At 43.9% G+C, this 576,716-nt stretch overlaps 11 protein-coding genes and 3 pseudogenes across 16 annotated transcripts in view; 6 read left to right on the plus strand and 8 right to left on the minus strand.

Annotated features, from left to right (window-relative positions):
- Positions 1-623, plus strand: part of CBY2 (chibby family member 2) — a 948-nt gene extending 325 nt beyond the window's left edge. The window contains exon 1 of the mRNA XM_066621377.1: positions 1-623. This exon is cut by the window's left edge and continues 325 nt beyond it. Within this exon, the coding sequence (XP_066477474.1) occupies positions 1-623 (623 nt within the window).
- A 5,529-nt stretch (positions 624-6,152) lies between these two features.
- COG3 (component of oligomeric golgi complex 3) lies at positions 6,153-51,471 on the plus strand. The gene is made up of 23 exons (XM_066622644.1): positions 6,153-6,355; positions 9,482-9,628; positions 11,722-11,783; positions 12,301-12,466; positions 16,644-16,718; positions 18,057-18,149; positions 19,603-19,728; positions 20,252-20,332; positions 21,043-21,086; positions 23,870-23,996; positions 24,882-24,973; positions 26,169-26,308; positions 28,035-28,195; positions 29,396-29,501; positions 31,614-31,738; positions 33,129-33,218; positions 35,777-35,897; positions 43,665-43,753; positions 43,855-43,989; positions 45,282-45,357; positions 46,390-46,517; positions 47,285-47,383; positions 49,117-51,471. The coding sequence occupies exons 1-23, from the start codon at positions 6,212-6,214 to the stop codon at positions 49,144-49,146; spliced, it is 2,457 nt and encodes an 818-aa protein (XP_066478741.1). The 5' UTR covers positions 6,153-6,211; the 3' UTR covers positions 49,147-51,471.
- An 800-nt stretch (positions 51,472-52,271) lies between these two features.
- On the minus strand, positions 52,272-261,886 carry LOC136646075 (sorbin and SH3 domain-containing protein 1-like). 3 transcript variants are annotated; one of them, XM_066622641.1, is made up of 38 exons: positions 261,786-261,886; positions 211,858-211,915; positions 155,239-155,327; positions 153,153-153,226; positions 147,623-147,678; positions 145,572-145,643; positions 140,377-140,472; positions 130,745-130,864; positions 126,889-126,915; positions 126,644-126,759; positions 121,285-122,094; positions 120,311-120,691; positions 114,540-114,687; positions 112,297-112,326; positions 107,745-107,911; positions 106,398-106,461; positions 105,401-105,475; positions 105,017-105,079; positions 100,638-100,685; positions 100,061-100,190; positions 96,292-96,406; positions 89,348-89,431; positions 87,097-87,162; positions 86,498-86,599; positions 85,204-85,253; positions 82,871-83,046; positions 77,733-77,818; positions 76,128-76,295; positions 74,224-74,270; positions 71,933-72,047; positions 71,699-71,824; positions 70,124-70,318; positions 64,117-64,842; positions 63,312-63,428; positions 58,804-58,863; positions 57,735-57,793; positions 55,485-55,597; positions 52,272-54,643 (listed from the first exon to the last, which is right to left on the minus strand). In XM_066622641.1, exons 5-38 carry the CDS (start codon positions 147,630-147,632, stop codon positions 54,576-54,578), a joined length of 4,830 nt encoding a protein of 1,609 aa, XP_066478738.1. In that variant the 5' UTR covers positions 147,633-147,678; positions 153,153-153,226; positions 155,239-155,327; positions 211,858-211,915; positions 261,786-261,886; the 3' UTR covers positions 52,272-54,575. The 3 variants fall into 3 exon arrangements, with proteins under 3 accessions (XP_066478738.1, XP_066478739.1, XP_066478740.1); XM_066622642.1 differs by lacking the exon at positions 76,128-76,295; XM_066622643.1 differs by lacking the exons at positions 105,017-105,079; positions 105,401-105,475; positions 211,858-211,915; positions 261,786-261,886 and adding an exon at positions 158,744-158,881.
- On the minus strand, positions 78,366-80,944 carry LOC136643823 (sorbin and SH3 domain-containing protein 1-like). Its single transcript, XM_066619184.1, has 2 exons — positions 80,814-80,944; positions 78,366-80,013 (listed from the first exon to the last, which is right to left on the minus strand). The coding sequence occupies exons 1-2, from the start codon at positions 80,942-80,944 to the stop codon at positions 78,366-78,368; spliced, it is 1,779 nt and encodes a 592-aa protein (XP_066475281.1).
- Positions 261,887-289,660: 27,774 nt separating the features above from the next.
- PDLIM1 (PDZ and LIM domain 1) lies at positions 289,661-334,419 on the plus strand. 2 transcript variants are annotated; one of them, XM_066622625.1, is made up of 7 exons: positions 289,661-289,813; positions 304,592-304,743; positions 316,205-316,289; positions 323,831-323,904; positions 330,162-330,316; positions 332,202-332,313; positions 334,018-334,419. In XM_066622625.1, exons 1-7 carry the CDS (start codon positions 289,715-289,717, stop codon positions 334,202-334,204), a joined length of 864 nt encoding a protein of 287 aa, XP_066478722.1. In that variant the 5' UTR covers positions 289,661-289,714; the 3' UTR covers positions 334,205-334,419. The 2 variants fall into 2 exon arrangements, with proteins under 2 accessions (XP_066478722.1, XP_066478721.1); XM_066622624.1 differs by lacking the exon at positions 323,831-323,904 and adding an exon at positions 323,410-323,606 and having other exon boundaries at positions 289,663-289,813.
- Positions 334,420-336,407: 1,988 nt separating this feature from the next.
- HELLS (helicase, lymphoid specific) lies at positions 336,408-366,797 on the minus strand. The gene is made up of 22 exons (XM_066622622.1): positions 366,751-366,797; positions 365,966-366,084; positions 362,625-362,747; positions 360,934-360,990; positions 360,565-360,601; positions 360,412-360,476; positions 358,952-358,996; positions 357,958-358,182; positions 355,948-356,130; positions 353,800-353,943; positions 349,563-349,759; positions 347,429-347,525; positions 345,124-345,285; positions 343,532-343,683; positions 343,085-343,223; positions 342,844-342,927; positions 342,645-342,764; positions 341,347-341,463; positions 340,236-340,395; positions 338,289-338,385; positions 338,054-338,130; positions 336,408-336,927 (listed from the first exon to the last, which is right to left on the minus strand). Exons 1-22 carry the CDS (start codon positions 366,788-366,790, stop codon positions 336,839-336,841), a joined length of 2,529 nt encoding a protein of 842 aa, XP_066478719.1. The 5' UTR covers positions 366,791-366,797; the 3' UTR covers positions 336,408-336,838.
- A 7,576-nt stretch (positions 366,798-374,373) lies between these two features.
- Positions 374,374-409,808, plus strand: LOC136643773 (uncharacterized). 2 transcript variants are annotated; one of them, XM_066619088.1, is made up of 9 exons: positions 374,374-374,772; positions 389,068-389,861; positions 395,339-395,500; positions 398,739-398,925; positions 399,976-400,127; positions 401,166-401,192; positions 402,116-402,234; positions 405,251-405,362; positions 406,029-409,808. In XM_066619088.1, exons 1-8 carry the CDS (start codon positions 374,613-374,615, stop codon positions 405,345-405,347), a joined length of 1,698 nt encoding a protein of 565 aa, XP_066475185.1. In that variant the 5' UTR covers positions 374,374-374,612; the 3' UTR covers positions 405,348-405,362; positions 406,029-409,808. The 2 variants fall into 2 exon arrangements, with proteins under 2 accessions (XP_066475185.1, XP_066475186.1); XM_066619089.1 differs by lacking the exon at positions 401,166-401,192.
- LOC136646389 (5S ribosomal RNA) lies at positions 400,759-400,873 on the plus strand (annotated as a pseudogene).
- LOC136647214 (5S ribosomal RNA) lies at positions 404,138-404,257 on the minus strand (annotated as a pseudogene).
- A 5,597-nt stretch (positions 409,809-415,405) lies between the features above and the next one.
- On the minus strand, positions 415,406-422,572 carry BLOC1S2 (biogenesis of lysosomal organelles complex 1 subunit 2). The gene is made up of 5 exons (XM_066619091.1): positions 422,430-422,572; positions 420,759-420,875; positions 419,715-419,834; positions 417,418-417,522; positions 415,406-415,925 (listed from the first exon to the last, which is right to left on the minus strand). The coding sequence occupies exons 1-5, from the start codon at positions 422,488-422,490 to the stop codon at positions 415,894-415,896; spliced, it is 435 nt and encodes a 144-aa protein (XP_066475188.1). The 5' UTR covers positions 422,491-422,572; the 3' UTR covers positions 415,406-415,893.
- A 5,469-nt stretch (positions 422,573-428,041) lies between these two features.
- On the minus strand, positions 428,042-454,326 carry LOC136644736 (broad substrate specificity ATP-binding cassette transporter ABCG2-like). Of its 2 annotated transcripts, none has more exons than XM_066620836.1 (15): positions 454,157-454,326; positions 451,482-451,541; positions 450,117-450,231; positions 445,019-445,171; positions 441,633-441,790; positions 439,897-440,048; positions 436,653-436,739; positions 436,220-436,485; positions 434,212-434,294; positions 433,659-433,748; positions 433,104-433,228; positions 432,158-432,312; positions 431,793-431,882; positions 429,465-429,518; positions 428,042-428,299 (listed from the first exon to the last, which is right to left on the minus strand). In XM_066620836.1, exons 2-15 carry the CDS (start codon positions 451,532-451,534, stop codon positions 428,117-428,119), a joined length of 1,764 nt encoding a protein of 587 aa, XP_066476933.1. In that variant the 5' UTR covers positions 451,535-451,541; positions 454,157-454,326; the 3' UTR covers positions 428,042-428,116. The 2 variants fall into 2 exon arrangements, with proteins under 2 accessions (XP_066476933.1, XP_066476932.1); XM_066620835.1 differs by having other exon boundaries at positions 428,042-428,264; positions 429,415-429,518.
- An 18,533-nt stretch (positions 454,327-472,859) lies between these two features.
- PKD2L1 (polycystin 2 like 1, transient receptor potential cation channel) lies at positions 472,860-504,053 on the minus strand. The gene is made up of 15 exons (XM_066621378.1): positions 503,765-504,053; positions 496,419-496,532; positions 491,934-492,061; positions 489,911-490,164; positions 483,783-484,007; positions 483,216-483,444; positions 481,815-481,985; positions 479,873-480,054; positions 478,355-478,475; positions 477,337-477,435; positions 476,477-476,598; positions 475,212-475,329; positions 474,556-474,692; positions 473,492-473,652; positions 472,860-472,990 (listed from the first exon to the last, which is right to left on the minus strand). The coding sequence occupies exons 1-15, from the start codon at positions 504,051-504,053 to the stop codon at positions 472,860-472,862; spliced, it is 2,481 nt and encodes an 826-aa protein (XP_066477475.1).
- Positions 484,274-484,390, minus strand: LOC136646848 (5S ribosomal RNA; annotated as a pseudogene).
- A 24,419-nt stretch (positions 504,054-528,472) lies between the features above and the next one.
- On the plus strand, positions 528,473-544,052 carry SCD (stearoyl-CoA desaturase). The gene is made up of 6 exons (XM_066621202.1): positions 528,473-528,604; positions 533,794-534,067; positions 537,444-537,574; positions 540,357-540,562; positions 541,524-541,756; positions 543,853-544,052. Exons 1-6 carry the CDS (start codon positions 528,578-528,580, stop codon positions 544,050-544,052), a joined length of 1,071 nt encoding a protein of 356 aa, XP_066477299.1. The 5' UTR covers positions 528,473-528,577.
- Positions 544,053-576,716: the final 32,664 nt, after the last annotated feature.

The raw sequence follows: 576,716 nt of genomic DNA on the forward strand, positions 1-576,716 counted from the left end.
GCCTTCCAGCCCTAGGAGGACTCCAGGATGGGATGGAAAAGAAATCCCTTCCATTTCTCCGAGAAGAGAACAAAGCTCTCCAGATCTTCCGGGAACAGAATATGACTCTAAAAGCCTTCACTGAGGAAACACCCAGCACAGTCCTCCAAATGGAAAAGCAATCTGCTCAGTTATTAGGGAAGGAAGGGGCTCCAGTCCAAGAAAGCAGTAAGACTGTGGTCCCGGAAACTAGCAAGAATGTCTTAACCCAAGTAATGAAAACTCCCCAGGAAATCCAAGAAGAGAGTAGGTCTTTGCCAGTTCAGGTAAGAAACAAATCTTCCTTGTCACCATTGGATGAGAGTGAGGCATTCGAAGCTGTCCGGAGACTGAACCAAACAATGTTGTTCCTTCTAAGAGAGAACCATGGACTGGCAGAAGAGAAACAAATCCTCCAGACTGTCCAGGGAGGGAACAGAATACTTTGGGAGGAGAACAATAAACTGAAGCTGCAACAAAATTCCATCAAAGAGGCAATCAACAAGATTATGGCTCAGTTGGCCGCACTGCAGGAGGAACTGAACTCCTTTACTTCCACGCAGGAGCTGCCGGAGACTGGAATGAAGAAGCCAGAGAGCTACTGAAAAGTGAAATGGCTGCAGGGAGAGACAGTGAAACCTGAGGCAGAATAGTAGGTAAATGTCTGCACAATTACCTCTCTCCTGCGAGGTAACGCCTAATAAAGTTCGTTGTTGATTCAGAAAAATAGTGATGAGGTTTTTAAAACATTTGCATTTATTACATCTTCCTGTTACAAAACAATTTATATCCTTTTCATGAAGGAACCTAAAATGCTCTCAGAGTGGTACTAGGGCAACTTCCTTTCCCTGACCTCCAGCTCTGGTATGGGCCCCTCTTCTCTGCCTCTAATCATTTTACTGCAGGCAGGCTTCAAAGCTCTACTGTTGTTTGGAAGTATTTACGCTGATTCCAGGATCTCCACATATTTTGAATTGTGTTCGTTCAGTTCCCATCAGTGGCAAGCCAAAGGGGTGCTGCACTGGGCATCAAGCTTTAGGGGGGCAACAAGATGAGTTTGACACCAGGGACCAATTGTGAAAAAATTGTGAAAATCTTGGTATGTTTGAATAATACCATCATGTTACATATCATTGGAAAAGTAATTGAATGCAGAATGCAATGAAATAAAAAGCATTGGAATATCTTTATTCTATCAAACGTTATGGCCAATGAACTAGAAAATGAAAACGCAATGGCCTTATGGAACAAAAAGTGGATTTCTTCAACTCAAAACTGTCATTGTTTCTCAGACAAATTGTTCTGAGAACCAATGACGTTATTATGTTGTTGACATGTTGCAATGACATGTCATTATGATACAGCATGGAACCAATAAGGTGTTAATATGAGTCAGCTCTCTTTTCCATGTATCGTAATACAGTTACCCCTGCTAACTGGGTAAAAAGGCACTTTTTCCAGTGGTTGTTGGCATCCTTCAGTCTCAGAAGACTATGGTATTGCACTTTGAATGGTGGTTCTGCAACAGTGCCCTCTCCAGTGAGCGAAGCCTGGGTAAAGTAGATATGGAAGATAGACTGTTTCCCATGCAGCAAATCCCCCCTCTCCACGTCGCTGAAATGGTCCAATGGAAAGGCAGAGGCCAATACGGTTGGTTCCAGCAGCATCGCAGGAGTTGCCAGAACGTGACTGTGTTCAGCCATGAGCTGCCTCAGGGACTCTGGCTCCGGATTTTGCCTCGAGGTTGACTCCTGAAGCCTCTTCCATAACTGGATGTAGCCACAAGGCAGTGGAGGTTTGGGATCAGAGTTTTCCTTCTCTCAGATGAGCTGCCTTCCCAGGCTGACGAGTCCCATCCACCTGGTGGCTGTTTAGTCGCCTTACAACAAGTACAGCCAAACTGAGGGCCTATTCTTATCCCCAGCCCCCAGGGGAGTTTCCAGTGGTACTCTTCTTATATTTAGCAGGGTGAAAATAACCGTCCCTCTTCTCCCCAGCACAGTGTCTTGAACCAATCAGGGGCACACTTTTTATTTATTTACTTAATTACATTTGATTTTGTCTTGGGAGGGCTACAAATCTTCTTTGACCCAAGTAGCAGATAGATGCCTTAGCTATGCCACTGACTGGGGGGAGGCGGCAGAGCAAGTGTGTGGGGAGCTGCTGGGGGAGGGAGGTAGGCTTCCTTTGATTTTCACTTTTTAAAAAGCCTGTGCGTGACATCACTTCCAATTGTGACATCACTTCTGGGGCATAATTTTGAGCTTGGCACCAGGCTACATGATCATTAGCTATGCCACTGGTTCCCATATCTATGCTAATCCATTGGAATAAAGGAGAAGGGAAAGCAGGGTTGAACTTGATCTCTCTCTCTCTCTCTCTCTCTCTCTATCTCTCTCTGCAAGACTTTGCTGCCATAACTCAGACTGAGTAAAGTCATAACTCAGACTTTCAGTTCTGATGTTTCAGATTGCTAGAATGAACTGTGGGGGACACAGTTCCCTTCTCTCCCTTTCTTTGATATTGCTCCTTGCTCAGACTAGTAGTTTAACAAACATTAAGGGCAAACGTTTTGAAATGGCAACAGTTGTCTCTTAGTCCCACTGGACAACCCAACCATGCCGATGACTCTGCAAAAGCCAAAGGAAAGACCGGGTAAATGGATGGAGAGAACAGTGAAGACTAGAGAGGCCTGAGTGATATGTTTTCCTGGACCTAGCTGACTCAGGAGGAGAAACTGTGTAGAGACAATTACTCCAGTTCTTCTGTGTTGCCTGCAGTATAAACCTTTGACCACAAGAGAGCATTCCAGTGTAAGAAACCACTTCACTGGTAAAGTAAGGTGGTTTCAAAAGGAGAATTCCAGGTAATCCAATGATGACTTGAGTTCATTATCTCATTAAATAACTGGAGAAACCTAAAAGGACCCCAGCCTTCCTCTGCATTCCACAGCAGCTGAAACATTATCCTCCGAGCCTAGGTTCAAATCCTACAATGTGGTGGAGAATACAGATGCCCATTCTTGTGAGTGTGATTGTGTGAATGCATGCATGCTTGTTCCCTTAGTTTTCTCTGGATGGTGGACTCTACCCTGGGTCATTTTCAATTTGTAGAGTGGTTGGCCCAGATACAAGGAGAGCTGGTAGTCCTTGTGGCAGTGCAGCACCAAACCTCCCAGGAGAGAATGGTTCAGGAACTGGCTTGTCAGTGGCGCACGCCGCCACTATGGTACTGTAGGCTAATTAGCCTATTTTGATTTATTGAGATGAAGTCCAGACCTATCTTGAGCCCTCTGAAAAGAGGACCCCCACCCCAATAGGCCTTTATATAGGCCTCTTATCATGACTATTCAAGCAGTATTTAAAGCAGTATTCAGGCAGATGAGACTGGCAGACACCCCTGGATCATAACAAATTGAAAAGCTATACTTGATATTTATCAAATCACAGAAGACACTTATTGCCAGTGTTTCCAGGTTTATGTACAAGCCATCAGTGGATCAACCTGTGAGAGCTATGGGTCACAAGTGACTTCCAACTGCAATGACCACACAGAAAGGCTGTAATGGGTAAGGTAGTAATCTTAATGGTGCAGTTCCTTGAGGTGATGTTCCCCCCCATAGGTTACTCAAATTGGGGAACACAGTACGATTACTGAACAATTACTTGGCAGCCAAACTTTCATGTGCTGCAACAACTGAGTTTACCACAGAACACGGAATGTGAATTGTCACCCATGTAAGACACAGGAAGGAAGAGCAGGGAAGGTAGGTGAGTGGGTGGGTGGAAGAGCAGTGGAAGGTGGGTGAGAAGCCCATCTTACTCCCCAACTCAGCTTGGGGGGGGGGGAGTTCACCAGGGTGATCTGACTGGGATAGAAAGCCATGCTGCCTCAATATGGGACCATCAAGAAATGCACTAACACCATCAGTGCCTGAACACAACACCATTCAGGGAACATCTTGAATGACTTCTGCTGTATCGGTCACCAGACAGGGTGTTATCAGAGGGAGAGGTTGCTGAGGCCACTCACTGAATTGTCAACACCTGCATTTCAGTGAAGGGTGGATGAGAAATTAGGACCCTGTTAGACATAAGGAATGTCCTTCCTATCAAGTGTGATGGTGTGCCATTTTGTCTTGAAAAAAAAGTCACATTAAAATTTCAGTGTTAGAGGAACTATGTGGGAGCCTAAGTTTTTCAAGATCTAAGGCCTTGTTGTGGTCTAGTAACACTCCTGGAAATAAAAAGGAAATTTTAAAATGTCATTCTGAAAGTAACAGAGAAATCCAGAATGTTACTACAAGTATCAGTGGTGTCCTCCCTCCTAACCCCAGAGCAACTGCAGGAATTCATGCCACTTAGAACTCATATCTTTATTTAAAAAGGTTAATGAATTTTTGATCATTTTTTAATGCCAGTGAATGGGTCCCCATACTGCAGATTTGCTGAGAGCAGGCCTAATGAATGGTTCACCAACAGCTCTGTAATGCAGATTGCTGAGAGTTCTGCAGGTAAGCAGGTTAGGAGGTGAGCTGCAGCTGGTTTTGATATAGTTAGCTCTCTTTATATCCAATTCACTATCTGCTATTTCATTTATCTTTGTATGGCAGAATTGCCACCTACTTGTTATCTTTGATTATTTTCGTTATCCACGAATACTTTGCCAATGCAAGCTGAAAGTTGTCTGGATTCGGTCAATTTTCTGCACCAACTGGGCAGTGGTATTGATCCATAGAAAATTGTTGGATACATTCGTGTCTGCTTTCAGACTTGTCCCACCATCTTAGGCACTATCTTGGGGACTCCAGTTGAACCCTCACAGCCCTGGTGATGATGAGAGGCCGATGATGAGAGGTCTCTGGAAGGCTACCTGAGGGCTGCTCTGGGGATGGGGTAAGCCAAGGGAAGGAGCCAAGAGACAGGTGGAAGAGGAGGATGGGTGAAGTAATCCCCTTCCCAATGCTGAACTCTGAGGCCTTGTAGTTGGGCCAGCAACCTTCAGTGAGTCAAGGGATAGCCAGCATGGAGAAATCACCATCACCGCAAACTTCAACACATCGAGGAACATCCAGCATGGAGGTTGAAGCACAGATGTTGGGTGATGTGGATGAGCCCTCACTGTCACCCAGCCCCACTAACTTCAACATTCAGGTTCATAAAGTTCATTGAGTGCATTGGTGAAGAGAGTTCCCTGGAACCTAACCCAATTTTCCCTAAAGGTTCAGTGACTCAGGATCCACGAATGCGGTATCCACTAAGTCACTGTTTCTCAAACTGGGGGTTGGGACCCACTAGGTGGGTCGTGAGCCAATTTCAGATGGGTCCCCATTCATTTCAATATTTTACTTTTAGTAGTATATTAGACGGTGCCAACATGGAACATGACTGCATTGGAGGAGATTTGCACTTTTAACAGACTACAATGTATTTGTTTTTAACAGTGATAGTCAGTGGGGCTCACTCCTGTGTTAGCATGCCTAGGATGGCAGCTGAAGGGTCCAATCCTATGCCTGTCTACTCAGTCCCATTACAGTCAATGGGGCTTACTCCCAGGTAAGTGTGGATAAGATTGCAGCCTGACAGCCCAATCCTATCCACACTTTCCTGGGAGGAAGCCTCATTGACTCTAATGGGACTGACTTATCAGTAGACAGGCATAGGCTTGGGCTCTGGGGCGGCAACCCCAGCCACATTTACCTAGGAGTAAGCCCCATTGACTCTAATGGGACTGACTTCTGAGTAGACATGCACAGGATTGGGCTGTAAGACTCGATTGACAGCCCAATCCTATGCCTGTCTGCACCCTAAGGGCCCGATCCTACGCCTGTCTACTCAGAAGTAAGTCCCATTCTAGTCAATGGAGCTTACTCCCAGGAAAGTGTGACTGAAGCCTCTGAAAGGCGACGGTGGGAGGCTGTCTTGGAGAGCCCATTGTTGCCTGGGGCAGCTGCCCATAGAAACACGTTCCAAAGTCAATGCGGAAGCCAGGCGCTCTAGCCCGCGCCGGTCTTGTCTTTCCTCCACCTGTGGCGTCACTGCCTTTCTGTGCCAGCCACTTCCGGTGAGGCCGGAAGCGACGTCCACAGGGAGGGCGCGCTTTCCCTTCCCCCCCTTATCCCGCCGCGTTGGTTCCGGCTGCCTGCCGTTTGCTGTCCCCCTCCCGGACGCTCGCCCGGGGCTGATGAGGAAGGATGGCGGAGCTGTCCGGCGAGGTCCGGGAGCGGCTGGGCCTCTGGGAGCGTCTCCCGCAGCCCATGGCGCCCCTCAGCGATCGGCAGCGCGACTCTGTGCTGGAGCTGCGGGAGGCCTTCCCGTGCCTGCCCCCGCCGCCCGAGGTGGGTGAGCGCCGCCGGGGAAGGCGTCCTTCTCCTCGCCGGCGGGGCTGGGCTGGGCTGGGCTGGGTTGGGCGGGCGGGCTGAGTGAGGCGTGCGGGCAGACTGGGAGCCCCAGCCTATGCATGTCTACTCAGAAGTGGGTCCCACTGTAGTCTGTGGGGCTTACTCCCAGGTAAGGGTGGAGAGGCTGGCAGCCTGGGACAGGCTGGTCGCTGCTGGGCTTAGAGCCTTCCTCTGAGGAGCTCAGGGTGCCACTCAGCATGAAGAAGTGGCTGGCCCAGGTTCAAGTCCAGCCTGCACACAAGCAAGAGAAAACCTGTCTTGACCCAGCGAGTCGTTAGTCTGTGGAACTCCTTGCCACTGGATGTGGGGGTGGCACCTGACATCTAGATGCCTTTAAAGGGGGACTGGGCAGATTTCTGGAGGAAAAGTAGCACACCGACAAAATGTTGCAGAGGATGGATACAGTGGATGGAGGGATGTTCTTTTAACCCTTGCACAACACCAGAGGACATTCACTAAAACCGAGTGTCAGGGAAAGTTAGACAAAAGAAAATGACAAAAGGCGCTCTCTTTACCCTATGTGTAATTGGTCTGTGGAACCCCTTGTCACAGGATGTGGCGGCGGTATCTGGTATGTAGATGCCTTTAAAAGGGGATTGGATGCATTTCTGGAAGAAAAGTTCATCGCAGGTTACAAACCATGATGGGTATGTGCAACCTCCTGATTGTAGAAGCAGGCTACATCAGAATGCCGGATGCAAGGGAGGGCACCAGGAAGCTAGTCTTTTTATTTTGTGTGCTCCCTGACGCATCTTGTGGGCCACTTCGAGATACAGGAAGGTGGACAAATGGGCCTTTGACTTGATTCAGATGGGCTCTTCTTATGTTCCGAATAGTTCCACCTCAAACTGCAGGAGGGGAGCCCTTTAAAAAACAAAATAAACAAACAAAAAAACACAAAACATCCTCCATGTTGTCAGTCATCCAATCAGGAAGTAGTTTGTGCCAAAGCTTTCCTCTGGTGTGCTCATTTACTGTGCGCAGTGAAGGATTCTTCTCCTTTTTTTGTCATGGGGAAGCATTCTCAAATATGACTCCACTCCTGTAGTCTGAAGTGGAGCTGTATCTATCCTGTACTCATTTGCATCTGGCATTGAGAGATAGCCTACTTCAGTGGTTCTCAGACTTTTTAGCACTGGGACCAACTTTGTAGAATAACAATCTGTCGTGGCCCACTGGAAGTGATGTCATGGCTGGAAGTGACATCCTCAGTTTAGGCTTCAGACCTAAGCCTCAGTCAGTCAAAGGTCCTGTTACACAGAGCGCTTGTGCTGTTACTCTGCATAGCTTGAAACTCAAATGTCAACAAAATGCAATCTTGGATCCTTCTCCAAACACATAGTGCCCCCCCTTCCAGCATCCATTTTCCCACCTATTTAGGACAAAGCACCATGTCTCCCTCCCACCTGGAGCTCACCCTGCCCAGCAGCTCTGTATTTTCATTGGTGTCTGAGCTAGGTGCTATGCAACCCACCTGAAATTGGCTCACAACCCACCTAGTGGGTCTTGACCCTCAGTTTGAGAAACACTGGCTTACTTCTAGAGCCACAAGCTACTGGAACTTACAACCTAAAACTGAGTAGAAAAATCCAGCGAAGAATGGGGCACTATTTGAGTTTTGTATTTTCCTAATAACCTCAGTGTTATTAGGAATAATGACTCCTAGTGTAATGTAATGACTAAACTTTTCTTGCCTTTTCCCCCATAAAGTCTTATTGGTTGTTGTCTTGCTCTGTTCTGATTGAGCTCCAATGGTGAAAAATAAAAAGCAAACAAAACGTTTTGTATTTTTATGCATATTTTGTATTTTTATACATTGTGAATGGTTTTTGTTTTGTAATTTGACTGACAAAAATGAAAGGGCACAGCATCTTTAAAATATGTATAGTATTTGGTCTTGAGCATCTTGCCATTAGCATCGATAATATTCAGCTCAGATTTTCACATGCCCTGAGAGTCAGCAGTTTTCACTGTTTGGTTGGAGCACAATATTTCTAGATCTATGGCTTTTTTCATAATGACATAATATCTTATCAACAGTTGTTGGGGAATGCTTTTGTTGAACACCTTCCTTTCTAGCAGTATGTACAGTTGCAGCGTTATCAGCTGCAGCTGAGCAAATGGAATCTGTAACTCTTGGAATGTCTTCTTCCATTCCTCACCTTACCCCACAGCTGTAGCAGGCGAATCTCTAAAGTTGTTTCATGACTGGTTATTTAGAGGGTATGGGAAGATTAGAACCTTGGGCTTTTCATGGTTGTGGCAGGGCAAAATTTTGATTCCTTGTTGTATATAAATGTACAACTGCTCTTGCCTTTAGTTGCATGTTGGATGAGATTGGCCTTTAATGAATTTGCAGTATATTTACAATTGTTTTAGAAGAACTCAATTATTTCCTATTATATTTAAGAATTCATTGGGTCAGTTCAGATATGAATTTTATTAACTGAATACTTCGAGCTTGCTGGCTACAGCAACTTCTGTGAACTGATGTTCCAGAATGTATATGCTTGCTAGAAATAATCTAGTGTAGTGTTTCTCAAACTGTGGGTCGGGACCCAGTTCCAGGTGGGTCCTCATTCATTTCAATGTGTATTTCATTTTTAATATATTAGACTTGATGCTCTCATGGTATGTGACTACATTTGGGGAAATGTTACACATCTGAACTTTTAACAGGCTATATATTCTTTTAACAACGATAGTCAATGGGATTTACTCCTAGGTAAGTGTGAGTAGGATTGCAGATTGTGAAAAACTTTCCTGCATGATGATGTCACTTCCGGTCCTGACATAACTTCTGGTGGGTCCCAACAGATTCTCATTCTAAAAAGTGGGTCCTGGTGCTAAACCTTTGAGAACCACTGATCTAGTGTGAAGTTTAAATATGAAGCAATGGAATTAGTGAACTGCTCCTTTATTTGAAAAAAACTGATGTATGCAGCACCAACCTGCTGAAATGTGGTAGCTGTTGTACTGCTATTGCTAAAACAACTATTTTAATAATCGCCAATAGTTGTTTTATTTTAATAATTGCCAGTTTTTTATTTCTTTGTAAACCAGCTTCCCATTGAAGATTTCAGCAGTCTTGGGCAACAGTCGTTGACTGTAACACTGACAGCCACAGTCCCAGAATCCACAGAGGATATCCTTTTGAAGGGGTTCTCCACTCTGGGTATGGAAAATGAAAGAATTGAAACAGCACAGCAGGTAAAAAAAATACAGCATACACATATACTTGTTAGACTACAGTGTTAAACTGCTTAATGACGGTTCATTTTACTATCTAATCACTTTGCCATCAACAGGGCCTCATGGATAAGCCAATCAATGATGCAGACACAAACCTTCTAGGTAGTGTCTCAGCTGGTAGCAGTGTTTTTAACATTATGGCTGTGTGTATTGAAGGAAAGATAGAGCCTCATAATTTATGTTTATAATTACAACATAGCGTAAACTGATAACGGTGGCCCCTAAAGAACTCAGTAGGTGGCTTTTAAATCATCTTTTAGAGAGGGAAATAGCTTAGTTCTGTTGCAGAAACATGAATTTCCGAGGTCTTGAAACAAATTATGTTACTGGGTTCATGTTACTATGTTTTCACAATACAGTGGTGCCTCTGGGAAAACTGCCATTGTCAAGTGGGGAATCCACTGTATATTTCATTCTGAAGTTTAATTCTTAGACAGTGCTTCTAGGACCCAAAAGCACTTGTTAGGAAAAGAGCTAAGATGTTTACAAATTCACTTGTATTCCTCCAAAACATAGAAGTTACAAACTAAGGCACAAGACCTTAACTTCTATGCCACTTGAGTAGTAAATATGTTCTACAGCAATGGTTCCCAAACTGGTGGATTGCGACTAGGGAAAGCACTTGTCCCTGCCTCTTTAAGGGGCGGGGAAGGGGAAGACAGTGACATGATCCCCAGGATTGTGCTGCTGGGGCCAGGAGGGGTTTTTTAAACTTATTGCCAGCCAACGGCGGAGTCCTGAGGGGTCCAGGGAGCCCTCGGCAGGGCTCCCTACACCTCTAAACATATAAAAAAAAAGAAAAAAGGGCACTTCCAATATTCATTGTGAAATCGGAAGTACCCCTTTTTTGTTATTTTTACACATTGGGAGGTGTGGGGGGCCCTGCAGAGGGCTCCCTGAACCCCCGGGACTCTGGTGGTGGCTGCTGATAAGTTTAAAAAAATAACCCTGTCCCTGGCAGCAGTGCAATCCTGGAAATTGTATTGCTGCCAAGTCTCTCCCCTGCACATACTTATGGTGCTCCCAACTCCCTTGTAGCAATTGGGGAAGCACTGTTCTACAGGCTCTTATGTTGTGCTTGCTTACAACTTATTCTCCATGCACGCACATTTTCCCTTGGCCTTTCAGCCCCAATCCTCTTCCACTGTAGGTTGGGGACATACTAAACCTCAGAACATTGTGGGGCAGTAGCTACAGTATTTAGCTGCACACTGGCACCTTAGCTTACAGCTGCCATGCTTTTGGGGAGTATAGTTGAATTTATAAATATCTTAACTCTTCTCTTAAGCTGCAGGAGGGTTAACACTAATATTTTGTTGTTGTCCTTTTTTAAAATAGCAATTTGTACTGATACAGGCAGATCACCGCAGTGCATGGCTCATGGGATGCTGCAGATAACTGTGCTAGTTATAACTTCATCCCCTCCCATTCCTCCCCTCCCCAGCTATCACTATGAAACTGGCTGTTGCTGGTGAATTGCAAGGCTCTGAAAAAAGGTAGATTTTGCCAACCTGAAGCCTGGCTTAGAGCATAAGAAGAGCCCTGCTGGATGTTGACGAAGGTTCATCTAGCCTAGCACCAACTTCCCTCTGTGGCTAATGAGAGAATCCTATACTGCTGTGCTCTCCAGTAGCTCCTCAGTGGAATATTGCTTCTGAATGTGGCAATTCTGCACTGCCATCATGGCTAGTGGCAAGTGATAAATCTCTCCTCCTCTAGTCTCCTTGTAAAACCATTGAAGATAAAGTCCATAACCACATCTTTTGGCAGTGAATTCCATGTTTTATGTGTTGCATGAAGAAGAATGTAGTTGTCAGTGGGTCAGATTAAAATGCAGTACTAAATAGCTGGTGATGGTTATGCTGGTGATGGTTATGGTATAGAGAGAATTACTTTTCTGCTTGACTGTGTATTGAAGTTTTTAAAGAAAGTCTTGCTAGTTTTTCTGTTGTGTGTGTGTGTGTGTGTGTGTGTGTGTGTGTGTGTTTATATATCTTTATATATAAAATGTCAGTGTAACAAACTGAACTTTCTTCCCTTCTTTGCTCTAGTTTTTCTCATGGTTTGCTCAGCTCCACACCAAGATGGATCAGGATGAGGGGGCCAAGTACAGGTATTTGTTTTCCTTCATCAGTTCTATCTATATTTTCTATGACTGTTCTGCTTCTTAAGTAGGATTTTTTCCCCTTGATGATTTTTTCTCCCTTGATGTATTGACCTAACTTCTGCCTCTAGATTTGCTTCCTGTGGAATTTGCAGTAAATTATATGAATGCTTGTTTGCTTCTGTCTAGGCAGGTTTTTTGTTAGAGACTAACTAGCATCATCTGCATATGGTGGCTTCAAACATATTCTGTAGTCTACCTACACAACTTATCGCACACAGCAGTGATCTTGTTTAGAGAGTGGCTTGAGTTTTGACTCCCCCTTTTTTGCAGCACTGGAATTGATTAGAGCAAGATTGGATCTTGTTACATCAATCAACATAAATTATTCTTCTGTGATGTTTCATGTATCTATGTGACACCACCATAAGAATCCTGGCCAGCATGAGGGTTTCCCATTTTGCTCTGCTAAATCCTGTCAGTACAAATTGTTTGTCTGCATTTCAGTGTTTTTTTGTTTTTCTAGACAAGCAAGGTCTTATTTGTCTGGATTTGAAGAACAATGTGATGCTATATTGAACGATGTGAACAGTGCTCTTCAGCATCTGGAGTCATTACAGAAGCAATATCTCTTTGTCTCAACCAAAACAGGAACACTACATGAAGCCTGTGAACAGCTATTGAAAGAACAGGTAACTTCAGTCTAGGCTGGAAATCCTTCAACCATCCTAAGCATCTGCACTATGCTTTAAAGTAAAGTCCTCAGTTGATACTTGGAATACATAATGCCAGCATCAAATTTCTAGACCTTCAAGTCTCTACATCTACATTTTTCCAGTGGCACCCTTAGGTGCCACATATTGTTGAACTAAGACTTTTTTTCAGGAGCTGTTTCACTGATCTCTTCAGATAGTGGAAGTCTGAAAGCACATGGTAGTGGACTGTAGAAATGGGTGACAATGCTTAAAAGAAGGTGTGGCACAGCATAGTATAGTGGCTGGAAGACTGAGCTGCCAGTCAGTACATCCCTGGTTTAAATCTGTCCTCTACCATGAACTCCCCAGATAGTTTTAAGCAAATCAGCATCAACCTCCCTCCCTACCCTCTTGGTGTGTTGCAAAGCCAAGATAATATGAGTGAAGTCCTGTGAAAAGTGCTGAATAATGGTAAGTATTGTAAGTTATGTATGAAATACAAAGAAAAAGAATTCTTAGTCTGGGTTTCCTCTTTGATGAAGGTATGTGTAAATTTGCTCTTTGGTAGTTCCAGTTAAGTGAAAGGCATTTTGGAAACTGAGATGAGTGGCAGGGGGATGGACTAGGGTGATGTTTTGGTTTTTTCCTATTCTGGGTATAACTGGTTAGTTCCTTGGTCACCTACCAAAAACAAAATGTAAAAAAGAAGTTGCTCTAGCTCAGGGTGGTCCAACACAAGGCCTGTTGGCTGCCTGTGGCCCACAAGAACCTTTTTGGTGGCCCTCACAAAGCCTCACGACAGCGAATACCTCCCTCCCTCCTCTTGTTTCAGCAGTTTTCCATTTGCTTGCTGCACCATTCCAGCTTCTCTCCTGATCAGAAAGCCCCGTCATAGCCACCGCCTTAAGAACATAAGAACAGCCCCACTGGATCAGGCCATAGGCCCATCTAGTCCAGCTTCCTGTATCTCACAGCGGCCCACCAAATGCCCCAGGGAGCAACCAGATAACAAGAGACCTCATCCTGGTGCCCTCCCTTGCATCTGGCATTCTGACATAACCCATTTCTAAAATCAGGAGGTTGCGCATACACATCATAGCTTGTACCCCATAATGGATTTTTCCTCCAGAAACTTGTCCAATCCCCTTTTAAAGGCGTCTAGGCTAGACGTCAGCACCACATCCTGTGGCAAGGAGTTCCACAGACCGACCACACGCTGAGTAAAGAAATATTTTCTTTTGTCTGTCCTAACCCGCCCAACACTCAATTTTAGTGGATGTCCCCTGGTTCTGGTATTATGTGAGAGTGTAAAGAGCATCTCCCTATCCACTCTGTCCATCCCCTGCATAATTTTGTATGTCTCAATCATGTCCCCCCTCAGGCGTCTCTTTTCTAGGCTGAAGAGGCCCAAACGCCGTAGCCTTTCCTTATAAGGAAGGTGCCCCAGCCCCGTAATCAACTTAGTCGTTTTCTTTTGCACCTTTTCCATTTCCACTATGTCCTTTTTGAGATGTGGCGACCAGAACTGGACACAATACTCCAGGTGTGGCCTTACCATCGATTTGTACAACGGCATTATAATACTAGCCGTTTCGTTCTCAATACCCTTCCTAATGATCCCAAGCATAGAATTGGCCTTCTTCACTGCCGCCGCACATTGGGTCGACACTTTCATCGACCTGTCCACCACCACCCCAAGATCTCTCTCCTGATCTGTCACAGACAGCTCAGAACCCATCAGCCTATATCTAAAGTTTTGATATTTTGCCCCAATGTGCATGACTTTACACTTACTGACATTGAAGCGCATCTGCCATTTTGCTGCCCATTCTGCCAGTCTGGAGAGATCCTTCTGGAGCTCCTCACAATCACTTCTGGTCTTCACCACTCGGAAAAGTTTGGTGTCGTCTGCAAACCTAGCCACTTCACTGCTCACCCCTGTCTCCAGGTCATTTATGAAGAGGTTGAAAAGCACCGGTCCCAGGACAGATCCTTGGGGCACACTGCTTTTCACCTCTCTCCAGTGTGAAAATTGCCCACTGACACCCACTCTCTGCTTCCTGGCCTCCAACCAGTTCTCAATCCACGAGAGGACCTGTCCTCTAATTCCCTGACTGTGGAGTTTTTTCAGTAGCCTTTGGTGAGGGACCGTGTCAAACGCCTTCTGAAAGTCCAGATATATAATGTCCACGGGTTCTCCCAAATCCACATGCCTGTTGACCTTTTCAAAGAATTCTGTAAGGTTTGTGAGGCAAGACTTACCCTTACAGAAGCCATGCTGACTCTCCCTCAGCAAGGCTTGTTCGTCTATGTGTTTTGAGATCCTATCTTTGATGAGGCATTCCACCATCTTACCCGGTATGGATGTTAGGCTGACCGGCCTATAGTTTCCCGGGTCCCCCCTCTTTCCCTTTTTAAAAATAGGCGTGACATTTGCTATCCTCCAATCTTCTGGCACTGTGGCCGTTTTGAGGGACAAGTTGCATACCTTAGTCAAGAGATCTGCAACTTCATTCTTCAATTCCTTAATAACTCTTGGGTGGATGCCATCAGGGCCCGGTGACTTATTGATCTCCTCTGCCTTCTCCTCTGCCTTCTTCAGTAACTTTACCTTCTGCTTCAGCGGTTGTCATCATATTGTCACCAATTATTTCCGCATCTGCACACTTGGGGACGGGGTGGTGGTGGTGACACCAGGGTCATGCGACCCCCTGGCTGTTAAAAGTTGGACCACCCTGCTCTAGCTACACCTTGCAAATATTTCCTTAGGAAATTGTAATTTAACTTAAATGTTAATTTGAGCACTAGAATAGCATGAGTACCTTCTCCATTAGAATAGGAAGAAGCGTTTCTTTTCCCATCATTTACAGGAGAAACTTCTAAACTGTCTCCATTAATGAGGAAGGCTCCATGCAGATCTTATCCTACCTAGGTCAGGAGTGCAAGGTTTCTCTGAGGTTCTCTAGTGAGGGTCATCCTGTAGTCCAGTGGTTCTCACACATTTAGCACTGGGACCTACTTTTTAGAATGAGAATCTGTCAGGACCGATGGAAGTGATGTCATGACTGCAAGTGACCATCAAACAGGAAAACGTTTGACAATCCTAGGCTGCAATCCTACCCACACTTACCCAGGAGTAAGTCCCATTGACTGTCATTGTTAAAACAATGTACATAGTAGCTTGTTAAAAGTACAGGTCTGTAACATTTCCCCCAATGCAGTCGCATACCATGGGAGCATCAAGTCTAATATATTAAAAATAAAATATTGAAATGAATGAGGACCCACCTGGAATTGGCTCGTGACCCACCTAGTGGGTCCCAACCCACAGTTTGAGAAACACTGCTATAGACTCTATGGGCCTAAGAGCCTCTATCCAGAGAGGTTCTTTCCTTATATAATTGTTGCTTCTGATAACTGAAATCAAAAGATCATTTATAATTTGAAATGTGTGAATGGTTGTTGAAAGCAAATTGTTTTAAATTGAAGTCTCTTCCTTTTAAAATGGATGTGATAGATTCACCAAATATGTTACCACTAAAAGACATCTTTGGAGTGCTGCCATGGCCTACGTAAGTGAAGGTCCAAAAAATGTACAGGTTCAGCCTTTTTATACACTTCAACACGAATGGTCCCTGCAAATGAGAAGGAATGTGCTGATCCCTAGAGAAGGGGAAAAATGCATCCCTTTAAAATCAGTTTAAAAAACTGAACAGTCCTTTAACAGTAGCCTCCTTAATGAGAGAGAGAGGGCAGCTGGCTGACAATCCATCAATCCTTCTCTCTCCAGCAGCCCCTCCCTTCCCCCTGAGCAGGTTTGCATTGGTGAAGGGAGGGGCTGAGTGAAGTGCTGCAGAAAGACTGATTGATGGATTGTCTTCTTAATGACTCTTATCTTAGAGTCAAAAGGTCAGCAAGGCTGTTTTTTCAATCACTGGAGCAAAGAAACTTTGTTTTTTAAACTGATTTGCTATAGTGTGTTTTTTGCCATCCACCTGAGAGCTTGGAATGGAATAATTAGTCTCAACCTGTGTAAACAAAAAACCAAACTTACTCACTTGCAGTGGCCCCTTTAGAACTGTTATTGCTTTTAAGAAGCAGTTCAAGATGGCAGAGTTTGTGTGCACATGTATGTTTTCAGTTTGCTGACAATCTTTAATTTCTTATTCAATAGTCTGAATTTGTGGACCTGGCAGAAAATATCCAGCAGAAGCTTTCATATTTTAATGACTTGGAAAATATTAATTCAGTAAGTATTCTCAACTCCCAAAAGACCAACAGTCTTAAAAAAATTTTTTGATACATCATGTCCATTTAAAAGTAATGTAAAGGGCTTGAAAATATGCACCTTCCTAGGCACCTGTAACTACAAGTGTCATAACGTGTGAAAGAGTAAAACCTTAAAATTCATTTCTCGGCTTCAAGTACAAGACTTGGGAAGATGGTGCCATATTTGATCATGGAGTGCAATTCCATACACAATACCATTCCTTCCTTTTATTCCATTTCCAGAACCATTTACTTATTGTAGCTGTGCTCTCCAGAAGTGGCAGGAAAAGGAGACTGCTATACTTGAACCTCCCCTGTGCCTTGCTGTATAATCCCTTTTTAACTTGCAAAGTGCATTCAGATTAATGGGGGGGGGGGGCGGACAGAAACATGCTGATTAGCCACAGTGATGCACTAAGCTACCCTCCTAGACTTTCATGCATTTAGTATTTGTTGAGTACAGTGGCAAACAAGAGGATGGGTCTTCAGTGCAGTGTGGAATCCTGAACACATTGTGTGGAGGATCACTCTGTATGTTACTTGCAGCCCTTTGAAGGTACACACTGGAAGCAAGGACTCCTTGTGCTGTGACCAGCTGCTATATTGGCACAGCTACTTGGTGCATGTCTTTTCCCTCTGTCCACATTTAGTGAGTGCAGGAGGAGGGCTCTGATCTAAATGCCTGCAGAAAAACCTCCATATCCCCATATAATGTTAGCTACTTTCTGTGCTGGTGGTGCGAAGTAGGATATTTGATTTACTTCTGTCCTGGGCCAGATGTGGCATGGCCTGGGCTAGCTGAAGGTTAGGCAGCTGAGATAGCTTCTCTGTATGCCTTCTTGATCATCTTGATTTGTTTATCATCCCTGTCTATAGCTGGAGCATTTTGGCTGAGTTTCCTTCCTTGGGATCTTTCTGGCTGGAGCCTTCTCAGGCCCACTTCATTTTCAGTTGTTTAGATGTTTAAAACATTGATGGGGGAAATGTGTTTGAGTTTGTTGTGTGTTTAAGCCATTTCTGCCCAATGCAACGGGCCAAATGTGTTCACATGTGGGCTGGACAAAAGTGAGTTAAAAAAGAAAAAAAAACCCTTCAACTTTATTCAGTCAGCAGAATAATCTGGTAGTGCTACTTTAACTTAATCTGGTCTTCCTCAGTTCTTAATGTAATAACTAGAACGTGTTGTGTGATGACTATGTGTGTGCCTGTTGGTAAGTAGCAGCAATATAGTACTGACTGCAGATATCTTTTCTTTTGTTGTTTCCTGTTTGTTCTTCTATAACATGCAGGTTTGTGCTTTTTTTTTTTCTTCTTCAAGAAACTGAGTTCTCCTACATTGTCCATAAACAGTGAAGGTTTCATCCCTATGCTGGCCAAACTTGATGATTGCATTGCATATATTTCATCACATGTAAGTTGTGCTCAGTTTTGGTTTAAATAACCTTACTGTGTCTACAGTATATAATCCTATATTTTATTGGTTTCTATTTTATTCCGCTTTTCCAAGTGTATTTTGGCTGATCCTGGAGTGGTTGGTGTTGAGAAATTGAGTCTCTTTCATTTGCAAATGCTTTAAGAATGAAAGCTTTTTGGAAAAGGAAGAAGACAGCTAAATGCTAGACTCGTAGCTAATAATAATTTTGTTTTGTATGTTTTAGCATGGAATTTCTAAGCCACTGTGGGCATTTGCTTCAGCATAGGGAAGGTGGGATAGAAATCTTTTAAATAGGTGCTAGGAGGAGGCAACAGTGAGAACACTAACAGCCTAACATTCTTGTTGTCTGTTTGCTTCCTTTATTTTCTGCTTCCTGTTAATGTTCTCACTGTTGCCTCCTCCTAGCATTCCTCTAGCACGGGAACCCCGGCCCTGGGGCCACTTGCGGCCCTCGAGGCCTCTCAATGCGGCCCTCAGGGAGCCCCCAGTCTCCAACGAGCCTCTGGCCCTCTGGAGATTTGTTGGAGCCCACACTGGCCCAGTGCAACTGCTCTCGGTGTGAGGGCAACTGTTTGACGTCTCACATGAGCAGTGGATGAGGGCTCCCTCCGCTGCTTGTTGTTTCATGTCTGTGATGCAGTAGCGGCAGCAAAGGAAAAACCAGCCTTGCTTTGTGCAAGGCCTTTTATAGGCCTTGAGCAATTCAAGACCTTCATTCATTCATATAAGTTCCATCTTTAATATATTCATTTATGTAAACTTATCTAAATGTATCCAAATTTTAAATGTAAATTAATTCTTCCCCCCGGCCCCCGACACAGTGTCAGAGAGACAATGTGGCCCTCCTGCCAAAAACTTTGGGCACCCCTGCTCTAGCACAGTGATTTACAATCTTTGTCATCTCATGGCACACTGGCAAGGTATTAAAAGATCAAGGCACACCATCAGATTTTTGACAATTGAAAAGGCACACTGTGCTGTCAGTGGGGGGCTCACATTCCCAATGGCCCTACTGATAAATGACCCTCTCCCAAATTCCAGCAGCACACCTGGGGACCATTCGCGGCACACCACTGTGCCACGGCACAGTGGTTGAAAATGGCTGCTCTAGCAGCTACAAGTCTAGTGTTCGTTCAGCTGTCTACTTCCTTTTCAAAAGAGCTTCTGTTTGCAAATGAAGACAGGTGACTCATGAGATTGATGGGGCGGTTTAAATAGAGTTCGCTACTATCCGTGGTTTCAGGTATCTGCAGCAGCAGCAGCAATGTATTCCCCACAGATACAGGATGACGCCTGTATGTCCCTTCTAGCTAGCTGACATCCTTCATAGTTCTTTTTTAAAAAACACTTTTTTCAAAGCTGTATTTTTAAAAAAATCATAAATGGGATGTATATACTGAATAAAATGAACGTTTTTTTTCTTTTTCAGCCAAACTTTAAAGATTACCCTGTGTATCTAACAAAGTTTAAACAATGCCTTTCTAAAGCTATGCATCTCATGAAAATATACACTGTGAATACACTACAGAATCTCACAAGTCAATTTATTAAAAGGGTAAGTTGGATGAACAAGCAATGCATTGCTTTTTAAAGAGTTTATACTTCCTCAATAATGTGTCATTTCAGTTGTGGCTTAGTGCTTAAATAATACTTTATGGTTGTGTTACACAATTATTTTGGACATTGGGCTACCCTTGTCTTGTAGGTGGGTTTATTAGTGCTTTGTCCTGATTACTTTTCTTTGGATACAACCCTTAGTGTTTAGTAAAGTGCATTATGTACCTTAAAATTGATAATGGAGATTTTGTGCTTGAAATTGACTGCAGGTAAAGGAACAATAGTACTGATTCTTGAAGACTGCTTCTTTATCTGGAGAAGACTGCATGCTGTCTGAATTTTCCTTTGATTGTTTGGTCTCTCCTCTGTCCTCTTCTCTATTTAATTGTATGCGCTGCAACATATTTCCCACAATCAATTGAAATTTCTAGAATTACTGCGCAGTAACTTTGCATGGTTATGTTCAATTCCTATCATGAGTCAACATTTAAAGAAAACTTTGTGTCTTTTTTTTTTAAAAGGACCCCTCTCTTATGCCAGCTTCAGACAATGCCTTCACATTATTTTATGTCAAGTTCAGAGCTGCTGCTCCCAAAGTCAGAGTAAGTTGTCATACCATGGTAGAGTGGAGAGGTGGGCAAAAGTTTGGTTACATCATTATCAAGTGTTGATTGCCTTCCTCCCAATTTATCTTTGTTCAGTGTATCCACAATTAATTAATGCACAGAACAGTTCTGCGTACTCTGTTAATGACAGATGTGTTTAACAGTGGGGATCAGAGAATGCATCACCATCAAGTTATGCACACCTGTACTTTCTTAATCAGTTTAGGGATCGGGCAGAATACTTGGGTGTCTTTGAAGGTTGGGAAGAAGTGAGGGAAAGGGCAGTTACAACTGACCTTGTTTGTATTTTGCAAAGCCTTGATTTACTGTCCAGTTTGATGTTACTTCTTTATACAAAGGTGTTCTAGTTTGCCTGTAGTTCAGATGAATTATGTAATTTTTTCAGTTACATAATATAATAATAATAATGTAATGAATATTTCGTTATATATGTATTTTCACTCTGCAGTTTTTTCAGTCCATACAATATTAACCTTTTGAAGCAGCTGTTCCAACAAGGTGTCTGATTAGGGAAGTAGATCTAGCTGCTGAGAGTTGGGATCTCTTAGGAGCTCTTGCTTAACTGTAGAGCTAACAAGCAAGCAAGAAATGAGTCAGAACACTATTTCTTTATTATGTGGCTGCATCTGGTGTTCCTGTATGGAGAAGCAACAGCACATTCTTAACTTCTCCCTCTTGCCTTGTAGACAATTATTGAGCAAATAGAGCAGCGATCAGAGAAAATGCCAGAGTGAGTATGCAAAATCTAAGCTGGTTGTAAAATTTTTTTATTGAAAATGTATTTCACTTAGTAGTAGTAGTAGTAAACCTTTAATAGCATAAATACATCTGTAACAAATTCTACGAAACAAAGACACCAAAAAGCATGCAACACAAGCGACACACATCAAGGAAAAATCTATCCACAAAGAGTAAACTGTTCAACCAACCAATACTATGACTCAGGAATCACGGCTTAGGATCAACTATAAAGCGTTCTGGAAATTCCCAAAGCAAGTGGAAAAAAAACAGGTCACACATTTTGCAAAGACAAATTAACTTGTCTAAAAGCAGGAGTTTTTGATAGAACAAGAGCCAGGTATCTGGCAACAGCAAATGTCAAGGATCCAATAGCATCTTCCATAAACCTTGAAAGAGAGAATGCACATGAAGGAGGATAATAGGAAAACCAGGTGGCTAAATATAATTTTCGTATAGAAGAATGATGAGGACAGAAAAATAATATATGAGACAGAGTGTCTGAAACTTCCTTACAAAATAAACAAAGACGTTTGTCTCGAGGGATACACAAAAAACGACCATAATGTACTGCGGAAGGGAATATGTTAAAACGGGCTAACAAAAAGTCTCTTTTCAGCTGTGGATTAGTGAGAGTGAAAAAGTAATTGGAAGTCAAAACATGTTGAGGAGATAGACCAAAGAAAAGAGGAGAACAAATGGGATTGAGAGTACTTTTGAGAAAATTAAATTCAGCCAAGAAAAGATTCTCCCTAATAATACTGTAGGCTTGTTGTAAGCTTAAATCAGCTAATGCTTCGATAAAAAGATTAATGGAAGTTTTGCTTCCACTGATCGAAACCAAGAGGAGACATAGGAATCCTTTAATAGAACCGAAATAAGAGAATCAGGGGACGGAGTTAAGTGAATTTTGAGCCAAAATTTAAATGTTAACAACCAGGCATAGGTGGAGGGAAGATGAAGACCTAGCTCTATTAATATAGAAGAAAGACGAATAAGGTTAGGAATTCCAAGAATCTTCCGAAAGAAGGAAGCGGCTAACCGATCAATATCCTTGGTAACTGCTTGTATCCATAATGGAACTCCATAAAATAAATGGGAAATAATCTTGGATTTAAAAATTTGAATTGCAGCAGGAATGAATTGATTTCCGGAATTAAAATGAAAATTTACGATAGCTGAAAGGTGAGTGTTAGTGGAAGAAATAATTGCCTTTTTGTGAAGAGACCATGATAGTTTGTAGTGAAACAGAAGACCTAGATATTTAAAAGATTTGACTTGAAGGTACGAATGAGAATTGTTTGACCAGATGGAAGGAGACCAGTGTCGGGGAAAAAACCATAATTTGTGTCTTTTTAGAATTAATGATGAGGTCATTCTTCTTACAGTATGACTGAAACTTAGTTATAAGTTCCCTTAGCCCAGATTTAGTTAAAGCCAAGAGAACAGCATCATCTGCATAGAGCAATATAGGAACCGGAAGATTATTAATTACTGGAAAAGAAAAAGAATTTGTCGCTAAATAAGAAGGGAAAACTGCCAAAAATAAATTAAATAGTAGGGGGGCAAGGATACATCCTTGCCTCACACCCTTATTAATTGGAAAACTAGAAGAAAGAACATTAGAAAAGGGAATAAGTACTTGACAACGATTATGAGAATGAAGTTGACGAAGTAAAAATAATAAACGGAGATCAATTCCCCAATTATTGAGCTTATTCCATAAAAGATCTCTATTTATAGAATCGAACGCACCTTGAAGGTCGATAAAAGCAACATATAAACTAGATCTGTTAAAAATAGAATATTTCTCTGCTAAAAATGATAAAAGAAAAGCATGGTCAAGAGTAGAAACTCCTGGGCGAAAACCAGATTGTTCAGTCCCTGGAAGGTTACTTGAGCGCGCCCAGGACGATAATTTAGAAAGGAGGAATTTGGCATAAATCTTCCCGATGCTGGACAAAAGACTTATTGGTCGGTAATTAGACGGAAGAGCTGGATTATCTTTCTTAAAAATTGGAAAAAGAAACGAATGCCGCCATACGTCAGGAAAACAACCCGAGGTGTTAATCGGTGAAAAGTGAAGCTAGAGGGTTTGCCCACCAACCAGGATTGCTTAACAGGACCTCATTAATTATGAGGTCAGGGCCTGGAGCTTTGGCAGGTTTAAGAGAGATAATTAGATCGTGAATCTCAGTCGGGGAGACCGGTTGCCATTCGGGAAGATTCTGAAGGGCATCATTTAGGAGAGGAGGGGGAGGATGAGAATAAAAGGTTTTGGAAAAGTAATCTACCCAAGTAGCCTCTGGAATTGGAGGGTGTATAACGTAAGGGGGACGACACGCCCTTGTAACTGCAGACCAAAAGGCCTTGTGGTTTTTGGACAAAATGGCTTGATGTAGAGAGGACCACTTTTTCAGGGGGTATTTCACTTTTCAACAAGAAATTCTCAAACCAGTTGACACATTGTTCATCTTGTAAGCTGGTGCTTACATGACTGAGTGCTCATCCATGGAGTGGAGGGGAAATGCCTTGCTCATAGGAAACTAGCTTGCCTGTTTAAGGTTCTAGTCCAATTGCCCCTTTCAATATGTTTTCTATGTGTATTGAAAGTATTTGTAAAGTAGAACATTGGAGGTGGCAGTTTGCATAACAGTCTGAAATGCAACCTAGAACAGGTTTGCTGTTTTAGGACTTAACACTGCAGCTAGAATTTGGTCATATACTTTAATCCTTCTGTGAGGTGAATGCTTCCTGATTCTTGTCTTTGCATAGGTACCAGCAGTTGCTTAATGAAATCCATCAATGCTACCTTGATCAGAGGGAGCTCTTGCTAGGACCTAGCATTACTAGTACTGTAACAGAATTAACTAATCGAAACAACAGAGATCATTGTGCTCTGGTAAGAATCATGGTGTTTTCTGTTCAAAACTTGAGTTCCTTTTTGAATTCATTGGGAGAAACAATGCTTTTGCTGAATCATTAACAGGCAGTCCAACCTAACCTGCACTGGAACGCGTAGGCCAACCTACCTTTGATGTATCCAGCATAGGTTAGATCCAGGCTAGAGGTCATCTTGGGGTGAGGGGATATTATTCCCCTTAACCCATGTTGAGCCCCAGCCATGCCATGGTGATGCTCCCATCTGCGCTAGCTACTTAGCTGGCGCAAATCTAAGCAGCCCATGTAAGGATGCTCAGGCCAGAGACTGAAGTTAGGATTTGACCTGTGTTGCCGTGGCCGATCCTGCCCTCCTCCCTGGCCCAATCTGCCTCCTGTTCCGTCCTCTTCCCACCTTCGGAACTCCCTCCCCTCACCCTCTCCCATGCGTTGTTGGCCAACACAGCTCAGAAGTCACCACCAACCTGCCTTATAGCACATTTGCGACACTCCTGACCTGGCACTGGGGACCTGCGCCAGCAAAACACGGTGTGAGGATTGCATTCCAAGGTGCTTAGCTTTCAGTACAGTTTAACTGCTTTTTCTTTTCTGTACTGGAATGAAATCTACTTTGCTGCAGTAGATGCAGTTTGCTGCATCTCAGAGCATCTCTGATAGAGAACCTCCCTTCCCCCTCCTTCCCCAACTTAGGAAATCAAAATTACACAAGGAACTTTTTATTTCACTTGGAAGAGATTGTATGATTTTGGGTGGATCTCCTTTTCAGCTAGTTCTGGAATTTCCAAGAGAGCAAAAGTAACTGGCTAAAATTAATGAAGAATCAATGATGAAGTGCACAGTGATGAAGCCTTTCTTAAATACAGATCTGTTCCTTTACTGATTTCAGGTCCGCAGTGGCTGTGCCTTTATGGCCCATGTATGCCAGGATGAACATCAGCTGTATGACGAGTTCTTCACAAAACCAACACCAAAACTGGAGTAGGTGGCCTAGAGAACTTTTCCTTGTGTCAGACTTTTGATGATACTGTTCACACAGGGATATATTGCAGGTGGAGGGTAGAAGCTCACGTGGCAGCTTCCATCCTGCTCCTTCACACCCTTATATTTTTGGAGGGTTCAGGAATGTTTCTGCTCACTAAGGTGAGCAGGATCTAATCTAACTTTTCTTTTGCAAGAAATCTTAATAAAATACAGAGATATCAACCCAAGTGCTTTTAAATCTTACACAAGACATGGGTACATGCTGCTGTCTTGGATGAGGTGTTCTTCCTCTCTTATGTAACATGGAATGTCTCTTCTAAGATATCCTGGCATGATACATGCTTCCATAATCCAGAAACAAACTTTGTCCTGAAAATTATTGTTTTAAGTGTATGCAAATCATATACAAAGAATATTTGTATACTGCTTTTATCAAGAAAAATGTTCTTAGTTCACAAAGCTGTTTACATAGTAAAATAAATGAATTAATAATAATAACACAGGTATTTATATACCGCCTTTCTTGGTCGTCAGATTTCTCCTCAGACTTTATTCAAGGTGGTTTACATAGGCAGGCTATTAAATCCCCATAGAGATTTTTACAATTGAAAGAAGGTTCTATCTTTCAAGAACCACAACACTCAGATGTTTCTTTCTGATCTGGTTTCACATTCTGGCCTCCATCCTCCCACGCTCAGAGCAGATGGAATAACTCGGCTCAGCTTGTCAGCTGCTCAGCTGCTTCAAGGTTGCACGGTGCCGGTGGCCTCGAATTGGCGACCTGTGGATGTTATCTTCAGGCAAACGGAGGCTCTACCCTCTAGACCAGACCTCCTAAATGGTTGACTTATAAATTTGTCAATAGACTGAAACTTCTTAATGGAGTTTAGATTTTTTAAAATTGAATTACAGCTCTAGTTCTAGCTTACTAGCTCAGATCAGTTGATAATACCTAGCTACTGGTATTGTAGCAGTGGGTGGAGTTGAAATTTTGTATTGACAGTTTTGGATTTAGAAGCCAAAGCTCAAATACAGCTTCATTTGTAGTATGTGATGCAGTGTCCAAGTTGCAAGTGATTCTGATACTGGTTTAGGGCAAGGCTATCACAAAGGAAACTTGAATCACTGCCAGTTTTTTTAATGGTGCCGAGGTTTATTTTGTTTGTACTGAATTTGTTTTTCTGTCTTACAGTGAACTTTTGGAGAAGTTATGTTTGTCATTATATGATGTCTTGAGGCCATTGATCATTCATGTGATTCACTTAGAAACTTTGTCTGAGCTCTGTGGGATTCTCAAAAATGAAATGCTGGAAGATCATGTTCAAAACAATGGTAACTCTAAAAATTGAAAATCTGAAACACTTGATGAAAATTAGAATGCATCTTTTAAACAGACTAACAGCCCAATCCTGAGCTCTGGGACCTGGCAGCTACACGGAGGGCTCCCGCTGGATCCTGCACCTCCCGTGCTACCGCAGGAGGCTCATCAGCAGAAGGGGACATTCGTCCCCTTCCCCTGAGTAAGGGAAGCAGCCCTGCAGTGGGGCTACTCACTTTAGCGGCGACCTTTTGGTCGCCACTAAAGTAAAGGTGCTTGTGTAGGGCGAGCAGTCCTGCCTGAGCGCCTTGAATCCTGTGGAGCTCGGCTCCGCGGATCCGCCTCTCCCCCTCCCCCCGGACACACCTCCCCCACACCTCCCCCCTCCCTGGAAAGCCTCCCCCACACCCCCATGTCCTGTTCTGCAGCCTGGCGGTCTGGGGGACCGCCACGCTCCGGAACCCGGGCGCCTGCCGCACGCTCTATGATAGTATGGTGTGTCAGGGATGCACCCTGATCAATCACAGAATTTCCTTGTCAGAATAATCTAAAGCAGGAGTGTCCAAACTTTTTGGCAGAAGGGCCGCATCATCTCTGACACTGTGCTGGGGGACAGGGAAAAAAAGAGTTAATTTACATTTCAAATTTGAATAAATTTATATAAATGAATAGTTTAGAGATGGAACTTATGAATGAATGAAGGTCTTGCAATAGCTCGTGCCCTGTAAAAGGTCTTTCACAAAACAAGGCCGCCCTTTCCTTTGCTGCCACTGCTGCATCACAGACGTGAAACAGCAAGCAGTGGAGGGAGGTCCTCGTCCCACAGCTCACATGAGAGGTCGAACAGTTGGCCGTCACACTGAGAGCAGTTGCGTTGGGCTAGCGTAGGCTTCAGCAAGTCTCCAGAGGGCCAGAGCTCATCGGAGACTGGGGGCTCTGAGAGGACCGGATTGGGAGTCCTTGAGGACCACAAGTGGCCCCAGGGCTGGGTTTTGGGCACCCCTGAGCTCAAGTGAGATATTAGACACAGGTGGCCATGAAAAGATACATTTCATGCCGTATGTAGTCTGACCCTGGATTAATAAGAATCAATTCACTCTGACTCTTATTAATCCAGGGTCAGACTACATACGGCATGAAATGTATCTTTTCATTGCCACCTGTGTTTATCATCTCACTTTATATGATTCTGACAGGGGAATTCTGTGACTGATCAGAGTGCATCACTGATGTATGTAGCCCTCCTTTGTAGTGGAAGTAGCTTGCAGTTCTTTTTTTTTCCTCTCAGCACACCTTTATTAAGCATCAATAGGATTAGTGTGGTTGCAGCTGCTAAAGCAATCTTCAGCTTGAAAGCTCTTCTTTATCTGGACCCTAGGCTATAATATATATACAATACTATTCCCTCCTGGATTCTGTGGGTGTTGCTTTCTTATGCCCCAGTGTGGGTCCTCATTGGTTGGCCCCCAACTAGAGAAAACAGGGAATTAACAAACAAGTAAACAAATTCACAGATAATCAAAAGCTTGGTCCAATTTCTGTCTTTCAGGGTGATTTTATTAATCTGGACCCTCCCTTTGATTTGAAGACTAGGCCCTGAGTTAGGCTTTCATGTATTGTTTCAGCAACAATATTATATCTGCATTTTTTTGTAAAGTCTGTTAAAGTTTTTGGCATTAGCAGTGAACTTTACTGAGGAAAAATTAATGGTGATTTCAAGCTGATGAATTTCTCCTATAGTGGAACAATTGGCTGCTTTTGCTGCTGGTGTTCAGCAGATGTTAGAGGATGTCCAAGAGCGACTGGTTTACAGGACACATATCTACATTCAGACTGACATTGTTGGCTACAAGCCTGCTCCAGGGGACCTTGCCTATCCTGCAAAGTTGGAAATGATGGAGGTAAGTGTCTGCATTTGGCAGATGTTTAAATAAGCAAAAATCCCCACCATATATAATTATAAATAACTATATAAGCTTGAAATTTAAGGTGTTACCTGACCAGACAGCAATGGAAAAAGAAGTACATGCTGTTTTCTTTAATTGTGCACTTTTACAATGTTGCTTTTGGTCATCAAAAAACAAAAGAAGAGCTTTGAGCAACATTGTGTTATGGGCAGCACACCTTCTTCAAGCACCACAGAATCCATGTTTCTGCATTTACTGAAGTGAGAGCTAGAAGTGTGCTTTAATGTTCCCTTCCTGGGCAAGTGAAGGCGCTGCTTTATAAAGCAGTTTCTGGACCACTGGATCAGCAAGGCAAGGAAAATGGGCTATTTCCTTTGAATTCTTCGACTTATTCACAGACAGTACTCAGTACCCAACTGGTTTACTCTGGACAGATATCCTTGTTTTCATTGAAATGTATGTTAGAGTTTAGGGGCCCATTGCTATTTTAGGAATGACTGACTGTAGAGGAAAATGGAAGATGCCACTTAGGGTGCAATCCTAACCCCTTCTGTCCGTGCTTTCCAGCACTGACTTAAGGGCAATGCAGCTCTGATGTAAGGGAACAAACATTCCCTTACTTTGAGGAGGCCTCCGTGAGTGACACCCAACTGCAGGATGCAGCACACGTCCCATTGGCACCGCTATGCCAGTGTTGGAAAGCACTGACATAAGTGGTTAGGATTGCGCCCTTAGTGGCTGCATTTGTATTGTGTTGGGGACTACCTTGAATCTCCAGAGAAAGGTGGGATATAAATCTTTGAAAATAAATAAGAGTTATTTTAAGTTTTTTAAAAAATTTTTTAATTTTCGGGTGTAATAAGGTGGCTGAACTGGCTAGGAAACCCAGATGTGCTTACATCCTTTGTTAATACCAAACTTTTGCACCACATGTGAAATATACAGCACAGACCCCTGTAGAAAATTTATTTATTTTCATTGCAATTGAGAAATAGTTGGCTTCACTTTTCAGAAGTGTACTTAATTGCAGTGAACTAACTTAGGTTGCTTTGTGTTACATTGATATGTCTTCATTTTTCTGCTTGAAGAGGAGGTAGGGCTGAGTATAGCTTTGTTCCCTTGCAAATCAGTGGAAATCTCTGCATTGAAAACATTAATAAGTACTGTATCTGCAAACTGGGCTTTTTCCTTTAGCAAATTGCACAAAGCTTGAAAGAAGACGTGAAGAAGTTGCCTGCAGATGCTTCACTTTCAGATATGAAACTGGAAGAGCCAGAGAGTTGCAGTGTGGTAAAACTTGGTGTGTGGTTTTTATCTGGCTTCAAAGTAATTTGTACTTGTAAAAAGCAAACTAATAATGGGTTATATCCTAAAGTCATCTTTTGTGAGTGGGAAAAAAGCCCATTTGTGCGAGGGGGGGGTGATTTTTGCCAATCTCCCTTTCTCCCTGCTCCTCAAAATATCTTGAGTGTCCCACAACCCTCAGGAACACATTGGGGGGGGGGGCGGCAGGTGGCTGCCGAGGGAACAAGAGACGGTACAACAGGAAAGGACAATTTTTACCAATCAGGGCTTCTTCCTCTCACAGACAATCTTAGAATACCAACCATAGATTCTAGTCATCAGCAGTGGACTTAGCCCTAGGCGAATGTGGCAGATGCCAGCGTGCCTCTAGGACAGTGTGGGAAGCCTCCCTGAGGCTCCTGACGCTGTCAGAAACTGCACTTCACAAGGCTTCCTCAGTTGGCTCTAAGGTCATGCGAAGCTCCATTGTGTTTCAGAGGTGGGGGCGGCGGCTTCATGCACAGGGGAATGGCAGCATCTTTTGTGGAGGGGCTGCTTCACGAACCTTTGCCCCAGGAGTGGGGAAGGGGAAGTCTGCCACTGATAGTCATCTGTGAGTTTACAGTATTTGGGGGACTCTTGATACAGAGGCACATATAAAATGAAACATTCACAAACATAATAGACCTCAGCTTGTGGCTATTGTATTGGGATGTTCTGAAAGGCCTTTGACACGATTCATGCTACAAAGGGGTTACTGCAGGCCTTTCTAGAGAATATTTCTTGGTTCCACTTGTGACTTAAACCTGCCTGGCATTTCAGGCCTAATTGTATTTTCTAGGTTCTCCCAGTTGTCTGCAGTGTATTAGTAGAAAACTAGAGTGATTGGTTATGTCTAGTTCTATGCAAGAGGGTGAGAAACTGTAATCTTAAGATTACAGTCCTATGCCTACTTGGGAATGAGATGCATTTAAATAAGTAGGATTGACTTCTAAGTATATTTGCGTAGCGCAGGCTGCATGATATAGAAACAAAGGCCAGACTGAGGCCAGTTTGACAGGATTTCTGCCTATACTGACTTCATTCTTGTCTCATTTTTCATATGTTACATGCTGCGCAATTCTGAGCTGCTCTTGGGCCGGCGCAAGTCCCTTGCACTGGCCCAGGAGGGTCACAAACGTGCCGTAAGGTACATTTGCGCCTCCTCATGAGTCGGCAAGGCCGGCACACAGAGGCGCGCCTGCCTGCAGAGGCTGGAATAAGCCTCCGTGGCAACGTACGCCTCTGAGCTCGACTGATGCAATATTCTGGGGTGGGCAGGGAGAAGGTGGAAGGGAGGTCTTCTGGGGTGGGGGGAGGGCAGGTGGTGGGCGGCACTGGGGGCGGGTGGGCAGGGAGCGGGAGGCGGGGCTGGAACCTGGCTTCAAGCCGCTCAACTCTCCTTCCCACCTCAGGAGGTGGTGCAAGTCTGAAGAGAACCATAGCTGCAAGGGTTGCTTACTCAGCTCTGACTTAGCTGCTTTGGGCTCCTATCCTATGCTGGATACACGGAAGCCTCTTGGCTTGCCTGTTCTAGCACAAGATAGGATTGTGCCCCAAGAGTCCAATCCTATACAATTTTTCAGGGCCCATGCAGCCATGCCAATGGGACATGAACTGCATCCTGTGGTGGTGGTGGGGAAGTCACAAAGGCCTCCTCAAGGTAACAGAATGTTTGTTCTCTTGTTTCTGGGCTGCATTGCTGCAATGTCGGTGCTGCAAAGTTGGATAGGTTTGGGCCCCAAGTATGAAAATATGTATTTTCCTGGGGGAGAAGATATGTATGGAAATATTTGCCAACAGTTTCCTTCCTTTTATTTCTTCAGTGTTTTATTTCAGCACAGACTTTTTGAATTTAAGTCCCCTATCACTTTATAGCTGCATAAATATATTGCATCTTTTTGGAACCAAGTCTGTCAACATGGTGATTGTGTTCAAACTGTTATACTGAAGGGCTGAGCCTAGTACTAGTATAGCATCCTAAAAATTATCTTATATAATTAGTGAAGATTATCATTGTGTAATAAAGACTGAATATTCTTGAAAGTGAAGTGACAGCCAAATCTGTATATACCTTCTGTATTTGTAGATACGCCGGAATCACCTAATCCTAGACATCATGTCACAATTTCACCGGCAGATCTCCATGGAATGTGGTATCCCACAGTCAGAAGGACCCTTGTGTGTCTGTCCAAGCTTTACAGATGTATTGATGTAGGCATAAAATTTTGTCTTGTACATAATACTGAAGCTGCATTTTAAGTTTTTTCATGTTTATTTACTTGAAAAGGCACAACTTAAAAGAGAAAAGAGCCAATTTATTGTTTTCAGGGTTTTTGTTGGTAGTCTTGTTTTCCTGCTATGTAAGGTGGTTTATATTTGACAATAATTGAACAGGAAGATAACATTTCCAGATAGCTATCTTATACCTTTGGTCTTTAAGCCGATGTCTTCATTGGGCCAGTGTATTACATGTAACATTCTCATTTGTTACGCTCATGTGTTGCCTTATTCTGGAACATTAATTCCTCTTGCAATCGTTCCACAGGCATTACATTGCAAGATGTTAGCTGTGGTTAAAGACAAGGTTATATGTACTCTGCATTGGTAATCTAGACATGTTCAATTTGCACGAAGTAGGTTGAGTGAGCAAGTTTGTATGTTTGTTCTTTTTTCCATAATATGTTCATGGTGGGGCAGTGGGTGATGCAGGGTACTCAACTGCACCCTCAACTGCTGGAAACTACTCAGTGACTCTTCTGGCTACCACGATTTCAGGAGGTGTTGCCCTCATACATTCACGCATACCTACAAGTGCTAGAAACATACTGTCTTTGTATGAGAAAAATGATAACGGAGGTTCTCAAGAAGCTGAATAGTATGACCAGTACTGCATTCTATGGGTTTTCTGTGTCTCTGTGCACATAGGCCTGGTCTAGTGTTAAGCAGGGTTTGCTAGTATGCCACATACCCTTATCTGAAATCCTGATTAGGAGTGACTCATACTTCATCTTATCCTTGGTTAACACCAGTGCTGATTGTGATGCTTAACTGTACCAAACTATGGAAGAAATATGCATCCCAGAAGAGAGGGGCTATATGCTACTGATGCTTTAAGCATGGTTAAGCAGTAAGGAGCATATATGTGGGCATTGGCCCTACATGCCGCTTGATGGATATAGCATTGCCTTGCCAGCTTGTCCCAGACCACCCACACTTGCTATACCCCGGGTCACAGCAAACTATGTTTGTGCTGTTAGAACTTTCTCTTGTGATTATTCTTAAGAATAGAGAACTAAGAATGTTGACAGGTTCCATATGGGTTAAGTGTATGGCTATATCCTGTTAATGAGGTCATGAATACCTTTTCAGTTTCTTATTCACATATGTTATGGCTAATGTTATGCTAATGTACATATTCTCTTTTCTCATCCAAATTTAATATCTGCTAAACAAGGAAAATACAAATTAACCTGCAAGGCTTGAGTTTATATTTTGCAAAGTGAGGCTGCTAGCTGCAGTATAGAGGATTTTTTTGTAAAGCTTTGGTAAGATTATGGGCCTAACCTTTATGGATATTTGTGTTCTGTGTTTCCCTCCCCAGAGGGCAGTGTTCCAAGGATTATCTCAGGAGGCCTTATCTGCCTGCATACAATCATTGCTAGTGGCTTCAGAGTCCATTGCCAAAAACAAGGTCAGGTAATCTTACCTTGAATAGGAGGGATTTAGTCTGGTTTTTATATAACAATTTTAAACTGCTTCTAGGAGTGTGTAGTATCATTTCTGAATGTAAGTAATGATGAAAATGTTCAAAGAAATTCTCTTCCCCTTTTTTCCTTTAGTTTGCAGTCTTTATAGATAGCTGCTAGGCTTGTCAACTGTTTCCCTACTTCATTCATATGGGGAATGGGCTTCTGATGGAGGTTTTAAAAAACAACAACCCAGAACCACCAACTTTTTTAGAGCAGGGGTCTCTAAACTCTTTGGCCAAAGGGCTGCATCAAATAGCAGATACACAATTGAGGGCTGGGGGAAAAAATTAAATAATAAAATTTAAACAGAAACATTAGAGATGGAACTTGGATGAATTAATAAATGAATGGGCTCAAATGCCCAGGATTTCTCCAAACACCAACACAGCCCAAGAAAAAAAGCACACACTTAAATGGCCCCCATTCCCCCACCCCAGAAGCACAACTCCAGTTGTTTGGTCAACTGGGCCAGAAGCTCTCAGGGGATCAGAGGCTGGCCACGGGCCGGATAGAGGCTGGCCACAGGCCGCATCTGGCCCCTGGGCCGAGGTTTGGAGACCCCTGTTCTAGAGGATTTTGGGTGCGTGGATGGGGTGTTTGAGAGAAACTGGCAAGATAGAAAATGGAGAACTGGGCTGTTTTCTTTAATGCATTTATAACCCTGGTCAGCTTCATTTTGCTGTCTCCAATAATGAAATCCCTGCTTTTCCCCCTTACATAAAATCAACTCCATAAAAACAAAACTATCAGAAATTTGAATGCTCATGTGAATTTAAAAAGCATTTTTAGGCAATGAGTATTTAGGCAATGCTCATTACCTAAAGAGAAGGGGGAAGTCCCCTGAAACCTCATACCCTGTGCTACCTCATGACATCTGGTATGGTTTACTAGCATCCTTCTCTTTCTGGCCAGCTCCATTGGCTGAGCTGCCCCTCCCTTCTGCATGTAACAAAAAAAAACAACAACACCAAAATACTCAGGGTATATTTATTGCCTTTATATCTAGCCCTTCCTTAACAGATCTCAGGGCAGCACATACTGTTCTCCCCACTTGTACCTTCAAAATAGCCCTTGCAAGTCCTAGTCTGACACTATAAGCACTGTATCACAGTGGTTCTAGTTTTTCCCCCAGTGGGGCTTAATTCAATGATGGGCTGGAGGAAAGGGAGAAGCCTGGCCCTCATCTCTTCTAGGCTGCTGGATGGTGTGGTGGGGAAGGAAGTAGTAGAGGAAGGATGATTGGAAGCTAGAACACAGAGTCTGAGAGGAGATTGGATTCTTATCTGTGGTTGGTGGACATGCAGCAGCTGCAAAAACAAAAATAACTTCAACTCTTGGAAAAGTCTAGAGCAGCGTGGTGAGATACGACCACTCAGCTTGTCATCTTCCAGGATGCACTGTACAACTTTTGATATCACAGACTTTGTGTAGACTGCCTACCAGATGCTCAGTTTGACCAGCTGTGGTGGTGTGTTCATTCTGTCAGTCACCCGCTTACCTGCCTTTAGCAGGTATAGTAGTCCCACTCTGAGCTTCCTTTAGTGTGCAGTGGGCCAACTGGGACAGATTAAAGGACTTGCCATGTTCTGCCCTTCATGTATTATGAAAGGGGGTGGGAGAGACTGAAGAAAACTGGAAGAAGGACAGAAGGAAGTCCTAGTGCAGGATAAAAATTTTTTTTGGTAGACTAAATTGCCTAGAAATGATTTAAGTAGAAGAGTACAGTATATTTGCACCTAGTGCTTCAAAAACACAACAATTTCAAGCAAAAAAGTGCAAATACTATAAGGAAATATAGAAGTAAACATCTTCTATTACAGGGTTCTCTATCCTCTTATGAATGGTAATGTGTGCTATGAATATTAATTGCTATCTCAGTATATAAAGAATTATATAAGACAGTGGTTCCCAAGCTGCTACAGGGGAGTTGGGAACCAGGTAAGTGTTTGCGAGGTCAGGGAGCTAGGCAGCGACTGATCTGCAGAGATTATAGCACTGCCACTGCCGAGGGGCTTTTTTTACTTACCTGGGGGGAGTGCTGACTTCTTGCAGGGTCCTGGAGGCTTGCAGCCCCTCTGATCTCCTCTGCAGCTTGTTTCCAAAGCCCTTATCTCTGATCCAAAACTGCTTTCAGAAAGGAGATAAGGGCTTTGGAAACAAGCTGCGGAGGAGATCAGAGGGGGCTCTAAGCCTTGGAGGTAAGTGCTGCCCCCAGGTAAGTAAGAAAAGCCCCTTGGCAGTGGCAAGGGAGCAGGGCCACTCTCCTTAAGGAGGAATGCCCTGTTCCAGTTCCCCTGGTGGGTCGTGACCCACTAGTTTGGGAACCATTGATATAAGAGGCTCTTCAGAGCAATTTAAGGGGAAGTAGAAGATCAAGTTAGCCAGAGTATAAAAAACAAATGGAATTATTTGTGTTAAATGGATGGACAAAACTGGTCACTATTTTTTTCCCCTTTTCTCTTTGTTTGACACTTAATTCTTTGTGTGTGTTGCAATTTAGACCCAGGTTGATGGACAACTTTTCTTAATAAAACACCTTTTGATTCTTCGTGAACAAATTGCTCCTTTCCACACTGAGTTCACCATTAAGGAAATTTCCCTGGACCTTAAGAAAACTAGAGGTACTGAATTGTGCTGACTGGTCAATTAGAGTGGGCTTGCCCCTCCTGTATCATGCCAGCCATGGGGTTGAGGGCCAAAATACACACTGCATGGGAGAACCATTATTCAGTCTCCCCTCTTTTTTTTTTTTACTTTAAATGAGCTGAAGCAGATCTCCCAAATTGGATAAAGACTCCAGCACTGAGGAAGAGGTGTTTACGTTTTTCTCCTGCACCATTTTCCTCATCCAAACCCTTCTCCCCCTTGCCCCAGTTCTGAAGCTGCTATTCATCCCATTGTAAGAGATCTCAGTTATGGAAGTGGTAGAACCCCATCCCTGAGTACCACTGCCCCAATTTGGGAGTTCTATGGCTTCTTTTAAGTAAAGAAGAAGACAGGAGATCCAGACATGGATCTGCTATGCAATGTATAGTTTGGCCTTCCATTTCTTTATGTTCACCTGCAATCATCTGCATGCTTCTGCACATGGTCTTGTGTTGAACTAACTCCTTTGACCTGAGCCTTTACTTTGAGTGGACTGGATCAGAAAGTTTCCAACAGGCATTAATCTTTTTCCCACTTTTGTCAACTCTAATTGTCTTTCTGCTTAAAAAACCATCTCAGTTTTGTATTTCTGTAAAGAAATATGGTGGCCAGATACCTTGCCTTCTGACTGTATTTTTCCATGCTATCATCAGTCTTCCAGAACCAGGGTGGAGACACAGGAGCCAATGTGGGAAGAGGGCTGCCAGTAGTAGAGAGTTGATAGAGCTTCTTGGTACACCCTTCCTTTGGAACAGGCAGCACTGTGTGTTCTTCTGAAAAGAGGATTAGGCAACCCTCTCTAGCCTTAGTGTGGTTGGTGCAAGGGAGATCATATGTGGTGTCTGTGTATGTCCAGATGCTTAGGCAGAAGTATAGGAGAACTTTTAAAAAGTCTCAAGCTTCATTTTGTAGTATCCTAAAGCTGCCATCCTAAGCTCACTTACTTAAAGAATAAACACTTTTGAACACAGTGGGGCCTAACCTGCATAGGATTGTGCTGTAAATGTCTTCCTTCTACACATCTGCAGAGAAGCTTCTGTTTCTGCTGCTTAATGACTAAAATCTTACATGTCTAGAAGATTCCAGTCAGTTGCTGTCAGGGTCAAGAGAGGGGCAGCCAGCGATTACATGCTGATCCAGGACAGTAGCATCTAGTGGATAGCTTGCTCACTCCTTTCTTGTTCCCCTCTGTTCTCTGTTTGGACACGTAGCTTACTAGGGAAAGTTCATGGTAGGTTAATTCTGCTGCCTCTAGCCAGAAGATCAGGTTATCCAGAGGGGCTCCCTGGGCAGAGCCCCCTTACCAGAACAATACTGAACCTCGGAGGTCTTTATCAAAATCATTCTCCCAGTAGTGCCTGCAGAGAAAGGAGAGATGACAATTCACTGTATTTCCTAAAACCAGGGATCAGGGAGACTTAATAAATCATTTACCTATTATTATGAAAGTGTGATAAAATTAAAAGGATAAAACAAAACTAAATGAGCAAGAAAAATAACTGAGAATCGAATTTGGCAAACAATGGGTCTCTTAATTTAACCTGCAATTATACTAATAACCAGCAGATAGTGCTGAAGTACTGTGGAATCTCACGTGTGCACTTTCTTAGAATGAGTGCCACAAATTTTGAATGAGCTTATAATGCAGACAGAGGCTTGTCTCTTGGCTAGAGAAGTAAACTCTGAAATCAACAGAAAATAATTAGCATTTTGACTAAAGAAACTAGTTTCTGATATTATCTGGGTGATTGAACTACTGATCTCACCTTGCACTTCTCAGTGAGTCTGGTGGGCTCTCTCCCCTAGATGGATGGAGGATGAAAAGAACAAACTTCTGTCCAGAAACTGTGTGTGTTTCTCAATTAGAATGACATCATATGTTACCTGAAGGACTGGCAGGATCATGAGCCAACCTGTGGTCTCAATCCTGACTCAGACATTCTAAATTCCAGCAGTAAGAGCCTTGATTAGCCTTTTGAAACAACCTTGGAAAAAATTATGTAGAGGGGTGAGCAAGGAAGCATTCAGAACTTGCTATAGCCGGTGGGTCATTGAAAGGGGATTGGAATTGTCTGGCTCTGTTCAGTATCAGTATAGTCTTGCTTGTATTCTAACATGCTAATATTAGTACTTTGAATAACCTTGTTCTTTTTGACTAACGCAAATATCGGGGCTGTAAACTTGCTTGTATTCTAATATGCTACTATTTTTCCCGCGAGCAAGCTTGCTCTTTTTATCCATTGCAGTTGAACATGGATGAGACCTTGAGCCATGATGGTAGTTTCTAGTTAGCTGGAGGTTAAAGGGTAAATATGTCCTGCTGGTGTCCTCTACTGGCTGACATAAAAATTTGTTCTGAATATTTCTTAGGGCACAGTCCTAACCAGCTCTACTCAGAAGTAAGTTCTGTTTTGTTCAATGGGGCTTACTCTCAAGAAAGTGTGGTTAGAATTGCAGCCTTAGAGGAGTAGAATTTTTATACCAGCCAGTTATTCAATGAAGGTATTCAGTGAAATGCAAAGATGTGCTTACCCGTTTTTCCCCCCCAAAGTTTCACATTTAGTGAATGTTCTGTCACAATAAGTTTATAGTGAGGCACGGTTGGTCACAATAAAACAAACTGCAGTACAACTGTCAGTAACACTTTGGAGAAGATGTTATCTTGGCAACAATAAGGTTTTAAATATCTAAATTCTTCCAAGAGATCAAGACTAGTGGTAGAGATCAGGCATAGTGGATCGTGTGTTTGTACCAACGATGACCCAGCTGACCACTGTGGCTGTTACCCCCCCCCCATTTCCTGCTAAGTGTGTTGTAGTTTACTGGGCAATAGGGAAGGAAACAGCACATGTGGGAATCTTCCTCCTTCCTGATGCCAGTCATTTTAAAATTCTGAGATACGCCATGCCCAATGCCGGGTTGTGGTCAAGGCATCTGGGGATGTTTAAAATGACCAACTCCTGGGAAGGTATATGGACTGTTGTGTAGGTTGTTCCCTTGTAAGTCACAGGGTACCTCCTGGGTGATGTGTGTGGCATAGAGCAGTTGCTGCAGTAGAGGAGAATTCTCCATTGCACTTTGGCAGCCACACCAACCTGCTTGCCAGTTGCCTGCCTGAGCATATGGGGTGGGGGGAGAAGAGAGAGTTGGTGCATATACACTTATAAAGTGTGCTTTATATGTACATGTGTCTTCTGCATATCCTTGTGCATGAGGGTCTTCCATGAAGAGCATCAGGGCATCAGCCCTGCAAGGTTTTTTTTAATGTTCTAGTTGTAAAATAGTTCTCTTATGTTTAAGCTTTCTTCCCATCCCTCTGTATCTGGCTAAGAATGCTCAATCTTGAATATAGTACATTGGGAAGGTTCCAAAGTGCTGTGAACTGCTTAAAATATAGGGACTTTTCACTTCTTTCAGCAATCCATTCCCTTGAAAACTGAGGCACTCTCCAAAGTAACATCCTAGGATGTGTAAGAACAGCCATTCAGAAAATATGCATTACTTCTACTCCTGTGTACTTGAGGGAGTGCTTTCTCTTAATGCATTATGAGTGGCAGTGGACAGGAGTGACTCTCAGTTGCTTTGTATTATAAAGTTGTCCAAGGGCCAAACAGTGTTCCTTCTAAGGGGCATGGCCACACATCTTCCAACTGAGCTCCATGCAGTACAGAGCTTGGCAACCTGGGAGTTCAGTGATGAGGTGATGACATCATTGCCTAACATGTGGAGGTGCCATTGCAATTCGTTGCATACCCAGCTGCCAAAGGGGTCCATGCACTGGCTCTGACCCCTTTGAGGGAACAGTACTCTGTATGCTTTTTATTCTCAGAATAATTGTCACAGGATGGGATGGGAATACTGATTGGGACTGACAAAGGGGCAAAAGATTAAAACCTCCCCTCCCACACACACCACAATTTTGGACCATACCAATTAGAGTGGTTTGGAAGATGACAACTGTTTAAAGAATTGCATTGAATACAGCTTCTTTTCCAAGTGATCACACCAGCCAATACCAGGTCAGAGCATTGTAATTATCTGGAAGCTGAATCATTTCAAGAATATGCTTCTGTGTCAGAGAACCAGAAGGTATAGGCAGCAGTCGGGACTTTGATATGAAAGGGGAGAAGTCAGCCAGATCTGAAGAGTGCATAACAGTGGAAGAGGTGCAGGACCTTGACACTAGGCCTGAGCCTGAAAGCCAGGAGCACCTGTAACCCAATAACCTTTACTTGGAACCCCCAGATGCAGCACACCCTGAGCCAGACCTTATGCTCTCCAGTGCCTGTTGGCCACCATAGCCAACAAAATAGTTGGGATTGGACAGAGATGTGATGTTTTAGGCTTATTGGTTTTCCCTTTATGTAAAAAAAAAAAATTCTCACTACCTTTTGGTCTCATTAACAGAACAGCCAAAGTGACTTACAATCATTTCACAGGAAAAACAAAAACACCCACATGATCAAAATAGGGGCAAGCAGAGAAAAAGCACAAGTAATTAAGCAAAGAAACAATAAAAGCCAAATAACTTCAAAAAAAGCAAACTGAAGTTTTAATTCCTTACTTAAAAATGGGCAGCATAGGAGCCAGCCAACCAGACAGGGGAGCATTTAAGACTCTTCACTTTAAAGGAATCTTCACTCCTCAGCAAGGGAACAGATCATGGGAAGGATAACCAGGGCCAGGAGAGGTATAATGGTTTGGTTGGGGGCTGAGATATTGTTGGGACATGTTTCCACCTCCCAGTGACCTGTCCAAGGTCCTGAAAACTCTGTTTCCAGCTATTTCACTTTTTTCAGATTCTGAACTTCAAAGACAAACTAGATGTGACATTTAACATCTAGTTAGGGAGGGTGTGTTTATTTAAAAATAGCAGGTGCACATAGGTCTAATCAGGACCACATCCCAGAAATAAGATATGTTCCGTCCTTTTTCTCTGTATTGATTTTCTGCCAAGAATTGCTTTATTCCCCAAAACTATGGCCTCTCAAAAGTGTATTTCCTGTACTGGCACTTTAAAGTACCCCTAGTAGCTGCAGGGTGAGAACATAACTTTTAGCAGTACGGGATTCTGGAAAAAGAATGATCTCATACTGTATCCCAACCTTTTCCATAAATCCCAGCCTTTTCCATCGGTTGCCACACACTGGTTTGGGTTAGGTCATGGTTAGGTCATGGGTTGGGTTGGGTCCTCCCACCCACCCTTGTATCTCAATGGCTTCAAATCAGAGCCATTCCTGAAGCATTAGGTGGCCCCAGAGGCTTCCCCTGTGTCCCAGTCGGTGATCCACTCTCTTGGCCTCCACAGGCAATGACCCGCCAAATCCTCAAAAAGCCACATCCGGAGACAATTGTGATTTGCCTCCGAAAGCCATAAGTGGCATTGGGAAGCTTCTGCAAACCATGAAGGCCAATAGAGTGGATCACTGGGCTCAGAATAAGTCTCCCTGGTACCACCAGGTGAGTTGTGACCCACCGTGGAGGACAAGGTGGGTCACAGTGCCATTAACATTGGAAACCTCTATCCTATTGATGATCCTCTTTAATGTAGACTGGATCTGTGTAAACATCAGAATGTGTCTTGAATTCCTTTTTGCCTATATGTGTTTATAGCTAGGCAGCCCAATCTGAGCTTCCCGAACCTGCTGGGGCAGTGCTGCCAAAGTGGCTTCTGCTGTATCCAGCTGGCGCTGGCAAGCAGCTGGTGGTCTCCTGGGGGAAACCCCACAATGGGGTTTCTCAAGTCTGTACTAGCTATTTTGCCGGCACAGAGACTCCGTGTTAGGTTTTTCAGCCTGGCACAGAGTTCAGGATATGGCAGAGCAGAGCTCTGCTGATCCCGTTCCCTCCCCTGATTCCTCCACCCTCCCCCTGCCCTTGTTCCACCCTCCCGCCAGGGGCTGCACCGCCACCCGGCGGTTGCACTTACCCCCAGTGGCAGCATGTCGTCGTCCTGCTAGCACTGTGCCTGGTGCCTGGCTGGCGTGAACCCAGCACCAGTGCTCCCTGCTTACCAGGTGCCATAAACATGCTTTATGGCATGTTTACGGCACCCAGTGCCAGCACGAGGGCTCACTGCTGGCACTGGGCCTGTTTAGGATTGGGCCCTTAGTCCCATGGAGGTATCAGTATAAACATTTGAAATGCAAGTGTTTTTTTCTTGTTCAGTATGAAGTTGTGGATAAGAACAAAGCTAAGAACAAAGTAAGTAGATTCCACAGATCCTTCTTTAAGACCTTTTTGTATAGTTTGTAGAACTTTCTGTTGTGAAATGCTGGTGAAGAAAAATCTTACTAAGAGAAACATCAGTTTTCATCCATAAAATCTACAAATCTCTCTATTGATAAGTCTGTGGAATTCTTAATGGAAAGTTTTAGATGGGAGCAGATGACCTTAGGGAAAAAACAGTGTCCTTTGAAGATGGTTCCTACGTCAATCATTTCTCAGACAATATATCTCTTGGATGGGGATGAATAGAAAGGAAAGGGTCACCATTGCAATCTCCACTTACTACTACTTCTCCAGCTGGAACTGAGCTCCTCCTCCCCTGATAGAGGCTGGTAGAACCATCAATTGCACTGTAATGAGGAGAAGAAACCATTAAGGTGAGAAAAGAAAACCAGCTTATTTTATTTAATGTGTTTTTATCAGTTTTATATAAGCCACTCTGGATGCCTTGTCACCTGAAGAGAGGGATAAAAATGCTTTAAATAAAGAATGAATGAATTCATTTTGAGTAGAACATAAAAATAGAGTCTGATCATCTTCTAAAAAACTGTGTTTGACTGGAAGGACAGGCCAATGAAAATACATCACCATGATGTTGATACTTCTCTGAATAAGGAGGCCCACAAGGAGTATAGGAAATCAAACTTCCAACTACCCTTGAACTTCACCCTTAAATCTGTCTGCTATTCTGTTGCCCTTGTCAGTTTCTTTAATAATTCTATCAGAAGCATTAAGAGAATTCTTTGAGTGCGGTCTGTTCCCTGTTGTTCATGTTTACCCATTGACCCCCCTCATTAAATGACAGGAATAAAGATGGGATCATCCTTGACTCCTGGGATAGTGTATTTATGTCTGAGTCACTGAGAATTATTTATTTATGACATGTCTGACCCTTAGCAGTCATTTACCAGGCTGTGATGGCATGTCACAAGTTAATAGTAGAGACAAAACATTGCTTTTGATCTGGGTTTGTAGCAAGAAAAAAACTGGTTATTTAGCTAAAGTGGGTTTATCTACAGGAAATCAACCATTTGTTGTTCTCCATTAACGGTTTGACAAGAGTGGTGATATAATGTTCAGCCTAATGTATGGCTATTGTTCATTCTACATAATTTTTCTGTGGAGTTCTTTCAATATCAGTACTTTTGCAGCACTTTTTCTGCTGGTGATGCAGATATTGTAAACATGAGGAGAGTGTACTCCTTCTGTATCCCCTTAGAATGGTAAGGCTTGTGATTTGCTTGCTTGCCTGTTAATACTGTGTATGTAGTCTGTTGTCGGGTAATCATTTCTGTGTAGGGATTACTATGAGAATTCATTTTGTTTAGAGACCTGTTAATTATCTGATTAGCAGAGAGATTGCAAACTAATACTCATCATCTGAGGATCATAATACCTACTTGCATTTAGGGTCTTTTATAATGTAGCTGCATCAAGAAGTTATAAACGAAGAAAAGAAATAGTCTTCTGAGTGATGTGGTCTGAACTTTATGCAAGTGACTTTGTTTTCACAGATGCTGCATTTAAAATCCTGAATCCTATGACTGTTCCACATTTTTTTAGACTAAGTAGCAGCAATGCGCTGATACAGTTCTTATTAGAGGTAATGAACATTTGTTGTTGATGCACTGTGAGAAATCTGTTTGAAATTTTGTAATTTCTGAGGAGATGAGGCAGGGAAGAACTGTTGTGTTTTCATTCAAGGGCACTCCAGAAATCAGGGAACATTATATTGACTCTAAAAAGGATGTGGACCGAAACTTGAAGTCTGCCTGTGAGCAGTTCATTCAGCAGCAAACCAAGCAGTTCGTAGCACCTCTGGAGGAATTCCTGACAAAGGTACTGGCAGACATACAGTATGTCTTCTTATACAGGGCATAAAATATGTAAAAGACAAATTTGCTGCTGTATGGTTATAAAGTGAGAAAATGATATGCAGAAGGACGATGTCCTAATGGAATTCCATCAAACAGGGAAAAAAAATTCAGAATTTTTCTTTTAGCTGTTTGACAGTTCATTTTCAGCAATAGTTATGAGTGTTTATTATAAAAATGGACAAGCTTTTAAACTCCAGTGGCAAAACAAGACAAAATCATCATCTGGAATGGTAATGTACAGGTACTTCTCAGTGTCTGTGCACTTTGTTCCCCCGGATTTGCCTATATGTGGGAACAAAGAGTGTGTCTTGTGCCATTCACGGTCTGTTCTTGCCTATCAGTGGTCCTGAAACGATTCTGGCATCCGTGGTAGCAATTTTGAAACTCGCAGTGGCTTTTCTGAAGGTATTCGTGCCAGATTTGCCCCCTAAACCATTGAATCCATAGGATCAATGATTCTGTATCCACGGATTCAGTATCTGCTGGGTTTTCATGAACCTTACCCCTGCTGATACCAAGAATTGTCTGTGATTGCTTTGGCACTTTACCGTGAGAGATTTAAAACGTTTAAAAGTTTGAGCATAATGGTAATCTTGGCTCTCTTCAGGAAAAAAGGAGTATGTTCTAAAAAGTCCTGTCTAGAAGTGAGTGACCGACACAGGCAGGCAGGCAGGCCCTCACCAGTTTCCAGGAAAAAAAATCTATTTTTATACAATGGGTCTTAGAAAAATCATGGCTTGCTGTGGCAAACCAAGATAATATAAACCCCATTACAATATGTAGGTAAACCTAAACATACTAAGAAAAGCACCTTAACTCCTAAAAGTTATTTTATGTGACACTTTTGGGAAAAATCTCAGTGGAGGTTGCAGTGACTAAAAAGACGTGGAGGTTACCAGGATTTAATATATCTTAACTGTTCTATCCCTCTGTAAATTGGAACCCAGTCCTAATTTGTCCCTGAGACCATGGATATGGTTCATATTCAAAGTGCATATCCATCTAAGGCTTCTGTTGGAGTGTTTTTAGGTCTACAATGTTCTATTGATCTGGCCTCTCTAGGTGACCTTTCGGCAAGCTGTTGTTCTCCCGTGCTTGCTTCCCCATCTGCAGTATGACAATTAATACTGGCCTATTTTGCAATGATGTTGTAGGGTGAAGTGCTTTGAACACTATATTAAATACTATATCACAGTTTTTCAGTTACTGGAATAATATAGTATAACTCCTGTTTTCTTCATCTCACTGTTTTAGGTGTCTGCTTTGAAGACAATGGCCACCCAAGGAGGTCCCAAGTATAACCTTTTGCAGCAACCATGGGCCCAACCAGGTACTCTTTTTTAGGTTACAGCAGGAAGAGTTTATTAGGTTTTTAAGAGTTTAAGAGGAAGAGTTTATTAGAAACTTGTTGCCAGAAGGGACATGCTTGCAAGGCAGAGAGCCCTTTATCTGCCTCCAATATCCTAGGATGCTTCCAAATATTCTCTCTGTTCTTCCTAATGTCTGGCACATGGGAGAGCCCATGGGCAGGGCAGTTGGTTTAAGGATTGTGTCAGAAGGGACCCATTTGGCTTGTAGCTCTACAAGGAGCTACAAAACGCTATGCTAGAGCGTATACCTGAGTCTCCCCCTGTGAGTGCACATTTATATAAAGCCCCCCACTCACACCCAGAATGTCTTCCTGATTGGCATGTTGTTAGTTTTCAAGCATGTTGGAGGGGTGCATGTGTGTTTCAGCCATGCTGTTTATGTATCATTCATTTACTGAGCAGAATGAGCCTTTCCATAGGTTGGGTGGTTTATTCCTCAGCTGCTTGTTCCTTCTCAAATTGTACATCCAGGAGCTCTTATCTCAGGAGGTTTGGTGCTGTTACGAGTCACCTTATATTCTTTTTCAAAACAACTTAGGTGGATTCAGGTATTTGGTATGCTTGGTATTTTTATCTTAGTAGTAATTGTACTACTGGGTAACTTTTGGCTCAAGAGATTTCTGATGATACAAGATGCAGCCACCTTGCTGAAACTATGCAGGTTTAGGCTGGTCAGTGACCAGATGAAAGATCACCTAGGAACCCCATGCATGCTTCCTTGCTCTCATAGGAGAAAAGGCATTCCTTGCATAAATCTATGCATGCCTTTTTACGTTTCCCTTGTTCTTTCCTGTAAGTTTAGTGTGGGTTATATTAATTTTTGAAGCATAATCTCAACCTGTTGAAACGACAGCAATGTATGAAGGGAAAAGCATGTTAGTGCAGGACTTGTCATAATGCCAGGTGGGCCCTCCTAGAGATGAACGTTCATTTGCAGTTCGTTTCCAAAGAGCAAATTATCCTATACTAACTTGTTTGACTTTAACTTCCAGCAAAGATTGGTGACTTGGTGTCTTCAACATACAAGATAATAAAAACAAAACTGCCCGCAACATTACGGAGCATGTCACTTTATTTATCCAATAAGGATACGGAATTCATTTTGTTCAAACCAGTGAGGGTGAGTGTTTTGGTCGTGTTGCATTCTTGTCCACGTAGGAATCAAAACTTTACAGGGTTTTTAAAAGATTGTTTTTCGTAATAGCTTATTGATGTTTGAAAGCTTGTACAAATAGTGCCTCTTTGCCTCAAACTGAATTTTTATTCCTCTGCCTCAGAGCAAGTTCTCTAACCAGCTAATTGATGGCTATGAAAGTGTACATCTTCTGGGAGAAACAGAGCAGAGTTGCTGTATCTTGGAATGGCCAACATTCTGCAGATTCAAAATTGGCATATAAAATCTTCCTAGCAGGACTGTGGTCTTGGCTGCCACTACTTTTCTCCCCCAGCTATCACTGCTACTTTTCTTCTTCTTTTAACTTTTCATCAAGATGGTTGCCCCTACTCTTCTTGTCTAGCCACTTATAGTTTCCTATTATGAGACCCCAGAGTTTATGCTGAGCAGCCTTTGGGGCTCTTGGGGTGGCTGCATGTGGTTAGAAGAGATTTGAAGACTCTGCAACCCTCACCCCCATAGTTCAGGGCAGAGGATTTCTTCTGAGCTTTTTATTGGCATGTCCTGAAGCTGCATGTAGCTTATGATATCTAGTTTTAGTTATTTCTGCATTATCTCAACAGGCACTGGAAACTTCATAAGGAAACGGGGTGTAAGTGCTTACACAGACCGCATTAACTTATTGGTGGTTTCTCATACAGAACAGTGGTGCTCGGTAAGGCTTATCCAAGGATGATGAAAATGTCAATATCCTGTTCTTTTCTTTTTATAAGAACAATATCCAGCAAGTATTTCAGAAGCTGCATTCTCTGTTAAAAGAAGAATTTACTAATGAAGATCTTCAGATTGTAGCTTGCCCTTCAATGGAGCAGGTATATAGTAAATTTCCTAACCTTGTTAAGTTACTTTAAATAAAGCCTTTGTTCACTTAAAAAAGGGGGGGGGGGAATCTACTCTGTCCATTTTGGAAAAGCCTCATTCAGGTATCTTAGTTGTTGAATTCGGAGTTGTGGGCAAGAGGGGTCTGGCTGTAAAAACAGTTTGACAGACAGCTTTAAGACTAAGGAGCATAGGATCTTGTTGCAGTGTTTTGAAGTAGGAAGTTCACTGCAGATTTGAAAGATATCAGCTCTTTGACAGGCTGAAAGCGAATCTGCAAACAAAGCTTCATATCAGTTCAAGAATTTGGGTCTTAACTCAAAACTATGTATACAAGGCTGTAGAGGTGATTAGGAATCTCCAGAACTTAGTGAACTGCTTTATACCGAGTCAAACCGTTGGTCCATCTGGTTCAGTATTGCCACTAACTGCCAGTAGTTTTTAGGGCTTCAGAGGAGTTTCTCCCAGACCTTATCTGGAGATGGCAGGAATCAAACTTGGGCAAAATAGTCCCAGCCATTTTCTTATTCCTAAAGAGGGAATTCCTGCTGCTTACTTGGCAGTGAGACACTGTGCTCTTTCTTTACAACATACAACCTTCTGCTTTTTAGCTGGAGATACAAAAGTGATGGGTGTACTTCCTGTATGGGAATCAACACACACAAACAGCCCTCCACCTTATAAAAGTATTGAGGATAGAGCAGTGGTAGTAGAAAGAGTAATTTGAAGCCTTGACTGTGGTGTGAATGGTGGATATGCTAAGAGCAAGACAGAGATGCATGTTTACAACCAGAAAGGAGTCTGCTAGATCAGTTCTGTGTCATTGGTGAATGACAGTGAGCAATACAACAGGGAGCAAAAGAGAAGACTTCATCCCTGCTCAGTCAGGTGCATGTTGTTGTCAGTGAAAGGAAAAAGAATATTGAATTTCAATCATCTGTGCAAAGTTCAAGTGGAAATAGCAGGTTTTTCTTCCTTTCAAGAGGAAGAAAGTTCCATGGTAGAGCTGGGTGTCATCAATGTATAGGCGGTACTGAAAACCATGGGATGATATGACAGTTATGCAAGGATGATGTAAGGATTTGCAGTGCAGAGCTTGTCAGTGTTTTGATTATGGCAGTTTCATTTGGAGTGTAGCGACCAGAAGCCAGATTGTAAGAGATCCAGGAGGGAGTTTTAGGAGAGACCGTCAAGTCAGGAGGAGGAAGTGAAATGCTTCAGGGGTATGGAGGCAAAGAGTGGAAGGCAAGCTGGACGGTATTTAGAAAAGAAAGAACGGTATGGAATGGGAACAACAGTGGCATGATTTGAATGTAGCAAGGAAGGAGTCAGAAGATAACTGTTAGTCATGTGGTGGAGAGGAAGAATAAATTCAGAGGGTAGAAATGGAGAGTTGACAAGGGATAGGATAAGGAAGGGGCATGTGGAGGGTTTAGACAAGGATATTGGCAGCCACTTTTCAGATGAAATGGATAAGGGAGGAGGTGATCAAGGAAGGTATAGGAGGAAAAAGAGGATTAATGGGGCAGAAGGGACCGTAGCAAATTCTTGCATGTCAGGATGAGGAAAGCTGCCTCATTTTAAGGCACAGGAGTGATTTAAATTTTGTGAAAAATAGTCAGCAGGTTTGCATACCTGGCACATACATTTTAAATGAAGTACTACTGTCTTATTTGTTACCTATTAAGAGTTCTACATAGTGAAGCTCTTATGCTTTCTGTTTCAGGTGAATCTCCTTCTTTCAATGACAAAGTAATCAAACAGTTGAGCTTTTCAGCTTGAGCGTCTTGCAGTGAGAGGTCACTTCTTGTTTTCCTGATGCCAACCAAGACTTGGCCTGTCATCCTAACTGCTCTTAACATCAACGATCCACTGTAACATCAGTTGGAACAAGAGGGCTGCATCAGAGCAGCTTCTCTTTAAACTGAAGGTTGTGCTGAGTCTTCAGCTTTTATTCCTGCCTGCCTACCGGACTTGAATGGAAATGCCTGCTGGATTGAAAATCACTTCTCTACCTGCTTCCTCTTCCCCGTCCCCAATTTTTTTTTCTTTTTCAGGGGATGTGCTGAAACTGTATTGGAGAATCCAAATTTTAAAATGTTTTGAACAGAACAGAGTCTTTTGAACAAGACGCATCCAAGAATGTCAGATGTGGCTGCCGAACAGGAGCATTCCAATGTGCGTGTAGAACCCTCCACCAATCTAGTAGATTTCAATAATCTCTTCTGAAGCACAGGTTCAAACAGATAATTGTAATGTTCCAGTAAGTGAGTGGTGAAGGGGTGCGGGTCTGCGTGCACTTGCACCCTACAGGTTTAAACACTACAGATGAAAGTTGCATCATCTCTGACATGCTTTTAAATTTTTTAATTGAGGCTGCTCACATGTTCAGCTGCAAATCACTGGATTATTGGTTATTGAATGATTTAGATGCATGTGTGAATTTTCCTGAAGCACATTTGTTAGTGGAAGTCTGCTTCTCTCCTTGGTATTGGTGAGTTTTTACAATATTTCTTGCAGCCTCTTTGAAGCTTCCTGTACACCTGAATGCTGGGAAATGGCTGTTCTTGTTCCTGTAAAGGAACTCTTGTATACAGATGTGCAAAGGAAGGCCAGCAGTGAAGAACAGCTGAACAAGACTAGTTCAGTCCTGCATTTATTAAACAAAGGCAAGACTGAATTAGAGATTTGGTAGTACCTTGCCATTTTGATAGAAAAATGGGGGTTTCCTTATGGTAGGTTGAGGAGTGCGTTCAAACTGCCAGTAAGATTTGGTAGGAAAGCTGGGTTGGTGTTTGTTGCGTAATTCAATGCAGTAGGGAAAGTTTCTGTTAAGCAAGGTTTGCTTCACTTGTTCCATAATTCCCCACGTAGAAATTGGCATTTCACTTGCATGTTAAGTCATAATGTGCAAACTGCTGCATGTGTATAGCCCTGCCTGTAATGAGGAAATTGCAATGCACTGATTTCCTGCCATGCAGAAATTCATGCAAGGATGTTGCACGTTACACCTCCAGGCAGGTAACTTGTACATTCCTGCACAGAAGTGCCTTCCATGTGTGGTTATGAAATGACTCTCAATAATGGAAGTGAAGTTCTACTCAGCAGCCTTAGTTTTTTGTTTTCTTTTTGAAGGGGAGAATGCTTTTGAATTGTTCAGGGATCTATGCAGCTCTGCAGGACGTAATAAATGTTCTTCATGATGGGGTAAATGAGTGGTTGGAATACAGCTTGCCCATGTTCAAGAAGCAGGGCTCTTCTTCAAAAAGTTGCCCTGCTGCTCAGAATTGTTTTTAGGTTCCTGATTTGGGATGTGTTGCTTCAGGCAGAATTACTGCTATTCAGATGAATAATTGGGCTATACCTTCTTGGTTGTAGCAACTTTCCATTTTGCTTTTTGGTTTCTTTAAACATATGTATTGTGAAGGTCATGTGTTTGAATGCTAAAATGGCATGCTTTAGAAATGTGACAGGGGGCCAACCCCAGTGCAAGGAATAAAGAAAGGCAATAATAGACAAGCGTCTGGATGCCCACTAACTGTGTTTGATAATAAAAGTTAACTCCAAAGGACACTTTCAGAGAAAGTCCTCTTTGTGGTGGAAGCAGGTTTGTGAGCATGGAATTTGAAGGGGAAAAAAGCCATCCATTGTTCTTAAATATGTTGGGAATTATTAGAAGCAGTTGTATTGCTTAATAAGTTGGATTTGGAGTTAGCCTTTTTCCCCCTGTTCATCACTGATGTTTTTAAAGCTGCCACAAGCAACATGCCCTTTGGCATGTATTAATATACAAGCTTTCAATGCAAAACAAACCTGTGTTGTGCAATGTCCTGAAGACATTTGGCCCTTTGTAGGTTTTCCAATCAACTGAAGACATGATTGCTATATGAAGTTACAATGTATTTTAATCAAACATTTTGTGCAGGTTGAAATCGGGTGGCTAAATCCTTTTGCTCCTAAAGTAGTGTATAATGAAGTTACTCCAGCAGTCTTATTATACATTGTAATTGCAGAGTTGTATAAAACTGTACAGTTTCAGATATTTACGTATAAAATAGTGTACATAAAATATTTGACTAGAGTTCCTGTTCTAATGTGTTTTGTTTTTTTTAATGAAAAAATTAAAGCTTTGCTTTCTTACTTTGGGATAGTTTTTATTTACTTTTGAGGCTGGCTGGACACAATTGTAGAAAAGGAATGAATTTGTTAAGAAGCTAATACCTCATCCAATCATGAAGACAAGTTCTGTTTAATCAGCAGGACAGCCAAGTCAGATGGAACTCTTTTGAGCTTTAGTCATGTATTTTGCTAATGTCTATGCACATTTTGAACAATGAGACTTAATGCAAGTCTGTACTTTATTCAGCAAATGCTCATAGCAAATTCTAGAACTGATGGCAAAAAAGTATCATGAGGAAGCTGCTTGAACCATTCACTCAAGAGGCTATGCCATGTCTCCAAAACTAGACGTGATAGGACAAAACGGATGCCATTTTTGGAATCAGCACCCCAAATATACCCAGGAATTGGTGTAACGTTTAAGGAAGCAAAATGTGTGGTGGCCTGTGTTATTAGTTCTCCCTCTTTACAAAGGTATGTTTGGTTTAGGACGATACAAGGGCAAAGTCACAAGGAAAACTAGAGGATGCTGGATTATATGTCCCAATTCTACATGCTTCAGTAATTCTATAGGGCAGCTCTTAAAAGTTCTTTTCTCAGTCAAGATACTGAATAAATTTTATTTTCTTCCACCACCACCCCCCCATCCCTGCAGAAAACATTTAAGGAAGGATTTGTTCCTCAAACTATTGCACTGTAGTAGAAGAGAGAGAGGGGGTGATATCAGCCATTGATTAAATCATTTCTACAAGGAACACACTCTTAATTCAACATTTCATTTATTAAATTGCCAAATAATAATCCACTGCAATGAGGAAACAAACACAAGAGTGACTTCTGGTCTGGAAATGTGTGAGCGTGAACACGCAGGTGTATTAACTAAAAATGGCATCAAGATCGTTATACACTGTCAACATTATTAAGCTATGTTGCTGAGTGGGTTAATTTAGTATTTTAATGCCAGGTCTAAATGTTGCTGCAGATAAGGCAAATCAAAAGCATCAAAAAATCTTTTTAAAAAACATTAGGGTGCAATTCCATGGAAACTTCTCTTGCACATCTCCATGTTCTGGGCAACAATCACTCACTTCAACAGGGCTCAAGCAGAAACCACTTTTAGTGGATAGCATCCTCAATTTTTGTTAACTCTCCACCCTGATGAAAATAGTACATGGAGGAACAGTTGCAACTGTGCCAACCCCCCCCCCTTTATTTCATGTGAATATACACAATTACTTCATTTAAATAAAAATGGAAAAGTCTTTTACTGCCCTTTTTAAAAGCCTTTTTCAATCAATTTAAATTATGTTTCTCTATATAAGTTAAGTACATTTGTAAGACTATACAAAGGCAAATATACATATTTACAGTCATACTACTGAAGCACTTCAGTTGGCTTTTTGGGCTGATCTCACGGCAGGGGGGCCTGAATCAGCAAAAGAGCAATCCTGCTATATATTTTTTTTTAAGAAATCCAGGAGAATGGCTAAAATGTCAAAAGGAATTGCAGTCATGCCAACAGTGAGTTAGTTGCTGTTACTTACTGTGAATAAACTATATAAAATCATCAGCAGAAAAATAGGTCTTTTATACTTAGTAAATACAGCCTATGATAAAATTGCAATCTAAACCTTTGCTATTTGTTACTGTGAGGAAGAGGAGTCTTTTCTTTTTAAACACAACTATGAAAAACGGCACACAGTTTTTGATTCACCAGCACATCCAATTTAGGAAACTTGGTTGTGTTCTTCTAAGGAGATCCAAACCCATGTAGCCTTGGAAACCCAGATAAACAGGCTGGTTGTACTTTCTAGAGGTCTTGAGGAAGCAGCCAGAAATCACACTTACCTAAAAGAATTACCAGTTTAAAAATCCTTCCCAAAAGGCACATTCAAAAACATTTTGCCAGTATATATTTAACAGTGAGAAGGACGCCATGGCAGAGTCTGGCTTCTGGTACACCAGGCTGCAGAATTTGGCATCATAGTGCAAAAAGAAGAGGGACAGCATTGTGCGGGGTTTTGTGGAAGGCTTCCTTGAAACAACTCACTTGCAATGGGCCACTAATCCTTTGGCCTGGCGTTTGGGCTAGTGGGAATCAGTAAATCTGCTTATGGGTGTACCATGTATGGCACCAGTGTACCTGCCATTTCGAACCCCCCCTCCCAGAAAAGCCTCTATTGGGACCTGCTACAGTTGAGAGAAAAATATGGTCATGATTACACGGGTAGAGCTCCAGCCTTGTGCTAGCCAAAATAAGTTGTGGATAAATGCAATACTTCAAATAAGTATTTTTAACTAATAGGTTCATGTGAATAAGTGGCTGGAGGATATTCATTTAGGTAAATTAATACAGAAAATGAGGCTTTTGAAAGTGCCTTTTAAAATAAGAATTAAAATTGAAGAAGAATCTAGCTGGAGCATTAAACTGAGAGTTACTTTGGAATTGGACTGCTCCTGTCTTCTGCAATGAATAGAAAGAGGGGCTAAGAAGTGTTAAAGGTTTACATTATGCAATATTCACTGTGCCCTTCCATATAAAACCAGATTCCAGGAGCTCTTTGTTAAGATGCACATTCCAAAGGAACAGAACAAGAGCTGTGTGAAATTTTTAACGGTAAATTCCCAGCTTTACCCTCTGCCAGCCACACTACTGTCCATAAATACTCTGTATTAACTATTGTCATCTTTTCTCCCCCACCTCACAACATTATTTCACACCATTATGCTGCTCTTCCCCAGATTCACTGTGGAGGACAATCCTCAATACTGAACAAAAGGAAGGCCAGGATCATGTGAATCCCTGGAGGATAAAAACAGATATAAAAGCAGCATTGTAAACAGCTCAACACTCTTGCCTCCTTTGCTCAGCAAACAAGCCTGGTAAACTCTTAAAGGGCTCTGCATTAGTCCAACACTGTACCACATAACCACATTCCACGTCCGCTTCTCATTTGTCTTCTGCTACATTCATAAAATTGTTCATTTTCTGAAGGTTTTTTTCCCCTAACCCACATCATGCTCTTGCTCTCTCTCCCGATGAAAACAAGAGGCTGGCAATCGTTTTTATAGGGATACAAGTTTCACATAATTGCCTGGGAAAGTACCAAACTGTCTTGTTCTCCTCGATGTACCTAATGAGGAAGAAAGCAAGAGAAAGAAGACACTTGCATGAGTTGCAATTCCTTCTACCCTACAGTGATATGTTTGTTTGTACAGCTTGAGCCTGTGAAGAATCCATCACATATCTGGCTTTCTAGACAAAGTGTTTTCATCAAGACCCAAGCACATGCTGGCCAAGTTGCCAAATCCCTTTTTATAAGACTGATGAGTATCTGATGCCCCTTTTCCATGGCACACCATCCCTTAATACAGAGTGCTCTCTCTTCCTGCAAAGCCTTCCTCTTGGGTCCTAAACCAAAAGTACCATAAGTGCAGCTTAAGTATGTACGTATATATAATTTTACATGCTCACCTTTAGCCCCTGTTCTGTATGCCCCTCTCCTGCTAAAACTGTAAGAACCTGCCTTAATGTCTGCCACATTGTTGATGCCCAATATAATAAAAAGTACTTGTGAATTTTAAACTGTGCAAATAAGGGATCCCACATAAAGGTGGGTAGGAGGTAAATGAAGAGCAAACCTCTACAATGCACTGAAAATATGTAGGGTTTTTTTTTGCCCATTGTGTTTCAAGTAACACTTTTCACCAGATCATTGTAGAGCATACATAGAGTGCTGTAGAAGGATCATTCATGATGAAGCCTTCCAAAAGATAAAAAGCAATACACAGCCCTTAAATACTTTCAGTAATACAACAGATTTTAAAAATACCTGAAAAGTACCAAAGGCAAAAAAAATGCAATTTATGGAAAGAAAGGGACGAACATGCAGATGCCATGCAGTTCTGAAACTAGTTTGAATGGCAGATGAAAGCATTAATACCCAATAAATGAATGACAGATTATCTGCTCACCAACAAACCAGCCATCATCACACTTCTCCATGACATCGATGATATCCCCATCTCTTAACTCCAGCTCATCATCATTCTGTGGGATATAGCTGTAGAGTGCTTGGTAGCACAATCTGAAAATATATAAACAGAAAAAAGTAAGGCAGCCATAAACAGCAGTGGGCCTCTTTCAACAAACCTTCTTCAAATACAGAGCCAAGATCCTGATATTAGCAGTTCAAGGGAAACTAAACTCTGTGACCCACTGAAGTTTCAATTTCCTCTATTCTCCCTAGGCTGGGTTGAGTAGGAAGATAAAGCAGGGTATAAATTTGTAAAGAAATAAATACATACATAAAATAGGCCACAAGTCTTGCCCACTCTCATGGCTTGGGTTTGGTTTGGATTCAACTGCCACAAGGTCACTTGCACCCCACTCTGCATCATGGCAGACTGGGCACACTCAGACTACATGACCAGGACCAGTGGAAAGAAAGGTACAATAATATGTACCTTTAGCATTAATAGGAGCAAGCAACTATCTTTCACTTCCTTCTGAGATCTTCCTAACAAGAAATGAGTGGAATGCCACGAGTGTGTGCTGAGGTTCCAGGACCCTGGGGACTTTTTGGTCAGCATGATCAAAAACTGCATAAAAATCTTATAGGAACAATTAATTCCTACATTACAAGAACAATGCACTGTGACTACTTCCTATGCACTAGAACAGGGGTGCCCAAACCCCGGCCCGGGGGCCACTTGCGGCCCTCAAGGCCTCTCAATGCGGCCCTCAGGGAGCCCCCATTCTCCAACGAGCCTCTGGCCCTCCGGAGATTTGTTGAAGCCCACACTGGCCCAATGCAACTTCTCTCAGTGTGAGGGCGATTGTTTGACCTCTCATGTGAGCTGTGGGATGAGAGCTCCCTTCACTGCTTGCTCTTTCACATCTGTGATGCGGCAGCTAAGGAAAGGTCAACCTTGCTTTTTGCAAGGCCTCTTATAAGCCTTGAGCTATTGCAAGACCTTGATTCATCCATATAAGTTCAAATTTAATATATTCATTTATGTAAACTTATGTAAATTTATTCAAATTTGAAATGTAAATTAATTCTTTATTTCCCCGGCCCCTGATACAGTGTCAGAGAGATGATGTGGCCCTCCTGCCAAAAACTTTGGACACCCCTGCACTAGAACAATTAGTTCTAGTGCAATGTTCTCAAACTGTGGGCTGGGACCCACTAGGTGGATTGCGAGCCCATTTCAGGTGGGTTGCATAGCACCCAGCTTAGCTGCCATTGAAAATAATGAGCTGAAAATACAGGGTACAGAGCTGCTGGCCAGGGCAGGCTGCTGGTGGGAGAGAGGCACGGCGCTTTGCCCCGAATAGGTGGGAAGGTGGAATGCTGGAAAGGGGGGAGGGCTTTGCGGTTGGAGCAGGGTGACCAGATGTCATAACTACAAAAGAGGCCAGGGCACCTCCAAATGTAGGGCATCCAAGAAAAATGTAGGACATTACAAAATAAAAGATAAAAACACCCATATATCAATTTCATATGGTTAATTTAAACACTCTATTACTTATTAAATTGAAAACTATATTACATATGATTTATTACATATAATCTATTAATTACAAGAAGGCTATGCGCTGCTTGCAAGCGCCGCTCATAGGGAAAAGGAGAACATTTACGTTCTTTTCCAGGACATGAGGCTAAAAAAATAGGATGTGTCCTGGAAAAAAGAGGATGTCTGATCACCCTGGGTTGGAGAAGGGTCCAAGGCTACATTCTGCTTTGACTTCCAAGCTGGAATGTTTGAATTCCGAGCTATGCAAAGTAACAGCACAAGCGCACTGTGTAATGGGACCTTTGACTGATCTTAGCTTTGAAGCCTAAATTGAGGATGTCACTTCCAGCCATAACATCACTGTCAGGTTAATGACATCATTTCCGGTGGGTCCTGACAGACTGTCATTCTAAAAAGTGGGCCCCAATGCTAAAAAGTTTGAGAACCACTGCTCAGGAGCTTTCAAGATGATCATTGACCAAGACAGCAAGCACAGTACCAGAGTTGTGCTCAAGCCCAAAATGTCCTGTCCTGTATGATATGCCTATAAATTAGGAAACTAATAAAATTGGAATCAGAAATTCATATACCCCAAGGATTTCTGGAGTAAGAGCTTCCTTACCAAATAGATGATAATTCTGTCATCAGGTATGAAAGGTGCTAAACAAAGCAGCAGGCTACAAGGAGAAAATCAGATCAACTTACATGTCTTGTGGGGCATGATTCCTGTTGAGGTTGGCTCCCAGTGGCAGGACTTGTGGTTGCTGAGAAATGATGAGAGATGATTTGTCACTAAAGGGTCCCTTGTGGCAAGAGGCAAGAGGCTGAGAAATTGTACTGCAGTAATGAACTGATTTTTCAGCAATGTTTATGATCTCATTGCAAACAGTTTCCTGGGTGGTAGAGGTATTGGCATCCGAGTATTGGATGCATTGACATCCAAGGAAAAACCCAGAGGAGAGTCAACAGAGGAAAGGGTCAGGGGGAGAAACAGTAAGAGATGGAACAATCCAGATGCAGTCATAAATCCAGTTAAAGATAACAGAGTTGTAGATCCAGGTACACATTCCAGGCAATGGAGTGAAGAAGGAATCCAGGTGGTAAGCATGAAAAAACAGGCAAGACACAGAAAAATTGGCTTTTTAGTTTTAGGTTTTATACAACAAAGCAGCAAGAGAGGTTGCAGTTAGTCAGCAAGGGCCTCAAAATCACACATGCCACAGTTTGACTATGAACGTTCAAAACACAGCTCAGACATGCGACTGAAGCTCTCTCTCTCTCTCTCTCTCTCTCTCTCTGTGTGTGTGTGTGTGTGTGTGTGTAACTGCTCTGCTTTTTTTTCATTGAGAGCAAGCTTTCTTTCAGGCATGAGAAAGGACCAGCCAGTGACTCTGCTCTCCCCAGTAGTACAGAGCTGCTGAGAAACCCCCAATGTGCAAGAGGTGTGGGATACTTCGGATAGGAGCTACTGAACTACCAAAGCTCCAAACTGCAGGCACTCCTGGGGCCCAGGCAGGTGCTTCTAATGGTGTCTGGTTGAACCTACCCTGTAGGCCCTGCTTTCTTATTTGTATTGGGCAAAACAGCTCACTCAAAGGGCTGAACAAGAACAGCAGCTAGTGAGCAATGCTGGCACTAGGGGACCCTGCTCTGCCCAGCTCTACTGCTGGGGTTTTACCAGTACTCCTGTCTGTGGTGTGTTAGAAAGCAAGTGATGGCTTATGCAGTTGGGACTGTGCTACAGATACAAATCTCAGGGAAATAGTGCTCTTACCACATAGCTCTTTTCAGATTCTGTGAGATCTGGTCCTGGCCTCAATGAATGATGAGAAAGCTGTGTGATTACCAAAGCACATGATAAGGGAGACATTTTAGCACATGTACTACCAAATCAAAATCAAATGAAAAAATGGAGGGATGGGCGGTGGGGGAGTAACACAAATGACATCCACCAATGGATTCAGATAACAGACTTTTTAAACAATGAGGCACTATCGTATGTATGTAGTACTGTAGCTGTGGCAGGGTGTAAAGGCAAAAGCACAAAATTAGTGGGTTAGAAGAAGTGAGCTACAGGGTGAAATGGTGGATTAGCAATACAGTGGAAGAGAGGGGATCAACAATGGTGTGAGACAATTCCTATGGAAGGACACAGATAACACATCAGGACTCGATGGTTTGTTGGGCAATGAACAGGGCAAATAGAAAGACGTTCATACCTAGCGGAAAATACTCCAGTCACACTTTCATTTCATGGTACTTTGGGACAGGTCTTAAGCTGACGGGCCCAGTCAAATATATATCCCCCATTCCTACTGTGTTCATCCAGTTAAACATCCCTGCATGTGTATCAGCCTGAAGGTGAGTACATGAATTAACCATTCATGTAATATGTTGCTGAAGACCAAGCAAGTTTTGGGGCACAAACCAACAGCAATGTCTCCTGTGCAGACCCACACAAATGGCTGCTGCAGGAAGTAGAACTATGTAATTTACATTTATTTTTATGGACTCAGTCCCACAAAAGGATCTCTTGATGAACTGCAGCCATTGTTTCAACCTCCTTTTTGTCTCTCATTTGGGTACCCAACATCTGAACTATGTGAAGGTTCAGTTTTGAAGAGGCCTCCCATTCAGTCTCAACCTGGCTGCAGTTTTGCTCTCACCTTTAGCACCTCCTTTCACAGTGGATGTCCCCTTGCTAGACCCCAACTTAGCCTCCAGAAACAGCAGCCACATTGTACAAAGATATCATAACCACCCCATCCTATGTCGAAGGTAAACACACCACTGCAGTTCCTACAATCTATTCTACACTAATAATAATAAAGTCAGACTCATGCACAACCTCTTAAATTTCAAGACATGGCTGGAACAATTTGATATTGTTTGTTAGGGAAAATGCTTTTGCTTACAGAGAAAAGAAACTGCAATATTAATGGGGCAACAGAATTAAGAGTTCATGAAATCTCCTGGGGGTGCTGAAATCATTACACAGAGAGTTTGGAATGTCATGGCCATTCTCAGGCTAGTGGAATGATTACAAATAGGAAACTATCACACATCATTGAAAACAAATAAATATATTACACCGAATGCAACTGGATTGTAGCTAATTCAGAATGCAGAGCCCAAAATAAAGCAGGCTACAGAAGTAGCCTAGTTCTGCCCTAGTTCTGGATACCACCAATCTATACCCCCTGGCCCAACTAAACCTCCATCACAGAGCCATAGAAAATGTGTGCAGGAAGAGACCAGGCTGAACCATGGAGGTCCCCATGGATAAAAATATTTCTAAAATACATTTTTATGACTTCTTTTTCACTTAGACCAGAGATTCAGGCCTACCACTGAACCATGCAAGTTTGACTTTCTCAGAGTATAAAGCCTCGAAGGAAAAGAGAGAGGATATTTTAAAAAAGCAAGAGAAAGAGTGAGCATCTGGTTATGCCATAGTCTTTCAGTAATAGATTTTTCCAAATGTGTATGCAAAAGTTTTGAAAAACAAGACTCACCATGTTTTTTTCTCTCATAGTATGAACCTGACCTCCACCCAACTCAGAGCTGGAAAACTACTCTGGGGATTGCTGGCCCAGCAATCCTTGGTGGGGTGGGAAGGAAATGGTTTAAGGACAATACAGGCGTGAGTAAGCCCAGTAAACAGGCTTCTGCTGTAAATTGGAAGAACTGGTTTCTATTGACCTTGGTGAGAAAATAGCTCAAATGTGAGAAGTGTGCTTTCACAGCAGCCCCACTGCTCAAATGCTCTGTGATTTTGTGAGATGATTTGCAACACATCAGATAGGTAACAAGCCAAAGTGGAATGTTTTTTCACCTTATTTTTAGATAGGCAGTGCCTGCTTGCATAATCACAAATATAGCAAGCTGTTTCAAAAAGTCAAAGGGCACAATCCACCTATATTTGCCCCTATACAAGCCCCACTGAAATAAACTAGAGCAGGAGCACCTGCAAGTGGATTTAGGGACTGTTTGACCTCTCGCATGAGCTGTGGGATGAGGGCTTCCTCCACTGCTTGCTGTTTCACATCTGTGATGCAGTAGTGTCAGAAAGGAAAAGGCCAGCCTTGCTTTGTGCAAGGCCTTTTATAGGCCTTGAGCTATTGCAAGACCTTCATTCATTCATATAAGTTCATCTTTAATATATTCATTTATGTAAATTTATTCAAATTTTAAATGTGAATTAATTATTTTCTTCTCCGGCCCCCAACACAGTGTCAGAGAGACGATGTGGCCCTCCTGCCAAAAACTTTTGACACACCTGCTTAATAGGGATGATCACATCACTCTCTCATGAGGGCAATAACTTAGCTCTAAACTGACTGATTTTTTTATCATTAGCAGGACCACAAGTAGCAATTGTATTTCTGAAATTGTGGAAATTCCTGGTCCAGCATCAAAATTCATACCAATTTACAGTTTCCAACAGTCAGCATTTCAGTCAGTTCAAATTGGTATTCCTGCGTGCTATTGCACTTATTAATATGCAGTAAAACTTCTTAAATGGGAGCTGAGGGAAAAGTTTATTCCAGTTTGACTTCCCTTCAGACATACAGTAGATAGTTGACTCTTTTGCCTGTGGCCATGCTGTGCTTAGTATCAGCACTGTTAATTAACTGGAAAAGCTTGCAGCAGCTTTGAGGGTAATGAATACTTTGAATAATGAATGAATATTGACTATTTCTGCAGAGTAAGCCATGTATCAGGCATTCACAGGAGAATATTCTGCATACTGTAAACAATCACCACCACCACCACCCCCCATTCATCTCCAAACTAGGCAGCTTGAAGTACAGATTCATGACCCAATTCTATGGCCACTTTACAATAGTGGAACATGTGTTCCACTGTCATAAATGCCATGGTGCTGCTGTAAATGGCATGCCACCATTAGGCACTCCAAAGTCACCAGCAATTACCAATGGCCCACCGAGGTCACATCAGAGCAGGTAAGATGGTGGCAAGGACAGATGTGGGGAGAATCTGGGAGGTTTGGTGAAGGAGGATCTTTGTGGCAGCTGTGTACACCGGATCCTGTCTCCCTTCTTTGGACTTGCGCCAGCTAAAGAGCTGATTTGCACCAGCTAAAGGTTCTGAAGAGACCCATTAGTGACCAGGCAGTCTACTGGAAGAAGTTTTTGACTTACCTCTTGCTGGCCACTTTTCACCCCTTTCACTATGGCATGCAGCGTGCATTCAGTTGGCATGGCTGCATGCAATGGAGTGGGAGAGATTGACATTTGGGTTGCCAGAAACCTGGATAATATAGTCTGAAATGTCAAGGCATTACCTAATTTTCTAATATGACAATCTATTGAGACCCCAAAGATCTGCTGCCTCCATTTCCCAAATCTGACTTCTCAACAACTAAGCCTAGCAAAAAAACATATGATTAATATACAAATGTTGAAGTCCATTTTAAATAAGCACAGTGTAAAGGCAGGTACCTGGGATTCTGGCTTGAGATTAACAGGGTCTGCACCATTTTAGCACACAGCCATGTTCCACAAATGCATGCTCATTAACCCTGCGAAACTGTCTTATACCAAGGTCAGACTATGGGTCCAACTAATCCAGTCCTGTCTACTACCATGTGGCTCTCCAAAATCTCCAGTCACTCCCCCCCCCCCCGCCCTGCAACACAGAATCTTATGAACTGCAAATGCCAGGGTTTGAACGGTGGCCCTCTGCCTGTGAAGTAGGTGCTACAAGGGTTGTAACGAGGACTTCCGTGCGTGCATCACACAGCTAGCTTTCTAGACTTGACAATTAACATTCCATATAAATAGAGGAGTATGAAGTTGCACGGTTGGGAAAGAACCTCTATATATCCACTGGATATATAAACATAAATGAATGACATACATTGCTTCAATACTTGGAATTACTAAAAAGAAAGCTCACTAGGCAGCCTCAAATAAATAATTTTTTTTTTATAAAATAGGCAGCCTCTAATACAGGCATGTTAGAGGTGGAATGGACCTTGGAGCAGGCAACTGCTACGACTTCCCTGACAAGTTTGCTGTCTAGTCTCTGCTCGCAAAGCTCCAACAAAGGCAAGCTCTCAACTGCACAAGGCAGACCGTCCCAGTGCCAGGCAGCTCTTAGTTTGGAAATTCTTCCTAATGCCAAACCTAAATCTACTTCCCAAGAGATCTGCTTGACCTGTGAAATTAAAATCTGGATAAGCAAATCACATGAGGCCAACTGCAACAAACATGAAATATCAAGCTGCAAATTGCCCCTGGCCCCTCCAATAGTTACCTGTGGCACACTGACCCTGCGTGTGAGTCTGGGAGGTGGTTGTGTTGCAACGGCAAAAGAAGAAATTGAAGAGGGAGACAGAAGAGCACATGGAGAGAATGGTTGTGTGTTGAGAGTCTTTTAAAGGAAAGAAAAGTTGGTCAGCAAAGAGCACTGCCCCACAACAATAGCATGACAGTAATGATGATCTTACAGGTAAGAGCATTGATTCTAACCTGAGTGCAAATGTAGCAAACAAGACCATGCAAAAGTAGGCATGCCATTCAAACTTATTTGGCCCATGTTAGTCCTGGAGGCTTGATGTGTTGGAATGGAGAGGTGCTAGCCCTACAGACATAGGCTCCTTAAAAACAGGCCAACAAGAATTGGCATTCATTATGCTTGCACCATTTAATACCTTTCCCATTCATTAATTTTAGGAGTCGTCCCCACTCGTCTCTTGCAAAATAACCAGTTGAAGTAGGAGCAAAGCAAGGAACTTCTGTTAGGGGTGGTATCTCTGGCACGTGTTAAATCAGCACTTTTGGTGCTCCAAAAGGTTTCTCAGCCTACAGGTTATACGTACAGGACTGCCATTCAGCTTGGACACTCTTATGATCTCACTTCCCTGATGATCAAAAGAAGTTATCTTAATTCATCCGCTACAATTCCAGATGCTGCTGTCAGCCACTAACAAAGCAGGAATCGTTAAAAGTGTTTTTCAACTACGACCTAATGTGATGGGAAACTGTGATACTTGACCTCACACGTGCAGGCACACAACGTAAATTGCTGGAGTACAACACACGCATGCAGGACAAAGTACCTTGATGGCCCTGCTCTGACTCTCCCTCTGTTCAACTTGTTTATAATTGCCGGTATCCCTTTTCTGGGGGCCATTTCCCTGCTCCTGATTTAGTTTGCTCTCAAAGGTGTGAGGAGATTTCTTTTGTGGGATAACACCCTTCTCCAAATCTGATGGCCACTTCCCTGGACTGGTCACACGAGTGCCACTGCAGTCTTTGTCGGCTGTGATCCGGTTCTCCCTGTCAATGCTTCGACCCGCTCCTCTGCTCCTTTGTTGGTCAAGGACATCACTGAGCTCTGAGAGGAAGCTATCTGGACTGCCAACTACCGAGTAAGGTGAATGGCAGTGGCTCAGGTGGGGAGAAGGGGAGCTAACCAACTTTTCTTCACTTTGTGGAGTGAGCAGGTGGGTATTCTGAGCAGATGACGGAGGCCCTGAAGGGCAAGAAGAGAGTGGAGAAATGACAGATCTGGGAGTTGAAGAGTTGGAGAAGTTAGAATGATGGAGGCTGATGGAAGGCGAGGGGCTGGCCACTGCTGAAGGAATGAGATAGTCGATGTTACAGAGAGAGGCATCAGGCAGAGGAGGCAAAGGTGGGGTGGCGGTTGGAGTGCTGCTGCAGGAGGTTCCCAAGGTCAGGGAAATCCATTCAGTGGTGATGGCCTGCAACTCAGGAGACAGGGCTGGGCGCATGAAGGGCAAAGGTGGAGGAGTTGGTGTGAAAAGCAGCTCAGAACTGTGAGACTTGAGGGAAACAAAATGAAACGAAAAAAAGCAAAAAAAAAAAAAAGAAAGAAAGGCAAGTTATTTTAACAAACCTGAAATAAAAGTTATGCAGTAAGAGAAACTGAAGAAAAACAAAAAGGCTATGACATGACTGAACACAGAAAAGCTGATTGAGATTGCTGGATCCAAGGCTCAGAAACATGACATATGAAACAAGAATTATCTGAAATATTATGGTAGACAGTAGCATGTATATCCTGTAGGTTCATAACAGCATATGAATGTCTAATACACTTGGAAAAAAGGCTTGACTAGATGAAGGTAGGATACAACTTGTGTCCTGCCAATTTCCTGAAAATGGGGGGGGGCAACTTTACAGCACTGGGCAATATGGATGGGTAGGAGGGGGCTGAACCCTTTCCAATGCCTGTGCTTTTCTACCCTGAACTGCTTTTATTTAGTAATGTTTCTCCCAGTCTCACTCCCCCTTTACTTTACAAGGGAACAAGGGAAGGCTCTACCCAGGTCTATCCTCACCATTCAGGTTGTCCTCACATCAAGTTTGGCTCTCAGTGTTTATTGTACAGAACTCTACCCTATTCCAAGGACTAACTTGTACATGGGGCAGTCTCAACACAGTCTTCTCTGTCATATGCAGGACTGCCAAGGTATGTGCGGAAGCGCCATTTATAGGGACAGGCCTTTCCATATTGGTGGTCATTCTTGCAATGGCACCTTTAGAGTGGCACTACCATCACGGAAGTTAAGGTTAGCTGCACAGACACATGGCATGGCTCTTTCTCACACACACACAGTGCACCTTGAGAGCCCAGCCTGGCCATTAATGCAGCAGCAGTCTCATGTACATATGGACCAGTGGGGATGGACACATTATGAGTGAATTTGAGGCAAAGCAATCCCCAGTATTCATTCATCTGGGTTTAAGTCATTTTCTCTGACAAATGAAACATCTTCTAAGATCACCCAGGCAGTTTTTCAACTGTGTAACAGTGCCTGTGAATCCCTTCAGCTGGTCAGTGAGTTAAAAGCTTAAACAGTCCAGCAATGTAGAGAAGGCCTGAGCAGTGGTGAAAAGGGACAACTCAGCCTCTTGTTCCAGTCTTGGGGCTTGGGCCAGACTCCTGCAGTAGAAGCAGCAGCTATTGATGTTGATGTCCCAGGGCTGGGAAGACAACCTCTATACACTATAGGAGAGGGGGAGTGGACTTTCTATGGTTCATGGGAGCAAACAAAAGACTATACTGGCAAATGAGCTAAAAAGGGAACTTGAAGTAGTTTTACTGCCCAAACCTACCAAACTCTCCACGTGACGAGGCAGTGGCACCAAAGCGGCATCTGCTGAATTGTAAGGGGGAGTTTAGGCAAGTTGAGGCTTCCTTAGGAACATCTGTTCCCTTGTCCTTGAGAAGGCCCCTACCAGCCCAGTGGGTTGACTGCACCAGAGATATCACCAGTGCAAGTCCACATTCACCCATGGAGGCAGATCACATACAGGATAGGGATGGATTTGGTGGGTACTGCTGCCACCAAATCCTCCCACTTTGCAGACCCAATCCACCCTCCTCATCTCCTCCCCTTTCTGCCTGCTCCATTCCACCCCCTCCCAGCCTCTCTTCCAGCCCCTGCACAGTCTTGCCTGAGGCACGGGCATCCATGGGGCATCACTGCGTGGACCCAGTCACTCCCCACTTCCAGCGGTGGCTAGGCCACACCCTCCAGCATTTTTGCATTTGCAACAGGCAGCAAGTGCGTTATGCCGGCAGAATCATGTTCCACCAGTATAACGCATAGTTAGGATTAGGCCATTAGAAAGGGAATTACATTTTTCCATTGGAAATGCTTTTGATGCTGCAGTATCTTCTGACTGAGCAGAACCAGGCAACTCAAGCACAGAGACCACAAAGGTGTGCACGTATAAATCACAACTAACTAATTCTCCAGAAGCAAGGAGAATACCATAGAATGAATTTCTACTAACGGGATTTTAAAATACAGACGTGCCTGTTTCTGCAGAGGTTCTGTTCTGGAACCCCTGCTGAAACTGCAAACTACGGGCAAATGCCTGTCCCCGCAGTCTAGTGTCTGCCCATTCCCCTGTATACATATGATCAAAGCAAAACCTGAACAGTTGTAGAAACACTCCTTCAAATTAAAGATGTCAGCAGAAAATAATTTACAAAGCACCATGCCTAATAATTTGCTCAGTTAAAAAAACAAATAGATCATTTGATCGACACACAAAAGAGTCGATCATAGCCTTGCTCAAACAATCTTTCCACATTGAGTGAACAGGCAACAAAAAGGCAAACACAGTTCAATGAAAGTAAGCAGAATGCGATGCGTATCCAGGCAAACACTCTGATAAGAAACACGTTTGCTTATGGGGGTCTGAAGTGGAGACAACCAACCAGGAAAAGACAGTGGGATCATGATGGAGGATTCAAAGAAAATACCAACAAAGCCAAACTGAGCATGATGTCAGAAATGCATTTATTATTATTGATATATTCCTTGTAAACTGCTGATGAAAATTTTCAGGTTGAAAAGTGGTATATAAATATTCATCATCATCACCATCATCAAAGTAGCAATGTGGAGTTCAACTGACTTGTGATCACGGCAGAGGAACTTTTTGTCCTTTCCCCCCACACTAAAGCCTAGATTCAAGCTGCCTACCCACCCCCCCCCCGAGTGATCATTAGTTAAGGAAAGAGAATACAACACGAGGATGATTTGAATTAGAGCCACAGTGGGGAACAAGAGTAAAACTCTCCCATACCTCCAAGTGGCCCAAATCTGAATCAGGCCCCCTCTGTTGTTTTCAGCCCCCCTCCACTAAAAAAAAAAAAAAAAGACACCAAAGATGCATTTGTGCAATTCTAATGTCACATCCAGTTTGACCCTTGGCATGCTAAAGCTGTGAAAAAGGCAAATTCCATAGTAGGACTAAGAGAAAAGGGACTGGAAATTAAAACAGTCAGCATTGTCTTGTCTCCATAATGAAGCCAAATTGATCCAGTTCTAGTTCCGCCATCTCAAAAAGGATGGAGAATTGGAAGAGATTCAGAAAAGGGCAGTGACATGATATGGGGGTCAGAGCACCTTGACCACAAAGAAAGGTTAAATTGTCGGGGGGGGGAGGGTGTTAGTTTCAGAAATAGAATAGAATAGAATCTAATAGATATAGAATAGAATGGAATAGAATAGAATTCACAGGTCGTGGTTTTCCTGCCATACTTGTGGACTTTCTGCAAGCATCTGGTTAGCCACTGTGAGAAGGAAGCTGCTGAACACAATGAACGTAACAGAGCTCTTGTTATGTTCTTAAGGAGGCATCTCTCCTGTCCCAGTTTCAAGTGAATTGCCCAACTTCCAAAAGTTCTTGTTTCGTGTTTTACATCAATTAAAGATAAGAACATAACATCTGAAGGTCGCCAGTTCGAGGCCACCGGCACCGTGAACGGTGAGACCTTGAAGCAGCTGACAAGCCCAGCCGAGTTATTCCACCTGCTCTTTGGCCACCCTTCAAGGGAGATATGATGGATTGTCAGCCTGTGTGGGAGGAAAATGGAGGCCAGAATGTGATACCAGATCATAAAAAGATCCATCTGAAATGTTGTGGTTCTTGAAAGACAGAACCTTCTTCAATTGTAAAAATCCCTATTGGGATTTAGTATAGCCTGCCTATGTAAACCGCCTTGAATTAAAGTCTGAGGAGAAATCTGACGACCAAGAAAGGCGGTATATAAATACCTGTATCATCATCATCAATTGGCCAGCTATTCTGCTAACATGCAACCCCTCAAGTAGCCTCTCTGGACCTAGAAGCAAGATTACAATTCTTCAGCAGATGTGGCTGTCAGCAAAAGATACACTGCAAACTGCATGGCCCCAGTTCTATCAAAACCTGCTTTGTTGTTATCACTGTTGTTTCATTTCCACTCCTCAGGCATTTTTTTCTGTGCATTTCTATTTATTTCTTCACATGTCAGTTCCAAAGTTATCTGAACGACTGTGATCAATCTCCAGGCCACCAAGTCCTGGATACTTCACAGTTCAAAATGGGTCACCTGGCAAATGGTGCTTAACTACCAGGCTGTATAATTGCCTGGCTGTATTTTTATATAAGTCATTCTTGCAGTCCATACCCTTGCATTCTGGTTCCTTTGCTGAAGAGGTGTCCTCTTGATAATTAATAATTAGTTAAGACACCTGTCAAAATCAATGGGAAGATAATTCCAGTGAGGTTCTGGGAATAGAGGGTGCTAATTTCATGGTGCAGGACTAGCTCTGCTGACCATTGTCTACCACAATCCTAACCACAGGATGCATAAATCTCAGTGCCTTCAATAAGTTTAAAACAGCCCACAAGCAGGACTGCATTCTAAGGACTGGAACAGACCAGAAGTGAAGATGTGTTTATATTTGTTCGCTTCTTTATTCTGTTGTACTTCAGTCAGTGCCAAAGAGTTTTCAGGATTTTTACAGCTCCTCAGGAGCTGCCTTGGAATACCCCCAACCTGCTCTTTCTACACAGGCCAACATAGCCCCAACAGAAATGTGTGCCTCTGTGTATAACTGGCACTGGCATGTATTGGATAGCGCCCATATCATCATAAATAAAACAGTATTGGAGGCATAAGGTCATGCAGTTTGGGAACTATTATTTTTAAAGGTCCGAGTGCTGTCCAATAAAATTTACCTGAGTTACCACACGACTGCTAAGAAGTACTTCAGGGTTTTGTTTCTTTTCTAAACCAGCTTAAGCCTCTGTGGCAGTGCCTCATAATTTCTTCTAACGCTCATCTAACATTTTTAATCTGAATGATGTGTCCTTTCCCCTTGCTGCAAGCCCTTCACCTCATCGAGGGCTCTGGGAATGCATCTGGGCAAGTCCTTAGGGTACATTCCTATGACTTAATTTTTCCACTCCATGACCAAAATCACCTGGTAACCGTTGGATCATTTGAAACTCCCACCACATGCTGGTTTTTCCACAGGACAGTTTTTTTCCCCAGTATGTGTGTGCAACAGGAGCATTGTTTCTCAGCTTAGAAATGTGTATTGAGCATCAGTGAGTCATCCAAACCTGCTAAAATTAGAATACTGTTAACTCCTTCCACATTCCATGTATTATCTGATCATACAGCTGATAAATGGAACACAATACAATGCCTTCTCCTGATTATATCTTTGGAACTAGCTAGAAAAAGAATCTGGGCTATCTATGGAGAACAGCAGCAGACTTCCATTGCAAGGCTAGACCAAGAGCAGGTACCTGTGGGGAAGCTGTCAGGCTGCGGTTCGGGGAGTGGGAAAGCAGCAGGTCAGTATAGTCTGGTGTGTTCTTCAGCACGGGCAGCTTGAGCACCTCCACATACGTGACGGGGAAGATGCCCTGGCGGTTGGTGCCGGAGATTTTGCCTTCATACCAGTTCTCGTCCACTCGCCGAATCAGTGTGATCCTCTCACCCTACAAGAAAGTGGAATTGGACAGAACAAATGCACCAGATCAAGCTTAAGATCTGCCACTCCCAATTCAGAGGCTCTCAAGCTGCTTCTTCTTATTCAATCAAGTAGTTACCTGCATTTCCAACCTTGCATAAATAAGCCACAAAGAGGTTGAACACACCTCCATTATAACCTGGGCAATCTAGTTTGCTAATTCAGAGACAACAAAATGCATGACTCCAGCTATTCAGCTTCTGATTGACTGGCCACAGTGTAATGAATGACATGGTGAGGAAGGACTCCAGTGCCTGTGGCCACAGTCATATCGGGGTGGGGGGGAGGGTCAGGAAGGCAAATGCTCTGGAGTGCCACTGCAACCCCCTACCCCACTGCCTGATTTTTGTTTTTTACTAGCCTTTACAGCCCTTTCCAAGGCCTTTTGAGGAGTGGGAGGCTGCCCGTGGCCTCCCTGGCACCCAGAAGGCCTTCTGAGGCCATCACTTCTGGTTTTTGCCAAAAATCAGAAGTGACATTTTTAGGCCTTCTGGAGGCCTCAGAAGGCCTCTGGGCACGCCTGCTAGAGAGCGGGGCACCATTTTGTGGTCCTGGCCCCAGGCGGCACAGGAGCCAGGACCGCCTGTGGCTCCTCTCGAAGCTTTGACATTTACTGAATTCCAGTCCCAAGTCCAAGGGTGTAGCCATTTGCCCCATTTTATTGATTACTCCTTCTTCCTCCAGTAATGGTGATGCAGGTAAACACTGGAAGGAAAATATTTACAGGAAAAAAATGTGATGCATTTTTCATTTATTTGAAATAATATTTTCAATATGTTTGCAGACAGACACTTTTTCATCTTATAAGTCTGACTAGGAGGGCTTAGCAATGTAGTTCTCCCAAAACTACTGACAGAGTATTAATTTCTCCACATGACTGCCACAAGGGCAGTAAGTAAGGTAAATGGATTGGATGGAGGGAGAATGATTGGTGGGAGGAAGGCAGAGCACATTTGATTTCTTCTCTAATTGGCAATAAACTATGAGCCAAAAAATGCTGGAGGAAATAATGCTTGCCTCATCTTTGAGGCAAGCATTTTGAGGTACCAAAATGTGTGCATCTGAGCTAGGAAATACAAACCGAAGCACCTTCACACTCTGTAATGTCAGAGGCATACCAACTGTTAACTTGAGCTTTCCAATTAGTTCATCAGACAAATGCCTGTTTGACAGACCTATCCTTTATAAGTTTGTCTGTTCTTCAAAAAAAAAAAAAGAAAGAAAGAAAAGTAAAATAATCTTGTCAGACATATCAGCTGAACCGAAACCTGCTCACTACACCGAAACCAGAAAACTTCCATTGGATCTGAATAATGTCTCTCTAGTCTACAGGATGCATCAGCTGTACCTTTCTGAAGGACATTTCCACTTGGGTGTCCCCATTAAAATGGAATTTGGCAACTGCATCTCCATATTCAAGGACTTGCAAGGGTGAAGTTTTCTTGGGCTGGGCTTTTTCTGTTGGGGGAAGCAGCTGAAAAACAACAAAAAGGCAGATTTAAAAACCCAGAGTAAGACCCATGCATGACTTTGACCCACAGTGACTTAAGTACCTCTATAAATGACCAAGTGAAACAAGTACCTCTATATATGACCGTGGAAAGATGCCCACTCTGCCGTGGTGCTCTCCTTCATACCAATTCTGATCAATCTGCTTATAAATGTAAACGATATCCCCTTTCTGCAGAGGGAGTTCCCTGTTAACAACATACAGATCATGCATTAATGGCTTTTAGATAAAGACACCCATTTTACATAGGAAAATATAGATGGAAAATATACAATGAACAAAAGTCATATGTACAACTTATTCCTAAATTTTAAAAGCCTGATTACATTAAACCTAATCTTCTGTTTATGGTAGACTTCCATAAACATATATTCAAGTTATGGCAGACTTCCAGAAAAAGGAAGTTTCAGATCTATCCACTGATAGACTGACCTATAAACTGATAACAGCACTTTGGTTAGGGGGAACAAGTCAGCACTAAACTCTCCAATCCTCACACAGCTAGGTATGCTATACCCAGAGGGGAGAATGGGAGTACGCTGGTTAGCCCTGTCCCCAGCATGCTTCCTGGCCACAATCCCTGCCCTAACCAGCTTCAGCATTTGTCTCATGAAGGGATGCCTCTCCCCCACCCCATTATTTAGAACCCTGGAAGCCTATTTATGTCTAAGGACTGGACTTAAATTATACTGGTCTTAAGGTATTTAGGTCTTTGTTCCTGGAAGACGTAGAGAACAAAAGGCAGATTCTAAGCGTTACTGTAGGGCAGTGATTTTCAACCTTTTCACTCAGGGCACACTGGCAAAAATTTTCAGAGCACACCATTGGTTTTTTGACAATTGACAAGGTACTCCATGGCTGTCATCCTCCAATGGCCTCTAATGATATATAATCCTCCCCCAACTTCCACAGCATGCCTGCAGACCATTCATGGCACACCAATGCCCGCTGGTTGGAAATCACTGCTGTAGGGTGAGAGAAGCTTTCTAAATCCACACTAAACAATAAGAATGTTATCCTGTGCCTTTTTCTGGGCATCTCCCAATGGATGAAGGGACTCTTTTCTAATCTTGGCTGTATTCAAAGAATACATTTCCAGAGGGGGAAAGTTTTCAAAAAAAGATTACAACCTGCTATTATCATCGCCATAGGTAAACAGCCTGTGAAGTGTTCCACAACAGAAAAAGATCACGGCTGGGCCTTCCAAAGGTGAAGAGGATCAAGCTTTTCTGCAGAACTACTTCGTATGCCAGTGGTTCTCTAACTTTCCAGGAATCTCAGAAGCACTAGTAAGTCTTTACAGAGGCTGAGATGGAGGGGTGTCCCAAACGCACCTCAGTGATTGCGGCAAAGAATGCACCCAGGAGCATTTTAAGGTAACTAGAGAGACTGCGCGGCCTCCCAGAGGGTCCTGGGGGCTCGCAGTCCCCTCCGCGTGCCTTCTTCCACAGCGGTGAGCTCCAGTCTGCAGTCAGAGTCCACTTCCGGTTTAGGAAGTTACGAGCTTCGGAGCTCCAACTGCAAATCGGAAATGGGCTTCAACTGCAGACTGGAGCTCACTGCTGTGGAGGGGAGGCTCATGGAGGGGGTTGCAAGCTTCCAGGACCTGCCAGGAAGCTGCACAGTCCCCCCAGGTATGTTACAATGCTCCAGGGTGTCCAGGATCTCTGCGGCACGTCAGGACACCCATTTTGGGGTCACTTCCCTTAAGGGGAAAGTGGCCCTATTAAGTTTCAGTGGTGGGTCATGACCCACCAGCTTCAGCACCACTATCCTACGCTATTGACATGGGAACTCTTCCCTCTGTTTGAAAAATCAGAACGGAAAGGATGAACATACGAAATGAGCTGGAAATGCAAGGCAGAAGAAGAGCCTCCTTGTGCCTTCCTTCTATGTATTCACTCTTCATATACTGCATTTTGAAGGGGTTTACACATAACACAGAAAAAGCAGGTGTTCAGGTATATAGATAATCATGACATTCCCTGTAACATGTGAGAACCTGTGTTCTTCCTGGCACTAACAGGACAGGGAAGAAACACACCTAAATTTTCCCAGAAACAAAATACTGCAGTCTTAGTCCAAAAGAAATGCAAGTTCCCTGCAACAAAGTGCTTCCTTAAATATAGCACTTTGGGTCCTTTGCAATTGCTAGTGGGAGAGAACCAGCTGAGCTGTTTATTACCCTGAAATAAAAATCTGGAGAAGCCCTTAATGTCACCATTCTAACAAAGAACAAAGGCACTGCTGGTTATTGACGATCCACCACTAGGAGTGAGCCCAGGAATTGGCTAACACACAAGGAAACATTTTGTTGATTTAACAAGAGTCTGTACTGGGAAGGGAAAACCTCTTGTACTCACTTTAGTGTCTGGGCTTTAAAGTCAAACTTCGCTCGGGCTGTTCGCATCTGAGGGTTGAAAACAGCACATTTAAAACAGGTACCAAGTTCTCACAGTACGTGGTCTGAAGCAATATGGACCTAAATTCCAGCCATATCAGTGTCAAGTACAGATTGCAGAGTTGGGGGGCAAACATACTGTCAGGTTTTGATTCAGGTATTCTGCTCACTTAAATGCATCACTGGAGAGTCCTGAACAGAAAGTTTAAGGGTATATGGGGAGGGGGTGAAAATCCCAAACAACAGCCAGTGGCAAAATCCCACTTTCTGATATAAATGCAAACCAAAAGGAGAGTATTGTAATAAGGTTTCTCCAGGGGTGGGGGATTTGTTTAATTTTTTGCTGGTGTCACAACAGTCTGCAAAACCAGTTTGATCAGAGACCATGGCGGGCCACACAAAACAAACACCCGTACCATGAGCAACAACAGTTCAACAGTTCTATTTCCAAGTCTCTGAAAAACAAAAACAAAAACTATTTCAGTGTGTTGCAGAAAGTAGGACGCAACAGAGTCGCTTAGGCAGATGGCAGGATTTGAGACACAAACTTGTGGCATCGAATGCCTCTGAAAACTTTGCTGCAAATGACAACTGCTCCAGTGAAAGAGAGCTCCAAAAAAGAATCAAGCCCCCTCCTGACACATGCATCAGCAGTGAGCTTGACCAAGCCAGACAGCACGAAGTCCCTTTCTAACACAGCAGTCTGAAACTTCACCAGGGCCGAGAAAGGCCCTGCAGAACTGAGCTCAGAAAGTACGATGTTGCTGTTAACGGGAAAGAGACAAAAGGGAGGGGGAATTGAGAGAAACACAGGCATCAGATTAAAATGTCATCTGTCATTCTGGAGGAGTAACAAAAATATTTTGGTCTGGAGAAGGAGAAATATTGATTTTAAATTGCCTTATGGGCTGCATCAAAGAAAAAATGCACACACATCTTCCACACCCTTCCACATCTTCCCTGCCCATTCCCTCCACACACACCCAAGACTGTTCTAAAGTCAAGCCTGTTCTAAAGCAAGCAAGCATGCCTGAATTGTCAGGGCTGTTTTACTGGCTTATTAGACTGTTTCAGAAACATGTTTGTATTTCTCATGCATTTTTGCTAGCAATTAAAAGAGAGCAGTAAACACTACATAATTAGTAACTTGTATTCAGACAGAGTTTTTCATCTTTAAAGAATCCCCAAGCAGTTTTTGAAATGCAAAAATAAAAATAATGAAAACATCCAGACTCAGTCACATCCAGGCAAAGAAGGGATCCCTCAGAATCATGGCACTGCTGTCTGTAATGGGAACTGAGGCCTTGTCAAAAGGTTGTTCCTGGCATCCACAACTCTTGTGAAATACGACCTCTCCCTTTTGTCTCTTTTTGCCTTTTTAAAAAATGAATGAATGTACTATCACTTTGTTCTTTCAATCTGACATGGAAAATCTTGGCAAAAAAAGGAAAGAAAGAACAGTGCCATCTAATGTTTAATTCACTACAAGACAATCACATGGTCAGGATCAACAAGACAATGACGTTTCTAAGCAAAAGGCACAGACAAGGAGAGAATGTAGCATTAGGTGATGCGAAAAATGTAGCAAATGCCCCCTGATTTGCTATAAAAGTAACTGATATTTAAAGGCATGCATCACAGTTGTGCACCAGCAGTCCTCAGCAGGCATGCTTTAATGCAGACAGCTTTGAATAGAGCTATTAATTCATTGTAACAAGGTCTAAAGCAATTTCTAAGTCAAGCGAGAATGGGGAAAATAAAAATTAACACACTTCTCAGAGAGCTAATGTTGGCCTAAAAGCACAACGCTATGAGAGGCAAATATGACTGTGGGTCAAGCAGCAGACTGGGGCAACCACAACAGACCTCTGACCCAGATTTCCTTTTTGCTGTATCGTCTACATTTAGGAGGTCCCCAAACCGCTCATTAGTGATAAATTGATGGTGCGTAGGAATGACCCCTGTGTGCCTTCTAGCTGCAATATCAGCCTCTTCTTGCTCACGTTTAAGCCGTCTCTGGTCCTCTAAAAGTTTCTGCCATAAAATTGCATAAAATGGGCAGTAAATCATCTAGTTTTATGGCATTGGAAAACTGCCAGCAGATTATTAATTTTAAAAGTCCCCCAAAACAAAACCCACCTAACTCCAATATATCCCACAAATATAATGGAAACTTCAGAGAAACACCACATTATTACATACAAGTGATTCTTGTACACTGGACTGCATTAACCAATACCGTGAGAACTCTACAGATTAGGATCCCCACAGATTTGGGGCTGTCATGGTGATGATGACTAACCTAAATGGCTTTTTAAAAGGAATGGACAAACTCATCAGTTGCAAAGAACCATGATGGAATCTCCAAATGGGACATAAAAACATAGGAACAGTCCTGCTGAATCAGGCCATAGATGCATCTAGTCCAGCATCCTGTATCTCACAGCAGCCCACCAAATGCCCTAGGGAGCATACAAGGCAACAAGAAACCTGCATCCTGGTGCCCTCCGTGTAAAGAGACACTAGCTCTCAGATGCAGGTACACACAAGAGAGGAAGGCTGCTCCCTTCAAACATTTTTGGAAGTTTCCCCAAAGGTACATGGGTGGCTCTGAATATAGAATGCTGGACCAGATGGACCTTTGGTCTGATCCAGCAGGGCACTTCTTATGTTCGTATATTATTAACCATACACTCCAAAAAGTTATGGGTGTGTCCATCTGATTAACGTGCTTCAGATTTAGCTTTACTGTGTAACCAGTTTGAGACATGAAGCAAGTTAGGTGACTGTGATCTGGGGATATGCAATCACATCCACCAGCATTTTACACAAGTCACAGTAAGAAACAAGATTCAGAAAATATCATTTGATCCTCATGTTGAAAAATACAAGTGGAATTGGATTAGCATTGTTTTGTTTTCCTCTCAGAGTTCCAAAATGTGCAGCAAATATTGAAAAGCTCTTCATGCTTGTTCTTGTGTGGTAGTTCAATGCTTTTGTGCCCATTTTACAGTTGCTTTATACTGAGGATCGAAATGATAACATAGTCTGCCTGCTATCCAGTTCGTGAGAAAGAGTCACAAGGAACTTGTGTGAATTAAAGGGGGAGGTTGATACATTTTCAAGGTGAATGTACAATCAAGCAAGGTTTCACCTTTGGGTAAATCTTAATCTGACGCCCTTCTTAATGTGTTGTCTTGGAATAAGACTTCACATACTACTTCAGTTCAGTGATCACATCAATTCTGTCTGATATTGGATTGAGGCAAATCCAACATTTGCATCCAATCTCAAATTGGCTATAATAAAATGAAAGTAAGTTCTCAAGTTTCCATTACTAGCAAAGGTTCAACACATAAGCCTTAAAGCAATTTGATTTATATTCAAACACTGTCCCACTCACTCCCACTCCCTTCATCCCAATATTTTAGTTCTATTTAAAAAATGACTGAAACTTAAAGGAAAGTTTACCTCTTTGTCATCATGGCGCCTGCGGAAAATTTCTTCAGGACTCTCCATGTAATCAAGGGGTGCAAAATGCCTTGGTGATTCCGAATCTACTTCAAAACAATATGGGGTCATTAAACAATGAGCAGAACCAGAAAAGAAGAAAGAAAGAAAAAGCTTCAATTCTGACAGACCAATTTACAATCAAATGTTGGCAACTTTTGGATTTTTTCCCCTCCTGTTTGGGGCTTTGCATTCAAAGACTGAAGCCAAGAAGTATGCTCAATGAAGACACCACAAAAACAAACCTCAAACCCATAACAAAGGACTTAATCAAGAAAAATTTGCTGTTCACACAATATTTTAGTGTAGCACCACTGAGGAAAATTACTTCACTGCATGCAAAGACAGAGGTGCTCACACATGCGCACACACGCAAGGACACACACAAACAACCTGAAACCCTGTCCCTTAAAACAAAAGGGGTTTATTGGTTTAGTTCCTTGGGATGGAAGTTCAGTGGGATTGAAAGAAACTGGCTTTCATAAGCAAATCGCATCCTAAAAGTTGCCTCCTGAGACAACCTGCTCTGATTAGTGATTAAGGCAGCAGTGGAAATAATTCCTCAGAAGTTCAGCCAAGTACCAAAATGCAAGGCTAAGCAGGACACACAAAAGGGATGAGACACACAGTGGAAAAGAGGAAATGCAGGGAAAGGACAAAATACAAAGAAGGAAAAGTAAAGTGGGATATACTAGGAAAGTACACAAAAAAGCAACCTCCAAGGTACGTCCTGAGTTCCCTTTGTGGGTTGTTGTTCGTGTCCAAGCTGTGGTAGACAGCATACGGAACATTCCCATTATTAAGGGCCTCTGGAATGTCCATTAGGGAACCAGAACTATTTTGGCAAGTTTCCAGATCCGGGAAGTGGTTAAGCCTCTTGACAATGCCACAGGAAGAGAGGCGTTTGGGAGCCGGAGGCTTCTCTTGAATACACAAGTCATGGAAGAGGGGGCTCTCTTTTTTCACCAGGTTTCCTCTCAGCGGAGTCGGGTTATTCTGGCTCTCACAGCTGGATGGCAGCCGGTCTCCAGGGCGCTGGAGAGAAGAAGTCTTTCGAGAACTCTGTGGCACTGGCTTTTTCAATCTGAAAGGAAGGGGGCTCATAAGGTAGACATTTCGAGGGAGCAAGTGCCTGTCACCTTGAGCATCCCCTCTGGCAGACTGCTGCTGTTCGTGCCTCCGAATGGTGGTGAACCTTGTGTAGGAAGCTGGACAGGATCCTTTGCATTTGTTTATTTTTAATCTCTGAGGCCCATTGATGCTGCTGCCGCCACCATCACCACTGTCATTGGACACATTAGATAAGAAATCGGTCTCATCGGTACATGCTGAGAGTGCATCCACTGGGGCTGTGTCACTGAACTCCGATGTCACATCCTCTGTATTGCTGCAAGACTGGGATGAGGTATCTGCTAGATTAGCAATATCCTTTTCTTTCAGATCTGGCTTGGGAAAATTCAACAGGTATTCCTCTGAGCATGCTGAACTGAGGCAGCTAGGAGCTGGAGATTTGACTTGGGTGCTGGAGAAGTTGAGAGCAGGCATCGACAGAGATCTCTGGATCAGCAGCTCAAAGGCAGTGATGCGCGAGGAGACCGTATGCTTGGGGATCTGCTCCAAATTCTCCCGGCTGGGGTAGGGCTCTCTCCTGTCTCTGAGTTCATTTTCAAACTGGGATGCAATGTCCTTCACGCTGCAGGATGAGCCAGCGCCCCGGTGAATTCCAGAGCGGTCGATTTGGTGCATATTTTTATACAGCATGCTAAACTCCATCCCATTCTTGCGGGAGCTGAACATGTGCCCTTTCTTAAAGCTGGACGAGCCATACCCTTGCAGGCTCTGGGTGCTGCTGGATTTGGCAGCAAACTCTTGCCTGGACTTCATCAGCAGGTTCTCAAAGCTCTCGCCTGTCCCCACCATGAAGGGTTTCTTGCTATCAAAGAAGGAAAATGAGCTACGGAGGTTTTCACAGCTTTGTGTCTTTTCATGGGGCAAGAGGTGGCTTTTTTCATCCTGCCCCGAAATAGGCGGAGCAGTCAGCTTGGGTTTGAATTTGGACGGAAGTATTTCAGCAATGCAGACTTTTGCAGGAGATAAGGGTTTCTTATGTTTACTCGGGTGATTTAGTGTGCGCGTATTGCTAGAGTTAAGGGTTCGGCTATTAACTGAAGAGGGTGCAATCATATGCGCATTCCCACCTTTATGATCCACTGGAAAGCATGCAGAATAAAATAAACACAACCTGTTAGCTTAAGTGTGGCCAAGCTGTTGATAAAGAGTGGAGGAAAAAGAACATGCTTTGGGTTTCACATAATGCAATCTTGAGGGAGGCAATGTTCAAAAGGGATTCAGGGAAGCGATGGAACAGCCAAGCCCCGCTGCTGCAGTGCACGGAACAGCTGTGTTCAAAGAAGCAAATCCTGTGACATCAGGGGAGCTTCCGAACGAAAGAAAATGCCCAGATTGGGCTGGTGCCCAACAGGCCAATGCAGGCATGTTACTTTCGCAGTTTGAAGGATCAGGATATTAAGGGCTCCTAGGAGAGTTGGCATAAGCCTGCAGACTAATCAGTTGTGCCCTTCATGCAAAATTCCTGGACATGTTCTTGTATTCACTGCTGTTGGATACAGGAACATGCAAGCTTTCTGGTTAAAGCCTTCATCAAAGAGAGGAAAAAGCAGCAATTCTCAGCCCCAGAGAGAACAATGCGGCTAATGGTCTTTTCACTCCCAACAGTGACATGCTTCTGACCCACCCACATAATCCGAGACATTGGCAAGGTAAATTCTTTTGAGATTTTACAGATTTAAAATGAACACCCCTGAAGATTGCAAGCACCCTAAAAAGTGAAATGTAAAAGAATAGCATGCCACTGCTTAGGGTGCTTCTTCCGATAGACTCTCACTCTTCAAGCAATCCCATACAACACATTTGAAAACCTTGTCTGGGAACTACAATCTTGTCACTTCATCAATATAGTGGAAGCAGAGGTGGGTGTTTGGGCTCCTTACAGAAGTCACTGTGATGCAATGCAGTACGTACGTTAAAAGGTTAAAGTCTTGGGGATGAAACGCCTGTGTGCAAGAAGACCTTTCTAAAAACACCTGCAACGTTGTTGCAGAGAATGAGCTGAGAATGAGCTGAGAATAACTGAGAATGAGCTGCCTTTCCATTCTGCCCAATGAAAGTGTAACTCTAAAGCTTCAAACTGTTCCACCAGCAAAACTTCATTCAATAAATGACATCAGGTCAATTATTTTGTATCCCTTTCTTTAGCTGTCAGACCAATGTGAACACTCTCATATCAGTGATCAGCAACATAAAGTCTACAAGTCAGACCTGAGGCCATTATACCACTCGGAATCCTAAAAGTCCAGATTTACTTATGGTTTAAAAAAAAACAAAAAACAAGGGCTAGGTGGCTGAGGTAAGTATGCAAATGTAATCACAAAAAGTAAAAGGAACAGAAGCAAGTTATCAACATCCAGTTAATTGTTTTTTTTCAGCTCTATCTATTTCCAATTCCAGAGGAGCAGAAAATAATCAACAAAGAACCCTGTGACACTTTAAAGACTAACAAATCCATTGTAGCATAAGCATAAGGACTATGCTTCAGCTGACGTAGCATACACAACAATACACTTGTTAGCCCTGAAGTCCTGAAATCTTTAGAGATTTCAAAGTTCATATTCAGAGGGCTGTCAAGGTGCAATTCAAATCCTTACTTTTGAAAGCAACAGCTCCTAAATGGAATCGTGGAACAAGTGCAAGGCGCTGGCCATTTCCTTATGTAATTTATGAGGATAATCCAGCCACAGCTTCATTTCATTTCATCTTCATTTCATCATTATTATCAAGTTTTTCACTTGAGCATGTACATCACTGAGATCAATGGGGTTTAAAGTGCTTAACTTTGGCTGGAGCCAAAATCATTACACACAACCAAAACAAGAAAATTGACCACAGTGCTGCAGTTCATGAAGTGTTATGCTGTTTCATTACTCGACGGGCTCTTACCCTGCCAGTATTATTAGTCCTCAATTTGATTATCCCAACCCAGAAAGCTCTACAGAGCACGGTACTGAAATGTCAGCAGACAGGGCAGTCCCAAATACATCTCTAGCCAAGAAGACTATCCCCATCAATAGGATGATAGGAGCAAGAGAGGACTAATCACTTGAATTGAGGAGGGAAAAATTGGACAGGGTGTTGTTATGGGTGCATGGGGTGTTAGGAAGACAGAAAAAATAAAGGAAAGCAGGGAAGGGCATGTCAAACTGAAGGCAAGAGTGAAAGGGAGCATGACTAGACAGTGCTTGGAAGAAAGGAAAAAGAAAGCAACTCAAAGAAGAGTTATAGGCAAAATTTTCAAGACTTGGACAAATTCTTCATAGAGGCAAATGCATAATCCCTTCTATTCACCCACCCCCCCCCCCCCCAATATTCATGGGAAAATTTGCACCCATACAAAATTTGGTATTGAAGTTTGGTATTGGATCCAGAGAAGAAGAGCAGATTCCTGTGAGTAAATATCTTTCTTGAGTATCCAAGTTTCCAAAACTCCTGAGTCAGAAAGTCAGTGTTTCGGCATCTGCCTTTTCGTACCCTTAAAAATGTAGGTTGTTTCCTACTTGGTTCATGTGTGCAGAAGAATGAGATGAAAAGTGGTAAAATGGACTGTACCATTTCAAATGGCAGGTGGAAGGTCACATTTTGAATGGTTCCTTGTTTTGGAAAGTTCCTTGCCAACAGAAACGTTGCATGCAGGAAGCAGGTTGGGCTAGAATCTCTCCCTTAATCATTTCAACTGTGGGCATTTTTTACATAGGGAAGCATTCAAATATGGCCCCCCATTCCTGCCATATGGGAGTGATGCAGTCCATTCTACCACCCCACATTCTATCACCTCATTGCCTTGCATGTGTAGACCAGGCTTCCCATGACATACTTCTATGTTCCAGAGAGGAATCTGAACTCTTCATCAGCTCTCAAATCTTGGAATGAATATGTTAATACCGCCAATACAATCCATTTTAAATGGCCAACCACCATTAACCAGTGCACAAGGAGGCCCAAGTCCTGTTGCTTTTGTGACCTACCTTTAGTGGAAGCTGAACTGGAGGGACGCTTGAGACCACTCAGCCCTTGCAGTGGGATATCACCACCTTCCAAAACACTTTTGTAAATCTGCCTTTCATTTTCCAGTCCAGTGGAGTCTACAGGAGCTACTTCCAACTCTTTCCTTACTGGATAGTAACTAGGGGAATATGATGAGCTAAAAGTAAGTTGAAGGGAGAAGAATTGATTTCATTAGCAAAAAAATTGAAAAAGCTATAAAACAAAGTAGCAAGACCTGATGAATGAGCATTCTGGCAGTCCTAGAGTCTTATATAAGATTGCTAAGAACATAAACACCCAGCGGTTCAAGAGAAAATTTGTTTCCAGAATCACAAATATATATATGGTGGTGCAAATCCAAGCCTGTGTGTGTGTGTGTGTGTGTGTGTGTGTGTGTGTGTGTATACATACATACATATATGCATGTGTGTATATATATATGTGTGTGTGTGTGTGTGTACACACACACACACACACACACACACACACACACATAAAACTCATGGGTGCCTGTTGCCTGTCATCTACTTTCAGCCTCAGCTACTTCACAGGGTTGTTTTGCACATAAAATAGGGAGAGTCGTGTACATCACACTGAGCTCTTTGGAGGAAAGAGGGGTAATAAAAAAAAAAAAAAACAAGGGCTCCTTCTTTCATTAGACATTAGGCACAGGGGAAGGTCTTGATTGGGACTGCAATGTCCTGGTAGGCCAACTCCTCTCATGCTATTTCCTTGTCAATCATCCCTCCCCCAAGCCTGTTTGCCCCAAAATGGCTTTTTCCCCCTAATAGCCTCCTCGTGAGCACAGGGAAGTCATTTCTTGTGGGGAAAAGCTGCAGGAGTTCACCTCCCCCTTTCAATGAATCTAAGCAGGATCAGGATCTTCCCATGTGGCCATGTTGGCAGGAGGTCTGGTCTAGAGGGTTGAGCCTCCATTTGCCTGAAGATAACATCTGCAGGTCGCCAGTTCGAGGCCGCCGGCACCATGCGACCTTGAAGCAGCTGACAAGCTGAGCCGAGCTATTCCATCTGCTCTGAGCGTGGGAGGATGGAGGCCAGAACGTGCGACCAGATCAAGAAAGAAACACCTGAATGTTGTGGTTTCTTGAAAGATAGAAACCTTCTTTCAAATTGTAAAAATCCCTACTGGGATTTAAATTGCCTGCCTATGTAAACAGCCTTGAATAAAGTCTAAGGAGAAAACTGAGGACCAAGAAAAGCAGTATAGAAATACATGTATTGTATTATTATTATTATTATTATTATTATTATTATTGCGGTTGCTTTTTTTTTAAATTGAAGAAGAGACTCTTCTGCTCTTATGTGCACACCTAGTACAGCCCTAAGGCTTCAATTCTGTGCACAATCATTTGAGAGTAAAATCCTCAGAACTCAGTGGAACTTTTGTCCAAATAATCATGCACGGGAAGGACTTGCAAGTAATACGTGAGATATTCCTCAGCAGGAGTTAAATGAAAGAGACAAATCTAAAAATCACAAATTAACATTGTTCATTATTGCCCTTTCTGCAATATGTCAGCTCACTGTGCAATGCACCTCATTTCACTGCATTACTGATTCAGCTTCCTATTAATTACATTTGGCTCTAATCACTACATTCAAAAGAAAACATGGAACAAAATAGGACTTTGCTCTTTAAATATGACTCATATAATGTAGCAATCACTTCTTTTTTGCTTATTTAGAGCAGCAATCACTTTGCTTTTTTAGTCTTTTTTACTTTGAAAATCTAATTCAGAACAATTTTCAAAATCAGGACAGAAAAGGAGCAGACTTCGAGCTTGTGCTGAAAGAAAAAGAATGCATTTTCACTATAAACAGGGTAAAGATGTACCTTTATCTCCTATATTTAGAAGTTTTTGGGGACCAGTCTTATCCAACTTTCCAGCTCCTATGTAGCTGGGAAGTTGAATAGGGTTGGTGCTTCTTTATTACAGAAATCACACTGAGAACATTGTTCATTGATACCTGTCATAAACTTAATCTCCTTTCCCCCAAACTAAAGTTTTTAGAAGCAAACTACATTTTGCAGTTTAAAATCTTCCTGGGGGTAAAACAAAAAGAAGTTTTCTTGAGATCCTTTTACTAGAGCCAAAACTTTCCTGCTATAGTTTCAAGTCACGATTAGAACTGTGTGAAAAACACCCTCCACACCCTATGAACCCAGACTGAGAACGCATAAAATAACCATCAAGGTGTACATGTGGCACATCTGTGAAAGTTCCAACGATATAATTCCCAAAATGCAAACATCAGAAAACATTAACATCAAAGAGCAGTTCTCAAAACTTACTGGGGTGAACGGTCGGAGAAGGTTTCCAGCGGAGAGGAGCCTGCGGTACTCTGCAAGAATACAGACAAAGACATCATTGATATAGATATAAGTCAATATAAACCAAAAGACAAAAGTTGGCTTAAGTAGTTTTCCATCTATAGCTCAAGTTCATTCCAATGCCAGCATCCATAGAACAGTGACAATGTTGGGGAGGTTCCTTCATGGAAGTAAAAGACTTTGGCACATACTTTAACAGAGTGACTACACTTTGTTTGAGAAAGCCCAAAGCAGAAAAAAGGAAAGAATCCACTTTCCGGAGAGACATGTGCTCATAATTAAATCACATCCTCATCCCAACTTTCTTCTGCTCAGCAACCCCCTTCCGGACAAGATTGTATTTCTCGCACACAGCACATTCCTCAGGTTTAAATACATGCACACCATAATGCGAACAAGAAAAGGAAATGTATGAAGTTGGCCTCTTCTCAGTAAGGCGAGCAATGCAGAGACAAAAGGCAGGCCCCATCATTTTGCTGTGGATGCAGCCAACACTTCCTAATTGTAGCCTTACATTGTTTGTAACAACTAGGAAGATGGGCTATATTTAGAATTCTAACTGTCCCACCCATCTTGGACTGAATGAAATGGGAGCTGTACAAGAGGAAAGCGGGCCTCCCACACAGGCACTCACAGAGTCTGAAAAGAGATTGTTTGATAGTTGGTTTTATTTAAACAGTGTGAAGGAAAGAATTCAAGTCTATCTGAGTATTGCACTCTTTTTATCTTGCTGCTATTTTCATGAATGTCACATTGAATCTTGCAGGTCAACAGCAACCCCTCATCCCTGTTAAGGAAGGCTACAGTGGCAAGCGCAACTCAGGAGTACAGAAAATTTCTCTTGGGAGGAAATCCCCAACTTTTTGGATTGCACAAGATCATGTTGGAGAGATGGCTCATTTATAGGAAGAAACCAAGAACACACCACTCTCTTGAGATACACAAGATGACAACATGACTGATGCCAAGCAAGACTTTTGAGAAGCACCACCATGAAAACCTGAGGAAATTTGTGTCAAAATATCTTTTTGAAGCTGTGCAACTCCAAATACGGTATGGCCTAAGTGGGCTTGAGCCAGATTCTCATCATCACGATCTATTACTTCTGACAGCTGCACAGCAAGTGGAACAATGAAAACACTGTGTACTATTACAGTATTTACCCATAATCTTGTACAGTAATCGTCCAACAGAAAACAGATTAGGACAGAAAATTTAGGAGGAGGGATTAACAGCATGAAAGCAAGAAGAATACCTTCAGTTGTTTTTTATCTGACGCTTTATAAAGCTTCTCCATCTTTTCTAAATCTGCCTCTAACTCAGCCTGGTAGAGGTAGAGGTCTTTTTCTGGATCAGTCTGGTTACAGAAGGAAGAAGAGGAAGGGGAAAATCATACTTGGAGGTAAGCAATTCAAAGGACTGTTAATTCTGAAAAATAGAGCCTTTTGTTGTAAAAGGACAAAGATGGCAAAGACAAGACAAAAATTCAGTGCCTTTCAATGCTTGTATGTACGATACTGGCTTAGAGTCACGGCTGAATTTGTCAAGATCTAGTATTATTTTATTTAAATCAACTGCAAAAATGCATTCATACTACATCATCATAGCAAAATACTTGTTAGTACAATTATCATTACAGATTGCAAGAGCAAAGAAGCTGCTGTGATCTAAAGCAAATTACATTTTACAAGGAACATTTTAAGACTCTTTACAGCTCACAACACTGTATAATGAGTTCAAGCGTGATTCAATTCAAACCCCACTCACACACACATAAAAATCACTAGAGACTGAAAGCTAAAGCCACACATACACACACAAACCATACCATAGTACAATGTATGTTTGAATTACCTTTCTATCCTCTCTAGTAAGGATAGAGCAATCTCCAGGAGTATAATCCCATATCTTTTTTGGAGGCTGATGGAAAGCAGAGGAGGAAATGAGGAAATGAAGATAAGGAAAGACATCACAGAGAATATGGAAACTGGATTAGAACGGGGGAATACATTGGGGGGGAATCTCATCAACACTGGAAATAAAACTGAAGAGGGAAAGGAAAGAAAGGGGGGTAAACCTGCTATAGCACAAGCGCAGAAGATAATGGGGGGATAGAGGGAGCATGCACAGAGTGGCAGGGCTTGCTTTAATTTTGCTTGAAACCACTTTCATTTGTTTTCAGAATCCTGCTGCTCCCATGGGAACTCAATAGTGTTGGGTAAAAGCATTCAGAACATGATTTGTTAAAGAAACCAAACTAGGTTAATTAAAAAAAAAAACACCTTTTACTTGTTCTTCCACAAAATAAAAGGGGATACTGAGAGTTTCCAAACAAAGCAAAGGGTGGTTTTCTTTCATACTTAAATCCAGCCTGTTTTTCAGACCTCAGATACATACCATGTTAACAAATGGCTGAGTTTCCACAGTTGGCAGTGTGGGGTAATGAAAATGCAAAATTATTCATTTCATCTTTTGAGCTAGCTGTTGATTTTTTATAAGGGACAGAAGTAACTCAAAGAGAAGCTGATCTAGAGAGTTAGTAATTTAGATAAACTTATTTGTAATACAGGAAAGACTGGATTACACCACAACCCAGACCCAAGCAGATCTGGATTTGGAAGGTGCTCAATGGCTCCCCCATATTTGTGACAAGGGGATGGGTTGGGGATCAGAACTAGTGATAATGATGGCAGAGCAGCAGAATGGAAGAGATGGTAGGCTGCACCAATTGTTTGAAGGTCATCTCACTATGTATTTATACTAGCCACAAGGATTTATTTCTTGACCAAAAATGTAATGTACCTGCAGATATCTATTACTGCAGATTTTTTTTAATGAATTCCCAATTTTTCCATGAAATTTTATTGAGAACATGATGCTGACTGTGTACTAACTTCAGCGTTATCTTCTTCATGCCTTACACTCACGTTAGGATCTCTACTTCATAGAGAAACTCCAGAGGCGGTTGCCATGGGGCACCCAACCCCACCAACTCTGGGTCTCTTTCTTCATTATGTGTACCTATATGTAATTCACAACATACTGTGGAATTCCACCCTCATAGACAGAGAAGACTGCACAAGTTATGTAAATGGTACAAAACTCTCTTTTGTGCTAGCTATGTAAATAAGGAGAAACACCTTCATCTACAGTCTAAACTGTCACAACTCCCTGTAACAAACATGAAACATGTTTGGGTATAGCAGCATCTGAAGGCCTGCGAGATGTAGACAAGGGTTTTCTATCAGAAATGTGTAACTGTGAAAAGCAGCTGTGCAAACGGGTTGCAAATCCAATAAAATACAGGTGAGAGCTCCACATATTTTAGCAGAGTTTTTCCAACTGGTTCAATGACTTCTCCAGTTTGACTTCAGGTTAACGTGAGGAACCACTGGCTGCCCAACATGATTTATCGGTTAAAAACAGTTTGAGAATAGTATCAATCACATCTGCTCTGACCTAGATGCCACAAATTCACAGTAAGTCTATAGATCAATCTCACTGTCAGGTCCTGGTTTTCCAGATGAATTTTAGTTATAGAAGCCTGAGTTTATGGTGCTTAATGCAATATCTTGGTGGGGCAATTCCAGCCACCTTGGAGGTTAGGACCTCAAGATTTGTAATAATTTTCATCTAATTGCAAATATCCCCTTTTTTGATAAGATGATTAAGTGGTTAGTTACTGCACAACTCCAGTCAATATTCAATAAAACTGACTGTTTCAGGCCTGCTTTTGGCATTGAAATTGATTTGATTGCCCAGATAGTTACTGGAAATGTGTATAATACCATGGAAACACTATTTCTTTTGGATTAAACTGGAAAACCAAACTCCACTGTACAGCAATCAATGATTGCCAATCATCATTATTAGCGGTCAACACATGAATGTTTCTAATGAATTTCAGGTATCATCACCTACACATGGCCATGGAACAAGAGCCATATCCATGGCTTGATGCCCAAACATCTGCTCTGTAAGAAAGGCTGATGCTGACAAGGTTACCCTTTCATTTTTTACAACCACAACTACATAATCAAAACGGATGGAAAGGGTATGTGCTGTGTGACGCTTACTTCTTGATCGTGGTGGCTATCAAACTTACCGGTTTCCCAAACTCCAATTCCGAAAAGAATTTATACCAAGGCTCATTCTTTAAATCTATCTCTTCTGGGCTTATATCCCGAGTCTAAAGGAGTTGGTGATACAGGAATGGAAGAAAGAGAAGGACAACATTATGTAAAGAATATATAGGAAAGGACTGTTAAAGATGCAGCATTCTGCATTTTTTTTCTAGTGGTGCACTAAACATTCAATCACCACCCTGTACCCCTCCTCAAAACCACTAAGGGCCCAAACATATCCAAATTTCCAGTGCTGGTGCAGCCATGCAGTACATCCTGTGGTGGAAAGGCAATCACCGAGGCCTCCTCAAGGCATGGGAACATTTGAGGCCTCCTCAAGGCATGCTGCATTGCGGCTGCACTGGTGCTGAAAAGTTGGATAGGATTGGGCCCTAAGTCGCTAAGGAAACTATGTTTTGATATTATACATGGAGAAGCTGAAACCTAGAAAAATTAAAGGCTTTTCCACATATTCTATTTCTGTGATATGTTTATCATAAGAAAAACTCCATAGAGAAATGAGCAGAATCACCCTGGGATTAAAATATCGGCCGTATTAGAGGTAGCTTGTTGCTTTGAACATTCCGTGGGGTTGTGTGCTATATGACCTTCAGTTTTCTATATCAGGGGTCTCCAAACTTTTTGGCCATAGGGCCGCATCAAATGTCTGGCACAGTTTTGAGGGCCAGAAACAAATTTAAATATAACATTTATATAAATAAATTAAGAGATGGAACTTAGATGTGTGAATAAATGAATGAATTGGCTCATTCATTCAACCTCTCTGGCCCTTAAAACACCCTCCAGATGCAACCAGAGCATAGTTCCAGTCATGTTCGGTATAGTGGGTCAGGGGCTTTCAGGGAAAAGAGGCTGGCCATGGGCCAGATAGAGGCTTGCCACGGGCCACATCTGGCCCCCGGGCTGGGGCTTGGAGACCCCTGTTCTATAGCAAGGGCCATTGTTGCAAATTTGGCTTCCATGTACTTCTCAAGCATACTTCCCTTGCAGCTACCAATTTCTTAAGAAGGTCACATAAGGCAAGGTGACCAATATGCATAAATGCTAGGAGTGCCTGCCTATGGATTGCAGGAAAGGCACAAAGCATATTTGTGCACCTGCACACAGAAATCCTGTCCACATCTAATGTCGATATAGGGGGCAAATTGCTGCCTTTTTGCTCTGTCCCAAAGGTGAACCCAAGTGCACCTTTTAAATTTTTCTATTAAAAAATGAATGGTCTCATTGCAGTGGTTTCCAACCTTTAGGAGACAGTGGACCACTGATGCAAAAATTGGAATCGTTGTGGACCACATGTGGCTGTGGGTGGTCTGGCCTCTGCCCTCTCTGGTGGTCTGTTTCCCAAGCACTCCCCTACAAAGTATCAGGGAGGACAGAGAATGAACTGCCCACAGCCACAGCTGACAAGTGGGCTTGGCTCAGATGACACTCTTAGGGCCCAATCCTATCCAACTTTCCAGTGCTGATGCAACCGTACCAATGGGGTGTGTGCTGTATCTTGCAGTGGGGAGACAGTCATGGAAAGTAGGATAGGATTGGGCCCTTACCCAGCTGCACAAACCATGGGGAGAAAGAGCAAGCATTCCCTCCGTGTCCACTCTGTGTGCCCATCCTGGGTCTGAGACTACTGGACATCCATCATGGCCAAATTTTTCTTTAATTTGCCTGAAGTATTCAAAGGTACTTGGTCTTGCCAAACATCCTTCTCCAATATAAGATTAATGTTTTCTAACTTTGCCCCCACTTTCACTCCCACTTTTATATTTCCCTACAGAACACAGCATCTTTAACAGCACATGGATATGTAAGGAAACCCTACTTCATAAACAGCAAACAGAGTAAAGGGTGGGATTCCAAATCAAAGAGGACACAGTTAGATAGTTAGAGAATCCCTAAGAGGAATGGATACACAGACTCTGCTTTGTTAGACTACCAACATTTAATACATGAGTACATGTTAAAAGTTAAGACAAAACTAACAGAAATGAGAAACCAGACAGAACAGGAACATAATGGCTACCAAAAAAAGACTCCCTTTTCTCTCCACCTACATTCTGTCTTAAGGCAGTGTACTGGAGCCTTTAATGATGTAGCTAATGTAGAACCACTATATAAGGAATAAATTGATTCAAGCATATTTAAATGGATCTATTCTTTAATTTTAGTGGACTGAAGTGCAAGATTGCTTTACATCAAATATTACTAATGTGTCAAGAGAAGCTGGTGAAGGGTATTCAATACTCAATTGGATACAAAATATCCAGTTGGAAATAAAAATTGGATACAAAATATCCAATATAAAAATATCCAAGATATTTCTGAAATCTGGGAAATACATTTTAACTCTTCCTGGTCATGGCTGCAATTTGCAGTCCATGTAAAAATCACCAGCACTATTTGGGAGTGCAAGCTATTTGGGATCCCTTCCAATGTTTCCCTTTGGTTTGGGACACAAAATGTTCATGATCCAAATGATCCCCAATATTTTGAACTACTTCTGATTTCAGATTTAAAATACCAAGAGGGCCAATTTCTTTAAATCTGAGTATTCCTGTTCTTTGACAAACGTGGAGCAACTTCAGAAAATTGCTGTAGAAAAACCAACCCTAGGCAGTACTGCATTCAGTAGGAGGCAAAAAACAAATTTTAAAATTTTTTAAAAACAGGCAGTTCTCCCAGGCTCTGAAAGCAGCATGTCAGGTAGGGCATTACAGACTTCAAACCATTTCAGCAGTCTCACCCTCTTCTCAGAAAATCTTGGAAATAATAGTTTTGTGAGGATACTATGAATCTTTAATCAAGAGTTTACAGTACCTTTACCAAAAGACAACTCAGGATTATTTGAGAGAAGCTATGACCATTAAAGTAGTATAAAACCAACAAAAATTTGCAATAGAGATTCAGATTCTGAATGGTGTAAAAGATGGTACAAAATAGTCTTTGTTGCAGAATGAACATTCCTCTCCAAGTCCTCTTTTGGAAGTCAAAGAATTGAGCCCTTTAATCCTAGAGTTGAATCCAAGACATTTGAGCAGTCCAACAGAGGTGCATAGCATGATAGGACTGATCCACGCCTTATCATATGAATTCCTACAAATTTTTTGAAGGGGAAAAATTCTTCTGCTTAAACCAGAAGTTCCTGAGGTTACTTTAGGTTTAAAAACCAAAGGGAAAAAAAATCAGGAGAAAGCGATATCCAACCACATGTTATGCTTACTCTGGGCCTGAGGAACAAGAGTCAATCAACATACACATCCAAGACCAAAGACAATGCTTACATACATTTAGAAATGACAGGTGTAGATGCTACTTCCAGAAAGATAACCAGGCATGCGCTTTTTCTCTCTCTCGTGCATTCTTTCCATACATTAGGCAACAGTCTGAAGTATAGGCATCTCTTGTTCTATTTTATGTCTATAGTTATGTTTTTGAAAAGCAGCATGTATCTCAAAAACGCATAAATTCAAAAAACTTTTACCATAAGAATGCATATAAATACCACAGGCTAGGGGAATCTGCTCCACATATTCCATTATAGAAGTCTGAGTATAAGCAATCTTTTTTGCACTTGCTGATGTCCCTGACTGAGCACTTTATTTTCTCAGCACTATCTCGACTCATATGAAAAGTTCTCCTACTTAAATCAAGCACTAGTGTGTTCTTCCAAAAATGTCTAAACCAAACACATGTAAAATAAGAGGACCTTGTACCTATTATAAACATATCTCCAGTTTGACCAGAAATCCCAAAAGGTAATACCGACCTGACTACAGTTGGAGCCTTTATGGATTTTAAGAGCAAGAAAACACTATGCATAAGAACACAGTGTACAGGCACAGTTTATTTGGGATTGTCCCCCTAGTCTTCAAAGTTCCTAGTTAGGGGCTGGGAAACTTGGACTTAGGGTGAAGCAACTTGAAAAGGGGAAATCCTCCCCCCCCCCAAGAAATAAAGTAAATAGTGCCAACCAGGGATTAACAGCTAACTTAGTGTCTATGCAGCAAATATCCAGGGAGTGCAAGATATAAAACTAGACCCCCTGTCACTGCAATTGATGATGAGACACAATTCCAAAACACAACAAACTCCAAAACTGAGAATATAGTAATATATTACTGTCAATAATGATGTATCTGTAAGAGCTCAGTGGGTGGGGATGGGCAGGAGAAAGAAGAGTACACAGACACGCATTGGCAAAATATAAATATCCAACACTCCCTTTAAGAGTTTGGCGGAGAAAAGAGGCTGCAGGCACAGCAATGGCAACATTCAGGGCTGTCTGTTTAAAAGTGGAGAGAAGAAAGAAGATCATACAGGAGGTAAAAGATGCAAGTGTGAGGAATTTAATATCTAATTCCTGAAAAATGTAGAGGGCAGAAATTAAGGGAAATATATAATGGGAACCACTGCACTAGCTTTCTCTGTGGTTTCAAAAGTGTTTCTGAATACTTTCAGAAATACTTTTCAGAATGCAGAAATACTAAATTCTGCAGTGGCTTTCCTGGACTTTTTTATGCCTGGGGCTGCCACTTTGTCTGCCCTGGAAGGAACTGTGGCGATGTCATCAAGTCACCGCAAATACTTCCAGATACTAGCCTACTCCTGGCACAATTCTGCACCACTCTGGACTGCCACTCCTACCTCTCCTCCAAGGAGAGGAAGGAGGCAGCTCAGAGTGGTGGCTGCTCTGGAGCGCATTTTTCATCTCCTCAGAGGAGATGAAAGATGTGGCCCAGAGTAGTGCAAAACCATGCTTGGAGAGGCTGCCAGGCTGGACATGATGCTGCTTTGGGCAGCGTCTTTCGTCTCTTTCAAGGAGATGAAAGTTGCAACCCAGAATCATGGCCAGAGTGGCAGTGAGCTGCTGTCTCTCCGGCCAAGATTCAATGCCAGACTGGGCCACGCCCCTATTCTCCTCAGGAAAGGGGTGGCCTAGAATGGCAGCATGCTGGGAGTTGTGAGCAACTCCAGTGTACTGCCGCTCTAGGCAGCCCCTATCCTCTCCTTCGGAGGAGAGGAGGGGAGCCCTAGAACAACAGTGTGCTCGAAGTTGTGACTCCTGGCACAGTGCCTCTCCTGGCGTCTCCTCTCCTCCTATAAAGGAGTATAGGAGGGGGGCAGCCCAGTCTGCCGCTGAATCACAGCCAGAGAGGCAGCAACTCACTGCCTCTCTGGCCATGATTCTGGGCCATCCAAAGCTGCCATCAAAGCTGCCATCCCACCTGACTCCAGAGCACTCAAGGATGCCAATCTGCCTTATCATGAACAAAGAAGGCAGGCTACACATTTTCAGAAGCTTTTCTGAGGTGGCATCATGATCTGCTCGTAGTAAATCACTTCGTCAAATCCCTACATGTACAAAGGCTCTATTGGTCCTTGGTTTTCACCTAACTGGGTGAGACATACCATTCTGCTATGCATTCCAAGGGTGCTGGAGAAATTGGAAAGGTCTTCCTCTTGCTGCTCACTTGAAGGCGAGTCCTAGTTCTATAGCCATAGAGCCAAAAAGTATTCATGACATTCTGACAAAGGCCAAATTACTCTTACATGAGCTTGTCAAGAGGTCTTGTGGATTTTCTTGGCCTTTTCTAAATGTTTCCAAGTACCCTTCAGCAGTAACAGCAAACAAAAATAAGACCCATAATTTCATAGCATTTCTGACATGTCCATTTTTTCCAACCAGCAGAGAGAAACTCACATCAGATACCTCATTCTTATATTCAACACATCTCTGAATGTTACACCACATTAGTTACACTCAGAATTATAAGTGGCAAGATCCAGCTCACAAGATGATGAATGTCATGCAAATCTCAACCTTAGCATTATTTTCATAATCCCATTCCGGTCTTGCATGTCCGCATTTAGCAAACTGCTAAAACAGCATCCTCTACCATTTCACCTCTGATTCCAGCAAATTTATCTCAACGCAAATAAGAATCTCCTATGTTTCACTTTGCTCAAAGAATCAAAGCTGTCACTTTCCAGTAACAGAATTGAGTCTAACAAAAGACATTACTAGTCTTGTATGTGCATGTGTGCAGTTGTTTGTACTAGATGTGAATCAGGCTGAGATGAAAGTGTTTATATAATAAACATGTTTTTTAAAAAGCAGTTTTGTATTTTTACTGCTGCCATTTTGGTCTGCCTTTTAATTGTAATTTTATTGTATTTGTTTTTTGTGAAAGTGTTAGCTGTGTCCTACTGCTGCCAACATCCAGAAGCATAATGGGAAGGAACACAGACAGACCCTCCTTCAGAAGGATTTGAAGGAGGAAGGGATGGATCATTTTTCTCCCTTCCCATTTGTAGGTGGATAGCCATGGTGCCATGGTGTAAAAATAAGTAAATACAGGAGAACGAGCACTTGTCTTTCATAGAGAATGGGTGAGAAAAGTAGTGGCAGCTTTTCCCTAAAAGCAAGGCTTTTGTTGAACACATGGGGTCCAAAGGGGGAGGCAGACTTGCCCAAGGGACTTGTCCAAAGGAGCAAGCTGGCAAGTAGGTGAGTGAATTTTTGAAACTCAAGGGTCACCAGGCCTGAAAATAAACCAGAAGACTACCAAGCCTGAAGTCTATTCTGACATTTCTTAAAATGCTTGTGGAAACTGTATCCTAACCAGCCAATAAAACAGTTACAGCTACCTCCAAGTTAAGTAGTCCCACCATCCAACAGCTCAAACATGGATTATGTATTAGCCAAGTAAACTGCACTTGACACAAAACATCCACAAAGAGGAGAGGCCAGCAGTCTCTATCGGGCTGGGAACATTAAGATGTTAAATATATTTTAGACAAAAGGTTCAGAACAAGTCAATGTAAAGCCTAGCCACACTTAAGCATGCCAGCAGCGCAGGAGGGGGGAAAAAAAAGAAAGCACCAGGTAGGATAAAATTAACATTACCAATTTTTCATTGTTCAGAACCGAGGACCTTCCTGGCTGATATTCATAAATACTTTTAGGTTCAGCACGGTATTTCCTTGTGTCCACCTTCTTATCTGGAGGCTCCCAATCATTTCTGGAAAAGATAACACAGTTTGTGGTTGCCACCAAAATTAAATTTTCTTCCTAAGGTTAATCTTGGGTACATAATAACAACAACAACAGTATTTATATACCGCTTTTCAACAAAAAGTTCCCAAAGCGGTTTACAGAAAAAAAATCAAATAACTAATGGCTCCCTGTCCCAAAAGGGCTCACAATCTAAAAAGATGCAACACCAGCAGACAGCCACTAGAAAAGACACTGCTGGGGGGAACATAAAACATGGAACATTCTAGTCAACATCATCTGGGGCTCTCTTTGCCTGCTAAAAAGGTTTACATCATTCAGATAGGGTACAGAGGGGTTTATTTCATTGGTTTGCCAAAGCATGCTCATTTGCCAAGAATGCTCTCAGGTTTCTGAAGATCTCTAACCGAACTGCAACAAGGTCTTGAACTTGGAATTAAATCCTCATGCAAAGTATGCAGTTGTCCCTTTTTTCTAACTGGGTCCATACTGCCAAACTGCTCCACACCCATGGCTTGTGTTGAGGAAAAATTATGACGCTTGCTGGTTTTAATTTGTCCTTTTCACAAACTCTCCTACACTGAAGAACCCATCACTGAAGACCACAGTATAGTCTTAGAATGTGTGTGTTTAGGGACTCATTTCTCTATGCTTCGTGTATCCAGATAGATTCAAAGGGTTTATAACAGCAGAAAAAAAGACGGTTATAGGATCCTGGCCTTAATAAAAACAGAACTTTTGTTACTTATACCATTTCTTTTGTAAAAGCTTATTTGATAATGCATCTGATTAATCAGATTAATGCATTTGATTTTATCCTTTTATCCTCTATTAGTACAAAGCAGTTGTTACAGAGCAGAGAATAAACTGTTACTTTGTGCGCTTCAGGCCACCAAAATAACAATTGCTTTGACAATGCACACACTTCTTGTGCAATGTATGCATTCAAAGGAGGGCTATTTAATAATAATAATAATAATAATAATAATAATAATAATAATAATAATAATAATAATAATAATATTCCCATAGCCCATATTAATCCCATAGCCAGGGAGACAGACCAGGGACAGACTGCACTTGCTCCCGGTGTGGAAGGGATTGTCACTCGCGAATCGGCCTTTTCAGCCACACTAGACGCTGTGCCAGAACCACCACTCAGAGCGCGATACCATAGTCTTTCGAGACTGAAGGCTGCCAACACAATAATATTAATAACTTGGTATTTATATACCGCCTTTCTGGTCATCGGATTACTCCTCTGACTTTATTCAAGGCGGTTTACATAGGCAGGCATTTCTAAATCCCTCAAGGGGATTTTTACAATCATAAAGGTTCTCTCTTTCCAGAACCAACATTTCAGAATGGATCTTCCTCATTGGTCTCACTTCTGGCCTCCAGTTCTCCCATGCAGGCTGGGAGATTTAAATATTTAAACCCAATATTGAGTCTGAATCAATAAAAGAAGTGGTGAATCTAAAAGGAAGGTATATTATGTTAAAAGGAGCCTCTCTCATCTACTAAAATAACAATTAATAAACTACACTCCCAATCAGAGTGAATTCTATGTAGCTGTTTAGATTCAGAACCTTGCAAATGATCACGAAAGGTGAGATTATGATAGGTAGGTGCATCAATGGGATGATAAATCCAGACAACCTTACAGTTCCTTAGAGGAATATGGATTTTTTCATCTAGCTCACACTTGGAAATTTTTCTTTATCTCAAATTATTCTAGGGTAGATTGAGCCTGACCCAGCCATGAATGAATTCCTTGCATTTATCTTCATTGCAGAAGACATACGGCAGGTACCCATGTCTGAACTGGCCTTCTTAGGGAATGTTGAACTGAGTCAAAGAAAAGTGACAAGGGATGAAGACTGATAAATTAAACATTACCCAAATGTTTAACAGGGACAGTACTGAGAAATTAAGCATTACCAGAACACTAGATCCAGATGGCATCCATCCAAGAATCCTAAAGGAATTAATATATGAAATTGCTCATCTTCTAACAAATGTATGTAAGTTATGCTTTAAATTGGTCTTTGTGCTAAAGGTAGCCAGTGTAACAACAATACTTGAAAAAGAATGCAGGGAAGATCTGGGAAAGTACAGGCCAGTGAGCTCAATATCTCTTCTGGATAAAGGGACAGAAAGGACAATTAAAGATAAAATTAAGAAGCATATAGTATGTTGTGATTGGAATATAAAAAGAAAAGTTTATGTAAATTTTGTTTCGGTTTCTTTTGGTTTCTTTGTTTGACTGTTTGCTTTGGTTTTTTCATATGTACGAAATAATTGTGGATCTGAATTTTTACTGGATTGTAAAATGTTCATAACAGATAGGCTATTGTCTGCAATAGTAATTAACGGATAAACTATTGGCCCATCAGATAACTAGTGAACAGAAAGAGGTTAATTCTCTTAACCTCTTAATATATCTGGAACACAAAAAAGAGTGGTGGCTGATTGCAAGGATGAAGTTGAACTTGAATTTACCAGCATTTATAAAACATATCATTCTGATCAATCTGGAGGGAGGCTACGGCACTTGGGTAAATGCTTAATATTCCTAAACATGGTGAACAGGTTAGGTGAGAATTAAATTCCCCCACTGTGCTAGTAAAATACAAGAAGTCATTCAATTTTGAAATTTAAATTAACTGAAATTTACAAGCTGGATAGTTTAAAAGCTGAAATTTATGGCTAAAACAAATTTGCTCTTAAATCTATTAATGACATTATTCAATTAATGTCGACCAGACAACCTGAATTGAAAAATGAAGCTAGCACTGCCTTAATATATAAAAAGGCAAGTACCTGACATTAACAGCACCATGTTATCCCAATTATTTTGAAATCAAGATTCTAAAATACTAGCAGCTTTGCTTGCCAAGCAATTAAACAGAATTATTGCCAAGTACATCATTATCATCAAATGACTGCTATAAAGGGCTATTTACTCCCAGATAATATGAGAGAGCAATCAATCTTAGTAATGTCTGTGATCATTATAAGAAACGAACAATCTTTCTTGATGCCAAAAAGCCTTTCACCGTAGTGAGATACAGTCTTTGTTCTGTATGTTAAAGAGCCTTGATTCTGAAAGTCTCTTTTTGATCAAAATCAAGACAGCGCAATTTAGACTGCATGCAACATCAAATTCATCAAAACTCTTGATAAATTTGATTCAAAATGGAACTAAATCAAGAAGGTGCTTCGAGTTCATCTGAAATAGTCACTCTTTGAGCGCAATCTTAACTTGTGCTAGAAACAGGCAGGCCAGCATGCCTGCGTTGTATCCAGTGCAAGTTTCGGGCAGCCAGAGGCAAGGGGAAATGCTTGCCCCTACCCTGGGTAGAACCACTGCAGTCCCTATGGGGCTACACCTCTGGAGGTGGTGCAAATCCGAGCAACCCATGACTGCCCTGGGCCGCCCAGGAACGGGCTTAGGATCTAGCATAACTGCTTCATTTATAAATGCCAAGGGGCTCAACTTGAGATCTGAAATCAAAGGGGACATTTTCAAATAAACATGTGTGGATGATTAAGAAAGGCATCAGTATTGACAAATGAAAGAAAAGCAATCCATGGCTGCCCTAGTTAAACACATCCTCCTCCTTCTAAGATGGACCCAACAGTACACAGTATCAGTTACCTTCCAGGGCTGGATTTCAGAGATGAAGAACGAGCCGGCAGTGGCAAAGTGGCAGATCTCTTGACCACCTTCTCAGTGTCAAGGGTGTCATTCTCACTCTTGGAACGGGGCACTGAAGTCTGTGCTCTTGCTGCAAAATGGAAAATTTTTAAAAACTTAGAAAAGTTGGAAGAAGAACAAAAGGAACAGAGTTCCAAATGTTGTGGGAGAGGGTTGCATTCTGGAAGCACTACGATTTCTCAAGTGCAACAGGAACTAATTAGCAAGCCGTTTTCTCTCTTTTGCACTACTGTATCATTGATAGCAGTTGTTCTGTGGTCCACCAGTGGGGTCATGAACCCATTTCTGGTGGTTCGCAAAACCGACAGGGTAGATTAGGCTATGTGCATCAAGGGTTAAACAACCTGCTACTTGGGGGGAGCGCTGATGTCTAATCACCATTGTAGCCACGGAGGCTTCAGCAGCTGGTAAAGTGAAACATTTTTAGGTGGGTCCTGATGCTAAAATTTTGAGAACTACTGAGCATTTATAAAGGGGGTTTTGGGGGGGGGTGGAAGGATGAAAAACTACTACTCACTGTCAGTGTAAAAGGAGTATCGAGGAAAATAGGAATCAGAATCTTCATCTGGAAAACAAAATAATTTGCAATCACCTTATATGTTCCCTTATGCAAAATGACTGAAGGTTTTCCCTTCTGTTCCTACATGATTCTTAGGATTAATTCTGTCACCGCCTTCAGACGTTTCATCCATATGGTACTTTTAACACAGGGAACTGGTTAGAGAGGATCCAGCTGCAGGATCCAGCTTTATTCACAGACAAGGTAGCCATTAGATACACTGCAGGCATTTACAGAATGGCACAGAAGAATTCAAAACACATGTCTCAAAAGTCCTTGCAGCTACTTCACTGCAAGGTCCAACAGTGTACTGTTATACTTAGGCTCTCAAACTGCAAAAACCTCTTCAGGAGTGGGCAACTGAGATCATGGAAGTGGTGAGGGAGGGGTTGTTTTATGTTTTCTTTGCCTGTTATTTCTCCTTCCAAACCACACCAGCCGAAGAACGTGCATGCTGGATGAGACTTAGGCCATCTAATTCAGCATCCTGTTTCTAGTAGTGGCCAGGTGGATACTTCTGGGAAACCCACAAATAGGACATGAAGACAGTAATACTTTCCCAGCAACTGATATTCAGCAACAACTACTTCTAAATGTGGCGTTCTCATGGCTAATAGCTACTGATAGACTTATCTGCCATACATTTGAAAAAATTCTTTAGCAAATCCATCCGTGTTGGGGGCCACCCCCAAATCTTCAGGTAGCAAACTCTGCATGTTCAGATAAGACATTTCGTCAAGCTGTGGTCTCTTAATCTGCAGGAAATCAACTTCAACCCCCCATCCCATGCCAACAGCTTTCTTGCTTTGCAGGTTTCAAACTCATGCGTGCTAGAACCAAGCCCAGTGAGATTCACAGCTGGTTGTGGGTAGAGAAATGGCAAGTCTTGGAGATGCAGTGCTATCTGAATACTAGTCTAATCCGATGCATCCACCTCAGAAATAAGTCCCACTGTGTTTGATGGAGCTCACTCACAGGTAAATGTATACACGGCATAAATATTCTGGTGTACCTTGAAAGCACTATACTGTTTGTATCCCTAACACATCCACATTCCCAGTACCACTGTAGCACTGACAAACAACACATCCAACCCTGGGTTGGAAAATGGCGCTGGCATCACCACTGCATCTTTCTGATCTTGCTCTTTCAACATACTACCTAACAGCGTGTGTGCGTATGTTTTAGGAGAACAACAGAAAAACTATCCTCCCTTCTGTCCATATGGACACCTCCCTGCCCCCTCAAGAACATTTGTTCTGTGACCACACGAACTCCTGCTTAACAGCAGCAGAAAATCTCCCCCTTCTCCCTTTTCTTGACACAGCCTGCAAGAACCTCCCACTTTCAATCCCTTTCCTCTTTACTGCCAGTTTCAGCAAGTGATCAACAATAGCTTAGAGGAATTTCATTTGGACTGACTAGCTGCCACTATCTCTCTTTCTCTCTGAAGTATCAAGAAATGTTCCAGGGAGGCTCCTTCTCCATACCTTGAGGGCCATGATCCCTCTTCAGCAGTGGTTCCCAAACTGTGAGTCGTGGCTCCCTGAGGAGCTGCGGAAACCAGCCAGGGGAGAGTGGAATCCTCATGAAAAGCCAGCTGCCCTATACAAAGTATAGGATTGTAGCCCTAATGGGGAGCTGCAACCAGTGGCCTAGTACGTCAAGGGAGCTGCCAGCTGTCAAAAATGTTTGGGAACCACTGCTCTACCATAATTTAGCCATTGGTATAGAATAGTTTAGAAAGGCTGAGGTGGAGTTGGTCATAGAGCCAACTGCCTTACCTTGAAAATGCAAAATTTGTGTGTTAGGACTGGTGACCTGGAGGCATGCAGTTCAGAGAAAAGGAGAAAGGCAGTTCAGTGGGGAATCAAGGAGGGAATCAGACTATGAGCACCTCCACCTGAACACCAAATTACTCAGACTAAGGAGCCAGGTCAGTGTCAGGTAGAACCATGTTGGTTCCTTAGGTCACGTGATTCCCTCTGGGCTGAAAGCAGCAGTATACCAGCCATATGCAATGGGGTGCTGCAGCAAAGCAGGGCTCAGTCCAGCAGCTCACTTTCCTTGCTAGCGGTCACAGGGACTGAAGCACCTGGAATCCACTGCCAAAGTCCTCAGTTCCAGCATTCTCAGGGTCTTAAAATGTGGCCTGCCCCTGTGCACTCTAACTGCTGCACAAGGCAAAAACCCTTCTTAGATCGATTTCACAAAATGAGACGCTGCAGGTGCAGCAACCCTTGTGGAATATCCTCCACATTCAATTGCTAGAAGTGGCTCTGAAGTCTATGCTGCAAGTGTCGTGATCACTCACACATTCCTTGCAAGGCATCGTACTTTCTCTGTTTCTCTAAAGACCTCAGCATCACACCGGATGCTTTACCCTGGGTCTGAATCTTGCCCTGAATGTTTGACCCCCTGACTTGCAACAGCTTTCCAGCTCTGCTACCTGAGGCTCAAACTATACATAACTTTACCTGACATGCTTTAGTTTTCTTTGGTAAACAGCTGGACTGGGCCCATTGAATATTGGGACTATGGCAGGGGATAGGGGTGTTTAGCCCTACTCCTCACTACAGTACCAATTTGGATTGTGCCCTACCTCCCTGCAGCTGCATTTTGTCTGGGCAAAAGGCTCCCACTGTTGACAATGGGAGCTTTTGTTCCTTAGGTTTTAAAAAAATATTTTAATCTGTGTTATGGTCCCCCTCACAGCCAATGGCCTTCAGATGGCATGAAGCAAACACAGAGAAGAGATTCTGTGTTGCTTGAGGTCTTGTACTTATCTGTCATGATGACCCATGAAGAGAAGCAGCTTTGGAAAACAGAAGAGCAGCCCAGGCAAGGCAGTTGTGTGCAACCTCGAACCACACCAACAGACAGACAGGATAACAATGGTTGGCAACCTTCAGTCTCGAAAGACTATGGTATAAGCCTACAGCACCCGGTATTCCGAGGCGGTCTCCCATCCAAGTACTAACCAGGCCTGACCCTGCTTAGCTTCCAAGAGGCATATAACAATCTTGTTTCTTTAAATGTTTCGATGATTGCAAATTCAAATAATCAAGAGGGGTCGGCTGGTTATCAAGGTTGGACCTACAAAGTTGATTGTAGCTTAGAGGAGCTACACAGTGAACACAGATGCTTTGAATAAATTGATACTGGAGATTCTACAGTGTATGCAATATAATGATGCTTGTAAACCCATGTCTCCCAAACTGGTGGGTCACAGCCCACAAGCCTGGGAAGAACTGTCCTATGCCCCTTAAAGGAGCAAAGATGGGGGGAAGGCAGCAATGCAATCCCCAGGATCAAACTGCTGGGACAGAATGGGGGTTTTTAATCACCAGTAGGTCCTGCTGGCTTCCAGGGGGTGCGGGGAGCCCTGTGCAGCCTTTCGCAGGACTCCCCAAGCCTCCAATTTACTAAAAATAGCGATTGGAAAACACTTCCGGTTTCACAGTCATAAACCAGAAGTGGTTTTCAATTACTATTTTTAAGTAAATCAGAGGCTTGGGAAACGCTGTGCAGGGTTCCCCACACCCTCTGGAAGTCAGTCAGACCTGTTGGTAAGCAAACCCGCCCCCCCTTCTGTCCCAACAGCGGTGTGATTCTGGCGATTGCGTTGCTGCTGCAGCCCTGCCCCCGCAAAGACTCAAGTGATTCCCTCCTCCCACAGAGGATGTTGGAAACCACTGGTATAATCACACATCTTTCAGGAATGCGTTCAAAATGACTAAGGGCATGATCCAAAACCTTGCCATATTAGTGGCATCTTTTTCCCACTGGTTTCAGTATCTTTTTAAATTCAATCATGTTCTTGTTCTATTGTGAACGTTAACAAAATGGTCAAAGAAGATTAAAACAACATCCAAAAAAATGCACACTTAATCAAATGCTGTTTCACAAGATGTTCAGGGAACACAGCATTATCAGACAATCCACTGGGAACATTTTCAGCAAAGCCCCATCAAAAGGAATGGGCTTGTGCAAGAGAATGGCTGTCTTCTCAGACCATCTTGTCCCATTCAGTGCAGCCTGCACTTGGTGGATTGGACTCCACATGTGTAAATCACTGCAGAAACATGGCTTGGTACCTTGGATTAAGCACACAGAGCCAAGCAGATCCAAGTCCCATAGCATTAGTCGGGGCAATTAAGGAAGCTGAAAGAGCATGGCAAAGCCAAGAAGGACATCCAACAGTCAAGGCAACAGTTAACTGGCAGCAAATCATTAGGAAGAAGCAAAGGGCAACTAGGAAAACCCCAGTCAGGAAATGAAGGAGAAAGCAGCAGCATTTGTGCAAAAGGAAAAGTTGATTGGCCTTGACCATTTACCTTCAGATTTAGGGCTAGGAGTAGACACAGGAAACTGGTAGGTAGGAGAATAAGGATTTTCTTCTGCAGCAGAGAAAAGCAGTGGGGTTGGACAGCAGCCACACTGAAGTGGAGGAAACAGATCACTTCCCAATTTCCTATCACCATTACATTTTCGCAGCCAACTTCGGTCATAGTATTATATTGTACTCTCAAGACAGAATAATAGGTTAGGAAGGCTTTTGTCTCTTTACACATCACACAAGAAGGCACACGGAATATCATTCAATATCCAACCATGCCAAAAGGACAGGCAGTCTACCACTAGCACACTCTAGTGTGATAGATGCGAATAGGGTTAAACCAAACACAACATGACAGATACTTGGGCTAAGCTTCTGGTACCTTCGTGTTTTGGCTCGATATCAGGAAGTTCAGGGAATTTGTAGGTAGGGCAATAAGGGTTTTCTTCAGGAGGGTCTGTGCAGGAACAGCACAATTTGGGGAAAGAACAGAGAGGAAAGATTTAAAAGGAACAGATGGACACACTGGTAAGAATCTCCTCATAGACACACGTTGAGAATTGCACTTTAAGTTGAAGCCCAAACTAAAGTGGGGCAAAAGAACCACACTCTTATATTATGTTGCACACTTTGGCCAACCGTGTACAGGATCCTAAATCTGGGCCCTTCTCTAAAAACACCATCCAGGGTGGCTCATCTCATATATCTCAGTTTCTGAGGTGACATGGTCACCTCTCCATTCTTCACCCAATAATCTCCCAGCACTGCAAGGCTGTTAGCGAAAGGTGGAAGGAGATGTGCAAAGTGGTCTGTGCTGGGCAGGGTGGAATCAGAGAGGGAAGGTGTTGGTAGAAGCCAACATCAGTACCATGAGAAGAGGAAAATAGGGGTCCAAGCTCCCAAGGATCCCCATCACTTGAGTGGGGACAGATGGAACAGGACATTTTGAGCAGTTTCTGGCTTGGTGCCTATGGAAAGCGCCCCACTTATCCAAGGAAAGAGCAACAGTTGATTATGAAAGAAGATTAATACAACTCCCCCTTGATCACACAATGTGAAGACATGCCTGTGTTGCAGTGTGTTGAGAAGCAGTGTTAGTGTGCAGTAGAGAGCTGCAACAAGGACACCAAGGGAGCAAATGTCATCCAAGTGATGGACGTTGTGCGTATTTTCATCATTCAGCCAACCACTGGGGGAAATATATTGAGGAGGCTCCTGAACTGTGCCAATATCTCCACAGTCTGTCTCTACCTACATCTTTCCTTAATGTTCTGGGATATATAAACATCTACTTCAGAAGAGGTTCTCCAGACCAAATGAATGAAATACGATCTGTACGAAGGGTTTTTGAAAAATAAAAGGAGACAAGTTAACAGTACCTTTTGTCAGTCTGTGGATCTGTTTGAACATAGTCTTGTACCAGTCCTTTGATCGGTCTGTGTTCTAATTGAAAAAGGGAAAGGGACAAAAATAGCATGATTTCCATATGACATTTTTAAAAACACTATAGCTCACCTTAAGAATATGAATCATATATGGTTCTACGGTAACATCTGCCAATAATGTATTACAAGCATTTATATTGTATGGGCTTTGTAGGATGTAATACTTATATTGCAGGCTAACATGCAATGGCACACAGAAGCCAAATTACATGCCCTGAGATTGTCCAAGGAAACTTTCTTGCAAATACCCCCTTCCAACACTATTGGAAGTGTTGTGAATAGCCATCAGATCTAGGCCCTCTAGATGGTGCCATTCCAGCTGTGCTACCCAGACAGACCATTTGGCAGCTTCCATATTAGCCACAGAGCATAGTTTAAGTTTTTGTGGAGTATTTCGCCTTTGGCAAAACAAGCAATCATCTAATGGTGATTTATTCTAACTCTAACCCATTTTTGTCCGGCGCACAAGTGTACACATTTGGTCCCTGTTGCATATATGCAATGCTGGGCAAAAATGGCTTAATTAACGAGCAAGAATAGTCAAATCACAGTTTAATAATGAAATTAAATAACTAAAGTTAAGATAAACCACAGTTCACAGGTAATGGAAAACTCCTATTTAGTCAAAAGATAAAATGGCAACTTCCACTTTCCTCTTCTTGTGTGGAAAAGGAAAGGGGAGGGAGAGTTTGCTATAAGCCTGTCACATCTTTTTTTTGAAGGGGAGGCAAAAAACTAAGCCATGGTTTTGATTATTGGTGTAACAAAGCAGCAGTCTTCAATTCCAAGTACTTATTACTTTTATTTTGTATATAATGTTTATTGTTCGCTTAGTTTCATGTTTGTATTTTGATGCTTGTGTTTACTGAAATGACTGCTATGTAGACAGTAAGTAAACTATTGGCCTTAATTCATATGCCAATCTTAAAAAAAATAAAAAGATTATTCTTGTCATGCTGTCCCACTCAACAGCTGTTGTTCTTCACCTGATATCACTGGACTGCACAGGACTAAGGAAGAGAAGCTTTCCCCTCTAATCTTTTATGGCCATTTCTTGTTTGTTTTTAGCTTTATGGCCTTTTAGCTTTCTTGCTGCTCTGCTATTCTGCTTTTACTGTATTTCTTTTTTAAAAAAAAGTAAGCCCAAATATTCTTGTGCTCCCCCCCCCGCCAGTATGAATGAAATAGACAATATGGCATCTAAACTGAAGAGAAGTGAAACACACACACACACACACACACACAGTTGAAGGAATGTGAAAGTGCGCCCGGCTTCCTTACCCTTAAGGGAATGCCTACATCATCCAGCGAAGAATCAAGTATGTACTGAGGGGGACTCTTGACTCCTCTCTTCCGCTCCTCCATTTCTTGTTTCTCACTTTGGTTCACCTTTTCTTGGATAGGTGCATAGTCTACCTTATCAGCCACTGGTACATCTGGCAGAGGCTCTGTCAACAAAGGAAGTCGGTTTGCCATTTTGATATTCGACATCATCACCCAACACCCAACACCAAGCATTCCAAAACTTTAGTCAAACACTGATGAATCCAATTGTTTCAGGACAGCATTTAAGAATCTACAATATGACTGAATGGAGACAGAATTTTAGAGGCTGAGGAAGGAGATAGCTCATGCGTATATCATTTATGTACCATGCAGGCAAACTGGGACTGGACCCTAGATCACACTATTCACTGATTCACAAACCAGGCAAAACTTTGGCCTTCAAAATCAACACACCGGTCTAGCAAGGAATTCATGACTTGCTAGCTACCTTGACCATTACTAACACATCACATGCTCATTTCATGTGTCAAAAGCCACTTTGACATTCTCTAATTTGAAACTCGGGTAGGAATAAACTAATTAAATAAATAAATAATGCAGTGCTGCAATGTGGCATCCCTCAAACTCCATCTGAGGGAAATCTGAAGAATATCAGGACTGAGAAGGATGCAGGACATTACAGCTTGCCTCAAAGGTTTGCCAAGTAGTAGTAATTCTGGGATCACAGCATAGCATGCACTGGAGAAAGACAGAGGAACAGCTATTAAACCATGCACACTGCCGTAGTACCCAAAGCCAGCCAGAACTGTACAGCTCTGAACAAAAGGATTACAACACTGCAGCAGACGACTCATGCAAAAGGAGCCAGGTTCAATCACAGAGTACCCAGAGCAAATCCAGTCTACAGCTGCAAGAGAGCACTGACTGATCCACATTTTGAATGGGACCTTACAATTGCCCATCCTATGACTGCCTGATAAAGGGCATGTCTTGGAAATGTTGGAAGTTAATAAGGAAAGATGGTCTCTTTTTGCTCATTTCTGCCATAGTGTTCTACTAAATTCACCTCAAGACATATTGATGGAGGATTTGGCCTAATTTATGAAGCATGACAAGTTGCAGACCAGCTCAAGCTCAGTTCTGGGACCACAGTTAACACAGACAGAGAGCAAAATAAACAGAAACTGCATAATGCATAATCCGAGGCTGCTTTTGGCTGCTTTCTTTCTTTCTTTCTTTCTTTCTTTCTTTCTTTCTTTCTTTCTTTCTTTCTTTCTTTCTTTCTTTCTTTCTTTCTTTCTTTCTTTCTTTCTTTCTTTCTTTCTTTCTTTCTTTCTTTCTTTCTTTATAAAGCATGCTTCTGGAGAGAGGATACATGCAGCCCCTTCCCATGAACTAACAACTTATGTTCTAATTTATAAAGGACTTTATGAGCACTTCCATTATTACATGGAGATGATATGTTCAGCTTCTATAGAGGCTATACATAAAACTAACCCAGGTGGGAGAATACTGGTATACACTACTGTAGAAATATTTGAGCAAAAGCCAGCTGGGAGCACATCAAAGCCTTCTTCCATTGGCACAAACTATTCCATAGGGGGTAAAGAACAAGTTTTTGATCTTGAAAGGAAAACAACTTGAAAAATGGCAGACTCCAAAAACGTTGCACTGGAATGTCTAATGCCAAAAGACATTGGCTATTCAGAACAACGCAATAGCAGAGGTGTTTGTAGGAACTGTGCAATACTGCTAGAGAGAAGACATGTGGATCAGGCAGAAAATGACAACTGGAAACTGATTCTGTAAGATATGGGAGGGCTTCAAGATTCAAGTGGAAAGCCAGGCAATGTTGGGTTTTCAAAAACTATTATTCTTGTAGCAGTAAAAGGGCAGCAGGTGCCCCACTGCAAGAGGGCCTGAGTTATTTAAAAAAAAAACACAACTGTAATCAATGAAGGACCACAGGAGAGTAGCTAATTCAAAACCACACAAACTGTTAAACTAATTAAGCCAATTTATTGGGAATGATTTGCAAAGATATGAGTATCAATGAAGCTGGTAAAGTTTTTCAGAATGATTCTCTTGTTGATACTGTAAAGGGGAGGGGAAGGGTTCCAGTCTGAAAGTAGTCATGATTTTCAAAATATCAGATAGACAAAGAGCAAAACTTGCTAACACCTAAACTTAGGGTGACCTAGGTTGATTCGCTACTATCTGACCTTTGCCAAATGACAGAAACTACCCAATAATACTGGAAAGAAGGTTTACATAACTTCTCCAAATTTGGGTGAGTATTTAGTAGGGATATGCTGGGGGGCATGCTATTGTCTCCTGCTCCAAGCAAAATGCTGAGGGTGATCTTGAGATGGAGAAAGAAATTACAGAGGCAGCTAATGGAAAAAATGTTGTAATTAAGGGTGATGTCAAATACCCTGGACTCTGTTGAGTAAATGCATGTTCAGATCACAACATTTCTAAACATCCTAAATTACTGTCCCTTGGAAAAGATGGTCATGACACCAACCAGAGAAGAGGTTACTCTTGAGCTGATCCTCAGTCGTGACCAGAATCTGGTGCGAGCAGATACGCAAATGGTGCTATATTAACAGTGGTGAACAGTGGTGATTGCACTATCAAATTCAACAGTGATTCCAAGTCACATTTGACTTCAAAAGAGAAAACTTGAAAAAGAAAGTGAGAAAATTGGTTGAAAAGGAGAATCAAGACAGTCCAATCTTTCCAAGATGCTTAGAGGTACTTTAAAATGAACAGAAGTTCTCCTAGAATGTATACTACAGATTAGGGAAGTCCAAGAAGGTATAGTAATACCTCCAATAAGATCACTTTCTTTAGCAATGTTGCGCTATACTGCTCTTTGACCTGTTTGTGATTGACAGCTATTCTAGCCAATGGAAGCACTGTGTTCTGGGTAAAGTGGAGCTAGTTTCCTGACTTGTTGAAAATTGTTCAGCAATGTTGAACTCCTACTGTTTCACACAGTGCATATTTTCTGGAGAACATATTCTCCATGCTATTGGATGTATTCCTGTTCTAGCATAGCAGAGCTCAAACTAAATATGACACTGGAGGTAGAGGTCTCCGAACTGGGTCTTCCAGCACCAAACCCCTTTTACCTCCAATGTCCTGGCTCATCAACCATCTGGAAGGATTAAAACGTCATGGGACAATGGCAAACCCTAAGCAGGGTGCAATACTGGACTGAGCACTGCAAGCTGACTCCTTCGTTCTATCAGACCCTTGCCACCAGTCTTACTAGCAAAGCTGGCTTGTCTCATCCTGCCTTGCACTCGCCTTGCCTCCTCTTGACTGTCTCATTCAGTTCTTGATCCCAGCCTGTCCTGACTGCTCCTCCTGCATTGGTCCTTTGCTTCTCACCTACCCCTGCCTGAACTGAATGTCCGCTAATACGGTTGCTCTTGGCCACTACCCCCGTGCACGACAACTGAGGTGACTAGTAAAGAGGACAAACTCTTTGCAATACAAATGCATCTTGATCTACGGACAAAGAATGAAAGAATTTGAGGAGTAGGTTGTTAAAATTCTTAATAAATACATCAGAAAAAGGAAACTGGCCAGCAAAGGGGCTATAAGATAAACAAGTTCTAAAAGTAGGACAGGAAAACTGCAGGGAAGCTGAATGAATTCTTCGCAGTGTCTCCGCTGCAGAAGATACAAAGACAAATGCCCACACTTGAGCTTATTTTTTCAGGCAAGAAGGGCATCTGAAGACCTGAGTCAAGCAGAGGTGATAAGAAAAGTCGTTCAAGGTATCTGGTGACTTGCTGATTCATTGGCCTCTGCAGGAGGCAGGATGCTGGCCTACATGAACTTTTTGGTCTGATCCTGTAAGCTTCCTCTCATGGGAAGAAAACGTTGAATGAGAGCCAGCAATATATTGGCCTGCTGCTGGCCAAGGGAGCAGGCCAGTTTGTTGACAAGACCTTTCACAACTGTGTGACAAGCCAAAAGTTCAGCAGTTGACATATTTACTTGCTAGCTTTCCTCTTGCTACACAAACTGTTAAAGACACTGGAACTTTGCAAGCTAACATGTTTGGAGCCCTGTTTGTTAGCAACCTGGCGAGTGCCTCTTTTTTTTTGTAATGATTAAGTCTAATATATACACACATGAGAATGTAAACAAGGACACAAGCAAATTAAAAAGCCTTCCACAGGAATTTGGTTCAGGCCATCCAGGAGATGGGGGTGGCTATTCCAAGTTGCACACACAAGTCGCTAGAAAGGCTTGATGGTGGAGGTGTGTAGCCTGGTATGCAGAGAGATCTCAAGCCCCTTCTTAGGATGGGGCAGTAAGAGAGATCCCCTTCAACAGACACTGAACTGACTACATTTCCTCCAGTCCTTCAGCTGCAACTCTTCCCATGTGGGTTTACTAAAGGTACTCTGCTAGATCACAAAGCAGTGCCTTCCTCAAGTGAATATAACAGCAGCAGAAGCAGCAGTAGTAACAGCAGCAGCAGCAGCAGCAGGAAGGGGGACTGGCAATATTTGGGGCATCCTACCTGCTAGGCTGCTAAGCCTTTTTTGCTGTTCTGTGGTAGAGGAGAAAACAGATACATACATAAGTGGGTGAAGCATCAAGGTGGCAAAAGCCCTCTACTCTTGTGGTGGCCCCAACAGGCGTGAAACAACATGTGCTGCACACAGTGATCAGGGCTTAGAAGGTCCCTTAAATAACCACACACCCGTGTTCTTTCCTCCAAAGCCAAAACACATTCTTCAACTCCTCCCCCTTCAAAATAGTACCACCGGACAACAGCCCAAATCATTAACACAACAGCAGTGAGTGAGTAACACTTTGGCATAGCTGAGTCAGACAACTTAAAATACATACGAGAATTCCCAAACAGCAAAACAGAAACCGTTCAGGAGGCATCAGCATCAAAGCTTGCAGCATTGCCGAACAACAGGCACATTAACATTTAGATTGAGAGCATTTGAAAGCAAGCACTTCATAGACATTATTGTGTCACAATGTGGGGATTTGTTGTAAGCAAGTGACACATTCCACCACTGTAAAGATTTTTCTAATTCAGAATGGTCACCAGTCCTCAACTCTCCCAGAGCAGGACATCAGTTAAAAAAAGGAATTCTCACCCGCACCCCTCCCAGCGTAGGCTAAAGAAGAAACCGATATCTTTTTTGTATCCTGAAAATTTTATTTGTCTATTTTTATATTAAAGAAAATGGGGAACATATAAAAAGGAACAAGGTACTGACTACAGGACTTAAACAGCTGGGTCAAAAACATGCTCCTGGACCATACCTGTTAGCAGTTATGGAAGATAAGTACTTGAATGGCATGTTCATACAATGCTTTTATTTAAGATCCTGAACTAAATACTGTACAGTCCAACTCTAGGACAGAAGTCCATCTGGCATCTGGCTGGCTCAGAAAAGAGCCAGAATTTTCATAATCATCATCAAGGGAATCCAACAAGTACAGAGCATTTTCAAGAGCAAGTGACTTTTTGGCCAAGAGAGGGAATATGTATTTTATATAGCTATTATACACATCATATATTTATAATCTGACCATTGAAAATTATTATTTATCTGAAAAAGTGCTTTGATCACCTGGCTTTTAACTGGTGAATTCTGCTGATTTTAATAGGGAAATATCTGCTACTTAATCTGCATTTTAATCTTTGTTTTCATTGATAGTATATTGTTGTTTTATTGCACTGCTGTTTTACTGTTCACTGCCCATGAAGAGTTATACTTTCAGGAGGCAGTACCACAAATATGTACAATACAATAAATAATAGCAGAAGTATTTATCATATGTTTGGTACAAAGCATACACTGAACAGAACACAGCCAGGCCATGGTTCCTGCACACTTCCTGCTGAAATCAATAGGTGAAGTGACCCTAACACTGCAAGGGCAGCATTCCCATATACTTCAACATCAAAGTCCTGCAACAGCTCTGAGCATCCGTAAAAAATTGAAGTGCAAGAGGCACTGAAGAGAAACTTGGGATAAAAACTACTACTACTAGTAGTACGGATGTTGAAGGCAGGAAAGATTGGCTGGTATAATTTTATCAAATGCAGCTTCTTTCAGGCTTTTCCATTCCAGCAGACTATGAAACAGTTCTTCTGGCCCAGATGTACTCCTCTGTGACACAGCATCAGAAACTTGGGTAGCCCCTATTGTTCTCTAGTAGAGTATACTGGTGACAGAAGGTATCTTTTCCCCAGTACAACAGGCTCCATAGCTTTGGCTTGCCTCCAGGCAGATAAGCCATACCCAAAAGAAACAGGCCACACTGCAGTCCATCCATTGAAACTTACTCCCTCTGTGGTCCAACCTGATATCTGTGGTCAGGCTAGAGTCTCTCATGAAGTGTGTTGCTCTAGCCCAGGCTCCTACACTTCCCTCTCAATCCCTATTGGTTCTGATATCAGAACCCAAGAGTAGTGGAGCCCATGGATTCCATTTAGTGGTGCTCAGGTCATCTGCAAGGTTGTACTTGGGAAACCTACAATCCTTGCTGCTGGGTGACAGAGGAGAGGGGAGCACTCACTCACACAGCCTGGCTTTGCTAACAGAAGCCCCACTGAGTCCCAAGCCACCAGCCAAAAGAAAAGCAACCACCATGTTCTTCCTTTGGGGCATGGAAATACTTTGGGGGAGCCATGGGTTCCCTTTCCCCAGCCACCTCATCCCCCATCACAGAGAGTCCGATACAATGGCCCTAGCAACAACACTCATTTAAAGTAGAATAGGCCTCTGTCCTTACCTCTGTTGTGCTGCAAAAGGACAATTGTGGGATTGACGATTGTAGTGGAGGGATAAGCAGAGGTAGGTTTGCTGGAGAACGTTAAGGAACCATAGCACTCGGTGTCCTCGCTTGGCTTGGGGGCTTCATTTAGCAGAGGACAAAGATCCTGAAATAGAGAAGGTGCATATGCTATTATTGTCTTAGGCTCCCTGGGGTTTCTGGAGGTGAGCCACTTTGCAAAGAAGAACAACAAGGCTAGAGAAAAGTTTAGTATAATGCGCAAGCACTAGAAGTTGCTCCGTCAGAGCATCACTCATTACCTAAATTAGCAGAGAAAGAGAAACGGGGAGAGGGAAAGATGACCTATAAAATCCCTTCATGCGGAACTTCATTAAAGGCAGGGGATGCACTGCTGAATGGAGTTATTGTATACATGATGTACACTTGGTGGCAGGAATGAGCTGTTCTGGATATAGGGACATAGCAGGAGAGAGAGAGAGAGAGAGAGAGAGAGAGAGAGAGAGAGAGAGAGATGTGCACAAGCACACGCTCCGTTTTCAACAGTGGAATTCCTTTCACAGCAAGCTATCAGGCATGCAAAACTCATGCAGTTCCCAATGAAACCTGATTACTGGTGACTTAATGAAGGAGGATCAGGAAAATAAGTTTAGCACCGTCACTTGCAAGCTGTTAGACAGCAGGACGCCAGTGAAATCAGAACTATGTGAAAAACAGGTGGAGGAGTGGAAACAGCAGTGGCAGGACCCGGGAAGGTAGACCAACACAGCCTGGGGATGGAGTAAGGACTGGCCAACCCCAGATCCCATTTATTTATGGATCTGTTTTCATTGACACTAATGTTGTGATGGAATATTTGGGGCCGTGAAGGAAAGAGCAGGCAAGTACAATCTTGATAATTTCAGCTTATCCCTGACACTTCCAGTTTAGGTTTATGGGAAGAGTTTATTCACGTTGGGCAGTAGTAGAGATTTAGGGCACATCTGCAAGAGGTTTCGAAGCAAAGTTGAATGCATATCCAATGTACATCTGAGCACCATGCTGACTCTCTGCTTCTCATCTACATGGCAGATGGGCAACTGCAAGGGCCAGAGCGGGATAGGAAGTCTTAGGGTGCAATCTTATCCAACTTTCCAGTGCTGATTCAGTTGCAGTGCAGTCTGGAGGTAAGGGAAGAAATGTTCCTTTACCTTGAGGAAGTCTCCTTGACTGCCTCCTCCACACAGGACTGAGGGAGGGAGAGTTGAGCCTCCTGAGACAGAATAAGATCATCAAAGACGTGATAGCACTGTCAAGCAACCACCATCTTGTCCCAAATTTTCTTCACCATGCATATGAAGGCTCTTAGGGGGATTCTGAAGTTTTTTTAGAGAAGGATGCCACATATAGCGCTCTGTGGCAATCCACAGACCCACAGCATCCCCAAAGGCCAGGGAATGCACCGGAAAAGTGGCTGCTGTGATCCATGGCACCCAGCAGCGACATCACTGCTGGGCACTGAGGAAAGAGGGTTGCTCACCGGCTCCCACAGTTGCAGGGGCAGCCCCTTGAAGGAGTGGGGGGCTTAAGAAGAGGGGGACTGGCAGGCATGGAGGGTGTGGAAGAGGAGTTGGAGCAAACAAGAAGGGGGGAGGAGAGCAGAAAGGGAAGTGATAAAGTGGGGTGGAGAGGCAAGGCAACCCTAAGGAAGGAGGAAGCAGATGTGGGGGGAGACTGAGAAGGGGAGGAAAGAGAAAGGGAAGGGTCAGAGGAGAGGGACTTAAGAGAGAGATGAGGAGAAGCAAGGGGCATGACAAAAAGGGAAAGAGACTCCCCCCTCCCTGGCCAAGGCAGTCGGTATGCCTGTTCCCTGGCTACAGGCGCTCAATGGGTTGGACCTCTTGGGAGAGGCAGTGGGAGGAGCCAGAAAAGCACTCTTGCTAGAGAGGGCTTGCTGGGCAAAGGAGCTCCTAGTAACCAAAGGCAGTACAGCCACAGGACAGTACAAAGAGAAGTATCTGGAAGGCCGCTCCCAAGTTGCCAATGTGTAAATGCAAATCAACGAGGATTGATAGCAGACGCAATGTCTCCTACCCCTCTGCCTGCCTGCCTGCAGGGCTCCAGTGCGGATGCACCATGCCTTTCCCCTCACCATATGAAACAGAACTCCCTGCCTGAGAAGAGCACAAGGAGGGTAGGCCACTACACACACTCTCTGTCCTATCCTGCCAGGTTAGTCCTTTTGTAAAAAAATGGCTGCAGTTTGAGTCTTGAGAAAGAAAAGCCAACAAAAGTAAATCCAGACAAGAATAAAAGGATGCAAACTGAAACCTGCAACCTGAGGGCATGGGTCCTCTCTCCAGTCACTCAGCTTTGGGACGTTCCTGTATCTATCCCTGCGTCTGAACTTTTAGGTAGCAGCACTGGAAAGACATCCATTGCAAATGGGAGGAAGATTCTCGTTTAGGGACTCTGTCAGGATCACCTATATGTGACATTGAAAGTGTTTTGATGAGCTTAGTGTTTCTTTAGTCAAGTTGTTCTCAAACTGGGGCGAAACGACGCTCCAGCCTGAGGACCCTGGACTCTGCCCCCTTAAGTGATTGCGCCCCATTTCTGGTTTGCCATTGCAAACCAGAGGTGGAGCATGATCGCTCCACTTTCACTTTCTGAAGCATGGGAAGCCCTGCGGAGGGTCGCACAGGGCTCCCCGCACCCCCTGGAGGCTACAGCAGGGACCGGTAAGTACATGCCAGTTCCTGCACCCCCCCTTAGTGACAGGATCCTGGGGATCAGGTCGCTGCCTTCCCTGCTCCCCTACACACATCTACAGCAGTCTTGAACTCCCTGCAAGTTTGAGAACCGCTGCTTTAGTCAATAGTAGCCTGATCAGGGGCCCCCATGAATCAGGACCATAAGGGGGGTTGGGGACTTTAACTCTAGCATGCATAATGTTTCTGATCTCTGGAGCCTCCAATCTGGCTGCTATTTACTCCAGAAAAAAAGTTTCCATGGGCAGCAATGGAAGCAGTTTTGCAGAGTAAACAGCAGCTCTATAATGTTCCTTCTCAGATTGGGTTCACTGTGGGGGGTGGGGGGGGTAGAGTTAAAGCCTTAAGATCCATCCCATGAGTTTACCTGAGAAGACCCTTCTTTGGATGCCTCTACTTGAGGAAGTCGGGCAGGGAGCCTCCAGGGATCAAACTGTCCCAGTGGTGGTTGCCCATCTTTGAAATAACCTTTCAAAGAACTTGTATCTGGAATCTTCAATTTTGAACTTTAGGGTTAAGGTAAAAAGCATTTTTATTTACCCAGTACTCTTAATTCCATTGTTCTATTATTTTTTGGGCTGCTGGTTTAATTTTTGTATTTAATATATTTCCTTCCAATCTTTTAGAGTTTAACCTGCTGCTACTTTGTGACTAAAGGCACAATCCAAACCTGCGCTGGAGCAGTCAAGCCAGGAGGCTTGCGCTGCATCCAACGCAGGTTCATTGGCTGCAGCGGCTCAGCCAGAGCAAGGGGAAGCTCTTCCCCTTACCCCTGGGTAAGGGCTGCGTGCCCCAATAGGTCTCCTCGGACCTCCAGAGGTGACGCATGTCCGAGGAGAGCGGTGCGGCTCGAACCCGCTCTGTTCTCCCCAGAGACGGGGGTTGGGATCCAGCATAATCACCGGGTCCCAGCCCTGCCCCCGGCTCCCCCGCCCCCAGGGCCGCCCATCGTCCGCCCTCCTCCCGCCCAGAAACGCCCTCCTCCTGCCTCTTCACCGCCTGTGTCGGCGTGGGTGTGCCGGCACAAGCGGCAGGGAGGAAGACGCCATGGAGACTTCTGCTGGCCTCCGTGTGTCAGCGCATCCGCCAACACAGCTTCCTCCCACAGAGGTGCAAACGTGCTTTATAGCACATTTGTGACCCTCCAGGGGTTCCTATGCCGGCATAACTGCCGGTTAGGATTGCAGGCTAAGTTTGTTTAATGCTGTTTTATTTTAATGTGTACTTTTAAACTATTTATTTTTATTTTTTCTTCTCCAATGAAACATAAGCCACCTCAAAAAAAATAAAATCTGAGGTGGTAAGGTACAAACACTATACATAAATAATGCAGAAGTAGTGCTACACTGATGAGGGATCATAGCGTAATGTGAGTGCACCCATGCAGGGCATGGATGTTGGGAGCTTTGTTGCCTCTTTTCAAATAACAAGGCAACATCTTAAACTGGAGAAATGGGGTATCCAATAACCAACTTGGTGGTAGCTTGTTCACACCAGAGAACGATCCAGCCATGTGCAACCACAAAGGGTTTTTTCAGACCAGCTTTAGGTCATTGAAGGATTTCACAAGAAACTATTCAAAAAGCCAGGAGCTAAATGGCGGGTATACTAATAAGAGTAGCGAGCTGATATGTAAAGAAATAAGATGGTTGGATGTTTTGCTTGCAGGTGCACCAACCTTTCATGAAGAAAGGTTCACTGCCGTGGTGCAATGATACATAGGGCTTCTACAAAGGTGTCAGATGATGAAGTCATTGTGACCTTACAAATTGTGCATCCCTCTGCTTTTAGTTTTTGTTTCCCTAGAAACTGGCACTTACAGACCATGAAGTATAGTCCCATATTTCTATGCAGTTCTGCACGCTGATTGGCAATGGACACATGACTGATGCCCACATGTTTTGACTGAGGATCAAACTATACGTTACATTTAATGCCTGATTAATTAGGGTTTCCCTCTTCTGTATGTTGCCATCTGACTGAGGAAGCAAGTGCTCCTGTCTTGATAGAGTCTTGATAGAGTGATCTGTCTCTTTCCTTGTTGTATTTGATGTAACACAGCAGCACTGTGGCATTTGTGCAGTTGCTCCATTACTCTCATAGAGACTTCAGCCAAGCACATCCACCGATCTCTCCTTTCCAATGGTTCCATATTTTGGCCCTCTTAGCACATCAACTGACTGGTTGTTTTCCTATGGTTATTGTCTTCTTCTTCACAATGGATGGTGCTACTATGCCTTTAAAAAATGTTAGATTAGCTTAGGAGGAGGGATGATACAGACAGTTGGGGATGACAACAGGGAATAAAATGCTGTGGATACATTTTCTGTGGCATGGGGAGGGGGGCTTGAACCAAAAATGACAGCAAATGTGGCTTTCTATTCTAGTTGGGGAACATGTGGCTTGTCCGCAATTAGCTTAGTTGAGGTCTCTTCCTTTTCCAAAGCATCTGCTGTGTGTTTCTTGAGTCAACTGCACCCTTTGCCTTGAAAGGGAGGCAAGCTTTAAATCCTTATTGAAACTCAAGTTCAAAACTAATTTTCTGAGCTGCAGAAAGTGGCAGGGGGTGCTTTTTTAATTTCCACTATCAGCTGAATATACTACACCAGGAATGCCAGATATATCTTCATGCAGCAATGTGCATCTGCATACATGAAACTTAACATAGGAAGCATCCCTAAAAAAACTGGCCAACCCAACATGTTATATACTTCCACTGGTATAGTCTAAGGAATTTACTTAGTACACAATATTCAGAAAACCCTCTTGTTATATCAGAAGGCATAGAGTTTTCAAGTAGGACAGAACAAGTATGAGACTGTAGGAATATTCTACAGCTGAAGAGTTCCCAGGCCAGAGGCAACAAGAAATATACATGCAATAGGACATAAACAAGGTTTCAGTTGTCATGCTGCTGGCAGGGCGTACCAAGTCCAAAGTTTAGTATGCCAGTGAGAAAGTCATTGAATCTGGGAACACAAATTTAGCAAAGCTGCAAGGATGGCATGTGGCAAGGCTTACTGTGTGCAAAATAGTTCCTGCGCTTTCCGGCTCCGAGACACTGTTTGAGACCTCTGTGACTGGAGGGACCAGCGGAGGAGGAAGTGGCGATAGTGAAGGCAGTTTCGGGCGGACGTGGGGCACTGTCCCAGCCGAAGAGGATGTCGGATTATGGTGGGGACCTTTCTGAAGGTGAGGGGGAATGAAATCATCTAGTGTTGGGAAGGTCAGAGGTAAGCCAGTAGAAGGGTTTTCAGAGAATGCTGCGCTTTGGCCAAAAGGTACCAGAGGCGGTGGTGGTGTGCTTGAGCTGGCTTCTTGGCCTCTGTCTGCATGAACCTGGTGCAGTGGCACTACTATAACCTCAGTTTGAGCTGGGGTGATGGAGGAACAAGTGGCATCCTGTGAGAGATAAGGTGGCATTATGCAAAGGGGGGAAACCTTGACATCACAGTTGTGGAGCTGTGCAGTGACATGCAAGGGCACAACATCAACAAAAAAAGAACAGCATAGATTATCTTTCTTCAAATGGGGCAATTTTTGCTCAGCTATCCAAAATCCTGTTATGCACAAAAGCATTCCGACAACCATAAAGCTGTAACTCCTCCCCTCCATGCCCAGCCCGGTCAACTATCAACAGCAGTCAAAGATTAAGCAATCCAAATTTAAGTGCAGAATAATCTGTCATCATTTGTGGCGTTTGTATTAGCCTAAAACAGACATATTTTACATAATATTACCTATCCCAACTTCTCTAACAACTCTTTTTTGATTTGCAACCGCAACACACACTCAGTGCAGACATGCATCTGTTGCTGAAGAGAAGGCATCTTTTAACATAACAGAGGCTAAGATCCTAGGACACACCCAAACCAGATATATTAGGAAGAGGAAACTGAAGTGTTAACACTGCAAGTTTCACTGTTGATGGAACAAGTCATAGAATCCTCAGCCCAATGGAAAGAGAGAAAAAAAGGTATGAAAGAACCATGTACCCTGCTGCCTTCCTTTGCCTTGCATGGCTGCTGCTGGCGCTGCTGCGATGGCTGCTGCTGAGTAACGTATAGCTCATGTCTCATCCTGTCCCCACTGCCAGTCGTATGTGGGGACTCTAGCCTTGTGTTGTCAGCAGCCTGGGGAGTCCTGGACGGATGGCTCTCACCATAACTAACTGCATCTCCACTGAGAACAATATTAAAGAATGGCCTGGGAGGGGCAGGGGGAGGAGGTGGAGAAGCAGGAGGAAGAGACTTTCCAGTATCCATTACAGAGGAAACACAGTTGATGGCTGGTGCCACAGTGACCTCAGCTCCAAAACGGGTGCCTTCTGTTTGGACATGTGCACAGGCAGTGGAATTTTCAGATGCAGCTGAGCAAGTGCTGTTAGATAAACAAGCTACATATAGACTGCTGACCTTTTTCTCTGTTCTAGTTTTGTGGTTGGGTTTCACTCCAGCTCTACTACTAGGCTCTGCCTTAGCACGCTCCAGTGTGTTTTGGTGCTCAGATGATGTGTCCGATAACAAGGAGCTACTTCCCCCAAGTGACTGCCCAACATGCGCCCTGTCTGCAGGGATCAAACTAGCTGATTTGTGGGGAGTTGTGCTGAAGGGCACGGGTGAGAAGGAAGTATGATGCGAGACATCAGTGCTGAGTGGCAAATGCTGTGCAGAGGGCTTAGGTATGTTAAGGTAGAGACAGTCCATGATGGGCACAGGTTGCAGGTAGGACTTTTTAGCGCTGGTGCGAGGACGCCATGCAAAGGTCTCCTCTTTGGAAAGAGTGGAATAAGGTGGAGAAGGGGCCTGTCCAGTTAAGGGGACAAAAAAAGTCAGCACATACAAAAGGAGGAAAGGGGAAGAAAGACAAAAAAAAAATGATTTGGTCATCAAACTGAGATTAACAGGAGGAAATGAAAATTTAATGTGACATCAGAAAGTCCAGCACACAACACACTCACTCCCATTGTCTAGAAGATGTTCACAACTTTTCACAATGAGCTTGTTATTTGATAATCTATTCTCTTTAGTGTGTCATACTGCACGGGGTGCAAAACCAACTTCCACTTTAGTGTAAAAGCCTGACACATTCAAATTAATGGGATGTACTGTTTCAATAAACATATTTAAGACTTTAAGAGCCCAGTTGCAGAAACTGATTGACACACCAAGGAAGCCCCAGGGTTCCTCAGGAAACTTGGAGAGGATTGTTAGATCTGACCCTTGTAAACTATAGTGCCTCTGAGGAAATCCGGACAGTGGAATGGATGTTCAGTTCAGGTTCTCATTCAGTACTATCGAATTAAACAGCAGTACTTCTATCAATTCTGTACAAAGCCCAAAGGTATCACACTATCCATTAAATAAAGAGGGCTTCTAAAAGAACATACTTACGTAAAGACAAATGATACCTTTTTCAGTTCTGTTATATTTGTATCACTTAGCTACCAACACCTCCTCAACAACACAATGATGGAAATCTACTATGTAATCAGACTCCTTGGAATTTGTTCTTACAGTGAAACTTGCTGAAACGGAAGCTAAAATTTTGTTGAAACCAAATGAAAGCCCTTAATTGTTCATGGTTGCAGCAATGAACAAATTAGGTCTTTATTACAAAGTGTGCTGGTAGCAACTCCACTGGGAATGAACTTTTGTACAAAACTGCCACCAAGTCAGCTGTCAGTGGGAAGAACTGTGTGGTAGAATAGCCTAGGGACTGACCCTCCAGAGATGCATCACTTGTAGGTCACTTCCAACTCACATCCCACTAATGTAGTAGACAGTCTGCTGATTTGCTTGAAGGTGCAAAATTTTTACTTTACCATCCCTGTGATGACTAAAAACAGCTTAATTTAAACAGGTTTGTAAGTCACCTTTAAAACCGAATTGGTGAAAAGGTGGGATGCAAATTCAATAATAAATCCCAAATTGTTGCAGAGTAAAAAGATACAAGTTGTAAAACTGACAAGCGTTCGCATTATTTCCCATTACTGTAAGAAGTAATTGAAGAAAATAAGCAGAATGTCACACATTACACTAATATACAATAGTTTAGCTGACTGTGAATGAAAGTGAAGAAGAGTAAAATGAAGATGACAGAGCCCTGCCAAGGCTTTATAAATGTTCTCCTCTTTAAATATCACAAAACACTTTTAGAAAAATCCCAGATTTAAACAATGTTTCGTTGATCAGAACAAGATGGCCAGATCTGATTGATCAGAGGCATTAGGAGAGACTGGAGCTACACAAGCTCCTTAGCTACCACTGCAGAATTTTGGGAGAATAATTTTTCTGAGGGAGAGATGCAAAAGCAACTGTGTGGGCGAAGCAACTTTACACATGAGGGGGAGAGAAAGAAAGACTCCCAGGAAATGCAATACTGAGCATTGTGGGATGGAGAAAGAGACTGAAAGCAGCATGGCCATTCAGCCACCTTAACCAACACACAGTATTGGCTGAAAGGAAAGGGAGGGGGACAAGAGTCAGAAACTCTTGCTGATCTACTGGAAATCATGCAGCGATTAACCAGTAGATCCTGTTCAACATTTTGCCTGCCCTTGCCACACAAGTCATGTCCAGCGTGAACCCCAAACAGCATATCCTAGAATAAAATCATCCCAAACAGATGCCTTTCCAGTATTTTACAGATGACCAAATTATAAATTGCCCATCACTTAAGGAATGCAATCACCCTGAATGGGGTGCCTTGCTGTTAATAGAGCTCCAATCCACACACATAATGGTGTAGTAACAATACCATTCCCAAGGAAAGTAGTTTATGATAGAGGAAAGGTTAAGGGAGAGGAGAGCTGCTCTGGTTTTTCATTTTATTTAGTAATTTCAGTTGTCTTTCGAGCCAGAAAACAAGATCAGGTAGAATTTCTGTTCCTTTTCCTACCAAAGTGCAATTTAGGAGGAAGGCATTTCCGTCATGATCTTAAAAGAGGATTCCGTAATTTTTAATTTTAAAAGTCTCCAGTCTCATTTCTGATTAATCTTGTAAGCAATTAACTGTGTCATGCAGTTTTAACTGCAGCATTTTCAGAACAGAAAACACCCTTGTTTAAATCTGTGCAGCCTGGACCAACTAAGAGAGACTAAATTGGTTCTAATTTTCACTTTAACCAGTTTGCAGTTAGAAGGTCAGAACTCAATCACGAGAGATGCTGCAACACATCACTTACCTTTTAAATTAATTCTTATGAATCAAAGAAGAAATGCTATAAGTGAGAATCAATGTTGGTAAACAGACTGATGTCAAGCAGCAAGCTATCCTCTGACCCGAGTTCAGCTCTACACTTGGCTATTATGAGGCCATGAGCAAATCAGTACCTCACTGGTTAAATGGGGCCATAATGTCTTATCTCCCAAGGTTATTGTGAAGACTGCCACACTTCTCTATGTATCAAATGTTCTGCATCATTATTTTCTAGATCAGGGGTGTCAAACATAAGGCCTACAGGCCAAATGGAGCCCCCAGAAGAAATTTATCCAGCCCCCATTATAACTGGACTATCTCAGTGTGATAATTGGGCTCTCTCATTTCTTGGACATATGAATAAGATTTGCACATTTTCTCTTTTGTCATTTGCAGCTAATGAGCTTCTACGTGAGAACAAAGTACTTATTTCTGGCCATCATTGCTTAATGATGTCACTTTCTGATGTCACTTTCTGCTTAAAGATGTCACTTTTGGCCCTCAGCAGGCACCAATAATTCTAATTTCGGCTCTCTCTATGAAACAAGTTTGACATCCCTGTTCTAGACGATGCTTTTAAGATTACCACACATTCCTACAGCTACTCTGTGAAGCAGAATATTCCAGGCCCTGCTCAAGCCCTTCTCATGCCTGAGACTAGACAATACCAGCCCCCTACATTTCCTTCTTTTCCCAATGTGCAAATGTTTGTCCTCCATTTCTTCACTTCCCCCCATTATCCCTTACTGCACAAAGCCTATTGTGACAGGGCGCCCTCAAGATTTCCTCCCTCTGACCTCTCCTTTGGCTTTCTTCTTCTTTTTCTTTCCCATACCCCTTACCAGTGGCTGCTGCTGTGGCTCCCCGCAGTGACTGCTGCGGTTGCATTCTTCTCCTCCAGTGACAATAGGTGTGGCAGCCCACCACTCTAGTAGAGGCTGCAGCTCTGGCCACCTGCCCACTCCAGCAGCAGCACCACACTTCAGCTTCCTGCCAACACTGCCACTTTCCCAGCAGTCTCTGCAGGACTCACTGGAGGCCAGCCCTGGGTTATTGCTAGAGGTGTTTGAAAATGGTGTTATTTATCTTATTCAAAAGTAAGCCCATTGTGCTCAGTAAGACTTAGGGCGCAATCCTAACCAATTTTTCAGCACTGACATAGCTAGGCCAATGTGGCATGCACTGCAACCTGCAGTGGGGAGGAAGTCAAGGGGGCCTCCTCAAGGTAAGGGCATGTTTGTTACCTTACCTTGGTGCTGCATTGCGGCTAGGTCAGTGCTGGAATATTGGTTAGGATTGTGCCCTTAGGCTGTAATCCTACCTTACTCACTGGAAACAAACACCTCTAATCATTGCTATTCCTGTTTTACAGGTGAGGAACTGAGGGTAACAGCAGCTTGCTCAATGAGTTCACTTGACTCATTGAATTTGAAGCATCTCTCTCTCAGAAGTTTAAATTCAGTACTCATGCACTGTTCCACGCTGATCTTCAGCTATTTGGAACCCTCAGTTGGGTCACACCAGTGGCACCACAACATTTGCTTTTTTTAAAAAAGTCATTGTAGAAAAATGGAGAAGAGAAGAAGGAAAAAGGAAACAGTGGTATCTACACTATGTAATTATACAAGTTCTCTACTAGTTTAACTATAATGAATTTCTTCACCATTACCATCAAATCCAGGGAAGTGTAGTTTGGTTAGAGCACTAAAAAAAGAGATCTCCAGGCCACTGGCCCCCAAATAACACATTTATTGGCTGATTGATTTTTTAATCTCTTAGATTTCCCTAGGAAGGAAGAATTATTGTAACTTAAGTGTAGACATGCCCTAAGAAAACCAAACAGAAAAGAACTGGTGCTTTACTGGCTGTTACTGCAGGTTGGGTTTAAAGATGAATCCCCAGTCAGAAAAGATTGAAGACTACGACATTACATCACTTTCGAAACACTGAATAGTAAAGTAATAATAAGAGCTGCTTCTTTGCTTTAACAGACAGTTCTCAGGCTAATACTCCCATGCTGCCAACCATCAAAGTGTACAGATGCTTCATGAAGCGTGAGGCACCGCTGAGAAAAGGACACAGGTCTCTTTGCTTCCCCGATGCTTTGACTCAAATGATTTATCAACAAACACACACTTTTGGAATTCTGCTTACCTGTGGCTTGCTCTCAGAGGAGAGGTTTGGCCGCACGCTCCGATAACCCTTGGCAGCCAGAGCAGAGGTCTGAGCATCCCCATTAGAATCAACACTAGGCAACGACCTCCAGTCATCTGTAAAATGAAGAATGTCAGATCACAGTGCTACAATGGGCTGGAGTCCTAATATTACGGCTGGTATTTGTTTAAGGAAAAACAAATACGCAAAAGAAACCACAAAGGAAAGAAGCAAAGAGTATGTACCTGCTTCTGGTTTCTCTGGTGCTGCACCTGAAGAGTTTGGCAAGCATTGGAGAGAATGAAAAGAGGGAAGCAAAAATAAAAACATCCAAATGTTACATCAGGGTTCATGTACCAATCAGAGCTCAGAAATGGTCTACTACTTCATTTTGTACATGGAATACTTTTAGCCAGGGCTGCCTAATTTCCATAGAAACAGACTCTTCAACATGATTCCCTTACAGTTCCTGACCTTTGTAAACACAAGGCGATTCATTCAGAGAGTGATGAAGAAACAATTGTTCATTGACATTTTATTCCAGAATCAGAAAGGCAGCTGGAGCACTCAGTATGGAGTCCAAATGCCACACATTGCTGCAAACGCTGGACCTCAATATTTAAAACAGTGATGTAGGCTGGGAGCGGAAAATATATCTGTCCTTATTAACCCTGACAGAGGAGATGCTGGAGAGAGCCACAAACAAACAAACAAGCGTGTTTAGGGCTGGTACAACATGTGCCGTCTTTACTAAGCCAGCCACAAGGTGTGAGTCAATATTTGCTATTTACATACTGGCCTTACTTATGTTGCTCTGAGATCCTAAGTCTGGAAACCACAAGCAGGCAGGCTTCTTTGAATGCTGGGAATAAATTGTGCTGTCACAGTATTGCAGAGTACAGATTCCAGGCAAGTTAATAACTCTGATTTACTCTCTTCTAAACTGTTGTTCCTGAACTGAATTCTGCTGCCATTTATTTCCATCCTCTGTTAACCCATGTGTATAGACACTCTCCTAACTCCACATTGCACTTTTAGAACTGGGAGAGTCAGCACATGCAGTTCTAATGATACATTTTCATAGTCAAGTGCAAGTCTCAATGCCACTCAGGCTGCTGGAATTTATGAAACTATCACCAGAAAGAAAAAGAAAAAAAGGCCAGTCGGTGATAGGGGCTGGAAGGGGGAGTGCAGTAAAGAAGCTGAGAATAAAAAGGAAAAAGGCAACAAAATGAAGGGCCTAGCACAGGGGTCGGCAACCTGCGGCTCTAGAGCCGCATGTGGCTCTTTCAGCTGTCTGCTGCGGCTCCTCCCGGTGAAAGTGGCAAAGGGGGTAACAGGAGGCACCTGTGTTGGGAGGGCAGGCTGCTTCCCTCCGCCCCCTGAGCTCACTGCCCTCCTCTCCCTTCACCCCCACCTGCCCAGCATTGGTTTCCATTTTCAATTTTGCCCGCTCTGCAGGCTTAAGCTCCCTGTTTTTCCCTTCCCCAACTGTCCAGCAGGACGCCCTCTTCCTCAGCCATTGCGAGCCCTTGCAGGTCCCCACTCAGTGCAAGGAGAGGCTTTTCCTCCACTGCAGAGGAGACATCCTGTGTGTCTACTCAGTAGTAAGCCCCATTACAGCAGATGAAGCTTACTCCCAGGAAAGGGTGCCTGGGATGGCAGCCTTGGAGCCTGCTCCTATGTGTGTCTACTCAGTTGTAAGCCCCATTACAGCAGATGAAGCTTACTCCCAGGAAAGGGTGCCTGGGATGGCAGCCTTGGAGACTGCTCAAGGCCAAGCGCAAGGCTGAGTGGCAGCCCGTACAGGTCTGTTCGAGAGTAAGCCCCGATGTAGCCCCTGGGCTACTCCCAGGAAGGTGTGGAGGGCTGTAGCCTCAGCCTCCTCCTGTGCAGGTCTACTCACAAGTAAGCCCAGCTGTAGTCAGTGGGGCTTCCTCCTAGGAAGGTGTGGAGGGCTGCAGCCTCAGCCCCCTCCTATGCAGGTCTACTCACAAGTAGTCAGTGAGGCTTCCTCCCAGGAAAGTGTGGAGAGGACTGCAACCTGAGAGCTCCAACCAACTTGTCTGCTTAGAAGTCCCATTGTAGCCAATGGGGCTTACTCCCAGGATAGTGTGGAGAGGGTTGCAGCCTGAGTGAGGGGGAACAGGCAGGCAGGCAGGGCAGAAGCTGGCCTGTGGCTGCCCCCCCCCCACTTCTTCTCTTCCCCACCTCTGGAGTCTGTGTCCTTTTTTCCTTCCAGCAGGGTGCCTCTGGAAGGTGGGGGGGAGTTCGGCATTCAGCAGAGTGTGCTGCACAGCTGCAGCCACTTGAAGGCAATAGGGCCCTCAGGGATATAACCGGCACCTGAGGAAGGGGGTATGGGTTGTAGAAGGAGTGCAGGTTGGAGAGGAGACTGACTGGGCTTATTGACTTTGACTTGGATACTCTGACTGATTTAAACTGACTTACTTTGGAATCTGACCTTGGACTGTGACTTGGCTTATTGACTTTGGACTCTGCCCTGGATACTCTGACTGACTTTGTGACTAATGGACTGCTGGAGACACTGGAGTTTGAAGTGTGGCTGCTGTGCCCAAGACCTGCTGATGACCCAGGGTCTGCTGTAGTGGCGGGAGGCTGCTGGCAGGAGAGAGGACCTCTGCAGGTTGAACAGGCGAGCTACCCTGGAGGTGGGGTCCAGCAGGACTGCAGGGCAGAACCAGGGTCATTTGTTGGGGGAAAGAAGGGGAGCTAATTTGCTTAAAGAATTTGCCTAATTCTCCAGGCAGAGAATGGCCTTGGAATCAGGCAAAACACCATAGAGGAGCAGGCATCTGAAAACACAGGACAAGAATGTATGACAAAACTAACTAAAAGCTACAAGAGGGGGCTACATTATAAAAATGGGACCTATAAGAGCATAAAGGTAAAAAAAACTATATATGCAGGGTTATCTTCATTTTAGATGTCAAAAGGGTTTTGTGGCTCCTGAGGTTTTTTTTCCTCCAGAAAACGGGTCCAAATGGCTCTTTGAGTGATTAAGGTTGCTGACCCCTGGCCTAGCAGGAGGGAAGATGGAAAGTGTTGAATTGGAAGTAATATAGCTGCTTTGTCTTTAATTACAGAATATGCAATCATACATCGGAACAAAAATGTCCAGCATCCTGTTTCCAAAGTAGTACCCTGCTAGGTGCTTCTGAAAAGCCTATAAGCAGGGGATGATCTACCCCCAATGCTTAGTCCCCAGCAATAGGTATTTAGGGGTATACTGCCTCTGTATAAGGAGGTTCCCTAACTACTGACAGAACCATACTGTTTGAATTGGTTCATATCTTTTAAAGTCATCTAAGCCACCAAAACATCATCATGTTCTGTGGCTACAAAGTCTATCAGTAAAAACGTATAGAAGAGTACTGTACTTCCTTCTGGCTGTCCTGCACTGGCTGTAAATCAACTGCTGCATCAGTGCCAACAAGAAAATAGGATCCCCTGTAGAATGGCATGTTCTCTTAGGACTCTGCTGAGTACTCAAATCCAATAAAGTTTTATTATTATTTTGTGTTGCTTTCCCCCCTATACTTAGTAATTACATGTCTGCTATTTAAAGGGTGACAACGTTCTGTGACAAGAGTGTTAACTTGGGCGACTGTCCCATTGACCACAACAAAATGCCATTCCAGTGAGAGAACACAACCAGCTGGAGCAAAACTGTACGTTATTTCAAAATTTGCTGAGTTTTCCAAATCCAAAATCACTGGATTAAAATAACCAGAACATTTGCACTTGAAACATTTTAAGTTTTTAAAATGAGGATTTCTACCCAAGTTCTGAGGAACATGGTTGCAATTCATCACTGAAATCTACACTCACTGAAACGTTCACACTTTTTCAGTCACAATCCAGCTTTCATCTGGATGTCATGTTGCTCACTGCAGCTCATGACTACACTCGTGACTACACTCAATTTCAAGCACGCACTTTCAAAATTGAGTTTAAAAACTTAATTTGTTTCAGAACATGTCTTTTGATAGCAGTTGAAAGCTTAAATTACTCAAGTGGTAGAGGATCAAAGAATGAACAGTTTGGTACTGCATTTAATAGCTAATATCTCACACTTACTCTCAGGCTGCTGGGTGTCCTGTGGACAAGTAGGGCTGGTACTCTGATTCTCCTGATGGGTTGGAGAAGCCCAAAGGGTCACAGCCCCCTTTCCAGTACAGATTTTAGCAGGGTCCAGGTCTACAGAAAAAAAAAAAATGTACAGAAGACAGGTTGGAATTTGAAAGAATTCTTGATCGTGCTATTTTCTTGCAAAACCCAGTGCTGACATAACTGAAGCATGATTGCCTCTGTGCACACTGATCTAACATTTATGCTGATGGAAATTAACTTCAGATTCCAAACTTTTTTTAAAAAGCTGAAATAATAAAAGTAAATTCATAAAGAGTCAAAATTCCAAATGAAGGCAATAGGATGACAAAATGGAAGAAAAGCAAGTATCTATAGAAATCAGATATCACTTTATTTTCTGATTCATATCAGTCAGCTAGAATTGGACTTCTGGTCTCTTGTCCAATTTGATGAATTTTTTTTTAAGTGTTTAAGCCAGTGGTTCTCAACCTTTTTTGATTGGTGGCTCCCTAAAGCTACTGGGCCATTGGCCACAGCTCCTCATTAGGGCTACAATCCAATGCACTGTATGGGGTGGTTGGTTTTTCACAAGAATTCCATGGCTCCCCTGGCTGGTTTTTGTGACTCCCCAGGGAGCCATAGCTAACAGCATGGAAACCACTGAGCTCCTTAGCTAGGTGAAAACAGAAGCTCCTCAGCTAAGAATGCTATCAGAACAGCCACTGCAGCACCCATAATATAGTGCTTATGCACATAAATTATCAGTGGACATCTTTATATATGTTTGTTCAATTTCTGTAATTATGGATATGTGAGATTTCACACACAAAACATCTGGGGTAGGGGCATCAGGATCGGCCACTGGCCATCAAAAGGACCCACCTGGCCAGGTTGACCCCTGAATCCTTAATTCTAGTGGCACTGTTAGTCTCCAATGGGACACTGGGGGATGTGAGCCCCTGCTGTCAGTGTGGTGTGCCTTGTGAATTGTCAAAAAACTGATGGTGTGCCTTGACTATTTTAGTGCCTTGTCAGTGTGCCATGAGATGAAAAAAGGTTGAAAATTGCTGATTTAGAGTGAATTCCTAGCAAGACAGAGAGGAGAAAGAACCAATTCATTCAATGCCTGCTCCAGCTTTGCAGATGGGATGCTCAAATAAAACACTGTCAAGGAATTATACCTTCAGAGGGTCCCCCCTCCTTGTTCATCCTCTTCTTCTAGACCTGTAGGAGTTAGACAGATGCATACAGGGTACATCGCCTAGCAACCAGCACCCACTTCCAACGCAACTTGTCCCAAAACTGGGCTTATACCAGGACAGTAGATTGCTCTCTATTACCACCTAAGGCCACAAGAAATCAGACAGAAGGAGTCTGCTTTGGGTAAACCTCCCTCCAGGTATAATGGAGAAATCAAAAATTCCGGGGTTCCCCTTAAAAACTGAACAGGAGCAAAAAGAAGGTGCTCTGGGTAGATGGGGCAATCTAGCTCCCTCCCAAATGAATCCAGGCTAAGCAGGTAAAACAGTAAAATAAAGGAAGTTTATTAAAAGGGGTAAAATTATAGAAAATAATGTAACGGGAATAAAAAGGCACTTAAAAGGATGAAGCAACTGCGCAGGCAACACGGTGGAAGGGGGTCAGGGGAAAGGTTAGCATGGAGATTAAAAGGCGAGCTGAAAACAGCACAGAACACTAGCATAGCCTACTGGGTTTTTTCCCTACTCCAGGTACTCACACTAGCACAGAATCTTGGCCCTTACACCCACATCTAGCCAGGTAGGCAGGCAGGCAATCCCCATCAAAACATCTAAGTGCTCCGATGGGCATGTATGACCCCCACTGGATACTGGGATATCACCTGAGCTTGCTACTTTCCCAGTCTTGGAAATCAGGAGGGCTTTATGGCCCATTGAGTGGCACTAAGCCAAGATTTGGAAGTCAATTGGAGAAGAAGGGCAAACAATTAACAACAAGAGGGCAAACATGGCGACTGCATTCAGATGGTTTAGTAGCTGCTTCAGGATGCTAAAAAGATACAAGAATTCCAGAGGTAACAGGAAGGTCCAAAATAGGGGAAGATTTTCACCACAAGGCCTAACTGAGGTGAGCGAGCACAACCGCTCTTTCTCTCTCTGACAGGATGGTCAGGAGGATCAAAGGTGTTAGCGATGGCCTGCCTGCTGAGGCAAGGGTCCTGGCTGGTGCTAAAGAAGCCAACTGCAGGTGCCAATCATTTCTCAGTGTTTATCCCTCACCGTACCACTTTGCATGATCCACATATCGAAAGTACCACCAGAAGCAACTGGTGATGATGTCATTGCCAGTTACTTTTGGGTTGAGAGGCCAGATGCGTCATGACAAACACCAGTATGAGGCCCAGGCTCAGTGTGGACAGGAGGGCTTTTTAGAGTGGATGAAAAGCATGCTTTGGAGCTCTGCCTACCAAGCCTAGCTTTCTACCAATGTTTGTCGTGTCACGTCGCTCATGTCACTGCCAGGCAGCAGGCGCCTGGGAGTCTGACAAGTACCACCAGACACCACCTTAAGTACCACTGATGGTGCCCGTACCACTGGTTGAGAAACATTGATACAGTCATTTAGGGCACAATCCTAATCAGGTCTACTTGGAAGTAATTCCTATTTTGTTCAAGGGGCTTACTCTCAGGAAAGTGTGGTTAGGATTGCAGCCTTAGACTGTTAGCACATTAAAGCTGGTTTCTCAGTATTGAGAAGAAACCTGACAAGATTGCCAATTAAAAATTTGTCTGGAAATGCCTTTCCAGACTTGATCCCAAGAAGCAAACAAAAGACTCTGGCATCATTTCATGCCATTATCAGGGAAGCAAGGGTATCTGTCTGCCAGCTTATGCTGGTTAGGGCAAAACATGGTTTCCCATATTCTAAAATTAGAGTTACATTTAAACAATGACTTTAACTTGGTTATACAGACAAAGAAATATCAATGTCACCACCACATGTTGATATACTTTTGCAGTATTCACACAGAGGTTAGCACAAAGCTGTGAAATTAAGCAATTAGATGCAACATACACTGGCTTGCACTAAATATGCTTAATTTACACAAGCATCCAAGATGGTGACTCCTATCAAGAAGATGTCCTAGAGCAGCATTTCTCAACTTTTGTCCCCCACCATACCACTTTACATGGTCCACTTATTGGAAACAACATGGACATTTTGAAGTTGCTTTTGGAAGCTGCTTCTGGATTGGGAGCCAAATGCAACGCGACAAACACCAGTAAGAGGCTTAGGGCAGATGGGGGGACTTTTTTGAGCATGTGAAAACTGCACGCTGTAGCTCTGCCTGTTGAGTCAAGTCTCCTGCTGCTTGTCATGTTGCATTGCTGGTCTCACTGTCAGGTTCTGGGGGTTCCATGGGTACCACAGGACACCATCTCAAGTACTACTGGTGGTAAGAGTACCACTGGTTGAAAAACACTGTTCTAGAGCAGGAGTGTCCAAAGTTTTTGGCAGGAGGGCTACATCATCTCTCTGACACTGTGTTGGGGGCCGGAGGAAAAAAAATTAATTTACATTTAAAATTTGAATAAATTTACATAAATGAATTTATTAGAGATGAAACTTATATGAATGAATGAAGGTCTTGCAGTAGCTCAAGGCCTATAAAAGGCCTTGCACAAAGCAAGGCTGGCCTTTCCTTTGCTGCTGCTACTGCATCACAGATGTGAAACAGCAAGCTGTGGAGGGAGCCCTCATCCCACAGCCCATGCGAGAGGTCAAACAGTCGCCCTCACGCTGAGAGCAGTTGTGTCCGGCCAGTGCAGGCTCCAGCAAGTCTCCCAAGGGCCAGAGGCTCATTGGAGACTGGGGGCTCCCTGAGGGCCGCATTGAGAGGCCTCGAGGGCCACATGTGGCCCCAGGGCCGGGGTTTGGGCACCCCTGTTCTAGAGAATATTTTGGCTGTTTCCTTAGGCTTCTGTACTTCACAGACACCTGGATGCTGCAAGTGAAAAGAAAAGCTGTTTGCATCACCAGCAACAGCTCCTTAGTATCCACACTACAGGTGTCACCACTGTGGATATCTGTGCCTTTGACAGGGTGCATGATCCAAGATGGTGATATCCATAGTGCTGAATCCCTAATGAATATCTTGAGCAACCCCTTCAGACAACGCCTTTCAAAACATAGTTGACATGCTCAAAAATGATGCCAAAACATCTCCAACAAGGGATACATTTTTCAATCTAAGCAAAATGTGGAAAAACATCAGCTTGGTCCATGTTTTCACATAACCTTGTTTTCCATACACTTATTTTAAGCACAGAATGTGTGTTTGCTTGATGCTGGGTTTTCTTTTCTTTTGGTACAAACAGCATCACAAAATTGAGATCATTAGTTTAGCAAAGCACTTGTTGATGAACATATTTGTTTTATTTTAAGCAGATTAACCACTCATCTGTAGTCAAAAGAGCAAATTAAGTGCTTAATGGCCAATAATGTAAGTTCTTTACTTGATGGGTTCTGAACCAGACTGTGGTGACATTTTTTTCTACTGAAAGGGCAACTGCTGGGATTGGGGGGTGAAGAGGGAATTAGGATTAGATCATGGTATGTTGCTATCTAAATATTTCCTGCCATGCTTCAATTCTGACACACAAAAAAACTAGTGTGGCTCAACTAGGTCTTAAATATAACATGTAGTTTGGCCCTTAATTCTGTGTGTCCTTCCTGTTCTCTGACATCATCACTGGACAACCAAATACCACAAGAACAGTCTAGCAACTCAGCTGGCCTGGGTCACACTGAGTGGAGCAGGAAGAGATGGGGGTAGTATAAGAGACATGAGGAGGGGGTGAACAAAAGAAGAGGAGAAGATGAGAGCAAGGATAGACAGGGGAACAAAGAAGAAGGGGACATAGAAAGGAGGATTGCAAAACGAGGGGTGAGGCAGGCAACAGAGACAGATAGAAGGAGCAAGGATGGCCCAGAAGAGAGAAGCAAGGGAGGGGCAAAAGCCAAGGACGGAAGAAAGGTGGCAACAGCCTAGTGCAGTGGTGGGTCGCGACCCACCAGTTCATGTAATGCTTCCTCCGTCCCTTTAAGGAGCGGGGGAAGGGGAGGGAGGCAGCAACACGATCCCCAGGATTGCACCACTAAGGGGGGGGGGTGAGGGGGTGCTTGTGACTTACTTGGCGTGGTGTACATAAGAACATAAGAACAGCCCCACTGGATCAGGCCATAGGCCCATCTAGTCCAGCTTCCTGTATCTCACAGAGGCCCACCAAATGCCCCAGGGAGCACACCAGATAACAAGAGACCTCATCCTGGTGCCCTCCCTTGCATCTGGCATTCTGACATAGCCCATTTCTAAAATCAGGAGGTTGCGCATACACATCATGGCTTGTACCCCATAATGGATTTTTCCTCCAGAAACTTATCCAATCCCCTTTTAAAGGCATCTAGGCTAGATGCCAGCACCACATCCTGTGGCAAGGAGTTCCACAGACCGACCACACGCTGAGTAAAGAAATATTTTCTTTTGTCTGTCCTAACCCGCCCAACACTCACTTTGAGTGAATGTCCCCTGGTTCTGGTATTATGTGAGAGTGTAAAGAGCATCTCCCTATCCACTCTGTCCATCCCCTGCATAATTTTGTATGTCTCAATCATGTTCCCCCTCAGGCGTCTCTTTTCGAGGCTGAAGAGGCCCAAACGCCGTAGCCTTTCCTCATAAGGAAGGTGCCCCAGCCCCGTAATCATCTTAGTCGCTCTCTTTTGCACCTTTTCCATTTCCACTATGTCTTTTTTGAGATGTGGCGACCAGAACTGGACACAATACTCCAGGTGTGGCCTTACCATAGACTTGTACAACGGCATTATAATACTAGCCGTTTTGTTCTCAATACCCTTCCTAATGATCCCAAGCATAGAATTGGACTTCTTCACTGCCGCTGCACATTGGGTCGACACTTTCATCAACCTGTCCACCACCACCCCAAGATCTCTCTCCTGATCTGTCACAGACAGCTCAGAACCCATCAGCCTATATCTAAAGTTTTGATTTTTTGTCCCAATGTGCATGACTTTACACTTACTGACATTGAAGCGCATCTGCCATTTTGCTGCCCATTCTGCCAGTCTGGAGAGATCCTTCTGGAGCTCCTCACAATCACTTCTGGTCTTCACCACTCGGAAAAGTTTGGTGTCGTCTGCAAACTTAGCCACTTCACTGCTCACCCCTGTCTCCAGGTCATTTATGAAGAGGTTGAAAAGCACCGGTCCCAGGACAGATCTTTGGGGCACACCGCTTTTCACCTCTCTCCATTGTGAAAATTGCCCATTGACACCCACTCTCTGCTTCCTGGCCTCCAACCAGTTCTCAATCCAGGAGAGGACCTGTCCTCTAATTCCCTGACTCTGGAGTTTTTTCAGTAGCCTTTGGTGAGGGACCGTGTCAAACGCCTTCGGAAAGTCCAGATATATAATGTCCACGGGTTCTCCCAAATCCACATGCCTGTTGACCTTTCCAAAGAATTCTATAAGGTTCGTGAGGCAAGACTTACCCTTACAGAAGCCATGCTGACTCTCCCTCAGCAAGGCCTGTTCATCTATGTGTTTTGAGATCCTATCTTTGATGAGGCATTCCACCATCTTACCCGGTATGGATGTTAGGTTGATCGGCCTATAGTTTCCCGGGTCCCCCCTCTTTCCCTTTTTAAAAATAGGCATGACATTTGCTATCCTCCAATCTTCTGGCACCGTGGCCGTTTTGAGGGACAAGTTGCATACCTTAGTCAAGAGATCTGCAACTTCATTCTTCAATTCCTTAATAACTCTTGGGTGGATGCCATCAGGGCCCGGTGACTTATTGATCTTTAATTTATCAATGAGGTCTGAAACATCTTCTCTTTTAACCTCTATCTGACTTAACTCCTCAGTCAGGAGGGGCCGTTCGGGCAGTGGTATCTGCCTGAGGTCTTCTGCCGTGAAGACAGATGCAAAGAACTCATTTAATTTCTCTGCCATCTCTAAGTCTCCTTTTATCTCCCCTTTCCCTCCCTCACCATCCAGAGGGCCAACCACTTCTCTGGCGGGTTTCCTGCTTCTAACATATTTGAAGAAGCTTTTATTATTCCCCTTAATGTTGCTGGCCATGCGTTCCTCATAGTCTCGCTTGGCCTCCAGTATCACCTTCTTACATTTCTTTTGCCACAGTTTATGTTCCTTTTTATTCTCCTCATTAGGGCAAGACTTCCATTTACGGAAGGAAGCTTCCTTGCCCTTCACAGCCTCTCTAACTTGGCTGGTTAGCCATGCGGGCACTCTCCTGGATTTAGTGGAACCCTTCTTTCTTTGCGATATACACCTCTGCTGGGCCTCTATTACTGTTGTTTTAAGCAGCCTCCATGCACTCTGGAGAGATTGGACTCTTTTTACCCTCTCTTTCAACCTCCTTCTAACCAGCCTCCTCATTTGGGGGAAGTCTGCCCATCGGAAGAAGGGTTTTTGTTAGAGATTTGCCTGGTATTCTTCCCCCAACGTGCATGTCAAAACGGATGGCAGCATGATCACTGTTCCCCAATGGCTCAGTAACGTTTACCTCTCTAACCAGGTCCTGCGTACCGCACAATATTAAATCCAGAGTCACCTGTCCTCTGGTGGGCTCCGTGACTAGCTGCTCTAAGCCACAGTCATTTAGCACGTCAAGAAATCCGGTTTCCTTATCGTGACCAGAACACAAATTGACCCAGTCAATATGAGGATAATTGAAGTCCCCCATGATTACAACCCTGTCCCTCCTTGTCATCTCCCTGATCTGGTTTCTCATTTCAAGGTCCCCATCAGATTTCTGGTCTGGAGGACGATAGCACGCCCCCAGTATTACATCGCTGCACAAGCCTGGTAATTTAACCCACAGAGATTCTACGGTGGAGTCGGACCCACCTTCAATCTCTACTTTGCTGGATTCTATCCCTTCCTTAACATAAAGGGCCACCCCACCTCCAACACGCCCCTGCCTGTCCCTCCTGTAGAGTTTACAGCCCGGGATTGCGGTATCCCACTGATTCTCCGCATTCCACCAGGTTTCCGTTATGCCCACTATGTCAATGTTTTCCCTTGTCACCAGACATTCCAGTTCTCCCACCTTTGCTCGTAGACTTCGGGCATTCGCATAAAAGCATTTGTACACGGAATGCCCTAGGATGGGCTGCTTATTCGCTCCTTTGTCCCTGCATCCTCTCAGTGTGCCAAACCGTCTATCACATCCCATCACGCTACCTTTCCCAATTTCATCTCCTACTCTGCCTTTGTCTTGTTGTTCTCTAACCTCCCCATCCTCATCCCATAGGGATGAGGAGTCCCAAACCGGATGCCCCTCGGCTCCTGTCGGCCTTCCCCCAGGGATCAGTTTAAAAGCTGCTCTGCCACTTTTTTAATGTTATGCGCCAGCAGTCTGGTTCCATTCTGGTTCAAGTGGAGCCCGTCCCTCTTGTACAGGCCCCGCTTGTCCCAAAACTTTCCCAGTGCCTAACGAATCTAAACCCCTCCTCCCTACACCACCGTCTCATCCACGCATTGAGAAGCACCTTCTGAAAAATGGAAGTGCTTTGCGCCCGCTTCTATTGCAGGTTCCAAGCCTCAGGTAGCGCTGCGCAGGGCTCCCCACACCTCCTGTAGCCTGATGCAGCCCTACACCATGCCAAGTAAGTCACAAGCACCCCCTCACCCCCCTTAGTGGTGCGATCCTGGGGATCGTGTCGCTGCCCTAGCCCCTCCCCTGCAAGAACTTACTGAGGGAGTATAGCTCCCTCAAAGTTTGAGAAACCTTGGCCTAGTGGGTATACGCATGAAGCCGGGAAGAGAAAGAGAGACAGAGGCAAGAGAAGAAAGGTGAAGAAGGCTGGAAGGAAAGACAGTGGAGGAAACACTGGGGAGTGGAGGAGAAGGAGAGAAGAACCAGGAATAGACCACTCTCCAGCAGGAATAGGTCTCCAGAGACCACTGTACCAGGAAGGCAGAAGTGAATTGTGAATGTATGAGACTGAGTGCTGAGAAAACAGACAAGTACACTACATGGCTTGCTTGTAGTATGTTTGGAAGCTCAAACTATAGGTTGGATTTGAAGCTATAGATAATACAAACTATGGTTTGGTATGATGCCTGAATTAAGATTCTCCCTTTTCAGGTTGTGGGGGTATCCCTGTTCAAATAACGGGCCTGTTAGGAGGCAATTTTTGGTTGGCAACCTTCAGTCTCGAAAGACTATGGCATAAGCCTACAGCACCCGGTATTCCCAGCAGTCTCCCATCCAAGTACTAACCAGGCCTGACCCTGCTTAGCTTCTAAGATCAGGCAGGGAAGCTAGCATATAAGCGGAGGCCTGCTCATCATTCCCTCCCTCTTAGTAAAGGTTTTGTGGCCAAAATATTACCAAATAGCCCCCTAATGAACACAAGAAATGTATTTGTCATTCTGGTCTCATTTAATTAGGCACTGGCAGTACTGCAAAGCAATGAAACTGACAGTACAGCAAAGCAATAAAAAAAAATGGAAGCAGCAAAACTATTCTAGCAACAAGGGGATGAAGCAAAGCCCTGATAAGAACATTTGGGGGAAGAAAAAAAAAAAGATACCTGTCGGCAACACTAGACCAGGAGAATTTTTCACTGTCTTCACGGGAATTATTTTAACAGCAGAAACAGAGCGTGTACATAAAGGGACGTCATTCACTGCAAACATAAAAGTACAGAAGATGGTGCGCCCAGACAGGATAAACACAAATGTGTGTGGGGGAACATTATACAAAGTTTTCTAACAGTGTCAGGAATTCAGCAATTGACAATAGCAGGAAATTTCACAGACTACAGCACGCCAGTGGGGAGTGAAGCCATCACTAATGAGTGTCATTTTCTGCTCCCTTTCAATCAGCATGTGCTGCTGTTATTGAGAAAGTGGTGCCACTGCTTGAAACATTTAAGGCTTGGCTACTGATATGGGCTTCAGAGGGGAAAACATCTTTGATGTTCATGTATAAATATTTTGAAATTTTATGCCTGGTAAAACTAAAGCAAAACTATGTCTCATGTGTAACAGGCTGCTGTGCTACATGGCAATAAACAAGAAAAAAAGCTAATTGCAGAGTTATACTTATTTTTTTTTTTTTTTAAGTTGCAGCAATGAACACTGGGGGTACTGCTGACTTCAGAAATAGACAGGGCTTTGTATATTTCACAACATCAGCATTTGACAGCAAAAAAAAGAAACAAAAGACTAGTCAGGGCCTCATAAAATAATTTAGAAAAAAGAGTATTAGCATTATGTTCATAAGATCAGATAAAATTTTCACATAACACCAAATCAGCGGGGTTTTTGATAGTCTGTGGGCCCAGTCCTATCCAACTTTCCAGCACTGATTCAGCTGTGCTGATGGAATATATGCTTCATCCTGCGGGGGCGGGGGGGGGGAAGAGCAGTTACAGAGGCCCCTTCAAGATAAAGGAATATTTGTCTGCTTACCACATGGCTGTACTGCAGCTGTATCGGTGTTGGAAAGTTGCATAGAACTGGGTACTAAATTTGATTGCCTTCACAATATATGAATTGCTTAGTTCATTTACAAGAGCAGTTTTAGACTGTTTCTTACATGTAAGGCACAGACAATGGAGGAAGTTCTCCTGCACAAGCCCCCACCCCCAAATTCATGGGAGCTATTCACTATCTCCTTGTCACGCTCTGCCCCATTTGAACCAATACCCTACCTGCATTTAACAAAACCTTATTTTCTTCCCCACAACTGTCCTTGATGTGCAATGTATTTTGTGCACAATCCTTTTGACATTTTTTTCCAAATCTGGACTCAAGAGCAAATCACAGTTAGTACAAACCAGCTTCAAATCGTATTTCCACACCCAGTTTTGACAGCCCATTTTGCAAACTGGTGTAGGTTCGAGTGTAAAATCAAAACATAGTTTGGCATGATGTCTGAATACAGCAGCCACGTCCACTTGGTGTTCTATAAACAGAATGATGTGGACTCAAGCATCTTAAGGAGAGGGATGTGTAATAGGAATATAACTAAATACACTAAGAGGCCACGCTTAAGGTACGAATTGGACATCAGACTCTATGGGCCCAAACCTATGCAAATTTCATTTGGAGACCTCCATGATTGCTCGCCCACAGTAGGATGCAATGCATGCCCTATTAGAATGGTTGCACCACCACTGGATAGGATTGGGCCCTATGATTCTCAACTTTCTTTCTGTACTTTGAATTTTTTTAAAAAATCATACCCTCATATGGCAATGCAAAACTCACTAACAAGAAGGAAATTTCATAGAAGGATAAGATTAAAGTGGGACCAATTTGCCCACACCCTGCACACAGACCTGATCTAATCTCATAAAGCCTCCCTATGCAGTGACTAACTGATTTCCAAAGCTTGGATGAAGACTTGAGAAAACTTTAAAAAAAAAAAAAAAGCAAGGCACCTGCGTCTGCTGCTGAAGCGCACAACTGAATAGAAGACAGAAGTCATCAGTTTCTGGCAATATTTATTCTGTAAATTCACTGGCTGATCCCTATTTCATTTAAGCTACTGCTCTTCCTCGGGGACAATATCTGAAAAAGTTGTAATATTAACAGCAAGGACAAACATGCCCTTTAACAAAACAACGATACAACTTGCAAAACATAAGATATATCGCCAAGAAATCACAACTATGGACCACCAGTCAATCTTGCTGAGACCTTCAGGTACTGGGATAGCTGCAAAATCCAGAGAGAATTACTGCTTAATGTTCTGAAGTGCAGTTCTATGCAAGTTTCCTTGGAAGGAAGTCCACTGTGTTCAAGGAGGATTAGTCTTTGAGAGTTCTATGTATAGAATTGAAATCTTAAACGTTCCAAAGTGGAAAACATAAAGCTATTGGGGCTATGTTTCTTCTCCAGAAAATATCTCACAGGAGATGTGTGCTTCTTTTTTCCTTGTTTAACTACATTGCTTACTGATTTTTCCTCAACTTGTACATTATTTAAAATAGTATATTTCCCTAACTGATCGAAAGGAAAAGAAACAAATTTCTTAGGCTGCAATCCTCTACACCAGTGGTTCTCAAAGTGGTGGGCTGCAACCCATCAGTTCATGAAAAGCACTGGTTCCCAACCTGTGGTCCATGGACCACAGGTTGTCTGCAAGACCTTGAGAAGTGGTCTGCGAGGTCTCAGGGAAAAAATAAAATCACCTTTGATCACTTCTCACTAAGAAGGCAATGTCCCACAGACCAAAAAAGAGGGTGGAGAATGGACCACCTGCAGCCACAGCCACTGAAGTGTCAGCTGTGGCTGTGGGCCACTCTCCATCCTCTCTGATAGTTTGTAGGGGAGTGCTTGGGAGATGGACCACCAGAAAAGGCAGCCGCATTGTGGTTCACAACCAATTCTAATTTTTGCCTCAGTGGTCCATGGGATCATAAAGGTTGGGAACCACTGGTGTAAAGGGTCCCCCATCCCTTTAAGGGGCAGGGGAGGGGGTGAGGGCAGTGATGCTATCACCAGGATCGCATTGCTAATGGGGGTGGAAGGGGGAATACTTTTACTTAAAGGTGGTTGCAGGAGGTGCAGGAAGCCCCGTACAGCCCTCCTCAGGGTTTCCTGATACTTAGAACATTGAAAAGAAGTGCTTTGTGCCCGCTTTCTCTTTGTGTTTGCAACTAGGAAGTGCTTTGCCCCTGCTTTTTTTTCCAGCGTTCTAAGTAACATTCTGTGGAGGGCTGCATAGGGCTCCCCACACCTCTTGCAACATCCTGCAGCCACCTGTAAAAGCACCCCCTTCCACCCGCACTAGCGACGCAATCCTGGGGATCATGTCGCTGCTCTCACTCCCTCCTCTGCAAAGACTTACCCCAGGAGTAAAACGCCCAGGAAGTCTGAGAACCACTGCTCTACACACTTTCCTGGAAGACAGCTCCACTGAACACAACAGGACTTCTCATAGACATGTAAAGGCTTGTTCTTTAAGTTTGCTTGCAACGAACACCTGTACCAGAAGGATGACAGCTCTGCAGACGTCCTAATTTTGGTGCAACTGAAGGTTAGGATTGCTTGCCCGTATATAGTAACACTAGGCGCAAGAGTGCCTTTTATAGTGTTGAATTACTGAAAAGCAAAAAGTGGGTTTCTTTCGCAGTTAAACACCTTCAACCATATGCCAGTGATGCAAATATTTGTTTTAAACTGAAAGTTGAAATCTTTATACACAAGATTACAACGCTATCCAATGGTATCTAGACACCACTTTGGTAATCAAACTTGGGATACACCACTGCTCTATATCCAAAGATCTTGGAGAAAAGTTTCTAGAACTGAAATCCTTTTTTTCATTTTAGAGGGTGCCACATTTAAATTCTGTACTAGAACAATTTTTCTGAATCCTTCCATATGAAACATCATTTTAATGTGACTGGAATGCAAGCTTTTATAATTCAAATACTGTCAGCTTATCATAGTAACATGATTAGCAGCAAAAACCTCTCTTTTTATCAATATGCTCTGGTAGCTTGTTATATAACATTGCCCACTCTCTTCTGACAAGAGCTGTCGATTGAGATGTATTGGTCTTTTTAAAATTTGTGATAAGTGTTCTTTATTTCTTACATATTTTATGAAGCATATTTGTACTGTTGAAATTATACATATTTTTCAGATGCTGCCCTTGAGCATAAGACACTAAATGTACAGAATAAATCATTAACAACACCGTGGCTTCTTTTCTTCTTCCTGCCCTTGAGCAGGATGCCATTATTGTGCAAAAGGGAATGTATGAGGGGCTAAGAGAACCATGGGGGCCTTCTGGAAAGTCAGCAGCAAATCAAGAGCTATCTATGAGGCTCAGGCATACAGTACACTGGTACATGCGCAGAACCCACTCCTGCGCCTTGGCGTGGCTTTAAATGTACTGAACTGAGCCTGAGAAAAGCCAGCAGCACAGCTCTAGGAGAGCTGGAAGAAGTGCCATAGAAAGACACACAGACTTTCCAGATGTTCCACATGCCCACCAGATAAATTTCATTGAGGCCCTTTAGCATCTAGGAAGATGTACTGCCTTGCCTTCACAGAAGGCTTGCTTCTGCTGGTTTTAGGTGCTACTGTTCCAAATTACTCATTCAAAATGAAATTGTATTTATGTTTTATGACAGCTAAATTCTTTGATCATCTTTAGGTAGAAAATATTATATAAATATAAAATTAAAATAAGCAAACAACACTTGACCATGAGGGTCACTTGTAGTCTCCATGTTACAAGTCACTTGTGTTATTAAAGCCAAGTGCTGTTTCCTAACTTTGACCAGCCAGTACTAGCCAGGCTTAGGGTGAGATAGAAATTGAGGCAAAATAGGCCCGTAACTCTAGAGCAGATGTTCCCAAACTGTGACATGACAACACCCCAGCCAGTGAACCTCTGTTGCTGCCCCCTTAAGGGCAGCCACAGAACTGTGGAGTACTCTGAAAATGTTGACCACAACTTTGTATGTTTCCCTTAACCCCACTAGTGGCTGTTTCTATACTCTTTAGATTCATGTGAATATTCGGCACAAGCAGTTCTCAACAGACTGTTCCATTAGCCAAATTCAAAACTACAAATTTGCAATTATGTCACATGTTTCCTTTTCCAGTTCACTTTTGGAAATTTACTATTCTGCATCTTCCTTTAAGTTCTAGAACTATATCTGAATGTTATATGCGCAAAAGTACAAAGAAAAAGTAACAGTATTCCTTTGGTCCCAGAGGAGTAGCCCCAGAAATAACTTCTCCATGTTATTCAACATACCTCTGTCTTGTCCATTGCTGCTCAGTACTAACCCATTCACAACGGTGTTGCCAGCATCAACTTCTTTGTGTTCTGAAAGAATAGCAGAAAAGATCAGCATAATGTTTTCATGCTAAATCCTAGAGGATAATGAGGTTTTCACTGGATTACAAAATCCTATGTAAAACCCCTGCTTTGAGGATTCTGTCAGCATCCTGGAGAACACCCTGAAAAGCCTCTGTCATCTGGACAGAGAATGGCTGCTTGTGCTCTGTTGTGCTTGCATCTCCTGCCCCCACTCTCCTAGAGCACTCCACTCAGTTGAGTATTCAACTGCCAGAAAGCTCTCTTTCTAACATTAAGGCACCTATCCTCTCTGTCCATATTTCCTTCAATTGCCTCCCTCAACTTCCCCATTTCCCTCAGCTTCCCCCCTTCTCCTGTTCCCGTCTCTCTTATTTACTTCAAATCCTTCCTTGAAACTCAACTCTTCCCTGAAAACTGGCTTAATCCCTGCTGTTCTTAGGCTACTATAACTAAGGGCACAAACCTAACCATTTTCCAGCACCGACAAAGGGCAACTTCGAGGTAAGGGAACAAACATTGCCATACCTTGAGGAGGCCTACGTGACTGCCCCCAAACTGGTACAGCTATGCTGGTGCTGGAAAGTTAGTTAGGATTGTGCCCTAAGCCTAAGTACCTGTAATAAGTCCCTATTCCATCTCTGCATGTTTTTTAAATACTTTTTTTGTGTTATCGCCTTATGCCTTTAATAAAAGTAAAATAGTCTTTGAAAAAAATTGTGAGCTCCTTGCAGTCAGAGAACCATCTTTTCAAATTTCTTCTTAATCTCTTCTGCAACATAAACCACTTTACAAGATATTTCGCTATGTATACCATCTGAGAACATCTGTATTGAAAAGTGGTACATCAATATTCTAAATCTAGGCTACAAGCTGCAGATTAAATTTCTTTATCTTGGCTGAAAGTTGCACTGAGCCCAATTTAGAGATTGGGTTATTTTATTGGGCAGGAGGTCTGGTCTAGAGGGTAGAGCCTCCATTTGCCTGAAGATTAACATCCACAAGGTCGCCAATTCGAGGCCACCGGCACCATGCGACCTTGAAGCAGCTGGCAAGCTGCAGCTGAGCTGTTCCATCTGCTCGGAGCGTGGGAGGATGGAGGCCAGAATGTTAAACCAGATCGGAGTGTAACACCTTGAATGTAGTGGTTCTTGAAAGAAAGAACCTTCTTTCAATTTGTAAAAATCCCTGCGTGGATTTAATAAGCCTGCCTATGTAAACCGCCTTGAATAAAGTCTTGAATAAAGACCAAGAAAGGCGGTATATAAATACTGTATATTATTATTATTATTATTATTATTATTATTATTATAAGTATGAGCCCAATCCTGTCGCACGTAAGGCCGTAAGGCACGTTTGCAGGGCTCACCGCCAGGCTCCAGCCGGTGCTGGGCTAGCGCAGGGCAGTGGCCCAAGTTCCGTGGCTTGGTGGTCTGGGCGTTCTGGGGTGGGGAGAGGCCAGCGAGGGCGGGCGGGAGGCGTGCCAAGGGGAGGGAGAGAGGCGGATCCACAGAGCTGTGCTCCGCAGGATCCAGGGCACTCATGCAGGGCTGAGCGCCCTACACAAGTGCCTTTTCGTCCCTTTTCCCTACACAAGTCCCTTTTCAGTGCCACCGAGTCTAGGCGCTGTGGGCAGCTCAGGATTGGGCTGTTCATCTGTTGACAGATTCTGTCGTTGAATGCAACTGATCTAGAATCACAATAACAGAGATTGGAGAATAAATATACATGTTGTAGAGGGGCTACCTTATATGTTTTTTATCTACAGAGACTACCATTAGTTTCCGGTTAAGATGAAATGGTCATGGAATTAACACATAACTAATTATTCAAAAGAGACCTTATTCTTAGGAGCTCAGGATGTGCGTTGATTAATTGTAATATCTGAAACAAGTCCTATTGAATGCAAACAGCTCTGAAATGTTTCTGGAGAAAAAGGTTAATCATGACAGGGAAAGAGGTGGATGAGAAACAAAGATCCTACTTACCAGAAGTCATTGCACCAGAGGCACTTGGCTTTTGAATGCACAAACTCTGGTTCTCTCTGAAATAAAAAGATGGGAAATGTCACAAATGTATGTTCACTAGGGATAAAAACAGAATGAGCATGAATTGTACTCTAGGGTACTGAACTACCATAACTTCTTCATTGCCTCATGCACACATGTGCACACAAAAACACACCAAGGTTGAAGAGATTGTCGTCATCCATGAATAGCTGACAGCCATCATAATGACTTTAAAGTTGAAATTTATATCAAGGAGAAAACATTACTGATAATGGCACAATTTGTAAATGTGATGCTGTGTAAGTGGGATGAAAGTTCACGAGTTTCAATTTCCACTGGAAAAGATAGCCTAAGAGTATTTTGTTGAATCAATAAGCAATTATGGAGGGGAAATGCACTCAAGTGCATTGGGCATAGTTCAGAGTTAGCCCAGGGAAGTTCCCAACCAGCAAAAAGAAACTACAGTATGTCATTCCCGGGTGACTGATCCCATTCAGTCACATGGGTTATTCTAAGTGTCTACACAAAGCATGAAAAAGGAGCCAAACTCAGTTAATTCAGGAAGATCCCCCAAACTTGGCATCCTTTCACTAGTTCATACTTGCATAAAGGCTCAGGAGTTTCTGCTTCTGGACGTGGCCGGTTGCACCTGGTTAAGGGATTGCATCTTGAACTAAGACCAGGAGTTTCTTAGTGGTACACATATCTCTTGACATCAATAAAACATTTCAAAAAGAATACTGAAAACTAGAGAATGGGACTGAATTTGGAACTAGGGGGATTCAAAATCTAAAATCTTAAGATACCCAAATCAACTTTTGTATTTATTTTCAGGTAGTCTACTTCCAGCAGTCGCTCAGAGCATTTCACAAGAGGAAGTCAAGAATCTAACAAAATATAGTAGCAACCTCCCTTAATGATAATCTGAAGTCCAGGATTAAGAAATGAACACTGCATTTTGCTGAGACAAAAGTAAGAACTAATGGCTGTGTACAAGTAATTAGAATAGTGAATAAATTATATTACTATTACCTTTCAGAGAATCAAACAGTCTATCAAATTAAGCCAATCATCAGCTCAACTAGGAGCATGAATTGTTTATAGTTTGTAAAAAGAGAGTAATGCTAATATAGATTGTGTCTTGCACAGTTCCTATGAAAAGCACTATTAAAACCACCAAAGCTTTTTCATTGACAAATGAAAAACAGCCCCAAACACAGCTTTCCTCTGGAAGGACTCTTGGCTTCCTGGCAAGAGGCTGACAAAGCAGTCTGTGCATGTTTATTCAGAACTGTCCCACTGATATCAGTGGGGCTTACTCCCAAGTATACCTAGGGTTGCAATCTAAGAAAGCAAGTCTATCCAGAAATCATACTAGACAAGGCCAGAATAACTCCTAGGGATGAGCACTTATTTAAAAAAATGGAACCGATAATAAAGAATAAACAAATGGTAATCCATTTGTTTTTGTTTTACACCAATATCAGTGAGGACCAGACCTATTACATCGTCTGATGCTTATAATATTGTTATTTTCCAAACAACATGCATGACATTTTTTAGGTTTGTACCAGTTCCCCTTGGGCACCATACTTGTAAAATACTGTAGAGATTAGCTACAATGAACCAGATGTATGGGTAAATTAAAATGCATTCATTTTTGCTTTATGCTGGAATCACTGAAAACCCAGCTTGCCTTTTGATGAGTGTGTACTTTAGGGTTTTCTGTCCAGATTGTATTATGTTGTTCAGGGACTATACTCATTAGGGCGCAATCTAGCCCTTGACTTGGGCTGCACAAGTCCCTTGCGCTGGCCCAGGAGGGTCGCAAACATGCTATAAGGCACGTTTGTGCCTCCTCGGGAGTTGGCTAGGCCGGCACGCAGAGGTGCACTGGCCTGTGGAGGCTGGAACAAGCCGACGGAGACAGTGAGGCTTGTGTCAGCCCAGCTGGGCCGATGCAAGGCTCTGAGGTAGGTGGGGAGGGGGCGGAAGGGAGGAGGCAGAAGGGAGGTGTTCCTGGACAGCGGGAGGGCAGGGAGCGGAAGGCAGGGCTGAGATGTGGCAGTTATGCTGGATCCCAACCCCTGTTTCCAGGGAAATTGGACGGCTTGAAGCCACCCCGCTCTCCTCACCTCAAGAGGTGGCGCAAGTTAAAGGAGACCAATAGGGGAGAAGGCGCCTTACCCAGGGGTAAGGGGAAAAGTTTCCCCTTGCCTCTGGCTGAGCTGCATTTGGTCCCTATCCTGTGCTGGATACAACACAAGCCTCCTGTTCCAGTGCAGGGTAGGATTGCCCTTAATGTCATAGGGATCAGATACAAAGAACCTATTCTAAAGCACACAACTAAAATAGATTTGCATTGATTGCAATGACAGAAATCCAACAGCTCTTCCCCTACTTCTAATTGCTGTGTTTCCCATCCAATTGGCATAAAATGTTCAGGAATTCTACTACGCCCTTAAGGCATCATATCTGGGGGAGAAACTCATATACTCAGAGCAAGCATTTCTCATTTTACAGGCAATCTAATAGGGTATGCAACTAGTACAAACCTTACATTGCTTTCAGTGGGGAAAAAAACCCAATTTCCCATTAAATGCAATTTTGAAGACAGCTGCAGTGCAAACGTAGCTAGAGAAAAAGTTGATTTGCCAACTAAACAGTAGACTTCATATTCAATTCAAAATCAGGTTAAGGTTAAGGTGCATACAGTTATCTAGTATTGTAGATTTATCTCAGTTCAGTTTAAAAGTTCAATTTTAAAAATCCACATACCATATGCATTCAGATAAAGCGAAAGAGGAAATTGCCTGGATTGCATGCTCTTGAATTCTTTTTAAAAAACTGAAGTGTCTATTGCTTGTCTGTGTGCCCCCCAGGTATATCCCCACTTGCAGAGCAGAGGCAGTAGACAATGCAAGTATAGACAACTGATTGTATAGTATAGACAACCATTTAATCAAGGGTGCTGATTAAATGGAGATTAGGCAATCTTAATCCCCAGAGCATGGAAGGGTGTGAGTTTTAGCTTGCCTGAAATTATCACTTTGTTTACACATACGCTTTCGGCCTACTGCACTGGCACACCTTCAGGTACACCAGCACAACAAGGGCATTGTCAGTGCAGCAGTCCCTCTGGCATTATGTGCAGTGCTCCCACTGCTCCAGCATCCAGAAAGCTGCATACCACCAGCAGTGTTGCGCAGACCAGTCAGCAGTAGAGTTCTGTCAGTGGAGATCTGGGGATCAGGGTAGATTGCAGTGGCATGTGCCACATCTCAACCCACTGGCCCAACCCACACACTTCCCCAGCAGGCTCCTCAGATCTATGCCAACAAAAAAGCAGGTATGGATCTAAAGAGTTCCACCAGGGACCACAAGGAGACTTACAAGAAGCTAAATTTTGCCCCTTACCTTTTCTAACCAGCCTGGTCCCTGGACAGTACACTGGATGCAGCAGCCAGCATGCTGGCAGCCTGCATCCCTCATGCCATTGCCTAGTAGGATTGGGCTGCTTGATTTTTAAAGTGAACTGAGATCTGCAGTAATGTCCTAAGAGAGTAGTATAAACCCTGAAAATGTCATGCATGTTGGTTGGAAAATCACAGTTGATGGGGTAGGTCTCCACTAAAATTAATGTAAAATGAAAAGAACAACAAAATGAATGAAATAGTTTTTTTTTTCTTTTCCACCTGCCTGATGTGCAACTTTAAGCAGCAAGGATAAGCCAATATTTGTTGATCCACATCAGTATAGCACCATAGTTACACCAGCATGACCACAAAAATGGCCCCCTCCCTGGTGAATGGGTGCAAAATAGGCATAGTTTGGGAGAAACAGAAAATAAAAGGAAGGCTGATGATGGCTCCACCAGATCACTGATTGGATCAAGCCACGAGCAGCCAACTGAAGAGATGCTCTGCTCCAAAAAGCTTTGCATGGGGGCTTTCTTCAAGCAAAACTATCAAAGAGGCATCTGCTGCTGCTGTGTACCAAACCAACTCTCCAAAAGATTTCAGATGTTCTCACAAAAGTGTGATGCTCTCCCTGGATGCAGAGCACAGGTAGCAGTAGGAGTCACAGAAAAAGAAAGCCAAGATATCATTTCACATTACAGACTCAGAAAGGCCAACAAATAGGTGGGTTCTAGGTGGTACTCTAGAAGCACCTTGAAAACAAAATCCTAATAACCTATGATACACCCTGTGAACAGAGTGTTCTTAATGGACAGTCTCCTGAAACTTGGAAAACTATGAAGGCATTACTGATTTATTTGTAACGTTTGCATCTTGCCTCTGAACTGACAAGGCTACAAGAGCAGTTTACATATAAATCAAGCTATGGGAAATCATTCCAACAGGAAAAAATGGTGGGGATGATGATGGCACTGGGCTGCAATTGGAGCAATTTTTAGGCAACTGGGGAGGTTTTGCCCAATGGGGCCCCACACACAGTGCCCCCCACTGCCCTTCTGCCCACCACTGCTTCCAATTGGCACCATGCTGGTGGCAGCACGCGCACCTCACTCTTTTCCTGCCCTCACATCTCCTAGCATATCTACCCATCTTGCTCCAGAGTGGGCTGCTGTGGATGGGGCAGCAACAGGTGAGAGTTGGGGAGCACTGCAGGCTGGGTGTGCGCTCCCTCCCGACCTCCCTCCGGCTGACGTCCCAGGTGCCTATTCTGCACAACCACTAAAGGTAAAGGAGTTCTATCCACCTGCACAGAAATAACAGATGTTCTATTCTTGGTCTGGCTCAAGAGCTAAAAAAAATTAATAGACAGTCAAAGCTTGATCACCTTTCATCATGGAAGAGAACTGATCCTGCCAATGTTCTTCCGTCCAATTTCACTGATTAACCAAGATGGAAACATCCCCGTGAACCAGCTCAGCATCTCTGGCTTTCCTCATCAGTACAAGCAAAGCTCTGATAGAACAGCCTTCTCCAGAACAGCTCCTGAGACATCTGGATTTTGCTTGGACCCAACTTCTGCACAGCTATAAATGTGGCATATTTCATATCACATGCCTGTGTTTCAGTCAACTGCAGTATACTTATCCCTGAGCCATTTCTCTCTCCAATTTTATTCCTACTACTGGTAGAGACTGTTGCAAACTTGATTAGATAGAATTCTAACTTCAGAGGAATCATCCTCTTACTCTATTTGATCTTACTCTATTTGTGGTGAATCTACAAGACTAGATACCTGTAAGAATTTAATTCCTTTAAGGCTTCCTTGAGTTTCAAAATAAGCTTTGATAGATCAAACACACAGTGTAGCTTTCTCAAGAAACAATGGATCCCTTCCAACTGCAATTCTCTTTTAAATGAGAAATTAAGGGAATGAATACAGCACATCCACTCACCTGTCAGAACCCTATAATGCTAACTGTACACAATTAAAAACATAATGTGGTATTTGGACCAATGGGCAAAAGAATAATCAGTCCTGGTTCAGACAGACAACCCTGTTCAAAATGATGGTTGTACCTCTTTTCTTATACCTGTTTCAAACTTTATCCGTTTATATTCCAGATAAACAGCTGAACTGACAGCAGAAGCACTTCTTGGATTCCATCTGTAAAGGAAAGACATCCGGTTTAGGCTTGGACTCTATACAGAAAAATCATAGTGTGCATATGGGGAAAAGAGCAAAGCATAAATGGTAAAACAGGGAAAAACACTGATTGCCTCCAGCCTAGACTCAAATTTCCACTTCACCCCTTTAAGCTTTAAGGATAGACTCAAAGATTTCAGTGCGTTTTTTACTATTTCCACCACCTTCAAAGCAATTACACCAGGCTACCATTAGTTAGGTTACAGTAGTCATTTCCAAATAGCTTTATCTGATTTCTACAAATTCCAAGTCACTTGAAAAGCGGTAACTTATTACTAGAAGTTTCTTAAACATTTGTAATTTTTCGCAGATTTTGTTTTTTTCCCAAGGAGGAAAAGTACAGAAAGCAGTGTTATGTGTTTTTATTCCAAGGGTGCATTTTTATAAATTATAATTGCTTTAAAAGTGTACTAGGTAGGAGATATAGGTGGAAAAGTGTCAGCAGATGCAGCCACAGTTACTACCCATGTACACAAAACCTCCAGCCCAGCCCAGCCCAACTAATCTACAGTGACCAAAATGTAGAGGTGTTTTATTTTTACCCAGATACCTCCCAAGAAGGACACAAGACAGAGGCTTCAGGTGATTGTAATTTATTGAATTAATAATAATAACCTGCAGCAGGGAAAAATTAAGTTAGTAAAAACCTCAAAGTGTGCTGTCCATTAATAGCTGTCCTGTCCATTAATAGCTGGGGGTAAAACGGCACTAGCTATTTACCTCCCCCAGACCCCATGGACATGACACCATGGCTCCAGGGGTCACCCAATGAGAGACTGCCCCAAGGGACTGAGGCAGCTGGCCATCACTGACTTGCACAAGGCTAAGCCTTAAACTGGGTCTTGCTTAACTAGCCAGGGGCTAGCCAGTCAGCCTCACCAACCCAGACAAGTGGAGCGGTCCTGGCTCAATCCTTGACTTTGCTTACCTCAGCATGTATGCCAGCCCCTCCCCCATCCTGGTTACCCAGCCAGGATGCCACCTGCCGCACAGGAGGGTTAGGCTAGCACTTAACCCCCAACAAAAGGCCCCGCAGACCCTGCTGCAGGTTGAAAAGGAAAATATCAGCCCCAATGATGGACAAATGTGCTCCATCACCTTTGAACAGCGACAGTGAGGAGAACATAATACTCAGGTGAGAAATAAAGATTCCACTGAGCTGAGACACGACCTGCCTCAGGTATGCATTAATCTTCCACCTGCAGATGTCAACCACAAGGGGGATGACAGCTCCACATGAAACTCTCCAGGGAACCAGACAATTACTATCCCAGGCAACCAGCTTTGTATCAGGGTGAGATCCTTATGGACTTGCAGCCTCAAGGACAATGAAGAAATCTGGCACAAGTCATTCTCACCCAGATGCACTACAATTATCTGAGACAGCAGCTAGGTATCTAAGAATTCACGCAACAGTGGGAGAAGCTGGACCCAGAGCATACCCCTGTTGGCAGCCCACCACACCCGTGCCCAGTTGCCCAAACCGAGCTGGGTGCCGATGTCCAAGGCTGCTACCCTGATCTGGGGAATGACTAGCAGGAACCTGACAAAGCCCAGCCCAGCCCAACCAGTCTACATTGACCAGTATGTAGAGGTATCTTATTTTTTCAAAGATTATGCTTTTTCCCCAAGAAGGAAAAGTGCAGAAAGTGGTATTATGTGTTTTTATTCAAAGGCATATTTTTATAAATTATAATTCTAATTATAATCACTTTTAAAGTGTACTAGGTAGGAGATATAGGTGGTAAAGTGTCGGCAGATGAAGCCAAAGTCACTACCCATGTACCTCCCCCCAGTCCAGCCCAACATAAGTGACCAGGAGTTTTATTTTTTTCAGATTTCAGGACAGGTGTGTGTGATTTTTTTTACAAAAAAGAGAAGTGCAGAAAGTGGTGTTATTTGTTTTTATTTTGTTATCCCTGAAAAATTACACCTCTGCTTATTACATTTATAAGTTATTCAAGAGTTAGTACCTTTACAAAGAAGCTGGTTTGATGGATGAAAGGTTTGTCTCGCAGATCTACCCGATATTACTGCAGGAAAAGCAAGACGATAAAACACCCTATAAGAACAAATAAGAGAACATTTATGTCATTTCATGTATTTAAAATATTAGACATGGAAACGAATAAAGATGATTTTAAAATAATTTGGCTAACTAATTCACTCTGCAACAACATTAGATAATTTTGTTCCAATATGCAAACCTCCTGGTATATGTCCCCAGCTGGAATCAGACACATATATGACTCAAGCAATGGATGATACTGGAAGGGGTGATCAGAGAAGGGGATCAAGTTACACACATGTTGAAGTTCTGCCATGATGCAAAATCTGGGAAGGATCCAAAACTTCACAGCAAAAATTAACATGTAGGTGGTGAAACTAAACCCATTAACCATTATAGTAGAGTATGTGAACAAGGAAAATAAAAAATGCAATTTTCTGATAGTCATAGTCCAATCAGTGCAAATTCCTGCACAGCAGCATGGCAATGCTGGTATGGGCTGCACTGCATCCTGCACAGGAATTCTGCACGCTGGAGGTCTTCGTAGGATCGTGCAGTAAGCCCCAACATCGGCAATGATGCAATTAGGACCTGTGAGAGCTCTACAGCTGGGACAAGCCTGTGTTGCCCTGTGTTGGCAGATCAGGCCCAAAAAGGGGGATAGGATTTGGCAAGTGTGGCTGCTGTCAATCCCTCCCCCTTTTGGGCCCAATCCGCCCACCCCACCCTGTTGCCACCCTCCCTCGCCCCGACAAACCCCCTCTTTGACTTCCCCCGACCCTGTTTCCGTGCGGAAATTGGCACATGCAAGCAAACAGGCAGGCATGACCTGCCTGACTGCTATGCTGCTACAAAGTGCTTTATGGCACATTTGCAACAGTAAGCATTGTTGCTGTATGTGCAGCAAGGCCCACATGCTGTTCAGGAATGTGCCATTAGATTCATAACATCCTGGCGGCAGCAAGTCTCATTACAGCATGGAAATGAAAATGTGGAACAAGGCCAAACTGGGCAATAATTTAATTTAAACCCACCTTTAACAGAAGAGTGGAAATTGCAGTTTTGGAGATAAATCGCCATTTTGAGGGGTGATTTTAATTTAGTTTTGTTTGCTGTGCAAAGAGTAGGGAGAGAAAACATTAAGCCCCTTTCTAACTGCATCCTATACTCCTGTGCCAAAATCCCCTCCAGAAGAGTGGCTCTTTAGAAGCTTCTCACAACCACTTTCACTCCATTTCCATGTTTAAAAGCTTTTATTAAGATACATTCACTGTTTGGTCTATGATTCATATCTACCATTTTAATTTTATTTTAAATGTTTAGAATTTTTTTTACAAAGGACATTTTCTTTTAGTACTGTACTTCACTAATGACTTCCTTGCTTTGAGGTAGAATAATGAATTACGTAAAGATCTTGCTCTTTTTGAGAAGTTCTTGACATATTGGTAATAATAATTTAGCCATCACCAGTAAGTTCTACCACAACTATTCTTTTTAAAGGCTTAACAGCCAGATTGATTGCTATTTTCATCTTGCACCCCAATTCTACCTAAGCACCATACTTCTCTCAAACACATATACTTGTCAAGTTTTTAATTTAATGACTTGTTTTTGGAATTGGAGACATTCCTAACCATGTGCTTTTAAAATTCTGCTAAGATCTACTTAGGAGACACAGATATTAATTTTCAGCCCTTCTAGACATTCTTCCACGCATCTTTGGAAAACAGTAGCAGCATTCATGAGACCAAATGAAATCCAAACCCACTTAATAGATGCCAAGGCGTAATAAAAGCCACAAGAGGTCTACTTTTAGTATTCATGAGCCCCTGAGAATATGACTTGGCCTGATCTAAAACAGAGAACCATGACTTTCCCCTGCCATCCATTTTTCCTTCTCTCTCTCTCTCTATCTTCTCTCTCTCAAAACCCCTTTTGTCTTATCCCTTTATCCAAAACTACCTGCCTTTCCTGATTATATGAGGTTAATATTATAATCTCCATTTTGCAGATGGGATATTGAGGCACAACAGTGCTGTTGTCATAAATTTGTAAGTGCAGAAGCACATTATGAAATCATCAAGAGTCCCCATTAAGACTACACAAAGAAAGAAAGAAAGAAAGAAAGAAAGAAAGAAAGAAAGAAAGAAAGAAAGAAAGAAAGAAAGAAAGAAAGAAAGAAAGAAAGAAAGAAAGAAAGAAAGAAAGAAAGAAAGAAAGAAAGAAAGAAAGAAAGAAAGAAAGAAAGAAAGAAAGAAAAGAGAGTTTTCTTCTCCTGCTACTGATTCCTTGTTTGAAACATGTAATTCTTCATATTCAGATCTAGCTCTCTTTATTTCAAACTCCTGAAGTAAGTTACAATAGTTCAAACAAATCTATAAACATTGAATTTAAAAAAATTTCTAATAAATAAAATGTATATTTGAGTGCTGGCCTCTGCATGTTTACTCAGAAATAAGTTCCACTGTATTCAGTATGACTTACACTCAGGTATATTTGGATAGGACTGTAACCTTAGGCAGCCTTTCCGAAAAACAATGGCCTAGACCAGTGGTTCTCAAACCTTTTAGCATCGTGACCCACCTTGTCCTCCATGGTAGGTCATGATATGATACTATCTGTTGCACTGCAAATTATTACTGAGAGCCTGCAGAGGCCATTTCTGGGTTGTGTCAGGCCTGTGAGCCACTCCATTGGCCTCACTGGGGCCCAGAATGCCTTGTGAACACAAACCAGAAGTTGTGGAAGCAAACCTGAAGTTGCTAACACAAAACAAAAGTTGCTTCAGGTCGCGTATGCAGGGCATTCTGGCATTCTGCTGCAATCCACAGTTTAGGAAATGCTGGTTTAGAATTTGACATATGCCCCAGGCAGACTTTCTCAGGCTGCCTCCTGCTGTACCTGAGGCTTATTTTGGGCGAAAGTCCTTTGAAAAAAATTTCAGTGGCAGCACTTGAGCATTCCTGGTGATGTCATCACTGCTCCTGCTGTAAGAGAAGTCCCAGAGGTCCACTCCTCCACTGCTCTGTGACCTCAATCCTGATGCAGAGAGAGGCTTCCCTAAAGCTATCTATTGAGTTCAGGGCAGAGGTGAAATTCCCAGTTGACAGGTCTATTTGCCAATATGCCAGAGAACCTCTGTGTCAATGTAACTCTACAGTAGCATGCATTGCAAATTCTGAAACTCCAGACATCTTCATTCCCCATTACAGCATCCCCATTATACATTATGGCTATATAACTTTCGAATTCTAATAATATACAAGATGTCATTCATTCTTTAAAAAAAAATAAAATTAGGAACAGTTTTCGCAAGAATTGTTATTAATGATGCCTTAAACCTGGACCAGAAATGAAACAATGCACACAAGCTGGTTAAGGATACACTGAATTACACCCAACATCAGATGATCAACACAAAATTGCTAATATTTTACTATAAAAAGAAATGAGACCATCTACATTCTTACCTTTGGACACACTCTTCCATCAGAGGTGCCATACTCTGCACCCCTCATTTGAACCAGAGTGTGCTCACTTAATCTTAGCTTGCTCAGCGTCCCTTTCAGTGGCTTGGCTGAAGTGTAGGAAGAATTAGTTTAAAGAGGCTTCTTCCTTCTCTTCTAATGCCCTTAAATGCATTGCTCCTCCCACTGCTGGGCTTTAATTAGCAGAGCTTGTCTGAGTCATGTCATGCTGTTGCCTGCTTGACAATTGGCAGCCGCCCCCTCCCTGACTGCCTGTCTTCTCACTCTGACATCATGCAGATTCCAACTAGGGCTGTATGAAGCCTGTTATAGGGACTGAGATAGAGAGAGAGGATAGAAGAAGGAATAGAGATGGAAGGGTCTTTACAGAATTAGTTGGGTGGAACATGTGGAAAGCATTTCAGTAGGCAGGCAGGCAGACAATGATGAGGGCATAGTTTCATCACTTGCACATAACCAGCATCTACTATGCAGCGCCACCAATCTTACTTCAATGGACAGGGATCATATCTGTCTGACAAGTATTTTCCACATTTGGCAGCCCTGAGAAGGGCGGTAGGAAGACAAGGACTGCATGCTTTGCTCTCTCTCCCCCTCTCTTTCCCCAACAGTGGAGAGTTCAGGGTAATCTTTTCCAGGACAAATTTCCCACAGAAAAGGTTGGAATCTCGTTAGGGTCTCTGTAGGATTCAGTTTATAAACAGCAACAACAGGGGAAGGAACAGGCAGTTCCCATAGACCAGTGGTTCTCAAACTCTCCCAGAGAGTTTGAGAGCCACTAAGTACTTGTGTGGGTGGGAGGGGGGAGGCAGCAGGGGCGGAGGAAGGCAGTGGCACGATCCCCAGGATTGCGCCGCTCAGGGGGGCTGCAGGGGCTTGGGTACACGTACCCAAGCCCCTGCAGCCCCCTGGGGGTGCGGGGAGCCCGGCGCGACCTGCAGCAGTGAAAGTAGATTTCGCTTTAGCGGAGGCGCAATCGCTCCGCATCTACTTTCACTGCTGCGGGAAGTCCTGCTGCAGGTCGCGCCGGGCTCCCCGCATCTCTGGGAGGCTGCAGGGGCTTGGGTACACGTAGCCCCCCTGAGCAGCGCGATCCTGGGGACCTCAGGACCTGAGCAACGCGATCCTGGGGATCGTGCCAGGACTTCCTGGGGATCGCGCCGCTGCCTCCTCCCTGCCTCCAGGCTGCCCCCGCCCCTTAAGGGGGCAGGGGCCAGGGCCCGCAGGCTGGGGCATCACGATGCTCCAGTTTGAAAAGCCCTGCCATAGACTATGCTAACCCAAAGCAGAATCAGTCACTATACACAAGGCAAAAATGTCCTTATTGGGAAAGTCACTTCCATGTGGGAAATGGCATGCAGTTTGTTGTCTGAGATAAATGCACACTTATTTCTATACTGCCTAAGGGCACAAGCCTAACCAGGTTTACTCAGAAGTAAGTCCTATTTTGTTCAATGGGGCTTGCTCTCAGGAAAGTATGATTAGGATTGCAGCCATAGGCTCACAAGTGAGAAATAACTGCTAGTTGTGGCAGGCTTCTCTGTGCATGTATGGGAAAATCAGACACGCATGTAACACATAACAACCAACAAGCAGGATTCACACAATATTCTATATGAAAATGACTTCTTCATTGTTTGAGGTTACCATCAGTGCAAGCCTCAGCAAGCTCTGACGACATCAAAATGGTTTTGTACAGCCTCAGTGTTCCTCAACCACAGCAGCCACCCGTCTCAAACAACTTCTTTGGGCCCACAAAATGGTCTTCCTGATAAACAGTAAACACTGCAACTGGCCCGGCTCAGAGCTACCCTAAAACCAATATTGTTTTGGGATAGGGTGCTTCACACAAGGAATGTGGAGATGGAAACACTCAACAGTTATGTGCTTTGACAAATCTAAGTAATTGAATCTGGTTACGTTCCAGGTTTTAAAAGCTAGGGCTTTGGAGGGAATCCTTTAAAGGATGCCCTGAATTCTCAGGAGATTCAAGTCCTAGTAGGGATTCCTCAAGAGATTAGTTCCACTTTGACTCCTCTTCCCACTTCCTCCAAATAATCTCTTCTCAGTCACAAACAGCATGTCATGATTTCCCTTGCTAACTGGGCAAAGAGGCACCTTTTCAAGTAGTGTCAAGTATATTTAGCAAGGGGAGAGCAATTGTCCCTCTTCACCCAAAAGCATGGGGCCTTTTCTAGTGGCTGTTGCTGGTGTCTCTTCTATATATTTTTTTAGATTACAAGCTCTTTGGGGAAAGGAAACCATTTATTAATTGATTTTACCACGTAAACCACTTTATGAACTACTCCTGTTGAAAAGCGGTATATAAATATTCTTAAACAACAACTTTCAGTGTCAATATTGTGATCCAATTTTTATTACATAACTGTACAAGACACTTCAAGAAAGAAGTCCAAGACACTTCTTTCTCACCTCACCTATCCTGACACTGATTGCCTGTTGCATCTCAGGATTTTTGAAAAAGCATGAAATAATTTGTACAGCTAGGAATTCAGGCACAAGCAATGTCATCTCAGAATACATTACTCCATGCAAAACCAACAGCAAGAAAATTCAGGGAAAACTCAAGATGCAAAGAAGTTGGGGACAGTGCAGGAAAAACCTAGATATAAATCCACGGGGGGGGGGGGGGAGGAATCAGTTCCAACATGTCCTACATAGCATTCCCCATCCCATGACTCTACAAACAGCCTACTTGATTAATGTTATTTTATATCATAGAACACTGTGAGAGCCAAGAAGCCTGTGTTTAAACTATAGGCTGCCTCAAACACAACACAGCCAGTATATTTGAAAGGTTTTGGCAATGATCTTCTAAAGGCATACAACAGGGGTGCTCACACTTTTTTGGCTCGAGAGCTACTTTGAAACCCAGCAAGGCCCGGAGATCTACCAGAGTTTTTTGTACAATGTTCACGCCATCATAACATATAACATTTATGTGTACAATGTATGTTGGTGTACCTTGAGCCCCACTGAGTATAACAGGACTTACTCCTGAGTAGACATGCCTAGGATTAGGCTGTGAGGCTGCAATCCTAGCCACACTTACCTGGCAGTAAGCCCCATTGAGTACAATGGGCCTTACTCCCAGCGTTTCCTCCCAGAGGCACCTGAAGGGGGGGGTCGGCACTCCGCGATCTACTCATTTTGCCTCGCGATCTACCGGTAGATCGCGATCCACCTATTAAGCACCCCTGGCATACAGGATACTAGACACCTACCCTCAAACAAGCACCTTGAGATTCAAAAAAAGGGCAGCAGTTGTCCTGTCATTTATTCAAGAAGACAAAAATCAAGAATTGAGGGTTTTTTTCTGATTGCTGCAAAGGTCGACCTAGATCTCCTCGGCCCTCATTCTCCATAGCTCAGGGAAATTTCCCCCTCACAACTCCATTCTGCCTGCAAAATTGAGAAGCATCTATCCATCCTTTCACACAGAACTGGCTTCCCTGATCCTTTTGTTGCTACAACCCCTAGCAGATGCCCCTGGTGAAGGAAAAGAAGCAACATGAAGGACTAGAAATTGTGCAGTTCTTATTATGTGGATGCACAACCTCATTTTGAGCATGAAGCTAAAATTCTGAGGAGACTCTGAGCAAATTCCGAGGAGGATTTCACAGATCCTCATTACCAAAGAAGACTTATAAAAATAAAAAAGGTATCGCTACTACACATGGCTAAAATGACACAGATCACCAAAAACAGATAATTCCTTCTCCGAAATGCAGCCTTGCCTATTGCTTAAAAATACATCCATGTGTAATTTACACATTCCAGTTTGCCCACCTCTTAAGTGATCCAATGCTTGGTCATTTTCCCCCTCCCTCATGTCGTAGAAGAGATTCAGATTCCACTGCTCTGTGGTATGGTTGATAGTCACTCTTCTTTCTTAAAAAGCATCCCAGGAACTAACAGCCCTTCTGTGTGAATCATCTAACACATTGCAGACAGGCCCTCACAAATGCTTACACTGTGATGTAAGAGACACATATATAGTCTTTATCTGGTGAGATATGTCTTTCAATAGGAGATGTAAACCAGGCATCTGCTTCATGAATTCTTGGCCTTCCTACATTACTGTTTTATAAGTAATAAATGCATTATGTTCCCTATGTACAAGTTATGTTTCAGGAGTATGTATATAAGTTGAAACAAGTAGGTAAGTTGAAACATCCAGTCCTTGCTGGTCCAGCACAATTGTGCCTGCACGAAGTCACCACCAAAGGACATACTGCACCTCTGTGAAAGAAGCCATCCATGACTTGACAAACCAGTGTAATTCCAAAGACTTGCCTATGGGCAAAGTATGACTCTTGGGTGACCACTGAGCCAAAGCAATTACAACACAGAAGGGCGCTGTCCAAAGAAGATTCTTTTGGTTTTAATTTTTAGTCACATTCATCAGAATTATAAGATTTAGATTTCAAGATTTTCAGTGTTGCTTTTTTAAAGAGAATAGATGGCAGCTGTAGGGCGTCCTTGACTGAACTCAATTTAACCCTCCTCTTCTTCCTTTTCTGCTTAGTAGTGGTAAAAGGTGGCTGTGTTTTGTATTTTGTCCATGGAGTTGCCTCCACTGAAAGCCCACTGTTTCTCATACAGTATTAATGTTCCCCTTGCAAAATCTCACCTCTGTGTGCCCAATGAAACTTGGCCAAGTTGGCGGATTCTTTCAACCTCTCCCTTCCTCCCCCAGGAATCCCCAGCTTTTCAATGTCTTCCAGCTGTGGTTTTCTCCCGTTGCAGCAAGGGGTTGCCATTTTCAAAGTTATTGAGCTGCTCCAGTTGTCTCAAAGCAGCTTCCTTATTCATTTTGCCCATGACTTCATAGCTGCACTTGCTTCAAAGCCCTGACCAAGTCCATTCGTAAGTTGAATGCTTGTACTTCATAAACATCAAACCACACCCTAATAAGTGGAAGGAATGATGTTTCAACCAGCTACATCATGGATAGCCAAAGGGCCTTGAAATAGTAGCAAACCTGTCTGTCTTAGTAAAGGGTGAGATGGAAAAGCCGGGGGGGGGGGGGGTTTCACTCCTCCAATCAAGTGACGCTATTACACCTGGGTTACTTAAGGACAAGGAAGCGCTGTATGTTTTTCTGCCATGGAACCTAATGCTGGTACCCCTTACACTCCAGTAAGTGCAGAATTCCTTGGACAGTGTTAAGTTGCTTGTGATAGGAACTGTAATCATACCTAGATATGTCAGGGAATTAATTTAAATTTCACTTTGTTTGCCCTTCTCTACTCCACACTTAAACAATGCAATGTGGGGGGGGGGGAGTGAGATTGTGGGCTTCATTCTTGAGTAGCATCCTAGCTCCGTCTGCTGGACAATCCTGCTTACTGTATCCATTTGATCAAGCTTCTGCTTTGTGCCCAAGTTCAGGCATTTCCTGTTAGCCTGCTTGTATAGTCCTTTTATCTACTTTTTGTCATCTTGTTTAATTTTTTTTCTTTTGAACTTTTAGGGCCCAATCCTATCCAACTTTCCAGTGCTGATGCAACCATGTCAATAGAGCATCCTGCCACGGGGGGGGGGGGCAGTGATGGAGACTTCCTCAAGTTAATGGAATATTTGTTTTGTTCCCTTACCTTGGGACTGCATTATGGCTGCATCAGTTCTGGAAAATTACACATGAACGGGCTCTTATTAAAATAATTACATTAATACTCCTGCCTGCCTAGTCCACGTCCATAAGTAATTCAGTGGGTTGTCACATCTTTCCACTCTTGCTACTATGACTTGAATTTTTTTTTTTTTAAACCCTGGCTTTCAGTGCTCTCCTGGGACGGTTCTTTTCCCCAGATAGCCCCCTCCGTCTGGTTCTCTGTAGTCTGCAATAGCAGCAGCAGACAGAAACTATCAGTTTCCTCCACTGTTCAGCAGTTGATCCATCAATGGTAAAGTGGGGAGCAGGAAGCAGTGCATGGCCACTATCCACTAACCTGTACTATCCACTTCTCTACGTGGGCAGGAGGTCTGGTCTAGAGGGTTGAGGCTCTGTTTGCCTGAAAGTCGCCAGTTCGAGGCCACCGGCACTGTGAATGGCGAGAACTTGAAGCAGCTGGCGAGCCAAGTTATTCCACCTGCTCTTTGGAGAGATGAAGGAGTTGCTTGTCAGCGTGCGTGGGAGGAATCTGGAGGCCAGAAAGTGATAACAGACCACAAAAGATCCATCTGAAATGTTGTGGTCCTTGAAAGACAGAAACTTCTTCAATTGTAAAAATCCCTATTGGGATTTAGTATTGCCTGCCTATGTAAACCGCCTTGAATTAAAGTCTGAGGAGAAATCTGATGACCAAGAAAGGCAGTATATAAATACCTGTATTACTACTACTACTACTACTACTACTCCCCTTGTTCAGTCCATTTTCTCCTGGGTCCTTTACCCCTAACAGTATAGACTCTCAAATTTATAAATGATGGAGGAAAAGAACTTTTCAGCTGAGTTTTGGAGACAGCTGGAGATCTGACGAAGCAAAGATGCCGGAAAGGATTATGTTTTTCTTTTAGCATTTTTCCAATCTGCTCTTTGAGCCACATAACTGCTGCTGTTTCTTGCACAGCAGACTGCAACTCTTTGAATACAAGCACACAGTAATGAGAGGGAGGCGGTGTTCTTAAAAAATAAGGAGTGAAATGTTTTCATTAAGGCTCTTATAAGAATGAGTATATTTCCTCCTGGTTCTAAAATTATGCAGAGCATGGAAAAAATTAGCAGAGGGAAGTTTTATCTCTCACACACAACACTGCAACTAAGGAACATCCAATAACACTGACTGGCAGGAGATTTAGGGTGTGCAAAAGTAGTGTATCAGGGTCGTGCCGTGACGTACTGTGGCGGTGAGGCCCAGCATGTCATGAAGCTCACTGACCCAGAAGTGATTTAACACTTCCGAGTTGCACGGAGCCACCAAATGTGACCAGAATCTAGTTTCAGTTGCATCTGGAGCCTTTCTAGAGAGGCTCAGCAAGGCCCCACCCTTGCACTCCTTCTGAGGGGGCTTTCTGAAACCTGTAGAAGTTGCACTTGGCCTCTGAGGGCTTGAGAAAGGCTCCTGGATGTGACAGGAGAACACTGGTCTGGGAGCTCAGATCTGGGTGGTCTGGGAGCTCAGGTAAGGCTCTGCCTCACCTGCCTCCAATGACCTTACATCCCTGCAGTGTATAATAATTCCAGGGCATTCACTACAAGATGTAGTGACAGCCACCATCTCAGATGGCTCTACAAAGGGATTAGAGAAATTCATGGAGGACAGGTCTATCAGTGGCCACTAGTCAGGACAGCTACACATTTCATGTTCAGAGGCAGTATACATCTGCATATCAGTTGCAAGGATACAATGATGGGAGAGAAGTATGCCTGCATCTCCTGCTTGTGGGCTTTCCAGAGGCAACTGGTGGATCACTGTGGGAAACAAGGGGCTGATCTAGATGGGCCTCTGGCCTGAGCTGACAGGTTCATCGTTTGTTCTTATGAGTTGCCTCCTTTTTAAAAGGAGCAAAAGTGGTGTTGGATTATTAAACAAATCTGGTACTGTTCTGGGGGACTAATTTGATTCACTGAATCATAAAGCTAGAAGGGACCTACAAGATCAATGGGTCCAACCCCCTGCCAACACAAGCTGTCCACAACTACAACATCCCCGACACATGGGTATCCAGTATCAGCTTAAAGATCTCCAATGATAGAGTGTTTGCCACATTCTGAGGCTGACTTTTCCCCTGCTGAACATTTTGTATCAGGAAGTTCCTCCTAGCATTCAACTGAAATCTCCCTTAAATCTCTTTGTCCTGGTCTATCTTCTGGAGCGATCAAGAACAAAAGTGCTCCATGTTCCACATGGCAATTCATCGGATATGGTGGTAGGAGGGAGAATGTATTTCCTGACCTCTGATAGCTACTTACTGATGCATCGGTTGTGCTGATCCAGGACATGCAAAGAGAAACCTGCCACTGCACCGTGCTATCATGCCAAAGCAGTGCACAAGCAGGTGTAAAACAAGCACAGAGAAGATATGTAAACATACTGGGTGGGAGAGGAACATTGGGCCTTGTGTGTAGAGACCACATAATTATGTCCCACAATATAGCTCAAATGACACAGTGAGCTAGCTATCTGTGAAATACAATCATGCAGTGAACTAAGAACTGCCACATTCTTGGAAGTGCAAGAAAGAGAGATTGTGTAGTAACGGCAAGCTTATCATCAAGACAGAGAATACATATGGCCACCTGTAGTAGTAGAATTGGTAGTTAGAATTGCTGTGTGAGGTATTTTTAAATCAGTGGATGCAGCAAGTGGCTGGCAGCTTCCACACTCAGAACAACAAATCAAAACTGCACTTCAAAGTATGCAGCGTCTTTTAGCACAGAATCTAATCCGACCTGCAGTCAGAGCCCACTTCTGGTTTACAGTCAGCGCTCCGGAACCTGGAGCTTCCAAAACCAGAAGTAGGCTCTGAATGCAGATCAGAGCTTACCACTGTGGAGGGGAGGTTCGCCAAGAGAGCTACAAGCCTCCAGGACTCTCCGGGAGGCTGCACAGTCCCCCTGGGTATGTAAAAATGCTCCAGTGTGCCCGCGGCACCGCAATCACTGAAGCACTCTCCAGGCATCCCTCCATCGCAGTCCCCACCCCTTCAAGCACTTAACAGCAGTTCTAAGACTCCTGGAGAGTTTGAGAACCATGAGTCTAGTCCAGGGGTCTCCAAACTCTTTGACTAGAGGGCCGCATCAAATATCTGGTGTGGTGTTGAGGGCCGGAAAAAAAATTTAAATATGAAGTTTTAATAAATAAGAGATGGAACTTAGAAGACTGAATAAATTAATGAATGGACTCATTCATTCAACCTCTCCAGCCCTCAGAACACCCTCCAGATGCAACCAGAGCACAGTCCTGGTCGTGTTCAGTTGAGTGGGCCAGCGTCTTTCAGGGGACAAGAGGCTGGCCGTGGGCCGGATAGAGGCTTGCCATGGGCCGCATCTGGCCCCTGGGCTGGGGTTTGGTGACCCCTGGTCTAGCCTAATTGTCAGTTTCATGACCCATTCAAAATTGGGCCGGGACACACTGGTGGGTCATAGACCCACAGTTTGGGGACCACTGTTCTAGGATTTTCTGATAAAAATCACATACCCATTTGTACTTTTTCCCCATATGCAAAAAGATGAAAAATACTCTGGAATTCTAGTTTAGATTGTAACTTTCACACCTGCATGTTATTTAAAAAAAGGAAAACAATGTTAGGAACAAATTATGTGTCACTAATTCCATTAGTAGTTTGGTGGTCCCGAGGGCAGAAATAGACATTACAATAGAAATGTGTTTTCCTCATAATTATAATGAAGAGGCATTTAAATGGGAGAACCAGTGGGCAGGACAGAGAGCTTAGCTACATCCACTTCTGAACAGCTTCTGAGGATCACCCCCTCCCCTTCCATCAGCCCCTCAAACCTGAAGCAAGCTCAGCTGGAGAGAAAATGGCCTTGGGGAGCATTTGGGGGGAAATGCTCCCCAACATGAAGAAAAGTTATGGATCCCTCTGCCTAGTGAGTCTTCCTTTCCCCACTCTGTTACCTCAGCAAATATGGGCTTGGAACCCCAAGTTTGTTGAAGCAATGTCTACTTCTGCCATGAACAGGCTACATCTGACCAAACAGCCATGCAGAAAACAACAGTCTTTTGCTGGTATCTGGAAGTTCAAGGATACATGGATGGCCCTTCTCACAGTCACAACCTTTAAGAAGATGCTGAGGGCTCAGGTGACCTTCCAGGCTTTCCCCGAGACCACATCTCTCATTTGCCCCTCCCTTCACCTTTCGGAATCATTTAGAACAGTGTTTCTCAAACTGTGGATTGGGATCCACTAGGTGGGTCGCCAGTCAATTTCAGGTGACTCCCCATTCATTTCAATATTTTATTTTTAATATATTAGACTTGATGCTACCATGGTATGTGACTGCATTTGGGGAAATGTTACAGACCTGTACTTTTAATAAGCTACTATGTATATTCTTTTAACAATGTTAGTAAACAGCAACAGAAAACAAGACTACTGCAAACAGCAATTGATCCAAATGTCTCTTGTAACTACTGAGGCACATCTGCACAGAATTCACATCTAAAAACAAATGGGTGTGCATTGCCAAACTCCCCCCCCCCATTCACTCAACTTTCCTGGTAAGAGAATAGCTAGTGTTGTTGATCAAGGGGCAGATCTAGCTGAGCCAACATGTTTCCCACATTTCAACGCAGTCATGGGTCTCACTGTCCTTCTATTAAAGAGTAACTGTTTTATTTGCACAAGTGCTGTTTTTAGATCCGAGAATGGATGTTGATCTCTTTTTTATGCTGCTCTGGTGATTTTAGTCATTGTTTCGGTGATTGCTGTGTTTTCATTGTTCTAATCCGTGTATTGTAATACACCCTAGAAGTTTTATTTTAAACAGAAGGGTGGGATATTAATAATTCTAAATAAATGCAAACCTATACTAACAATGGTGTCCAGAGCAGAAGTAAATAGAGTGGACAGATGCAAAGAGCTCCTGTCCTTTGTTTGCAAAGGTCACAAAACAGGCATTTTGGTAATTATCCTAACTTGCAGAAGGATTCTAGCAGCTTCTAAATGCACTCTCCAGTTGTATCCTTTAAATTAGAACAGATAAGCAAGGTTTGAAAAAATAGCAGGAATGTCTAAACAATATACAAATTTGAGAGCACAGAAAAACATTCTGTTAGAGACCCTTTCTTGATATCTGTAAACCATATGATCCTAATTTAAGCAAGTTTACATAGCAATCCTCTGCTTTTTGGAGGATAATGCATAAATCCCACTGTCTTCAGTGGAGCTTACTGCCAGGTAAGTGTGTGTAGGACTGCAGCCCTAGATGTTTTGCTATACCTGATTCAGCCCAATTTGGTCTCACATCATTCTTTTTTCTCACACCTTGATAGTGAAATATTTATGATTGCTTGCACATTACTAAGGCTTCAGTCCTGTACACACTTTCCTGGGAATTAGCCCTGCTGAACACAATATGACTTACTTCTGAGGTGACACACAAAGGATAGTGGTGCAAGTCCCCTACTTACAGAGAGGTTAGAATCTGGAGGTTCATCCCCAACTTGAAACTGATGTAAGTCAGAACAGCTGGTTCTTGCTAGTCCAGCACTATTGTAACTGCATAGAGGTACCAGCAAAGGACATACTGCACTTCAGCAGAAGCGGTAATGCAGCCATCCACAACTCGGACATCCTTAAGTCGTACAGCATGTGTGTATTTCTTGGGTCATACAAAAAAAAAATGTTGGTAGGTGCAGCTTGTCAAGCAAGACTGAAAAATATTTACATGCCAAATTCCCTTCCCAACAACTATTAAAAGGTACAGAACTCTCCTGCTATTTCCCCATGCATTTGGTCACTCAAGGACTATGCCACATATCTAGGCCCAATGTAAGTAAAGATTCATGCCCTCCTTTATATCTAATAGAAGGGCTATAATCAAATTATACTTCTACAGAGCAACTTACCTATGTTGCACATAGCTGGATCTTTACCAAGAAGGGTCTGAATCTCAAGATACCTTATAACCTAAGGGTGAGGATAGAAGGGAGAAGTATCTACTGGTATCTGAAAGAGGCATGAGCAAATGAGGGCACTGAGTTTGGCAGGATACTGCAGTTCAGAAGTGGGGCATGATGGGCAGAAGATGGAGTCAACAAGAAAAACTCAAGCTAGGTGGTATCAGTCACAAATGATTTTACAACACTTACAGTGCACAAACAGCCCAATCCACCACAACTCCCTGTGTGGTGATACAGCAACACCAACATGGCATCCACAAAATCCCACAGGGGAGATTTGGCATGCTGAAGCCTCCTTGGGGGAAGGCTTCCCCTTCCCCTGAAGTCAACTCAGACCTGCACCAGTGATATCATGTTGACTGGTGAAGGCAGATTGGGCCTGGAAATGTGGTTAGGATTCAGTGAGCTCTGCCATAACCAAACCCACCCACCTTCATGGGCCCAACCAACCCACCCCTTTCCTTCCTGTTCAATCCACTCCCCAGAAAAAAGGCTTGTCTGAGCTTTAATTAGCCAAGGCAAAAAAACCTCTCAAATCTTCAGCAAGAAAAAGCTTATTTAGAGGGAAGAGAACAGGTCATGCAAGGTGCAGGCTTTGTTCTACAAACATTAGTGGGGGAGGAATGAAGATATGCCTGTATAGGCTACACCATGCATAGGGATGTTCCACAAAAGTTTGCCACCCAATATAAAAAGTTTCACACTGCCTTATTGTCAAGCTTAAAATCTTTTCAACTTGTAAAGCTATCACCAAGAAATTATCAAAAGTATGTCCCCTAACTGATACTGAATGACTGCTAGCCTGCTAATATTTATGCCAAAGAAAACTATTCCACAATTCACACTGTTATCAGCAAGCTACCCACATTTAGAGTCGATGAACCTTTACTGGTTTCTAATTAATGGGGATTCAGTTTTATTACTGGTAAACTGTTCTGCGCTGATAACAAAAATTACCTACAAAAATGCTGCCCGAGTAATTCCGAGGATTCTTTGTTTGGATGAGTGATTGTACAGCATGACATTAAGGGAAAATTATATATCAAATTGAGAAATACATATTAACCAAGAAAGTCAACTAAATTCTGCCCTTGTAGAGATAATGTGCATGTGGGCACCCTCTACTTGGACTGGCCTGGATGTCTCTAGCAGCATGCCTAGAATTACCTTGTATTTACTCTGAGTGCGATATTTTTTACAAGCCCTTCTCATCATGCTCAACTCTTTCTCCACCACCTCTATATTTAACTGAAGATTAACTCATTTCCTTTTTCACAACTGGAGATTAAAATGGACCACGCCCAGCCATGGCATCATTGCATCCGAATGCAAATCACTCACTGCTTATTACATGTGTTAGAAAATGTCAAGGAGGAGAGGGAGGAAGAGAGATGGAGAGAGAGATTAGAGCTCTTAATGGCAGCAAAATAAAACACTCTTCTCTTCAGGAAGGCAGCTTGAGAAATTGGCACAGAACCAAAATCCTTCAAAATAGCTGTGATATCTCTAATTTGAATCTTTCCTCATCTGTTACTTAAACCTTAAAAGTGCCACTGTTTAGAGGGTCGCTTCTTCCAATTCTTCTGATAAACAAGCTCCCGTCTTCCAATTAATGTTTCCCATGTGAAATTTCAATGTTGTAAAAACAAGAGGAAAAAATCAAAGTAATATTGTCCAACCTGAAGGCCTGTGATCAATAACTCTGAGTTACAGAGCAGTAATAAAGCTACATGAAGCATCAATGTCTAGTTCTGCACTAGTTTTTACTACTGGGCTCCTGCCACCCCTTAAAATTTCTTGCAAAAGGCCATCTGCACCCATGCAGCCATCCTTTAAATTCCTTACGCTTCTATGTCAAATGTCTCAGCAATGGTCGATTCCCTTTTATTCCCACATGTGCATTCCAAAAAGCAAAGTGAAAGAAGTTGCTAGCAGATGCAGGAGCTCCTCCCTAAACATTTCAAGATACATAAAAAAAAATGATGCTTGGTTTGTGAAGGTATGTTATATATTACAGTTTATATCTTGCAATTCAATGGGATCCAAGTGGGTAACACGACGCAACATCAATTTAGAGGTGGTTCTATCATGAGGCTTTGGATGCCAGTAAGGGTAGAAAGAATAGGACACCACTACATTTAGCCCATGGAACAGAGTTCACTGGGACATTCTCCGTTCATCAAATGAATGGAAGCTGTGAAAGAATGCAGAAGTGTTCTTTCACTTCTATGAGGCTGGCACACAAGAACTTCCTAGTGGATTGTGTCCCATGTTAGTTAGTGGAAGGGCTGCCCATTGAATTTTCTGCCTCAAGCACCAAAATGTCTTGGTCCTGTATAAAAAACATAACAAATTACTGCCAACCCTAATTCCTGGTACCAAAACCTATCCCAAACAAAAGTGTCTGGTATTGCTTCAAGTAAAAGCTCAGGTTCAGACTCTGGCAACAACAGGGAGACATTCCCCATTTGCCCTGACTTCTGCTTTTCTATCTTCTGCATGTTGGGAATGCTTATCCTTTAAGGGCCACTTACACAGGTTGGTGCAATCAATATCCAAGTAGTGTTTGTCTGGGAACTGTTCACACCACCCCTTCAGCGCTGATTGCCTTGGAATGTCCATATATCTTGCCAACTCTTCCATAAATAACAATTTGATTGGCAGAACACTTAACCACTATTAACAAAAGTGAAATGTTGGTAGCAACTATAGTAGTTCATGTTGAGTTTCAGCACCAAATGAGTCTTAAAGCATCAATCTGAAAGTTCTGTCATGTAGTCTGCTTTTCAAAGCAAATATCAGAAATTGTCTGAAGGCATGAAGTAATGCTGCACGAGAAAAGAAAAGAAAACAAAGCAGAAACTGGTTCTGCAGCTCTACCTTTACAAACAGGATATTAATAGCTGAAAAACTATGAAAGTGTGTTTGACTCCTGGATGACTTTCTGCCAGTAACAATAGATCGAGAGCAACAGAGACAGAGAAAACAAGAGAGAGAGAGCAATAAACACTAGGATAGTTTTAAATTTTTAGCATCAGGATCCACATTTTAAAGCAACAATCATTTTAAAGCAACAAGTACCCATTTAGCTTTACAAGTCTAAAAAAAAGTTTTGTTTTACCAGCTGTTCAAGCCTCTGTTTTTATCCTTTTTAATATGGTGAGAGACCACCTTCTGGAACATTTGTTGAGCTGTACAGGTGGAGCCTCTTAATTCGCAAAATTAATATTCGCTAATCTGACTCAACGCGGGTCCCCAGGACGTGCGTGGAGCCAGACTTGGCCATACTTGAGCCCTCCGGAGGCTCTTCTGAGACCCTTGGAGGCTGTGCACAGCCTCCACATGCCTCAGTACGGCCTCCAGAGGTCCTAGAGAGACACTTCTGGTTTTGGGGCAAATACTGGAAGTGCCTCTCTAGGACTCCAGAGGTCATTCTGAGGCTCATGGAGGCTGCGCACGGCCTCCACGGGCCTCAGAAGAGCTTCCGGTGGACTCAGGTGGGGCCATGTCTGGCTCCACGCACGTCCTGGGAGTCTCTATGCAGGTTCGGAGAAGTGGCATCTAAGACTTTCAGGGATCTTTCTGAAGCCCATGGAGGCCATGCGCAGTCTCCATGGGCCTCGGAAAGGCCTCCACAGAGGCATTTCCAGTTTTCAGGAGGAAACTGGAAGTGCCTCTCTAGGACCTCATACCTGCACGCGGCCTCCACAGGCCTCAGAAGAGCCTCCAGAGGGCTCAGGTGGAGCCAAGTCCCCCTCCATGGGCCTCAGGTGCAGACGTGGAGCCCGAATTTTGCGTGACTTCATTTCATGTGGAATTTGGTATTCGCCTGGGTTCCAGGAACAGAACCCTCATGAATAACGAGACTCCACCTGTATACTCATCAGATTGGGACCACGCTGGTGGCTTTGTGTTCCCCTCTGCCTGTCTTCAAAGTGGATAGAGCCATATTTGCTTATTCACAATTAAAGACACACATGTGGCTCAGTTTCACTTTCCATAGGGCTCAATACATTTTCCTTGTCACCTATCAGCTTGTCAGTTTCGGGACCCACTCGTGGGCTGTGACCTACAGTTTGACAGCCACTGTGCTATGCAATTGTGCATTTTATACCACTGCCTTAGGGTCATTTCATATCCCTGCAGAAATCACTCTCAGCCTCATTTCCTTGCCAACACTGGTGGTCTGGCCTCTGGAGACACGGTTTTAATTAAGTACTCCAAGAGCAGCTCAGACTGCTGTGCAGCAAGATGCTTGGGAGCAGCATGGCTATTGTCAACACTGTCGCTTTGTATCATTTGATCCCTGCTAAGTTGGTAGCTGCAATAATATTCTCTGGACATTTGCTTTTCATTAGAGTTCCAGCATTTTGACTATAATAAAATAAAATGTAGTTGCAGTAGGGTAATGGCATCAAAAATTTTAAAAAATGCTAATGATAATGGAATTGGCAAAAGTTCTAGAAATCATCAGCATGAATCCCTGGCACTCGCTAAACTCAAGAATTCTTTTCCAACTGTTCATTTTGCTTTGGATATTTGTGTGGACAGGAAAGACTCAGTAGATATTATATACTAACAGTCCAATCCTATCCACTGAATTCAGTAAGACTTACAGCCCTATCCTAACCAACTCTCCAGTGCTGATGCAGCCACAAGGTAGCCCTGAAGTAAGGGAAAGCTTCTTCCCAAACTTTCCCTTACCTTGAGCAGACCTCCATGGCTGCCCACCACCACCACAGAATGCAGTGCTCACTCCCTCGGCATGGCTGCATTAGCGCTGGACAGTTGGTTAGGATTGGGCCGTTACTCCTAGGTACATGTAGGATTGCAAAGTTAAGACTTCCAAAAAGCTTTTGACAAAGCCCTTCACCAAACTCTACTGAGCGAACTTAATAAGCATTGGGTGAGGGCAGGTTCTCATAATAGATGAGTAACTGATTAAACAACAGGAAGAAGAGAGTAGGAGTAAACAACAGTTCTCAAACTGTAATGAGTAAGCAGCAGAATTCCCCAAATATCTGTATTGGGGTTGGCATTATTGAACTTATTCATAAAGTATATGAAGTCAAAGCCAAGCAACAGCTACATTTGCTGGATGACATCAAATTATTCAGGATGATAAAAAACCACATGTGCTGTGAAAAGCTCGAAGAGTATATTTCTAAACTGAATAAAGGACAAAAAAAGATTGCAAACAAGGTTCAATGCAAGTAAGTTTAAAATGTTCATCCTAAAAATTATTAGAAATGAAACTGAGAATAAAATTGACAGTATGATGATGCCTTCGGTTAAAGTAAACTATTCTTTTTCTTTTGCTGACTGAAAGACTATAAATACCACATCAGTGGAATAATCAGGATATAACAACAACAGAACAATAGCATAATCAATGTAGTCTTTGGTGAACTACTGAAGAAATTAACTAAACAAATTCATGCTTATAAGAAGCCAGGCAACTTAGACTCTCTTATGGATTATCATGGTTGGTATCCATTCATCTCAACTGTAAATTAATGAGACATTCATTAAATGTTTTCCTAAGGAGACATATTCATTCTGGTCAAATATACTTACAATGAAGTACATCCTTGAGCTAGTGCTTCTATGTTGTTTAATTTATTCCACACCAGATTCTAATCTAGTGATAAAAATGCTTTCAATAAAAACAACTTTTAACATTTAACTTTTAACAACATTTTCTCTGTAAACCGCTTTGTGAACTTTTTGTTGAAAAGCGGTATATAAATACTGTTGTTGTTGTTGTTGTTGTTGTTTAAAATAAAAAGACAGCAATGAATGCAGAATTCAGGTCAAGCATGTATTATTTGATAAATTCAAGTTTTCCAAGCTCTGGCACCAGATCGCAGAATGTTAAAAGTTTGAAGGGGCATGGAGGCCAGCTACCCTGCTAGGTGCAGGGAACTATGACAATATCCCTGAAAAGTGGTCACCCCACACCCAGATCTCCAATATGGGGGAAGATCTCCAATTCAGGGAAACCAATTATTGCATGAGGGCAGACTGTTCTACTGTTGGAAAGCTCTCATTGGAAACTCTTCTTCACGTCAATCCTAAGAACATAAGAACAGCCCCACTGGATCAGGCCACAGGCCCATCTAGTCCAGCTTCCTGTATCTCACAGCGGCCCACCAAATGCCCCAGGGAGCACACCAGATAACAAGAGACCTCATCCTGGTGCCCTCCCCTGCATCTGGCATTCTGACATAACCCATTTCTAAAATCAGGAGGTTCCGCATACACATCATGGCTTGTACCCCCATAATGGATTTTTCCTCCAGAAACTCGTCCAATCCCTTTTTAAAGGCGTCTAGGCTAGACGCCAGCACCACATCCTGCGGCAAGGAGTTCCACAGACCGACCACACGCTGAGTAAAGAAATATTTTCTTCTGTCTGTCCTAACCCGCCCAACACTCAATTTTAGTGGATGTCCCCTGGTTCTGGTATTATGTGAGAGTGTAGAGACGCTTGAGGGGGGACATGATTGAGACATACAAAATTATGCAGGGGATGGACAGAGTGGATAGGGAGATGCTCTTTACACTCTCACATAATACCAGAACCAGGGGACATCCACTAAAATTGAGTGTTGGGCGGGTTAGGACAGACAAGAGAAAATATTTCTTTACTCAGCGCGTGGTCGGTCTGTGGAACTCCTTGCCACAGGATGTGGTGCTGGCGTCTAGCCTAGACGCCTTTAAAAGGGGATTGGACGAGTTTCTGGAGGAAAAATCCATTATGGGGTACAAGCCATGATGTGTATGCGCAACCTCCTGATTTTAGGAATGGGTTAAGTCAGAATGCCAGATGTAGGGGAGGGCACCAGGATGAGGTCTCTTGTTATCTGGTGTGCTCCCTGGGGCATTTGGTGGGCCGCTGTGAGATATAGGAAGCTGGACTAGATGGGCCTATGGCCTGATCCAGTGGGGCTGTTCTTATGTTCTTATGTTCTTATGTAAAGAGCATCTCCCTATCCATTCCCTGCATAATTTTGTCCATTCCCTGCATAATTTTGTATGTCTCAATCATGTCCCCCCTCAAGCGTCTCTTTTCTAGGCTGAAGAGGCCCAAACGCCGTAGCCTTTCCTCATAAGGAAGGTGCCCCAGCCCCGTAATCATCTTAGTTGCTCTCTTTTGCATACCTTAGATTTAGAATCCTAAATCTATTCTCCTGTAGTTTTAACCGAATGATTCTAGTCCTTCCGTCCGTGGCTACAGAGAGCAAGACCCTCCCTTCTTCTGTGTGACAGCGCTTCAGATACTTGAATACAGTTATGAGTTGGTAAATGAGTTAGTCTAGGAAAGAAACTATTACCTTAGGAATAGCTGGCAGCATTCACTAGACCAGGGGTCTCCAAACCCTGGCCCGGGGGCCAGATGCAGCCCGCGGCAAGCCTCTATCCGGCCCGCGGCAAGCCTCTTGTCCCCTGAAAGCCTCTGGCCCACTTGACCAAACATGACTGGAACTATGCTCTGGTTGCATCTGGAGGGTGTTCAAGGGCCAGAGAGGTTGAATAAATGAGACCATTCATTCATTTATTTACTCATCTAAGTTCCATCTCTAATTTATTTAAATAAATTTTATATTTAAATTTTTTCCCGGCCCTTAACACTGTCAGATATTTTATGCAGCCCTCTGGCCAAAAAGTTTGAGACCCCTGCACTAGACAAATGTAACAATTTAAGTCAATATACTTAATTAAATCCACCAAGAAAGATGGGCAGAGCTGTACACATTGCTGATTTGATTTCCTTGTCCAGGGTATACATGTAGCTAACCTGATTTCCTTGTCCAGTGTATACATCTAAGTTTGGTCTTTCATAAACAAGTGTAACATAGTGACTAAGTGACTGAACTGTGAACCAGGAAGTCATAATTTGACTCCTGCCATAGGCAAACCAATACTCCCAGCCTCGGCTCCTCAATATTGGTGATAATACTGCCCTACCTGTTGTAATGGTTACCAAGAGAATGAGAACAAGTGTGATGCAGTGGCTAGAATGTTGGGCTAGGAGTGTTGGATAATGAATGCTGTGCTCAAATGTTCTGCAACTACCCGTCCACTAATTTAAAAGCCAAGTCTGTTCACTTAAAAGCACGTGCACTAGAAATGAGAGGCATTTACTCCCCAATCAGAAATTTAACATCTTAGAGACCCTGAATAAAGCAGAATCCTGAAGAGTACTAAATCAAGGGACTCACACAAACAAAATTTATCAAGGCATCACCAAAATACAAATCAAGGCCAAGATCAGGACCTTTATCAGAGACACAGACCAAAAAAATTGGACAATTCTGGTAAACAGAGACAACTGGAGCATACAATGCCCTATTGCCTCTTGCAGGCATTCTGATCCGACAGATCCTTGATTAAGTATTGATGGTATTCTTCTTATTTTGTAAGTTGTTTGAGATTTTTAAAAATTTAAAATACACATAAATGAACAAACAGTAATTAGTGGCGGAGGCAAGGTTGCTGCCTTCACTGGTTCCCATTTTCGGATTAAGATGAAGGTCTCAGTAGGGACCCTTCATACCCTCCAACATTCCACAGATAAAATCCTGTGTTTCTATCACATATCATCACATAAAGGATCCCTATAGGTGCCAGGATATCTGCAACCTGGACTTTTGTGTCCTGGTCAAATGCGTCCTGGTCATTGGAGTCCCTGGACATTTGTTTCTGGGTTTATTTTTGCATCCGGGTTATTTGCATTCTACTATAACTGGACAACAAAACCCATGTCTTAAGCCTTTTATCCCAGCCCCACCGTACCCTAACCATAATCCTAATTGTACCTTCGCTTTTTAAAAATTAAAAAAGTACATCTAATATATGCATATATTGGGACACAAATATCTGGAACACAAAAATAAAGGACGCACTGAAAGGACACAGGGTGGTGTAGTGGTTTGGGAGGTGGGCTTAGACCTGGAAGATCCAGGTTCAAATCCCCCCTCAGCCATGAAACTTCCTGGGTGACCTTGGGCCAGTCACTTTCTCTCAGCCTCACCTACCTCACAGGGTTGTTGTGAGGACACAAGGAGGGGAGCAGATGTGTACTTGAGCTCTTTGTACCCTGAGCTCTTTGGAGGAAGGACAGTATATAAATAAATAAATAAATAAATAAATAAATAAATAAATAAATAAATAAATGTCCAATACTGGAGCGCATTTGACAGGGCATACTTGTAATTGTCCAGGATGCAATAGTCCTGTCACTACCCCTATGACCCAGATCCCCCTCTCTTTACTATCTGCAGAATGCTACATTAATATACTCCTCTATAGCCTTCCATTTGTACTGTCTTCTCAAGCAGGGTGTGCTGCACTCATATTTTGTTCATGTGTTTGCATACACAGGTGTGTGCTCTGGAGCCAGTAATCCATCAAATCTGTAACAATAAGAAAGCTAGAAGAAGGAGCTGAAACTTGAAGACACCTAGCGCATATATGGGAACTATAAAATTTTTTAAAAAATACATCCTCAGAATTTCCAGAAAGGTAAAATAGGTAAAGTATTTTTCTAGGGCCAAGCAACAGAAAATAGGGACTTCTGGTGAACAGGAATACTTAGAGTATTTTAAGGATATCCATAATTCATACAGTTAATTGCTAGTTAAAAGACTAATATACAATCCATGCAAAAATGCCATCTCCAGCTATAAATACAAATCAGGCAGCCAGAAACAAATGGAGCTTAAACAAAGGGAACTAAAATTGGCTATTCCCCCATTAAAAAAAGAAAAAAAAAGAAAAAAGAAAAAAATGAAGACAGGAAATATGTAATTAAATCCTACCTCCCATGAATGACAGGTTATTTAAGGGGCAAATGGCAAGCTATTCAGTAGAAATCAACCACCCAAGCTAAACAGGAAAGCACTCAAACTGGCTGAACCTGAAAAGAGCAAGCTTTCAATTAGCTTTCATATGCCACAAGTTCAGATGATCAGCTAATCGTAGTGAGTTAGTTTTGGGACTAAATTCACAATTCTAACTGTCAGGGATGTGCCGGAGTAACTGCACCAAGTCGTGAGTCGAGTCGCAGTCTCCACCCCCTTGACTCAACTTGCTCGCAAGTCATAATGGGTGGCCGTTGCAAATCGTTCTGGGCCTTTTTTAGATACGTTTCGACTAAAGTCAGCATCTTTTTGAGAAATGAGTTAAGCTGCAAAGTCAGGCGTGGCTCTGCAGAAAAAATGGAGCTGCTGGTGTGTGTGGGTGTATGTGCTGGAGTTCTCATTTAACACTGCCCTGAGGTTCCCATCCCAGGAATGCATTGTGATGGGCCCCATTCCAATGATGTGCCAGCGATGTGTTGGCCCTTCACTTTAACTATCATTTTCATTTTTCTGCTGTTATTTGAGTGAGCACAACAGTGCAGAAAGCAATCAGTTTCTTACAAACCCCAGTGGCACACCCCCCCCCCCCGTTCACATCACTACCCCCAATTCCACCATCAGAAGAAGCGCTGAGCAGCATGCCATGGACCAACAGAGGGGCATCTGAGCTCAGCAAGGCAGGAGGTGATGGACAGTGGGAGGGGACAGAAGCAGTAGGTTGCTAGACTGCCTGCAACAGCCGGGAGGCTTATGACCCAATCCTTTGCAGCTCTACTCAGAAGTCCCATTGAGGTCAATGAGGCTTCCTTCCTCCTCTTCTATCGTGAGGAAACACCTCCTCCCTGATTTCCCCACCTCCTTCACCCCTTCCCTGGGCTTATCCAGCCACTAGCTCCTATCGAAAGAACCCTTTCTCCTCCATTGGGCTCCCCTCCCTTGTTCAAAGAAAAAAAACCAGGCCATCCATTTGGCCAATCTATAGTTAATTCCTTGTAAGATGGATAAGAGAGCCTGATCCTCCCCCATTCCCTGGTGGCCACTGCCTTCTTCAGGTTTCTCCCTCCAGCCTCGTTCAGCCTTTCTCCTCCCCTTCATTCCTCCCCCCAGCCCCTGCCTCCTGCTGGAACCAACCTACTCTCCTTCACCACACCTGCTGCTCACCTGGATGCTGGTTTCCAGATCTCCCACAAGGTTGTTCACAATGACACGGAAGCAGGCACACAGAGACACAAATCAAGTTGAGGCGCAAAAACCATGAGCCTTCATTACTTGAGCCTATACAAGTCATGACTCTTCCAAGTCAGAGCCACAAGTCCTGAGTCAGGGTCTGAGTCAGTGACACATATAACTCGAGTTTCCAAGAGTCATAGAAAACACGTGTTTTTGAAACCTGAGTCAGTCTTCAGGACTCGAGTACCCAACTCTGCTAACTGCATGCTTCCTCTTCCCCCCTTTCCTTATCTTCTCTGCTTGGACAGCCAAGAGTCCCGGTATTTTAAACCATGGTTCTACAAGTCAGGCAATGTTGGGAACCATAGTTTAACTCTGGCTTACAAGAAAGCATGCTAAACTTTAAACTCTACTTCAACATTCTGGCTTGGAAACCAGAGTAAAACCATAGTTTTGAGAATTGTACAAGCTGTAGAGTCATAGATTAACAAGTCAGGTTGTTGATGTCACAACTGTGCAACAGGTCCAAGGAGACAAGGGAAGAGAGAGTGCATGCTTGTGAGTGTTTGCAATGCTAACTAACTACAATTAGCTGATTATGGCCCAAATCCTAAATAACTTTCCAGCACTGACACAACAGCGCTAATGCATCATGTGCTCCATCCTGCAGTTGGGTGGCAGTCATGGAAGCTTCCTCAAGGTAAGGAAATATATGTTCCCTTATCTCAGAGCTGCATTGCCCTTACCTCAGTGCTGGAAGATTGGTTGGGATTGTGCCCTATGTGAACTACACCACTGACTACCCTGGTCAATTTTTCTCAAGTCATTATATTGTAAACTTTCCTGCCTTTGTTATAATCATTGGCTACCACTGAAAGGGCCCCACACCAAAAGATGAGGTACACTGCAGGTTAATAATGAAGGGGAACTCTATGCAGGCCTGTTAGTCTCCACAGCAACTTTTTGTTTCTTATATAATATATATTTCTGTCCCCAAATAATCTCTTCACTCATCTTAAAACCACTGAACTCTGAGAAAAACTCTGAGAAAAAAGGTTACAGTCAAACACATAGACAGACAAAGGGTAAGTATACGCCTCCCATTTGTTAATCTACAAGGTGAAGGGCAGGCTCCAGTTTCTCTGAATTACAAAGGACTAGTGGCGTAGCTAAGTGGGTGCAGGGGGTAGCAGTTGTACCAGGCATCAAGCTTTAGGGGGGCAACAAGCTGAGCTTGACACTAGTGACCAAAATTGTGAAAATCTTGGTATGTATGAATAATACCATCATTATATATCATTGGAAAGGTAATTTAATGCAGAATGCAATGTGACAACCTACACTGGAATATCTGTTTTCTAACAAAACTTATGGCCAATTAACCAGAAAATGAAAACCCAACTGTCTTGTGGAACAAAAAGTAGATTTGCTTAACTCCAAACTGACCTATGAGACTGATTGTTCTGAGTGCCAATGAGATGTTATTATGAAACAGCATGGAATTAGTAACTTTTTATTTATTTACTAAATTTGATTTTGTCATGCTGGGGGGCTACAAAATCTTCTTTGATCCCAGGTAGCAGATATATGCCTTAGCTATGCCACTGACTGGGGGTGGGCAGCAGAGCAAGTGGGTGGTGAGCTGCTGGGGGCAGGAGGTGGGTTCCTCCCAATTTTCACTTTTTTAAAAGCCCAGGCATGATATCACTTCTGGTTGTGACATCATTTCCGAGGCAACACTTTGAACTTAGCACCAGGCTACACGATCATTAACTACGCCACTGCAAAGGACTTCCCTTAATACTTGGGGTTCAGTTTTGAAAGGGAGATTTGGAACAGGAGAGAGGTCCTTTCTTTGTCTAATGCTTCTCCATTCCAAATCAACCTCAGCTCACTACCTCTCCTGCTAGGTTTCCAAATGCCTGCTCCCCCAACACCTGGGAAGAGCAGTTGGCAGTAGCATACCTAAGATATGGCAGACAGTGTCACTTAAATGAGGGCACCACTGAGCAGCAACTTCCCAGCAGACACTTGACTTCCACAAAGCTACTGCAAACCTCCAAGTACAGCACTGTAGCAGCCACATTGCAAAGCTGTCACTGCCCTCCTCCAAACCTAGAAGTGATGTCACTGTGCCGTCACCACCCCTGGTGGCACTGCCCCTGGTTATCTCCAATGGCAATTGGAGAGTAATTTAAGAAGAGAAGATAAACACCCGCTCCTGCCCTTATTCGTTCCAAATTCTACCATCCCAAAGTGGCTTTTCTCTACACATGTAGCATTGTGTGAATGCACTGGAACAAACATGAAAATGCAACAGATCGACACACATTGGCTTCAGTCTGCTGTGGTTTATTATTTCACCTTAATACCATCAACTTCCATTCACGAATAACATGGTCCATCATACAAGCTTTATACATGGCCTGGAGAGGCGACCCTGTAGGCCATATACTGTATATATATGTAAACCAAGAGCCTGGTTCTTTATATCAGAAACTATTTATCTATGCATCAGCCAAAACTTTGATCACTCTGCTCTTGTCTGGATGCTTTGCAAGTTCGTGGCTCTGTTTTGTTTTTCAAATTATTCCAATACTTTGCCATGCTCTTTGAACTTTAAAACTAATCTTTAAAACTAAACCAGACAGGCTTTTCCAGACTCCAAGGGTTTACCTAATATGGTAATGAAGACATTGAAGAGATAAGAAAAATGTACAAATAATTTTGACATGTGAGCTATGGATGGTTCAGTCTCATAACAATATGGGGCAGGGGGAGGGGAGAAGAGATGATGCCACACATCACAAAGTTAGATCAAGATATAGGTTGTGGATTTTCTGGCAAAAATTCTCCCCTCCTCCACCTCCCAACAGCATTGCCTTACCATCTTGCTAACAGTTGTTTTGGCTCTTGGTGTTTATTTACTTCTTGATAGTACACTCCCCTTCTTTAGTGGCTGATTTCTTTCCTAACCTATTTTTGCTCGGCCCACAGGTGTATACATTTGTTCTCTGTTGCATATATGCAACGTTGGGCAGAAATGGCTTAAAATGAAGAAGAGGTAATCAAAGGGGGGGAGTTCTGAAGAAAAAAAAACTATAGTAGATTTCTGGTTGCATGGTGGCTTTGCAAAGCAGCCATCTGCAATGTCATGAGGAGGGGCTCCCCATGATAATTCAATAATGGGACTTAGAATTTTTCAGAGTATTTTGGCAGAGAAAAAGATGGGAAGATTGGAGAGATGGCTAAGGGAAGAGTTACAGCCCAATCCTATCCACACTTTCCTGGGAGTAAGCCCCATTGACTTTAATGAGACTTACTTCTGAGTCGACATGCATAGGATTGGGCTGTAAGACAGGAGGAGAAGTTATGGGGAAAACTTTTAAAATAAAATAATAAATAAGGAAAAAATGTTCAAATTCCATTTCAGCCTTCCTCATATTTAAAACAAATGACAGCCTATTGACTAAAGAGTAAACCATCCAAATTTGCCCAAAATGTTATTTGATCATTAAAAAAAAGAAAAAAAGCTTTAGATTTTCATACTTTCCATGAGAGTCAGAAGCGTGCTTTTTGAAAATTTAGCATTTCAATCAGATTGAGACTAGGGGCTCCTTGCAAACTCCCCCTTCTCCCTTGCAAGAGGAGGATATTTTAGTTTTGAACAAATCAGGAATTCCTTGTTAAATTCAAAGACAGGAACTCTGGTTTGTAAAAACAAGCCAAGGTTTCAATTCCTGGTTTGTTAACTAACCACATTTAGAACAAGCCACACTTTCTAGTTCAGGGATAACAGAGAACAGTGGTTTGTTCTTCAAAGCAAAAGCTTTAAATCTCTGCTGTGTATGAACGCAGTCACGTTCTGGCAACTCCTGCGACACCGCTGGAACCAACCGTATTGGCTTCTGCCTTTCCATTGGACCATTTCAGCGATTTGGAGAGGGGGGATTTGCTGCATGGGTAACAGTCTATCCTCCATATCTACTTTACCCAGGTTTCACGCACTGGAGAGGACACTCTGTTCCAGAACACTATTCAGAGTGCGATACCATAGTCTTCCGAGACTGAAGGATGCCAACAAGATGCATACAGTACAGAGAAGCAGAAGCACATAACATTATGACTTATGAGGTTCATTTTCATAGCACTAAACCATGGTTTAACATAAAAATCTGTACTGGGTGTCTCCGTCCCGGTTCAAGCAAACCATCCTCTGCAACAAAGACTAGTGTTCTCTCAACCACTGTCACCCAATGGACAAAGATATTTAGCAAGACAAATCTCTGAGGAAAAAGTGCCTTTAACAACCTGAAAAAAGTGTTATTGTGGAAAGATATTTATAAATTAGAAACACATTTTCTGTTGGTCTCTGTCCTGAAATTAATCATTGCACATTTTACCTACATAATGATTTTTCTTCCTGGAACTATGGGCTCAAGATTTTAACTTTTTTTTTTTTTTCTTAAATAAACCCTGTATGTTCACACAAATGTGGAGCAATTTCCCCCTCGAAAAATAGACTGGGGGGACATATTGAGGAGGAATCGCAAAGTAGCTATTGCTAAAATAAATTAAGAGATAAAAATAACAAGTTGTCCAAGTCTAGTTTCACCATAAGTGGGTCTGAGAGACACAAAGTGTGGTGCTCCTTAAGGTGTTGCATAAACAGTGATGCTGTATTATAATTATTAGTCATGTGCATTCATCATGCCAACCAAAAAAGATTCACTTTCTGGTGGTGACACAGATCCTGTAACTTTAAATTGGCAAAGAAGCTTCCAGAAAAACTACTCAGTTGTCCTTTTACAGGGAAACAAACACTGGTTTCCAGAGAGACGGTGTTCACAGCTGCTGCCCCCAAGCAAAGTTGTCACCAGCACATTGATACAATATTTTCCTTTCTTCTTTTTATGGAAACCTGGTTTTCTCCAGAACACTACTATACCTGCTGCTCTTTTTGATGGTTCATTTATCTTTTCCCACTCACTCCATTCTTCAGGTCATGGTGGCAGAATGGCTCTCCTCTCTTCATCATTGTCAAGTTTACCAAAGTACAATTTCTTATATCTCTTTCAGCCCAATCCTGTCCCCCACTACCCTATTACCTGCTATTTTGCTGGCATAAGTCCAAGGAGCCTTAGGTGCTGGGTCCAGGCCAGGGAAGGCAACAGGGTTCCACGTGCATGACTGCCACTGAGATCCATCCTCTCTCATTCCTGAAACAGGGTTCAGTCCGCTCCCCACCCAAATCCTCCCACAAACTGCCACCTCCACCACTTTACCTGCACCTGTAGAGCCCCCAGGCTGTTCAGGTGTGCACATGGAACTTCCAGCTGTTTCTGCTGCTGGCTCCATAGTGTGTGATTGTGGCACAATGTTTGAATGGTTGCAGGGCAACACGGCAGTGGACCACTATACCCGCTGCCATAAATCCCCCATAGCACTGAGGCAGTCATTTATGAAAAGTGGAAATAAGGCACAAAATCCCAAATCCATGTCTGCTGGTTATTCCTAGGGTGAGCTCAAACAATATTCTAGCACCCAAAATGACCCCACACAACAAGCACCATGCATACTCCAGGCATTCCTGTGCTGGCTCTTCTCTTCACTTCCAGATTAGCTTTACTAATCAGTACCACCCCTATTAGTTTAATTAGCAAAAACTAACCAGGAAGAAAAGGGAGAAGCTAGGATGTGCAAGCAACACAAGAGAGCACTGCACTAATCATATGGGACCAGTATGGGAGCTAAAGCACCTTCTGAACTGTCCACTATCTATTCAGCCATCATTAAAATACATCTATTAGTTTTTCTTGACTACATGGAAACATAAGATGCAATATCATACCCTTTAGTCTATGTTTTATGAGATCTGGAATTTTGGAAACGGTGATATATGATCCCTCTGCAATTTTACCACATTGCATGAATTTATGTTTCTTATTATTCCTTCTCTAGTGCTGAAGTTCATGCTTTTGGCTTCTTTATTCTTTTTAAACTATGAACTGCTATGATTTGTTTATGGTCCTCTTTGTTCTTGTTCATCCTTCTTTTCCGACTTTTGAGTCATGTCTGAACTTTTTTTTCCAATCTCCTTCTCTTTCAGCTTTTACTCCTGGCAATTTTTATGTTCACACTGACTCACATTCTTAATATTCTGTTTAGGATTTACTCCCTCTTTTAGATTCTTTTGCTTTAAGCCATTTCTGTCCCAACATTTCATATACACAAAAGAGATCAAATGTGTACACCTGTGAGCTACAGCAGAAATAGGTTAACCCATTTTTGCCTGGCCTACGGGTGTACACATTTGGTCCCTGTTGCGCATATGCAACACTGAGCAGAAATGGCTTAACTTGCTCGTCGCCCACTCACACTCATTCTGCTCATCACACTGTAGACCTGGAAACTCCATATTTTGTCACTATGTTAGGACTCTTATTTTGATTATATTCTTTTTTACTTGTTTCAGACCACCATGTTCTCCTTGACGTCCTACAGTCTCTTTCACCTCCTCTTTAAGTTTCCAAATGTGTTTCATTTTTTAGACATTGGATCAGTTCTCCGCTTCGCTCTTTACGCACCTCTCATGACTTCCCTCCACAGTCTCTAGACTCTGCGGCTAACTCTTTGTAGAACTCTCTCAAGCTTTAAAATCCATGCTCTTATTTTCTTTTGCTTTCTCTGCTCTATTCCACCTAAGCCTTGGTCACATCGTTTCTTATGCTATTTTCATTTCCTCAGCAAAAAACTTTGAACTTCTCAGATGCAAATCACACTTTCTATCTGATTCTGTCCTTTATAAACGTATGCTTTTAATTCTCTTTTCTGCCAAATAACCTTGACTCTCTCCTCTTATTCAATCTTTTTCTCCCTGCCCTCAATGTCTCTCAATTCTCTTCTTTGACATCCTTCCTTGCCCATCTCTTCATCAATTTATTCAGGTAGTTCCACTCAATATTTTGTTAACAAATTATTCATTCATCATTTCCCTCTTCTTCAAACTATAACATTCCTCCTCTTCTTGCAGTTTATGGTCTATTCTGGCATTGTGTCTCTGTTCTGTTAGTCTCCAGTTTCTGCCTCTAACATTGCTTTTCTTTCTTCAGTTAAACCCACCATGTCCTCTTGATATAGTATCTCACTTTTTAATAACCATTTGGATGTTGTCTTTTCTTACTTTCAACATGCAATTGTTTCCCCAATTCTTTTTCAAAAACCTTCAAGAAAGAAAGAGAGAAAGAACTTGAACAGCTTGTCTGTTCTGCTTTTGACCCCTTTTCAGTCTGGTTTTCAATCTCAACATTCTATTAAGACTACTCTGTGGAAAGAAAAAAAGTACTAATTATCTACATGCTAAGACACAAGGGTTTTTTTTCTGTTATTACTGTACTTAGCTTTTCCTCAGCATTTGACCATTCCCCGTTTCTTCATTCTGTGGGAACTGGCAGTATTGTTCTCGGTTTGATTCCTATCACTAAATTATTCTTTTAAGGTTTCTGTCCATGGCTCTTTTTCTTCTTAGTTGCTCTTTCACTTAGGTTCCCTCAAGGCTCAGTTCTTGGCTACTCTTTTCTCACTTTCTCTACACACTTCCTTGTGGCCATCTTTTGGTTTACCTGTTGTGCCCAAACCCTGGCCCAGGGGCCACTTGCGGCCCTTGGGGCCTCCCAATCTGGCCTGTAGGGAGTCCCTAGTCTCCGATGAGCCTCTGGCCCTCCAGAGACTTTCTGGAGCCCATGCTGGCCCGAGGCAACTGTCACGGGGTGGGGCAAGTGCCTTTCCCTTTAAGGTGAATTAAGTTGGGTGTTACCCAGGTGTAGTGCATTAGTAACTTAAAGAATAAAACCTGGGCATGGGTGCCTGAAAACAGACACAGCAGGAGGAAGAGAGCTGGGGGTTAACAGCTTTTATCCTGGAAGAAATGCTGAGAGACCTGTAAGATGGTAATTTTAGCCTCTTTTTAGATATGATCTTTTCTTGTTTTAAAGCTACTGTAATTCATGTAAATATGTTATTGGAGCAATTGAAGCTCCCTTAAAAGTTATAATAAAAATCTTTTATATGAAAATTGAGTGCAATAATTAACCAAGGACATGTATGTTAATAGGACCTGGGGCTTGGAGTAAGCTAAATAAATAAACATTGCTCTTGGGGGTTTGTGGAGGATGTTGTAGGTGGAGGAGGGTTAAACCCTGGTTGACTTGGGAATCTCCCCTGGTCCTTCCCTACCCCAAGGGTGATGTTTGTGACAGCAACTGCTCTCAGCATAGGGCAACTGGTTAACCTCCACTGCTTGCTGTTTCACGTCTGTGATGCAGCAGTGGCAGTGATGGAAAAGCCAACCTTGCTTTGTGCAAGGCCTCGAACTATTGCTAAACCTTCATTCATTCATATAAGTTCCATCTCTAATATATTAAGAACATAACATAAGAACAGCCCCACTGGATCAGGCCATAGGCCCATCTAGTCCAGCTTCCTGTATCTCACAGCGGCCCACCAAATGCCCCAGGGAGCACACCAGATAACAAGAGACCTCATCCTGGTGCTCTCCCCTACATCTGGCATTCTGACTTAACCCATTCCTAAAATCAGGAGGTTGCGCATACACATCATGGCTTGTACCCCATAATGGATTTTTCCTCCAGAAACTCGTCCAATCCCCTTTTAAAGGCGTCTAGGCTAGACGCCAGCACCACATCCTGTGGCAAGGAGTTCCACAGACCGACCACACGCTGAGTAAAGAAATATTTTCTTTTGTCTGTCCTAACCCGCCCAACACTCAATTTTAGTGGATGTCCCCTGGTTCTGGTATTATGTGAGAGTGTAAAGAGCATCTCCCTATCCACTCTGTCCATCCCCTGCATAATTTTGTATGTCTCAATCATGTCCCCCCTCAAGCGTCTCTTTTCTAGGCTGAAGAGGCCCAAACGCCGTAGCCTTTCCTCATAAGGAAGGTGCCCCAGCCCCGTAATCATCTTAGTCGCTCTCTTTTGCACCTTTTCCATTTCCACTATGTCTTTTTTGAGATGCGGCGACCAGAACTGGACACAATACTCCAGGTGTGGCCTTACCATCGATTTGTACAACGGCATTATAATACTAACCGTTTTGTTCTCAATACCCTTCCTAATGATCCCAAGCATAGAATTGGCCTTCTTCACTGCCACCGCACATTGGGTCGACACTTTCATCGACCTGTCCACCACCACCCCAAGATCTCTCTCCTGATCTGTCACAGACAGCTCAGAACCCATCAGCCTATATCTAAAGTTTTGATTTTTTGCCCCAATGTGCATGACTTTACACTTACTGACATTGAAGCGCATCTGCCATTTTGCTGCCCATTCTGCCAGTCTGGAGAGATCCTTCTGGAGCTCCTCACAATCACTTCTGGTCTTTACCACTCGGAAAAGTTTGGTGTCGTCTGCAAACTTAGCCACTTCACTGCTCAACCCTGTCTCCAGGTCATTTATGAAGAGGTTGAAAAGCACCGGTCCCAGGACAGATCCTTGGGGCACACCGCTTTTCACCTCTCTCCATTGTGAAAATTGCCCATTGACACCCACTCTCTGCTTCCTGGCCTCCAACCAGTTCTCAATCCATGAGAGGACCTGTCCTCTAATTCCCTGACTCTGGAGTTTTTTCAGTAGCCTTTGGTGAGGGACCGTGTCAAACGCCTTCTGAAAGTCCAGATATATAATGTCCACGGGTTCTCCCGCATCCACATGCCTGTTGACTTTTTCAAAGAATTCTATAAGGTTTGTGAGGCAAGACTTACCCTTACAGAAGCCATGCTGACTCTCCCTCAGCAAGGCCTGTTCGTCTATGTGTTTTGAGATCCTATCTTTGATGAGGCATTCCACCATCTTACCCGGTATGGATGTTAGGCTGACCGGCCTATAGTTTCCCGGGTCCCCCCTCTTTCCCTTTTTAAAAATAGGCGCGACATTTGCTATCCTCCAATCTTCTGGCACCATGGCCGTTTAGAGGGACAAGTTGCATACCTTAGTCAAGAGATCTGCAACTTCATTCTTCAATTCCTTAATAACCCTTGGGTGTATGCCATCAGGGCCCGGTGACTTATTGATCTTTAATTTATCAATGAGGTCTGAAACATCTTCTCTTTTAACCTCTATCTGACTTAACTCCTTGGTTAGGAGGGGCCGTTCGGGCAGCGGTATCTGCCCGAGGTCTTCTGCCGTGAAGACAGATGCAAAGAACTCATTTAATTTCTCTGCCATCTCTAAGTCTCCTTTTATCTCCCCTTTCCCTCCCTCACCATCCAGAGGGCCAACCGCTTCTCTGGCGGGTTTCCTGCTTCTAACATATTTGAAGAAGCTTTTATTATTCCCCTTAATGTTGCTGGCCATGCGTTCCTCATAGTCTCGCTTGGCCTCCCGTATCACCTTCTTACATTTCTTTTGCCACAGTTTATGTTCCTTTTTATTCTCTTCATTAGGGCAAGACTTCCATTTACGGAAGGAAGCTTCCTTGCCCTTCACAGCCTCTCTAACTTGGCTGGTTAATAAATAATAAACAATAAATAAATATTCATTTATGTAAATTTATTCAAATTTGAAATGTAAATTCTTTTTTTTCATGACCCCTGACACAGTGTCAGACAGATGATGTGGTCCTCCTACCAATAAGTTTGGACACCTTGTTGTTGGCATCCTTCAGTTTCGGAAGACGATGGTGTCACGCACACCCCTGGCTTACAATATCACTGCTATGTGGACAATGTCCAACTCTATGCTGATCCCTCCATAATAATATTCCTAATTGTCTTATAGCTGGATCTGCCTGGATGTCAGATCATTATCTCAAAAAGAGAGAGAGCATGATTTAATATGCTTCCCTGTCATCACCACTACTCAGATGTCCATCCTTTGTCTCTTTCAATTGGCAACATATCCCTTCAATCTTTTCAGCAACAGTATTGGGTATTATCTTTGATTCTTCTCTTTCTTTCTCAGCCCATATTTCAATTCTACCTAGTTCTCTCTCTACATTTTGACTAAAATGCTTCATTTAAAATCTATTGACACATTTTAAATCTATTTTAAATTAAAGACCCCCTTTTATCTCACTTTGATTACTATAATGTTTAGTTCATCACTTTTCCTATCCCTCAGTTTAATCTTAACTCTTCTACTTGTTTGTTTTTCCTTTTATGTTTGAATATGCAAAACCTCGTTGTCTCCCATCACTAACTGTTTCTTCCAATTAAAAACATTCCCTCTATCCTAGGAGTGTCCAAAGTTTTTGGCAGCAGGGCCACATCATCTCTCTGACACTGTGTTGGGGGCCGGGGGAAAAAAGAATTAATTTACATTTAAAATTTGAATAAATTTACATAGGTTTACATAAATGACAATATTAAAAATGAACTTATATGAATGAATGAAGGTCTTGCAATAGCTCAAGACCTATAAAAGGCCTTGCACAAAGCAAGGCTGGCCTTTCCGTTGCTGCTGCTACTGCATCATAGACGTGAAACAATGAGCAGTGGATGGAGCCCTCATCCCACAGCTCACGCAAGTGGTCAAACAGTCGCCCTCACACTGAGATCAGTTGCGTTGGGCCAGTGTGGGCTCCAACAAATCTCTGGAGAGCCAGAGACTCATTGGAGACTAAGGGCTCCCTGAGGGCCGCACTGAGAGGCCTCGAGGGCCGCAAGTGGCCCCAGGGCCGGGGTTTGGGCACCCCGGCTCTATCCACCTAAATCACACTGCCCATCAGACATTAATCTTATTACATCTTCACTCCCTTGTGCTATCTTCTCATCTCCATGCTTTCTCTCTTGTGGTTCCTAATATGCAGACCTCTCTCTATTTAAAAGTTATGCTGATCTCCTTTTTAAATTTCACTTTAAAATACTGGGTTTTTAAAAAAAACTCTTGTCCCTTGATGTACTATTTGTCTTCTGTTTCTTCCTATTCCTAGGTTGGCTCTCTAACTCTTTTTCCTCCTTTCACACTCTCTCAACTTGCATAAAGTGTTCCCCGTTCCTTTGTTTGTCATGTTTTTTTAGGTAGTAAGCCTGTGGGCAGAGACTTGTGTTTTCTATTTTGGTACAGTGCCTAGACCAAATTAGGTGATTTAATCAATTTTAAATGATAATGTCATTACTTTGAACAACCACCATATGTGACTAAACAGTTGCAGGATCAGATCTTTGGTATGTATTTTTGCAGAAAACCCTGCAGCTATATTCCTTGGCTCCTACTATAGCAGCCTTTTTAACTATCTAATAACATAGTCTTATCAATTAAGCAGGAGGCCTTTCTATATTTTTTTGTATTTACTTCCATCAGCATTCTAATGCCCTCAAGTACATTGAGATGTCACCCTAGGCTACATTTTGCCACATTAATTTAAGCTTCAGACTGTCAACAGTAAGGGGGAAAGTGGTTCATTTCTGTAATGAAGCCCTCTATAATCATCCTCCAGAATGCATGTGGCATTTAAAGAGAGATCTGTATATCCTCATGAACTTTAGCAGGAATCAGCTATGGAATGCCCTGGGCCACTGGTAGATTGCTGCAATGTTATGACATAGTGCACCTGGCATCCATTACTGGCCTTGTGATCTACTGCATGGCTAAAGCAAGGCTGGCAGCCAAAATGATGTAATCTGATGCAGCCAGCTTATGGCTGAGTGATAATATGTCTCTCTATACAGCCTGCTGGGAAGTCCCTAATTTGAACCTAACATGTCCCTTCTCACACATATAAGTGTTCCAATTCTCTTCATATACTTTTTTCCTATTAGCAATGCATTAAAATGTTTTATCATCAAGAACAACAAATAAGAATTATAGCTGGGGCTCCACACACAACTCTTCAACAAGATGGCTGCCTATTTTGACTAGGAACAGCACTCCATCCATCCAGTGTGACTCTTGGGTTCTCTTGGATAAAAGAGCTGTCATGAGAGCGCCTTGCTCAATCTGTCAGAGGCTGCATAAGAACATATCTGTATGTTCAAATCCCTATCTGTAGCCTAAGTGTGCAATAGCACCAAGTCTGCAATCCTATACACATTTTCCTGGTCCCACTGAGCGCTTACTTCTGAATAGACATGCATGTCTTATGCATGTGCTGTTAAGCACTTAAATATATTCTTTTACTACAGTTATCTTTACCTTAACCTCATAATGTCCTTGAATTTATTATCATTTTCATAGGCTGTCCCAATGACTCAAGAAGTTCACAATGCACACAATGTAGTTATACCTATTGCTAAAGCTGAGTGCAACTACAAGATTTGGGATCACTGTCATTATCACAAACTGCACAGGAAGTCAAATCATGGCAGAGAGTTCAAAACAAAGCAGAGAACACCTGAGAAAACAAGCCAAATCACAGACTACACTATATACAAAGTATATAGGGAACAGAGTGAGCCATGACTCGATGGATGTGAATTATCTCTCTTATCTGAATAAAGAGATACTGCTCTTTCTCTTTTTAAAAACATAAAATAATAATAATCTATCCCCCTCTTGTATACCATAGGCCCTTGGTATACAAAGGGCATCCATTCCAGGATCCCCACAGATAATGAAATCCGTGAGAGACCTGCACTGGCAAATCTAAAATGCCTTTCAGAAGCATCTGGGAGGCCTTCTAAGGTGTAGGGAGGTTACACGCAACCTTCCTGCACCACAGAAGGCCTCAGGATGCTTTTGAAAAGCACTTCCTGTTACATCCAGGAGGTCCTCTGAGCTTCAGCTGTGGACTCAGCATCTGCAGATATTCAAATCTGCACATGCCAAGCATTTTACCCCCTCTGTCACACAATGCATTTTACAGTGCTTTCCTCTCACACTTCCAGACACCACATAAAGATACAACACACACACAGAGGCAACCCCCATTCTCTCTCTCTCTCTCTCTCTCTCTCTCTCTCACTCACGTGCATGCACACCCCTGAACTTCCTTTTCAAACACTCAACATTGATGGCTTGATGCAAAGAAACCATGAGTACATATTCTGGAAGAAGAGAGTTAGGAGACTGTGAGCCCAATCCTGAGTGCAACACTGTCGCAAACGTGTCATAAGGCACATTTGCGAGGCTTGCCACCGGGCGAGCACCTGTGCTAGCCCAGCGCCGGGCCTCCACCGCTTGGTGGTTGCATGGACCGCCAAGCCACGGTAAGATAAGCGGGGATGGGGGGAGGAGGGGGAAGGCATTCTGGTGAGGCGGGCAGGGAGAGGGCAGGGAGGAGGCATGGTGGGGAGGCAGGGGGAGGGAGTGGGGAGGGAGGGAGGTGGGTCCGGTGAAGATCTGCTCCACTGGATCCAAAGCATTCATGTGGGGCTCAGCGCCCCACACGAACGCTTTTACCTTTAATTAAGGTATGGTAAAAAAAAAAATTTACGTACACTCTCTCCTGAATTTAAAAAGGGGCAACAAGTCTCCATGTGTATTTCATATAAATCTTATTGAGTAGCCCCATTGTGGGGTACTTCCCTTACCCAGGAGAAGGGGACAAAATCTTCTCCCGAGGTGCCACCTGCAGTAGCCCGAGGTGCACAGGATGCAGTGGCACCCGTTTTCTGTGCCGCCGGAGCTGCGCGCCGCAGGAGCTCAGGATTGAACTGTGCCTCAATCCTGAGCTATGTCTGTGGAGACATAGGCTACTCGGTGAGTGCTGAATCCCCAGCAAAGCAACATTACTTCATCACAGGCCAAAGTATGGCTCATCGTGCCATCACAAGGAGAAACTTAGCAGCGCAGTGATGAACTGCAATATGGACATGTGGAGAAGTTATTTAATGACATCTTTGTCGTGGATTAGTGATTCAGCACTCGTCCTGTAGTCCACCCTTCACCAAACTAAAATGACTCTATGAAATAACCCACAAGCTCCACAACTGACCAGAGGGAGGGGAGCCTGAGCTGAGACAAGGCATTATTGTGCAGTGCTGCTGCAACACATGCAGGCAAGTGGAAATGGAGTTTAAGAGCCTGTTCAGGAGCGCACTTTAATATTTGATCCCTTTTCAAACAACACTAAGCTGTCACTTTAAAATGAGTTAAGAAAATGTTCACAAGGAGCAGCTACAAAAGCAATCTGGAGGCTAAAAACACACTGTCAAATGCTAACAAGAGCATCCCACTGATAAAAATACTGCTGATCCTCCAGGCTTGCCACCTCCCCAGTGACAGTTTTCTGAAGTTTGATCAAACTGCTGCAAGAATACTTAGCAAAAGTTGCAAAAACCCTGAGGAGTTAAAGGAGTAACCCAAGCTCAGTGGTAGAACATGTGTTTTGCATATGGGTTCAGCTGCAGGTTCAATCTCTAGCTTTGCTAGTTAAAGGACAGGAAATAGCGCTGCTTTGCCCATGACTCTGGATAACTGCTGCCAGTCAGACCAGGCACTAGGTGCACCAATGGTTTCACTTAGGATAATGCAGATTCATATGTTCAAAGGTGAATTGCAGAATCAGGGCCACTGATCTGGCCCTCTCAGACAGTTAGAGGTTCAGTTCAGACATCCTGCAAAACCAAGGCTTTACACAATATTCACAAGTTCAAGCTTGCATGCCCCCCAAATTCATATCCAGGCTTGTTCACAAATTCTGGTTGAGAAGGTCAGAAATTCCTGGGTTATGCAAAATCCCAGTTTGTTCCCAATGAGGCTTATGACTGCGTGATCCAAACCCCGCCTTTGGCAGGCACAGCAGCCATTGCACTGACAAAAGATATCGCAAACATGCCGTAAAGCATATTCCCAGCACCCAGAAGGTAGGCTGTGTTGGCAGGGAGGCCTGCACTGCCCTGTCAATGCCAACAGCACAGGCAAGTAAGATACCAAATGGTGCAGGGTCATAGGGCGGGTAGCAGGGAGGGGGCATTTCTGGGCGGGGGAGGACAGAATGGGGGCGGATCAGGCCCAGAAGGGGGAGGGATTGGTGGAGGCCTCTTCTGCTGTATCCTAACCTCCTTTCCAGGCCTCCCAACATTCCCAGATTTGTGCCAGCTATATAAGTGGAATGGACCCAAGAAGCCCCATACAGCAGGTGGGGGCTTGACATAGGGTAAGAGGAAAAAATATCCGTTCACCCCAAGGAGACCTCCAGCTGCCTCCAGCCACTGGATACAACACAGGCCATGCAGTCAGGCTGCACCAGAGCAGGTTAGAAATGGACTGTGAATGTGGCACAAAACCATAATTCTGTGCAACATCTGAACCATACCAGACTGACTATCTCAAATGCAGCATCCAGTATATTTATGCCCAAATTCAGCTTCCTATCGTTTCGATCTGCATTACTGACTATGGTCATACTTACAAAGCTTGTAAGCATACGCGCCAAGAATTCTGGAATCCCATTAACTAAAAACCAACCAACCTACTCTACGTTTTACACCAGTGCAAAAGAGAATAGAGCTGTGTCTCATCACTGTGAAGATTCTAGTCCGACTCTGAATGGTAGATCCAAGTTAGAATTTAAAGGTGGTCACCAACAACCATAATTGATACCAAGATATGACAGTACAGTATATACTAATTGAGACTTTGGGGGCATTTTTAAAGCTTCTCCTGAAACATTGCAGTCCAATCAATAGTATTAGAGAAATGGGGTGCACCTCTTAACATCCTAGGAATTAGTATCACTTTTTTTTTTAAGTCTATGAATGTTTGTCTACGACGTATATGTGTAATATGCCAATAAAGGTTCTGAAACTGGTAGATCCATGTTAGAATTTAAAGGTGGTCACCAACAACCACCAGGGATACCAAGATATGACAGTACAGTTCCTAAATTTGAGTAATCTGAATTGAGACAAGCTTTCTGTACCAAGCAATCACTGAGTAGGTTACATCTTGGCAATATTTGCACAATAACTGATTGTTTTCTGTCTTTTAAATAATTCATGTGTGTATGTAAAATGTAATGTATGTTTGTATCTGTGTGTACACGTAGGTGCACACATACACATATATACGTGTACTGCTTAGGTTTCTATTCTCTACGGTTTCTGTACAGAGTCTTCACCCATCAAATGTTTATGCCTAATAAAGGTTTTGACTGTTGACTGACAGTACAGTAGATACTAGATCCCACTATCAAAGTGTTGGCAAACATCTACAATGGATTGGACTTGCACGACAGTCAGGATCACTCCTACCCAGCCCACACATTTGTGGATGGCCACACATATGTACAATTCAGGCATGTACATGTGCGTCGTGGTGTGGATGGGGTAATTTTCAAATAGCTATAAACTGAACCTGTTGTGCTTCCCTGCACTGTGTCATAATTCACAGCAACTAAGGCTTTTATCTAAAAATGGATAAGCTGCAGGGTTCCAAACCAGAAGCCTACACACAACTTTCTCTGCCACAAATGACTCATACACTGCAGTTATGCAAAGACTTTTTTGTAATCCTAGAAAAAGATTTAGGAATTTGAAGAAACAGACCTGACTCAGAGCAACCTATTAGAAACGTTGCTCGAACTATCAAAATATAAAGGCATTAAGAATGTTATTTTCTAAAAGCTTATTTTCTTAAAGCTCTCACAGAACAAGGCACATGCAAAACGCAACAAGATTTTGAACCAGGGTATCTGGGCTGCTCCCCCATATTCTCCAGAGAATTCTACTATTTACTGAGTTTAACTAAAGCATTTGAGAGCTCATAAAAAGAAGCAGCAGTGCTTTCACCATTTTCTCAGCTTTGTTCAGATGTGGCAGGCACACAGAAACTAAACAAAAAAAATCTATACAATGAAAATCCAGAAGAAATGTGGTGCCCAATCCTGTACCTGCTTGCATGAAATTAAGGCTGCAATCCCAAGCACACTTATTAGGGAGTAAGTCCCAGTAACATCAGACTTACTTCTGAGTAGACACCCATAGGATTGCATCGTAAGTCTGATTCACAGGTTAAATGTGGATAGGATTGCACTCTCAGCCATGACCTCTCCAAGCATGCAAAGCTGATTAGGCAGCAAGAAATTATGAACACAAACCTATCAAACATGAAGCAAAACTTGTGCCAAATTAACATCTACGATATTGGCTAAACATAGCTTTTAAAAGTTTCACATTCACATGCCATGTACAATAATACTAATAAATCAAACAGCAGAAGATTTCTCCCTTAGAACCATTTGCCTCTGGCTATTAAAGATTTTGCAGAACACGGTGAAAAACTTTCACAAAGGGAAATTGTAAAACATGCAGGAAAATATGTCTCGAATGAAGCAACAGTTCCAGTTGAATGCTGAAGAGATCTGATTTACACTGAAGAACTGAGGGAGCAAAAGAACAGCCTTGAAAAGCATTAAATACTCACTTTATAGGGCCAAAGGCATGTCAAAATGAAAAATCCAGGGAAAATTGGGAAGAAAAAAATATACACAGCAAGAATTCAACTGATGAAGAACATGATGTTTCCCTCTTTTTGGAAGTGCACAGCTAAAGGCATTCGCATAATGCAAGCAAAGTCCTTTACTAGCAGTAGGGGGGGGTGCTATTAGGGGAAATCCTTCCCCCCTGCCTGAAGTTCAGCCCACTCATTAAAATACAGAGTGGAAACAGCTGCTGCAGAAAGGAAAGGAATAGTCCAAGCCTTTTCTTCTGAAATTCTTGGCATGAAGAACCGTTTAGCGGTGGATGGCCAGTAGCCAGAGAGTTCACTGTTTTTAAAAGTTTTGCCTAATTGTCACAGAGAATCTGGATCCAGCTACTTCACCACTGGCATATCATGTACAACCTCATGCCCTGCAGAACTGTTCAAAATTACAAAACCATATTATAGGGGAAAAAATACAGACTTGCCAAGTCAGCTGTAAAGGGAAAAGAGTTGTGCCCCTGAGCTCAGGACGGAAGCCTGGCATACTCTCCCTTCCCTATTCTGTTCGTCAACACAATCAGTTCAGTCCACACAATCCAGAATGCTTACAGAAATTTAAACAAACTGCTTCTGTGGCCTGGATATCACTGCTGCAAGCACACAGACCAAGCACAAAATGAACCATCTTGTTTTCAAATAAGTATTTACCTTGCTGCTAATTAACAGAATTGAGAACATAGCAAGATTCAATTACTGCCACTGTAAAGCAGTGATGGGCAGTGGTTAAAAAATGAGTAGCCAAACCACTAATTACTGTAGACTATTTTTCATATAATTGGATGGTAATAACTATTTATGAAAAGTAGTTCAAAACTATGTAGTTGGACTAATTTATTGATAATTTCATCTGTTAGAAAGCTATTATTGTGAGTAGTTTAGCTACAATAGTGAACTAGTAATTAAAATAGCTCATTATTTAATATCTTATTGAAAGTTCTATACATATCAATAGAAATACCAGATCAGTTGCTAAGATGAATAGAGGGATTTCTGCAATCTGATCTGGCTGAATGCAAACCGGCACCTTAAAAGGCTACCAAATTCCACCAATTTCCCCTTTCTTAACTTTTTAAACTTTTTCTTCTTTTTCTCCCTAAGCACCCCCACCCACCCCATCACTACCATCTCCTCCTCCTCCACTTTTGAGAAACTAGCCAGACAGGCAGGATTACTCTGGGAGCAGAAGCTCTTCCGGTCCCAGGATCCTCCCTGCCAGGCCTGTTTTGCAAAAGTGGGAAGGAGGAGGAGAAGTGACAGAGGTGGCAATTGCCTTCTTCCCAATCTCGCTTCAGGAAGGAACAGGATCTCAACAGCTGCTGTCATTTCCTCTAATCACAGCAATCACAATCCACAGCACTGGTATTGGAGGAAGAGGCATCCTCCTGTCACATACGCTACAAGGAAAGCAAAGAAGATGCTGGGGCAATGGGTTACAGGAGATGGCTGGCTGGCAGGCAGGCACAGGGTGTGAAGCATCCCAGATCCACTCACCTCACTCCCCAAAATCCGGCACTGACGCAACCCACATCACCTTGCCTCATGAACGGGCCACACCAAATCAATTCAACATTTTTCAAAATGATTTAATTTTTAACCAGGGGAGAAGGTAAGTAGTATAAACAAAGTTGTTGCCCCTTGTCTTAAGCCATTTCTGCCCAATGTTGCATATATGCAACAGGGACCAAATGTCCACATCTGTGGGCCAGGCAAAAATGGTTTAAGCATAGTTGACCTGAGCAAATTCAACTTCACGCAGTCAGCAAACCAAAAAACAAAAACCAGCAGTTTAAATAGTGCAGGGCAATGTTTCTCAAACTGTGGGTTGGGACTCACTAGGTGGGTCGTGAGCCAATTTCAGGTGGGTCCCCATTCATTTCAATATTTTATTTTTAATATATTAGACTTGATGCTACCATGGTATGTGACTGCATTTGGGGAAATGTTACAGACCTGTACTTTTAACAAGCTACTATGTATATGCTTTTAACAATGATAGTCAATGGGACTTACTCCTGGGTAAGTGTGGATAGGATTGTAGCCCAGGATTGTTAAAAATTTTCCTGCTTGATGTCATGACTTCCGGTCATTACATCACTTCCAGTGGGTCCTGACAGATTCTCATTCTAAAAAGTGGGTCCTGGTGCTAAATGAGCGAGAACCACTGGTGCAGGGGATTCCACTTGTCATGCCCTGGAGAGAGTTTGAGATAGGAGAAGGGAGGGTTCCCTTTCAGTTACTGCATGTGCCTTGGAATTTTTAAAGAGACAGAACGCAATTTCCAGATATCGGGGACTTTCAAGGCAATTTTGAGTACACACAAGTTTAGCTTTATGTGCTGACTCTGGAATGCAGCACTTACGTTATGAGGGGCAACTATAGATGCAATTAGTTTACTTCAAAGTAACAATTTCCAGGAGGGTAGTCCTGTTAGCCGGTTGTAGCAAAAACAAGAAAGGTCATGTAAGAATTATAGCACCTTAAAGACCAACACTTATTTAAAACATTATCTTCCATGGACTATAGCCCATTTCACTGGATGCCGATGTCATTGCTTCAAGGTAATTACAAAAGATTCTCGAATTATTCTTAGTAAGGCATTGTTTACTAGCAGTTAAAACTAATTTTTCAGGTAATCATTGTTGCTAAACTACTTTTAATTAGTTACCCCTGCTAATTGGGTAAGAGGCACTTTTTCAAGTGGGCGCTTCTTTTTTTAGCAGGGGGAGAGTAACTGGCCCTCCTTACCCCAGCACTGTCAGTTCTAGTGGCTGTCTGCTGGTATTCATTTGCATCTTTTAGATTGTGAGCCCTTTAGGGACAGGGAGCCATTTAGTTATTTGATTTTTCTCTGTAAACCGCTTTGTGAACTTTTAGTTGAAAAGCGGTATATAAATACTGTTAATTAATTAATAATAATAATTTAAAGCAATGAGTGCCCACCCATGTGATAAAGTGTCATTTACAAGTAGGTCAGAGAGTCATGCTGTATGGGAAGTTGGTAAGAACAAATCTTATGTTTAAAAGGACCAGGAGATGGGAGAGGCTGTTCCAGGATGCAGCCATTACATGCCGGTCAATGCAAACCGGGGAGACATTGCTATGAAAAAAGAGGTTTCTGCAGTTAAAGGTTAACATTAGTCTATTTATATTTGTACCCTTCTGGAATGGCTACATAGGAGCAAGGTTCAAATCTCAAGGCATTCACTTGGGAGGCTGCGGAAAACTCAAAAGGTAGTGTGCTCTGAAAAACTGGATCATGGCAGAGCTACAGGCCCCCTAATATGCAGCAATGGTGGTGCAAGTTGCCATTCACACAGGTTGAATTTCCCTACCCTATGCTGTCCAGTTCAATATAGCTATTTGTAATGTGAGTAAACACTTTTAGGCTTTAAGTTCCTACATGCTGTGTGTGTGATTGGCGGGTGGGTGGATGTTCCAAGCTATGTTGGCCAAGACCCAGGCAGCTGCTGTCATAATTGCATAAGACAACATGAAAGGCTGGTGAACTCTGAATACACAGAATGAGAATCTGGCAAAACCAGCCTTCTTTGTACTTCATCATGGGTGGCTGTTTTGTTGAGATGGGCCAGATCAGGGCTGCAAGGCACTTTTAAAACGAGCACAGTATTACACATACAATCAACAACAACAATGGAAGGTGTGTGAGCATCTATACCCCTTGACACCTTGCAGCTTCCTCCTGCCTTTTTTTTTTCTTTTTTGCTGTTGCTAGGCAGAGTTTATGGGTGGCTACACTACAGTTCCTTCCTTTGGCCAGAGCTGGTAGTGGCACACAGGTAGAATCCCTGTCGAACAAGGCCAAGTTTCAAGACCCTCTGTGGCTAAGTACTGTGCTGCTGCTAATGAACATGCATCCATGGACTAAACCCAGCTGGATCAAATATTTGCACTTTCTGAAGCATGATCAGATGTTAGCTGATAACACCAAATAGGTTGCACACCATGCAGAGCTTTATCCTGCTAAATAAAACAGAGATGAGCTCTTCCACATAACTAATATTGCCTAGGAAGCAAGGTGCCCCATCTCAAAATCTACTGACTGCAGTAGTTCCCACCATTTTGCTACTGAGATCCCATGATAATTTGCATTTGGCATAAAGTGTTATTTGGACATGATTCATAAAATGTTCTAGCGGTGTGTATTCCGAATAGGAAATTCCTGGGAATGCAAAGGCAAGAAATAATCTATTTACTTCCAGGTCTATAGGCATCATATTTCATGCCATTCACTTATCTATAGAGACTGGAAACATTGTTTGCATACCCTTCAAAGTTTCACAAAGGGTATTACAAGTACACAAGAGTATCCCTATTTTCCCAAGGATAACAACATGATCCTGGTGACTGACTCCATGTTACACAGTGCCTACTTCGAATATCAAAGTCCAGTTAGGGAGAAAACTGACACTGGGGGAAGAAGTTGCAGGGATCATAAATCAGAGGCAAAGATGTACTAGATACTGTGTTATCTTCCCAACCCAGCTCCACTTAATATGCAATTGGGGCAGACCTGGGTTTCAGCACATAGATCTGTTGCCATTGCATCTCATTTGAGCCTCTCTCCTTTGCTCAGGCTTGTGAATGCTTTGTAAAGATCCCCCCAACTCAGGGCCCAATCCTATCCAATTTTCCAGTGCCGGTGCAGCTGTGCTAATGGGACATGCACTGTATCTAGTGGTGGGGCAGCAATCACAGAGGCCTCCTTAAGGTATGGGAACATTTGCTCTCTTACATTGGGGCTGCATTGCAGCTGCACTGGTGCTGGAAAATTGGATAGGATTGGTCCCTCAGCCATTTAACAGCTATAGACCCAGGGAGAGGAGCTGAAACCTAAAGAATGACAACTGTAGTGCTTGTGTGCATCCAACACTTAAATAAAGACAGCCCCAACAACTCTCCTAAAAGCAGAAACTGGGACAGCAGTTTACCAGAGTAAGGGCCCAATCCTATCCAACTTTCCAGCTCTGTTGCAGCTGTTCCAATGGGACATGCACTGTATCTTGCAGTGGTGGGGCAGTCACAGAGGCTTTTTCTAGGTGAGGCAATCTTTGTTCCTTTAATTTGGGGCCGCACTGCTGCTCTATAAGCACTGGAAAGTTGGATAGGATTGGGCCCTAAATCATCCTGACTTGTAACATGCTGTTCTTAGCAGAGCTGTTAGTGTCATGCTAAAAAGCAGTGTGAAAGCAAACGTCTGCCTGCTATTTTAATTTATAAGTACCTAAAATGTTCTGAATTCCATACAAAACCAAACCAAATAGCCCCTGCTCGAAGGCTTGCAATCTAATAAAGCCAATACAAATGAAAAAGAGATAAGGACATTAAAGGAAATTCAGGTGCCAGTTTCTATATATTGTTAGCCTCAATTGTTTTTCTACAGGCCCTGCCTTTTTTGGACTGGCTGCCATGAGAAGCACTGATTTAGACTGCTGAGCACTGATTTAGACTCCAGGTTATTTGCAATACCAGGACAATACAACTTGTCCAACTATATTGGATACTTTTGAATTGTGAACTCTTGGCAGGTGAACAAAATGCTTTCAGCAAGTGAGAAGACGATCAGATGGTGTCCACCGGCCCACCATTATAAACAACTTCTTCAGCCAGCCTCATGACTGAGCCAATCCTGGAGATTGTCTGAAAGAGCAAATGTGCAGCTTGAGGGAACTCCTGAACTTGGCCTGCTGCTACAGGAGCAGGTGGCAGCTGCAGTAAGGAACTCTTTTGTCCAGCTTTAGCCAAGGTCCTTCTTTAGAAAGCAGATCTGGTGCAGTCACAGATGCCTTGGGTCAGATCTTGACTAGACTACTGCAAGGCATTCTACATGGATTTGCCCTTGAAAAGCAGTCAGAAACTGCAACCAGTTCAAATTGCTGAAGCCAGATTGCTGATGGGGATCACACAGAGGGAATATATTACTCCCATCCTGCAGGAACTACATCCATCCATTTCCTGGTCCAAATGAAGGTGCTTGTCCACTTGCGGACCTAGAGGGGGGCAAACAGGGCAAATGCCCCGAGCACCGACTCACCAGGGGCGCTCGCCCCTGCCTCTCCTTGCCCCCGCCTTCCCAGGAGGAAGAAGCCTGAGGCTCTGACTGAGCCACCGACTGAGCTGCCCCCTCCCCTCCTCCTATAAAGGAGGGTAGGAGATAGGTGCCCTAGAGAGGCACTGATGCTCTAGAGCACCCATCTCATCTCCTCCTATAAAGGAGGGGCGGCCCAGTCGGCGCCGAGACGCTGCCTCCCTGGAGTGCCTGGGTGCCCCTGCTCTGCCTCTGAGGACATTCCTCAGAGGTGGAGCAGAAGCAGTGCACGCCTCCTCCAACTTCGGAGAAGACGCGTGCTGCTTCCCGGCCCCCATGGAGCCTTCCGCACAGCTTACAAGCAGCGCGGAACACTTTGCCAGGACGCCCCTCCTCCGCCTCTGAGGGCATCCCTCAGAGGTGGAGGAGAAGTGGCACACGCCTCCTCTGACTTCGGAGGAGGTGCGTGCCGCTTCTCACCCCCCCCATGGAGCCTTCCGCGCAGCTTATAAGCAGCGCAGAATGCTCCGCCGGGTCGCCCCTCCTCCACCTCTGAGGGTGTCCCTCAGAGGTGGAGGGGAAGTTGCACGCGCTTCTGACTTCGGAAGAGGCGCGTGCCACTTCCCGGCCCTCACAGAGCCTTCCGCGCCGCTTACAAGCGGCATGGAGGTCTCCATTGGTGGTCTGGGGCCACTGGAAGCAGTCCCAGACTGCTGCCATGGAGACCCCCGCAGCTCAGAAGGCTCCGTGGGGGCCTTGGCTGCCTCCTCCGTTCCCCCTTGTTTTCAAAGGGGAAACAGAGGAGGCAGCTGCACGGAAGTAATTGCGGTGATGATGACGTCAGGTGCGTCAGGTACACAGGGGGGTGGAGAAGGGGCGCAAAACAGGGTGTGGGGGGCAGAATACTGGGGGTTGCCCCGGGCACAAGGACCCCCAGGAATGCCTCTGTGCTGGTCATTACCTTTAAAGCCCAATATGGTTGGGCCATTTATATCTTAAGAACTGCCTTTTATTTAAAGCATTTTATTTTTGTCTGTTTCAACTACTGTTGTAAATCATGCTTTATTGAATTTAGACATTTAGTCACCTTGGAACAACTTCTGAAAGGCAGGATAAAAATGAATGAACAAACAACAAATGAGCTGTATCATGATACTATCAGTCCAATACATGGGGCAGGCTTCACTCTGAATCTTGTGTTCTCAACGTGGCAGGAAAATGAAGACATGAGGGTGAGGGAACTTTTGTTGCCTCGCTTGTCATGGTCAGATCATTCATTGATGAGGTTTAGGGTCACCGTGACTATTCTCTCCACAGGGATAGTGGACCTGTTCAGGGCCCAATCCTATGACCCCCCCCCAGCACCAGTGCTGAGCTTCAGTGCCAGTGAAGGGTGTCGTAAACATGCTGTAAAGCACATAAATAACGTTTTCGGAACCTTGTGAGGAAGCAGTGCTAGCGTCAGCCCAACATCAGTTGGTGCTGGGCCCAGTACTGAATGAACGTCACCTGCAGCAAGGTAAGAGCAAGGTAAGGGCCTTCATGGTAGGAGAGGGACGTTCTGGGGTGGAGGGAGGATGGGACAGAGGAGTGACTGGCCCGGGAGGGGGCTGGAACTGGCAGAGCCCCGCTCTACTGGATCCCATCCTCTGTGCGGGGCCTGGGATTTTCCTTGGAGGGTGGGGATGAAAGTCCTCTTCCCCTGAGGAGACGTCCAGCCACTGGAGACATAGGGGCTGTTAGATACAGTGATAGCCATTTTGGTGCCACTGCACTTGGCGGCACTGCCAGGGATAGGATTGGGCTATAAGGCAGTTCACCTTTGGAAGTTGACAGATCCAGAGAGAGACAGAGCCCTCAAGGAGTTTCCATTGGCATGAACAGCACTTTGTAAAAGCCTTCCGCACACAGTGGGACACAGAGCATACTCAAGTAGCTGACCCAATAGCTCTCACATGCCCTCTCCTGCTGAATACAGCCCATTCAGTTCCTTAGTTTACCAGGTTGCTGGTGCACTGAAATGGTTGGAGAAGTAACTGGACTGCAGGTGGCTCAAAGTTTACAGCAAATCCGACCACACACAGGTAAAAAGCTCATCATCCAGCTCTCCTTCACCACCACTAGATCCTTGCATTGCTTTTATGAGTGGCATGAGGGTTACTGCAGCTCAACCCACAGAGTGATAAGAAGGAACTCTCAGTTGCTTACTTGCTTTATTCACTTTGGGGACAGAGTTGTTGACATCTCTGCCTAGAAAACGGACTAATCTTGCAGTGTAACCCACAGATATGTATAATGTACTTTCTGGCCCAATTCTGTTGGGTGAATTTGAGCTGTTGAGGCTTGCCCCTTGCCCATCATTGCTCACAATATCGAGTAGGTGGGGAATGACTAGCTGGGTCCAAGGGTTTCTCAGCGCCTTTTAAACAGAAAGAGCAGTCCCTACTGCTGCACCATCAAAAGCCAGTTAGTGATAGTGGGAGAGAGGATGCAGTTGTAAAAAATCACATTAAAATTTTGCTTTTTGAACAGTGCAGGATGCTGTGTGAGCAGGTAGACGGTGACAGTGAAATGGAAGGGGGTATGGGTACAGTTTAGGCTGGTAGAAAAAACAGAGATTAGTTACTATGGGAGAAAGAAGAAAAACAGGGAGTGATGCACTACCATATATGCAGAAGTGCTTTCTCTGATTCTTTCATCAGGCCCTGGTCGCACATTCTCAGGTTCTTCTATATACTCATGAGGAACAGAACTTTTATTTTTTGACAAGACAGAGTCTTACGATGCCGGGTTCTACAGCAAAATGGCACTTTTGCTGTTCTCTTTCTAAAAGGGGGGACTACTGTCTCCCCCCACAAAAAAAACCTATTGTGTTATACTCTGTTTGCACTCGTTATTAACAAGGAATGTCACAGACTATTGCTCTGTGTTCATTGGCTGTGAGCCTGTGGCAATCTGAGGCATTTGTAAATTGCTGTGCTGTGCTGACACTGGCACCTGCATAAATACAATAGAAAGAGTACAGGATGGCATTACCAAACTAACATTTGTTCCAGCAGCTTCTCCATAACACACTGCACTACAAAAAGGCACGTGGACCAACAGTGTGACATCAGGATCACCCTATCCCATCTTCAAAAGTGATGTTTGCTGGGTTCCCCACCCCCCATATCTTACTTTGCAGAACTACATAAGCTCAGTTTCCATGATGAAAAACAACATAGTAGAGAGTCAGGTACAATTATGGAATTCTCACCGAACAATTTATTAAGAAGGGAAGGAAGTGATATAAAGAATGACAAAGCCTAGAAACCACAACAGTGTAGATTCAAGGACAGCTTGGTAGTATCAGTAGAAACCAACCGGATGCGAGCATTAGATAGAGGAACTCAGGAAGGAAGTGGATGCAAACATATACTCTGCCTCAAATGGAAGCAGACCACATGCAGTAAGCGAATGTACCAAATAGATAATTAATCTGAAGACATGCCAAAGAGTGACTTCACACCCATCTGTCCTGGCAGAGGTGCTCAAGCAAGACCTCCCACACCATCATTTCGCCCTTCCCACTGTAATGGCCAGGGCAGAACAAGGTCAATTTCAGGTCATCAAGAAGGCAACAGTTTGAATCAAGCTGACCTCCGTCTAACCCAGAACTGAATACTGTCAGCTGGAGCCATTACAATTAGCTACTGTGGGAGGTCTGTTGAACACTTTCAGTGCCCCATATTGGCAGACAGCAACGGACTGAGCTAGGTTATATTCCCGCTCTGAAAAAAGGAAAGTTTATGAAGGATCAGACAACATGGCATTAAATGTGTGCTTGCATTTCTTCTTTTTTTTGTGGACGCCATAGCAGCTTCCTTGTCAGGGCAAACAGCAGCAGTGGGAAGGATTTTCATTGGAAAAATGGCACAGTGGGAAGGGTTAAACCTCCTTCCCTATACTATAGTCCTGATCCAGATCACATCCCCTCCTTTGGTTGCTACTGAAAGGGGAGAAAGAAAGGCAAGAACAGAGGTTTGTAGTCAGACCTTAATTAGCAGAATTTTAACTGCCCTCTTCTTAGCAGGTTCTTCCACTTATAGACAAACTCTTTGCTACCTCAAATGCACAGTTTGAGTCTGAGAATGGATCTGCCAGCACTCTACATGCATATTAGAGAAGGTAATACTGAAAAGGCCATCAAGCTGTTTCAAGTAAAGTGGGCAACTGTAGTTACAAAATGCAGTGAATACAAACTGGACATTAACAACTTCAGGTCAGAATCAGAAGTAGATTTTTAAATATTTCAAGAGTAAAATATCACAAGACGTTTGGCAGAAAAGAAACTTGTTGGATTCAAGACTGGGTAGAATACATCTATCATTTCTGATGCCTTGGTTTAAATTAAATTTTGTGGGGTTTTTTTCTTGCTTAGATGACATTGTGAGTCCATCAGTTTCCAACTTCAACTGGGGTATATTTTTCCCAGTTGCACATTGTACTTTGGTTTGCATGGGCCAGTCTGTGGGAAAGAGCTGGTTGAAAAACTGTCTTGAAAGACCGGGGTAATTAAGAATATCAGTGGCCGACTGGCAGCCATCAGGCCAGGTATGGCCCCTAATAGAACCTACTAAATGTTAATTAAGGTGTGGAAAAGAATTCCTAGTTTGTGGCAAGTGACAGTTTCTGTTTCATCTGAACGACTATAGTTTGTCTACAAACTAGGAACCCAAACCATGGTTTTATAATAGTTTGTTGGTAAACTATGGTTTGTGCAAAGCATAGTTTGCTAGGTCAGACAAAGCCAAGGTTTCAGCAAACCAGGAATAGGAGCTTCACATTCCATTCTCCAATGCACAGAATTGGAAATGAATAAACCTGGGCTTGTGCATGTGCTCACAACAACATTGTTTGCCATGACATCTGAACACAGCACAGCTCAATGTGAAGTTGTCCCTGCTCACTCTAATCTCATTAATATAGTTCAGTCTTTATTTGCCTCAATCGTTGCGATTATTTTTCAGATTTTTCTGGATTTTCTGGACAATATGGTGTGAATTTGTTTTATTAATTAAATGTATTAATGCTTTTATTAATGAGATAGTATGTTTTAAAGCAGTGGTCTCCAAACTGTGGCCTGGGGGGCATATCCGGCCTGCCACAAGATTTTATCTGGCCCTCAGCAACTCGTCTCTTTGGTCAGAGCATTTGCTAATGTTTGACATTTTTACTCTTTATATATCATTTCTCAGTTTAAGCATGGCATTATGTCTTTGTAATTGTCACATTTCTCCTTTGCTCTGAATCATATCACACTGATTACAAAAAAGATCCAAGTAAAACTTATTCATTCATTTAAATTTTGTTCATTCATTTATAAAATTGATGTTTTTTGGCCAGCGAAAATGTACAAAATATCTGATGTGGCTATGATATGGCACTCATACTGAAAAATTTGGAGATCCTTGTTTTAGAGTTCTAGATTCTATACAAATAAATGCAGAAATCCAGATTGATGGGTCTGAACAGCTCAAGGCAAGCAATGCAAATACAAAGTAAGTCACTGCACTTGCATGCAAACCCTGAGAGTTCTTAACTGAGGGGTTTAGGATGACTGATGAGGGTCCTCTAACTTTCACAAAAATAGCATAGGGTCAGAATGAAGCTGCTGCCTCACAAAGCCACCATAGGCAGGAGACAGCAGCACACAAAGAGCCAGCACACAAGGTTTGGATGGCAGAAGGGAAGCAACTCTTGCTTTCCTTCAAGCTTAGCACAAACCCCTGTAATGGTCTCAGGGCGAAATGAGCCAGCTCACACCCTCTTTGACCTCAATGTCATCTTAGTTGCCGAAGTCCGAAACAGGGAGTGGAATAGCAAATGAGGAAAACTTTTATCTGCCTCACCCTTCTTCGTCCCTCCACACCCCTCTCAAGGATTTTTCTAGAACTTTGCAACACATCAGTATGGAAAACAAATTGCTCTCTTATACAGCTATAATAGAGAGACAGTCCTGTAAAGAACATACCTTAGGTAATTCTTTAGAAAAGATGACACTGGACCAAAACTGGAGGGTACACTCTGCACTGGGGGAGGGGGGGAGAGGAAAAAAAGCAACATAAAACACATCAGTATAAATCTCACTATGTCAAGACAAAGCCAAGGAATATTCTGTTCATTCTAACTCATTAAAACAAACTGGTACTCTGGGCCTCAGTGAAGCCCCATCAACATCTCCACTCGATTAGCTCAAACCATAACGTTAATTTTAAAAAGCTTATAGTCACAATGAACAGTTTATGAATTGAATTTTAGGAGGTCGCAGCAGCAAAACCCAAATCTGAATTAAAGCCAAAGGCATGTCGTATGTCCCTATTATTTTGCAAAGGTAAATGGTGCCAAAATTCCTGTGACATCCAGAGCGATTGAAGTCAGTAGCCTACTGGAGTATCTGCTGCCATTAGTGCCTGCCTGAAGATGCTAAACTAAAAAGATCAGAGACAAGTTCCTCTGGTGTAATCGGGAAGGACTCCAGAGCAGGATAAGGGGCTAAATAATAAAAGAAGGCTGACTAATTTAGAACACCCTGAGGTAGTGCTTTAAAAGTGCAGGGATTAGCAGATCACAATAAAGCCCTTCTATAAGGCTTTCCAAAAGCAACTTGACTGACATGCGCATGTTTTACCTTGCATTTCCAATTCCTCCACAGCATCCGACTTCTGTCTAATGCAGCTGTAGCTACAAGGGATGACACTAGACCACAAGCTGTGGCACAGAAATAGCTCCACCTCCACTTCTCGAAGGCAGGAAATCTCTGTTCAATTGACTGTCTTCAACCACCACTGATACAGAAAATACTAGGAATATATAAAATGGTGCTCAGCTAACTCCTCCCTCCCCTCCTGAACAAGCAGGAAAGGCTAAGATAGAGAGAACTGTAAAAGATTTTCCTCTGCTTGACTCCTTTTCTCAGGGGGCAGGGGCTGGGAAATACAGCTTGCCAAGTCACAGAAAGAAATGGGGAAAAGCCTTTTGAATCATTTCAGCATTTTCAGTAAAATAGGAACTCCAGAGAGGACCCTGAAACCCATTTTTTGCCACTTGGAATGGTCATTTTGAATTATAAGTCTTTTCAGAATGGCCATTGGAAGGCATTGGTTCCCAGTAATATGTTCCTTGCTCTGTAGCTAAATTTTATTTGGCCATTTGTCTCTAAAAATCAATCTGTAATCAATCAACCACTCTGACAGTGCAATCCTGTTCTTTGCTAGCACCGGTATAGCACCCGCCATCCTAAAAGTACTGTAAAGCACTTTACGGTGACTTATGTGCAGGCAGCGCCGACTAGAAGACCTGCACTATCCCACCAATGCTGTATACCTGTGGCCACTGGCGGAGGTGAGTGTTGTGTTCAATGGGGCAGGAGCTGGGGGAGGGAGGAATGGAGGCAGGGGGGAGTTTCTGGGCGGATTGAATGGGGGAAGACTCAGGCCTGGGAGGGGGCAGGGATGGCGGAGCTCCACGGTATCCTAACTCCCATCCTGGGTCTGTAAGTCTTGCACGGAGCTACTCAGATTTGCACCAGCGGTTTAGCTGGGTTGGAGCCTAGTAGACCCATTGGGCAGGCTAGAGAGTTACATGGGTAAGAGAATAAATGTTCCCTTACTCCAAGCAGACTTCCAGCCTGCTCCTAACCTGCGCTGGATACAGGATAGGCCACTCTGCACAGTTGCACCCACACAGGTTAGGACTGGGCTATGAGTCTGACGCAGCTGAATGGTCATTCTGAAATTCAGTGCAATGCAATAGCCATTCATTTTGGTATGTCCCCATCATCACCATGTGGAGACATCAAGAACTGAACTTGGGACCTTCTGCACGTAAACATGTGCTCTCCTGTTGAGCAATGGCTTTTTCTGGTCTATCTTTTTACCATAGGACAGATCAACTTATATTGTAATATGACAGTCTGATATTAAACACAGGTCCATATGTCATAAAGAAGCAAGAACCATTTCTTCTAATTTCACAGTGAGGCCTGTTTGTTTGTAACAAACTCAGCTGTTATACTTTTAAGCTACAATGAAGTTCTTCCATTAAATCTGATAGGCAGCTACAGGTAAACATTACATTTGTGTCTACTGCCTTCCCTAAAACAGCAAACCAAGGTGAGGACATTTCTGTCTATGAGAAAGAAGCAATATTGGTCCTCCCAGGAGCCTAGGGAGGCTTTGAAGGGAAGCCCTTAAAACAAGGAACATCTAGTGAAATATTCTTATCTAATGTTAATTCAGGCAGCCAAAGGAATGTTTCAACTGCCTTGGCAAAGCACAGTGATTCTTTACAGAACACAATTATATTAAATCAAAAACATATGTTTCCTACAGATATCTCAGAAGACCATTCCCACTGCATTCCAAAGAATGCTCACAGAGAAACAAAACTGAGCCAATAAGGGCATGTCTGCCATTAGGAGCACTTAGACTACCAGGTCAGTGATTTTCAACCTTTTTCATCTCATGGCACACTGACAAAGCACTAAAATGGTCAAGGTACACCACCAGGTTTTTGACAATTGACAAGGCACACCATGCTGCCAGTGGGGGCTAACTTCTCCCATAGGCCCTATTAATAAATGACCTTCCCCCAGATTCCTGTGGCACACCTGTAGACCACTCGTGGCACACCTGTAGACCACTCGTGGCACACCTGTAGACCACGGTACAGTGGTTGAAAATGGCTGACCTAGGCTGACAGTATCCCTGTGTAAGGAATAGGATAATAAAAGTAGCTACAATTCATAGCTCTGACATCACACTTTCGTTCCAATGGAACAAGAGAGGAATGAGTGTGGAAATCAGAGAGGAAACAAATAACTTTCTCTTAATCTACAAGGGTCAATTCACACTACTGTTTTTTCACAGGGTTTCAAATTTAAATACAAGTTTATTTTTCTTGCTACTTGGAGCTGTATTGCTAGCTCCAACTAGATGTTCATCTGATTGCAGTGTTAAAAGACAAATGGAATTCATTTTCTAACACACAAAAAGAAAAGCTGGGACACTGATCCTGATTGGGATCAAGGCATCCGATAATGTTGCACCCATTGCAACATTTTCCTACCAAGAATCCTTTCTCCATTTCTCGGAGTTGCTACTTGAAGCAAAGAGCTATTTACCCTCTCTCTACATGGATCCCAAAGGATCTCCTCTATGGAGAACTCGTGCAAGGAAAGCGCCCTACAGGTAGACCACAGCTGCGATACAAGGAGTGGACCTCAACAAGTGGGAAACCCTGGCCTCTGAGCAACCCACTTGGAGGCAGGCTGTGCAGCATGGCCTTTCCCAGTTTGAAGAGACACTTGGCCAACAGTCTGAGGCTAAGAGGCAAAGAAGGAAGGCCCATAGCCAGGGAGACAGACCAGGGTCAGACTGCACTTGCTCCTGTTGTGGAAGGGATTGTCATTCCCGAATTGGCCTTTTCAGCCACACTAGACGATGTTCCAAAACCACCTTTCAGAGCGTGATACCATAGTCTCTCGAGACTGAAGGTTGCCAACAACATGTTGTGGTCCTGATCAAGATGGTTGTTAGGTCCAATCCTATTGAGCCACCATACTGCCAGAAAGCGCATTCCAGTGACACTGTCTGCTTTTAGTCAGACATAAAACATGACCCACCATTCTGTGCAGGTGGGTCACCATGACAGGCAGTGAGTGGCCATGACACCAGTCTCCAGAGAAGCCCTGGCACTGGTAAATCAGTGCAAGGGGTGGGAGGTAGGTGGGAAGAACAGGGAGGAAGGGAACACGGTAGAGATCAGGGAAGGGTGGGGGTGTGTGATGAGGCCAGGAAGGGGGTAGTATTGGCAGAAATATCTTGATCAATATCCTGTCCCTCTTCCTGGCTTCAATCCACTAATCCAGGTTTACTAGGACTTACGCCAAAAAAAAGCCTTCTTGGGCAAGTGCAAGTAGACCCAGTGGGCAGCAAAGGCTTACTCTGGTGCAAGGGAGCAAATATTTCTTTACCTTGAGGAGGCCTTTGCAGCTCAAAACTCCTCCGTGAGATGCAGTGTGCACCACAACACCAGGAGAGTTGTGGGAGATTGGGCTGTCCGTTTAGAAGAGAGAGAGACACTTCTAGTTGGAAGCATGCCTCTGAACACCACAACTGAGTGAATGCCTCTTTTGGTACTAAGATGGATCACAGGCCAACCAGGAGAAAAGTCAGTGATGTGTTTTCCTTGACATTGAAACTGTATGATTGGAAAACCTGGGCCTGCTAAATTTTTCCCTGTTACACAGCTGCAAAAAGCACCAGATTCCTTTATGGAGTTGCCAATCTTCCAGGATTGGCCTTAAGCCTCCAAGAATCAGAATCAACCTGCAGGGGACTACTGAAGACATCCTATCAATTTCACCACGGTTTCCTCTGCTTTATTAATGACATCACATCATGCTGGCAGAAAAAACATTTCTCAGAATAACTTCTATTAGAATTGGCAAATTCTTGAATCCCCAAGAGAAAAAACACAACTCTATATACTGTATGCATTATTAGAATATTACCTACATTTTTCTTAGTGGTCTGGCAGGACAGCAGGCTTTTACTTAGCATTAGTCTTTTTCTTTCTTTCTTTCTTTCTTTCTTTCTTTTTTTACAGACAGCCTGTCTCTTCCAATGTTAATTTAAACATAGGCCACAAGAACTATGCTTTGCACTTTAAAATGAATGGGAGGGGAGAGGAATATTGAGACCATGTGAGTAGATATACAGATCCAGTTTCTGGCCTTTGCAGGAGATAAAGAGATCAGTAGCTGACAAATCAAACTTGAATCACAAAACAGTTTCCTTAAATATTAACGTAAGATTGTAATAATAATAATAATAATACAGGTATTTATATACCGCCTTTCTTGGTCGTCAGATTTCTCCTCAGACTTTAATTCAAGGCGGTTTACATAGGCAGGCTATACTAAATCCCAATAGGGATTTTTACAACTGAAGAAGGTTCTGTCTTTCAAGAATCATAACATTTCCGATGGATCTTTTTATGATCTGGTATCACATTCTGGCCTCCATTTTCCTCCCCACAGGCTGACAGCGGCCAAAGAGCAGGTGGAATAACTCAGTATAACTCGGCTAGGCTTGTCAGCTGCTTCAAGGTCTCGCCATTCACGGTGCCGGTGGCCTCGAACTTGCGACCTTCGGATGTTATCATCAGGCAAACGGAGGCTCTACCCTCTAGACCAGACCTCCTGCCATACAGTGTCATACAGACACTTTGTATCCCGTTAAGAGATGTAGGATCAAAACAAACAGAAATACACACAGTTTCAACTCCTGATTATTTAGATTATGCACAAAAATAATGGAAATACCAAGCTAACATAGCTGCCTTTAAAAAACTTTAATTTCAACTAATACTTACAGCTCTTACAAATTAATTCATGCCCTGCACAAACATGACTTTAGAAGGTAAGCCACTTGTCTTAACTTTTATGCCATGCAAGCGTTAAACACATTCTACAGTTTCTCACATGTTGAGTTCACTTTCAGCTTAGCCTCCATGCGGCCACACTTTCCTGTGGTCCGGTAGCTCACAGCAGTACTTCACTCACTCTCTCTCTCACTCTCTCTCTCTGGCTCACGCTCACACACACAGAGAATAGCATTATCTAGGGACAACAACACTGTAAAGCAAAATATCAGCTTCACAGTTCACGCAGGAATGCCTTCCTATCCGTCACCCACGTTAATGATTAAATTCTCCACCTCTCTTAACTTTCTTCAATACTGAGAGCGCACAGCAGTTCCGCAACCATCTTGCTGCTGAAAGACCTAACACTAAAAAAGGAGCAGATCTCAAAAGGAGGCAAACAATAATAGAGCAGAAAATTCCCTTTTTTTTTTTTGTCCTCCTTTGATTGTGGTTCTAGCAACAGGTACAGATTGCCCCAAATCAGGAAAGAGAGAGAGCGAGAGAGAGAGAGAGAGATGATATATCTTCATGAATGCATTTAGAGGTGACAGTATTATTACCTATAATACAGAGCAACAGAGAGGGACAGTGAAAGAAAGCAAATCTCTTTTGTGATGGAGTGGAACAGTACAGGGCTACAGGCTAAGGAAGAATTTTGCAGAATTGCCTCTGTACAGAAAAAATACTGAGTGGCAACATCTAAAACTTCCTATGGAAAGAATGACAGATGCAAAAATACTATAACATGCTTTGTGGCACTCACTAAACTAATCTGTTACAGGCCACAAGAGAAACTTGCTTTGCTTTTTTAAAATTTCAGTTTATAGAATTAGATTCTGGAAAACCTCCCCCCCCCCCCCCAAAAAAAAAAAAACACAACGACAACAGAATACATAAGCATCTTTTGGGAAACTATAGATCACCCTTACTCTAAAGAAAGAATGTCTCAGGACAGAACAACCCTCAGCCAGTGGGGTTGGACCAGGCAGGATAGTGGCTTGGAGCCACCGTGGCAGAGAGGCCAAGTACCCCTGACATATTGTGAAGAGCCTATAGGTGAAAAGCACACTCTTGTACAACACCATTTCAATAAAGTATATACTAAATGTGCAATCACTATTGGAATGGGTCAGTCCAAAGGCTGATTTTATTGACATATGATAGTTCTTACCTAAGATCTACCAATCCTAGAAGGAATATTTAGTTTTCTTTTAGAATTTCCACATTTAGCCATTTGAATAGTGATTTTTCAATGGATTCATAGCCACAACTCCGAGCAATAAGACACACACATAAACAACAACAACAACGCTGCACTACAATAACATTGCAATGCAAAGGCCTATTCAGAGAGTGGTTACACTGTGCGCTCATGTGCTTGCTGGCCACGTCCTCATGTTGACTCACAGTGTCTGCAGAGGAGGGCAGAGTTGAACATAGGGAGGGTTCCTTCCCAGAGCACCTCATCACATGAAGGAACACTCCACAGGTTTGGCACCACCTTCTGCAGACCAGAATCAAATACACAGTGGCCCAGGACAGGTGCCCAGCAGGTACAATCCGGCCACCCCCACCATGCATTTCTTGTGTATAGCAGCCATCAGACGTGCATGGCACAGTTTTGCAAACATCACAGGCAAACTACTCTATATGGTTTGCAACTTAACTAGAGATGAGCCCTTTCACCTTCCCCCCTTGCTTTTTTGTTGTTAGGCAGTGGGAAAGAGGTGGTCATATTTTGTTTTTAAGACTTGAAGGTTGCTGAACTTCTTCTGTGCAAAGTGCACATAGCAGATGGTTTTTAAAACGTGACTAAGAGTAGCAATCCCTTCCCTCCAGCCAATGTAATACATGTGCCCTTCGTTAACAACTTTACTTTGCCCTAATTGTTTAACATTTAAAAAAAAATATTGAAGAAATATTTGGGCTCTCTCACTTTAAGGGTTTCTTGAGCAAGCACACGTTCAGCCAGATTACATAAAGATTTTATTGTTTCAAGCATACTAAAAAGGAAGTTATACAAACAAGAAGCTTTCAATAACATTGCTAAAAGTACAGAACAGCGTTACACCTAAGGAAGGATTTTGGCAGGATTGGCTCCATACAACGGTGTATTAACAGAAGATAGTTAAGGAGAAAGATCTTTACAGCAGGTCAAGCACATCATCTTGCACTAAGACAGGGGTGTCCAAAGTTTTTGGCAGGAGGGCCACATGGTCTCTCTGACACTGTGTCGGGGGCCGGGGGGGAAGAACTAATTTACATTTAAAATTAGAATAAATTCACATAAGTTTAGAAAAATGAATATATTAAAGATGGAACTTATATGAATGAATGAAGGTCTTGCAGTAGCTCAAGACCTATAAAAGGCCATGCACAAAGCAAGGCTGGCCTTTTCTTTGCTGCTGCTACTGCATCACAGATGTGAAACAACAAGCAGTGGAGGGAACCCTCATCCACAGCTCACATGAGACGTCAAACAGTTGCCCTCGCACTGAGAGCAGTTGTGTCGGGCCAGTGTGGGCTCCGACAAATCTCCAGAGGGCCAGAGGCCCTCTCCCTGAGGGCCGCACTGAGAGGCCTCGAGGGCTGCAAGTGGCCCCAGGGCTGGCATTTGGGCACCCCTGCACTAAGAGACGCAAGAGAATCAGTATAAATTATGCACAACTGGCATCTCACATTAAGGAAATTCAGTCTTTTTTTCCTTCTTTTTCACAGGGACCATTTTTCCAAGTACCACCTTTTGCAAGTCCCATAACCACCAGCAATCACAGCTGTGCACAGATGTGGAAGGCTTGCCCCACTGTTGGGGCTTCGGTCTGCCACTCTGTTGCCGCAAGCTGTGTCTGGTCAAACTGTCTAGGCAACTGCACAGACACATCACATCGCTGGTGCACTACTGTCCCAGCCATCTCTACAGACAGTGGGGTTGGGCCAGGCAGGATAGTGGATCAGGGCCACCATGGCAGAGAGACCAAGTACCCTTGACATATTGTGAAATGCCAATAGCACACTCCTGCATAACTCTGTTTCAATAAAGTATATACTAAATGTGCAACCACTATTGGAACTGTTCAGCCCAAAGTCTGATTTTATAGACATATGATAGCTCTTACCTAAAATCTATCCATTCTAGAAGGAATATTAAGCAATGAAATTCATGACATATTACAATATGTTGGATTAATATACTGTTTCACGTACTTGCTTTCAGTCCAATAAATTATGAATGCTTAGAAAGTGTATGTTTTATAGTAGAAATGAATTGAACAAGTTTAAGAGACTAAAAGGAAATCTGCACAAACAAGAAGCTTAAGCTTTCAATAATATTTTTACATTAATGGACACTTATTACAACTACGAAAATGCATTGCTCACACAATGCATTACATTACTTATCAAAAATGTCTGATAAAGATTTGCTTGTCTTTTCTGCTGAATATTGCTGGCAATACTGGCTCCATTCAGACCCACCCCATGCCCCCAAAAAAGGAAGAAAGCTGGTTTGATGTTTGCACAGTTTGGGATCAGCCAACAAAAACAGAGACCAAAGTTTTGGCTTTTGTTAAGTTTGGCACAATGTCTAAACTGCCAAACTAGAGCTATGGCCATTGCTCCGCTTCACCCACAGCACCCCAAGTTGGGCTGAAGCAAAAAACTTGCAAGGAGGTCTAAATCAGAGGTGTCAAACAAAAGGCCCCTGGGCCTGTGGAAGCTCTTTATCTGGCCCTCAGATTCTCCCAGCTCCACCATCAGCTGCTCTCAGCTGCTGAGTTGTGCTGAGGTGTCCCTGCTGAATAGGCAGCCTGCATGTTAATTGGGCTCTTCCATATCTTGAAAATATGATAAAGTTTTGCATATTTTCCCTTCTGTCATTTTTAGCTAATGAGTTCCTAAGTGAGAAAAAAGTGCTTATTTCCAATCATAACCTGCTTAATAATATCACTTCCTGCTTACTGGCATCACTTCTTGCCCTCAGCAGGCATTATGAATGCTATTCAGTCCACATGCATGGTTGTGGCAGACTGTCTGATCTCGGAAGCTAAGCAGGGTCAGGCCTGGTTAGTACTTGGATGGGAGACTGCCTGGGAATACCGGGTGCTGTAGGCTTATGCCCTAGTCTTTTGGGACTGAAGGTTGCCAACCAACCACTGTATGAAACGAATTTGACACCCCTGATCTAAACCGTGGCTTGCCTGTTGTACACATGGAGGCTCTGAAATCTTGGCTTGGTTTCTAAACAAGAGGAAACATGGTTTGGATTGATGTCTGAATTGAGACACTTGTAACTGTCTCTTGTAACTCAACAGATACCTTCTTACTGGGCTGCAGAAGGGAAACAGCAGGACACTATTTCTCTGCCATAAAATGATGCCCCTCTCCATCTACTAAAAGCTTTTGCACCAAGTTGTATGAACATCATACTGCAAGTCTCACATCCAAAGATGTTTCTGACAAGGAAGATTTAGGCCTCCATTTGAAGGTAAGAGGGAACTCCATTTTTTAAAAGTATAAGGACACAATATATTACTGCCAGTAATTACATGAAGGACTATTTGTGTCCTTTTTTAAATGTACAGGTTAAAAAAATTAAAAATCAGGAAATCATTCCGGACTGGCAGAGCAAGACCGTTGTCACGCATGGCCACTAAAGATCTATGGCAGTATTTACTCCACAATAAAACAAAAAATGTTAAGGCAAAAGACTCCCATCAACCTCGCCCAAAGTTAGTTTTCCCAGATGTGCTCAAGATCATGAAGAAAACATGTTGCACCACTTAACTTTTGTCACATATTTCAAAAGGATTGTTTTGAAGCCAGAGCTGGCTTTTAATAGCTGCAAAAGAGATAAATTTCCCATTACCAAAAATAAATCTCCTACAATGGCTGACACAGACAGAGAGAGACAATGCTTTCTATTACAGTAGTCAAGCTGCACAATCCTGACCATGTCAGGCCTTTAATTAACAACTTGACAATATACGTATTTTCTTAAGCTCTTTTGTTCCTGTGCCTTTAATTCTTTGCACAGAATTTGCATTAGACCTGGTATATATTCATATAGCACTTTTTCTATATTGCATTATGTTAGTCCTTAGAATTATGAATAGTTATATAGTACGTGGTTGTTTCAAAAACAACCACGTTCTCGAAGCAGTTCACATATCAAAAGAACTGAGAAGATGGTTCCTTGTCCCCAAGGGACTCACAATCTTTCTAAAAAGATGCACAAGGAAGACACTACCAGCAACAGGTACTGGGAGCCACACTTCACTGAGGAAGCCATCAAGTAACAAAGCTAGTAGTAGTCCAGAGATTTAAGCCAGTTGGCTCAGAGAAGGAACTCTAAAGCTGGCAGCTCTATATCAAGCAGGATCGAAAGCTGAGTGATGGCTCTGAAATAGCAAGGTTGTACTGGTGCACAACCTAAGATGGAATCTATGAGAAAGTCAAGTGAGCTACTTGTTCACTGCTTAGGTATAGTACAAAATCTTGCATTTGTTTATTGCAAGCTGCTGCAGTGTGGTAGCTTAAGAGACAGAGTGGTGAATCAGAGCTTCCCCTGTTTGAACCTTGCCTCTGCAATGAACTCCTTAGGTGACTGTGGGGAGGCCACTTCCTCTCTGCCTCAGCTTCCAAGATGAAATACGGGGATAATAATACTTACCGTACAGGGTTGTCCTAAGGGATCACTATCAAAGTAATACATATGCAATGCACTCTGCAGACTCAGAAAGCATTATACAGATGCTCGATAGTGTTGTTTAATACCTTTAAGTATGCCTTGTTCGTGGCATACACAATGAATATGCTGAATTCTTGTGAAACAAACAAAACAAATAAACTCATCATTTAGTTCAAGGTGCTGGCAATTCATTTTCCATTACACGCCCTGCTCTGTTTCAAAAGCCAAGACACTCTTTGTTCTTGATATTCTAGAAAAAACATAACTGGCTTGATCTCTGTTCTCAGCAGCGCAAAATGAGCCCCACCCACACATCACATGATTCACGATGCAGTGCAGCACCTTAAGATTCATACTAGGGCCAGTTTGGGCAAGAAGGGCCGTTTGATTTTTATCCCCCTCAGTCCAGTCTTTATTGTTGGATTCTAGGAAATGACAAACTGTTCTAAGCAATTGCCCACATATACAGCAAAACACCCTCTCATAAACAGCAAGGGATGAGTATGAACAAATGGGGTCCTGTGCAAAAATTAAACAGGACTGCTCAAATACCCATCAACAAGAATGCTCATCAAAAATGTAATCTTAACGCAGTCTGAAATGTTGGTTGGCTTGGCAAAAATTGAAAAATGAGATAACTTGTTGAATCTCTAACAAATTTATCCAACATCAGCCTTTTTTTTCTTTGGTTAGATATCCATTGTGGCATACTCCCACAGTTTAGCAAGCCACATCTTCACAGCTGAATTTTTGTCTGTCCTCAGTATTTTGCATAAATGATTCTGGTAGCTTCTTTCTAGTAAAAAAAAAAAGTCTTTATTGTTCCCAATATATCTTAATACTAGTGTATGGAACACAATCCTGCAGTGGTACCCACCTGCTCAGGTAAAGGTCCCCCAGTCCCTTTAAGGGGAAGGGGACAGGAAGTGACACAATCCCCAGGATCACGTCATTAAGGGGGGTGCTTTTACTCACTGCTGGCTGCTGCAGGCTCCAGAAAGTGCAAGGAGCCCCAGGCAGCCCCTCACAGGGCTCCCTGATGCTTAAAATAGTAAAAAAAAAAGCAATCAGAAACCACTTCCAGTTAGCTGCCAGGAAGTGGTTTGCAATTGCTTTTTTCACCGTTCTAAGCATCGGGGAGCCATGTGGGGGGCTGTTCGGAGCTCCCTGCACCTTCTGGGGCCTGCAGCAGCCCACAGTGAGTAAAAGCGCCCCCCTTAGTAACGCAAGTAACCTCAGGGGTAAAACTCCCAAGAAGTTTGAGAGCCATTGCAATACTGTATAATAAATAAATTATCTAATCCAGGGATGTCAAACTCATTTCATACAGAAGACCGACGTTGGCATTCATGGTGCCTACTGAGGGCAGGAAGTGACACCAATAAGCAGAGAGTGACATCATTAAGCAGATGATGGCCAGAAATGAGCACTTTGTTCTCACATAGAAACTCATTAGCTGCACATGACAGAAGAGAAAATGTCCAGATCTTGTTCATATTTTCAAGACATGAGAGAGCCTGATCATCTAACTGGGAGAGCCGAATTACAACAGGGGCCGAATAAATTGCTTCCAGGAGCCACAATCGGCCTGCAAGCCTTGTGTTTGTCACCCCTACAGTGGCGTAGCTAATGATCGTGTAGCCCGGTGCCAAGCTCAAAATGTTGCCCCGGAAGTCATGTCACACCCAGAAATGACGTCACACCTGGCCTTTTTCAAATGTGAAATGGCATCTATCTGCTACCTGGGGTCAAAGAAGATTTCTAGCCCCCTCCAGACAAAATCAAATTAATTAAGTAAATAAAAAAAAAAGTGTGCCCCTGGTAGGTTCAAGATACTGTGTTGGGGTGAAGAGGGATGGTTATTCTTCTCATGCTAAATATAAGAGGGGCACCTCTTGAACAACAATCAGTTTCATAGGTCAGTTTCGAGTTAAGAAAATCCACTTTTTGTTCTATAAGGCAATTGTTTTTTCATTTTCTGGTTAATAGGCCATAACTTTTGATAGAATACAGATATTCCAATGGGGTTTGTTTCATTGCACTCTACATTAAATTACCTTTCCAATGATATATAACATGATGGTATTAATCATATATATATATATATATATATATATATATATATATATATATATATATAGATATATAGATATATAGATATATAGATAGATATATAGATATATATATATATATATCAAGATTTTCACAATTTTGGTCACTAGTGTCAAGCTCAGCTTGTTGCCCCCCTAAAGCTTGATGCCCAGTGCAACTGCTACCCCCTGCACCCCCTTAGCTACACCACTGCACCCCTGATCTAATCCTCTCCAACATAATTCTTGTCTTCTTTCAGTATCATTTAGCTGAGGGACATCAAATACAATTTCAGCTATCTTCTGGGGGAGGGGAAGAAAGGGGAGCAGTGACAGTGATGCATGTGGCCACATGCAGGTTGCTTTTATTCCTCCCAGAAGCCCCTTAGAGTGAGAATATGTAGCACTGCACTCTAATTATGTTCAGAATTATGCTACACAGTGACAACAGAAGCACCACCACTGTTGTGGGAAAGGAGGAAAGCTCAAGGAAACTTTCCCCACATATACCTAATTCCAGCTGAATGCTGAAAGTTTCTAAAGCTCAGCTTCAGATCATACACTTGCTGTTACATGGGTGTATGCTAGAGACAAAATTCATCTATGCCACACCCAGAGATTTAACTCTAGAAACTGTATGAGGGAGTTGGACCTTGAAAACCGCTCTAGCGACTCACAACAACATTTGTAAAAGACATCACAAAAATCTCCCCTCAAAAACAAAAAGAGGGACAGTGATTTATCTGTAATTTAGTGCAGGTAGTGCCAAAACCTTTCCCTTCCAGATATCAGCTGCACACTTCAGATGAGACTTGATTGCACTGCAAATCACCTCCTAGGAGACACTCTCACAGAGCCCAGATGAAACATCTAAGACTCACTGAAGTCAACAAGACTACACAAGTCAGCCTGCATTAATGACATCTTTATGCTGAAAGAACAGTCACACTTGGGGTAGTCATCAAGCATCTCTTTCCAAACCAACTTTGCTGCACATACTATAGAGATGCCGTTATCAATGGCATCATTTTCACGTGAATTACATACAGCACTGGGTTTCCTTTTCAAATATAGCCACAACCTCTTAGACAACTTTGCCTTCACAAAGAACTGAAAAGGAAGCAAAAAGTTGTTCTGTCATGTTGTTGCACCATGTCAGGTTGGTTCTCTTTGTGATGGTAGCTGCAAATCTAAGCTCTAGAATACCACCATTAACAAGGCTGATATGATGCAACAACAGGAAGGCCATACACATACAAACCTTAAATGCAGGCAGCTAGGAAAATGAGAATTGATTCATATGTTGTTGAGAAGAACCGATATCTGTATTTGGGTTTTAGCCATTTGCACTTCTCACTTCTGTTCGACATGAACGGGACCACTCTGAAGGACCTTCTCACATTCATTTTAGGTGTTCATGAGGATTAAATGGGTTAAGAGGCTAGCTTTACCTTTGAAAAGTATGTCCACAATATGCAAATTGCCCAGTCACTCTCACAACAGCCCTGCTGGATCAGGCCAAGGGCCCATCTAGTCGAGCTTCCTGTATCTCACAGTTGTCCATCAGATGCCTCAGAGAACACACAGGACAACAAGATACCTGCATCCTGTTGCCACTCCCTTGCACCTGGTATTCAGAGATAAGCTACCTGCAAAACCTGGAGGTTGCATACAGTCATCATGACCTGCAATTTGTGATATGAATTGTAACCTCTCCCACTACCGCTTCTCCTAAAATGGATGGATGGATGGGGGAAGGTGGAATTCTGCTCCCAGGATCCTCCCCACTCAGCCAGTTTAAAACATCTATAGCTTCACTTTCAAGGGAATGAAAGACCCTACATTGAAGAGAAGGAGCCAAGGGAGCCCTGGGATGGTTGCCGCACAGGTTGGCTGGGGAAGCCTGGAGAACAGGGGCCTGGTGTGCTGCTGCTGCACTTGTGAGGCCACTGCTGAGAAGTCCGTTCACCACCTCTTTTTGGATCTTGCTCATGTGTCCCACCCCCAGCAAACTGCAAGCTTCCCTATCCTCCCTGCCCAATTAAACCCTCTGTTATCAGCCAAGGATCCGTGTGGTTGTTGGAACCCACCAGCGTTAGCACAGAGGCTGCTGACCCTGATGTGCCACCAGCACCTGCCTTCAGTCCTAACTGCACAGGACACTATTGATTCACAGTCATATTATGTATGCTAGTATTCAAAAGGTCCCAAGTTCAATCCAGGTAGGGGAAAGAAAGACCCCTGACTGACACCTGGAGAACTGCTGTCACAGTGCAGATAATACTAAGTTAGATGGATCAATGACCTGATTCAGTAGAAGGCAGCAGGTATTCTATGCTCATGCCAAAAAATAAAAAATAAAAACCCTCCCCAAATGCAGATAATGTCAAAGCCAAGCAAGCAACCTGCTAAATAGAGCTACCATTCTGAGAATCTAAAGATTCTTGTGTGTGCGTGTATCTGTCCATCCCCAAAGACAACATTGCAATAAATGACCTTTTCGGGCCAAACAGTGGATTTGGATGGATATTTGGTGGGAAAACATAACATGAGGAGTAGACCAAAAAAAAAAAAAAAACCCTCTCCTGCTCAGATGGAGATCAGCCCTCTCTACACCTGCCATTTATAACCTCCCTCAAAAAAAAAAAAAAAAAAAAGCACAAGAAAGACAATCATGTGGTCAATGTATCATCAAGCTTAGGTACTACTCTCTTCAGAAAAGTGGGCATTCACTAAACCTCATGTAATTTGATCCTGACAGAGGAAGAAGCTTTGTATGAAATGTGGCCACTCATCTTCTGAGAACGGGTTCTACAAGCTCAAGGTGCAAGCAAGCAGCCTGCAGAAGCTGAATGAATTCCAACTTTATTACCTGTGGGTTCTGGCAGCTTGGCAAGGCCACATGTTGCAATTCTAAACATATTGTGTAAACAAATAGGAAGGACTTGACCCATTTTGTAAGTCCAGGTTGAATTGAGGATACACCTGTTTTAACATAGGGCTTCCATGCTGCATCCATGGAAGGAGCCTCTTTCCCCTGCAATACATAATTTCTGTTACTTTCCAACCCTACAGTATTCTGAGGCCAAATATAGTGAATTCAAACAACTAGTTTACAGGATAAAACAGTGGTCCCCAAACTGACTGCTGCCACGATGCCCCACCTAGGTGCCAGCTCAGAGCTTGAAATCTGGAAATAAGTGGTGATGACGCCTGATGAAATGATGTCATCAGTAGTTACTTCCAGGTTGGAGACAACCTGCAACCTGGAGAGAAACCATAAAAATGGCAGTAAGAGGCTCAGGGGGGCAGGGGGGCCCTTTAGTAGTGAAAACCTCATACACAGAGCCAGCCCACCGAGCTCTTACTGCCATTTTCAGGGTTGCAGTAGGTGCTTACTCTCAAGCAGCACGCATCCCACAATGCCCCTACATATTTGCTGCACTGCCTCTTTTCCCTTTTCCAGGCCATGTCCTCTTTTTTAGTCTTGTGTCCTGGAAAAAAAACTTAAATCTCCTTTTCCGTGTGAGTGGGCCCCTGCAGGCAGTGCATAGACTTCTTATAATTAACAAATTGTATGTAATAAATTATATGTAATATAATATTTAAATTAACCACATGAAATCAATATGCAAGTGTTCTTAGCTTCTATTTTGTCATGTCCTAGATTTTTCATGGATGTCTTACATTTTGGGGTGCCTTGTCCTCTTCTGTGGTTATGACATCTGGTCACCTTGTATATTCGGTACAGCGCTCTAGACTAGAATGCGCCCAGCTCTCCCCCATGGCTCAGCATTGCAAGGGTGGGTGGCTAGTGATAATTAAGCTGACTTTTGGGAGAACCTGCTTTCCAATACATATCCTCTCATCAAGAAACCCCTGGAAAGCTAAAGAACTGCATGGGTCCTCTGAACACTTTGAAAACCATTGTATTGGAACACAGTGGAGGAGGAAATCTCACACGTCTCAGAGAAGCTGGACTATTTCAAGCCACTGAGTCCTTGCCCTCCCAGACCTTCTGGTGGAGTAATTGGCAATGCAGACCAAATGATAAGGCTACCATAAACTGCTATGTCCAAGTGTATGCTAAGTGCATCCTCTTAGCACAGTCCGAGCCTGTTTTCTTTCTATTTCTGCTTAGCTGTTGCAAGCACATCAGATGCCTAACACATGACCCCTAGAAATAGCCATGTGATGAAATAAATAAAGAGTCTGAGAATTCAACTCTCCTTTGGAACAAAGGGAAAGTCCCACCCCATACAGAGAACATTCCCCAACGCTAGCAAAAGAGAAATTATATAAAGAAGCTCAAGCCTCCCTGACTGAATGGGTTCCGACGCTGTTCTTCCGAATGAACCAGAATCCCGAAGTTTGGACAGATGTAGCTCAAGAGCCTCTGACCACAAGAGTAATTTGAAAACAAGATGTGCATACACCACTCAGAGAAAGGTCTCCATCTATCCTCAGATTGCTAAGGCCACCCAGCAAGCTGATGTTTTGCACACATGTAGACCAAGACATGCTGACTGAAAAGAACAGTAGAGGAGATGGCATTTTTACACTGAACTGTCAAAAGGTTATCTCTTTCTAGCACAGAGAAAGGCTAGCCTGCAGAGTTCTGTTATCACATCAGGCTTGGGTAAGAGAGCAGATCCAGATGCAGTAGGGATCACATACCTACTTGTGCAAAACGCAAGTTTCATTTTCTTATAAGCAAGCAGCAAAAAAACACAAAAACATAACACTTATCATCTGAACAGGAGGTATGCATGTACAATCCAGATACTTACAAGCAACCCCCCTACACACACCGTTACGAGTTTGCAAAAGGGAGATGAAACACATTCTACACATGAATCCCCCCTTCTGTCCTGATGAGGGATACATGTGGTTTGTATGCCAACATTTGCCTCTGGTCTCTGCCTCTGAGAGCCCCTTTCGTGACTTTCAATGCTGTACCTCCGCTAGTGAAATACAAAGGTCAAATCCAATCCAAATTCAGAGCCACACAAAAGCAGGCAGGAGAAAGCAGACAGTGGTTCTGGAAGGCAAGGTCTATGAAAGAACTAGACAAAGTCAAGCTTGGCAGCAAAGTCAAGACTGGCAAAACAAAGATGATACAAGGTTAGCACAATTTGGACCACTCATTCCAAGAGCATCCAGACCAGACTTGAGCCCCACAGCAGTGCTGGCCCTGAATTCAATTGATCCCTTAAAGAAGCTGTGTGTATTCTAGTCATCCTTCACCAATACATATCTGGGCAGACCTGTTGGCACCTCAGGTAAGAAACAGCAGGTGACCATGGGAACTTAGGACAATTGACAATGTGGCTCCTTAGAGGGCTTGGGCTGGCTGCTTGAGTGGTATTTGGGCTAGTTCTAGGGTTCTTGCCTATCATCCCCCAATGCTTCAGATCCCCTAGGGTCCCTATAAAAACTCTAAACCCATGTATGGGCCACTCCCTGTCTAGGAATGCATACACTTGTCATTGTTTAATCTCATAAATAGATCATAAACTGCAATTGATCATGCAGTAACTGAAAATGTTCTCTCTCTTTCCTTGGGTTCAAATTTTCTCCATTTTATTTTGACACTGTGCATTTTTGCTCTGCCACTTGGGAATTTCCATTCAGGGGCAGAAAACACATTGCCTAGGCAACCTCATAATTTTCATCTATTCTCCCACTACCACTCATGAGTCACAGCTTCCCAATGGCCTAACTCATCAGCTAGCCAGGGTGTTTGGCTTGGCCAGGAGTATTGGATCAGTGGGAATTACACCCCCTCCCCCAATAATCCACCATCAGATAGACATATATGATATGAGTTTGACTGAAATTCTAGGCTGGGTCAAGAGCCAGGAAAAGAATACTCTCACAAATGCCTTGGAAGCAATATGAATACATGCTGTTCAGGAGTTTGTTGTTATTGTCATCAAATGGTCTGGGATTAGTACAGAAACCTCCTCATGTACTTCCCAGCTGACTGAATTGATTTTGCGAAGGCTACCATAGGTACATGACACGGATGCACGCCCTCCCTTTGGGAAGGACAGGAGCTGGATCATTCCTCAGTTAATTACGAAGGAGATGCCTTGCCTGATAAGCACTAGTCCTACAGTCACAAAAGCAGGAAATCAACTCAGAGCACCTCATCCTCATCCTTAATTGCAGAGTCTGCCTAATTTTCTTGTATTTTTTCCTACTTTGGGATGTGAGAAGATTAAAGCTGCGCTACAAAACCACAATGGTGTTCATCGTCATTGGGGGGGGGGAGGGAAAGGAATTCTAAGCGCCTAAGTACCCAGGCACTGCTGTACTTCAGAATCCCTTCCCAGGAAGCTTTCTTGGGCACTTTAATGCTAGAAAGCTTACTACCCTTATACAGAGGAGAGAATTGCTGCTGCCACAGAATTGAAGGAATTTTTCTGATTAAAAGATAACAGAGATAAACCCACTAGATGGGAATCACAGAGAGAGAGAGAGAGAGAGAGAGAGAGAGAGAGAGAGAGAGAGCTCCAAGGCATCACACTCATCTCCAGCAGCAGAGTCTAGTCAAATATCTAACAACCTAAGTGCAGGCAGATACTGCAAAACCTTTCAGCAGATCAAAAAACACTGTGTTCTGATCAAAGAACTATTACCAGCTTTTCCACAGAACAACTTCAGTTCCTGCTCTCTCATTTAGACAGGAACAGACCAATAGCAGCAATAAAAAAATGAGACATTCCCTTTGAAATCCTCTAATTTAACAAACTGCAACATATCAGCAATTAAAGGAGAAAAATTTAAAAGGCAGGGAATTGGAGGGATGTTGCTCTGTTCCAGGTATTGTAGTCTATGATGAGATTGTTATTATATATACAGAACATCACATACGAGCATCACACTTTTTCCACTTTTCATCACAGGTACATGAGCCAAAAGACAAGTCTCCACTGTGAGGAACTTACAATCTTATGCACACTTCTCAGAGAGAAAGTTCCATTTACTTTAATGGGCCTCACTTCTGAGCAGATTTAGCTGGTGGGCCAGGAAACAAAAAGCAAAACAAATAAAGAAGTGCTCCCCAAACTTACTGGAGCTGCAGTGCCCTCAGAACCAAGAAGAGAATGACAGTGATGCAAAATGCATCATGTGGTGGCATCCCCACCATTCACCCACGGGCTTGGAGGCCTAGTGCAAGCCTCTAAAGCAGTAGATCTCGCACATTTACCACCAGGATCCACTTTTTAGAATAAGAAACTGTCAGGACCCACCAGAAGTGATGCCATCAAGCAGGAAAATTTTTTGACAATTCTATGCTGCAATCCTACCCACACTTACCCAGGAGTAAGTCTCATTTACTATCATTGTTAAAAGAATATACATAGTAGCTTGTTAAAAGTACAGGTCTGTAACATTTCCCCAAGTGCAGTCACATACCAAGGTAGCATCAAGTCTAATATATTAGACTTGCAATAAAATAATGAAATGAATTAGCAATAAAATTAGCAATAGAATATTGAAATGAATGGGGACCCACCTGAAATTGGCTCACGACCGACCTAGTGGGTCCTGACCCACAGTTTGAGAAACACTGCTCCAAAGAGTAGTAAGGGAGTCAAGGTAGGCAGGAGGGCTTTTCACAGTGCATGGTTTTCACACGCTGCAGCTCTTTTCACCGCACTGAGCTTGGAGGCTCATGCTGCCATCAGTCCACAAAGCCCTGGCAAGTGCCTCACAACACCTCGGGGCATCATGATGCACATGGGAACCACTGACATAAGGGATGGATATGAGCAAACCCAGCCACATGCATGTAGATTTCAGTTCAGTTGGGTTACATTCCTTACAGCACAATTTTGTCTTCAACATTTTATTAACTGTTTCATTTTATAGTACTATTTTATTAACGCAAAACTTTCATAGGTTGCCCTTATATTAACATATTCAAAAGTAGATTGTATGGAATGGGATAAGCAAAAGCAACAATAAAATTAGAAAAACATTGCACAATAAATAATTAAAATCTTTTAAAACCAAAGACAGAGACAAAGAACAGTGCAAACAGCACATTCAGATGTAAAAGAGCAGCAATAAAATGAGACATGGAAGCCAGTAAAATCCATTAAAAGTCTTAGTAAACAAATGGTTTGGTGCCTCCCTTACTTGCCAGGAAGAGCCCTCCACAATATATACATGTATTTATTTTAAACAAAGAGAAAGTTAAATCATATAGCCATGGAACTGGTTGCATAGTAACAGCCTACTTTTTCAATAGCCTGCCATTATAACACTTGAGAATTCTATTTGTCATAAAATGAAGACCATTCAACTGACTAGTATGAAATTTGGCAAAGAAAATCTACTCACTGAGGAGTCATAATCTAAGTTATCCATTCTGAGAATCGTGCAACGCTTAATGTAGGTTGCAAAGTACAATCCTGCGTACGTTTCACAAAAGGTTAAACTATACAGGCAATATGAGAACATCAAACTTGCAGATTAGCTCTACTGCCTTATAATTTCTAAAGTTTAGATTAATGCATTTTAAACAGTCACCCTGTTGGCAAGGCCAATCACATGCATGTTTACTCATAAATGGGGGGCTTAACTCCTCCTTTCTCTTGCTGACGTTGCCTGATGATGATACAGACACTGGCCCCAAAGCCCATCTACCTCTAGTCTTGTGAGTCAGTATCTTCCACCTATCAACTTTGCCTCCCCAATCCCACATACAGCCTCTTACGTGCAACAAATGCTATTCCCTCTACCCAAAATGAAAGCATATAAGGAAACCAAGGGATCATTACATGGCAGCGAAGCAGTCAATATTCCAAAAGTATCCTGAGCTTCAACACTCGCCCAGACTGCAGAGGAAGAACACCATGGCTGAAAAAAGTGTGGCTGAACAGTGGTTTCTTTGTAAGGAAGTACGACATGAGAGCCTATAGAACATGTTTACTGCTTATGAAGCATGGATGTTAAGACAACACTTAATTACAATTTCTATGGCTTTTAGAACACAAGTGAATTTGCAAGCAAATTCAAAGATAGCAAGTGTCTTTTTTGTGTCTTTTTTTGAATCTGACTAATACATATGCACCACACTTCACCATATGAAGTGCTGTGTGGAACTTTCAGTTCATCTTGTTAAAGCAATGACTCAGCATACCTGTGTGTGTATATCTGGGCTTAAGAACCCTCCTTGGTCACAGAAGGGAGCAGGATGTGCAACAATGATCTCTGTTTTTGGCAGTAGTAGGACTATTTGAATTGATCACGGATCCTGGCTTCCCTGCTTCATCAACAGAACAAAACCTTTTACTACCTATCACACTTCCAGATCAAAGCTCCAGCAATTAAGCTCAGAGATCCTGGGCTGAAACTGTCCTCCAAGCCTAGTTTTCAGTACACCTGGTTGCCCAAAGTCCTAACTGGTTGAGACCATGGCACTTCAGAGTTTAGAAATTAAGCACCAATCCTAGTGAGCTACCTGTAATTGAAGTTTATAAAGCTCCTGGGTTGTTCCCAGCTAAGCTAGTGATAATCTTTACCAGAGAACAACTTGGACCAGAAGGAACATTTTAAACATGGAAGAGAGGAAAGGGCTGCAATGAATAAACATGATCAATTCATGATCAAAATGCTGCACACTTTGCAAAAATTAAAGTGACTGTTTTCAAAAAGCTGATATCCAGGAACAGCACAGAAATTGAAAGGGTTTCCCTTTCCTCATCTTTTGCCATTCCTCACGTATAATATTTTGAAAACTCTGAGTTATTGGCAGAGGCTGATTTAGTTTCTCTGTACAGTACTTAGTGTAGCTGCATGCACTAAAATAAATATTTTTAATTTATCTATAAACTACATTTGCCTTCCCTAATGTCCAACACAACTTTATAGATATAGAAGAAATTAAACAAAAATACCCTGACGACATTTCATCCTTTGGGAAATGTAACACAAGCCCTGATCTAGAGCCAATAGCATGATAGCCTTTCATAACATATGGCAGCGGGGGAGGAAACAGGCTTTGCACAGCAGATCACACAGCCAGAAAAAGTGTATGGCATCAAAGGGCAGTTAAGTGGGCTGAGAGCATTCCTACATTTTCTCACTTTCTTTTTTTTAAATAGGGAGTGTGGTCGATAAAACTTGCAGAACTAGGTTTACTGAACAGGTGAATGCCCAATCACACACACGCCTGTACACACAAAGCTCACAAAAGAAGCATGGGTTGGGTGGACAAAGATGTGTCACTTGTCACTAACACACCCTAAACAATGTCTGTCAGGTGCCATGTTTCTCCTTGCGAACACACTTCATGCAGTAATGAAAGAAGCACTGAGGGCACTATTATAGCAGAGAGGACTGTAGTTTCTCCAGATACAAGATGGTACCATTTGAGAGTTGGGAGCAACATCCTTGCAATAGAAGCACAAGTTTAAGGACGGATCTGTGGACTGGGCACAACACATTTATAACAGAGGAGCATTTACAGCATCGAAATGAATTATGTAGCCAAGCCCCATATCTGGTCATAATTAATGTCAGCTGCATCTTGGTCACAAGGACGCCTACAATTCACTGTACTGTACATCTGATTGTTGAGGCACTATTTCTTCAGTGGTATTATATACATGCTCTTCATGGTGAAGTTATTTGAAACTGAAGTACAAAAAGTGACATGGCTGAGCCTTCTGTGGCTTAGACCAGGGAGACTGTTCAATCATGAAGCCAAGTAAGTAAATCTGGACCACCCATTTTCTCTCAGCACAACCCACCTCAGTGGTGGTTGTGAGGACTGCTCTCCTTTTGACTTACAAAACTCAGAGTCTGTGAGGATTAAACGCCTGAGGCTTTCCACACAGCAGCTCTGGGTCCCTTTTTCAGGGAAACAGACAGACAGACAGACAGACAGACAGACACACACACACACCCCCCGTTAGGATAAAATATTCCTCTCATTCTGCTTGATTTGAAGAATGTGTTTTTGCACAGTTAATGGTTCTCTGCGCATGCAGCACCGTAATTTTCTCATCTCAAACCACTTTGCATATTTTGACAAAAATAGCCACTTTTCTTGAGAAGATTGAGGCTTGGAAACAGGTGGCTTAAGTTGTTTTCTGCAGTCTCACAAACATTTCTTTCCACAGAAATTAAATTTCAAAAAGAGCTACTGCGCAGCCTTGTTCTACTACCCAGAAGCTGGGATTTCCTCAGAAAGTGGAGTCTCTAGATGCTCTCCCCCTTCTTAAACCGATCTATTTTTCTGCTAAAAGGGCATAACCCCTCCCCTCGAATCCACAGGGGATATGTTCCTCCCCCCACGGATACAGAAATCACAGATAAGAGGGAACGCTTTATGGAGAAATACAGTACTCCACACCCCCGTGCCACCCCCATATCCATTCCCTTTGATTATCTTCTTTACCCTGGTATCAAATAAGCATGCTAAAAGAGGAACATGACAAGCAGGCAAGCAACCTAGACACTAGAAGGAGGCAACTAAGCCAACGTTAACAGGAAGCAGCAAATTTCCTACTATCCGTTAACATTCTGGCTATGGCCCTCTAGTGTTCTGTGAAAGGAACAAGCTAGTTTGGCACCAAAGTCAAGAAGATAAATGAAGGCAATGGGTGCGGGGGGCATAGAGAACCATGGATAACCATAGAGTCCATGGATACGGGGGGGGGGGGGGACGGGACGGACAACACCTGTAATTCCATTCAATCCAACCCTGTTATCTAATTTATTAAAGAGAAAATGTGTATGCACTTCATCAATAAATGTACTGGGCAATGTACCTTAGAAATAATCTTTTTTCCACCACCAGCATCCTTTTTTTTTTTTAAGTGGGGATGATAATACTGGTCTCCCAACCTTTAGGAACTTGCCCATAAGCATCTACATTTGAAAGGAATTGAACAAGGATGCCTGCCTGACAGTAAAGATCATGAATGAGTATTTCTGGAGAAATACATATCCTCTGCACACACTTTATTTCCCCAGTTGATCCTTGTACTTCGGAGTTACTGTGGGCTATAGGTCAGTTTTATTTCATCAGGTATTTATCTACAGATAAGTGACTTGTGTCACTGTTTCCTGTGCAGTTAAATACTTGAACAGAATATATTTTAATGGCAATTAATTGTTTGTTGCTAAACTATTGTTGATATGTAGCAAAAGGCTGAAAGTAACAAAACATAAGATGTGTCTTCAATTATCTATCAGAGAACATTCTCAGAAGTAGCTAAATGTGCTTCCATTTAGCTATTTTTTCTTAGGCTTCAACCTTTTTTAAAAAAAGGTTATCAATTCTCATATAATCTTGTTTTTGCAGCTGTGTTTACCCAAGACTTTTGCTGATTTATCAAATAAACAGCTTTTTGGTTATTTTTCTTTTTTGAAAACAAATACAGCTCTTTGAGGGGAAAAAATTATATTGCCCTTTTCCAGATGAGTGGTCAAGAAATATTATCTTTACACTGCAAATTAAACATTTTTAGGGAGAACATGTGGTCCTCTACATCTGTGGTCTTCAAACCGTGGGACCGCTGCATTACGAAAAATACAGTGGATTCCCCAAGTGGTGCAGTGTGCAGTGTTCTGGGTGACAAGGCGCTTACGGTCCTGTGCTACAGCTTCTTATCTTTCCATCCAATCGCCTCACAAATTCGTGCCAAGTAGTCACTTCAGCTACCCGTCGCCCCAAATTCTGAGCTCTGTGCCCCAAATTTCGGGTGGATATGGCTGCCCAGTGCAAGTTTGTGAGGAGATAGGATGGAAAGATAAGTGGCTGCGGCACTGAACAGTAAGTGCCGCGCAGGGAAGGTTAGATAAGTGGCTGCTGCGCTGAACAGTAAGTGACGCGCAGGGAAGGCTTTTTCATAACGCCAGATCCATAACGCCAGATCCAGCCCATGGCCATAGTTTGCAGCCTGCTGCTCTACATATTCTGCTCCTTGCTCATCCTACACATAGGAGCACTCTACCTATTGAGTTATTGTGATGTCCCTCCGTTGTCGGGTGTCTTCCGGGGAGAAAGGCGGATTATAAATCCAATAAATAATAATAATGTCACAGAATGTTCAGCATGCTAACAACTCAAGGGGCCGTGCAGAAGTGCAGTTTCTGAAACGTGAATGCAGGCCACACTTCAAATTGGGCTCACATCACCCTGAATTTATACCTTTCATTAAAAAAGAAAAGAAACTTCAGACCTTCTCCTAGTGGAGACAAAAACATGGAAGCAGTATTCTACTCAAATTTCTTGCAAGAATGGGAGAAACTGCAATATAGGACTGTCCTGAATCAATTTCCTTACCAACCAAGCTCAGTTTCATATGCCTAGTCCAGTGTTATTCATACTGTGAGGCGCGGCTCTTTAGGGAGGCACCAGGAACTCAAAGGAGAGGCGCAGGATGTCCTCAACAATACAGTCACACCCCTGGGCAGAATAGGAGCCCGTTTTCTGCCTGTGGTCCACACTTTTTTTTAAAGCAGAAGAAACAGGAGTTGCTGAGCTGCAAGAATGGCTGCTGCCACCCCACCCTCTTCTCCCTCCGCTCTGAGGCTGCCGCCTTCTGTGTTCGCTGCATGTTTCCAAAGCTCTTTGACTCCAACCCCCACCTGCAAGTACCGAGCATGCTGAGCTTGCAGTCCTTCACCCTCGCTGATCCTTGTCTGGTTGGTTCCTAGTTCCCAGCCTGGGATCGCTTCTCATCAAAGTGAAATCTCTCTTGTCAACCCCCTCCCTCTTCCACTCCCCCCTTTTGATCTCCAAACCTTCCCACTTTCCTCCCCCTCCCCAAATAAAAAGCTTCCTATTTTACCAGTCACCAGGGGTCTTAAAGTTGCTTCCATGCAGTTGGCAAAGGGGAAGGGGAGAGACAAGCACACACTTTACTTGGCCAGGAGCAGAAAAAGGGTACTGTTTTTAAAGTGATTTATTAATCTTGTTGTTTGAAGAGGCTGTATTTTTTAAGTGATGAATCTTGCTGTTTGAAGGGAATACTTATCAGCCATTGATGAAGTGATTGCCAGCCCAGTCCTATCCACACTTTCCTGGGAGTAAGCCCCATTGACTCTAATGGGACTTACTTCTGAGTAGACATGCATAGGCCTGAGCTGTGCATCTCCTAGTATAGGAAACAAATCAGCTTCCTAACCAAACCCTTATCAGCTCTGATATATTTTCATGGTCTATTTTTATTTTCCCCACCAGCTGCTGGAAAAATTTAATTTCATTAAATTAATAGAGGGTTCAATCCTATCCAAGGAGAATGGGAGAAATGACTAGTTGGACTGGGGTCCACAGGGGTGTGTGTGTGTGTGTGTGTAATGTTGGTCAGACTGGTTGTTCACAAAGTTCATTTGATAAAACAATTCTATTGGTATGCTTACAAAGTTTAAAAAAATGAGTCCTCCTGGACCAGACAAAATCTACCTACTCCAGCATCCTGTCTCCAACAGTGATCAGCAGCTGATCATTTATAAAGCATGTATATTGCTGTGTATTAATAATATATTTTTAAGATCTGCATTTAATGATATGAGTAATATAATTAATATTAATATAATAATAATAATAATAATAATAATAATAATAATAATAATAATAATAACTTTATTTCTACCCCGCCTTTCTCCCCGAAGGGACTCAAGGCGGCTTACAACATATTAAAAACAATTTAAAAACAAATAAAAACATATTAACACATACTAAAAACAGCAGTCAGAGTAAAAAAAATAGGTAAAAAGAGCATAGAGCAGCAGCAAGTCATAAAAGAATCAGGCCTGTAAAAAATATTAAAAGATGTTAAAAAGATGTTAAAAGGCCAAGAACTCAGAAGGCCTGTTTAAACAGAAGGTTTATGATATTATATTTAATATAGTTAATATTTCTGGCCACTTCCTGTTTAATGATGTCACTTCCAGTACTCAGGAACATGATGGGGAGTCATGGCCAACAGCCACAGGGGTCAAGGGAGCCACTGGCCAGAAAAGTTTGAGTACCACTGGCCTAGTCCATGGCTTTCCCTTGTCCTATCATTAGCTTGGTCTTGTCTGGATTCAGTTTAGAGCAGCTCAACTAAATTCACTTCAGCTAAACATTAAGGGACAATTTATAAGCTATCTTCATTTTTATGCAAACAATCCAAGCCAGCAGGCCCTGGATACACATTCACACAAGTAGATTCTGTAACCATCATGATCAGCCAAAATTTCTTACAGATGTATCTTTTGAAGCTCAGTTCACGTATACCCAGCCCAAGAATCACCCCATGTAAACACAGCAATGACAAAGCAGCACTCATGTATAGAGCAATTAACCCATTTTTGCCTGGCCCACAGGTGTACACGTTTGGTCCCTGTTACATATATTCAGTGTTGGGCAGAAATGGCTTAAGATGGATTTCACGGACACACTGACAACCCCAGCTGTGCAATCTTATGAATGTTTATCTATGCAGAGGCAAGTTCTGTTGTGCTCAAATACTTGCATGTAAGTGCATATAGGATGACAGCCCATATCTCTGTGTAAACTTACCTAATGGTCTCAATGAAAATAAGGGCAAGATGGAACCCAATGTCCAAAAACTCCTGTACAAATCAGAATATCAGGCTCAGAATACAGCTTGTGTCTCGAGAACAATTATACCAAATCTGCAATTTCCATGCATTTACTCAGCATATTTTATTGTAAGAATAGAAGACAAGTTTCCTCAATGCAGAATCTTTGGTTTGGGGGCTGGGCAGGTCTGAATCCAGGAACCCAGCAAACACCCCTTTTCATAGAAAGCACCCATGGCTACAACCCTGCATAGCAAAGCCACTCCATCAGACTTGCTCTTGAGCACAAACACAAACTGAAATCTCAACCCAGGAAGAGCTCCTTTCAGGCTTCTACTAAAATAGCAGTGGGAGACCAAGCCCATACATGGAATAAAATGCCTTTCACTGCAGCTCTGGTTGTGGAAAGACAGATGAGGGAGGAGAAACAATCTGAAGCAAAACACAGAGCAACACTTACAGTACACAATCAATACAACAAAAGTGAGATTTATTCAGTGCCAAACAGGAAGCACTTGTAATGTTGTTGCTATTGGAAAGGCGAAACATGGAGTGTGAGAGTTCTTCAAGATTTATCCATCATAAACCTTCATCCTACAATAATCCCAGCCAACAAAACAAATGCTGACAGGTCTTATTTTTTATCAATATTAGGTTCCCAGGCAGGAAGGGATGCTGCTTGCATACAGGTGTGCAAGAGAGAAAGGACTAGGAAGCCACTGAGCTGTCGATGAGGGATCTGCATGCATGAGGAAATATAGAGTGGATGGAGTAGCCCTACAGGGAATATTATTTCATTTACATTGTGACTTGTAGGCAGGGGTCTGAATCCCTGAGCAACACAACAGACCTCATGACAAGGAGAGAAGGTATACTGGTACAATCAGAAACATCAGCCAACTTTGTGGCCCCGCAGAGAGGAGGAATGAATGAGGAGGAATGACCTAATCCAGAGAAGGGGTTGAGTGCCACTGTTGGAACAGTGTGCATCTAAGAGGAGAAAGACTGCATGGGGGAGGGAAAGGAGGCACTGGGAATGCAACAAATGAAAGCTGCAGGAGCTGCCCAGTGGCATGCAACACTGCAAAAGGAAGCAGGAATTGTCAATTCACACCTCAGGAGGATAGAAATGCAACACCTCAGGCACAGCATCCCTTTGGGGAGCCTGGTTGACAACATTTGAAGATGGAACAGGCAGACAGCCAGATGGAACAGGCAGACAGACAGGCAGACAGCAAGGCTCCAGCCATGCAACCAGAGGAGCACTCAGTGCTCCTGACAGAGCTTTTGTGTGCAGTGTGTTGTGTTCACCCAGTGGCCTGATCCATGGCACACACATTACTCCTCACCCCCTTATGTAGGTAAAGCGAGTGGAGGTGGGGAGTCAGTCATCTTGAGTTCTTCAATAAAACTCCATGGGCATGCATTTATTCAAAGCAACTTTTTCTAGATCATAATTTTACAGCAGTAGCGCTTCTTGAGGGAGGGTCCAAACTAAGCTAGCCACTTTCCGGAATGATCTATTTCAGGGGTGTCAAACTTGTTTCACACAGCAGGCCAAATAGCATTCATGGTGGCTCCTGAGGGCCAGAAGTGATGTCATTAAGCAGGAAGTGACATCATTAAAGAGATGATGGCCAGAAATAAGCACTTCATTCTCACTTAGGAACTCATTAGCTGTAAATGACAGGAGAGAAAACATGCAAATCTTCAAGATATAGGAGTGCCCAATTATCATGCAGGCTGCCCTTTCAGCAGTGCTGTTTCTGCCAAGGCATCACTTCACAACTCAGCAGCTGTTGGTGGTGCTAGGAGAGCCTAATTATCACAAGGGCCAATTACAAAGCTTCCGGGGGCTGGATCTGGCCCGCAGGCCTTATGTTTCACAACCCTTGGTCTATTTCCTCTCCCGAGCTGTGATGGCAGACAAACTTACACCACCTTCCTTACACCATCATAATTTGGATCACAATCCTATTTGCAGTCAACCAGCCCAGTTGGCAACTCTACTATCAGTAGGGTTCTGCTGATAGTCACAATCCGTCATTTACCAACTCCTCAAAAAGCTCCCTGGGGATCCTCTGAGTACAGGAGTGGAGAAAAGGAAGAACAAAATGTCCTTGAAACCCCTTCAACTCTTTCGCTTTATGTGCTTTTCAGTTTCCTGGTTATGACTGAAAATGGAATTAATGAAATGAAATAAGGCAGGCTGCTTACCCATGCCTAAACAAAGTGTGCAGTGAGTGACACACAGCTATACAATTTATGTAATTTATACCAGAATACAGAGCACTGCCAACAAACCCACAGGCAGCCAATAGACTCCAGTGTTTTCACAAGCTTGCTACTTGGCCATTTTCAGCCGCATTATTCCTACCCTTGGCACCAAAGTCCACTCTCGCTCTACTGCTAGACAGGCTCACCCAGTTGGGTCATTTCATTATTTATAGAGAATTTGCAGCATGCGGAGTACATTATAATCCTCATCTCCAGTGTTGGTGTATTGCAGTTCATTACTGCAACCATTTGGTGAAAAAGATCATTGCACGAATGTGGAAATGAGGCTGAAAGGCAAGTGGCCTTGGTCATCATTTGTAGGATTGAGCTAAAATGTGAAGCACAGATCTTAGTCAACTGCTCTGTGGTCTGGCAATATCAGTCACTCGCATATGACCTGTCCATTTCTGCGGATACATCTACACATCTCAGAAACTGCTCCTTTAGCTATCCCTTCCAGAGGTCCTACACCACAGCTGCTGAACATTTTTGCTAGTGCCTTTTTCTGCATTCTCCAAAGGTAGATGAACAACAGGGGTAAAGGATGGGACTTTTGACATGCCCGGAGCCACACAGACAACAAGGCAGCCCACAGCCCGACCACCAGTAGTGACCCTATTTTGTTTTAGAGATGGGTGGTGCTGGTGAGAAAGCAAGGCAAGCCTGACCTTGGCTTTACTATTCCTCCTGGGTGGGCTTGAACCTGGCTTGCCCGATTCCTTTCCTGGGTCTCTGTGCAGTGAAGTAGCAACATCTTCCCTTGACTGAGCACAGTTGAGGTTGCTTATCCTAGTTCCTGCTTGGCAAAAATGTCATGTCCTGCAGATGAGAATTGCTCCCTCAGGGGAACTTGGACCCTTGCCTTTAAGAACTTGTGCGTTTGTCTACAAGCCTTTCCAAATGACTTGTCTTCCTTCTCTTTCTGTTATGCAGTCAGAACACTGGTTACTTGCAGTGTGTGTGTGTCTGTGTGTGAGATGAATAGGTGGTATAATGAGAGCTGAAGTCCCAAGTACTGAACTTCTGGGTAGCTGCCCATTTCTGGTTTTTTTGCTTCCTGTGCCATTGTGTCTCATACAGTGGAGAATGGAGCACCAGAGATATCATGGGGAAAGCTGGTCACCGAGAGTAGATTGGCAGCTGCCCTACCTGGTCCACATGGGTTGGTGTTGGCACCAACATGTTTCTCTGTGACTGGAAGCAAGCAGTGACAAAGGCAGGGTAGGAGAAGAAATTGGACAAAGGCAGGGTAGGAGAAGAAATTGGGACAAAGGCAGGGTAGGAGAAGAAATTGGGAAAGGTAGGGAGATGGGATGTGATAGACAGTTTGGCACAATGAGAGGATGCGGGGACAAAGGAGCGAATAAGCAGCCCATCCTGGGGCATTCCGTGTATAATTGCTTTTATGCGAATGCCCGAAGTCTACGAGCAAAGGTGGGAGAACTAGAATGTCTGGTGACAAGGGAAAATATTGACATAGTGGGCATAACGGAAACCTGGTGGAATGCGGAGAATCAGTGGGATACCGCAATCCCGGGCTATAAACTCTACAGGAGGGACAGGCAGGGGCGTGTTGGAGGTGGGGTGGCCCTTTATGTTAAGGAAGGGATAGAATCCAGCAAAGTAGAGATTGAAGGTGGGTCCGACTCCACCGTAGAATCTCTGTGGGTTAAACTACCAGGCTTGAGCAGCGATGTAATACTGGGGGTGTGCTATCGTCCTCCAGACCAGAAATCTGATGGGGACCTTGAAATGAGGAAACAGATCAGGGAGGTGACAAGGAAGGACAGGGTTGTAATCATGGGGGACTTCAATTATCCTCATATTGACTGGGTCAATTTGTGTTCTGGTCACGATAAGGAAACCGGATTTCTTGACGTGCTAAATGACTGTGGCTTAGATCAGCTAGTCACGGAGCCCACCAGAGGACAGGTGACTCTGGATTTAATTTTGTGCGGTACGCAGGACCTGGTTAGAGATGTAAACGTTACTGAGCCATTGGGGAACAGTGATCATGCTGCGATCCGTTTTGACGTGCACGTTGGGGGAAGAATACCAGGCAAATCTCTAACAAAAACCCTTGACTTCCGACGGGCGGACTTCCCTCAAATGAGGAGGCTGGTTAGAAGGAGGTTGAAAGGGAGGGTAAAAAGAGTCCAGTCTCTCCAGAATGCATGGAGGCTGCTTAAAACAACAGTAATAGAGGCCCAGCAGAGGTGTATACCGCAAAGAAAGAAGGGTTCCACTAAATCCAGGAGAGTGCCCGCATGGCTAACCAGCCAAGTTAGAGAGGCTGTGAAGGGCAAGGAAGCTTCCTTCCGTAAATGGAAGTCTTGCCCTAATGAAGAGAATAAAAAGGAACATAAACTGTGGCAAAAGAAATGTAAGAAGGTGATAGGGGAGGCCAAGTGAGACTATGAGGAACGCATGGCCAGCAACATTAAGGGGAATAATAAAAGCTTCTTCAAATATGTTAGAAGCAGGAAACCCGCCAGAGAAGCGGTTGGCCCTCTGGATGGTGAGGGAGGGAAAGGGGAGATAAAAGGAGACTTAGAGATGGCAGAGAAATTAAATGAGTTCTTTGCATCTGTCTTCACGGCAGAAGACCTCGGGCAGATACCGCTGCCCGAACGGCCCCTTCTGACCGAGGAGTTAAGTCAGATAGAGGTTAAAAGAGAAGATGTTTCAGACCTCATTGATAAATTAAAGATCAATAAGTCACCGGGCCCTGATGGCATACACCCAAGGGTTATTAAGGAATTGAAGAATGAAGTTGCAGATCTCTTGACTAAGGTATGCAACTTGTCCCTCAAAACGGCCACAGTGCCAGAAGATTGGAGGATAGCAAATGTCACGCCTATTTTTAAAAAGGGAAAGAGGGGGGACCCGGGAAACTATAGGCCGGTCAGCCTAACATCTATACCGGGTAAGATGGTGGAATGCCTCATCAAAGATAGGATCTCAAAACACATAGACGAACAGGCCTTGCTGAGGGAGAGTCAGCATGGCTTCTGTAAGGGTAAGTCTTGCCTCACAAACCTTATAGAATTCTTTGAAAAGGTCAACAGGCATGTGGATGCGGGAGAACCCGTGGACATTATATATCTGGACTTTCAGAAGGCGTTTGACACGGTCCCTCACCAAAGGTTACTGAAAAAACTCCACAGTCAGGGAATTAGAGGACAGGTCCTCTCCTGGATTGAGAACTGGTTGGAGGCCAGGAAGCAGAGAGTGGGTGTCAATGGGCAATTTTCACAATGGAGAGAGGTGAAAAGCGGTGTGCCCCAAGGATCTGTCCTGGGACCGGTGCTTTTCAACCTCTTCATAAATGACCTGGAGACAGGGTTGAGCAGTGAAGTGGCTAAGTTTGCAGATGACACCAAACTTTTCCGAGTGGTAAAGACCAGAAGTGATTGTGAGGAGCTCCAGAAGGATCTCTCCAGACTGGCAGAATGGGCAGCAAAATGGCAGATGCGCTTCAATGTCAGTAAGTGTAAAGTCATGCACATTGGGGCAAAAAATCAAAACTTCACATATAGGCTGATGGGTTCTGAGCTGTCTGTGACAGATCAGGAGAGAGATCTTGGGGTGGTGGTGGACAGGTCGATGAAAGTGTCGACCCAATGTGCGGCAGCAGTGAAGAAGGCCAATTCTATGCTTGGGATCATTAGGAAGGGTATTGAGAACAAAACGGCTAGTATTATAATGCCGTTGTACAAATCGATGGTAAGGCCACACCTGGAGTATTGTGTCCAGTTCTGGTCGCCGCATCTCAAAAAAGACATAGTGGAAATGGAAAAGGTGCAAAAGAGAGCGACTAAGATGATTACGGGGCTGGGGCACCTTCCTTATGAGGAAAGGCTACGGCGTTTGGGCCTCTTCAGCCTAGAAAAGAGACGCTTGAGGGGGGACATGATTGAGACATACAAAATTATGCAGGGGATGGACAGAGTGGATAGGGAGATGCTCTTTACACTCTCACATAATACCAGAACCAGGGGACATCCACTAAAATTGAGTGTTGGGCGGGTTAGGACAGACAAAAGAAAATATTTCTTTACTCAGCGCGTGGTCGGTCTGTGGAACTCCTTGCCACAGGATGTGGTGCTGGCGTCTAGCCTAGACGCCTTTAAAAGGGGATTGGACGAGTTTCTGGAGGAAAAATCCATTATGGGGTACAAGCCATGATGTGTATGCGCAACCTCCTGATTTTAGGAATGGGTTAAGTCAGAATGCCAGATGTAGGGGAGAGCACCAGGATGAGGTCTCTTGTTATCTGGTGTGCTCCCTGGGGCATTTGGTGGGCCGCTGTGAGATACAGGAAGCTGGACTAGATGGGCCTATGGCCTGATCCAGTGGGGCTGTTCTTATATTCTTATGTTCTTAAGCTGGTGGTGTTGCCATGGGGGTTGGGGAGTGGCTAGCAGATTTGTGGCTTACTAGGTTGGTGCTTTTTAATTCTTCTTCTTTTCTCCTCAAATCTTGTCATGGAAGAGTGCAGAATCCTATGTTATGACAATGTAACTGTAATGCCAGCATTAACAGGACCATCTGATTAGCCAGCCTACATGCATTTAAATTTAAACTCTCGGCTTTGAATACTTTGCCTTGGAGCAGGGGTGCTCAATAGGTGGATCGTGATCTACTGGTAGATCGCGAGGCAAAATGAGTAGATCGCGGAGTGCCAACCCCCCCCTTCAGGTGCCTCTGGGAGGAAACACCGGGAGTAAGGCCCATTGTACTCAATGGGGCTTACTCCCAGGTAAGTGTGGCTAGGATTGCAGCCTCACAGCCTAATCCTAGGCATGTCTACTCAGGAGTAAGTCCTGTTATACTAAGTGGGGCTCAAGGTACACCAACATACATTGTACACATAAATGTTATATATTATGATGGCGCGAACATTGTAAAAAAAACTCTGGTAGATCTCCGGGCCTTGCTGGGTTTCAAAGTAGCTCTCGAGCCAAAAAAGTGTGAGCACCCCTGCCTTAGAGCTATGCCTATTCTGAACAGTGCAGGAGATGCATGTTTATAAGTTAGTACCCATTATTCCCCAGAGAGGCAGGGATTTAAAGTTTGTTTTCTTCTGGACTTGAAGCAAGGCAGTATGAGTAAATAAGGAGAAACAAGTCTGGTCTGTAGTGACATTTATTTTCAGCCAGGCCCTCTCTTCTACTGCTGCCCATCCCACCTCATGCTTGTGATACCACACTGGTAGATAAAGGCTCTGTATGCAAGTACGATCCAGCCAAGAAAGAAAACAGAGCTGTTCTCTCCAGTGTACTCTGGTGTACTTTCAAAAATATAAATAGGTTTCCTAAACTAATCTGCTTTCAAATGGAAGACTGCCTGGAGGGAAACCATCACAGCAGAGAGGAAGATTTCATGCTTGGAAAGACTCCTGCCTAGATAACACAACAGCTGGTTGATTTGTTTTTACAACCCGTTACTGGAAAAGGCTATCGGTGTCAGTGACATGAGAAATAGTGTCATATCACTTTACCGGACCTTTTACTTTTCTAAAAATCAAACCATTGTAGCTGAGGGGGTCTTTTTAAGACCTGTAAAGTGCAATGGCCATTGGCATTGTTCTGTTTCCTTTTAGTAAAAATCAGCACAGACCTGACCTAAGAAATCTCAGGGGAACATAAACCTTCTCAATTAAATTAGGTTTTAAAGATAGGGAGGAAGCAGTGTCCAAGCATGAATCTAGAAGGTGTAGTGAGCCAGGCCTAGTTCTGACTTAGGGCCCAAACCTAAGGAGTGCAAATCACGTAAGTCATGTTGGCGGGCTCTAGACGCTGGTCCACCAGGGCTAGCCTAGCACTGTTTGTGCAAACCGCCAAGCAGCGGAGAGGTAGGTGGGGGTGGCGTTCTGGGGCAGGAGGAGGCAGAGGTAGGCCAGGGAGGAAGCAGGGCAGGAGGGAGATGGGACCAGTAGCCTCTGTGTCGGGCTAGCCGCCCAACACAAAGGCTCTTGAATCTACAGCGACCTTCGGGTCATCATAGAATCTATTAGCCTGATTGCAGGGCTACTCAGCTTACCTGGGGGAAGGGAATGAAAGTCCTCCCAAAGAGGAGGAGGTGGCGGCTATCTGGAGCACAAAGGATGCAGCAGCAGCAGCCATTTTCAGCGCCACTGCAGCCCCACACACCAGACAGCTCAGGATTGGGCTGCCTGATGGCAAACATCTGCCTAGGCCAGTGGTTCTGTCTTTTTAGAGGCCCTAAAGTCTGCTGCTTGATTTACAAATGTCAAGGGGTATGGCTTTAATGGTGATTGGGCAGCAGTGCTTCACCCCATCCTCAAGTAGCAGCTGCTTTAACTGTTGATGCCCATAGCCTAATCTTCTCTGTCAGTTTCGCAAACCACCAAAAGTTGGGTCACAACAAGCCATTGATAGGTCCCAGACCCACAGTCTTGGAACCTCTGATCTAGGCTGTATCACTTTATACTGCAGCAGAGGCTCACAGGATGGACTCCTCAACTAAGAAAGAAAGATTCCTACATACAAAACTTGCATGCTTTCTGGAGGGGATCTAGTTTTCTCACCAATATATTCATTTTCTATTTGGCTGGAAGTTTGGTAAATAGACTATAGAAAAAACATTCAAAGAGGTTTCAGCCACAGCCTAGCCTAGATCTCCCACTTGTATGAGAAACAGGCCCCAGAATCCCCTTCGCCTGATTCCAGAGGCCTGGAAGCAGTCTTTGAAGACACTGTCATTATTTGAAGTGAGAGCCCTGGTGGACAGTCTCATAGAGACTCCCTGCTCCAAGCAGGACGCATGTGTCAGATCATGAAAAGCTTCACTTGCTTATTTTCATTCATTCTGCTCCAACCCAAAGGCCCGGGGATTCAGGTTCAAAGACCCCAAGGCCAGATGGCAAATCAAACCGTGTTCCAAATTAAACACTGCACACAGACCTTCAATTAGAATGGAAGCATGTTTGATTTTAACAGCTTTTTAAGCAATTTCATGCAGGTGGTTTAATTAACACAAGGGCTGGTGTTTTTAAAAAGCTCTCCAAGGATCTCAATGAATTTCTCTTTTCTTACTTAACAAAATGTCACATGTATATCATTCCTGGAATACAGGCTATTTCAAATATCCTGGGCCTCGCACAGAGGTTGCTGACAGCAATTTACCTGTGCAGCTGTTCTAAGTAACAGACACAGGGCTAGCCACTTCCAGGGATAATAAAGCTCTCATGAGCAGATCTGATGCTATTCAAGTGGGTCAGCACACAGGATACGAGCCTTTGATTCACTGGGTTAACACAGTTTGGCTAAGAGCTTTCCTATAACCTCCATATGGCCACAATCCTAACCACACTTTCCTGAGAGTAAGCCCCATTGAACAAAATAGGACTTACTTCTGAGTAGACCTGGTTAGGCTTGTGCCTGTAACCTTTTAAGTTATGGCTCAGCCAACTTTGCTATAATCCAGAGTACTCACAGTGAGAAAACAGGGCAGCTAAGTCTGATTTTCCTACTGTTAAAATTTTGTGTCTGGGTGCGGCAATTTGTGAAATGCTTGAATTCAACTGTCTTCGTCCACGTAATGTTTTCTACATAATGGCTATTGTGCAGTTATCTAATTTTGCACAGAGGATCGTATTATCCAAAGCTTGGTCTTAGCTATGTTTCGTCAATAATTAGTTCTGTTGAAATCAGTGACAGAACACATTCTCAAGTAACATCACAATCCTAGGTGTGTTTACTCAGAAGTAAGGGCATTGTGTATGTTAAATAGTTGGTCCATGTGAATAAAAGAAGGCATAGAGGAAACAGCTCAAAACATTTATTTCATCTTCAGAACAGAACCTGGCAATGAAAACACAAGGCAAACACCCCTGACTTGATACCCCTTAGCTTCGCCCAGACTATCCACGGATTGGTGCTGTTGAAACACTAAACTAGATGGCCAATCGGACGATAGGATTTCGATCCACCACCCAATTGGCCAGCTATAAGACTGGGCCAATCGGTTATGCAGGATTTCGATCCTGCATAACTTGCATATGTAACAGTGTATATATGCATAGTAGGATTACACTGCAGTGTGTTTAAGGCTGGAAGCCTCACAAAGTTAAACTCTTGAAAGTTTAACTTAAGGACACTGTCTACTGTTACTATTGTCAGGGTGAAAGGTTGTGAGATTTCCTCATTGAATATTATACCAAAGATGGTACGGTACGTTTGTCATCCTGGTTCCTGTTATTGCTCTGTAGCCACACTTTGATCTTACAGGTTTATTTTTTCTTTGTATCCTGCCTTTGCGTTACAAAGAACATTCGAGACAGCTTACATCATTAAATAAAATCTATTTTAAAAAAGTAAATATAAAATCAAATCAAGAACAAACAAACATGCAGAACATCAAGGAGAGCAGAACATGAAACAAAAGGCAAGCCAAATGTCTGTACAAACATGTCTCTGAAAGACACATCTTACATTTATACACATCAATCACCCCTTCATTTTAGTTTAACTTTATTTGGATTTACGTATTTAGTTGTTGGTGTTGACATGTCCCTTTGAATACATTCCACACCAGGCCCAGCCTGACTTGGCAATTATCTCCGAGAGATGGACACCTCACTGAAAAACCAGAGGGCAAACTTTTCAGTCTCTCAAGATGCTCTGCTACTGCTTGGAAAGTTTCCAGTAACAGAACGCCAAAGGGAGATTGCAGCATGAAGCAGTAGAATGAGACTATATCAAGGTAGACTACTCAGATTTTTGGTAAATGTGGAAGGTACTTTTGAGGAGTGAGTAGTAACCAGGTGTTCCTTACAGAAAAAGTGTGCTAATTCAGAAACCTAAACTGTAAAGTTCTAAACCTCATGTTTCAGAATCCAGCCCTTATTTTACGTACATCGTTATGAGAGGTGATCATATTCTAGGGGATATAGGTGCTTCTTAATGAAAAATAAATAACAACAGTTTTTGAAAAAATTGGAACCCATTTTCCAAATGGTGGCCAAACTAATGCACATGGCACAAGGCCAAACCTTGGCTTGCGCATTCAGAGTATGTCTTTCACGAAGAAACATCTGGTGGCCACTACTGCTCCAAAAATACCTTGACCGTTTCAACATGTTTTTTCTGGATTTTTGATCAGTCCAAGAGCCAAACGAGATACAAAAGACTGCGCCTTTTTTATTTAATTAAACAGTCATTGAAGAAGGCAAACCTGGTTGGAACTGGTACGCACAGAGAGGCAGAGGTTCATTCTTAACCTGCATACTATTTTTATTCCAAAACTCTGTCTGTGGAGCAGGGAGTGGTCTAAAGCAGCCTGGTCTATTTCAATAGCAAATTGCTGTTTCAGAGTGGGGACTGGTAGGCTGAAAACAGTGCACAGGGAATGAATTAACCTTCCATTCCCTGTCCATCCCAGTTCCAACAAGGATTGCATTTGCATGGCAATAATTTTAAAAGGCACTTTCTGGTTGGCAGCAGAACACGTATCTACATGCACGTATAGTTTTAACTCTAGGAGATGTGATTCTAATCCATTCCGGCTTGAATTGAGACAGTGGCTTCCTGTCACATGACAAGGTTAATCAGTATATCTGGGGAGGGGGTTTGTTATCACCAATTACTGCTGCTGTGAATTGTCACTGTGCTTATATGTGTTTAGGCTTTGCACACAACTGTCACAGACTATGTCTTCTGCATCTCATGGAGACTCGGATCCACCATTAACAACTTTTTTCCTCTGTGCCCAAGTGTGTGTAGATGCACACAAACCTAGGATAACATTTCACACGTAGGACACAGCTTAAGCTACAATAAATCTTTAACATGCTACGCTACTCTCTGCTATTTTTGCCACAACAGACTAACACAGCTATCCTTCTTAAGAGAAGATAAAGCTTTGTTGTAAGACAAACAAATTAACCGGCTTCCAAATTGGAGGGGAAAATCCCTTTAATTGGATTAAACTGGTCCCAGGACATGTTCTGAAAGCATATGATACAGCCACCTTGTTATGGATACGTAGGTTTTGGTATGGTCAGGACCTGCATGGAAGACCATTGAAGCCCCACTTAAGCCATCTTGAATTCCAAAGAAGAAAGGCTAGATATAAATGTAAAATAAATTTAATTCTAGCTTACACTTTGCAACCCTATCCAAAAGATTCTGGAAGTATCCATAGCTGAGGTTTTTAACATGAGAAACAAGTTGACCTTGAAACGTGCAGCTGTGTGTATTGTATTTGTTGGGTTAATCAACAATGTTAAGGGACAATGGAATGAATTCCCATCTTGCATGCATGCTTTCTCTTTGGTTCCTCCCTTGGACAACTCACAAGCACACCCTGTTCTCATTTATCTACTTTGTCCCATGCTGGTAGACCTCAATGTTTTCTTCATTGGTTTTGTTCCAAGCATTTAAAGGCAGTTTAATGTGCAAAAATTATGCAGGTGAATCTTTTACTGGTGCCAGGCCAGCCAGTGTCAGGGACAGGGTGACACGTCACACCCCACACACCCCCATCACTGTCTCTGGAATGGCTCTGATTTGGAGCCAAATGGAGGCACTGGAGATGGTAAGGCACTGGAGTTGTACAAATCGATGGTAAGGCCACACCTGGAGTATTGTGTCCAGTTCTGGTCGCCGCATCTCAAAAAAGACATAGTGGAAATGGAAAAGGTGCAAAAGAGAGCGACTAAGATTATTGCGGGGCTGGGGCACCTTCCTTATGAGGAAAGGCTACGGCGTTTGGGCCTCTTCAGCCTAGAAAAGAAACGCCTGAGGGGGGACATGATTGAGACATACAAAATTATGCAGGGGATGGACAGAGTGGATAGAGAGATGCTCTTTACACTCTCACATAACACCAGAACCAGGAGACATCCGCTAAAATTGAGTGTTGGGAGAGTTAGAATGGAAAAAAAGAAAATATTTCTTTACTCAGCGTGTGGTTGGTCTGTGGAACTCCTTGCCACAGGATGTGATGGCGGCGTCTGGTCTGGATGCCTTTAAAAGGGGATTGGACAAGTTTCTGGAGGAAAAATCCATTATGGGTTATAAGCCATGACGTGCATGTACAACCTCCTGATTTTAGAAATGGGCTATGTCAGAATGCCAGATGCAAGGGAGGGCACCAGGATGAGGTCTCTTGTTATCTGGTGTGCTCCCTGGGGCATGAGGTGGGCCGCTGTGAGATAAAGGAAGCTGGACTAGATGGGCCTATGGCCTGATCCAGTGGGGCTGTTCTTATGTTCTTATGAGAGCATAAGGTTCTCCAAACTGTACCCTGTGGTGTGCCCAACAGTTGTCCCTGGGCACCATGCAACAGTGTTGAAGCCTTACTATTCCAGTGCAAAGCGACCTGTTTTTTCGCACCATGAATTGCAGAACCACACACCAGGGAGATGATTCTGCTGCCAATCGCCCCAGGAGGCTCCACACCCTTATTTCCCAGCAGAATTGTCTCCCCAGCATGAAGCTCTGCAAAGTCACAGTGCAAGAATCGGTTGCTTCACACCAAAATGGCAAGCCATTTTGCTGGGATGCTGTTGAAGGACACACTGAATCCAGCCCATGGGCCAGTGGTGACCCATGGGCTTTTGGTGACCAAGAAATGGGTGGTATAAAGGCCAGGTTTTTCACTGAGATTTGTCACCCATCCCCCATTGCATTAGATAGTCTTCTGGGTAAAGAAGGGTGTCCATATAAGTCACTTAAACTGCTATTGAAAGGGAATTGTAAAATATTTGACACTTTTAACAGACACCGGGTAGATGGGACTCGTTAGCCTGGGAAGGCAGCTCATCTGAGAGAAGGAAAACTCTGATCCCAAACCTCCACTGCCTTGTGGCTACATCCAGTTATGGAAAAGGCTTCAGGAGTCAACCTCAAGGCAAAATCCGGAGCCGGATCCCTGAGGCAGTTCATGGCTGAACACAGTCACGTTCTGGCAACTCCTGCGACGTCGCTGGAACCAACTGTATTGGCTTCTGCCTTTCCATTGGACCATTTCAGCGACGTGGAGAGGGGGGATTTGCTGCATGGGTAACAGTCTATCCTCCATATCTACCTTACCCAGGCTTCGCACACTGGAGAGGACACTCTGTTCCAGAACACTATTCAGAGTGCGATACCACAGTCTTCCGAGACTGAAGGATGCCAACAACTTTTAATAATTCACTGGCCCGGATACTGTCCTTGTGGATGGAACTATGCAGACCTCTTAGGAGAAGCAGCAAAACAAAACTCACATCACACACATTTGGCCATCACATTTGGCCAAAAGAAGTTCTGTATCATCGTAGACCTTTCACCTCACCCAGACTTTGCAGTTTCATCAAGAAGATGGTGTAAGACAAACCTGTCCTCCCAGAGATATTGTTCCAGTGTGCATCCCACAGCCCTTTCATTCTTGCCACAAAACATGTTTGACTGAGTGCTGCAATTGTTTTGTCCTTGGGACTACTTATGGCAAAACAGGTTTGTGGATGGCTGCCATTTGGAGATATGGAACAGAAGCAGAGAACTGCAGCACTCAGCGGCCACCCACATTTCTGTATATGACATTTCCAGTTCAAAAAGTTAGAACTTGTATTCTGAAAGTGAAATTTTACAACAAAATCAGAGTGCTGTGCTTATTGGCACCTCTCTATTGTTTTGGTAGGTGTCAACTTAGAAATTTCCTAAGTTTTGATAACTGCCAAATGTTAAGCACCATGGTATATGAGCTATCACATATGATGTCAAATACAAAATATTGTCTGGATATTCAGCAAGCATATCTGAAGTGTATTCAACATCAAAATTCACATAGAATTGGGAGGAGATTCATCAGCTCTAGTTCTCAATCCCATTGGAGTGAGTGGCAACCAACATATGAATACCTGCATGTTTTGCTCTGTAGGGCAAATAGCAGCCCTGGGGAGGGGGCAATTTGGACTGGGAAAACCACATGTAGGAGGGCAGAGTTAAACCACTACCCTAATACAATAGTGCGATTCCAGCTGGTGGATTAAAGATCCAATCTCCTGCCATCGTGTCTCATTTGGTCTGGTCCCTGCCCTCATTCTGGTCACCCCAGTGTATTCAACTGCAATTCCATTTACTTCCTCAGTGGTTTCTGAAACACATTTCTTCTAGATTTAGCAAAAAAATGGTTTGCCTACAGATCAAGAAGTAGGAAAAGATGCAGTAAGGGTTGGGGAACTGAAAGGATGGAGATAAAAGGTTTCAAGGAGCTTTTGAGTGAATACTGAACCTAACCACCACCATCCCACATAGGGAACATCAAAGCTTAGGCCCAGTCCTTCCCTGGGTGTTAAAATCACAAAAGCACTATGACCATTGTGACCTGTGTTTTGTGTCTTTTGCTGGACAGCCAACAACCATCATTCCTTTTCAGGAATTAATAGATCGAAACTCAACAGACTCACAGACAACTTGACAGTAGAAGCTGGAGTCTTAACTAAGACCTAATTTAGGCAGAAATTTAAATGTTCTGAATAGAACCCATTACCATACTAACCGCTCTTCCACTTCAAGCAAAATTTTGGATGCCACCTGTACTGAAGAAGAGTGCTGCTCGCGCTCTCTCATTCTCACACACACAGGTTGCTACATCTGGGCAAGAGGAGAAAAGAACTTAGTGATGTCCTAGAGGAGACATCCATTGTACAGCAGAAATGGACAGCATGTCTCTGTCCTGGAACTTCTGTGTTCCTATCCCACACCCTAATAGCCACCAAAAATGACCCTTGGAACTCCAGCTTCCTGCTCGGAGATGCTTTTTCAACCTAATAATAACCATTATGTCTCACACATACTATGCATAATTAAACCCTTAATTCCTAGAAGCAGGCAAGTTATGTAAAGTCTCTTAGCTCTTTGCAGTCATTGGAGGTTCTGGCAATGTTATAAAAGCTTCTTGTTCCTAGAGAGGCAGGACTAATTATGAATTAGATTAACGACTAAATTGTATTATTTTATTTAATGTTTCTTTGTTTCCTGTTTGTCTCAGCTGACCACATCACAGAGCAATCAGTGCCACAGCACTGGAAACCTCTGTTTGTGCTCAGAATGGCAGGAAGTTCCTAACAATCCACCAGGGCCTTTCACCCGCAAGGCCGGCAATGTTTGCAAACAAGCACTCTGTAGCACCCTAATAGGGAAGGGAGCCAAGATATTTTTCTAAGCTACTTGCTTAGTTCTCAGGCCCTTCTGATGCCCAAGTGAGATTGGTGTGAAAGAATATGGCACAAGAAGCAAGGACAGCTCATCCACTAGCCAGATGAAGCATTAACCCAGATGCCAGTCTTAAAACAGCTGTTGCCTCCGTTTACTCGGCACCACTGCATTGGTACAGTTGATGGGAGAATGTGCACTAGCCAATACTTAGCTGGTTTTCCAAATGTTCTTTGAATTGTTTAAGGGAATGAGGCCTTGATTAGCTCAGTGGCACAGTACAAGTTTTGCATGAAAACGGTCCCAAACCCTGGCCTCCCTGAGAAGGACACTAGTATGAAATCCTTAGAAACTACAGCCACCACAGCAGCCAATACTAACTTAAGGTAGATCAATGGGCTGACTCAGTGTAAAGCAGCTTCGTATGTTGTAATGGACTGAAGCAAGTGACATCAGGAGGGGGAACAGTGGCGATTCAGGAGGAAGGGTGCACAGAGATGGGCTGTCTAGGGCCAGCTGGCTATGAGGAAAGCACTACACACTACTACTACTACTACTACTACTACAGCATCTTGTTCAGACTGTTCAACTCACTCTTTTCAGTGTCAGGCTGTCTGCTGGACTGGGCCCGCTTCACTAGCACTTTGTGAATATCCAGCAATGTGCTTTCCTTCCAGCCAGTTTAATCTTAAAACGTTCAGTTTATTTCTTCACTTAGATTTTCTAAACAGTGTCATTGGTTATGCCATTTTTTTTTTAAATAAGGCAATCTGCCTAACCTGCTAGAATGGACAAGACCACCATGCAAGTGAAAATAACACACTGTAAACATTGAAAGCGTCCCACCAAGCAGAACTAAAGAAAATATAATCCAATATCCATCCTTACAAGGTATGGGAGAAAAAATGAAATAGGCTGGTATTTTGGCTTTTAATATACTGTATGAACTGGATCTGCAAAAATAATGTAAATAATCCCTTACCTAGTCTTACTGGCTCTGCTTTCAACATAGGATTCTTAAATGCCTTCTGAGTGCATGTTCTCAAGACACAAATAAGTGGATATGGCTGCAATCATATACACACTTACCAAGGAATTGTAAGTTCACTGAACTCAGTGGAACTTACTTCTGAGTAGCACAGGATTCTTACTTGCACAGGATTCTGCTGCAAGACTGCTTACAGAATATACATGTACTAAATACAGCTTTCATTCAGCAACCACAGATCTGTTTCTGACTGTCACTGCATATGCCTTCTCCTCCATTCAAAGCTACTTTAGAAGCAACACAGCTAACACCAGGCCTAGCTAAAGCTCAGCTGCTGCCTGAGGCAGCTCAAGATTGCCACCCTGCTCTCCCAACAAGGGGTTAAAAAACCTTGTGCACAAGTTAGTACCCCTGTGCACTCCCCTGATGGATAAGGGGATGGAGGAGACTCCTCCATCCACCCCTTGCCTTACACAGCTCTCCCTTCCTTTTATGGGTTCTGTTTCAATTAACAGGAAGAGTAGAACATGCTGGAATTCACAACATACTGTGCTCTTCCTGTTCATTTGAAACAGGACCCCTGCAGAGGAAGGAGGCTGCAAGAGAAGGGAAGAGAATGTAATGGGGCTCTGCCCCACTGCATTGGCAGAGACTAGAGAAGAGACATGGGGTGTTTGTCAGTTCACCACCTCTCCCAATTTGCTATTTCGTGAGAAGGTCATCCCAGGCAACACGTCCATCCTGTGTGTAGTTTATGCTTTCTCACATATCCCAAGTTTTGTTTGTGTCACAGGGTGCACCTTTAGATGTCAAGATGCAAACACCTCTAGCAACCTGGAAGATGTGTTGTCTTAAGTCATGCCACATTTCAGATTTCTAAAGAGTACTAACAGTTTGTGGGCACAATCAAGCCCCTCTGCTTTCAAAAGGAGGAATGTAAACATTTCTGTTATCTCATCACTTCAGGTATGCATTCACCAAATGTGAGGTTTCTACACCCTACACCAAATGTAGGGTGAGAAGGAGTACCCTGTTTTGACTCATACCCATTTCAATATCCCTATAACATTTATCAGTAATTCTTAAGTTATTAGAAGGCCCAGCTGTAAATAATCAAAGACTGTATGATGAAGCTTGTTCTTAACATGTACATGTAGTATGGAAAACAATCCTTTAGTGCAGTGGTTCTCACACATTTAGCACTGGGACTCACTTTTCAGAATGAGAATCTGTCAGGACCCACCAGAAGTCATGACCGGAAGTGACATTACCAAACAGAATTTTTTTTTAACAATGCTAGGCTGTAATCTTAACCACATTTATCCAGGAGTGAGTCCCATTGACTATCATTGTTAAAAGAATATACATAGTAGCTTGTTAAAAGTACAGGTCTGTAACATTTCCCCAAATGCAGTCACATACCAGGGGAGCATCAAGTCTAATATATTAAAAATAAAATATTGAAATGAATGGGGACCCACTTGAAATAGACTTACAATCCACCTAGTGGGTCCCGACCCATGGTTTGAGAAACACTGCTTTATTGCCAAGTTATGGAGATCAGAACATTCAAACAGTTGCTGAAGGCACTCGGCTGGGTCTGACAATTACTGTTAAATGTCAAGGTTTTCTGCTATTTCCGTTTAGTAGGTTTATCAGTAAATATCAGCGTTCACATTGTTGACCATTAAATTGGCATTTATTTATTTTATGCCTTGTAAAAACAAAATCCAAGACTGCCCAGGCATGGGAGAGGAGTCAACGGTTGTCATCCAATTAGATCACAGGTTCTATCCAAGAGCAGACAAGGAGAGTTGCATAAAAACATATATAGTAATCTCTATTCCCTGCCTGGTAGGGGAAAAAGACAGGAATGTCAGATTTGAGAAGGTTACCTCTTTGAAGAGTCAATTTGTGTCAGAAATGCAACTGAACAAATTACTGCACAGCATTGGAACAACAGAAGCACATCCACATATCTGAAAGCGCAGTGTTTGTACAAGTCATTCCTGTTTCTAAAAACCAAACGTACAGCATACTGACACAGAATCCGCTCTTTGGCTGAAATAGGATATGCACAACACAACCAGAGCGACTTTTCTTCATTACCCTAAGAGACTAATAAATAAATAAGTGGAAGGTCTCTTGCTCACAGCAGCACACTGGTAAGTTCCCCCCCCCCCATCCTTGAGTCTGCAAAAGCTTTGGAATCCAAAAGCCCACAGCAGGCCATAGGTACATGTTTCATTCTCCAATCAGATGTCATCAAGATTGTGTGAATTCACCAACATCTGGACTTTTGTCTTGCTCTTTAAGGGAGGAGAAATACCTACTGAAAGACACTAGTGTTGTTGTTTTTTTTTACATGCATGTACGTAATTTCTGAAGTCCCCACCACTCCAAATCCAAGGAATGCACAAGGGACCTTTGATCAGTCAACACCCAAACACACAGCCTATTTTTTTAATGCATTTTATCAACCATTGCTGATTCTAGCTTTCCCAAAGTTGGTCCAACAAAAGGTGGTGTTTTGTTGGTTCTGCGGTTCCCCAAAGTGCAGAATCCCCCTAGTTGCTCTGCTGCAAACACACAGGCAGGACTAATGCGTTACTGTCATCCAGCATTTGGGCACAGCTCCCATTCACCTCAGTGGTAGGGTTATCAGATACAAAGGGGGCCAGAGTGACTATACCTTTTATGATTGTATACAAGAGGGAATTTTTGGCTTCTTCAATCCTGAGCTGCACCTGCCATAATTCAATGGTTCAAAAGCACTCTGCCCCCTTTTGTATCTGGTCACTCTGCTCAGTGGGGATTGCACAAGAGATCTTCCCAGCTTTCTTCCTTAACACCATCCTCTGCCTGAAAGGATGAATGAACAGCTGCGGCATACCACACACACGCCCTGCTTCCTGGACCTGGAGGCAACAGAGAAGATGCTCCTTTCCCCACTACCTAGCAACGGCTACAGTTTATCTCCTATCCGTACCCTCGGAAACAATGCCGAACAGTCTTTCCCGGTGCATCCACGGTGGAATTATCTTTTAGCCTCCCCTCCCAAGCACTCACTCTGCCATCCCATTTCAAGGTCGCAGATCCATTTTAAAAAAAAATAAAAAAGGGTCCAACCAATCTGAAAATGGATTCCTTCCGCCGATTTCTTTACAATCAAAAGGAATCCTATGGGATTTGTCCCACTGGTGTCCACGGATCCATTGCGTGGGGCTCCGATTTTATTTGTTCAAATGCCCCTTCCACGCACAAATACCCTGGCTGTGCAAATTATGAATGAATGTATCCAATGCCTCAATTAGACTTCTTTCTGGGGAGGGGGGAATGGCGGACACGATCCCTTCCCGACCTTCCACAGACGCTTTGCAATTTTAGAAATCCATCCTAATGTCCAGGTTTTTTTTTGGGGGGGGGGGGTGGAGAAGTGTCCTTCCTCCTAGGTTTCTTCGTGATCTATCCAGCAAACCTGATCCCACAGCTCACCTCTTTTTTAACCGACAGGAAACACGACCGAGCCTAGCCTGCACACAAAACAGAGCCTAACCTAGGCTGCAATTCCATCCACACTTTCCTGGGTGTAAGCCCCATTAACTACAATGAGTAGATACGCATGGATTGGATTCCTTGTTTGCGCACACATCCATGCCTTGCAGAGTCCATCACCCAGAAGAAAAGGCTCGCCTCGTTTACCTGGTGCGGGCAGCGGCGGCCTTCCTGCCCGCCTTCCCTCCCTGCTGGTCACGAAACTCCTCCAGCCTCCGCGCTGCAGTGCTCGCAGCGCTGTTTTGCCTCCGCTGACCAGAGGCAGCCCTGACTTCAGCGAGACGCCCGCGCGCGGCCAATGGGGCTGCGTCCCCTCCCACCTCATTAGAATGCCTCGGGATGCTTCCTCCGCCGCCGGCGCCGCCGCGACCCACCGGAGAGGAGGTGAGCTCAGCAGGCAGCTAACGCCGCGCCTCCCCCAGCACTAAGCGGGTGGGCGCCCCGCTAGCTAGCCGGTGCGAGGGGGAGGCAGTGTGGAAGCTGCGGAGGCTCCGATCCAACGCATGCCTACTCAGAAGCAAGCCCCATTCGCGTCAGTGGGGCTTACTCCCAGGAAAGTGCGCATAGAAGCAAGCCCCTTTAGAGTCAAAGGGGCTTACTCCCAGGAAAGTGCGCGTAGGATTGCACTACCGGGTGGGTGGTGCGCCCAGATCTTTCCTCCGCCTGGGTCTTCACTGATGATCTTTCTACGACTCATGATCTCACCCGGCAGCTTCCTCGAGATCTGCCTCCGTCCCCGGAGGACGGTGGGTTCAGAGAGGCTTAATCCGAAGGCAGTCAGCTGAGTTGATCCGGAAAGCCTTCCCTTTCCACGATTTAGAGGCAGTCTGTCCTTTCCACGATTTCTCCCTAACCCTGGAAAAATCATGCACTGAACACTTCCTCAGTGGGATCTCGGGCAAGGGGGCGGTAAATGAGTGACAGCCCAAGCCTATGCATGTCTACTCAGAAGTAAACCCCATTGGGATCAGCGGGCTTACTCCTAGGAAAGTGCGTTTAGGGTTGCAGCCTTAAAGACTGTTTCCGGCTCACCCATAGCTGCATGGAAAGAACACAACAAAGCAGGCATAGAGAGCAAACAGAGCCTCCCCCCCCCCCCCCAGGCATGGAGAGCCAGGCATATAGCAGAGGTGGCAAAACAGTGGACATTTTCTGTAACTTGCCTTTGTCCAGCTGTTCCTGAAGCTAGATGTGCGGGTCTACGTCTCATTTCCCCTGTCTGAGCAATCATAAGGTTTCTGCAGCTCCAGACCCTCCACACTCTCCCCACACACTTCCTCTTCCTGCTCTTTTGGGAAGGCATGGCAAGGCAGTGAGGAACTGGGAGGGTTTGGAGACCAACTGAGGTAGTCAGCAGAGGCAGTGAGGGGGCACAGGGCACCTGTAGTATGCCCAGCCCACTCCCGCTGCCCATCCATTGCATGAAGTAGCCACTTCACATAGCCTCCTCAGTGGGTGACCTCAGTAAGTGACCTGGGTGACCTTTTTGCATGGCACACTAGCATACTTAAGGGGGGGCAAGGGGGTCAAAAGCCTCAAGCAGCACAGGGGGGGGGTACTGCTACTATCCACTGCTCCCCCATCATCCTTTTTTTTTTACAAGCAAAAGAAGTCACTGGTGCTGCCAGTTTCTTTTGCTTTGAAAATAAGTGAAAGGGGGGGGTGGAGCAACTTGCTCCAAATAGCTGCCCCTCTTTTTCCAAAGTGGCAGAAACCAGCCATCCCCCCCCCATTCTGTTGCTTTGGGGGAAAAAATATAAATGGGTGGATGTTCTACCATAAAGGGGAACAGCTACCCCTTTCCAAAGTGGCAGAATACAGCAGGGCTGCCAGAGCAAGGGACAACCACAATTACTTTTGGGTGAATGGGGGGTGGCACTGGTGTTCCTGGCCCCCAGGTGGCAAGAAAGCCAGGACTGCCAGTGACATGACAGCAGAAAGCAGCACTCCCTTCTGCCCCACATGCTGTCCTTGTGAGCATGTTTGGAAGAGTAAGGAGCAGCACCCTTCCAGTGGGGGCTCATCCTCAAATAACTACAATTCCCACCATACATCATCTATTTCAATATCAGCAATTTAAATACACAACATAAATCCTAGTTCAACACTGTTGTGCAGAATAAGAAGCACGGGATGTAAAAAGACAGATATCTTGACTCCCAGCTAACCTCTCTTAAAGGTTTGCTGTATGTTTGGTCTGTGACTGCAGAGTTCCAAACAGAAGCTCTCTCCTCAAGCCACTGTGCAAATAAGTAGCGCCTAATAATCTCTAGGTGTTATTAATCTAGGTGTATTTATAGGAACTGAAGTAGCAAAGACTAGAGGCAGCAAAGGTTCCTTCCCAAGGAAAAAAAAAAATCTGTCACTTTCCTTCAGCTGGCTGCTTGATGTTTCCTGAGGCTTCAGAATGATAAATTCATCTGGTTCAGAGGTATTACGAGGCATCAGTGAGAGTTCTTATGATACAACATTGAACGGTGGGGTCCACGTCATAAGCAATGCCACACAAGACCAGTTTCCCTTACAGCACAGTCTTCTCAGAAGTAAGTTCCATGGTGCTCAGTGGGACTCACTCCCAGGAAAGTAGGTACTGTGCTAGGATTACATCCTTAATAATATTTTCCTGGGTTTTTCATGGCTCAGGCGAATTTGGCTTTCATTAACGGTGGCAAGAATTAAGAAGCAGGGCCGGCCTTAGGATGATTGGACCAAATCAGGCACTGCTGCCACCACCTCGTTCTGTACCTGACGCCCTGGCATGGAATCGCTCGTGCCTAGGTGCAGCAATCAGAGCGCTGCTGTGTAAGGCCCACCTGACCCTGGGTCCAAATGGCCCAAAATGGGCCTCCTGGAAGCAGTTGACAGTGACATCACATTATCACCACTTATTTCCGGGTGCCACGCTTTGTGCAGGGCACCATCGGCCCTGTGCTGTGTTTGTCCCTGTGAGTGGGAGACCTGTAAGGGGGGATCACTCTCTTCCCAGTGAGTGGGGGACTTTCTTCCGAGAAACTTACAGCAGCACTTTTAAACCTCACAGAGAGCTTGTGCACTACAGTTAGTCTGGGCCAAGGCAATACAGTGAGCTTCATGGCTGCAAAGGGATTTAGATCTGGGTTTTCCTCTGTTCCAGCTAAGCCAAAGCCTGAGCCCATGTGGCTGTTTACATTTATCCCTTGTTCCCTTTCCTCTCCCAATCCTTCTCTTGCTCTGTAATTTGCATTGTAAGCACCTTGTGGCAGAGCCCTGTCTTTTTTTGTTCAGAAGCTCAGTAAAGTACCATATACACTGATGACACATGATTCTTTATCTGTCTTCCTATCAGCCAGTTCCCAACATTCCACTTCTTTCTAGTATGACAAACAAACTCCAGGACAGAGCTATGCAGGGAGGAACTGGCTTGGTTCTCAATCCCCATTGCACCCTATAGGACAAAATGCATGGGCTGAAATCTAGGTCCTGGATGGGAGGGGGCAAACATAACGCACCCATTATAGTGTCAGACATTTGGGTAATAAATAATAATAGCAACTCCACTACCTAGGCTCTGTTCTGCCTAGGTAAAGACCACAAGAAAATATCCATGAAACTTTTCAAAAAACTGGTTTAAATGAGAACCAGAGTGTTGCCCCACTGAACATCCAACATGGGATTTCTGTGCCTTACAAGCTGTGTTTGTTTAAGCAGAGCTGGAATTGGGGGAGGGGGCCTTCTGAAGCAGATTGAACATTCCTTTAATCCACATGCCATTGAAAGCGGAGAGGCTACGCAACTGCAGCTATTGTGTCTGCATATGTCGATGGGGTCCCTAATCCCTCCAGATCACTGACATGATGTGCTCAGTCTACAATGGCTCTTTTGGATAAATTACAACCTCTGTGGTGTCCATTTAAGCTTGGCTACAGGATGGAACTGCTGAGTTTGGTTCTTATTGAAGGCAATTTGGAGAAATCATCATTGCTGGCCCTGAGCCCTTTGTCATCAGTTATTATCCTCACTATTCAGTGTGAGTGCCCAGAGAAAACAAATCAGGACACCTATAACACCAGGCAGGGACACAGGACAGCACTTTGAAGAGTGCAGCTCTTTAAGGGCTTAGAATATGAGCCATCCTGAGTCAAGTGCTTTGCAACACCTGCCAGCTTCCTTCCCCCCAGGTTAAGGCTGAACTACACATGACTTTAATCACATCATTGGCTCTGCTGTGCTTGTTTTTTCCCCCTGTAAATAGCAACAAATGAGAGCCAGTGACATGATTAAAGTCATGACTAACTTCCAAGCTGCTCTGTAACTTTTTGTGGTGTGAAGTGCCAGGAGTCTTGTTCCACTGCAGCTCCAGTGGAGCTCCTGTTTCCAATATGAGGCCCCCCCTTGCCTCAAAATACTTCCTGTTGCCCAATAACTCCAAGCACTTTCTCCCAGCACCACCACCTCATTCTAAAGGACATTCACATGCACCTTTGGATGGGAGTCTTTGGATGTATGTGCATGAAAAAGTAATAAGATATAAACAATTGCATCCCAGTTTCTAGGGTTGCAGTGGGATAGGACTCACTTTTTACTGGAAGATGTAATGTCCTTGAGGGAGTCAATGCCCCCCCATCATGCCCACCCGTTAATCACCACTCCAGCACATTTAAGCTTACCACACTATCAGCTGTTTATAGATATATGGGCAGTCCTATCCTCCCCAACACCACCAGGTAGAGTGGCACCAGAATAGCTACCACTGTATCCAGCAGGGCCAGGAAAGCTGCCTGACGTCTCCTCAGGGGAAGAGGATTTTCATCCCCTTCCCCAAAGGAAAGCCCCAGGCCTTGCAATGGTACTACTTGAGACTGTGCCAGCTATTTTGCTGGTGCAGATTTGAGAAACCCCATTTTGAGCTTTGCAGCCCAATGCAGGGTGTAGGATCAGGTGGAGGAGGTCTCCACAGGTCCCACACCCCTCCCAGGCCAGTACCTTCCCTTGTCCCACCCTCCCACACCCCGAAAAGCAGCACAATAGCCCAGCATGCCACTTATTGCCAGTGGCTCATAACGGGTGTCCTCCCAGCACTGAAGCCCAGCGCTGCACCTCCCACCTCATACAGTTGGCAACCTTCAGTCTCGAAAGGCTATGGTATCGCGCTCTGAAAGGTGGTTCTGGAACAGCGTCTAGTGTGGCTGAAAAGGCCAATTCGGGAGTGACAATCCCTTCCACACTGGGAGCAGGTGCAGTCTGTCCCTGGTCTGTCTCCCTGGCTATGGGCCTTCCTTCTTTGCCTCTTAGCCTCAGACTGTTGGCCAAGTGTCTCTTCAAACTGGGAAAGGCCATGCTGCACAGCCTGCCTCCAAGCAGGCCACTCAGAGGCCAGGGTTTCCCACTTGTTGAGGTCCACTCCGAAGGCCTTCAGATCCCTCTTGCAGATGTCCTTGTATCGCAGCTGTGGTCTACCTGTAGGGCGCTTTCCTTGCACGAGTTCTCCATAGAGGAGATCCTTTGGGATCCAGCCATCATCCATTCTCATGACATGACCGAGCCAATGCAGGCGTCTCTGTTTCAGCAGTGCATACATGCTAGGGATTCCAGCATGTTCCAGGACTGTGTTGTTTGGAACTTTGTCCTGCCAGGTGATGCCGAGAATGCGTCGGAGGCAGCGCATGTGGAAAGCGTTCAGTTTCCTCTCCTGTTGTGAGCGAAGAGTCCATGACTCGCTGCAGTACAGAAGTGTACTCAGGATGCAAGCTCTGTAGACCTGGATCTTGGTATGTTCTGTCAGCTTCTTGTTGGACCAGACTCTCTAGGGTGCTGCAAATGCGCTTACAGCACTTTTGCGGCACCCAGCACCAGTGGTTTGCTCATACCGCCAGCACTGGTAACGTTAGCAGCTCCCCTATTTCCAAAACAGCAAAGTAAGTACGGTATCTGATCATTTCAGCCAATACATTTTTTCCAGTCCTGTTGAAATACGTGGGACTTATTTCTGAGTAGTCCTGCATAGGATTGTTCTGTGAATCACTAGCAAAGGAAAAGGTGGCATGGAGCAGAATGGAATGTGAACATACTGTCATTTTCTTTAACTCGGCGATGAACTTTGCATGAAACTACAGCAATTACTTTGTATAAACATCACACAGGCAGGTTCTCTGGCCCAGATATTTTTCAAATGCAAACAGTACTAAGCAGGACATTTTTTTCCTTCTTCTTCTTCTTCACTTATGTAATCTTGTCTGCTTTCCCTCCCAGTTCTACCCATAATTTTGCACCTCTACTACCAGCCTGTTAAGAATAAAGGAAGAACAGACTCTTCAATAGGGCCGTTCAAGGAGACAAATAGCAGCTTATGACATGAAGTCAACACTGCTGGAAATTCTGTTTTTCAGTATTAAGCTTTTGTCTTAAGTCCAACACGCAGGCGTTGAACAGCAGAGCCAACTGCGTTACTTTGCAAAACCCAAGCCATCCCCATCAACGTGTCAATATTTTTTTTTGCCCATTTCTGTGATTGAGGCCTTAAAAGCAGCTTGGCGTGCTGGTTAAGTGCTTTTCCTCCCCTGTGAATTAATTGGTTCTCTGCCTACCTTTCCATCAGCTAGCAAAGATTAATAATCCACCTACAGCAAGCTCAACGCTTTTGTACAGGGAAAGACAGCAAGTATTGTGATGAGACTGAAGAGCAAGACTAAATACTAAAAATATTACAATGCACCAGGTGTTGAACAGTTCTCTCTTGTGTTCCAAAAATACCCAGGCAAAGCACAAAGGCAGTCTCCCTGGAGCAACCAGATTCTTTGCATATCAGCCTCCACACAGATTAACATATATAAACCAAGTTTTTAGATTTGGTGTTCTGTAAGCATAGAGCCAGAGAAGAAGGTGCTCCTGCAATCAGCTTCATATTGCTCAAGCCAAAACAATCCAGAACCAATGCAGTTTAATTGGAACTTTGTGTTTCCAGTGGGGCGTGACCATTTCAGTGGCAACCAGTACTAAGCAAGAAGTGGGAATAGAGGGTCTCCCTCATCAGTACTGAGGTCTGCCAAATGGCTTCTTTTCAAATGGGATAAGAAGCATGGACGTTTGGTCACCAGTTTGGGAAGAGCCATGCCTGTCCATGAGGTGAACTCAGAAAGCCACTTCAGGGGACAAATTGGTGGGGGTGCCCATCTCTGTCCATCCACTCACTTCCACTGCTTCTGCTCCTCACCTCACTGACTGGATTGGAAAAGGAAGAGGGGGGGTCCAAATATTATTTAGGGGGGGTCCCAATAACCTTTCAAGCCTGTGTAAGAGAAGGCTTGGATCCAGTCCAACAACGGAACTGCTGATCAAAACCAAATTCTTGCTATAATCCCACACAACCTCTTCTCGCTGTCATGCCCCAAAGCTCCTAAGGCCAGCCCTGCTCAGGCTGCTACCTCACAAAGTTGCTATAAAGACACAAGAGGTAGGAGCAAGTGGGGCGGGTGTGGGTGGATTGGAACCTGAGAGGTGGGGTGAGATTGGCAATGGCTCCAAGTTTCATATTTGATTGATTGATTGATTGATTGATTGATTGGGGTCATGGCACATAAAAGGCTGAAGACCACTACTCTAGCTCACTACTCTCCTGCACACTTCCTGTTTTGTTCCATCCCTTCCTTTCTTTTCCAGCCCATGCAGTGAGAGGAGCTGAGTGAACACATCACCAGGTAAGAGGGAATAGCATTTGGTAAGCAGTAGCACCAAGTAAGAGGGAGCAGCAGCAAAACCTCAGGTGCCGGGAGGTTTTGGGCATGCCCTGTCACTATGAGTTTTCTTACCTTTTTTCCTCTTATCTTTGTATTATTTTTTAAAACTCTATGATAGGTTAATACTAAAGAAAAATGCTCATGGCAAGCCCTTTTAGAAATTTGAGTCTCCAAAACTGACACTGTTATGGTGTCAAAAAGGACACTTGAATAGCCCAAAAAGAAACAAAGTGTTTATTGAAATGATAGCGCTCAAGACAACCTCAAGAAGAAATGTTACTGCTCAAGACTACCTCGTTTGCCCTGGTCCAGGTCAAGCCTGGATCAGTGGCTTGGAGTCTGCAGGAATCATTTTCTAGGTGACTGTTGAAAACAATCCTGAAGATTTTGACATTTAATGACTTAATGACACTTAATTTTCTTAATGATATTATGTCATCCTGGAAGAAGAAAACTCCGGGAACAGCTTTTGCCAAATTCTGCAAACCATAAATCAATGTGCCAAGAAAATCCCAAATGTTGGCCTGCCTGCTGAGCATGTTTGACTCTGAAAGGTATGCATGCTCTTTTTAACCAGCAAGTTCAGTGCCACCCTTTTCTCCTGAGATTCCATTTCAGATAGCGGTAGACATGTTTCCGGAAACACCATTCCAGAGCAATGTGAGAAGCAGGCTTCATCTCAGACTGTGCACTGTGAGTGGGGCATGAAGGTTTCTTTTATGACTGGGGAGGCAACAAATGGGGAGTTGTGTCCCTCACGTTCTGAAAGAAACCGCTTCAGCATTCACTAGTTGGGGAGCAAAGGAGCTCAGCAACTGGACAACAGAGTGAAGAATCCCACCCACATCCCTAAGCAAATAAAAGCAAACATTTCAATTTCTTCTCATGGAAAATGCTGAGGCATGGTTTTGTTTTAAGCATGCTAGCCGGTTTAGACCTCTTTCCACTGCTCCCAGTATTGGGTCATGTAGTTTTCTGCAATCTGGGCCAATGCATGTTTACTCAGAATTGCATCCCCCTGACTTCAATGGGGCTTGCTCCCAAGTGAATTTGCATCTGCTCAAAGCATCATTTTGCTGGGCAGAATCTCCACTTAGCAGCTCAGAATATTTCCAGTTTCCTTCCTCCCCCCCCCCCAGCACTCATCATCATCAGAACCTTTATTGGTATATACTGTACAATATATATGAACAGTTATAAACAGCACTCCATGTGTTCCCCAGCTGTCTGAATGAAGACCTGGGGCAGATACCGCTGCCCGAACTGCCCCTCCTGACCAAGCAATTAAGTCAGATAGAGGTTAAAAGAGAAGATGTTTCAGACCTAATTGACAAATTAAAGATCAATAAGTCACCGGGCCCTGATGGCATCCACCCAAGAGTTATTAAGGAATTGAAGAATGAAGTTACTGATCTCTTGACTAAAATATGCAACTTGTCCCTAAAAACGACCATGGTGCCAGAGGATTGGAGGACAGCAAATGTCGCACCGATCTTTAAAAAGGGAAGGAGAAGGGACCCAGGAAACTATAGGCCAGTCAGCCCAACATCTATTCCAGGTAAGATGGTGGAATGCCTCATCAAAGATAGAATCTCAAAACACATAGACGAACAAGCCTTGCTGAGGGAAAATCAGCATGGCTTCTGTAAGGGTAAGTCTTGCCTCATGAACCTTTTAGAATTCTTTGAAAAGGTCAGCAGGCATGTGGATGCGGGAGAACCCGTGGACATTATATATCTGGACTTTCAGAAGGCATTCAACACAGTCCCTCACCAGAGGCTACTGAGAAAATTCCACAGTCAGGGAATTAGAGGGCAGGTCCTCTCATGGATTGGGAACTGGTTGAAGACCAGGAAACAGAGAGTGGGTGTCAATGGGCAATTTTCACAATGGAGAAACGTGAAAAACGGTGTGCCCCAAGGATCTGTCCTAGGACTGGTGCTTTTCAACCTGTTCATAAATGACCTGGAGACAGGGTTGAGCAGCGAGATGGCTAAGTTTGCAGACGACACCAAACTTTTCCGAGTGGTGAAGACCAGAAGTGATTGTGAGGAGCCCCAGAAGGATCTCTCCAAACTGGCAGAATGGGCAGCAAAATGGCAGATGCGTTTCAATGTCAGTAAGTGTAAAATCATGCACATTGGGGCAAAAAATCAAACCTTCACATATAGGCTAATGGGTTCTGAGCTGTCTGTGACAGATCAGGAGAGAGATCTTGGGATGGTGGTGGACAGGTCAATGAGAGCACTTGACCCAATGTGCGGCAGCAGCAAAGAAGGCCAATTCTATGCTTGGGATCATTAGAAAAGGTATTGAGAACAAAACAGCTAATATTATAATGCCGCTGTACAAATCGATGGTAAGGCCACACCTGGAGTATTGTGTCCAGTTCTGGTCACCGCATCTCAAAAAGGACATAGTGGAAATGGAAAAGGTGCAAAAGAGAGCGACTAAGATGATTACTGGGCTGGGGCACCTTCCTTATGAGGAAAGGCTACGGCGTTTGGGCCTCTTCAGCCTAGAAAAGAGATGCCTGAGGGTGGACATGATTGAGACATACAAAATTATACATGGGAAGGATAGAGTGGATAGGGAGATGCTCTTTACACCCTCACATAACACCAGAACCAGGGGACATCCACTAAAATTGAGTGCTGGGAGGGTTAGGAGAGACAAAAGAAAATATTTCTTTACTCAGCATGTGGTCAGTCTGTGGAACTCCTTGCCTCAGGATGTGGTGATAGCATCTGGCCTGGATACCTTTAAAAGGCGATTGGACATGTTTTTGGAGGAAAAATCCATTACGGGTTACAAGCCATAATGGGTATGTGCAACCTCCTGATTTTTGAAATGGGCTGCGTCAGAATGCCAGATGCAAGGGAGGGCATCAGGATGCAGGTCTCTCGTTATCTGGTGTGGTCCCTGAGACATCTGGTGGGCCACTGTGAGATACAGGAAGCTGGACTTCATGGGCCTATGGCCTGATCCAGCAGGGCTGTTCTTATGTACCTGCTTGCAAACCCAGCTGACATTTTCTCTTCAGTACAATGGTGGTGCAAACGTTCTTCCCCTTGATAACAAGAATTAATTCATTCAATTTATACCCCACTTTTCTCCTGAGTGGACACCCAGAGCAGCTTACAAAATCTAGAATGGAAGACTCCACCCCACTCCTCTTCCCTACCAGCAAGAGTTAGTTGCTTATCAACATTGGGGACACTTTTTAAAATTGTTGCTGAGAACTCTGCATTTCTAACTGCTGCACTTGGGGAAAATTTCAGTCCTCCAGGAGACAGCAACAGCTTTCTTCACAGGAGACAGAAAATGACAGACCAAATAAATTTCATCCCTCTCTCTTTACCAGCTCTGTCTAGTGCTGATGCAGCTTGCCAGATCTCTGGAATGCAGCACATAATTTTTTTTTAAAGAAGGAGCCAGCACTCTAGTCCCCTTCAAGTTCCATCCCCTGGCATAAGAGTCTGTATTCCCCCATCCCTGATCTGATGTGAGAATTGGTTTCCTTCAGACATTTTGCACATGCTCAGAGACACCATATTTTATTTAAAAGATATGGGTTGAGTCTGGCAGAAATTAAGCTCTGTTTCAATCTCATCCATTATTTAAACCTGAATGTTTAACCCTAGTTGAGAGCTGGATATGGTCATTTGTGGTAAAACAGAGGCACTCCACATATGCTCTAGTGTGCTCTTGTTTAATCACTGGAATTTCTAAAATTCCAAACAAATTTCTTGTTTGTTCCTGGAATTTCTAAAATTTTTAATTTCTGAGAACAGACGCTTCTGATGTTCATGTGTCTGTATGACGTCACGTGCATTCTTCTCTGGAGGCTGTTATTACCTTCATCATTTACTACTTACACTCATTATACAAAAATTGAAAGAGAGATGGCCCTACCTGAAAGCTTACAACAATGGTATTCAAACTGGCGCGTCGCAACGCCCCAGTCTGTGGGTCCTGGCCTCTGCCCCCTTAAGGGTCAGGGCAGCCAGGAGATGGGGGAAGGCGGTGGTGATGGATCGTGCCACTCAGGGGGGCTGCAGGGGCTTGGGTGCACTTGCCCAAGCCTCCTGCAGCCTCCCGGAGGTGCGGGGAGCCCTGCACAACCTTCAGCAGGGCTCCCCAGCTCAGGAAAAGTGAAAGCGGAGCTATCACGTCCTGCCCCGCAAAACCGGAAGCGGAGCACAATTGCTCTGCTTTCCCTTCTGATGGGGCTGCAGGGACTGGGGTGCACCCTCCAGTCCCTGCAGCAGCCGTCCCTGTGTGCGGGGAACCCTGCACAAGCACCTGCAAGGCTCCCCAGGTCAGGGAAAGGGAGAGTGGGGCGATCGCGCTCCACTTCTGCTTTTGTGGAGGCAGAACAGATTGCTCCACTCTGCCTTTCCCTGACCTGGGGAGCCCTGCAGGCGCTCACGCAGGGCTTCCCGCACACAGGGATGGCTGCTGCAGGGACTGGTGAGTGCATCCCAGTCCCTGCAGCCCCCTGGTGACGCGATCCTGGGGATCGCGTCACTGCCTCCCCCCACCCCGCTGCCTTCCCCCCCCCCCGCCCCCACAAAGACTTACTGCAGGTTTCAAACTCCTGGAGAGTTTGAAAACAGCAGGCTTACAAGATTTCTTGGGTGAGAGGTTGAGCCAGACTGTCATCCATCAATTAGCCATACTTGATCATGTTTTTCAAGTAGGGGGGATAGGAGGAGGAAGTACAGATTGATGAGGAACAAGAGTGAGAACAGAAATTCTACTTTGGTGGTTGTAGGAAAAAAGTAGTAAGGATCAGAGGAACTCTGAGTATGTGCAAAGTAGCTTTACTTCAAGTTTTAAACAAACTGTTTGCTGGTTATAATAGAGCAGCCATTTTGAACTGGTGTGCTGCTAAAGGTCCATAGGGGTACTTCAGGAGTTTTGAGCACAGTGGCTGAAAATAGCTGAAAAACTCTTCCAGGTTCTGCAGCTCTGTTAGGGCAACTGACTGTAGTAATGAATTGGCTCTGCTGGTGGAGGAAGAGGGACAGACAATTTGTTACTACAGACAGTTGCTCTAGAAACAGCTGCAGAACCCAGAGGAGTCTCCCGAAAGATGGAAGTGACATCACAAGAGACAGAGATCCTAGAGAAGACCATAGAGGTCAGTGTGCCATGGGAAGAAAAATGTTGAAAATAGCTGGAATAGAGGGCTGAGAAATTTCTATCTGTGGAAAACCTTGGTGCACACATTTTGCTGCATTGATGTCAAGGAATTTTCACATAGGTTAGAACAACATTTCTCAAACTGTGAGCTGGGACCCACTAGGTGAGTCACGAGCTAACTGCAAGTGGGTCGTATTGCAACTAGCTCAGCTTCAATTGAGAAAGAGCTGAAAATACAGGGTACAGAGCTGCTGGGCAGCGTGGGCACCTGGTGGGAAAAAGGCATGGTGCTTTCCCCTGAATAGGTGGGAAGACAGGATACTGGAAAGGAGGCAGGGCTGTATGGTTGGAGATAGTGGCGTTCTCTGGAGGGGGAGGCACAGCACTGATTTTTGCAGGGCACCTCAATACGCCATCTAAGCAGCCCCTCACCATCAGAGCCATTCTGGGCAGTGGCTCTGGGCCATGAGAGCCAAGTGGAGGAGATGCCTCCATGTTGCTCTCAGTGCCACCAATGGTTCTGATGGTAAGGTGAAGGAGCAGCTTACACTGTTCATTGAGGCATCTTGCAAACCTTTGCGCTGTGCCCCACTCTGGGAAAACCACTGGCTGCAGCAGGATTCAAGTCTGCATTCCGCTTTAACTTCTGATCTGGAATGTTTGAATTGCAAGCTATGCAAATTAACAGCATGAGCACCTCTGTGTGATGGGACCTTTGGCTGATCACGGTTTAGGTTTGAAGCATAAACTGATGATGTCGCTTCCGGCCATGACATCACTTCCAGGTTAATGACATCACTTCCAGCAAGTCTTGACAGATTGTTATTCTAAAGAGTGGGTCCCAGTGCTAAAAAGTTTGAGAACCACTGGACTAGAAGGTCAAGCAAGTTGCAAGAGGTGTGCAACTTGATCATCTGAGCCATCTGGTCTGTTTTAGGCATTTAATTGATGTATCCAGGAAAACACTGTGCATAAGGCATTCCATTCAGTACTGCTTTTCACTTGTGGTATTAGTAGTATTCAGAATTGTGGGTTACTTCCCTTGGCTACTAGCCTCCCCCATTAGAGCTGCCAACCCTTCAGAATTGGCCTGAAATCTCCATGTTTCTGAATGCTACCCTGGAGATCTGAACAGAGCCCTTCCAGAATTTTCAACATTATATCATGTTGGCAAAAAACAAAGGAACAGCTTTAGTCTGAGTTGGCAACCCTTCTCACCACACATACCCCTTGTTTACAAGAATGGTCCTGTTTCCAACTGAGAAATGCTGGGAAGTAAGAGGAAATATTTGTTTACTTTCTTAGTGAAGTTAGAAGGTCAAGCAATATAAGTTATAGCTGTAGATGAATCATGGCACTATGAAGAGCAATCAAATGAATCCAAGACTCAGTCAATGTGGGCATGCTGAATTGACATAGCAGGATCAGTAGTGTAAACAGCGAATCATGCTCTGTAGTGAAACAAAACATTCTAGGTCTAGGATACGCTGAGAGCAAGTTCCAATTCAGAAGATTCATGGCTGTTTTTGTTGAAGTAGAGTGACCTTAAGGCCTATTACAGACTGTCCAATGTTGTGATTAGCATTTGATTACATTTAGCAGAAAAGTTTCCTTATGTCAAGTTCCTGCAAGATCTGGTTTTGTAAAATGCCAAAAATTTGTCTTGCTGTGGCAGGTATGCAGACTTCATTTGTACCAACCTATAGATATTGCAGGGTGACACCATTTCTAAGAAGGTGCCCCACTACAATGTTTGGGAACTCTGGGAGTATTGTGACTAGGAAAGAATACTGCTATTTGGTAGAGAAATCCAAGGTACTTGAACATGGAGGACACGAGAGCACCATGAAAGGTCATAGAACTGGTACTTTCCCTTTAAAGGCATTGAGAGTCGTCTGTAGAAAAGCTAAAACATTCTCCTTCTTCAGTCGTGTGCCTGCTACTGCTCAACAAGGCTGAGTGTCAAGGAACTGGCAAGAACACTGCATGCCAAACTTACTAAGCAGGGAGAAGTAATTCCTGGAAAGGTTACATGAAGTCACAAAGCTCACATGCAAAATGGCACTTTTGTTTTTCTGCTATTCCTAGTCACCCTCTACTAGCCTCTAGTCTAGTTCAAGATGATAACTTCCAAAAATGTGACATTTCATTCTCGTTTGGCAGGATAAACAAAAACAAAAATTAAAAGGGGGGGGGGGGAGAGAACAAATGTTCCAGTTAAGAAACCATCAGAGAGAACAACAGGCCCTCCAGAAAAGGTTGTGTTTTGAGAGGGTGAAGGAAGCGCAAGGGAAGAATTTCCTTTATACAGTGCCATAATTTTACAAAGGGAATTGAGCACAGTTGAGTAATTGCTACAGAAGTTTGAATTTAAAGGATCTCTCATTCCTAGGCAAAATAGTCCTCAATAATGCAAGGAGGATCCTAGATCCAGCTCATATGTAGTTCAATTTTTTTTAAATCCAGTAATCAGAAGGAAACCTCTTTTCCCAGTCACACTCTAGCCTGCCACGCTTTCCTTGAAGAACATCAAATTGACATCTTACTGGGGCAGCAGTGATATTTGGATGAAGGAATAATGTGGGGTAGGCAGATCATGAGGGGAAGTAATTCCACCCCAATAAGAAATTCCCAGGACGTGACTGGCTGCTGTGATCACTTTGCATGTGACTTATCCATCTCACAAACAATAAGGGTGCAGTGTGATGATCTGTGCCAGGAGAAAAGGCAATTGTGCCATATCAATAACATGTGAAATAGGCCTGGATCTTCACTCTGCAACCATCAGAAGTAGTTTATTTTCTTAATTAAACATTTTCAAACCAGGATGTTGACAATGGCACTGTGAGCCAACTAACCCATTCAAAGAAAGCAGTCCTCTGTGCACTGTATGTTCAAAGCATAGAATCAGAGTTGGAAGGTACCTAATAGGTCATCTAGTCCAACTCCAAATGTAGGTGAATGAATTTTCTCTCCTGTCAAAATCTACTACTCAAGGAGAGGTACTAGCATCAGGAAGAATCATTCTAGCCTAGATTTCTCCCAGATGCTCTAACCTCCCACAAGTAAGAGGGACCATTCCAACAGGAGATTCCTCAGTCTGTATTTTGAAGTGGTACAGTCCACCCACATGTAGTTTTTTCAGAACGTTTGAGTCAGCCTAAGCTAGACTCCTCCTGAGGGTATAGTCTGAGATTTTGAAAGTACTTTTAATGAGAACACATGGCAGGGTGGCCTGACTGGCCATTAGGAAAGGTATAGGCATCCTTCTCTGCATCGGGGTTTGCAGTGTATGTAATTTTTCTGTTCTGTGCCTCATCCTTGTGGAAAAGAATCTCAGGCTCTACCATCAACCCGAAGAAAAACCCAACCACTCTTGAATCCCTTGACACATGGATGGTGTCACTCCATCTCAGTGAGAATGTAGGACACATTTCCTTTAAGAAAGTAAGATTTCTTAATAAAAATTCAAACAAAGGCTCCATGAATAAGACATGTAATTGATTATGGGCCAGGATTCAGCAGCAGCCTCTGCACATGCCAGATCTCATCTGATCTCAGAAGCTAAGCAGGGTCAGGCCTGGTTAGTACTTGGATGGGAGACTGCCTGGGAATACCAGGTGCTGTAGGCTTATACCATAGTCTTTCGAGACTGAAGGTTGCCAACCATGATTATGGGCCAAGTTAATTTCACTGGTGGATTCACCAGTGATTCCCTTTCCACCTGTAAAAACAGCAGAGCTCTCTAAACATTTAGGAATGCTCAAACACATGAGAGGGCAATCCATGGTAGTCTTTGGCCAGTGCAGCAGCCATTGCATCAGCAGAGGGTGTCACAAATGTGCCATACAGCAGCCAGAGACCAGGCAGCGCTGGTGGGGAAGGCTGCACCACCCTGCTGATGCTGCATCCAAGCCTTTCACCCAATGGAGCAGGTAATGTCGCACTGGGTGATGGAGGGGCAGTGGGAGGTTGTAACAGAGGTGGGGAGGAGGGTTTCTGGGCCGGGGGAGGGTGAAATGGGGCAGACCAGGCCCAGTAGGGGGTGCCATCAGCAGAGCAGGCCTCTGCTGTATCCTAACCCCCGTCCTGGGCCTCCCTGCTTTACATGGGGTTGCTCAGACTTGCCCCTGCTGTTTAGCAGGTGCAGATTCAAGTAGACCCATGCAGCAGGCTTTGCTGTTACTTGATGTAAGGGGAAAAATATCCCCTTACCCAGAGGAGACCTCCAGCCTGCTGCACAGCTTAGGATTGGGCTGCCCAACATTCTTCAAGATCTTTGAGTTCCTTAACGTATCACAGAGGGGTAAATCAGGACATTACTTTTAGCAGTGTATCCCCCCCAAGCATTCCCAGAATAGACTTGTTTCAACTTATTGATGGTGCTACCTCATCTCATCACAGCAGTATTGGAGCATGACTCACATCCTCACCTTATAAACATTTGCAAATTGTTCAGATTTCCCAAGAAGGGAAACACTGGAAAGCTTTGAATAGAAGCCGAAATCTGTTCCTGTTCTGTCTCAACTGGCACTTCCATCTTCATGCTATGCATGCACATATCCCCAGGCACAAATAAGATATCGACAAGCAGAAAGCATAGGCTGCTGCAGTGCTCATCTGATACCAGTTCTAACTTTCAAAAGAGACTGAACTTTTAACTTTGTTTTCTCTGGCTAGTGCAGCCATACAATCAACAGCAATGCCAATATAACAACAAATTGATATTATGGAATTAATTGTTCTAACCAGGATACAAGCCCACAGTGAACTCAGTATTTACTTCTATAAACACCAGCATTCCATTCTGTATGCCTGCAGTGAATTGCGAGAACATAAGCAATTCTGCAGTCATATTTGTATCTCGTCAATCTGGTCTAAGCTGTTGAACAGCATCTCAGCATGAATATAAACATATAGTTTTTACCTCTTCGAATAATCATACTTCAGTTGTATTAATACAATAACCAAACTAATATCAGTTTATCCAATCTAACTCAAATAATGAAAGACAGAATTCTGCAAACCATAGGACACACTAAACCCAATGATGGTTTACTGCCACTGAGGCAGCAATCCTATCCACACTTACTTGGGAGTAAGCTCCACTGTCTATAATAGGACTTACTTCTTAGTAGACATGTGTAGACTTGGGCTCTGAGTTTGGTACATCCCCAAAATGCTGAAAATACTTAGCAGAATTGCAGCATATTTGATTAAAGTGAAGATTCAAGACCTGAGAATATTCAGTGTGTCACTTAACTTACATCTAATACACAATAGCTGCTGTTTTGTACAATAATCAGGTTTTTAAGCAGTGCTTTAAAATACTATACTGGAAGTCCTCCCCAGCCTTTTGTTGGTACTCTTGGGTTTCCAACCCAAGATATCTCCCAGATGAAATACTGCAGGTTGCTGTAAAAATCCTTCCTGCACCACCCTTGGGTGCAGATGAACCACCTGCTCCAGGAGGTACTTTGGAGTGTTCTGTAGAAATTTCACAGCAGTGGTGATCAAGGAGAGCATTTTTCACGTCTTTATAGCTTTATGCTGGAAATCAGACTTATGTAAAGACATATACACACTTTGACTAAACGGTCCTTTGTCCAAACATAGGACTTCTAGATTGATGCCTCCCCCTCTCCTAGCAGGGAAGGTGCATCCACCTATAGGAAAAAATGGAAAAAACCAGGATTCTTGCAAGATTGCCTTTGGATAGCCCCTTATCGTCCATAACAAGACTGCAACAAAGTCAAGAGTAACATTCTTTCTAACTCATGACTTTTCATGTGAAAAAATGTTAAATGCTTGAAAAAATTGCTCTGTCAATGAGAATGTTGTCCATGCTCATATAACCCCCATATGCGGGGTGTGTGGTTTATGATAGCCCTGTAATGTAGTCCACTGTTAAGTTGGGACTGGCTGAACACGAGTGTCAATGGTATACAACAACCCTAGAGTGATAGAGCAATTGTCCAGGGTGGATCAGGGCTGAAATCTATCCAATTTTCCAGTGCTGGTGCAGCCTGCCAATGGGGCATGCACTGCATCTTAGAGGCCTCCTCAAGGTATGGAAACATTTGTTCCCTTACCTCAAGGCCACATTGTGACTGCACTGGTATTGGAAAATTGGACCCTTAATCTCTCAAGATGTTTCTCTACAAAGGAAATGCAGGCGGGGGGATGGGCAGAGGCTAGGGAAGGAGTAAATTTATGAAACCATCTTAACTGTGATGGTTTTAATGTTTTAATTTGTGTTTTTAATTGTGATTTTATGTTTTTGTATTTCTAGACATATTGTAAACCGCCTTGGGTCCTTTCAGGGAGAAAGGCGGGATAGAAATACAATAAATAAATTTCCCATGGGCCATTTTGGTGCTAAGAACCATCACCCCATACAAACATCTCATTTTCCAACCCTAATATCCTCCCTATTCCTTTCCCTACTGATGTCAAACACAGTCCCTGTCTATTGATGTCAGACACAGCCCCTGGAGTAAGACTGATTCCCGCCCTCATATCCCAGTGCTGCTGGGATTAATGGGGATCAACTTTGGGATGCCCACATTTCCCAAATAAACAAGTCATGTGTAGCCGGATCTTCAGCAATTCCTAATGCTGCTTTAAAATGCTCCCGTACTTGATCACTTTCAACCAAGTTGACACCTAGTTCAGATCCCGAACCAAGAATGCTCCCCAGATCATATCAAAGGGCAATATATTCACTTAGACACCCGCCCAGCATCAAGCCAGCAATCCAGGAACTTGCAGCTGTGTTTAGCAGAGCTCCAAATGAACAATGAGAATCACCCCAGAAGTAGATAATGTGTGTCAGTCTAGGTTTTCATAAATCTGTGTTGGAAACATGAAATCACATCCACTCCTCTGCTGCCAGCCAGTACTTCTGACACCCAGACCGTCATAGAGATAAGAAAGGGCTAGAGTGACAATTGCGGCTATGAAAGTTCAGATAAGGACAGAAAAAGAATAAACCAAGCACCTCCTGTTTTGATGTTTTTACCCTGTCAGACAGCAATCCTAAATGCACATCCTAGGGAATGTGACACAGCGGGTCTTACTTCTGAGTAGGTATAAAGAATTGCAGTGTTAGTGTGGTAAAAGGACACCACCATGCCTGCATGGAAGTGGAGTATAATGTGTTTCCTTAATAAAGTGTGTTATGAAACACACTTATGCATGGCACTGAAATCTCTTTGCATCAACTGCCAACAAAACATAGGAGCTGACAGTTTGGAACTTCTGCAGTTCCTGATCTTAATGGTTAGCGACTCTGTTGAGTGCAGAGCACAGAGTCTATAAGCCAAGTATTTCTTCTCTGCTAACTTGGAGCTGGCTAAGGCTGGAAGTCCCAGGCTGCTGTCACACTCTCTTTCCTGGCAGGGGGAGAGATTGTATCGGGGACACTTTAAAAAAAGGGGGGAACAGGTCAGCCTCTAGAACCCCTTCTCTTACTTCTCCCTCCTAAAACCTGTAGTGGGAAGTAGTGATGCAGCTAATGATCATTTAGCCAGGTGCCAGGCTCAGAATGTTGCCCCGGAAGTGATGTCACAACAATGACAGTGATATCATGCCCAGGCTTTTAAAAAAGTGAAAATTGGGAGGAAAGCACCTCCGCCCCCCCCCAGCAGCTCACCACCCACTTGCTCTGCTGCATCCCCCCAGTCAATGGCAGAGCTAAGGCATCTATCTGTTACCTGGGCTCAAAGAAGATTTGTAGCCCCCCCCCCAGACAAAATCAAATTTAATTAAGTAAATAAATAAAACATATGCCCCTTATTGGTCAGGGACACTGTGCTGGGGTGAAGGGATGGTTATTCTCACCTTGCTAAATATAAGAGGGACACCACTTGAAAAAGTGCCTCTTTACCCAGTTAGCAGGGGTAACTATACATACATGGAAATGAGAGTTGACTCATATTAACACCTTACTGGTTTTATGCTGTATCATGATAACATGTCATTGCAACATGTCAACAACATAACAACATGTCATTGCCTCTCAGAACAATCTGTTTTGAGTTAAGAAAATCCACTTTTTGTTCCATAAAGCAGTTGTGTATTCATTTTATGGTTAATTGGCCATAACTTTTAATAGAATATAAATGTCATTTGTTTCATTGCATTCAGCATAAAATTACTTTTACAATGATATATAACATGATGGTAATATTGATACATACCAAGATTTTCACAATTTTGGTCACTAGTGTCAAGCTCAGCTTGTTGCCCCCCTAAAGCTTGATGCCCGGTACAACTACTACCCCCCTACACCCCCTTAGCTACGCCACTGGTGGGAGGTTTCTGGTTAGTCAATACTAGTGTAGTAGAAAGAAGGGTTGGTTGTCCTGGTCATATTGTGGCACTGCATTACTGTCTATAGCTGGAATGAGGTTCATTTGACACACAAGCGGAGTTGTCAGCTAGCAGAGGCAGCATTTTACTTGCCTTCAAGTCACTTGGGATCTTGTCCTCTCTATAAACTTAGACCTCAATTCCTCATCTGTAGAATATATATACCATGTATAAAATTCCTCATCTGTACAAAATTAGACAAGTTATTTTCAACCCACAGCATACTGACAAGGCATTGTCAAGGCACACCATCAGGTTTTGTTTTTTTTAACCCAATTGAGAAGGCACACCACACTGCCAATAGAAGGCTCACACCCCCCCCCCCAATGACCCTACCCTAAATTCCTACGGCTCACCAGTTGAAAATTGCTGACTGAGGGCCCAATCCTATCCAATTTTCCAGCACTGATGCAGCCACAATACAGTCCTAAGATAAGGGAACAAACATTCCCTGACCTAGAGAAGGCCACCATTACTGCCCCCACCACCACAGGATGCAGCACATGCCCTGTTGACAAAGTTACATCAGTCCTGGAAAGTTGGATAGGATTGGGCCCTTAGACATTGATGAGAGATCAGAGTTGGAGAATTTCTTTCCCATCCTTGTGGAGAAGGAAAAAGGGACACCTTCTCCTGCTCTTGCTCATTATATCTACATAAAATGAATAATTTTTAATATTTTAGCTATTGATCAAAAAAGTCAAACATAATATCACAGATGTAGTTGAGGATCAGTTGAAGGTATTGGGAGCATGTAGCACAAGACCCAAAGTGGGACATGTTTGTGGGAGATTTGATTATTAGAAATCAGGACTCTGGTCATCAAGCTTTTGGAACAAATCATCTTTGAGGGACCTTTCTGAGCCACCCCTTCCATTTGTCCAGTGCAATCATTGAGGCTGCTTGAAACACTCAAGAGGCTAGTGAATTTGATTCAAGAGGAGGATAATGCACTTGCCTGAGCTCCTAGTGGTCCATGGTCACTCCCACAACTGTTTCACCACTCACTCACCCACCTACCAGCAAAGGGCTTTGGAGAAGGGGATTTCATAGAAAGGCATAAACACACTTGTTAGTGATTTAGATTACAGTGGCAAAGTCTTAGACAGATTCCCATTCTCTCTACCACCGTCCCCATAATTTGGTGACAGGGAAAAAGTCAAGGCAATTGGAGATGAGGCTCATATTGTACCTTGCTTTCATGCTGCTAGTATATCAATAACTACTTTATTTAAACACAAAATGGGAATAAGTATTTTTTAAATAGTACTGTATGTTGGAAATTGATTTAAATCTTGGTTTTAAAAAAATACCTAACCATTTAAAATATCAATAAATTTGCATTACCTAAGTAAAAATAACTGAGATGTGAATAAGTTAAATGGCAACTTAATATACACATATTGTGAACAAGCCTATGTTCAAATGAAAATTCTTGGAAGTGGTTTCATAGTAGTTCAAGGCTGTTGTCAAGAAGAATCCCTATAGTCTTTTTAGTGCTCTTGTTCCTTTACAAGGTTATTCAGCTGAGCTTAGCATTCTTTCAGTTGCTTCAGCCAAGAGAAATGTTGTGGCCTTGTGGTTTTCATAAAGCTACACGTGTGGCATTTATCATGGTCTGGCTGATCAAGTAAAGTGATCTGTTTGAAATAGTACCCAAGGGCTTGTCTTGGTGAGCATGTATCCCTCTCCCATCTGGTGATGTGGAAGCCATTTAAATTTCAAGAGGCTGTTGCAAGGGTCCCAATTCAGACTGGCACCCTGGCTTAATTCTACCCCCACTGTGCCAATATAGTATATGTCCCAATATACAGGAAGCCACAATTCAGCAATGATTTACTGAATCAAAACAAGCATGCTACTCACACTCATGGGCTTAAAGAAATATCTAGTTGAACTCTTAGCATGCACAGCAACAGGCCAGAGACATTTAGCCCCATGCTGCATACACCCTGTATCAGTGGAGCTATGGACTCCTTGTCAGGCAGGGTGACCAGTTACAACAAAGAAGGAATCTTAGCAGGTACAGCTTTTTAAACCCTTATTGAGCTGCACCTGCCAAAATCCCCTCTTCTATACAGTGGTTAAAAGTATAGGCCTCCATTGCATCTGGTCACCCTGTGTTTTGCCAGATTTCTGGTCCAAGCTTCATTTAGAGAAGCTATACTCACTTTAAGCTAATTAGCTCCCCTTTGTTCCCCAACAATAGCCCTAGTTCTGCACTGCAGCACTACTGGACCCCACCACCAGGGTACCTCACCTCTTCAACCTACAGACTTTCTCCTTCCTCCCCTCTCCTACAAGTTGCTTCTCCAGCCACTGAAGCAACACCTTAGTCCTCAGCTGGTCCTGGACATAGCAGCCACAGACCAGTCTCCACGTTCCAGCACTCCTCAGCAGTTTGTTCGGTCCATTAGTTCCTCAGGTTGGCTTGCTTCTCCAACCTTTCCTCCTTCTATTATCCACACCCCTTTTCCTGCCTGCAGGTGCTGCTTTTAACCCTGAGGGCCTTTTTGGCTCCAAGTGGCTGCAGCTGTTCAGCACACACACTACAATAGAAGGTCCTGGGGTTAACCCCATGCTTGCCTATCAGAGCAAGGAACCACTGTTGACACCACATCCTATCTCCTGGAGCAGGGGTGCTCAAACTTTCAACTTTAGGGATGCTGGACCTTTAACAAGTGTATAGAAGAGAGAATTTCAGCAGGTGTAGCTTGTCATCTGTGGGATGACAAGTTGCACCTGCTGCAATTCTCTCTTTAACAAGTGTATAGAAGAGAGAATTTCAGCAGGTGTAGCTTGTCATCTGTGGGATGACAAGTTGCACCTGCTGCAATTCTCTCTTCTATACACTTGTTAAAGGTCCAGCATCCCTAAAGTTGAAAGTTTGAGCACCCCTGTCCTGGAGGCATCTTGCGCATTTCCATTACACCCTGCTATCAGGGGTTTATATGGTAGGGTGGATGGGGCTGTGTTTGAGTACACAGATAAGTTAGTCTGACTCCTATGCTCTTTTATGGTTGCGTGAGCAGAGCAAGGGGCAACCTATTGACTATTTTGCATTGTTCACTTAGGGCCCAATCCTCACCAATTTTCCAGCAGCAGCAATGCAGCCCCAAGGTAAGGGACCAAATGTCCCCATACTTTAAGGAGGCTTCTTTGACTGCTGCCCCACCACAAGATGCAGTGCATACCCCATTGGCACAGCTGCACTGGCACTGGAAAATTGGATAGGATTGGGCCCTTACACTACCACTTTTGTTAAGGGGCAGGATCTTTGCTCTCCCTGCTTAATGGTGATGTGATGAACCATGCAGCTGAATTGCGAAAAGTGGACTGGAGAGGCAGGGAGATGGATAGTGAGGTCTGCTGGAGCAATAACTAGCATTTAGTAGCAATTAATCAAATAAACATCAGGCAGGTTTGGAAGGACACAGTCTGGATCAAATGAAGATCAGGTGGAAGTCCACAGAGTTATCTGAGGGCCCAACCCTATCCAATTTTCCAGTGCTGGTGCAGTTGTGCCAGTGGTGTGTGTGTGCTGTATCCTGTGGTGGAGGGGTAGTCACTGGGGCTTCTCAAGGTATGGGAACGTGTGTTCCCTTACCTCAGGGCTACATTGTGGCTACACCGAGGCTAGAAAGTTGGATAGGATTGGGCCCTGAGGCAGTTATATGATGGTTTCCTCTTTGCTGTATTGGTATACTATGTTAGGTTTAGCTCTTCCCAACCCTTTAAATCTGTGTCTAGAACCTCATGTACACTGAGCCTGTGCTTATTCCACTGAACTACAGCAACCTTTCAGTACCAAGGAAGCCCATTTTATTCAGTAAGGACGTAAACCTATTTTACTCACTGAAAACAAACCCCTCTACCCATGAGACAGGGTGACGTGGCTGCTTGAGTGAAGGATGAAAGAAGGCAGTGTACTGATAGAAGAGGTACCCTGTGCTTGCTTGCTGCCTCCACCTGCCCCTCCATCTTCAAGAATAGCAAGTGAGAAGATGTTGGGGGAGGATTTCTTGCCAAGTATTTCAGCACAGCTGCCAAAGAATGTAGTGGTGAACCTGAAGAAAAGCATGAGGAGGCATAGGGATTTCTCCCCATCAATCATAAAGAGGATCAAAGTCTTTGTCCTATCTGCACCTTTGATAGTGGGCAGGCAGGCAGGAGCCTGAAAAAAAAGCTTCTCAGGATTCTCATGGCCTGGCCAGCTTGAAGATGCAGCAGGTGGTGGCAAAGGTAAGAAGAAGGAGTGCTGGATAGCTGAGCAGGCGGGCAGGTGTGCAAAAAATGGAGGGGCAAAATTTGGGTGCCACTTTGACTTGGGTTAGACTTGCTGGGATCAGCCAATGCTGTGGGAAGGAAAGAAATGTCAGGACCCGGCAGTTCTCATAGTCAGCAGCAGGTGACACATTTTGCTCAGGAGAGGAAATGCCATGGACCTCAGCATGGACTGAGATCAGTAGAAACATGAACTCTGAGGGAACATTCCCCAGGGTTATTCTTCATGTTGAGAACCTGGAGAATGGAGGGGGACCAATATGCCTATACTGTAACTTGCCCCACAATCTGGGGCACCCCCCAGTCATTACTGGGATCTCAAGAAAGGAGATAGCAGGGAATCTAAACCAAAGCTTGTACCTGATGGCACAACACTGGCTTGCTCACATTTGGCATGGCACCTCAGCTCAGAGTTCCACTTTGGAAAAGGAATCCTAAGGTTAAGTGTGGTCAGGATCAGGACCCCTCTAGTACATCAGGAAGGGTGGGGCTGCAAAGTCATCTATATAAAACTTCAGTTGCTGTGTGGAAGCTGTAGTTTTTGGTTGTGAGTGAAGGTGGGGTATTGCCTGGCGCTGTTTGGTGGGCCTTGTGTGTAAGCTCCTCCTAGAGCACAAGTGCTCAGATTGCTTTTCAGAGGGCCTTGGCTGAGAATTATCAGTTGATAAACTAAGGCTGCAATCCTGTCTACACTTTCCTGGGAGTAAGCTCCATTGACTATAATGGGACTTACTTTTGAGTAGACAGGCGTAGGATTGGGCTGTAAGAAACTTTTCTTGGGCAGCTCATGAAGCTGATTTTGTTGCTGTATAGTCTTAGTGGGGTGTGCCTGTGGAGGGGTGTCATGATTACCACCTGCACTTATTAAAACTTTACTATACCACTATATTTATGTGCTGGTAAATGACTGGCCTGATTGCCCCCCTCCAGACCATTTTCCATACTTAGAGGATGGTTGTGCTATGTACACCAGAAGGGAGGCAGGGTAGAGGGTCTGACATCTGTGATGTGCTTTTCCCCATTGGACTAATGTGGATGATACAACAGCTACTTCTACAGTTCTCCACCTTGCCTGAAAGTTTTGATGCTGACCTTCTCAGCCCCAAGTATTGTTCTGTCAAGGGATTCTTCTTCTATTCCCACCACAGCAGACTATGTGCTTCTCCCGATTTCTGGCCATAGACTGCCACCTAGTGGCCTTTCCTCCTCTTCACACGAGCAAATGGTGAGACTAAATTAGCCTCCAACTCCACCTTACCTTAGTTGAGTTACATGCAGTTACATGTTTCTGAATATTAGTTATTATTTTTACCATGGGAGCATTTTTGTGGGACTCTGTTGACTCCTTTCCTGATCCAACTATGGAATGGTGGGAATGATGCTGCAAGAAAGTATCTCCTCCCAATAGCAGGGGGAGAGTAACTAGCCCACCTCATGCCAGCACTGTCTGTTCTAGTGGCTGTCTGCTGGTATTCCTTGGCATCTTTTTAGATTGTGAGCCCTTTTGGGACAGGGAGCCATTTAGTTATTTGATTTTTCTCTGTAAACCGCTTTGTGAACTTTGAGTTGAAAAACGGTATATAAATACTGTTAATAATAATAATAATTAATAATATGCTTTCCTGGAAGCACCAGAACTTGGGAGGAGAGATGGACACTGGGCATGCTTAGGTGCCCTTTATTTATCGGCCTCCCACTTATTCTTCCTATCTGTGTTCAACTCTCCTGTGTCCTTGGATCTCCATTGCAAATGAAAACAGGGATGTTTGGAAACTGAGGGCCCAATCCTATCCAATTTTCCAGTGGCGGTGCAGCTATGCCAATGGGTCATGCACTGCGTCTTGTGGTGGGGCAGCAGTCACAGAGGCCCCTTTATGGTATGGGAACATTTGTTCCCTTGTCTTGGGGCTGTATTGCAGCTGCACTGCTGCTGGAAAAATAGATAGGATTGGGCCCTGAGGCTGCAATCCCATCCACACTTACCTAGGAGTAAGCCCCATTGACTTACTTCTGAGTAGCCATGCATAGGATTGGGCTCTGAGGCTGCAATCTTATCCACACTTTCCTGGGAGTGAGCCCCGTTGACTATAATGGGACGTGGAGCCCAATCCGATGGTTGTCTATTCAGAAGTAAGACCCATTTAGTCAATGGGGCTTACTCCCAGGAAAGTGTGGATACGATTGCTGCCTTACTTCTGAGTAGACATGTACAGGATTGGGCGGTCAGCCCCTGCCTGCCACCCTAGAGGGGATTTCTGCCGTGCACTGCGATGATGCCACGCGTGGGGTTGTTGGAGCCCCCCCTGGGGGGCCATTCTGAGCAGATCCAGCCCAGGCGCGCTCGGTCTGAGCCGGGACAGAAGAGGTTGGGCGTGCCAAGGGAGCCCGGCGCCTGCAGCTCCTGCTGCCCCTGGCGAGGGATCGCGCCGAAGGAGGGGCTCCCTGGCAGCAAGGCGGTGTCTCGACTCCCGCCCCGGGGCGGAGCGCAGCAGCCCAGCCGCGCCTTGTCTCGCCTCGCCGTGCGCTGCAGACTGCAGCGTGCAACCGGCGGCAGGCAGCATGGGCAGCACTCACCGCATCACCATCCAGGGCCCGGGGCCGTGGGGCTTCCGCCTGGTGGGGGGTACCGACTTCGACCAGCCGCTCACCATCTCCAGGGTAAGGGAGCCCGGCGGGGGGGGGGGGCAAGACGAGAAAACGTGCTAGGAGGAGAGTGCCTCTGTGCATGTGCGGAGTGCGTGCCCGCCTCCCCTCCGCAGCCGCCGTGCCGGTAGACTCCTGTGCTTAGGAAGCTGACAGCCCAATCCTATGCATATCTACTCAGAAGTAAGTCCCATTGTAGTCAGTGGTGCTTACTCCCAGGTAAGTGTGGATAGGATTGCAGCCGGAGCATGAAAGAGTGTGGCTTGGCTAACAAGGCGGGTTTGAGCCCCGGCACCTCTCTCTTTTGCGAAGGAGCTGAGGAGATCAGTCCCAGCAAAGACCCTTTGGCATCTGGAAACTGGTGCCAGGAAGGCTTCCAGTTTCCAGGACTTGACAGCCCAATCCTATTCTTGTCTACTTAGAAGTAAGTCTCATTGAATTCAATGGGACTTCCTCCCAGGTAAGCATGCATAGGATTTAACCCTGAGCCCTGACGCCTCCCCAGATAGGGTGCACCTAGGCGGCGCCTCTAGCATTAAACCATCAGAGAACCTATTCTGGATCAGACCGAGGAGCCCTTGAGATTAGACTCCTGTTTCCCACGGTGTCTCCACCTGCCTGCAAGCAGCTCATGAGCCAACAGCCCTCCTCAGTGTGTGTTTTTTGCTCTCCAGCAACAGAGTCCCCTTCTCTTTCAATCTGGTGGTTCCATTCAGCTATAGATAAAATCTGCAGGGATTTAAAGTCTTTTAGGTTTTCCTTTAATCCCCCTATTAAAGCTACCTCTGTTTCTGGGCCAGCCCCCAAACCATGCCAGTGGCTGAAAGGGGAACTTCAGTGCTTCTACCCCACCTGGGGCACATACCTGATTCCATCCCCCACCCGAAAAAAAATTGGGGGGGGTGCATTTCCGAGGGGTTGAACATAGTGCCATATGTTAAGTTTCTGAAAGAGAAATAATGTTCTCAATCAAACTCCCATCTGAAACTTGTTTTCTCTGAAACCATTAGGTTTGATTGTGGTAACTGTTGAGTAAGCATGCATAGGATTACAGCCTTATGTTAAATGCCAGTCTGATTCAGCAGTGGGTTCAACAATAGGGGTGGATTGATGGTATTTGTGACCTCCCCCCATCCTTTCCACTCCCCAACAGGCTGTAATCCTAAACCCCAGGACTTTGAAAGTACATGATTGGAGTGTTAAGGTACCAATAAGGTGCATGGAAACAATTTGCTTTGAGAGTCAAACCAGAAAAGATGTTAGATTTTATCAGTTAAAACTGTATAATTGCCTCTCCTTCATGCATTCTGCCTCCCCAACACTTACACTGTGGGGGAGTTGGGCACTGCTTTGAGTTTGGGCAGGCTTAACTCCATATGACTTTACTCCTTTCAGGGCTCATCCTCTAGCAAAGGGCTTAAAATTTATTCTCTTCCTATTCTGAATATTTTTACATTGAAGTTGAACAACTTCAACTCCTGCAACTCCTCCTTGTACTGATGCCCAAGTGTGCTATGTTAGCTTGTCTGTGTGTGGTTTAAGGGCTCAGAAAATGGTGCCATCATTATATGCAGAATGAGCTGCTAAATTTCTATAAATTCTGTGTTAGCCATGTTAGTTTGCTGCAGCACTATTTTGGTGGACCTGTGTCGCAATACATCTGCTAGTTTCTAAGGCGCCCAAAACTCCTTCTTGTTCTTGCGTCAGTTTAGACGTGTTCCAGCAAACAAGAAGGAAAAAACCCAGCCTTTTCCAAGAGCCTTATCTAAGGGCAATGCTCTGGTAGCAAGGTATGCAAGGACTTGTTTGCAGTTGTTTTGAGGAGAGGAGAATGCACTTCAAGCTTTGTTCCAGAATGACAACGTTGCAATCTGATGATGAAGTGCATCTTTGCCTTATCAACTCCATTGCACTATACTGTAAATTAGAATGCAATGCTGCTTACCTGAGAGTACATCCTATTTAATTATATGGGACTTTTGAGTTGATGTGCACAGGCTGTAATCCTATGGTGTTATGCTGGGGCAACCCTAGAAGAACTTCACGTGGCCCTGGACTCCCTTGCCTTTGGCAAGGCACCTGGAAAAGACAGCATCCCTGCTGAAGTCCTAAAATGCTGCAAAGAGATCATCGTCACTGAGCTGCATGAAATCCTCTGTCTCTGCTGGAGAGAAGGTGGAGTACCTCAAGACATGAGGGATGCAAACATCATCACGCTGTACAAGAACAAAGGTGACAGGGGTGACTGCAACAACTACCGCGGCATCTCTCTCCTTAGCGTTGTAGGAAAGCTGTTTGCCCGAGTTGTACTAAAGAGGCTCCAGGTACTTGCAGAGAGCGTCTATCCAGAATCGCAGTGTGGATTCCGAGCCAACAGGTCCACCACTGATATGGTATTCTCCCTTAGACAACTGCAGGAGAAATGCAGGGAACAACGACAGCCACTCTTTATAGCCTTCATAGATCTCACAAAGGCTTTCGACCTGGTCAGCAGAGACGGCCTCTTCAAGATTCTCCCCAAGATTGGATGTCCACCCAGGCTCCTCAGCATCATCAGATCTTTCCACAAGGACATGAAGGGCACTGTTGTCTTCGATGGCTCCACATCAGACCCTTTTGACATCCGAAGCGGAGTGAAGCAGGGTTGTGTTCTTGCACCAACCTTGTTTGGGATTTTCTTCGCTGTCCTGCTGAAGCAGGCCTTTGGAACTGCAACAGAAGGCATCTATCTCCGGACCAGATCAGACGGAAAGCTCTTCAACCTCTCCAGACTGAGAGCAAAATCCAAAGTCCAGCTGAAATGTCTGCGTGACTTCCTCTTTGCCGACGATGCAGCTGTCACTACCCACTCTGCCAAAGATCTCCAGCAGCTCATGGATCGTTTTAGCAAGGCCTGCCAAGATTTTGGACTGACAATCAGCCTGAAGAAAACACAGGTCATGGTTCAGGATGTGGACTCACCTCCCTGCATTACAATCTCTGAGCATGAACTGGAGGTTGTCCATGACTTTGTGTACCTTGGCTCAACGATCTCCGACACTCATTCTCTCGATACCGAGCTAAACAAGCGCATCGGTAAAGCAGCTACCACGTTTTCCAGACTCACAAAGAGAGTCTGGTCCAACAAGAAGCTGACGGAACATACCAAGATCCAGGTCTACAGAGCTTGCGTCCTGAGTACACTTCTGTACTGCAGCGAGTCATGGACTCTTCGCTCACAACAGGAGAGGAAACTGAGCGCTTTCCACATGCGCTGCCTCCGACGCATCCTCGGCATCACCTGGCAGGACAAAGTTCCAAACAACACAGTCCTGGAACGTGCTGGAATCCCTAGCATGTATTCACTGCTGAAACAGAGACGTCTGCGTTGGCTTGGTCATGTCGTGAGAATGGATGATGGCCGGATCCCAAAGGATCTCCTCTATGGAGAACTCGTGCAAGGAAAGCGCCCTACAGGTAGACCACAGCTGCGATACAAGGACATCTGCAAGAGGGATCTGAAGGCCTTAGGGATGGACCTCAACAAGTGGGAAACCCTGGCCTCTGAGCGGCCCGCTTGGAGGCAGGCTGTGCAGCATGGCCTTTCCCAGTTTGAAGAGACACTTTGCCAACAGTCTGAGGCTAAGAGGCAAAGAAGGAAGGCCCATAGCCAGGGAGACAGACCAGGGACAGACTGCACTTGCTCCCGGTGTGGAAGGGATTGTCACTCCCGGATTGGCCTTTTCAGCCACACTAGACGCTGTGCCAGAACCACCTTTCAGAGCGCGATACCATAGTCTTTCGAGACTGAAGGTTGCCAATATATACATACATATACCTATCCTATCCAATTTTCCAGTACTGGTACATCGGTGCCAATGGGGCATGCCTACATCCTGTGATGGGGAGGCATTCACAAAGAACTCCTGAAGGTATGAGGACATGTGTTCCCTTATCTTGGAGCTGCATTGTGACTGCACTGGGGCTGGAAAGTTGGATAGGCTTGAGTCCTAAGTCTCCCATTAACTTAAGAAATCCCTTGGCATTTCTCTTTTGTACCCCACCAGCTGCCTGTGTTGAAGAATCCCTACCATCAAGCTGTAGGCTTGATAAACTGAATGTCTAACAAAGAAATTGTAGGAAAGGGAAAGAGGGACAATTAAATGTGTGTTGTTGTTTTTTTTTGCAAGTGACTTGTGCAAAGTTAAAACAAATGGAGTGGTTTGGATATTTATGTCCTTTAGTAACTTTTTTGAAATTATTTATTTAATACAAATACATATAAGAATTAGAGATGGCAGCTGCGAAAAAGGTACAAAGAAGGAATGCCTGTTTAAAGAAGGTTTTTAAAACTTGAGTTTTTATTCCTGATGATTGCTAGTTATGACCATGCATGAATCATCAAAAAAGTATGACTTCTTTAATTGTGCAACAGTCCTGTTGGCAATTATTACAGCTGCTGGCATCCAGGAGACACTGTGTTTCCTGTGTCTTGGCTGGATCATCCACAGAGCTCATCTGGGTGTTGTGTGTGTTTATATCTTTCCATTTTGTCGAATGAAGTCGGACCCTCCTCCAAGGTTAACCATTAACAAGAGATTACAAAGAAAAATAACAATTTAAAATTAAACAATAACAATTTGAGTAGCTCAGAAAGAAGTAGGAAAAGCATCATCATCAAGGTAATATACCAATAAGGAGGGGACAGCTAACTGATAGCAAGGGTATGACTAACTGAGAAAATCTTCACTGAACATCAAAATCTCAATAATGAAGGCCCAGATGACCTCCTTGGAGAAGGACGTGCAAATTTGAGTGTCACAGCTGAGAAGACTCTGTCTCATGTACCCTTTGTGACTGGATATTTTTTGTGACTCTCTGTCTCATGTACCCTTTGTGACTGGACCCTTTGTGACTGGATATTTAGCAGGACCTCTATCTTGCACTCCTGTGCCCTCTAGCTACCTAAACTCTTTGTGTGCTTATTTCTCAGATTGATTACTGTTGATAACAGCTGCTCAAACAGCAGGGACATTTTTATGTACATGGAGAAACAATGCATTGCCCCACAAGTACTAGCTCTTGTTTCCAAAATGCTCTGGGTATTTAAAATGGTCTTGTTCAGAGTCTTTGAATATGTGTAGTGAAAACCAAACAGCAATCCAGTATTTCATTTTTGCCTCCCTAGTCTCTCATTAGACTTAGACTGCAATCCTATGTACACGTACCTGGGAGGAAGCCCCATTGGACATAACGGGAGTTTCTTTTGAGTAAATATGCATAAGATTGTGCTGCTAAGTCTGCACTGCAAAAAGAAAGTTGGCTGCATGGCCTAAAATTCTGAAATATGCTCTTAAGAAGTACAAAGGCCTTTGTTTAGCTATAAGCCAAAAAGAAGAGGCACTTGTGAAAGAATACCTAATCTGCCCTAAGCTGTAAGTGGAGAATCGGTGAAACACTATCTTTTGTTAAACCAACCAGCTGCTTAGATGTTTTTGCAAAATTTTGATGTTTGTCATTGTGTATAGATGTTAAGAGTAAAAAAAAAAAAGTGGTTTCACATCAGAAGACTGCTATCAGAAGACTGCTAAACTGCTTCTTGGAGTTGTCACAATTTGGAATTCACATTTTGGCTATACTGTAGTTCTGTGCCCTCCCTGAACAAGCAATCTTTTATCTGCTTTCGGCTTTCACATTTGTTTGTTGCCTTTTACTTCTCTCCATGCTTCTCTGAGGTCTGTGTGGTACCCACCAAGCCCTTCAGACTTTTCCTGTTCAACCAACTGTCTGGCTAGTTTGGATGGCAAGAGACAGAAAATGCTAGTTAGTCATTCACAGCCAAATCCTAATGGGGCTGCCGATGCTGACATACAATGGTGCTGAAAGGGCCACCACCATATCCTGCACAGGCAAAGAGGCAGCGGGAGGCTTTCTCGAGGTAAGGGAACATTTGTTCCTTTATCCTATGTTGAGCCTCTGCAACTTCTAAGAGTCTACTCGGATCTGTGCCAGCTCAATGACTGGCACAGAACCCAAGTAGCCCCATTAAGGGGTTTCAGGCCCAGGGTGGTTAGGCTGCAGCAGAGGCCTCCACTGATGTCCCCACCCCCCTCCTGGACCTGCCCTGCCCCTTCCTGCCCTCATTCCACCTGCTGCCCACTGCCCTGTGTAGAACTTACTCTTTTTGGAGGGCACCACTCCAGTGCTGGCAGAGGCATGCTGGTGCAGGCCTCTCCACCAGTGGCACCGGCCTCTGTGCTGGTGCATGTGCCTTGCAGCATGTTTGTGGCAGCATACAGGCTTGTGTCACCAGTGGGAGATGGCTTAGGATTGGGCTGCCCATTATCTTTGTGGAAACAATACTCCCCCTTTAAACCATTGTTATATGTATATAGCAAAGCTCCTTCTTCCTCCAGAAATGTTCTAAGAAAGAAGGTTTCAGTTTAAACCACTGCTGGAGTGCAGGTGGTGGTGATGGCTGGCTCACCCAGCAACTACCTATGCCCACCACGCAACTACCTATGCCCACTTCTTTGGACAAAACAGGCAGGGTGTGCCACCTGCCCATGTGCTACTTCAGAATTAATTAATGTGGGTTATTCTCTTCATTCCACAACAATTTTCAGAGGATCCATTTGCAGCCTCCTGCCATCCTACTCGAATGGAGGTTTCAGCACAAAGTGACAGTCTAGTTTTTGTTTTGTGTGTTTGTATGAATTGGATTTGTTATACTTGAGTATACCTTCCCCATGCATTGAGTGTCTTGTGGAAGAGTGAAATCTAATCTCATAGAGCAAGTGAGTGCGATCCCATGCATCTGTTTATTCCCAGAGATTGACTCGGTCTTTCCTTAATTAGGTCTTTCTCTCTCTCAGCTCTTCAAAGCTCCTTTTGTTCTTTTTTGGATGTAGTGACATGTAATACAATATGTTTGAACTGACGCTGCTATGACCTATCATGTTACATGGTTAGGTCTGTTCTTTGAGATAATTGTGTTGGATGTTTAGACTCCTATGGTAATGCTGTTGCTCATAACTGCTCCTGCTTCTGCTCCTGGTTTCCACTAGTTTTTGTTTACTCAGTCCTTGATGCTGTGTGTTCTTGTCCTGTGTAATGACTCCTAGCCATGCAGAACCATTTTGTCCTACATAACCCAAAGAGAATACTGTCTGGTTTCTCTCTGTACTCTTACAAGAAAGAACATGTGTTAAGAAAGCCTTTCCATGATTCTGTCTGAGTGGCAGTGCTGTGTGAGGTCTTGCATGCAGTGTATGGTTGGTTGAACTGCCAAGCAAGGATGAACAGAAGTCAGCATGCCCCCCCCCCAAACAGTTAGAAGGCTTTCTTTGTTCTTTTCTGATCTTCCAGGCTACTAGAATCGACATCTGTAAAGAAGAGGCAATACTGTGGGGGCTCTGACTGATGATGTCTCATGGGAAAAACATGGCTGGGGGCTTGTGATAGGTTGCTGCTGTTCTATACTAGCCCAGTTTTCCTTCTGTGTGTTTCCTACAAAACTGGGATGTTGATTATGGAGTCCCAATTCCTGTTGATCTTTATTCACTGTAGCTTCAAGGGGATTGTTTATCTCATTAAGGAAGCATTTACATCCCTACTTTACAAAGTAGGTTTGTTTGAAAGTGCCTCTGCTGTGGAAGAGTTTGCAGTTCCTCTCTAGTGGTTGGTTTTCAAAACTATTTTTGTAAGCATAGGATGAATCTATCCTAGGACACTGATGAATAAGGTTTTCAAAAGAAATATTGTAAAGAGTTTTGTGACACAGAGTACCTATTTCTGACTGCAAGCAGAATGCCCTTGTATCTCTCTGCACCTGCTCCTCAGTCATCTATACTTTTAATCAGAATCTGCATTAAGAAGGCTTCTGGTGTCTTGTGTATGACACTGTTGTGAAATGGATAGTGATATCTGACATTTTAGTGATATCTGCATGGAACCATCTAAATTGATAACTGAGAACCAATGTGGGTTTTTGAGATGGTCAATCTGGGTGCAAATCCCCGGTCAGTGTTATCTTGTACAGTCAAAGTACATATAACTTTAAAGGTGCAATCCTAACCCCTTCTGACAGCACTGACATAAGGGCAATGCAGCTCTGAGATAAGGGAACAAACATTCACTTACTTTGAGGAGGCCTCTGTGAGTGACACCCAACTGCAGGATGCAGCACATGGCCCATTGGCACCGCTATGCCAGTGCTGGAAAACACTGACATAAGGGGTTAGGATTGCACCTTGAGTGTATTCTTAGAGCTGTCTTGTGTGTGTGTGTGTGTGTGTGTGTGTGTTCCTAAATGGCAGTTGCAGAGGGCCTGGGACCTTGAAGAATACAGGTAAAAGCTTTAACCCTTTGTCCTGATCCTCCAGCAACCCGGTGCTCTCACTGATAAGAATACAGCTGGGGGAAATGTAAGGAAAACAGGGATTGCTGCTGGCCTCTTGTTTCAGTGGAGATGCTGAGCCATTGCCTTCCCAAACTCTGTTCACTTGTTGTTCAGTTGAACAATGGAGATACCATTTCGGAAGAGCTGTAAGCCGCCTTTGACAATTTCTGTAAATATTAATGGAGGTGCAAATAGGCTATGATCATTTTTTTATCCTATTGGGGAGTGGAAACACTTCAAGATTTTTTAGATTGTGAGCCCTTTTGGGACAGGGAGCCATTTAGTTATTTGATTTTTCTCTGTAAACCGCTTTGTGAACTTTTAGTTGAAAAGTGGTATATAAATACTGTTAATAATAATAATAATATTAATAATAATAATAATAATAATAAAAAATAATAATAAAATTAGATAGGTCAAGCCCACGAGAAGTAGCATGTACAAGAACAGGAATGTCAAACTCGTTTCATACAGGGGGCCAAAGTTGGCATTGCTGAGAGCTAGAAGTGACACTATTAAGCAGATGATGGCCAGAAATAAGCACTTTGTTCTCCCATAGAAACTCATTAGCTGCAAATGACAGAAGAGAAAAGTGCTCATCTTCTTGATATTTTCAAGATATGAGAGAGCCCAATTATAACAGAGGCTGGATAAATTGCTTCTGGGGGCTGCATTCAGCCTGTGGGCTTTCTGTTTGACACCTCTGTGCTAGAATATGTGAAAAGAGACAGCAAAGCCTTCTAGCATGGTGGGGTGGGGTGGGTGGCCTGCTACATGTGAAAATAGCATCACATTATGGTAGAGTAAATGGGATTTTTGACCAATCAAAAAATCAGAGTTGTAGCTGGTTCAGCACAAAGAGAGGTGAAGGTTAGATCCAGGAAAGGCTTTCCACATGGAGTGTGACTGGAATGCTTTGCTGTCTGCCAAAGGAAACACTGGGTGTGGCTTGTGAAATCAAGCCTGGGGTTTGGCTGGGTGAGCTACAAGAGAATTAGTGCTGCAGCAGTTATGAATTTGGGTAAATAGGGGAGGAGTTGACCTGACTACCTGTAACCCATGCTTAGGAAGCATGTTGACCTTTGGGAACCTTTTGTATCATTCTCCAACATCAGAGTGAATTGGTCTGAGTGCAGATTGCGGTCCTTGTAGTTCTGTGTGTGTGGCAAGATTTGAACTCAGACAGCTTTGCCAGTTTATGAATGCCAGCCTTGCTTTCTTAGAGGCGTGGTATTGTACAAAGGAGGTGGAATTTGCTGATAGAAGTTGCCAGGGCTTATACACAGTGAGGATGGGCACTTCCTAGCTGCTTTGGGGAGGGAGAAGACATACAAAATTATTTGAGATACAAAATTATGCAGGGGGTGGATAGAACGGATAAAGAGATGTTCTTTTCCCTTTCACAGAACAACAGAACCAGGGGACATCCACTAAAGTTGAGTGTTGGGAGAGTTAGGACAGTTAGGACAGAAAAAAGAAAATATTTCTTTACCCAGTGTGTAATTAGTATGTGGAACTTCTTGCCACAGGAAGTAGTGACGGCATGCCTAGTTGCCTTTAAGAGGGGATTGGACAAATTTCTGGAGGAAAAGTTCATCACTGGTTACAAGTCGTGGTAGGTATGTGCAAGGTAGAGGTGGGCTGCCTCTGATTGACAGATGCAGGGGAGGGCACCAGGGTGCAGGTTGTGCCTGTTGTCTAGTGTGTTCCCTGAAGCATTCGATGGACCATTGTGAGATACAGGAAGCTGGACTAGATGGGCCTTTGGCCTGATCCAGTGGGGCTCTTATGTTCTTATGAGAAAGGAAAGCTTTTGAGGTAAGAGTCTGTTGCCCACCTCTGCACAAAACATCTGTTGGAGGAAAGTGATCCAGAGGGCTAAATCAGCAGCCACAGAATTTTTGCATGGTCCCTAATCTATCTCAAAGAAAGCAAAGACTCTGCTGTGTTTGTCACACTGTGACAAAGAATTGTGACGCTCCCGTTTTCAGTGATGTGTACTTTTTCCAAGTGGGGGGTAGAGGAAGAATGAGAATGATGGCTCCTCTTGTCTCATTCAGATGCTTGGCTGTTTCTGTTATCCTTAACATTATTTTGGAGCCACTGTTTATGGCAAACCATTTAGACTGAACGTTCTGGTCAGGTTTTTATCCTGTCCCTCTGACAACTCAGTCAGAATTTTGTTTTGCTTTGAGCATTCAAACCCTACCTTGTGCTTTTTTTTTTTTAAAGCCCTCAAGAAAACTTATCAAACAAAATCTTGGAAACTCAATAAAAGTACAATATTGAAATATGCCATCGATAGAAAAAAAAATGAGAATGAACAGACACAAACAGCAGATCTCCTGCCCATAACCCTTTTTCATGAGGGCAATCGTAACCCCATTAGAATTCTGCCCGTGGTGTTTTGTTCCTGTTAGGAGTACTGATATTATAGTGAATGTGATAACTGTTGGCATTTTAAATTTTTTTTGTGAAGGTTTGAAACCTCTGAGATACTCTGGTGAATGTTGTCAGTCATATAGATGTGACTGGCTGCATTGTGTATATTGGAGCTTTTAAATCTTTTGGAGGCTATTACCATTTTTGGTGGGGTACCTCTGCCTCCAGGGACAGATGTTGTGTGCAGTGTAGGAGCAGGCCTCTTGCCACATGGTTGATCCTGAAATGAGGAAGAATCTTTTCTAGTTGGAGAGGTCCAGGTTGCCCCCCCCAAGTGCACCTTAGTACTAGAACACTGCCACTCCAGCCATCTCTACTTCTAGTGCAGTCAGACCAAGCAGAGAAGTGTCACATGGTCCATGCAGCTATTCTTGTACTTCACTCGCATGTTAGTGGCCAAGTACCACCTGCAAAATTCTGAAGTACCACCAGAGGTATGCATACTCCTGGTCAGAAAACACTGGTGTATATATCTCCCCAAAGTATATTGAGGAACCACCTTCTTCCATATAAATTGGACTGTCCCCTAAGGCAGCGGTTTTCAAATTCTCAGGGAGTGTTTGAACTGCAGTAAGTCTTGGTGGGGGCAGGGGGAAGGCAGTGATGCGATCCTCAGGATTGCGTTTCTAATGGGGGCTGCAGGGACTGGGATGCACTCACCAGTCCCTACAGCAACCGTCCTGGGGTGCGAGGAGCCCTGTGCAAGTGTCTGCAGAAAGTGAAAGTGGAGCGCTCATGCTCTACTTCTGGTTTTGCAGAGGTGCAGTGGGATCGCTCCACTTTCACTTCTGACAAGCTGGGGAGCCCTGTAGATGCTCGCGCAGGACTCCCTACACCCCAGGACGGCTGCTGCAGGGACTGGTGAGTGCATCCCAGTCCCTGCAGCTCCCCTTAGCTATGCGATCCTGGGGATTGTGTCGCTGCTCTTCTCTGCCTCCTTGCTGCCCCCGCCCCTTAAGGGGGCAGAGGCCAGGGCCTTCAGGCTGGGGCATCACGAAGCCTCAGCTTGAAAACCCTCAGCTTGAAAACCCTAAGGTTAGCAGAGTGGGCTCTGCTACATAAGAACAGCCCCACTGGATCAGGCCATAGGCCCATCTAGTCCAGCTTCCTGTATCTCACAGCGACCCCACCAAATGCCCCAGGGAGCACACCGGATAACAAGAGACCTGCATCCTGGTGCCCTCCCTTGCATCTGGCATTCTGACATAGCCCATTTCTAAAATCAGGAGGTTGCACATACACATCATGGCTTGTACCCCATAATGGATTTTTCCTCCAGAAACGTGTCCAATCCCCTTTTAAAGGCGTCCAGGCTAGATGCCATCACCACATCCTGTGGCAAGGAGTTCCACAGACCAACCACACGCTGAGTAAAGAAATATTTTCTTTTGTCTGTTCTAACTCTCCCAACACTCAATTTTAGTGAATGTCCCCTGGTTCTGGTGTTATGTGAGAGTGTAAAGAGCATCTCCCTATCCACTCTGTCCATCCCCTGCATAATCCCCTGCTATGTCTGTTTCATCTGCCAGAGGCCAGTATGATGATAATGAGGAGCAGGGACTTCTCTGTTGTGGTGCCTTCATTCCACTGGAGTTCCATAATAAAGAAAATTTGCATGTTAGCAAACATATTAGCCCCTACCCTTTTAGCCTTCTGGTAAGGGCTAAAGACTTTTCTTTTCCACCTGGCCTTTCCTTCTTAACCCATTTTTGCCTTGCCCACAGGTGTATACACTTGATCTCTTTTGTGTATATGCAACGTTGAGCAGAAATGGCTTAATGAGTTGCTTTGGTGTTTTGTGGTTGTGTTTTGTGTTAATTTTTTAAAAAATTGTACTAATTATAATTTTTATGATTATTTCATTTCATTCCTATTTTGGCATTTTCCTCTTTTCTCTCGAAAAACATTGCCGTGAGCTCTTCATTTATTTGGAGGGAAAGGCAGGTTATAAATCATTTAAATAAATAAAAGTCAGGAAAAAATTGATTCCCAGGCATGGCTACTGTCAAAAATTGATTCCACTGTCATGGTCACTGTGGAGTTTGCATGCTCTCCTCATGTCTATGTGTGTTTTTTCAGCCTGGAAAGCTCACGTTTATTTCAATTAATATTAGAAGCCTTTGGGGTCTTTATTTAGAAGTTTGGTGACCCCGTCTGCAGGAACTTAATTCTTGTCTGCGTATATCAATTGGCCTGCAGTAGAATTGGTTTTGTTATAAGTCGTTTTGCTTAAAGTTGCAGTTTCCAAGAGGCTGTCTTGGAACTTTCAGTGAGGACCTGCTGCTAAACTGAGAAGGGAAACCTATCCCAACCAGTGTTTGAAAGGGTGGATAGTTGATGAGGTTTGGGCCATCAAAAAGCAGGCTGAAGTGGTGGTGAGGTTCAGTACATAAAAGGGTGTGGAATCATTGTAGGAAGCAGCAATAGTAATTTTTACCCCAAGGACTTAGGATATTTCATATACTTTATCTCACGAGTCTTCAAAATAGTTTTTGAAGGTAGGCTAGTACATTTAACCCTTTGTGCTGCTGCTTACACTATGTGGAATAAATGTAAGGCAAATTTGAGGCTTTGATGTCATTTTCTTTAAGTGGACAGTCTTAAGGTATTCCGGATGATACAGCAATTTGGAGAAAAGCAAGGATTGGTGCATATTAAAGACTTCTTTGATCAAAACAATTCTGTGATGTACCAGAAATGATATGTGACCAGGTGAGCCATATGTTAAAGCAGTGGTTCTCAAACGTTTTCAACCTGTGGCTCCCCTGATCCCTGTGGCCATTGGCCACGGCTCCCCATTACATCACCCCACTTCAATTACCCCCAAAATTGGGATGAAGGTGTTATAATTATACAAACAGGTCCAGGAGCGACTGATGAGGTGATTTGGCTCAGGTAGAGAACAGTGGTTATGCTTGAATAATAAGAAAGGGACAATCTACCAGCTACTTTTGTGTGTGTGGAGAAAACAAGAACAATACCCTTTCTGAATAAGTGGAAGGGAGAGATCTTAGGATCTCTCAATTCTGTATCTCAAACTCTTTGACAACAGATAGTTGCACATCTAAAAGAAAATATATTGAAAGAACATGATAAGTGGTGTCTAATAACTCACTTAAATAATTAAATAATAAATTTTTTTATTAAATTTAAAATAATTTTTAAAATTAGGCAATGGTGCTTATTAGTAACGTAGTAAGCGATATGCAAACCTCCTGCATATGTAGGAAGTGTATATGCAGCAGTGATTGGAAGTGTTTAAAAAAATGGGGAAGAGTGTATTATGAAACATAAAACAGTTTATGGGATAATACCAGGAGACCCTGTCGATATGGTGTTTATCCATCTCTGGGTGATATCAACAAAAAGTGATACAAATGTTGACCAATCTGTTGACTGCAGCAAGTCTGCTGATCACCTCTTTCTGGAGAAAGCACGTTGCTGCCTTAATCATGACCAGTTTTCAGAATTTGGAACATCACCATCATGACAATGTGGATATACTGTACTACAAGTATGCTTGAGATCATTCGATGGCGCAAAACATTCATCTGAAGATGGGTTACATTATTAGACTGATAAATGTAAGGGCAATGTTTGTAGGTGTTTTCTCTAATATGGCACTTTTAATGTTTTGTTATGTTATGTTGTTATTATTATTATTATTATTATTATTATTATTATTACATAACATAACATAATGTTATGGTGTTGTTATTATTATTATTATTGTTTGGCAAATAAATAATAAATCATCTATTACCGATTAGAAAATGTGACTCCCTTGCACTGCCTATGTTTGCACGTTGTTAATAGTGCGTGTGAGTGAATGGGATTTTGTGGCTTCCTCCTTTCCTTTCTCCAGTGAAACAAATCAGGACCCTTATGCAAAGAGGCTACCTTTAGTCAGACCTTGAAGCATCTGGCTACTCTTTTGTGACCATTGCCATTGCTTTCTCCTTCCTCCCCAGGTGACCCCAGGCAGCAAAGCTGCAAGTGCCAATTTGTGCATAGGAGATGTTATCATGGCAATTGATGGGGAGAATACAGAAGGCATGACTCACCTAGAAGCACAGAACAAAATCAAAGGCTGCATAGATGACATAACTCTGACTGTGGGCAGGTAAGTTTGCTTTCATGACTGAAGGAATGAGATAATGCCTCTTGTAGGGTCTATTGCAGTTTGACCTGATAGCAACTCTGTTTTACTGGCCGACTTCTCTTGGCCTCTTCTTGAAGGAACACCTTTCTTTTCCCTTTAAGGGGGATGCTCTTCTTGAAAAGGTGTGATTTGTTGTTTTTGTCAAAAGTCCATTCATCCCCTTAGGTGAAAATTTGGGGCAATGGTTTGCTGCATTGCAAGACTGTCAAGATGCCATGAAGAACAGCAGAAATATCTGAGAAATTCTATATCACAAGGAATGCTTGAAAGGAGGATGCCAGCACCTTATATATAAAGCTTTTTTCTTGGCACTTATTCGGATGATTATTCTATAGAGCACCATACTTGTGTACATGTAGCCCCCCCCCCGTGGATGCTAAAATTCATGGATAACCAAATCTGCGATCAGCCCCTCTAAGCCCTCCAAAGCTGCGCTCCGGCCCCCTCTGGAGAGCTTTCTGAAACCCGCAGAGGCAGCACGTGTCTGCCTGTTTGTGGGCTTCAGAATGGCCATTTCTGAGGCCGTTTCCCCAGGCCTCAGAATGCCTTATATGACCAAAAAAGTCACTTACGCTTCCCTTGGAAAACCTGTATAGTGTTTTACAAAAATGAGATAACAGGTCCTGTCCCAAGCAGCTTTCAGGTTAAAACAGACACAATGAATTAGTAGGAAGGTGAGGGAAGTGGAGGCAGGGATAAACTGGGGAAGACGATATGGTGGTTTTTCATTGCTTAGTGGCTTATGATGACCAAAATCCAACTCAGACATATAGTACAATTCTGAACATGTTTACTCAGAAGTAAGTCCCATTTAGTTCAGTGGGTCATACTCCCAGGAACACGCAGATAAGATTGCAACTTTAAGCATTAAACTTATTGAAATTAACGCGCTTGTGCTTAATTTAGCATTGGATTGTGGCTAGTGGTCTTTCTTTTGGAAGGATTGATCTGTGCTGCCTCTTGCATCCATGCTGAGTAAGGAATGGTTTGTCTTCTGGGCATGCTCAAAATGCATTAGGCATTTCAGAAGTCTTTTGTTGGAATGACTTTTGGAGTGTAGTTTTGAGGTGTAACTGTATTTCCTGGATATTTTAGTCTGTGGTCCTTTTAATAATAATAATAATAATAATAATAAAACTTTATTTTTATCCCGCCCTTCTCCCAAAAAGGGACCCAGGGCGGCTAACAACATATAAAACAAATTAAAACATAATTTCACAGATAAAAACATATTAAAAAACACATTAGCAGAACCCATAAAAACAGTAGTCAGAAGAGTCAGAATAAAAGAGCATAAAACAGCAGTTCTTAGAGGAATCGGGCCTGTAAAAAAGCAACTAAAAGATATATAAAAGATGTTAAAAAGGCCAGAACGTCAGAAGGCTTGGTTAAACAACAAGGTCTTCAGGCCTCGCCGAAAGGACTCAAGAGAGGGAGCCATTCTCAAGTCAAGGGGAAGGGAGTTCCACAACGTTGGTGCCACTACTGAGAAGGCCCTATTTCTTGCCGCCGCCCCACGTACCTCCTTAGGCGGCGGCACTTGTAAAAAGGCCTTCTCTGATGACCTTACTTCTCTTTTCTCCCCTCATGTTTAAATTGTAATTATTTATTAATGGTCTTTGATATTGTGGTTTTGTGATGAGCCATTCTGAATGTCCTTTGGCCAAGGGAGACTAAACTGAATGAAAGAATGAAGAGTCAATATCCTGCTATGTAGTATAGTCCTTGAGCATTCTGGCACATGCAAACAGCAGCAATAAAATCTTGTTATGTTCCCCAGACAATCTGATTCAGTAATCTCTGCTGACTCAGAGCATGCAAATGAATACTCATTACAATCAAATACCTCCTTTAGGCTCATCTCATCAGTTTCTTTGTCATGTCTCTGATGAATACAGGACTGTTGCTACTGTTAAATAAAACACCAGAGTTTAACAGTTGGGTGTAGATGCAATGTTAGCCAGTGGCTTTCCTGGAGAGGGGGCAAAACACTAAGTTTTTTCCAGGAGCAGCAACTCCTTTTCAAAGCCAGTGGAGGCTTTGAAAGCAAAGGTTTTCACAGCTGGGACTGGCTCTGAAGGCAAGGGGGAGGGGAGGGGAAGGCAAGTAACAGGTGTTACTGCTCCTGAAAAAAACTTAGTGTTTTGTCCCCTTTCCAGGAACGCCACTGATGTTAGCTGTGGTTTACTGCAACTATAATGAGCCATGTGCTCCCTCTCCCTTTTAATGCAGTGTAGGAAACTGTTTACAGCAGTCTGAGGTTTATCATTGCATCCAGGCCTGGCAAATCGTAGCTTGTATTTGGACAAGCCAGGATATCACACCATTGTGTCCTGGTTTTTTTGGGAGGGGGAGGGTCTGGGACTGTATAGGATTCCAAATGTACTATGTTGACATTAGTGCTTGCCAGTATAGCAGAACCACAGGATTGCTCCATCACTCAGTTTGTTTATTTCTGAACATGGCCATTGAGGTTTTGCAAAACTTGGAATTCTTTGTTGCGATTAGGAGCCCCTGATGGACCAAAGCAGAAACTACCTGATGCTCCCAGGTTTTTCCCTTGGTTCTTGCCCTAGGGCCAGTGGTGGTCAAAATAAATTTAGTACTGTGAGCTGTGCTTGCAACTCTTCCAAAGAGACTCAGAGTGCACCTGTACTACTGATTTATGTGGATCACAGCTGATGTGAATGGTAGTGGCAAAAGTGGCTTTTGGATCTGGTGAAGGAAGAAGATCATGGGTAATATCAAATAGTATTGGTTTTCTGCTATGCATGTGTATTGGGGAGGGGCACTTTATCTTGTGGTCTCAAGGTGGAGTTCTCCTCAAACCATAGTGGCTCACTTTCTGTATTGCAGGGGACTTAACTGCCCTGCTTTAAAGTCATGTCGATTTTGCTTTCAACAATGTGTGAGATAATGGTTAGGCTCCTGAAACAGATTTCCTGCGGTATTTCTCTAATTAAATGCAGGGGCAGTTGACTCTTGTCTAAACTCTTCTCAGATCACTTGGGTGGCCTTTCAGATTGCTGTCAATTTTAAAAACAGCTTTGGAAATGTACCCTGAAACTGACAGTGCCAGGAATGAAAGATTAAAAGGGTAATTCTTCTCTGGGGCATTAAAAAATTTTTTTTGGCTACATTGCTGTTTATTCTAATGGTTAAATTCTATGCATGTTTACTTGAAAGTAGGTTCCACTGAGTTCAGTTGGGCTTACTTCTTAGGCAGTGTGTCTTAGATTGCAGCCTAGGAGTAGCTAGCATTACTTGTAGCTAAGAAATAGATAGCAAGGGTACAATCAAAGAATGAACAAAAAATGACTGAAATGAGAGGGATTTTTGCAAATGAGGTAATACATCCATGGAATAATAATAATAATAATAATAATAATAATAATAATAATAATAACTTTATTTTTACCCCGCCTTTCTCCCTGAAGGGACTCAAGGCGGCTTACAACATAGTAAAAAACATAATTTAAAAACAAATAAAAACATATTAACAACACAGTTGGAAAAAGCAACACAGTTCTTTTTGTCTTATCTTGCCTTCTCCGACCCAATGGCAAGAACTGCCTGGAGATAAGAAAAAAATTGAGTTTCAAGTAAGCCCTCATGGTTGGCCAAAATAGACAAGATGCCAGGATACACATGCATCTGTCTCAAAATAGCATTTAAAAACTAAAAGGCATTCATGACAGAAGTGGGGGGAACGAATTTGATCAGGGCAATGTGGTGGTGGTAGTGTTCAACCCTTCCCCATCAGGCCATTTTTCATCTAAACCCCCACACTTTGCTGTTTTCTCACTCATGTGGAGAAAAGATGCAGGGGGGGGGATTTTTCTAGGAAAAATATATGAAGAGGAATGCATCTACACCCATAGCTCTGATCATTCACAGTTCCTTCCCCAGTATCTGCATTTTATTAAAAAGCCTTTGGGAGAGTAATCCATTCATTTCCTGATGTCTCCTCTACTTTGGTCCTTAGCGTACTAAAAATACAAATTGAACTCAATTCTGCTGCAAAGGGTAGCAATTACTTCAGAGGATTCTCTTGCAAGCAAAGAAGGTAATTAACTGGTCATGTACATTGCAGAATTCCACATGGTTGCCAGCTTATTTATAGCATGTATGATGTTGAAGATTGGAATTGTACACCAGTCTTTTCATGGGAAGGAAGCAACCAAACAATGGAGAAGCATCAGCTTCTTATAAGCACTTGCCAACTTATTTGAAAAAAGCTTTCCTGGGTAATTTTCAAGTGAAGGATGATTTAACATGGTTGGAATTTGTGTCTCTGATCAAGTCAATGTGGAACCGTTAAAGGGCTAAATTTGTATGCTCTCCATTTACTAAACACAAGGCAGGATGGCACTTGAATGCTGAGTGGATGTGGATTTTGTAAGGCTTTTTGGTCCTACTTGTGACTTGTCCTATCACTGCACTTTTGTTTAATGGCATCCCAAGATGCATCAGGGGGCTTCAGACCATTCCATGGGCCACATTTTAAGATTTGAGACATCAGCAGTGTGTATTGTAGGGGATCCAAATAATGAGATATAGAATAGCAGATGTGTATGCAGGGGGACTTTAGCACTTAATGCCCTTTAGCACTTACCCTGCCATTATTGTACCCCCACATGCTATTTATAGTGGGAGGGGAAAATAGCTTTTATTGGCTTTTAATAGATGCTTACATAAATCACAATGCTAAGAATCACAATGGCAAGCAAAATACTAAAGTTCCCCCTCCACTGCAGACTGGGGGGTGTGTGTGTGTGTGTGTGAGAGAGAGAGAGAGAGAGAGAATAAAGGATCACAAGCACATAATTATGTGTGCATTCAGTTTGACCCTAATTTGCATGCTCTATTAAAGGTAAGTTAGCCAGACCTAACCAGAACCTTTAATTGATAGGCTCTTCCCAATGAAGTGATGATTTAGGATCCTAGATGTGCGAAAACCAGTTCTGTGGTCAAGATCAGCAACCGCAATACATTATTCACTTTTTAATAAGGGCAGCATGGGCAGAATTTCCTTATAAATGCTTGTCAAGGACTAGAAAGAAAACAACTTCTCCAAGGAGGCTCCTTCTGGAGCAGGGGACTGGAAATAGCTATATAGGTACAGGTGACTGTGCTAGTGTATGAATGACTCTGTTAAACCTCAGATAGGTCACCCCTGTTCGATGAGCATTCCACATCAACTGTCCACACTTTTCCCACACCTTAAAAAGTGACAGTGCACATTTTTCTTTGTTTGAGCTCCTGCAACGTGCTCTGGAATGTAGCCATAGATCATGTCACCTCGGTGATGGTAAGTGCCTGGAAGTATATCACATAGAATCTTTGTTGCCTTATTTGAATGTGCATTTGCCTCTGTCTCAGAGGCTCAAGTTTGATAGCAGCATGTGATGAGAAGCAATGAAAGTACACTAAAATGCAGCCGCTGTTTGGTCACTGGACGCCAGCTAAGGTTGGCAGCTTTTGAATCACCTCAATAGCTTTTGTGGTGACAGTGGTTCAGTCTGCGGATACTAGCATGCAACAATATTGATCTCCATGCTGTGAAAAGCTTCCTCTGTATAGACCCGAAAGCAGACTAGCAGCCCAGTCCTAATCGATTTTACAGCACTGATGTAGCCATTCCAATGGGGCACTCACTGTGTTCTGCGACAGAGGGGCAATCATAGAGAAAGGTAAAGGAAAGTTTGTTCCTTTACTTTGGGGTTGCATCTGTGCTGGACGTTGGTTAGGATTGGGCTGTAGATCATCTTTTTCTGGTCAGTTGACAACTCAAATAAGCCTTCTGTGGACTCAGCCGATGATAAACCTCCACATGGAGCATTTTTGAGAATGTCTCTCTGTGGGTTTTGGTGTGCAGCTGACACTGTTGATGATGTGCTCTGGCAATGGGGGTCATGAGACTTTTAGTTCTGTACATAAAAGCTTGAAATGTGCTTGGGAAGCTTTAGGCAGAGCTATTATGTATGCTCTAATTCTGCAGTCTTTGTAAGCAGAGAGTAGGTGTAGAATACAGCTTGAAAAGATGTTTCTAGCTCTTATGAGTGTGTGCAATACCTGGGGAGTGGTGAAGTTGGAGCAGGATTTTCTGTGGTTGAACTTGATCAGTTTGTTGGTCTCTTCCCCCCCCCCCCAGTGATTAACTGAAGCAAGATAAATTATACAGATTCAGGCCAATATACGTATACAAACACGTGTAATGTGTATAGGTCAAAGTCTTTGCTTTTATTGCTGGATTCCGGTTACCCTTGTGACTAGCAGTTGCTTCTCTAGGCTGGTTGGGAGGAGACTGTTCTGTAATATGTGTACCAATATTTCGTTCTCTTTCCTGAGGTGCTACCTAGGGAGCTATGGGTCTGTCTGAATAGTGGTATTCCACTGGGCAAGAAATAATTCTCTTCTTCCCATCCATGGGAATTGACTTGGGTGTTGGCAGCTTCATTTTCTTGTGCAGCGGTCTGGAGTTTCTCCAGGCTTCCTTTGTCCCTTCTCTGGAACTTGGCAGCACTTCCTGTTGGTTCAGGCCCTGTTTCCCACTTTCTCCCCCTCCATTCCTGGATGCCTGCAAACTGGGTCAAGAGGCACGCTTTCAGTGTGGTTCTCTTATATTTCAGCAGGTGGATAGCACCTGTCATCTGAGATGTTTCTTTTGATAGTGTTTCTCCTTTAGTTTTTTTAAATTGTGAGCCCTTCTGGGACAGGGACGTTGATTTTTTTTTTTTTCATTTATTTTGTGAATGTTGCTGCTGAAAAGCAGTATAAAAATACAGTATTCGAAACAGTAATAATAATAATAGTCCGTCCCGTCCCCCCCCCGCCAACTGTGTATGTAGTCTGGTTTTCCTTTGCAAGGGAATTCGTATGAGGTTGTATTCTGTCAGATTAGGCTGTAAAGGGTTCACAGTCCAAGCAATTCTCTCCACCCCTCCTGTCTTTTTTTTTTTTAATAACAGAGATGAACAACTGTTGTGCAAGATCATGCAACTGTTGGGCTAATATATAACTATGAGTAACCAAAAAGGAGTTGGATTGGTGAGGAGGAGGAGGAGGAGCTACACATATTATCTTTTGTGAATTGTTTAATATTAATTGTATGTAATGCTTAGTGTAACCCAACATGCATGCTTCTGAACTGTCTTCCTGGAATGGAGACTAAAAATTTATGTTGCACCTTAAGGGTTTTGAACCGCCTTTGCTGTTGCAGGACCCTGCCAAGAAACAGAGCTGTCTGTGTTGTCAGTAGCACAAAGAAGGGGAATGGAAGCCAAAAGGCCCCCCCTCCCCAAGGAAAAATAAAAGCAGACGTCTCTTCTAAGAGGAGTGCTTCAATTGGATACCAAGAGATATTCAGCTTTCAGCGCTGTGTCAGCAGTAGCCCATGGCTTGTAGCATTTTGCTCCCCCTTTGTGAGCTCAGTCCAAGGACTCAGACTAGAGGAAAACGTACGTGCTTTAGGAATGCCATGAATTCTGTTGACTCATTCCAGTCTGTCATTTTTCTGAGAATTCCCTTGGCCCTGGGAAAGGTCTCTGCTGTCCAACCCTGTCTGGTGAGCTGTTCATGGGACTGTCCATATATGGGCATCCAAACAGCCTGGTAGGTTCCAGAAGTATAATTATTATTGGTGGCTATGTGTGGTGTGCTGCAATCTAGCATAAGGAATATTTCAGAGTGAGCTTCTGCAGAAGCAGTGGACATATTTAGAAGCAGCCCTAAGTTTTGGCTTGTGCACTCAGGACCAGTTCCCTTGCTTGACCATTTTCCTGCGGCAGGGAGAAATGCCTTGAGGCATGCAGTCTTAGAAGTGGGAAGGCCAGTCTCATATCAAAACCAGCCCTCCAACAAGCCCAGTCTGGGCCAAAATGTGCCTGCGACAGTGCTATTTTTCATTGCTGAGGTGGCTTGGGTTTGGGTCTATTAAATGACATGTTAGATAGGAAACATGAACCTCTCTCGTCATTCTTTAAAAAAAAAAATCACAGGTACCTATATTTGTTTCCCCATAGGGCAGATTGTGGTGGCAGGTGGCAGTCTTTCTCAGTACGGCCATCCTTGCCACTGCTCTCTGCAAACAGGCATTTCCCATAGTTACAATTCACATAGAAAAGAACACCTCCTGAGATCCGCTTTTATGTCCCTGACTGAAGGTGTTGAGGGCCCCTTAGAGTGCATCTACTATGTTATGTTTGTCCACAACAGCATGTCTCAGATCCTCTTGTTTGTCAGGCTCCGACAGCGGCAGTTCTATTGAAGCTGCTCTCTTACTAATTCTCCTAAAATGACGCGTGGTTAAAATAAGTCTTCCCCTTGCAAACCACAGTGGTAAAAACACTGGCCATTTTCTTTCCTTGTTTGGAAAATCTCTTACATGGATAGAAAGCAGATCCACGAGCAAACTCACCCATTCTGTGTTCATTCATTGATAAGTTGGTTAGTGTTTTCATTGCATGTACTGCTGCTGTTGTTGTTTTGTCTTTTATTTTGGAAGTTGACTTGACTGGCAGTGGGCAGGATCGGCAATGGGTCCCCAGTCTCATACTTTATTTATTACGTTGCACAAAAAAAATTGAAGACTGCTGGTCTTGCTTTTATAATTATGCAAAAATGTACTTTAACATTTGCCTGCCAATGATGGAGTTTGAAAAATTTCGGTGATGTGATCATGACATCATTGATCTTTTCAGCTACTGCTTAGCTGCATGAAATCAGTCATTTGGGTAGTGCAGGAGGGGGCCCAGATCAGAATTGGGGTCTATGGCACCTGGGGAGGACACAACTCTTTCCTTTTGCATCACGATCTGACAAAAACGGTGATCTCCTCTCCCCAAATAGCTGCTTTACATTCCAGGAGGGAAACATCAGAAAAAAATTAAAGAACAGTAAATCTGATCTGAGCAGGAGAGAATGGTAAAAGATCTGCAGGACACACAGGCTCTGTTGGTTGGTGATGGTTGTAATGACACACCAGGAGTCCTCCAAGTTTTTGAACAATAGATGGAAGCAAGGAAGCTTGCCCATTTTGTACTGATTCCCACTTGGAATAATTGGAAACCTCACTCAGAGCCCAATCCTGAGCTGCCCGGAGCATGTGGCTGTGGCGGCACCAAAAATGGCTGCCGCCTCATCCTGCACACCCAAGGCAGCCGCGGGCGGCACCTCAGGAGAAGGGGACTTTCATCCCCTTCCCCTGGGTAAAGGGAGTAGCCCCACAATGGGGCTACTCGATTCACCACTGACTAAAAGGTCGGCGTTGAGGTAAAAGCCTTTGTGTTGGGTGGCGAGCCCAACACGGAGGCTCAGGATCCAGTGGAGTGAAGATCCACTGGTCCTGCCTCCCTCCCTCCCTGCTCCCTCCCCTCAGCATGCCTCTTTCCTCTGCCCACCTCCCCTCTCCCCAGAATGCCCCCTCCCTGTTTCCCCCACTTTCCTCTCCACTGCTTGGCAGTAAATGCGACTGCCAAGTGGCAGAGGCTGGGTGCCTGCCCAGCGCCAGCCAGCGCTGAGCTAGCATGGGTGCTCGCCTGGCGTTAGGGCTCACAAATGTACCTCACGGCTCGTTTGCAACGGTGCCTGCTGGCAATAAGCCAGTGCATGTAGCTCAGGATTGGGCTCTCAGTCTCCTGAAGTGTAGAGTACATTTGGCTTTTCAGGCTAATATCTACTGAGCCATGAGAGACCTTGAGACATGTTTGTAAATGGCAACAGCAAAAGTGATGGGATTTCTTAGAAATTCTTTGATTCAAATATGTTTGATACCAATGACCTTGATTGGAACTCTGGTGGGCTGGGTGTGCTGTCCTAGAAATTCTGTTAAAACACCATTTCCATTTCATATTCTATCATGGCAGCTACTTGACGTTTGCAAGCGCTGAGCATTCTCTAATTCTAGTGAAGGAACTGAGAACTGCAGCTGTGTTGCTCTTTTTGAGAGGCAGCTGTTTATATTTTAGGAAGCTAACTTTAGCTTGCCAAGTCTGGAATGCTGGTCCTTAAATGGAAGCCGAGTGTCTACTTAATTCCTTGCTTATTCTTCTGCCGCAAGCAAGAGCCTGGGATCCTTAGTTCCTAGCTCAGTGGAATGCTTTGCCTTGTTAGTCCGGTTCTGTATACCAGAAGCATCATTTGCAAACATGTGAGACACCTAACCTGGCTTCCAAGAGGCATGACTAGACCATTGGAGCTGTAACATTCTCAGTCTCTTAACCGTGGTTACAAGATCAGGAGTAGGCCATGGGCTTGCTTATCTCCTGCACAAATTCCACCCCTTTCCTTCACTTGTCAGTGTTAACCTGGTGTAGCATTTTGTGATTGGTTTGGGAACTCTGACATGAATGGATATTGTTCTCCAAGGACGAACTTCTAGACCTCCTTTTGCACTTAGGTGGCAGATGTTTTATTTTGTAGCTCCTCAAAAGTACCATAAAATTTCTGGTGCAAGAATGCAAAGTTTATTGTGGTCAGAAGCATGATGTATTCTCATGGGGGGAGATGATCCAGAAAATACTGCCGTAACTGGTTTGTCTCTCTGGGTGATGTGAGTTATGAAAGAGAGGATGGACATCACTCTCTTGGCAGATGTTTTCTGAAGGAAGGAATTCTGCTGCTACAGTCTGTTGTGTTTACTGACCTTTTTTTGAAAGCTATCCATGGTGAGGGGAAAAAATATATGTGCACACCTGGATTGTGAATCAAGGGAGCCGCAGTGTGGTATACCAGAGAGTGGTGCAAACATGCCCACACCTAAACATCCTCCTCTGTCTCATTTTCTGTTGGGTTTGGTGAAATGAGCAGAGGGTGGAATAAAGTTCTTGGGTGACACTTGCAAATCACTTTGCAAATAAAATTACTTGCATCTGTTCTAATTGGTTCAGTTGGTTGAGAAGGTTGTTGCCACAGATGACAACCACCAGACTGGCTCATATTACACTGGTCTTTTGTCAGCTTCCCTGGCTGCCAATTTGTTTCCAGGTTCAGTACCAGGTGTTAGCTTTGACCTTTAAAGTCCTAAATGGAGAGGTCCTACATTCAAATCATAGATGGTGAAGATGTGATTCTGCACCTCGGCTGTTCATTGGTTGGCTATGAACTTTCTAAGAGGCAGTTGTACTTAATTCTGCTAAGGTGAAATTTAACTGGCGAAAAGGCTGGAAAAGGATATCTGCTTATCTCTGGGGACCAACTTCATCATAACTCCCCCCCCCCCATAGGGATATCCATGAGTGGGCACGTGTACGAATAAGCTAAAACATGCCATGACTTTTGACAAATTCCATAAGCAAAGAAATGAATTTTGGAGAACTGCAGGGTTTTTTTGCACTGTCAGAGACCAAGTATTGCATTTTATTAAAATCATTCAATATTCTAGCAAATGTGGAAAATAACCATCTGATGTTCCATTTTTCAGAACTGAATCAAAAATCTGGTCACCGCTGGTTACTGAGGAAGGAAAGACCAATCCATACAAGATGAACCTAGCTTCTCAGCCACAGGTAAGTAGCATGAAATGTACCCTTGTCTCTTCCCACTGGCTTGTGCAGGTATGGCTTGTACTACACTAGGGCAGTATAAACTACTTCCTTAAGTTTTGTTATAATGGAACAGATGTGCCACAAGTCATACACGAATGCCTGATATAAACTTGAATGAATAAAATTAAATGAAAAAAAATGTTGTGTGAATCCATTCTTGGATCGGAAAAGCAAACTTCAACTAAATTAGCTGAGGACTATGTAGTCAGTTCCTGTACAATACTTTTATTTTATATTCTGGCTTCCCACCCCTGCAGCTTGTTTAAAAAAAAAAATTAACGAAAACTTGTAGTGATAACTAACTTTGGGACCTTTGTGCAGAAGACCAGAGTTGCCACTGAGGTGAAATTTTTCTGCTCACTTACATCTGGCCTGAAGTAGAAAAGGATGACCTCATGTACTCCCATTTTAGGAGACATTCTCACAGATTGAAGATGAATGACCCATTGGTGGCTTCTTCCTTCAAAGTGGTTTTCTTATAACACAGGCCAACACACATTTTGCTTCCTTAAATGTTACACCAATTCCTGGGTATATTTGGGGTGCTGATTCAAAAAATGGCATCCGTTTTGCTCTATCACGTCTAGTTTTGGAGATATGGTATAGCCTCATTAGTGAATGGTTCAAGCAGCTTCCGCATGAGGAAAGCCTGCACCGTGGCTTCCTCATGAGGAAGCTGCTTGAACCATTCACTAATGAGGCTTTACTGCATCTCCAAAACTAGATGTGAAAGGCCAAAACGGTTGCCATTTTTGGAATCGGCACCCCAAATTCATATCAAACCACCATAAAGTTTAGGAAAAACTTTTCTGACCCTCAATTTTGTAGACCTGTGTATTTGGATGATTTAGGACCTTTTGAGGTTTTCCCTGCTGCTAAGGAAACCAATAACATGACAGACTTGGGGGCAGGTCTGGGCTGAAGCAAAGCATGCTTACTGTAACAAGTACAGTTTTCAGTTGCAGTGTGAGGTTGCAAGTCTGGCAAGATCGTGAATCTCTAGGCAAGAAGCCTGTAGATGAATTGGAAGGAGCTAAATGTCCCTCTACTTTATACTGCAGTAGTTATTTCTCAGCAATTGTGGTTTTAGGCTTACGAAACCAGCAATGCTGGAAAATCCTTGGGTTTATGTGGAAACTTTAAAAGATTGCCCTGCTGCTTCTCAGTGTGTGGTATTTGTGAATTCAGAGAGTCAAGAAGAATGTAATGATGGAGCTTTAGTCCTTGACCTGTCCTTGAAGGAAGCCTACTAAAAGGGCCTAGTGAGCAAGTAACCTACCTACCCATCCCTGTTCAAGGATGCAGATTGTAGGAAAGACTTTAATGACTAAAAGGGTGGGACTGTACAAGCATGTTCCTCACTTTGTGTCCAGTGACTTCCATGTGTGAGACAGCCTTCACAGACTAAAAAATGCTTTATTAAATTCCATATAACCCAACATAACCACTTTGGTTCTCGTCAGTGGAGAGAGGTCACACATTCAGCTGCAAGTTATTGAGTGCCGAGTCATTTGGGGATGAGCCTCAGCAGGTTGCTTTGCCCATTAACCTAAATGACAATCATCTTTACATGATTGAGTTGGTGCTTCATGTGAAAGATTGTGTATATGGTCATCTGGTCCATTGTTTTTGATGGGAAAGGCTACATGAATTGGGCATTTATGTGGAACTCACAAGCATCTGCTGTTGTAGTGGTGTTGCTTGAAGCACTTTGACCTTCTGCTCTATACTGCTTTGAACATCTCAGCAGCTTGGAACTTTCTGGAAAATGTACTTCATAATGAGGGCCACTGGAGAGGCATGAATGAAGGGTCATTGAGCTGACCTGATTTTTGTTTTTTTTCAGCTCTCGTGCCGTCAGAGGAAGGAAATGACTGAGAATTTTTGGAGCATTTGCTCAGTTGTTTTGCTTGCATTTCTCCCACATGAAAAGGGTGTTAAGTTCAGCACATGTTTGTACTTGATTTCAGTTTGTCATGCAAAGGATAGATAGGATTAAAACTTGCTTTAAGCCTAGTGGGGACCACAGAGGTAGTTCTTGGCATTTCAAACTTGGTTACTTACCCTGAGGCAAATGCTTTAAGGCTTCGATTATATAAGTTGTCTGTGTTTTGGGAGTTCTGGGTGACAAGCTTTTGAATTCCTAAGGAACTGGGATCTGGAATGTCTTTGTTAGAATTTGATTGTAGCGCAAACTCTTCTCCACCTCATACGTGGGTGATATACCAACATGTTCAATTGAGAAGTCGTCAGAGAGGGAGGAAGACTTCTCTATGGAGGGAGCAGCTTGTTTGGCTGGGAATGCAGCCAATGTAAACATGACGGCTGATGGTTGTGCCCTCTGTTGTTGCCTGTTCATACAAGATCTGCCACAACATGACCCTGCTTCAAAACTGAGCCTTTAGGCACTATGATGAATAATATGTTGATGAGGGCAAGATTGTGAGATTAGATTTGCCAGTTCTCTCTGGAGAAGATCTCTCTTCACTGTGCTTTTACAATGCCCAGCGCCCACACAGCGGCTGTTGTGTCAGCACTACTCTTCAGTAGGATTGGGCCCTAAATGTACTTAATACACTGAAGGGATGCAATAGTCTAATGCTGAAATCCTATGCATGCCTTTTCAGAAGGAAGACCTGTTATGGGACTTCCTCCCTGCACAAACCTCATCCTCTGTAATGTAAATGTTTGCATCTTCTTGAACCCAGGACTGCTTCACACCTTACTACTGTAGATTGGCTGTCATGCAAAGTGTGTCTTCTGCAAGCAGAGTCCTTCATGGAGTTGTACAACAGCTGCATACTGGAATGCAGTTGCTCTGGCCCTGGCATCTCAGTTCTGGGCTGTGAGTTGCACATGGGATGCACAATTGCAATTGCCTTACACAACCAGTTCTGCCGTGAGATTCAAATGCCTAGTGTTGTCATGTCAAGAGCAATGGGGGGCACTTGATCACCCTACACTGAATTGTTATCCTCTGGATAGTGCTTGTTGCAGGGATTATCCATTCCTTGCTGACACTGTCACATGCATAAATACCTGTGTGGCTTAACATAAATCAAAGCAAAGATATCGTCAGTTTACCTGTTTTCCATCTGACCTGGATCTTATTTGTAGCCAATCTAGAAAATATCATTCTGAAGTGCAGCTGGTCTCTTGAGTACTTTTCCAGGGCAGGTAGGGTGAACATCAGTGCTTTGGCCATCCTTCCAGCCATAAATTTATTTGGTATGCTGATGTCACACTTGCTTTAAAACAGGCTGCCACACGAACTGGCCTTTCTTTAAAGCCTGTGTGTCACATCCTCTAGGGATGAGGTAATTGTTTGCTGTTTTGTGTATCTGTTCCCATGGAAATGTGAGAGTGGAAAGTTATAGAAACTGGGTGTGTGGTTTGACATTTGATAAGGCAGTAAGCAGTTGGCCGGACCTCTGATGCAAGGGAGACACTGTGTCACAACCTTCAGATAGAGAAGCCTGATCGATTTCATTGACTTGGAGTTATTTATTGCTTTTACCTTTTTATTGTGTTGATTGAATTTAGTCAATGTGGAGAGGGAGATACGGGATATTACTCAGACTGGTTTTTCAACCCACCCAGGGAGGGAAACCTTCCCAGTTTTCAGTCAGATCTCAAAGCATTTGGAACTCTTCTTTCAATGACATCTGGGGAGAAATGAAGATTCTGCCCTGAACTCATTTTAATTTTTCTTTTTTTTATTTAGTGGTTTCTACACCCATTTTATTTTTAATGTGCTGGCCTGACCAGTTATCACAATTGATGGGGTGGTGGAGAGGAAACCTGATTTGGTCTGGCATTTGTTGCATGAATGAACATGATGCTGATGATTTATGCTATTAAAGTAATAACCCTAAGCATTTGTATAGTGCTTTTAAGTGTTCAGAGCCCTTCACACACATTATCTTGTTGCCACCCCTGTATGGCAGGTGAGTAGTATTGCCCATGTAAAGTTGGGAGGGGGCGTGCATGAGAGATGCTGGTGGAGCATGATTTCTTGAAGGCAGCCACCTGTTGCATTACTGGCAGAGGCAGGATTCACTTGTGTGCTTTTCTAATTCATAGCTCAGTTTTGCAACCACTATGCTATACCAGACCTTGCCAAAGTGCATGTATTAAAGCTACAAATTGATTACTGATGGAAGCTTTAAAAAATCTAGTTTATGTCAATTTCCAGAGTGAAGATAGGATCCTGTCTTGACAATATTAGACAATTTGGGCCATTCAGAAAACAATGTTTTGAAAAACTTTCAAGGGAACAGCGTAATACCTGGGTCTAGAAGGAAACTTTAGTAAGCACGTGTGGATCAGTTACAGACTGACTTATTAATGAGAGGTCCATCTTCCAGTAACATGAAGGAATTGTCACCGTTTGATCCCAAAAATTGCAGCATTGTGCAAGTCTATTCTGCCGTTCGGCTCTGTTCCACAGGCACATTATTCATCACTTTCTGTTCCTAATGGAGGGAAGCAGTTAATGTGGAAGGCCTATTTAACAGTAAGAAGGGAAACCGTAGTGGTGATGAGTTCAAGTTCTTCCCAGCATACTTTCACAAGAGCACACTTTCAGTTAAGCAGTTCTCGCTGCAAGGCTCCTCTTGATGAGCTACCAAGATTTTTTTTATAGCTGCACACTCAATGACAGCACCCTGCTTTATATGTAGCTGGCCACCAAATGCCTTTTTAAATTCTCATATATGGGAACGGGGCCAAAAATGAAAATAGTTGTCCATCTGGAAAGAGCACAGCTGCTTACGGAAATTAAGACGCAGAAGACAAATAATAGCCTGTGGTGACACGTGTCTCTATTCTGAGGTGCTGTGGTAACAATGTAGCGGCAGACAGAATGTAGCCAGTAGAATGCTAGTGCAATGGGTCAGATCCCCATTTATAACAGGGTTGGCTAGGAACTGCGCAAGGCATCCAGCTGAAGAATGTGGCCAGGCAAACAAACCACTGCATCTTAGAAAAGAAACTCTGATCAGGGCATAGGACTGGTCCTGAGATGCTTCCTTGGGTCTAACTTCCAATTTGCATGAACATTTTTAGCTAATGTGTCCCCAAACAGACATGGATTCAGTGTCATTTGCAAACTTTTGTCATAATATCCTCGACCATTTGAAAAAAAAATGGCATTAAAAGTGGTGCTTTTCAAACTACTGTGTTTGAAGACCTAGTGTGTGTTTTTGAGAATTGCTGAAACAACAACAGCAGCAGCAACAGCAACAACTCGGTATTTATATACCGCCTTTCTGGTCATCGGATTACTCCTCTGACTTTATTCAAGGCAGTTTACATAGGCAGGCGTTTCTAAATCCCTCAAGGGGATTTTTACAATCATAGAGGTTCTCTCTTTCAAGAACCGACAACATTTCAGAATGGATCTTCCTGGTTTGGTCTCACTTCTGGCCTCCGGTTCTCCCACGCAGGCTGGCAAGCAGCTCCATCTCTCACATGGAGGGCAGCCAAGACGCTTCTTGCTCACCCCAAGAGCAAGTGGAATCACTCAGCTGGGCTTGTCAACTGCTTCAAGTTCTCGCCATTCTCAGCCGTTCAGGGAGCTGCTGGTGTCCTTGAACTGGCAACCTTCTGATGTTATCTTTGGGCTAACGGAGGCTCTAGCCTGTAGACCAGACCTCCTGCCCTATATAAGACCTACCCTGAAAATAAGACCTAGTTGTGATCAGGGCCAGGACAGAGGGGGGCCGAAGGGGTCCTTGGGCGGGGGTGGCGGGGCGGGGCAGGTGGAAAACGTGACCAGGAATGTGACCAGCGCCTGCTGTGCTGCCTTGGACAGAGGATGCTGAGGAGGAGCTGAGATGGGAAGCAGCAAGCAAGGCAACCCTGCCTACCAGGTTCTGAGGCTCTCTACACTTTTCAGGGAGTTAGTCCCATTAACTATAAAGGGACTGACTTCTGAGTAGGCAGGCAGGGATCCTCCTGGGCGCTTAGGGGACACCCTCTCCACACGTTCCAGGGAATGGGTCCATTTAATTATAAAGGGACTGACTTCTGAGAAGACAGGCAGGCAGGGATCTTCCCGGCGCTTAGGGGATACCCTCTCCACACAGGGACTGACTTCTGAGTAGACAGGCAGGCAGGCAGGCAGGCAGGCATCCTCCTGGGTGCTGAGGGGATATTTTTGTACGGTATATTTTTGTACATGAATGACTGTGGATTGTTGTACATTAAAAAAAAGTAGACCTGCCCCGAAAATAAGACCTGGTGGGTTTTTTCTGAGCAAAAAAAAATATAAGACAGTGTCTTATTTTCGGGGAAACACAGTATTTTCTCTGACCCTTGCTGGAACAATCTTATTAGTGATATATGCTGCAAAGTTTATATCCCACTTTATTTCCTAGCCTTTAGCATATGGGGAAGTTCATAGGCTGTAGGTACCTGCAAGTCATTTGTTAATAGATGCAGCCTGCATCTGATCAAAGTCAGATTAGGAACTGCACCTTTTCTGTTATTCAGTATTGGCCAGCTGATAAATGCTGGGTTGATGGGAATCTTGACTGCCAGATTGAGAAATAAACAAATTCCACTGGAGAAAGGCTGTTTTTCTTTCCTTTGGCGCTTACTGTGTACGCTAAAGAAAGGGAAGATCTGCTGAAGTCACCCAGCCTGACCCTCTCACCCCATCTGAGGTTGACCGTCTCTGCTTAGCTGCTTCTTTTCAACTTTGTTTGTACTGGAAGAGTTGTGTGCCAGTTTATATAGAGGGGGAATGTTATCCTACCAGCAGGGACTTAGAAAGCTGAATGGGGAGAGAGGGCAACTTACGTAAGATGTCTGTTCTAGCTGAAGGTTGACAGTTAAATTATGCTTTAGTTCAGAGGGGCTCAGAGCAAAAATCTGCCTTGGAATCCCTGCTGATCTTGATTTGGCCCCAGACTACTGCTTTGTGCGTGTGTGCACGCCATAGACTTCTTCCCCCACGTTTTCTTTCTTTCTTTTCCGGTTCAACCTGGTTTTTCACATGTTCCTTGAACAGTTGCCTGCCACGTACCACCTGCATGTCAGATGCTCCTGATGTTTGGGTCTGCTCCTTTGCATGCAGGATATAAGGCACATAGGAAGCGCGCACAACAGGAGTGCTATGCCATTCACTGCCGCCACTGCTTCTGGCCCTTCACCCAAAGTCATCACTGCTCAGTACAACAGTCCAGCCGGTCTGTACTCCTCAGAAAACATACAGACCTTCAACAATGCGGTGGAGTCGAAGTCATCCGCAGGTGTCCAGGAGCCCAGTAAAAAGTAAGTGGTTCACTGTTTTGTACTCTCTAGCTGAACACCACTGTGAAACTAAGGGTGTCTTGATGCATATACAGAGGAGTAAGGTTGTTTACATTTATCTGGAAAACTCTTTTTCTTTCAGGTCAGTTACGTAGCTAGTGTGTGCCTGTGATATCAGGTGTGGTTCTGCAGTGCTTCTTCAAGATGACAAAAGTAAAACATATTCTTTTTTTCTCTTTATTCAGCAGCCGCCTGTGCCATTTCAACGGGCTTTCAGTATGACGTACGAACCTTTAAAATTCCCCTCCCACTCATGCAGGTGCCTGTTGCTTTTGTTACAAGAGTGTTGTGACTTTATGGTTTGGGGCTCTCTTTTCCTTGAAACTGGGTCTCACTAGCATTGTTCTCATTTTTTGCAGAGAGCTTTTTGAAAACACAGACTAGTTCTTTTGAACCTCTGGAAAGCGTATTTGAGACTCTCACAAAACAATTTGTTTGATGCAACTAGTGAACCTTAAAAATCCAAGTTTAGACTTCTGAGGTTCACGAATTGCATCCCAAAATTTTTTTCTTTTCCACCCCTGATATTTTTTTGCCAATGGTTAAAAATACTATGTTCTTAACATTTGGGGGGGGGAGGGGTCACCACAAACCCTTGGTGCTAAATACTGCACTTCTCTAGGAACGGTCCTAATCGACGGTGGTTCCTGTCCCATTTTACAAGTGGGATCCACCAAAAGAATCTTATATTGGCTCCTAGGTGGTTTTTCAGTCTCAAACCTGGTAATAGTTTCCACTGAGCATTATCTGGGGACCAGAAGCTAAAGGTAGCCAGCCTGTTAACTCAGTCACTAAAAAAAAAAAAAAAAGTTTCTTTGGAGCTTCCTATGCTGAATTGCTAGCAGGCCAGCAATGCTCAGTTCTCAGAACTGTGCCCTTGGGTCCTTGAACCCTTCCTCACTTTCTTTCCTGGAACCCCTCTTGGTTCCCCTTTGCCTGGCACATTCCAAGGAATGCATTGAGTGGAGTTCATGGTGTTTCCTGTTTGTGTTAGAACGGTCCACCGGCATAGTGTGACATCTAAAGTTTTCATACATAGTTACTTTGGGTTTCCTACTTTGTATGTTGTGCTGGCCCCTTGTATGAGAGAGTTTGCTGAATGAAGTTGGTTTAGTGCTGCAGTTTCTTCCTTCGTTAATGTCTTCCTTCCTTTCTTCCCCAACTCCATGACAAAACAACATCATGATCATCAACAACCCACCCACTTCCTTAACGCCCTCTTCCTGAGTAGTCCTTTGTCACCTACTGGTGGATTCAAGGCTCCCTTTGCCATGGTCTATAAACCTCTTCAGCCACCATCCTCCTTTCTTTTGCAAAGGAGGCACAGTACCTCATCCATCCCGAGCCAAGTCAAAGTGGGCCTAGATCAGCTCAAGGAAGTTGCTCAGATCTGCCCTAGCAGCCCTGTGGAAGTGGAGGTGCCGGGACTCAAAGTGCGGCACATACAGTTTAATTCTCCTTTACAGCTCTACTCACAGAGAAACATCCTGGATTCTTTGCAGGGGCAGATCTCTTCCATTAGCCCCACTTTCCCCAGGTAATTTTGTCTGCTTCATGTGCAGTTGGCAAAGCCTGTGTACGTTCACTGTTCTCAGCTTCTGTTGTGATCTGTTGTTCATCCATTGCAACAGTCTGGAAAAGAATCTTGGCACTCTTGCAGCAGATGTATCTGTCACCTCAAGTGTTGAGATCTGGGTCACTTCTAAGGTAACGTTTTATGGTGTCAAACTAGAAAATGCTCTCTCTGGTGTTAGTGTGCTGAATTCCAGTTAGCTTCTTTCTACTTTAAGGGATAGAGGGCCCAATCCTACCCAACTTTCTAGCCCTGATGCAGCCACAATGCGGCCTCAAGATAAGGGAACAAATGTTCCCTGCCCCACTGCCACAAAATGCAGTGTGTGCCCCTTTTGGCATAGCTGCATTGGCACTGGAAAGTTGGATAGGATTGGGCCCTGAATTAATCCCTTCCCCATCGATTCTCCCAGGATGCCGTTGTCCTTCAATTGCAAGAACGAGCATTCATACATGCAGTTATTCTTACCTGTGGTTGGACATGATGAGGAAGAAAAGAGAAGCAATGTTTCATCTGTGTAGGGCTTGGAGAAAGAAGCATGGACGAGCATTTAAATTGGCAAATTTAATTAATTAATTAAATTAATTAACAGTATTTATATACCGCTTTTCAACTGAACGTTCACAAAGCGGTTTACAGAGAAAAATCAAATAACTAAATGGCTCCCTGTCCCAAAAGGGCTCACAATCTAAAAAGATGCCAAGGAATACCAGCAGACAGCCACTAGAACAGACAGTGCTGGGGTTTAGCACTGGCAAATTTAGCAGTGAAATAAGGGAGAGCTCATTTGGCAAGCGTTGCTTTGGAATTGACCCCTTGATGCATGAGGCCTGCCTTGGCAGCCTTTCTCTGTAATACTGTCTCTTTCCATCTTGCATGGTGTGGCGCTCGGGTGGTTCAATCACTGCTTTGTTCACATCAGCCGGAAGGATCATTTCCATAAACTGTGCTGAATTTTGAACCCGTTCTAAGCATCCTGTATCCAGTCTGAATGCTTTTATTGTTAGTCATGGCTGTCCATCAACCACAAAGGGGTGATTTAAAAATCGGCTTAATTTCATTTAGCGCTAGAGGTGACATGCTGAGAGAGTTGGGCCTCTTACGCAGAGGTGAAGTAGGCAGGAAATAGAAAATGCTGGGAGGATTTCAAATGCTATAGAAATGTTAGGTTTCCTGACAGACGGAGGCTGAAAATCCTCCCAAGTATATCAGTCGTACTTATATAAAAATATGGAGATAGATGTAGAGCTCAGCTAGCAACAGAGGAAATCCAAGGCTATCTATATCTGTATGCTTGCAAAGAGGAAAGTGAAGGGGATTATCGCACACACACACTAGTTTTCTGCTATTGTGAGAGGAAGGAGGATATTTCCATATTAAGAATTGTAAATTATTAAGAACCAAAATTCTATCTTAAGAACCAAATTGGTTTAAAGGATTTCCATCCTTTCTAGACTAAACTCAACTCACATTTGTAAAAATAAATGCAGTATAAGCCACAACAAAACAAATGCAATATATAAATGCAATATAAGCCACAACAAAACATCCCTTCCAGATGCAAGGGAAGGCACCAGGATGAGGTCTCTTGTTATCTGGTGTGCTCCCTGGGGCATTTGGTGGGCCGCTGTGAGATATAGGAAGCTGGACTAAATGGGCCTATGGCCTGATCCAGTGGGGCTGTTCTTATGTTCTTATATTACAACAGCAGTAATGAAACAAATTAAAAACCAGTTCAGTTACGGTAAATTTTGCAAAAGAAGCATTTGGACAGCTTGCCTAGAAGCAGTCCAGGTGGGAGTCTGCCAAACTTCTCTGGGGAGCAAGTTGCATAGCTGTAGTGCCATCAGAGAAAAGGCCTGGTCCCTACTCCCAGCAGTGGTGTGAATGGTGAGCCACGGAACAGGGTTTGCAAGGCAGATTATGTTTATGTCTCATTCTGTCTCATTCTGTTTATGTGGGCAGAGCCAATCCTCAAGGTTCCAGGCCATATAGGGCTTCAGATGTGAAAACAAGCACTTTGAATTGGGCCCAGAAATGCACTGGTAGCCAGTGCAGCAGATACTGAATTAGTGTTGTCTTATCTTGCCACTACAGTGGCCCTCCACACACCCAAGTGGTGGCATTCTGTACCAGTTGCCATTTCTGAATGGTTTTCAGAGGCAGCTCCCACATACAGTATATTGCAGCAGTCCATTCTGGGTGTAACCAATACATGTGTGGCTGAGGGAGAGGGAGAGAGAAGAGAATAAATCTACCTTCTCTCCAAATAGGGCCACAGCCTCCAAACCTGTCGAAATGGGGAAAGGCATTCTTGGCAACCAACATCACCTGGGCATCCAGAGACAGTGTTGGGTCCTGGAGCATTCCCAACTTGCAAACTTAGAGGAAGTGCAATCCCATCTAGCATCACTACCAATAAAAGATGGATGGTTTTTTGGCATTGTAAAGAAGCAGAACATCTTTCCATGCTTCAGGTCAATTGTTCCTGTATGCTGTGTATAGAATTTACTTGCCTCTGTTTTTGGCAGCGTTGTTTTTCCTAAAGCCAGTGTAAGTAAAGGCCAATGTAGACTTGATTGGAGACAAGTCTTTCCTGTTGGTGTATAAATTATAGGGTGAGAACTTGTTTTGTGTCTGGTTGTGGAAACACAGAAGGTAGCTGAACCTTCCCCCCCCCACACACACACACTTTATGTCCTTGCAGTTTGTCATCCAAGCACTTTCTTCCAGCCTAGCTCCAGACATGAAAGTGCTTGAAATAATGGCCTGAAGGAGAAGTGTTCAGTTCTCCTTACCCATGTGCAGGATGATAAACACATCCTTTTTAACCTTTCCATTTGATCTGCAAACAGGGCAGACTCGTGATAAAACAAACATGGCTGCCAGTGTCATGTTTAGTTTGAGCCAAATGGCAGAAAATTTGGAGTAGTTAATTTCTGTGGCTTTGCATACTTGCAGACAGTGACCTGAACAGCCCTTGCAATGATTTGGGAGTTGCTTTGCAGTGTGGATGCCCTTATGCTAGTACTGACTTGGAACTGATGAGGGGTATGGGTGGCTCAGTTGTCATTGGAGGCCTGGATTGAATTTTCATGTCATCCACCATGCATGTCAGGTGAACCTAAACAAGATGCGATTGATGCTCTTCAATGAAGAGATTTGCATTGTTGAGTTTGTATATGAAAGATGTGGCTATGTCATGCTTGGGAATAGCTGATTTTTTTCAGTACAATTTTATCTTAGATGGAAGTGGTTTGATGGAAAATGGTGCTAGAAATAAAATGGTGATGCTTTTCTAACTTAAGTTTTTTTCTCTCTTGCCTCTTGTATGATTGAGTGCAGTTGTGTCATGGGAGATAGTTAGGATTACAAGAAGCCAGCTAGGCGTCGTTTCAGCTGTAACTGTTTTCCTGTACAGGAACTCCTCTTAGATAGCATTTTTCCGTGTGAAATGGTGTGTGCGTGGGAGTGTACACTATCGCCTTACACAAGTTGCAGGGAATTTTTCCTATGGTACAACTTGCCACATTTGAATTTCAGAAGCTGCCTTTATTGAATAGCCTGCCTCTTATAAAGCTTCAAGCAGATTGCTTGTGTACACACCCTGTGGAAAGCAGAGGAGATTCAAATGTTCACTCTTGCTCTGGGTACAGGCCTGGATGAGGTGTGTGTGGAGAATGGATTGCTTCTTGGAAAGTTCCTGCAAGTCAAACTCTCCCTTTCTGTACAGAGCTAGCCTGTCTGGGAGAAGGCTAGGCCAGTCTCTTTCCCCCTAAAGCTTTGCATAGACAAGAACGTTGGCACAATTCCCTGCAGGTAAAGTTGCACCCACCCATGATCTGTGAGATAATTCAAATTGCACTGGCAGCATCTCTAGGCATGCCTGCCTTGGGTCCACTTGATATGTGCACATTGGATGGTTTGAAGGATTCCCCCTTGATTCCCCGAGTTTGAGGGGTTTTTAAGGGTGCAGGGATTGGGCCTAGATGTGTAGACCCTTATTTGCACATGATAGCCAGTGTGTGAGGAGTAGCATTACTGATATTTCTGTGCATAGAAGAGGAAAGCCGTTTGCATAGAGGAAAAAGCAAATTCTTCTGAACAAAGATCAGGCAAAACGGAGTACTCCAACTGGCCTCTTAGGCCTACTTCAAATGTGCATATCCATTCAGTGATGACCTGTATGTGGGTGAGCTCTCACTGTACCTCAGACATATCTGGACATGGAATCAGTTCACACATTCAACTATGAGTCATCAAGTGATAAGAAATCAAATGATGCGTGGATGTGTGAACCAGTCCTTACAATTCTGTTTGGCTGCTCTCACAGGCAAGAATTGCAAGCTTTGTGGATTTGGGTCTGGGTAGATGAAGACAATGATGTGAACTTATTCGCACTGTGTCATGTTTGGTTTATGTATGATAATGTGACTTAAGCCAGCCTTGTTGTTTGCTTATTTGCCTGGGGTGACCAGCGATGTCTCTCAGAAAGCACCCCAGTAGCAGACTGTTCTCATCTTCTGCAGGGAGTGTAGCTTTTCTGTCTTGTAGCTGAGAGGGAGAACCTACTGCTGGAGATACTGGAGCTTCTGGAGATACTGTCTGCACAAACCCAGTCCCAAAGAGGTTACTGAAGCTGGACCTGGGCTACGTTCTGGAAGCATGGATTTATACATTGGTTGTTTCAGCTGTAATTGAAACCTGTTGTGATCCTGTAGCTAAAGACAGAAAATCCTGCGCTCATCCTGTTAGGAAAAAAATGGCATTCTTTTGCTGCAGTAGGGCCTATTTTTCATCTCACTGCAACTTGCTTGTGCACAAACACATCGTGCATCTCCAGTGGTTTGGGCTGAATTTGTCTGTAGTTTCTCGTATTAAAATGATTTTTTGGGTGGCTCTGAATTTAATTCACTGATGAGATTTGCTTTCATTTTGTTCAGCTTGGACCAACTTAACCAGCCCTCCAGTAACTTAGTAATTGACAAGGACTCTGAGGTTTATAAGATGTTGCAGGAGAACCAAGATTCAAATGAGCCACCCCGACAATCCACCTCATTCCTGGTGCTACAAGAAATTTTGGAGTCTGAAGAAAAAGGTAAGGGTGTGTGTGTGTGGATTCCTCTAGGAAAAGAAGCCAGTAAGGGGGGGGGGGAAGCCCCACCTGATTGGAAACATAAAGAAAGTAACCAAAACTTACGGTCTGTAGTCTGGATGGAACTTCCTTTGAATCAGTGGGTCTGTGTCTCCTTTTCTGCCTTATCAGGTCTGAGCTGGATTCAGGCAGACCTAGGGTAAGTTCGGTCCTCTTGTTTTCAATTCTCCTGTTGTTTGGTAATACAATTTCTTTCCAAATATGATGTTACATCAGCATCCAGGAATATGCAAGCTAACTTGGCATCAGTGACCAGATGAAATCAGTGACGTAGCAAGCAAGGCCAGAAGGCTGCAGCGTAGCCACACATGCACTCCAGAGTTTGAGTCTCCAGTAAACAAGCCAGCCTCTTGAAAACTCTGGAGTGCACACATGGCTGCGTCACCAGCAGACACCTGCGGGAGACTCGGAACTTTGGAGCGCTTGCTGGCAGACATTTTAGCAAAGAGTCTCCATCAAGTGTCTGCCAGCAAGCAATGCAACCTTGTGTGCGCCCCTGAGTTCTCTGGTGTTCTAAAGAGGCTTGCTTGCTTGTTGTAAAACTCTGTGCACACATGGCCAAGTCACTTACAGGAAGAAGCTTGCTGGAGACTTTACACTGCTACAGCAAACCAAATTCAAGGTGATGGGTGGCTTAAGGGCAGCTCTTCTGAGGCTTTGTTTATACTGGGGTTGAAATTTGAGGAAGGAACTTTCTTCTTGGAGGATGTAAATGAAATTGAACATCAAGATTTGAATTTGGTTCTCTTCTCTCTGCCAACTCCACAGAAAGCTGTGGAGTTAACTTGTTTCAAAATGTCTCTGAAATGTAACCAGGGTTTGCTGGCCATATTGATTTGAGAAGCCATTGCTGAAAGTGGAGGGGAGACCCTGCCAGTTGGCCTTTGTTTGACCCTGCCGAGAGAACAGATTTGACCCTGCTGTTGAGAGAGATGTGGTTTCCAGGTCTAAAGCAATTTTGCTGCCTTTCTGTATCCTGTCTTGCATCAGTTCCATTTGGGTTGGGCTATGCAATGACTTGCCATTCTGAGCTTGGTGTGGTGGTGGCTTTTTAAATGTGTGGTTGAGCTGACAGTTTTGTTTCCTTTTTCTCTCATAACAGTGTATGAAACTTGCACTTTCCACAATATATTGAGGAGGGGAGTTTCAGCAAAAATACTTCCTCCACTCTTGTTTGATCAGAGGACATAATCCAACAGTTATCCTCAAGCATAAATCAATCACCATCTCAAACACACACCCCCGTTTTATGTCAAGCCGCTTTCATAATTGTAAAATTAGGAACAAGTTCTTTCTCATGGCCTATGACTTCTGTAAAAGTTCATCAGTTGCTACAAGTGTATGCCTTTTAGACAAGGGCACACATTGATGTGAACTGGTGAGAGCAAACCAGGCAATAATTCTCCGCACAATGAGGTTCAAGTTCTGTTTTTTGAATGAACCAGAGTGTCTTTGCAGAAGGCTTTGGACTACTTGTGTTTTAAGTAACAAAAGCTATAGAATTTAAAAGGAATTCAAGAGCCCCTAAAGGTGGCTGGTTGACAAGAAGCCTTAAGGCCACTGTCACAAGACTTGTTCTTGTATTTCCCTCAGCTGTGAGGCTTCTGACAAATGTCCACTTTCAAGTTCAATGTTCTGCTTTTCAACACTATTTTCAAGAGTGGCATGCTGAACCTTTTACCCTTGTACCCTTCAAACATATTTTATCTCATTTTATTGTATTGTTTGCTTCAGCAGAATCATGATTGGTGGCCTGAGAAGTCACTTTGAACTTGGTGTTTTGGGCATGTCTTCTAATCAATAGTACTGTATTTTTGTAATATGGTAGGAGACAAGCCTTCTGGATTTAGAAGTGTCAAAGCTCCGATAACCAAAGTTGCAGCATCCATTGGAAATGCCCAGAAGTTGCCCATTTGTGATAAATGTGGATCTGGCATTGTGTAAGTATTGACATGTGAACTAATTGGAACTTGCTTAGTGTTATGGAATGCCAAGGAGAGGCTCTGTGTGGGGACGGAAGATTTCATAGCTCATAAAGTATGCGGCTAGGTAGTATGTGTAACTGAAAGATAAGACATCCCCCCTCCTCATATCCACGGGCCCCATATCCACGGTTTCACTAATCCCTCCTTGTGCTCATGAATGGAGCATTTTGGAAAAGGAAGCAAACGGTGAGAACCTAGACTTGTAGCAGCTATAAGAATGCTAGACGAAGTGATAGTAACAACATTGAAGCCTAGCCTTCTTACTGTCTGCTTCTTCTGCTTTCCATTTGCTGTTACTGTTCTCACTTGTCATATCCTGTAGTGTTGCTCTGGCAGCTACAAGTCTAGGTTCTCACTCTGCTTTGTGTTGCAAAGGGAAAGAAAGCATCTGCAAATGAAGAAAGGCAATCAGGAGTGGAATGGGGATTCATTGCTATCCATGGTTTTGAGTATGGTAGCAGCAGGAACCTATCCCCTGCAGATACTTGAGAATGCCTATCCATGTGGTTACCCATTCATGTACTTCTCAAACAAGAGCAGCCACATATATTAACATGTGGCAAGTTTTATTTTAATAAAGCCAGCTAGCAGGTCAGTTCAGATTAGTGGTGGCTTTCAATTCAGTTGTGCTGATTGCATGAATACAGTGTATTTTTGCAATCCCTTTCAAAGTAAGAGTCATAAGGAGATAATAAAGGCTGTATTGATCTGTTGAGAGATTGCAGCAAGAAAACAAATGTATTCTGTATGGAGATGTTATCGTGTCATCTTTTTTTCATTGTATTCTAGAACTCCATAAAAATGGTAATTGGCCACTTTTTGATGTAGGATATCATCCATATAGCCAATTCACACTGAATTGATCCTTCATATAATCTGTGATGTTAGGTTACTTTCCACTGCTAAATTTTTCTGTGGAAAATCTAGTATGCCACACATTTCCATCATGGAACTCTTGAGGTAAATCTGGAGTTCTCCCATTCAGACACTGATCAGCCAGTAGCTTCAAAAAGGTTGCTGTTTTATATGCTTTCAGGCAGTGTCCTGGGACTCAGGCTTCCCAGGACATGGCCTGAAGGCCATTATTATTGAAAAATTTGAACAGCTGTGCTTATTTTTTTGACTCTCAAATTCCTTACTCCATTTTCAGTCTTGAATGGTTTTAATGTGTCTTAATGCCTTGACATCCAGTTCTGTCATCCACTGTTATACTGAACCTTCGTTCCATCTGTTGTTGACCAGACTCCGGGCCTGTTCTTTTTGGCCTTGTGTTACTACCTGAACTAATGTAGCTCCTCACCTTTGCCAGTTAGGCCTACAGTGCTAGCTTTAAAAAACACTTGCATGGTTTTCTAAATATACTCCTAAAGTAGGGTGACAACATGTAAATAGCTTTAAAAAGGGCTTTACAATCTATATGGCATGGAAACATTCAGCAAGTACTGTATCTTTTTCCCCTCAATATATTCTAGTAGATGCAGATCTTGCAGGTGCCTGAATAATGCTTATTACAGACACATCTGGGGCACATCTTCATTACTCCTTGATAGTTCTTCTCCCCCCCCCCATGCCCTCTAACAGATGCGGGATCACCTGGAATAATTCTTATGAGAGCCAAAGTCTCCTTGAACTTTGATTCTGGTACTGTTTTCTCCACAGTGGTGTGTTTGTAAAGCTCCGGGATAAGCATGTTCACCCAGAGTGCTATGTGTGTAGTGACTGCGGAACAAACCTCAAGCAAAAAGGGCACTTCTTTGTGGAAGATCGCATCTATTGTGAGAAGCATGCCAGGGAACGGGTCACCCCACCTGAAGGCTATGAAGTGGTCACTGTCTTTCCCAAATGAAGGGAAAAGTGTTTGTTCCATTGTCTTTTACCTCTCAGCAAGGCCTTTGCAGCAGATCTTTTTGGTGGCTGCCTTTAAATCACTAACGAAATACCTGCAGTTTTTATAAAGCTGACGGATAGGCTGGATTGTTTTATTACATGACTTTTCACTTCCCTACGCAGTCAATCAGAACTAAGCACTATTTCTTTCATTCCTGTTCAATAAACCAGTTGACTCAAACAACTGTTTTCATTTATTTCTGTTTATATGATTATCTCAAGGCTAGATTTTAACTTCAAGAGGAAGGGATAAGAATATATTGTATTGGCAACTTTCAGTCTCGAAAGACTATGGTATCGCGCTCTGAAAGGTGGTTCTGGCACAACGTCTAGTGTGGCTGAAAAGGCCAATCCGGGAGTGACAATCCCTTCCACACTGGGAGCAAGTGCAGTCTGTCCCTGGTCTGTCTCCCTGGCTGTGGGCCTTCCTTCTTTGCCTCAGACTGTTGGCAAAGTGTCTCTTCAAACTGGGAAAGGCCATGCTGCACAGCCTGCCTCCAAGCGGGCTGCTCAGAGGCCAAGCTTTCCCACCTGTTGAGGTCCATCCCTAAGGCCTTCAGATCCCTCTTGCAGATGTTCTTGTATCGCAGCTGTGGTCTACCTGTAGGGTGCTTTCCTTGCACGAGTTCTCCATAGAGGAGATCCTTTGAGATCCGGCCATCATCCATTCTCACGCCATGACCAAGCCAACGCAGGCGTCTGTTTCAGCAGTGCATACATGCTAGGTCAGTTCGGCATTGGGAAGATGAACGAGAATGGGGGATAAGAATAGTGCTTCTCTTTAAAACTGTCTTTTCAGGACACAGCAGTTTGGCACAAAGGATGGGAGTGCCAGCCCATGCTATGTATCCTATCCGTCTGCCCAAGGCCTGATCCATGCACATGGATCAACATAACTGGCACAGGTCCTAGCTGGGGCAAGGGGACAATTTAGTTAGGATGGGGCCACTTTCTTTCTGCAGAGAAATGTTGCAAGGTAAGGTGGATTATCTTTTTTGCAGGCACTCTTTGGCTGCTTAGGGGCACTTTCATCTATTTCATGCCTTGGCAAAGCCCTGATATAGTCACTTTTCACTGTTCTGCAAGTTTCCAAGGTTGGTGTTAAATCACTAAAGCTTCCCAGCCAACACCATAAGCTTCATTTTGGCACTCAGTGTTTGTGCTTCAGTGAGCCAGCCTGTAGAAAGCTTAAGCCACATTTGGAATTTCTTCCACTTAAGTTCAACCTGGGTCGACATTTCATGACCTAGAAATTGCTCCATTTTACTGTCTGACTTTTATCTTTTGACAATAATGAGAAAGCCAAAGGCACAGAGCTAGACTGTAAATAGAGCCTAGGAATGAGAGTTCAGCTAACACTAGTCCTAGTTAATATTTGTATAAAAACCAAAGTGCTTCCCTTGTTCACATGTAAAATTACAAGACAATTCATCCCTTCCCTTCTATATATTACAGAATATTTGCTCAGTGGGGAAAACAGCATCAGCATAAAGAATGCTTTGGGGTTTCACTCTAACATTGAGATAAAACAGGCAATGTGATAACATTAGTAAGTTACTAAACCCAAAAAATGTAATTTAGTTAAGGCATTTTGGGCTGGCGGTGATGCCTCTAGCAGCAATTAGCCTAACTGAAGTATTATAGAATGTTCAGACAGATGGCTCAAGGAACGATGCTACCAGCAACAGGATATTTCATACACCTCTGAAAGAAAGTCAAAGATCAGCTTAGGTATGGGGAAATTAAAATCCTCATAGGTTGTACTGTGTGGGCAGGGAAGGAAGGCCCTAGTCTACAAAACCACTGCTCTTGTGACAGTTTTTCATAATATTGTGCAAGTTAAAGGTACTAAGACTACAAAACATAACTAAAAATGGCAATGCTTCTGAAAACCCATCAGTTAAATTCAGAAAATCACAAAACAAGATCAAAGAGTTAATACAAAGAACTCAAAAGATTCAAGTTCAGTGTGTGAAAGAATAGCACATGCAGATCTTAAAGATTGTACCATCCCTTTATGATCAACTTAACACAGAACCTCCAGGTAAACACATTAAACTGGGGAATATAAATTCTCTGTAGCGATTCTAGGACACAGCTGAACCTGCAGGGTTACATCCAGGTAGGCACCACCAGCCATTGCTTTTATATCAAACACTCATTCTTCAAGCCCGATACAATACAGAATTTATTTAGCAACCTTACCAAAAACTGATGTCATACAATTAGGCTTGTAAACAAAACAAAGTAAACATTCTCTGTCCAAATAAAACCATAAACAGAATCAAGATTTTTTTTAAAAAAACTTGCACTACTTGAATACAACTTTCATAGAAAACTGTACAAATTGAACAGCTTAATAGATGCTACTAGAATCAAAAGTAATATGAACTGTCAGTCTCATCAATAAGAAATTCCAAAAGCCTACTTTTCAGATCTGTCAGTTGAACAATGTTATATTTTAGAGTCTTCTTTCATCACTTGAGAATAATGCAATCTGAAAGAAGTTTCTGAACTCAGAACTATAAGGTATGAACCTTGAGGGTGTTCGAGGTCAGCACAAGTAGTTCAGTGAGCATGAACTGGCCATATTTCAAAGCATGTTTTCCATGATGTCTGTGGTTTCCAAAACCTTGAAAACTCCTGTTTTTTCTTTAAGGGATTTAGAATTTTTCATTTGGTCTAGGAAAAAGGAAAAATGCAATCATTTAAAGAGAACGTGGAAGGCTCATAAATAGCTAATGCTAGTGCAATTTCAGACAGTGCTATTATAGGTACAGGACTCGGGCTTCTGGCTGTACTATAGCAGAAGAGATTACGGAGTTCCACTTTTCTTGCAGAACATTCTGATGTGCAGTGCACAACACAGCAGAGTGTAGGAATTAGAGTGATTCTGTTGAGACTAGATTCTGCATTCTAAATTGCAGAATTTAAATCACTGACTTTTGAGAGACTGAAATATTTTGAAAAGGGGAGTTAGCTACCAGAAAGGGTGGGCTCTTTTCCTTTCAGATTTCTCAATTCCATTGAGAGATAACTAACAATGCGGAGACAATTATGGCCGCGTTACAGTTTGGTTTTATAATCAGCTGTATAAATCAGAAGGGCTCTTGGAAGAATTGCAAGGAGGGAAGAAACAAAGAATTGGAAAAATTTGCCCCAAAAACATCACGCTGCTGAACTGCAAGTCTCTTGATTTTATATGTGGCATCTTATTCTGAAGTATAAGCTTGTAGTGTTGCAGTTTGCATTGAGAGTTTTCTCTCCACTGTCAGAGACTAACAGTGCAATCCTAGGCATGCTTTACTCAGAAATAAGCACCATTACTCCCAAGAAAGTGTGGATAGGATTGTAACCTAAAGTCTTTACTGATATCCCCCAAAGAACACTACCAGTTAGGGTGGTGTTCATTCTTACTACATTGGCCTAAATTAGGTCTTGATTTACATATCTTCACTTAACAAAAAAGACAGAAGAACCTTGTAAGCAAGGTGAGAATCTCAAAGTTTCTAATCTGGAACAGCTTTCTCTACAGACAGAATCCACATTTGAATTTGGCTGCTGTATGAGATTCTGGGCGCAATCCTATCCCCTTATGTCAGTGCTTTCCAGCACTGACACAAGGGCAATGCAGCTCTGAGGTAAGGGAACGAACATTCCCTTACTTTGAGGTGGCCCCTGTGAGTGACTTCCAACAGCAGGATGCATGTCCCACTGGCACTGCTATGCCAGTGCTGGAAAGCACAGACACTAAAGGGGTTAGGATTGTGCCCTCAGCTGAGTAGAAAGACACATCAGTAGTACTTACTCATAAGATCACTCCTGTCCAGAAGTAACTCTAGATCTTTGTCACTTATTATTTTCCCTCCTGATCCTGTAATCTCTCTAGTAGAAGGAAATGAAGAGCATTAATTTCATATTTTCCAAATATCCCTGTCCCTTGTACAGAAGCTTCCCCCCTCCCAACAAAAGACGCCCCATTTCTGTGTAGTGTTTTTTTATACCCCCCCCTTCCCTGCCCATTACTGATGAGTTGAAATCACCTGTCATAATCTCTGGATTGCAGCAACTCCAGTAACTCCTTTGGGTCCAAGCAGCTCTTTGACTGATTTACTCCAAATCTGCTACCTTTAAACTGATCTTGAAGAAAAACAAGATGGTGTTTCACCATGATACCATTGTGAGACAATTGCCACATTGTCAGCAATTCTTTTAATATTGAAACAGGCAAACTACTTGCCAGATCACAAGTTCAACATCATTTCATAATCACACTGCACTATAAATACCTTGTGTGTATTGAGACAAGACCACAAACCCCAACACATCCAATTAAGATCAGAGAAGAGCTGCCTAGAACATTTTTCAGTAGATTTTTGTATTCTGTACAAGGACTGCAAGATGCATACACACAGTGGAAGAGCCATTTATTCCTCCAACAGCAATGCCAAAAAGGAAAGGAAAAAAAGAAGAAGCTGTATGGTGGCAGCTAAGGGTGCTCTAACATGACAAGTAGCCTTGCTAACTATTTCTAATCTGTTTTACAAAATTCAATCATTCCACTAAATTTAACCGTCAGCATCTCTTAGGATTTTTTTTTAAAGGGCTTCTTCCCCACCCTACAGGACATGTGGAACAAGAATTCCAGATTAATATATTCTGCAAAATCTTATAAATTACACGTTCATGCAGGTTACAGACATGTACTAATGTAGGCTAAGAAAGAAAATGTATCACTATTTTATCAGCTATTAGTATCCCTGGAAATGATTTTTCCTGAGTTGCTAAAGCAGAAGGCGGTAGGGAAAAATAAAGTAGCATCTCTCATTCTCTTCCACCTTCACCTAGATTCAGCAAAATATATTTGTGTATTTTATATTTAACACACATTTTTAATCCCACGTCACCCTGAAAAAGCTAGTGCTTAAAGTGACCAACAATCAAAAGTTTAAAAAATATAACACACAAAATATAATAAAAGACAAGCAAACACAAGCAAGCAAAACCATAAACCCAACAGTAGACTCAGCAAATAAAAGTTCAGCAAGTATGAAGGCTTAGGGAAAAAAAAAACTTTCATGGTAGTGGAATTGAAAGGAGTTAATCTAATTCCTTGGGGGCTGGAAATTCCACAAACTGGGTATCACCGCAGAAAAGATGGTCTTGACCTCACCAACTGTGCCTCCAGTGATGGCAGGATACACAAGGGGGTCTCATGGCAGGACCCACAAAGGGGTCTCAGCAGATGACCTTAAGGACTGGATATTTCATATGAAGGGTGGTGGTCATTCAGGGACTTGGGACCCAAGCAGTTTACAGCTTTAAAAGTAATAAACAGTATTTTTAATTGCACTCAAATGAATTAACTTGTGCAGTTAATAAAGCAGTAACATCATTAAAACACATGCAGAGCATTCTGCACTAGATGATCTTCACAAACAGAGCGTGACGATATCCAGTTTTGATACAACCAATGCAGGATATCAATTTCTCTACAATCAAGAGTTCAGACAAGTTAGTCTCAAGATCACAACAGTTCTAACCAAGACACCATGTTTTTTAGCACTGCAGATTAGGCTATGTTTCGTAAGGTCATGATCTTGTGAAGAAATGTATATTCATTCACCATGCAGTCATTAGAGCCTTTCTTTTTCTGCCTTATCTCTGTCCACCAGAGTGGACTTTTCCTTCTGTTTTGCACAGGCCAGGAAACCACACAGCAAAACTCTAATTCTACAGAATACATCCTGTTCATGGACATGCAGATACCACACCTTGTGGCAAACTAGCAAGCAGAAAACTTAAGTGTAGAGAAAAAGGGTTCATCCATAGCTCTCAGCATTAGATAATTCAGCTTGGTGGTTCCATCATAGCACTCAATTTGATGTACAAGCAAAAATATACAGTGGGAACTGCCATTCAGAGTTAATAGTCCAATAAGGAAAAACTGTCAATATGGGGTTTAAGAAGAACAAAGTTATTTTACTAACTTTTGTGGATAACCAGCTTCTCTAACTTCCTTTTGGCAGCAGCTCTCTCCACAATCTTCTGATCAATAGTGTTTGCAGTTACGAAGCGATATACAACCACTGGCTTTGTCTGACCAATTCTATGACATCGGTCTTGGGCCTGAAGGTCAGACTGAGGATTCTATGGAACGAAAAGTTGTGAAAACAAATTTAATACCTAAAGTTGTATCATGAACTTCAGAACATGTTTTTAATTTTATTCAGGTAATACTAGCTCTCCCAGGTGAAAGATCTGACCTCTTGCTAAAGGCTTATTTTGAAAGTCAAAGGCACAGCACACACCCCCAGCAATTCAGAATGAAATATCAGCCACCCTGATGCAAATTCCAAAGCATCCCAAATAGCAGGACTGGGGAAAACCCTTGCCCAAGATCTTGGAGAGAGGCTGCTACTTGGACAACTGTGCTAAAACGGTATGGTATTCAACAGCCAACTCCCTGGAAAGAGAACTAATGAATCTTCTCTGTGATACTAATGTCTCTGTGATAATTTGGTCATTCTGGGGATTGAACCCAAGGCCTACTACACACTCTATGCCACTAAAAGCTACGGGCCTTTCCACTCTATTTGGCTGGCAGAAAGGTTGGCCCCAATTTGCTACAGTTTTGTGCTATTTAATTCTCTTTAAGTATTGTTACTTGATCCGAGCCTTTTGGACTGGATAGGATAAAAATATAGAATTGTTTAACCAAACTTCAGATTTCAGACTTAAGAGTGTGTGAACCTCATCATTTCTGTCAGCTGTAGGAGCCAAACAGGCATTTCACCTGTTCACAGTCTGAACTGAAGAACATAGCTGTAATTTTTCCCTCTGACAAAAGTTCATTTTGCACTGGGGAAATGTTCTGAAACTGTTTCAAGGTTCAACTATGGCTTGATAGACCATGCTAGGCAAAGGTGTTGTTTCCTGTGAGCAAGATATGATTACAGCCCAAGTCTTACTGAACACAATGGGCTTGCTTCTGAGTAAAATAAAACTATTTTCAAACACCTCTATTGATAGAGAAGGTCTCAAGCCTGAGCAGGGTGCATGTATCAGTGTAGTTCAGCACATGTCAGATGCAAAACATACCCAGTCACTGTCATAAATTATTACTGTATCTGCTGCAGTCAAATTAATGCCAAGACCTCCAGCACGTGTGCTCACCAGAAAGATATAAACTTCTGGATCTGTGTTAAAGTTTTTCATCTGTAAAAGACAGAATCATCATGTAGAATAAGTCAGTGCTGTCCTCTGAACTGTACTGAAAACAACCACACACACACAGGAAAAACCAAAGGTGCATTTCAACATACAGTACATACGTACAAGCTTCCAAAGAGTTGTACATTTTGCTTTAACCACAGAATGTAGTTAAGTAACATTTGACCAAAGTGGATAAAGGGATATAGAGAAATGTTCTTTTCCCTCTCACACAAAACCAGAACCAGGGGACAGCCACTAAAATTGAGTGTCAGGAGTTAGAACAGACAAAAGGAAATATTTCTTTGTCCAGTGTGTAATTCATCTATGGAACTCTTTGCCACAGGATGTGGTGATGACATCTGGCCTATATACACCTTTAAAAGGGGATTGGACAGGTTTCTAGAAGAAAAGTCCATCACAGGTTACAACCCATGATGAGTATTTGCAATCTCCTGGATTTAGAAGCAGGCTACTTCAGAATGCCAGATGCAAGGGAGTGGCAACAGGATGCAAGTATCTTGTTGTCTTGTATGCTTCCTGAGGTATCTAGTGGGCCACTGTGAGAAACAGGAAGCCGCACTAGATGGGCCTTTGGTCTGATCCAGCAGCTCTTATGTTCTTAGTCACCATCTTATTCCTTTTGCTATTTAAACTATTTTAAGAACTTCTGTTGAAAAGCAATGTATAGGATTATTTAGAGAAAGTACTATATTGTAAGGTGTACATCAACCCTGAAAATTAGGTCACTATTCATACACTGAGGGAGGTGACATGACACTGAGGCACTCCACCTCGCAGGTTCATGGTATGAGTGAAATTTGAGTCGCAGACATTGATTCATAGCTCCGTTTTTGTCACTTTGCTATACCAGCTTTCAAACATCACAGGTATGCTTCCAATTCTTTTTCTACATTACTGACTGAAAGCCCAATCCTATCCAACTTTCCAGCACTGGTGCAGCCGCAATACAGTCCTAAGGTAAGGGAACAAATGTTCCCATACCTTGAGGAGGTATCTGTGACTGCCACCCCAACACATGAAGCAGTGCATACCCCATAGGCACAGCAGCACCAGTACTGGAAAATTGGATCGGATTGGGCCCTAAATTAGTTGCTATGCCATAAAAGGAATCTCAGACGAATCAAAGAGGCTAGGCATATGCCTTTAGGAAAGGAATCACCTACATTTTCTTCCCTCTCTGCATAGGACATGGTTCCATCCAGGCGACTGAACTGGTAATCCCTGAGATAGCAGTAGTCCATCAAAATATCCAACATTTGTGTCATTTGTGAGAAGAGAAGCACCTATAAAGTGCAAGGATTCCTCATTATCCTTAATTCAAGTGCTCAAGAAACTTTTGCTACAGTAAGAAACAAAAAATACCTTGTGCCCTCGTTTTTTTAGCTCTGGTAGCATGCGATCCAAGAGTAAAAATTTGCCTGAATTCTTCACTAGATCCTCATCAACCTTGATGTGAGAAACACAATTAAATGACACTAAAATCAAGTTTTCATTAGAAATTGTTGACTTCTATATAGTAGGGTTTGCTTGCCCTTCCAGTTATGTTAAATTCAAGCAACACTGAAATTAACAAAAAACTTATCAGAAGGTGATTCAAGCATACCTTAAACTGCTGTGTGACAGGGTCCAGTGGATATTCTATAAGGTATGGATGATTGACACACTTTCTCAGTAACATCATGATGTTCTGCATCTTCAGATTGACTTCTGAATCCAAAGGCACATTCACTTCTATCACTGGCCTTGAAAACAGGTAAGTTTGTAACTATGACAAAATAAAACAATTCAAGCACAGACATAATCCAATACACAATCCTGCTATGAATTACAAGAATTTTAAGAGTGAATAAATTAATGCAACACCCCAACACACTTTCCAAAATTACTCTATATTGATATTTTTGATAAATTGTTACTGTATTATTTGTTCAGACACACAGACCATTTGTACAGTCTGTCTTAACAGCTTCTGCTATGAAATTTTGTAATGCTACTAGCTTGGGCGCAATGATGCATTGTGAAGAATGGTAAGTCGCCTTTAGATAGGCACCTCTCTTTTCCAACTTCCTCTTTCATTCTGTTCATCAGTTCTTCCAGGTCATCAGGTAAGTCATCTTCACCAGGCTCACGGTAACTAACAACCTTTCGACTGCGACGCTTTGGTCGGCCTGTAGGGCTCAACTCAATAACTTCTTTTACTTCCTGTAGAATGAAACAGTAGCTGTTATCTTTTGTCACAATCCACTGGAAACAAAGCAGCCATGAAAAGTATGAGTACTACAAAGAAGCCTAGCAAAACAGACTACAGGTTGAGCCTCACTATTCGAGTGGGTTCCACTCCCAGAACTCACATGGATGGCAAAAAACGCACTAAAGCAAATCCATTGAAAAAAACAAAGTTCCCTTGCTCTGTGATTTTAAAACAGCCTTGCTGACCTTTGTGATGTAAGATAAGAGTCCTTAAGAAGACAATCCATCAATCAGCCCCCCTCCAAGTGCCTTAGAAAGGCACTTCACTCAGCCCCTCCCTTCACCAATGCAAAGTGATTACCTTTCTTTCAAGTGTTCAGGGGTACAGGAGGGGTGGCCTAGAGAAAGGATTGATGGATTGTCAGCCAGCTGCCCTCTCTCCCTCTCATTAAGGAGGCTATTGTTAAAGGACTGTTCAGTTTTTTAAACTGATTTTAAAGGGATGCATTTTTCCCCTTCTGCAGGGATCAGCACATTCCTTCTCATTTGCAGTTGCCATTTGTGTTGAGTCAAATCTGTGTATAAAAAATCAGTGTATAACAAGGCTGGACCTGTATCTTGTTTTTAGATCTATTCAATTACAGAAAACCATGTTGGGACGAGGTTTTTGTTTAATTAAAAAACATATAAAACTGAGAGCCCAGTCCTACCCAGTTTTCCAATGCTGGTGCAGCCGTGTCAATGGGGCATGCACTGCATCCTATAGTGGGGAGGCAGTCACAGAGGCCTCCTTAAGGTATGGAACATTTGTTCCCTTACCTTGGGGCGGCATTGCGGCTACACTGGTGCTGGAAAATTGGATAGGATTGGGCCCTGAGTTAAAGGAGAGAAAGCAAAATACCTTTCACTGATCCTTTTGTGGCCCTCAAAAGCCCTACCGCAGCCACCACCCACTGCCCCTTCCTGCTTCAGTGGCTTTTCAATCTCCCTGCCACTCCATTCCAGCTTCTTCGGAGAAGCTAGAATGGTACAGTAGAGAGATCAAAAAGCCCTGCTGCACCAACTACCTCCTCCTGAGTGACTTCAGCAGTGCAGATCCTGCAAATAACTGGCAGCTACATCACCACCAATTACTTCTGTGTCAATGCACGGGGGGGGGGTGACACCAGGGTTGTGTGGGGGCCCCTGGCTGTTGGAAGTTAGACCTCCCTGCTTATACCTGTCCAGAGAAAAGATGACCTTATACTTTTGAGAACTAGGCTATAGTGCTCTAGTCAGTGAGGAGCTTCACATTTCTCTCTCTCACACCCCCACACTTTTTAACAGGTACATTTTCAGAAGCAAAATGTGCCCCAGTCGCAGCTTTACAAGATACAATGCTGTGAACCAAGGCCAGAGTGCAGGGTGCCTATGATGAAGTGTACCCCTATGTCAGGCCCCCACAGTGAGTACCTCATGGATTCCCAGCATCTTCCGAATTGTCCTGTTTACAATGGCAGTGTAGAAGGTTTCTTGTTTCTTCACCAGAGGAGCATAGACCACAACTTCACGCTTGGGAGGAACTTCCAGAGTTACATCTGATTTCAGTCTTCTCAGTAAAAACGGGGTCAAAATCTAGAGTTTATATTGAAAAAAGTAGTTTTAACTCAAAATCAAACACACACACTCAAAGGGAGATAAGTCAGAATAACTAAGGGCGCAATCCTAACCAATTTTCCAGCACCGTGGTAAGGGCAATGCAACTCCGAGGTAAATGTTGCCTTACCTTGAGGAGGCCTCCATGACTGCCTCCCAACTGCAGGATGCAGCACATGCCCCACTGGCACAGCTATGCCACTGCTAGAAGTTTGGTTAGGATTGCGCCCCAACTTGTATTGCATGGGGTTCAAAATATACACTATTTTGTCTGAGTGTCGTCTTTTTTCTTTAACTTCCTCAGAAACCTATAATAAAATATGACTGTTTTCAGTTTCCCTTATAACTACACTGCATACTCAAGTATCATCCAAAAGCAAAATATTTCTAGAAGTCAAAATGTTCTTAGCAAACTATAGGTCAGAAAATAATTTTATATATGCTTAAGTTTCCCTTAATACTTCTGCATATATTTATATTTTTAAAAATCCATACTGTGCTTTTCCCCTCCAGAAACTGATACAGCCAAGGCAGCCAACAGTCAATTAAAATAATAAAAAAACTGAACAATGAAAAATATAGCAACAAAAAATTAACGAGCAAGTCAAAGGCCACAGTAGCAAAACAAAACAAGAATGCCATCCAGAACACATACATTTTTAATTGTTGGCAGTACACTGCCAGTAAAGGTGCAAATTTCTGCAATGGTGGAACTCCCTGCCAAAAGAGTTTAAGGGGCCTCACTACCAACCAAGACTCTGAAGGCAGTGGAACATGCTCTGTCACTATGTCTTTGGAACCAACCTTCAGAGCATCCCAGGACAGCCTCCCCTCTATACAGTTTCTGGTGGGGCTTAAAAACATTTTAATTATGTTTTGCTTTCAAGGAGAGAGGAGCCTTCTAGGGACTCCTCCTTAATTTAACATCTGTAGGTCTTGGTTGCTGTTTTTATATTATTTTATGTATTATATGTTATTGTTGTTTTTACACCTTTAGCTCTAGTATCATTTAATTTTGTCAACTTTTAATTTAATGTTTTAATAGGTTTTATTTAATGTTTTTGATTGTATTATCATCATTTTATTGTTTTAATGTTGAAAAAAGCGGTATTAAAATCTTTTAAATAAATAAGGCTGCAATCCTATCCACACTTTCCTGAGCGTAAGGCCCATTGACTATAATGGGATTTACTTCTAAGTAAATTGGCATGGGATTGGGCTCTAAGTCTTTCAAGGCAGTGGAACATGCAAGAGGGCCTCACCAGATCGTTTTGTCACAAGATGATAGCTTCCTATCATCTATGGGGAGATGCAGTATAGCAACTGACAGGTTCATGGTAATCATGAAATCCTAAGTGCTGCCTCGGGAGTTAAAGAATGAACACTCCCCCCCCCCCAAACCAATAATATCTGGGCAACTCCCAATGCCATGCTCAAGAACAGCCTAGTCAGCTCAGGCAGTGAGACAATCAGGTATGTGAAGTACACAAATTCCAAACTTGCCTACCCAGCATCAGGAACAAAAATTCATCCCATCTGACACTTTTCAATGATGGCACCAATGGTGTCTTATTAAAACACCTGACAGTCTTGCAATCCTCAAAACTAGAAGCTTCCGAAGAGATAAGCTTCCTACATGGGGCACGTATCTACCACACTGATGAAGCAGCCACCTAGTATAGCATCACACAATGCACCAAAGACAGCTAAAGTTATGTGCAAGACCTTCCCGTTTTCAGCCATCCTCCTTCTTTGGACATAGCTGCTCCTGCTTGCACTGTGGAAGACACCATTTCCTATACCCTAATGGCTTAAGACAAACAAAGTTGACTTCAGCAATAAATTTGCAAGTGTTGGAAACAAAAACAATAAAAGGGTATCACCTTTCAACTTCTACCCCCTCTTTTGATCAAAATATGCTTCTCATCCGGGAGTACATAGGTAGGAATGTAAGGTCATGAAAGTTGGGAAGGTATAGGGCTGCTTGCATATGTGCAGACATAGGAGTGGTGGTGGGAGGACATATAAATGCTCATCAGGCATGCTAAAATACTGTTAAGGACAAGGTAGAACTTGAGAGGACAACCACCACCAATACATTTAAATCAATTAAAACTGAGACCTGGTGCAGCATGTGCAAGATGTTCTGCTCTCTCTCTTTGGCAACAATATCTTCAGCGGTTTCAGATATACTGGCGATGTCAAACCAGGACTCAAAACTGGGAAAATAACAGAAAAACAAATTAAAGAATGGATGAGCTGCATATATTCTCAATGATGTGCAGCATGCACACTCAATTATGTGTAGAAGAAAACAAAATTCCATAACTTGTACATATCCATATTTGCTTCTGACCTAATTTATCATCCTGGAGGTGTGCTGCCCATGGAAATTTTGCCCAATGACTACAACTAAGACAGCTTGCCCACACTGGAATATGACACATTTATCTTCAAAGTCTAAAAACTTTTTTTTAAATCAGAGATTCTCACATGCTGAATTCTACTTCTAAAATCAAATTTCATCACACACAGCACAATTACTGCCAAGAGCAATGAGCACCACAGAACACTTAGGTTCAACTGTCTGCTTTCACTAGTGTGAAAAGTCTGGAAACTTCAGCTGGTACAGAATGAAGCTGTGCAAGTTCTTGCTGCGAAACATGAGCTTACACTTTGGACCACCTTTATTGGTCATCAGTGTGTTCTCTAATTCAATTCAAGGTGCAGGTTGGTTACAACCTCTAAAGTCATTAACACCCTGGGAATGTTCTTCTGGGGCACAGGTCCACAGATAAATAAATAGCCACTGCGAATCACAACTCCTCACTGCAAATACCTCAAAGACTGTATCAAAAAGTAACATCTGTCTGTTTCACAGGCTAGCCACCATGTTGTTACTGTAGTCAAGACAGCTAAAAACTTTTTTCAAAAAGGAAACTTCCCTCCATCTTCATAAAGACAATTCTCCCAAAGGTGAAAGTAAAACCTACTCTAAACTTTAAATCCTGCTAACTGGGTAAGAGGTACTTTTTAAATTGGTGTCCTTTTATTTAGTTGGGGGAGAGTAACTGGCCCTCCTCACCCAGCACTGTCTTTTCTAGCGGCTGTCTGCTGGTGTTCTTTTGCATCCTTTTAGATTGTGATCCCTTCTGGGACAGGGAGCCATTAGTTGTTTGTTTGATTTTCTCTATAAACCATTTTGTGAACTTTCTGTTGAAAAGTGGTATATAAATACTGTTATAATTAATAACAATAACAATAAATCAGCCGTTCTCAAACTGTGGGTTGCAAGCCACCAGTGGTTCAGGAGCTGATTTTGGGTGGGTTGTGAGAAAGACCAAACCCAAAATACTAGGTGAAGGAAGTCTCTGGGTGCAATCCTAACCAATTTTCTAGCACTGACCTAGTCGCAATGCAGACCCAAGGTAAGGTAACAAACATGCCCTTACCTTGAGGAAGCCCCCTTGACTGCCTCCCCAAAGCAGGATGCAGTGCACGCCACATCGACACAGCTATGTCAGTGCTGGGAAGTTGGTTAGGATTGCGCCCTCTGTGTATGATGTGCAGCAATAGGATAGAAACCATGTGGCAAGGAAAGTCCTTTAAATACTTTCTCCCAAATTTGATTGCTTGTCTGCTGAGCACCACTGACAAATGGGAGTAAGGTAAGTTAGTCCAGAATGTGTGCCCTATGTTGTAAGGACTTGTTGCCATTGGGGGGCCTCCTCCTAGATGCTGGCCTGGTGATCAACTATTTGAGGGAGTGAGAGTAGGTGCTCCTTGGTCTCAAAATGCCCTTTGCAGTGAGGCAAGTTATGAACCACCACCTCTGCTACCACAGCCTGCAATACAGTTGGGCTTCCAAGTCAGGTAGGTTCATGCCAAGAGATCTGTAATGGTTATAAACTCCAGGGAACCTTTGATTGTAATCTGTCTGGAACTGATGTTAGAAAGATCTTTTACTGATTCACACCCTTCCTGTAACTGATTAAAGGAACAGTGGGCAGAGAAACACCTATAAGTATACAAGATCCAGACTCGGGCAAGATTTCTTCCACAGGAAGAGGCAAAAGCCTATTAGCGTGGTCCAGACTTCTGGAGAGAGTGAGAGGAACAACTTGTGCAAGAATACTCTCCTTCACTAAACAAAGACATGCAATTATTTTTCAACATTTGTCTAATTCTGAACGTTCACACGTGAAGGCCAAAGTCTGGACTTTTGCCACAACTTCCACTTCTTGATTGCTTCCTACCTTTTCAAGTCATCAAACACATCAGGCAGCAAAAAATTGAGCAGAGACCAAAGCTCAGCCAAGTTGTTTTGCAAGGGAGTTCCAGTTAACAGAAGCTTATTGTCTGTGTTAAACCGCTTGAGTTCCTGGACAAGACGACAATTCATGTTTTTTATCCGGTGTCCTTCATCCACTATTAAGTATTTCCAGTAGAAGTTCTAGGAAAAAAATATATACATTTTCTATATATCTATGCACATGCACACACATATGGTTATTTCAAGAAACAGAAACCTGTCAACACACATGGCCTTTGCAGTTCCAAATGTTTGTTCAGGTGCTGTGAAACTGAACTTTAAACATATTCCACTACAAGAACAAGAGCAGATGCTCCTACCTTAAATTCAGGGAAGATCACCACACAATTAGGGTGCCTTTTTACCAAAAATACTGGCAAGGAGGATAGTACAGGACATGTCCAAGAGCTTTCTTGATTTTAAAATGGCCACAAACAGCATAATCTAGCAATGGATAAATTCTCACAAAAGGATTGCAGTGTCTTTAGTCCTCATCACTAGGTGTTGCTTTTTTCTAACAACGTTGCTCAAGGTGCCTATGTTCTCTCCTCCCCATCGCATGCACTACCTTTGCTTATGTGCCAGCTAACTTTCACTCAAACCTCTGGTCTAGAAATACCTGTTGCCTTTTCTCTTCCCCCCCCCCCCCAATCAACACCAGTGGCATACAACGAACAGTGCTGAGGCTTGGGAGGTGGATACATTTTAATAATTAACAATTCAACCTGTTCAGTTAATTTTGCAGGGTGAAGTCAATTTGTAGTTGGGCCTTTGACGATTTCACACCTTACATATGTAGCAACCAAGTAGTTCATGGTCTCCAACTACATGAGCAATTCACTCTGATGCAACATCCTCTTGACTGCTAGGCAACTGTTTGAATTGGCTTGGAAGCTGAGTCTCAGCCATGAGATTGTGAACATGGGGGGGGGGGGAGGTGTGAAAGGAGAAGACTGGAATTAGGAATGTGGTAAGAATGCTCCCACCTTTGAGACCTTTCAGCAGGGCCTTATGGCCTTTTTATTCACAATGGTGTTTGGTAGCTGACATAATGGACTTGAGTTTTAATTAAATGCCATTTTTAACTGTTTTTATGCAATTCATTGGGGTTTTTTCTTGTTTTAATTGGTTTTAATGTTTTATTATTGTTATACAGGTCCAACCCTGTTATACATGGATTTTTTTATACACCGATTTGACTCAACATGAATGGCCACTGCAAATGAGAAGGAATGTGCTGATCCCTGGAGAAGAGGAAAAATGCACTCCTTTAAAATGCTTTTCTTACTGTTGTAGAGATTTTTATCTCAACATGACGAGAAGGGCCCTTTAAATTAAAGGAAAGTAGTCCTTTACAATAGTTAGAGAGAGGGCAGCCAGCTGACAATCCATCAGTCATTCTCTCTCCAAGCAACCCCCTCCCTTCCCCTTGAACACAACAAGTGAAAGAAAGATAATCCTTTCTAAGAGCTTGGAGAGAGACTGATTGTTGGATTGTCGTCTTAATGACTCTATCTTAACATCACTAAGGTCAGCAAGGCTGTTTTTAAATCACTTTAACAAAGGGACTTTGTTTTTTTTAAATTGATAAGCTATAGTGTGATTTTTGCCATTCACATGAGTTCTGGGAAAGGAACCCTTGTGAACAAGGAGACTCAACCTGTATGTTTTTAATTTCTGTAAACCACTTTATTGGGAGAAAGGCAGGGTAGATTATCCTACAAATAAATTTCTTTCTACTGTAAAGAAAACACTCAAGTTCCCAAGTGCAGCCTTGTGGTGTTCTCCCCCTGCACCTCCATGCAGTTTCTAGGGAGGAAACAGCTTGGTGAGGTTCTCTTCTATGTGAAAGGCTGCAAGTTCCTCAAATGAAGTCTTCTATTTGCCCCTCTTTCTCCATTTTCAAATTCTAACTGCAGTTTAGTAGGAAAAGGAAGAGGAGCAAACATTTGTGGATTATTATTAACAGATCACACAGGACTTTTATAGCTCAAATTCAAAGAACCCTTTATCCTAAACCTAAGTTTTGAATATTTCTGAGAAATACAAGTTTATTCAGATTCTTCATTTGAATCTGGAATATGTAGAAGCGTACTTGGTTTTAGAAACTATAGTCCTTCTGAAGCTAAGAGAAAGAGCAAATCAAATTTACACTTAAATGTTTAAGTTTAACATTAAGTGTTTAAGTTAACACTTAAAAATCTGAATTTCTTGTAGTGTGTTCTGTAAGAAGTCATGCATCTCCTACAGAACATAAGTTTAAAATTTCAATATATTTACAGTACAAAGAACAGTTAAGAACATCTCTATGTCAGTTCATTCAGTGTGCACCTTGCAAATAAAGGACTTCCAGCCCAATCCTATTCACATTTTCCTGGGAGTAAGCCCCATTGACTTTAATGAGACTTACTTCTGAGAAGACATGCATAGGATTGGGCTGCCAGTAGTCAGTGGAAACAATGATCTCATGGAACACTTCCCTAGCCCAAGGAACTTGCATTCTTTCACCTGCACAATCAAGGGAAAGAGTTATTTCCTCTTCCAATTATGGTTTCTAACAAGTCAGGATTGGCCACAAGATATGAACCAGTTGGTTCTCGCACGTTTCAGCCAGTCTACAAAAGAAACCATGATCTAAAGCAGAGCTATGTTTGCAACATGATTTCTTTGAGAAACTGGTTAGAGCAAGCAGTGATCAGTTGGTTCACATACTGTACTCAACCCCCCCTTTGCCCTCCCAATGAGCTACAATTGGAAGTGAAATTGTTCTTTACCACATGCATGGAGGCAGCACATGCTTCTGAAGCTAAGGGACATCATACAATAGTTTAACGACCCTTAATCCCATGGTATTCTTTAATAGTCCCATGGTTTTCTTAAAGTGCACAAGTCCAGAAACCAAATGGAGATTTCTGGGAATAATTTATTAACGCAACTTTAAAAAATGTTGAAGACTTGCACTCTAGTCACTGTCAGCACAGTGCATGCAGATTTTTAGTTCATATGAAAGTAATACTGCATAATTAACTCACGTAGCACAGAACTCATTACTTCCACGCAATCGGTATTATTGCATTGTACATAGTTGTACAAGTGGAAGGCATCTCCTCACAATTTTCAGTAGTTTTACACCCTCCCTGCCGCAAAATTCACTTTCTACCCTCCTCTATGACCTCAGAAGAGGCTTTTAAGGGGTCACAGGTAGCTGCAGTGGAAGGACATTTCCTTTGCACAAGCTTGCTTACACGTGTGCAACTCTGTATGCAACCCAGTTATTATTTATAAAACTGCTGTTAGGTATTAACATGACAAATGCAAGTGTCTGCAGTTTTACTTCTGTTAGACTTTTTTTCTTTTAATTACTGTCTTTTTCATAGTTTTATTCTGATCTTCATAAACCTGGTTTAATTAAAGCAGAAGAGAATCTATTCAACACAATGCATCACTTTTTTAGATTGTGAACCCTTTCATAATCCCTTTCTCTAGAGCAGTGATTTTCAACCTTTTTTGTCTCACAGTACACTGACAAGGTATTAAAATTGTCAAGACACACCATCAGTTTTTTGACAATTGACAAGGCACACCATGTTGTTGGTGGGGGCTCACATCCCCCTATGGCCCTACTAATAAATGACCCTCCCCCAAACTCCCGCGGCACACCTGCAGATCATTCACAGCACACCACTGTGTCATGGCAGGCTGAAAATGGCTGCATTAGAGCCATTAGTTATTTGATTATGGGCACAATCCTATTCTGTGCTGGAACAGGCAAGCCAAGAGGCTGGTGCTGTATCCAACGCAGGATAGGGGCCATAAGCAGCTAAGCTAGAGGTAAGGGAACCTTACCTCTGGGTATGGGCTGCTGGCCCCTATAGCTCTCCTTGGACATTACCGGGGATGGGAGGGAGGGAGGGAAGAAAGCTAGCTAGCTGCCATAATTGGCACCTTGGTACCTTCATCGGTACCTCATCTACACCTACATGTCAGGCAGATGTCCATGTGGATGAGGCTTTACCAGCTGATAAATGTATTTTTTATGTGTATACGATCATTATCAGCTGTGTTATTATTTTATTCACATCAAAATGACAAAATAATAACTAATAATAACAACAACAACAACAATATAGTCTATCAGGGACCACTTGTGGACATCACTGGAATCACATTTTCATACATACCTGAAGGGAACTTCTGTCTCTCATGGCTATTTCAAAAGAGGTAATCACCACAGGATGGATATTCAGGGAGCCTTCTCTCCTTCGAATTTTATGAATCAGTGCACGCCGCTCCTGCTGGGTCCCATGGTACAGCATTATGGGAAGCTACGTTTAACAAAAAACCCACAAATATTTTGGATTTAATACAAGCGCCTTGCAGACCTAATGCATGACCACAGTCAAGCACTAACCTAAGATCAAGATAGTTTAAAGTGAATCCACCTCAGTCATGATTTGTATCTGCAGCATGTAGTCTATTTAAAGCAGCCCCCCCCCCCAACTTGCAATGCAACAAGGAAGTCTCACTGGTATCTCTCCAGATGTGCTTTCCAAGTGCAGTGCTTAGCTAGGTGAGCCAAAACATGCTTTTATTGAATGTTTGGAATCTTGACCATTAAGCCACAATTTGTGCTGTGATTGTGGGTAGCATCCAGAAAGTGGGACTCTTGGAAGCTACATTAATGAAAGCCACTTTTCCCACCCCTTCCTCCCTATTGAAACCCTGCAAGTACCCTGAAAAGCTACTGTGAAATTTAGCTCAGCAGCTACATTTTTCTCAGAAGACTCTTAGCAGAAGGTTAGGATGCTGGGGGCGGGGGGGGGGGGAGGCTGAAGCATTTGGAGGAAATCCTCAGGAGAAGAGTCCCTAGTGAAGGCACTCTGCAGCCCTACCTACTGCATCCTAAGCTGCTGTCAAGAATCTCCCAACCCCAGCAGCAGCTTTTCAAGGTATTCAGGTGGTTCTATAGGAAGCGGGGGAGGTGGTTTTCCATGAGTGCCACCTTTGCACAGAGCAAACATAATTAAAACAGAATACATTGCAAAAAATCCACCAAAAGCTCCTTTATATTATATTATAGTCTAGGGGTGTCAAACATAAGGCCTGGGGGCTGGATGCAGCCCCTGGAAGCTTTTTATCCGGCCCTCAGGCTCTCAGCTGCCGAGGTGTTACAGCTGAAATGGCAGCCCACATGAAAACTGGGCTTTCCCAAACCTTGAAATATGATCAAGATCTGCGTACTCTCTCTTCTGTCATTTGCAGTTAATGAATTTCTATATGAGAACAGGGTCTGACTTCTGGCCATTAGCTGCTTAATGATGTCACTTTCTGCTTAATGACATCACTTCTGGCCCTCAGCTGGAGCCGTGAAAGCTAACTTCGGCCCTCTGCGTGAAATGAGTTTGACACCCGTTATAGTCCAATGAGCATAGCAGAATGCAAGAGAAACTCAAGTTTTAAAGATTCCTTACTACACCCTCAGGCTGTCACCAAGTAACTGCATATCAATGCAACTTTGAGGTGAGGAACAAACATTGCCTTACCTCAAGGAGGCCTCCCCCTAGCTGCAGGATGCAGTATATGTTCCACTGGATCAGCTATGCCAGTGCTGGAAAATTGGTTAGGATTGAGCCCTTAATCTTTTAGTTACAGATAGGAAACACTTGGATTCACTTTGCACCGTATTCTTCCCCTTTACTAATAACTTCTGCTTTTTGGAAATGCATTAGAGTAAAATTTTATTATTGCACATGTATGCCCATGCTTCCTAAGTGTGCAACAGCAAATCTGAGCGAGATAAGGTCAGGGAAGGAAATGGGCCACAGCATACACATTCCTTTCTCCAACTTATGTCTACCCAGATAAAATAGAACTAATGTTGAAATATCAGTGATTTTTTTTTTTTATAGAGAGGATGGTGTCCTGTAGCAATGAGTGACTCTTCCCACCCACCCCAACCTTCCAAATGCTTCTGGAATCTCCACTTGGAGAAGTCCCCCAAGTATGGGAGACTCCCACAACTTTTAGGCCATGAGCTGCTTTGGACTCACTGTGTGACTGAAAAGCAATATATGAATGCTAAGAAATTAAATGCATAATTTTGAAACTATACCAACTCAATTAGGGAGGGTGAATAAAGCATTCAGTATACCTTCAGCTCAGAGAGCAGCAGAGACAGAACAACTGAGATGGCTCCTCAGCCTAGAAGAGGCTCCAGAAGCCTCTAGAAGTCCTGCCTCTGAAGTGGTTGGGAAAAATTACTCATCAAGTTGTCACCCTACCATGACCAACAGAGGTCTAAAAAAATAATAAAAAATAAAGATATTTACCTTAGGGGTGAATCTTCTGAATTCTGACATCCAGTTAGGAAGTGTAGATAGGGGTCCACACACCAGAAATGGCCCAGTGACTCCTCGCTCTACCATCAAGGCTATTGTTGCAATGCACTGGATTGTCTTTCCTAACCCCATTTCATCAGCCAAAATGCCATTGATTCCATTCTCCCATAGCATCTATATACCAAAAAAGGGTATCTTTTTTAAAAGCTTAGTCTACACATGCTTTATATCAACTGAAATTTAGACCCCATTATTCTTAATTCAACTTTTTAACTTAACTATCTTTTACAATGTTTATGTAAATACAGAGTGAATCATATTTCCTTCAAAAATTACTCATGATTTCATAGCTAAACATTTAAGAAAACCAAGTATGCAAGTAGATTAGTTTTTAGTTTTATTTTCATGTGTTATGATTGTATTATCAGGACAGGGAGCCATTTAGTTACTTGATTTTTCTCTGTAAACCGCTTTGTGAACTTTTAGTTGAAAAGCGGTATATAAATACTGTTAATAATAATAAATAATAATAATATACCCAATTAATTGCTACTTGTACACGCTCTTACTTTCTAACTTAGATGAGTGAATAAATGAATGAATGGGCTCATTCATTCAACCTTCTCTGGCCCTCAGAACATCCTCCAGACGTAATCAGAGCATAGTTCTGGTCATGCTCAGTTGAGTAGGCCAGAAACTTTCAGGGGACAAGAGGTTGGCTGTGGGCTGGAAAGAGGCTTGCTGTGGGCCGCATCTGGCCCTGGGCTGGGGTTTGGAGACCCCTGGTCTAGAAAAATGGTGGCTGAGGATTGACATGATTGAGACAGAAAATTATGCAGGGAATGGATAGAGATGCTCTTTTCCCTCTAACCCAACACCAAAACTAGGGGACATCAGGTAAAATTGAATGTTGGGAGAGTTAGGACAGACAAAAGAACATATTTCTTTACTCTGCATATAGTTAGTCTGTGGAACTCCTTGCCACAGGATGTGGGGAAGGCATCTGGCCTTTAAAAAGGGATCGGACAAATTTCTGGAGGAAAAGTCCATCACAGGTTACATTCCATGATGTTTATGTGCAGCCTCCTGATTTTAGTAGCGGTCTACCTCAGAATGCTAGATGCAAAGGAGGGCACCAGGATGCAGGTCTCTTGTTGTCTTGTGTGATCCCTGAGGCATTTGGTGGGCCATTGGAAGTTGGACTATATGGGCCTACAGCCTGATCCAGTGGGGCTCTTTTTATATAGGCAGGCTAAGACTGCAATCCTACACATGCTTATGCAGAATAATCCAACTAAAATCAATGGGGCTTTCTTTTGAGTGGATAAGCATATGATTACACTGTGAAGGTTGTACAGTACAGAAACATCGAACACTTAGCTTTGTATGAGATCAGTGTCTTATGCCCTTGGGTCAGTGGTTCTCAATCTGGGGCGTCATAACGCCCCAGCCAGAGAGCCCTGGCCTCTGCCCCTTAAGGGGTGGGGAGGGGGAAGGCAGCGACGTGATCACCAAAATCACAAGCCTCCACAGGGCTCTCCAACATGCGGAGACACTCAAAATAACAATTGTGATCCACCTCCAGTTTATGATCACAAGACTGGAAGTGGGTCGCAATGGTTATTTTTATATTCTCTGAACGTTGGGGAGCCCTGCGGAGGCTTGCGTGGAGCTCTCTGCACCCCCAGGAGCCTGCTGCACGCTCTGGTAAGTCAAAGCAAGCTTCTGACCCCTCAAAAGCAACACGATTCTGGCAAATGTGTTGCTGCCTCCCCCTCCCCCACAAGAACTTAGAGTGGGGCTCAAACTCCCTGAGAGTTTGAGAACCACTACCCTTGGTAACTAAGAGCCACAACACCATTGGCCTAACCAGCTGGCAACATGAGTACCATCACGTACCCCTGTGTAACACCACTCATATTAGTAAAAACTGCAATTAGCATAGCCTCCTTGGCAGACTATATTTCATCTTTCTATACTTACAGTAAATACATTACATACCCGAAGCCATTCCATGCCTTCAACTTGGTACCATCTCATTATTCCTCCGCTGAAAAGATCTGGTTGCTGAAAAGGTACTGGTTGTCCGAAAATTTTTCTTGTTGGATCAAAAAAATGCTTGGCTCCATAGCGCATGGCCTGTGCTAATCTTTCTTTAATAATGCTATTTGAATCCCCATTATTCTGGAGTTCTTCTGTACACAGTTTGGAAGGAGAGCTATTGTTCTACCAAAAAAAAGTTTACAGACAGTAATTAATCCACGTATACACTTAGCAAAACTTAATGCTATCACTCATAACTTCTTTAATGCTGACAATTAACACTGAGAAAGTTAGTGTTGATTATAAAAAAAACCAACCTTCTAGTGAACATTATTTTGAATCCAGGCCGCATGGAACACACTCAATTAATGCATTTTGTATAATTATCTTACTAGATAGTAATTTTATATTACTACTCCTTGAGTGACGTTAACTTTGTGCCACTTGAAAGTACAGTAATATTCACTTAATTGTGTGCTCTTTTACACACTGTGGCCAAAGAAATTCAGCATAAGAAAGCAAATGGGTGGGAAGATTTTTCTCATTTAAGCAAATTCTTTCCTTGTTTCTTACACTGATGAAAGCATAGCTCATGGAACAAAAAGTTCAAAAATCTGCACTCTTGTGACACCTTAAAGACTGTAACATTGTTTTGGTCTTAAACATAATGAATCTGCTAGGCCGCACCGTGCAACTAGACTACTTTTTCCTGCAAGAAAACTAAGAAAGCAAGCCCTTGGGAACACACTCTTCAGTTATTCCCAAAACCATACCATTTTAAGCCATTTCTGTCCAACTTTGCTTTCACTGAGTTGTTAATAGAATCATGCTCAAAAAGTTACTAGGGAAAACTCACTTGTATACAAGAAAACCATAACAATAATTACCCCCTCCCGCCTACAATCACAAATTGTGGGACCCCACAAACAGCATTTAAACCAAGCTGATATACCTCATTCTCTTCAACTTTTATTTTTTTGGCCGTTGACAAGATTTCCTACAAAAAGGTGAAAAAATAAAATAATTTGCAAACAAGTTGAAAATGAACTTATCAACATTAATCACTGATATAAACAAGGAGAATTTTGCGGAGGCAGAGCGCGATCTCTCCACTCTCACTTTCCCTGACCCGGGGAGCCCAGCAGGTGCTCACACACAGCTCCCCACAACCAGGGACAGCTGCTGCAGGAACTGGAGGGTGCACCGCAGTCCCTGCAGCCCCCTGAGCGACGCGATCCTGGGGATCACCTCACTGCCTTCCCCCTGCCTCTGCTGCCTCCCCCCCCCCGCCCCCACAAAGACTGACTGCAGGTTTCAAACTCCCTGAGAGTTTGAAAACCACAGGACTATGAGAACAATCACAAAGCTAGTTTATTAGGCAGTGGTTCTCACATATTTACCCCTGGGACCCACTTTTTGGAATCAGAATCTGTCAGGACCTACCAGAAGTGATGTCGTGACTGCAAGTGACATCATCAAGCAGGACAATTTTTAACAATCCTAGGCTGCAATTCTACCCATGCTTACTCAGGAGTAGTCCCATTTACTATCATTGTTAAAGAATATACATAGTAGTTTGTTAAAAGCACAGGTCTGTAACATTTCCCCAAATCCAGTTGCATACCAGTCTAATATATTAAAAACAAAATATTGAAATGAATGGGGACCCACCTGAAATGGGCTTGCAACCTATCTCATGGGTCCTGACCCACAGTTTGAGAAACACTGTTATAAGGAACAGACTGCTCACCATATGGAGGCAATACTATGATCCTTTAAGCAGACACAGAATTCATGATGCATGTGAATCAAGCCCCACTGTCATAATCAATGTTGATGAAAGGCACCTCAGTTTAGGGCCCAATCCTATCCAGCATAGCAGCATATGCATCAAACAGCATCCACTGCATCCTTGCAAGCAAGCTATTTAGCAGGCACAGACTTGAGAAGCACCGTGTCGGGCTTCTGAGGCGGGGGGAATAGGATAAGGCACACTTGCACCACTCAACACCAGCGCTGGGGCAGCGTTGGATTAGGCAGCCTGAATGCACCAGTTCCTGGTACCTTGTTAAAGTAGCCACTTGGAGAAAGTTATCTTTGATAATCTGGGTTCCCCAAGCAGGGGACTGTCAAACTTGTATAAGGGAAAGCTAGTATTAAATCTGGCCATAGAGCTTACTGGTTGATCCCTAGGATCAGTTACAGTCTCTGTCCAACCTGCGACAATGCAGGAAAGGAGAGGATAAAATGGAGAGGGGGGAAATCTACTCTGCCCTAAACTATGTGAGGAAGGGCAGAAAACAAATATTTTTTAAAACTCTGTGTAGGAATCCTAAGACTCCTATTCAAAGTATTTACATTGAAAAAGAAGAGGGATGAACTAGAAGCACGTGGGGCTCCCTTACAACTTACTTCTTTCGACATGACATCAGAAATACTGTATGTTTCATCTTCTCTGCCTCTCTTCTTTCTTGCAGCTGTGACAAAATATTACATAGCTTTCAGCAAATGAATATACTAAACAAACAGCAAAGCGGCTGTTTTGATGAGTTCAATAAAACTTACCCAATTTGCCTCCTCTTCTACTAGTTTGTTTTTCATTCTAAAAAGAAAAATATTTAAAACAAAACTTTACTTCTATTCTTTATACAAATAAATATAATGTTTGAAATCACTGTATGAGGGCTTCATCAAAGCAAGCACCATGATTGGTCTTTGCTTCCCTGAAACTATGAGGTAATCATGACAAACACCTCTTCCACCCTGATAAGGGAGGAAAGAACTCGTCTGGTGCTTGCTCTAGAGGCCTAATACTGAACAAGATCCACTTTCAAGACACAAGCAAAGCCAATCTTAAAAGTCCTGCCATGTGGAGCAGGGGAGCAGAGTAATCCATAGAAGGATGCCTCCCTCCAGTGCAGCATCTTATCTTACCTTTGTAGTGCTTAATGCTTCTCTCTTTTTTCCTAGTTTTTCTTTCTTTAGTTGCTCCTTCAAACACAAAACACACACACACACAAAAACACTTGCATGCTTTAATCCACTAGTTAACCACTATAAAACTGGGTGAAAAAGAACCATATATACAAAGTGCAGAATGATCAAGCAAACATATTGAAAGCATACAATTTAATTAGGGCCAGTTTTGAAAATAATTTCCTCACCAAACTGGCCTTCATCATTTAAAGATGTGCGAGCCCACTTCCTGCCCACTTCTCACTTCCCAGCAAGTTTTCCTTTGGACAAAATGCCCTCTTGTGTGATTAGGGAATCTCAAGGGAAAGAGACAGGACATAAATGTGTCTTTAAATGCATAGAAATCATCATCTAAATTGACTGTTAGTATTAATAAACTCAGGGCGCAATCCAAACTGTGCCCTATGCCGCCTGGGAGGGTTGCAAACGTGCCGTAAAGCACGTTTGCGCCTCCACAGGAGGAAGCCAGGCTGGTGCTTCCAGAAGCGCCGGCCTGCGGAGGCTGATGCCTCCGCGCCAGCTTCCCTCCCAGCTCCTTGCATCGACTTGGATGAGCCAACGCAAGGACGAAAGCTAGGCATGGGGGATGGGGAGAAGGAGGAGGGAGGCGTTCCTGGGCAGGGGGAGTGCGATGGGCAGCCGCGGGTGGGGAATGGGAGGCTGGGCTGGGATCCGGTAGTTATGCTGGATCCCAACCCCCATTCCCTGGGAGAACTGAGCAGCTTCAAGCCGCTCCACTCTCCTCAAACTTGTGCCACCCCAGGAGGTGGCAAAAGTCCAAGGAGACCCATAGGCGCCAGCAGCCCTTACCCAGGGGTAAGGGGAAAAGCTTCCCCTTGCCTCTGGCTAAACCACTTCTGGCCACAATCCTGTGCTGGACACAGCGCAAGCCTCCTGGCTTGCCTGTTCCAGTGCAAGTTAGGATTGTGCCCTAAGTTTAAAAAAAACCCAGCTCCTTTATGCAAGCGTTTTATGTTCAGATTCAAAACGGTTGACAAATATAGTTTTGCTTTTAATTATGGTGAATGTTCAGCTATACTCAAAATCTTAATTGCTCTCAGTGACTCTCTTTTAAGTTCTTAATGGAGTGATCCTCTCTCCAACTTACACCTGTGCCTGTCAGGGATAGCATCACTCAAAGTTCCCTTGTATCACAGGAGTTACACTTATCATCTCCCTCTCTGCTTTCACAGCCACAAGCTTGGCCAGAGAGCAACCACCATTTTGGGATTAGCGACACAGGCAAAAATTATGGACCCCTGTGCATATGTAGAAGATTGATATATTTTAAATAGCTCCTTCCTTGCTCATTTGTAGCAAGCGGAACAACAGGGAGGCCTTAGAAAATGGATAGAAAGTTGCATGGGCATTCTCCCTCCATTTTCAGGCCATCCAAAGGGCATGATAGCCAAGACAGGTATTGGTAGACTAACAAACGTTTATGGGGCAGGGCTGAACGTGTGGTATGAATTAAAAAACTTGAGACATCAGAAACCCTAACAGGTTAAAACAATGTGGAAATTTTGCTTTTTTAAAAAAATCACACTGACAGATCACTGGAATCTCTGGTAACAGATTTCCTTTGCAGTCATTGCTGTAATGCAATATAAGAATTTAACTTCTGCACCTTAACTTAAGAGTGCACTTACTTCCTGCTGCTGCTGTTCCATTTTGGTCAACAAGAACTTTGAGTAGATGTTGCTTTTTTCAAGCAAATGCTGAAGCCTCTTGTAGCGCATTTCATTTGAGTCTCTGTCCCAGGACATGCGAGCCTGCAGGAAAAAAATGAAAAGTTCCCTGGAATAATTACCTACAGTGGTTAAAGATCTGATCTATGACCCATAAGCACATGCAGGAAGATCCCTGGTGAGCTCAGCCTTCCCTTGTCAACTGTACTTTCCTCCTCTTTCTTCCCATCCTCCAGGGTCTCCTTATGGCCTCCTGCTGACCCTCTTTGTGTCTCTTACCACCCTACATCTCCTTTTCCTTGCCTTTTTCTGGTATCCTCCCTCCTCTGCTCCTCCATTTCTCTCTCCTGGAAGATCTCTGGGAGCTTCTCTAGGCTAAATCAAATACAGAAAGGTTTTTCTTTCCCTTAACTATAGGGTAGTGTGGTATATGGGTATGGCTTATGCAGCAAATCAGCAACTAAACAAAGAATCACACAATCAGGATTCACAAGCAAATTCATTCTCTTTACTGGATGGAGGTTATCCAAGCTACCCTCTCCCCTTCACATGCAAGTCTATATGGATAAATTGAAGCTTTGTTCCTTCTGGCAGGAGGATCCTCCACAGTTTCAGGCTATGATTCAGTTGAGAAACACAACTCTGGTTCTAAAAGATGTAATTTAAAAACATGAAAAACTAACAATAGGACCAACTAGCCCATAAACAAACATGAGAAATAGGAAGGAAAACTTTTAGGAAAGAATTCTCAGTACTACTTATTTTAAAGACATATACTATGCTTATTCTGAAAGAAACAAATCCCCAGGAGTTATTTTTAACTCAATGTATATATAGAAGCTCCCCTACTCAAGAACACATTAGATTCCAGGGGTAGCCAAGGTTTTTTTTTTTTTTTTTACACACCATACATTGGAAGCTAACACCCATACCTAAGTCACATACATCTTTCCTGGTCTCTATATATCAAGCATAAGCCTTTTCCCCATATGCTTGGGACAAAAAAGCAACACAATTCTAGTTCCTATAGACCAGGGGTGCCCAAATCCCGGCCCTGGGGTCACTTGCGGCCCTCAAGGTCTCTCAATGCAGCCCTCGGGGTCTCTCAATGTGGCCCTCGGGGAGACCCCAGTCTCCAATGAGCCTCCGGCTCTCCGGAGATTTGTTGGAGTCCACACTGGCCCGATGCAACTACTCTCAGTGTGAGGATGACTGCTTGACCTCTCACATGAGCTGTGGGATGAGGGCTCCCTCCACTGCTTGTTGTTTCATGTCTGTGATGCAGTAGCAGCAGCAAAGAAAAGGCCAGCCTTGCTTTGTGCAAGGCCTTTTATAGGCCTTGAGCTATTGCAAGACCTTAATTCAATCATATAAGTTCATCTTTAATATATTCATTTATGTAAATCTATTCAAGTTTTAAATGTAAATTAATTCTTTTTTTCCCCTGGCCCCCGACACAGTGTCAGAGAGATGATGTGGCCCTCCTGCCAAAAACTGGACACGCCTGCTATAGACTACTGATCTTGGGGAAGTATGAAGGATCAGTTCTCAATGTAACCTTATCATTATGAAAGATGTAAATCTACTTAGAAAATAATGTAATGGCCAGTTCTGAAATTCTCCTGGCCTACAGTTATAAAAATATAAGGGAAACTGACTGAAGGGACTTGAAGGGATCTTTTGTTAGAGCCCTAAAAACCTTGTAGATATTTCACTTGGTATTTGTGGACTGTTTGTGGGCTGATGAACAATCCATTCCTTAGACAAAGTTTCAAGTGATGGCAACAAGATTAAGGCATGAAACTTATAACTGTAGAGAGGGCTACCACTCAACTCTTCAAAGTGTTTGGGTGGGGGATGTGCAGCATCTTGCAGTTGGGGGGCAGTCCTCCTCAAGGTAAGGAAATGTTTGTTCCTTTACCTCGGAGTTGCATTTCCTTAGTGATGGAAACCTAGTTAGGACTGTGGCCTTAAGGAACATCTTCCAGGTACACTTGTAGATGGAATGGAGGAATTGCATCTGAATGCCAACATATTGTCTGTCACTTCCCTCCTGTCTCATAATTCTGGGATATTGAATGGCCTTTTCAGTCTCCCAGTGGTAGAACCAGGCTGGTTTTGGAGCAGATTTAACACAAGTGGAGCTGAGGTGCTAAAGCCAGGTGCCCAAGGGATGTACAGCTGGCTCCATCTCTTTTAGTTTTCTGCAGGACTATTAAAAAACATTGTTATTCAAGGTTTTCCATTCACTCACTATTTGCTAGAAGTGGATGAGCTGATTTGATATGGCACAAGTGTTGCTGCCAACCGAGGATAACATTTCACACACCTGATAAAGTAGGCTCTAGCTCACAAAAGTTTATGTTAAAAATCTTACAAGGCACCACAGAACTTTGTTGTTCGTGTTGCAACAGAATAACAGGGTGAACCCTTTGTAAGTTAAGCAACCTTCTACATTATTTCCAACATGATAGGGAAAACTAAAGGCATGTCTTTGCCAAACTAACCTGACAGATTACCGGATCTTTACAAGTGACAACAAGCTAGCAAGTTCTGAGGAACTCACTTCAATGCCTGCAGCAAACATTCCAACATGCAGGCTGCAACAAATATATAAGATGACACTCAGGTTGATACAGCAACAGACTATTTTCATCTTGTGCAAATTTATCCTCTTATTAATAACTACATCCCTCACCCTAAGAACCAGAAACCCAGTGGTAGATCACATGCTTTACCTGGTGAAGTCCCAGATTCAATCCTTGGCATCTCCACATATAGCTGGAACAAAAACCCCATCTGAAACTCTAGGGAGCCAATGCCAATTGGACAATGCTGAGCTAGATAGCCCAATAGTCTTGACTACTTTGTAAAGCATAAGGCAGTTTTATGTGCTCAAGGTCAAAGAGTCCTCAAACAGCTTACAGCATTGTTTTTAACCTGTGGGTCGGGACCCAATAGATGGGTCCCCATTCATTTCAATATTTTTAATAGATTAGACTTGATGCTACCATGGTATGTGACTGCATTTGGGGAAATGTTGCAGATCTGCACTTTGAACAGGCTACTATGTATATGCTTTTAACAATGATAGTAAAGGGGACTTACTCTTTGGTAAGTGTGGGTAGGATTGCAGCCTAGGATTGTTAAAAATTGTCCTGCTTGATGATGTCACTTCTGGTCATGACATCATTTCTGGTGGGTCCTGACAGATTCACATTCTAAGAAGTGGGTCCTGATGCTAAAAGTTTGAGAACCACTGGCTTACAGCAAGCAAGCAAGCAAACACACACACACATTACCTTCTCTATTATCTGCCTCTCCTTCTCCATTCCTTCTGCCTCAAGCTGCTCTTCCTCCTTCACCATAGCTGGTGTGATCACAGTGGTTCCTGTTTCCTCACCCATCTCTTCCTGAAGCTCTATAATAAAACACAAATTAGCATGATTATAAAAATGGGTCTGGACATAGGGGAAACAGCATCAAAGGCCAAACTGTATTATAAAATACAAAGAGGTATTGTATAATGAGCTTCCTGATTCACCATCTTAAACCTCCCACCATAGCCTCTGCTAAAGCATCTTTTTCTCCTTTTTCACTACATTTTTAAATACCCAACCAAGGAGCTTTATGGGTGGCAAAAGAATTTCCTACTTCATTTTAAATTTGTCCTAATGTTTTGAACATTTTTATTTTAAATTTGTCCTGATGAATGCCCTTGGCATTCATTGCCCCTGTTTACACCACTCCCATATCATCCCCCTGTCCTCTGCTTGCCCCCGTGTGCAACCCCAGATTATGAAGTCTCCAGGAGAGCAATGCTGCCTTTTGCACTTTGCAAAGCCAGAGCCACAATACCTAACATTAAATGCCTTTTTTTCCCTGCCACCCCAGAAGGGGGTCCTGGAAAGTTCTGCTGGCGCAGCCTGTTTCTGGGGGCAGCTGAAGGAAGCTTTCGCTTCACAAAAGACTGAGCCCTCTGCACATGCTCGGAGGCCATTTTGGACCCCAAAGCACTTTTCCCCAGGAAAGCACTCTGCACGTGCTCAGAGGCACTCTCTCCTTGCTTTGTGTTCCCCGCCCTCACCTGCAGTGCTCCCAGGCGCGTCGCTGTCCTCCGCCGGCATGACTTCGCAGCTGGCTTCCCTTTCAGCAGCAGCCACGAACTCACACAGCGAGCCTACCCGACTCACAGCCCGCAGCTCGAAGCAGCGAGAGAGTGACCAGCCTCCCCCTCCTCCGGAGCGAAAACCGCGCGCTTTCCAAGCCTCGCGAGGAAAAGTCGCTGAATTCGCGCGAAAACTGCCTCCCTCCCCCGCCCGCACCAGGAGACAGTAGATAGCAAAACGTCTAGAGTGACACGCAGGGTGTGCTCGCGGGAAATTCTCCACTAGAAGTCTGTGGCGCGCGTTGTGACTCTATTCCTTTCGTTCTCTATGGTGGAACCACTACATGCACTGCATTGCACTGGAAGTTGGACCAGTCCTGCAGTCAGAGAAGGAAAGTGGGGCTAAGAGGATGTGGTGCTCCAGCCTTTGTGCCCAGGCTCCTCTTTGCTGCCACCTTAGCCCCTGGCAGTGGAAGCTAGAGGCTTCCTTCCTTTCTCTCCCCTCCCCAGGATGAAAAGGCACCAAATGTTGAACTACGTATTTCAACCCCTGGCATGGTGGCTGGCATGGGTCCCACACTGCATTGGCTGACATTTCCACCTGGGTCCTATTTCTTTTCTAGAAGTAGATGCAAGGACAGTGACTTCATCAACCAACTTCAAACCAAGGCTTGCACACACACACACACACAAAAGTCTTGGTTATATATATATATATATATATATATATATATATATATATATATATATATATATGTATGTATGTATGTATGTATGTATGTATGTATGTATAAACAGAGAGAGAGAATGAATCAAAGAAAAATTGATTTGCGTGTGTGTGTGTGTGTGTGTGTGTGTGTGAATCAAAGAAAAATTTAAAAACCTTGCACTTCCACAAACTACAATTTTATAAATAACCATTTATAACAGGAGTGGCCACATCATCTCTCTGACACTATGTGGGGGGGGGGCAGGAAAAGCATAATTTACATTTAAAATTTGAATGAATTTACATAAATGAATATATTAGAGGTGGAACTTATGAATGAATGATGGTCTCATGATAGCTCAAGGCCCATAAAAGGCCATGTGCAAAGCAAGGCCAGCCTTTCCTTTGCTGCCGCTGCACAATGTGAACAGCAAGCAGCGGAGGCAGCCATTGGCCTGCAGCTTGCATGAGAGGTTGAAGTTGGCCCTTGCGCTGAGAGCAGTCACATCAGACCAGCACGAGCTCCAGCAAGTCTCAGGCAGGCCAGATGCTCATTGGGGGGGGGGAGATGCCAACATGCTGGATTGGGAGTCCCCAAGGGCTGCAAATGGCCCCTGGGCCAGGGTTTGGGCACCCCTGATTTATAATAAACTACATCTTACCTTCCTACAGCCACCTCCTTTCCTAAGGTTGTCTAGTTTTTCTTCCCACCCACCCCCTGCCCTGGCAGGGCTTATGTGCCTTTACTAGTTGGCAACCTTCAGTCTCGAGAGACTATGGTATCGCGCTCTGAAAGGTGGTTCTGGAACAGCGTCTAGTGTGGCTGAAAAGGCCAATTCGGGAGTGACAATCCCTTCCACACTGGGAGCAAGTGCAGTCTGTCCCTGGCCTGTCTCCCTGGCTATGGGCCTTCCTTCTTTGCCTCTTAGCCTCAGACTGTTGGCCAAGTGTCTCTTCAAACTGGGAAAGGCCATGTTGCACAGCCTGCCTCGAAGCGGGCCGCTCAGAGGCCAGGGTTTCCCACTTGTTGAGGTCCACTCCTAAGGCCTTCAGATCCCCCTTGCAGATGTGCCTTTAACAGTTTGGAAAATAGGGGAAGATGAGAGAACGATAGTGACAATGTTTCTCTTGGTGAATTTCTGATTGTCTTTCAGTCCATTTCTTCCTAGAAAATTTTTTTAAAAAACATACAATCTTCTAGTTGTTTTATAGAAAAAAAAAAACATACTATCTTCTAGTTGTTCTTTAAATCTATTTTTGCCTGGTGCACAGGTGTACACGTTCCGTTCCTGTTGTATATATGCAACATTGGGCAGAAATGGCTTAATTCTTTATTAGGGGGCATCAGTTGAGGGTGGAATAGGTATCTTGTGGATACCTGTATGACCAGAAAAAAAAAAATCAACATTAGAAATGTTGCACATATGCATCAATGGGAGAACAGGGTGTTAGAACAGGGTTATTGAACAACTAACAGCCCAGCCCTAAGCTTCCCGGTGCCTGCTGCAGCAGCAGCACCAAAATAGCTACTGCTGTATCCAGTGGGCACTGGGAATCGGCTGAAGGTCTCCTTTATAGAAAAGGACTTTTGTTCCCTTCCCCTAGGGAAAGCCCAAAGCCCCTCAATGGGACTTCTCAAGTTGGTGCCGGCTATTTTGCTGGAAGGTCTGACACAGAGTTCTGGATCCCACTGGTCCCACCTCTTCTTGCCCCACTTCCTCTGCCCACCTTCCCCCACCCCAGAATGCCTCCCCACTCCCCAATAAACCTCATAGCTGCCCGGAGCTCCTCCTTTGCTCCAGGCGGTGTGCGACTGGCGTTGGGCTCAGGCGTAACTGGTGTTGGGCCGACACCAGCGCTGACCCAGTACTGAGTATCATAGGTGTGCCTTACAGCATGTATGCAACACCCAGTGCTGGCAGTACCCAGTGCAAAGAGCTCAGAATTCAGCTCTATGACCCACAGACTTCAGAAGCCTGACAACTGCAGATGCTGAGCTCTTTGCAGAGCAATTGGTGGCAATCTAATTTGTGAATAGCCTCAAGGCTTCAGGGGCTTTGAGACCCAGCCTTCACCCGCTCCCACTACCTGTCATTGACAATTTGAAGGGGGGAAATGCACTAGAAACTAGATACTTAAACATTTATCTCCCTATATTTACAGAAGCTACAGAAACCTTGCTAACTGCAGGAGTTGAGCTCTTTGCAGGACAATTAACAGCTATCTGAGTTTTAAGTAGCCTCAGGGCTTGATGCAATTAGTTATCTGATCTTTCCATCACCTGTCATTTGGGGGGGGGTTGTCAATTTCTTTACAGTATAGCCTTATTGGGGGCAGGTGGGGGAGCGTAGAAACAGGAAAGGCAAAAAAATACACAACCTTGAAACAGTCACTTCTGCCTCCTTTTTTATAAGAAAGCATGGTTCTATAAACCTGAAAAAAAATTCATATGAGAACAGTAGATTGTTCACAAGTTAAAAATCAGATTTAAAAAAAATGATCCTAAGTATTTTAATTGTTATGATTATTTTCAAATTAATGTTGCATATATGAAACATTGGAGAGAAAGGCACAGAAAAAAACCACCACTGACACTAGCAGCTGTTTTTCTCTATTTAAGGGTCCAATCCTATCCAACTTTCCAGCAATGATGCATCCATGCCAATCAAGCCTGTGCTGCATCTGTAGTGGAGGGGCAGTCATGGAGGCTTCCTCAAGACAAGGAAACATTTGTTCTTGTACCTTGGAGCTTAAATTTGGCTGGATCTGTGTTGGAAAGTTGGATAGGATTGGGCCCAAAGTGTATTTTAATGCCCCCTCCAACTATAATCTTTTATTTTATTTTTGGAAAAACAATTCTTTAAAAAAGTTCACATCATTATGTTCAAGAGAACAGTGACAATCATCTGGGCCCCAACCTCATAATCTGCTTCAGGGAAACATCTTTCTCTGAATTGCTGAGTTTTTCTATAACTTCTTGCCTATTTTTTCAAAGTGTTGGTAAATCTGTACTACTGCAGATGGGCTCACAGGATTGAATCCTACATATTAATATAATCCACCCCTAAACAAAACCACTACAAACAGAAAACTTAAATGACAGAAGGAGATCTAGCTTAATATTCTCTCCAGTTTTCTATGTGCTGGGATTTATTTTATTTTAATTCTGAGAGATGCACTCAATCGTGTGAGCCCCTCTTGCAATTCTCTTCCACTGCTCTCTCCTCTAAGGGAAGCCAAAACCTGGACAGTACTGCTCCTAGAACTTCTCACCACTTGGGAAAGTGGGAAGCACCTATAACTACATTTTGTAGTTTGGACATTTGACCATTCTGTAAACTGTTTGGACCATTTGACCTCATTAACTGACTGGTCAAGTATTGGTCAAATACAGGTGAAGTATTTTTTAAAGCATTGCCTTCATTAGAATAACAACAAAAATCTTTAAAACAACTTTAATCATCAACAGTTTTGATATGGAAACCACCTGCAACTCACCAACTCACCCCTATGGGGAGTCACATACAGAGGCTATGATTGTAGGGCTATCTCACAAATTGTCATGTATCAATATTACATCAGTCACATGCTGGTAAAAACTTTTGGAATTGAGGATTATGAGTTAAGATGCATGAAAATGTTATTTGTGCATTTGTTTGAACACATAGGTATGTGTTTTGGGCCCCTGCCAGTTGGGTAAAAGAGATACCTTTAAAGTGATAGTCTCTCTTATATTTAGCAGTCATTTTTCACCCCAGCAAAGCATCTTTTCTTGGGATTGATAGCTGGTGTTCCCCCACCTTTTTTTAAAGATTATTGTTCCTTTGGAGTCAGGGAATCATCTAATGATTTCATTGCTCTGTGAGCAACTTTCTGAAATTGTTGTTGCTGTTGAAAAGAGGTATATAATTTTTAAAATTATATAATTAATTACAATAATAATAAAAGGGGAGCTATACCTGTTAACACTATCACTTAACACTGCAGGTTTTTTTTCTTGCATGTTGGTGTTATACTGAAACTTGGACTGGTGGCTCTGAAATCAGAAAGGGGCTTGACTTGAGTAAGGAATGCAGATCCAGGGAGTTGCTCAGCAAACAACCTGGAGAGGCTTGCCTTGGGGATGGTTATGCCGCAATCCTGAACACATTTACCTATGAGGAATCCCACTTGAAATCAATAGTATTTACTTAATAGTAAATAGTACTTTAATAAGAGAAGAGTCTTATTAAAGTAGACATGCATTGTCTTATTCTGTTAACTTTGCTGTAGTACATGAGGAATGGTGTAAAATGAGTGAACGAGATGGCATGTTCAGTTGGATGCTTAGCTCACCTAAGAGTTTGCTATTGGTACTCAGAAGTAGTTCACTAAGAAGAACATTCAGCTTGAGTGATATCAATTCAGATCTCTGCTTAGATATCAGTTCATAAGTTACTGTTTCAGGGCCCAATCCTATCCAACTTTCCAGCACCTGTGCAGCCGCAATGCAGCCCGGAGATAAGGGAACAAATGTTCTCATGCCTTGAGGAGGCCTCTGTCACTGCCTCTCCAACACAGGAAGCTATACATACCCCATAGGCACAGCAGCTCTGACTCTGGAAAATTGGATAGGATTGGGCCCTCAGTTTTTTATCTGTAAAATGAGGCACAGTAGTGACCAATGGTTGCTGTAGAGCAGGGGTGCCCAAACCCCGGCCCTGGGGCCACTCGAAGCCTCTCAATGCGGCCCTCAGAGAGCTCCCATTCTCCAATGAGCCTCTGGCCCTCCGGAGATTGGTTAAAGCCCACACTGGTCTGACGAGACTGCTCTCAGCGTGAGGGCAACTGTTTGACCTCTTGCGTGAGCTGTGGAACGAGGGCTCCCTCCACTGCTTGCTGTTTCACGTCTGTAATGCAGTAGCGGCAGCAAAGGAAAGGACAGCCTTGCTTTGTGCAAGGCCTTTTATAGGCCTTGAGATATTGCAAGACCTTCATTCATTCATAGAAGTTCATCTTTAATAGGTATATTCATTTATGTAAATTTAATCAAATTTTAAATGTAAATTAATTCTCTTTTTCCTGGCCCCCGACACAGTGTCAGAGAGATGATGTGGCCCTCCTGCCAAAAACTTTGGACACCCCTGCTGTAGAGTAATGAATTAGCAAATGACTTTAAAAACAAAGAAGAGAGATCTTGGGGTGGTGGTGGACAGGTCGATGAAAGTGTCGACCCAATGTGCGGCAGCAGTAAAGAAGGCCAATTCTATGCTTGGGATCATTAGAAAAGGTATTGAGAACAAAACGGCTAGTATTATAGTGCCATTGTACAAATCAATGGTAAGGCCACACCTGGAGTATTGTGTCCAGTTCTGGTTGCCACATCTCAAAAAGGACATAGTGGAAATGGAAAAGGTGCAAAAGAGAGTGACTAAGATGATTACGGGGCTGGGGCACCTTCCTTATGAGGAAAGGCTACGGCGGCGTTTGGGCCTCTTCAGCCTAGAAAAGAGACGCCTGAGGAGGGGCATGATTGAGACATACAAAATTATGCATGGGAAGGATAAAGTGGAGAGAGAGATGCTCTTTACACTCTCACATAACACCAGAACCAGGGGACATCCACTCAAATTGAGTGTTGGAAGGGTTAGGACAGACAAAAGAAAATATTTCTTTACTCAGCATGTGGTCAGTCTGTGGAACTCCTTGCCGCAGGATGTGGTGACGGTATCTGGCTTGGATGCCTTTAAAAGGCGATTGGACAAGTTTCTGGAGGAAAAATCCATTATGGGTTACAAGCCATGATGTGTATGTGCAACCTCTTGATTTTAGAAGTGGGCTATGTCAGAATGCCAGATGCAAGGGAGGGCACCAGGATGAGGTCTCTTGTTATCTGGTGTGCTCCCTGGGGCATTTGGTGGGCCGCTGTGAGATACAGGAAGCTGAACTAGATGGGCCTATGGCCTGATCCAGTGGGGCAGTTCTTATGTTCTTGTGTTAACAAAAAACAAAACCATGGTTTCATCTACAAATGTTTGGCACTGAATCTGGGACCTCTATTTTTCCTCCCATTTTGCAATTTCCAATCATTATGATTGCAGTGAAGATCACAGAGCACCAACATATAATTGAAATGAAAGTATGTAACTGTTGCTAAGATCTTTAAAATCCATTTTTGAACAGAATCCCAAAGACTGGGCTCTTAAAAGAATGCCCAGGCCCCAGGGTGAGAACATCAGTTCTCCCAGGCATCCCCCCTTCTCATGTCCAGCTCCTTCTTTCCTGATGCAGATTGGGAAAGGAAGAGGATGGGTGGGAACCCTACAACAGTTCCTTCCTGCTATTGAGTTCAGAAAAAGACAGGGAAAGCTTGACCCACATATGTTTATATCTGGAGCTGCATTGCTGTAATTGTGTATTTCATTGAACTTTTTTGTTGTAATTGCCCAGAAGGCTCTGTCTGAAAAAAGAGATGTGGGGGGGGGGGTTGTAGAAATATTTCAATGCTGTAGAATCTGCCCCCACCCCACTTTACACTTGCGTCTTGTGAATCTTGCAAATGTTCCCTAACCCCTCAGTAGGATTGTAAAGTGAAGGCAGAGATAAGAAACATTATTGTCCAGAAAGCAGGAAAGAAAGAAAAAAAAGAAAGAAATAACATTCCACTCTGTTTCCTCCCACTTGTAGTCTTGCTGAGATTTTTTTTGGGTGGGGGGGGGGAACAAGAATCCAACTCTGATATTATGCAAGTGCATTGGCATTTTATTTTCTCAGGAGGGCGCTTTAAGAGCTAAGGTGCTCTTAAACCCTCCCAGTCATCTTTGGTTTATCGGCCAAGGGAGATGCATTCCAGAGGGCTGCTCCCTTTTTAAGTCACAGCTGGCTGCATGCCCACTTGCAATTCCACAGCCTCCCAAAGACCAGCCCTCTAGCAGTGGCTGCTTCTGCTGCTTGGAGTGAGAATTCCTTCTCCCTGAGCGAAGATCTCTCCTGTCTTCATTGGCTTGGGGCTGGGGTGAGAAAATGAAAGATGTGAGCGTCACCTCTGGCTTGTATTCTTTGGCATGCCGAACAGCACTCAGTCATACTGGGGCACTAACCCCCTTCCCACCAATGCTCCCTTAACCTGGACTCTGGGGAACTTCAGAATGTCATGTGTTTCTGGCAGCATGATTCCAAAGGACAGCAAGCTTCCTATTTTCCAATGAAGGACTCTGCTTCGTGGGCCTGCTCTTCCTTTGGCCAGATGTTTAGTCCATCCAGGATGTTCAGCTGGCACCAGTCATTCACAATTGGAGCCCCATGGAGGAAAGGTAAGTGGCTGGACCATATGAAAACCCTTAATGAATTGCATATAGCTCTTGAGACCTGGAAGGATGTTAGGGACATGCAGTTATCCCAACTGCAGAGGTAACGTTTCAGACAGCACATTTGTCCTTTTGGAATAATGTTACGGTGTTACAGCAACTTAGCAATTTTACAGTGTAGCACAGAGTTAGAAGTTTCAAGCACCTGCTGTTCTATTGGTTTAAATGCACCAGGCGCTTTTCCGAGATGGCTCCTTCAGGAAAGGAAGCTCAACCAGCTCAAATCTTTGCCCCTTTGAATCTATCATCTCCTCTTGCAAAGGCTGCAGTCTCTAACACTCTACTTCACTGCGATGAAGTGCGGTCTTTCTATGATCATGTGGCCAAGACGGAACTATCCAGGTTTGGCAACTCTCTTGCAACTTGTGTCTTCTGGTGCCTGTTTGGAAATCGGCCGTTGGGTTGAAAGGATTCCTGCTATTGGAAAGTATTGGCTGCTCAGAATGCTAAATCCCCATAGAAAAATTGAGGGGGATCACTTGATCCAGGTTCTTTGAAAACCATCCTTGTGCCTTATTTTGAACAAAGCACCTGAGGAAGTGGACTGTAGTCCACAAAAGCTTGTGCTGAAATGAATTGGTTTGTCTTTAAAGTGCTTCAAGACTTTTTGCTGGTTTTGTTGCAAAGTACTATAATATAGCTCTAAAATGTGTGGCCTGAACCACATTGGGTTCTTCCTGTGAAATTCTTGTGACAGAACTTCTCTTATTAAGTACCAAATATTTTCTAGGTTCTGTACATTGATTAAAAAATGATACAGATCCTGCCCACAGGTTTACAATCCAATGAACATGATACAAAAGCAAAAGGGATGAGGAGGGGAACAAAAACAAGCCAATTCAGGTATGAACATCTTCAAGTTAACAGTTAGGTGCTGGCCACTGAAAAAGTAGTAATCAGGAGGCAAATGGCTGGTGGTCCCAGCTGAATCCATGGAAGGGGCCATGCTGTCTTCCTCTCTTTCTGCTGAAGCCATATGGACTGGCTGCTAGAAGAGATGGCAACAGTGTATTCCTACGCATGCACAGTTAGCAAGAAGTCCCACTGAGTTCAACAGGGCTTACTCCCCAGAAAGTGTGTATAGCAGTGATTTCCAACCTTTTTCATCTCTCTGCACACTGATAAGGTGCTAGAATTGTCAAGGCACACAACACCGCTGGGGGGGGGGCTCACATTGCCCAATGGCCCTACTAATAAATGACCTGCCCCAGACTTCTGTAGCACACCTGCAGATCATTCACGGCAAACCAATGTGCCACAGCACTGTGGTTGGAAATTGCTGGTGTATTCTGAATATCACGGTCTGCCATCTTAAACATTTGATCTGAGCTTTGCATTTTCGGAAGTATCGCATCATCACCCTCTTTTGACTGAACAAAAAGCAAGAAGTGGCCAGAATGACAGTGGACTTTGATTGCTTTGTGTCTTGTCAGTGCTTACCTAGTCTTGCCTGTCAGATGGTTAAAACAAAAAGCATGATTCACAACGAACCCAAAATAGAAAATGTACATCTGTATAAAATTGCTATCTCTTGATTTCCCCCCAAGTCTTGAAGCAGCTTAATAAATTGGTTAAGAGTTCTCTTTGGTACTGCATAGGTGTGCTTAAAATTGAAGTCCTGCAAGACCAGTACCCTAAACATGTTGCTCTAGAAGGAAATCTTGCTGAGGTTGGTACATAAATATGTTTAGGACTGGGCTGCAGATGTCTCTTGAGTTCAGGTTCTTGGGCTTGACTTATTGATGAAGTGCAATACTGGTGGGTGTGACTCTTTTATGGAAGCTCAAAAGGCATACCCAGATGCGAGATATAATGACCATGCCATGAAGGATTCCATCTGGAAGTGAAGGGTTCTGTGAGTGTTTGTAGAACAATTATTGTAAAAACTCATTTGAAATAAAGATGAGTTTCGTATAGCCTGCCTATGTGAACTGTCTTGAGTCTGTAAGACTCTCACAACTTGTTTTGAGAGAGGTGGTATACAAATATTGTTGTTTTAATTTTTTCCTTTTACAGTATAATACTATAGAAACCCCTGGATTATTTGTCTGTCCTGTTCCCCTGAAGTTGCTTATCCATTTACTTACTCAATGATGTACTTGCTAGCCACTAATTCCTCTGATCTCACAGTTGTAAAGACAGGTTCAATGAACATGCTGCTGGGACACTTTAAACATTTGTTCAGAGTTTAGAAGCTGGCCATAAAACTATGCAAATGGTTGAAACCTGGTAAACAAGCTCCTAGGCTGAGGATTTATTGGTGAAGAAGAATGAGCCAGAAGAACAAAATAATGGGAAAAGGAAAATTTATTTCCAGAAGAAAAGAAAATCCCTCCTGGATCAGGCCCAAGACCCATTCAGTCCAGCATCCTGGGCTCAGTACCAGTAAAAGGATTAAGGGTCCAATCCTATCCAACATTCCAATGCTGATGCAGGTGTGCCAGTGGGGCACATACTGCATTCTACAGTGGGGAGGCCATCACAGAGGCCTCCTAACAGTAAGAGAACATTTGTTTCTTTGCCTTGAGGCTGCATTTTTGGCTGCATCGGCACTGGAAAGTTGGATAGGATTGGGCCCTAAGATACCTGATAGTGGCTGGAACTGAACATTAAGAGGAAAGTGTAGGGTTCCTGAATGGAACTCTCATAATACTGATGTGATGGAAGGGTGTCACTTCTAAGTGAATGTCAGTGGTCAGAAAGGGATACTTAACTTTTTTCCTGACCACAAATTTTTCCTTGCATATGAATCCCCCCAAGGTGATTTTAAATTGATTTTTCTCTGACCCTGCCAGGTTAGAAGTGAAATTGGGAGGGGGGGGTAAGGGGGATTGACTTGTAAGGGAGAGATTAAGAACCATTCCCAACTGCACATCTTCTTCTGAAAGCGCCCCTCATCCCATATTCCTGTAATCTCAGCAGGAACTGTTTGATCTATCTGTCTGAGAGGGCTTCCACCTTGTTATTAAATGTGAGAACTGGGAAGTGGCTGAGGTAGTTTCCAAATTGGCAGCCTGAAATTTAAAAAATAATGGGTTGCTTTGATAGCTGTGGCTGTGCAGGAAGCAGGCTAACATCTCTTCTCATCCTTTTGATTTAGTTTCTGCTTTTGCTAATCAAATAAAGGAGGACAAAGCATATACAGTACTGTAGCTTAATTAGCCAGAGGGATGGGGTGAAGCAGTACCAAGTTAATTAGTTTTGTTTCTTTCCTTTCTGGTACTTGGAAAAAATGTATATATTCTGAGGATACAAGTGTAGTGCAGGAGCAGAGAGAGAAGTTGAAATTTGACTTGCATTTTAGCTAGCTGAATTCACATTTTGTATGTGTTCCGCCTTCCTCCAAGGAGTTCAGGGTATGATCTATATGCTTTCTCCTCTTCGTTTTAACCTTACAACAATCCTCTGATGCAAGTTAGGCTCAAAGACAGTGACTGGTCCAAGATCACCTCATGAACTTCATGGATGAGCAGGGATTTAAACCCAGGTCTTCTTTGTCTGAATTTTACACTCTGTTATACCATCCTAAATTTATTTTTTCCTAAATTATTAATTTAAAAGCATTAAAAACTCTTTTCTCCATTCCAGTTCTGTCACCAACTGACAAAAGTGAACCCATATATAGCTACTCTTTAAAGAAAGTACTCTGAGCATGTGAAAAGTGTCTTTCTTCTTCTCAATGAACCAGAGGGATTCTGAGATGTGGGGGTGGAGGAAGGTGAGCTACTTGTCAGGGGCAAAGCTCTGTTGCCTATGTTTATAGCTTTGTATTATAAGCTGTCTGGACTGGGAAATTTTCTTTGAAATATTTGTACATCACTAAGGGCGCAATCCTTTCCTGTGCTGGAACAGGCAAGCCAGGAGGCTTGTGCTGTATCCAGTGCAGGATAGGGGCCATAAGCGACTTAGCCAGAGGCAAGGGGAAACTTTTCCCCTTACCCCTGGGCAAGGGCTGCTGGCCCCAATGGGTCTCCTCCGACTTGCGCCACCTCTGGGGGTGGCACAAGTCAGAAGAGAGCGGAGCGACTTGAAGCCTCTCTGTTCTCCCTGGGAACAGGGGTTGGGATCCATACCCCGCCTCCCGCTTACCATCTGCACTGGGGCTGCCCATTGTCCACCCTCCCCCTGCCCAGGAACTCCTGCCTCCCTCCTCCCTTTTCCGCTTGTGTCAGCCCTGTGGGGCTGCTGCATGCATCTGAGGGGAATCTGGCGCGCAAACATGCTTTACAGCACGTTTGCAACCCTCCCAGGCCTGCCCAAGGGACTCAGGCAGGCCTAACTGTGTTAGAAGTACGCCCTAAAAAAATAATTTGAACCACACAGTTAGACTGCAATCCTATGTACTCTTGCCTGGGAGTGTGCTCCATTGACTACAATTGGACTTGAGAAAACATGTATAGGATTGGGCTGTTAAGCAAGCACTTAAGTCTCCTCCACTGAAATTAATAGGATTTAAAAGTGGAAAAATTGGGCTAAATATCTGAGTTTTCTGTCTGCAAAATTTTGAGAACAAGACACTTTTATAGCTTTAAAATTCTATAATGCAAACAAAAATAATAGTGGGCGAGGATATGCCTCCAATGACTTCAAATTATTGTGTGTTTTCAAATTCGGTTACAGATTCTCCTCTTTTTCCTTCCCAAGCAGAGTTGTCAGTTTTTAAACAGGCCCCTTTGGCTGTTCCTTTAACAGCTGTTTGATGTGTGGCAATTAGCAGGTGATAAGACCAGGAAATGTTTCACCTGCTGATTCTGCAGGTCAGACTTCTGTTCAAGGGACAAAAACTGACCAGACCAGCCTCTTTTGGCTAATTGTCCACCATTCTTACTATTCATTTGGATGCACTTCCTACCTCTGAGCTATTAAATTACCAATGTAGAAGGCTAAATGAGATTTAATGAGGCCTGCGGGTTACGCTATTGTACAGTAATTCAGGTTACAATCCTATACAGTACACAGTTTCCTGAGAGCAAGCCCCATTTAACACAATTGTGCAGAGGATTATGCATAGGATTGTGCTCTTGGAAATGTAATGGTTAACCTGGAGACTTTCTTAAGGAGAAAGGAAGGACATGAGCTGTACAAATGGAAGTTGCAGTCCTAAATATGTATATTTAGGAAATGGGTCCAGTGGACTTCAGTAGGGAATTTGCTTCCAAGCAAGCATCTGTAGGATTGAGCTGTAAAGCTGACCTCTGTTGGGTTTCCAATAAACAAAAGGCATCAGTTCCTTTCTCTGCTACTTTTGTATCTTAACTTGGATAAAGATTTCTGCTCTCCTACATTCTGGCTCAAGATGAATTCAAAGCATTCTATTCATAGGGCTAGAAGGATCAGCTCACTCTGCATTTTGTACCATTTCCAGCAACACAATTTCCAAGTGTGCTTTCCTCATAAACTAGAAGCCTGCCCCATCATACAGTCACATAATTGTGATAGTATTTGCACACACTGATATGTTAAGCCATTTCTGCCCAACATTGCATCAACACAACAGGGACCAAATGTGTACACCTTCGGGTCAGACAAAAATGGGTTTTAACAATGGCAAATAATCCCCATAAGTGTTCTTACAATGAAGTGAATTAACACTGTCCCTAACCTGCCCCAGGATGCAGTAATGCACCTTGCCTTCTCCTGCCTAACATTTGTATCTCACCCTTCCTTCAAATGGCTCTGGATACAGCCAGTGTACGTTTCCAACAGGTTTGTAGTTTTGTACTGCACAGCAAAAGGAAGCTCTGAATTCATCTCCTGTCTCCCACAGGAGACTTTAGGTTCCCTCATCTGGTTGCCCAGCCTCATCGGCCTGACTATGAAGTCCATATCTGTGCTAGCTCTGTGGATGGCTATTCCCCAATAAACTAGCTAGTGAGGGATCTCAAGCAGAGGAGTCCCCTCAATCACTGGTGTTGCCACTTAGAGCAGCAACACTGTGATGTTACTTCTGAGTTTGGAGGAGAGTAGTGGCAGCAACTTTGTGATGTGGCTGCCTCCCCTGTCCTTCTCCAGCAGCTTCCTAGCTGACTTTCAGCTTCTGCCCAGCTGCTGCAAGCCTCTGAACACTATGCTGTGGTTGGAGGTTTGCACCAGCTCTGCGTAACCTGAGAGTTGGCTGGGAAGCTGCTGCTAGCTTAGAGCCTCAAGGAGGAAAAGGGGAGCGGTGGCCACTTCTTTGTGACCCCCTTCTGGCTGAACAACTCACAGAAGCCACTTGGCTGAAATTAGAGCAGCTCAACCAGAAGGGGTGCCAGCAGGGGGATGCGTGAAGAAGCAGCCACTTCTTCCATAAACAGTAAGATGCAGTGGCCACTATCTTGGCTGGCCCCATGTGGCACTTCTCATGTGACACACTGGGTCGGTACCCTGGGCAGCCCACCCTGCATTTGCTATGCCATTGCCCTCAATAACTTTCGGGTAACCAGGTGGCTCTGTAGGTCATCTATTTCTCCCTGTGTCAGCCCTTCCAAAGTCAGAAATGCCCCACTCTCTAAACTTGTTTCCCTCTGATCTGCATGATTTATAGCTTAACATCTGATTTTTTTTAATATGAACACATATCAGTAAAATGAAAATGCCCACTTGGAGACCCTTTCAACTGAATGGGCAACATACTAAATGATATAAATATGGAAACATATCTTCTACACTTAACACTGATTTTGTAAGATTTGTCATCTTATTATCTACTAATATGATTTATTTTGAGAATGTGCTTTAAGGAAAATAGTCACAGCCAGAGGAAATTCCAGTAGAATGATTAAGCTTTGGGATGTACGGTGGTCTGACATTCAGGACTACAGGTGGAGATGAGTAACTGCCCACAGATCTTGATGAGAAGGGAGCTCTAGCAGTGTCCCATGATTCAACCTGTTTGCCCTTGTGCTTTTTATAAGCGCATTAGGCAATTCATGCAGGACTTCCCCCCTACAAAGTGCTGGTCCAAGCCCCACACGAGGGCCCTGGAGGCAAGGGCCCTTGCATGCACAGATTCCCCCCACCCATGCTGTGATCTACACTGCTTTTCTAAGTTCTCAGGAACTCAGTGGAACTTGCTCCCAAATAACCATCAATGGAATAGGGCTGCCAGCTTGTTGAGATCCATTTTAGGGCACAATCCTAATCGGGTCTACTCAGAAGTAAGTCCTATTTTGTTCAATGGGGCTTACTCTCAGGAAAGTGTGTTAGGATTTGCAGCCGTAATCTGTGAGCAGCCCTGGGTATGTATTCTGTACGCATCTAGCATTCGCATTGCATATTATTGTCCAGGCTTTTTGTGTTTCCTCACAACAAACATGGAAAAAAAATTGTTAGCTCTTTTGTTTTACAGTGGAGGAAAACAAATGCTGTGACATGGATGATTTGATTTCCCAATGATTTGATTTCCCAATTAGTGAGGGCTACTTTATAACATACTATTGCAAGGTGTATGCAATCCCAAAATACAACATGCAGGCACAACAATTGAATGTTTATTTTAACCACCTGTGGCTGATAGTTATAAGTGAAGCAAGAAGCTGGCTCTTCTACTAGATAAGGCTGCCAGCAGAAGTATGCAAGGAACCAGGCACAGCTGCCCTCTGCCATGTCTTAGCAGCATTCCCAGGGGCCCCGATTACCCAGTTCCCTTTCTCAGCACACAAGGCAGAGGTCATCAGAGAAGGGAAAAATGTTCATTGTTTCAGAAAGGAAATGACTCTTTTCTTGGAGATGGTGGAAAACGCAGATGTCATCATTTGTTTAAAATAGGATGTCTTTTCTCTCTCACTTTTGCATGTGGTGAACAAAAGGCCACCTGCGCTGATCAGAGAGGTGGAGAATGAATGGCCCCAGCCAAAAAAAAGAGGAATAAAGATGAGGAAAAGGAAATGGAATTGTGAGGGAGCAGGAAACAGGTTTTCCCACCCCTCTTTTCTGGGTCACAGGCTTGATTCTAGACTGCTGATATTTCAAGTCACACAGTGACACATGACTTCTCAGAAGCCCATAGACATAGATGATCTACACTGGCAATGGCTGCATGTTGGGACACTAATAGTTACATATTCTTTCTTTTAAATTAGGCTGACTTTGGGTAGCATTACAGACAGATCAGTCCTGATCAATCCATTAGAATTGGGTTTTCCCCCATCAAAGTCTTCAGGCTTCTAATTCCCTTCTTACAAGTAAAAATATCACATCATCTATTTTGCATGACACAGGGCCCGATCCTATCCAGCTTTCCAGTGCTGATGCAGCTGTGCCAATGGGATGTACGCTGCATTCTGTGCTGAGGAAGCAGTCAGGGAAGCTTCCTCGAGGTAAGGGAAGGTTTATTCCATTACCTTGGTGCTGCATTGTGGCTGCCCCTGCACCTGAAAGTTGGAAACTTTAAGAGTGGGTCAACGCATTGATAGAAAAGCTTTAATGGAGCTGCTTCTCTATTGGCTCCATAGCATGAGATATTTTTTTTCTTAAAATATGCTTTTGAGATTTTCTTGTGCCTCCTGCTTTACAGTCAACCAGAAAAGCCAACAACTCATTCAGCTATAACAACTGAGAAAATACATTTCTCCACAACCAGATTAGCTTTCTGTCCCCAAGTTCCATATCACTGACAGCCCTGGTCTGTAGACAGTAGCCCATGAGATTAATCAGGATCTGGCTAATGGCCACTCATCATCTTGTGTAATGTATAGATGGACATGGAATGTCTGTGTCCTGGGCCCATCTGTATGTTGTCTACAGCAAGTCAAGTAAATCAGTAGTGATCAATAAGCTTTGTTCAGTGAACATGGGTACACTTACATAATTTTTTGCAATAATTAAGTGTGTTGAATGCCCTGTTTTCCACCCTATTTCTTTGGCTCTTTTCCTGTATTTTTTGGACACTTTTAACTTCTGGGAAGCTCCTGTGCAGGTTCAGCAGCCTAAAAAGCAGGCCATCCTTTGCAGGCAGCATTTGTCCTTTGTTTCAAAACTCCATTATTCCTCAAATATTTGCTGTTCGTGGATTTGACTTCTTGTCCTGTCTGGAGTGGCTACCCTCCTCCCCTGGATTGGCATACGCTTAGTGATTGGACAGCCAAACCTATCCATCAAGCTCAAGGAGGGCCAGGTGAGTTCCACTCCTCCAACCATATCCTGTAATTTTGTTGTAATGTTATGTATTTCCCAGCCTATAGGAAATGTATATTGTTTTCTGCCAGTTGCCTGAGAGTGACTGACTTGTTGGGAGCTCAAGGAAGAGCATCCACTAGCTCACTCCTAAGTGGAAGGACTGGACATTTCTTTAGCAGTATAAGTAGCTTAATTTCTTTTTCATTTAAACTTTAATAATGTAAACGACAGTAGTTCCATTTTGACCCTTGGTCTGCTTGGCCCATGTTCATGGGTAATTCAATGGATTGTCATGTCTATTAGCCCTGTAGATGCTCTCCTGGGGGGGGGGGGTGGTGGTTCCCAGATGGCCCTCCTCTGCCAGATGGTCCTCCTCTGAAGCCTGAGATGGTGACAGCAGATATAAACCACCAAGGTGTTTTTTTTGTTTTTTGTTTTTAAATTCAGCTGCTGGTCCAGTAAAGGGGGAAGCAGGAAGGGGTGGGTGTGAGGTAGCCACTAGGTGCTACTCCCTCCTGATCAGCTGGACTCTCTTGGGAGTCCAAGGTTGGTGTCAGAGGTTGGCCAAGTCAGTAACTGTCAAAGAAGGTTGACAGAGGTTGGCCAAGAAGGTTACTGTCAAAGGTCCCACTTCACCAGCCAATCTCTGACCCTCAGTACCAGTTGCAGTGGTAGCACCAAATGCATCTTCATGGCATGGGTGTGGGTACTGTAGGGAGCCCAATGTAGGAATTTGCTGTAGGGTCATCAGCAACGTGGGCTGGCATCAGCAACAGTGGCATTTGTTGCCATTTGCAAATACATAAGCAGTCAATCCCAGCTCTCTGGTATGTACCCTGATATGCAGGGCTGTGTATTATACTTTTTAAAAAATCAGGAATCCTGTACCCAGGTAAACCACATTCTGTGCCCAGAGAAGACAGAAGAGTTACATCCCTCTTCTGAGCTTGGCTGTGTATTGGATGCGTGGGTAGTGGCATTCTAGTTACATATTGTTATGTTGGAGCAAATGTTTTTAAAGATTGGCTGTGCATTTCCCCATGTGAGTCTAGGGTTGCCAGACCCTTAGGCACAGGGGCCAGAGCTGGGAGCTTATAGGTCAAGGGTGGCCAAACTTGCTTAATGTTAACAGCCGTATGATAAAATTTAGATGTCGCAATATTTAAGAAGCATTTAAATTATTAAATATATTTACTTACCACGGACACTTAACACGTTTTAATCCAGTGCAGTCTCGGTTTATACCCAGTAAATAATTATAAAGCTTGAAATATTTTTATTTACCTTGTATATTAGTTATGATGCAAAAAGGAGTTCATCCAACATATTTCCACAAGCTGCACATAATATGTCAAAGACCTGCATATGGTTTGTGAGCTGCTGTTTGGCTACACCCTGTTATAGATAATGCCTGACCAATCATATGTGGAGCCTGCTGGGATAAGGGCAGAGCCTAGTGTTGCCTGGTGGGGACATCCCCAGGGTCAGGGGCACAAATGAAGTTGCTGTCTGCTCAGTTGGACCAGTGGGTCCATTTAGCTCAGTGTTGTTAGCACTGACTGATGGCAGCTCTCCAAGGAATTTGGAGAGGATGTTTTTTCTGTCTTACCTGGAGATGTTTGGGATTGAGTCTAGGGCCTTCTAAATGCAAAGCAGCTGCTTAGCTACACCCCTTCCATATGGACAGATGGGTGGTTGTAGGGATGATAGTGGAGTGGCTAGCAAAGCACTCAAGCCCAAAGAAAACAGCCTCCTGATCTTGACGCTTTCCTGAGATTTTATCCCATCTTCCAAAGACCCCAAGAAAGAAGCTTTGATGCTAGCAGCCAGCAGCCATTAAGGACTGCTCAGAAAAGGGGAAACTGCAGTAAAAGGTAAAACCTTGAGGCTGAGCCTAAAGTGCAAGGCTTGCTATCTCAGAGGGCTTAGTCATATCTCTCAGTGTCTACATAAGCCCTGCCTGCACACACGTAGGTGCCCTGCTCTATAGCCTGAAAAGGCTGCTGCATAAAGCCTTCTGTTTCTGTTGCTTTCAGTGCTTTGCCCAAGAATCTGGTGTCCTAATAATACTTAAGACTTTCAAGCAATAACAGATAAATCCCCTTTAACTCCCCATGAGGTGAGGATGATGTTACTGTTTCCCAGGTCCTAAACCCAGAAAAGACACAGATTAATTTCCCTCTGAGGAAGGAGAAGCGATTTGCTGGGAAATATATAGAAAATATAGCATTACGATTCATGAGCTCTTGTTTCATGAGCATTCACAACAGGAATAAAAAATGATACAAGTCTACCTAGTTATACTGTCAGATTTATGTTCCATTATTCATTTGTGTGGAGATTGACCTGCATGCCCTATCTGGAGAAAGGCACTTTTGAGAGGTAATAGCACACATCATGCTGATGGGTGAATAGGCCCCTAATGCTAAGGGACATGCTGCACAATCCTACACATGTCTACTCAGCAGTAAGTTCTATAGATTTCTATAGAGGAATGAAGTAGTCTTATATCACTGCTTTTTAAGTCACTGAGACGGATGAGAAGTGCTTAACTTTTGATGGTTATGTCGGAAGTCTAAATTTCTAACACAATTTTCATTTTCCTACTTACTGGAGGAAGTTATACTTGTAACTAGAGTAATATAGAAGTATAATAGAACAAAATATTATTCACTGGAGTTAAATGTATACAAATAACAGCATACAAGAGAGCTAAAATGGCTTTGAACATTACAAGAAGTGGTGCCAGATGAAGGCAGAAACGATGGCGCATTTGGCTGGAAGGAGTTTACTTGATGATTTGTAAAGAAGTTCTGTAATTGTGGATATATTTCATTCGTTCACATATTGTGCCAGGTCACTATTTCTGTCCTCAAAAATTATACTTTGAAAATCCTGTAATCAATTGGTAGAAAACTAGTTACCTCTAAGTCTGTAATTTTACAAACTGGTGAAGATAACTGTGCAATTCATCTGTAGTAACCTAAAACAAAATTCTTTGACTTGAAGAACGGACTTCTAAAATTGTATATTGTGCGGCCTCCCTGTGGGGGAGGGGAGGGCCTGCCCGGCCTTTCCCAGGGGGACCCCCTTGTGGAGGCCTCAGACTAGTTCACCACAAGAAGGGGGGGTTGTGTCACCTGGTTCCCCCTCTTTGGGTTGGCAGCATTTGCCAGTCAGGAGCAGGGCTGCTAGCAGCAGATCCTCCTGCCTGCTCTTCTAACTCCCCACTGCCTTGTTTATTATTATTATTATTGTCATCCCTGGCCTCCAGGTTTATGTAGGGCAGACCCCTCCCCCTTTGGCCCCTCCCCTTCCCTCACAGGGATGGTACAAAAAGGGCCTGTCTGTGGGCCTGCCCTCCCCTGGAATTACCACAACTCCTCCCCTTCCTCTCTCTGTTTCCCTCCCACCTCTTCTCACCTGGAGCTGCCAGGGTTGTTCCTGAGACGGCTGGGAAGGCTGCTGCCTCTGCTCTGGTCTCTGCCTTTGAGGGGTGGGCTGGCCCTGCCCATCTGGGTCCTGTAGCTCTGCAGACGACATCAGGAGGTCCAGTTGTGGGCCCCTGATATCATAGCCAGGTGCCCTGCCCGGCAAGGCAGGTCCCGGCTGGTTGGACGAGGGAGTGCTCCCCTTTTCCCTGGAGATGGGGGAGGGGCGGCTGCCCAGCAGCTGCATGGCCTGCGTCCTGTCTCCCCCCTCCCTCCTCCAAGGTGGAGGGAGAAGCGGGGGGTTCAGCGCGCAGTGTTCCTCTGCTGCACTTTGCCGCCTACAGGAGTGTCCAGGCCGCATATGGGGAGGTGGCCCCATGTTCCACCAGCTTCCTCTCTGATCCTCTGGCCCAGAAGCCTTCGCCCTGGGTAAGTTGGGGACCTGTGGGAGGAGGGGAACCCCGACACATATTTATCAGTAGACAACCTGGGATTGTCTACCTGTTAGCACTACTATAGCACTACCTCACGTTTGTATAGTGTGTTCGGTGTGTGCAAAGTACTTCACATATATTTATCATGGTGCTCTCTCAACAGCTCTGTAAGGAATGTATGTAATATTACTGCATATTGCCAAGGTGGCTGAGAGGGAGTGACTTGTCCAAGGCCACCTAGTGAGTTCATGGCAGGGTGAGATCTGAAGTGGGAAAAGTCCTGATTTGCAGCTCAGGGTCTTTGCCATGAGGCTATACCAGCTCTCTGTTTGTTTAACGTAAATCTTTTGTTAAGTGGCTATTGTTCAGTTACAGCTTAACAAATCTGTCATTAAAAGACTACTTAAGATATATCTCCGGATCTTCTCTAAATCCTTTTCTGTGACCCCTGGTCCATTTTAAGATAAGCAGTCCAGCCATGGGAACTGTTCTTGGGCCTAAAAACCATCCCATTCCTCACACAGACAGGTGTCTTCTTCCCTATTTGTGCCAGGCAGAACATACAGTAGCTACAGTTAGTCCCTTTGTACATTAAGAAAAAGAACACGATATAGTGCAGCTAGAACTCCTTTTCCTAATTTATGATAGGTTTCCACAGACAGAGTTTTGGCATGAGAGATCATTCAGTACTTGTGAGGGAAGGAACTCGCCTGCCTGACCATAAGAACATATGAAGAGCCCTGCTGGATCAGGCTAAGGACTCATCTAGTTCAATTTCCTGTATCTCACAGTGGCCTGCAGTGGCAAAGCTCTCTTGTCACATACCAGTGGGAGCATACAGACAAGATATGTGTATCCTGTTGCTACTGCCTTGCACCTGGCATTCAGGAATAGGCTACCTCTAAAACCCAGAGGTTGTATATAGTCATCGTGACTTGTAAACCATGATGGACATTCTGAAGTGATTCAGTTCCAGAACATTAACAGGAAAGCACTTTCTCTGCATTACCTATGGTAGTTTGATTGTTGCGCAGGTTTCTTGTGAACATGTGCCAAGTCTATTTCCCTTCTTTCCAAATATCTTCAGGAGGTTTCTACGTAGTTATGACTCTGGACAAGGTTTCTTACAAATTGAATGTCACTGCAAAAGGTTGCGAGATCCATGAATCTCTTTGTTTTATGGCTGTGCTGCACAGCTATACTACATAGCATTAAGGATACCAAGCACTGGAATTTTCTCTGTAATTGCCGTCTTTAATGCATATTCTTTTTATTAGGAAGAAAGATGCCATCATCCGACAGCACTGTGGTTCTGACAAACATGAAGATGATAAGCAGTGAAACAAGTCAAAGTGAAGGACTAATGCAAGATCCTCCTGTAACTACAGACTCTTTAGAAGAACCTGGTGCTTCTGAACCGAGTGCCCTGCTAGAACATCAAGCCAATTTGGTCACTGTAACAGATTCTCCCATGAAAGCAGAGTACCTTGCAACACTTCCTGGCCTCACCACCTTAGCATCCAAATGCCAGCTTTCACTGTTAACCAAGTTTGAATCGGAGGACTCTGGTGTTGAGTTGCCAAGTGGAGCCAACTCTCCATTTACTCCCAAGGGCTCTGAAAAGAGCTTTGTGCTGCACAGCAGAGATCCTTCCTGTGACTCTGGCATGCTCAGTGCCTCTTCCTCTCCAGCAGCTGGCCATCCCATAATGAGAATGTGCCATGATGCTGTGGATGCCTGCCTGTGCATTTCAGATGGTAAGACATTTGAAGAACCCTCTGCAGGGCAGGTGGCCACAGTCCAGACTTCTGCAAGTTTGGAAGGTGTTGGTTATTGTTCAGGGGGAAAAGATTCTTTGAGCAGCAGCCAAGGAGAAGGCTTGGAAGGCAAACCCAGTGAAGAGGCCAACGTGTTCCCTCCCTCTGCCACTCCTGAGGAAGAGGGAGGACACAGTGATGACTCTAGCAAAGATGCTTTACAGGAGATGCCACTACAGGGGCATCCTCTGAGAAAATATTCTACAAGCGACAGCTTAGATGAGTACATGGACGAATGCTGTCGGCTGAGTGAGGTAAGAATGCTTAATAGAAACCAGAATGCCCTTGGTTATATATTTTTTAAATCCCAGATGAACAGTTCAGAAGGGCTTGAAATTCTCCAGACACAAACGTAGGTTAGCTTTATTGGCAACTTACCATCCCCTGGCCAGTATGGAGCCCAAATATTGCATAATGGGCAATGTCTGCATCAGTTCCTTTTCTAAGGGATTGTAAAAGAGGCTGTGTTCCTGTTTTATTCACAGCTTTATTTTTTATTTACTGCTAGAAAATGGTCCCAGAGGTACTGGGGTATTAAATACAATATGCTGAATTTAACAATGTGCCGCTTTTATAACTGATCTCAAAATGGCTGCTGCTGTAGATTTCTGTTCTCCACACTCACTGGTGGAACATTTTGGCTTATGCTGTCCTTGCCAATAGGACTCCATCCCTTCTCTTTGTCATTTTTGCCTCGGAGCTTAAGATAACAATGAGCGTTCCTGGTAAACAGCATATCGTCACACAAGTTATAGTTGAAGAGGCTGGGTCATATATGGCCTTTGTGTGGGGTGGCTTGTGATGACATTTCCTAAGGAGCATTGTGTGCTTGGGAACCCTGTTAACCAATCCTAGACATACTTGAAAGTTCAGTCTCATCTCTTCAGACTGCAGTTGAAAATTTCACTGTTTGACAAAATAATCGACCATGCTTACTGTCAACCAGGAAGATCTGCACAAACTCATTTGATGTGAAATGAAGTTGTGTCAGAACTGCAGGAGAAACTTTTAAACAAATCTCTCTCTCTCTCTCTCTCTCTCTCTCTCTCTCTCTGGTTTGTTTTTGTTTCTACAAATGTTTATCTGGTTTTACTATAAAAAGACTGCTTCAAGTCCATTTCCTGGTTAAAGCCATCTATCAAAGATGGGTTTAATAGCACATGTTGTTTGGCCCTAAGCTTGAATCCTGCACAGCAGCTGGAATGTTCTAATGATCCATGTCTATAGTCTGTACACACCCATAGATCATAATGTGACTGATGGGTGTAGCCATGGCTGCTGTGTAGCTCCTGAGGAAGGCAAATTCCTTCAAGGGTAGCTAGTGGGAGTTTGATACCTTGTGTTCTGAGGAACATTATGTGAAGGACTGAAACAGTTGATGTTGCAGGCCAGTTCTGCTGTTGTCTCTTTGTATCAGTCTTCAAATAGACAGAGCTCTCTTTCAGCATAAAAGGAGAAAAGTCACTGTAGTTGAGTAAACCGTGGGCCCTGTGGTGCTGCTCACCACAGCAGTTTATGGAAAGCAGTGGATGATAAGGTGTGGGGTGAGATTGCAAAATGAACAAAACATTCCCAGCCTTTCCTGTTGTTTTGGAATTTGTAGCAGACTTCCATTTGTGCATGTGGTCTGACCCAATCCCATGACATGCCGCTGACAGAAACATCTCTTTCATGCCTGCTGGGTCAAACGATTGGCTTCTTTGGATTTGGACTTATGGCCCCCACAGCTGAACCCTTCTGCTTTTCCGGTGACAGATGAGCAGCTGAGGTTGCTTTGCCCAACCATCTAATCTGTATCTGCCATCTCTGAACATTCAAAAAGAGCTTCAAAAGTCCAAATACTTATTCAGTATAAGGGCCTCATCCCAAAGTTGGTCTGTGGTACTCCTTGCCACAGGATGTGGCACTAAATGTAATAAAGGATGTCTGCACTAAATGTAATAAAGGGCAGGATGATTTCTTACCCCTTGGGGTACCCTTGTATACCAAAGCAGATGATAAATTCTTGGAAATAATTATTGTGCTATGTTATTGCACAGGGGCACAAAAGCTGCAGCGAACAGGGGCCCAAGGAATATGGCAGAATTCTTAATGCTGATATACTCTGCCTTGGGCACTGGGTGAGAAGGGAAATCCATCCAACCAGTTTTCCACAAAGGGATAGTTCCTTGGTCCCCAAGCATCTTCACTTTGTCCAATACATAGTCAGGGTAAGCTTAAAAGAAGAAGGAATGGGGGGGGGGTATGGAGTTATACCAGTTCTGAATCTGGACTGGTCTGCTTGCATTTTGTTTGTTTTTCCATCTTGCTCCTGCTCAGTGCTCACTGCAATGTTTTTTCCCCCTTGCCTTTCTGTTTCTCTGAATAGATGGGGGGAAAAAGATCCAGTGCAGAAGCAGGTTTTATGATGATTCCATGATCCTAGTCACTGTTTCCAAGTACACTGAGCAGCTATAGACTAATCCAATAAGAGAATACTTAAGGCTGCAACTGTATACACGATTACCTAGGAGTCCAATTGAACTCAGTGGAGCTTAGTAGACAGGCATAGACTTGAACTGTTAATGGTAGTTTACAATATTGTGTACAAATCTACAAGTTTGGCTGGCAGGCAGGTTTATAATCCCTCTTCCCTAAAGCTGCTGTTTGCTCCTTTGAGAAGACATGCAGGCACCATACCATTATTCAAATGTTTTCCTGCTAAGGGGCAAATATCCATTTCAGGGGGGTGATTGACAGAGCAATCCTATGCATGTTTACTTACTTACTGTGTTCAGTGATTTTCATTCCCATGTATGTGTCCCTAGGATTGCAGCCTTAGAATGCTTCTGCACTAGCTATTTTATCTGGAACTGCCACCCTCTATTTACTAACTTTTTGCAGAGCTTCCTAATGATGTTGTTGGCAGCCCATAGGATTTCTGTGTGTTTTGGAAAACCAGAGTGTGGCATCTTTTTTTTTGAATAGAAATGGAATTGCTGCAGCATCCCTGTTAAGTAGAAATGTGCGGGCTATTTATATACCAGGGCAGGCATTGTGACATGTAGGTCCACCCAGCTGACCCCTGAAGCCCTGCAGGTGATCATAACTGAGTGTAGTCTTGTTCAGATATTTACTGATGCATGCATAGGATCAATATGTGTTTGGAGGTCTAGGAAGAGTGTGCTGGCAAGCCCTGCTCCTGTGGACTTGTGGTCTTGAAACTTCATCTCCAAAGTCCACACATCCAGTTTTTGTCACTGCAGACAAACTCTGTCCTCATGCACACCTGGGATGAGACTTCAGGAACATGTTGACCCCTGGGCAGGACTTGCTAGCACACTCTCATGTGGACCACATGTTCAAGTACCTGGATTTATAAAATTCAGAACAGGATTTGGGTATCTTTAGTATACAGACAGACTATCCTGGAAGAAGTATCACTTTAAGAAACTAGGGACACCACTTGTTTGATTGCATAAGAGAAACATTCTGTTCTCAGCATCAATTCCATTAGCCTCAGGTATGTTGAAAACAAAATCACATGCTAACCTGACTCATTATAAAGGATACAGCAACAATCACAAAGGGTAGTTAAAGTGTCGACTTGCAGAATACTAAATGGATTGGGAGAGTTGCCTGCTTATTCTGGGGGGTCCTCTTTTGTATACATGCTTATGATAATTCACTAAAACTGACATGAGAATGATCCATTTGTCTGAGATAAACGGGCAGAGGGCAGGAAAAAAAGTTCTGGCTAATTGAATACTGGTTAGGTGGCTACATTGGATACTTCTGGATAACAGCAAAAGGGGGGGGAGGGTGACCCTGTACCATCCTCCCTAGTACTAATTAGTGCTAGTTCTGCACCCTCCACCCAATGGCTTACTTTCTTCCATTGGTGCTTGAGGGAACTTAACCAGCCCAGTCTTCCCTCCTCTATAAAGAGTTCCTGTAATCTGCAGGGAAGGGAAGTTTTTTCCCCCCCCCCTTCTATCAGAAGCATATTGCGTGTGCAATAGCACTGTACAAAGTAGTTTTAAGTTCAGATAAAGGAAAATTCTTTCCTCCCTTAACTAGAACTGCTGCAAGCTGTAGCTATAGAGGAAATGGCACCACTTTTCCTGTAAAAGCTTTGTTGTTTCAGCTAGCTCTTGCTTCTAGAAACTCATTGTCCCATACCTTTTCCTATAAAAGTGTCCATAAACATTACTACTGTTCCATGGAAGGATTTTGTTTCCCCACCATCTCCCAAAAAAGACAACGGGTTCCAGAGTTACCAAGAAGCAATACGAAGTACATATTGTAATGAAAAGAGAAGAAAAGGAGGCAGTTTGGATTGGGACTATGATATAGGTGGAATGGGACTTAACACCCTTTGCGCTCTGCTCTTTTCCCAATGAAAATCTCCCCATTGAAGCAACTGTTTATGGTACCTATTGGGGGAAATGGTGGGAAATTTCCCCCAAAATTTTCAGTGGGGGATTTTCAGTGGGAAATGACAGCAGGAGTGCAAAGGATTAAAGCCCCCTCTGCCTATGCCACAGTCCCAATCCAGATCACGCCCACATGCTCAAGTGGCTGCTGAGCTATAAAGAGGGGAAACTCGTGTTTAAAACTAGATGTGTTTAATGCCACATTGAGTTTGACTGTTATGTTGACCAGAACGCTTATTAGCTTTATGAATGTATCCCCTCAAGTTTTTTAAATCTTCTGCAGATGTTCACTTAACTAGCACAAGTGAGGTTCAAAGGTGATTTACCTCACATGACCACACTAATCCTTGAGGACACACAGAAAACCTGATCCTGTGGGAAGACGTCTAGGCTAGCAGCAGTGGTTGCTGGGGGAATCCTCAGATAAAACCTTGCTCTGAGGTGCCCCATGTCACCCCTACCTGCCCTAGGGCAGCATATGAGGCACTACTGAAACTGGTACTGATAGTTCCAGCCAGGTGGACTGTGATGGGAGTGGGGCCTTGGCCAGAGCCCAACTTATCAATCTCTGTTAACCCCCTCCCCAGCTAGCAGGTGACTCCTCACTGCTCCTTCCATGTTTAGTGTGTCCGTCTGTCTGCAGGTCTCTCTGTCTGTCATTCTGCAGGTTGGATTTTATGTCAGATATGCTTTGTGTATACCTATGAGCAACAATATGTGCATTTGCTTGCATATGTATTTATAGTCTGCTTTCCTCTTTTTACAGGTCTTGAAAGCTGCTCACAATTTAAAAACAATAAAACAAATTGCAAAACAGCAGTGTAACTAAAAGTAAAAAACAAAACAAAATTGAAACATGTTTTTTATCTCCTGTGGCATAGCTAAGGGGTCGGGGGGTCAATTGCCCCAGGAGCCATGTGTTGGAGTGACATCCTGGTCGCAGCCAAGGCAGGGGATATCCAGGAAAAGCTTGCATCAGAGTAGGCAACCCTGAACACAATCTGCTCTTGTAGGACTAGGTCAATTTCTTCATCGGCACCAAGTCCACGTGTTATGTAAAGGTCAAAACACTTCGTCTACCTGGATGTTTTGGGGTTGGGGTGGTGGTATGGTCTTAATTGCATCAGTGGAGTAACTATTTATTTAAATAGAGTGACTTCAAGTGCTAGTTGGTCTAGTAATTGGACCAGAATTGGGCTGCTCTGAATTGATTCCTAAGTGTCCCTTTACATGTGGCAGGTAAAGAAGCAGCAGATAAGTTTTAGCTACTGAAAATAAAATGCTCTAATATCCTGGGGTGGTTCTTTTCCTTGTAGGTGAACCAAGGGAATGCCAAAGCCCTCGGCTCAGGCTTGGGTTATCTGGAGCACATTTGCCAACTTATTGAAAAAATTGGACAGCTACAAGAGCACAACCTAAGATTACAGAAACAAGTTTGTAGTTTGCAGAAGGAACAGAAAACTATCCAGTTAAAAGAGGTAAGGAAGGATCTACAGCCACATCTTACCTGCCCTTTCATTACCACATCTCTCTCCCCTCCCAATGGGTCGTGATCCAATTTTTAGCAGACTGTGAAACTGACAGGCTAATCGGTGGTATAGCTAGCAGGGGGCAGGCTGCCCCAGGTGCCACCCTCAGGGGGTGTGTGTGATGATACTACTAGTGACGAAAATCGCTGTTAGGAATAATACAATCATGTTATATATAATTTGATACATAATTTACAAAAGAATGCAAAACAGCAAACTGGAGTGAAATATCTCTGTTTTATCAAAAGTTATGGCAAAAAACCCCAGAAAACAAAAATACAATTCTCGTGTAACAAAAAGTACATTCCTTAATATAAAATGGACCAATGAGACTGACTGTTTGAAGAGCTAATGAGATGTTGTTATGACACAACATGGAACCAATAAGGTGTTCGTAAGGTGGTACCCGGAGTGTGTGTGTGTATGTGTGTGTGAGAGAGAGAGAGACAGAGAGAGGCACCACTAGCGACTAAAATTGTGGATTTTAGGAATAATACCATCATGTTATATACCATTTGCTATGTAACTTAATGCAGAATGTAATGAAACAAACCAAACTGAAGTAGCTTTTGTTCTATCAAAAGTTATAGCCAAATAACCAGAAAAAGAAAACACAGCTAACTTATGTAACAAAGCAGATTTCCTTAACTCAAAGCTGACCAATGAGTCTGAATGTTCTGAGAGCTAATGAGGTGTTGTTATGACACAGTATAGAACCAGTAAGATGTTGCTTTGAATCAGCTCTTTCTCCGTGTATCAGAGCTATTTGAACTTCTATTCAGTTGTGTTAATGTCATCAAGTTGGCCACTGTTTTTTGTTGGTTACTGGTTGGTTGGTTGAGCTGTACTGTTCTATAGTAAAATAAATAAAGTTAATGGGGTGACACCATGAGTTGTCACCAGGTGACACCAACCCTAGTGATGCCACTGGTAGGAAGGTTGGGTGTTGTCGGTCACTGGCTTAGATGGCTTTTAAAGTGGTTTCTAAACATTCATGGTGGACAGTAGTGTATCAATGGTTATTAACCATGATGGCTACATTGAACCTCCAGATGTAGGGGCAGTATGTCACTGAGTACTATGTGCAGGGGAGCAATAGCAGGGGAGGGCACTGATGTGCATCCATTGCTTGTGTGGAAATATTCACTGCATTTATTTTCTGGTCATTATTATTATTCATTAATAAAAAATAGTCATGACTATTATTACCCCTCAGCCTCACCTACTAAACAAGGTTGTCGTGAGGACAAAGAAGGGGAGGAACCATGTACACCACCCTGAGTTCTCTAAGGGTGGTATAAATGTGTGAAAAATTTGATTTTGTCATATGGGGGGGGGGTGTCAAATTTATGGGCCCTGGTGTCAAATGACCTAGATATGCCACTGAAGCTTATAACTGACAAGGAAAATGTATTGAACTCTGTGGAAACCGAAATGAAGCAGCACATGTATATTTACCCATGAGTAGGCAAGCGGGTCTCTGCTCTTATTGAATGTCAGGAGGAGAACACAGAGTTACCAGAATGGTTCGGATCTGATGAATGTGGAGTTCAACAAAAACTCCAGAAGGCTCCTCCTCCCACCATAGTAAAAAGGATAAAAACAGAGGCTTGAGCAGCTGGTAAAGTGAAATACTTTTTTTTTGGGGGGGGGGGGGGAAGAATCTCATAAAGTTAGATGAGTCCTGATAAAGTGTCATTTTAAAAAATGGGTCCCAGTGTTTAAAAGTTTGGGGACCACTGATCTAGTAAGTGTAAGGACTCTGTGCAGCATTATCCATTCTGAGAATTGCAAAATGTGACATATTGCTTAAGCATTCCTATTAGCTTGCAGTTTTTTTCCTGTTTTGCAGCAATTGAAAGTGAGATACAAACTATGGAACTGAGTTGGAAAGTTCCAGCCTCATGGCAAGATAATCTCCCAGCCCTCAAGCTCTCCAGTAACTTGTCCTACATAGGCAACATGATGTGACTGCTATGATGTCAGAGAGAACAGTGTCATCTTTAGGCTTCCCCTTGATTAGTCACATCATTGTCTGATTTCTCTCCTTTTTGTAAATGCTAATACACTGCAGGCTAAGAAGGAGTTGTGTGCATTTATCTTGTCTGTCTTCTCTTGGTTTGGTTCTTTCTCTGGTTCTTATACTTTCTCTTCCCAGCTAAGGTTAAACCACCTTCACCTGCAAAAATTGCTGATTTGTTATCATTTGTGCTTTCCCACACATGGCCTAATGCTAGTCTCTACCTCTTGAGCATTTTTAGATTTTACAACATAGTCGATAGCACAGTGGTTCCCAAACCTTTTAGCGCCAGGACCCACTTCTTAAAATTACATTCTGTTGCCAATAGACTATTGGGACCGACTTATCTTTATAAGACTAAAGGAAAAAAAAAAGTTTCACTTTTTCACAGTTGCTCAGGCCTCTGTTTTCATCCTTTCTACTATGGTGGGGGGGCACCTTCGGAGCATTTCTTAAATTCCAAGAATGGATAGGGACCATTTTGGTGGCCTTGCATCCCCCTTCACCTGGCCTTCAATGGGAGCTAAGGCATGTTTGCCTACTTATGAGTAAACACATACGTGTGGCTCAGTTTTGCTTCCCAAAACATTTTGCTTGTCAGTTTCATGACTCATCAACAGTCAGATTTCAACCCACTGTTGGGTTGTAACCCTCAGTTTAGGAAACATTGCTATAGTGCTTGTAGCAACCTGTATGTTGAAGAGAGCTTATAGCACCACGTTGGTTTTAAGTCAGCAGCAAGCATGACGACTGCACTATGATGGGAAACATTTGGAGATATGGAGACTCTATGAGATTTTCTCATGAAAGAATACTTGTAAAAACCTCATTGAAAAATGAGGTTTATATTCAGCCTGCCTAGGTAAACCTGCTTGAATCTATGAGAGAGGTGGTATATAAATGCCATAATAAATAAGCTGTGATTGTCAGATTTTAGTACAAATGTGTAGATAGTTATGTGGGTACTATGTTGAGGGGTTCGGCTTCTGTGCCCTAGATGATGATAAAACACATTTATTTTGGCCTTACAGGACTTGAGGATAAAGGCAGCCATCTCTCTTTTGGAATGCTTCCAAAATGTCCATGATATCTTGTGATGCCAGTTACGTATTCTTGACTAGTTGCAAATTAAACACAGGCGTATCTCCTTTTTTTCTGCTGATGTAGGAGTATTTTCTGCAGCATTGCTCTTGTGGTGCTGCCAGCATTCTGTTTAGCTCGTACCAGGAGGTGAAGAATTTTTTTGCTGGGAAGAGCAGACCCCACAGCCTCTTGGTTCAGAACGGAAACATGTCTGACCTCTCAATCATCCCAGAAATAGGAGGAAGCCGTGGAAGATCAAGCAATGGCAGAAGTGAGTTTCAGTTTTATGGACAAGTGGCTTTCAATTAAAATACATACTTAAGATGAAATAGGTCTTTAACTGACAACTGCATCCAAACACACAAATGACAGTGTCTCAGAGCATGTGTAAATGGAGCTGGTTTCCCCCCCTCCCCAATGGATCTAGGGACACAACTTTAAGCATACCAAAGCCCATTTTAGTCGGTGGATTTAGGCATGTTTAACTCTGTTGCATTGTAGCCAATGTTTTTGTTGTGTGGAATACCTTTCTCTCTGGTATTGTGGGGATTGGGGGAGGAGGAAATCCTGAGGATGGTACCTCCCTCTTTTTGCCTAATCTGCCCCTTTTCAGGGCTAAAATTGCTTAGATTCTGCTGCCACCATGAGGACAAAAACAGAGGGAGGGAGAGAGCGAGCTAGGAGGCCTAGGCAAGCTTCTGATTGAGTTTAATCAATGGGCAAATAAAGAGTTTATTCAAAATACAAAAGGGTCATATTGGAAGAAACAAGAAGGAAAGCATAAAAGAAGTAGGCTTTGGAAATGGCTTGGGCATTGGCAGTGCCCAGGTGTGGATCTGCAAAAGCAAGCAGCTGATTACAGGCAATTTAAAAGCAAAATTCTTTAAATCTCTGTTCTTTAAATCACAGTTCCATAACTGGTACTTATTCTAGTGATAGCATAAAAAATCCCTCAGATGTCTCTGATCTCCCTGTGCTGTGATGAGGGAATGGTTCACATGATGATCTGAGAAGAAGGAATCCTTGGGATCTGCCCAAAGCACAGACTGCAATTCCTCTTAACCTGCCCCCTCAGATAATTCTTCTTGAACACAGTCCTCAGTTTGACTTAAGTCATTGCTTTGGTTCTGTTCTCAGTATCACCAATGCACCAAGGGGCATCCTCCAGTCTATATATTGTCCCTTCATTGAAAGGGAACAACTGAAAAGTAACTTGGGAAGAATGCATCAGGAGCTCCTTGGTAAAAGTCTTAATGACTACAACAGATGAGAGAATCTGGCGATCTCCTTAGCCTCCCTAAATCTAGATTTCTAATTTCAGGAGGAGAGACACTCATGGATCCAGAAAATAACCCACTGATTATGAGGTTGAAGTTGACAAATGGAAGGAATGGTGGAGAGAATGAATGTAGAGAAGGTTGTAGTGTGCCTGATGGCCAAACGTATTTGCCAAAGGAGTCGGCCATGAAAAGGGTAAGTGATGGATATGCAGTGCAGATATTCATGGACTAGATTGTGCTTCATAGGATGCAGATTAACTCTTGTGCATGAAAACTTCTGCCACAATAACTCTGCTTCCCTTTAAAGAGCTACAAGCTGCTTTGTCTGTTGTAACAAACCCAATAAACATGACTACCTCTCTGGAGCACCTCAGGATGTATTTTGCAAGATTCCAAGGCCAAGCTCTGCCTGGAGAATTATGCCTACTTTTAGCTAATTAGCTCCCCTTCTTTCCCCAAGAATGATTCTAGTTCTGCCCTGCAGCACTGCTGGACCCCACAAGCAGGGTAGCTAGCCTGTTCCACCTGCAGAGGTCCTCCTTCCTCCCCTCTTCTGCTAGCAGCTCCTCCTGCCACTACCGCAGGTTGGTCCTCTGCAGGTCTTAGGCATGGCAGCCAAACACCAATCTTGGTGTCTCCAGCAGTCTCCAAAGTCCATTCACCAATCAGTCCAACCACAGTTCCAGTAGCCATCAGCCTCCCCTTCCTCAAGCTTTCCTCCTCCTGCTACCCACATCAAACTATCCCTTCATCAGGTGCTTTTATGCCTGAGGGCCCTATTGCCTTCAAGTGGCTGCAGCTGTGCAGCACACTGCCTGCTGAATGCCCAGGCAGTGCCCTGCACATGCCTGATCTCGTCTGATCTCGGAAGCTAAGCAGGGTCAGGCCTGGTTAGTACTTGGATGGGAGACTGCCTGGGAATACCAGGTGCTGTAGGCTTATACCATAGTCTTTCGAGACTGAAGGTTGCCAGCCAACCCTTAAAGGGGCCACTGCTGACACCACATCCTATCTCCTCAAGTGATCTTAAGCATTTCCATTACAGGATGGTATTGGGATCACATCCTAAAACTGCAACCCTCACGTCATTTCACATTAGAGTAGAAAATAATTTACGATTGAGAAGTGAAGTCTAAGCAGTTTGCCTAAGATTACGCACAGCAACTTCAAACTGAAGTTTTGAAACTTGACAGCAGGCATTTGTCCCACATTTTCCTTCTTCTGTTTCTAGGGCTCTGGCATTAGCAGAAGTACCTCAGTAAGTAATTTTAACACATTTTTTCTAACTGGCTGTTCACTCCTTATAATCCTTGCGTTGCTCTCTCCTCCCTCTGCTGCCTCTCTTACTGTTGAAATAAGGTTGCAAGCTCATTGGGTTAAAGGCCTAGCCTTTTTGTTTGTATTATTTTAAAGTGCCATCTATTCAACAGTATATAAATGTCACAGTCATTAGACTTTGTGAGTCACGTGGAAGCTGCTGAAAGTTGCATACTTCTTCTGGCTAGTGCTGGCATGGAGATTCTCCATGAGGCTGGGGGTTCCACAGGACAAGTGGCTCTCACATGTAATGGCCACAGGGCACTTCTATGTGTCAGCCATCCATCATTTATCTTGAGACAGGTATATATACTTTAACCTAATTTGAGCACTTGAGGAAGATGGGCTAGAAATAATAAAAAAAAAAAGCCATAGAAATTATCACTGAGCATGAAGTTGGACTAGATTTTTTTCCGAGATCCCTTTTGGCTCTAACATTCTATAGTTGATACTATCCTAGTTCCACTGAAAGCAGAGGAAAAATCATTTTTTTTTTCTTGGGGGTTTTCTTAGTTATTGCAGAATTTTCATATACTGTGTTTTCCCCATAATTCCTTGCAAATCCTCACTTGTAAATATTTTCTAGTCTGAGAAAAATGACACTTTTTCATAGAGAGCAGCTATCATAGAGAGTTGTTCTGGGTTGATGCTCCATTTCCCTCCTTAATCTAGCTTTTCTGTCTCAAAAAACCCCCTCTGATAGTTAAGAGGCTGCCCTGAAATTCCCACTTTTGAAGGGTCAGCTACACTTCAGGCATGTGGATTGTATGTGTCAGTCCTCTAGGAAGTATGTATGAACTTAGGAAGCTTCTTGTCTGCACACGTGACACTGGAGTCAAACTTTTGTGCCCATTCCTTCCATAGGTTGAAAGTCATGCCTGGGGAAGAATGAGAGACCTTGTGAGGAAGAGTAGGGGGAGAAGCCAGAGCAGGCTGGGGCTGACATCAACTGCTTTGAAAAGGTCATGCCCTCAGCTCTATAGGTAAGCTCTCCAGGATCTGAGTGTTCATTTGAGCTGCCTGAGTGGTGCTGTGGCAAATATTCGAGGAAGCTGTTCCTGCTCTAGATCACAGAGCAGCAAAATACATAACCAGTGTGGCCTAGTAGCTGATGTAGTCTAGTAGCTGACTTGGAATGACTCAGGAGACTTGCGTTCAAAGTCTTTCCTGTACATGAAATCAGCACATGCCTTGGGCATGTTGCTGAGAGTAACCGGCTTGTTTGCTCTGGGGAATGGTGCTCAGCCTGTTCTGGGTGGGGAGATCCCTTTAAAATGGTCTGCAGGTGTGCTAGGGGAGTTTAGGGGGAAACTTATTAGCAGGGCCATTGAGGATGTGAGCTCCCCCACCAGCAGTGCAGAGTATCTTGTCAACTATAAAATAATTGATGAAGTGTCTTGACAATTTCAGTGCCTCATCAGTGTGCCGTGAGATGTAAAAGGTTGAAAATAGCTGCCTTAAACGATCAAGTCCACATCTTGGCATGTGTTTCTGGATTGAGCTTGTCACTAGAGGCCCAAGTGATCTTTGTGGCATGCAGTGCTTTCCACCAGTTAAGGCTGGCGTGCCAGCTGCAGCCTTTCCTGGACAGAGCTCACCTGGCCACAGTTATCCAGGCTCTCTAACCTCCAGGTTAGATGACTGCAGTGTATTGTATCTTGGAGACTGCTCAGAAAACGATTTGTTAAAAATACAGGAGCTAGGTTACTAACTGGGACTGGGCATCAGGAACACAGCTCATTGATGTTTACAGAACTACACTGTCCATTGATAAGCATGTTTCAAAGTACTAGATGGTGTTTATCATTATGTGGGTTTCTGTTTGTCCCCACCATTTGGGTGATGTAACAGCCCGTTTTCCAAGCTCTCTTGTGTTCCAAGAGAGATCTTGTCTTGTGGTTATAGATAGCAGCAGTAGGTTATCTTGTCTGCACTTGCAGATGCATTATGCAATACTCTGAAACCCCATAACATTTATTTGGCTACCAGACCTTGGCACCTTTCCTGAAATGTCTGAAGGTGTCTTCTGGTTTCCAGTAAGACGTGCACCTATTGAATCCCTTGATCTTTCGTCATGTGCACTTGAACTAGTTAAATGCATCTGGCTGCACATTAAGCTCGGGACTATCAGTTGCAGATGCAAAATCCTTTATTTGTTTTCAGAGGGACTTTCACAGATGGAAAAGGGTTGGGCCAGACAGGCTTCCTGCTATTGTTTGGGCAGCTGAAACAAATAAAAGAAGAGCAGATCAAAAGAAGTGCTGTGAGCAAAAACAGCTGGGGATCAAATAAACAGATGTGAACTTTTGCTGAAATCTGGACCCACACTCATCTTCATGCTCAGAAATAGCAACTTTTCATTCCCACCCACTCCCCAAACGGCTGTCATCTGGGCACTATAAAGAGTGCAGAAGATTGTTGATCTTCAGCAAGAGGAGAGTGCTGGGCAATCCATCTGCTGGTATTCCTCAACCCCTTTGTATCAATGTATGGGCCAGGTTGTACATTCAGCAACATCAAGCAACGTATCCCAGGCTGTGGACTATCTTTTTGATATTTTGATTGCTTAAATCTCAGCATTTTATAAAGATTTAACTTGGAAGTGGCCTAAAGATCAAAATAATTAATAGGCTGCAGGTTGAGAGTTGCACATTTAACTGCTGTGCAAACCTCCCTGTACGGTAGGGGAAACCTGAAAGAGAAGGCTAGACTGAACCTATCAAACTATCAGGGAATGGTGGTAGTTGTTTTTTTGGGGTAGGAAGATTATTATTATTATTGTTATTATTATTATTAACTTTATTTTTACCACACCTTTCTCCCCGGAGGGACTCAAGGCGGCTTATTGTTGGTTGGCAACCTTCAGTCTCGAAAGACTATGGTATAAGCCTACAGCACCCGGTATTCCCAGGTGGTCTCCCATCCAAGTACTAACCAGGCCTGACCCTGCTTAGCTTCTGAGATCAGATGAGATCAGACATGTGCAGGGTAACAGTTGCTGCAAGCGGCTTACAACAAAGGTTAAAACAAATTAAAAAACGTAATTTAAAAACAGATAAAAAGATATTAAACATTCAGTCTACTACTATAGCATGGAATGTCGGATCCCCGGAAAAACTTTGCTACTTGCTTCTGTGTATAACTTGGCCCTTAGTGGGTCCATCTAAGGTGGTATCTCTGGAATGCTTTTATTTCATGATTTCTCAGTTATCTGTTGTCGCTGATAGCTTAAGGATTCAGGGAGGTAAAAGTATTATTTATAAATGTGAATACCAGTTGTATTTCCCTACTACCACTTCCCCACTTTACAGACTCCCCACTAGGAGTCTGCCCTTGAGGCTGCACAGTGTATTGTTCATATGGGAAAGGGAGGTCCCACGTCCCCCTCTCCTTGCTTAGTGGACTAAGACATGTAGGAGAGGGAAGAATAGAGAGGTTGCCTTGCATCTCTGTGGTGTGTGTGTGTCTGGTACCATGACCTGGTACTAGATGTTCATGGAAATACTGAAAGAGTGCTTCAGGCACCATTGGTATTTAACATGTATAACAAATTGTGTTCATGTTAATCAAACTGGAAGTCCTGCACTGCTCCAGGAGCAAGGTGAGGAGCTGGATAATCTTCTTTCTGATCTCTTTAAGTGGGCAAAAGCAGATTAATGTGGCTTGTGTCCATGGCAGACTGGACGGAGATGGTGGCAAACTCGAATGAAGGACTGCCTGAATTTAGCATCTGTGTCAAGCAAATTTTTCCTTCCATGTCCTGCTTGTTCCTAGTGTTAGCAACTGGTTGTTTACCCCTTGATAGTTGTGTCTACTTGAAAGTTACCACAAATTTTGAGAGTACTTGTTTTGGCAGTTTAGCTGGGGGGGAGGGGATGAGTGGAAAATAATATGGGTATATCAGTGTCTGTTTAGTGTCCATATCACACAGCAGGTGCAAAGTTACAATCATGCTTCCAGGGCTGTAAGAATGTATTGCATTTTTTCCCACTTGTCCAGGCCGGATATTGTGTCTTTGGATTTGAAGAAAGTGGAGAGGAACTCTATGATTGTTTTGGGAAAAACCTCAAAGAATGAAAGCTCATGGCCTTTCTGACTGGAAGAAAATAAGGTAAGGGAACTGCCAAAAGGCAGTGAGTAGGAACCATGAAGCAGCGATGATGGAACTCCCCCTTTTGAGTCACTCTCCATGTCCCAAGTGGCTAAAGAGAACTAGAGTTAGCAGTCTTAGCAAATGTCTGTTTGAAGGGATCCACTGTGGAAGACCTGATTCTTTTGCGGGGGGCTGCCTGGACTGACATCTGAATGAGTGGGATAAGGCATGGAAACCCACCAATATGGATTTATCTTAGATGGAAGGAGAAATCAATGTGCTTCCCAAAGAGCACTTCATGCACAGAACCACACTTTGTAAAAACTGTATTTAAATAAATGTTTAAAGTAAAAGAACAAAAATGGGAGGTACACAAGTAAGTTTCATATCCTCCCAAACAAACAAAAAAATTCCAGCCATGGAAATATGCATATCAAGGTGCATATGTATCTGTAGGAAGGTCTCCTCACATTAATTGTTTCTGTTGATCCTTTCAAAGAGAACCACCATATACAAATTCACAATTTAAGACAACTATTTTTCAGTCTTCTCTGTCAGTTGCATCACCAGGCAGAAACAGTATATTGTCTTCTGTGATTTGGTAAAATTGTTGAAAGTGAGACCACTGGATTGAGACAAGCAAATACATTGACTAATTATCTTTGCTTGTTGTGTTTGTTTCAGAGAGGAGGAAACTTGAGCTCTGAAGACTGTGATACTAAAACCTGTTTGGAATGATGTTGTTTATAATCTGGCAGAATGATTCAGCAAAGGGAAGCAAAGAAGCAGTCAGCAGCTTCCCCTGTGTAATGTGTCTACTCAGAAATTTAAACCTTTATATCAAGAATATTAGTTGGCTACAGGAACTCCATAAAGTTACTTTCTGAGCAGTTTCAGAAGGGTAGTCTGTGCTAATCTATCATAGAATGGAGAGTCATGTGGTACCATAAAGACAAACAAATAGATTGTGGCATGACCTTTCATAGGCTAGAAAGCCTACTTTGCCAGATGCACAAACTGTTACTATGTATTGGTCGATCTATCCGTCCTGAACAATGTAACCAATGACCATCAGTTGCGTGACATTAATCTTAGGCCTTTTTTTTTTTTTTTTAGGAGCAATGAATGAAAGTGGCTTTTCTTAGTACTACTTTCAAACTGACCTGATCCTGCAGCAATATGACAATGGTTCAAAAGCTGTAATAGGCAAAGAGGCTATTTATTTCTTTTAAAAGACCAAATGGGGAAGCTTGACTTTACCCGATGCTAGAGCCCAAAGAGGAACAAATATTCTGAAATAGCAGGTGTTGCTGTAGGACAGGAGGCAGCTGCTGGAGCTCCACTTCTTTCAGCTTAAGAAATGCATGAATACTAGTGTAGTATAGAAGTACTCAGTCTGGAAAACAAAGAGTAAAAAATTAAGGGCCAAAAATGAAGGGTCATGGAAGTTGGTCTCCTCATCAGTGTGATGTTGCTGACACAGCCCAGCAGGTGCCCATTGCTGGTTAACAAAACCATGTTGCATATCAGCAGAGTAGGAAGAATATTTTGCTAGTTGCAGCATGAATGCTGGATTTTCAGCATTGGCATTCATGATCTGGGAAGAAGAGATTTCTACTCCCTTCATTGGAACAATTATGAATGTGTCTCAGGTCTCCAGTAAATGAAATGTCTGTACTAACCCTTAACATGTTTGTATTATGCAAAAGCCAAAATGAGTTTAAAGACAGAAAAAGCCTCTGGATATTTAAAAGCTATTGGCTAGTCTTACAAAAAAAAGTCTTTGTCTGAAATAAGCATAAGTAAGTTACTGACAGTTCAGTGCCAGGACCCTGTAACTGAAGTGTGAACTAAGACCAAGAAGGGAACAAGGGAATGTGAATGACATGACTTAGAATTCCCTACCAGGTATAATGAACCCTGCAGTATGATCCTGTGTATGGGTAGTACAGAGAACCCTTGATTTAAGACTTCGGTAATAGTTGTTTCTGCTTTACTAAACTAGTCATCCATGGTTTGCACACACATATGTCCACTGACTTCAGCATGTTGGGATTTAATAGACACCCCATCTCCCCATTACCACCCTAAGAGGAGATGAAAAGTGTGCAATCCCTGACACCACTGTAACATTAGAGATGATTCTTTATTTTTAGCAGGGAGTTGACCACACTGGACCCACACTAGTGTGTTGCATGTGACATTGCAGGTGACCCTTGAACTGAACCATCTCCGCTGCCCATTTAGTCTGCCTCTCTGATCAAACCAACCCTGACTAGCACAAAATCCTGGGTCTCAATCTTTTGCACAAGACAGATCTGGAGTTTAGTACTCAGGAACCTCTACAATGAAGAGGTTCAATCTTTTTTTCTCTCCCTTTTTTCTAATGTAGAAATTAATCACAGCCCTAGTAGATTTGTATGTAAAATTCTAGCACCTTCAGCTAAAAGAAGGTCAAAGGGCAACGGTGAGCTAGAAGGTTCTGGGGATTATGTATGAATAAGCAGGGATAATACACCCCTTTGATGACAGCACCAAAGCCAAATTCTGTCACCCTTAATTATATGTGAGTTTTTTTTATTAGATCAGTTACTGGGAACACTTGCATGTTTCATCTCCTCTTAGGTGGTAATTGGTAAAACCCCACTTCTGAGTAGGAATAGTATATTGAACAGGAGCTCAGTATAACAGGAGCTCAATTGAAACAATATATAGTTTCAAACTTACTAGTTTTTTTAATCCACTGAACAGGGTACTATGGAGCCATTGCAAACTTTCTCCTCTTTGCCCCAAACAGAGTACCTATAGCTCCTCTATAAAGCTCCTCAGAGTGTCATTATAACTCAATTTTTTTTGCATACAAAAAATTCGGTCTGCAGTAGCTCCAAAGGATCTTGGAAAATAGTGCTTGAGAAGACTGCAGTATGTGGGATATCTTGGAGAGCCACTGGCCCTTGAAGTATGGAAACATGCTGGGCTAGGTGGCTCAATGGTCTGACAGTCTAGGACAATTCCCGAGCTCCTTTACTTATATCCTCTAGAAAGGGGTGTCTTCAACATGCCTGAGACTTTTCCCTCTCTGCAAGGACTTGTTGATATGGGTCAGAGTAGTCCCCCAAAACTGCTTCTTCCACCAACAAAATGAAACTGATATTCTTCAGCACTTAGGCCCCTCTGCTAGCTAGGGCTGTCTCCCTACCTCCACAGTACCTTAGTTTAAGTGCCCCTTTGTTCAGAATGGAGCTAGTGAAGACATAAGAGACAACAGAGATGTAAGAAAGGCTTCCCAGGCTCTCCATTCCCATACCCAGCAGTCATAGAAGCTTCTGGCCATTTCTGTCCCTAATTATCTACTGCATGCCTATTCTTAACTTTCAGTGAAGATTTTACCACTACCTCTCACTTTACAAGCACAGTCATTAAGGCAGAAGAGGTTGGCCAGCATCTTAAAAAGTAGACATGCCTTTCTTTTTCCCTTTTCCCACAAGGATGATGGTGCAAAAAATCCTGATTCTGATGCTAAACCTATGTTATGAGGTATGTTACATCTGTTCTTAGTTTATGTATGTATAGGCAAGTCTTATTGTTTCAGGTGTTCATTATTATGCATCTCTCCAGCTTTATCCAATAGTAGGGAACATTGCAACTCTAGATTATACTGTGAATAGTCAAAATAAATGGAGCAAACTCTGTACAGATTTAATTTGTCCTGGCTCCTGCCTAGATAACAATGACATCTGCAGTTTTGCAACTTTTTGCTGCTTTTTTTTAATTTTAGCAGAAAGGATCTTTCTGTTTCAGAAATGACCCCCCTCCCCACACAGGTGCCAGTATATTTGTGAGGGCAACATTATGCCTAGGGAGAAAACACAGACTTGGTATGGTGCAAGTCCATCTTTGCAACCCATGCACTCTTGCAAAAATCAGATTGCCTGGGGCTGCAGAGTTGGACTTGTAAAACATGTACAAATCATCGTGTACAATGTAAAACATAAAATGTTTATATGCACAATTTTTATAAAATGTAGCCTTTTTTACATTATATAAAAGATGCATTTTCATAAATATTTATATAAGATGTAAAATACTGTATATTTATCATTTAGGGCCAAACTAGCTGTGACACAGGAGATCTGTGAATAGGATTTCCTACTTTTAAAGAAGTATTGACAACTGCAAGAGCAGCAATTTGAACTGGTATGGCAGTATGGTGGAGGAGTGTTAACCCATTCCTTTGTGCCAGTTACATCTTTCCCCTCAGATTTGCCCCAATAGACAGTACACACAGGTGTGATGTGTGTACTTGTTAATTCTCCCATGGGCCAAGCAACAACTTGAGAAAGGGAAAAACGTACTCCATACCACAGTCCTATCCATAGATCTCTCATAACATGTCTAGAACGGCTCTAAGATGCTTCACATTATAAGTGTAAGATGCTTAATAAATCACAGATATGGAAAAGATGTTTGTCTATGTGACCTTCCTTGAGTATGTAACAGTATGAAAAAGGAGGATATTGCCCTTCTTCTATTGAATACAAGTCACTGGAAGGAGGTTGTCCCATTCAGATTGAATTAGCAAACTGGCTACATTCAGAGGGAAGCCTGAGCAGATATGGAGGCAAACTATAAAAGACTAACTATACATTCCTAGCATGATAGCGGTGATATTTAACTGCTTTAAATCCATTTTTATTCCACTTAACTTTTCTTTGATTGCAATGAACTGAAATTTAGCACAACTATCCCGTCAGACAACACCCTGTAATAATTGAAAGTCACGGTTCCATCGAATTTTGTTTGTTTTTTTCATAAATTTTAGGATTTAGAATTGGTTTTGTGCTATAACATAGTAACCATGCTTTGCACAATAATTTAATTCAAAAAATTAAAGGAAAACAAAAGTAAATGTAGTTTAATGTAGTAAATGTAGAAAAAGTATATGTAGTTTGAATAAAGCAAAGGGCTGCAGAAAAATTTGAAAATATAACAGTTGATGAAGAAATAACAAAGAAGATTGTAGTAAAGAAAGTATAGCAAAAATACAACCTTTAGTTCTCTATTTAAGGACCTCTGTTGACCACATTGGTGGTTCTCCCCTCAGGTGCTAAGATCACCAGGTTGCTGGATGAGCTCACTCTGGAGAAGGCCATGTAGAACTGCCCATGTGAGAAGCAATCCCTGCCACCTTCAGTGATTGCCCCTAGGACTTGTTGATGGTCATATCAAAGCAAACCTTGAGGGGGAACTATAACCTCTTGAACTCGAAGAGATACTCTAATGGTATGAGTGATATGAATACTGACTCCCACTGAGCACAGTTTGAACTCGACCAGTTGCCCAGCTGCCACCAGCAAACCTAAACCATCATAAGGGTTGGGACATGTGAGCAAGGTACTCATCAGACCTGGTGTAGTTGTCCTTGTTGTCATGGGACATGATGAACTCCTCCCAGTTGTATACTGCATGCCTCATAATGAGAGCATGTGCCTCCCTAGCCATTAGCTGAATGTCATACATAGGAGAGGGACTGGCAGGCTCCATCTTCTGTGATGGGGACAATAGTGTGAGGCACCATTTCTCCATTGATATTTAAATACTCAATTGCCATACCAACTTAAAAAGGATTAAGTTAAAAGGGCCAGCCTGGCCATGTAGGCTACAGACCTCACTCAGGCAGTAGCACAGGAGAAAAAGCCAGCCAGGCCAATGTAATAGGAAGGGTTCAGTAATTCACCCCTGAATTTAGATTTGCCCCTTTAGGGGTTGATTAGGGCAAATTATGTTTTTAAGCATTTGTATGGGTAACGTTTGTAAACAGAAACCAAGCTGATATCTCATGGGGCCTAAAAGATATTGAGGAATCTGTGAAAACACATTATACCCTTTTCACCCACTTAGGGGTTGAATTTCTAAAATCCCTTCTTAGTGGGTCTTTACATCATGGAAGGAATATACTCCCTGAATTTCATGATTCTAGGTCCAGAGGTTTGGGCTGAGCCTTGATATTCAGGATATTCATTTATTGATATAGACAGGGCTTTTTTTGTAATGGAACGCACCGGAATGGCGTTCCGGCACCTTTCCCCCCCTCCTCTCCGCCCCCACCTTTTTTCCCCTCCCTGCACCGCCTGCCACACACTGCTGGCTAGGGAGGGATTCAAACCTCCAACCTTGTGCTAAAAAAAAATGGGGTGTTTCACTCCAGCTGTGGCAGGAGTGCTTTTGCTATCAGGGAGCTCACAGAGGATGGACGTGTGTGTGTGTGTGTGTGTGTGTGTGTGTGTGTGTGTGTGTGTGTGTGTGTGTGTGTGTGTGTGTGTGTGTGTGTGTGTGTGTGTGTGGTTATTGACTATATCTAGTTGTATCTTATTACTTATTTCTCCGATAAAAAATGGTTTAAAAATAAATAAATAAATGATTAACAAGTTGTGAGTTCTTGCACCTTTTTTTTTTTTACACAAAAAAAGCACTGGATATAGATATGCTAATATAAATAAGTGCCATGTAGATGTGATGTTTGAGATCCATAATGGACTCTCTGGCCATCATCTTCTTGGTTAAAAGCAGTCAAAGATTTGGAGCTGGAGGAAGGAGGGATACTATTTTCGTCTGAGCTTACAGTAATATGCAACCTTTCTTGAACAGTTTTAAATGAAGAATACAAATATTTTCCCTTGATAAAGATCCTATTGAAATTAGGAGCTTGTAACTCAGCTGTCTTTGTTAATGTGGGCCACCATTTTCTCCTTATGAAAATTCTTTAAATCTCTCCACAATCTATGATGTAGAGGGGGAAAATAAGAGACACAAGTATCTGCCTTTTTTACCCACTGTGGCACAAAGCATCACAGACCTACTTAAAAGTCAAACAAGGACATGGGGAAGAGGGCTAACCATTTTTCTGTTTAAATGCCTTCTTCCCCACCCTTGTGTGCAATGTCTTTTTTGAACTCTGTATAGGGATGGAGGGAAAAGCTGGGTGGGCGGGTGTGTGCGTGCGTGGAAAGTGGTGAAATGCTAGAAGACAACAGATGAAATAGGCTTCCAAATTCTTCTCTCAAAGCTTCTTTTCAGTTGAAAAAACACTAGGGCTGTTTTATATATACAGGTTGGACAGCCCTTATCTGAAGTGCTTGGGACCAGATGTGTTTTGGATATTTCCATATTTCAGAATACTTGCATATGCATAGAGATCTTGGGGGTGGGGCCTAAGCCTAACACAAAATTTCAACTCCCACAGCTGCCCTTATACACACAGCCTGATATGGAATTCTTGGGAGAGGGCAGTCCCAGTCCTGCCCTCTCCCACCCCACAGCTTCCCTCTCCCCTGCCAGGTGCTTCATGAGGAGCGGCTTGCACTGGGCCAGGTCCGGCAGTCAGTCGGCGCTAACCCTTGCAAACATGCTTTATGGCACGTTTACCACAGTGCACGCTGGTGGTGAGCCGCCGTGCACTGCTTAGGATTGGGCCCTCAAGCCCTCATAGCAGTATTGGCTTATGAGACTCAGAATTATTAGGAACTGTTCCTATGATCTAGAATAGGGGTCTCCAAACTTTTTGGCCAGAGGGCTGCATCAAATATCTGGTGCAGTGCAAAGGGCCAGAAAAAAAATTTAAATATAAAATTTATATAAATAAGAGATGGAAAAGATGAGTGAATAAATGGGCTCATTCAACCTCTCTGGCCCTTAGAACACGCACCAGATGCAACCAGATGCTCCAATCATGTTTGATTAAGTGGGCCAGAGGCTTTCAGGGGACAAGAGGCTGGCTGCGGGCTGGATAGAGGCTTGCCACGGGCCGCATCAGGCGCTGGGCCAGGGTTTGGAGACCCCTGATCTAGAAAACTGATACTTGATTTTCTCAGAGCCAGCTAGCTAATCAAGCTACTCACTCCTTGCACCGAATATCAGAAGAGTTGGATGGAATATTTTATCTTTTCTTCAATTTTTTAAAAAAATCTTTTCCCCCAAATTGTTATGATTCTGCCATCTGTTGCAGAAAGCTGATGTGCAGTAGTACACACATCATTCTAGAAAACCTGGCAACATCTAACATGTTATCCACATCTTTTCCTCAGAAGGAAATGAGGTGCCTCCCAAAATTGTTACTGCCACGCAAGCTAGAAAACTGAGCTGGGAACCACAGAATATTATGATAAGCATATTATATTCCGCATTTCAGCTTTAAAAACAAAGCAACCAAGATGGAAAAATAAAAATGAAAGACAAAGTTTTAGAAAAGTATGAAAAAGGATACATTTTAACATCTAACCTTGAGAACATGAATTTCACCTGATAAGCAGAGTAAGCCAAACTGCAGACAGAAATTGGGTTATGGAAGTTTCTCTGCTTCTCCATGCAAAATGAATGGCCCTGGCTAGGGCTGCGTACTGTATTTAACAAGTGCATACAGTTGTACATGCACATCTAAATCCACATAAGCTGTGCGCTCAGAAGTGCAGGAATCGCTCTTACCGACTTAGGAGGCCAATATACAAACACCAAAAAGTCCTGGCTGGCTGTGAACAGGTGCCAGCAATATTATGGTGAGGATGGACAGCTGAAAATAGGCTTGATAGAATTAAACCAGTAATTTTTTAATCTCAGCAAAGCCAACTCTTGAGATTCATTTTAGTTACTACCAAGTTACATATATATTATTAACAAAGTCCTATTTCAAAATTCTGTGGATTTAACCACAGAACTCTAGACACAATGCTGTTAGTGCCAGTATCACGATGCTGACATTAACTGCATTTACTATTGTCATCAGATCGTGCTTCTCTTCGGGCTACATGCTGCATTACAGATTTCAATCCACTGTGGCAACTTCACACTGCTCCCTTCTCCTCTTATATCAGCCTGCCTTCTCATACCAAAGTGACACACTGCAATGAGCAAGAACTGTCCCTACAGGCACACACAAGAACCTGAGACCATCTTTACATGAAAAGAAAGCTATTTTAGGATCCTCTGCAGTGCATGTTTCACCTAATGTGGAGCAAGTGTGAAAAAGGAGTCATAATGCAAAGCATACTTAATTCCTCACACCCTAACTAGTCTTTCAGCAGAGCACAGAATATCAGTATGTTGGCTATTAACCCAAGTTTTGAAAAAGATCCCCCATGGTGACTTTGGAAATTGTATTCATATCATATACATATGAAAGTATGTTTGTCCATCAATAAAGTTGTTTCTGAAATTCCTGACAATATTTAAGTTTGCTTCAGACTGCAGATTTGATTTTCAATAGGGACCAGCCATAGACTATATCTGCCCATGGAAGACCACTAGCTGGCTACAGAGGCAGAGCTACCACCCCACCACTTAAAAAAAGGTGTTCGACCCAGCTCACGTTGACTAAACATGGAAAGCATTTTGTTAGAAAGGGGAATAGGAAGGATCATGCTGGAAGACATAAAAACAGACTCTACAGCTTCCAGGATGGCACAAAATGGCTTATGTGGAATTGCATATATGACAGCCAAGCAACTGTACACACAAGTTCCACCTCTTTCTCTCTCTTCCCCAACTTTCCAGGGTTAACGCTCTCTGCCCCAAGCCAGCAAGAACTCTCTTGAGAAATTATGAGGCTACCACTGTGGCACCTTAAAATGGAAGTGAGAACAGCATCAGGAATATCCCATCTAACTCCTTCCACTTTTGTTTTAGCCGGAAACAAAAGTTTTCATTTTAGCCAGAAACGAAAGTTTTTGTTTTAATCCTCACAGTTCCTCATCTACAGGTTGCTCAGCTAGTTTTATAGTTGCTGCAGTCCTGGGTACAGTTATGTCCACCCAAGTCTCACAGAAAGATATAGGGCTTATAGCTGCGTGCAGGGCTCAGGTCACATTGCCTTCACCCCATGCCAGTGGCTTAGGGCTATTTCATAGAGCCAGTTCTCCATGAGTGCCTTCAAGTTGAGCAGGGCTCCCTAAAAGGGGAGAGAGAGTCTGGACTGAAAAAACAAGCCTCAAGATAGATTACACAAATTGGCCCCGATATTATGCTGAAGACCATTTTTTGTTTACACAGAGAGCACGGCGAGGGCCGACTTAATTCCCAGGAATTGTTTATTACTCAAAAAAGCATGGCAGGGAGAATGAATTATTGCAAGGCAACATAATTTTAGTGGCAATCATGGCACTCTGGATTGCTTCCATGCTCACTAGCCAAGGACTTTACAGAGCACAGAAGCAACCAATTTCTTGTTCAACAGGGAACGAGGCCAGTGACTGTTAGTTACCGCTACCGTGGCAGACTGGCAGAAGCAGTCAGCGTGGCTTATGTATCAGCTTTCTGTAAAACAAGTAACAAAAATAGTAGAAGGGGAATAGGCCCACTTTCTCTAAGAGAAAGACATTTCAGCCTCAGATAAGGGAAGCTACCTCTGCTCCCAAGAGTTCCCACATAACTCTAGTCAAGAGGATTTTTTGGAGCACAACTTCTGCAGAGTTCAGCAAGTTGGTGACATGTGATCTGACTTCTTGGAAGAAAAGTCAATTATTTTAGAAGAAAAGTCTCTTTACACAATGTGCTTCTTTCATCGTTTCTCCAGTTTTTTGTACTTTGCTTCTGTAAAAAAAAAACCAAACACACACAACTATTACTGCAAGCCAAACATTTCAAGAATGAAGTCCCTTCCAATTAGGTTCTCAGGATCTATGTCAGAGCCTCAGTTCTCTTACCAACCTTGGAAGGAATTAACAGTCTGCAGAAATCTGACATTACACTGCAAGCTTTACATGCAATGTTTTGGAAACAGTAGGGGTACAATGATGGTGTTTTGGTTGCAACTTTGTAATACCCTATGTGCTATACAAATAAGTACTTTTAAAACATACATTCACTATGTACAAGTTCAAGGTTTCCATGCTTAACTAAAATTTTACTAAACAGATTTGACAGTTTCAGAATACGTTTCCTACTTGTTAAACTTGCATTCACATAGGCTCCACACCGCAATGGCAAATACATAAAGGTGGATTGCACTACACCACTACTGCTTGTGCCATTGTCCCAGAGAGACACAGTTCTGGCACGAGAAGTCGCCACACTTCGCTCTTCTGTGCAGAGCCTAATCATACAGAAGCTATTTTTCTGATGTCAATCATACTGCCCAGATCAACCCACCCCTCTTAGATAAGAACATAAGAACCATAGGCCCATCCAGTTCAGCTTCCTGTATCACACAGTGGCCCACCAAATGCCCCAGGGAGCACACCAGATAACAAGAGACCTGCATCCTGGTGCCCTCCCTTGCATCTGACATGCATCTGACATTTCTAAAATCAGGAGGCTGCACATACACATCATGTCTTGTTACCTGTAATGGATTTTTCCTCCAGAAATTTGTCCAAACCCCTTTTAAAGGCGTCTAGGCCTGATGCCACCACATCCTGTGGCAAGGAGTTCCACAGACCAACCACACGCTGAGTAAAGGAATATTTTCTTTTGTCTGTCCTAACTCTCCCAACACTCAATTTTAGTGGCTGTCCCCCGATTCTGATATTGTGTGAGAGGGAAAAGAGCATCTCTCTATCCACTCTATCCTTCCCATGCATAATTTTGTATGTTTCAATCATGTCCCCCCTCAGGCACCTCTTTTCTAGGCTGAAGAGGCCCAAACACCGTAGTCGATCCTCACAAGGAAGGTGCCCCTGCCCAGTAATCATCTTAGTTGCTCTCTTTTGCACCTTTTCCATTTCCACTATGTCCTTTTTGAGATGCGGTGGCCAGAACTGGACGCAATACTCCAGGTGTGGCCTTACTATCGATTTGTATGATCTGTGGAAGATGGCTTCCACAGATTCTCTACAGGTAGATTATTCTGGCTGCAGGGTTAACTTGAATCATGGCAAGCTCTATTACTTAATGACAGTCCTTTCCTGCATTTCTTTAGAAAGCTTGGTGCGAAATCTTGAAAATCTGCTCTCTGTCTCATCAACAGAGACAAAAAAGTCAGTGATCATAAGGGACATTGCACTCCCTTGGTGGAAAATGGTAAGGGCCCAATGTGTACAATTTTCTCACAACATTGTCTTGTAGCAATAACACAAGTAGGTACCAAGTTTCTTTGAATATGCATCCAGCTTGTAGGCTGCCTGTTCCAAAGTGGCCACCTGCTCTTCTATTAGATTGATTTGTTCCAGATATGGCTGAAGCCCAGCATCTTCAAGACAGGGGGGAATGGGGTGAGAGAAACAAACAGCAATCAGTTACTAACTGAGCGTAAACAACTTACATCACCTCTTGAGTCATTAATCTTCAAATAATGTGACCAGAACACAGATTCAGCAGTATTTGCATAACCTTAAAATCATGTAAACATACAAAGCTGCCTTAAACCAGGTCAGAATATTAGTTCATTAAGCCTAGAGGTGTCTGCTCCAATAGGAAATAGTTCTCCACGGTCTTAAGCAATGGTCCTTCCTATCCCTCCTACTGGAGACCCTTTCAAACACAAAATATTGGAGATTTAACCTAGGATCTTCTGATGGAAAGCTATGGTCCTTTCCCAATAGAATTCACTGGCTACAAAAAAAATCAGTGAACATTAAATCTACAATGTAGCAAGAAGAAATATTCAAGATTCTTTTTTTTTTTAACCACAACTGATATAAGAAAATCTGGCAACACTGCTAAACAGATTTGTACTGGTATTTACTCACAAATCTATGAATGGTTGCCCAACTCTAAAGCAGTGGTTCCCAAACTTCTAGCACCATGACCCAGCTCATCCCCTGGGTTGCAACGCTGTTGACTGGAGCTCCCAGAGGCCTCTTCCAGGTTGTTCCTGGCTGCTGACCCACTCTTATTAGCCTTCATGGGTTTTAGAATGGCCCACAAAAGTATGTGAAAGCGACCTCCAGTCAAACTGAGCTCCGTAGAGGCCAACAGAATGAGTCACTGGGACGCAGCAACCCAGAAGAGGCTTCTGGTAAGTCATTCTAGCCAGCAGAGTCGCTAGGCCACCTTCCAAAATTGCTCCTATTTGTAGCCAAACTGGCACAAGGGTGGACCAGAGGGCCCAACATGTGACCCACTGCATATGGGGTCACGACCCACACTTTGGGAAACACTACTGTAATGGAAGAACAACTTTATGAAAGGTCACTCTGTCATCAATAGTTTGCCATATGTCCATGGGAATTCTGCATTACATGCACAAAGAGAAAACTTAAGACACCTTACGGCAGTGGTTCTCAAACTCTCTGGGAGAGTTTGAGAGCCACTAAGTACTTGTGTGGGTGGGGGGAGGCAGCGGGGGCAGGGGGAAGGCAGCAGCACGAGCCCCAGGATCGCGCCACTCAGGGGGGCTGCAGGATCTTGGGTGCACTTACCCAAGCCTCCTGCAGCCTCCCCAGGCTGTGGGGAGCCCAGCACGACCTGCAGCAGGGCTCCCTGCAGCAGTGAAAGTAAATGCAGAGTGATCGCGCCCTGCCTCTGCATTTACTTTCACTGCTATGGGGAGCCCTGCTGCATCTTGCTCAGGTAAGTGCACCCAAGCCCCTGCAACCCCCCTGGGCGGCGCGATCCTGGGGATCGCGCTGCTGCCTCCTTCCTGCCTCCAGGCTGCCCCCACCCCTTAAGGGGGCAGAGGCCAGGGCTCACAGGCTGGGGTGTCACGAAGTCCCAGTTTGAAAAGCCCTGCCTTATGATAATTTCAGCTCAGGAAACTCTGTGAAATTATCAAAAAAAGGACAGCCCATACCATAAACAGCCATCCTGCAATGCTTTTCTTAAAACCATAAGCATATTATAAAAGGAAAATGACAACGCATTCCCAATTCCCTCTTTGCTCACCCTCTTTGTGCAGGAATCTACACACAAGAGAATCTATTCATCAGAAACCCTAACACATGGATTTGATTCTATATCATCAGCACATTAGCAATAGGGAAGAATGGAGGAAGCCAAAATACATAAGGCTTGTTTTGTGGTCCACACTGCTACTAGAAGATATCGCAAAGACAAGATTGGGAATCACCAGTTGGCAAAGATAGTGACTATGATTTCAATAAATTATATGCACAAGCAGACAAATACTTGCATCCATCACGAGTGTGTTTTTAAATTATCACCATAGCTTTCCCTTAAACGAGAAGAGAAACCTCTTTTCATTTTACAATGCTTCTGACCTCTTTGCTGTTGGAGAATAAATGTAAGATTAGCCCTGGCTGCATGTCCAATTTATTTATTATACGAGTAGTTGTATCTCACTGCATCATGCCCAGTTCTCACACCCAAGTATATAGCTTCTTTGGATCATGGTTGCTGTGTATGAACACATCCTAAGCTTGCATGTAACAATCTAGAATCAAAGCACGTTCCTCTTTCAAAAGAACATCTCTCTCTACTTACATTTCTGATTCAAGTCTTTCAAGTTTCGACTTATGTTTATAGCAATATCTTTCATTTCCAGGTACTTCAAACTAGTTAGTTTATTCATGTTTTCCAAGAGTTTATAGTCTTCACTAGTAGCTTAAAAAGGGAGAAGAAACAGAAAATAATAATGTCAGTTACTTCCAGGACACAGTTTCACAATTAATTTTAATTAGAGAAGTACAATATGTCTTTAGCCAACAAGATTATTTAAACAAGGGACTTAACAATCTGAGTTCAAAAAACTTATCTCAAGCAAAGACTTTTGTTTCCCTCTAACAGCCATTTTCAACCACTGTGCCATGGCACAATGGTGTGCCACAAGTGGTCCACAGGTGTGCCACAGGAATTTGGGAGAAGGTCATTTATTAGTAGGGCCAACGGGAGATGTGAGCCCCCCACTGGCACCATGGTGTGCCTTGTCAATTGCCAAAAACCTGATGGTGTGCCTAGACAATTTTCATGCCTTGTCAGTGTGCCATGAGATGAAAAAGATTGAAAATCGATGTCTTAGGCATACACACAGGACTCATGGATAGCAATGAAAAAAGGAAGTGTTACCAGAAAATGGGCTGTAATATGCTAGGCAACCTCTCAAAGTGGACAGGGCTACAGCAGGCCAGCAAACTGCATGCATTTGAGATATAGGGCTCAATCCTAAACAACTTTCCAGCACTGACCTAGCCGCAATGCAGCCCTAAGGTAAGGTAACAAACATGCCCTTACTTGAGGAGGCCCCCTTGACTGCCAACCCACTGCAGGATACAGTGCATGCCACATTGGCACAACTGTGTCACTGCTGGAAAGTCGGTTAGAATTGCGCCCATAATGGCATTACTGGAAAACACGGATAGGGCCAAACTGGCATCCCACTGCCCCGAGTTTCTGGAAAGGGAGGGTATAAGTGCTATAAACAAACAAATACTGTGCCCTGATCTGAGAACTCTTATGCACTACAAAAAGCTTATGCCATTCTGGGGAGAGGAAAGACAGGAGATTTTGTTAAGTTTTCTGAAAACTTACCTGTCAGTTCACCTGTTAGATAAATAGCCATTTTGTTGAACATATCCTTACACAGTTCATTGATATCTGCCTCTGCTGGTTCTGTGGCTTCTTCTGCTGTTTCAACAGCAGGATCATCTACTCAAATATAAGTGGAAAAAAAATGTTAGCACTTTAAGGCTGCAATCCTATGCACACTTTCCTGAGAGTAAGCGCCACTGAAGATAATAAGACTTCGTTCTGAGTAGACAAGCATAGTACTGCACAGCAAGATGCCTCTGTGATCCTGTGGGAAGTACTAGATGGGCTGGTTTCAGATAAGGGATGCCTCTTAACTGTATGAGCATGGGCAAATCTGGCAATGCATACTCACAGGGCTTTAAACTCCCAATAAAACAAATCATCCAAACACCACATGCGGGAAGGGGAACAAAATGAAATCAGGTACTGTATTTATTTACTTTTAAAATTCATCTTTTTCATTTAGGTTTCTAGTATATTGCACTTGCACCCCCAAGTTAAGATATCAACAGGTTAAAGAATGAAAACTGTATCAAGAACACTGTTTGGTGCTTTTATGAAGTAAATGGGAATACAGTATAATAGTGTTAGTAGAAAGTATATGAGAGAATGGTGCCTGCCTCCTACGAAGATAAGGAAGCAAGTACAGTCCCAGAGAAGGCAGGGCCACTCCTGCCATCAGTTCCTACTTCCCAAGTGTACAGTTTATGAAAATAGAATAAAAGCAGAAACATCAATACACTGTCATAAACTAGATGTGATCCTTGACATTTACAAAGAGAGAGTGGGGCGGGTATCCACATTTGACATAACGCCTTACACAAACAAAGAGTTCAAACACAAACACAGAGCATCCAAGAAAGAAGCTGCCACTGGGTCGCTGGAAAGTGTTGTCAGTCATTGAGGCTGCAGCCCTAAGCTTTACAAGGGAATAAACCCCACTGAATACAAGGAGACACACAGCCCCGTCTTATGCGTGCCTATTCAGAAGTAAGTTCCATTATAGTCAATGGGGCTTACTTGCAGGAAAGATGGCAGCCTTACAGCACGATCCTATGCATGCCTGGTCAGAAGTAAGCCCCATTATAGTCAATGGGGCTTACTCCCAGGTTAGTGTGGATAGGATGGCAACCTCAGAGGCCAATCCTATCCATGTTTGCTCAGAAGTAAGTTCCATTATAGTCAATGGGGCTTACTCCCAGGAAAGTGTGAATAGGATGGCAGCCTTACAGCACGATCCTATGCATGCCAACTCAGAAGTAAGCCCCATTATAGTCAATGGGGCTTACTCCCAGATAAGTGTGGATAGCATTGCAATCCATGCCTGTCTACTCAGAAGTCAGCCCCATTCCAGTCAATGGGGTTTGCTCCCAGGAAAGTGTGGGTAGGATGGCAGCCTTAGAGCCCATTACTATGCGTGCCTACTCAGAAGTAAGCCCCATTACAGTCAATGGGGCTTACTTCCAGGAAAGTGTGGCTATGAATGCAGCCCAGCAGACATGCACAGCCAGAGGCTGTGGCGGGTCCTCCCTGGCTGCAGACAAGGAGAGGTTAATGGGAAGCCCACCGAGCTCCCCCCAGCACTGCGCCCTTCCACAGGGCAAGGAGGTCTGCCAGGGCGAGTGCCTGACAGAAGCCGCAGCCCAGCCGCCCAGAGCCTCCCCCTCTTACGCTTAGCGGCTTGCTGCCGGGACTCCGGAGTCTCCTCAGGGGGCGCAGCCGCCGTCGCCATGACAAACACCCCCCCCCCGGAGCGAGAACAGAACAGGCTTACTTCCGGGTGCCCACAAACATAGTACAAGCTTCAACACGCACTGCGCATGCGCCGGAGCGCGATGCCGACTGATGCGTCGCGGGGGGTTCTGAGCGTCTCTCATTGGCTGTGGAACAAACTCTTAGAGTAGTGGTTGTTTTGTCTTAGGCACTAAACTTCCTGGCTTCGTTGGACGCCACTTAGTGGGATAAAAGTGGTAGCTGCTCATAAGGCCAATAGGGGGATCTGGAACTTTACTGAAGCAGTGACTGGGCAGAACAGTGTCCTCCTGTCCCTCCAGGCTGAAGCAGGGCAGGTTGATACTTGTACCAGTTGAGACTTTGTATCAATTGCTCCACTCCAGTTAACACTGTGGCTGCAATCCTTTCCTGAGAGTAAGCCCCATTGAACAAAATAGGACTTACATCTGAGTAGACCGGGTTAGGTTTGTGCCCTGTGGCTCATGTAGTTTGGGATGATGATGATGATGAACCAGCTTCAAGGCATCTTCTTCACTATTCTTTACATCGGGGTGGGCTAACTTTCAGCTTCAGGGATCCTGGACCTTTAACCATAGCGGAGGAGAGAGAATTTCAGCAGGTACAGCTGATGTTGCACCTGCTAAAATTCCCTCTCCTATACAATGGTTAAAGGTCCAGGATCCCTGAAGTTGACAGTTTGCTCACCCCTGGTTTGAACCAAACTCCATATATCTTGGCTGTATATTTGAACAGTGTTTAACAGCGATTCTATTTCAGATGGTGATTTTCCATATAGCTTTAGATCAGTGTTTCTCAAACTGTAGGTCAGGATCCACTAGGTGGGTCACGAGCCAATTTCAGGTGGGTCCCCATTCATCTCAATATTTTATTTTTAATATCTTAGACTTGATGCTACCATGGTATGTAACTGCATTTGGGGAAATGTTGACAGACCTATACTTTAAACAAGCTACTATGTATTTTCTTTTAATAATGATAGTAAATGGGACTTATGCCTTGGTAAGTGTGGGTAGGACTGTTAAAATTTTCCTGCTTGATAATGTCACTTCTAGTCATGACACCACTTTCAGTGGGTCCTGACAGAGTCTCATTCTGAAAAGTGGGTCCCAGTGCTAAATGTGTGACAACCACTGCTTTAGATCATCCATGTAAAGGAGGTGGGAAAGCTTGGGAGATGTTTTGATACAATAACAACAAAACTGGCTTATAAACAAGATCAAATGAACACGAGGAAAGAAAAATGGCAAAGCAAAGCACTCCATGGCCAGTACATAAAAGACATTGCAGGAAATGCTGACAACAACAAAACCTGGCACTGGCTAAGAACAAGTGGATTGAAGAAGGACACAGAGGGATTCATTTTGGCTACCCAAGACCAGGCCAATGTACATATAGAGCCAAAACTGAGAAAACATCTACAGGCAGAAAATGTCGCTTGTGTAAAGATGCTGATGAAACGGTGGATCACCTGGTCAGGTATTGCAAGAAGATTCTGCAGACTGACTACAAAGAAGGGCACAACAGAGTTGTGACAATAATTCATTGGAACGTGTTGAAAGGATAACTGGCTTCAAGTAACAACTGGTAGAGTCACAAAATTGAAAAAGTAGTAGAGAATGAAGAAACCAAAATGCTCTGGAATTTTAGAATACAAACTGACAAACATCTGCCACTCAACGCACTAGACATAACCATTATTGATAAGAAGGATAAGAAAGTCTGGATAGTAGACACTGCAATACCTGGTGACAGTAGAGTAGAAAATAAAGTACTGGAGAAAATCACCAAATAGAAATTGAAAGATTGTGGCACAAGAAAGCAAGAGTAATCCCAATAGTCATAGGGGCTTTGTGTACTATCCCGTAGCACCTGGAAAAGCACTTGAACACCATCGGGATGAGTACAAGCACCATCAGCCAATTAAAATGGCCACCTTACGCGGAACAGCAGGGCTCCCCAAGCATCAGAAAGTGAAAGTGGAGTGATCGTGCTCCACTTTCACTTTCTACAGCATGTGAAAGTGGGGGTCGTGTCGCTGCCATACCCCTGCCACCATCCCTTAAGGGGGCAGAATCCAGGGCCCTCAGGCTGGGGTGTTGCGACACCCCAGTTTGAGAAGCCCTGATATACACTAAGCCCCCATGATATAAAGTGGTTCAATTCCCGAGGTTTGTCTGGAAGATGGAATGCACGTAGATTCAAACAGCTGTGTTTTTTTTTTAAGACCCAGTGCTTTGTGTCTGTGCAAAACCACTATGATGAACAGACTGTGCCTACACGGACATCCGTAACTTGGATGTGCCAAAAGTGCTAACACAGATATCCGTAACTTGGACTTCTGTAACTCCAATGCCCATAACTCAGGAACCCAGTGTACACATTTTCCTTGGAGTTGATCTCATTGAACTCAGTGGGACTTGCTTCTGAGCGGACGTGGGCAGAATTGCACTGGTACTCCTCACAGGGTTGTGGAAAGGGCCACATCAAGAGAATACTGTATATGCGAAGTGCTTGGCACACTCAGAAAGCACTATACAAATGCTAAGTATTATGATCTATGAATTAGTTCAGGGTCAAGCTCTCACTGAGCCCCCCCCCCATAAATACACAGTTTAGATGTATTCAGCATCTTTTATTCAAACTACAAAATTTAAAATATTGAAATAATACAAAAATATTGCACATTTTAAAACATTAGATTGTTTTCCCATTATTAAAACATGTGGGACTTACAATGAAATACTATATTGTATCTCATCTCCCCAATCCTAATGCCAAATTAGCTCAAGCGGGCCAGTTTGCACTCCCTGTCCCCATCAGTTATATTTTTCCAACCCACACCTCGACATTCCACTGACTGTGCTCAATTCTCATTAAGGCTAGGTTTTCTTTTTTCTTCTGTTTTAATTTTCAAACCTGACCAGTTTTATGTGCCTAGGGAGTCCTACAAATATGTAGAAACCACTATCTTGTTTGTGAGTGGCCCTGAATACAAACTCAACACCTGATTTTGCTGCCCTCAATTAAAAAAAGAAGAAGTCAATTTTAAAGGCCATTTATACTGGCAGCACAAATTTGGAGGTGAACTTATTCCATTCTCCAATCCTCAGTGTCTGTCCAACATTAGTGAAAAGTTGGTTTAAGAACATAGGACATAATTCAACTTGCCTTGTAAGAACTAGTCATCCTGGGTAAGAGTGATCAACCCACAAAAGATACAGCCAACCAGGTCAACAAAACTTGGATGAGCATTGCAACACAAGTGAAAGATGCATATCAGATGTACATTTGCTTCCACAACACTTAATGCACATGAAAGGTTGTTTCCATGTGTGAACTAAAATGCGGTGGCAGAACCTGACATATATCAAGTGTTTGTACATTCAGCTCTGTAGGGACTCAGCTGCTTTCTGCAGGTCTGCTATCTGAGCTGGTGTAACCAGAGATTGACCCTAAGATTTCATGTGTGCAAAGCATGTGCTCTAGTACTGAGCTAATATCCTTTCCTACCTCCCCAGCCCTTTGGATGGCAATCTTGCATGTTAGCATCTGCATATAATTTGCTTTTATGAGAGCTGGCTTTAGAGCAGCATCACATTAAAGTTAGGAATATACTGTATTAAGATGTTTGGCAGAATAAGCCTATATCTATTTGGAAGTAAGTCTTAGTGTGCTTAATGGGGGTTACTCCCAGGAAAGTGTGTGCAATATTGCAGTCCAAGTTAAATATAATGTTCTGTTAACTTTGTATTTATAATTAACATCATCATCATCATTGTTGATCATTGAAGATAGTACGGAACCAGCAGCTGTTTGCTGACTTTGCCAGATGCCTGCTAATCATATAGAATGTGTCTCTTCATGCAGGAACAAGAAGGGGTTTGCTCTGACCCTTTGTTCTTTATAGGGGGCAGATTCTATCTTTTGGAACTGCAGACTGTGTTGTTTGACCTGTTGTTTTTTTGTAAAGGTAACTTTTCTGGAGAATTTTCATTAGAAGAGCATATCAACTATCTTTTTAGATTACATTGTACCCTTGGGTTAGTTCGCAGGTGAGTTTATGCTACAGCCAAGGTTATTACCAGTTGTCCTTAATTTGCAATTTTGTTTCCCTTTTGTTGCCCACTGAATTATTTGTTTAAAATATTTATATTCCAGTTTTCCCGGGAGTCAAAGCAGTATTGCACAAAGCAAATTCTACATTGCACCTCCTGCCAAAAAGAAAGAGGGGGACTTTGATTTCTAACACAAGATAATTTGCTTTTTGTTCTGGATCTCCTATAAAGAAAGTACTGCAACTACATCCCTAGTATGTCATTGAGGTCACATATTAAGTCCAAAACAATGTTTTGCTTTTATTACTTTGACTATAACTGTGTGTCTGTTATGTATGCCAAATAATAAATTTGGCTAAGCAAATTTGATATGTGATAGATTCTAGTAGGCATCTCTCTCACCCCCATGTTATTTAGGGTGCAATCCTAACCCCTTATATCAGTGCTTTCCAGCACTGACTTAAGGGCAATGCAGCTCTGATGTAAGGGAACAAACATTCCCTTACTTTGAGGAGGCCGCCGTGAGTGACACCCAACTGCAGGATGCAGCACACGTTCCATTGGCACTGCTATGCCAGTGCTGGAAAGCAATGACATAAGGGGTTAGGATTGCGCCCTTAATGTCTTGCATTTTTTGGCCAAGTTGCATTTTTGACCAAGTTACTGAGAAAGTAAGTTAACCCTTTGGAGTAGTTGGGTGGCCAGGGTTTTAACTGTAGTAACTCCTCTTCCCTATTTAGACTTTCTAGCGCTTAATAAATAGTAGCAGTCTATGGAAATGGAATTATAATGTACGATAGGATGAATGTAGTCCCAGCAATAAAGCTGAAGTCATTAATCTTGCATTTAATCTAGTTTTCCAGTTTCCTCAAGGATTCAGAAGCAGAGTTTTTTTTTTTTTAAACATAGGAACTTGAGTTATGCCCAGATTTATATACTGAAAAAGGTAGTTACTGAAAATCAGCAATGAACAGAATTGTCTGAAAGCTGGTTCCGAATAGAAACACACTCAGAGCTCAACAACTGGAGGCTGCTGGACCAAATCTAGTTTCCTGAGCTGTACCACCTGTTCCCCTTCAACTTGCCAGCCTAGAAGCAAAAGAGATGTAGAGGAAGTGACATCTGCAAAACACAGCTAGTTGGCAGAGTGAAAATGTAGTTTTGGCCCACAGATTCCCTTTTCAAAATGGTTCTCCAGGACAACCATTTGTTGGCTAACCAGGGATCTATATTGATTTCCTGAGGCTGATTCCATTTGAGGCTGACTTAAAAATATATATATATATATATAAGGAAAAGGTGAAATCTATAACCCATTTTTGCCTAGCTCCCAGGTGTACACATTTGGTCCCTGTTGCATATATGCAATGTTGGGCAGCAATGGCTTAAAAGGATGCATTAGTCAGTCAATGAATCTCTTTGCAAAAAAAAAATCTAAATACTGTAAAATCAAAGTTTAAAAAGTGGTACAACATGGTCCTCCAAACTGGATCAAGAAAATAAAAACTTGTTTTGAGAGTCATTTGCTCAGCAGCTGAATAGGGGCTGTTAAGTGAACTTTTTCATAAATTGGAGTTTGCTGTATGCTATCAGAAGGAAAATAACTATCATGCAGAAAAGGGCCACAATGTTCTCCCACATGGCCCAATTGGTAGGTTCGATGCCCTGGCTGCAGAGGTATGTTTCACCGTAGCACCTGTTAAATAATAATACAGAAAATATATTCATTAACTGCCCAAATGTTGGACTGGTACAAATTTAATCTCATTTAGACCCAAATGCAGAAAATGCTAACAGATGTAAGGCCACACTAGTTTTTCAACTGTGAAGGTAAGCAAGCCCTCTTATTTACCAAGGAGGTGTTCTTGTGGCATTTATACCCTTTCTTACTCTATTTTCATGGATGTATTCTTACTGCCTTTAGTACATCCCATTTTGTAATTAAATCAAATGTGATTCCTGTTGAAAGATATGGTTGCCACCAAGCTGGAATGTTATCCTTTTTGCCAGTTGCCAGAATTGAAACATACAAAGCCAAAAAAATTCCAGATGAGCCATTCTTGCTTGTTATTATATGTATACGCATATGTTAACACATGGGAATAAATATGCTGACTTTGTGCTTGATAGCAAATTTAGGACTCAACCCTCCACCTCCACTCAAAATGCTGGTGTGTGTGTGTGTGTGTGAAATAGGCATGTGTGGCTACCATTGTGAACCATCCTCATTCCGCTCCTAAACTACCTCTGGCCTAGCCCACTTCCTGCCCCGATCTGACTTACTTGCAATAGCAGAGGATGGTGGAAGTTCTGTGGGTTGTTGTTGCCCTGGCATAGCTTCTGGGCATTTGTGCTGGCAGCTGTGGCCACAGAACAGCAGAACAGCTTTCATGCTGTTGGGCCCCAGTTTCACTGTGGTGGATCATGAGATCCACCAGCGTTAAGGCCAGGTTAGGCCTGGGCTGTTTTTCTTTATTTTATTGTGTGTAAATTTCTTACTGCCTTTCTTGTGTGTATATTCAAGCAGGTATTCCTTGATCAGTTCCATTAATTAAAACAGCTTGAATTTCAATACTCAAATGATAGTTAATATCCTGTATCTCCTCTGGGCTTGATACGGGGTTGTTGATACCAGACCTTTATGAGGCAGGTTGATCTTCCCCTACTGAAAATTGATGACTTTTCAGTTGTTTTTCCAGAATACACAATGGTGTGGGTGTGTGCGGTGATGTAAGAAGAGGTACTTCTTGTGAGCAATGAGCATTCCCAAATTTAAAAGGACACAAGTACTTCTATAAGAGAATGTATGTATTTTTCCACCTACAAATCAATAAGCTGACACTTACGTTCGCTCAAGCTGAGAACTTTGGGAACAACTGGGCATTGGTGGGTACACTGTGGTATTATCGCCACAGAACTTCAGGTCTCTAAATTCATTTACTTGAAGGGCCTGTGCAGAAACCAAATATGAAATCAGAGCAGCAGTAGCAACAAAGAAACTTCACACTATCCAGCCATATTTACCCAGTATGTGTATATTGTTAAAGGAATCTGTAGTCAGTCAGTACTGCCTCATTAATAGCAAACTCACCCAAGCACCTTTTCATTTCATAAGTAAGAGCCCAATCCTATGGGCCTTCAGCACTGACTCTGGGTGTTGTAAATGTGCTGCAAGGCATGCTTAAGGTAGTGGGGCAGGAGGGAGTGCTGGAGCTGGGCCAATGCCACCTGGCGCTGCACTTCAGCGCCACGTGGATGCTGACTGGTGCTCTTCCAGCACCGGCTGGCACTGAGTATTTTTGGGGTGGGGGGAGGCAGGGAGTGAGTGGAATAGGGTGGAAGGAGGGGAGGATTGGACCTGGAAGGGGGTGGAGATGGCAGCAGGTCTGCTGCTGTATCCTAACCTTCCTCCCAGACTGGGTAACCCAACATGGATCTGCTTGGCTCTGCACCTGCTAAAATGAAGGTGCAGAGCTGAGGAGACCCATTGCAGCCTGCTGCTGTCTAACCAGGGTAAGGGAGCAAACACTCCTTTCCCCTAAGGAGATCTCTGGCAGTATCCCTGCACCCACAGGATATGGCAGTCACCATTTTGGCGCTACTGAAGCTGTGGGCACCAGGAATCATAGGACTGGGCTGTTAGGCTGCAATCTGGGTCTACTTCTCCTTCTCTTGCCCATTACTACTTAAGTCAAAATGAGGTGACAGTCACCAATGTTGACATGGCTTACAAGCCAGTCATTATTATTTGAGATCACTACCAACCCCCTCCCCCAAGTCCTCGTCTCATGCAGGGGCCCAAGGAGAGAGATGGTTGTCTCTTATTTGATTGGGTTATGATGAAAGTTGGAAAGAGGAATTGCTGTTCAGAAGAGACTCCTGCTCTTTCTTATATTCTTCCAACTGCAGGAAAAACGAGAGCCCCAGGGAAGGAACCTGCATAGCATGCAACCTGAGAAAGAGCCAGGGCATTTGCTCCGATGAGGATGCTTGTGGTCACTGCATTGGGTGTTTCTCTTCAGCCACAAATAACTGTCAATGAAGGGGAGAGAGGAAATGCAGGCACAACACATCACATATTTTGTCTGAAGAAGCATTGTGGGGATAGAGACAGTAGCGTAGCTAGAGGGGGAGGCAAAAGGGGGGCAAACCAGTAGCATAGCTAGAGGGGGCAATATGTAGCTAGAAGGGGGTGCAAAACAGGAAGTACTGCAGGTGCAGCAATGCACCCTGTAAGTGCCCCCCCTTGCCATCAGAGCCATTCTGGGTAGCGACAGCAACACTCAGGAGTACCTGCACATTGCCATCACTGTCTGGAATGGCCTAATGATGAGTGGGAGGGGACGTTTACACAGCATGTTGAGGAGCCTGCAGTACTTATTGTTTTGCACCCCCTCTAGCTATGCTACTGGATGGAGATGCAGGGTTGCTTCATTTAATTGTGGCCATGCAGTAGTTATAGTGTGTAGCTTTAACCCAAGAAAAAATGGTGAATTATGTGCAGCGCAATCCTATCTTGTGCTGGAACAGGCAGGCCAAGAGGCTTGCGTTGTATCCAGTTCAAGATAGGGTGTCAAAGTGGCTTAGCCAGAGGTAAGGGGAAACTCTTCCCATTACCCCTGGGGTAAGCCACTGCAGCCCTTATGGGTCTCCTTGGACTTGCGCCACCTCCTGAGGTGGCACAAGTCTGAGGAGAGTGGAGTAGCTTGCAGCTGCTCCACGCTGCTCGGGAACGGGGGTTGGGATCTGGTATAACAGCCAGATCCCAGCCCTGCCTCTCATCCTCTGCCCCCAGGACTGCCCTCCGCTCACCCTCCCCCACCCTGGAACGCTTCCCTCCCACCTCCTCCCCATCTCCTCTCTGCCCACCCCAGAACCTTGCATTGACCAAGCTCACTCTGCAAGCCACCACGGAGGCTGGCTGCAGCCTCCATGCTCTAGTGCTCATCCGTGAGGTGGCACAGCTTGCTCCTGAGGGGGCGCAAACATGCTTTACAGCACATTTGTGACCCTCCTAGGCTGGTGCAAGGGACTTATGCTAGCCTAACGTGAGGTTAGGATTGTGCCCGTCTTGGAAAAAATCAGAAAGACTCTTTCTGCTGGAGCCTGGAAGCTGTAGCTGAAGTGTAAAAAAATATTTTCAACATATCAATTGTTCAGATGAAAGAGTAGAAGAAGTCAAAGAGTTATTGAAAATGAATATATATAATTATAGCATTCTTACCGTTAGGCCATATCTGGGAATGCTGAAGTATTTCAGCCAGTTCAACCAGTCCATCACAGATGGAAGATTCACTAATAAGCCAGAAAAGATCTAGAATTTTATGGGGGGAAAGATGCATTTTAATACATTGTTCAGGAGAGTGTTCATGATTCAAGAATCCCACTCAGGCCTAAAAGCAACTCCCTGTCATAATATTCTCTGTCCTTAGTTAATAATTTCTGTTACTGCCTTAGATTATTCTAAGGTCGGAATTCATGGATCAACATTCCAAATATGAAATTATAAATCAGTGCTAGGAGAACTGATCCCAAACTAACATGGTACACACACACACACACACACACACACACACACACACCACTTACCAACATGAAGACAAAGCAAATAGTGATCAGTAGGTTGGCAATGGCTACCACATCCATCCCAGCTGAAATAGCAAGGGACATTGAAGTGGCTGTGTAGGACACACATATTAGTGTCAACATGAAGAAGAAGAACCGTCCAGCAATGGCCTGATAACCTGAAAACAGCAGGAGAGGTTGGTCAGACTACAAGGCAGAGATCCAGAAAGGGCCAAACAACGGCAAATATTATTTAGGAAAGACACTGAACATGGTTTAGAGAAGAGAAGCACTAAAGTTTAGCACTTGCTTCTGGAAACTGTGACCTGGACACATCTAGTCAACTGGAAGCACTTGAGGCTACTGCTTGTATTTAACCAAATGGTCAATACCAAATATAAAGAGAGCCCCACTGGATCAGGCAGGAGGGTCCAGCCAACATACATTTTCCAGCATTGGCAAGCCAGATGCTTCCCAAAAATCTACAAGCAGGTCTTTTCCTGTTGTATGCTCCAGCATATACCATCACTGAAGATCCCGTACAGTGAAGGTAACCTGCCTCTGAAGAGTCCATTCAGCTATCACGAGTAATGGCCATTGATAGGGTTATCTTCTGCAGATTTGTTTCAGCCTTCAAAAACGGGTCAGTTTGGTGATGCCCAGCTGTTGTCAGTCTATTGCATGAGGAAAAATCCATCATACCCTTTCCCCACAGTGATCTCCTCGTCTCATTGACATTGTGCTTCCTGGCAAAGCTTCATTGTGTTCTGATGTCTCCTCAGGAGTTTATCTCAATGTGAAAAGATCCCTGATCCCTCTGACTCACATTCCTTTGTAGTAGTTATACTGGTATACTGCAATCCATAACTAGATGCAGAGAATGGCATGGAAATTTTTGTGGTACAACATCAAAATTTACAGCTGAAGAAAAAAAAAATAAAGGAACTGTAAATTTCATTACAGTATTTACCAATCATCCAGTAGGTTATACATGAAAATATAATTGCAGGCATTGTCCTCATAGGTATTAGGTCTCCGATCATCAAAGCCAGGAAATATGCAGACACTCGATAATATCCACTAGTATACTGGTGGCTGTGTGGACAGGAAGGAACATGAGTTGCTGGAAAGGCACAATATTATATAAGTATATACTGTATATCAGAAATGACTAATTCAAAATAAAAATGGAAAAATCTACCTAAGTTCAAATCACAGGGATGCCACTGACTTGTGGTGAGATTAATCTATCTTCAGCTGTGAGCCCAACTTTTAGTCTGAAGTAATACAGCCCACAAGCTTACTATCTCAGGAAGAGCTAGGCCAAAACCTCAGCGTTTCTCCCTGTGCTGCCCACCTCTCTTTGTCATTCCCCAGACACTAGGAAGGAAGGAAGGAAGGAAGGAAATGAGATGCCACAGAATCATCAGCTATTCCAACAAGCTCCCCTACCCCATATTCCAAATTCACCCCCCCCCACCTTCCCCACCTTACTTATTATCTAGTAAGGAAGTCTGATACTTACACAAATAATTTCTTATCCCTGATAAACAGCTCAATAGCTGACACACTGGAGAAGCACTGGTTTGTGGTTACGAAAAACAAAGATCCGACTCTGAAAGAATGAATCAACATGAAGTCAGTCATTTTCATTCATTACTAGAAGTGTGGCATCCATCAATGGGTTGGGTTTCCATCTGTTAAGCTAACCCTTCTTGATCTCCAGTTTTCAACCTGTGTAAAGGAGTAGTAGAATTACGGATACTTGAGAATGAGAACTTCAGCCTGCTGTGTGAAGCAGTACAGTGGGATAAATACACATGAATAGAGTTCTCTTTTGCTTGGCCACTAGCTCTCTAGGTGAGTGAATGGCAGTAGCGATTGTGGCAAGGAGGAGGAGCTACCACTTGTTTACTCAGAGAGCTGGCAGATGACCAAGTGGATGGCAACAAGGAGGGGACAAACTGAGAGTATCTTGCCAGAGGGCCCCCCCCACAACAACCCGGAGCCAAATCTAATGGGAATATGGTATTCAACAAAGGAAAAAAAAACACACTGGAATGGTTTCTGTTAATTACCGATTTTGAATGCCACTTTGATCCTCCTTTACACCAAAGAAAATTGCCCCCACAATCAGTGCCAGGACAACAGTGACAAGGACCTGGAGCAGAGAAAAGGAAAAGAAAAGGATGAATGCCTCAAACGTCCATCAACACAGCCTACCTTTGTCTGTTTTGTCATGTTTTAAACAATTCAAAACAAACAAGGCAATGACTTTCATTAGCTCAAGTTAACTTCTGTTGGCAAAAAAAAAAAACATGCAGAATTTCTAGTGACACAGAACTTCTTGGCAAGAGGATGTGAAACTATTTAATTCTCAAGGATACAGAAAACGCTTACTTATTGTGCAAATGTTTTGTGTCACTATAGGCAAGTAGAATTGTAAAATGAAATCCTCTCAGGCCCACATTTGTCCCACATTTTCCTGCTCCCTGTAACTATAACTGTAACTCCCTGCAGTGATCCAACAGTGCCAACATGGTTTCCGCTGTATCCCATGGGGGAGTTTCGGCTTGTTGAAGCCCCTTTGGGGAAGGGAAAATTTGTTCCCCTTGCCCTGGGGTAAGCCCCAGCTGCTCCCATGGGTTAAGTCAGACATGTACCAGTGATATTGCTGGTGCAAGTCCATGTTGATCCATGAAGGTGGATCAAGGCCAGGAAGTGAATTAGGATTTGGCAGGTGCAGCTGCAAAATCCACCCTTTCCCCAGGCCCAATTCACTTTCCCCCTGTCATGGTCTTACCTGCACTGGCGGGTGTCTGCAGTCTGTTTTCACACAGACCCTGACACTCTACTGTTGCATTTGTGACAGCCACAAAGAGTGTTATGCCAGCAGGATGCCATATTAGTGGTTTGCAAACTTTTTAGCACTGGGACCCACTTTTTAAAATGACCCTCTATTAGAACCCGCCTAGGTTTACCAGACTGTTAAAAACAGGAGATCTAGAAATAAATAATATTTTACTTTTTATGTATAAGTAATAATAACCAGGAAAAAAGACCCTCAAACATTTATCTCCCTGTATTTATACAAACTGCAGGAGCTGAGCTCTTTGCAGAGTAATTAGCAGCTACAGCTGTTGTTTTCAAACTCCTAGGATCGTGCTGCTCAGAGGACAGCTGTCCACAGGGCTCCCCAATGCTGCAAAAGTGAAAGTGGAGCGATCACGCTCCACTTCTGGTTTAGCAGAAGCGGAGCGCGATCGCTCCACTTTCACTTGTGAAGCTTTGGGGAACCCTGCAGACAGCCACACAGGGCTCCCTGCACCCCTGGGAGGCTGCAGGAGGCTCTGGTAAGTGTACCCAAGCCCCTGCAGCCCCCCTGAGCTGTGCAATCCCGGGGATTGCACCGTTGCCTCCTCCTTGCCTTCTGGCTGCCCCCACCCCTTAAGGGGAAACAGGCCAGGAACTACAGGCTGGGGCGTCGTGATGCCCCAGTCTGAAAAGCCCTGAGCTACAGCATCTGATTTTTGAATAGTCTCAGGGCTTGAGGCAATTTGTTATCTGATCTTTCATCACACTTTGGCAACCCACCAAATATCAGGTCGCAAACCACCAGTGCGTCCTGACCCACAGTTTGGGAATCACTGCTACCAGTATACTCGATACAATTTCACGAAAATAGCAAAGGATAACAGTTGAAATTAAAAAATAAACAAAAAAAGTGTTTGAGGATGTGCGTGTGTGAGCAGTTTGAAATTCTTCTGAGGGTGCATGAAGCATAAATGTCTGAGAATCTTGGGCCTAGACCCTCCAGTCCTAGACATAGTAACAGGGCAGGAGTCTGGATATAGCATACATTTTAATTTAAGAGACTAAGGGCCCAATCCTATTCAATTTTCCAGTGCTGGTGCAGTTGTGCCAGTGGGGTGTGCGCTGCATCCTGTGGTGGAGGGACAGTCACTGGTGCTTTCTCAAAGTATGGGAACAGATGTTCCCTTACCATGGGGTAGCATTGTGACTACACTGGAGCTGGAAAGTTGGAAAGGATTGATCCCTATATTAGCAGGAAATGCTGACTCTTACTTGTGCTACAGATGCTTGAGGATTTCGAATGAGGTTTTTGAGGGAGCGTTGGGACACCCAGTAGAGTTGAGTGAAGAAGCCATTTGCATATGTCACTTGATTAATATGTCTGCGCTGCTTCTTGGAGTTCCCTTGGGGTTTTTCCAATTTCTTTAGCTCTTGCATGGTGGTTTGGCACTGGCTGGATATCAGGTATTTCTCATGCAGCAAGTCCACCACTGTCTTCTCCTTGCATTCCTGTTCGGTGTTATTCTCATTACCAGTCTCTGAAGCAAAAGCACCCAAAGAGAGACTCCTTATTATTAGAACTTTATCAAACAAAGCTTTTCAGCAATATAAATGGCAGATCCACAGGTGATTTAACACAAGAGGAATTAAATAAACCTCTTACCCATGTGGTTTTGCTCTTCTCGTTCCTTGAACTTCTTATCACCTTTGCTTGCTGCTACAGCAGTGGAATCACCATTGATCACGTCAAGGAAGAAGTCTGCCGGGTTGTTGAAAGGTTCACATTCATACCCTTTACAAAGAAAATAAAATAAACTTGTGTAAGCTTCATACTTAATTCCATTTTTAAAAAATGCTGTTTAATTGTTGGCTGCTGCTTCTCCCTAGCTTTTCTTATGACCCAATCCTAACCAGGCCTTGTGCCGCTGGAACATTCATTCCGGCAGCATAAGGCCCTTTATGGCTGTCACTAAAGGCAACAACCCATTTGTCATGACCTGGCCTCTGCGGCAAGTAGTGAGCAGCTGGGTCAGTGTGCCAGTGCACTGGGAAGTGTGCACTGGGAAGTGACTGGGAAGTCAGTGTGCCACTGCACTGTTAGGTTGCTGCAGGGCGTGAAGGGAGGTGCAGAAGGGGCATAAGAGGGCAGGGAGAAGGGCAGTTTGGGGCAGGAAGAGAACAGTATCAGCAGCAGTGGTTAATGCCAATATCTAACTCCCTTCTCGGCCTCAATCCCCTGACCCAGGTCCATGTGGTCTTGCGGCAGCTATAGAGCCATCCCAGGTCCAAGTATATCCACTGGGCTGGTGCAGGCTTCCCCGGCGCAAGGAAACTGAGGAGGCCTCCTGATGCCAAAACTCCCTTGCAAAACTCAGTGGGTGCCATGTTGGTGTTGCTGCATTGCTTTGCTGGGAGTTGGATTGAGCTATCTGAGCATATTTTGCGTCTTTAGATCAGAATGTAAACGTTGACATAAAAAAAGTATCTTTTATTTTGTATACCATTTGGCTTTTCATTTGAGGGTCTGTACGGCAACAATCAAATTTCGGTGACAAAATCTGAACTTGGGCACAAAAAAGCACACATCTAAACATCAGATTTTAAATTGCTGAACATTCAGATCCGACAACTTGAGATCAAAAAATGATGCCAAATTAAACATTTTGTTGATACTGTATTTCCTCAATGCTACACCTCTTCAACGCATGGGAATTATCTTGTCTCAGTAATACAGATATTGGATGAGTGACAAAATAGCATACCTGAGTGCATTTATAACTTCAGTTGTAATGTGAGGCCTGAAAGTAAATGATTTTAGAGCTGGTGTGAATCCAACACCTAATGTCATTCAGAGCTGAGAAGCAATCCCAATACTTAAGCTCCATGTTCTGAAAACCTTATCTTAAGAGTAAGGTTAGATATGGTGTTTCACCCCTTTAAACTACATCTGAACTTAAAAGTGAAGAATTAATTAATATCGGCAATGGAAAGAGCTTTCTCCTCCTGTTATATAGGCACTCCTCCCATGCTGTGATAATCATATTGACCGAGCAGGTGTTCCCACATGATCAAATTCACATAAGTTACAATTCCTTCATGGTCTGGCTTATTCTTGGCTCCAGAGTCCAGAAGGCACTACAGATAATTCTGTCAGTGTTGACACCTGGTTGCTGGAGGTGCTCGGGGAAAGTCGTAAACTGGGCTCTCCCTGACATCCCTCGCCTGCCCCAATATGCATAGGGCTCTAATACTGTCACCAGTACTGAGGGGTCAGAAATTGGTCTGGTCAAGTGGACCCTCTGAAAGGCATGGCTCTTGGTCAGAGCCCAACTGAGCCCACTCTTGAATCCTGTACATATAAGGCTCTAATCTAGGGTTGTATTAATATTTTGCATTTGTGATTTAATATTTTATGGAACTTTTTGGAGCAGCAATATAGGACAGCAATGTGGCCTTTTCAATTTGAAAACGATTGCAATTAAAGTCTTTCCAGTTTAAAATGTCACTGGACTATGGATAGTGTTTGAAAACAGTGTTATTTATTTTTGTTACAGCTTGGTAAGTGTTCACAGCAAGCGGCTGTCCAGCTGCACTGTGTGCCTATCTCTCAAGGCCAGAGCGGAGGCACTCCCAGGAACAAAGACGACAGACGGCAGAAGTCCTCCACCAATGTCTCTTTACTATGTACAATATATACAGCAACAGTCCAGATAACACACAATCATGAATCACACTGACGTAGCCTTCAGCACACAATCCACTCTGCATCTCCCACACTCCAGCTTGCCCTCGCTGGACTATATACTGACTATAACCAATCAGAGCGTACTAAAAGTGCAAAGTCACTCTGATGGCATATGGGGTGACTCACCAGGTGACAGTCACCTGGTATGCATCACCAGATGTTGCATCATCTCCTCCCATGATGCTGTGCACAGTCAGGCCAAGACTTCAGGGCCTGACACTATCCAGCCTGCAAATTACCTGCAGGCCCGGGGATGATCCCATAACAGAGGAAAGCCCAATGTGTTCAGTGAGACTGAGGTTGCAATCCTAACCACACTTTCCTGAGAGTAAGCCCCACTGAACAAAATAGGACTTACTTCTGAGTAGACCTGGTTAGGATTGTGCCCTTAGGCTGTAATCTTATCTTACTTACAGGAAACAAACACCTCTAGCTTAATCACTGGAAACAAACACCTCTAGGAAATATTTTCTTCTTTTTAAAAGTATTCTGAAGATTCTAAAACTTAGCAGAAGTTCCAAATACAGTTGACAAAGCCAGAGAGCATTTTTCTTCACAGTAAAATCCATAAAAGGAAGAGAAACTATTTCCTTTTTCTTCCCTAGTTCTGCCACACAGCGGCTTAATTACATATATGCAGACAACATAGACTTTATGCTTTGGGAAGCCAGGTAATGTGAGCTAATTTTAGCTATTAGAAATTTAGATTTCCGATTGCATGATTAACTTAGTACAATCTATTGCTTGGTCCAAATATAAACAGCATGAAAAACAATACCAAACCCAGTGCAAAGCTTTAATAGGCATTCAGGAAGCAAAGAGGCATGATGCTGAGAGACTTGAGATTGGATACCGCTCTGGTTTTTAAAAAGTTCATAGCTACTTTAGGGACCTCCAAATCTGATTGGGATTGGGGGATGAGGCAAAGTTTTTCCCCAGTATTGTATCCTGATGAAAATCTCACACACCCATCAAACTGTTAAACCCAACCCAACACATAGTTTCAGTTGAATCTCCAGCCCCTCCCCACTTTGGATGCTACTGAACTTTTGAAAAACTTCTGCTAATCTGATGTCACATCTGGTCTGGCCCTCTGTGGTCAAATCAGCATAGTCTGATATGTCTATAGGTCACAGACAGACCATGAACAAATGCTGCCTGTTCTTGCTATGTATAGCCTCTTGTAATAACAGAGCACACTTACCAATAGAACGGAAATACTCCAATGCTTCCTTGGCTGGGCCATGATACATCACCTTCCCCAAAGCCAGCAATGTTAGACTATCAAAAAGCTTGAATATGGAATAACGGGGTTGATGAATGGAGAAAATGATGGTTCTGCCTCTTCTGGAGAGCCTAAGATGGGAAGCCAAAGCCAAAGTCTCAAACCTTGCTACTGTGTGTTTTAGTTACAGTGATATGCAATAGCCCCCCAAACTGACAAAACTGCAGACTGTCTATACAAACTCACATCTTCCCTATACACACTTTCCCCACCCATTTGCATCTGACTTGGAGTGACAGCAGACCAAACGCCCTGTCACCCTGGGAGATTTGTGATTCCCGTTTTTAAAAATACACCAACTAAATGCTAACAGCAAAAAATAAAATAAAATAATGAAGACTTCTGTAGCACGTTAGCTACCTAACTAAGGACACAATCCTAACCAGGTCTACTGAGTCCTATTTTGTTCAATCAGGCTTACTCTCAGGAAAGTGTGGTTAGGATTGCAGCCTGGAGGTGGGCAGGGAGTGGGAGGCAGGGCCAGGATCCGGCATAACTGCTGGATCCTGACCCTGTTCCCGGGCGGTGTAGAGCGGCCCCTGGCTGCTCTGTTCTGCTTGAATTTGTGCCACTTTGGCCCAAATCCTAACCCACTTTCCAGCACTGGCTTAGCTGTGCCAGTGGGACGTGTGTTGCATCCTGCAGTTGGATGGCACTCAAGGAGGCTTCCTCAAAGTCAAGGAATGTTTGTTCCCTTACCTCAGAGCTGCATTGCCCTTAAGTCAGTGCTGGAAAGTAGGTTAGGATTGCGCCCTTTGTCAGGTAAGTAATGTTTGTGCATGTGAGCCTGAGATAAGGAAAATGGTGTGAGGAAGAAAGGGGTAATACACCTCTTCCCTGTGCAAAATGATCACCAACACAAACAGACAGGCACACACTTGTGGTTGCATTTTGGAGACACTTAAAACATCAGGAGAGCAATCACAGACCTCCCAGCATAATGTGCAGTTCAGTCCAAACACTAGTGCTTTTACTGAATGCTTCATCAGCCCCAGGTTGTTATCATGGTTTGAGGACATGGAACGATCCCTTTGAATCACTCCTGCAACTGCAGATTTATTTGTTTGGACCCTTTCTGCTCTCTGGTTCCTTTTATCACTCTTCTACAAGACGTAGTTCTCTTAGGTTAAAATTAATACCCCTGCTAGGTGTGCATAACATGGTATATCTTATGAGATCTGGCTACAAGTAATCAGAGGCTAGGCCAGTAGGAATTCCCTCCAGTGGGGGAGACTGCCAGGTTCCATCTAGGTTCCGTCTAACTTGACAATCTGAGGGAATCCCACATCAACAAGTGAGCTGTAGAAATCCAGAGCAGCTTCTGGATGATTGCAATTCACAGATTTGTGAGAGTATAAGCCATGTATTTGCAGAGACAGGAGTGACCTATAAGGGGCAGCCTGCGCTTTCATAAGGTTATATGAGTTGTAGCACCAGATATGTTACAAAACCTCTGGTCAGTAAAGGCATCCCATCTTCTCCCCATCAGCTCAAAAACTAGGGGAAGAGTTCTCCTTTGTGCTTCTGCTGCAGTGCTGGTGCCAAGGATCTCAATTCTGATCTTCTGCAATCCTAAACCATTTGGACATCTCCAAAGGTATGTGAGAGGATCATCCTGAGTGCTTTGAGTTTTAGCTTTTGTTTGCAGCGCTTACCTCTTCAGCAGGAGAAGCACAGCGTTGGCAGTACTGGCATCTAGGCCTGTGGTGGGTTCATCCAGGAACAACACTGGGGGCTCTGTGATTAGCTCCATTCCTATGTTAGTCCTCTTCCTTTCTCCTCCAGACACCCCTCGGATCAGTTCAGTTCCTACCTGCAAAATAAAATGAGGCAAGCTGTTGCCTTCTATGCACCAGTTCTTTCAAATGTCTGCTGGGAGTGAATATTCTGAAGGCTTCTGCCCCATATCTCCCTGCACAGGAGGGGCAGAAGCCCCACTTCCCCCTAAGATGGCAGTATGCAAACCACACTATATGGGGGTACACACGTGTATTTAGGTTTAGACTAAACACTGAGGGGAAGCAGAGAGAGCTTTTTTTTTAATCTGTGCACTTTCGTGACATAAGGGCTTCACTTCTGAAATTCCTGTTTTTCCAAAGTTGCCCTGAAAAAGAAAGGGGGGGAGGAAGGAAAAAGTCTAGCTTTTCCCTCACAGAAACTATCCATCATTTCAAGATGTGCAGTGTTCTCCTGTTAGGGGCTTCCCACTGGTCCCCAAACAAACTTATTTTAAAGGGTCTCTTTGACCTATACAAGATTATCACCACAACGGTCATTCTCTCCCCACTGCCTTATAATAAGGATCAAACTAGATATGCATAGGCAAATGCATGCAAAAGAAGCATACCTCCCACAAAAATGCCCTTTCTTTCACCCCAAACAACCATGGGGAGAAATGGTGAGACAGAAGCTATGGTATCCAGCAAGGACCAGCCCATCCATGAGGCCAACTGAAGTGGCTGCATCATGCACTATCAGACATGTGTGTGCATGCGGGGGGGGGGGGGGTTGTCCACTTCTATCTGCACATTCACCTGCACTGCTCCTCCTCTCCCACTCCCTGGTTTGTAAAAACAAGAGTTCAGTTCTATCCAGTTCCGATTGACAATCATTAACCAACAGGAATTATTACAATTCCTTCTGTAACTCAGATTCTTCTTAATCTTGTTCTTCTTGTTCTTTGTGTGTGTGTGTGTGTATTTGTGCATGTATGTTTTAAAACTTTGTCATGAAGAAGCACTCTTCTCCTGAGGAAACCTGTCTTCTTCTCCTAAATGGTCATGCTCCATGAATATGGAGCCTGACCTAAGAATCAGCCTGTCATATCCTCCTGTCCAGAGCTCTGAGTCACATACCATGTGTAGCATTCCCCCCTCAAATGTATTTTGGAGCTCCATAGCTATTTGGTTGACCAAAACCGTCTTGGATCCTCACTGAGTTTAGCTCACACATGGTCATTGATCTAGTGGGTCCACCTGACTTGGGAGCAAGAAATTTGTAAGCTTGCTAATTTCCATTCAGCCTAGCCAAGCTTGGGAGCTAGTTTCCCCAAAATGGGATAAAAGAGAGCTGACCAGCTGGTTGAAGTTGCAAGAAAAGGAACGCTGGTGCTGTCTAGTCAGAGCAAGATGAATTCCTAATGCTGTTGTCTTCCATTTAGGTCAAAGAGAAAAGGAGGCAGCATGATGCTGAATTTCTATAAGTGCCTCTAGCAGGTAGGATAGGGTAGTTATAATCTGGTACTTTATTTTGAACTTTGCATCTTCAAGCAGAGAATTTGACTCTTTGTTGTCTATCCCGTGTGCTCTTTTTAAGCCCATACACAATGCTCGTGTCAGTGACCCATGACATTTCAGGGTCCACAGCAGCAAATCAAATGCTTCTTCATGGTACTACAAATATCAGTATAAAACAACAATTTGCTATCCTAAGAGTTGCAAAATTTATTTGGAAAAAAAGAGCCAAGAGCAAGAAACACAATGCCTAAATGATGCTAAGAATCAATAGAAGAGGATCACTTCAGAAAAATCTATTGATTGAAAAAAAAAGCCTGTAAAAACATCATGTTGCCTGCCTCCTCCTAAATCTAGCTTATTCATTTTCAGCTTTCGGATTTGACAGACATTTTGGCATGCGAGACCCAAATGCAGTTAGGTGCACAAAAACCTTAAAGACTATATTTCATTGGTGACACTGCTTGTTATGGTTTAGAACAGGGGTGTCAAACTTGTTTCATACAGAGGGCCGAATAGCATTCATCATCTCTGCTGAGGGCCGAAAGTGATGTCAATTGATAGAAAGTGATGTCATTGAACAGGTCATAACCAAAAATAAACACTTTTTCTCACTTAGCTGCAAGTGACAGACGAGAAAACATGCAAATCTTGGTCATATTTCAAGATAAGGGACAGCCCAATTTTCACGTGGATTCCCCTTTCAGCAGTAACACCTCAGCACTGCTTAGAAGCTGAGAGCCTGAGGGCTGCATGAAAAGCTTTCAAGGGCCGCATCTGGCCGCTGGGCCTTATGTTTGACACCCCTGGTTTAGAAGGTCATAAGATTGCGTTGCCCATCTCCTAAGCCAAGTTAATATGAGCAGCAATTAGGGTGACCAGACATCCTCTTTTTCCAGGACGTGACCTCTTTTTTTAGCCTCATGTCCTGGAAAAGAACTTAAATGCTCCTTTCCCCTATGAACGGACCCCTGCAGGCAGAACAGTCTTGCAATTAGTAAATCATATGTAATAAATTATGTGTAATATAGTTTTAAATTTAATAATAAGTAATCTAGTGTTTAAATTAATCACATCAATATATGAGTGTTTTTAGCTTTTATTTTGCCATAACCTACATTTTTCTTGGATGTCCTACATTTTGAGGTGCCTTGTCCCTTTTGCGGTTACGACATCTGGTCACCCTGCCAGCAATATATTTCTATGATCAAAAACCCTGAAGAAGCTATCTCTAAGCTGCATGTACAATGCCATCATGAACAACTCTATAGGCCAAGACCAGCACTCTGCAGCGAGTCCAATGCACACCAGTAGTCAGTGCAGCTGATGAAGGAAAGGAAAGCACTTCAGGCAGTGCTATTAGCACTCAGATTGTCTCATGCTAGGCAGGGACGTGTGGTCAGCTCTGCCTGCCAGCTTAGCCTCCCCTGTGACTGAGCACATGCTCCACCCAGTTTCTGAGTGGTTGCTCGATCACAGGGGAGGTTGAGCTGTCACTGCTGCAAACTTTAGTCTCTCTGAGAGACTCTCTCAGACTGTCCAAGTCTCTTGGAGAGACTACAGCTTGCAGCAATGGCAGCTCAGACTCCGCTGTGATTGTGCAGGCACTGGGGCTTCCAGATAGCCCCCAGAATGCCTTGTGGCTGTGATGACACCTGGAAGCTCCATGCACTATGCCTCCCCAGCCTTGGGCCTTACAGTGCGTCAGCGATACTTGGGGGATATCAGCAAATATTCCCTCCCCAATTCACTGCAAGTATGTCATGTTCGGGCACAGCATCTCCCATCATTTCCCAGGGTATGCTCACCTTCATATCAGCCACTTTGTTCAGTCCCAACTCACTGATGATCTGGGTCACACGCTCTTTCTTCTCCTGGAAGCTGATCGTGTCAGGGAGCCGCAGAGCAGCCGAGAAGAGCAAATTCTCCCTCACGGTCATGGTGCCCATGACAACATCATCCTGAAAGCAACATAATTCTTAATAGCAGAAAACAATTGTCCACTGCCTCCCCAATGTCACTATTTGAAATTCAGATGCCCATTTTTGCTGGTCCTGAGCCTGTGCCGTGAGCACTGATCAACCTAACAGGCAGATGTTCTGCATGTGAAGCTTTTCTTGGCATAAAGTTATGATGAAAGCTTCACATGCTTAATTTTTGTGTGTCGGGCTGTTGTTCAGACAGGAGCAGGGTAAGTAAAAAATTGATGACTTACTAAGCTCCCCCTTCTCCATGCACTGGCGTCGCTAGGGGGGTGCGGGGGGTGCAGGCCGCACCAGGTGATGTGCGGGGTGATGACGTGCTAACATCGCGGCTTTAGGAGCCACCCTGTCATGCCATACACCGTTGGAAGCGGAATGGCCAGCGGAGTGCAGTACAAAAAACAGAATTGAAATCACTCCTTTTGTTCAAAAGTTAAGGCCAAAACACCGGAAGAAAAAAATGCATGGAGCCCTATGGAAAGTGAAAGTGAGCCGTATTGCGTGTTTACTCGCGAGTAGGTGTACTTGCCATAGTCCATCGGAAAGGGCAGGCTGAGAGGACTCCAAGGATGTCAGAATGGTCCTGATCGAATGAATGCATCCTCCCAAAAACACCCGAGGAGGTCCCTGCCTCCCTCTCAGCTGCGGAATGAAGTCATGTGGCCACGTTTACTTGCGAGTAGGCAAACTTGCCTTAGTCCATCAGAAAGGGCAGGCTGAGAGGACTCCAAGGATGTCAGAATGGTCCTGATCCAATGAATGCAGCCCCCAAAAACACAAAAGGGAGAAGGAGGTCCCTGCCTCCTTCTCAGCTGCAGTCTATTGAGCCCTATGGAAAGCCAAGCAGCCTCACGGTCGTGTTTACTTGCAAGTAGGCAGACGTGCCTTGGCTGCTGGTCAGGTCAGGCAAAGGGGAATGTGAGGACACCAGAAGGGTCCCGATCCGATGGCGCTGGAGATGCTCCAGAAGGCAGCCTCCCCTCCCACTAAAAAGGACAAAAAAGAGGCTTGAACTGGTAAGGGGAGAGTGATAGAGATTTTAGAGGGTTAACTTATCTTCTCTTGTTTGAGAAAAATAACTGAAATTAGAGCCGCACCCCATGCAGTGGGCAGGGCAACAACCCAGGTGGTGGGCATGGTGATGTACCATCGCCCTGCCCCCACTGGTTTTTTGGCTGTACCTCTTGTTAGAGCACAGATAGTTCAATGTGGTTTGTTTCATTGCATTCTGCATGAAATTACACATTGATTGATATATAACTTGATGGTATTATTCCTCCAAACTCTGATTTTAGTGATTTTGAAAACTTGTAGAGTCACACACACACACACACACCCTGTGTCAACTTACTAACAACTTATTGCAGCAATTCTCAAACTTTTAGCACTGGGACCCACTTTTTAGAATGGCAATCTGTCCAGGACCCATTGGAAGTGACGTCATGGCCAGAAGTGAGATCATCAAGCAAATTAAAATAAATAATTATAAATAATTAAGTTAAAATTAAAGAAATAATTAAATAAGGGGGAGCCAGACCTGTTCCACCAAGTGAATCTATTCTGAAGTAAGTCCTACTGTGGTCAATGGGGCTTACTCTCAGGAAAGTGTGGGTAGAATTGCAGCCTGTGAGCCCAATCCTATGCATGCCTCCCGCACCGGGTGACACAAATCCTAGTGACGCCACTGTCTCCGTGCACCCATTTCTATGCTCTTCTGTTAAATGGCTGTCGGCTACTGCAAAATCTAACTTGTGACTTCCTGTTTCATTCTCTTGCTTGCTACAGAGCATGGATTTGTTTGTTTGCATTTGGTGGTCGTTTTGCAACCTGGAACACAAACTGGAAAACCAGAGAATGTAGTAGCTAAAAAAAGACCCCAAATCTTTATAATCAGAAAACCATGTTTGGTTAATTTGCTTTTTGGAGGACTGCAGTTCTCAACACTTGGCCTTCATTGATTGTTTCAAATCCCATTCAATATCTGGGAAATAATTAACTATCTGACTTTCATGAACTGCCTGCCTATGTTTATCTTTCTCTTTCTTTCAAAATGTTCCCAGACCCTGATGCTTTCTAGCCTCCTCTGCTCATATAGATGCTAATTTTCCAGCTTTGCCCTGTTGCAATATTCTCAGTGGGGCACTGTGTCTTTCAGCCCAGGCATAATGCTGGAAGACATGATTAAAAAGCTCCTCCCCCTCTCTCCCACTCCCACTCATTGAAAGCCACAGGGAGGACAGAATTTTCCAAAGGTAGCTGCAGCTTATGCCACTATCCTGTCTGGACCCAAAAGGCATGGCATGAACATTGGAACAGCCTGCCATCAAATTTAAATGAGTCTGTTTGGACAAACAAAAGAACCCAGACCCAGGGGTGCTTGTGCTAATCCAGTGTTGCCATATACTTGTCTTCGTTCCAGGGGCTGCAGCAATAAACACTCTGGTTGTGCTCCAGACATCCATCCTTCTCCCAGTCTAGAGCTCTTTGTCCTCTTTCATCCAAGAAGTGGTAAACAAAAAGACCAAATCAAGAGCTTGGAAAGTTTTCAAAGCAGGTAGAATGCTGAGCCCACAATTCTATATTTTGAAGGAGTGAGAAAACCCTTGAGCCAATCAGGACTCACCCCTTACACATCTTCAAAGAGTTTGTCATTGCTTTGTTTTGGAACTCCCATTTAAAAAAATCTTGCTTCACCCTCAATTTGAGTGGTTCCCCTGTGCTTGTGCAAGTTCCCACTCTGCTGCATTTAAAACATCTCCATATTCCAACCCAGGGGTGTCAAACATAAGGCCCATGGGCTGAATGTGGCCCTCAGAAACAATTTATCTGGCCCCTGTTATAATTGGGCTCTCCCAATGTGATAATTGGGCTGTCTCATATCTCAAGAATATGAACAAGATTTGCACATTTTCTATTATTATTATTATTATTATTATTATTATTATTATTATTATTATTATTATTATTATTAACAACAACAACAACAACAACAACAACAACAACAGTATTTATATACCGCTTTTCAACAAAAGTTCACAAAGCGGTTTACAGAGAAAAATCAAATAACTAATGGCTCCTTGTCTGAAAAGGTCTCACAATCTAAAAAATGCAAAACACCAGTAGACAGCCACTAGAAAAGACACTGCGGGGTGAGGAGGGCCAGTTCTGTCATTTGTAGCTAATGAGTTTCTGTATGAAAACAAAGTGCTTATTTTTGGCCATCGTCTACTTAATGATGTTACTTTCTGCTTAATGATGTCATGTCTGGCCCTCAGTAGGCACCATGAATGCAAGTTCAGCCCTCTGTATGAAATGAATTTGACATCCAACCAGTTGCCTTAAGCTTGTACGGTGTTGCTGTCCTTCAAGGGAAGCAGAGTACAGTTTGCAGTGACATGCACCCAACATCTACCCATTAATTTCATTGGTTTGGCCCCCCACCACATGACCTAATCCTATAGGGCACTTAGAGTGATGGAACTCCTTAGAGTGATGGAACCACTGCAAGTGCCACTGCGGTTTCATAAATGTTGCACTGTCGTCATGCACATCAGAGCCACCGGCGCAAACAACTGGAGGCTCAACACACCCGCCAGAGACAGACAGAGCCTGCATCAGAACAGGTAAAGTGATGACAGTAGCAATTGTAGAGGTGTTTGAAAATAGTGTTATTTATATTATTCAAAAGTAAGCCCATTGTGTTCAGTAAGACTTAGGCTGTAATCCTAGTTTACTCACTGGAAACAAACACCTCTAATCATGGGTGGTTTGGGATGGGGAGTAGGAGGTTTGGGGGTAGATGTTGGTGGCAGCAGCTCATCCTGAATTCTTTCCCAGCTGGCCCAGATCTGCCCCTTGAGGAACCTCAAATTTTTATGCCAGCCTCAAATTTTTATGCCAGCTGATGTAGGTTTGAGGAGCCAGCCTATGTTAAAAAATAAAAATTTACTTATCTTTCCCATGCCATCTGCTGAACCTACCCCACCTCCCTCCAGCATGCAACTTGTTCTCTGTTTGTGGTGCTAAGTACTCTGTAGTGGCAGGAGATAGGCTTGAGCCATTGGTCACTCAAAGATCTTGATCCTTAAGGCTTTGAGTTGCTAAGCTTGCCTGGTGATCAGCATTCATAACATTAGCAATCAATCATAATAAAAGCATAATACAAATAAATAATAAAAGTCAATCAATCAATAAAATAAAAAATGAGCACACAAACACCACACCAAATAATAAAGTGACAGTTTTAAAACATGAACATTTAAAAGTTCAAAGACTTGGCTGCACATTGGTGCTACTGGGGAATTAAAAAGCCTGCTTCTTTTGTTCTGTTTTTTTGTTACCACGTAAAAAAGGTAAGGTAGCTTGAATGCTTATACTGGTTTATTGCAGCATATATTGTACATACTGCACAATATGTACATATATATTGTACTATATGTACACATAAGTTGTTTCCACACCAGCTGTTTAGTCTGGACTTGCCCGTTTTTGTTTGCTCATATTTTATAGTTACGTCACTGCCACTTCTTGCATTCTAGGATTAAGGGTGGTGACCAGTCACTATCTCAGCCTCACCTACCTCACAGGGTTATTGTGAGGACAAAAAAAGGGGAGGAACCATGTACCCTGAGCTCCTTAGGGGAGGTGGTATAAAAATGTGGAAAATAAATAAATAGGAATTGTTTCACAGAGAAAACCAAGGCTTTGCTCCCATTGTTAACATCAGGGCAGAAACAGAGTTATGCTTTGTAAAGTTGTAGATTGGTTCTTGGCATCTAAATCTACCAGTTTCATCTGAGCAAAAGGCAGCAATTTTGCCTTCCATCAGAATTCTGGGTACAGTATTTGGAACGTTGTCTCATAAACCATGTCTGTCATGTTTTCCTTTTCTTTTCCAGTCATTCACTCAGGATAAAACACTAACCTGGACGACGTATCCTGATATACACTTGAAATTTGGGGGTTGTGGGATGCCATCAATGAGAACATCCCCAGACAAGCCAGCAGGGTCCTTTCGAGCAGCCAGAACATCTAGGAGACTGCAGACAGGAAATCCTCTGTCAGGTTATTCTGTTTTTGATAACATTATCTCCAACTGTGATAATGATTAACACAGCAAGGTCTGTTTCAGGATTCAGCCTCTGAGGTGGTCGTAGGGCCTGTGTTCCTATGCAGTTATGAAGCAGAGGTCTGAATTCTCTCATAAACAGAGCTGTTTCTTTGAAACAACTCCACAAGAAATTCAAATTCTGCACTAAGGAAAAGCCCAGGTCTGCCCATTGTATGACCAGCAAATAATGCTCTAAAAGGAAATGATAGAGGAGCAGGCGATTCAATCAGAGCACAGTGACTTCATTCCCTGGCTAACTAGTGGTGCCACATCTTTTATCTGGGCTACCTCCATGCTTATAAGAGCAGGCATGACTGAAGGAAATTCTAGGAGGAAACTGGGCAAGTGAAGCTGTTCCCATCATGGCATTCACTGGCTGGGAAAAACCTCACTTCCTGTATTTCTGTGTGGCGTACCACTGTTAAAGAAACAGGAGCCATGCCAGAAAAAGTTGGTCAAGCTGCTTACGTGTGAATGCTTATAAACAGGCACTTAATCCTGCAAGTACAATTTGTCTGTGAGTAGGATTACCCTGTTTCTTTTAACCAATTCGCAGCCTGCTTTGAAGGTTGCTTTGAAGATCAAGGAAGTAGCCATTCTGGGAGGGAATGCTTAACTCTTTCTTTCCTTGCTTTTTCTCCATTTAAATCTCCTCCTCTCTGGAAGCTGTTGTTAGCTCTATGGGAAGCGGAGAAGACATGTAGAATGCGGTTGCTGTAGTTCTTCCCAGCAGCAACTTAGGGGTGGTCATGGTTTAAATACAGGCAAGGGCATGGAAGGGAAAGGGCTTGATGATGATGAACAGTATTTATATACCACTTTTCAAGGGAAAGTTCACAAAGCGGTTTACAGAGAGAATCAGACAAACAACTAATGGCTCCCTGTCCCCAAAGGGCTCACAATCTAAAAGGATGCAAAAGAACACCAGCAGACAGCCACTAGAAAAGACAGTGCTGGGGTGAGGAGGGCTAGTTACTCTCCCCCGCTAAATAAAAGAAGAGCACCCACTTAAAAAGTGCCTCTTACCCAGTTAGCAGGGGTTAGATCTCTCTCCCAGAGTAGTATTTACCTATCTTCAAAGCAGTCTCATGTGGTTGTGAATTAGATACAAACTAAGGGAGATCCTAAGCACAGCTCTCTTGACTCACTTCTAGTTTGGCCTTTTAAATAGATACTCACGAAGATTTGCCACTGCCTGTTGGCCCAAGGATAGCATTCATGCCTGGCTTCATGATGCCACTAAAAATAAAAGGAGGAAAGGAAGGATTTCAGTTGATCAGCCATTGTTTGTGAGATCTCAGTGGCTGAAAGACAACAGATTTTCACTGTGTAATAAACCACAGCTTCTGTTATTCTGCTCCTCTTTTATGCTTCTCTTGCAGGCTGGTTTGTATGAAATCTGGTGCAGAATCTGGATTCCTGAAAAATCTCTTTAATGTTTAAAAAAGACTAAGGACCCAATCCTATCTAATTTCACAGAGTCACAGAGATAGTCACAGAGGCCACCTCAAGGTATGAGAACATTTGTTCCCTTACCTCAGGGCTCCATTGTGGTTGCACAAATGCAGGAAAGTTGGATAGGATTGGGTCATGAGTCTGTAGTTCACATTGATATTAGAGACACTCTTAAACACACAGACGTGAAGTATCAAGAAATGCTCAAATAGTCTGGGAATGGAGTTTCTGCATGGCTGTCCCTCTGTTATGGCTTCTAGGTATGTCTTCCCACCCATATCTTTAGCCATAGTATAGATCCCTGCCACCAAAATTCTAGGTGAAACCTTGCCTAGCTCAAAATGCAACATTCAGACTGAGCAAATAGAAGCAAAACAATAATTGGCCTAGCTTCTAGGTACATAATCTAAGCTGTCTTGACTCACTGTAGGAGTATCCTTCAATCATTTCCAATATATAACTGTCCATGCTTGACAGCTGACAATCTCTTATGTTGTTTCCCAGGTTTATTTCCTTGGATATCTTTCCAGATAAACCTGAGGATGACCCTACACACATGATTGCTTGAGATACCAAAATGGCACAAGCTTGGCCTGATCTTTGCAGAAAAACGGTAGCATTTAGCAGTTCTAAGCCTACTGACATCATCCTGCAGGGAACAATACATCCTCCTGACCAGAATATAAACTGGAGTGTATGTCCCTGTAGTAAGTGGGGACATCATATTCTACTTGGGTTCTTATTTCCTCCTAAGAACAAAACAGTAAAGCCATACTGGGGTAGGTTCATGGTCTGGGAAGAAATATAAGTTGTGGAAATAAACAGGCAAAAGGCAAAACCAGATACTGAGATAAGAATGGAATGTCACCTCCCCCCCCCCCCCCTTCCAGTGGATGCTTTTAAAAAAAGGTTCTTCAAGGGTGATTCCAGAAATCGGCCAGAATTGGACACTGGCTGAAAGTTCCCACCCATCAGAAGGTTCATCTGGCCTAGGAGCTGTTGGAGATATAACATATATATGGGTGTTATCTTAGATTATTAAGCTGTAAGGAATTAGAACATTCAACTTTGCACGTGCTACACTGTTAGTAGTATTCTTTGTATTTCTTTTTTATTTTTTAATGTATCTTTAATGTTGTTTTTTTCTTATTTTATTTCTCACTGTGTTTTTTCTTTTTCTTTATTAGTATTATAATATGTAAATGAAATTTTTTTAATTTATAAATGAAATTTAAGAAAAAAGAAGGTTCACCTGGCCTGAATTTTCAATACCAGTGACAGTGGTAGTGACCATCTGGAGGTGCAGGCACCCAGTGCAGGGCATCCAGCAACTTAATGCCAACACTGAGGCCATTTCGTAACCCACTGGTGACGCCTGCTTCTTTTAGAGGTTATAGAATCATACAATTAATAAGTTCAAAGGGATCCTCAAGGTCATCTAGCCCAATCCCTTGCCTGTAGCAACCTTATGACCATCCTTCAAGAACAATATCTCCTGTACTTATGCTTTCTTATTCCACCCACCCTCTTTTCCAACTTCCACCAAGCCTAATTACATCAGCTGGGAGAAAAAAGTGGGCTGGAGCTCTTAAATGGTACATATGTCAAGGGGCATTCTACACACAAGCACAGAAATTCATTTGCGAGTATGTATTTCTGTGCTTTCGAACCTGGGCCACTAACTAGGTAAATGACATGGGTTTTTACGTCGAGAACCACATGCATATGAATAAATAAAAACACTAATTATGCCTAGACAAATTAAAAGCAAGTAAGAAAAATACTTGTATGTATGTATTAGTAAAGGTTTCTCCTGCGCAGGTTTCCTCTGTAGAGCCATGTATGACTCTAGGGGGCGGTGCTCATCAAGCCAAGGGAGCTGGCATTGTCTGAAGACATCTTCCATGGTCATATGGCCAGCATAACTAAACACCAAAGCGCACGGAATGCTTAATGTATGTATTAAGACAACTAAAATTAACAAACACAAACCCACAAAACCTTAAGCATACAACGCAATTACACACTCTACAACATACAACAAACAATGAAAACAGACATTAAAAGTTATATAGCAAGTATGGAGTCCTAAATCTAAATTACTTTGTTTTTCTGCAAAGTATTAATCAATAAGACTGATTAATTGGCAGGATGCTTCTAATACCAACTCACAGCCCAACCCTATCCACACTTTCCTGGGAGTAAGCCCCATTGAATCTAATAGGACTTACTTCTGAGTAGACATGCAGAGGATTGGGCTGTCAGTCATAATTAAGTGTAGTGGAAAAAAAGCATCTTCCTTTTTTTCCTGTTATTTCCAATGAATCCAGAAGAGGAACCTTTCAAGGCTTTTCGAAATGGTTTCTCCATGTCAAACGTTTCATTATACATAAACTTACTATACGTTATGAAGGATTGTCTTCTTCACCACTGTCCGCTTACACGGGAGCCCACGAGACTGCTTGATGGAATACTGGATGTTGTGGAAGCTGACAACTGAGCCCCGTGGGGACCGGAGAGATTCCCTGGTTGGGACTGAACGCAAAAAGGTGCCCCCTGGTTCTGCTTCATCCACAGGACTGCATCCCTTGTTGGTGATGCCGGCCATATGTGAAGCTGCTGCATCTTTGCCATTGGCACCAAACTCTATTGGGCCAACGCTAACAAAGTCTTTGTTTTCAGTGGTTGCCATCTGTTGGAACTGCCTGCAATGTAGAAATGCTTTGAATTTACTTTTGAACTGAACATTTGCAACTCGAGTTTAGCCATCAACTTCGAACGTCTGGAACATCTGGAAACTCAGATCTTATAAATAATTTCTTCTGTGGCACTTTTACAGCCCAAACCTAACCAACTTTCCGGGGCCGATGCTGCTGCTATGCAGCCCCGGTATGCAGCCCCGAGGTAAGAGAATCAACATTCCCTTACCTTGAGGAGGCCTACTTGACTGCCACCCCCACCATAGAATGTAGCACGCACCCCACTGGCAGGGCTGTATGGGCCTTGGAAAGTTGGTTAGGATTGGGGCTATAGTGTACAAAGTTCATTATGATATTGTCTCTTACACAGTCTCGTAGCAATTTTGTGATCTGGATTTTATTCTTCATTTTTGCAGAATGGGGGAAGTGAGCCCCCAAAATAGTGCTTTGAGGTAGACTCTTGGGACCTAGCCATTTAATCATGTCCCATTCTGCAGAATGAACAACCTGATTGCCCTCTGCCCTATTCTGATGGAGCCCCTGAGCAAGAGCTACATGTCTGATTAGAAATTCAAGGGCTTGTAAAAATACTTAGCTAGCATCTGTTGTACACTTCCTATTAATTTTAGTGGGGTTTTGACACAGAACAACTCTCTTGTGATTTATGTCCATTGCCAACAACGTCAATTACATTCTCCTAATTTCAAGCAACTCTCCAGAAAGTCACCAGCCTCAGAGCTGGTGTAACACAGTAAGCCAAGAGAATATGCCAATAACTTCTCAACTCAGACCTTATTTCCACAACCAATTTGCATATTAAGTCATTATCTCACATCCTCAGATTGTACCACTCCAAGGTGACGATGATGATAACAATAGTCTGTCTCGAGGGACCATTAAAAGGTGAAGCATATCTGGGACACTTTGCAAGCACAGAATAAATGCTAACTTTTGTTATTCATTCAGAGTCTCCTTTGCTTCTGTGCCCTCTGCTTTGTTGTCTGTTGTATAAGCAAACGCAGAGGGCAGTGGCACCAGGAAGAGCTTCTCAGTAATGATAGGTAAGGAGAGACCTTACATTTGATCAGCTTGTGTAGACTAAGATACGTATTCAAGTTAGAAGCAAATCACACCAAACTTATGATTGGCCATATCTAACTGCACAATAACTGGAAGGGAACATTCATGTCCTCCTTCTGCATTAGGTATTGTAGGGAGAAGGACAAAAAACACTCCTGTCTTCACATAACAGTCCAACAGCTCCCCTATTCCTTCCAAAGGTCAGATCTCAAAACTCAGCCACATGCAGCGACATCAACTGCAGCTAGTTCCCAGGTCTTTGACAAAGTATGGCCACAACATCCCACCTACTCCCCAGTTCCCAAGTGATTTGGTACCTTTGATTCCCTTTGGTTTCAAGCTCCACGTTTCGCTTCTGCTTGCTGGGATGTCTAGCAGGCCCTCCCAGGACGGCACTGAAGGTGGCAGTCGCTAGTCTTGGAGTTTATATGGCTAAGTTCGAGTGAAGTTGCATAAACCTCTATTTGAGGAAGTCTCACACGTGAGACGCTGCCGCTGCTGCTGGGAGTGTCAAATTACTACTGTCAGGCAATTCTCCCCAGAGGTCATTGGAAGAGAAGTCACAAGCAAAGAATCAGGGTGGCCTTTACAGTGCATTTTCACATGTATTTTTTTTTTGGCAGATGTGGACTTGGAGAGATTGGAATCTTATTCCTAGTGGTGACTTCAGGGGGAGAGAGGCGGAGGGAGGAACGCTTGGTTTTCAGGATACAGATGCTCCTCTCCCTCCCTTATGTAGATAATTGCATCTACGCCTGAGGGATTGTGTAATAAGCTGCATGTTATAACTATGCTTGCTTCTAGGCTCATGATAGGGTTGCCAGCTCTAACTGATTCTACGATTAATGCTGAGAAGCCCTGTTAAAATCTCTACTATTGCTAATTGGTAGATTGATGCTGATTCCTGAAGACTCCAGGCCAATCAAAGGCTCTTGAGCAGGCCAGATGTTTTGTTTTGGGCAAGTTGGCCAGAACCTGCATGCATGCGAAAGGAATAGTACAGGCACTAGTTAAAAAGCTGGCATTCCTAATGCTGAAGCTAAGACTTAGCCCAGGGGTGCCCAAACCCCAGCCCTGGGGCCACATGCGGCCCTCCAGGCCTCTCAATGCGGCCCTCAGGAAGTCCCAAGTCTCCAATGAGCCTCTGGCCCTCCAGAGATTTGTTGGAGCCAGCACTGGCCCGACGCAACTGCTCGCAGCATGAGGGCGACTGTTTGACCTCTCACATGAGCTGTGGGATGAGAGCTCCCTCCACTTCTTGCTGTTTCACGTCTGTGATGCAGTAGTGGCAGCAAAGGAAAGGTCAGCTTTGCTTTGTGCAAGGCCTTTAATAGGCCTTGAGCTATGGCAAGTCCTTCATTCATTCATATAAGTTCATCTTTAATATATTCATTTATGTAAACTTATGGAAATTTATTCAAATTTTAAATGTAAATTAATTCTTTTTTTCCCTGGCCCCCGACACAGTGTCAGAGAGCTGATGTGGCCCTCATGCCAAAAACTTTGGACACCCCTGACTTAGCCTAATGAAATTGCACAGGAGTACTATGAACATTAAGGGCCCTTGTTGGGGGCAGATGTACAACATTAGCCACTAGTAGTAGGATCTTTGTCCCGCCTGTTGGGTGAATGGGTCTATACATTTCCTTGAACTCAGGTTATCATTACACTATGTTATCAACACCCTGAACCATTTTTGATTAATCATAAGAAATTGATTGCAAGCCAGTCCATTTCTGCCTTGTCTCTTTCTCTTCCTTGTAGTCAAAACCAGACAGTGTTCTCATCCAAGTTGTCTTTATTGAAATTTCCAGTGTAGGATGTTGCAGATTCCAGCTTCAAAGAGCCAAGAAGGCAGGTTGGAGATGTAGATTCTCTTCCTAAACTGCCTGAAATCTTGGGTGTCTTTTTTTGCTTTGGCAGCTGGATTTTGTACAGTACTGTGAAGTCAGCATAGTGCAATCCTTAACAGATTTGAGAAGAGAAGATCCATTGGGAGAAATAGCTGCCTTGGGTGCACACAAAAAAAGAAAGGCAGACACAGAGGATCTGAATTAATGAGATAACAAAACTCCCCCCCCCATCTTATTTCTCATTTTTTTTGCCCAGTTAGCAGGAGTTTATTCTGTGTGAGATATTACCAGGCTTAAGCATTCTGTGCTAACAGATCAGAATTCTGCCCCATAATAACTCACATTCGCTGCTAAGAAAAGCTATACTTTTACAGTATATGCAATATTATGAAAATAAAGCATGTTTGCATACATGTGTAATGTTCAAATTTCATTTTGCTTTTGCAAGCCATGGGAAGGACAAAGAAGTAGAAAAAAAACTACTCATTGCACTCACCGCCTCCCTTGCTTTTGTATTGTCCATTTCCTTTAGCAATTTTCAGGGCTACAGACTTGGTTTTGCAAAAGTAAAAGCTGACCCAGTATTCTGAAAGGGTCAAACTACATGCAGTGTTATTTGCATCTACCCTATCGTGCTTGCTTTTTCTGTGTAAATACGTACTAAAATATGTGACAGTTGCAAACTGGATTGGGACCATTGCAGGGTTAGGAGGGGCTTTAACCCCATTTCCTACTGCACTCCTAATCTGGATCATGGTAAAATGACTGAATGTCATATGTGGTTCGGCCCTGAATTCTGCATCTCCTACAAACTTGTTTTTGTGTCTTCCCATCACAGTTTCCCACCTTCTGCTTGGCCGGTTTAATTCTTTATTACTGTATTTCTACCCCTCCTTTCTCCCTGAAAGGTCCCAAAGTGGCTTACAACAGTGTGGGGAAATACAAAAAACATAAAACCGCAAATAAAAACACAAAATACATTAAAAACCCTTCGCAATTAAGAACATCCTTTCACAGCCCCTTCACAATTAAGAATTAAAAACAGCAATAAAACATTAATACAATAAAAAGAGCAGCAGCAAACTTATAAAAGCCCCAAGCCTGTAAAATTCAGATGTTAAAAAGATGCCAGAGAACTCAGGACCCGATCCCGAACAGTGTGTGCTGATTTATCACCGGTGTGCACTGTCGCAAATGTGCTATAAGGCATGTTTGTGAACCCTTATCACGGGCCCAGCACTGGAGCTAGCCAGCGCAAGACAATGCTGAACCAGCTCTGGCGTTGGGCCCATGTTCCACCGCCCAGCAGTCACCTGGACCATCTGGTGGTGGAGAGGTGAGTGGGGGCATGGGGGAGGTGAGGAGGAGGCATTCTGGGGCAGGATGAAGTGGGAAAAGGTTGGGGGGAGGCATGGCGGGGGAGGAAGGTGTGACTGTGGAGCTTGGCTCCATCAGATCCTGAGCCCCATGTTGGGCCACGTGATCCGACACAGGACTCGGTTCTGTGCTGGCTCAAGCGGGTGGTCACTCAAGAGCCGGTGCAGAAATGAGTAGCCCCATTGTGGGGCTACTTCCCTTATTTGGGGGAAGGAGACAAAAGTCCCCTTCTCCTGAGGAGCCACCACCGGCTGCCTGGTTGTGTGTTGGATGCTGTGATAGCCATTTTGGCGCCATGGCAGCCCTGTGCTCCTGGCAGCTCAGGATTGGGCTGTCAGAAAGTTTGTCTAAAAAGAAGTGTCTTCAGGCCTCACCAGGAGGTTTCCAGTTTGTAAATCAAGAGGGAGGGAATTCTATAATGTTGGTGCCACTACTGAGAAGGCCCTGTTTCTTGCTGCCATGTACCTCCCTGGGCATTGGCATTCGTAAAAGGGCTTTCTCTGATTACCTGTGAGGGTAAGCCAGATTATATGGAAGTAGGTGGTTTCCAGATACCCTGGCCCTGAGCCATATAGGGCTTTAAAGGTCTAAACCAGTACCTTGAATTGGGCTTGGAAATGAATGGACAGTCAGTGCAGCCATCAGAGAAGTGGCCCTGCGAAGTCAAATCATCTACCTCCAGTGACTACATGGGCCACCATATTCTGCACTAATTCCAGTTTCTGAGCCATCTTCAAGGGCAGCCCCACATAGAGCCCCACATACAACGAGTTACAATAATCTAACCTCGATGTCACTGTGGAGTGGATCACCATAACCAGGTCTGCACAATCCAAGTACAACTGCAGCTGGTGCACAAGCCGAAGCTGAGCAAAGGCCCCCCTGGCCACAACTGTTACCTGGGAATCCAGGAGTAGATGTGAGTTCAGGCGGACTCCCAAGCTGTGTACCTGCTCCTTCAGGGAGAGTGCAACCCCATTTAGTGCAGGACAATACTCCAGCACCTGCACTGAGGATTTCTGAACCAGGAGAACCTCTGTCTTGTCTGGATTTAATTTCAGCTTGTTAGCCCTCATCTAGATCTCCACTGCCTGCTGGCAGAGCTCCAGGACCTCAACCGCCCCCCTGGAATCTGGAGGAAAGGAGATATAGAGCTGGGTGTCATCAGCATACTGATGGAACCCCACTCCAAATCTCCGGATGACTTCTCCCAGTGGTTTAATGTAGATGTAAAATAGCATGGGGAACAAGATTGAACCCTGTGCCCCCCCCACGCACCTCAAGGGCCCGGGTGTCAAACAGACATCCCCCAGCATCACCATTTGGGATTGATCCTCAAAGTAGGAGTGGAATCACAGCAAAATGGTGCCCCTAACTCCCAAACTGGCCAATTGGCCCAGAAGGACACCATGGTTGATTGTGTTGAAAGCCGCTGAGAGGTTCATCAGGGACAGGGACGCACTTCCCCTGTCCAGTCCCCAGTGTAGGTCATCCACCAAGGCGACCAAGGCAGTTTCCAGCCCAAAGCCCGGCCTAAAATCAGATGGAAAGGGATCCAGGTAATCAGCTTCATCCAAGATCTCTGTAGTTAAGATGCCACCACCTGCTCTATCACCCTGCCCCAAAACAGGAAGTTTGAGACTGGACAATAGTTATCCAACATGGTGGAATCAGGGGAGGACTTCTTCAGAAGGGGTTGAACCATCGCCTATTTCAAAGCAAGCGTCAGCACCCCTTCCATCAAAAATGAGTTGAGAAGGGGCTGGCCAAGTAGATGGGGAGGGTGGTCCCTCCATCCAAGAGGAGTTGACCACCCTCCTCGTCTACTTGTTCAGCCCCTTCTGGGCAGATCTAATATGCCTAACTGGACAATGGTCAAGCAAGCAGGCAGGTGGCCTCACACTCCGAAGGAGTCTGTCCACATCATCAGGTTGCATAAGCTGAAAAGAATCCCACAAAACCAGACAAACGGGACATCATCAGATGCTGATACTGTGGCATCCAAGTCATGGTGAATGCAAGCGATTTTATCTTCAAAGTGCTTTGCAAATATGTCACAGCGGGCAACTGTGTATTCCTCCTGTGGAGGGGCCTGATGAAGTAGGCCTCACACGATGTTGTACAATTCCGCTGGACGGCTGCCTGTAGACACAGTGGTAGCCGAGAAGAAAACGCTAAGAGACAGGAAGAGAGAGACAGGAAAAGAATATGAGAGAGAGAGAGAGAGAGGTTGCTGCTGAGGGCTGAAGGCACTTCAAAGTCTCTGGATCGAATGTGCAAACCCACAGCTGCCTTGTAGAAGTGCATATGCTGCTTGCCTCATCTGTGCTCTGCTTGTATATCTGTAAACAAAACAAAAGGACTAATATTCCACAAGCCTCCAGTGCCCTTTCTTCTCCATATGATGATGATGATGATGATGATGATGGAAGTTTATATACGTACCACTTTTCAACAAAAAAGTTCATAAAATGGTTTACAGAGAAAATAGAATAACTATAAAACCAAACCCGAATAGCATTCGGGCACCTTTTGCTTTTGCAGCTGCAACAGGCTCTGAAGGTGAGAGGGAGGGAGTCATAAATACATACACACACACACACACACACACACACACACACACACACACACACACACACAGAGAGAGAGAGAGAGAGAGAGAGAGAGAGAGAGAGAAATATGCATTAAATATAAACCACTCATGGCCCAATCTTATTTTAATTCAAAATTTCATGGGAAAACGATCCATTATAGCACTTAACAACACTAGCCTTTAATATTTTTCTTAACCTGGCCAAAGTACCAATGTACAGAATGAAAGATCCATGAAAGAAATAATGTTGCACAACTTTTTTTCATCTTTTTTTTCATTTTTTGAGGGCTTTCATGATTCAGCAAAACTGGAAGTCTGCAACTGAGAATATTTTGCTTTGTCACCCAGACCAAGAACACACAAACAAGAGAGATGCTGAAAAGGGTGCTGATGTTGCTCAAGCCACGTTCCCATTTCTTTCATTGTTTCCTCATTTAATTCAAACTGCTCTGCTCTCAGTCTCTGAAGTGCCTCGCTGTGGAGTTTTCTGTAGACGGGCTGATTGTCTTCCTGGGTGTTTCTATAGTACTCATGTCTGTGCTGTTTTTTAATCATATGACTCAGCAAGATCTATGACCGCACAAGGCTGCAGCAAAACTGTCTATGTGTGGGAGGAGAGGGTCAACTTCCCCAGAACCTCTCCAAAACACAGGTGCTTGAGAACTGGTGACTGTGGGATGCTGCTCAGTGCAAAGCATTGTTCCCAATTTCAGTGCAGCACACATGATGGTCGTGTTCCAAGACTTTCTTTAAGTTTGTTGGTCACCACCAAGATGTTGTTTGTGGTGCTTCCACATGCATTGTAAGGCACTGCAACTCTCTGTTTGAAACAAAAGAGATCCTTCTTTGTTGATAGAACTGCTGCTGCTAACAATCCAGGGCTACATTCTGGCTCTCTTTGCTTGGAATATAACAATGGCAGCACAACAATGACAGCACAATGACACCACAAGTCAACCAGTGCTGCTGCAACAGCCTTTGGGACAGACAGGGTTGGCCCAAGACTGCCTGGTGCTGAGGCATCATACCAAATGCTGCCCCCCCTTACCCAATGATGTGCCAGCCTCTGCTCTCCAATGCTCTACTTTCCAATGCTCTAGCTCAGCACTCCTCTCCCCTCTACATTACCCTGCCCTTCTGTTCCCCTTTTCCTATCCAGAGAGTGGAAGGAGAAGGAGAAGCAGTGGAGGCAAGCAGGGGGACAGAGATGAGTGTCACCCACCAACCTTCTGCCTGAAGCAGACTCTTCAGTTGACCTCATGGATGGGCCAGACTTGCTCTGGGAGCACAAATGCTTTGTCCTGATGCACTAGCATAGCAGTGCTATATGACATAAGGTTTCAGAAAGCAGAGTCATCAACAGCTGCTTTGTGGGTCTATCTATGTTCCATTTCATGGTACATAAAAACCAAGGAGGTCAGCATAACCCTGCACCAGTACCAATTGACCCTGCACCAGCCTCAAATGACTGGAAATATTTGAAGAGGACAGGGAGGGAACAGAGCCAAACTACTCCCTCTTTTACAAGCACTTTAATGTAAAGTCAGATGCAGCAGAGGAGATACAGGACTTTGTTACTCATATGCTCTCATTGTTTTCAGCCCAACTAGGCTAAAAGTTACACATGTTGTAGCTAGATCACACTTCATCTAGCAGCTTCTCTGAAGCAAATTTAGCACCAATTTTTTAGAGCCTGGGTTCCCTTTCCAAGGAAAAATGAATATTAAAAATCAGAAATGCAAATACTGCATTCTTCAAATGGCACTAATGTTGCACTTGCATCTAAAGTTCTGAAAACTGAACAGAACCAGTGGTGTTCTTATAGTTTAGACATTTTAATAGTTTAGACATTCTTATAAGACATTCTTATAGTTTAGACATTTTAATATGAAACTCCAATGGCAGCCATATCACAGTCTAATTGTTGAAAGATGTGCATATTCCCCAAGCTCCTCGTCAGTCACAAATCTAACATTTAAAAAAACCCATGTTTCCATGCACAGGGATGCATGCACACACCCTACATTAATATGTTTTTGACAGCACCCCATCCCCCATACAATGTGGAATAAACACAGTTTGTTGATAACAGGGGGATTGCACACACATCTACTACTGTGATTAGGAACATAGGCTTTAGTTGAATATATGACTGTACCTTTCAAAATATAGTACTTCCTTTTTACTTCAAAGAAACCAGGTCCAAGGTTCAGAAAGGCTGTCCTTCAAGAGGCTCAAGCACTAAGAGAGGGAGCAATGTCTGTTGCTAGTTAAAATGATTGCCATTGTGCTTAGAAGATATTTATGAATTAAATGTATAAATTACATTTCCACCAGGATGCCTGAAGCATCCTGTACAAATTGTACAATCATTGTACAATAAATGTACAAAATAACAATGCAACAACAAAATAACAATGCAACAATGCAAAAACAAATACAGAAGATAATTAAAACAGATACAATAAAAAACAAAAACCTAAACAATAGAATAAAAGAATTAATGCAATAGTAGTGACTGAAAAAAAAATCAACCAAATGCCTGTCTGAGCAAAAATGTGTTTGCCACACAGTGGAAGATGAGACACATGTTGAGCATTGGAAGGGCGGCAGGGATTAAAACAATGTCTGCATATCCTGGAGGGCAAAGGTAATGTATTCAATTCTAGCTGAGGAAAAGTGGCTGCTGGGGTTGCCAACCTTTTCTGACTTGGTTTCTGTGTCTTTAACAGTCAGTGAAGGGACTGAGCAGGAAGGTATCAGCAACTTAGGTGCCAGCACTGAAAAGGCCCTATTCTGAGTCACTTCTGACTTCTGACAGAGATGGTGCATGGAGCAAGGGCCTAGCTGAAGATCTCAGTGTGGGTACTCTATGGACTGACTGTATCCACAGTCTGGGTGGATAAAGGCATTTGGAAAAGGGTAACAAACATTCAGGAGACCTGCGTTGGGTTTTTAAAATGCAAAGTGTGCAATATAGTGAAAATCAAGCAGTAGTTTTCCTCACCATGGCTAGAGACAGGCAGGGAAGCTGAAATGCACCCTTTGCAGTGCTCAGAACACGTGATATTCTAGTGGTGGCCAACACGTCTCAGTATCCCATGGAGATCAATGGCTGCTTCCTTCCCCCTTCTCGCTTTAACTATGTATGAGAAAGGTTTTAAGATGATAAGAACTGATGATTGTTTCTACAGGCACAGTAAATAAACCCACTCAGGTCATTATGCAGCTGGATGCCTGGGAGCTGCTCTGCCACCCCTTCCTTCCAGAGGAAAGAACTTGAGGGAACTCCTGCTGGTTTCCTCCTGCTGCTGGGTGGTGATAGGGGAAGGCACGTGTCAATAGGCATGAAGAAGCAGAAATTCAGCAAGTGAACATGTTTTCCTGCTCAGCAACTGCATGATGGGAAAAGCTTTATCTGCTGCATTTCCACCTGCCACGCAGGAGTTAAAGACACAGAAGCCATGACATAAAAAGTTGGCAAGCCCAGTGGTGGCTTTTCCTCTACTAGGATTGAATACACATTACCTTTGCCCTCCAGGATATGAAGACATTGTTTTAATCCCTGCTGCCCTTCCACTGCTCACCATGTTTTGAAACTTTGTCTGAAAAGACAAACTGAGGCAGGGATAATCCCCATGGGCAGAGACTCCCCATAAGCAGGATTTCTCTCCATGTACAATGTCTGGTTTCTCAGATCTCTGGACTCTCAGGTTTTTCCTGTCTAACAGAGCCCAGATGGTGATGCTGGGGGACACCTGTTTGGCACCCTGACTGTTACAGTATGGGGTGCCACAGGGGTCTATCCTATCCCCCATGCTCTTTAACATCTATATGAAATTGCTGGGAGAGGTCATCCGGGGGTTTTGGAGAGGGGTGCCACCCATATGCGGATGACACCCAACTCTAATTCTCCTTACCATCCTGCTCTGAGGAAGCCATGGAAGTCCTGGGGCGCTGTCTGGATGCCATTAGGGACTGGATGAAAGCCAATAAACTGAAACTAAATCCCGAAAAGACAGAAGTTCTCCTGGTCAAGAAATTCTCTACAGGTACTGAATCATCTGCCTTCTCTGAACAGGGTTGCACTCCCCTTACAAAAACAGGTGCACAGCTTGGGAGTTCTCCTGGACTCTCAGCTCTCTGTGGAGAACCAGGTGACAGCAGTTGCTGGAAGTGCATTTACCCAGCTTAGGCTGGTGCACCAATTGAGATGATACTTGAGCCGTTTGGTCCTGGCTAGTGATGCTTTAGTATCCTCAAGACTGGACTACTGCAATGCGCTCTATTTTGGGCTGCGCTCTAAAACAATTCAGAAACTGCAATTAGTGCAGAATGTGGTGGCTCAAGTTTTGACAGGGGCCAAATGTTATGACTCTGCTGGAACAATGCTTCAGCAGCTACACTGGCTGTTCATTCTGGTTCCAGTTCAAGGTGCTAGTTCTCACCTGTAAGGGCCTCCATGATCTGAATCCAGGCTCCTTGAAAGACCTTCTCATTCCATACATTCCAGCCCTCCCTCTTAGGTCTTCTGAGGGGTCTCTTCTACAAGTGCTGCTTTTGTCCCAAGTGAGAAAGGTGGCAGCTCCAGGGCAAGCCGTCTCTGTAGTGGCACCACAACTATGGAATTCCCTCCCAGGGGAATTGAGAACTCCTTCCTCTCTCATGGCTTTTTGGCAAGGGCTCAAAACATACCTGTTTTGTTTGGCATTTGGCTGCTGAATGGATATTTGCCTTCTATGCCTCTAATAATACTACTGTTAACTTGACTGCCTCCCTGGACAAACTTCAATTGTAGTTTTTTTTTCTTTTTTCATTTTTTTAGACACTGTTTTTGTAATGTTCCACAATGTAATGTGAACATTTAATGTTGTTAATGCCTTATTTGATGTTTTTACCTGTTACTAAACTTTGTACTTGTTTATAAGCTTTGTTAGCCACCTTGTCCTTTACGTTGGCTTGGGAAAAGTGGGATATAAATCTTTCCAATCAATCAATCACCTTGCCTAATGAATGGGCCACCCCTGAGAAGAGTGGTAACACTGAAGACCTCTCGCTTACCTGCTGCCTGGTGCTTTCCCAGCTGGACAGTCACTGGGCAGGTAATGGAATGCAGGTGGCAATAGCCGGCTCTCCTCTTTCCTCTCCCAGCGTTATTTAACAATTCTTTGGTATTTATCAACAATGCCCCCAGTGCATCACTGGAGGACAGTTCATCTGGGAAATATAAGATTGGGGGGGGGAGGCGATGATTTGCTGCTATCACTACTCCCTCACAGTCAATCAGTCAGCATCTGCATGGGCCCTTGTAACTGGGCAGTGATGGAGAGAAGCAGCAGCAGACCTGTGACTGGTTCCTGGCAGATACTGTGTAACAATGTTGCGCACTCCGGTGACTCTGGCAAGTGCTATAAGGCTACCAGCATGGCTACTTATGCAGGCTGCTGGTGAGGACTGTGTCTACCAGTGAGAGGTGAGCCAGCAGTGGAGGCAGGCAGTGGGAGGGTCAGGGGAGGGAGTGGCAGGGGTATTTCTGGATGGGGAGAGGGGAGAGACTGGGGGCGAGGCAGAGGGGGTGGATCTGGCAACAATGGCACATGCCAGGGACATGATTGAGACATACAAAATTATGCAGGGGATGGACAGAGTGGATAGAGAGACGCTCTTTTCCCTCTGACATAACACCAAAACCAGGGGACATCCACGAAAGTTGAGTGTTGGGAGAGTTAGGACAGACAGAAGAAAATATTTCTTTACCCAGCGTGTAATTAGTCTGTGGAACTCTTTGCCACAGGAAGTAGTGATGGCATCTTGCCTGGATGCCTCTAAGAGGGGATTGGACAAATTTCTGGAGGAAAAGTTCATTACGGATTACAGGTCATGGTAGGTATGTGCAAGCTCTTAAACCAAACCATGTACAAGCTCTTAAATCAGAGGCAGGCTGCCTCTGATTGTCAGATGCAGGGGAAGGCACCAGGATGCAGATTGTGCCTGTTGTCTTGTGTGCTCCCTGGGGCATTTGGTGGGCCACTGTGAGATACAGGAAGCTGGACTAGATGGGCCTTTGGCCTGATCCAGCAGGGCTCTTATCTCTTATGCTATCTTGTCTCTTATCTTATCTCTTATCTCTTATGTTCTTATCTCCTTTTCAAACCTCTCTGCCTGTTTCTTGTCCCTGGACATACATTTCCTGTGCACCATTTCAGTGCATGCGCAGCGGTGGTACTGGTGGGGGATAGGATTGGGGCCTAAGTTTTCTCTGGAATTCCACTGAAAAGGATTAATTATCATTTCTCCTCCAGTGTGGGGATCAGAAACATTTTGTCCCAAGAACTAATTTTATGCATGAGTCAGTATTTGACATTCTAGCTAACCCTGACTCTGTTGTAAAGCCTAGCCCTTTTTCATGTTTCTGTTTTTCCATGTTTATATTTTAACGCATCCTCTCCACAGTGGAATGTGAGCATTGCCACACCATGGAAGATTACATTGCAGTGGCTACCTAGATGTCCAAGAGTAAAGTCCAAGCTGGTCCTGCCTTAATTAGCCTGCAGATGGATCCAATTGGGCCTTTTACAGCCTCTCTTTGATCCCTCCCTCTCTTGATGCACTGAAACATGCTGAGTGGTGTTGGTCTAGTGAGGGCACAATGGAGAGCATGAAAGCATTCTTGTTTGGGATAGGCAAATAGAGAAAAAACCCTTCATCAGCATATAACTTTTCTGGAAACTGGACTGATTCTGGCGGAATGAAAATGGAGGAGCAAAGAATAGTTTTAAGCCTCTGGAAGTAGCAGTGGTACTTTTGTTTTATACTTCTAGATATCTATAATCAAGAGTGGTTCCACTGGTGGGGCCAGTGCAAGGGCTTCCAACCATCCCCAGCCAACTTTGAGGCTATGAGGATCTACAGCTGCAGCTGTGCTCCACCATCACCTGCTAAACCTCCCAGCATTCAATGGGGAGGCTCACCAGGAGGTGGTGGGGAGCAAACACCAGCAGTGGGTGTGAATCCTCCTTCATGCCACCACTCACAGCTATAGCTGCAATGTTGAAGGATGACTGTTGCCCACCCCCCAGCCAGTTTGCTTTCCCAGTCGTGCATCATTGATGGTGTCCAACCAGGAAAGCTACCAGGGGACTGGAGAGTGGGTGGGTGGGTGGGTGAGGTGAAGGTCCTCCTGCCCCTGTAGCTGAGGGCGACAGTATAGAAGTCTTGCACCGCTCTGCTACCTGGTTCCTGGGCAGCATGTGATGGAGGGGAGTTGGCAGCTGGTACGAGCATCTGCCTTTCAAAGCGTGGGAGAATATACCATTGGGGGTTCTCACAGAGCTTTTATTCAGGTTCCCATAAAAACTGGAGCCACCACTGCATGTGGTGTTAGAGAAGGGGACAGCTGGGGAAATGAGGGGGTAGTGGGGAGGAATAGTAATGGATGTTGAAAATTGGAAACAATACTGTAGCAGAGAGAGGGAGGCTTTGTTTTTGAACTTGCTCTATAAAATTATATAAAATTACGACTGCCTAATTGACAGTGCTGAAGTTCGAAGTCCAGGTAATAAACTCTCCTCTCATGCAATTAAGGAGTGGCAACAAGCCTGGATCTCTAGGTGAACTTTAAAATGGTTTATATACAATGTTGTGCTGCAGAAAGATGCCTGAAAAACAACACCCCATGTAGCTGGAGAAGGTCAGGAAGGGACATGTGTGCATGACTGGGGGAGGGGGGAGGGGAAAAGTGCATGGGGTTCAGAAGATAGGTCTGTATCTCTCCGTGTGTGTACTAGTGAATGGATGAATGATACATTGTTGGTTCATTTCAGAGTGTGATCTATTTTGCATGCTTGAGTTTCTAGTTCTTAAAAATATTAGTGGGCGCAATCCTATCCTGTGCTGGAACAGGCAAGCCAAGAGGCTAAGAGCACGGGATAGGGGCCTAAAGTGGCTCAGCTTAAAGTGGCTCAGAAAAGTTTCCCCTTACCTCCGGGTAAGCCACCCTGGCCCCTATTGGTCTCCTCGGACTTGCGCCACCTCCTGAGGTGGCACAAGTCCGAGGAGAGTGGAGTGGCTTGAAGCCACTCTAAACTTCCTGGGAATGAGGTGGGGATCTGGCATAACTGCTGGGACCCAGCCCCACCTCCCGCTCCCCACCCACCCATCACTTGCCCTCCACCCGCCTCCCTCCACCCTCCTCTCTGCCCACCCCAGAGCCTTGTGTCAGACCAACTGGGCGGGCACTAGGCTCGGTTCCTCCACCTGCGTGTAGGCTCGTGTCAGCCTCCGCAGGCTGGCACGCCTCTGTGCGTCGGCCTTGCCGACTCCCAAGGAGGTGCAAATGTGCTGTAAGGCACGTTTGCAACCCTCCTGGGACAGCACAAGGGACTTGAACCGGGCCAAGGGTGCCTCTGGATTGCGCCCTGTGTCTTGCTTCTTATAACATCTAATAACATCCAGCCCAATTGCAACCAGTGTTGTTATAGCTGTGCCAATAGGGCATGCACTGCATTTTGCGGTGGTGGGGGGCAGTCACAGAGGCCTCCTCAAGGTCAGAGAATGTCTGATCCCTTACTTTGGGGATACATTGCAACTTTATCAGCGCTGTAAAGTTGGTTAGGATAGGGCTGTTGTCAGTGCTAAGAAATGTTAGTGAAGTAAGAAATATGCTAGGTAGACAATCCAAACAGCAAAAAAGCAAGCTACTATAGCAATAAAACCTGGCTTGCATCTCACAGATGTTGCCTCATATTTGCCCCCAATCCAAACCATATGGTAGCCCAATTCTATGAAAACTTGTAACTCATATACGACAGCTATCATTTCAAGTTGAGCCACCCTGTTCTTGCATTAGTCTGATAAACGTGAGATATACCTGTACAAAAGAAACAGGCAATGCAGATATTAGGTTGTGCACTAGGGACATCTAGTGGTTGCGGGGAGGGATACCCAATAACCCAGTTGCAAAAGGATCTTCTTCAGCACTGTAGTCCCATGTAGAGGCTGCTGAAAACTGATTCTCCTGGCTGGCACACCACACCACAAAATGTCCCCAAATCTGTCACTTAACCCAATGCATGCAGCATTGCTACATCAATGGTGATTCTGGTGCTGTCTGGAAGAAACTGCATGTGTTTGGGCCAATACATGGGGCACAAAGTGCCTTGTGAAACATCAGAAGAAAGTACTTTTTGGTGGCTTCCATATGGAGTCTGTAACACTTAAAGCCATCTTTGTGTCATGTTCAGGCTGTTACTAGGGCTGATTTTGTTAGGCATGTTTTTAACAGGTTACCATAAATAGTAACCAGATCAGGGACTAGAGTAGCAGGGGGATGGGGGGGTCTCCAATCCTACCTCTTCCAATGTCCCAATTTGGTCATGACCTTTGCACACTATTTAATGGGGGCGGGAGATTTCCATTGATGTCAGTGGCAGGTTCTGTTTTTCAAATAAATATCGTGCGCAGGACCTGATTGGAACTGTGTCTTAACACATGTAGTTTTGTCCTTACATTGCATTCTTTTTCAGTAAGGTTAATGGGTATTTGTTGAGCTAGTAGTGTTTTAAGAAATCTATTTCTTTTGTACATTTGGAGAAGAGAAAGAAAGCAGTGCACATAAAGGTCCCTGAAAAATACTTTACTCTTTTCAAGTTACATTATGCCTTATAACTAGAAGCATAATATTATTACAGAAATCCAAGAAGCCACATTGGAAAATACAGCAGGTACAGAGGTGTACTGCAGAGCAACAGTCAATCATATTGGAAGGTGTCAAAATTATTTCTACAATGGCTTGGAGCGACAATCATTACACATCATACAAGAGCAACCACTGCAGAGGTGAGAGGGCATGGCAGATTATGAGATCTAATCTAGTTGCCAAGCATCTTTGAGACACATGTGATTGTGTGCACAACAGAGAGGTATGTCCAAGAGATGAGTCAGCAGAGTTGTGTTGTTCAAAGGCAGAACCTCAGAGCAGACAATGAATCTATACAATGCATGAAAATGTTTTAAGCTGGTGGTGGCATTTACAAGAAAAACACTCCACAGGATATCAAGGCAAGTGGGCTTTGTGTTAGGAAACACATTGGGAAGGAGCCAAATGGGGATAGGAGATGCATGGCAGGTTATCACCATAAGTCCAACCCTGGGGTTCACTAGCTCCTGTGCACTTGGCTTTTGGGTTCTAGTGCAGTGTTTCTCAGACTGTGGGTTGGAACCCATTAGTTGGGTCACAAGCCAATTTCAGATGGGTCACCAATCATTTCGATATTTTATTTTTAATATCTTAGACTTGATGTCTAAGTATGTCATGGTATGTGACTTGATGTCATGGTATGTGACTGCATTTCAGGAAATGTTACAGACCTGTACATTTAAAAAGCTGCTATGTATATTCTTTTAACAAGGATAGTCAATGGGACTTACTCCTGGGTAAGTGTGGGTAGGATTGCAGCCTAGGATTGTAAAAATATTTTCCTGCTTGATGATGTCACTTGTGGTCATGACATCACTTCCGGTGGGTCCTGATAGATTTTCATTCTAAAAAGTGGGTCCTGGTGCTAAATGTGTGAGAACCACTGTTGAGAAAAGTATACATTAAAAACATATGAAACCCTCCATTAAAGTCTGCCTGGAAGTCTGTAGGGTTATCTGAAATCACTGGTCAGAAGAGATTGTGTAATTCTCAGGCTACAATCCTATGCACACTTACCTGAGAGTAAACCCCACTGAACACAATGGAACTTACTTTTGAGTAAACATGCATAAGACAGAGCTGTCAGTTTTTTAAGAGTAGATAGAAAAGTGGAAGAAAGGGATAATTTTAAAAGCTGGTGAGGGATATGATTAGTATAGTTATCTAAATACATCTGATTTGTGGAAGTATGAGAATACCCATTCTGATTTTGTACTTTTTCCTTTGAGTTTAAATCAACCACTTGGATCAGTCAGTAAAATGCCAAGATGCTTTGCTATCTTATACAGTAATTAAATACTGTATAATGGATCAGTGAGATATTGTGATATGTAAAAAATAAATTACTTGCCACATCTCAAGGAGTAATCAAGAATATGTACTCAAAGATTCCATCTGAGGCAAGTACACATGACAAAATAGATACCTGTATCTCTGTATTTGTTACATACACATGGTTTTCCTGCAAGCAAATGAAATTTAGGTAATAAAATCGTTTTGTGCAAAATGGCTATTCCACATTTTGTCAGACTTTGTGAAAAGTCTGACAGAGCTTTGGATCTGGCCAGGATTGGGGTCAATTTGAAACATTCAGGAGCTATATGCAGAATTTGGAGCCAAATCTGAACTCACCCCAAACCTAGAGGCAATATTTGTCCCATTCCATTACAGTTGATCAAATGTAGCCAAATTGGTCATGGTTGTTGTGTTTACTTCTTCCAGCTAGCCTAACAGTAATGAAACAGGAGGTATGGTATTTTAGTATTAAGGTATTATTATTCAGAAATAAGCTTGAAGTTAAAACTAGATGTTCTTGGGCATCTGACAGCCTGGTAGCTCTGTCTTGGGTGGAATGGGGTAGATAACATTGCTGCTGTTCAAAGAGTTCATATTGACATTGTTCTCTTGCATGAGTGCCATCTCCAATCCACCTTCTTCCTTGATGACCCACTGAGGGTTCTGATAGACCAGACCCTCTTGGCTGAATTCCTGCAGGCAAGGAAAAGGAAAAAAAAATGACCGGCTCATTCAGAAGCGTACTAAAGAAAAGATGACTGGATGTGCAAGGAAGCTGATTTTCCCTTTTGTTCCGCCACCAAATATACGTAGGGGAAGGAGTTGGATTCAAACCCCACCCCATGTCTCTTCTAAAGAGGTGACTGCTAGCCATGATTAGGACAGCCAGGTACTGGAAGATATGTGTATGCAACTGTGTGGGGGGTAGCATATCCCTGGGTTACAGCTCATGCTTTTTTGTCCATATTTGAACTCATTTATGCTATTTAGCCACTCAGAAATTTCTGCAGATTAGCTATGAGAAAAAATATTTTCATGCAGTTGAATGTCTGCAGGTAGTGTGGATCTAGATAGAGAGACCTGGGGTGCCCTAGATATAAGATATAAATCTAGGGTAGACAGGTCACAGCAACCTAGACCTAGGATACCTACTTTGCTCATGTTGTCAAGAAGCTTGCTCATGGAGTCTTTTTTCTTCAGCTTGCTTCTCTCCAGGCCCTCCAGCTTAATCACCACAGCTTCAGTCTTGGACATGATGCTGCCAATGGAACGCTCCAATTGCAGGACCCGCTGCAAGAGGCTGTGGAACAAAGTAAGAACCTTTTGAAACCCTCCTTCAAGGGATTTGCCATTAGAGAAGGAAGTTCCAAAGCACTCTAGTCTGAACTTTCTGCCATTTTAGTTGCTTCATTGAAAAGTGGATGTCCAAATATAATTGGACCAAATATCGTTACCATCAGGGGGTCAGTTAGGCTTTTCTCCCAAGCCCTTCTCTCCTTGTGCACTCTCAGTATTGACAATATTGCCATCCACCCTGCTGAACAGGAGTGATGCCTGGGCTTAATCTTCAGCTGCTTCCTATATTCAACCAGTTGTCAAGTCTTCCTCTACAACCCTGCAAACATTTTTCTTGTCCACTCCCTTGACAAAGCTCTTGTTTAAATGCGGCAATCTCTTATCTTGATTACTGCAATCTTCTTTTTGGTCTTCTGGTCTTGATTGCCTCACCTTTGCCCCCTCACTTGTATCCAGAATTCCGGTGCCCAAATAATTCAGTTGTCTCACTACTCTAACCATGGGATGCCCCTCCTTAAACCCTGGCACTGGTATCCTGTCTGCTCCCAGACCCAGCACAAGTTCCATGTCTTTACCTTTAAGTTCCTCAATGACCTTGCCTCCTCCCTCATCTCTCTATTCTTATAGCTAAATACGTTCTTGATCATGAATCCCACCAATCTACCTGCCCCCTGCCAATCCACCACTGCTTCACTAGTCTGTTTCAGAAGGCCAGCCCTGCGCCTTTGAGTTCAAAGACTGACAGCCCAATCCTACATAACTCCCTGCATGGCGACGCAGCTGTGCCGATGGGGCACATGCCATGGGAGGAGGAGGCAATCCATTGCCAAGTGTACTGTAGAATAGTGCAAATGAAGCACCTCAGGAGGAAAACAAAGTCCTGAATCTTCAAACTCGTAATACACACATTTGGAATCTTTCCTCAGATGTCAAGTTAGACTTGTTTGCTTGATTGTTCTTTGCATCTGTAATGGCAAGAGTGTCTTCCAGACTGCTGTCTCTGAAGGATTTCCCCAAGTTCTCAATTTCTGCATTCAGAGCAACCTGGGAAATGAAAGGTGGTCAGATCTCAGGCACAGTGGTCAAGGCATTTTGAAGCTCCGCAGTACGACATCCTTCATTTGGAGCCTGAACTTTTGAGTCTAGTCAGGTCCTTTGTAAATTATCCCATCGTCTTGTGACTTTTTGTGCCCCAATACAGCCTCCTCCACCTTGCTACTTCCACTACTGCACCAGCCAGCTGTTACTTAAATGCCCTGGTTCTTCCTGATCCAGCTGTGTCTTTCAGAGGATTTCCGTTTTAGATCCCAGCAGACTGCTACTCATTCAATTACATCTCACCCACAGCCTGGAGCCACTGCACACATTGTCCTTGTCTATGTTTTCTACTCTTTCAGACTCACAGTTCCACAGTATTAGAAACACTAGACACAAGGCAAACATGTGAAAGTGCTCCCCCCACACAGTAAAGGACTGCCTGGCCTTGCAATATAGGCTCAACGTATCAACTTTTTGGAGCATGCCCAGTGCTTATGAAATAGATCCATCCCCCTTTGTCCTTACTCTCTTCTCCTCCAAGTCGTTCCTCATTCTCTTCTGTTCTTCTTCATCAAGAATCTGGTTACCATCTTTATCAAACTTTGCAAAGGCTGCTGTGATCTCATGCTCAGCATGCCCAAGCCTACGGAAGGAGAGAGAGAAAGAGACGAAGAGGAACTAAGGCTTCAACATTCAACATTTAGATTCCTAATGAAAAGGTTTTGCAAAGCTGTTCAAGAATCCCTTTTGTATGGAGTGTCATGAATATGTACATGTTAGGCCTTGGTTAGAATGTGGAGCCTGAACCAAACTAAGTCAGTAACGGAGAAGTGGCTAGCAGTTCCTAGCTGCAAGAATGTGAGTAAACAAACAAAAAGATTGTTGTCTCTCCTTTGCTGGCCAGAAAGGACAGACAACAAGAATTACAACCCATTGGAATGTTTAACACCTCAGTAGACTGAGGAGCACCTGATCAATGCAGCTATGGATCTCCAGTTGGGAGGAGTAAGAACTAGGCGGGCTAGCAACCAGACCCACTCCGAGGAGCTTCTGTCCTCAAAAGTTTCTGATTGGACAGTCTAAATAAGTATGAAGTTACTTCAGTATGATTAGCATAAGAAGTATAGTAATGAGTGCCCCAAGGGGTGTGTCCGGTGCTTCTTGAGCAAAGTTTTTGGGTGCAACATCCTGCACGCTGGAGCTCCGTTGTCCACCATGGGCATCTGGCCTCACATGTAGCCTGGAGCTAAAAGATCTACAAAAGAAGCTGACCCAGGTGAGAGATAGGGATTAATAAAGATAGCCAGCTAGCTTTATTATTTTATTGCTGATATGTTTCCTAGATGTTTCTGCCTCTAGCATTTGCTGCCTTACTGTAACTTTATGTAACCTGATGTACTTAATAAACTAAAATCTCTTTTACCAAGTTGTTTCATTGTCTGTTGGGGACAAAGGTTCAGAATCCTGCCTAGCCGTTCAGCAAGCTACCAAGTGCTCATTGAGGTCTAGTAACTTGAGGACTGAAGCTTGAGGAGAAAGCGCTCAGTGCCTGCAAGGGATGGAGTTAAGCCTAGAGGGTCTCAGTGTCCCTGGACTGAGGCACTGGCACATACAGGGTGGTGGCAGTACTACTGAACAGGGGGGCCTTGAGGGCTTTAGGGTTTGAGAACCAAGAACTCTGAGCACCCCAAAACCCCCTAAGTTTACGACATGAAGTTACTCCTATAATCAACAAGTATTTCATGGCTGATCCCAGACTGGAAAATGGGCTCTGAAGCTGTGGAACTTACTCTCTCAAGCTGTTCTTAAAATCCTCAAATTCTAGTTCCTTGGTCCCTGTCTGCAAAGCTTTCTGCACATCAGAGATCCGATCTTTTTTCAGCTTCAGCCTCATTAATGTCCTGTTGTAGCCCTGCGGTCAGAGAAGCAAGCAAAAGTTAAGCCTTGGCTATTGCAAGCAAAGAGAAAAAGAATGACAACAGCATTCACCAGCTGGAAAACGGTGACATTAAAATTCGCTTCGGAAACACAACCCTTCATAGGCCATGGAAGTAAATTCAAAAGTTTCCTCTGCGTGGCTTCCAGTTTTGTGTGCCTGCAGGGATTGAACTCAGATGCTTCAAACAAGCTGTGAATGTGAGCTGCTGGTTGAAAGTGGTGGTGTCATAAATCATCCCCACCCCTTCAGACAAACCAAGTCACTTGTGGCATATGGTAGGAACAAAGCAATTGTTTGAATTCACTGCTTGATTTATTCCCTCCCTTTGTGGGGTAGAGGAATGTCCTCTTGACAGTTATGGATGTTCTTACCAACCTACCAGCTTCTCCTCTCTAAATTCCCTGTTGGTTTCCCTCACATATTAGACCCCAATAGGAACTGCAACATACAGTCTGATATATGTCCAGTTGAAATATAAGACAGACATTTTATGTCCTTGCTTCTTTCTTCCTGCTCCAGACTTATTGAGCTTAATCCATTTTCCTCTATTGGGTGTACCTTTCATTGATATCCATACAAAAAGTTCTACTTTCCTTCTCCCAGTTAAAGATCACCTTTCATGAGGATTGTAACAAACATACACGTAATGGATGAACCTTCTAAAACTTAGCACAAAATACTGGAAATGTATTTTTAAATGAATGAATAAACCTGTTTTAGGATGTCTGAGAGTTGCAGTTCATTCTTCTGGTTGGAAAGCTCCTCTTTGACTTCAGAATAGGTGTCATTGATTATAGCCAGGAACATGTTCTATAGAAAGAAAAACAAATAAATGTGTCATTGATGTGACCTGAACATGTATAAGCTTAAGCAAATGAGAGGGAAGAAGTGCCCTTTGGTTATATTATTTCCTTTGTCAGAAACCAGAACTGTCTCACTTGTTTCTTGACAGCAAGAAATGACTAGATCATAACAATACAGTACCAGAAGAATTCTGCTGGGTTAGATTCAAGACCCACGTCATTCAGTGATCTGTTTCCAAGGGTGGAGTCAGACAGATGGCTCTGAGAGCTCTTAAGTAGGGCATGAAAGCAACAGTCCTCTGTTGTTTGTCCCCACTTCCAAGACCTTGGGACCTCCTCAGAAGAGAATAGGGAACTCATCCTTGAACATGCTGCAGCCATAAAGAGTCAGTGCCCCCTGGTGGAAACTTCAAGACAGCTTGGCTGGAAGTCTAGGCCAGCGTTTCTCAACATTTATCCCCTGCCTTACCACCTATTGGAATGGTTCACCTATTGGAAGTACTACTGGAAGTAATTGGTAAAGACATCATCACCAATTTTCTGAGGTGAGAGGCCAGATGCACTGTGACAGACATCAGAAAGAGGCTCAGGGTGGACAGGAGGGCTTTTCAGAGCACATGAACAGCATGCTTTGGAGCTCTGTCCACTGAGCCAAGCCTCCTACCGATGTTTGTTGCATCACGTCACTGGTCTTGCTGCCAGGCAGAAGATGTCTGGGAGTCCCATAAGTACCACCAGAAGCCACCTCAAGTACCACTGGTGGTACCTGTACCACTGGTTGAGAAACACTGGTCTAGGCTTCTCTCCTACTGATGTACTCTATAATTCAAACTGCCTTATCTTTATGAGATCTCAGGTGAAGCTAGTTCAAAAGAACATCAGCTATCTCTGCAAATGATAGGCATTTATTCTTTAAAACAACTTACCAAAAGCACAAAGAAGACAAAGAAGACATAGGTGACAAAATATATAGGCCCTAATATCCTGTTAGCATTGTCAATGGCGTTGTAGTCAAAGTCCCCGAGGATGATTCGAAACTGGGTGAATCTAGACAGAAGAATGGGGTGGTGGTCAGCAATAAATAGTTGCATGGCCTACAAAACAGCACAAACATTACAAGTGATGGCTAAGAAGAGCAATTGCGAACTGCAGCAAAATGTTGCAATGCTCTGATGTATCCCCCAACTCTTAATGGGGGTGCTCCAGTTCAGGGTTCCTTCAGCCAACCCGGAATAGGCCTGTATAGCTGAATAGTACTATTTAACTCAGGTGTACAGAAATCTATACCGTGTGTGTGTGTGTGTGTGTGTGTGTGTGTGTGTGTGTGTGTGTGTGTGGTCCCTGTTTCACTTCCCATGGTCTCAGGTAAATGCTATTCACCAATCCAAATCACACTGTGCCACAATCAGAAAGCAAGTATGCTGTGCCACACATTTGTTTGGCAACCTTCAGTCTTGAAAGACTATGGTATAAGCCTACAGCACCTGGTATTCCCAGGTGGTCTCCCATCCAAGTACTAACCAGGCCTGACCCTTCTTAGCTTCCGAGATCAGATGACATTGGGCATGTGCAGGTGTGGCTATGGTACGGGGTCAGCCCAAGACCTCCTGACACCGGAGGCAGCATGCCAAGTGCTTCCTCCCTTACCTGATGATATGCCAGCCTCTGCTTCTCCCACTCTGCAATGTTCTAACTCAGTGCCCCTCCCCTCCACATTTCCTCTTCCCCTCTGTCTCCCTCTTCCTTTTCCAATCCAAATAGTAGAAGGAAGAGGCACAGTAAAGGCATCTGGGAAGACAGAGATGTGTGCCCCCCACCAATCTGCTGCCTAAGGTGACTACTTTGTCTCATGAATGGGCTGGCCCTGAATGGATGTGTCATGTTGCACTTAAGTGGCCTGTACATAACATGTGACCAAGACCTTAGAGCAGGGTTGTCCAAACTTTTCAGCAGGAGGGCCACAACATCTCTCTGACACTGTGTCAGGGGCCGGGGGAAAAAAAGAATTAATTTACATTTCAAATTTGAATAAATTTACATAAATGAATATATTAGAGGTGGAACTTATATGAATGAATGAAAATCTTGCAATAGCTCAAGGCCTATGAAAGGCCTTGCACAAAGGCCAGCCTTTCCTTTGCTGCCACTGCTGCATCACAGACATGAAACAGCAAGCAGAGGAGGGAGCCCTCTTCCCACAGCTCAAGTGAGAGGTTAAACAGTTGGCCATCACACTGAGAGCAGTTGCATCAGACCAGCATGGGTTCCAGAAAGTCTCCAGAGGGCCAGAGGCTCATTGGAGACTGGGGGCTCCCCATGGGTCGGATTGGGAGTCCTCAAGGGCCACAAGTGGCCCCAGGGCTGGGGTTTGAGCACCCCTGCCTTAGAGTAGTAGCAGTAGTAGTAGCAGTAGTAGTAATCATGGGAGAGAAGAATACACTCACATGCATTTAACAAAGGTGCTGAAATTTTCCACCTGGGTCCCAAAAAGAAGGTAACCCAACTGTGCATAAGCAAAGAAGACAATGAAGAACATGATGGCAAATCCAAGGATGTCCTTGGCACAGCGGGCCAGGGTAGAGGAGAGCTGGGTCATGGTTTTGTTAAAGCTGATGTATTTGAATATCTGGAGGGGGAGAAAAGATAACTGCAAATCAAGGGCCTCCTACTAATAGCTACTATCACATGGCCAAGTGTAATCTCTTGCAGGTTGAACTGAATGATGAGACCAAAGGGTGGCAGTTATACCAGGTATTCCAACTAACAAATACTTACCTTGGGGGACAAATGTCTCCCATCATTTTATGTGGCTGATAATTTGAGAGGCCTGTGGGGACTGCATAATCTTGTCTGGTAGTCTCCTGAATGGAAGAGAATCTGATTCTTCTCATTCGTTGTTTTCTTGAGGTGCATTCTGCACAGCTGCCTCGTTATAACCCTAAGGCTTAGCTTTCATGCAGCCCATCCGAATATTCAAAGCTCTCTGCGTCCATTTTCTTTTTGCAATCCTTCCAACCCCCCTCAGGACCAGTGCCTAAGGTGGGGCACCACATGTGGCCCCCATTATCTGGTGGCGTGCCCTCAGGCATGAAGAGTCACCACCACCATGTAGTCCTCCTCCTCCTGTGCCGCCACCACTGATCTCGCTGACACTCCTGCCCTCTTTGAATCAGAAAAGGAACAGGAGAACAAACTGGAGGTGGGAGGTGCTTACCACTCTCCTTTCCTCACTTCCTTTTCTGCTTTGCTCCCCTCTTCCTTTTCAAATTCAGGAAGATTAGAAGTGGTGGCAGTGTGGAGTCTCCAGCCAACTTGTCATCCTCAGGGCCTGCCATTGATGGGCCACCCCTAACAGCCCTGTATGGTAAGTGAATGTTGTTTTGAAGGGGAGCATATTCGTGGATTCACTTATCTGCGGATGCAGAAGGGTCCCTCTATGACCCACCCACACCCTCTGGAGTCAAAGGGAACTGTGCTCCCCTCGATTCCGGAGGGTCTTCTGAGCCTGGCAGAGGACGCATGCATCCGCCCATGGCCTCTGCCAAGCTCAGAATGACTGAAAATAGTGGTAAAAAAATGCCACTTCTGGTTTCTTCATGTAAACTGGAATGTTTAGAGAGGTCCAGGGAAGCCCCAGAGGGGCTTATAAGGCATTAAAAACTCACTTCCAGTTTTCACTGAGAAATCGGAAGTAACTTTTTTTGCTATTTCCTGTAATTCTGAGCCTAGCAGAGGCTGTGGAGAGACACATGTGGCCTCTGCCGGGCTCAGAAGACCCTCCAGAGGTGAGGTGTCCCCGTATCCATGGATTCACATATCTGCAGGGGGCTCCAGAATGGAACCCCCCATGGATATGGGAGCACACCTATATATCCATATCACAGATGGAAAGGGGAGCTGTGGCTGAGAGAAAGGAGTTTGCCTATGGCCACCTACTGAATATGTGGCAGAGGAAAGATTCAATCTAGGGTCTTTCCGATATGTGTAGCAACAACGCTACACAAGCCCTCTACTGGAAAGCATGAATTGTTGCTTTCATGCTTTCAAGCAAGCAAGCCCTGTTCAAGCAAGCCCTTTCAAGCAAGCCCTGTTGTTGTGTAGCAACAACGCTACACAAGCCCTCTACTGGAAAGCATGAATGATCACTCTCCTTCTTAACTGCCCATGTGTCTATTCTCATTCTCCCTTAGCGTTTCCTTCTACATCATTCTCCCATATCTCCTCTGTTCTTTCCCTCTTTACCATCCTTTATTCACATTTGATGCCTTTTCACCTTTCTCTTCTCTGTTCCCTCAGTGGGAGAAAAGTTCTTAGGTCAGAACTAGTGACCAAAACCATTGGCAATTTGAAAAGCAGAGAAGTACCTCAAGGAACCCAGCAAGATACCTTGATCCAGGCAAAGAATAAGTTCACGGCATTCATGTTGTTGTACTGGGTCTGCCAAAAAGCCAGGAACTCAAAGTCTGCGTAGATGCCTGGGTTTCTCAGCAACTGCCCCATCAACCTGTTTACTTCTATGGTGCGAAAGATGTGGAATGCAATGGCTACAATAGAAAGCTGAAAAAAGATTTGAGATTCAGTCGGAAGTCAGCAGAGAGCAGGGCTAAATGTTTCTGAAGGCCTTGTGAGAATGGACCTCCCCCTTTTGAGAGAAAAGCGATGGCGGCAATTGCCCTTGGCATTCTATGGGTGGGGGGGGGGCACATCAAAACTGACAAACACTGATATGTTTCAAAGTTTGAAATTATCAAATTGGTTTCCTTTCAAGGTAGTAACACCTATCAGTAAAAATGCAACCTCAGTACTAGGAGTTTTGTCCTGTTCTCCATTTATTGTTCTATTCACTTCACACAGCTTTGAAAAACAGATTGTACTTCATGGTTGGTGCATCATCAATTAGAACTGGTGGAACCAACTTTTTCTTAGCATGGGAAAAGCCACTAGTGGTTTTAAAAAACGTTGACTAAAAACTCCATTCAGATGCTTCACCCAGCCAAATGTGCAAGGATCTAGCTTTCAAATGGTGGCCTTCATAACCGACAGCATCCTGTCCACATCTTCAGAGGACCTCAGATCAAAGGGATCCAAGTCATTCTGGTTAACGGGTGCTTCAGATGCTGTCAGTATAGATCACATTTACTACATTGTTCAGGCTGGAGTGACTTTGTCATCATAGAATCAAGCAAAAATCTCACAGTGAGCTACTGATGGTTCACATTCCAGGAATTTCAGTCTGGAATTCAGTAAACCCCATCTTATCCTGAAGTCCTAAGCTGGATGAGAGTCAGATGATGCAATAACAGCAAAGAAAAATTTCTTCATAACTGTCACTGCCACTTGTAAATTGTCACTGCCATCTGTAAATGATGATAAAGTGTGCTCAGATTCAGGTGAATGTTTGTTCTTAATAACAGAAACAATTTAAAACTTGTTTCCTTGCTTTGGACTTTTGTGGTAAGTCAGAATTTGAATCTAAGCAAGCAAAACCATAAAGGGCGCAATCCTAACCAACCTTCCAGCACTGACCTAGCCGCAATGCAGCCCCAAGGTAAGGTAACAAACATGTCCTCACCTTGAGGAGCCCTCCTTGATTACCTCCCAAATGCAGGAAGCAGTGCATGCTGCATTGCCACAGATTTATTTTGCAACCAACCATTGGCAACAAATAAATGAATTACCAATAGATGTTCTCAGGCCTGGTTTCACGGCATTTGCCACTCCACCTCATTTGCCACAGTGACGTGTGCCATTTGCTACCCTCCTAATACTAATTGGAAGTAATCTCACCAGTATGACAACTATGTCCAAGATATTCCAGATGCTTGTGAAGTACCGGAACCTATGAATGTGCAATTCCAAGATCTCTTCTACAATGTAATAGAAGATGAAGACGCAGAAGACTATCTCGCAGGCAACAATGAAGAAATCCCAAGTGCTGACATACCGGAGGAGCTTCACTGTTCGGATCTGCCATGAGGGGATGGCTCCACCAGTGGCTGGGAATTCTACCACCAACCTAGGAAGCAGGGAAGAGGACATGTGAACAAAGCCTGATACTACCCACTCCTTAACATGCATCAAAGTGGAATGGCAATCAATAGACGTATCACAAAATACATGATCGGAAGATGAATGTGACTATTCTGCAAATCGGTTTTGTAGCCATCCTGGGTGCAAACATTGACACGGAGTAAAAGATTCTGCCATTCAGAGCCTGCTACCCTTTCAAAGTTTATATTGAAACGCTTTCACCAGTTCCAAAATAAGTTTTTGGAAACAGGTTCCATGATGGTTTCAGGAAACAGGAATAAAGGAGGGAGAAGAGCCAGAATTGCCAATTGAGATGTCACCTACCTGAGCACACAAAAGAGATTGATGTTGGCATTATACACGGAGAAGTCAATAAAAACCACACGAGTTCCCCGATCCAGCCACAAATTCTCTTTCAAAACCTGAAGAGCTTTAGCACTTTCCTCCCGGGTCATTTTGAGATCCAGGTAATACCCTCCTCCGCTGTAACTTGTCAGTCTGCCCCAGTGAGAGGAGCCATCAAGCTCTTCCTCTGTGTGATACTGCCACCTGCACAAGGAAATCATTCCAGAGAGAGACAAAGTGCTAATCAATGGATGGGGAGAAAATGCAACCTAGTTCAGGCTCAAAAACCTATGTGTGCACTGCATGCAGATTAAAGACAATTTTTATCTAAAAGCCTCTTTAGATACACAGAAGTAGTTGCATGGTTCTTGTGGATTAATGTCCTTTAGGAGAAGTACATTTTGAAATACTTTATGTTACTCCCATTCTGGACTGGTTGGCAACCTTCAGTCTTGAAAGACTATGGTATAAGCCTACAGCACCCGGTATTCCCAGGCGGTCTCCCATCCAAGTACTAACCAGGCCTGACCCTGCTTAGCTTCCAAGATCAGACGAGATTGGGCATGTGCAGGGTAACAGTTGCTGTCTCCTTCACTACTTATTCTGGTGTCGTGAACACTGCCCCCAAACAATGCTAGAAACTGAGATATAGGAAGTGGAGCATTGGGAATCCTAAATAGTTAAATTGGGGCTGTCAATTGATTATTTATTTATTTATTTATTTATTTATTTATTTATTTGAGGGGAAAAAAATTTATGTCCCACCTTTCCCATGCTGAAGCAAACTGATTATATTCAAATATATATGCATATTATTAAAACCTCAAGATAAGTCCTGCCTTTTTGAAATACTGAAAGAAGTGGAAAATAACGACCATTATTATTATTTCCTTTCTCATTCATTTTAACAATCATAACTCAAACCACAATAACCTCAAAAATAAACAAAGGTGTCCTGTACTTGCTTCCCCAATGCTGAAAGGCAGTCACTGGAGGATTAATTTTTAGTAAATCTACCAATCACATCTATTAAAACTTGCAAGTACAACTTAAATTGTGTTAGAAAACGGTAGATCTGTTTTCACATGAGACTAGATTTTTCCAGTCTTCAAATATACAAGAAAAATATAAAACCTACATATGTCAGAAGGCCTAGTTGCAATACAAACAATTCTTAGCCACTTATACTTCTTTGTGAGCAATAAACGGATCATTAAGAAAATATTGTGAATGAAATTCAAAGCTTGACATGTGAAAAATCTCCCATGAAGCATCTGCTGTATCCCTCCTTTGCTTAATAGTTTACAAAGGACCCAGCTCTGGAATGATCTATCATCATGTATGAATGACCTCAAGAGGGCCCACCCCCATGCTGAAATTCTTTTGCAGGGCGATTTAAATGCCAGGGTGGGAAATTCAGCAGATATCTTTCGCAGAGCCTGGGATGTGGTTGATGACAGCTCCCTCCCCCCCATTTGCGCATTAAGCAGGCGGTCCAAAGATGCATACTATAATGCTAATGGTATGGCCCTTGCTAAGTTTTCCATCAGCTCTAACATGATCTGGCTCAATGGTCTAAGAGAGTTCCCCAACGCTGATGAATTTACTTTTGTATCCTCTCGTGGTGCCAGCGTTGTGGATTACATTTTAGTTTCCACTAAAATGAAACATCATGTGAAAGATTTTGCCATTGGGGACCTAACCCTTAGTGACCATCTACCTTTAATCTTGGTCCTTGACCTCCATTCTGGGAGTGTTCCATCACAAGCTGAGATGGATACAAATCCAGAGGGTAGGTATAAAATTGTGGCTAATAGCGCCCTTTCCCCTAATTTCCATCGTCTAAGTACGGAACCAGCAAGCAGAGATTTTTTATCAGCCATTCTACAGGATCCGGATCCCCTTGTTCAAATCAAATCCTTTGAAGGTTTTATTGGTCACGTTTTTAAGGTTTTGAGTACGAAGCCTAAGTTGGTTGAATCCTGTGGTGCATTTGACAAAAAGGATTGGTTTGACAGTGAATGTAGGAATCTTAAGGTGTGTATTAGGGCTTCTTATTTAGATTTTAGAAAATACAATGACTCCAAGTGTTTGGTTAAATACTCTATCCTTAAAAAACAACTAAGTGTTTTATTGACAGAGAAAAAGAAAAGGTTTGTTTTAACTCAGTGGAACAAGCTGCATCAAGCAATTCAACAAAAAAATAATAAACAATTTTGGGCAGTTGTAGCAGGTTCGTGTAGATCAGAAACATACGACCCTGCTATTATTCCATCATCTACATGGGTTCAACACTTCACAGACATTTTTTACGATAAGAGCAAATCCCCAGACGCCTACCCTGACTTTACCTCTGTGGATCTGTCTATCTGGCCTCCTGTGACCCCTGAGGAAATTAAAGAACTAATTATGCAATTGAAGCCAGGGAAGGCTGCAGGTCCAGATGAAATACCACCTGAGCTTTTAAAAGGCGATCCGGAATGGTGGGCCCAGTTACTTGCCCACGTCTTTACAGTGATTGACAGTTCTGGCCTATTGCCCAATGTCTGGCTTACAGCGACAGTTATTCCTATCCATAAAAAGGGTGACCCTACCACACCAGGAAATTTTCGGCCCGTTAGTTTGCTTTCTGTAATAGGTAAGATTTATGCTAAATATCTATGCAATAAACTTACTCTCTGGGTTACTTCGCAAGGCATCTTAGGCCCCGAGCAATCTGGCTTCTGTCGGGGCAAATCAACTTTGGACAATTGTTTGATCCTATCTCATTTGGCCCATAAGCAGGTTAGGATATGCAAGGCTCGCCTTTATGTAGCCTTCCTTGATCTGAAAGGTGCCTTCGATTCTGTGGATAGGGAGCTTCTTTGGTCCAAGTTGGAAAACATGGGGATTGATAAAAGATTGTTGCTACTGATTAGGTCCCTCCATCTAAATACTTCATGCAGGGTTAGACGCTCCTGGAGTGGGAATCTAACTCATTCCATCGCTACCAACAAAGGGGTCAAACAGGGCTGTGTCTTGGCCCCCATGCTTTTCAATCTGTTTCTAAACGACCTTGCCCCATCCCTGAAGGAAATAGATAGCCATTGCCCGAAGCTTGGTGCAAGCCAAGTGCCGCTACTTCTGTATGCGGATGATGCAGTACTGATATCCCGTACTAGGATTGGCCTAAAACGTCTGCTGAATCGCACTGAAGAGTATCTTCTGTCCAACAAATTGCAAATCAACTATGCTAAATCTAAGATAATGATATTTGCCAATAGATGGAAGGCTTTTAAGTGGTCTTGTAATGGCAATAAAATGGAGCAGGTTAAGCATTTCAAGTACCTGGGAATCAACTTCCATTACAGGCTCACTTGGGCTTTTCATCGTAAGGCAGTGCAGAACGCATCCAAACTGGCGTCCTCAGCTATTTCCCGTTTCTTTTTTACCTGCGGCAATGGTTATGTTCCAGCTGCTCTGGAGGCATTTAAGGGAAAGATTCTTTCCCTGGTCCTTTATGGCTCTCCCATCTGGTATAAGGCTATTACCCAACCATTAGAACGCATTCAAGCCTCCTTTCTGCGGAAGATTTTGGGTTTACCCAGGTGCGTTCCCTACTCGGTTCTGTGTCTTGAGGTGGGGTTAATTCGGCTAAAGACGACTGCTTGGCTTAGATTATTGAAATTTTGGTTTAGGACTTTATTTAACCCTACCCCCTCTGGTCTAATGCTCCAATTATTGTCGGATTCAGTCCTGCCATTAGAGATCACTGATCTTCTAACCAAGCTCAAGTCAATAGGGCTGGACACTGCAGAGCTAGGCATGATTGGGTGTGATGCTGCTTACAGAATCGTCAAAGAAAGAATTCTTGACATCGAACAACAAGAGCTGTTTAGTGCCGCCAGAACCACATGCTCTCCACTCTATCTCCATGTTCCAATCAGTTTTGGGAAACTGGCCTCCTTCTTTTATCACTTGGAGTGCCCACAGGCTCGGAGAGCATTCACACTTGCAAGATGTAATGCTCTTCCATCAGCCGTGTTATCGGGCAGGTTCAGTGGTATTCCCTACTCGGAGAGGAAATGCAAGTGTGGTAGGGATTGTATTGAGACCATAACACATACCCTTTTCTACTGCCCACTTCATGATGTCTCACGCAAGAAATATCTAGGCCCTTTGCTAACTAGGATGCAGGGCTGGGAGGACTCAATCATGCTTCAGTCTCTCCTTTCCACATCTGACTCTGAGACCCTTGATAGGGTCGCTGCCTTTTTATCTGGGGTAATTGCCAGGCAGAGCTCTGGAACTCTGGACAGTATGTGAGGAAAAGACTGATGTCTATGTTGTGGTGTCTTTGTATATTTTTGTTTTGTTTTGTTCTTTCTCTGTATTTTATGCCAATAAAGGTCTACTGAACTGAACTGAACATCTGCTGTGACTGTTCAGCAGCTTCCACTTCCTCAGTGGTAGATGCAGGCATTGTCCAATTAAAGAAGCACAACTATTTCTCATGAGCACTTAGTGAAGGAATGGGATAGTTCCAAATCCAATTTTTGACAATATGGACACAATTTAACTCATTTCCAGACTCCTTGTTAAGCTGCAATGCACGGTGACTGATAGCCAATTTTTAATCACTGTGTGGAATTGCAGACTGGCATAATATAAACAGAGACCTGCAGTGGGTCAACTTCCTTGTGGTACAATCGCAGATGTGCAGACCAGCAAATCAAATGCTGTCTTAGGGCCCAATCCTATGCATTTTTCCAGTGCTGGTGCAGTTGTGCCAGTGGGGTGTGCGCTGCATCCTGTGGTGGAGGGGCAGTCACTGGGGCCTCCTCAAGGTATGGGAACATGTGTTCCGTTACCACGGGACTGCATTGTGGCTACACCGGAACTGGAAAGTTGGATAGGATTGGGCTCTTAGCTGTTAGCCTTAGGGCCCAATCCTACACTTACCCTTCTGACGTTGCGAAGGGTTCTCTGCTGGCACTGACCGCCTTAAAGCAATCAGTGCCAGTTGTAAAAGGCACACCAACAGTGCGCTACAGAGCATGCTGCCAAGTGTGCCACTGGGAAGGCCTGTACCTTCCTGCCAGCATTGATGTCTCCTGCCATTCCCTGGAGCAGGTAAGTAGGAGGGGGGAGGGCAGAATGGGGGTGGAAAAGGGCAAAACTGGGCAGGAAGGGGGATGACTGGATCAGATCCAGGAAGGGGGTGGGTTTGGCACTGTCAGCATCTGCTTAATCTTAACCCCCTTCCCACCTTTTAAAATTATTTTTCCAATCTCTGCACTAAACTAAATAATTAACAAGGTTGTTCTGGGATTGGAGGGAATCGTTCTTGTGCATGATTCCCAAATTAAAGTTCTGTAATGAATGGTTTGCCTCTTAGTTCCATTCAAGGCCTTTGAGAATACAGAATATGCTGACTGGTTAAGTCCTGTGTTATTTCACATGGTGGTACTGAATCCAAGCACTAGTGCAACCTTCCCAATGTAAAGGCATTTTCACAATTCATTTATTTTTAGATATTTGTTTGAGGATTTAACAATCTGCTTTTCAAATCAAATGAGTTCTCAAGGTGAATAACAACGTTCTGAAAAGCATCCAGGGGAAAACAGAAACTAAATCAGGAGCAATTAACCACGAGGAGAAGAATGGAGGCCCAGCTAAACTTCATCACACTTGGTGATTAAAAAATCCCTTTAGAAAGAAATGTCTTCATAGCCTGTCCAAATAAATCAAGTCCCTGAGTATGGTGACTCTCCAATGGTAATGAATTCCATAAACAAATGTGGGGCAGTAACAGAGAATGCTTTGTTAGCTGTTGAAGACAATCTGTCCTCTGAAGGCTAGAACAAGCAACCACGGCTGAGATGTATTACTGGACCTTGATGATCTGAGAGGGATCACACATCTTTACTTTTTGTGCACTGGTAACCATGTGATGCTAGCAACTATAATCCAAGCTTACATATTTGGCTCCCCTCTTAGACAAGGTGAAGTGTCTTTATGCTAGCAGATCTACTATAATCATAACAGACTGCAATTTTGTATCATTAGAATGGAGAGTACCTTTGAACTCATGAAATTCGGTGGGGCAGAATTTATGATCCACTTACGCTGTCCCGTTGAGAAGTCCGAAGGGAGATTTGTCCTCGTTATCCTCACTGTATACATCATAGCAGCCAGAAATATCCTCCTTGAAGTCATCATGCACCACGCAAGAGTTGTTCTGGACCTTCAGTTGGCGCAGTTGTGGGACACCAAGCAGCAAGTTCTCATAATAGATGTACGACTGAGTGTTGTGGCCTAGAGATTCATTGTTGTACCATCTAGTCCAATACAAGCTATCCAGTAAGGGACCTTGGGCATACTGTGGCAGTACACAGAAAGTGAAAAGAAGGCATGTGATTATCAGCCCAATTCTCTCCTCCCTCCCCGCTGCTGGAACTAACTTTCAAGTGGTGAGGTGCATCTTACTGCCATTGTGAACATCATTCCAAAAGTACATGGAGCTGTGCATTTTTGGAATACTGATGCAGAGACCAGAGTTGCTCCTTGCATGGGGGTGGCAGCATATGGAGTACCTGCTGACAGAGGCAGATCAGGGGGAGGGCAGAATGGGGCAGAATGGGAAAGGGATGGAGGAGCAACAGAAGTGGGAGGGGGTAGCGACTTGCACTGGATGCTATCTACTCCAATAGCAGCTGGTATGTTCCCATTCTCTCCTCTGACTTGTGCAAGCGAAAGAGCTGCTGCAGGTCCTAGGAAACCCATTGGCGAATAGGAGGCTTATGGGGAAAATATTTTCCCTTATCTCTCTCAATCTGCCCCCTGCCCCGCAAGATGCAGCACAAGGCTCTTTGGCGTGGCTGCATTGGCAGTGGTGGAGAATAGGATTGGACTGTTAGACAGCCATACCACATGGAACATCCTTAGGGAAACTGATGATCTGAGATGATCTATGGCTGTGGTTTTCAAACTCCCTTGTGGGGGCAGGGGGAGACAGTGGGGGTGGGGGGGAAGGCAGTGGCGTGATCCCCAGGATCATGCCACTCAGGGGGGCTGCAGGGGTTTGGGTACACTTACCAGAATCTCCTGCAGCCTCCCAGGGGTGCGGGGAGCCCTGCGTGGCTGTCCGCAGGGCTCCCCGATGCTTCAAAAGTGAAAGTGGAGCGATTGCGCTCTACTTCCGGTTTAGTGGAAGTAGAGCGCAATCACTCCACTTTCACTTGTCAAACTTTGGGGAGCACTGTGGACAACCGCGCAGGGCTCCCTGAACCCCTGGGAGGCTGCAGGAGGCTCTGGTAAGAGTACCCAAGCCCCTGCGCCCCCCCCGAGTGGCGCGATCCTGGGGAATGTGCCCCTTCCTCCTGGCTGCCCCCACCCCTTAAGGGGAAACAGGCTAGGGGCCACAGGCTGGGGCGTCGCGACGCCCCAGTCTGAAAAGCCCTGACCTATGGAAATACTGTAGATAATATCATGCCCCTTTCATATGGCAGTAGGGACTCACAGGACTCAGTCTGAAAAGGGAACACAGTTAGGGCTGTCTTTGCTTAATAGGCAAATCTGAGTAAGGAAATAGAAGGGGAAGCAAAGTCATCCCCGTCTAAATCGTCAAAGCATCCCTGCCTTCAGACATTGGTGGGGGGGGGGGGAGAGAGGGAACAGATATGAACTGTGTGTGTGTTGTAAGAAGAAAGGGGACAAATTGGTTATTAGCTGAATGTGCACAGGTCACAAATCATTGAATGATGGCATGAGCTGAATAGGTTTTGTAATCTAGTACACTGTGTAGTCATCAACTCGTGCTCATTCACACAACATGCACATTCAGTCCAGGTCAGACTGAAAAAAGAAGCCCATTCAGTTTTCAGTTGTTGGGCCTGTGTAGATTGCTACCTGTTCAGAGTGGTCAGATCAGGACCATGAGTTTGCGTTTTGTGTTAACCTATTTTTGTCTGGCCCACAGGTGTACACATTTGGTCCCTGTCCAATGTATATGCAACATGTATATGTATATGCAACAATGTATATGCAACATTGAGCAGAAATGGCTTAATCAGTGGGCAACAATTGTCAATGTGTCTCCATAAACGGACATGTGAAACACAGGGCATCCAAAGCTTTGTTGGTACTCACTCCCCAAAAGTCAGCCATGCTTCCAATGCTCTGGAAGGAGACTCCAGTGTCTGAAGGAGTTTGCAAGAAGAGTTCAGACATCACTTTGGTATAGTAATAAGCATTGGAACTTGTCATCCCATAGGTCACTAGAGAAAAAAGAGAAACCAGGAAGCTTCTCAATAAGCTTCAGAGATCTACTCCACATAGATGAACACAAATTCCTAAATAATAATTGAAGAAGACAAAGGGCACAATCCTAACCAGGTCTACTCAGAAGTAAGTCCTATTTTGTTCAGTGGGGCTTACTCTTAGGAAAGTGTGGTTAGGATTGCAGCCAAAGTCTTTTTGTCAAACTATTTCAGTTGGCGTTCAAATGAGTGATGGATCAAATTACATGAAAGTCTTTGTCAAGTAATATTTATATTTTCCCCAAGTGATTCCGCATGTAGACATTTTACAACAAAGTCAAAATCTAAATTGCACCCACACCACAAGAAGTATATTTTAAAAATTTCACCTCTGTTTTCTACCTTGCCTTTTCTGAAACCAGCACAACAACTTTCTATGCAGAACAGTCATGGAAGAGTTAAAGAAAGAACCCCAGAGGTAGAAAGAAGTGCACCCTACCAAAGTCTCTGAAGACCATGAGTATGTTCCAGAACAGATCCACAGAGATACCTACATGGTGATAGTCAAAGGACAGCCATTCTTTCCATGCTTGAATGTATCCTCAACACCTTTTGAAACAATCTCCAACACACAAGAAAAACACACGGCCTTTTAAAGGGCATTAAGGAGATAGATACCTATTGGCTTGCCACCATTTGCAGTGATTTTATAAGCAAAAAGTGCTGAGGCTCATACTTGCATGAAATCCACAATTTTCGCTTTGCAACCCCAGCTGCAGGGAGTCCATAATAGAAAGGCACCTTTGTGCATGCTCAGAAGCTAGTAAAGAGAGAAGTATTCCTGGTTAATGAACAAGATGAGTTGCAGTTTTGTGACTGGACATCAGCATTTTTAAAATTCCCTCACTGTTTTTTCCAACTCAGATTAAGCCTTTGTTTTCTTCCAACTGATCATTATACTATAAACACAACTGGATAATATCTCTGTTCCCTTGGGAAGAGACCAACCTGTTGAACTGGTAGAGCCTAGTCTAGCTGCATTTTCATATCGAATGTGAGCAATTGCGTCTGTCAAAGCTGCTTGTGCAGGCTGCAAAACCGCCCTTCTCCAGGAGTGCACTAATGTCCCATTCATGGATTCTGGTTTTTCACCTGGCCTTAGAACAAATAGTCATGTGGCAAGACAAGAGTGTCAACCCAGAGTTTCAGCATCCTCTGTTTGCCCCATCGTTCAGACTGAGGTGATGCCACCACTAGCAAAACTGTGACATCATTATGGGCCCAATCCTATCCAATCTTCCAGTGCTAGTGTAGTTGTGCCAGTGGGCTGTGCTCTGCATTCTGTGGTGGAGGGGCAGTCACTTGAGCCACCTCAAGGTATGGGAACATGTGTTCCTTTACCACTGGGCTGCACTGTGGCTATACCAGAACTGGAAAGTTGGAGAGGATTGGGCCCTATATTTACTACATGATCCCTGATTGCCTGGAATCACACGGTAAAGAAGCCTTGTAATGAAAGAAAGAAAGAAAGCCCCCCAAGCCAAGTAATAATGACTCTGAACAGCCAGAAAAAGAATGCATCAAAAATTTAAAAGGAAGGTTTTTTCAGGTTTCCCTCAAAAATTCACCTCAGCACTATTTTGATACCTTGGACAGTGGCTGAAATTATGATCTTCTCTCCCTTTCCCTTTCCCTTCATGGATCTGCACATTTTCCCCTTCCTGGACTTACTACCTCCTCTGCTAGAAGATGGTTCGAACTCAGACCTTGGGCAATGTCTCTACCTTTCCTCCCCTAGATTGAAAATCCATCTGAGTGGGGGGGGGGGAAGGCAGTGTGACTAAAGAGCTGCTGCCCCACAAGAGTGCCGGGACAACAGGAGGGGGCAGTGATGTTTCCAGCTTCATGCTCGTCAATAGCCCATGCAGTCCTGGCTCCCAGGACAAGTGTCTCATCTATTCAGTGGCTGGAGCAGCCCTGCTTACTCAACAAAGACAGGGATCTGTGAGGGGGATGTAAGTTATCGCATGCACAAAGAGACACAAGCACTTGCTAAGTTGAAGCATCAATCACGGGATTCTCGGTTAAAAAAAAAAAACCCTGACAGGCATCCTATACAAACAACAAACTTTCAAAGCTCCTGTTTTCCACAGCTCAGAACATCACTGCCGCACGGGAAGAGTGATTGGAGCACTGTCCCCCTGTTCCCAAGTGATAACTCTTGCTTGCATACCTGCTCCACTGCAGAGTGTGTGAAATATAATCTGCTGCCCTATGAGGCATCACAGGTGCTCCTTTGAGATAACAATGAATCTTCCTAGAACAAACAGCCATTATTCTGCCCACACAAAGTGCTTTAGTATTTGGCACCAGGCTGTATTAAATCTATCTAGAGAGCACAACAGGAGCAGCTATCTATGTTATCGTTCTGGCCACCCTTCCTGCATAGCCCTTTTGGATTTAAAGGGGAAATATCCATGTGCTGTGGAAATTTTTTAACCACACACACCTTAAATTCCAGGAAGTGGCAGGAAAATGTTGCTGTTCCTACAAAACGAGGGCATTTCGTCACATATGTTCAAAGGACACAGTGTCATCTCTCAGATTTAGTAGCCTTTTTTTGGTTTTTTACAAACCCCAAACAACATCATTCAATCAGCCCTTGCCAGCACCAGTGAATCCAGATAGTTTTCACATCTGAATAATCTTTTGACAATCGCTTGCCTTGTGATTCCATAACACTGGCTAACACCAAATGTAAAATATAATAAGTATGGATCACACCTTGCCAACAGTCACCAAAAGCATTAAAAAATAAAATCTCACATAATTTCCAGAAATGGCTCTGAGTTAGGTTTCAGTGACTCTTCAAGGAAGAAGAAGCCCCTGCTTTTGGTGTACAGGTGGATCTGTGACAGGAATGTGCAATGTGGGGGTGGCAGGTAAGGCAGAACCACCCCATCATTGTCCATGGAAAAGCACTGCAGCTGCCCTGCCTGCTTACACCTGAGGAGGCTCTCCTTACACCCTAGCTAAGAGGTTCTCCTTGCACCTACTTTCTCTGGCCTTCTCAGGTTCTGCCTCACCTGCACTACACAGCCCTGATCTGTGATCAGAGGTAGTGGGGAAGGTGGCATGCAGGTTTGATTTTGATCTGAGATTTGACTTTGTAGCACATGTTTATTTTAGTTTATTATGTATTCAGATTCATAATCGGCTATGGAGAGGAAGCACCCTGAATGCTAAAGAACCCAGGTTGCATGGTGGAGCAGTCAACGACAATCTTATTAGAAATGTAACAGGGCTATGCTTCCCAGAATCCCCATTGTGACCTGTGATCCTATCTGGGGGAGGCCCTGTCATAGGGAGGTTGTGAAAAGAAGAGAATCAGAAGGGTGGAGGAAGAGACAGTTGCAGTGTGAACATAAGAACATAAGAACAGCCCCACTGGATCAGGCCATAGGCCCATCTAGTCCAGCTTCCTGTATCTCACAGCGGCCCACCAAATGCCCAGGGAGCACACCAGTGTGGAGGGAAGGTCTGTGGAGGGCTGGTGAAGACCCAGTGAGAGACTGAAGTGAAATACCTTACATTGAAGAGAAGGAGCCAAGGGAGTCCTGGGACGGTTGCTGCACAGATGGAGAAGCATGGAGAACAGGGACCTCATGTGTTGCTGCACCTGCAAGCAACTGGCAGTCACAGAGACCTGGCTGAAGACTGTCTAGCACCCCTTTTTGGATTCTGTTCTCGTGTCCCACCCCCAGGAGACTGGAAGCTTCCCTGTGCTACTTGCCCTGTTAAACCTTCTGTTCTTATCAGCCAGGGATCTGTGTCCTTGTTGGAACCCACCAGAATGAGCACAGAAGCTGCTAATCCTGAAGTACTGTCAGCACTTGCTCCAATCCTAACTGCACAGGATGCTACTAATTCACCCTCATGTTGCTATCTAGGGTGCCAGCTACTTTACTGGTGCAAGTCCAAGTGGACCCAGGCAGGTGGATTAAGACCAGGAAGGGGATCGAATATTTGTGCCACACTGCTGCCGCAGATACTGCCCCCTACCTGACTTTGATCCGCCCTACCTCCCCATCCCTTCTCCTCCCCACTCCAGTCTCCTCTCTGCCACAGTCTCCCCCAGTTCCTTCCCCTCTCTGCCCCATTGTGACCACAAAATCTTGGGAATATTCAATAGGGCCCTAAGAATGGGCAGACACATATACTCCTTTAGGAAAAGTGGAGCCAAGCAGACTCATTTGTCCCATCCTTTGTTTCCCTGCTTAGAAAAATGATAGGGCTGAACTAGGAAGTGATTAGCTGGGCCCACAACCACCTTAACTATAAATCATCCAGCCTACACATGTATTATACTACTTACACAAACAGATATCCACCAAGAACACAATATAGACCAACAGTTCACGCAGTGTGGTCTTTACATAAAGCTCTCGATTCTCAGCTGTGTTTTCAGTCAGAGTTGTACCCCAAAGTCCTGAAAAGAGAGAAACAAATGAAAGAAGCAAATACTGTGCTTCTGGATCCATCAATGCCACAGCTCAGGCTGGAGGAAAGTGTCCTCCATCTGATGATCCACTGAAAAGATTAATAGCCCAGTCTTCTCTTCGGCCAGACCAGAGCGCACAGCGACACTGGCACAACACACACTGTATGCTGCAGGCCTGTAGGAGTCAAGATGGTCCAATTGAGGTGAGTAAAAAACTTTTAAATTCATTTCTCCATAGGCCACCTTATCTCCGACTGGTCATCTTGGATTTGTGCAAGCTCTTTAGTCAAGAAAGAGGGGTTAAGACCCCTTGTCCACTACTGCCACCAAGATTTACCCCTTCCCACCCCCAAATCTCCAAACCAGTCCTGAACTGGCCCACTCTCTGCCCCGATCCGTCCATGATCTTCTGACTTACTGATGATGGTGGAGGTTCTGTGGACTGCTGTACCCAGCGCAAGGCCTCCGGGCCTTTGCGCTGGTGGCTGCAGCCCACTGAATGGCGGAGTGACTTTCACACCATCAGCCCTAGACTTATAGTGATGGATTATGATATCTGCTACCATAGGCCCTTATAGGATTGGGCCATAACTGTCTGCAGTGCTGCTGCTGTTCTCCCCCCATGGCAGGTGTCACCCCCCCACTTACTCACCATGATGAGCAGTGGGTATTGCTGGCAGCTGTGGGCCTGCCAGTGTCTGGTGCACAGGCATGAAGCATGGCACCAGAAACAGTTTGATGGTGAAGTAATGAGGTCAGTGTGTCATCATGTCACTGCCAATTGCTTCGGGGGGGTGTGTGATTTGCAGCCATTGTGACACAAGGGCAGAAGGGGGCACCTTCTGAACATGCCACCAAACATGCCATGAAGCTCCACTCAGTGCGAGTTTGGCTGGCACACCCATCACCCCCCCCCCCAGGGAATGGCACTTGGGGTGACCAAGTTGTTCCTAGTAGAGTCATCACTGATTGTTAATGACTGATTAATGGAATTGCAACCTGAGTTCTTGTGCTAGTAGAAGGTCATGTTTCTATAGGAAAAAGGTCTAATGCTGAAATGATAAAGGGATGTTTCACAAGCTCCTTGATCCTTCCTGGGTCATCCACTACTGGTTAGGGCCAATTATCTTGTGCTCAGCTTCAAATCTATAATCCAAATTGCACTGTGTTGTATTATTAGCCATCAGTCACTGTTGCAGTGCCAATTTCAATCTGAGCTCAAGAACATAATTTCACAGGTTGGACTCCTTCCTTCTGAAATTGTTCACTCAACTTTTCTTCTTTTATGTAGCTCATCTTGCTTCATTATGACGGGCTACATCACACCATTAAAAGGCTTAACAGCTTTGTGCCGCTAATGGCTTGTTGTTGTTCTCACTCTAACTTTCATCCAACGCATATGTACTTTTGCATTTGAAAGCTGCGTAGGTGTGTGCCCACATCAATATCCCAGGGTTTTCTGTTCCTTTCATATCGTCTCAAGTGGCTGAGTCCTAAGGACACCCAGGGTTCAGAGATGAGTGATGGACGCGGCTCTACACCTCTAATCGAAAGCACTCAGGTCTGAACGGTGCAGCCTGATCTGAGATATGGAAGGCCAAAGTCTGGCTGTCATGTGCTAAGGTCTGAAGTGCACATGACCATTAACCGCACCACTGTATAGTTAAAGGTTTTACATAAGAGTAGCAACCACACAGGGCTGGATTGGTCCCCTGGCAAAGGAGGGAGGGCGCTTTTACCTCTGTACGATTTTCCCACCAAAAATCATGTTCGTAAAAGGGCTCTTTAATCCCGGAGCAGTTTCAGGTTCCTACTTTAAAAAAAAACAAAAACAAAAACCAAAAAACCATTCTTTTTCATCTTTTTAAAAACCAATCGCTTACTAACAGCCTTTTGGGAAAGCACCACATTGCTGACCAGTACCAGTCCTATGCCATTTCCTTGCATCTTCCCATCAGGTTCCAGTGAACAGCTGATAGTCAAAGGGCAACCTTGCATTGGCCTGGTTCCCTAGTTTGCCTTGGCTGATAGCATCTTGGCCATAGCTCAGAACTGTGCATCCCATCAGGCTACCTCACCATGCAGCTCATCAGTTTGGGCATCCAATCTCCTCACCCCACTGCAATGTTTTTATCCCACCTTTAGGCAACAGGTTAGTCTTAAGTCCTCAGGTCCTCTGCCTTGATCTCTCCTCACACTTATGGGAAGAGGGAAGTTAGCTCCAAGAACCATTCTCCATCACAGCTCCTTGCAGGGAAATTGCATATGTACTGTATACGTCAGTGTTTCTTAAACTGCACCTGGTTCCTTCATTATATGACACATGACATCACTTTCCATTAGGGCACAATCCTAACCAGATCTACTCAGAAGTAAGTCCAATTTTGTTCAATGGAGCTTACTCTCAGGAGAGTGTGGTTAGGATTGCAGCCTTAGGCATATATAATCCTTGCTGAATTTTTAATCGTTCTCTGCTACTCTAACCATATCAATTTCAGCTTGTATTTGGATAAGACTTGGTGATCTAGTCTCACTGATGTGGTCAAACTGGGCTATAACATATCTGTGCTTGGTTGTATGATATTTGACTGCCAGGTGGAGAGTGACATATCTGAATCCTTCTCTCTATTAAAACATTCCCTTCAAGCAGAAAGTTAGCACATGAGAAAGAATCTAAGCTAGAATCCTTTTCTGCTAACTGCTAGTTTTCTAAGTGGTGGATATGTTTCTGCTGTGAGCATGGGTGTTCCACCTAATTTCTGGCAGACCAGCTTTAATGGTGGAAGGGAGCAACAGTAGTGTCACCAGGGGTCACCACACCTGGGGCAGCAACATTGTGACGTCACTCAACTTTGTGGCATCACTTTGGGGTTCTCCCAGAGGATGAGGTGTCTTCCTCTTCGTGTTCACCCATTGAAAATCACTGCAGGTGCCATTGTGAGTGTGAGTACAGTTACTTCCTAAGCATGCACACTCACACTTTACAACACCCCCTTCCAGTCTGGCACCTGGGTGGGCCGCCCTCTATCCCCCACTTGCTATGCCACTGGGTAGGAGCTGTTTCTATGAATCACATGCTACATAGGGTTAAGCTTAAAAGCCCTGGAGTGCATGCAGCTGTGGGGTATGCACATGTGCACAAAGGCAACATTGGGGGAGTGAGGCAGTAGTTGGGCATGCTTCCTCAGATGCCATGAGGTCTTGGGCCAGCCCTGGCACTGCCGTGCCTAGCCTTACCCCTTTGAAAGTGGAGATGGGTTGGGATAGTGGTGCACCAGTGGGCAAGATGTGATTGTGCAACTCCCAAGCCCTTAGAAGGATGCAGAACTCAGTCCCAATGATGAGGCAAGCTGCCTATTCCACTGCATAGTTCTGGTCTCTGGTGGCAGTGTTGGCACCTACAAAAGGTGGCACTTGGAAAAATGGTACTTGCACACCCACAAAAAACGTTGAAAAGCCTTGTGGGGGAGCACAGATCATGCAAAACAGACAAAGCAGAGTTGATCAATTTGAAAAGGTCTTGGCATACATTGTTTTAGCGTGAAGAATTTTCTTCCATTGGAGAAACCATGTGACTTGAAAAGAGCATGTAATCATATATGAATGCTGACAGAGGCTGGATAACTTCATATCTGTCGCTAATTCAGGGCCCAGTCCTATCCAACTTTCCAGCTCTGGTGCAGCTGCAATGCAGCCCCGAGATAAGGGAAGAAATGTTCCCATACCTTGAGGAGGCCTCTGCCTCTCCCCCACAGGATGCAGTGCACACCCCATTGGCACGGTTGCACCGGCACTGGAAAATTGGATAGGATTGGGACCTCACAGTCCTTTGTTCCAGTATCCTTTGGGATGACTTTGCCACCAGGCCCAATTACAGAGGGCTGCTTCATATGAACACACATCAAAGGGGCTGTTCATTCTCAGTTTACACTCTCTGGGTGTAATCAAGCAAAAGTCAGTGTGGACTTCCTATAAATAAATTCCGTGACTTTAGCATTGAGATGCTGGACAGTTACCTGGTCAAATACTGTCAGTTCATAATCCATGCCAACAAGGATCCCTACTGCCAGCGACAACCTGGCTATCTTGGTATGCCATGAAGCCATTCTAAATCAATGGCAAGGCTTATTCCTCTCCAGCCAAGGAGGGGTCTTTTATGTACACATCTCTCATTTAGCTGGTGTCATGTGGTGGCTCTGAGAGAGACAGAGCTAAGAATCAGGATTCCTCTGTTTTGAATCTCACTTCTGCCATGAACTCACCTTAGGCAAGCTGTTCCCACCCAGCTTCAGCTGCAATGTTGGGAGCAGTGCACTCAGTTATATTTTAGGATTTTTGTAAGAATTAGACCAGGATAATAATGTGATGCACCATATAAACGCTAAGTACTATTATTAGGCATCCCTTACCCAGATGCAGGCATCCCTTACCCAGGCATACCTTACCCAGATTTCCTTCCTTTCCTCCAAGTCAAGTGACACTTGTGCAGCTTCTCATGCTGGCCATTGGTTAACAGCCAACATTTCTGGATAGGGACAAAGACACAGGGGTAGGGACAGGAGGAAGCATCAGACAAATAGCAACTGTCTTAACAGTCCTTCAAGTGCCAGCAAGCTTGAATTTTATATGATGGTGGTACTGATACTACTGCATCAGTAGTGCTACACATCAATGTGCATTGTGACAATGTTGTGCTGTGAACACCAATGCATGCACTCTATGCTGCTCCGCTGCTCTGTGCTGCTACAACTTCACCCCTAAGAGGACTAAAAGAACTAGCATTTTTTGGGTAGGTGCATTTGGCAAGACCACATCTGTTTGCGTGGGCCTCTTAGAAGCTGCCAGATGAAGCTCTGCATCAGCCCAGGGTAAAGCTTGAGCTTTTTCCCCTCTGTTGAATGACTGTTTGCAGAGGCCACTTCTCTGGCAATGCAGTATCCATGAGGGCACTGCTACCTTCAGTGGCCAGTCTGAGAGCGAAATGCAGGACATCATATTCCAGTGCCTTGGGACAGGCTGGGGAACATTCTCTTCAGAAAGGAAAGGAACTTGGCACATGCTTGCTGGCATGTTGCTCCTTCCTTCCTTCCTTCCTTCCTTCCTTCCTTCCTTCCTTCCTTCCTTCCTTCAATTTTTCCCCCATTGGGAAAGGATCTCTGAGCCTCTCAACTCTGGGTACTGGAATATTTGTCAACCAAAAATGACAATGCTATTTAAAGTCATGAGTGCTCAGTCAGGGCCGCTATTTAAGTCATTGTATTTGTTGCAAAAGAAGGGACTATCCTGTGATCTGGCCCAGTGGTACTCTGTGAGAACCTCTGGGGTTGGCTACAGTCTTTTAGACAACATCAGGGTTTGGTAAGGGTATTGATGTCATCATCTCTGTTGTCATAGTTCTAATACATTCATGCTTTAGTATCATTTCTGAGAGTGCAAAACAGTTCACAGGCATTACCTTGATGTCATCCTTACAGCAACCCTGTAAGGTGGTTAAGTATTGTTATTACTGTATTGGAGCTGAGCCTGAGTGGTTTGGCCAAACGCTTAGCAGATGAGATTCAAAGCAGGGATATTCTGAGTTGCAACTCAGGCTCTTAACCACAACACCACATTTACTTGGGAACACCACACTACTATTTGACCAACTAGCATGGGCAATCGATGTGAATCCTACATCACTTTCAGTGGAATTCGAGTGTGAGTAACTTTTGCTGAATTGTGCCCTCTTGCTGTGTTCTCTTGCACAAGTGGGACAAATACCTCCAATTGTATATATCTTTAGCATTGATTTAGGATGTTTCCCATTGGGGTGTGTGTGTGTGGGGTGGGGGGGGGGGCTACTGAGACTGGAGGTGTATATGGTTTCCTCTAAGTTCCCAGTGTGGATGCATTTCCAAAAAGTGTCTCAAAGAGGCACTATCACTTTTATCATGGATCATTGAGGAGAGGCATTCTCCTTTGAGTTTTCATCACCTGGACAATTTCACTTGGAGTGCTCTAATCAACAAGAAGGACATACTCCCCCCTCCCACACCCTTGCACCTGTCTTGGATCTTGCCTGACACTGCATACGAGTGCCTCCTGTCACCTCATTCCAAACATTCATGTGACAGCCCTGATCTAACCAGTCATTTTGCCAGGTTCACTGGATGCTAAGGAGCAGATGGTCAGAGAGTATGCCTTGAGGCTAGAAAGCCACTGCAAAGCATGTGATTGCTCCGTCCTTCGATTGTACAAAATAGGCACCTCTGTGCTTGCAGTCAAGGCAGTAGTGTGAGAGCCCTGCAGAGCCCCTGAGAGCAGCCTATATGGCCACAAGCAGAGTGGAGGTACACTCTGGAAAAGATGCCATCCGGATAAAGCGCTCCAGACAGAACAAGTGAGTCAAGCCATACTTTACAAGAAGGCAAATAAAAACAGCTACAAAACAAGTGTGACACGCCCACCCATTCTGTCACAAACTGATCAGTGGGGAAATTCTCCCTTAGCCCTAAATTGGTCCACTCATGAGCATGATTGGTTCCCCTCCACAGAGCTTTCAACGAGCTGCCTTGCACGATTTGACATCCTGTCTTAGGTTCCTATACAGGTATAACACTCCTCTCCTATACCAGCATTCATGTGGCTCTCCATCATTCCAAAATGTGCCATAAGAACTCCATTCATTCTCAAGCGATCACAGACATTTAGAAAAGCTGCCGCATCTTCAGATCATAACAACAGCCAAGGCTAACTGGTCTACCCTTGTTTTTCTGAATGTAATTAAGCCTGATGACTTGGAAGTCAGCTGAATGGCGGCCCCGCATGTTGGCTTGGAAGTTAGCTCTACTGAGTTCAGTGGAACTTTCTTCCAAGTATGTGTGTGCATATGATTGCTGCCTTGTATTGCCTCAAAGCTCCAGGAATATTGATATGGACCTCGTTCACTTCAGCGGGAGGAGACCCCTGAGATTTTGACTCCCCAGCTGTTAAAAAAAAAAAAAAGCAATTATCTGACCACTACGGAAGGGCCCATAGTCTCTGGCTCCATTTCTGCTCTTGATTACTCAACCCAGTGGCACAGTACCATGAAGCATTAGACAATAGCCATTTTACTGCACAATGTTCCCCAGATCATTATGGAGATGTTATTTTATTTTTGCTTCCTTCTGCCTGGAGATTGACCCATCATGCAACACTAATACAAGCTTCTCCCCCCCCCCAACACAAAGTACAGTTACCTCGAATTCCTTTGAAGATGTAGAAGCAGCACCTAGGGAAGGGCTTCACCTTTTCCTCCTTCAGAATCTCCTTCTGATAGGGCAGAGAGTCGGTCAGTTTCTCAATATTCTCATAGGGATTTTCCAGAATGGACTTGGGGTTGTAGATGGCCCTGATTTTCAGCGAAGAAGAAGGTGAGCCATTATAAACGGGGTTGTCCCATGCCTTCTTTCCCAGAGTCTCCAGCTCATGCTCTTCTTGTGCTTGGAAATGGCTCTCAGCTCGGTTGTTCAGATGGGAAGAGCTCATGACTATACACCATGCGGCAGATGTCCCTTTTCAATTCAGCTGCTAAGGCCGATGTGTTCAGAGAAACCCAGATGAGAGGGGCTGAGACAGGCAGGGCAGCAATAGGGGGAATAACACTGGACTGATCTGCCCTCTACTCAGTGGCCTCTTTTATACCACTCCAATGGATGACAGGTACAGAATGGAGGTACAGACCATTGTTGGGAACAGCTGTAAGTTCTATTCTCTCGGTGAGCACAGCTACACCCAGGGGAGGATCTCTCCCTCCCTGCAGACAAGAGTCACGAAAACCAGCATGGGGAGAGAAAGCTGCTAGGGTATTGGCTCTTGTGGCCTGGCTTCTATGGAGGGAGAGAGGGAGGGAGGGGGGAGAGAAAAAAAGAGGCATGGTGTTCATTGGACACCTTCAGTTTCAGGCAGTGGTAACTGGTGCTTGGCACGTCCCCAAACAGTAAGGGCTGTGTTTTAAATAGAGCTGCACTGAAGGGAGCATTTGAGATCTGTGTATAAAATTTTAGGCTTGTTTCCTGAGCCTAGTGTTTGAACTGGGTCCCTTAAGACTCAATATGGCAGCATTTTCGGTGCGTGTTGGCAACACTGTCTAAAATGGACACAGATGCTTTATGGTGGTACTTGTGGCAATTCACTGGGTCATCCATTGGCCACTATAAAAAGCATATTTGATTTAGGGCTAGTTCTATATCAGTGTTTCTCATCCAGTAGTACTTGTACCACCAGTGGAGCTTGAGTTAGTGTCCAGTGGTACTTTCAGGACCCTCAGATCCCTGCCACCTGGCAGCGAGACCACCAATGCAACATGACAAATAGCAGTAGCTCGGCAGGCACAGCTCCAGCATGCATTTTTCACATGCTCCAAAAAGCCCTCACATCCACCCTGAACTTCTTACTGGGTGTTTGTCGCATTGAATCTGACCTCCCAATCTGGACATAACTGGTGATAACGTCATCGCCTGTTACTTCTGGTGGCACTTCCAGTAGGTGGATGATGCAAAATGCTACAGCAGAGGACAGACGTTGAGAAACGCTGTTCTATATGGAAGGATGATAGGAAGTGGTCCTCCTAAATGGGTTTCTGTAATGAAGAGGTTCTTTGCCACCACCACCATTACTACTAATGCTACAAGCCAACTTGCATGAAGACCCAGAAATGTGGATGTTGTTTTCCAAGGATACCTTTAGCTTCAATCTTTTGCATACTCACTGAAGAGTAGCAAACATTTCAGTCATACAGTGCCTCAGTTCTTGGTTAAGAACATGAGAGCCCCTGCTGGGTCAGGCTATAGGCCCATCTAGTCCAGCATTCTATCTACCATAATAACCTACCAGCTGCCTCTGGGAAGCTCACAAGCAGAAAAAAAAACACATACTTCTCTCCCACAAATGCTGCCCTGCAACTGGTATTCCGAGGCATGCTGTGACTAAACCTGGAGATCTAGCATAGCCATCATGACTAGTGGCCATCTATAGGCCATCTATAGGCTTGTCCCCCCTGAATTTATCCAATCCTCTTTGAAATCCTCCAAGCTATTGGCTATCACCACATTTTATGAAAGTGATGGGCTGTACCGCATGGCAAAATGCCTTTTGAAAGTGCAGCTCACAGGGAGATGAGCAACAGCTGGGATAATTTTCATAGTGGGGGCTGGAGCAAAATCACCCCAGTCACCTCTGTGAGTGCACATGTGCTCCTGTTGCTTCCCGAATCAGGAAGAGACGGGAGCAGCTGCTGACCGGGCATGAACAACGGTGGCTGAGGTTGAGGCTGCGGCAATTTCACCCCAGTCCACACTGTGAGCGTGCGTGTGCTCCTGGCGCTTCCCTGGAAGTGACATCATTACATTGTGTGACATTACGTGATGTCACATCTTTGCTGCCATGTGCTCGATGTCACATCCAACTACAGGCCCCGGGTATGCCACAGTCCACATGCCTGTCGATAATCACAAATAACTCTAGGAAGTTAGCAAGGCAGAGATTACCTTGGCAGAAACCATGCTCATTCTCCAAGCAAGGTTTTTGTTCTGTATACCTAGCAATATTATCTTTGATTATGGAGGCAGCAAACCTGCAACATTCTTACAGGTCGGAGACAGAAAGTTTTGCTTATCCATGACTGCTATTAAACAGCAATTTCCATGCAGTGGAAAACGTCAGGGTGGCATCATTCGATTCTTCTGGACATTGTGCAGAGTTCACAGAGAAGCTCCCCCCCCATTGCCTGTATTTTCTCGAAGCAGCGTTCCTTCTGCTTTGCAAACGGTGGGATTAAACAGCATGCTTGAAAAGGTTCAGTGCGTCAGCAGGTGGTTACACAGACTTGTCAGAAAATGCAAGCATTGATTTATTGGGTGAGGTGTGAGAGCTGTGATGGGCCATTAGCTCATGATGTTCAGGAAATAAAAGGAAATCTACCTTATGTAAGACAGCGCAAGGCAGTTTTCTACATGGCATCCAAGACACCCACTGGGTTTAGTTAAGGAGTCTGGTGGATAAAATCCTGCCAAGAGGGACTATTGTAAGGGGGCTAGGAAATAAGAGGGGGACACACAGCCTGTTTCATCCACACCGGTTAGCTTCCTTGTGAGATGCTAGTGGCTCTTGACTTCGCATCCCTTCAATTTTATAAGGAAGGCCTGTATCACACTATCAATCACCTACTGTAATGACATTAAAGGCATTTCCCTTTGAGTATACTTCATGTTCATTATTGTATTGTCATCCTTACAACTCTTGCAACAACCCCTGTGAATCATTATTATGAAAACAAAACTCAGCACAGTTAAATCTTTCCAAAAAACACAATGGTCCGTTTTCAGAGAGAGATCATAGAAGGTGACAAGGAAACTAGCTAGAAGAGCCCTTAGCAGCTGAAACGATGATGGGAAATTGAGGCTTTTGTAAAAAGTGACCAACTTTGCCTAGCTCATTTGGGCAAGTTGCTCTTTTGAGTTCTACATGAACCTCAGAATTCCAGGTGCATGAGAGTGGCAACAGGATGCAGGTATCTTGTCTTGGGTGCTCCTTGAGTTGTCTGGTGGGCCACTGTGCAAGACAGGAAGCTGGACTAGATGGGCCTTTGGTCTGATCCAGTGGGGCTCTTCTTATATTCTTAACTTCCGTGAATCTCAAAGTCAGCTTTTGCCTTTTCACAAATAAATGGAGTTCTCTCCTGGTTATACCTGATGCTAGAAATGTGCAAGCACATTATATAGATATATAATCCCTACCTTACTTTGGTCAAAGGATTTAAATGCCCAGTACTCAATAGGTTGGCTAGAGTTGCCAGATTAGATACATCTGAAAACCTGAGATTTCTTGGTCAAAACCTGCTGGTGTCAGACGTTAGGGCCTGGGGATGCCCAAAACCTAATGCCATTCCATCAGGTACTGTGACAGTGTCCAGATCCCACCATCTTACTGGGACCTATATGGATTACATTGTAGCAATTCATTTTCTGTGGTGGAACAAGGAAAGAACCGATCGCAACAGTGAGAATTAGTATTCTACTCAGAATAGCATTCCTTTTCCAACTGCTTCCTGTTTATTTGCCTGATTCCGACTAATTAAAATGGCAAAAAAAATGCCTTTATTTGGACACATAAAACAAAAGAACCAGGATTTAAAATGCCATTATAAAAAAGCCTTCCAGCAAAGTTGGTTAACCATTTCAGGTTTAATGTGGTAGTACCTGGGTGACTCAGACTTATGAGTTGCTATTATGCTTTGATCAAATGCTAACAATAATCCACTGGAAACAAGCCAGATAAGAGCAGTGGCTCCCTCTCCAGGCTGATGTGCATATCTCATGTATGTGCCCATATCATCATCAACATCATTTATTTTCACAGTCATGTTGTTTTCGACTGGATTTTGTATATATTCACCTATCAAGTCCTTCCAAAAGCCCTTGGGACCTTCCCAAGGACTTAGGATAGGCAGCTATTTTTGGTTTTTATGTTGTTGCATTACAAATATCATCATAGTATATGTGCTGTTCCTAATAAGGCAGCCTTTTGTAATTGACTGATTGTACTTGGCCCCTGTGGCAATAGGTATTACTCTTGCTTTCTTGCGCCACACTCTGTCAATTTCTATTTGCACGTCCTTATAATTGGTGATTTTCTCCAGCTCTTTATCTTCTACTGACACCAGATATTCCAATGTCTACCATCCAGACTTGTTTTATCCACATCGTCCTTCTCAAGGTCCTGAGATGTCTGGTTTTATCCTATTTTGATATTATACATACCGTTACAACATGTAAGCTGTTCCCAGTAAGGATGCTTTTTGCAGTTGATTGATGGTAATTTCTGTGGCCCTATGCTGTTCAGGTGCTCCTCAAGATTTTTTGGAATAACACCGAGGACACCAATCACCATTGGGATCACTTTGATATTCTTTTGCCACAGTCTTTCAATTTCTATTTATAAAGTCTAGTATTTTGTTGTTGTTTTCCAGTTCTTTTTCTTCTAGTTTGCTATCACCTAGTATTGCTACATTGATGATTTTGACTTGTACCATGGGACGCTACCTTGTGGTGGTGGTAGTGGGGCTTGCATGCTTCAGTGAGGCAGGGGGCTAAGCTGAATAAGGCCACCCAAACCAGACAGGCCTCTGCTGAGAAGTCAGACTAAGGGCGCAATCCTATCCTGCACTGGAACAGGCAAACCAAGAGGTTTGTGTTGTATCCAGAGCAGGACAGGGGCCCAAAGTGGCTCAACCAGAGGCAAGGGGAAACTGTTCCCCTTACCTCTGGGTAAGGCACCCTGGCCCCAATGCATCTCCTCAGACTTGCACCACCTCCTGAGGTGTCACAAGTCTGAGGAGAGTGGAGCAGCTTGAAACCGCTCCGAACTCCCCAGGAATGGGGAGCCCTGCTTCCCACCCGCCCACTCCTGGGGCCACGCACTGCCCACCCTCCCCCTGCCTTGGAATGCCTCCTTCCTGCCTGCTCCCCTGCCCCACCTCCTTCCTGCCCACCCTGAGTCTTCCAAGGGACTTGCACCAGCCCAAATACTTCTCTGGATTGTGCCCAAAATGTGTCCCAAACCCATTCCTAGTATGGTGCGAAAAATGAATACAAAGCCTGTACCGGCTCAGTTGTCGCCTGGGTCAACAAGGACCAGGTGCTGGAGTTCCTGGGCATCTGGTGATAAGTGAGCTATAGGACCCAGGATCTTCAGTTGAGCAAAGAGGATTGGAGACTGTAGGGCTACTGGAAGGACGTTGCTTAAGTGGGAAAAATTCACAAAAAACACCAACAAAGAAGTAATGATATGCTACTACAGGTCTAGCCCAGCAAAAAGTACCTATTCCTCTTCTACAGGATTTCTATACCTCCTTTCTCACTGACTCTCACAATGAGTGAGAGTTTTACAGACTCAGATTGGTTCACAGAAGTAGGCTATCACCAAACTCCTCATTTCCAGATGTCTTTCCTCGTGGCGTGGTCATAGTATGGTCATCATTCTTTTTGCTGACACATGCCCTCTGAGGAGCACGCACATGCTGACACATGCCCTCCAATAGGAGCACGCACAAATCAGCCATTTGTAATTCATTCTTGGCTGCTGACCTCCACACCTAATGGCTTATTGCCGTGATTCCTTTGCCCTCTCATGACCCAGGGATCAGAATCGACAGTGACTCCTTGTGGCTCTGTACTCTCATTATGGCTTATCAGCTGCATTGGTCTTTCTTCCAAATCACTGTCAGGGGTACCCCACACTTAGCTTCTTTGGGCAGGCAGTAACTTAACCTCCGGATCACACCTCCTGCCCAAATCTAAATGTTTAGACATCCTCAGATGGATGAAGAGAAAGGTTTATTCCAGCTTCCCCCCTTCCTCTAATGGAATATCTTTCAGTCCCGTCCCGTCCCCCTGGTTTATGAACCTGATGAAGGCCAGCTTTAAGCCAGTTGGACCAATTGCCCCTAATTGGACATGTGCCTTAGAGGGCCTTGTACTAGCATAATCTAGGATGCAATCCAGAAATGACAATGGGCCGATGCAAGTCCCCTGCGCTGGCCCACTGGAGTAGCAAAAGTGTCATAAAGCACTTTTGCGACACTGGGAGAGGTCATTGCAAACCCCATTTGGTCAGCACAAGAGGTAAGCCCATGCCAGTTGAGTCAGGCTGGTGAGGGGGTTTGGGGGCGAGGTGTGGGGAGGGTGAGGCATCTCGAGGCGGAGGAGGGCGGGCAACAGGCAGGACTGTGGGTGGATGTCTGGCAAGAGGGGGGCTGGGCCAGGATCCTGCACTTATGATGGATCCTATCCCTGGTCCTGGGCAGCCTGAAGTAGCTCCAGGCTGCTTGGATCTGTACAACCTCTTGAAGTGGCGCAGATTCGAGAAGTCCCATTGGGGCTGCTACGGCTTTACCCAGGGTAAGGGGAAGTGTTTCCCCTTGCCCTGGGCTGACCCACTTTTGGCCCCAACCCCACATTGGATATGGGGCAGGCCAGCCGGCCTCCCCGTGCCAGTGCGGGTTAGGATTGGGCTGCTAGTCTTGTATGCAATTTTATATTAAAATGCTTATATCCATTTGGTTCATTAATTCATATGCACTTTTTAAGCACACATTTTGATTGCTTTTCATTCTACCTGTGATGTCCATGTCCCCTCGGGGTATTGGCTCACCTGCCTCTTCTAGCCCGGCCCAGTCTCTCCAGGGTCGACGCGAGGAACGGGGAGCAAACAAAGAGGGCTTGCTTATTTTCTTTAATTTGGTTGTGGCCTTTACATTCATGGGGTGTTCTTGTTCCCCAAGTACAGTCTCAATCACAAACTCTCCACAATCCAGGACCCAAGTGGCCCGTCACCCCAAGAGCCTTTATCTCCCCCCTTTAGTTCTCACCACGAAAGGTGTCTGGTGCAGGTTGTTCTCAGCAGGTCCGGTCTGGAGCTCTGGGGTTCTCTTGGCAAGGGGCTGGGTCCAGTGGTGGCCCTCCTTTCCCCTTGGTTCTCAATTGTTGTTGGACTCAGCCAGGAGTTGTCCCTGACATTTTCTGGACTGGGATCCCTTCCCCAGCCTCTGGGTAGCCCCTTCTTCCAGGGGCTGGAGTATTGGGCTCTTCTCCCCTCCTGGATGTTTCTCAGTTGGGAAGGCCTCTCCTCCCTTAGAGATACCTCCTTTCTCCCTTCTCTGCCCCTTCCTAGCCCCCGTTCCAGGGAGTTCCAGAAGGTGCATCCTCCCCCCCACTGTCTCTTCCCTCCTTCTTATCCCTCTAGCCAGACCTCTTAGCCCTGCCCCTTCCTTCCCACTCCTGGGACCCAGATCTCTCGGGATCTCCTCCTCCTGGCTGGCTCCACCCTTTCTTTCCTCAAAGGTAGCTGCACCTGGGCTCTGAGGAGGCCTCTGCCTTGTCCCAGAGTAGAGGGGCCTGTTTGCCACCAAGACTTAGGAGTCTCACCCTCTTTGTCAGGTTCCTCGCTCTTCCTTGATCTTCCAGGGGTCTGTATACCCCTTTTCTCTACTTTCCACCCCTTTTTCTCCTGTTCCCCTGATGGGTTTTGCTTCTCCTGGTACCCCCCCGGGGTGACACTACCATAGTGATATAAAGTCTATTATGCATTTTATTTATATCTCTAAGATTCCACAGACCTTGGCTGTGAAGCTGAGGCCCTGCAAAAGCTTCCAATTGGGCCCTGCATCTCCTAAGGCCGGCCCTGAACTTGATGATATCTAAACTAAATTTGGCAAGCGCACTAATGGAGTAAAAAGGGGAAAGAAAAGGACAGTGCTGTTTACTGATCTTCAAAAGGAAGAAGAACCACTTAATGTTCCATATTACCAATACAGTACCTCCATTTAAGAACTTTCTTACATAACCTCAAATCAAACAATAAAAAGTGTCTTAACTCAAATGGAGCAGTTGTTTCAAAGAGTTGTTGTGAACTTCAAAGGAACTCTGTTGTTTAGGTGTAAGATTGTTCTTTTACACCCTAATGCCTCAAGAAAGCCCTGAAACGATCAAGGCTCAGGAGCTGAATCTTGGGGAACAAATAGAAGAAAAGTTATGAGGGAAAGCTTGGGAATACACCTTTAACTTAACAGTTTCTACTGACATTCAAGAAACCTCATTTGAATTAATGTCCTATTAGTGCATTATTGCTGCAGTGAAACTATACGGAAACAATATGGAGCAGTGCCAGGGATTGGTCAGGCTGAGTACTGGCCAAGTGTCCCTGCCCATCAGAAGGCTCATCCAAGTCCTCTATATTGGTGGTTGAAGTAGGGGTCCTCAGCATCCCCCCAAAAATGGGGTCTCCCTTTGAGTTACACCACTGTTGGTGGGTCATCCTCAGGTTACTCCCGCCTAGTGCTTTGGGGCAAGTGTCCCTGAACCCTGACCCTGGGGCCATATGTGATCATCCGGAAGATTTTATCCAACTTGCAAGGTTCCCCAGCTTCTCAAAGCTAAAAATGGCTCAGAAGATGCACTTCCTGATTTCCCAGCATGGGTATATACCGCAATCAGCCACTAGAGGTGCTAAATGTAATGCAATGTAATGGAAAGAAATTATTCCATTACATTGTGTTACATTCAGCAGCTCTAGTGGCTGAATGAGATATATGCCGACACTGGGAGACCGGAATATCAATATAAATTAAAGTTAATGTCTACATTAAACTTATACGGAGCAGAAACTGAGACAAAAAGAAGTTTGTTATTTGCATCATAAGGTGCCTGATGCTTTTTCAAAATCCCTCCCTCCCTCTTCCTGTGCAAATCAATTTTGCCATCTGCTGTCCTCCTCCTTCCATCCCCACCAGTCAACCAAAACTCTCAGCACATCAGTTCTCCATGTATGTATTATTTATTCATTCTCCAGTCCTCGACACCATGTCAGATATACAAGGCAGTTCTTGTGCTGAAAAGTTTGGAGACCTGTATTGTAGAAAGTGTGTGTGTGGTGGTGGTGGTGGGGGGGCTTATGCCTTGTTCCAGATATTCATCAAATCCAGAACCTATCCAGGATGCCTCATTGCTGAGAGAGAGGGAAGGGTCTTCTTCTACTCCCTCTACAGGACAGTCTCGGGCTTCTGAACAATTGCTCAGTCAGAGCCCTAAGCCTTGCTTCCTGCTCATCATTGGCAATGACTGGGCTATTAAACTCTCATAGGCTTTGTCAGCATGTTCCCCATGCAGAATCTGGGCCTGTCATTCCCCATTATGAACAGACCTGCATGCTTGCCTTGTAGAATCTGGGCCTGTTGCCCCAGCCACAGTTGTATTTCTAGTGGTGGAGTGTCTGGTGGCTGCAACTAGGATGGCAGTGTGTCTGGCAGAGGTACTCCTGAACAGCACCATTGGGTGAGTAGGTTGGATGGGGGCTTTGGTACAATGGTACAGGCTTTTCTTCAGGCCGCCTGGCCCTGGGCAACCCCCAGGTAACCTGGCACTGGCACTGGACATGTGAGTTCCTACTTGTAGTATTCTCATTTCACCATGGCCTCACACTGTAGGGAAGGAGACTGGTTTTACTTTCTTCAAGATGTCAGATCTGTCAAGAGTCTCCTTCTAAACTCTAATTCAGGTAATTCTTCTCTTAATCTCCCACTGAAGTTTTTTCTGTTAAAGGTAGGTAGCAGAAGGTCAATGTTGACCAATAATAACATATCAGATTGGAGGATGGGCAAGTGAATAAGGCTCTGATAGTGTAGTCAACATTATTGTAATGATTCTGCCTATGCGGATTTGGGGAACAAAGTTTTACCTGCATTTTTTGCAGGGTTGGGTTCCTGTGTTAGTGCCTGTGTCATATGGTTAATGCCTGTGTTATTGTCTCTGTCATATGGCTTACTGTTGGTGAGTAAGGTTGGTCAGGTTGGGAGGTTGCCTGTAAGCTAGGATAGGCCTTCCACCCAAAGCTTACAACAGAGAAATGTCATTGTCCAGGATGAGTTGTAGGATGAGTTTTGCTGGGCGGTATAGGTAACAACTAGTCTTGTCATGTGTGAGTCTCCTGCAAATCCCCCCCCCCATCAAGGATCCCTCCCTGGAATATTCAGTAACTCTTCTCTAGACTTCACTTATGTCCCACTGCATGATTGTAGCAGATCCTCTTTCTAGACTTGGGACAACCACTGATTATATTTCTTCTGTAAGTTCCACACGTACATGCCAAAGGACAAGACGTTTCTTCAAAACAGTTACTTGGGGTGGGGAATTTGTGGTGGACCATGATGTGAGCAGTTTAACTTCCCCGTGTATTACAGTCCTGATCAGGTTTGCTCTGCCATGGCTGCTTTTTGAGAAGAAAAGGTTTTTCTCCCTGGAAGCATACCTCCTTAGTATGCTTTCTGATGAATATCCAGTTTGACCTGTACATTCATGACCCCAAAGGAACACACTCTCACACTATAACTTGTAACAATCCCCTGGGGGCTGGGGATAAGAATAGGCCCTCAGTTTGGCTGTACTTGTTGTAAGAGGCGACTAAACAGCCACCGGATAGATGGGACTCGTTAGCCTGGGAAGGCAGCTCATCTGAGAGAAGGAAAACTCTGCTCCCAAACCTCCACTGCCTTGTGGCTACATCCAGTTATGGAAAAGGCTTCAGGAGTCAACCTCGAGGCAAAATCTGGAGCTGGAGTCCCTGAGGCAGTTCATGGCTGAACACAGTCACATTCTGGCCACTCCTGCCACGCCGCTGGAACCAACCGTATTGGCCTCTGCCTTTCCATTGGATCATTTTGGCCATGTGGAGAGGGGGGATTTGCTGCATGGGAAACAATCTATCCTCCATATCTACTTTACCCAGGCTTCGTGCACTGGAGAGGACACTCTGTTCCAGAACCACCATTCAGAGCGCGATACCATAGTCTTCAGAGACTGAAGGATGCCAACAACTTGTAAGAAGAATTTTGGCCAGCAGGTGGCGGCAAAGTGTTTTGCTAAGCTAACTCTATCTTTGCACAGTCCTCCTGGCAGTGCTCCTGACATGGCTTTCTTAATACGAAGATGGACTCTGGTCAATAGGGCTGGTGTCTCCAGAGTCATGGAAAACCAATATGGGATTTATTTACTTCAAGAAAATACTCAGGCATTCCAAAAGCACTCCCAGAACCTTGCCTTTTCTCAGGTCAGGTTCTGACAAACAGCGTATTGGGATCTAAAAAGTCAAAGAGCAGAGTTCTAGCCTAGATTGCTTACTGGCATGCTAGTCATCTATAGGCGCAGAATTGTACTATGTCAGGGTAGGCCCAAGGCCTCCTGATACCTGAGGCAGCACGCCAGAAACACTTTCCCCCTTAGCAGATGATGTGAGGGCTTGTGCTTCTCCCAGTGTTTATTTTTCACATTTTTATACCGCCCTTCCTCCAAGGAGCTCAGGGCAGGGTACACATCTGCTCCCCTCCTTTTGTCCTCACAACAACCCTGTGAGGTAGGTGAGGCTGAGAGAAAGTGACTGGCCCAAGGTCACCCAGGAAGCTTCATGGCTGAGGGGGGATTCGAACCTGGATCTTTCAGGTCTAAGTCCACCTCACAAACCACTATACCACCCTGCCTCTCAGCACTCTCCTCTATGTTTCCTCTTCCTCTTGGTCCCCCTCTTCAATCCAGGTAGTGGACGGAGAAGGAGGAGCAGCAGAAGCAAATAGGCAGACAGACATGGGGCCCCCATCAATCTGATGCCTGAGGCTGCTGCTTAATTTGGCCTCGTGGATGGGCCAGCCTCATCCTGCAGATGCAGATGCAGATCATGCAGATGTGACTCATCTGCAGTCTGAAATAGCATAACTGTCATGCCCCTCAACCATTCTTGTTGGGGACGAGGACTACATGAATCTCCTCACAGGAAGGCCTCACTGCCAGTCCTAGTATCCTGAGAAAGGCAAGTAATAATAATAATAATAATAATAAACTTTATTCATATTCCGCCCTTCTCCCCGAAGGGACCAGGGCAGCTTACAACATATTAAAAACAGATTAAAAACATAATTTAACCGCAAATAAAAACATATTAAAAACACATTAACAAATACCCATAAAAACCGTAGTCAGATAAAAAGTCAGATAAAAAGAGCAAAATGCAGCAAATCATAGAGGAATCAGGCCTGTAAAAATACTAAAAGATATAGAAAAGATGTTTAAAAAGGCCATTAACTCAGAAGGCTTCTTTAAACAAAAAGGTCTTCAGGCCTCGCCGAAAAGTCTCAAGAGAGGGAGCCATTCTCAAATCAAGGGGAAGGGAGTTCCATAATGTTGGTGCCACTACTGAGAAGGCCCTATTTCTTGTCGCCGCCCCACGTACCTCCTTAGGCGGCGGCACTTGTAAAAAGGCCTTCTCTGATGACCTAAGAGGACGAGCCGGATTGTACGGAAGTAGGCGATCTCTGAGATACCCTGGCCCAGAGCAGTATAGGGCTTTAAAGGTCAAAACCGCACCTTGAATTGGGCCCAGAAACGAATGGGCAACCAATGCAGCCCCTGGAGAAGCGGGCTGACAGAGTCAAACCGCCTAGCTCCAGTGACCACACAGGCCGCCACATTCTGCACTAATTGCAGTTTCTGAACTGTCTTCAGGGGCAGCCCCACATAAAGCACGTTACAATAATCTAACCTCGATGTCACTGTGGCATGGATCACCGTGGCCAGGTCTGCACGATCCAAGTACGGCCGCAGCTGGCGCACCAGCCGAAGCTGAGCGAAGGCCCTCCTAGCCACAACCGCCACCTGGGAATCCAGGAGCAGCTGCAAATCCAGGTGGACCCCCAAGCTGCGGACCTGCTCCTTCAAAGGGAGTGCAACCCCATTCAGAGCAAGCCAATAGTCCAGTACCTGCATCGAGGATTTCCGAACCAGGAGAGCCTCTGTCTTATCTGGATTTAATTTCAGCTTATTAGCCCCCATCCAGATCCTCACTGCTTCCAGACAGCGCTTTAGGCCCTCAACTGCCACCCTGGAGTCCGGAGGAAAGGAGAGATAGAGCTGGGTGTCATCAGCATGTTGATGACACCCCACTCCAAACCCCCGGATGACCTCTCCCAGCGGTTTCATGTAGATATTAAATAGCATGGGGGACAGAATAGACCTGGAGGGGTACCTGTTGCCTAAGACTGCCTCTAAGGAAGGTGCTCCACTTTGCAGACCTGATGCACCTTTACATTCAGCCCTGGACCTACAAAAATCTCTCTGACAGCAGACTGGGTAGTCATCCAGTGGAAGCAGTGTACAGACATAGAGTACAAGGTAACCCCTGCCAGTTTGCCACCCCCTTAACCAGGCTTTCAAAGCAACCATTTTACCTGGCTTCATGGGTGGGCCAATTCTGGAGGACATTAAAATAATGTTCACTTTTTAAAAATTCATTGTTAATTCATTGTTTCTAACAATTCGTTAGAGATTGTTATGCCACCTTTCCACTCAGATAGTGCCCAAGGCAGTTTACAATCAGAATAAAAATATTAAAATCAACAATAAGCCAATATAATAAGCCAGCCAAAAAACCAGTATGAGATGTTACTGTTGCTACTCCAACAGTTGTTTTCCAAAGGTTCCTTGGTGGACGCCGAGGAAAAATAGGTGCATCAATGGGTGCATTGTGCAGACATGATAACCAGGCCAGGTAGTACTAGATTTGGAAGTGGAGCACCTCCTCATGCGTGCAACGGAATAGTATAATTCCTGGCTGCTCCCAGAAGCACAGCTTATGGATGAAGGCTCTGGGAAGATGAGGTTGTAAGAGGTATACATCCCAGTGCTTAGGTATTTAGAATGTACAGTACCTGCCTTAAAATGTAATGCTGCCCAGACTGAATTATGCAGTTGATCATGAGCATCAGTTTAGGCTGTGCCCTTACCTCTTGCAGCACCGCATTAATTTATTTTTTGCTAAATACACGGCTTAATGCTTTGTAGGAGGGATTTATCTTCTTGTGAAAGACCTTTACTTGTTTTCTGCCTGGGTGGGGTCAGGAATGGTCAGCTCCTCTGGCATATGTGTTGCATTGACTGGGGCTCCTTATAGGTGAATCTAATTGCTCATATTGCACTTTCAAAAATTCAAACCTTGTGCAACCAGAAAGCAAAAATCCTGTGTGCGAAATGCACAGTGGCATCATTGTGCCCAATTTGCGAGCACTGTGTGTGTTTGCAAAAAGTCACATGGTGTCCTGTTCTTGAAAATAACAATAGTGCAGAAATTGATTGGGAGAAGTGAGGGTGTGAGAAAAGGAGGTAGACTGAGAACTGTGCTAAGTAAAGAAATCTCATCCTCTGTGCACTAAACCCCACTAAGACTTTCCCTGCTTTGTAATGGTGTAGTTGCCAGCTGAGTTTCAGATTGCTCTCCACAGTTGTGAGAGCTAGTGTGTGAAACTGAAAGCTGAGAACCTTGGAGTTCTTAGGTGCAATCCTATAGCTATACACACTTACCTGAGAGTAAGCCCCACTGAATACAATGGGATTTCCAAGTAAGCATGCATTGGCTTGCGCTATTGGTAACTGTGTGCATGGTGCCTTAATAACATGGCCAGATTAAGTGATTGCAGGATCAGATTACTTGACTAATTTAGCAATGCCATCCCTAAATTGCATGGTCACATGCAAGTTGGCTTTTTTCTGCTCTGCCCTATATTGTGTAGATTTGTAATGGGCCTTTCTCAAACTGATAGCAGTTACTAAGTGATGAATGATGGTTACTATGATAACTGGTAGCAGATACTATGTAATGAATTATGGTGTGTGAATTCACCACATAAGTCTACTGGGAAAAAAAAAAACACATGATAGTGTGGCAGCGTCCTTGGCATTAACCAAATCAGTAAAGGGGTTGGATCACAAAGCTGTTCAAACTAAAGCAATAGTCTTTAAACCAAAGCAATAGTCGCTTGGCATGAACAAGCTCAGAGACTACGCACAGAGTGAGGAATCTGACATGATAACCATGTTTGGTGAGAACTAGGAGTATCAGAGGATGGAAGGCTCCTGCAGTTTATCATGGAGGGGTGAGAAGGTGCACTGGCTGAAATGCCCTCTTCAACACAGCTATTCCTCATGCGGAAATCCTGTTGTCTTTCTTTGCACCATGTCGGCAGGGGCAGTGTCAGAGGTTGAGTAGCTTAGGCACTGGTTGAGGATCCACCATTTGAGCCCCAATGCTCAGCTGAGCAACTTGCACCATTGCTGACTTGTTCTGCCAAGGCAAAAGAAGTTCTCCCTTGACATTGTACCAGTGCTGAGGCAGGGGAGAAGAGAGTGTGCACATGCATGCATCAGTGCACAGGATCAAATGCTGAGAGGCAAGGCCAAGAATTGGGAATGGCTCATGGGCCCCCCAGACCCTTGTGCTGGGCCCTGCATGCTAGTCCATTTGAAGAAAAAGCTACACAGGCCAGGTAACACTTAACATAGGACTAACCAGCAGGAACAATGTATCAAAGAGCAGATTTTCACTTCCTCAGGTAAACAGAAAGCAAAAGGATGGTGGGGGGGCATGTTGTAGGTGTCTCAGCAGTCTGAAGTTTGGAAAATCCACACTTGGGAGTTCAGGGGGTTCTTTGTAGACTTGGGTCAGCCTCTGAACAATGTGAGTTAATATACAGACATGGACTACTTAGAGAAAGGAGGCCACTCCCCTCAATCCAAAAAAAAAACCCATTGCAAACCACCGCAACCTCTCCTTCATTTTTTGCAAATATAAATTCTTTAAGTTAACAGGGCAGGAGGTCTGGTCTAGGGGGTAGAGCCTCCTTTAGCCCAAGATAACATCAGAAGGTTGCCAGTTCGAGGACATCGGCGGCTCCCTGAATGGCTGAGAATGGCGAGACCTTGAAGCAGCTGACAAGCCCAGCTGAGTGATTCCACCTGCTCTTGGTGTGAACAAGAAGCATCTTGGCTGCCCTCCATGTGAGAGATGGAGCTGCTTGTCAGCCTGCCTTGGAGAACTGGAGGCCAGAATGAGACCAAATCAGGAAGATCCATTCTGAAATGTTGTTGGTTCTTGAAAGAGAGAACCTCTATGATTATAAAAATGCCCTGGAGGGATTTAGAAATGCCTGCCTATGTAAACTGCCTTGAATAAAGTCAGAGGAGTAATCCGATGACCATAAAGGCGGTATATAAATACCTAATTATTATTATTATTAACTCAGGGCCCAATCCTATCCAACTTTCCAGCACTGGTGCAACCGCAATGCAGCCGCAAGGTAGGGGAACAAATGTTCCCCTACCTTGAGGAGGCCTCTGTGACTGCCTCCCCACCATAGGATGCAGTGCACACCCCATTGGCACAGCTGCACTGGCACTGGAAAATTGGATAGGATTGGGCCCTATATCGTCTCCAGTATTATCTTAAAACCAACAGGTTCCTTCAAGGGGAAAAAAAGTCAGGAAACAGCAGAGAGACAAGGTGAGTGATATAGTCTCAAAATAAGTGATTTTAGGTGCTGCGCTAAGCTGAAAATCAAATGAAGGCAAGTAGAGCGCTCTTCATTGGTCCTTTCCCATCCCATTTGCCTAATGCAGAATTCTGAAAATGTCAGAGCTTGCTCTTACTTTGTTACTTCTAGTCGGCCCCTAGTAACTATAAGACATTATCTTACTTGGGATTATGGTCTTCCCCCTTTGCACCTGATTGTGAGCTTCGGGCCAGTTTTAAAAAAAGGAAAAAAAAAAAAAGAATGCATTCAGATGAGAACAGGACTCAGCCATTGCCAGTTGCTGTTGTAGTTTTGTGGATGAGCAGGTGAAGTTTCTCTGTGTTTGCTGGGCTTCTGGCCTCTGTCCAAGGGGAAAAGCCTAGAGCTGGTCTTCTGCATTGGTGGTTTGGGGAGTCTAATCCACTGGGAAGTTCTCCTGTGCAAGCTCTAATGTGGGAGCCATGCAAGAACACCATTGTGCTTTCTTGTGCAGCTCCTTTTTTCTTGCAGTAGGGGTTGCGCAGGAGCACTTCTGAGCAAACTGTGCCACCAGCAGACAGAAAGATGTTGGCTGAAGACAGCAGTGAAGAGAGGGGAGCGATACAATGGGGACAGTGTTCCTTCTGGAGCTATGTGCCCAAGTCGAAAGACAGCATTGCAGATCCCGAGGAGCTGCTGAAGCCAGGCCAAGGGGCTGGGCTGTGAGATCATCCTGAACCAAGGCAAACAGCCAGAATCAACAATGCTGACCATTGTGTCACTCAGTTGACACCAAACCAGGGTGGCTCTTTCCACTGCTTTCAGGCAGCAGCAAGACCAGGCCCGAGTGGCTGCCTGGCTGGGGAAGGAGTAGGCACTTCTCGCTCAGGTCACTTCAAAGCAGCTGGGGGTTTGCCATCGAGTGCAGAATGATTGGGATGAAAAGTGAGCAGGGAAAGTGGGCTGGCGAATGCTGTCCCCAGGCCCCCGCCACACTCCCTTGCAGTGTTCATAAGCTGCCAATAAGAAAAGACCTTATCATGCTGAAGACGTTATCAATATTGAGGGGTGCACAATGAGGGCTGCGCTTGTCCTGTTCAGATATGTGGCTGTAGGTGTCCTCTTTCCTAGCATATCCTATCACTATAAATAAATAAAATGGATTTGAAATGGATCTCAAAACCCACATGGCGGAGGTTGGGTGGCGGCAGAAAGCAGAAAGCTTTTGCAGCCAAAAAAAAAAAAAATGTCTGGGGGTAGATTTCATTCCCAGTGTTTTATTTTTTTCATTTTTAGAAATAGTTTGTTTGGAGTACAGCTGTGAGTTGCTGTTGGCTATCATCACTAATCCATCATCTTCAGGACGAGATGGGGGCCTGCTGCTCATGGAGGTGACAAAACTGTGCCTGGATGCTGTTGGTTCAGACTGGAGGTGGGGCTCATATGATTGAATGCACCCTCCCTCCCCCGGAACATGTCTAGTTATGGAACAGGTACTGCAAGATCTATTCACACACCCCATCATAGTCCCCCTGAGCAAACCGACAGGAAGTATCAAAGGAAACAAAGCTGCTCTTGCAAAATATCTTACGATGCTTGTATTGTCACAGGAGTAGATGGTCATATTGCCTCCTGCGACTAGCACTGATGGAATGGCACCTGAGCAGAAAGAGAGGGCATATTTTCAGAGTTGTCTGAACACCTGGTTGCCGTCGCTCTGCACTACGGCCAGCCCAAGACCTCCTGCCACCTGAGATGGTACTTAGTGATGTGCCAGCCTCTGCTTCTCCAACTCTCCACCACTCTTTTCCTCCATACTTCCATTTTGTCTGCTTCTTCCTTGTCCAATCCAGGGAGTGGGAGTTGGAGGAGGATCAGTGGAGGCAACATATAGGTGTTTGGAAGAGAGCATCACCTGCCAATCTGCTGCCTGAGACAACTGCACCAGCCGGCCACATGGGTGGGCCAGACCTCCTCTGCACACTTCTTATGGAATCACTACATTCAATGTGTTGCTGTTCTAACAAGCAAACAAAAGATGGTGTAGAGTGTGGCATTTTGTTCTCCAAAATAGTGGCACAGTTCTTGATGCTATTGTGCCCCTTCAGCAAAGCAAATGACCTATTTCTCTACTGGGGACTGGCAAGGCAATGGCAATCAGCAGGACAATGAATGTTGCACATGCTGGAAAATGCCTAAAAATACCCAAACAAATTGGTGGGAAAGTTGAAGATCCCACATCCATCAATGAGGTAACTGGTACTCATTTTGCCTTGACAATGCTGCAGAACATGGTTTCAAGTCAGTGAGGTTAGCAATCTTGCGCTTAGCCTTCTGGAGTTAAATGCACTGTAACATTTACAGGAGGTGTGGTACAAAGACCTAGATCAGACTTTGCAGCAATAAAACAACTTGTACATTTGTGCAACACAGTGTTGCAACTGCAGGAATTCACTGGGAGCGATACTGTTTGTGCCTTTTTGGAACTGGGTAAGCGACTGCAGCTTGTCAGTGCAAGACATTCAACAATGCCTTTGAAGCTTTGCAAGACCTATGGAACTTGTCACATGTCCCCTTCACAGCACTTCACATGTAGATTTTATGTGGCTGATACCAATGCCTGTTGCAAAAGCTATGACTTGTAGCTTTGTGCCAAAAAAGGAACAGGTAAATCAAGAGCCTTCATTTGCAGATACTCTCTCTTGGCACACTTGAAGATGTAATGATCGAATTGCTAAGCTGTTGGAAAAGTGTGAATATTTACCATAATGGGTTAGCTCTGGTGGCCATGAAAATAAGTACGTGTAGTACAGTCGGATGTTTTAAAATTATCTTTGGGTGCAATCCTAACCCCTTATCTCAGTGCTTTCCAGCACTGGCATAGCGGTGCCAATGGGACATGTGCTGCATCCTGCAGTTGGGTGTAACTCACAGAGGCCTCCTCAAAGTAAGGGAATGTTTGTTCCCTTCCCTCAGAGCTGCATTGTCTTATGTCAGTGATGGAAAGCACTGACAGAAGGGGTTAGGATTGCGTCCTTTATCGCATAAATGATTGCAAGGTATAAGCAAGTAAACAGAGATTGTAAACTATGGTGGTAAACTACAGTCAGTGCTTCCACGTGACTTTGAGGCAGTTTAGTAAGTTGCCCCCACTGCAAATGCCATAGAATAAACGCTGTACTGATACACTTGCTAATTGACTGCCAATGCCATAAACTCCAATGCATTTTCAAGTACTTCCTTCACTGTGACTTTATGGAGACTCATTGTCAGATTCTATGGAGATCCATTATCAGTAATGTAATCAGATACTCTGTGCTGGATTCTCTTCATCAGTGCTAGTTATCTTGGTCCTGAAACCTCTGTGCACTTTGGCCCATTAGGGACTTATTGGCAGCAAGGATAGTTGGCAGATACAAGTGCAATTATGATTTGTAAGGTGGCCTTGAGGAGCAGGAGAGCCAGTCACCCACCTAATAGCCAACTGGCTACACTCTCCCAGCTTCTCATGCTCATTTTTGGTGATGCCATCACATCCGGAGTTGCTATCAGACTGTATCTCCATATGACATTCTAGTTCTTGGTTCTCAGGCTAAACTTCATGTAATGATTAATCCATGTGCTTTCTTTATGAATAGTGGTGCGTCAGTGACAGCCCAATCCTACCTAACTCACCCTGCATTCTAGAGCTGGATGGGGCTGCCGGAGAGGTCTTTTGTTCACCTGTCCTGGGAAAGCCTCCACTTACCCAACTGGCCTCCTTGGTCCTCAGTACTGTGTGTTGCTGACACAGGATTGAGAAGTGTAAGGGTGGCAGAAAGGATCCGGATTCGGCTGCACATGAGCGCTGCTGAACCTGCCCCTTCCTTGTTCTCTCTCCCTACCCAGATAATCCCCCATTCCTTCCACCACTGGTTCCCATCGCCAATTCACTAACATTGGTGGGATGCAGTTGGCTCTGCCAATCAGTTTGCCAGGCCACCAGTGATTGTGCTTGTGGCCTCACAGTGCTCACCAACAGAAGTGATGTTCTTCTGGTACCCTCGTCCTTCTGCTGGAATGAAAGTGAGTGAGTGAGTGAGTGAGTGAGTGAGTGAGTGTCAGCCCAATTCTAACTTGCCCTGGAGCAGGCAGGCTGGTAGGCCTGCGCTCAGTGGCGTAGCTAAGGGGGTGCAAGGGTAGCAAATTGCCAGGGCAGCAAGCTTGGGGGGGGCAACAATGTGCGGGGGAAATAATGTGCAACTTCCATCGGGCTGCTGCAGCCCTGTCGACACAACAGTCACCTACACAAAGCCTCCCACCCACCCAGTCAAGTGCGCCCATCCCAGAAAATGCGGGACAGTGATTGCTGCTACTGCTGCAGCTTTGGCTGGGTCCTCTCCCTCCTCACTGGGGTCAAAGCTCAGAGGACAGCCAGTTAGCCAGCCAGGAGTCTCCTTCCGCTTGCCCACGCCTTCTGCCCTGCATCCCCCACCGCCCAGGGATGCCCCACCAGGGCCCAGCCTCTAGGAAGCCCAGCGCTGCAGTCTAGCAGGTCAGTCAGTCAGTCTCTCTCTCCTGCATGTTCTCTCCCTCTCAGACTCACATGCCCCTCTCTCACACTCCCCCTCCTCTCTCTCTCTCTCTCTCATACACACACATACAGAGAACCAGACTCCTGTGTGCCAGCAGGGTGGCAGCAGCCCGATGGAAGTCACACGGGGGGTTGTTGCGCATTCTTGCCCCCATGCGTTTTTGTCCCCTCCCCCCAATCTAGAGCCTCCACAACCTCTCTTTCTCCCCCCCAGCCTGGAGCCTCCACAACCTTTCTCTCCCCCCCCCCAGCCCAGAGCCTCCACAACCTCCCTACAACATAAACGCTTCCTCCTCTCTCACAGACACACACACACAGGCTACCCCCTTCTCTCTCACACACAGATGTTCTGTTCCCCCCCCCCACACACACACTCACACAGTAGGGGGGGTCGCCTTCACTCACTTCATCCAGCAGCTAAATGTAAGTCCCCCCCAGCTGGCAGCAACCTGCCATCACAAAGAGAAAATGGTCTTCTTTGTAAGAATGCCAGTGTTTGCTTCTTGCACAAGCTCTAGGCAAGACTCAGTTCTCACCATGAATCCAGAGGTTCAGTGTGTCTTGAGAATTAAAGTTGTGGTTGGACATTCTACTTGTTCCTTGCAGCAGAGAGATAATGTGATCCCCTATTTGTGTGCACCTCGCAAACTCTGTAAGGCTGCACTCCTATGTGCATTTTCCTGGAAGTAAGCCTCACTGAACAAAATGGGACTTACTTCTGAGTAGACAGAACTTACTTCTGAGTAGATATGAATAGGATTGCAATGTAAAAGTGAAACAAGTACTTTCGACAAGTGCTTGCTATTTCAAAATATTAACTAACATTTCTCATTCACTTTAACAAATAAAAAGACCCAATTTAATTTATTAAATTTGATGTCATTGCCTGGGGGGGGGGGCCTACAGAATCTTCTTTGCACTGGGTAGCAACTGGGGGCCCAATCCTATCCAATTTTCCAGTGCTGGTGCAGTTGTGCCAGTGGGGTATGTGCTGCATCCTGTGGTGGAGGGACAGTCACTTGGGCCTCCTCATGGTATGGGAACATGTGTTCTCTTACCATGGGGTTGCATTGTGGCTACACAGGAGCTGGAAAGTTGGATAGGATTGGGCCCTGGGTTAGCTACGCCACTGCCTCCAGGGAAGATTACAACAAGGGAAAATACAATGCAAACAGTAAGATGATGAAATCAAGACAGCCATGATAATCTGTAACCCAGCAGCATTAAAATCTCATTTAATGTGATGAGGCCTGACGAGATGTGAAAGTCTAGTGGGCATGGAACTCTAGTGGGTGAGTGCATTCTATGATGAGGCACCACCAGTGGGGTATCCAGCGGGTGTGGAACTCAGGGCAGCAACGTTATGACATTGTGTGATGTCACACAACATCATAACATCACATGACATCACTTCCGGGCTTCCCTAGAGCAGATGGTCTCCCAGTGGCATCACTAGAAGGGTGCAGGGGGTATGGGCTGCACCAGGTGATGCGCATGGGGGGGGTGACACCATTAATGGCCAAAAAATTTTAAATCTTGGATTTTTAAATAATATTATTATATCAATCGATGTGTAATTTCATGCAGAATGCAATGAAACACACCTTTTTGAAATATCTCTGTTCTCTCAAACGTTATAGTCAAATAGCAGTGGGGCTAGGGCAATTTTACATCACCACACCGACCACACAGGGTTTTGCCCTGCTCACTGCATGGGAGGAGGTCCATTATGGGGTGAAGCACTGGCCTCCCGCATCGGGTGATGCAAACCCTAGTGATGCTACTGCGGCCTCTCTGCATTTAGAAGTACGTATCAAAGCACCTCAAGCACAGACGAATCCAACCTCCCCCCATCAGCACCCCCCATTCCCCCCCACGCTGCAGTATCTCCAGTCTCACCCTCGCTACTGCCTCCCCCTTTCAGCACGACCATCTCTCCATCCGGGAAAACGAGCAGAGGACCGGCAAAGCAAGCTGAGCCAAAGGCAGGGAGCTCAGCGATGGGGGAGAGAGACACGCTTGTCTGCCTCCCCATCCATCCGGCCATTGCTATGACCACAACGAGGCGGGCAGGTCTGCGTCTCCAGGCTCAGCCCAGAAGCCTGCCGTCCACATATAAGTCAATGGAACCAGCGACCCGCCATGGGTCCAATCCTATGCATGTCTACTCAGAAGTAAGTCCCATTATAGTCAATGGGCCTTACTCTCAGGAAAGTGTGGATAGGATTGCAGACATTGCCTCCTTTCCTCATGGTTGGAGGGGAGAGGCAGTGTGCACGAGTCCCCCCCCCCCCGCCCAATACTGTTTCACAGCAGGTGTGATCATGCATCAGGATCAATATGCCACATTAAAAACCGGCCACACTCAATGCTTCGGGTTTATTATTCCCAGTGATCGGTCCCGTTCACTTTGCACCAGCCCCATTGCAATGAGGAGCTCCCACACCCGGAGAAATCCGAGCGTGCGAAGCGTGCCACGAGGGAACCTCATTCGGAATCCATTCATCTGGGGTGCACGGGTGCGATACTTTCCCTCGGGGGCTGACTCACTGAGCGTGGGTGTGTGGGGGGGGGGCAGTGGCGTAGCTAGAAGGGGTGCAAGGCACTAAGTTCTGCAGGCTCCTCCCCGTCTCCTTGGGAGCCATTCTCGGCGGTGGGAGCGAAACGGAGGCGAGCGCTTAGTGCTTTGCACCCCCTCTAGCTACGCCACTGGGTGGGAGTACTCCGCCTTCCCCCCTCCACCCCCTACTACCCTCCCCCGCGCTCCACGTTGACCTAGCAGAGGGAAGAACCTCCTGACCCACTTTCCTGGAGAAGGACACTCCAAGCCACCCCCCCTCCAAGTGATCCTCCCCCACCCCCATGGTGGGATCGCCGCCAGCACAGACCCTGCGCCGGGCACATGGCTCGCTTTGCAATGCAATGCAAACACCGCACAGCTGAAGGAGCCGCAGCGCCGCCGTCCAACAGCAGATTGCGGGCAGCCAATACGGAGGACGCTTTGAGGTGGCACCAAATTCCCCCCAGCCAATGGGAGCTCAGTGCCACACGCCAAGGTATCATCTTCCCGCTTCCACCCTTCTTCCCCGGGGTCACTTAAGCGTCACTAGCAGCAGCAATCACCCGGTGGCAGCCAGCCCGATCAGGAGCGAAGGGCGCACGGGCAGCGTGCTTGGACCCTGATCAGCCACTGGCTCCTCCTCACCCTTGGTTTGCTTTTGGGTTTGCAATTAAAAAATAACAAAAAACAACCCAGGGAAAAAAAGCCTTCCAGGCAGGTTACTACAGTTCAGGGCTGTGATCACCTTTTAAATATCTGGGGCAGGTTTCTGCAGGGCGCAGAATCAGTGGTGAGTCCCAGTGGGAAGGATCACTGAAGCCATTTCCAGCATCAGCATCATCAGTGCCTGCGCACTGGGAAAAGCGGCACCTCTCCCACCAGAGGCGGCAGCAGCGGCAACTGCTGACCAGCAGAGCGCGGATCTGCGAGCAGTATCTGATCCACGGGCTGGATCAGAACCAGGCGCGCGCTTCGGTGACCATCCAGAGCGCACAGGGAGCACCAGAGACCTTTTCCAGATGCCTGCCCTGTTGTCCCAGGAGGAGGTAAGGCGAAGCCTGATCAGAGGGCTGAAGGCGCACTACCAAGCCACCCAAGGGTGCAGTGGGCTCCCCCCCCCCACCTGCTCTGCCGGCGTTGGCTGACTCATATTTTAAAACACCGGCTTCATACATGACTTGACAAGACTGTAGCGCCTTGTCTTGGGCATAAGGGTTGCCTCTTCTTGCGAGCCACGGGCATTTCTTAGTGGCCAAGATCCCTCTGCAGCATCCTACCTCCCCCCACATCTTTTTGCTGTGGCGTCTTCAATGTCATCCTCCACTACTGAGCAGCATTCATGATGCCATCAGCTTCTAGGTCCCCCCCCCCAAATAATTTCTTTTTAAAAGAATTTAAATAAATAATGTCACATTAATTCATGTGCTCTCGTTCATCATACCATTCCTGTTTAGAGCTTTGCATTGATAAGAAATCAGATCTGCTATAAATTGCTTGCTGGTGATTGAGTTCCAATGAGTGGGTGGAGGAGGCTTGGTGAAACCTGAAAATATGACTTGAGGCTGGTGTGGTGGGTGTGTTATTGGCAACTGCTCGGCTTGTTTGCTTGTGCTGGCTTTGCTTTTTCAGACCATCAGGAGCTTTACTGTATCAATGTGTGGCTTAGAAAGTAATCCAGGAACCCCACGACTCAGCAGTGATGATGGCGGAGGGCTTCCCAAAGCACGGCTGCATGCCTGGATGGAGCTGCCTTGGGACCCAGTGTGCCCCACTGCAGTCTTTGCAACCCAGCAGCTCTGTAAGGCTGGATCATATACAATGAGGCTGCAGTCTTGGGCATGCACCTCATGGGACCGGACCTGACTTCTGAGTGTGTGTGCTTAGGATCCAAATGATGTTCACCTCACTTTGAATCACAAATGTGACACACACAAAAAACTTGACAGGATAGTAAATCACTTTGCTCTGGCCTTGTGCTGTGTCAAGGAATGTGAGCAGGTAGGTCCAACCATGCTGCCTGGCCTTTTCTCTTGACAATTCACCTGCCTATGCTTGAGGGAGCATTGAGGTCATTCTCACTGGCCTTTCCCACTGCCCATACCTGTGCAAAATGGATGTGCACATCTGAAGAGCAGCTCTGAGGATCTGGGCCCCTCAAATTGCAGAAAATAAGATACAAAAAATAGGAAAGGACTTTGGCTTTTTTGTTCAGGTAGGGCTATCAAAGCCTTTATATATGTTAAAGTAGAATGGAAAATTAGCTAAGTACAGATTGTTCAAATATTTGCATGAAATATCCTTATGAAGTGAATGAGAAAATTCATCAGTAAATATCTCTGTGCTCATTGTCTAACCAAATGACAAAATGTTCTGTGAATGGAACACTAAAAGTCTATCCTCTTTCCTCAGTGTAAGCCGGCTCAGTAAAAAGCATCCATCACCTTACACATTTTGTATTCTCCAGGACTGATCTGGCAATTAACTTTCTATATCAGTGTTCATTTATAAGACATAATATGTTGATAGGATTAATTATTTATTTAGTTATCTAAAATATTTCTACCCTTCTTTTCCCCAGTGGTGTTCAAGGCAGCTAACAATTTCAAAAATAAATATAAAAATACAATCATAAGTATGCAAAGATTAAAATATAAAATAAAAGCAAATACAATTGTGCATAGTACAGTATTACTTGATGTAATTATTATTGTGCATGGTATAATGATCTATTAATAATAATAACATTCATATTGGTAATATAATACTAATTGCCAACATTATTCATTCCTTTCAGTAGAAATAGCCCATGATGTTCCAAGACTTAAAGCAAATTAAAAATACACTGGCCACAGTCTAACCATATTTAAGTACTCTGAAATCCCACTGATATATTAAGCTTTAGTGTGTTCTTCGCTCTCAGTTAAAATGAATGGAGTTTAAAGGAACTGGCTGGATTGTGCTTGTTCTAATTTTTAATCATATTTATACTCTATGAGTCACATTATAATGTACTAATAGCACATTAGTCATTGTAGTTCTGAATGTTGGTGATGGGAAGAGATAGATTTTATGGACGAAGGAAGCTCTTGTTAGTCCCAGCCTGTTTGATATCATCATTCTTCTCTTCTTCTAACTCAGGGGTGTCCAAAGTTTTTGGCAGGTGGGTCGCATCGTCTCTCTGACACTGTGGAAAAAAAGAAAAGAATTAATTTACATTTCAAATTTGAATAAATTTACATACGTTTACATAAATGAATATATTAAAGATGAACTTGTATGAATGAATAAAAGGCCTTATATAAAAGGCCTTGCACAAAGCAAGGCTGGCCTTTCCCTTTCTGACACTACTGCATCACAGATGTGAAACAGCAACCAGTGGAGGGAGCCCTCATCCCACAGCTCACGCGAGAGGTCAAACAGTTGCCCTCACACGCTGAGAGCAGTTGCATCAGGCCAGTGCATCAGGCTCCAACAAATCGCCAGAGGCTCATTGAAGACTGGGAGCTCCCTGAGGGCTGCATTGAGAGGCCTCAAGGGCTGCAAGTGGCCCCAGGGCCAGGGTTTGGGCACCCCTGTTCTAACTGATCAGAGTAGAGGCAGGGGCCTCCTTAGAGCCAATAAGAGGCTCAGCCAGCCTCTTTTGGAATTGCCTAAGGACAGGGCTGTCTCAAGACCTCCTGCACTGAGGTGGATTCAAATCCTGCCACCCTTGCCTTATGTTGCATCAGCTTTCCTTTCACTCCCTGGATCAGAAAAAAAAGGGGGTGGAGTGGAAGAGGAATTGTGGAGCAGAGTGGTTTACTAGAACTAGGTGCTATAGCCCACCATTCTCCTCCCTCTTCCATGCCCCTTTTTCTAATACTGGCAGGAGGAGGAAAAATGAAGATGAGTGGATGGATGGATGTGGGCACCTCCGACCAAAGTGCTGCCTGAGGCATCTGCCTCAGTCATCTTCATGGTTGAGCTGATCCTGCTGAAGGAGAACCACACATTCCCTCTTACAACCACTTGCACAATCACTTGCCTTCTATCATCCACCAAGTTCCAGTTCCTTTGTCTGTAGGTTCTCTTAGGAACCTGAAGAGGCTGTGGATGTTTCTAAAGAAGAGCTGCCAGGCATAGGGAAGGAGAAAAGGTAGAGTGTTGCTACACTCCAAGAGAGGAAAATCTAGAGCAGAATTTTGTTGGGAGTTGGCCCTCTCAAGAGTCAGTCTGGTTTGGTGAGCAGCACCTTGTATTCATGGGAGGTTATGCCCCAGGTTAGCTCACTTCTTCATCTTGGGTCATACAATGGTAATACCAGTGCTCTCTCATATAAATCAAGCTGAAGAAATGCTCTTGCATTTGCCTGTTCTTGCATGTTCACCCTGAGCAATTAAGATCAGCCATAAATCTACACAATGATTTCTCAAAACAAGTGTTTATTGCCTAATTTTGAAGCTCTGCTAAAGGAAAAAAAAATCTGCTTAGTGAACTGTTCATTATCTTTTTCTCTTTCACTCCCCCGTTCCCTTCCATCTGTATTAGTCTGGTATCTATAACTGTGAGACAAAGCACAGGCCTAAGAGTTGCTTTGGGCCCATGTTAGTTTCTGGCCATTCTTGCACTATGATTTTGTTCCGTGGGTGTGATCTCAGCAGTATTTGCTCATCAGTTGAGGAAGCAGATGTGTAGAGAATGAGCACCCTAGGGTGCCATCTTCATGGTTGAGCTGATCCTGCTGAAGGAGAACCACACATTCCCTCTTACAACCACTTGCACAATCACATCCCTTCTATCATCCGCCAAATCCTATTCTCCATGTTGGGCTTGGAAGCCTGACATGGGACTTCTCAAGTCTGTGCCAATGATTTAGCTGATGCAGACTCAATGTGGACATTTAGCGCCCCTGTGCTGGATAGGATTGGGTCCAAAAGTTCTGAGCTTTCTTTTCTCATTTGATGTGCCTTCCTTCTATATCTCCGGTCCTTTTTTCAGTTTTCTTCAACTGAACTTACTAAGAACTCGATCCTATCAGGCTTTAGCACAGGCGCAGAGCTCCAGTGCTGGTGCTAGGCAGTTGCGTGGCTGCCATAGGGTTTGATGGGGCAAATGCCCCAGGCGCTGGCTGCTGGGATCCCACAGAAGCCTCTCGGAGGCTCCCAATAGGGGCGGAAACTGTGCTTTTGGTTTGCCACAAGCACAGTTTATAGCGCCTGGGAACCTCACAGAGGTTTCCCTGGCGCAGGTGGAGGTCGCCTGAGGCTCCGTGAGCCTCTGGTGAGTGGGGGGGGGGTTGAATATCTGCACGGGGGGTGGTGGCGATAGCCTGCAGGGGGGAACGCCATCACAGAGCTTTGTCCCAGGCACGGGGCTGCAGAGGTCCACGGCTGGTGCTAGGTGTCGTAAACATACAGTAAAGTACATTTATGGAACTGTGGAAGGAAGGAGTGCTGGTGCTGGGCCACCACCAGTACGTGCTGGACCCAGTGCCGAAAGGACGCTGGCCGGTGATAAGTGGCACTGTAGGCTGGCAGTGCAGCTGTTTGGGCGGAGGTGTTCTGGGGTGGGAGTACTGTGGAACAGGGAGGAACCAGGGTGGGAGGTTGTGGGACTGGCAGAGGCCTCCTTCCCCGGATCCTATCCTCCATGTTGGGCTGAAAAGCCAGTGCAGACTCAAGTAGCCCCATTGTGGGGCTTGCACCCCTATCAGGGGGAGGGGATGAATGTCTTCTTCCCCCGCGGAGACCTCCAGCAGCCTCCACGGGGCCACTGGACGCAGTGGTAGTTCTTTTCGTGCTGCTGCACTCGGTGGTGCCACAGTCACTAGGATTGGGCTGCTCAAAGGTAAATCCTCAGGGCAGAGACAGTGACATTAATCACATATTGGCATATATTTCAGGGCTGGTTTGTGTTTTTTATTTCAGAGTCATTGCGTCAGAATATGAATTTTTTAGACATGCAAAAGCAACACTAATGACCACCAGTTGCTTTAATTTTGGCTTATTTGTATCAATTATGCTAATCATAGCAATTACAATTAATAGAGGTCTTCCAGCATATGTTTTATGGGTCTCAGGTTGCCCACCTTTGCCTAAATATGCCGCAGGGTTCATGGACTATGCAATAGTTTCGATATTTGTCCAACTTGAAAAAAAACTTGCAAGAGAAAAGAAGCTCCTCTTGATTTCCAATCAGGAGCTTTGACGTCATCTACTTGACTTTGCTTTGTTTTTTTATTTGTCTTTCATACCAGCTCTCCTCAAATTTCTCCACCACCACTGCCTTTGCTCATATCACCCAGAATGGGACAGCTAATAAGGTGAAGGACCAACCCACATATGAGGACCTGATGGCTGACAGAGGCATGACAGATGACATTTTTGATGAGACATATCGTGAGAAAGAGGGCCCCAAGCCTGCCAGGATTTATGTCTGGAGAAACATCATCCTCATGGCCCTGCTCCACTTAACTGCCCTCTATGCCATATGGTTCATACCTGCAGCAAAACCGATCACCTTGGCATGGGGTAAGCAAAGGATATGCCTGCTGTCCTCTGAAGAGAATTGTCTGATTATTTTGCTGTCTGTTACTCAGCTCACTGGGATTTCACTCTTCTCACCATCATGCTCAACGTACTTTCCCAAGGACACTGGGGAGATTAATTGTTGCCTTTGAGCACAATTGTTGCCTTTGAGCACTGTGAGTATCCCCTAGGATGCTTCATAGTCTCTCTAACGGGCTAAAAAGCATAATGTTTTAACCCACATGGTCCCTCTTCAAGGCAACTGGAAGACCTGACTAGAGATCCACACTGGTTCCTTTGAGTTATGAAGAGAGCTTGCCTTGCTCTTCATCTCCCAACAACCCAGCAACTGAGTCTTGTGGGTACAAAGGCATGAAATGCCAGGGCCCAGTTTATACGAACACATTTTCACTCAGACTCAGTCCTGACATCACATGTTGTTGAGAGCTGGAGCTTCTGTTAGTTGTTGAGGACTTGGAGGGCTTTGCCTATTATTAAAAGACAGTCACTTCTGAGGTGAATTGAGGCCACTGTGCAAGATATTTTAGTAGACTGGCCTATTACTAAAAAACAGTCACTTCTGAAGTGAATTGCAGCTGCTGTTCAAGATATTGTAGTAACGCTGTTAGGAAGTATCCTATATCCAGCTGGTGCTGCTGGGACAGTGGAGGCAGTTAAGATGACAGATGAGATATTTGGCACAGTAATAAAAATGTGTAAATCCTACAGAAGGAGCGCAGCACACTTTAATGAGCACAAATGGTGTAGTAGGAGATGAGGATGCATTTTCTTTTTTCTCCCACAGCTGAACAAAGTGCTTACATTTGGAGATTATTCTTTTTTTTTTTTTAATCATTTTGGAAATACTCATCCATAAAAAGTTTTTAACAGACAAGCTGCTTTTTGTTTATGGGGCTACTTAATATGTAGCAAACTCGAACCAAGGATGCATCTGCTGAGGGAATGTTTGAGGCAAGCCAAAAAAGGATAAACCACCATTTTTTCTTCCACACATATACCCACAGACTGTACTGCTGCACTCTGGTCATGAAGGTGTGTTTCATCCAAAATACAACCAAACCTTTGCATTTTACCCACCTGGGAGACATACAAGTACGAGGACAGATATTTACGTATCTATCAGATGGTAGAGATTAAAAAATGTATTTTGGATGAGATGGAACTGCAAAGGAACAGGAAGATGAAAGACTTTTCATCTTCTCCACAACATCTTCAATGGTCCAAAGTACTTTGGTGTTTTTTAAGGTGGGCAGAGTAGGACAGCAAGCCATGTATAAACTCTATAAATCCTAACCTTTTGATATAAGGATAGTGTCAACTATTTCAGTAGCTTAGGCAAATGTGAGAACTGTCTAAAGGGCCCTTGTGAGAATTTTCTGGACCAATTACTTGGGAGAAATTTGGGATCGAAGTATTCAACCACTTTCTTGCAAGTGCTTGTTGGTTTGGGGGCAGGGCCTGATAATCTCTCTTTTGAGCTAAAGTTTATTCAAATGTAAATGTGAATGAAGATTTGAAAGCCTATTTATAGCCGTAATGACATGGCATAATTTAATGAGGAAAAACACTATTTGGCATCATTTTGGACAATTTGTAGACATTTCCAAAGGTGTTCTATTGGGATGAATTGAAGAGCATGCTGCCCTTCTCTTCCTGATGCCCCCTGTTCAGGAACCAGTGGAATCTAATAGCATGAACAGCATAGACAACCAAGCACCTGTCCTTGTGTAAATTGCTCTCACCACTATCAAACTGCTATCTCCTTTTCATGCTCTCAAATGTTGTGGTTTGACTCTAAGAACAGCTGCAGTGAAAACAGATGAATGCATTGCAGGTACACTGCAAATGGCTGGAGGGTTTGTAACAGATGCATTCAGAACTGGGGTAGACAGCAATAAAGAACAATATTTCTCTCTAGTGCAGCATACATTTAAGGATGCTCCAGCATTTCTGTTCTTGAGGGGGTAGATAATCCAGAGCAACGAGGGCTAGAAAACAGTTGTTTGTCAAATATTTTTTATAAATAATGTATTTCTAGCTCTCACTTCTGTAAACACAGAGGGCTAAAATTTAAAATGCAAGAATACTAAAAGTTTGGGACAAGGAGGTAGTTAAAAATCAGTCCTGCTTTTAATGTCCTGTTATTTATTTTCATCCAGCGAGATTTTTCAAGGGCACATTTAGCTTTTTTTCACAAAAGAAAACAGCAGAGATATTTGGCATGCTGCTATGTCCATTCAGGGTCCTTTGAGCTGAACAAAATGTTTCTGACATTTCCCTGAGAAACTGATATACTCCAAGGTTGTCATCTCCTTTCCATCCAAGATTAATGTTGCAGTTATACAGGCCCTTCTGACAATTGTTGCCACTGAGTTAATGAAGTAACATCCATTTTGCACCATTTCAAGGCCTCTGGGATGACTCCAGGAATCACACTGGGAGACTAGCTCTGGGATTAGTAGTGTTCTCACCTCTGTAAATGTTAGGGAGTAACATATCCTTTTCTGGTTGAACTTTGAGAACCAACAAATCATTGACAACCATTGTTTAAGATGGGTTTTCCTTGTGGTTCATATCTGCATTCAGATAGTCTTTAGGCATAGTGAAGGGGGCAAACCACCTAGGCAGCAAGAGAAGTTTGCATTTGGGATGCAAAGACTGGCCATTTCTGTCTACTATTCTTATTTGGCTGTTTAGCTGTTATCTTGTGCAAAGTAGCAACAAACCAAGATCCTCAACTGGTATTTTGATATAGAGCTGAGTCAGATTAATTTTAAGGAAACATCTGGACAAACGTAGAATTTCACCTTGGCAAGGAGTCCAGCTAAAGTCCTAAGCAAAGCCTGATGATTCATATGTAGATTCAATGTTGGTGTTTAGGATCATACATATTTGCTATGTGTTCTTTGGAGTTATGTAACAAATAATGGATGATGTCACAGGTGTTCAGTCCATTCAGTGCCTGTAATATTGATGCAGTTGCATTCATGAAGATGACACTGCAGATTGCAATAGCTTTGCTAGCAGACAAAATAATTGGATTTGGTTGGCGAGTCCTAGGAATATATGATGTTTCCAATCCAGTAGATGTTTGGATTTCATGCAACAAATGTGGAAAAAAAAAATCACATTTGAAAATAATTATCAGGAAAGGCAATGAAAAAGACCATGTAGCAGAACTGATGGTTTCAGTTGCCACATTATCAAACCTAGCTGAATGGAAATTCCCCAATTTTTGCTTATGTTTCTGTTTTTCTAAGCCCTGTTTCTTCCTCAATCTTGATTACCTTTAGCAGGATTTATGTTGGGGAACTGAGGTGTAACTTCTCTTCCTCTCTCTGCCACTTTTACTGTGCAGCATCACTATGCTTTGTCTTGAGTGGTTTGGGAGTCACAGCTGGGGCACATCGTCTTTGGAGTCACCGATCTTACAAAGCCAGCTTGCCTCTCCGAATCTTCTTGGCTGTGATCAATTCTATGGCTTTCCAGGTAGGAATTGTTTAAGAGAGAAGAGCAGTGGATGACTGAATTTCAGCTTCACGGTTATATGGAAATAGTAGACAAGGCTGCACATCTCCTGCAGATGGCTGTCTTGGAATTCTATACAAAATGTGGTATCTTATGAAGAACTTGGGTTTTGGAAACTATCCACTTTCATTTACAAACAAAACCAAGGTGGTTTATACTTCTCATTTTTCCTTTCTCCAGTTATTTTATTGACATTGCCAAATACAGAAAGATGCAAATCCAAAGTAACAATTATTCTTGATTTTTGATTACTAAAAATAACAAACTATTGAGATGTCAAGAAATTCATTCCAAATCTATCAAAACTAAAGGCCCAGTCCTATCCAACTTTCCGGTGTCAATGTCAGGACCTCAAGGAGGAATTTTACCAGGGGGAACAAATTTTCTTTTGGGCCTGTTCCCAAAGAGGGAGAGGATGAAACAGTATGGGGGGGAGGGAGATGATGGTGGCAGGTGGAATGGAGGCAGGGAGGGGGTGAAATAGATCAAAGGGAAAGAGGTAACAGCCTGAACAGTCTCCAGAACCCAGGTCTGCCAGGCTTCCAGATGCAGAGCCAAGGGCTACCTGCCTAGTAGAACTGGCCTCTTTGGCCTGGCCTCCATCTTTTGTTCTCCACGAGGAAACCTGAGATTCCAGGAAATTTCTGGTTCACTCTTTTGGTACCCAGGCCTCCTTTTTGACTCTGGGCCCTGCTACCTTTTTTGAGGCTCTGGCCAATGTTGCATGAGGTAATGTAACAAACAATTCTTTACCTTGAGGAAGCCTCTGTGACTGTCCTGCCCACAGCAGGATGCAGCGCACATCCCATTAGCACGGCTGCATCAGTACTGGAAAGCTGGATAGGATTGGGCCCTCTGTCACCTACATTTGGGAACCCAAAGGTAAAGTCCTAGGTAGTGTGAAATAACTAACGTGGGCACACCTGAACACTATTGGCTAGATCAGGGGTGTCAAACATAAGGCCCGCAGGCAGAATGCGGCCCTCAGAAGCAATTTATTTGGCCCCCATTATAACCGGGTTCACCCAGTATGATAATTGGGCTCTCTCATATCTTGAAAATCTGAATAAGAACTGCACATATTCTCTTCTGCCATTTGCAGCTAATGAGGTTCTATGTGAGAACAAAGTACTTATTTATTTCTGGTCATCGTCTGCTTAATGATGTCACTTCCTGTTTAATGATGTCACTCCCAGCCCTCAGCAGGCAGCATGAATGCTAACTTTGGCCCTCTATATGAAATGAGTTTGACACCCTTGAGCTAGATTTTACCAATCTGTCACCTGTTTTGCCTTCTGCCTCAATCCAACAAAATCAAGAAAGCCAGACGTAGATGTGTATTTCAGTGCTCATCTAGACCGTATTGAACTGGATGGATTCAGGTCTGTTGCCTCAGGTGACAGTTTTGCAGGGAATACCTGCAGCCCACTTCTATATGCTCAGCTCTGCTTCTTTACTTCTCGTCCTTCTTCCTCTTGCTGGGGTTGAAAAGGGAATGGAGCGGAAGATTATGTGTAAAGGAGAGAAGGGTGGTGGAGTAGAATAGCAGACAGTGCTCTTATCTTGCACCCTCTCCTCCCTACCACCCTCTTCCACTCCATTCTGCTCATCCTCTTCAACTCCAGCAAGAGGGAGAAGGAGAAGTGGCAGAGACAGTGGTTGGTGCATTGCTGGGTAATGGGGAATTTGGCATCATTTAGCCAAATTTTGCCCATTTAAAAAAATCTAGATTAAATGAAACAGTTTTCATTAATGGATTAGTATTTGTATTTCCCTGTGGCTAAACTGATATGGGAAGGTATTGGAATCTCTATTAAAAATGTTTTATTTTTTGACTTGATCTTGAGAGTCATTTTATTGACTTGATCTTGAGGACCAATGGGATATGCTGGTTAGCATACTGAACTGGTACTTGGAAGTCCAGAGTTCAAGTCTTAGCCTATCATAAATTGAATTGATCAGGGGTACATTGCTTTCCAAGTCCATGTCAGTTTCATTCCCCTGTCTATAAAATGGAAATATTTGCTTACTTCAAAGCATTATATTCAGATTAATGGGGAGTAAGGAAGTATTTTTATCGATGGGCAACCTAATTCTAACTAACGCTGGCATAGTGAGGCATGGCCTCTTCTGTATCCCGTGCTCGTTGGGAGCAGGCTGGAGGTCTCCTTGGGATAAGGAAATGTTTTCCCTCTTACCCCAGGTAACACTACAGCCTGCCCAATGGGGCAGATCCGTTCTAGCTATTTTGTTGGTGCAAGTCTGAGCAGCCCTATGTAGGACATTCAAGCCTGGGAAGGAGGATTGGATACAGCGGAGGCCTGCTCTGCCGATCCTTCCCCCTTCCAGGCCTGGTCTGTCCCCATTCCACCCTCCCCTGCCCAGAAATGCCTCTCCATGCCTCCATTCCACCCTCTTGCTATTCCTCCACAACCCAATGCTTCACTTACCTGTGCTGTCAGCTGATCTTCTGGATGCAGCATCAGTGGGGTGGTACAGGCCTCCCCACTGGCACTGCTTGCTCTCCAGGTTCCACAAATATGCTTAATGGCATGTTTGCAATATCCTCTGCTGCCATAGCATCTGCTGTGCCAGTCTGAAGGCAAAGTTAGTGTTGCACACTCAGTTCCTTAAGGATAGGTTAAGGTATGAATCTATAAAAAGTTTTGTTGACAAATTATTCCACTGAGGAACACTTCCCAGTTCAGAATGGTTCTAATATTTGGTTTTGTGTTTGATCTAGAATGATATTTATGAGTGGGCCAGAGACCACCGTGTCCACCACAAATTCTCTGAAACAGATGCAGACCCCCATAATGCCAGCAGGGGCTTTTTCTTCTCTCACATTGGCTGGTTGCTTGTACGCAAACACCCTGATGTCATAGAGAAGGGCCGGAAGTTGGATCTCTCAGACCTGAAGGCAGACAAAGTTGTGATGTTCCAAAGGAGGTGAGCAGAGGGTATTATTTGTGTGGGAGGTGAAGAAAGACAGAGGAATGCTCTCTGTATGAGGGGGGTGCTTTGTTTTGCCCACTCTGGATAAGATCTCTGCATTTTTCCCCCCTTATCAATTGCTGTTGCAAGCTGTTTGTTGATTAATAGCTGTTTGGAAGAACATTTTAATTGGTGGGGCTATTATTTGTCAAACCATTTTGCCAGATCTTGCAAAATACATAAGTGACTTTGTTTATGAAATACGTTTTTGAAGGATGTGATCTCCGGTTCCTTCAATGTTGTAAAAATATATCTATACTGAGGTAATTTAGCAAGTAAAAGTAGATGACGAATCAATTAAAACATCTTAAATCAGTGACCACATAAAGAAAACCAGAAAGCTGTAAATGAACAGGATATGGACTCATTCCCTCCTTTTCTGCCATTCTGCATTTTGGGCTTCACTTGCTAGCTCTAGTGTTAATCATATTTCCTGAGACCACACCTACATTTCTGGCCTCCTCCTTTTATTATATCTGGAGAGGAAGACTGGTGGCTTTACTACTCTTGGTTACAAAAATCATCATGTGCATATAAGCTACTTCTTTCTTTCCCCTAAGCCTAATCCTAAAACTTGATCCTCTGCCATCACCTCCAAAGTCCCTTGACTTGGATTTAACCTTGTCCTCTGGAGTAGAAATTGAATTTTTCATGTCTTTAAAGCCTTCTCAGTATCTATAATTCAAGAACTACAAGTTCAGATGTTGAATATTTCAAAACTACAGTCTGAGCTTCTGCACCCTTTGTTTCTGTGCTGCCATTCACTGAAATCTGAGCATTAATACAAACATTTACTCTTGGATAAATTCCAGCAGAAAATGTATTCAGAGCTTACATTGTGGAACTTTAGAATTCTCAGGTGATTTTTTTCCTCCATACCATGAAATACATGCAGTGCATCCATCTTTCCACACAGGCATTACAAGATCTCCGTGGTGATCATGTGCTTCATTTTCCCTGCTGTTGTGCCTTACTACTTCTGGGGAGAAACCTTCTTCAATAGCTTCTTACTGGCCTCCATCCTCCGCTACGCGTTGATCCTGAATGCCACTTGGCTGGTGAACAGTGCAGCTCATATGTTTGGCAACCGGCCATATGATCAGACCATCAACCCCAGAGAAAACCACTTTGTCGTATTGGGAGCCTTAGGTATGTGAGGGGGACAGTGGTTGGGGGGGGGGCTGGCAGCTATTATCTTCCTTCTACTGTTCCTATAATTCTGGTGGCCTCAGATGGAGGGAAGGACATTGGCAAGGACTCTTTCTGATGCTCCCTTCAATTTAAGGCAGAGCTGCAGGAGAGTCCTTTTCAGCCTGTCCTTTTGCCTGCCCTGTTATCAACAGTAAACCTGCCCACTGGAGCAGGGTCTATTCTCCACAAGGTATAGTTGCATGTTGGCTTTAAAGTGCAAACAAAAGCACTATGCATTCCTACCCAAATTCAGCTCTCACTCAGGTGTGATGTACAGCTCATACCAAGTAGTACTATATATAGTACTTAGCAGTGTAAAACACTATATGAGAAGGATATACACGTGTACACATTTAATCCCTGTTGCGTATATGCAACATTGGGCAGAAATGTTAATATGGTGTCTTCCCTTTTCTTTGCTTCTGCCTCTCCCCCATACTATGCACACTTTTCTTTTCATTAAGGAGACTCAGAAATGTTTGTGGTAAAAAGGAGCTTAATGGAGAGATTGTTTCATTGGTGAGCTGCTTGCCTGCCACATGCAGATGGGGTAGTTGGTACCAGGACAGCTCCTTATTTTAGGTGGTTATGTGAAAATTTGAGGATCATAGTTTCAAAAAGCTGCACATGAATATAATGCCACATGGCGCATCCTCTACCCAGGCTTTTTTATTTTTCTTCAGCTGGCATGAGAATGAATTTGGCTTCATTAAAGCAAGGCTAGAGAGCCCCTAGCACAGACTGATACTGCTTCAGTGAAGTTCTCAGATTAAAAAGGGCAGCACCCCACCAAGGGTTTTGCTTAAAGGTCTTCGAACAGTTTCAAGTTAGCGTTCCAAATCTCTTGTGTTAAGAGAGTGTGCTGTTGAAGTTCCTCTGGATTCCATCCTGAGCTCATGTCAGTTGAACAAACAGTGCTGCATCATGGTGACGCTACTCAATGAGCACTTAAGGGCCCTAGGTCGTTAATTCCCTGAATATCAAGGACCAGGCTGCTGAGAGGTATCACCCACTACTTTGAACTTTCTTATCTGTTCTTGATGTTTATTCACTCCTTTGAAATTGGCTTGACTTACAGTCACAACCCAATGGTCAACCCTATCTTGCTTATGTGTCTGAGACAGGAATTTTTTTTAAGCAGTTGGGTGCTGTTGTGACCCTACATTTTTGGTGGATTCATCTGGGACCCTTACTGTGAGACATGGAACATCTCTCTCTCACACACACACACACACACACACACACACACACACACACACACACACACGCACATGTGGAGAGACAGACAGACTCAGAAACATGCACAAAGCAATTATTATATATAGAAGCAATTATTGCGCTCTCTCTCTCTCTCTCTCTCACACACACACACACACACGTGGAAAGACAGACAGACTCAGAAACATGCACAAAGACTGTTATTAGTGGCAAGCAACAGCTTTGGGGGCAGATTTGGGTGAGAAAACAGTGGGCAGGGGAGGCTAGGCCTCCCCTTCCTGCACATCAGAGTTCCAACCGCAAACACTCCCCATCTGCAACTGAATTCGTTAAGCAGAGAAGAAGATCTCACTAAATGTCGGGCAGTCCAATTCTAACTTGTGCTGGAACAGGCAGGCCAACTGGCCTGTACCTTATCCAGTGCAGTTTGAGATAGCTGCCACGCAACTTGGAGTAAGGGGATATTTATCACCTTACCATGTGTCGTGTACCAGCCACCCCTATGGGGTACTCCAATCTGTGCCAGCGAAATTGCTAGCTAGGATCCAGCCTAAGTTGCCCAGGCCAGTCCCACCCCCCTCCCAGGTCTGGTTCCTACCAAAATTTGTGAGCTTCAAAATGATGATGCCTGGCTGAGCTGGGGCAAAGAGGCTGCAGGGGTGTCATGACCCAGGTAAGTTTGGGAACAACTGTGCTACAGTATTAGGAGTCAAATCTCTCAGGTTAACACAGTTGCTCTGTAGCAAGAATCAGATATTAACTAACAATGACATGAAGCCATTATAAACACAAGACTTTGTCCCTTATCATTTTTCTTTCTGTTTTTCTGTCTCTAGGTGAGGGCTTCCACAACTACCACCACACCTTCCCTTTTGATTACTCTACTAGTGAGTTTGGCTGGCGAGTGAACTTCACTACAGCTTTCATCGATGTCATGTGTTACCTAGGCTTGGCCAGTGACTGCAAGAAAGTGAGAAAGGAGACCATCATGGCCCGAAAAATTCGAACTGGTGATGGTAGTCACAAGACTGGCTGAACGCTCGCTGCCCTCACCTCCCTCATTCTCTTCCTTCTCCTTCAAATGACCTGGGCAAATATTTAAATGTTCTGTTAACTAACTACCAAGCAATGCTTTCAGGATGCTCAAAATGATGACACTAATCCACTCTGATACAGTCTCTTGAAATAATGTATATAAGACCTGTAATTTTCTCTTTACTGGTCTGGGGGGTGGGCTGCCTTTCTCAACATCTCTTTTTCTGTTACTCCTTGGCAAAATCTCTTTCCTACTCTCTCTCTCATCAGAAGCTGGTAGAACCAATAGAGTTGCATCAAAGCCAGACTCCCTTTCTCAGAAGTAGTGCTAATGAGTGCTTCACTAGCATTCAGCCCTTCTGTTCCCTGGCTCTTGAAGCTGATGAAAGAAGGAAGACCTCTTTTTCTTCAGAGAAATTATGAGCTCAGCCTCTTGGGCCATTGCTTCTGATATCACTTGGAGATTAAGAAAGGGATGGGGTGGATGTGCTGATGTGTAGGTAAGGACAGCCAAGGATGTGAACAGAGAAAAGAAGCAGAAGATCTTTTTTTGTCAGGGCATGGAGCACGCTTAAAGGTGAGCCCCCAGAATAAGGGGCTGATTTTAACAACTGGAGTTGGGGCAGTCTTTTACTACCATGTTCTTGTGTCCATGTTCTCCTAAAGTTGTCCACAGATCAGATAGCAACAGGTCCATGCTGGTTTCTGTGATGCCTGTGTAGGAAGGCCACGTAATAGGAGCCGCCATTTTGATGACACTGAAGCAGATTTGGTTGAGAACAAGTTCAAACAGAGTGGGGAAAAAAATGGGCATGCTTGAAAGTGAAAATTGAATGAGTCAAAGAAGTGCTTGCTAACACAAAGGAGAAAGTCAAAGGAAGTAGAAGGATTTTAATCCAAGCAATGTCACTGGAGGAATGGATTTGCCTATAGATGGAGGATGGCGTGCTTGCTGGTGCATGTGTGCAACAAACAGAGCTTTTCTGTGAAGTATAATATGGTAGCTGAAGTTAACACCAATCCCTCCAAAGGTTGCCGTCACAGATCCAAGAAAGAGCTTGGCCCTTTGGGGTGCTTTATGCAATTGTGGGGCATGTACCGAAACAATTGAGGTGACTTCTACCATTTTTATACCCCTGCACCAACTTCCATGGCATCAGTTTCACTGTTGTGTCATCTGCACCAGCTCCCTCTTTTTTCTATTTCTTCACTCTCCCCCCCCCCCCACATTCCAGATTCCGTGATAGAAAATGTGTCCTAGTTTGCCCAGCTGGTTTTGATTAGGGAGGCAAAGATTACTGTACACTTGGTGTTATTATCTCAGTATTTACTACTGGTGAGTGGCAAGAATTCTCCTAGTGGTAAATAGAGTGATCAGATACAAAGAGGGGACACAGCTTCTGTACCATTTCAAGTTGTTTGGAAGAGGGAATTTTGGCAGATACCCATTATTTATTTTTAAAATGTATGTCTCGCATTAGTATACTCTTGAGTATATCCCTGCTTGTCATGCAGGGTAAGAAGAGCTGCACCTGCAGAAAATATCTCTTATTAGTATCTAGTCACGCTAATGATAAGTACTGTATTTTAAACAATATCAATTGCTAGACCAAAAGCAGCCTGTTGATTTTCCTTAAAAAAATATCAGGAGAAAGGTTAAAAAGCAAACGGATTCCCAACTCTTGAGTGCAGCAGCAATCCTATGCAGTTTTTCTTGGGAGTAAATCTCATTGGACAGAAGGGGAGATTTCTGTGTAGGCATGCATAGGATTGCACTGCTAGAATCTTAACGCAAGTTGTCCTAATAGGTGTCCTTTCAAGAGAAGGAAAATTATTTGGTTGTCCTTAAATGTTGTCCTTACCAGAGAAGGACCACAATCCTGTTTTCAGTTTATACCAACTGAAAGAGCATAGGATAACAGCAAAGACTCAGCATGCTAGCATTAGCAGCTTCTGGTGTTGTGGGTCCATTGGATTGTTCTGTACTGTGTAAGGGCCCGATCCTATTCAATTTTCCAGTGCTGGTGCAGTTGTGCCAGTGGGGTGTGCATTGCATCCTGAGGTGGAGGGGCAGTCAGTGGGGCCTTCTTAAGGGAACACATGTTCTCATATCTGACCACAGGGCTGCATTGTGGCTACACCAGAGCTGGAATGTTGGATAGAACTGGGCCCTTTGTCTCAGTTTCTTTACATTTGAATTGCCCATCGACTAGCATTGCAGCTGGCCTTAAAAAAATGAAATAAAATCCAACCCTACAGAAAGCAAAACACAAACAGAGAATCCAAAGGAAGGCAGTGACAGTTTAAAACCAGTCAAATGCCATCCCTGTGCTCTAAAAGTCAGTTGTGCTATCTTTTAGTGTCAGCTTTCTGAGGTGAAAGGGTTGTGCCTCTCTTTCTGTTGCACAGACAGTATTCATGCTAATTTGATGCAAAATGAATGTAGAGCATCTACCTTCCAGCCTATCTAGTTCGTCAAACCCTGTCAGTACTGTAACCTTTTGCCAGTCCTGCCCCTTGGAACTGTAGTCTGCTTAGAAACAGTGATGAGCCAGATGCCTTTGCATATCAAGTTTCTGATTTGAATTGCTTATCAACTAGTATTGAAGCTGACCTTAAAAAATGAAATAAAATCTAACCCTACAGAAAGCTGTTACTGCCCTTGCAAATAGCAAAGCTACCCAAGGGAGCAGTGGCTGGACTGAGCTGAATGGGGGCAGTATGGAAAGAGGCTACTTCCTATATACTCACATGAGTAGGTTTACCTTAGTGCTACCCTTCAAGTTTGAAGAAAATGGCAAATAAAATGAAGATCAAGAGGTTGGAGCCCCTTCTCTTCAAAGAAAGGTTCGAATACTTGGAGCTTCTTAGTTTAGAGAGAGACTCCTTACAATGCGACCCTATGCGCACTTACCTGGGAGTAAGCTCCATTGAACCAAATTGGACTTTTACTTAGGACTAAATATGCATATGCATGTGCTGTAAATGGGTGATGATAGTGGTTTGTAAAGTTACGCATGGTTTGGAGAAAGTCAATAGATTTTTCCTCTCTATTATAATATTAAATGTCAGGGTCAGCCAGTGAAATGGCTTGATACTAGATATTACACAGGCCAAAGAAAGTACTTATTCACCCTACATGTAATTAATCTATATGACATTTGCTGCTTGAAGACTTGGTGATTGTGAATACTAGCCTTTGATGGCTTTAAAACATGACTCAGCAAATTCCTGGAAGATAGGTCTTGCGATAGCCAATTGCAGATGTGGCTCCCATGCCACCTGGGGACACAGAACCACAAAATACTGCCCCCTGGAGAGGAGACTTACCTCCGTTATGGAGTCTCATGTGACATCCGCTGGCCCTCAGAAAGCCTTCTGAGGCCTCCGAAAGGCCATTAAACAGTTCTTCTGGTTTTCCAACAAAGTCTTTCTGAGGGCCAGCAGATATCGCACAAGGCCTCCCTGGCCCTTGGAACGGCTCCAGAGGATGGATGGAGGTGGCAGTTGTGGCACAGTGGCAGGTGCAGCAGTGCAGGCCCCACAGGCGTTTCACCCTTGGGGTTTTGCCCCCCTGACTGCCCCCCAGGACCATCAGTGGTGATAGCTATTATGTATAATGGCTAAATGACACCTTCATGTTCAGAGGCATGTGATTGTGAATACTTGTTGCAGTAGGTGCAACATGGAGAGGGCGACTGTTGACTTTGGGCCCTGCTTCTGGGTTTCCAGAAGCATCATGGCCGCCCACTGTTGGAAACAGGATGGTTGACTAGGAGGGCAATGATCTCATCATCAGGACACTTACGTTTATCCTGACCAAAATTCTGCTAAGATTTGTCAGCTGTAGCCAAGAGGACTTGGCACCAAAAGTGAATTATTTTTGTCTGAAGTGAAAGGAGAGGCGTAACAGCCCAGTTAGTGAAAGGCCAATTGTGCCACCTGAGGCACTTCATTCTCTTGAGAACAGTACAAGGAAGTGCTGAAAACCCTCAAACATTCCGTTCCTTTTGGTTAACCAGTTTGGTATGATGAGAGGCCATGGCTTTGAGCAGACTTTACCTTTCTTACACACTTGTAATTTTCCCCCCTTCCTTTGCTTAAGTGCATCTTTGGAAAGTCACATGATATGCTGAAGGAGTAGAGGGTGAAAACAGAATTTTACTGAGGCTCACTGAAGTTTACTGAGATACTTAGGAGAATACCTAAAAAGGTAAAGTGTAAATATGATAAACAGGTGTTTGAAGATATGTGGTATATTTGTCAGAGGTGCAGGATTGGCTGCAGCTCCTCACAGTGCAATCCTATGCATGTTTACTCAGAAGGAAGTCTCACAGAATTCAGAGGGACTTATTCCCAGGTAAGTGTGTATAGGATTGCAACCTGAGTATGCATTTGGTGGCAAACCCAAGTTATTGTTGTGTAATGGGGGTAAGACTCTCACTTCCACAGAGAGAGTTCATGAAAAGTTCACAGAATGTAAAGAGTGTGAAGAAAAAAGTGTTTTATTTTCCTCCACAAATTTGCATTGAGTCTGACATAAAATGTTCAGAATTCCACAGGGGCATTGGTGGAGTGACTGAGCATAGTCCTGAATCTGTATGGATTCTGCTAAAACAGGAGCCTGGCTCTACCCCAGCATAACAGCAAGTTGTGGGTTCAAATGTGTGCCTCTGTCATCATGTCAGTTCAATGCTAGGTCTGATAATTGATCCCTGCTCCAAAGTGCACCTGGAGGAAAGCGGGGCCAGCAAAAAATACCTTTTCCTTCCCTATGATGGATACCTGAGATCACCAGCACAGCCTTCCTTGTGATGCCACCTCTGCAGTAATGACTGAGCTCCCTCTCACAAAAGGGAACGACTCGGATGTCAGCCTTGTAAAGCGCAACAGGGTCTGGATGAAGCCAAACAGTTGGATACAGGATGCAAGTGGAAGTAACCAAATGGTCCCTGTGTTGGTCCAGACACTTTTGAGGAAAATGGACAAATATGTTGATGTGCCTTAAGCTTTTCTTTAACATACATAGGAGTATCAACAGCTCTTTGCAGTATTTTGTTTTCATCTGTTCTAAATTATTATTTTTTAAACCTTTCAAGAGGTATTTTTGAATTAATTATTTGCCTGCATTAAATTGCAGGTACAGGGGTTTTGTTTTTAATGTACCGAGTTGATTTTCTGTTAGGTTATATTATTACAGGATAGTTGCATCACTGAAAAATAGAGCCTTGTTTGCTTTTCTTTTATGTGTACTGCAGACTATTATGCATTCTGTGTGTGTGTGTGTGTATTCTTGTGTAGTCTGGAGTGAGATGTGGGTGCTAATAAGGGCAGCGCAATCTAACAATTATAGCAGCAGTCTGGCCATTGGGAATCCTGGGTTCTGTTCTCAGCTACAACCCAAGACATTGTGAGCAATGAGTAAGCCCATTAGGCTGCAATCCTAGACATGCTTTCCTGGGAGGAAGCCCCACTAAACACAGTGGGACTTACTTCTAAGTAATTATGCATAGGATTGTGCTGTTAAACTCTCTTGTACCAGCCTTTCCCTGGGTGTAAAAGGATAAAAGTCTTCAACCTACTAATGTGGCTTAACTCTTACATGGCCTCACGTATAAGCCTAATAACCAGAAGGACTGGTTCATAAGCCACATTCTTTCTGTAGAGTATTTAGCACTGGCTTGCTTGCATCTCATTCCTTCTGTTTAAGTGGCTCAAGTCAGACTGACAATTTGTTAGTCATATTCAAACAATGGCAGTGTTAGCAAGTCATCAGATTGCCACATGTAAAATGGTTTCTTGCCCTTTAAATCTGGAAAACCAAATGTCTGAACAGTGGAGACTGTGAAGATTAATCTGTGAATTGTCTAAACTCTTGATGCTGTTGAAGTGTGAGTAGGGTTTTTGTTTTGTTTTTCATTTCTAGTGTTTACATATTTTGTGTACTGGAATAATAAACCTAATAATTTCTTCTAATATGAATTGAATGTCTGATTATGCTGATCTGAAGTTTTATTCGTTTATAATAAAATGGTTGCTTTCAAATTTGACAGACTTTCTGTTGACACCTCTTGGTAACAACATAGAACTTTCCAAGTTATGAAGCTAAGGACACCCTGACCTCTCTTTAGCATGAAGCCATAGATTCTTATCTCTTTGTTTGGGTTCCCCAAACTCCATATTAGCTGTTCAGGAGACTGTTTCCTGTGAAGGAAGTTTTCTAGTGTCTTTGTAAAAAATGTCAAAACTGAGAAGAACTCGAAAAGCAGCAGGCAGGCATTAAATGGAAGTTTATGGAACTTCTTGCCTCATGAGATCAAACAAGCTCCAACCACCCTGGTGTGCCTACACATGCTGAAAGCCTTTTCTGGCAGGCTTTATATGTATGAGTTAACTTCTTTTTGTTGTATGATACCTTCATTTTGGGGGTTTCATTTTAAATTCTACTGCAGTTGTTATTTTTTAAATAATTGTACATTTGTAATTCTTTTAAATTTTGTTGATTGTTAGCTGCCTGGGTCATCTCACAGATTGGGGCAGAAAGGCAAGGTACATTAAAAAAAAATAACAAAAGCAGATCTGCTCCCATGCACAGTGAATCTGAGCCCCTAAATCCAACATATTCAGATCTTAGGATTACTATATTCTAGTTTCCCAAAAATTTGTATAGTGTGCAAATTATGGAATTCAGAAAGCAGTGCTTCTTTAAGTCCAACAGAAGACATCTGACAAAAGACTAGTTAAATATAGTACTTAATCTACATCTGAAATTGACACAATTGCTATAGTTTGCTTTAGGATAGTGGGAAGGTTACTAAAGGCTGATCATGGATCATAACATGCACCAAAATTCATGCACCATGCACCATTGCCGTAGGAAGGAAGGCTGGGAGCCAGTGCACTTTCTACAACTTAACCTGTTGCGTTCCTGACTCTAGCATTAAAGCACTGCAGAATATCACTGTGGAGATGGGAAACAACCAGGTCCACCTGGTGCCTATGCCAAATGCTGCCCCCTTAACCAATGGTGTGCTTGATCCCTACTCCTCCCACTCTCCAGTGTTTTAGCTCAGCACACTCCTCCCTGCCACATTTCCTCTCTCACCCCCTCTTCCAGTCCAGGAGTGGAAGGAGAAGGAGAAGCAGTCGATGCAAGTGGGTGGGTAAGGATAGGTGCCCCCTACGAGTCTGCTGCCTGAAGCGACCACTTCAGAAATAGTAGCAGATTTGGACCTTTTGTGGTCCATTGTGGACCTTTGCCCCGGGTGCGGGACTGGGGAAGTCCGCCACTGCCACTTCAGTTGGCCTCATGGATGGGCCAGCCTTTGGTGTAGGGTATTTGAAACTAAAAATGGAAGCCAACCATCAACAGAAAGTGATCATTTGCAACGAGGGATAATAACTTCAGTATTTAATGCAGTGTTGACAAGACTGAGGCTTGCTTTTTGAAATCAAGCAAGCAAACAATGACAAATAAGCACTGATGTACCTGGGGGAGAGGGTCAAGGGGGCCAAGTGCCCTGGGGCACCACACCTGTGGGCTCCACTGCCTTCCTCGCCCCCCACAGGCCTTCCTTGCCCTTCCCAGAGGCCTTTGAAGGGCCAGAGGAGGCTGCACGTGGCCTCTGCAGTCCTGAGAAGGCCTTTGGAGAGCCTTAAAAGCTCATTTCCAGTTTTTGCCCCAAAACTGAAAGCCCTCCGGAAGCCTCAGAAGGCTTCTGAACATGGCCTCCTCTGGCCCTCAGAAGGCCCCCGGGTGTAGCATTCAACTCATTGAATGGGCAGCACAGGAGCCAGGATTGCCAGTGCAAATAAGGGTGGCATGCTAAGAATCAAGACAAACTTGGCCATGACAAGGCTGTCCGACCCTTATAATGTTGCTCCTTATTTTCCAGGACAGCTAATTTCAAAACACTTTTTCCCAGGGTTTAAGCTCTCATTTTGGTGTCTGCAATTCTCTCCTGGGGGAGCTACCTAACCAGTCAGGATGGCTTTAAGTTGTCCTTCAATCAGCAAGATTCCTGGCTGAATTGCTTGGGGCTTCAAGGGAAGAAGATGCAGGCATGAACGGCAGCTTCAGCCTGCAGAAAGGAAAATGGATGGTGGCATTTCAAGTGGGCTGAATGAGCTGTTTTGAATGCCGTTCAGATTACAAACACTTCTCAGATCCAGTCCTGTTCACAACAAACTGGACATAGTCCAGGCTGAGGTTTATTTCCGTTCAAAGTTAACCCAGGCCCTGTGCCAGGGTGTGGGGGCAACCCCCACACATGCTGCTGAACATGTTATGTCAGCAGTAGCAGCAGCAAGCAGTCAAGCCTGAGTCACTGGGTCACTCGAGTTCAGTCACCTGAATCTACAGAACGAAAGAGAACTTTGAGGAAATTTCCTTCTGGAACACTGCACTTTGGAGCACAGACCTGATCACTCAACCAACCAAAGAGGAACTAGGAAAAAGCAGGGCCATCTGCCTTCCCGCTCACTTTCACCCCCACAAAAGGAGCCCCAGGCATTTGCCACCAGCAATCTGCTACATCTTACATTTGCAAACTTCAGTGCTATACTTAACTAGCCAAGAGAAGCACTCAGCTGATCCTGATGAGTCACTGCTATTATTTTTCGTGTCTTGCTTCCCTGTGAACGCTTTATAATTGGCAACACTGTTTGTGGCAGAACAAAGAAGGAGGGATACATGTACGTGCCTCCTCACCAGATCTGTGCAATGAAAAGGGCATATGGAGGTGGCTACTACCAGGGCCTAGGAGGGGGTGGGTAAAGGGGGTAATTTGTACCCAGGCCCAGGGTCAGAAGGGGGCCCAGCAGCCAAAGGAGAGGACCCAGAAAGTTCTTGGGATCTGACATTTTCCTATCTCACCTGAACTCACTGCCTGTGCATGATGCTCAGGCACAATCACAAGCATGCAGTGTTAACTGTCGCAGAGGCTCAGGAATGCATCCATGACCCTCCTGAAAACAGAGTCAAATCTGGGAGGAAACTGACTTGCTACAATAGCTCTTTGGCTTGCGGATCCCATAACCACGAAGGAGTATATAGAAACTCAGGGACCCAGGAGTGGGGCTACAGCTGCTGAAGTTCATTTTGGTCCGTTCTGGTGTGAGCCTAAATACAATGATTCTAATTTTCTGCAATGGATTTTCTATATTTCAAAGATTTTAGAGAGACTATGATCCAAATCCTAACCAACTTTCCAGCACTGGCATAAGGATGCCAATGGGACATGTGGTGCATCCTGCAGTTGGATGGCACTCAAGAAGGCCTCCTCAAAGTAAGGGAATGTTTGTTCCCTTACCATGAAGCTTCATTGCCTTTATGTCAGTGCTGGAAAGTGGGTTAGGATTGTGCCCTAAGGAGTGTGTTTGGTTTTCCATATTTCTTTATCTAGCTGCCAATGCCGCATGATCAGGTAGACCTGGGCTCTGCAACAAGAAGCCTACTAGACCTGTGCTCCAAAGACTATTGTGGTTGTCAGTGTTCCCCTTCCCCCTTTGGGAATGGGCCCAGAAGAAACTTTGTACCCCCTGATAAAATTCCTCCCATAGGCCCTGGCCACCACACTGATGATTTGGCATATAGAATTGAGGAATCCTGCTCCCGTCAGGCAAAACCTCAAATAGACATATTCAATTATGCGAACGAGAGCATAGTAAGAATAGGTCATAACATAAATGATACTTACACAACCAGATATAGGCAAGATCCTATAAATGGAAACATGGAGGTGGGAAAGAACTAGGCCAATGTCATCTCTACAAGTCTATGGAGTGATCTGCTCCAGGCCTGGGGGTAGAGTGGCCACAAATCATTCTGTGAGCCGGGGTTCTTTCCTACATGGTCTGGGGCCCGGTTATGCACCCTCTGCTGCAAGATGACTCTCTTTCTGTTCGTCATGGTTGTGAGGTTCCTTGGCATAACTCCTGAATGCCAGATGAATTTAATCTTGAAGCAAAGGTTATGCAGTGTGGGGATTTACGGGGCACCCAACCTTACAAAAAAAACAAACACCCAGATCTGGGAAAAGGGGTGGCAAAGAAGAGAGGAGCCTGAGCAAGTGGAAGCTGCAGCAGCTTCCTCATGAGCCAAAGCCTGCTTGGGTGTAAGGTAACACTCAACAGCAAGCCGTGGAAGGTTGGAAGTAGGTGTGGCTGGATCTGCTTGTTCAATGCTATGGGGCCCTTTCCAGTTAGAAGGAAAAGGGTGCAAGTTATAGTGTTCTTTGCTACATGGCCAGCAGCTCTGAGAAGGGTGTTATATACAATAATAGCCATGATAAATCTCTATTCTGCGTACGTAAGAACGCAAGTTTTGCAACCACCAATTAACCCAGTTTGATCTAAATATAATCTAATAAACACTTTCTAGATTGCCAGCTTATTTTGCTTTTACCTCTGCTCTCCAAGTGCTAAAGTGGTTGTTACGTTCACTGTTGGAAGCGAAGAAGCTGCTCTCACAAGTGCTGAATCAGCAGCTTTCCCCTTCTCTTCCCGCTTGGAGGCTGGATTTGTCTAGCTTTTCTTCTGGGGTGTTGGTCAATAGACTAACATGCTAATCTCTACTGTGGGTAAATTTACAGTTGTATCCAGGATTGTGTAAGAATGCAAATAAAAGCAAGAGCTGAATAGATCCCAAGGCTCCACAGGTTGGATGGGACAGCAAGCTGAAATAGCAAAATCTGAAATGTGGCAGCTCCGTGTTCTTTGTACTGAAATGTGGCTTCTAAATATACCAGGGAGTGGGGATGGAGAGCGTTGCAGAAAGATTCAAAGGCAGACCAGAAGTAAAGCCCTAACTTACAGAATGTAAGGCAGGCTAAATGGGACAGGGCAGCCAGCAGCCAGAACCCACTGCCTTGCATCCTCTGACCAAAACTCTGCCTTCCCTGGAAACCTTGCTCTCTAAGGGCACCGCTGAGGCTGCAGTAACGGTCACCTGCTCCCAAAGGTCAATCCCAGCTCACCTTAACTTTGGAGTTGGTCCACCAGTCTGAGTTCTGCCATTGTTTTCTGTAATGGTGTAGTGGTTTGGGAATTGGACTTTAGACCTGGAAGATCCAGGTTCAAATCCCCGCTCAGGCATGTAGCTTCCTGGGTGACCTTGGGCCAGTCTCAGTCTCACTGACCTCACAGGGCTGTTGTGAGGACAAAAGGAGAGAAGGAACCATGTACGTCATCCTGACCTCCTTGGAGGAAAGGCGGTATAGAAATGTGAAAAATAAATACCTCAGCCTTCAGCCTGCCCCTGACTGTATGCCAGCTTCTGGCCCCTTGGAATCGGAGCTGCTTGTTCCCACTTTGGCCTTGTCTGTACCTGCTTTGGCACCAATCAACTCAGAGCAGGTCCCTGCTGAGGCCTGATACAGAAGCAATTCTTTTGTTTATATGGTCCCCCTCCTTGAATTCTTCTGCCTGTGACAAACACATGTCTATTGATTTGTTCTCTGACGTCAACATTTCTTTGCACATTGGAAGAAAGAAATCCAGGTAGAAAATGCTAGCCTAGCTTTCTCCCAGCAGTGCTCGTTTTCTGGGTGTAGGAAGATTTTTTTTTTAATGAGGGAAAGCATTCAACATGTAATTTCCAAAATGCAGCCTTAAATGGCTCAGACCCAGGTATGAGTCACACATTCACACAGCAACAGAGAAGTTGCTCCCCTGTGACTGCTTCCTAGTTTGTTCCGGTTAACACCAAGATGTTGAAACTACGTGGGCAGGAGCAGCACCAGCTTTTGGGGGTTGTGGGGGCAAGAGTCCACAAGGCACACTGCTCCCTTGCTTCTTTGAAAGTGCCCTCATAAGCGTGCATGTCACCTCCTCCCATGCCCAGACACAGAGGTAAGTTCTCCGCACCTTTGCTGTAAGTGGCAGCACAAAGGAGGATTTAGGTCCACTGCTCCTACCTGCTCTTTACCACTATGCTTCCCCACTGGGGCTTGGCAGCTTACTGGGCAATGACAGGGAGCAGCACTGGCCTGCTCTCTACCTCTCTGGGTGCCATTTTTAAATTCTGAAATACTAAGGCCCGCCTAAGATCTCCTGAAGCCCAAGACAGCATACCAAATGCTTCTCCCCTTACCTGATGATGTGCAACCATCTGCTCCTCCTACTCTCTAATGTACTAGTTTAGCCCTCTCCTCCCCTTCATGTGTCTTCTTCCTCTCTGCCCTCTGTTCCTTTTCTAATCTAGTGGAAGGAGAAAGAGAAGCAGAGGAGGCAAGTAGGTGGACAAAGATGGGCGTCCCTCACCATTCTACTGTCTGGAGCCATCACTTGAGTTGTTCTCATGAATGGGTTGGCCCTGTGAGGAGCCCTGGCCCCCAATGCTGCTTTAAAAATACTAAAAAACATGTCCTTTCTGCCAGTCAGGTACATGGAATATAAGGGAGCAAAGTCATTTAGGCCCCTCTGGATAACAGCACATGGCTGCTTGTGATCAGATGGTATGGCAATCTGTTCTACTGTGGGCCCTTCCAGACATGCTCTTTTTAGTGCCACCCTGTGGTTTATCAACCAGAACCGAAAAGCAGAATTGCATTGCTATAGATACACCAACCAGGCTGTGTGCATCTTCACAGTGCCAGGTCCCACTGACGTAATGGAACAGTCCAAATCAAAGCCAGGTCTAGCAAAATAAAAACAGCAAAGTAGCATTCACCATTGTTCACAATGTTCACACCATTGTTAAGTGGTAATTGTACTACCTGTTATTGTATGTGCTGCTGTTTGGATTATGTTCCTTGTTAATGAATGTGACCCAGTGGCGTAACCGTGCCATCTGGCACTTGGGGAAAATAAATTTTTTAACTCCCTCCCTCAAGGCACTTTCAGTTTTCGGCAAAAATCAGAAGTGCCTTTCTAAGGCCTACGGCAGGCCTTCTGAGCCCCAGGGGGGCTATGCGTGACCTTCCGGAGTCTCAGAAGGCCTGCCAGAAGCCTTAGACAGGCACTTCTGGATTTAGTGAAAACCAGAAGTGCTGTTCGAAGGATTTAGGCAGGCCTTCTGAGGCTCAGGAAGGCCAAGCACTGCATCTAGGGCCTTGGAAGGCCTCAGAAAGGCATCCCCTGACACCCCCCAGGCATGGCACCCAGGGCAATTGCCCTTCCAGGCACTCAGCTATGCCACTGATGTGACCATTTCAGCACAGGGACAATACAGCTGGACAATGGAAGGGTGATGTTGTCAAGAGGACCCCCTCCCTTAAGCCATTTCTGCCCAATGTTGCATATACACATCAGGGACCAAATGTGTACACCTGTGGGCTGGGCAAAAATGGGTTAAAGAGTGGGTGACCAAAGTGCGGTAATCCTGGACTAAACAGCCCATCTGGAAGTGCCCTACAACTCCTCTCCATCCTAAAACATAACGTAAATTGCATCTGTTTCCGATGCAAGTCTCAGGCGGCCCCACTCCAAGAGTTGCAGGTATACTAAATTTTAGCAAAAACCCCCGAAGTCCCTTGTTACATAATGTAAACAAAACCCCCTCCAAAAGTTATCATTGCACTGAAGTTATTTATAGGCAAAGTACTGGATCACAGGGTCTCGTTTTGTGCTGTTATTTTTCGATTTAGTGCTTTTAACACTCAGGGCAAGTAATATTATTTCCTCCCACGCTCAGAGCAGTCCTGAGATGTGGATTTTGGATCAATTGACACATGATAAGAAGCATGCAATCAGTGTGTGTCTATGCTTGGGCTTGTTTGTTTTTTATTGCAAATTGCAGCCATGCCCCCCCCCCATCTTGATTGCCACTGCAGCATGGGGGAAACAGGGCAACTTTAGGAGCTGCTCCAATTGGAAACATTTCTTGCAGGGCCCCAGGTTCACATCCAAGGTCTGTAGAACTTACAAACAAAATTTATTATAGACTTGATATCTCTGTGGAACAATGGTAAGCAATCAAAACGTGTGCATGTGAGTTAATGGACCAATTGGATCTAAGCACATTTTGATATAAAACTGCATACAAGACTAGAGTAGATTGCCCTAGTCTAGTGCATGCCTTCCTTATGCATGGGGCCCAATTGAGAGCGTTTGGTCCAATCGGCTTAAAGGTGGCTCTGCAGGGAAGGGAGGCACTGTCCCAATCTGAATTTTAAATCTGCTATGTTGTCAGTAGGAAAGTTCCCACAGGTGCTTATGCAAATTATGCTAAATTATTCTGATTTTATCGATGGGGACCTGGGATTGGAAACTGGTGAAATACTTGAGGACATTCATTGGGCTGCCAAGATTTCCACCCAAGTCCAGAGCTCAGTTCCCCATGGCTCATCATGTCATCCATCATGATTGGGGTACACAACTACTATGAGAATGGAATACTTCGCCCCAAAAAAGAGACATGGTGAGCAACCCAGCACAAGCTTTGCTTATGAGTCCCAGCCCTGATGGAGGCACCAGTGGTTCATTATTGTGCTTGGACACCCCTGATTTCAGATGGGCATGGAAAAAAAGATATGCTTTCTCAGAGGGTTCTTGGTAGCGTCACACTACAAACAGGACTCTCAGCTTTTCCACAGTCTTCATAGCAGGTGAAAATATACTGTATATTAAAAAGCAGGCATTGGCACCAGAAACCAGGCACGTACACGATTCTCAATGGGGAAATGACATATGCAAATATGGATCAGGTCATTCCAAGTAAGAGGCATCTGGTGACTCTACCTCATTGGTAGCCTGTTTCTGGAAAGCAACTGGCAAAGCACAAGCGGTACACACATCACCTTGTAATTGCAACAGCAGCCGCCTCTGCAGCAGGCTGAGTGCACATGAATGAAGTGGGCAGGGCTGACCCTCCTTTCTCCTCCGGGAGGTTACTGTCGGTCAAAGCTTACTCTGGTATTTGCAACAGCCTACAGCTCCTGACTGAAAATGGGCCAATCAGCAGTCCTGCTTCCTTGTCTGACTCTGGCTGCACCAATGGGCATCAAGGCCCCTGTCTCATTGCCGCTTGTGAATTACTCACAGCTGTGGTTTAGCATCTTCCTGAGCCAGAAAGAAGGGTAATAATAGCAAAATGTGAAGATGCAAGGCAATGTAATTATCCATCTCTAGAGGCATAAATCAAAGTCAGAATATTGCACAGTAGCAGCAGTAGCAGCAGCATTCGCTCAAGGAAATTCCACTGTGGAAAGGAATGTACATTCTCTGTTCTATAGTCAAAAACCACTTTGAGAACAGGTAGGCTGCAGAAAATCCAATGAATTCCCATACAGCAGATCCACACAACTTATCACCCACTAAGGCTTCAATCCTATGCTTACATTCCTAGGAGTTAGTCCCACTGAACACAATAGGACTTGCTTCTGGGAAGACACACCTAGGATTGTGTGAACACACAGTGAACAGTGCGTCAGTCATAGATTACAGTGCCCAATATGCAGTGCCCATGGGGGGGGGGGTGCAGGGGGTAAATTGAATCCAGGCCTGGGTCAAAAAGGGTGCCTGGGAACCAAAGGAGAGGGCCCAAAAATTCCTGGGATCTTACATTTTCCAATCTTACCAGGGCCCGTGAGAAGGGGGTGCAGGGAACACATCATAGCTGATCAAAAAGGGAGCCAAAAGATCTAGAAATTTCCCAGGATCTCAGAAAATGTTTGCATATATTGTGTGAAGACAAGCATTCGCATGTACACAGTTCATAGAAATTATGATCCAATGATGGTATGAAATTATGACCTAATGGAGAAGGAAAGGGGCCCAAAAGAAACTTTGTACCCCCCAATAAAATTCCTCTCAGAGGTCCTGCCGATTCAATACCTTTAGGCAGGGCCAAAACAGGAGTTTTCTGGAAAATGGTGGCATTTGGCCTTGTGGGAAACAAGTTATACAATCCTGCCACAGAAGAAGGGCAATGAGGATAGATCAGTGGTTCTCACACATTTAGTACCGGGACTCACTTTTTAGAATGAGAATCTGTCAGGACCCACCATTAGTGATGTCATGACTGAAAGTGACATCATCAAGCAGGAAAATTTTTAACAATCCTACTGTCCAATCCTAAGGGGCAGCCCAATCCTGAGCTGCCTGGGGAGCCCCCGCTCAGCAGCACCACAAGGCCTGCCGCCGAATCCAGCGCCTCCCGCGCTAACGTGGGAGGCAACTCGGGAGCAGGGGACGTTTGTCCCCTTCCCCCGGGTAAGGGAGGCAGCCCCGCAATGGGGCTACTTCCTTTAGCGGTGCCCATAGGGTGCCGCTAAAGTAAAGGCGCTCGTGTAAGGCATGCAGCCTCCATGAGTGCCTAGGATCCTGCGGAGCAGAGCTCCACGGATCCTCCTCCTGCCCGTCCCCAGGCACATCTCTGGCACGCCCCCCCCGCGTCACGCTGGCGTCCCCTCCCTCTCCCCTTGTCACACTGGCCTCCCCGCCCCCCGGAACGTCCCCGTCCCCACCCCATTCCCAATTCCGCAGCCCGGCAGTCGCAGGCACCACGGTTGTTACACAGACACCAGATTGGTTTGAACTGAAAAAAAGAACAGTCGGTCGTTTGGGCAGCTTCTGCTTGGTTTAATGGCAAGCCAAATCATCTCTACCTTTGCTCTTGGAGAAAGATGGTTGGCAACATTCAGTCTCAAAAGACTATGGTATAAGCCTGCAGCATCCGGTATTCCCAGGCGGTCTCCCATCCAAGTACTAACCAGGCCTGACCCTGCTTAGCTTCCGAGATCAGATAAGATCAGGCATGTGCTATAAAGTAAATCCTGCATACAATTGCTATTAGAGGTGGATGGGTAGGCTCCTACTTCTGTGCTGCCTCAGGGGAAGGCAGAACTTCAGCCTGTGAGGCTTCCCTGTTACTGCAGTCAGGGCCGGCTTTAAGCCAATTGGACCAATTGCTCCCAATTAGGCCCTGTGCCTGAGGGGCCCTGAGCTGGGGTAATCTAGTCTTGTATGCAGTTTTATATTAAAATGTACTTTTGGTCCATTAACTCACATGCACTTTTGGTCCATTAACTCACATGAACTTTTTAAGTGCACATTTTGATTGCTTTCCATTCTACCATAGAGATATCACATCTATAATACATTTTATTTATATCTCTGAGATTCTACAGACCTGGGGCCCCGCAAAAAATGTTGGGCCTCACAGCTCCTAAGGCCAAACCTGCATTTCTGTGCTGAGAAAAGCTTTGCCAGATGAGAGAGTCAGCAGGGCAGACACCCAGAAGTGCTGGTGTCAGAAGCACCTCAGATGTTCTAATGAGGTAAAGCAGCGATTTTCATTTTTCATCTCTGACAAGGTGCTAAAACTGTCAAGGCACACCATCAGTTTTTGGACCGTTGACAAGGCACACTGTGCTGTTGGTAGGGGGCTCAAAACCCCCAATTGCGCTACCAATAAAATGACCCTTTCCAAAGTCACATGGCACACAAGCATAGCATCCACAGCACACCACTGAAAATCACTGAGCTAAAGGAAACAAGAACTGCACATGGCTCATCCTGGTCTGCATTCACATCTCTTCCTTACATGCAAAATGGGAGAGTTGCAGGCTTTCACTACACTGGGGACCTCTGCTGGTGGAGATGAGAAAGGTATATTTTGCACAAGAGAGGCACATGAATCCTGCATGCAAGAGGCATGCCCCAATTGTTCCTTTCACATGGTTGTTAACATCCAAATCCTGTCTTGGAATCAGGGCTCTCCAGATCAGAGGCTAAGCTCTTGTGATTTCATTCACGTCTCTAATAGGATTGCCAAACCAGCACCCAGTAACTCCTTTTCCCTTTAAAGCTGTTAGTGCAGCCAGGGTGGGGGGAGGCAATGCTTGACTACCACTGCTGGGCAACCGCCAAGAGGGTGGGGCCTCACATCCTTACGGGGGAAGACACAAGTAAATAGGTAATGCAAGAGCCAAGGCACTGATGTCACCAGGCTGCATCAGAGAGGAGAGGGCCGAGGAATTCCTTCTTTCCTTCCCCTTCTGCTGAAGCAACAATAAAGACTCCTGCGGGAGCAGGCAGGCAAGAGGAAGTGGATACCAAAGTATGAGTGTTTTGGGAAGGGGGGAGAAGAATAGAACCCAAATGTGCTGCCAATGACATTATTAGGGTACAATAAGATCAGGGCCGGACACTTGTGTAGCTAGGGGGGGACTGGGGGATGCTGTGATTGCAGCTGGCGCAGTCTGGGGGTGGAGGGTGTTCTGAGGCCTGGGGAGGCCATGTGCAGCCTTCCTGGGCAGCAGAAGGCCTTTAGAATGTCATTTCCAGGTTTTCAGGGAAAACAGGAAGAGATATTTAGAAGGCCTACTAAGGCCTGGGAAGCTGCATGTGGCCTCCCTGGACCCCAGAAGGTCTTCTAAAGGCCTTAAAATCATTTCCAATTTCTCCCGAGAAACCAGAAGTGACATTCTAAGGCCTTCCAGAGTCCTCAGAACACCCTCTGAATGCAACCGGAGCACAGCTCTGGTATAGGGCAGGGGACAGCCCTGGAAGGTGTGCCCTAGGTCACCTGGAAGGTGTGCCCTGGGCAGCGCTCCTTCAAGCTATGCCACTGAGGCCTGATTAATCTATTCCGGGACCTGTAGTGCTGAGGCGCAACAGGATTGTTTGGGGGAAATAGGTCATTTTAGCTGAACCCAGTGCTGATGTGGGTGTGGGTATGTAACCCATTGCTACACTCAGACACCCTTAAGACCAACCGTCTTTCATTACAGAAAGAAAGGCAAGGATAAGCCCTGTCCCTCGTGTTGAGATTGCAGATAGGTGAAGATGCTACTCTTTGGCCCAAATCCTAACCCACTTTCCAGCACTGGCATAGCTGTGCCAATGGGACGTGTGCTGCATCCTGCAGTTGGGGGGCACTCACAGAGGTCTCCTCAAAGTAAGGGAATGTTTGGTTCCTTAGCTAGGAGGTGCATTGCCCTTATGTTGGTGCTGGAAAGAGGGTTAGGATTGTGCCCTTTGGTGTGTATCCAGTGTATATGGTTAATAATAAATTAATAATATACAGGCCACACACGCCTTTTTAGGTCGGAGGGTGTGACTTGCAAACCACTGGAGCTCTGACACATCTCATTTGAGCAATGAAGGCACTGGTCAATTGCTATCATCCCTCTTCCCCATCTTTCCCAACAGCTTTAATTCTTACCCCACACACTCTCAGATGTGTTACTTCAGACGTCACTTAAGAGGTGAATGTTAGTACCCAAATTAAAACAGGACCAGGGTGACCGGACGTCATAACCGCAAAAGAGGAAAAGGCATCCCAAAATGTTGGACAGCCAAGAGTAATGTACATGACAAAATAAAAGCTAAACACACACTAATTTCATGTGTTTAATTTTAACACGATATTACTCGTTATTAAATTTAAGACAATATGACATTACATATAATTTATTAATTGTAAATTAATTCCTTTGCCAGATCCGGTGACACAAATACAAATCAGACTTGCACCTGCACATCAGAAGGCACAGGTCGGAGTAGACCCATTGCCACTGCTAGGGCTTTGCCCAGGATAAGGGGACAAAGGTATCCTTATCTCGAGGAGATCTCCAGACTGCAACATTCCCCCTCATGAGATACAGTGCAAACTATATTGGCCCCATTGTATTGGTGAGGAGGAATTTCAGTAGGATTGGGCTGCCCATCAAATATGCAGATGCCTACATATATGAAATATAATTTGGAATTCTAGCCTGTCCACATCTCAAATTTTGAGCTGGTAGGCAATATCGCTAATTATTCCATCCTATCCTTATATTAAATTTAGGAGTTAGAACTAGCATGGTGTAATGGGTATAGAGTAAGGGCAAGGCTGTTGAAACAGAGCCATGAAGCTCACTTGATAACTGTGCCAATAAGGCTCTATCTCTGAGTCCGACCTACTTCATAAGGTGGTAATGGGGCGGGGAGGGAGAAAAAGATATGCTATCCTGAGCTCCTTGGAGGAATGGTGGGTCAAAAACAAAATTATTATTAAGAGTATTTATATACTGCTTTTCAAGTAGTACCCAAAGCAGTTTACAAATCCTTCATAAGTTAATAAATGATTTCCTGTCCCAAAGGGCTCACAATTAAAAAAAAATATGCAAAAGAGACACCACCAATAGCCACTGGAAATGATACCATGCTGTGATGAAAATCCATGTAATGTGTGCACATAGCTCATCTGCATATTTACTCAGAAGTCCCTGAGTCAGAAGTCAGAAGTGCTCAGTGAGACTTACTCCCAGGTAAAAGTGCACAGGAATGCCACCTACGATACGTAGGGAACAGCCTACAAAATGCATGAGAAATACTGTATCATTTGTGGACCTTAGAAAGAACACACTGGGGCATGCTCACAAGTTTAAATTACAAATGCAGCCCAGTCCCCTGCCCCAATCCTCTCACCATTTTGTCACCTCCAACAGACCACCTGACTGAATAGCAATTTTTACAGCCTTACCCCTTTGTCGCTTAAGCAACTGGCCCTTTCCATGATCAGGCGCAGTGGGCTCCTGAACTCGCTGCCTTTCTTTGGCTTTGCCAGCAAATAGCACATCCAAGGGCTTCTCGGCCAGGAGGACCACCTCATCAACACTTCCAGTACCCAGTCATAGACACAGAAAGGCACTGTGTAACTCTAACTGGAGCAACTGATGAACATCGCCCTAGAAGTATAGGGGCAAAGCGACGCCCCCTGTGATGTCATGTCCGAGCCCCACATTTGGCAGCCTCCAAATGGAATCCAGAAGTATGGACAGTTTTTAGAGAAACCTATTACTGATGAATTCCTTGAGGGTCCAGAATGGAGTACATTCAAGCACATCTCCCGGACACCTGGACAAAAGGCTGAAATCCTGGACATATCTGGGAATAACTGGTCACCCTGCACAGGACTCAACAGTAGTAATAAATCACTACATGGCATGCTATGTTACATGTTTTTAAGATCTATATCAGTTTCACTGACTCCCAAAGCACACGTTTCTATTTTACAGGTCTTAAATGTATACTCATTGTGGGCTTTTAGCACTGCTCCCTATACAAATGGTAACTTCCGTAGAATCTAAATAAAATATCAGCAAAACATGAGAGCCATTTCCCAAGGAAAGCCTTTCAACTGACAGAATAATGTTTGGTTGGATGATATGCTCTACTACCACATTCATTACGGTGCCTGCCATCTTCCCTTTTTCTTTCCCATTCTTGGGAAGTTCACACTTTTTTCAGATACTACTTTTGAGAAGAATTTCAAAAGGATGCCTTCGGTGTAGTGCGTAGTGCAGGGGTGTCAAATTCATTTCATACCAAGTGCCAAAGTTAGCATTCATGGTGCCTGCTGAGGGCCTAAAGTGATATCATTAAGCAGATGATGGCCAGAAATAAGCACTTTGTTCTTACATAGAAACTCATTAGCTGCAAATGACAAAAGAAAAAAATGTGCAAATCTTGTCCATATTTTCAAGACATGAGAGAGCCCAATTATCAAGTTGGGAAGAGCCCAGTTACAACAGGGGCCAGATAAACCACTTCCAGGGGTCGCATTTGGCCCTCGAGCCTTATGTTTGACATCCCTGGTCTAGTGGCTTCTTGGTCATGACATCACTTCCAATGGGTCCTGGACAGATTGTCATTCTAAAAAGTGAGTCCCAGTGCTAAAGGTTTGAGAACTGCTGCAATAAGGTGTTAGTAAGTTGACACGGGGTGTGTGTGTGTGAGACTCTACAAGTTTTCAATATCACTAAAATCAGAATTTGGAGGAATAAGATCATCATGTTGTATATCAATCAATGCGTAATTTCATGTAGAATGCAATGAAACAAACCACTGTGAAATATCTGTGTTCTAACAAAAGGTACAGCCAAAAAACTGGTGGGGGTGGGGCAATGGTACGTCACCATGCCCACCTGGGGCGTTGCCCCACTCACTACATGGGGTGATGCACAGGCCTCCCGCACCGGGCGATGTGAATCCTAGTGACGCCACTGCATGAGGTTGTGGTTTTATGATTCTGAAGGGCAAAGTGATTGTTTAATCAATCTGATTGCTTGATATTGATTGATTTGACTGATACTGTTTCATCAGATAGTGCGATGTTAGACAGATATAACCTCTCTGTTTTGAATAAGCCATCAGTGGATGCCCTCGAATCCAAAGTCTAATAAGCACTTAAGCAACTTGAAATGGAGTTTGATCTTAAGTTCCTATTATATGTAATAAATGTATAATAGGAAACATTAATCACATATTAAATTGAGACTATTTTATTATATAAAACATATGCATGATTAAGCATTGTTATATAAAACAAATATTAAATGCTGTATAATAAACATATGAGACATTATATGTTGGATTTCGCTATTCATATGTACTCATGATGGTCCCATCTGTACTCTTAGATCCACTCAACATAACAATTGTGGTGAGGGTAGGGGTACTCCAGAATTTTGCCCCCATCCAATCCATCTACAGAATCACATGCTGTGGCTTTTTCACCCTTTCCCCACTGTTGCCGGTGTAAGTTGATGAGAACACAAGATCTACTCACAGCTGGTTTTTTCACAGTGTATTGCTAGGCTGTTGCCCTTCTGCTGAGTGCTCTTTTGTTAGTTACTCCTGTGGTTAATAGCCCAGAATGCTTAGCTGATGAGAGCTGATGGTTTCTGCCTTAAGAAATAGCTGCTGAATATACATGCTTTCTACCAATATTCCCAGTGCAGTTTGCCATCAGTCAGTCTGCGTACATACAGAGAATTTCCCTTTCAAAGTTGTTGGGTTGCTCTCTCTCTCTCTCTCTCTCTCTCTCTCTCTCTCTCTCTCTCTCTCTGTGTGTGTGTGTGTGTGTTTTATGTTGTTTGATAGGTAGGGCAGATTCTGCTAGCTGCTGTGTCTCCGTCACTGTACCACCTGTGGCACTGTGGAGCCTCTGTCTGCTGTCATTGTCATACCACAATTCATTAACATGCATATCATGCTCCCACTGTAACTAAGGTTGGCAGCAGGAGATACAGCAACGGGTCTAGGACAGGCCACCCAAGCAGGGAAGTTGAACTTACAATCATGCATTTTGGGTTAGAAGTATGAAACATGCCACACTTACGGCCCAATCAATCTCACTCAATTTTCATCTCACTGACTAGGCACTCAGATTATCAAGACATTCCATCAGTTTTTTAAGGATATATTTTATCATTTAGAATCCAAGTGTTATGATATAGAAATAACAAGCTGCATCAGCCCAGGCTTACACTGAATAACACACCTGATCTGAACAACAAATGGTTGGCAACCTTCAGTCTCAAAAGACTATAGTATAAGCCTACAGCACCCGATATTCCCAGGCGATCTCCCATCCAAGTACTAACCAGGCCTGACCCTGCTTAGCTTCCAAGATCAGATGAGATTGGGCATGTGACTGAAGAATGAAACAGGCTCTGCGCCCCCCAACTCCACTAATTGCCCTATTAAGAAATGACCCCCTGCCAAACTCCTGCGGCAACACCTGTGAATGATTCACTGCATACCAGTGTGCCACGGCACAGTGAAATCACTGTGCTACAGCCTCCAGCCTAGTAAGGATCACCTGCCCCCATTTCCTCAACATCCTGTGTTTTCCTCTGTGCACCTCCTATCTTGTCAGTCCCCAGTGTGTTCACCACATTTGGAAAGGGTTGCGGGGGTGGAGGGATTATGAGGAGTGCTGCTTGGGGCTGGTTTGAGTTACTGTACTTCAAAGAACTTTGCTGTTGAGGCACTGGAAGTGCGTAGTCTGCTCAATGAACTTGTGAAGGAGTAGTAATGTTTCAAACATCTCATGAAGGTAAATCAGAGTTCAGCAAAGATTGCTTTATATCACGAAAAGTTGTATGTGTCATGTTGCAGCCACTGTTGACAGGACCTATATCACTAATGGCAGTCATGCTCCTGTTCCTGGAAAGTGCATGTTCTGTTGCCATGTATTGCATGACCTTGGTTAGGACTGCTATTCAGCACCTGAACCCAAACCAGGTATCTGAATTTTTGATGGATCAACTACTGTTTGCTTCGATGAAAAGGATCTACTAAAATTTACCTGATATTCCTAAGGATGGCCATGTCATGATCATATTTGGTGGATTCCATATTGAAATTGCTGCACTCAAGAATTGGGGAGATTGCCTTGAAGATGTTGTTGGACAACTGTAACTGGTACTCAGGGTTGTCATATCCATGAGGCTAACTGAGTCAATCACCTCAGGCAGCAGATTGGTAGGGGAAGCCCACTTTTGTCTGCCCACTTCCCTCCACTGATCCTCCTCCTCCTTCTCCCACTCCCTGGATTTGAAAAGGAAGCTGGGGATGGGGTGGTGTGGAAGAGAGAAGAACACTGGGCTAGAGTGTTGGATGAGCAGAGTTTGGTACATCACCAGGTAAGAGGAGCTGCATCTGTGTACATAACAAGTGGAGCAGCAGATTTCAAGGCAGTACATCTTCCTAAGACCCATACATGCACACCAAACAGCAGCAGCTTCATGCTAGGTAGTACAATCTCCAGAGGATCTGGAGCATGTGGACAGGCCAGACAGAGTATGGAAAAACTGACATCACAGCTGGCCTGGAGGCAGCAAGCAGAGATAAAGGGCATATGTTACCCTGAGTTAAAAAAGAAGACAGAGGTAGATGGCACCCATGCAGTTCAAGTACTATATTTATCTGGCAGGACAAAAGTCACATTGAGTCATGCTGGTGTGAGGAAACCGACAAACGCCTGATCTGCCAGACACAGCACAAGCTGGGCACCCAAAGATCATGGCCAGATGTATTTGTCATCACTGTCTCCAAATTGCAACACGTTGCAGACAGCTGGGTTGTGAGTGTCCTTTTGATTAGGCAAATGCCCCAAATATATTGCAGCAGTGAAACAGCCATTACGTTTGGGTTAAGGAAAGTATAGGCAACAAGAAAAAGTGACTGTCTACACCCCAGTCTAGTCTGTCTGCTGTAGATGATCCTCAGTACTCAAGAATAATTTCTCAGGGTCTTGTGCAAACTTGTATCATGGTCCCATTCCCCTCAATCGCTTGTTCATTTTGGAAAACTGGAGGATATATTGGGTTGTTTTTTTTTCTTCCCTCTTTGCACAAGTTTCTTACATTTCTGGCTGCCTGATTTATTTTTATATCCAGACACAGGAGTGTGGCATTAATGTAAATTATTTAAACACATGTGACAAATGTTCTTTTTCAGTTTTTTATTTTATTTTTAATTTTTTTTTTTTGCACAACTCTGTTGGGGTTTGTGTAGTGAAACGTTTTGTTTCCTGATGATTTGGGGAAAGAAGTGACCATGTTTTGTCCATGATAAATATATTTTAACAAAATGGATATGTTTATCACAATGATGTTTTTGTTTTCCTTGGCCTATATAGGTTGGTGTTGGCAAATAATTTAGGATTACATACATATCGGTAAAAAATCAAAGGTTGCTCTACTGTTGGCAACCTTCAGTCTCGAAAGACTATGGTATCGCGCTCTGAATGGTGGTTCTGGAACAGCGTCTAGTGTGGCTGAAAAGGCCGATTCGGGAGTGACAATCCCTTCCACACCGGGAGCAAGCTCTAGCACTATCTTTATAATATTAATTACTTCTCCCCAAAAGCTTATAATACCAGGACATGACAACAACATGTGTGTAAGTGATACATTCAAACTCAGACATCGCCAACATCTAGATTCATTGCTATGTCTTTTAAAATATAACCTCTGCGGAATCCAGTATACCCTGAAAAGTATTTTTTGCTGTATTAAGTGTAATCTAAGTGTAATCTAAGGTCCACAGATATTGCAGGTATACTTATAAGTACCAAATTGCATTGATCACTCAGGACAGGATGATCCAATTCGGAGTTCTATTTGATTTGGAGTGAATGAGAATCAAACTTAGTACATGTCATTAAATATTTATAAACAAATATTGCTGACTTCTTCTTATCAACTGACTGTATAAGTATGTCAAGGAGGAGTTTGTGAAATAGATAGTGCTGAGGGGCCGAATTTAGACCTAATAAGTGTTGCAATTGTAGGTATTGCCAACTTGCGGACTTTGGCAGATCATACTGCTCCGTAAGTCTCTCAAATGAGAAAAATTTCTGGTCCTGATCAATACATTGATCTAATGTGAAAACTGCCCTGTCAGACCAGGTCTTCCATAAAAAGGACACCCAATTGATCTTTAAAGTTGGGTTCATCCATAATGTTAATTTAGAGTGCTAATAGGGATCAAATTCAAATTTCCATGCCATCGTATTCCAAATTTTCCTTGTCGAGTTTACTGCCACGGGCATTTGTTGATTTTTAACATATATAGACCCAGTGCTATCCATTTACACACTGAGGCTAACACAGACATTTCTAACATAATCCATGATGGCATCTCACTTTGCTGGTGATCCCACCTGTTGCTAAAAGTTAACAGGTATACACAACGTTACAAACTAAAATCAGGAAGTCCAAACCCTCCCTCTTTGTATGTCAATTGCTCCCATTTTGAGAATATCCTTGGTGTTGTAGAACCTCATAAAAATTTCCTAAACAAGGTATTAAACTTATTCATATAACTTTCAGCGCAATCCTATCTTTTGCTGGAACAGGCAAGCCAAGAGGTTTGCGCTGTATCCTGCGCAAGATAGGGCTGCAAAGTGGCTCAGCCGAAGATAAGGGGAAACTCTTATCCCTGGGTCAGCCACCGCAGCCCCTGTGAGTCTCCTTGGACTTGCGCCACCTCCTGAGGCCACACTCCTGCCAGGTTCCTTTACCCAAACGTATTATGGCGGACAAACAGCCATTTGCTATTATTTGTGATGCAGACCCAGAGTATAAAATCTGACTCTATGGCAAAAATTCTTGAGGTATTCCAAATTTCATAAGTCTAGATAAGATAAATTTCCAATGTACCGTATCAAAAGCCTTCTTCTATCAAGGCCTACAATGAAATAATAGCAGGTTGATGGGTCTTTTTAGATTCCAAATTGCTGAGGTCTACTACAAGTCTTAAATTATCAACCCCATGCTGACCATGTATAAATCTGACCTGAACTGGATGTACAAGTGGTTTAATATCTTGCTGCAATCTACTGGCCAGCACCAGAGATAGAATTTTAGTGTCCACTTTCATTAATGATATAGGGCGATAATTAGCACAATCAGTATGGTTTTGGAATAAGTGTAATGTAAGCTTCTACTATGGAAGAGGGTAAAATACCTGTTTCAAAAATCTCATTATAAAACAAAAGCAATCATGGAGCGAAGACATCAGAAAACATACTATACCATTCCATGGGAAATCTGTCAGGCACTGGTTTTTTGCTTAAAGTTTAAAAATCGCAGTCTAGATTTCCTCTAACTTAATTGGTTCAGTCAGGAAATGTTATTGGTTTACATTTAACCCAGGCAACCTCAGGTTTAGAAAAAAGTTTCTATATCTTCATTCAAAGCCTCCTTATCACATCTATACAGCTTAGAGTAAAATTGAAAAAAAATGGAGCATTTATTCCATTGGGATTAGAACAAAGATTACCACCCTCATGCTTTATTATACGTAGGAATATATTAGTTGAAACCTTGTTGCTTTAAGCGATGAGATAGAATCTTGCCTGGTCTCTCACCATTCTCCCAGTATTTCTGATGTAAACAAATAGTTGCTCATTCCACATTCTCTGATATCATCTCCTCCAATTCAACATTAACTAATCATAGGTATCAGGCGAGAACAATATGACCAACTGGTGGATTAACAGCTGCAATTTGTTTTTTAATGTCTCCTCTCACATTGCTTTTAATTTTTTCTTACAGGAGGAATATGAAATCATTTTACCTCTCTTATATGCCTCCCACATATGAACTTGTGATGAAATGCTTCCTTTGTTAAATTAAAAAAAAATCTTTACTTTCATTATCATATGCTTGAATCTGTTATCATTTAAGGAGGAAGTGTTTAAGCATCATGGTTTAAATACCCATGGTTTAAATTCATGTAGGAAGCCTACACCATGGGTTCCTCATGAGGAAGCTGCTTGAACCATTCACTAAAGAGGCTATACTATATCCCCAAAACTAGACGTGATAGGGCAAAACGGATGCCATTTTTGGAATCGGCACCCCAAATTCATATCAAACCACCATAAAGTTTGGGAAAAACTTTTCTGACCCTCAATTTTGTAGGCCTGTGTAATGTTGGCAACCTTCAGTCTCGAAAGACTATGGTATCGCGCTCTGAATGGTGGTTCTGGCACAGCGTCTAGTGTGACTGAAAAGGCCAATTCGGGAGTGACAATCCCTTCCACAATGGGAGCAAGTAGAGTGTGTCCCTGGTCTGCCTCCCTGGCTATGGGCCTTCCTTCTTTGCCTCATTCTGTTGGCAAAGTGTCTCTTCAGACTGGGAAAGGCCATGCTGCACAGCCTGTCTCCAAGCAGAGTGCTCAGAGGCCAAGGTTTCCCATCTGTTGAGGTTCATTCCTAAGGCTTTCACATCCCTCTTGCAGATATCCTTGTATCGCAGCTGTGTTCTACCCGTAGGGTGCTTTCCCTGCACAAGTTCTCCATAGACGAGATCCTTTGGGATCCGACCATTGCCCATTCTCACAACATGACCAAGCCAATGCAGGCGTCTCTGTTTCAGCAGTGCATACATGCTAGGGATTCCAGTACGTTCCAGGACTGTGTTGTTTGGAACTTTGTCCTGCCAGGTGATACTGAGGATGCTTCGGAGGCAGTGCATGTGGAAAGTGTTCAGCTTCTTCTCCTGTTGTGAGTGAAGAGTCCATGACTCACTACAGTACAGAAGTGTACTCAGGACGCAAGCTCTGTAGACCTGGGTCTTGGTATGTTCTGTCAGCTTCTTGTTGGACCAGACTCTCTTTGTGAGTCTGGAAAATGTGGTAGCTGTTTTACCGATGTGTTTGTTTAGCTCGGTATCGAGAGAATGAGTGTCGGAGATTGTTGAGCCAAGGTACACAAAGTCATGGACAACCTCCAGTTCATGCTCAGAGATTGTAATGCAGGGAGGTGAGTCCACATCCTGAACCATGACCTGTGTTTTCTTCAGGCTGATTGTCAGTCCAAAGTCTCGGCAGGCCTTGCTAAAACAGTTCATGAGCTGCTGGAGATCTTTGGCAGAGTGGGCAGTGACAGCTGCATCATCAGCAAAGAGGAAGTCATGCAGACATTTCAGCTGGACTTTGGACTTTGCTCTCAGTCTGGAGAGGCTGAAGAGCTATCTGTCTGATCTGGTCCAGAGATAGATGCCTTCTGTTGCAGTTCCAAAGGCCTGCTTCAGCAGGACAGCGAAGAAAATCCCAAATAAAGTCAGCGCAAGAACACAGCCCTGCTTCACTCAGCTTCGGATGTCAAAGGGGTCTGATGTGGAGCCATCAAAGACTACAGTGCCCTTCATGTCCTCGTGGAAAGACCTGATGATGCTGAGGAGCCTGGGTGGACATTCGATCTTGGGGAGAATCTTGAAGAGGCCGTCCCTGCTGACCAGGTCGAAAGCCTTCGTGAGATCTATGAAGGCTATAAAGAGTGGCTGTAGTTGTTCCCTGCATTTCTCCTGCAGCTAAGGGAGAATACCATATCAGTGGTGGACCTGTTGGCTCAGAATCCACACTGCGATTCTGGATAGACGCTCTCTGCAAGTACCTGGAGCCTCTTCAGTGCAACTCGGGCAAACAGCTTTCCTACAACGCTAAAGAGAAAGATGCTGCGGTAATTATTGCAGTCACCTCTGTCACCTTTGTTCTTGTACAGCGTGATGAAGTTTGCATCCCTCATGTCCTGTGGTACTTTACCTTCTCTCCTGCAGAGGCAGAGGATTTCATGCAGCTCAGTGGCGATGATCTCTTTGCAGCACTTTAGGACTTCAGCAGGGATGCTGTCTTTCCCACGTGCCTTGCCAGAGGCGAGGAAGTCCAGGGCCATGTGAAGTTCTTCTAGGGTTGGTTCACTGTCAAGCTCCTCCAACACAGACAGGCACTCAATGTTGTTTAGTGCTTCCTTGGTCACTGCATTGTCTCGAGAATATAGCTCACAGTAGTGCTGCACCCAGCATCCCATCTGCTGCACCCGGTCCTGGGATGACCTCGCCTGTGGCAGACTTCAGAGGGGCAGTTTTCTTCTGTGTTGGACCTAGGGCCAGCTTGATACCATCATACATCCCCTTGATGTTGCCCGTGTCAGCTGCTATCTGTATCTGGGAACAGAGTTGGAGCCAGTAGTCATTAGCACATCTCCTGGCAGTCTGCTGGACTTTGCTGCGAGCAGCTCGGAGGACCTGCAGGTTGCGCTTACTGGGACAGGCTTTGTATGCTGCTAGAGCTCTCCTCTTTTCCTCAATGACTGGTGTCAACTCCTCAGAGTGGGCTTCAAACCAGTCTGCCATCTTGTTGGTCTCCTTGCCAAATATGGACAAGGCGGTGTTGTAAACAGCATTCTTGAAATGTTCCCATCTGTTGGATGCATCTGCATCGGCCGGGCCTGGAAGAGATTCCTCAAGCGCTTGTGCAAATTCCTCCACTTTTCCCTGGTCCCAGGTGTTGCTGGCGTCAATGCAAGATCTTCCTTCCTTTTTTGTGTGATACAGTTGCTTAGTTAGCAGTTTCACTCTGCTGCACACCAGGGAGTGGTCAGTGTCGCAGGCAGCACCCTGATAACTGCATGTGATCTTGATGCTGGGAAGGCTGGAGCGTCTGGTGAGAATCTGGTCAAGCTGGTGCCAGTGCTTTGATCTTGGGTGTCTCCAAGAGACTCTATGTTGGGGTTTTGTGTTGAAGAAGGTGTTGCTGACGCAGAGACCATGATGACAGCAAAGCTCTAGCAGGCTTTGGCCATTTTCATTCATCCTCCCAGTGCCAAACTGGCCTAAGCAAGTGGGCCACGAACTGTGATCCGCACCAACTCTAACATTGAAATCGCCGAGGCTCAATAGCTCTTTTTCAGGGATTTTCTTGATTGTGGTGGCCAGGTCATCACAGAATTTGTCTTTAGCTTCTGCTGAAGATGACAGAGTCAGTGCATATGCACTGATGTGAGTGACAAGTCCTGTTGATGAGTGGAGCTGCAGGGACAAAATTCTTTCACTTTCACTTCCATGCAGAAGGTGGGATGATGGATTTCAGCAAGGTATTTCTGACCGCAAAGCCAACACCATGTTCCCTGGCCTCATTTAGTGGTTTTCCCTGCCAGAAAAACGAGAAATTTCTCTCCTTGACAGATCCTGAGTCCGGCAGCCTCATCTCTTGAAGGGCGATGATGTCCATCTGCAATCTGCTCAGCTCCATGTCGATGACAGCTGTTTTGCGTGCGTTGTCTATTTCTTGCAGGTCATCAGAGAAGCCAGGTGTCATTGTCCTAATGTTCCCGGTGCCCAACTTTAGGGCAGGAGTTTTCTGTTTTCTGTTGCCTGGTGTAGAGTTGTCGATCCGCTTGTCAGTTTTCACCCTAAACCCCACGCACCCCGTGAGCTTAATGGACTGTGGCGAGGCAGCACCTTACTGGCCGGGGACTGCCCAAGCTTAAGTCAGGTGGTAGCTGCCCAATGAGATGCAATGATCTCTCCCACCTTCGGAAGCAGCCCCTGGCATTACGCTCTATGCCAATTGAGCAAAGATTTATAACCGGTAAACTGCTGCTTCCCGTGTTGTGCCGACGCTGTATAGTGAAGTTGGAGTGTCCTCTCCAGTGCGCAAAGCCTGGGTAAAGAAGGTATGGAGGATAGGCTGTTACCCATGCAGCAAATCCCCCCTCTCCATGTCACTGAAATGGTCCAATGGAAAGGCAGAAGCCAATACGGTTGGTTCCAGTGGCGTCGCAGGAGTTGCCAGAGCATGACTGTGTTCAGTTCCGAACTGCCTCAGGGACTCCGGCTCCTGATTTTGCCTTGAGGTTGACTCCTGAAGCCTTTCCCATAACTGGATGTAGTCACAAGGCAGTGGAGGTTTGAGGTCAGAGTTTCCTTCTCTTAGATGAGCTGCCTTCCCAGGCTGATGAGCCTCATCTATCTGGTAGATGGCCTGTGTAATACAGTAAGGTCAATATCAGTTTGCGTAATCTTGGATAAAAAAAGACTTGAATACCAGAAAATCTATTCTAGGACAAGAATGATGGACTGGGAAAACAAATGTATATTCTCCATCTGAAGGATGCAGTGTATGCCATGTGTCAATCAAGTCCAAGTCTTCAATATATAATTTAAACGATGACCTGACTGTAGTGTTAGTTCTTGAAGAGGGAATATTATGATCAAGATATGAATCCATGACTTCATTAAAATCACCACCCATAAGCAAATAATGCTAGTCTATACTGACGTATTGACCAGATGATTAAAACAGTTGTGAAACACCTGCAGGTAATCTTGATTAAAATCTTGATTGATAATAGTAAATATTACCCCTTGTCATTTGAGCACTAAGGTAATATATCTACCCTCTGCATCTTGCGGTTTTCAAATTCTCCGGGATTTTGAAACTCGCAGTAAGTCTTTGTGGGGGTGGGGGGGAGGCAGCAGGGGCAGGAGGAAGGCAGCGACGTGATCCCCAGGATCGCATCCTCAGGGGGCTGCAGGGACTGGGATGCACTCACCAGTCCCCGCAGCAGCCGTCCCTGTGTGTGGGGAGCCCTGCGCGTGTGCCTGCAGGGTGCCCCAGGTCAGGGAAAAGGAGAGTGGAGTGATCTGCTCT

Source organism: Tiliqua scincoides, chromosome 3, assembly GCF_035046505.1.
Source record: "Tiliqua scincoides isolate rTilSci1 chromosome 3, rTilSci1.hap2, whole genome shotgun sequence".
Taxonomy (NCBI): domain Eukaryota; kingdom Metazoa; phylum Chordata; class Lepidosauria; order Squamata; family Scincidae; genus Tiliqua; species Tiliqua scincoides.

Bases quoted from the DNA above. Each gene is read 5' to 3' on its own strand.
- PKD2L1 (XM_066621378.1), bottom strand. From the start codon at position 504,053: ATGAGCTCTTCCCATCTGAACAACCGAGCTGAGAGCCATTTCCAAGCA. The intron at 492,062-496,418 runs GTAAGTAGTATA...TTTTTTCTCTAG, and splicing joins CTTGGTGGATATCTGTTTGT to TGACCTATGGGATGACAAGT. The intron at 473,653-474,555 runs GTGTGTATTACG...TTTGTTCCACAG, and splicing joins TCTGAGGAAAGATTCCAAAT to CCTCTTGCAGCGGGTCCTGC.
- LOC136643773 (XM_066619088.1), top strand. From the start codon at position 374,613: ATGTGTTTCTGGCAGCATGATTCCAAAGGACAGCAAGCTTCCTATTTT. The intron at 395,501-398,738 runs GTAAGGAAGGAT...CTGCTGATGTAG, and splicing joins AAACTATCCAGTTAAAAGAG to GAGTATTTTCTGCAGCATTG. The intron at 402,235-405,250 runs GTAAGCTCTCCA...CCACTTGTCCAG, and splicing joins TCATGCCCTCAGCTCTATAG to GCCGGATATTGTGTCTTTGG.
- LOC136646075 (XM_066622641.1), bottom strand. The intron at 76,296-77,732 runs GTAAACTTTCCT...ATTTTATGGCAG, and splicing joins GGCGCCATGATGACAAAGAG to AAACTTTTAGAGGACCAGAG. The intron at 54,644-55,484 runs GTGAGCAGATAA...CTTCCTCATTAG, and splicing joins TGATGATGGCTGGTTTGTTG to GTACATCGAGGAGAACAAGA.
- HELLS (XM_066622622.1), bottom strand. From the start codon at position 366,790: ATGCCGGCGGAGGACAGCGACGCGCCTGGGAGCACTGCAG. The intron at 360,602-360,933 runs GTAAGATAAGAT...TTTTCTTTTTAG, and splicing joins AAGCATTAAGCACTACAAAG to AATGAAAAACAAACTAGTAG. The intron at 338,131-338,288 runs GTGATTTCAACT...TCCTTCTACTAG, and splicing joins CAATCCAGAGATTATGACAG to AGAGATTACAGGATCAGGAG.
- PDLIM1 (XM_066622624.1), top strand. From the start codon at position 289,715: ATGGGCAGCACTCACCGCATCACCATCCAGGGCCCGGGGCCGTGGGGC. The intron at 304,744-316,204 runs GTAAGTTTGCTT...TCCATTTTTCAG, and splicing joins ATAACTCTGACTGTGGGCAG to AACTGAATCAAAAATCTGGT. The intron at 316,290-323,409 runs GTAAGTAGCATG...CTTTGCATGCAG, and splicing joins ACCTAGCTTCTCAGCCACAG to GATATAAGGCACATAGGAAG.
- SCD (XM_066621202.1), top strand. From the start codon at position 528,578: ATGCCTGCCCTGTTGTCCCAGGAGGAG. The intron at 528,605-533,793 runs GTAAGGCGAAGC...CTTTCATACCAG, and splicing joins CCCTGTTGTCCCAGGAGGAG to CTCTCCTCAAATTTCTCCAC. The intron at 537,575-540,356 runs GTAGGAATTGTT...TGTTTGATCTAG, and splicing joins TCAATTCTATGGCTTTCCAG to AATGATATTTATGAGTGGGC.
- LOC136644736 (XM_066620835.1), bottom strand. From the start codon at position 451,534: ATGAAGCCAGGCATGAATGCTATCCTTGGGCCAACAGGCAGTGGCAAA. The intron at 440,049-441,632 runs GTAAGCGCTGCA...TTCCCATCTTAG, and splicing joins GTGCTTCTCCTGCTGAAGAG to GCTCTCCAGAAGAGGCAGAA. The intron at 436,486-436,652 runs GTGATAAGAAGT...CTTTTGCTTCAG, and splicing joins TGCTGTAGCAGCAAGCAAAG to AGACTGGTAATGAGAATAAC.
- BLOC1S2 (XM_066619091.1), bottom strand. From the start codon at position 422,490: ATGGCGACGGCGGCTGCGCCCCCTGAGGAGACTCCGGAGTCCCGGCAG. The intron at 420,876-422,429 runs GTAAGAGGGGGA...ATATTTGAGTAG, and splicing joins CCGGCAGCAAGCCGCTAAGC to ATGATCCTGCTGTTGAAACA. The intron at 419,835-420,758 runs GTAAGTTTTCAG...TCCCTTTTTAAG, and splicing joins TCTAACAGGTGAACTGACAG to CTACTAGTGAAGACTATAAA.
- LOC136643823 (XM_066619184.1), bottom strand. From the start codon at position 80,944: ATGGAAAGGCAGCTCATTCTCAGTTATTCTCAGCTCATTCTCAGCTCA. The intron at 80,014-80,813 runs GTACGTACTGCA...TTAAGCTAACAG, and splicing joins CAAGACTTTAACCTTTTAAC to GTTGTGTTTATTTTATTCTG.
- COG3 (XM_066622644.1), top strand. From the start codon at position 6,212: ATGGCGGAGCTGTCCGGCGAGGTCCGGGAGCGGCTGGGCCTCTGGGAG. The intron at 23,997-24,881 runs GTAAGAATCATG...TACTGATTTCAG, and splicing joins ACAGAGATCATTGTGCTCTG to GTCCGCAGTGGCTGTGCCTT. The intron at 29,502-31,613 runs GTGTGTGGTTTT...CTGTATTTGTAG, and splicing joins TTGCAGTGTGGTAAAACTTG to ATACGCCGGAATCACCTAAT.